Source organism: Acinonyx jubatus, chromosome D1 (assembly GCF_027475565.1).
Source record: "Acinonyx jubatus isolate Ajub_Pintada_27869175 chromosome D1, VMU_Ajub_asm_v1.0, whole genome shotgun sequence".
In the NCBI taxonomy this organism is placed as follows: domain Eukaryota; kingdom Metazoa; phylum Chordata; class Mammalia; order Carnivora; family Felidae; genus Acinonyx; species Acinonyx jubatus.
The window spans coordinates 1,794,868-2,347,073 of NC_069390.1; the positions used below are offsets into that span (position 1 = coordinate 1,794,868).

The window sequence follows — 552,206 nt, forward strand, 5'->3', positions numbered from 1 at the left end:
CTAAGAGCACTCCACAACCACCCCCTGACCATGGGACAAGGGCTTGGCTGCCTGGAATCGTGTTCCAAGGTCTTCAGGCCCCGCAGGCTGACTCTGTCACCCACCCAGGGTCCCGACCCTTGGAGCTCTTGGCATCGCCATCTCTGGTGCACCACTTCCTCCAGGGAGCCTCCGTGGATTGTCCAAAGCGCCTGAGGGAAGACAAAGCGGAGGAGGTTCTTCCCGGGACGCCGCTGGCCACAAACCCCGTCTTCCCGCGCGGCCCCTCCCGGGCTCAGGCTCGCGGGTTGGCTGCACGCGGGTCTGACCCCGCCCCCGCCGGCCGAGCGCTTGCTCCAGGGGGGAGGGGCTGCGCGCTCGGGCGGGGGGAGGCGGGGCCTTGTGGGCGGGGCCTTGTGGGCGGGGCCTGGGCGCCCTATAACAGGCGGCGCGGGGCGCGCGCCCGGCCAGAGAGCGAGCGCGCAGCGGCGGCGGTCACCCCAGTTGCCCCGGTCCGGCCTCCCGCTCCCCACGCCCCGCGTCTCCGCGCCCCACCCCCCCTCGCCGCGTCCCGCGCCCCGGCCCCGGGCCCCGGCCCCGCCGCCCGCTAGGCCCCGCGCCCCGCGCCCCGGACCGGCCCGCAGGCCGCCCGCCGCCCGCGCCGCCATGGGGGTGGAGGGCTGCACCAAGTGCATCAAGTACCTGCTCTTCGTCTTCAATTTCGTCTTCTGGGTAAGCCCCGACCGGGGGTGGGGCGGGAGGGCGACGGAGGCCCCCCGAGCCCCGGCAGGCCGCGCGCCGCGCTAGGCCCCGCACAGGGGGCGCAGCCAGGACGCCAAGTTGCGGGGCCACCTGTGGGCGCCGTTCGCGGGTGGGGGTCCTGGGCGGGCACGCGGGGAGGTGAGGGTCGTCCTGGCGATGGCGACGCTGGGGGCTGCGAGCCGGGTCTCGGGGCTTCTGCGCGGCCGGGCCCAGGGCCCCCGCGGTCGGGCCGGGGCTTTCGGGGGCTTCGGGTCTGTGCCCGCTGGGTGATGGCGGTCGGTGCGGTGGGTGCGGGCTCCGAGCCGCCGGCCGCGGAGTCAGGGACCACCCGGCTTCGCGGGGACCGAGGGGGCTCGGGGGCGGGGCTCCAGGCGCCCCGCCCCCATGAGCTCATCGGGGCCACCGCCCCTGAACGGGCGGGCGGGGGGGGGGGGGTGCGCACTCGGTCCGAGTGTCGGGAACCGTCCACTCCACTCCACTCCTGGCCCAGGCCGGCTCCCACCCCGGTCAGCTGCCGCCGCCCCGGGGACCGCCGTGAGGGGTCCGGGCCGCGGCGGAGCTCACACAGGAAGCACCTCAGCACAGTGTGGCCCGCGTGCTGGGCGCCCGCACCGCGGTGGCCACGCTTTGTGGGGCTGACCCCCCTGCACCCCTCACCCAGACCGAGACTGCAGCCCGGCCTCGCCCGGGAGGCTGTGGAAGCTCGGACGGGAGTGGGGCTGCGGCGGCCGTTCGGAGTTGGCACAGGACAGGCGGCCCTGAGGACCCGAGCCTCTCTGGGCACGCGGCCTGGGTCTGGGTGGATGCCCAGGTCTGGGCTGAGGTCTGGGTTTGGACATCCCCCTTGGAAAGAGGTGCTCCCAGGATGGTCATCTCTGGGTGCAGGAGGGTCTTGGGGGCTCCAGGCTGCTGACCTGCCAGTTGTGTTTTCCTGGCCTGGGTTAACCGCTGGTGTGTAACCGCTGGTGCTTTGGCACGGTCTTTGCTTCCTGTCTGTGTCGGGGTTGGGGAGGGGCCCGAATGGGTGCAGGAACACCTCTCAGGCCCTGCTCTGCCTCCCTGGGCAGTGACTGGGTACCCTCCTGGGCCCCTCCATCCTGCTGTGCCGCCACAGGCCACTCACCCTTTCTCAGGAGGGACCCTGACAACATCTGGTGGACAGTGTATTTCTCCAGTAGACACTGGGGGGTAAACTTTTAAAGTGGCCCCTGAGCAAGTGTGTGGGACCGGGGACATCTGTTTCGCATCTGGACAGCCGAGGATCCCAGAGTGAATCTCGGGGCAATGAGGTATTTGGGGTGGCGAGGACAGAGACTGGAGTGAGCTCTGGCTGGGGGTGGAGTGGGGGTGTCACATCCTACCTGGCTGGGGAGGCACAGGTGGGGGGGGGTTGCGGCCATTGGCCTCTGCCCGGGGAGTGGGGGGCAGTGGGGCTGTCAGGATGGGCCAGGCGTGGCCTGAGCAGCCACTGGGGCCTTCACTCAAGGGGTGTTGTCAGTGTCACGTTAGCGTTTGCCTGCTGTGGCCTGGGCATGTAGGGGGCCAGGGGCACATCCAGACGCCCCTCTGCTGGCCCTTAGGCCCATCCCCTGCGAGCAGAGCCTGGATGTGGGGTCAGGGCCTTGACCAGGAGGTAGAGGGTAGGCGGACGTAGACAATGTGGCTTGGAGTAGAGTCTTGTCCTCAAGCTGAGTGTCTTTGCTGGGTAAGTCCCTCCCCCCTGCCCAGCCTGGCAGGTCTCCAGGGCAGCCCCCACTCACCCCCCAGCTCTACTTGGGTGAGCCTGGTATTTCCCCAGGCAGCTGGAGTGGAGGCCTCACACGTCCCCAGGGGCTGCTCTATATTGAGGCTTGAAGAGATGTTTGAGGCCTCTCCCCTCAGCAGCCACCCCGCTGAGCACTGAGAACTATGTTCCACGGTCCCGGTCACCGTGGCCCCACCCACCCCTGCGGTGGGGGCATGCAGAGCTGAGCAAGGTGGGGCTGGGGGGGCACCGCTCTGGCAGAGCCCCTCTCAGGGCAGGCGTCCTGCCTCTCCTGGCTGAGAGCACGGAGCCGTGGGGGTGGGTCTGGATGCTGGAGCCCCTCCCCACTGTCCCGGTCCTGGGCCTTGGCTTCCTGCCCTCTAAGGTGGAGGTCCACATCCTATCTCCCGGGGTTGGCCGATTACTAACGCTCCAGTGTTCGGAACTCAGGAAATGGTTGTAGAGCGTGGATGGCCGGCAGGAAGACTGCTCTCTCCTGGCCCGTGTGGGCAGTGCCTTGGGGAAGGGGCTTGGGGGACCCCAGAGGATGTCGGGTGAGCCCAGCCTGACTCTCACTCACTGGGCAGCCTGGCCACGGTACAGGAGCGGGTGCAGACGGGGAGCTGGGAGGAGGCTTTGACAGTGGGTGTCTGGACCAGGTGCTTTTAAAAGTTCCGTTTCAGAGAGTGAGGAGGCTCCCATGACTGGGGGCGGGGGGGGGCTGGCTCCTCCGGGAAGGGGCGCCGTCACCTTGCACACTCACGAGGCATGTCTCCTCCTCGTGCTCAGACTTCGGGGCCCCGGGCAGTGTGCATTCCGTAGGCCTGCCCACCGCCCGCTGGGGGCTCCCTGGCCGGGTGGGCATCGGGCAGTGAGGCAGGGACGGAGTGGGGGCTGGGCCTGGGCCAAGCCTTCGAGACGGTGCCGGTGGTGCAGACACCCTGCCTGGCAGCGAGGAGATCCTCCCGGTGGGGCGGGACCCGGAGCTTCCCGGCAGAGGCGGCAGGTCCTTGGGACTCCTGCCGCTGGGGCATTTCAGGAAGGGCAGAGGCTCCCCTCCCCGGGACCCGGGGCAGGTGACTGGCACGTGTAAGGCCGCTCGCCTTCCTCGTCTGTGAAGTGGGTGCGATCGCAGCCCTCGCCTTAGAGGCTGGCCGGGGAGAGTGCCGCGTGCCCCGCCCGGGCCTGGCTGCTCCTCCGACCTAATGCCTTCCGTGGCCGCCTTCCAGAGGCAGAGCAGCCAGGCCCGGCTGGGAACAGGGCTGATTAGAAGCCTCGCTAACTGGCATTTCATTCTCGCTTCCAGACAGCACATGACTGTCTGTCACTTAGCGGTTCTGTCGCCTTCCTTCCGGGAGAGGGGATGTGACCCTGGCGGGCTCTGGGTGGGGGTGGGGATTTCCTGTGCCCCGTTTCGGGGGGTGGGCCAGTGGACGGAGTGAGTGGCACAGCTTTGGGGGAAACAGCCGTTGGGCTGAGACAAGAAAAGGAAGTCTGTGGTCTGTCCTTGGAACGAACTGCCCCCCGCCCCCCAAGGATGTCTAGGCGGCGAGAGGCCTGGGACCCTGGCTGGTTCTGCTCTGGGGCTGGTGCAGTGCCCTTCCTGCAGGGTTCCCACCCCACCCCCAGCTCAGGTCTGTCCCCAGGAGTTGAGTTCACCCCCAATCCCTAGCTCACTCTGCTTCGAAGTCCAGACAGGGAGACGGACCCCAGAAGCCCCCTCTCCCAAAGAATCTACCCCGTGCCTTCATATCAGCGCCTGAAACCCCGTGAGGGGACGAACCTGGGGCAGAAAATCAATAAGGCAGAGTCCAGGCACCCGTGGGAGGGGCAGATGGTCACCTTTGCACTGGCCCAACGTTTTGGGTTGGGGATGGAGAAGCACAGGGGCTCTTCCTCTGGCCCTGGCACCCCAGGACCCAGGCCAGGGCACACGGCAAGGGCCGGGTGGTTTTCAGCCCTGGGTCTGCCCTGTGGCCAGCATGTCTCGTCCTTGACCGAGAACCAGGCTCACCCGGAATTGGCCCTCAGGACCCTTTTCCTGGGCTGTTTTCCACCTGTCTGGCAGAATGTGGTTTGACCCAGCGTGCTTCCAGAAAGCACTGGACTTCTCAGTGCCCCCCTGCCCCCAAAGCACACATCATTTGTACTTTGGGGCCTGGCCTAAGCCCATCCTGATGGCAAAGCAGGTGCTAATTCACACAAGACCACTTGGGGGCTTTCCGGGTGGACCCCCAGAGGCTAGGGGAGTCCCCATGGGCCAGCCGAGCCATTTCCCTTCCTAAGCTAGCTGCCAGGGACGGGGTAGCCACCCCCCCCACCCCCCCCCCCCCCCCCCCCCCGTCCCCGACCATGAGGCCTGGCCAGAGTGAGGAGCTTGGGAGGCAGGTTGGGCTGGGGGTCAGGTTGGGCCTGTAAGTTCCTCCAGTCAGTGGCGAGGGTGCTCTGGGCAGCAGACCAGAGGCCAGCAGCTCAGCCAGGGCCTGGGGGTTCGTGCCTCTTTGTCCCCTTCTTCTGACTTCGGAGGGTTAATCTCCCTTGCCTGCCTCCGATGAGTGGGGAACACGGTCATTGTCAAGAAGGTAAAAGGCAGGAAGCCAGGGCCGTCTGCCCTGCAGAGTCGGTGAGTGGCTGACCCACCCTGGCGTCCGTGTCACACAGGAATCGTCTGTCCCAGCTGTCCCACACCCGGCTTGGCCTGGGTCATAGACGCCCTTGGGAGATGTCTAGCAACTCCCTGTCACCTGTCTTACCTGTGCCATCACAGGTGTATGTCGAGGCTGGTTTTGCACTGCCGCTGACAGCCAACTCCTGACCGAGGACGTGGACACTCAGGCTGAGACCCAGGGCCGAGAGGGACCCTGTTGCGGCTGGGGGAGCAGGAGTGGGGACTACCTGCCTCCCTGGGTCTCCATCCTGGGGGCCGGGAGGCCTGGCCCCCGGAGCTCAGGGCCCTTGGTCTTGGGTGGGGGCCTCCGAGAGGCAGTGGGTTTGGTAGTCACCGAGTGTGGTCCCACCCGGAGCTCACGGGGAGCTCACCCTCTCCCATGGCTGTGGCTCTGCTTGGCAGAAGGCCCACACTGCTCCCTCTGGATGGGCAGTCTTTCGCTGTGCCCCTGAGATGATAAGAGCTCCGGCCCATGTGAGGTGGCCCTCCCCTGGGCCAGCTGGGCACAGGGCTGGACGTCTCCTTTGCCTGCAGCCGGGGCCCAGCCGAGGAGGCCCTTGCCCCGCTGTGCCTCACAGCCTGGCGTGGCTCCAGGGCTGGGGCTCCCCTGGGGCGGGGACAAGGACATCCTGAACTACTCTCTGGTCCCCTGCCCAAGCCCGCCCACCTCCCATCTCCCTCCCCAGGAGGAAGGCCAGCCCACCTCTGCAGCCCGTCTTCTCTGGCAGGTCACCGGGACGTCTGTGCCCACATGCCCTCCCTGCAGCGGGCGGGTTTGGGGCAGGGGAGCAGCCCACTTCCTGGTTTCACTACGTGGGGATTGGGTGGTGGGGTCGGGGTCTGGCCCTGCAAGTGGCTCTCCAGTGTGGCCCTAGAGGTGGCAGGGTGGGCTGGGAAGTCCCAGCTGAATGGGCCCTTGAGGGCCTGTGTCATGACCCCCTTCTCACCTGCCTTTAGGCGCCAGGCCAGGCGGCTTCCTGAGGTTCAGGGGCCTCGAGAGACACTTCTGCCTCCTGGCCAAGGTGAGGGTCTCTGCTCCTGGTTCCACTTCCTTCCTGCCTTGAGCTGCTCTCAGAGGCCGGGGTGGGCCCCCCCCACCCCCGCCCCAGGAAGGCCTGAGGTGGGTCTAGGGAGGAGTCTGGACCTGTCCCCTCATGGTGGGTGGAGAGTGAGGGCCAGCTTGCAGGAACCCAGGACCTGCACCCAGCCTGAAAGCTGGCAACAGGACTTCCCCCTTCCCTACTCACCCTGTGGAGCCCATCCTAAAAGTGTCTTTTTTTTTTTTTTTTTTTTAAAGTCTGTTCATTTATTTTGAGGGCGGGGGAGGGACAGAGGGAAAGGTAGAGAGAAAATCTCAAGCAGGCTCCACATTCAGCACAGAGCCCCATGCGGGGCGTGGTCTTATGCACCTAGAGATCATGACCTGAGCCGAAATCAGGAGGCAGATGCCCAGCCCACTGAGCCACCAGATGCCCCTGAAGCGTCTTTGCTGCGCAGCATTTCCTCCGACTTAACCTGGTGGCCCTGACGGCGTTTATGGCCTGTGCTTCCCTCCTGGGGGGTCTCCAGCTCCCCGCCAGCCGCCAAGCCGAGTGGGTGCTTCCCCATGCCTTTTCCCGCGAGCATGTCCCCTGGAGGCGGCGGGTCGGGGAGCGGAGCTGGCGCGGAGCCCGGCACCCTCCCTCTCGGTGGACCTGCCCCCCTGCCTCTGACACCCAGGCCCCGGGCAAGACCAGCACCGCCTGGAGGGTGTCAGTGACGCACCGGTTTTCCTTGTTGCCCATGGAGCGCGTGGGTGGGACGGGGGTGACCGCTCAGCTGCGGGCCCGGGGTGCGGCTGCCCCAGGCCTGTCCGGGCAGCACCCGCTCCCTCTTGCTCCCTTTTAGCCGCTTCTTGGAAACGGCCGGCAGGCTGGGCAGGATCCCAGCGCACTTGGCTGTCCCCTCCTGTTTCAGCTGAGGCTGATATTTATTAATTCTCAGAAGGGAAGAAGAAAGAAACAGAAACAGAGCCTTTCATAGGGTCCTAAAGTGGCCGTGCTGTCTCCACTGTGGGACCCGCCCCTGTGACCAAACTGGCAGTCTCCTTCCTGAGTGCTGTGCCCTGGCCCGCCCTGTGGGAGCCTTTGGGGGGCAGAAGCCTGTTGGGGGGCAGGGGTGGGGTGCAGGAGGCTGTTGGGGGGCAGGAAGCTGTCGGGGGGCAGGGGTAGGGGGCAGGAGCCTCTTGGGGGGTAGGAGGCTGTCGGGGGACAGGGGTAGGGGGCAGGAACCTTTCGGGGGCAGGAGCCTGCCGGGGGGCAGGGGCAGAAGCCCTGTCGGGGGGGCAGGAGGCTGTCGGGGGGCACGGACTGGGGCCAGCGGTGCTTCCGGCAGGCGAGGGGGTCCGGTGACCATGTGTGCAGGGTCCTGTTGGGTGGGGATGATGAAGCGTGTCCGGCCCTACCGCTGATACACCTGCCGCGATGACCATGGCCGCCGGCGCGTGTCGTGAGCCAGTGTTATCCAGTGGCGGCATGGGAAGCACTCTGTGACATGAGCTAATGTACCTTTCTATCCTTGTCTTACGAGGGAGGGTGTGGAGGAGCAGAGTCACGGAGGTGAGCCTGAGGTGAGCGCAGGGCACCCCCGGCTGCCCGCTCTGGGCCCCACCCACTGCCGTCACTCCTGCGGTCCCTTAATGCTGGACGTCCGGGCTCCACAGTTCTGCGGTCCCTTCTTTGGCCCTAAGACCTTGGTTCTGTGGCAGGACTTCAGCACAACCTCTCCAGGTGCTTGCCACGGGCCACGGGCACCCTGGCGAGCCCAGAGTGTCGGCCTCCTCACCTTGAGGCCCGGTGGGACCCGGGAGAAACATTTACCCCCAAAGACCTTGCTTAGAAGTCCGTGGTCAGGGTTGACTGGGCAGCTGGGGGTTGAGCACAGCTGTGTCGGACGTGGAGCACCCGGCACGTGTGGGAAGCGCACACCTTGCTTGCTCAGTGCTGACCCAGGTGGACCCCTTGGGGCTTGTCACCGTGTCGTGTCGAGATAAGGGACGTGTCCACCAGCCCCAGCGGCGTCCCGGGGCCTTGGGGCCCCTCCCCCACCCCGGGGCGGCCAGGGGCCTGTTTTCTGTCGCTGCACGTGATTTGCATTGCGTATACTTTATTTAGAAGCTGCTCTCCATTTGGTCTGGCTTCTGTCGCTCAGCACAGTTCTCAAGCCTGCGGGCTGTCGCGCAAGGGACACACTTCCTACTGCCGGTGGCTTCGCCGTGTGGCTGGGCCACTTTGTTTTCGTTCAGACTGTGGGTTCTCCAGTTGAAGGAGAGGTCTGGGGCTGGGAACAGCGGGGCCCACGTCATGGTGGGGGCGCTCTCGTTCACGTCCCTGGGGGGACACCTGCGCCTCACCACATGGTGGGTGTGTGCTGGGCCGGGTGGAGGGCTGCCTTTTCTGCCAGCACATGGACTTCCCTTCCCTGCCGGGGGCGCTTTCCGATCCCACCCCCCCCCACCCCAGTACAGATGAGGTGACCTAAGGTGAGCATCTGCCCCCCCCCCCCCACCCCCCCGCTGCCTGGGCCTCGTCATCTGGGAGCTGGGAATGGTCCTCACCACTGCGTTCACCTGGCTCTGCCCGGTGCGTCTGTGCAGGGCCTGGAGTGATGGGGTCCTGGCAGGGAGGGGACACTTCAGCACCAGGCGGGACCAGCTTCCACGGGCCTGTGGTCCCGCCTGTAGTGTCTGGGGGGCGGGCTCAGCATTTCTGCTAGGACCATGCGCCCCAAGACTGGCTTGTCTCCTCCGTCCCTGGGGGGGCACTGTGCTCCACACCCCGCCCCCCTCCACTGATGGGGACAGGGAGGCCAAGCTGCAGCTTGTGGCCGGGCCTCTGTGACTACAGAGGGACTACAGAGGGAGGCCCAGGACAGGGGCTTCCCCTGCCCCTCCCCCTCCACCCTGGAACATCTCACAAAGCCGGCTCTGGACCACAGTTTCGAAACAGAACAAGTGACCGTTTCAAGCCAGAGTTGCCACGGCAACCCTCAGCCTCGACACCGCCTCCCTTGGAGCCGCAGATGGCCGCCACCTCGGGAGAAGCCGGGGACTCTGGGGCCCCTGCCCTGCCCACCCCGCCTCAGCCGTCCCCTGGGTCCTCTGGCCCTCTCGCGGCTACGACAGGTGCCACAGAGAGGCACAGGATGCTGGGAGCCCGCGGCCCTGTCCTTTGAGGGCTACGCGGTGCCTGGAGTGCCACGGGAGGGGACCTTGGCCAGCAGGTGCACTGTAGGCCCTCGGCGCTCCCACGCTTGCCGGAGGATGGGAAGGGCTTACGGTGCCTCCGTCTGCCCCTCCCCCACCAGACCTGGGACTCCGGGAGAAGTGAGCTGAGAAAGCGAAACCCAGGCTAGCGGGGCGGCAGACCGGGTGCTCTGAGGGACGTGCCAGTCAGCCTCGCCCACCGCTGATGTGCCAGCGGTCCCACCGGCCTTGCCGTTAGCTGAGCCGAGTGTAGAAGGGTCTGGGAGCTGCTGGGGCTTTCCACGGGGCACCGTGCAGTGCTGGGGCTCCCAGCCATACCCTCCGCCGTCTCGGGGGTCTGCTCCCCGGCCAGGGCCCCGGGGCAGGTGCTGGGCTGGCCAGGGGGTTTCCTTGGGGTCTGCTTTTCAGTTTCTCTTCCCCGTGGGACGTGTAGCTGTGGGTCTGTGTGTGAGGGTCAGCGTCTGGTGCTGCTGTGGCAAGACCCCGGCTGCCAGCACACGGATGGTGGGAAGAGGGAGAGCCGGAAGCTGGCGGCTGCATAGCCAGGCCTCCCGACTGGAGCCGAAGTTTGTAGCTCTGGGAGTACGTGCCACCTTGGTGGGGCACCCAGGGCTGGGACGGCCCGGGGAAGAGGCTGGGGCACTGAGGGCAGCCCGGCCACTGGCCCGGGGTTGGTCGGATGCTCGTGTGGAGGCTGGGCCGGCACAGTCCGGGCTCCTCTTCGGGGGGCCCGCCCCCACCCTCCACGGATGGCCCTGCGCCGGCAGGACAGTGAGTCTGGTGAGGGCCTCCCTGGGCCGGGAGCCCCTGTCCTCATGCCAGGCTCTGAGCAGAACCCCCGTCCTGCCCCAGCTGCTCAGGCAGCCCCTCCCCTGGCCTGAGAGCACAGTGGGCTTCCTTCCTCCTGCAGTAGCTTCCCTTCCCAGGGCCGGCAGCAGCAAGGATTTCTCCCACAAACAGCCCGGCCCCTCGGCCTTGCGGCTTCCTGGATGCCACCAGCCTCAGCTGCCTCTCTCCTCTGTCATTCCCTCCATGGGTCCCGCCAGGACCCCGGTGGCATCAGACCCACCGCTCTGTGTCTCTTGGCAACAAACACCTGGGGTCCTCTCCGTGGGGTTCCCAGATGAGCTGAGGGCTGCTGGAGCCACCCCCTCGGAGGAGGGCCCAGCGGTCCCTGGGGTGCTCCGGTCTGGTGTGGACTCTGGCCAGATTTAGCAAATAAAAATACAGGACATCCACTTAGGTTTGCGCTTCAGATAAAAAACGGATACTTTTTTGACATAAGCGTGCCCCATCCGATACTGGGGACCTGGTCTGCGGTATCCAGGCCTTCCTGGGGCCTCTCAGATCCCAGGTCAGCAAAGCAGACGCGTGGAGCCGGGAGGCTGCCCAGACCCCGGCAGTGTCTGTGAGGGCCACCTGGAGCGCGAGCCCTCGGACCGCTGACCCGGTGGCAGTGGGGGTCCAGCACCTGCCGCCCCCTGGATGTTCAGTGTGGTGCGGTTCACACTCACCCCTGCACCGCTCTGGGCGAGTAACCCTGTACCCGTTCTTTCTCCAGTTGGCCGGAGGCGTGATCCTGGGTGTGGCCCTGTGGCTCCGCCATGACCCACAGACCACCAACCTTCTCTACCTGGAGCTGGGAGACAGGCCTGCGCCCAACACCTTCTACGTAGGTGAGTGCACTCAGTCCGGGTCCAGGGCCTGGCTGGCTCTGGGCTGGGGGACCAGGAAGGACCCATCTAGGCCTCGGATCATGACTGCTGCAGACAGACGGTCAGGACGGGCTTCCAGGAGGAGGAGGAGGAGGAGGAGGAGGAGGAGGAGGAGGAGGAGGAGGCAAGGCCCGGGCCGACTTAGTGGGGCTTGCCCTGTGCTAGGCTGCTAGGCAGGTGGAGGCCAGCCAGGAAGGGCTTTTTGGGCAAGAGAGTGAGCTGGAGACAGAAAGTGGGTGGGGTCCCCTCAGCCTGGGGACCTTCGGGGCCTGGGGTCAGAGGTGGTCAATGCCTGGGTGCTTGGGACAGGAGCCAGGCTCCCGGACAAAGCTGGAACTTCAAGGGGTGGGTGGGTTGTTGGGACCCCACCAGATCACTGCCGGGGACCAAATCGGGTCAGGAGGCAGCTGGGTGGGGCCCGGGGAGCTGTGTCTCCTGGAGGGTATTTCGGGGGAGGCTCCCTGGGAAGGGGTGGGGCCGGATGCCTGGGCAGCGGGACTGGCAGCTGGAGCCCAGAGGAGGGGGCAGGGGGAGGAAGACTGGGGCCCCAGGGTGGGGCAGGGGCCAGTGTGACTCAGGCCGCCCCCCCTCCAGCCACACCTTGTTGCCTTATTAGGCTTCGGCACCAGCTGTGCCCCTTCGGGGTGTCTGTCCCTGAGGGATCGGGCCCCGCCCCCGCCCACCCTGTCCTGCAGAGTTGCACTCCTTAGGTTGGTCCCCAGCCAGTGGGAGGCAGGGCCTGGCCCTCGTGTTTGTGGAGATGTTTCTGTCCTTTAAAGGAACGGCCTGGCCTGGCCTGGCCTTGGCAGCTGGGCAGGAAGTGTGTGCGTGCCTTAGGGTTTGGGGCTCCATGTAGGGGTCAGCGGCCACCCCTCTGGCCTGGTGTCCTGTGTGCCGCCTGGAAAGGGTCTGGGCCCCTCCCACGCGCTTGGGATACATGCTTGGTTGCTGAAGCAGGGATGGCCCAGGGCACCCCGGGCCACAAAGAGGATCCTCTCTGAGCTGCAAGGTTGAGAGGTCGGGTCCAGGAGCACCAATAGGGTGGCCCCTTTTTGCTCCCTGGAGATGGGAGCTTGTGACTCTGGCAGTGGTTTCCTGGGGCTGGCTGTCCCTGGGGCATGGGGGAGGGATCCTCCATCTCCACATTCCCAGGTTCCCCCAGGGCTGTGCAGCCCCTCCCAGGTTTGAGTTTCCGGAGGACAGGGTGCCTCCACCTACCTGCTCCGAGGGTGCACACGAGGAGGACTGTGACCCAGGGTCTGCCACAGGTGGTCCAGGCGCCCTCAGAAACAAAGCTGTCGGCTTTGCCCATGAGTCCAAGGGCAAGGAAGTATCCTCCAGACCCACGAGAGCCTTTTCTCTCCTGCGTGGCTCCTCTCGGGCCTCTCCCTCCCCTCCCCCAGAGGTCCGGGCCAGCAACAGCTGGGCGTGGCCTGGGGTGGGGGGGGTGGGGGGATGGGGGGGGCTGGGTAGGTGGCTCCGGAAGGGATCCCCCTCCCGAAGGAAGCCTCAGGGCACTCCTGTTCTTGCAAAGCCTCCCCCTCACTCCAGGCCAGGGCTGGGCAGGGGAGGGTTCAGGAAGCAGGGGGGCAGGGAGGGGAGGGTCTGCTGCAGCTCCAGGCCTCCTGCTCTGCAGGGCTGTGCCCGGGCTCCGGTGGGGAAGTGGTCCCACGGAAGAAGCTCGTAGGGGGTCAAGTGGCCGTTTTCCCTCCAGCCTGCTCCTCATAGGGGCGCCACATCAGGCTGTCACCCGGGGCCTGACCCTGGCTTGCCGAGAGGCCTCCAGCTTGGTGCTCCTGGCTCTGGGGGTGCCTGTCCTCGGGGGTAGCTCCAGCCCAGGGACCTGGGCTCCTGTGGTGCCCCCCTTCTGCCCTCCCCCACTCCATGGGCTGCCAGTCCGTGCCCATCAAGGACCAGCCTTCTGGAGCCTCCCACTGGCCCTGGTGTGGGCTGGGCCTGCCAGGGAGGCGGGGAAGCAAGCAGATGTGTCCCTGACAAGGGCTCTTTGTCCGATGCCGGCAAAGGGGGAGGTCAGCTGGGTTCGCTCAGCACCCTGGGCAGAGCCGCAGGGCCCGGTGGGTCCCTGACCTCACCTGCCAGAACCCGGCCCACAGGCTCCAGAGGAGGTGGGGCCTGGATGGGGCCGGGGGTCAGGCGCCTGCTGCCGTTTGCCGCACCTCACACAGTGACCCGGGAATGGGAACTTGGGGGTCCCACGTGGCCTTGAGGATGGGGGTATCAGGGCCTGAGGGAAGGGAGACCCAGTTTGAGGGTGCTGCCCCCCTGAGCCGGGAGCCCCCTAGGGCGGCCGTAGCAGGAGGCTTCTCTTCAGCCAGGTCCACCGAGTGCTGCCCAGAGGCTTTGGCTTTTCTGAGCCCAGTGGTTGAACCCCAGCCTCCTTCTCCCCGCCGGCTGGCCAGACAGTGGAGCCCTGGGGGTCTTGGCTCTGCGAACCGGGGCCTGGGCTGCCCACAGTGTTGGCCGTGGTGGCCGGGGGACAGGCCCAGGCTTGCGAGGCGGCTATGGCTGGCACCCCCTGAGGGGCTCAGGGCCCTGTCTGGGTGAGTCACAGGAACCAAGAAGGGCAGCATGGCTAGGCCAGAGGCATTCCCAACTCTGTGGTGGCCCCTCCTGCCTCCCCAGGAGCATGTGCCCAGACCGGTGGGCACCCCGGGCAGAACTGTCCCTGCCACCACATGCCATCCTCAGTGGGGTGGGGCACCGCGGCCGCCAGGCCACCTTGTCCAGCAGGCTGAGAGGCTGAGCCGAGCCCACTCCTCGAGCCCAAGGAGCCACACAGAGCCACGGGATCTGACCTCTGCCCAGGAGCAGTGGGCATGCCCTGCTGCTGGCAGAAGGGCCCCTGCAGCTGCCTCCCTCTTCCCACCCCTCAGGGCCCTGTGCACCGAGAGGGGTGGTGCTCTGTGCCCCGCCTCCCCCACCCCGAGTCCCAGAATCTTAGGAGGAGCCAGAGTGGGTGCAGGTTGTACGAGGACCTCCCCTCCTGGGGCCCGTGGGTACGGATCTGATGGCGGAGCTCTCTGCGCACCGAGCACAGGCCAGGCAGTGCCGGCCTGGGCCTCACCGGCCTTGCTCCCAGGTCATGGACGAGGAGGCCCGTGCGGGAAAGGCGCCCTCGTGGCTGGCCGGGCTGCAGGGCCCTCTCTGCTCCTCCCTGGGGCATTGGGAGTCCTTTGTCTTCCGGCTGGGGGGCCCGAGTCCTGGGCAGGGGCCATGCGCACATGGCTGGGGAGATCCGGGGCGGCAGGCTCTCGGGAAGCGGTGACCTACGGGACGTGGCGCACTGAGGGTATCTGTTGCTCCCCCACAAAGGCATCTACATCCTCATTGCCGTGGGCGCCGTGATGATGTTCGTCGGGTTTCTGGGCTGCTACGGGGCCATCCAGGAGTCCCAGTGCCTACTGGGGACGGTAAGGTCCTGGGCGGGGCGAGGGGTGGGGCACGGCTCCGCTGGAGGCAGCACGCGTCACTCTGGCAGGACCCCCTTGCCCTCTTGGAGGTGGGCTCTCTCCATGGCCTGGGGACCTCTCCCTTTGGTTGCCTTGCTTGGTCCTGAAACCCCTCTGTGCTCGGTTGCCGTCCCGCCTGGTCCCTAACTCACGGTTCCACAGCTGCTTTTCTTGTTTTTAAAGAAAAGTCACAGAAACGACAGGGAGCGAGGCCCGGACCCACAGCCGGCCTTGGTGGGGAAGCTAAGGCCAGCCAATCCGGGAGGCACGGGTAGCGGGTGCTGTGTCATCACCCCCTTCCCGTGGGGAGAGGGAGCAGCGGGGTGCACAGGGGACACGGGGCCCACGGCTATGCCAGCCCCTCCAGCTGCCCCGCCACGCAGAGCCCACCCCGCGGGGATGGCGATAGGGTCGGCACACGCTTCTCGACTCCACGTGGCCGGGTGCCACCGAACACCCCACGCACACCTGTGTGTCACTCGGGTGCCTGTCGTCTGTGGACGGTGAGCCCCAAGCTGCCCCGTGCCTGCTCTAATCCCCCGTTTCTCTGCCCTCCTCTGGGTCCTGCACTGCGTCCTCAGTTCTTCACCTGCCTCGTCATCCTCTTTGCCTGTGAAGTAGCTGCTGGCATCTGGGGTTTTGTCAACAAAGACCAGGTGAGCCTAGGGCCGGGGGGGGGGTGGGGTGGGGGTGGGGGGGGGCCCGCGCAGCATGGACAGGAGGAGGGAGGAGGGCCCTGCCGCTCAGCCGATGGGCCTGACCTTGGATGGCAGGTGCTGTTGGGGTGCCCCCTGATGAAAGGCCACGGAGGGCTTTCTGGAGGAGGTGGCATGGGGGCCAAGTAGAAGCAGGTCCCCCTGTCTCCCAGCACCCAGGGCGGGGTGGGGGAGGCATCCAGATCTGTCCTGGAAGCAATGTCTTCCCAGAAGAGCCAGGTGAATGCTTGCTGCCCCGCACCACTGGGGGGGGTGGTCCCTGCCGTGGGTGTGACCTCACCCCTCCCCCACACCCCTCCCCCAGATCGCCAAGGATGTGAAGCAGTTCTACGACCAGGCTTTGCAGCAGGCCGTGGTAGACGACGACGCCAACAATGCCAAGGCCGTAGTGAAGACCTTCCATGAGACGGTGCAGGAGGGGGTGCCGGGGGACCGGGGAGGCTGGGGGTTCGGGGTGTTGGCCTCTTGGGTGTGGCCCCAGCACGTTCCTCAGGAACAGGAGGGGCGTGGGGGACCTGGCAGCCCTGCCCCTGGAGGGTCCGGGAGCCCCCCTGGAGGGGATTCTCTGGGACCTGTGCATCCCCAGTGTGAACCAGATGAGCCAGTCAGGCTGCGGTGCCGGGGTCTCTGAGCAGCGCAGCTGAGAGGGAGGAAGGGAAGGGGAGGGGCCCCTGGGCTCAGTGCTCCCCCTGGAGTGGACCATCCAAGCCCCCCACCCTGGGCCAGGCTGGGGCACCGGCTGGGGCTTCGGCAGCCTGTGGGGTCACCTGGGCCATCTCCCTGCGGATCCTCTCTCAACGAGGGCCCAGGGCTGAGCACGGGTGCCCTCGCTCTCTGCAGCTCAACTGCTGTGGCTCCAGCACGCTCTCCGCGCTGACCACCTCCATTCTCAAGAACAACCTGTGTCCTTCAGGCAGCACCGTCATCAGCAACTTCTTCAAGGTACGCGCTGGCGGGCCGGGCCGCCGGGCTTGCTCCCCGACTCGGCCGCCGCCACCCCTGGGCAGGGCTTGGGCGGGGGGGGGGGGGGGGCGCCTGGCTGCTCCGCTGGCACCAGCAGGGATGCGGCCAACAGCCAAGCTGGGTGGTGCTGTGGCCAGTGGGGGTGCTCTGCTGGGGGGCTGGGCTGAGGCCGAGGTTTTGCTGACAGCCCCCGGGGGAGGCGAGTCTCTGCCCCCGGAGAGTGGGTGTGGACGGCGCCCTGACCTCCCAGATCAGCACCCTCCTCGTGGCACCTAGCGACCTGAGTGGAAGACAGCACGCACAGCACGTTCCGTCTCCACGTCCATTTTAAAATGGGTGTGATAGGGGCGCCCGGGTGGCTCAGTCGGTTGACCGTCCGACTTCAGCTCAGGCCATGATGCCACAGTTCATGAGTTCGAGCCCCCCGTCTGGCTCTGTGCCGACAGCTCGGAGCCCGGAGCCCGCTTCGCATTCGGTGTCTCCCTCGCTCTCTGCCCCTCCCCTGCTCATGCTCTGTGTCTCTCTGTCTCTCAAAAAATAAACATTAAAAAATTTAAAAATAAATGAACAAAACGGACGCGAGATAACCCGGCAGAGACTGGGCCCCTGTCACACCTCTCCCGAGGGGTGGAACCCCTCCGTGCTCTTTCCGTAATGATCTCGTGCTGCCATACCGTGGGGGCCTGAGGACCTACGCCCCTGACTGGCTGCGGGCTGTCACCCCACAGGAGGACTGCCACCAGAAGATCGATGACCTCTTCTCGGGAAAGCTGTATCTCATTGGCATCGCGGCCATCGTGGTCGCTGTGATCATGGTGAGCGCACGGGCCGGGCATCTGACCGGGCTCCCCACTGGGTCTCCGGGCGCTGACTGTCCCACCCGCCTCTCCCCGCAGATCTTCGAGATGATCCTGAGCATGGTGCTGTGCTGTGGCATCCGGAACAGCTCCGTGTACTGAGCGGCTCCAGCCGCTCCTGCTGCGGGGGGGGGGGGGGGGGGGGGGGGGCGCTGGTGAGAACCCTGCGGTGGCCCCAGAGTGACCGGACATCCCTGAGGGCCCCCCTGGAGGGGCCGCCACCGCCTATGTATAGAACTTTTCCGGTAGTACTCTGCTACACTTATTAGCCTTTTTACTTCCGAGGTTTTGTTTTTGTCCTGAAGTTCCCCGTTCCCTTTTGGGGCTGAAGTCACCTATAGACGGCATGTGAGTTGGGCCTTGGGGACTGCAAGGCAAGGGCCCCTCTGCTTCTGCAGCTGCTTAGGGGCTCTGCCCGCTCAGCCAGGCTTCTCCTGGGGGCCCCGTGGGCTGCACGGCTCATGCCTTTTTTAACCCTCTTTCCCCTCCTGCCACTTGTCTAGAGCCGGGTCTACAAGCAGCCTTATGCCTTCAGTGCACCTCTCCTTTCTAACTTGTCACCTTCAACTGTAATTACATCTTGAAAGTCATTCAATAAAGAAGGAAAAACCGGGCATGCTAACAAACTGTCTGGCCCCTTCCTGTGCCTGCAGCATCCGAGACCCTGGGGGTGGCTGGAGGGGCAAAGGACCCTGGCGCTCGTGAGGCTCAGCTCTGCGGACCTTGCTGGGCCCAGGGTGTGCTGCCAACCTGCTGGTGGGCGGTGATGGGACCCCCGGAGAGCACTCCCCACAGCAGGTGCCCCCTTGGTGGGCGCTGTGCCACCTTCAACAGCTTCCCCCCAACGTCCCTCCCCCACCTACTCCTGGTCTACCACCACCCAGAGCAAGCAGCTGAACAGGGCAGCCAGATAGCAGAGTATAGGATGTGTTTGGGGTAGGGGGCTGCCACACTGCCCCTCCTCCTGGGAGATAGCTCTGTGGAGGACACGCGTCTAAGGGTCTGTTCCTGGCCTGCCTAGCTGCTCCCTCGTAAGCATTCCCTGGAGAGGCAGGGCAGCTCCGGGCCTAAGCTCCATCTTGCAGGGGCTAGAAGGGAAGATCTCAGACACTGAATGAGGGCACCCACCCGACCCAGCGAGGTGGACTGAGGCCCAGCTGCCTGTGGGGTCAGGCTGCTTCCCCCCACTCAACACCTCGCGTGCCGGGTGATGTCACCATGAGCTGAGCGCGGGCACCAGCCTGGTGTGTGCTAAACTGACCCCTTGGGGGCCACAAGGGTCTGGCTGGGATTCACGGTGAGGGCTCGGAGCTGCCTCCTTCGGGGGCCACCGGGTCTCAGTGGGTCTGGCCCCTCCTGTCACACCCCTCTGCCTTGTGTGCCAGGGAGGGTCGCTGGGAGAACAGGGTGGCCCAAGGAGCCCCCCTGCGCAGCACGGCCCCTGGAGCGTCCTGGCCCGGGCGCTGGTGCGGTGCGTGCCGGGGGCCAGGACCGCCGCTCCTGAGGGGCTGCGGAGGGCGGCCCTGGGGACAAGAGGTCCCTGGGCTTCCCGCGACCCCACGACTGCAGCCCCGGGAGGGGCGGGGCCCGCGGAGAGCTCGCAGGGTGGGCCGGGCGCATGCGGCCAGCCAGGCCATCGCGGTGGGCAGGCGAGGCCAGGCCGCCACTCCCCCGGCCGCCTGGAGCTTGAGACCAGCGCCGGCCCGGCCCCAGCACCGCTCCCGGGACCCACGAGGGGCGCGGCCGCGGGCTTCCGGCCGGACCGGAAGTGCCCGGTAACAGCGCCGTGCGCGATAACGTGATTCCGGCTTGGGGCGCCCTCTGTGCTCGCAGCTTCCGACAGGTGGCGCTGGGGCCCTGGGAACGCGCAGCTGGCCGTTAGCCCTCGAGCATTCTGGGAGTCACAATGCTGCCTCTCCCTCCTCCCTCGTTTCCTTAATCAATTCCGGCTCTGCGCGAAGGAGCGCCGCCGTTTCCGGGGAGGGGTGGCAAAGGAGAAAAGCGAGGGCGCATGCGTAGGGACTCCACGGCCCGACAGGCCTCTGGAGTAGCGGTCCAACAGGCCTCGCGAGTAGCGGCCCAGGGCCTTGTGGGGGATGTAGTTCCCTAGCTGCGGACGCCGCGGCGCTGGGCCAGCGGAAGACTCGGTTTCCCAGAGAGCCGAGCGCGGCGCCAAATGGAGGCCACCAGGTGGCGGTGAGCCGGTAGGTTTGAGGCGAGGGAGGGTGGCGCTGACGGTCGGGTCTCTGGGAGACCGTCGTCCACAGCCTACTGGCTCGACCCCGGAGACCCCAATGTGCTCCGTGTCTCCCGTGCCACACGGCCTGGGCCCTGGGACCCGAGCCACGTGAGGCCCGGACGCTGGCCCGCCCAGGCCCCCAACACGGAGGGCCTGCTGGGCCCATAGAGCGGAGAAAGCCAAGGGTTTGCTTCCAAGGGGGAGAGAGCGCGGCGAGGAAACCCTGGTCCCGCTCCCTGGGAGCTGGCCTGCCCAGACCCTGGCCCCTCGGAGGCCCCCGACCCCGCAGCCCCACGCCCCCCAGCCTGGACTCGGCCCTGCCTCCGCTGAGCTCACCAAGTCCACAGAGAACTCCCGGGTCTCTGTCCCCATCTCCCCCTGGAGTGCCCCGCCGGTCAGGCTACTTCTCTGGGTCGCGGTGGAGTCCCCGGCCGTGTGGACGACGGGAGAGCGAATTTGGGAAGCAGGAGTCTGGTGGGAACTCGAGCTTCCCCTGCAGCAGTGTGTGCAACTGGCAGGTGATCTCTCCCTGGCCGGCCCTGCCAGCTGTGAAACACGTCGGTGGCGTGTGTCCCGTGCTCCCTTTCTCTCCTGGAGTTGTTCTTTCACTGTGGGAGTCATGCCCCAGAGCGATGGAGATCTCGTCTGTGTCTGATCTGGCGTGGGGCACTCGCGGCCACTCCGGGTCCACCTACCTGCCTGGTCTCTCGTGGGTGCACGACAGCGGGTCACCCTGGGCTACGGAGGCTTGGTGGGGAGGAGTCGGTGGATGGGTGGGTGAGGCTGGGCTGTCCTCTGAGCCTGGCCGTGCAAGCTGCTAGGTGCCCTGCTTGGCCACGCTTGGCCGCTGAATGAGTGCCGAGTGTGGGCAGCACTGCTCTGCTGGGGAGGGGGAGGTGTGTGGGGGCGGTTACCGGGGAAACGGCGCTGGAGGTTGCTGCCGGGCTTGCCTCTGCCCAGCAAGGCTGCTCCTGGTGGTGATCCACACCCCAGCTCCCTGAGAGCTTGACCCTCAGGTGCCAAGGACCTGGCGCAGACCCCTGTGGAGCTCCCAGGGCATCTCCCAGCAGTCGGGAGCAGACCCCCTTGCCTTGGACCAGGCGGGTGGCCCAGTCTTTGAGGACTGTGCTCCGTGCTGTGCCCTGCGGTTAGTAAGTGAGCCTGCTTGGTGAGAGCGGTCTCGTGAAGCGGAGGCTGTGTTTCCCCAGGTTCAGGCCCGGCTCTGCCTACCCACCCCCCGTCCCCGGGCTTAGCTCCCAAGGACCTGCTCTCCGCCTGGCCTCTGTCAGGGCTTCGCAAACCTGGGACTGCCCCTTGGGGTTGTGGCACCACCTCTGCACCTTTGCTGTCTGATCTGATGGTTGGCCCTCCTCCCCCACAGCCCACTACAGTGGAGCAGCTGAAAGGAGCCGGACTGAGGCCACCACGCCTGTGCCAGCAAGGGGCCTGTGCCAGCACGCCGGTGTCTGCACAGCGACCCTCAGACAGGGGAGGTGAGAGGAGGGCTTTCAGGGGGCGGGGGTCCTCGGTCCCTTCCTCTGGACGACACCATTCTTAACGCTGATCCTGCCGCCTGCCTAGGGACACTGGGTCTACAGGGCGGACGTGTCCTAAACGCATGCGATCGTCGGAAACGAACTTGGGCTGTTTTGGTCTAGGTGTGGTGTGCCCTGGGACACATGGCTGAGGCAGGGGCAGGACAGCCCCTGGAGGCTGAGCAGGGGACAGAGTATGACACCCTGCCTTCTGACACCGTGTCCCTCAGCGACTCAGACTCTGACTTCAGCTTGCCTGGCAGTGCTGAGATGGCGGCTGTGTCCCCGGGGGTGCTGCCCTGGGAGGCCCAGGGGGACTCAGACCCCGATGAGCCCGCTTTGCCTCTCAGGGGCCGCTCCTCGGCCTCGGCCTCGGCGCAGCCGTTCCACCTGAGGGACACGAGCTCCACCTTCTCCCGGCGCAGCCACAACATATTCGACTGTCTGGAGGGGGCAGCCAGGCAGCTACTGCCCGGTGACAGTGGGGACTCCGCACGGCCACCGGCGCCCTCAAGCCAGCCTGCGGCGGAGGGCCCAGGCGGAGCCGGCCAGAGCCCTGCCCTCCCGAAGCGGCCCCCCGTCCCTGACTATGTGGCCCACCCCGAGCGCTGGACCAAGTACAGCCTGGAAAACGTGGCCGAGGCCAGCGAGCAGAGCAATCGGGCCGCCGCGCTGGCCTTCCTGGGCTCGAAGAGCCTGGCCGTCCCCGGTGACTACACGCCCTCTTTCAACCAGGACCCCTCCAGCTGCGGGGAGGGGAGAGTCGTCTTCACCAAACCGGCCCGGGCGGGCGAAGCCAGACCTGAGAGGAAGAGGGCCTTGAGGAAGGCAGGAGAGCCAGGCGGGGCTGCCCCTGGGAACCTGGGAGCGGCAGGGGGCGAGGGTCCAGTGGAGCTGGCCCACCTGGCGGGGCCTGGGAGCCCCGAGGCTGAGGAGCAGAGCGGCGCCCCCGGGGACCTTCAGGACGTGGGCTTGCTCCCGGGGGCTGCCCCCGCTGGGTCAGAAGCCGGGCCTCCAGTGGTGGAGACCGTTGGCTTCCATGGCAGCAGGAAGCGGAGCAGAGACCATTTCCGGAACAAGAACAGACCCGAGGCCCCGGGTGCTGAGGTCTGAGAGAAGAGCCTGTTCGGCTGATGTTCCCTGACCAGGCTGGCGGAGGGGGGCGGCTGGGGTCACTGCCCGCCTTCGGAAGGGAGCCTGCAGGCTGCTAGTAGGAGGGACCAGCGTCCTGGGGCGGGGGGCGGGGGGAGGCTCAGGGGAGTGGTCTCTGAAGCAGACAGCTTGCCTGCGGATGGCAAAAGCCCTGCCCACCTTGTGGGGCAACAGTAAAGGTCGCGGGTATTCCTCAGACTCTGTATCTCTGTATAGACCCTCACCTTAGGGTCTCCTCTGCCGTCCGCCATGTACAGGTTCCCTGCCCCCTCACGTGAGCCCCCCCAACTCGGTGTCAAGGGGACACAGGATTTATAGATTGACGCTCGGTTCCGCAGCAGCACATCTGCCCCCTGAAGGTGTCAGGGAAGGCAGACAGGAGCAAGCACGTACCCCCTGTGCCTGGTACGGGGCTTAGTGGAGATCGGCCAGCCTGCCAAGCCCCCAGAGGGGAAGGAAGGAAGCGGGGACCGACCTGAGCCGCTCACCGAAGCTGGGGGGGGGGGGGGGAGCACAGGAGCCTGGACCCCGACCCCACAGGACAGGACCCCCAGGTAAACCCGTGTCCACTGTCCCGCGGCCTTCACTGGCTTGGTGTGGCTGTGTTCTCTTAAGATGGAACAGCTTTGGGGGCAGTGTCCCGGGGCCGTCGCCCAGGCCAGACACAGTCCAGCGCTCACCATGCCACGTGAGCAGTTGGGGGCGTGCGGGGTGTGAGCCCACGAGCGTAGTAAACACTGGCCCCGGTCCTAAAGGGCAGAAGCAGCCACTAATGTTCTGGATAAATCCGTCTTTTGGCGGGTAACACAGGGTGGGTGGGAGACTTGCCCAACAGACGGGAGGTGCTTCAGGCACGGCACTCAGCAAGTGCTGTCAGCCCAGGCCGGGCGGTTCGGGATGGGGACCCACGGGGCTCTCCACCGGCCTGGGAGAGGGCCCGCCATGCTCCCAGGTGGAGGGAGGTCCTGGGAAGGTGCCAGGCAGGGCAAGGAGTGGTTCCTTTTGACAAGGCCACTCGAGCCACAGCCCACTGAGGGCTCCACCGGAGCGAGGGGCAGTTCAGTGTATCTTCAGGGGCCCAGGACGGCCAGCTAAGGGCCACATTCCCGCCTGCCCATCCTGGTCTGGGCCAGAGGGCCAGGCCGGGGCTCTGGGAGAGGTGGGCCCGGTGCGCCGACAGTCCAAATGCTCAGGTGTCTGAGAGCAGCCGGCCAGCCTCTGGGTGCCCCCCGCTGCCCACGCCCTCTCTGCGCCCGGCAGAGGCTTGCTGGTGTCCGTCTTCGGTGTTCTGAGAGTCTGGTGAGGAAGGAAGACCCCTCAGCTGCTGGGTGTCCGGTGGGGCGGGCCCGGGGAAGGGAGAGGTAGCTCATTACTGTGAACAGGGGACAGACCTGGTGGCTCTGGGTCGAGGGCTGGGGAAGCAGGGCGGGGGCGTGCGTGCTGCCAGGCAGGGCCTCCAGGAGTCGGCCTGGCCAAGCCCTCACGCCTGGCTGAGTCGATGGGCCTCGGCAGAGGGTACCTGCCCCACCCTAAGGACTGTGGCCAGCCGAGGGCCGTCGGAGACCTGGGCCAGTCCCCTCCCAGGACAGGGAGAAGCAGAGACCCAGAGAAGGCAGCGACGGGGCACAGCGACAGCCCTCCACCCATCTGCATATCAGCCTGTGCCCCTCCCCGCCCTGTGCCTTCCCCACACCCCACTTACTCCGGTAGGAGCCGCCCTGGGCCATGGAGGACAGGAGCGCTGTGCAGTAGTCGACCTGGAGGAGAGAGGCGTCCGGGGCAGCCCCAGGCCCTGCTGCCCTGTGACCCTCCCCTCTGCTGGCTGTGCCTGAGGGAAGGGGTGTGGGTGTGGAGTGTGGACAGTGAGGGGTCTTGAGTGCAGGACCCACTCCAGGGAGGGCATGTGTTTTCCAGAACCCTCTCCAGGGAGGGCACAGTGTCTCTGAAGTTGCTTGTGGGGACAGGGACCAGGTAGTGGACCTCCCCAGGGCCTCAGCCTGCCCTGGGCGCAGGGCTGCGGGTGAGGGCCCCCTCCCAGGAGAAGGGCACGAGGTCTCCCTGTCTACCTGTGACTCCAAGTGCTTGATGCGCTTTTCTTGCTCTCTCAGCCCCCCGAGGTACTTGGCCATGATGTCCACCCTGTGGCAGAAGCTGGTCGGTAGAGGGCGCTCCAAATTCCCAGATGCTCCCCATCCTCCCCTGAGGCCCTTTGGGTGGGTTTGGGGTCCCTGAACCCTCTCTGGGTGGGGTGCCCTTTTCTCTCACTCCCAGATCTGGGTACAGAGAGCCCTTCTGAGTCCTCCCTGGGAGCTCCATGGGGGCCGAGTTCCGCGGGGGCAAGACTTGGGGACAAAGGCAGGCAGGGGCCGCGGGCGCCTGGACAGCTGGGATGGACCATTTTGGGGGGAGACCCAGAGGATGGGGGGAGGAGTTCCACTCGGGAGACCCCAGAGCTGGGAGGACACCCCCTGTATTGGCCCCCCCCGTCCCCCAAAAGCAGGGCGGGCCAGGCTCCTGCCCCTGCCAGCCTCGGTCTGCCCAGCTCAGGCAGGTGCAGGGCTGCGGGTGAGGGCCCCCTACCCTCAAGTGATGGGCAGGAGAGGGCCCGACACCCCACGCCCCACTCGGGGTCCGGCCCTCCCTTGGGAGGTGCTGCAGGGGACACAGACGCTTGCCCCCGGGCCGGGGGTCCCGGGGCACCCGCGCACCTGTGGGCGGTTTTCCTCAGCACCTCCTCCTTGCTGTCCTTCCTCTGTCTCTCCAGCCTGCTCAGGTAGCTCTCCTTCTGAAGCGTCTCCCAGGTGACCACCTTCTGGTCCAGGGGCTCCGCCAAGTCTCTCTCTGGGAAGGTCGGGGCGGCACAGGCTTGGCCAGAGCCTGGTGGGCCTTGGGGCCAGGGGAGCCCAGGGCAAGGGCAGTGGGCCTCAGTCACCACGGCTAGCCCGGGCTGTGAGGTGGAGAGAGGGGGACGGCCCCCCTGCAGAGAACTCCAGGCTCAGCCCTGTGCCAGCGGCTCTGGGGGTTGGGGGGGGGTTAGGGAGGGGGCGCAGCCTCTCCTCACCTGCCCACTGGGCACATCGCCCATCCCCCCCGCCCTGCAGTCTGGGGTAGCCGGGCTGGGTCCGGCCCTGTGGCCTCACCCAGGCGTGCCTGCCTCTGCTCAGCCCCCTTCTGGAAGAGCCTCTTGAGTGCCAGGCTCAGGTGGCTGAGGAGGATGAAGGGCGGGGCCAGGGCAGGGCGCTCGTGGTACTCCGCGATGAGGTGGTAGCGCTGGAACTTCCAGAACATGTCCGCGTTGCCCTGCACCACCTGGAACGTGTAGCTGTGGGGCCGGCATGTGGGTGACGGGGACACACAGGCACCCCCTCTCCTCCCAAGCTGTTGCCAGAGCCGGGGGGCACCCTCTTCTGTGATCGTCTCAGATCACTGACTTCCCTCTGCGGGTGTGTCTGGAATGGAGTCCACTCAGGTCCCCTTCCGCTCTCCTGGACAAGCCCGGGCCTCTGGTTTCAGAGGGGACGACCCTCCCCCTGACCTTCCCTTCCTCGTGGCCCTGCCCTCCCTCTGCCTGCAGCCGGGGCCCGGTGGAAGGGGAGCCAGTGTTTGGGGTGACCCCTCACACTCAGGCCTTTCCCCACACAGGCCCCAGGCCCTCCCAGGGGCGGAGAGACCCCCGCGGCCCCCGGGCCGGAGGGATGAGCAGGTCTGGGCCGGGACAGCCGGGCATGGGGGCGCCCACGAGGGGAGAGTGGGGGAGGGGCACCTGAACATGGCGATGAGTAGGTTCATGAGCAGCACGTTGGTGACCAGCAGGAAGGTGACCAGCAGGAGGATGACCAGCCAGTTGGCATAGAGGTTAGGGCAGGAGGCTGAACCCTCTTGCAGCAGGGGGTGTAGGGAGCAGTTCACGCGGGCTTCTGAAACGGGAGTGGTGTGGTGGGGGCGGGGCGGCCACAGGGGCACCCTTGGATCTGGAGGGCCTCCCCCTAGGGCTAGGGCCCCCGGGGACGCAGCCCCTGGCCGGGTGACCAAGCTTTCCCGGTTGACGGGCGGACTGTCTGGTTTAGCACTGAAAGTTCCCGTCTCAGAACACCCCAGTCCTGTCAAACCGGATGGATGGTCAGTCTGGGGGCACTGGTCCACTCTCCACCTCCACCTGACTGGGGTCATGGCCAGGCCATACGTTCTGAGGGCAGAGCCATTTGGCAAGTGGGCACAGAGGACCCCAGTTTCTGCTGGTAGTTGTGTGGATTCCCCACCTCCCCACACCAAAGGCTGTGCTCAAAGCTGGTTTGGAGAAAGCTGCGCTAGACACGGATGACCGTGTCTCCCCCTGCAGGACTTCTCAGGGCCTTTATAACACTAAGGCCTGTCACATGGCACCCAGCCGGGGGGCGAGTCTGCATCACCTCCAAAGCTCATCTGGCCAGGCCGCCCTTGGCACTGATTGCTGCAGGCACCGTGGACACGGCATCTCTGGGCCGTGCCAGCTCAAAGAATGTTCTCCGGGCAGTGGGAGTGAATGCTGGGTCTGGGAGCAGGCTGAGCCTTGCGCCCTGGGCAGGCACGCCCTGGGGGGCCCGAGGATCACACCTCTGGCCCCTCACCAGCCAGTCCCCTCCTCACGCTCATGGGATGGGAGGCAAGGAAGGAAGGAGCAGATATCAGTGGGTGAGCACGCAGGCCGTGTATGTGCGCGTGCCCATGCGCGTGCCCGTGTGGACGCTGCACACGCCCGCACGTTCGGCTGTGTTTCTGTGGCTGCCCCTCCTGGTCTTTGCTCTGTGACCGAGTCCAGGTGACACTGGGGGTCTCTGTCCCTCTGTCTACACCTGTGTGCCCGTGTCCCCACTGTGCACATGTGTCGGGCCGGCAGGGGCTGTTTTCGTGTGTCTGTGGCTCCCTCTCTGGGGGGAGGCCCTCTCCTAATGTCCCCCGAGTCAGTCTGTGCCAAGAGCCCACGGTGAGCTGCGAGCGTGCAGAAGGGGGTGGGGAAGCAGCATCTTCCCAGACCCTGCCCTGCCCTGGCCTGTAGGTCTGCTCAGGGCCGATTCCGGACCCTCCTCTCTCCCCTGCGCCCAGGCTCGGGAGCAGTGAGACCCCTGTGACTCTCAGAGGCACCATGAGGCCAGGCTGGAAATTAAAGTGTCCATGGGCCTGGAGGCCAGACCAGGAGCTCCGCCCCAGGGCTCCCTCCTGGCACACGGGGACCGGACGGTGGGGGGGGGGGGGGGGGGGGGGGCGCTCTGGGCTCCAGGACCCCAGGGTGCACACGTTAGTGAACCACCACAGCCCTGCCCCGCGTGGTGGTGTGGCCCAGAGGCCTGAGCAGACAGGAAGCCCAGGCCCTGGGAGGGGAAGGGGCCTGCACAGTGGGCTGTGCCCCGACCTGGCCCCAGTCATGGACTTTGTGCCACAGCCTGCACTCAGACCTTCCCAAGGCAGCCCCCGGGGCTAGGACCGTCCACCCCTGGAAGTCTGCACAACCTCTGCCCTCCCCTGGTGGCCCCGGGAGTGACCCCACCCCTGCCCTCCTCCAGAGGGTCCCTGCAGTACAGGGCTGGGCAGGGCCTGGAGCACTCCGGATGAGCAAAGGAATCCCAGCTGGGCGGTGGAGGGGGGGGAGGGAGGAGGGAGGTGGTGCTAAGAAAATAGTCCAAGGAAAGGGGCTTTCAGAACACCCCAGTTAACTGGTTTCCACGGTGGCAACGCCCCTCCCCATCTTGGCGGCTCGGGTCCGCTCCCCTCACACTCTCACCCCACTGACAGACAGTGCGTGTGGCGGGCACCCGACCTCGTCTCACTGGCTCCGGCGGCTGGGGCCCGGCCTTAGACACCATGTGCCCGGGGGCGCCCTGGAGCCCCGGTGGCCCTGGTCCGGCACCAGCCTGAGTGAACGGCCCCTGGTGCTGGCTCACTGTCCTGGAGGGGCTGGTTCCCTCTCCTCCCCCTCCTCACCGAGTCCCAGCCGTGTCGGGGGCTTGCCCCCCAAGCCAGGGCTCCCCTACACCTACCAGCCCCCACGGCGGAGCGGCTCTGCCTCCCGCACCGTCCCCGCGGTCCTGGGACAGTCTCACAACCTATGCTGGCTGGCCCTCGGCCCCGCACAGAGGCCGCCTGCAGACGGACGGGAATGGCCTCGGCCCTGCCCCCGCGGCACCTGCCCTGGCACAAACCATCCCAAAGCAGGCCGGCCTCCGGGCCCCCCAGCAGAGGCTGCCTTGCAGCCTCCTGGTGCCTCAGTTTCCAGTCTGGGGCCCACAGGGAAAGGTCTCTGTGACCAACAAAAGTCCTCCCGGAGCCGCCCCTGGGCTGGGCCCGACCCTGTGCAGGTGTGTGGGGCCTGGGGACTGTCCTCAGGGGCCTCCCCATCTCAGCCGGCTCCTTTCAAGGGCCCCACGTCCAGGGTCTTCTGAAAGGAGGCTCCATAAACTGGACCCCATCTGACGGCACCGTAGGAAGCAGGGGATCTTGTGTCCAGCTGGCTCAGGGACACGCCCCCCCCCCAGGCAGGCTGCGTGCTGACCATCGATCTCGTCCAGCGGGATCTGCCCGAAGATCTGCAGGTAAGGCCGGTAGAGGACGCGGCGAAAAACCCACTCCAGGCGGCCGTCGTGGGGGTGCAGCAGGGCCTGTGTGGTCACGCCGTAGGCCACCAGCCACACACTCAGGAAGAAGAGGAAGAAAAAGACGTCCTTCATCTGGGGGAAGAACGGAGAGTGTTAGTGGCCGCCTGGCTCGGGGGGGGGGGGGGGGCGCTATTTCACCAGCTCCCCCACCCCGGCCCCCAGGCGGGACCCGGGGCTCACCATCCGCTCCACAATGATGATCTTGGGGCCCAGCTGCTTGTGGATGGCGAAGATGTGGATGAGTCGGAGCGTGAACACCATGAAGTCCACGGCGAGGACCGCACGACCCGCCTCAAACACTGAGGGCAGCATCCTGGGGTGGGGGCCGTATTGGGGGTGCCGCTAGTGCCCAGAGAGGGGAAGGAGCTTCCCCCAGGACACACAGCATGGGGGCCAAGGACAAGCCGGGCCTTCTGAGGCCTTCCGAGGCTTCGTCCTGAAGCTGGCCAGCCCAGCGGCCCACCCGAGGGGCCCGCATCCCAGGCCTCTGGGCCCCAGAGACCTGCAGGTGACGCCGACGACGAACAGGAAGATGGCCACCATGTCGCACTTGTTCCAGTGGTCTTCCACGTAGAGGGTGAGCTTCTTCACCAGACTCGTGTCCTCGTCCGTGAAGAATCCCTGGCAGAGGGCAGAGGGCAGAGGGGCGGGCGGTCCACTGACAGCTGGCTGGGGACGCCCCGCCCCGTCCAGGCCAGTGGGAGCCGGGGGGGGGGGGGGGGGTGGCAGGCGGGGGCGCAGGGCCCACCACTGACCTGCCGGATCTCTTCCAGCACCAGTGTGAAGACCCAGAAGTACAGGGTGACCTCGGGCCCAGACGGCCCCCGGGGAGGTGGCCTGAAGTCCACCAGCAGGACGTAGGTGAACAGGAACAGGAAGGCAAAGTACATGACCACGTTCCCCAGGAACACGGTCACGGGCGCCCCCCAGAACATCCGCCAGCGCGTCAGCAGGAAGGCAGCACGTGGACCTCGGTCACCCCGAGCCCTTGGTGCCCCGGTCAGCGCGTCCCGCCTGCGCCGCGAGGAGAGACCATGGACGGCAGTGAGGCCGGCGGCAGGGGCCCCGCGGGGTGAGTCCAGCCCCCTGGCCGGCCCGCCCCACGGCCCTCACCGGCTGCCCGGGCTGCACAGCAGGCTCCTCTCTGAGTCCAGGCCGTCCAGCTCCTGAAGGCCCTCGGGGACCGTCCTCAGCAGGGCCTCCTCGCTGTGAGCACGGGGCACCCTCAGGGCCCGCGGGAAGGGCACCAGAGCACCCAGCCAGCAAAGGAAGCGCAGGGGGCCCTGGGGAGGGATGTGGGCGGGGTCTTTGGCCGGTGGGGGGCCCCCCCACCGCCCCCGGCGGCTGCCCGCACCCAACAGACCTGAAGGTGATGAGGTTGGTGTAGATGAGGGCCGGGCAGAGGAAGGCCCCCAGCAGCCGCAGGATGGCCGTGCCCGAGGCCATGTTCCCCCACCAGATCTTGGTCAGGAAAGCCTGAAATAAAGGCACAACCTCCGGTCCCCACCCCCCCCCCACCCCCCCACACCTCTGCCCATGCTGGGCCGGGCACCGGGCGTGCCCGTCAAGGCTCAGCTGAAGCATCGCCGCCCCCCCCCCCCCCCCCGCCTGCCATCCGTCCTGGTGGGGACAACCTTCAACGGGGAGGCCGGGTTTTGGGGTCTGGAAGGGCTGACCTGAAGAGGTAGCACTTCTGCTGAGACCCCAAGTGGAGAAAGGGCTGGCGACAACAAGAAGGCAGCCAGGCAGGTGCCGTCCAGGAAGCGAGCAGCCCCTGCCGTGCACGGCCAGGACATGGAGAGCGCGGGGGGGGGGGGGGGGGGGCACGGACACGGAGAGTGGCGGAGGGGGGCTCCCGGGGCACCTCCCGTCTGCCGTCCGCTTTGCCCCTGAAGGCCTTCCCCGAAGCCAGACCCTCACCTGCACCCCGTCGTGGGCAAAGAAGGCCTTGGTGTCGGCCTCGGTGGCCAGGTGCAGACAGGTGGTCCTGCTCCAGCAGCGGTTCCGACGCACCAGCAGGGCGAAGGCGCGGTCCTCGCTGCTGCGGTAGCACTCAGAGAAGAGGCCTGCCCGAGGGCACCGGCCGCCCGCACTCGCCCATGCGCCCCCTCCCTCCTCTGCCCTGCGCCCGCTCCCCCCCCCCCCCCCCGGGGGCTGCCGAGGCCTGCCTGCCCGACCTGCCCAGGGCCCTTCCCTCCCCCGTCAGTCACCCCAAACGTCCCGAGGGGTAGCAGGACCCGGTGTGTGCCCAGGGCCCCGCCCAGAGCCCCGCTGCACCCCGCCGGGCCGGTGGCTCACCCAGGGCCAGCTGCTCGTACTTGGCCTCGCTCCCGCCGTGGCCCCCTTCGGCCCCCGCCTCCAGGTGGGACATCTCACGGAGGATCTTGCAGGCGGCCAGAGCGGCGGCCACCCCCTCCTGGCCCTGGGAGACGGGGTCTGAGGAGGCCGCCCACCACGCCACCCCTGCCCGGCTCCCCCCCCGCTCCCGTTCCCCCAGTCCGGGACCCACCCACCATGGCCCAGAAGTAGGCGGCCATCTCGTGGCGGTTCTGCAGCACGGCCCAGAGGAACAGGTCCCGCCACGGGTTCTCGCTCTTTCGGTTCAGGTCCAGCAGCCCCTTCCGGGCCTCGGGCCGCCCGGCCGGGCCCTGCTCCTGTGGGACCCGGCTGTCAGCGTCAGGGTGGCCCCGCCCCGCTCCGCCCCGCCCGGCCTGGGCCCGCTCACCGCCTGGTAGAGCCCGCGGCAGGCGTCGTGCAGGAAGTCCTTGAGCAGGCGGGACACCTCGTGCAGGGAGAAGGCGGGCGGGCCCTCGGGCGGCTCGCGGGCCTGCTGGGCACCCAGGCCGGCCAGCGTCAGCCGGCCCTCCTCGTGCTTGCGCCGCAGCAGGTCGAAGAGCAGGCTCTTGGGGGGCGCCGAGCGGTACAGCTGCTGCAGCCGCCCGAACGTCAGGAAGTCCGCCACGTCGGCGCCGTTGTCCACGAAGAGGCGCACGAACTCGGGCTTGTCGCTCACCAGCGCGTCCATCATCACCTCCTCCAGGTCGCGGGACTGGGGCCGCCACCCGACACGCCCGGGGCGGGGAGAGGGGCCGAGTGAGCAGGAGCCGTGGCCTCCCTGCGCCCCCCCCTCGGCCGCGTGGGGCAGAAGGGGCCCCCGCCGGCAGCCCTCGGGGCGCCGCCTGCCCCCGGGCCCTCAACTCGGCGCTCGCCCCTGTGTTGGCCAGAGGCGAGGCTCCGGAGGCGTCGGCCGGCGGGTGGGCGGGCGGGCACCTTCCACTCCACGTCCCCGTTGAAGATCTCGCTCTTGGCGATGTCCACGCGGTCCCAGGCCACGGCCAGCTTGAGCTCGTCCAGGTAGTCCTGCGCCTCCTGGCTGTGGCTCTTGCAGGCTGCGGGCAGAGCGGGCGGGAGGTGAGCGGCGAGCCCAGGGCCCCTCACGGTGGTCTTCTGGACACAGCCCTGGAGCCATGGCCTGCGTCACGCCCTCTGAGTGACGGCGAGAGGCCCACGGCGTCGCAAGGTTGTCGGCAGAAATGATGGCTCCCGGGACCCCGACGGGACGGGGTGAGTGGAGCCGGGGGGAGTGGATGGTCTGTCTGGAGGAGCTTCCGGCCCCCCTGCCCCTCCCGGCCTGGGTCTGTGTCTGGCTGCCCGAGGTCAGGCCCTCGGCACGGCGTGTCCCCACCATGCAAAGCCTTTTGAGGGGCAGCCAAACAGCAGGGACAGCACAGTGTCTGTCATAGAGGAACAGAGAGAGACAACACGGTCCCTCCGCTCCGTGGAGTGTCCCTCGGCCCTGGAAAGCAGGGAGGCACCAGCAGGCCACAGCGTGGATGCTCTTCAGAAACACGGGCTCAGAGGAGGGAGCCGAACACTGCCCACGGCGGGAGCCCATGGATGGGAAGGGCCCCAGAGGGGCAAATCTGTCCACACAGAAAGCGAGCCGGTGGCCACCGGGGGCCAGGGAAACGGGCAGTGACTGAACGGTGCCAGACTGCCTTTGGGGCAATGCAAACGTTCTGGAATTAGACAGTGGGGATGGTTGCACAACTCGCAAATGTACTAAAAGCCGCTGGATTGAACGCTTCAGTTTCTTCAATTACAGTAAGATAGGTCAAACTGAAACTTGTCGAGCACAGAACGCTGGACAAATTTGCGCAGAAGCCAGGGCCATCCCTGTGTCGTTCCAGTGTTGTTACATGTGCTGCTGGAAAACCGAGCACTGGGCCCCGCACACAGGCACAGGCACTCAGGCACACGCTCACTCACAGGCACATGCCCGCATGTGACGCACACAGGTGCATGCATGAGCACATGCACACACACACATGCACAGCAGAGGGGTGCCATCCCGGGAGTCCTGGCTGCTGATTGACGTGGTCCCTGGGCGGTGGCCCGGCCCCATGGACGTGTCAGGTCCTGGAGGGTGAGGCCCAGGACGGGGCGGGTGCGGGAAGCAGCCCCTGCACAGCTGGCGCCCCCGCTCACCCCTGCCCCTGCGCCCTCACCTTTTATCAGGGCCTTCAGGATGATGGTGTCCAGCTCCTCAGAGCCCTCCTGCTCGAAGTCGTGCACGGTGAGCAAGTGTGGGTGGGAGGTGATGTTCTGCAGCTGGGACACCGGGACAAAGGCCCTGAGTGGCCCTGGGGGCAGGGGGCAGGCCAGGGGCCTGAAGCCAGAGCGGGCTTGGAGGCTTTGTTGGGGAAGGGAGGAGGCTGGGCCCTTCCTCGTGGACAGGAGGCACGGAGACGCCCAGCAGGACTTTCCCCCGGGGGCGGCCCACCCGGGAGGGGGGCCTCGTCCTGCGGGGGGCCCCTACCAGCTGGGTCCAGTGCACGACGTCCTCCCAGCACAAACGTTCTCCGGGAAACTTCTCTTTGAACTGCTTCTCCACCGCCTGGGGCACCAGGAGGTGGGGCTGGTTCACGAAGGCAGCCAGCACGTCCGCGATGCCCCCTGAGCCCGCCAGGATCAGCCACGGGGCAGCGTGCTCCACGGCCCTGGAGATCCTCTGAGGCGGCGTGGCGGGGAGAGTGGACCCCGAGTCAGCTCAGGGGCCGCCCTGGGCCCATGTGCCAGAGGTAACCCGTCCCAGGCCAGGGAGGGCCCTGCAGGAAGCCGCAGCTGGCCAGGGGGCTCCCGCCAGGCCCCCACCTCCCTCCCCTGCCCTACCTCCAGGGTGCTGGGGTCGCCGTTGACCAACAGACAGAGGACGGGGATCTCGATGCTGCTGGTGCCTGCAGACAGAGCACCGGCCAAGTCCTCCCAGGTGTCCGAGCAAGTGGGGACCCTGGCACCCTCCCCGTGGGGTGGGCACCCAGGCCGCTGGCCATCACCCCCAACATTATCTAGGGAGACACCTGCCCGGAGGCTTTTTCTAGTGAAGTGTGGGCTCCAGGCTGCATATCACACACAGACACGAGCCCCTTCGCTTGGGGACAAGGACGTCAGCCCCGCACCCCACTGCCCAGTAGGCCGCTCACAGATATTTAGACACAGAGGAACGTAAGTGAAGTGAAACACTCAATCCCTGGCTGCACCAGCCACGTTTCAAGCGCCTCTATTCCCGTCATGGCAGAAAGCTCTGCCGATCGCCCTGCAGGCCCGCGGGAGCAAACCAAAGAGTAGGGGAGGGGCCTTGGTCAGCTTCGCCCCCAAACGTTAGCCGGAAACGAGAGTCCCGACGCGGGAGGACGCTGGGGAGGCAGGGAGCAGCGGGCCCCTGTGACTCCCAGAGCGGCCTCCTCGTTGAATCTAGAGGACAGACCGGTCGGTGTGTGCCGTCCAGGCTTCAGCGAGCCGGAGCCCCCCACCACCGACGTGGTCTAAACGTGGCCTCGACCATGTTTTTATTCTTAAAGAATACTCAGTTAGCAGGTATTTAGGCTGTTTATAAATATCGTAGGCAGTTATATATCGTGTGTATACATTTTACTTACGCACTGGTATTTCTTAATACTAGAAACCCAGCTTTCAAACCCACCTCTGGCCACAGTCACATCCGTTCCTTGGGCAACACTGCCCTCTGGTGGCAGCGTACCTCGTGGCTAGCTTGGCTGGTAGAGGAAACCAGGCCTTTCAAAGCTCGCAAATCCGTTTCCTTCCCAAGCCCCGAGCCCCCCCACCCCCGCCCCTGGGGAGCCCCGGGGCGGGCGAACAAACCAGCAACTCTGCCATCCGGCAGGAATGTCGCTGCCCGGCGGGGCCAAACTCCTAGCTGCGCCCCCACCAACGCACTGACCGCTTCCCATCCCAGACCCCCAGAGGCCAGGTCTCCACACTCAGGCACGCTCAGTGCCTTCAGCCCGGAATGCGCACACCCCGTGCCCCCATGACCACCCCCCTCCCACCCGCCCTGGGACAGGTCTCACCCCCATAGCCGGTTCTCTGCTCCGAGATGTGCTTTTCCAGCCTCAGCCGCAGCTCCGTCGGCCCGTCCCCCTTCCCGGGAGGCCCAGGCTCCACCAGGATGAAGTAGGCGTGGTTGTTGTCCAGGGAGCAGAGGGGGCCCCGGCTGCTGCCTTCGTCCACGGGGTAGTGGACAGGGCTGTCCTCCTGAACCCCCCCCCCCCCCACCGTGAGCCCTAAATGAGGGTTCTTCTGCCCAGGCCTGTCTCCACCCCCAGAGGGAGGGAGGGCCGGGCTGCCGGCGCCTGGGGCCCAGGGGCGTGGTGGGGGGGGGGGGCGCGGCCAGTGGGTCCTCTGGACAGAACCAGGGCCGTGGGGTTGCCAGGCCCTGCCTCGGACAGACTCTGGGCGGGGAGCAGAGGCCACTTGCCGGGGTCACCCAGGCTTGCGGGCCGGTGTCCGGATGGGGCCTGGGTCCATTGGGAACCAGTCCTGGGCAGGGCTCTGGAATCCAGGTCCCCATGTCTGGTCTGCGCTGGCTGGGAATCTGGCAGACCCCTCCCCACACTGCTCCCTGAGCAATGCTGCCACCTGCTGGCCGTGTGCTGGGCTCGCCCTCCTCCCCCTCTCCTCTTCCCCTCCTCCTTCCTCCCTTCACTCCTCCTCCCTTCCTCCTTCCCCTCCCTCCCCTCCTCCTTTTTCCATCTCCTTTTCTCCTCCCTCCCCTTCTCCTTCTTCCCTCCTCTCCCTTCCCTCCTTCCTCCTCTCCTTCCTCCTTTGCCTCTCCCTCCTCCTCCCCCTCCTCTTTCTCCTCCCTCCTCCTCCCCCTCCTCGCCCTCCTCCCTCCCCTCCTCCCTCCCCTCCTCCCTCCTAACCCCACCTCTTCCTCTTCCTTCCTCCTCCCACTCCTCCCCTTCCTCTCTTTCCCCTCCCTGTTCCTCTCCCTCCTAGTCCCTCTTCTTCCCCTCCCCCTCCTCCCTCCTCCCCCTCTCCTCTTCCCCTCCTCCTTCCTCCCTTCACTCCTCCTCCCTTCCTCCTTCCCCTCCACCCTCCTCCTCCCTCCCTTCCTCCCTCCCCTCCTCCTTTTTCCATCTCCTTTCCTCCTCCCTCCCCTTCTCCCTCTTCCCTCCTCTCCCTTCCCTCCTTCCTCCTCTCCTTCCTCCTTTGCGTCTCCCTCCTCCTCCTCCTCTTCTTTCTCCTCCCTCTTCCTCCCCCTCCTCCCTCCCCTCCTCTTCCCCCCTCCTCCCTCCCCCTCCCTCCTAGCCCCTTCTCTTCCTCTTCCTTCCTCCTCCCCCTCCTCCCTCCTCCCCTTCCTCTCTCCCCCCTCCCCGTTCCTCTCCCTCTTCCCTCCTAGTCCCTCTTCTTCCCCTCCCCCCTCCCTCCTCTTCCTCTCCTTCCTCCTCCTCCTCCTCCTTCTCCCTCCTCCCCTTCTTCCCTCCCCCGCTCCTCCCACAGCTTCACTTCAGTATCTCGGTCCTTCAGGGTGCCTGCCTCACTCCCTGAGCCTGTGAGCCCCCCGGTGAAGGAGCTACTCTTTCCATTGCAGGCCTGGCATGTGGAGGGTGTCTGGTTTGCCAAATAACCAGATGGTGGGGTGTGGTCGGCCTCGGAGAGAGCACCGGTGGCTTCCTCGGCGTACCTCCTACCCTGGGGTGGGTATATTTGGGGGCCACGAGCCCCTCCCCGCCTCCCAGGCCCAACTTGCCCGGCGGCTCGGCGCTCCCAGACAGACGTAAGCTTACCCGGGCGTCATCCAGAAGCTGGTGGTGCAGGACGCGGCCCAGCGAGGCGATGCCGATGGCCACCACGCGGGCCTTGGTGGACGTGCTGGCCAGCGAGTGGTCACGCACGGCCTGGCCCACATACCGGGCGAGGCCCACACGGAGCGCGCTGGTCAGGATCCAGGCTCCTAGGGCAGGGGGCTCAGTGTGCCCGGTGGGCTCGGGCCCCCAGGCCTGCCGGAGCCGAGGCCCCCCCCCCCCCCCACCACCTGCAGGTGTCGGCCCGACCCGAGCCTGGGAAGGTTGTTCTGAATCACGAGGCCCTGGCCTAGTCGGGTGTGCAGGCCTCTGCTGCACAGCGGTCACCTCGCGGTGAGGCGGTTCGGAAACCCCATATCCTTCTGCCGGCTTTTCTGCAGGCTCGGCGGGCCTGAACATAAATTAGCCCAGTACCTGGGTTTGGACCCCACGACCGTCCAGCAGGCGGCTCCCCTGAGGCAGGCGGAGGGTGTGATGGGGGCCCGCCCTCGGGCGCGGGTGCAGGGGGGGGCCGTCTTGCCGAGGCCCGCAGGGTGGGCTGCGCCTCCCGGGGGGGGACCCCGGCTCCTCCCCCCCCCCCCCCCCCCGCTGCATCCCCCAAGCTGCTCCCGCTGCAGGCTGCAGGGAGGGAGGCACCGGGCAGGGTCTGGGGGCTGTGTGGCCGGGGCACGGGCTCCGGACTGTGCGGGCCGTGGGGCCCTGGCGGGGCCTCACCTGTGCTCTGAGCCGCCTTCACCAGCCCCTTGCGCAGGACGTCCCGCAGCCAGGACCTCACGGCGAACGGCCGCTCCTCGCCCACCAGGGACACCACGAGGTTGGGCACTGGCAGCTGCCACTCGGCCAGAAGGAGGTCAAAGAGCACGGAGGGGGCCACGCCGCTCGGAACCTTCACGAACTGCAGGGCAGGGTGGCCTGCAGCCTCAGGGCGTGTGTGTGGGGGTGGGCATGGGGGTGCTGGGCATTGGGGCGCCAGGGGCACTGGGTATGGGGGCACAGGGTTTGGGGGCACCAGGGGCACTGGGTATGGGGTGCTGGGTATGGGGGCATCAGGGGCACTGGGTATGGGGTGCTGGGCATTGGGGCGCCAGGGGCACTGGGTATGGGGGCACAGGGTTTGGGGGCACCAGGGGCACTGGGTATGGGGTGCTGGGTATGGGGGCATCAGGGGCACTGGGTATGGGGTGCTGGGCATGGGGGCACCAGGGGCACTGGGCATGAGGGCACCAGGGGCACTGGGCATGGGGGCACCAGGGGCACTGGGTATGGGGTGCTGGGCATTGGGGCGCCAGGGGCACTGGGTATGGGGGCACAGGGTTTGGGTGCACCAGGGGCACTGGGTATGGGGTGCTGGGTATGGGGGCGTCAGGGGCACTGGGTATGGGGTGCTGGGCATGGGGGCACCAGGGGCACTGGGCATGAGGGCACCAGGGGCACTGGGCATGGGGGCACCAGGGGCACTGGGTATGGGGTGCTGGGTATGGGGGCATCAGGGGCACTGGGTATGGGGTGCTGGGCATGGGGGCACCAGGGGCACTGGGCATGAGGGCACCAGGGGCACTGGGCATGGGGGCACCAGGGGCACTGGGTATGGGGTACTGGGTATGGGGGCGTCAGGGGCACTGGGTATGGGGTGCTGGGCATGGGGGCACCAGGGGCACTGGGCATGAGGGCACCAGGGGCACTGGGCATGGGGGCACCAGGGGCACTGGGTATGGGGTGCTGGGCATGGGGGCACCAGGGGCACTGGGTATGGGGGCACCAGGGACACTGGGTATGGGGTGCTGGGTATGGGGGCACTGGGTTTGGGGGCACCAGGGGCACTGGGTACGGGGTGCTGGGCATGGGGGCACCAGGGGCACTGGGTATGGGGGCACCAGGGACACTGGGTATGGGGTGCTGGGTATGGGGGCACTGGGTATGGGGGCATAGGGGCACTGGGTATGGTGTGCTGGGCATGGGGGCACTGGGCACAGGGTTTGGGGGCACCAGGGGCACTGGGGATGGGGCACTGGGCATGGGGGCACTGGGTATGGAGGCACCAGGGGCACTGGGGATGGGGCATTGGGCATGGGGGCACCAGGGGCACTGGGCATGAGGGCACCAGGGGCACTGGGCATGGGGTGTTGGGTACAGGGGTACTGGGCATGGGGCACCAGGGGCACTGGGTATGGGGCGCTGGGTATGGGGGCACCAGGGGAACTGGGTATGGGCTGCTGGGCATGGGGGCACCAGAGAAACTGGGTATGGGGCTCTGGCATGGGGGTCACAAGGAGGTGGGGAGCAACCAGCATCAGGAGAGAGGCCGACCCCGTTTAGATGCAGGGTGGCAGCAGGAGGCCAGGGCGCAGGTGGGTCCGGCCTTCACCTGACTCCTGTCTAGGCCTCCCTTCCCTCTCCGTGGTGGGGCGGGGTGGGGCGGGGCGCGCAGAGGAGGGGCCCTGGACGTGCTGTGCATGGGGGTGGGAGGCGGGGGGCCAGAGGGCTGGAGTCGGGTCCTGGAGGCTCTGACATCGGCCAGGCTCTGGAGGCAGCAGGCGCCCAGCGCTCAGTGTTTGGGGAGAGACTGGGAGCTCAGCGTGGGGGGTGGGGGGCGAGCCTTAGCACGGCGGGGACGGGGGGGGGGGGAGCGGGGGGAGGCGGCCCCTTACCTTGCCTCGCTTCTTCCCAGACCCTCCGAATTCGATCTCGCCCCGGCACAGGTCCTGCGCCCACCCATGTCCGGCAGCCCTGGGGCTTCCCCGGCAGGGACCCCCGGCACCCCACATGAGGACCTCTCTGCAGGGACAGAGCCGACCTCCGAGGGCGTGAGAGGCAAACCCTGTCCCCCTCCCTGCAGGACGCCAGCGGCGGCCTCACTGGGGAGGCCACCCCCCCTCCGCCCCTGCCAGTGGCCGGGCCGCGCCACGATGTCCACAAGGCCCCCTCGCAACCCGGCTTCAGCTACTGGAGCCTCCCACGCGCCCCCTTCCCAGTGGGGTGGGGGGTGGGGATGCATCTTAGCCCCTCCACCCGGCTCCGGGCCCTACTACTCACCCCCCACCCCGGGGCGCCTCGGGCCGGCCTCTCCCGTCAGCACTTCTGCACAGGCTTTGGTGGGGGGTGTCCTAGAAACCCCAAAAGTCTCTTGGGCTTCTGGACAAGAAGCCTGTCCCCTGCGCCCCCGTTGGCCCCCGGATGTGCCTGGGCAGAGGGGGGATGCGGGTGAGAGGGTCAGGCTGGTGCACACGGCTCAGGTGCAGGGGCCCCGGGAGAGGGGGGCCGGGGGAAGATGGCGTGGGGGGAGTGACGGACCACCTCTCCTTGCCAGGAGGCCGGGCGGGGAAGGCCCTGCCCCAAGCTCCTCCCCGCACGTTCCTGGCCCGCCCCCAGGCCAGGCGCCCCTCGCTGCATCCGGACCATGTCCCTGCGGCCAGCAGCTCCACCCCACTCGGCAGGGACTGAAGGCTGGGGGCCCAGGACTGGCCCATGTGACCAGGAGCTGGGTCCCAATGGCCTGCCTGACTGCCGGCACCCCCAGTGTCTCCCCCACCCCCAGCCCACATCTCCCTGGTTTTCTCTGCCCCTGCCCAAGGGCCCTGGGTTCCAGGACAGGTGAGCCGCCCTGGCCAGTCTCCCCCACCCTCGGGTCCACGGCCACCTGTCCAAGTAGGGGCGTCGGCAGACCCCCTGCCGCTGAGTCAGTTCCCCAGCCTGTCCACGGTGGCCCCACCGGCCCTCTATCCCCGGGAGGCGTCCCTCGCTAAAAGGCAGCTCCCCGGCCAGGCCACCCTTTGTGTCTTGGAGAGGGGCCACCGGCATACAGAGGAAGGGGCAGCGGTGGCGGTCACGGCCCCGCAGGCTTGACAGGGACCTACAGCCTCACACCCTCCCCCACCCCCGCCGTGTGCCCCAGAAACCCAGGCCCAAGTCCTAACTCCCGGCCCCCATGAATGGGGCCCTCTGGGCAAATAAGGTCTTTGCAAACGTGGTCACGTTAAGAGAGGACATTAAGGTGGCCCCTGACCCGGTGACTGGTGTCCTCATAAGAGAAAGGGAGGAGCCCAGCGAACGCAGGCAGAGGCTGGAGCGATGAGGTCACAAGCCCAGGAATACCCGGAGCCCCAGACGCTGGAAGAAGCGAGGCAGGGCCCCCTCTCGACGCTTCAGAGGGCGTGCGGGCCCCTGACGCCCCGATTTGGGAGATGCACACCGTGAGCTCCTCTGTTCCAGCCGCCGTGGACACGGAGGCCCGCAGAGCCGGGCGAGCCTTGCTGGAGCCAGACCCCAGGCCGGGGCCGCCCTGTGTCTGGGCAGGGCCGGTGTCCTGGGGGCGGGTGGGATGCAAATCCTCCTGACTTCCACCCCCCAGAGCAGGAACCCGGGCTGGATTTGAATGTGGCCTTTCCAAGCTGGGGATTATGGACTTTTAATAGGAGGCTGGCGTCTGGGGACAAGGCCCGGCCGTGTGCGGGTATTACCGGGGCAGCCGTGACCAAGTCCAACAGACCTGGTGGCTTAGAGCTGCCCCTTAGATCTGCGTGCCCCCTGCTCAGGAGCCCGAGGGCCAAACTGAAGTGTGGCAGGGCTGCGCTCCCCCGAGGCTTTAGGGAGGGTCCCCCCCCCTCCCCTCCGGCTCCTGGGGGCTCCAGGTGTCCCTGGGCTGTGGCCACGTCCCTCCAGCCTCAGCCTCTGTCCTGTGTCTCTGCGTCCAAATGTCCCTCGTCTCGCAGGGACACCAGTCACTGGATAGGGGCCCACCTTACCCCCTGTGACCTCACCTTCACTAATTACACCTGCAAAGACATGATTCCCCGATGAGTCACATTCTGGGTTTCCGGGGGACGTTCCTCAACCCCCAAGTGCAGGTGTCGAGGTGCAGAGTGTGTGTGCCTCGCTGGGAGGGTGGGGGCAGGACAGGGACCTCGGGGCTGCCGTCTGGGCACAGACCTCCCTCCCACCAGGGGCCTGGGGTGCCGGCCGCCCGGTAGGGTCCCCTCTGGCCGCATCTGGGCGTGTGCCCTGTAAGCAGGACTCACACAGTCCAGGGTGTGTGAGCGTTTGGGGGCGTGGGGCCTGGACAACTTGGGTGTGCTCAAACCCCGTGAGCCTCAGGCTTGCAGTCCCCGGGAGGGGACCCGGTGGGGACGGCAGCAGGCAGCGTCTGGAGCTCCTCCTCCCTCCCTCCCTCCCCGGGCCCTCTGTCCTCCCAATGGGACAGGTGGTCCTGAGCAGGAGTGTGGGACGCCAGCCTTGCCTGGCTGTGACCACACCCACCGCCCCGCACCCCGCACCCCGCACCCCAGCCTGAGGGCCGTGCCGGGCTCCAGGCAAACGGGCCTCCAAGAGGGAAGGCTATGCAAAGAGGCCAGATTTGCATGAGCAGCTGTCCTTGTTTCCAGAGGGGTGTGGGGGTTTGGGGAAGCTGGAGGGGGTTCCTGTATGTACAACCCCTGGTCGGAATCTCACCCCACGCTTTGTTGGGGAAACGGAGGCAAAATCTCCAACCCTGGCAGCAAGGGACCTGGGGGCTCTCGCTTGGGGGGCAAAGGGCCACCCCTTCCCAGAGGCCATGAGGAAAACGGCCCCAGCGTGGACGCAGCCTGGTACCCAGGCCCCAGGGGTCCCAGCCCAGCCCCTCCCCCAGCTGCGTGACCGCGGGCAAGCCCCTCAGACTCTCTGGGCCCAACCCCTCCTCCACGAGTGGCAGGGAGAGACCAGCAAAGAGAAGGCGCCAGACAGACCCCCACCCAGCTCAGCAGGCCAGCGGTCAGTGCTGTGGCCCTTCTGTCCCCCGTGTGAGGCCAAGCGTGGAGGCGGTGGGTCGGGGGAGGGCAGCGTGGGTGAGCCTCCCCGCCCAGACAGGCGCCGCTGGGCGCCTCCTGGCGCCCTCCAGGAGGGCCTGCCTCCTCTCCCGACTGCTTGGGCAGAAGCTGCCCCAAACTCCAGGGCCCGGGGCCTCGGGGCCACCTGCCAGCCCGGACCCGCCCCAAGCACCGGCTTTCGGGCACCCCCTTCCCACCCCCCTGCCTCAGACAGAGAGGCTGTCCTCCACCACCCGGGAAGGCAGAATCCTCTCCAGGCTGCAGACCAGGGGACGGGGACCAGAGTGAGGGATGTGGCCGGGGCCCCCACCCCGTCCCACCTGGAGGCTAGCAGCCTGGGCACCCACCTGCCTGCCTTCTCCCCGGCGCCCTGGCATGCGGCTGCCGGCCAAGGTGCAGAGTGCAGGCCACCCATCGGGGCGCCCGCCCGCCAGCTCTCTGCTCCTCCTCTTCCGCCTGGCACCCGGGCAGCCAATGCCGTGCCCGGCACGGGCACCACCTGATCTCTGCACAGCGGACCCACACGCCTGCCGCGGCCAAAGGCCCACCCCCCGGCCCCGGCACTGAGGGCCAGCCTTTCCCGGCCTGACCTCGGGCACAGCTACAGGGGGCCCCACGTGGGGGTCGCTGCCAGGCCACCTTGCTTGCGGTCACGCCCCCCACGGGCTATGCCCCCGGGGCGGCCTGGGGCCTGGGGCAAGTCCCGTCTGTGTCACACCGGACGCACCTGGGTCTCTCTGTCCAACAAGGGGGGTGGCTGACCCCAGGGTGCGCAGCCCAGCCGTATCGTGGGGGACCAGCGGCCGGGGACTGCCCCTCCCCTCCTGGGCTCGCACCCTGCGTATCTGTCAGGCTCCCCATCCGCTCTGGGCCTCTGTTTCTCTGAAAAATGGGAACCTGAGAAGCCCGGCTTCTGAGAGTTTGTGGGTCACACCTGAGAACAGAGCCTGGACGACACTTCTGTAGGCCCCTTCCCCAAAGAGACCCCCAGGACCCCCCTCCCCAAACCGCCTCCCAGGGATGACTCATTCCCTGAGCTGGGGGACGGGTGGGGGACAGCATCCAGGCCCTGCCCTCCGCCCCCACCCCCCCTCCACCGAGGCCTCTCCAGTCTGACCCATCAGCCACCAGAGGGCGCCCCAGGACCGCGAGCAGAGTCGGGATGGCTGAGGAGGTCCGGGCAGTGGACGCCAGCTTTGCCCCCGGACACACAAGGGCTCAGATCACGGCCGGGGCCCATCCCCTAGCCTTGCTGGGGGCCTGCCCAGGGAGGATGGGGCTTTCTGAGGTCCCTCAGGAAATAAGGGGCCCCAGGTAAGTGGAACCCACAAGCCCTCCGGGCCTGAGACCCTGTGGGCCAGATTCTGAAGGGGAGCGGCCGCGTGCACCGGGTCAGACTACGGCCCCGGTAAGAAAGGGGGGGGGTCTGCTGGGCCACTCCCCAACTCCGAATGAGCAACCTGGGCTCACGCCCACCCTGCCAGCCTGGGGCCTGGGCCGGCTGGGGGTCCTGCCGGTGTCGGGGGGAATGGACAGTGAGGCAGTCTCCCCAGCCCCTCGAGCTCGTGGGGCACACGGTCTGCCCCTCACGTCCCCTGTCCCTGTCCTGCCCCTCTGTCTCTGCCTCCTGGGCACCCTGCCCCAGCCACCCCAGCCCCGTATCGGGCCAGGCTCCTTTCCTGCCTACAGCCTTCCATGGCTCCTATGGTTGAAGTAGAACCCTGACCGCCCGTGGCCCCTGCCCTGCCCCCGCCCATCCCCCCGCCTCCCTCGTCTCCGCCTCCCCACCCCTGCCCATCCCCCGCCTGCCTCTCTCCATCCGGACTCCGCTTTGCTCCCTGCCTCCCCCTCCCTTCTGCTGTCCCCTTACCTCTACCCGACCAGCACTGGGTCCTGCCCCGGGGTCTCTCTCCCCCACATTTCCCGGTGTTCTTCTCCGGGGAGCCTGGCCCTCTGAAGTGACCTGTCACGTACTTGTTTGCCTCGGGTCTGCTTCCTGGTCAGACCTGTCAGCCGCTGAGTCTGCCGCCGTCCCCACCCCGGGCTCAGAACCAAAGCCGTCGGGGAACAAAGGAATGAGTGGGGGGCTCAGCGAGCGTGCGGGGCTGTGTCTGGGCACGAGCCGCCGCGGGGCCAAGACAGGACAGCTGGCAGGTCTTAGTGCCTGGGACAGGCAGGGTGTGGCCAGGCTCAGCTCAGGCTGGGGCGCCTCTGGGCCCTGGGACCCACCAGCGCTGCGTCCCTCTGTGCGGGGAGGGCCACCCCAGGGCCCTGGGACCCGCCGGCCCTGGGACCCGTCCGAGTGGGCCTCCCTCACCCTCACCACAGTTGGCCCTGGACGGGATTGGGTTCACACGACGCCTGCTTTTGGGGGAGAGACCAGGTCAGGGAGGGGACCAGCCCTCCAGGCCTCAGACCCCGCCCCAGAGCAGGCCGACCCCAAGGACCCACGGAGGCACAGCCACGGCCCGGGAGGGACGCAGGGGTGGAGGGTGTGACCCTAGAGGGGCGGCCCTCCCCGGGGTGCTGGCTGCCACACCGGCTCTCGTCTGCGGGGAGACTCTCGGCCTCTGCACCACCTTTGCTCTGTGTCGTAGCACAAAAGCCATGACCCAGAGAGGGCCCCCCGGCCCTGGGTCTCCTCCTTCCCCAGGCCTCCCTTGGGTCTGCATGAGGCCCCGACTCAGGGACCCTCAGACAGGAAGGGTCACTGCCCTGGTGCTCATGAGGGATGCCCCCTCCGGCTGCTCCCAGCAGGAGAGGGCAGGGCAGGCTCTGGGGGCCAGGACCCCTGACCGCAGCCCCTGGGCTGACCCGGGTGCCCACAGTGGAGGCCAAACGCCCGGTTTAAGGGCCACCCGTGCGGCGCAGCCCAGACTCGCACCCTGCCGTGAAGCAGAACCGGGTCTCTTCCCCCGGCTTTCTGGAGCGGCATGAAGGGGACACACCCACCCGTCCCCTCCAAGGCGCTTGGCGGTCAAAGGCGGACCTGCAAATAAAGGAGTGCCTCCCGCAGCAGGCGGCCGTGCAGAGGTGTGGAGGGCTGGGCCCAGGGAAGGGGTGCTGTGTCCCACACGTGTGCACACACCCCCGTGAGGGGGCAGGGGCTGCCGGGTAACGCTCCCTAACAACTGGGTCCCCGTGCGAAACATGGACGTGACTCCACTGCCCGTGGGCTGTGGTGTGTGTGGGGGGGGGTGGGGGACAGTGTCCTGAGCAGAGCCCTGCGTCCTTGGAATCGCTGGAGCTCCCTCCCCCGCGCCCCGTGCCCGAGGGCCCCAGGGAGGTGAGCGTCCAGGGACCAGAGGGTGTGCTGTGCACCCGCCAGGTGTCTTCGGCCACACAGGTCTTGTCCTACAGGGGCAGCTGGAGCTGCGGAATGCGGCATCGGGCCCAAGGACCACAGCCCCGCCAGTCCTCAGCTGCCCCCATCCTTCCTCGTGGCCTCCAAGAAACCAGTCCCCCTCACCGGGCTTTGCGAGGGTTGTCACACACGGGCCTCTGTGGACTCCCCGCCTCTTGGCCCCATGGTGCTCCCACCCACACACCACCCCGCACCCCTTCTGTCACCAAACACGTCAGCACTGTGCCGGGTGTGAGGCGAGACACAGACAATGAACAATGAGACACGTCGGAACTAAAGAAAAGAGAGAGGGGCTCTTGGGTGTCCAGCTCTTGATTTCGGCTCAGGTCTCGATCCCAGGGTTCTGTTGAGCATGGAGTCTGCTTCGGACTCTGTCTCCCTCTGCCCCTCTCCCTGCTGGCTCACTCTGTCTCTCTCAAACATTAAAATAAGATAAGATAAAATAAGATAAAATAAAATAAGATAAAAGTAAAAGAAACACCGAAAATAGCTGTGGAAAAAGTGATTATAGGATTTATTTGAGCAGGTCTGTCTATGAAGGATGACCCATTGAGAAGGTAACATTTTGCAAACGACTGAAGGAAGGGTGGTCCATCTGCCTGTCATTCATTCGCTTACCCTCCCCCATCCATCCACCAGTCCATCTGTCCATCCATCTGTCCCACCACCCGTCTGTCTGTTCATGCATCCATCTAACTGATCCATCAACCCACCTGTCATGACTCATCCATCCATCCATCCATCCATCCATCCATCCATCCATCCATTTATCCTTCTACCTACTCATCCCTCTATCTGTCCATCCATCCATCCATCTGTCCATCCAACCATCCATCCACTCATTCATCTATCCATCCATTTCTCTGTCCATCCATCCACCCATCCATCCACCCGTCCATCTGTCCATCCATCCATCCATCCACCAGTCCATCTGTCCATCCATCTGTCCCACCACCCATCTATCTGTTTATCCATCCATCTAACTGATCCATCTACTCACCCGTCATGACTCATCCATCCATCCATCCACTCATTCATCTATCCGTCCATTTCTCTGTCCATCCATCCATCAATCCATCTATTTATCCCTCTACCTGCTCATCCCTCTATCTGTCCATCCATCCATCCATCCATCCATCCATCCATCCATCCATCCATTTATCCTTCTACCTACTCATCCCTCTATCTGTCCATTCATCCATCCATCTGTCCATCCAACCATCCACCCACTCATTCATCTATCCATCCATTTCTCTGTCCATCCATCCACCCATCCATCCACCCGTCCATCCGTCCATCCATCCATCCATCCATCCATCCACTAGTCCATGTGTCCATCCATCTGTCCCACCACCCATCTATCTGTTTATCCATCCATCTAACTGATCCATCTACTCACCCATCATGACTCATCCATCCATCCATCCGCTCATTCATCTATCCGTCCATTTCTCTGTCCATCCATCCATCAATCCATCTATTTATCCCTCTACCTGCTCATCCCTCTATCTGTCCATCCATCCATCCATCCATCATCCACTCATTCATCTATCCGTCCATTTCTCTGTCCATCCATCCATCCATGCATCCATCCATCCATCCACCTGCCCACTTTTCCACTAACCCTTCAGTCCATCTACCCTCCCATCACCATGCATCAGTCCATCCGTCTGTCCTTTCCTCAGTCCACCCACCCCCCTCTCCATGCACCCATTCGTCTCTCCGGCCACCCACTCAGCATTCACTGCCTTCTCTTGGACACCTGGACTCACAGGAATGAATGAGTCAGTCTCAGCCCTCAGGGTGCCCACATGGCTGGTGAAAATGGCTCTTTCACAGGCGCTGGGCAGCTGTGGGGGGAGCAGGGGAGGGGCCGGGCAAGGCACCGTGTATAGCGTGTCAGGTTCTCATGTGGTTTCTCCCTTGGTCTGTGTATCTCACAGACAAAATCACCATCCCCCCCCCCGGGGCAAGGCCTGGCCTTCCACTCATCTGGTCTCCCCCACACCGTAGCCAAGCAAGGCTGGGAACTCAGTAGGCGCCCAATAAATACTGGCTGGGCGACTGAGTCATCCCTGCTTCTCCCTCCTCCATTCATCCCGTTTTGCTGTTGGCTCTGCCACCTGGCCTCCCTGCTGGTCTGTGGCCCGAACCTGCTCACCTGCCCCGCTCCTGGCTGAGGCCCAGTCTGGTTCTGGCTCCAAGACCGGCCCCAGGGGCAGCTTCAGAGGGCCCGCCTGTTGGCTGGAGTGCCAAGCCAGCAGCACTAGCCAAGTGGACAAGGACCCTGGCCAGGAAACCGCCTGCCATGGCCTCAGAGGACTGGGGACAGACCACCTAGTCCGGGCTTCCTGCCCTCCATTCTCCAAATGGCCAGGGACACCCACCTGAGTCTCCAGCAAGGAGGGGCCTGATAGCTCACCAGATGCCCCAGGAGCAGGCCCTGCATGAACCTCGAGGGGACACAGCAGCCTGCTGACGGGGCAGGGTCAGCTGAGGCCGTGTGCAGTGGGCATGGGCGGGGGGGGGGGTGGGGGGTGCCCCCAGGGCCCGACCTGGCTCGGAGAGCCCCTGACTGTGCCCTGTCAGGTCACACCGGAAAGCAAAGGATGAGGGCGAGAGCCCGAGGAGCACGTTTTCGGGGTGATGTCACCAAAGGGCACCAGACCGCACATCCTTGCAACGGTTGGATGGATGGTTTAGCATAAAATCAAATCTCGATTTTGCAAGTAGTTGGTGCAAATTCCCAGCAAAGGTATTATTACACGGCCCTGCCAGCTGGACGCTGGCCCCAAACCCCAAAGCTGACTTTTCTGCCTAGGGCGAGTGCTGTCCGGGGCCCCTGCGAGGGAGACCACGCCAGGCTCCAGCCGCCTTGGACCCTCGTCACCGGGACTTTGGATTCTCGGGGCTGGTCCCGAGGACATCCTCTCCGAAGGGGAAGGAGGCTCGAAGGCTGGTGGGGGGGGGGGAGCCGGGGGGGGGCAGGGTTCTTGCGGTACAGTCACAACACGCTTCTGAAGCTGAACCCCCAGCACGAAGCCAGTGCCGGGGCCCCAAACTCATGCGAAACGTTTGCTCCATCAAGAGAACTGTGGCTGAGCCCCAGCGAGCAGGCAGAACGGCCGCCTGTGGCCGCCCTGGGCCCCGGCCCCAGAACGGGGAGCGGGAGAGGAGCTCCGGAAGGCGGTGATGCCTGATGACCTGACCTCGGACCACAGAAAACGCTCGGGGAGCTCCCCGCTCGCCCACGGGATGCCAGGCAGGACTCCGTGTCCCGGCTGGGAGGGGTGAGTGTGGGCGTCTGATTCTGCCGGCAGGGCTCAGCCGCAGGCAAGCGACCGTGTGGGCGGCCGGCTGGGGTCCGGGTATGGGCCTGCGGGGGGCTCCCTGCCCCCAGCTCTGACCGTGCCGGTCTCCCTTCTGAGCCCTTCTTTCCTCTGACCCCACCAGGTGTGGTTGTTGCTTCCAGGCTGCCCTTCCAGGAGGGCGGACGGGGTATCTCCGGTCCCTTCGTGGTCCAGCACAGCCCGGGCACACGTGTGTGCCAGACACGCACGCAGACAGGCAGAACACATAGGCGTGCCCACGCACCCCACAATGTGCTTGCACACTCGCGTGCACATACATGCACGTACACACGTGCATGCACACGGCTCCAGCCTCGCGCCTCGGAAGGGAGAGGGGCAGAGAGCACAGGCGGCAAGTGGAGAAGGGCGGGGGGCCGTCCGTCTCCTGCCTCCGCGGTGTCCGTGTGCTGACGGTGCGTCCGGCTCCGTCTGTCCGGCTCGGCTCTGGGACCCGCCAAGGCAAGGCCTCTCGCTCGCCAAGCCGGGCACACAGTGGGAACCGGTCACCTCTGTGGAGTGACGTTCACACGGCCCACGAGGGACACAGACGTGGGCAACTCAGGAAGGATTCCCCTCTGGCCTCTGTCCGAGTGCGGTGCCCAAAACTTGGGGGTCCTCAGTGTCCCCTGCCAGGGAGGGCGGGGAACCCACCGAAATGCCGATTCCTGGGCCCTCCCTAGACCCACTGCGTCTGCGTCTACACTGGGAGTCCCAGGCGACTCGGTGTCCAGCGGCCGGAGACCCCTGCCTCGGGGGTGCTGTGCCCACCGGCCCGCGCGGACGGGAGTCCGTGCAGGGCAAGCGTCTAGGGCTCAGGTGCGACCAGAGCCGCCAGTGGCCAGGATGGAGAAGAGCCTAAGTGTGCGGCGGGGCGGGGCAAAGCCACATTCCCCGGCACCGCTGCCACGCCCCCAGGGACACGCGCCAGCCAGCACAGGACCCTCTTTGGAGAGACTGGTTAGCTCGAGGAAGACAGAGCCGTGGCAGCGCCCCCCTGTCCCCCCCCCCCCACCCCGCATCTGTCCGCTCTGCACTAACTGCCCACTCTATGCAGATACCTCTCCAATCAGCTGAAGGGCCTGGAAAAGGTCTTTGTAAATGTGTCCCCCCTAGACCTTCTCTGGGGGTCCCCCTCAGCAACCCGCCCTCCCCCTCCCCGGCCGCTCTGTCTCCTGCGTCTGCACTACCCGCTCACGTCAGTCCCCGGGAGGGCAGAGCCTCCTGCACACAGCTCGTGGCCCCTGCGTGAACGCTGTGCCCCGTGCTCAGTGAGGCTGGAGTGAAAGTCAAGCTGAAGGCCACCAGCTGGGAAGCCTCTGGTGGTGCGTGCCCTAGGCCACAGACCCCGTGGCAGCCACGCACCCCACCCTTCACCAGCCTCAGTTTACCCAAGTGTCTTTGATGAGCCTAGGCTCCTCCCACGGCAGCTGGCCTGTGGCCCCCCAGAAGGAAGGTCCTCAGTTCTCAGTCCTGGGTCCTGGGTCTTTGGTCCTGGGTCCTAGGTCCTCGGTCCCGGGTTCTCCCCCAGGGTGGGGCTCGCAGGGAGCTCTCTGCAACCTCGTGACCAGCCTCCCGTGCCCCCCAGTGTCCCTGTGCCACCGCCCAGGACCCCCAGAGCAGGCTCCTGCACGGCTCAGGGCACGCCCACCAGCCCCTTGCCGTCCGGCCCGCAGCCCCAGGCCAGCACGTGGCCCTCCGGGAAGCCTCCCCGGGTGCCTGGGTGGCAACATGTTACAACTTAAAAAATATGGAAACGTACACAAAAAGTAAACTTGGTAGTGTCATGACCTTGCCCATCGGCCAGCCCGACAATGGCCAATTCAGAGGCGGTTTGGCCTAATCTGTACTCTGACCCCCACCCCTCCCTGCCGACTGCTTCAAAGTGACTCCCGACCCGGCACAATCGTTATCAGGAAGTAGAGCAGGGCACACCTCCAGCACCTGGGCCTCTCGCCCCTGAAGTCTGGTTCAGAAAAGGGCGGGCGGGATACACACGCCGCCGTCCCTTCTGTACTGGGTTCCAGAACAGCAGGCCCGCTACCAGCACAGGCTCAGCGAGGATTTTTTTTTTTTTTTTTTTTTTTTTTTTAGCCTCGCTCTGAATCAATGGTTTAAGCCATGAGGTCGTTTGCTCCACGAGTCTTTTTCATGCTCAAGTTGTCCTGCTGCCGACGGGCCCCTCCTGAACCTTTTCGGCGGGACGGGCTCGAAAGTAATTTTGTCTTCAGATAAACGGGCACAGCAGATGATGCCAGGATTCCCGATTCCGATCCAAAGATTGATCCGTATTTCCTCGATGGCTATGCTTCTATTTCTTAATACCCAGAGTCCCGGAATTTAACATCCTATACCTAATCCCAAAGTGACAATACTCCTATCAGGAACAACGTGGTCTCTGGGTGCCCTGGGCCTTCGCGTGCCGGTGAAAACACCGATCGTGGGCGACACTGTGGGGCGGTGCCATATCGCATTCGACTAACTGAGGGATGTTGTTTCCGGCGTTTGGCTGATACAACCAGCACACCGCTGCGTGGCCCGTGTGTGCACCATTTTCCATCCCCACCCCCGCCCCGGGTCTCTGGGTCAGTTCCCGATGTGCGGGAGCCCTGCCTCCTCGCCCGCGGCATGGGGGCCCCGTCAGACGTCTGGATTTTCGCCAATCAGATAGGTGAACGGGGCATCAGAATGTACTCTTTGCTTGTATTTTTCCTGCCACGAGTGACGTCGGTCATTTTCTCTAAGTGCAAAGACCACGAGCCCCTTTCCCTGTGTGTGAACCCTTCCCATCGTGGGTTCCCGTCTCCCGGAGGCCGTCTGTCATTCTCTGTCCCACATCAGATGTCCTCTACGAGTGGGTGCTGTATCAATCCTCCGCCTGCGATGGGAGTCGTAAATTCTCCTTCCAGCTGCTCGGTTGTCTTTTTGACCTTGCTAATTTCAGGCATCGTCTCGATTTTAAGCACTATTAGACCTGTTTTCCCTGCTTACAGGTGTTTGCGGAATGAGAGTTTCTACAGGATCCGCGTGACTTCACTTCAGCGTTTATATTTAAGCCTCCGACCCACTCAAACACTACTCCCGTCTGCTGTGTGTGAGACGGATCCGAACTCACTTTTTTCCTTCCTTCTCTACGGCCCTCCCTCCTCAGTTCTTCCACTATTAAAAGACCATCTTCCTCCTTCGGCTTGGGATGTGGATGTGCGGACGCAGCTCGCTCATTCACGCGTTCATTCAGGAAGGATTGACTGAGTGCCTGCTGTGTGCCCCGGCCTGTCCCCCCTGGGGCCCCGTGGTGGCTGTCTCTCCGCCTCCCTCTGGCTGTCTGCCGAAGCGTTGTACTTCCAGAGAGGCTCCCCAGTGCCAGCCTGGAGTCTCCGAAGTGCCCGGCACAGGCTGGGACCCACTTCATTCATTTTTCTGCAAATACAAACTGCTGGCTGTGTGCGGGCAGCACCCAGGGGTGGGGAGTCAGGGGCGAAGGGCCAGAACCGCACTGTATCTACCAACACAGGTGGCTTTCTGGTGGGGGCGGGGGGGGGGGGGTACATGAAATAAATCAGCCCGGGGTGCTCAGTGAAGACCTGGGAGGCGTCTTGTAAGTGACCTGTCCCTGACATGGCTAGCAGGCAGTTATCCATCTGCCCTGGGCAAGGTCCCAAGAGAGGCTATTTTTTTCTCTTCCTCCCCCAATGCTCCACTTCTGCACCCCAGGGTGCAGGGAACCGGACGCCAGGGGCAGTGCGGAGGACCTTGCAAACCTGACACCCACCTGCACCCAGGGAGATCCACAGGTCCAGCCGCAGCCTGGGGCAGAGGGCCAGAAGGACAAGACGCCCATCCTGCACGGCCCTTGAAAACACCTTGCCATGACCTGCCCAGCGGTCAACCCCACCGACGACCCCTGACAGACACTTCCGGCAGCCTCCACCGGGCTCCCGCTGGGCGGTCCTGACGGGCTTGCCTCCCGGGTCCGATGGCCCTGGTGGGCACGGAGCCCACCCATATTTCTCCACTCACAGAGCCAAAGGGGGGGGGGCAAAGGGGGGGGCGCGCAAAGTGTTGGAGGAAGAGCTAACAGGCCGCCCTCCGCGCACCGAGAGGGTCAGTCCGGGCGTGCCCTAGGGCGCCCCTCTTTACCTCCGTATCCCCACCCTCTGTCCGGTAACGCGGGTGCCCGAGCCCCACCCGACTGGCCTGCCCGGCCGCCCGGCTCGATCGAGGTCGCTGCACCTGCCGCCCAGCGCCTGCCTTCCCGAGGCTCAGCTGGGAGCGCCTTCCCCGCGGCAGGTGGGCGCGGGGGGCGGGGCGCGCGCGTGGGCGCGACGGGGGGCAGAGCAGAGGCGCGCGGGAGGGGGCGGGCGGAGCCGGTGAATGACACAGGGCGGGAGGAACAGGTGGGCGCGCGGCGCGGGAGGGACCGAGCGGGCGAGCGGTTGCAGGCGCGGGGCCGGGGCAACCCCGGAGCGCCGACGGTCCGGGCGGGGCGTCTGGCCGGGGGGGCGGGGCGCGCCTTCCCCCGGGGACCGGCCCTCGGCCGCCACCCCCTCCGGCCCCGCCCCCCGCGGCCGGGCGGGGCGGGCAGCGGTCCCCCGCGGCGGGGCTGGCGGCAGCGGCCGCCCGCACTGCGCCCAGGCGCCCGCCCTCGCTGCAGCTCCGGGTGCCGCCGCCCGCCCGGCCCCCCGCGGGCGCTGCCTGGCCATGGCCGCGGCCTCCTCCCCGCCCAGGCCCGACAAGAAGCGCTGGGGCTGCGGCCGCCTGCCGGGCTCCCGGCGGGGCAGCACGGGCCTGGCCAAGAAGTGTCCCTTCTCGTTAGAGCTGGCGGAGGGCGGCCCGGGGGGCGGCGCGCTCTACGCACCCATCGCGCCGCCGGGCGCCCCGGGGCCCGCGCCCCTCGCGTCCCCGGCCGCGCCCCCGACCGCCGCCGACCTTGCCCCGCGGCCGCCCGTGAGCCTCGACCCGCGCGTCTCCATCTACAGCGCGCGCCGCCCGCTCCTCGCGCGCACCCACATCCAGGGCCGCGTCTACAACTTCCTCGAGCGCCCCACCGGCTGGAAGTGCTTCGTGTACCACTTCGCAGTGTGAGTAGCGCCGCGGGCCTCGGCCGGCGGGCACCGGGGCTCCCCGCGGGTTGCGGAGGGGCGTGCGGGTCCCCCTGTCTCCTGCCACCTGCTGCCGCAGGGACGGTGCCAGCTGCGTGCGACCCAGAGCGGCCGGGAGGGCAGGGAGGGCTTCATGGGGAAAACAGCGACTCTGAGGAGCCCGTCCCTTGGACTTCAGGGACGTGTGGGTCTGACCCTGTGGGGTGGGAAGCTTCCTGCTGGCTCTGCCCAGGCGTGTGGGGGGAGGTGGCCCGAGCCCAGCAGTTGGCTCCGTGCCTCCCTGGAAGGACGGTCCAGGTGTTAATGCTTCTGGGAAAGACCGCGGGCCGGGGCGCTTGCCCTTGGGTGCAGAGGAGAGAATTCCTCCGGGTCGCTGGGACCCAAGATGCCGGAGCCCCCAGGAGGGGAGGGGCCCAACTCCTGCTGGTCCAGCAGCGTCTCAGACCCTCCCAGTTCAAGGCAGTCCACGTGTGGTGGTGGTGGTGGGGGGGGGGTCTCCCGGCCAGGGGTGCAGGGCTGCCTCCCAGGGTGACAGGCAGCGGGGTGTCCCTGAGGGGTCCCCCTGGCCGCGGGGAGGGCCCAAACCGCCTTCAGAGATGCGAGCTGGTGAAGCAGCCTGGAGGAGGAGGGGAGGGGAGGGGAGGGGCGGGGCGGGGCGGGGCGGGAATGTTCCCTGGGGTTCCAGCCCTCAATCAGAGGAGGCCGGGCACCAGGGAACGCAGGGCCCTACAGGCGGCACCTGGCCCTGCTGTGAGCCAGGTGCTTCTGATTCGCGCTGTGGCGTGCCTGTGTGGGGCAGGGCCCTCCTTTCTCGGGGGTGGGGGTACAAGGAAGTTCCCTCCTCGGGGCCACCCTCCTCGCGGCCTGCCTGGAGCCCTCCCCTGCTGTTGCCTGGTCCTACTTCCTGGCTGTTCAGCCGGCCAGCCTCAGGCCCGTGAGCCTTCACGGGGGTTGGGGGGGGCTCTGCGGGGGGGCACGTGGGTTAGCCTCCCTCTAGTGACAGGTGCTCGTCTCAGCAGCCTTGGCTGGCCTGTGGCTGGGAGAGACCCGGTTGTGGGGGGGGGGGGGGTGGGCATCGGGGCCCTTCATTCTCCCGCCGAGAGACCCTCGGGCCCCAGGGGTGCAGCGGGAACTGGGCTCCGGCTGGCTTGGAGCATCCTGTGGGGAAGGTGAGGCGGGGTGGGGGTGGGGCGGCCTCAGCTTCACACTCCGGCTCCTCTGTGAGTGCAGGTGGTACCTGGGCTGCTGCCGACCCCACCGAGGGTCTTGTCGGCTGACAAGTCTCCGGGACGGTGTCCCCAGAGGCATGGGAGCCTCTTCCCCACCCCGCCCCCACCTCCCAAAGAGTCAGAGGGTGCCCGAACCGTGTCGGTGGCCCGTCTGTGGGAGAGAGCGGGTGGCCCTGCCCGTGGTTGCAGCAGTGGCTTGTTTGGGGCTTAGGGAACGCTCGTGTGCCTCCGCCCCGAGGGACCCCACGAGTCAGACACCGGCTGTGGGTGCCACGGTTCCCACGGGCTGCCTGTCTCCTGGCCCTGACCTGAGGCGCCCAGGGGTGGGACGGACCCCACAGCCAGGCCCCGGAGAAAACCCTGCCCCGCAGCCTCTCCGTCCCGGAGCCCCACGTGCCAGCTCCCAGCAAAGGCGGGGAGGCACGCCCGGGGGTCTTCCCGGTGGCGTGGCAGTGGCTCCGTGCCCCTGGAGTGCTGCCAGGACTAGGGGCCTCCGGAAGACCCCCGATGCGCATCCTGGGGATGCAGGCCTGGGGGCGCGCGTCCCCCGGGCTCCCTGGCCGTGCCGTGTGGAGGAAGAGGGCTCGCCGCGCCCCAGAGGAAGTCTCTGCTTACACTTGTGTTTTTTTCCTGATTCTGATTGTTTAGCCCTCGGAAGTGTGCTCAGCACAGCGCCTTTGCCCGGCCTCTCCGGGAGCTGGCGGGCAGGGGTGGCTGCTGGGGACGGTGGCTGAGTGGCTTCCCCACGGGGCGGGCCAGGAAGGGATGCTCCTGGAGTGGCTGTGTGACCTTGGGTCAGTCATTTCCTGCTCTGGGCCCTGCCCTGGAGGAGGTATGCCGTGGCCCTCGGTGGGGGGGGGGCGGTGTGGACCCCCGCTGCGGCTCCCCACCCCTGCGTGGGCCAGGGCTGGAGGTGACCCTGGCCGGGCAGGGCGTGTGGCTTGTCTGGGGCCTGGGAAGCTTGCCTCCGTCACCCCCGTTGTCTCCAGGAGGTCAGCAGGCCCTGGTCACTCTCCGAATTGGCCAGTGACTTGAGGGGACCTGGCCTTCGAGCTGGGATTGCAGCAGGGGCCTGGGGCTGGGTGGCCTGAGCCCAGACAGAGCCCCGTGAGAGGGGGCCACGGCGTCCGCTCCGGCCCCGGTGCGGCTGGAAGGAGTGGCCGAGATGGCGGCAGAGAAAGCCCTGGCCTTGCTGGGCTAGCTCGTGCAGGGGCAGGACAACGCCACGGCGGCCGGGCTCGGTTTCCTGGCCTCGAAGGGCCAGGGCCCCGGGCGGGCAGGCGGCTGTGGGAGCCACTGTCCCAGCGGTTCCCGCGAGCCTGGGCACACTCTTCCGGGGGCAGCTGGGGAAATCAGCCAGGATATCCTGTCCCCCCGCCCCTCCCTTTTCGGGGAACCCCTGCTCCGGCCAGCCCCGAGGAGAGCGGCCTTTCCTGTGTGCCCCCGGCCTTCCCTGGCCGCTGGGGTCAGGGAGCAGGACTCTGTCCGCTTGGGCTTCCTGCCCTCTGGCCCCCCGGCCTTCCGAGGCCCTTTATACCCCCACCGCGTGGCGGCTCCCAGTCTGCCGACGGCGCGGGGGTCCCGGTCTGCCCGCTGATGGGCCACAGTGGAGCCGGCTGGGCAGGGGAGAGGTTCCCCTAGCCACCGTACCCTGGGTGCTGGGCCGGGCCCCCACCTCCCTCTGTGGACCCCCGGGGGTCCGTGTCCTTCCCCTGAGTGGTGAGCCTCGGGGAACCCTGCCTCCCCCTTCCCCCCTCTTCCCTCCTCCTTCGTCCTCACCCCTCTCCCCTCCAGCTCTCGGGGAGCTGCAGCCTGATGTGTGCTGACTCTTGTCCCTTCCCGCCTCCTACCCTCCCACCACGGTGGCTCCCCGGTGCCGGCCAGGTGCGCAGCGCCCCCCACAGGCAGCATCGACTCCGGCTGCCCTGACGTTGAGAGCAGGTGCGGCTGAGAGGTTTGAGGGAGGGCCTCAGGGCGCGTGGAGGGGGTCCTGGCTCTCAGACTCCGCGGGGCGCTCCTGTCGCCCTGCCTTTCCTGGGCTCCCAAGGAGGCTTTGGCAACACCTCACGGCGAGTGTGTGTCAATCATTGACGTGCTGGAAGTCAGCCCGGCGGTTTCTTGGGCTGCGTGGGGGGCGGGGTACCGAGGACAGCTGTCAGGCCTCTTCCCACCGCCCCTTTGAGCCTCCCCGACGCGTTCCTCTGCCCCAGTGCTTGGTGAAGCTGGGAATTCCTTTGAGTGCCGTTCCCCGTGTCTCCTTCTCTGGGGCCCGGTCCTCTGGTCGTGGCCCGGCTTAGTTGGGGATCCCAGGCCACAAGCCCGAGGTGGGGGGCAGGCGGGGAGGCCTTCCTCGAGGCCACGAGGAAGGTGGGAGGAGAAGAGGGACGGTCCAGGGCTGCATGAATTTGGAGCCCGGGCCAGAAGGGCCTCCGAGCACATGCCAAGGTCCGGGGGTCCGGAGGCCATGGGGCGCGGGATGCAGGGAGCGTGGCCAGGGGGCGGGGATGGGGCCTCACGTGTGAGCACGTCCGTGGCTGGGCAGCCTTGCCAGGTTCCTTCGCTCTCTGTGCGTCCCCTCCTCTGTGGCGGCCTCAATGGGCTGCTGGCACCACCCGGGAGCATTGCTCAGACGAGAGAGAATGTTCTCCTGGGCCTGGCCCCGAGTCGGTGGCTCCCTGTGGGCTCTGCCTGTCCCTCTGCGGGTGCCGGGGTGCTCTAGGAGGGACCCCTTTGCACTCGCTGCCCCCACACACTGGACCTTAACATGCAACAGGGTGTCACAGGGGCTGGGCGAGGGCTGGGGGGCTGTCCTGGGGGGGATGGACATGAGGCGTCTCGGGGCTGCTGGGTGCCCGTGGGATAACCTGCCTGTGACTGGGGCGGTGGGGTGGGGACACCGGGGTCCCGGGGCCTGGCTGTGTGTGACAGGAGTGCTGGCATGGCCACACGGGTGCCTCTTTGGGTTGAAAGGTTACATCACCACCCTGAACCCCGAGACCGGCAAATGTGGCTGTATTTAGAGAGAGGGCCTCTAAAGAGGTGGTTGAGGTGACACGGGGTCACCGGGGTGGGTCCTGATCCCGTGTGGCCGGGGTCCTTGTAAGAAGAGGGGATCGGGACCCAGACACGCACGGAGGGACCGCCCCGTGAGGACACAGGGAGAGGACGGCCGTTCGCACACAAGGAGAGAGGCCTCGGGGGCACCCGGCCCTGCCCAGGCCTGGACCTCGGGCTCGGGCCTCCAGGACCAGGGGACGGGACAGTGACTGTCTGTGGTTTAAGCTGCCCCGTCCGTGGTGCTCTGTCGCGGCCACCGCAGGAAACTCCCGTGCCTCCCTGCCCGGCAGGGCTGCGCTGCCCGTGGTCAGGGTGACTGGGGCCCAGGAGCCGGCAGGTCCCTGCTGTGTGCCGTCCAGGAAACGGGGAGCAGCTGCAGAGCAAGGAACCGGTCACGTGGAGCTAAGCAGCTGAGGGCCTGGAGGGTCGCGTCCGCCAGGGATCCGGGGTCCAGCCGGGCACCTGGTGTGCTGCTTCTCGGGGACTCGAGTGCCCAGAATCTCCCTCCTGCTGCAAGAGCCGGTTCCCAGGTTCACTGCGCTGGTGCTGGGCCTCTGCTGGCACGCACGGGGGGCGGCCAGGCCCTCGTGCCCCGGGGAAGCCGCCGAAGGCAGGTGTGGTCCGGCAGGCGTGGGGCCCGAGGGTCCTGGTTCACCAGCTCCCCGGTGACAGGCCGTGCTGCCCTGGGAGCACGTTCTGGATAGCGAGGCGCAGACGCACGGGTCCTGTGCCGGGGTGGCCGCTCGGGGAAGCCCCCTGGCCCTTCTCAGACCCACGTTCGGAACCAGCTTTTGGCTGGCGTGGCGTGGCGTGTGGCTCGAGAGCCTGCGCTCTGGCAGGGGTGACGTGGCCGGGACGAGCTCACGTCTCGCTGCTGGGAAGCGGGAGACGGTATCCGAGGACAGCTGTCTGCGAGGACCCGGGGGGGCATCGTGTGGGCCCTGAGGTGACACCACACAGAAGCTTCTGGAAACTCCTGTGCCCCCGGCTGCTGTGGCTGGAGGAGGAGTGAGAATTTCCGCACGCCTTGAGCTCAGACCCCCACGGATCTGGAGGGTCAGCCGGGTCTGGGCTCCCTCTCTGCGGGGAAACCGCTGAGTGTGGAGGAGGCCCCGGGTCCCCAGGGCACCTCGGGCGACCGTCCACACCTCCTCCACCAGCGAGGGCCACCACTTTCTGTCCCGAGGCCTCCCCAGGGGCTGGGAGCAAGCCCGGATGCCATGAGGGCAGGGTGGTCCTGGCTGGCAGCAGGTGTGGGGGCTCGGTGACCACCAGGGACACTACGTGACCCGAGCCCCAGGAGCCATCTTTACGCGAGACCTTCCAACCTGTGAGAGGACCCGCCCTCTGAGCTGGTTGTCCTTTGCTGTGGAGCCCGGGAGACGCGGGCCCTTTTCTGAGCCCGTGTAGGCACCCGCTGTGGTGACCGTGCTGGGGCACAGGGGCCTGGCTCCCCTCCCTGCCCCCTGCCCCCATAGGAGTGGAGGCGATGCGTGGTGCTGGGTACAAGCCCTGGGGCTCAGAGAGGGCAGGTGATGTGCCCAAGGCCACACAGCCAGGCGTGCCCAGGGCTGTTTGGCTGGAAAGCCTGCAGCGCCTCCTGCGATCTGGGCCGGAGCCCGGGCAGCCCTGCGGAGGCCCCGTGGGGCAGTGGGGAGTGTGGTGTTGACCCGTTCGTTCGTTCGTCAGGGACGGAGAGGGGCGGTGGCCCCGGGCAGGTGGGAGCCAGGCCCAGCCTGGAGGTGCCACTGGCCGGTGAGCTGACCGTCCGCGCGTCCTAGGTCTGCCCACCCTGGGTCGGGGGGTGGTGACCGGCCTTCAGAGGCCTCTGCCTTAGAGCTCTGCCTCCCAGAACCGCAGGCCGCTCCTCCCTGTGGAGCCGACTGCCTTTTTGCCACCTCTACCCCCGAGCTGGGACCCCGGTGGCTCAGCAGCTCTCGGGTGTTAGAAGATCTGAGTGGGTGATGCTGATGGGGGGCAGGGGGCTGCCCGGGTCCTCCCCCTCCTGGCACCCCGCAGGGCAGGCGCTCATGACAGGGTCACCTGGCATCCGGCCTCAGCAGCCGGGGCCCCGAGAGGCCTGGGCCGAGGCGCGAGGCCTGTTGCCCAGCAGCTCTGAGCCCACAGACAGGCCGGGCCTGATGATATCCGTCTGTGGGTATTTTTATCCAGCGGCATTCCTGAGCTTGGGAAAGCAGTGTGCCCGAGAGCCCTGCAGGCCCCGGGGTGTGTGGGAGGCCGTGGGGGGTGCTTTTCAGAGCACTTACCTCAGGGACTTCTCTGTGCCCGGCAGCCCTGGCTGGGGGTGGGCTCGGAGCGGCTGGGGGTGACGGCCCAGGGCCACGCAGCACCTGACGGCGGGTGAGGCCCCAGTGTCTGACCCCTCCCTGCCGCCACCCGCCCTGATCTGCGGAGCCGGCCCGGCCCGGGGCAGGACTCTCTGAACGGGCCCCCTGATCTGCGTGCCCGTCCAACCCCACTGGGTCGGAGCGCCTGCCCCTGCCCACCCGGGACTCTGGACCTGCCTTTACTGTTCAGCCACTTGCAGATGGGGAAACTGAGGACTGGCCCCTTGGCTCATGCAGCCCCTGGAAGCCTATTCCACGTCCGCCTGGAAGTGTGTGGCACGTGAACGTCCTCGATCAGGGCGAAGCCCCTTTCCCAGCATCGTGCCCGGTGCGCGCCCAGGGGCACCTGTACGCTCTCTGGCCCTCACCCCCAGGCTGTAGAGGCTCCCGCTCCACAAAACACCTGGTGGCCGCCTCTTAGATGCTCCCGACAGTGGCTCCTCTGCCTCTTCCCGCTGGATTTGCCACCAAGTGCCACACGGAGGTCTACGGGGAGACTGAACACAGCAACTACGGCCAGGCCGGCCGGACAGGAACCCTCCCTGCAGCCCCGGAGACGGCCGGCCACACCGGGACTCCCACCCCACCCAGTCCCGCGGGGGGCTGTGCCTTTACCGGCAGGATGGGAGGGTGAACAGGAGGAATCCCGACCCAGGGGGACAGGCCCCCGCCTCCCAGAAGTGTCCCCCATGGCAGGGGGTACAGCAGGGGGCCCCTGGGGGAGCCCAGGAGAGCTTCAGGGGGTGCCTGGGGAACCACGCGCTTTGAACGTGTGATGTGGATAGGTCTTGTGGTGACTTTCTGCTCCATGACGTCTCCAGTGGGTCCCTTGTAAAAGTCACATCTGCGTTCTTGGCTAGGACGGCTCAACAGATCATAAACCGTAAAGCTCGGGTAATTAGGACGGTGTGGTACCGGCACGTGGACAGGCGGATGGACAGTGGAGCAGAATGGAAAATCCGCGTGTGGACTCGACCGCGTGTGAACGCATGGCCGGAAATCTAGTCGGCGCGTCGGGCCAGTGGGGGAAGCACGCGGTGCGGGGGAGGGGAGGGCCCCGAGGAAGAGGGCCAGGCTGGACCGCGGGTCACGCTGCGGCAGGTGGATTCCGCGTGGGCCGAAGGCAGCCCGGGGGCTCCTGTGCGGCTCTAGCACGTTAAGACGAAGGGCGCATGTGTGAAAAAAAACCCTTCTGCGACACCAGCACCGTAAGAACAGGACAAAACCTGGAGAGAGGTTGCGTCTTATCACGGAGGCTCGATCTCTCTGGTAGGGAGGGAGGGAACTCCTGCAAAGAAGCAAAACCCCACTGACCCCGCGGAAGGTGAGCGAGAGGTGAGCACAGCTCAAGGGGTCCTACGAGAGAAGGTACGAGCCTACTGGGGGTCGGGGTGGCACGGACACCGCCAGGTCCCATCGGACAGGCAGGAACCCGCCAGCCTGTGTAGACAGCCTCGCTGGCGGCTGGTGAGGCAGACAGCACTCGTCTGGCAGGACAGCCTGCCGGATGGTAAGCTCTGTGGGGAGGGGGGTGTGCGTGCGTGTCCTCCCTGCCCCAGCAACCCCGCGTCCTGGAGTCTATCTCAAAAATGTTGGCCACAAAAACCCCCAACACGACCCAACCGGAAAATCTGCGCGCGCGAGGCTGTCTGTTGAAGAGCTCCTCAGCACAGCAAAAAGGGACGGAACTTCCGGCGGCCGTGGTGGGGACCGGCCGGGTCTGCCCTGTGCAGGGCCTCGTGCAGGTGTGGGAAAGGGACCTGTGATCCCCGCACACTCTCAGGGAGTGATTGCCAAGGGTAAAAGTCTAACAAGCCACTGGGCACCTAGTAGAGGGAGAGTCACAGGCGTCCGCGTGCTTGCTTTACGTGAGAAAAGCGAAGGCAGCGGGACAACCCAAAGCTTCCACAAAGGCACCTCCGGGGAGCAGGAGGGGCCCACGGAACCCGCGCAGCTCTGTGGGCACTTTGTTGTGCAGACCTGGCCTGGAGACCGCGTCGTCTCTGCGATTTTCAGTGTCCCGGCACACTTTGATGACCCTCACCTGATTAGGCCCAGGCCTTCGCACGGGGTCTGCGGGTGAAGCACATGAGTAATTATGTCGGCGTCCTCGAGAGCTGAGACGCCTGGCAGAAGGAAAAGCCCAACGTAAGCTGGTGAAGCGAAAACCCTCCCGCCCGCACCTGAAGCGTCAGGTGTTCATGATGGTTTTGTTGAAGAAAATGCTTTTCTGCTTGCTGGAAAGGGCCAGAAGGGAGGAGCGCCCCCTTAGCCGTGAGCACCCCCAGCCCGCAGAGCGTGGCCTCTCTGCGCCGTCTTCCCTGGACGATCCCAGCCATCTGGGCCTGGGGCAGGAGTGGTAGTGGTGGAGCCCACGCTGGAAGCAGGACGGCCATCAGAGGCCACCAGGGCCGCGTCACCAGGCCTCGGTGACAGCTTGAAGGTGTGCTCCCCGCTGGAGGCGTGGCAGGTGCGGGGGGACGCTGCGCGGACCGAGATGCACCAGGAGGACTTTGCACCCTGGAGCTCACCTGCCGGTCAGGGGCTAAGCCGGCAGGTCCCTGTGGAGACAGCTCGTCATCTTGTACCCTGACGAATGCGACTCGGGGAAACCCAAGAGCCGGTGAGGTCCTGCCTCTTCGGGGTCCTGCCTGCGGCCTGAGCAGGTGGCCCGGGGGCTCGAGGCCGTGGGTCTGGCACCGAGCGTCGCGGCAGATCCAGACGTGTGCCTGCCCGTGACGCTTTCTCGCCAGTGTAGACGGGTGAGAGAGTAGGACGAAGCCTCTAGGTCCACATGCGAGCCGAGTGGAGGCACCAGGGCCCCAAGAGCACAATAAATGACACACGGGCGCCCCTGCAAAATCCCAGCGGGGGGACCCTCTGCAGGCCAGACGCCCCATTCTGTCCACAAATAAGAGACCAAGAAATAAGAGGGAACGGGACCCTTCGGAGAGGATCGTGCAGGGACGGACCGCGGCACGTGACCTCACCCGGGCCCTGAGTAAACCCCGTCCCCTCCAGTGGGACGGGTGCCTGTTCCCGTGGACGCTCCCAGCCCCCTGCTGTCCTGGTGCGCCGGCCCCGTCGGGAAGGTGTGGGGCTATCGGGACCCTTCCGCGAGTGGCTCCCTCCCGTCCCTGGGCCAGGGGTCCCTGGGGTAGGAGGTCTGCGTCCACACACGGCTCCCAACTCCCTGTGGCCCCTCAGCTGTTTGCCGGGAGACCCAGGCTTCCTTGCTGTCCAGTGGCAGGGACTCGTGGCCTCTCATAGCTGCACCGTGGTGCCTGCTGCCGTGATGTCAGGGGCTCGCACGGCAGGCCTGGGGCTGGGGACGGAGACGCACGTGACAAGGAGTCAGAGCAGGCCTCCTGGAGATGTGCGCTGGGGAGAGGGTGGTGGGGGACCCGGCGTGCTGGGGTGGGTGGGCTCTGGGGTCTGGCAGGTGAGCTGGAGGCGTTGGTGGGGGCCGTGAACACAGGCGGAGTTGGCCGGGCTCACCTGAGGGCCACGGGAGGCCACGGCCACCTGTGTGTCTCTAAAAGGCCACCTGCCCTCGTGGCTGTCGAGCTGTCCAGCTTGGGCCTCGCCCCGGAACCCCAGACCCATGTCCTGCCTGGCTCACGTATCACAATGTTGACAGGTCCCAGATGGCACACGGCGCCCTCCCCCCGTCCCCCATGCTGTCCCTGCGACGCCCCGTCTGCCCCCTGGGTGTGCGGGTGCTGGACGGCAGACGTGTGTCCCCTCCGTACAGGCCGCAGCGTCTTTCTGCAGTGCTCGGGACTTTCTGTCTCAACAGGTTGCAGACTGTTTGGACGTGGAATTAGCCTGCGGTTCACGATCCCCGAGGCTCTCACGCCCTGCAGCGCCGGGCGCGGTGGTCTCCCAGGGCGCCTCCCGGAGGGCGTCTCTGCACCTGGGACCGCGGGGGTGGGTGGGTGGGTGGTCTGCGGTGTGAGGGGGCGCGCATCATACCGCTGTTCGCTGTTCGGAGCGCAGATGTTCACAGGCTGGGAAGCACGTGGGAGATTCGAGGCCGGTCGCAAACGAGCGGGGGAAATGCTCAGATGTCCGCACCAGGGCTGAGTCGCTGTCCTTTTGTCCACGGTGTCCCCCGTGCTTAGAACGCGGGGGGGGGGGGGCAGGAGAGAGGCACGCGGCTGGTGTGTGAGCACGTGACAGTCTGATGTGCCGTGCAGTGTCCCTCACGGCGGCAGGCCGGCCCCCTGTTGCTCCAACCCGCCGGCCCCTGTCTGAACTCTCAGCTCTGGGGCACAAGTGCTCACAACCCTCCTGATGTGAGGGCGCACCTGCCGTGGGGTAAGCCCGGGTGCGGGGCCCAGCAAGGAGCGGGGGCCGCTGAGGGATGGGAGGGTGAATCCAGGGACGGACAGACGGAGAGACGGTGGGCGGCTGGACAGATGGGCGGACGGGTGGGTGAATGGATGTCTGGGTAGACGGATGTACAAATGGACAGACAGGTGTGGGCGTCTGCTGTCCTGAGAGGGTCTGTAGGTGGATGTGGCCTTGGCCAGCCTTGTGCCCACTGTGGTTGGGGTAGATTGATGCCCCGTCGGCCGTCCTGGGCCACTTTAGCCACGGTCCGGGACGCGGAAGGTGGTAGAACGTCCTTGGTCCTGGGAGGACACGAGCTCCACGGCCCCTTCACGACCCCTGGGCCCGTGGCTGTTTTTGGGGACGTTGCTGTGGGAGCCACGGGAAGCCAGCTGGTGGCCCAGGTTCCAGATAAATGGGCGTGTGGGTGGGCAGCTGTCCCTGGGGCCACTGGCACCGTGCATGTGTGTGGGTGGTCGGTGGGGTCAGTGTTGGGCTGTGATCTCTGGTGCTGAGTCCTGACTTGCCTCCTCCTCCTGACTGGCCTCATCGTGAGCTGAGCACCTGCCATGGGGCTCCCTGCAAAGGCCTCAGTTTCTAGAACCTACTTCCTGCTTCCTCTTCCTCAGAGCAGAATCAGCTCTGATCGGGGAGGCCGCTGTCACAGCCCCATCAGGTCCCACGAAGGCCCCCTGTTACCAGCGGTGAGCCAGCGCTCACGCACGCGACCATCCGTGCCCTGGGTGTCGCGGGGCTTAGGACCCAGTGACCCCACCCGAGAACCACATGGCTCAGGATGGCCCGAGGGCAAGGGGGCGAGTAGGGCCGGTGGGAGGGTGGCCCCTGCTTGTGGAGCGGCGGCTGCAGTGGTCAGAGGCGCCCAGAGGTGGAGGGGACACCGAGGCCTGCCCAGGGGTCGTGTCTCTTCCCAGTGTGTCCAGCAGCCACGCAGCGTCTTTGCAGTGACGCTGGTCTGAGCCTCTCCAGCTGCTGAGGAGGGGGCGGGGGCAGGAGAGCAGAGGGCAGGGGGCCTTGGGGGCAGGGGCGGAGAGCAGAGGCAGGGGGCCTTGGGGGCAGGGGCGGGAGAGCAGAGGGCAGGGGGCCTTAGGAGATGTGGGGAGTGGGGCAGATTCCAGGAGGCCCCGGTTTGCATGTGACCCCAGTGGGGAGTCCTGACATTGTCTGCTCTTGGCTCATCCCTGACCGGCTGTGTGCCCTTGGGTGACCAGTTGACCTCCCTGTGTCCCTAGAGGGCCCATCATTCCTCACCGGGCAGGGGACGAAATGGGGGGCTCTGAAAAGCCCCTGCGGTCCCTGAAGGTGAGTCCCTGTGTTTCCCCCTGGATCGGGGCCCGCTCAAGGTCCTGGCGTGCAGCTCCCTAGAGACGCAGCACCTCCCGGGCAGCCCTGGAATGTTCTGGCTGCCCTTGGCATGAAGGGGGATGGGCAGGCTGGGGGCTCTGCAGGCTGGTTGGCCTTGTCCCCAGGGGTAGGCCCCGCCTCCCCGCTCTTATCAGGCCTCTGCCAGGAGCCCGGAGCATCCACAGGCCTTTCCAGCCTCTTCTGGGGCAGGGGTGGGGTGTGGGGTGGCAGTCTTTGTCCCCACTCCCCCACCCCATGCCCAGACAGCGCAGGCACTCGGAGCTCCGGGAGCGGCCAGCCGAGGTCTGAACCGGGTTTGAAAGACCCAAGGCTCAGAGTGGGGGCTCCCTGCTTCCTGAGACCCCAGGACGTTGCCTGGGAGGGGTCCATGGGTGCCTGGCTGCCACTCAGCGGCTGCAGGCGTCCTTCCCCACGGGCGGCCATGTGCCCAGGAATTGCTCGGCAAACCTGTCACAGGGAACACGGGAGCCGGCACCGAGGGGCCTTGTGTCCCGGGGCCTCCTTGCTGGGCACTAGAGTTGGTCTATTAAAAGCGGGCCTGGGACAACGGGCCCCGTCTCTGCAGCAGGATGGACCGAGTCTGGGTAGGGCAGGGGCAGGACACCTTGGGACAAGTAGAACGTGGCCTGGGCTTGACCCACGCGGGAAGGCGGTGCCCTCTTGACAGCAGATGGCGGGCACGGCTGCGTGGGTGGATCGTGAGGGGTTCCTCGTGGCCACGCTGGGCGTGGATCCTGGGTCCAGGTCTGCTTCGGCGAATTTTCTACTTTGAAAACATTGGTTGTTTAAAAAACCAAGTAGGTTGTTAGAATAGGCAGCGAGAAGGCCCCCGGAGTGTTTTCTGGCTCTCCCGGGTCAGGTTGAGCAAGATACAGGGCCAGGAGGGTGACCTGGGGCCGTGCACTGGTGGGCACGGAGCGTCGCCTGCCGATTGGGCCCCAGACAGGCCTGGGTCCTGCCTTTGGGGAGCCTGGGGGGTTGGCAGTTGGATGGGGCGGGCCGGGCTGCTGCAGAGGGGGCCCCAACCTCTCTCGTGGGGTCGGAAGCCCACGGCCCATGTTGGGGGCCCTGCTCAGCCCAGGTCTGGAGTGGGCTTCCTGCTGAGTGAAAGGACAGTCTGGCTGACCCCTCGCAGGTGGGCTCGACATGGAGGTTGGACACCCGTCTGGGCTGGGGGGGCGGGGGTTGTGCCCAGAGATGAAGGGAGCCGGCTCCATGGCGGGGGGGAGGGAAAGGGGGCCTGGATGGCAGGCTCATGGCCAGCGCTGTGGCCCTTCCCTATGGGACAGACCTGTGAGGCCCAGGGTTCGGGGTAGGACACCGTGATGGTTGGGGGGGGGGTGGTTGCCGTGTGTCCAGCCACAGGGCCCGAGACCGCCTGGCCAGTCGGGGGTGGGGGTGGGCGCCTGTCTCCTCTGCTGGCCATCAAAGAGGGTCACGGCCTGAGAGGGCACAGACACTACTCAGCGTCACACAGCTGGAGGATGGCAGGCTGGCATCAGACCCCATCACGTGACTCTGTCCGGCGTCCCCCTGACTTGTTCTGCACAGCGTCTTACCCCACGCCAGCCCCTCGCTCTGGTCCTGCTCACGGCACGGGCGCTGGACAAGCGGTCCCCGGGGGGCCGTGGGCTGGGGGCATGCTGGGTGTTGGGCCCCGACTGGAGTCCCTCCCCAGGCCGGGGGAGACCTCGCCCTCCCACCTGGATGTCCCCAGGGTAGCTCAGACTGAGCCAGGGACACTCTTGGCGGGTGCCCAGCCTCTTCTTGGGGAGACTGGCCCAGCCTGCCAGGGGGGCGGGGCAGGACGGTGGGGACAGAGATGCAGGACACCTGCCGGCTCAGCGATCTGCCTCCCAGTGCTGTGCTCCTCTGGGGAACTTCCCAGCCGGTGGCGTCTGAACTGGGGAGAGGCTTTGGGAGGGGGGTGGCTGTGGGGGCAGAGACCAACATGCACCCCTGATGCTTATCGCGTGGGTCGGGACAGCGTGCCATCGGGTCCGGAGCCTGGGTGGTCCCCGGAAGGACGGCACAGCCTGGCTCCTCACCAGCTGTGCCTCCCGGAAGCTGGGAAGGTCACTGTCGGCCTGGCATGCCATGGCAGGGGCTGAGCGCTGCCGAGCAGGTCTGGATCCGGATGGTTCCTGGTGGCACATGCCTGCCTTGTAACCTGACTCGTCCTTGGGGGAGCCGGTGACTGCCTCGGCTTGTCTCCCGGTGGGGAGGCGGGGAGGGCACCGACACCAGCCGTCTAAGGTGCCCCAGGCCATCAGGAATGCATTTGACTTTTCCAGAGGTGTCTGCTCAGGGCAAATCACCTGCAAGCCTGGACAGTGACTTTCCTTGTTAAGGAGATGGAGGACCGCTGTGGCCGTGCTGCCCCACACGGCGGCCTGGGGAACCCAGGCCAGGTTGGAGAAGGGGCCTCCTGCCGCCTGCTGGTGGGGAGCACCCTCCCTCCCGCCCCAGCGCCCCCTCCGTACCCCGTGGTTCCCTGGTGCCCTTCCCGCTTGCAGGAGGAGGGCTCACCAGGTGAGAGTCATGGAGGAGACGGAGGGCTGGGGTCTTCCTTCCCGGTCCTGGGGCTGTTGTCTGCGGAGGACTGAAGGTCTGGCCAGTGTTGCCCATGTGGTGGTTGGGGCCTCCCTGCTCGGCTCCGCTTGTCCTGGAGTGGAAGTGACGATGGCGTCACAGACGCCTGCCTGGCCTCGGGGGTGCTGGCCTTGCCCGGGGAGATGGGGTCCCCAGGAGCCAGAAAGTCCTTTGGGGACCTTACTGCTGTCAGATGTCCCCTGCGGCTGGGCCGCAGGAATGCCGGTCAGCGTTGCCCAGGGGCTCCTGCCAGGTGGGCGTGGGGAGAGAGGCTTCCTGCCCTCGGGGGTGGGGGGCCCGGGGGGGCCCTGCGCCCCAGCCCCGGCAGCCCTCTGGCCCGGGGCTTGCGTGACCTCGAGGCCTCAGCTGTCTTATCTGGAGACAGCGATTGCGATCGTTTTCGGTTTAGGGGGCAGGGCTCCCCCACCTCCTCACTGTTGACGTTGGCTCCGGACGGTCCTGGGGTTGGGGGGCTGCTGTGGGCTGTGGTGTCAGCCCCCCTGTGGCCTCGGTGCCCACCACACACCGTTAGTGTCTGCCTCCGAGTTGTGGCAATAGAACCTTCTCCAAACGTTGCCCAATGTCCCCGGGGGGGCAGAGCGTGGGGTTGAGAACCTGGGCTTGGGCAGTAAGTGGGGGGGGGGGGGGTGATGGTGGAAGAGGTGAGCACCCTCAGGCCGCGAGAGCACCTGGTGGGGAGAAGCCCCAGCCTGGCCCCGGCTGCCCCTGTGGGTGGCCCTGCTGGGCACAGCGGCTACCGTCAGGGGGAAGGCCGTGGTCAGCTGGGAGGACGGGCCCAGGGCAGTCAGCTGAGCCGGCGGCCTGTTCCCCTGGCTCTCCGAGGCTGGTGGGGCTACTGCCTTCTGTGGGTGCCGCCACCCCAGGAGAGGCCCCTGGTGCTCCCGGGAGAAGAGGGAAGGCGTGAGATGCGGCCGTTCAGGAGCTCTCGGCCCGTGGGGACCGCTGACCAAAGGCTGAGTGGCCCCTGCACCGTGCCTAGCTCAGGACCCAGCGACATCCAGGTCAGACCCCCCGGTCTTACAGGGTTGATGCCCCCGGTCGTTGGCCCATTCTGAAGCCTCCAGGGGGTCCCAGCCCTGGGGTGGGACTTGGATATGTGCCTGGAGCCAGCCCTGCCCGCCTGGGCCTTGGTCCTCCCAGCCCTGCCCCCCCGGGCCTTGGTCCTCCCAGCCCTGCCCCCCCGGGCCCCAGCCCCCTTCCTTGCTGATGTTCTGTGTCTATGGTTTCGTGCCACGTGGGGCCCAACTCATCTGTCCACGCTGGGGGACGGGCCTGTGTCCGGGAACGCCCAGCAGGCAGGGGGCCCCCGAGGACCCATGCCGATACCCCACGCATCCTGCCCCGGGCCCCACAGCCTGCCGACACCTTCTGCGCCCAGTCTGCCAGGCAGAGACCAGGGGGCCTGCTGAGATTAGGCTCCGTGGTCTGCAAGGCTCGGGGCCGAGGGGCCCCGCCCACGTGTTCTGGACAGGTCACGGGGGGTGGGATCACCCTGTTCCCGCACTGTTCACTGCCCGCCTTCCCGGGGACCTGCCCCGTCCCCAACCCCGGGGCCAGGGCCCGGTCGCAGGGCCCTGAGCAAGACCTAGTTGGGGCCCTGTGTGTATGCAGGGTGCTCAGGGGTACAGGAGCCCGAGGTGGGCTCTCACGGGAGGCCGGGCTTGAGTGGGATGCTTCAGATAGAGGCAGGAGGGGGGCCTCCTCAGGGGGCTGGCTGAGAGGCAGGCAGGGTCAGTCAGCGGGCCTGCAGAATGGGTATCCTGGGGGTGGGGAGGCCCCTGCAGGGCCGGTGGGTTCGTCCCCCCATGGCTCCCGGGGGTGGGGCTGAGCTGTGGGTACCCCCGTGGCGCCCCAGTGCCCGGCAGGAGGTGGGTACCCTGGAGAGGTCAGGGCTGGCCCCGTGTCTGCTCTGCCTGCTCCCACCCCTCGGCCTGGGTCAGCAGGGCCAGGGTGCTCTCGCAGAGGATGTGGTGTGGCCACGAGGATCAGCTGAGGAGCCACGGGAAGGCAGATATGGCCTCAGGAAGTGGCTCTTGGACACGGGGTCTGCGGAGCCATTGAGATGACATCGAGGTGTGGGGGTGCAGGGGAAGCCGGCCTCAGAACCGAGGGGGACAGAGTGATACGGGCAAATGGTCCCTTGCACTCGGCCTGGTAATAACCTTTCTTGTGCATGGACCCCTCCTTAGCAAGGCTTTCTTCAGAGCGGCTGGATGGGTGTGCGGGGGTGAGGCGTTGGGCCCATCTAACAGGTGTGGAGGGGTGAGGCGTCGTGGTCCTGGAGTTGGACCACCTGGCAGGCATGCAGGGGTGAAGTGTCGTCCTGGGGTTGGGCCCGTCTGGCAGGTGCGCAGGGGCTCCCTGCCGCGGTTGGGTTGGTGCGTCCCTGTGACTGACACGCTGAGCGTCTTTCCGGGTGTCGTTTGCCGTCCGCGTCTCTCCTTTCCTCTGTCGGGAGCACGTGGGTGGTCTGTCTCCCGATGGCGAGCTTGGGTTGTGTTCTGGACGCGAGTCCTCCGTCACCGCCGTGCCGGGCAAAGACTGCACTTGGTGGGCCCATCTCGTGCCCGGAGCCGTCTGGCGGGGCGACAAGATTGAACTCTGGGTGAAGTCTGAGAAACCCCCGAGCAGCCTGAGGCCCAGATCTGTGCTTTCTTCCAGACCTTGGCGGTTTCGGCTGCGGCTTTAGGCCGGGGCCCGTGTGGACTCCGTTTCCGTGTCAGGTGTGAGCTGTGGCCTGAGGCTTCTTGTGAACGTGAGTCCCCGAATGTCTGTCCGCCCCTGCCCTCAGGGGCACGGCCCTCACAGCGACCGCAGCACCGGGGACAGGGTCCTGGAGCCCCTGGTACGAACAAGCCTTGACTCCCTCCGCGCACCTGTGGGTCACTGGAGGGTCAGCAGACCCAGCAGAAGTCTCCGTGTCACTCTATACACCATGAGCCCCTGGGACTTGGAGGGCCCGGTGGCCCTGATGGTCCTGGCCCTGGGTTTTGACCATGGCAACACCGTGGCTGTGTGTGTGTGTGTGTGTGTGTGTGTGTGTGTGTGTGTCCCTTATCACACAGGGCAGCCTGTGCATCCCGGGGTTAGGCGCCTGCACGCAGAGAGGGAACATTGAGGGCTCTGGCCTGGGGCTCGGGGTGCTGGCCTCTGCCCCTGATGGAGGGGAGGCTGTCGTGCTGTGGGTTTTGGGTCCCTGTGATGTGAGTGTGTGGGTGGGGGTGGCCAGCTCAGGTTCCCGCCTGCCGCGTGTGCTTGGCCAGGTCGCTTGCCGGGCCTCTTCCCTGTCTGGGGTACCCAGGAGACCGGGCCTCTCCTGCCACGTCCCCCGCTTGTTCGAGGAGCGCATGTGATAGTGCTCTGTGTACCTTTTCCACACCGTCCTCAAGGGCATTGGGAGGACACCTGACATTCCCGGGGCCGCTGTGGGGCGACAGGACTCCCAGCTCTGGGCCAAGACTCGACCCTGGGCTCCTCTGACCCCATAGCCCTCCCCCCCCCAACACCCCAGGGTACCCAGATGGCCATGAAGAGAGGGCCTCTTGGTGAGGGGGTGGGTGTGGGCTGGGGCGGGGATGACTTTGGGGGAAGAGCTTCCTGCCCCTCCCCCCAGTCTTGGCCCCTGGTAGGGAGCACCTTCCAGGCAGAGTGGGCACAGAGTCCCAGGCGTCTCAAGCCCCCCGTTTGCCCCAGGGGAGGCTCCCACCTGTGGGTTTGACTCTGAAATGTTCCGTGTGTGGCCGAGGGAGTGGCTGGTGTGGGCCAAGGAGAGCAGGCAACATGTTGGGGGCAGGCCGGGGCAATTCTGTTATTTTTCTCCGGTATTTGTACAGTAACCAACAAACGGGGACGGAAGTTGGGAGCCCGTGGCATCCGGGACTCAGAGAGGGTTGGGGGCCTCATCAGGGAGGGAGCCTGGGTGCGGGTGGCGAGGTGTCCTGGCAAGGGCCCCGGGGACAGGGCTGGGGAGGGGTCTGTGCCGGGGGCCCCAAGAGGCAGGGCCGTTTCCCATTGGGTCTGGAATTGTGTCCCCAGTGGTGGCGAGGTGCCTGGCGTGGGACGGATGGTTGGTTGGGACGAGCCGGCGTGCGTGGCCTGGTGTCGCTCTGAACCCATCGAGAGCCTTCAGATTCCTGAGGCCCTGATGCCAGGGAGGGCCAGCTTGCCAAGATGCCCCTCGCCTGGCGGGCGTCACCCGAGAGCCCTCTGGCAGGGCAGGGTGACCTGCCCCCGGGAAGCCCGGGGAGAGCAGCACCTTCGTGTGTCCTGGACTGGACGTCCTCCTGCCCCAAACCTGCCAGGAGGCACAGGGGGTGGGGTGGGCGGCCAGGGTCACAGGGCAGTGGCTGAACCCCGTGCTCTTGGCTTGGGCGTGGTAGGCACCGGCACCCCCTGATCGGGAGCCCCCAGCACCTTGTCTGTGGGACGCGCCCCACCCTGCGGCTGAGCAAAGGAGGCTCCCGGGGCCAGGTCCCAGAGCACCGCCAGAGGTCGGGGCATCTGTTTGCCTGGTGGGGGTGCCCTCGGGGAGGCCGGGCTGCCAGGCTGAGGTCTCTGGACCTTCTGTGGTGCGACGGATGCTCCTGCTGGCGCCTCTGCCCCTGCCCTGACAAAAGGCCCCGGCCTCAGGTGTGAGGGGGGTGGGGCGGCCGGAGACATGCTCCTGGGACGGAGGGGCTCGTCCCAGCCCGTGCTGGCGGCTCCCTGCAGCTGCTGGGGCTCAGGTTCGCTATGAGGAAGGAGGTGCTGGCGGGAGGGCCATCATGGCCCCGGTGGATCGTTCTCCATCACGGCGGTGGTGGTCAGCCTGACCGCACGTGGACCCCAGATGAGTGCCGGGCACTTATGTGGGCTCCCCACCCGGAGCCTCCCCACGGCCCCACACGAGCCTTGTCACAGACGCGGAAAGCCAGGACAGGGCGCCCCGGCTGGCTGGCGAGGGGCAGAGCCAGATGGGAACCCGGGGTTGGACCTCAGAGGCGACCTCCACGTATGTGTGTGCTTCAGAGCGCGTTTATTGTGGTCACCCAAAATGGGCCATCCTGGCATACAGCTCAGTGTTCCGAATTCCCCAGCGTCTCCGTCGCCCGCACAGGAAACCCCTAACCCGGCAGCAGCGAGCCTTCTCCCCGGGGCCCCGGGCGGCCCCCGCGCGCTGTCTGTCCCTCTGGACTGGCCTGTTCCGGGCACTCGGCGTGAGTGGAACCGTGCAGGACGTGGCCCCGGCTGCCTCCACTTACCATCGTGTTTCCAGCTTCAGCCGGCCGTGACAGGTGTCTGCACGTCAGGGCTGTTCAAGCTGCGTGGTGTTCGTTGTGAGGACGGGAGATGTTTTGTGGATGTGTCCTTCCGTCCGCGGGCGCTGGGGCTGCCTTGAGTACAGCCTCGCTGAACGCCAGTGTTTCTCTTTCCTTGGCGTCTACACCCGGGGGGGGCGGGCTTGCCGGGTCACGTGGCTGCTGGGCCAAGCTGCCCGTCGGGCCCCGCCCACAGCAGGGCCCCGCCCACAGCTTCCACTTGCGGGAGCCGCCCCCAGCGGGTCTGGGTTTCGGGTGGCCTCGGCTCCCCCCAGCTCCCCGCTGCCTGCCCTCTGACTCCCACGCTCAGGCCCCGGCTGGAGTCCCTTCTGCCGTCCCCTCCTCGCCCACCTGGACCCCATCGTGCTGGGCGCCCAGGCTCTCCCCGGACCCGTCCCCACCCTGCCTGGAGAGCCTACGCTTCCATCCGTGAAACTGCTCGTGGGCCCCCCTGTTTGTGGTGCCCGTGGATGTCAGGCCCCCAGTGTCCACCTGCGATGAGGTGCAGCCCCCCGAAGGCCGAGTCCAGGAGAGAATGTCTTCCAGACCTAGACCTGGGGAGGAGCCAGACTCCTGGAAGACAGCAGGAGACCCCGCCCCCTCCGCCTCCCCTCCCCCAGTGGGGGAGAGCAGCACCCCCCTCGGGCCTCCCACAGCTGGGGGGCAGGGGCTCTGAACTTCAGAATCCCTCACCGGCAGCCCCACATCCTTCCTCCCCTCCCCTCCCCTCCCCTCCCAGCGGGGCTGGGTGCCCCTAGAGGTCCTCACAGGGCACAGGGTGCCCGTCCTTCCTGACTCAGCTCGCGCTCTCTGCTGGTTCTCCCGCAGCATCACCTCTGCCCCAGACAGAGCACAACTGAACCTGCACCCCCTTCCCCAGCTCTGCAGCCCCCACCCCTCACCCCCACCCCAGACTGGCTTTTCTCCCCTGCCCCAAAGGGCCAGACATCTCTGTGCATGTAAACCGTGCTGAGAGCCACTTCCTAAAGGCCTGCGTTTTAGAATGGATTGAAAACAAACTCACATATATGCTGCCTATAAAAGTATCACGGAGCCGGGGGTGGTGTCCTGGAAATAAAAGAGCGGCGGAAGGTTTTCAAGTAGCTGCACCAGGAGAGAACGGAGGCGCGGCCTGCATCTGGGACAGAGAGTGCGGCAAAGAGGGTCATTTCCGTTGCTGGTATATGGTTCAATCATTGGACGCACGGGTTGCGCCCTGTGAGCAAGAGAGCTGCCCTTTACAACGTTCCCGGGACAGCCACAAAAGCAGATTTTATGCCAAAGCCAAGATAGGTTCTGACTTGTAAACTTGCGTTCCAACGGATCGGAGAAACTTCGCGAGACGGTCGCTTATTTGGGAAAAGACATTAAGTCAGAGCCCAGCCAGTAGGAGGTGTCTCAGTAGACACGGAACAAGCCGGAAAGGCCACCGAGGGGCCCCGGGAGGTATGACGCGTGCAGGGTGAGGCGCGATCGGGACCCTCCACGAGGTGGCCCCGGTGAGTGCGAGGCCGGTCACGGCACAGCCTCCGTTGCTTGAACGTTGCCGCGTGCGGGGTGGGGAGCACGAGAGAGCAGGTGCTTCTCTCCTGGGGAGCCTGTGGCCGGGCGACCTACGCCTCCAGGTCCTTCCCCGTCCAGGACGACACCGTGGCCACCAAGCAGCCACCCACCCGCTTCCACTCGGAGCACAGTGCTGACCTCCGAGGTCCCCCAAAGAGGCGACTACAGACCGGCCCTGGGCGCAGGCGGAGGTGGAGAATTTGGCTTAAAACAACAGCACGCGAAACCCCGAAGTGTGGTAGGAGAGGCCATCACACAACGTGCGGGCGATGCGTGGAGCGCAGGGGAGAAGGCCGGGAAGGTTGGCTCCCTGTGGTCGGTCATCGGTGGGGACCCCACCCTGGTGGGCAAAGCCAGAGCAACGGGAGGGCTCGGTACCCGGCCTCAAAGCATCTCCCTCGGTGGTGACGAGCAGAAGATTCGTCCTTGCGGGATGAAATGTGCTGGTGCCACCGTGCCCGACTGATCAAAGTTAACATCCCCAGGAGGGGCCAGACCGACCACAGGAGCCCCCAAGTGGACGTCCTCAGCCAGCCGAGTTCTTGCCAAAGACCCAGAACCTGAACCCGATCGTGAGGACACATCAGGTGGACCGGGGTGAAGGGCGCTCTGCACAGTAGCTGGCCTGAACTCTTTGCAAATGTCAAGGTCAAGAAACCGTAGGGAGAAGCTACAGAAGCGTTCAGATTACAGGAGTGTGAGTTACGACAGGATGGGGCCCGGCCGCGGGGCGCTGGCCCACGGGGCTGAGCGGTGGCGTGTGTGTGGCCTGTTCCCCGATTCTCACGCCGGTCCTGTGGTTACCGACCGGAATGTCCTTGTTCCTGAGATACGGGCAAGGAAGTATTTGGCAGAAAGCAGACCTACCCCCAGATGCTTCCGGAAAACCTGACGGAGGGAAGGAGGAGGGGGGGGAGAGGGAGGGCGCAGGGCAGGAAGAGGGGCGTCGTGAGCACTGGGGAATCTGGGCCAAGGGTATTTGGGGGTTTCTCATGCCGTTCTACTCTGTAAGTTGGCGATTAAACCGTATAAGTAAAGAGTTACCAGAAATTGCCACGACCACCCTGGGTTTCTCTCCTGACCACGGGCGTGGGCGGCTTACTCTTCCGAAATGTGCTGATAGGACATGTTGAGTCACTGGCGCTCGTCGAAAGCACGTGATCATTTCAGTAGCTGCTGGAAAGCTTCTGGTTATCTCCTCAAAAACATAAGGACGCGTTTTTTTTAGAGGGTCACCTTTTCTGATCATAAAACTCAGACACGTTGAACGTAGACCATTCGGAAACTTGAACGAAGTAATTACAATTGCTTATTGAACCCTCACCCGGCGACGCCTGCTGTGGACTCCCTCCCAGTCCTTCCCCAGCTCGGTGGGTGTGCGTGCGGGTGTGTGTGTGCGCGCCCACGTGCGCTCCTGGGGTGCGCGAAAGAGCGCGTGCCCGTGGTGCGTCCGTGGTGAGCGGAAGGGCCCCGGCCAGCTCGCCCCCTGAGCTGTGTGGCCGTGGGCTGTTTGCTGTTTGTGCCTCAGTCTCTTCCTCCACGAAATGGGGACGCGGCAGGCCCTTGCCCTACGTGGCTGCTGGAGGCGAGGCAGCCTCTTTGGAACACGCTCCGATTCGCGGCAGCTCAGAGGAGGCCCTCGGCACCTGTCACCACGTGCATTTGCACGTGCGTATTTACGTAAATACCTGATAAAATGGGGACGATGCGAAACCACTCGTTGCTGATCTTGCATCACTTGACTCGGGGCAAGTGTTTCCCGCGTTCGTCTTTCACACGTGACGTTTCAAGGCTGCCTAGCGGTTCTGCTGGGGGACCCAACAGAACGGATCCTGCCTCCTGTCCCCCCCCCCCCCCTTGACAGCCGGCTGATTTCCCACTTTACTCTTCTAAGATTCTGATGCACATCCTTGTACGTTCGTTTTTGCCCGGAACCTGGATTATTTCCTCGCAGGAGATTCCCCGGCGGGATCAAAGGGTTCCCACGTTTTTATGGCTCTGACACCTTCCTGCAAACTGCCTTCCGGGAAGCTTTTCCTAATTTAGCCTCCCTCCCTGAGGCTGGACGGCCCTGGGGTTTTTTTCTACCCTCTCTAAAGCTGGGTATTATCGTAAAAGCACTTTGCCCTTTTGATGAGGCAAAAATAGCGTGTTGTTGTTTGTAGTGGGGGGAACGCCTTCATGTGGATCGTATGTTAGTGGTTGAGTCAGCCGCCCGCTGTACACCTGTGATGCGCGAGGCTGACTTCCCGGTTCCGGGAGGACTGAGTGAATGAGATGGGATCGCTGTCCTCCAGGACATGACACCCCAGAGAGTAGACAGGGGCTCGGGCAAACAACAAGGGCATGAGGTGGCAAGAGCTTGAGAAGGCGTGAAGCGGGGAACGGGGCAGAGAGCACGGTGGCTCTGGTGTCCTTCCCTGGGGGTGGTCCGGGGCAGCCCCTCAGACTGGGTGGTGGTTGAGCAGAGACCCGAGGAAGCGGGCCGTGCCCACTGGTGAAGGAGGAGGGTGCGGCCAGAGGAGACAGCGTGTGCGAAGGCCCTGTGGTACAGTGTGCTTGGCGCACGTGAGGAGCAGCAAGGCTTGGGGGCCGGAGGGGGGCTGGGTCACGAGGGTGGGCCCGGGCTGTGACTCTGGGAGCACTGGGGACACCACGGGGCCTGAGTGACGGGTGCTGAGATCTGTCCTCTCAACTTTTGTACTTTCTGGTTTCGGCCTTTTGTTTGGAGATAAGTGCAGATTTTTCAGAAAAGCTTCCCAGTGGTACAGAGCGCCCCGTAGGCTCCTGCCTCAGCCTCCCCTAGTGGGAACACCCTCCTGAGCCAGACACGTGGACGAAAAGCAGGCCACCGACGCTGCTGTGTTCCTACCAACAAGGCTACAGACCGTGTTCAAATCCCATGGGGTTTTCCCGCTAATGTCCCTTTTCTGCTCCGAGATCCCCACGCTGCATTCAGGGGTCTCCCGCGGCCCCTGGCGGCTCCCCTGACGTCCCCTGGTTTTGTGACCTGCGCGTTTTTGATAAGCACCAGTCAGCTGTTCTGGGGTCGGTCCCTCGATCTGGTTTGTCTGATGCGTGTGGTGATTGGATCGAGGTTGTGCCTTTTGGCGAGAGCAGCCGGGAACACCGTTGGGCCCTGAGCGGCGCCTCGTGCCAAGGGTATGTGACCCAGGTACATCTTATTCCTGGAGACTTTGACCTTGATCGCTGGGGTAGACGTGTGTCCTTCAGGCTTCTGTGCTGAAAACTCCTATTCTTCCCTTCTGTCGTTAACGAATATTTTGAGGAAGATGCTTGGAGACATGGCGGGTAGCTCTTTCCTCCCCAAACTCTGCCCTCCGAGTCCAGCGTCTGTCAGCAGCTCTGGTGAGCGTGGCTCCTTCCGTGGCATCTGTCTGACGGGGATTTCCTATCCCTGCTCTCCCCTCCCTGCTTAGTGACTGGAATTTGTCCCTAGGGCGAGTGTCTCTTCTCCTCCGCTCATTTGTTTGGAGGTTTGTTTATATCCGTGTGGCCTCGTGGACATTGATTTGATTTATGGGTGATCGTCCAATACGATCACTACTGACTTCGTGGCTCAACTCGTCCAGCGCTGGGCACCGGGAGCCCCTTCGGGTCAGCTTCTGAGCCTTCCGGCACGCCCCGTCTCGTGGAGCACTGGGTGTCCCTGTGCCCCCCTCCCGCCCCCGGGCACGCTCCAGGCTTCTCTTGCCTTGTCCCTTGTCTGGTCTATCCACGTTGTGGCAGGTGTCACGGTGTCCCTCCTTGTCAGGGCTGAGTGACAGTCCTGTGTGTGGACGGGCCACGTCCATCCATTTGTCTGTCGGTGGACGCAGGTGGCCTCCGTGTTTGACTGTTACGAATCCCGCTGCTGGGATCATGAGCGCACAATTACCTCTTCGAGACCCTACTTTCAATTCTTTTGGGGACGTACCCCGAAGTGGGGTGGCTGGGTCAATGGTGACTCCGTTTGTAATTTTTTTGAGGGATCGTCATACTACCGTCCGCAGCGGCCGCACCCCGTCCCCTTCCCACCATCAGAGCACGAGGGTTGGTTTCCCCGCCGTCTTATCGACACCTGGTCTCTCTCGTCTTCTGATGATGGCCCTTGTGACAGGCGAGAGGCGACGTCTCCTCGTGGTTCGGATGTGTATTTCCCGATGGTCAGTGATGTTGAGTGCCCCCTGTTGGCCGTCTGCTGTCTTCTTTGGAAAAATGTCTGTGTGGGTCCTTGGCTCATTTTGAAGTCAGGTTCTTGAGTTTTTTGCTGTTGAGTCGTGTGGGTTCCTTGTCTGGTTTAGGTGTTAACCCCTTATTGGATGTGTGGTTTGCAGATGTTTGCTCCCATTCCCAAGGTTGCCCGTTCATCTCATTGCTGGTTTCCTTGGCCACGCGGAAGCTTTTTAGTTTGATGCGGTCCTGTTCGTTTATTTTGGCTTTTATTGCCTTTGCCTTTGGTCTCAGATCCAAAAAAACATCTCCAAGACCGATGTCAAGGAGCTCACTCGCTGTGTTTTGTTCTAGGGGTTTTACGGCTTCACGTTGCACACTCACATCTTTAATCCATCCTGAGTTGATTTTTGTGTATGGTGTGAGATAGGGGTCCAGTGTCATTGTTCTGCACATGGCTGTCCTGTGTCCCCAGCACCGTCTGTTGAAGAGACGGTTCTTTCCCTCTTGTGTGTTCTTGACTCCTTTGTGACAAATTAATCAACCATAGGTGTGGATTGATTTCTGGGCTCTCTGTTCTGTCCACCTCTGTGTCTGTTTTTACAGCAGCACCAAACTGCTCTGCCGACCTGAAGTTTTGTCTCAGAGCCTGAAGTCAGGAAGCGTGATGTCTCCAGCTTTGGGGTCTGTGGTGGTTCCACGCACCGTTGAGGATCGTTTTTTCTGTTTCTGTGAAAAATGACATTGGGATTTTGGCAGGGATTCCGTTGACTCTGTAGATCGCTTTGGGGAGCATGGCCATTTTAACGATATCAATTCCTCCAACCCATGAGTGTGGGATGTCTTTCTAGTTATTTCTCTTTAATTTCTTTCACCAATGTCTTCTACTTCTCAGTGCACGGCTCTCTTACCTCCTTGCTTAAAAGTATTCCCAAGTATTTTATTCTTTTCTTTCTGATGTTTATTTTTGAGAGCGAGAGAGACAGACAGAGCATGAGTGGGGGGGAGGGAGACACAGAATCCGAAGCAGGCTCCAGGCTCTGAGCTGTCAGCACAGAGCGCGATGCGGGGCTCGAACCCATGAACTGTGAGATCATGACCTGAGCATAAGTCGGATGTTTAACTGACTGCGCCACCCAGGTGCCCCTCTATTCTTTTATTTTTAAAAAATATTTATTTATTTTGAGAAAGAGAGAGAGTATGAGCAAAGAAGGGGCAGAGAGAGAGGGAGAGGGAGAACCCCAAGCAGGCTCCACACTGTCAGCACAGAGCCCGACATGGGGTTCGAACTCACCAATCGTGAGGTCGTGACCTGAGCCGAAACCAAGAGTCAGATGCTTAAGAGACTAAGCCACCCGGGTGTCCTGGGATTATCTTCTTGATTTCTTGTTCTGGTACGTCATTATTCGTGTGTAGAGACATAGCTGGGTTTTGTATGTTAGTTTTATATCCTGCGACTTAACTGACTTTGTTTACTCTAACAGTTGTTTGGTGGGGTCTAGGGTTTTCTACCCCTCATATCATGTTGTTGCAAATGGAAACAGTTTTACTGCCTCTGGTTTGGATGCCTTTTATTTTTCTTGCCTAATTGCTCAGGCTGGGACTTCTAGTCCCATGTGGAATATGAGTGGTGTGGGTGGGCATCGTTGCCCTGCTCCTGATCTTAGAGGAACAGCATTTAGCTGTTCACCATTCAGGAGGATGTCAGCTCTGGGCTCGTCCTATGTGGCCTTTATGATGTTGGAGTACGTTCCCTCTATACCCGATTTGTTGAGAGTCTTTACCATGAAAGGATCTGTCCGTGAGTTTTGTCAGATGCTTTCTCTGCATCTGTAGAGCTGATTGTTAACTTTATCCTGCATTTTTTAAAAATTTTTTTAACGTTTATTTATTATTGAGAGACAGAGCATGAGCAGGGGAGGGGCAGAGAGAGAGGGAGACACAGAATCTGAAGCAGGTTCCAGGCTCTGAGCTGGCAGCACAGAGCCCCCGACACGGGGCTGGATCCCATGAACCGTGAGATCATGACCTGAGCCGAAGTCTGATGCTGAACTCACTGAGCCACCCAGGCACACGTTTTGTTAATGTGGTGCATCACGTGCACTGATTTAGGGATGTCGAGCCATCCTCGCAGCCCTGGAATAAACCCCACTTGCTCATGGCGTGCGACCGCTTTTGTGTATGGTTGAACTTCGTTTGCTGACGTTCTGTTGAAGGTTTTTGCATCTGCGTTCATCAGGGATGCTGGCCCGTGACTCTCCTCCTTCCTTGTAACGTCCTTGTCTGGTGTTGGTGTCAGAGTAATGCTGACCTCAGGGAACCAGGGTGCGAGTGTTCCCTCCTCTTCTGTTTTCCTGGAAGGGTTCAAGAAGGATTGGCGTTAGCTCTTGAAACGTTTGGTGAATTCACCAGGGAAGCCACCTGGCCCTGGGCTTTTCTTTGGGAAATTTTTGATTGCGGCTTCAATCTCCTTACTCGTAACTGGTCTGTCCAGATTTTGTTGCCTGACGATTCAGTCTTGGTGGATTGCGGTTCCCAGGAACTCATCCATTTCTTGTGACCCTTTGGACTTCCGTGTAATTAGTTATTATGTCTCCTCTTTATTTATGCTTTTATTTATTTGAGTGCTTTCTCCCTTTCTCTTGGTGAGTTTGGCAAAAGGTTTGTCTGTCTTGGATGTCTTCCCCCAGAGCCCAGGTCTGAGTTTTCTTCCTCTTTGTTTTATCATTTCAGACTGTGTTTCATTTCTCCCTGCTGCAATCTTGGTCACTTCCTTCCTTCTGTTCACACCAGGCATAATTCTTTTTTCAGTTCCTTGAGTGTAAAGTGGGTTCTTCTTAATGTCGATGTTTCTCAGGACAGACTTTTCCCTCTGCACTGATTTTGCTGCATCTTGTAAGGTGTGGTGTGTTGGGTATCCATTTTCTTTTTATTTTTTTTAACATTTATTTATTTTTGAGACAGAGACAGAGCATGAACGGGGGAGGGTCAGAGAGAGGGAGACACAGAATCTGAAACAGGCTCCAGGCTCTAAGCTGTCAGCACAGAGCCCGACGCAGGGCTCGAACTCATGGACCGCGAGATCATGACCTGAGCCGAAGTCGGACGCTCAACCAACTGAGCCACCCAGGTGCCCCGGGTCTCCATTTTCACCGGTCTCAAGGCCTTTTGTTTTAATTCCTGCCCTGATTGCTTCTTGGCCCACGGTTGTCCAAGAGCGTGTGGTTTAATCAACACGCACACGTGTGAATTTCCCAGTGTTCTTCCTGTAACGGATTTCTAATTTCGTACCACTGTGGTCAGAAAAGATGTGTGGTATGATTTCAGCCTTCTCGCGCTTAGGAAGACTTGTTTGGTGGCCCAGCATGCGACCCGTCCTGGAGCGTGTCCCCCGTGCGCTCGAGAAGAGTGCACACGTGTCCCGCTGCTGCTGGTGGGGACGTCGTGTGTGTGCCTGTAGGTCCGCCTGGGCTCCCGTGTGGTTTGCGTCCAGTGTTTCCTCACTGACTGTCTATCGGGACGATTTGCCCATTGTTACGAGCGGGGGATTGGGTTCTGGGCTGTGATTGCATAGCATACGCATCCGTCTCCTTTCAGATCTGTTTGCGTTTGCCTAATGTATCTAGGTGCTTCTGTGTGGGGTGCGAAAATATCTGCCAGAGTTACGTTCTCTTGTGAGTTGGCCCTTTGATGGCCTTCTTTATAGCTTAATGCAACCTTGGGCTTGAAGCCTATCCTGCCCGATGTGAGTCCGGCTGCCCCTGCCCTCTCGTGGCTTCCGTTTGCACGGGCTTTACCTCTCCATCCTGCACCTTCAGTCTACGTGTGTCCTCACGGCCGAAGTGCGTCTGTTGCGGGCAGCGCAGAGTTGGATCGTGGCAACTTTAAATTAGGTGGTGGCGGCGTTGACTTGAGGAGCTCTAGGATTTATTTACGTGTACCCTCTCCCGGTCTAGGCGGTGCCTTTCCACTTTACTGATGATGTCTTTGGCTGCACAGAAATTTTTCATTTTCACGCGGTCCTACGTACGGGCCTAAGTTCATCCTGAGTTGATTTTAGCGTCTGGTGCAAGGTTAGGGCCTAGCTTCATTCTTCTGTGTGTGAACGTCCAGTTTTCCCTGCACCCTTTGTTGGAAAGACCGTGGACACTCGTTTGTGACCGTGTATCCTGGAAATCACCCTGTCTCTGCCCATCCACGCCTTCCGCGTTGTCTGTCACGGCTGCCTGGGACCTCGCTGTGCGACGCGCCCGTGGCTCCTCTACGGGCGTTTAGGTCGTTTCCGATATTTGGCGACTGCGGACGCCGTTGCGGTGAATAACCTCGTAAGCTCGTATTTTTGCATTGTCGGAGGTGTGTTTTCGGGGAGATGCCTGGAAGCAGGGTGCTGGGGTGTGGAATAAGCAGGTCATGTTGTGAGGCACGACGACCAAGTGTCCCTGCAGAGAGCCTGGGCCCCGTGCACCCCCAGCCGCAGACGAGACGAGAGTGCCAGCTTACTCATGGGGTGTTTTCACGCTCTTGTTTCTGGCCAGCCTGATAGCTTTGTGGTTTTTTAACGATTCTTTTAATTTGTTATTTTTTTATTTTTTAGATAGAGAGAGCATGAGCAGGGTAGGGGCAGAGAGAGAGAGAGAGAGACCAACCAAAGCAAATTCCACATTTAGTGCAGAGCCCGACGCGGGGCTCAAATCCGTGAACCATGTGATCGTGACCTGAACCAAAGTCAAGAGTCAGATGTTCAACCGACTGAGCCACCCAGGTGCCTCTGATGGCTTTGTTTTCATCTGCGTTTCTACGATTATAATTATGCTTTGGACGTTTTTCATACGCCTGGAGGTCACGTGAGTGTGTATTTTTGGATTCGTGTCTTTTTCAAATTTTTTCTATTGAGTTTTTGGTCCTTGGTCTCTTAATTTTTTTTTAAGCTTATTTATTTATTTTGAGAGTGAGCGAGTGAGCATGAGTGAGAGAGGGGCAGAGAGAGCCTCCCAAGCAGGCTGTGAGCACTGTTGGCATAGAACCCGATGGGGCCTCGAACCCACGAACCGTGACCTGAGCTGAAACCAAAAGTCGGACGCTCAACTGGCTGAGCCTCCCAGGCGCCCCAGTCTCTTAATTTTTAAGTCCTTTATATTCGGGGAACATTAGTCCTTTGTGGCCCGTGTTGGGGATTTCTTCTCTCAGTTGGCCATTTGTCTTCTGCCTTTGTTTCTGGTGCTTTCGGTCAGGAAGAAAGCTTCAGGCCCGCCGGTCCTGCGTTCCGTTGCCGCTGGTTCGTGAGTCACGGTGGAGAGCCGTTTCCCCACGCCGCGTGCGAGAGTGGTTCACCGTGTGTTCTTCTAGAAGATGGGGGCTTCGTCCCCTGCATGCCACGCCGTGTCCATGTGGAGTTAGCGTGTGCGATCTAAGGTCACCTCTTTCCGGTGGCCGTCCAGGGCCCTTCCTTAGCCGTCCAGCCTGCTCACCGGCCCTCTGGCCTCTGGGAGCAGCAGGGGGCAGGGAGACCAGAAGGCTGACGCTGGGAAGGGCTGGGGGCCACTTGGCTCAGATTGGGATGAGAGCGAGAAGGGAAGGGTCTACCACTGAAGCTAGGAGTGTTTTCCGGGAGAGGGGGCAGAGGGGGCAGGACCCAAAGGTTTGCCTCAGCACCTGGGCACGTGGGGTCTGTTTCTGAGTCGGGGAAGGCGCTGGGGTCAGGCGGGGACGCGGAGCCCCGTGTGGGATGTGTCCTGTTGCAGGGCTTTGCCGGGCAGCCGGGTAGGAGGTCAGGGAGCTGGTGGGAGCTCAGAGGAGGGCCTGGCTGGGCTCCTGGGTCTGGATAGGTGACAGGGGAGCAGGGGCCAGATGGCACCTCAGGTGACGGTGAGGAAGGGGGAGCCCAGGAGGGCGGGTGTCCTGACAGCAAGGTGAGTGGGTGCAGAAAAACAGGGCAAAGCACCCGGGGGTCCTAAAGGGTCTCAGACCAGCCTTCGGGGGCCCCGGAGGCCTGGCTGCCCCTGGGAGCTGCCCTAACGCCACGTCCCCCCCGAAAGCTTGTGGATCCTGATTGAGCGTCCAGGGGGGCTGGCGGGGGTGGTGAGACCCAGGGATTGGGGTTCCCACCTGGCTCCAAGCTGGGACCCCGGGGACTGGCCTCACGGGGCCAGGGGGGCCCTTGGAGCAGAAGCTGTGGGGGACACAGCCCTTCTGAGTTCTGCCCCTGCCCCATCCCCCGCTGTCCCCCCAACCTGTGATGACCTCGGTGACCGCCCTGGCTTCTGTGACAGCAGCGCACTGGACAGGAGGGACAGGCAGGAGCTGTCAGATTAACGCTGCTTTTCTCCTGGCTCACCGGGCCTGAATGTTTAATTCATGCCGCCTCCGCACCAGTGTGCCCCAGGACGTGGGGACTGGGCCGGGCCCGCAGACCCTGTCCCTGCCCCCGTGGGCGCTGGGAGGGGAGCATCTCAGTCACAGGATCACACCAAGCAGAGAAACAACGCTGCAGCTGAGCAGGCAGGTGTGCATCACCGGGTACTTGCGTGTGGTTTGTGTGAGGCACTTGCCTGAACAGTCCAGGAAGGCTTCCCGGAGGAGGTGTTGCTCAGGGTGAAATCGAAGCTTCCAGATCACTGCAACACCCGCCCTGTCACGGGGGCCCCTGGGGAAAGAGCCGGTCTGCGTGATGAGGAAGGAGTGTGGCACACGGCACAGATTAGGGAACAGCAGACATCTAATGGTTTTTATCTGCTGATTCACGAGACAGAGAATTTCAGGCTTTGACGTCCTGCAACATGTCGTGAGAGGTGGCTGTGGGGCAGACGGGATGCCATACCCCATACCTGCCAAGCCCTGCCCCCCCCCCCCCCCCCCCGCATCCGAGGCCTGCAGGGGCTCTCTGCTCTGTTGTGACGGGTTTCTGGAAGGCTGGTCGGCGCAGCGTGGGGCGTGCTCAGTGTCCCGGGGAGAAGTCTGTCCACGGGCAGAGGTCGGGGGAGGCAGGGCAGCGGCGGGCTGAGGTCTGGGCCGGCGGCTCAGAGGATGTGCAGGCTATTCTGGGCGGCGGGCAGGAAGCGGCCGTGCTCCGGGCGGCTGCGGAGAGGTGGGAGCCAGCTGTGGGCATCTCCGGTGCCCACGTCGGTGCTCCGTCCCAGCTGGCTCTTCCCTTCCTCTGCTTTGCTCCCTCCTCGGCCACGGCCAGGAGACAGTCCCCGGATTGAGAGGGAAGAGGGGCTGTCGGGGGGCGGCCCCGTTTGGGGCATGCCCGCAGAGGTGAGCAACTCCCACCGCGTCTGTCTGAACGTGTCCCGGCCTGTTCCCTGGTGTTCAGGGGCTCCTGCGTTTTCCCCCTGCTTCCGGTTGCTGCACAAGAGAGAGAGCACGGCTGCCGCCACCCCACCCTCCCCCCCATCCTTCCAGTCAGGCTCTCTGGGGCCCCGGCCAGTTGCTCAGCTGGTAAATAGCTAATGCCCGCCCAGAGCCTGTGCCCACTGATCCTGGGAGGCCTGGCACAGCTCGGTGCCTCTTCCACTCCTGAGCCAGGCCTTCCCCTGAGCCCCTGTCACAGGTGGCCCTCCCGGGCCTTCCCTGACCCTCCTGTTCTGGCCTCAGGCCTTCCAAACTTTGCCTCAGGGCCTTTGCGTGACAGTCCTCTCCCAGGCCTAGCTGCATGTCCCCAGCTCCTAGAGCAGTGCCCCCCCCGCCCCCCAGCCCCGTCACTGTGACGGCCCCTTTCTGTCTCCTTGGGGTGGCTGTCACTGTTCCTTTTGATTTGTAGATGTGTTTTCTAGGTTATTGTCTCTTTTCCCAAGCCTGCCTCACTCCTGGAAGCTGGCCTGGTGCCAGGTGCGCAGACCGGGCTTTCCGTCGGGGCCAGGATCGGGGCGGGGAGGGCGGGAGGCCCCGCCGGGCCGTGCAGGCAGGACAAGGAGGGTGCGTTTGTGTTGAGCCCCTGGGGAACCACAGGAGGGCTTCCTGGGGGCGCCGGCTGGCACCAGCGGATTCCTGCCCCTGAAACTCCAGAGGGACCAGAGTGGCCTTGCGGGCCCGGGTGTCCTCCGTGGTCAGCCTCCACGTGGCAGGGACCTGGCTCAGCCAAGTCCCACTCACTCCTCGGCCTGGGGACTTGCCCTCCGTGGCCGGTGGCTGGGGAGGGCGACGGAGGAACGTGTCTCTTGTCCCCCAGCCTTGGCCAGCGGGCTCTTTCCGGGGGCCGGGGATGCTGACACAGAAATAAAGCTGCTGTTTGCATCCGGCGTTGAGTAACCCACGCCCGGCGGTGACAGAGGAATGCCAAGGCCCCCGACCCGCCCGCTGCACAGCTGGCTGTCTCCTCCCTCCCTGCTGGGAGCGGCTCCCACCTCGGCGAGGGCGGGACCCGGTGGACAGCGCCACGATGCCCGGCCCACGGGGCACGGGGGCACCTTGACCACGTGCGGGGCGCGGGTCCCCGTCCGCATGGGTCCCTTCTGACGCCCAGGAGCCCGGCGCCGTGCGCTCACTGGTGGGGTGGGGGCGGGGGCGGGAGGAAGTCTGAGGCCAGCTGGACAAAGAGGAAGCGGGCACTGCCCGGAGGGCACACCCCCCGCGAGGCCGGCTCCGGAGGGCGAGACCGCATCTCGTCCGGGGAGGCGGCGGGAGGCACCCTGCCGCGCGCCTCCCCCTTGCCCCTCACGGCTGGGCCCTGGGTGGTTGCCGGGTGACACGGGACTCATGTCCCCCTTGCTGAGCCCACGCGGGGCCCCTGCCCCCGGGACAGGAGCAGCTGAGGGGCCGGAGGTGCGGCCGGCCGTGCCGCCCCCCTGCCCCTGCCGTGCCCAGGGCCCCGGGCACGCGCTCACCCTCCAGGCCCGCCTGCTGCAGCGTCCCCTGGGGCCAGCCTGGAGGGCCGGGCTGGGCCCACGACAGGCGGGGGGTGGGCTCTGTGAACGGCGCGCCCCGGACCCTCGGATGCGGTGTGGACGCCATCCCCCGAGCGATGGGCTGGGGCCCTGTGCTGGGGAGGGCACGGGGTGGGCTCAGGACCGTGGCTGTCGGTCAGGGGGCCCGCGGTCCTCGGTGACCACCTGTTCCCACTGTGCCTTGGCCGGGGGTGCGGACGCCGGCCGGGCAGATGTGTCCGCAGCAGGGAGGTCCCCATGATGGGCAGTCAGGGAAACCCCGTCTGTCTCCCACCCCCAACCTCCCTGCCCCTGAATCCCTGCTTCCCCCCTACCACGCGTCCCTGCCTCGCGCCCCCCCCTCCCCCTGCATCCCTGCCTCCCCTCCACACACATCCCTGCCTCACCCCATCAACTTCCCGGTCTCCCCCCACCCCACCACCTTCCTGCTGAAATCACCCCACATCCTTGCCTCACCCCTCCATGCCTACCTCACCCCCTTCATCCCTGCCTCCCACAGGCTTCTGGGCGCTCTGTAGGAGAGCTCGCGTGCAGCCTTGCCCGACCGGTCTCTCTCCCGGGGCCTGGGGCTGGGCCATGCCCGGGTCCCCCGGGGTGCCCTCTGGGGTCCGGCCCGTTCCTCCCTGGCACCTCCCACACCACAGCGGCAGGCTGGCGAGGCGCTGTGCCCGGCTGAGAGCTTCATGTGGGGGCAGGACCGGCCCGGGGAGGCCCGGGTGAAGGGCCCCATTCAGGAGGCCCGCCCCGGGCTGTGTGGGCCGGGCTCCCGCTCCCCATGGGCAGTCCTGTCTTGTTTTGTCAGCAGAGGCTTTCCTGCTCTGCAGGTGCAGGGGACGGGCCCCCCTGGGGGCCTCTCGAGAAGGAGGAGGCTGTGGCCGGGCTCCAGGGCCCTCACCCTGCTCCCTCCCTGAAGTGGGGTCGCCCTGGCCCTGCCCACCCCCGGGCCTTCTGAGGAGTCAGCGTCCCATCCTGTCCGGGGAACCTGGGCCGCGGGCAGGTCCCACAGGACAGGAGGACTCCCGGGGACCCTGCTCACCGGGCCAGGGCCTCCCCAGTGCCAGCCGACTGGGATTAGGGGGACCCCAAAGGGGGTGCGGGTGGGGTGTGCGCTGAGGCCAGTGGGCGTGTGGGAATCCCGTGTCTGTGGGGTGGGGGGGGTGGGGGTCACGCAGCTGGCCGTCTCTGGCCTCGAGGGATCGGGTGGGCCAGCCCAGGGGTTGGGTGGGCCCCACCTTGGGTTACAGGCTGGCCACGAGGGCTTTCTGGCCTCTCGGAGGACCTCTGTCTCTAAGACACAGGGTCAGGGCTTTGGGGAGGGCGGGGAAGGAGGGGGGGGCTTGGCCCCGAGGACAGTATGGGTGACCCCTCAAGAGCTGCCCTTGGACTACTGGGGTCTGGGCTGGGAGGCCAGGGCTGGAGGGTGAAGCATGACGGGGTCGTTCCGGCCCCGTGGGCGGTGAGCTGGCCCATCCCCGGCACATGGTGCCCCTCTACGGAGAGGGGCCCCTGGGCCGTTCCCCATGAAGGGATTTCGCCGTGTGGTCTGGGCTGGCCTGACCTTGCTGGGCCTGATTTCTCCTCTAGAGAAGTAGGGCCCGCTGGGATTCTCTCCCAGACCCCATGTTCAGGCCTTTCACAGGACGGAGCCACGGCCCCAGAGGGAGCGCGGGGCTACCCCCTCCCCCACACTGCCTTTGCTCCTTTTGGGGGAACCCCAGGCTTCAGCATTTCTTTTTTTTTTTAGAGAGACAGAGCATGAACGGGGGAGGGGCAGAGAGAGAGGGAGACACAGAATCGGAAACAGGCTCCAGGCTCCGAGCCATCAGCCCAGAGCCTGACGCGGGGCTCGAACTCACGGACCGCGAGATCGTGACCCGGCTGAAGTCGGACGCTTAACCGACTGCGCCACCCAGGCGCCCCCAGGCTTCGGCATTTCTAAGCCTCTGTTTTCCTGCCTGAGAGATGGGCGTCCTAATACCTAACTCGCTGCCTCAGTCGGGGGTCCAGGAAACACTCTGGTGTTGTTGATGGAGCCGGGTCGGCCGCACAGGAACCCCCCGGCTCTTACCGCTGTCCTTCTCGTCAGTGACCGTAGGCTGCTGCCCCCTGCCGGGTCACCCTCTGGTGTCCACATGACCCATGAGGGCCTCGGCCTGGAGAGGTTCCTGGACTGCACGGGCCCAGGCGGGAAGGCAGGGCCCTTCTGAGGGGCGGGCAGTGGTGCCAGCTGCAGACAGGACCTGGCAGTGAGGGCATCCACCCGCCCTCTCCTCAAAGTGCTGGGCAGCTCCTCGGAGCCACAGAGCCCTGGTGGTCTGGGACCGCTCCCCAGGGCGTGGCCCAGGTGCCCCGGCCCGAGGCCCCCCTGTCGGGTTCAGGGGTCCGCAGGCATCTGTTTCGGAAGAGACAGCGAATTCTGGGGCCGCTTCCTGGATTCTTTGCTGTCTCCCTGGGGGTCGTGCTCTCCTCTGGCCTGGCACCTGCCGCTCCCTACCCCTGCCAGGACCAGGTCCCTGCCTCGGAGAAGCCCTCCCCGATCACCCCTTCCAAGGGGGATGAGAGAGGGAGGGGTTTCAGGGAGAAAGGGGTGCCCGGCTGGAAGGAAGCCCCACCTGCTCATGTCAAGTCCCGTGAGGTCCCTGCCCCCCGGGGGGTGTGTGCCCAGCCAGCTGATGCGAAAGGAGGGCAGTGCCCCGGCCCCTTGGTGACACCTGGGAAAGCCTCCTTCCCCTTCAGGGTCTGCTGGTGCTTCTTGACTCCCTGGTGAGGCCGGGCAGCACCCCCCTGCACCCCCGCGGTCCCGGCTCCTGGGGCTCAGGCCGACAGGGTACAGGTCAATCTGATGGCAGTCATGGCCCAGGAAACCCTTTACTGAGTATGTGCAGGGGGCATCCTTGATGCGTCCCTTCCCTACTTCCCAGTGGGGAAACTGAGGCTCAGGTCACACATGGCTGTTTCCATGGGCCCCTCGTGTCCCCTGGAGTGGGACCAAAGCCTCCACAGTGGGGTTGGAGGTTCCTTCATCTGGAAACTAAACTACAGCAAGAAAGACTTAGGCTGGACACAAGGAGGGACTTCCCCAGCAGGAAGGAGCCTGGGAATCCCATGCCCTCCTGGCAATGGTGGGGTCGTGTTGACCTGGCTGTCCGAAGCTCTAGGATCAACGTCCCTCCTTCTGCCCCACCTTTCTCTTTCTTGAACCTGGGCTGAGGCATCCTGGGAGTCCTGGGCACGGCCTCGACTGCTGGAAGGAGGGCAGGGCCCTTTACGTGCTTGCTCTGGGGTGCCATCGTCCACACGCTGCCCCAGGCCAGCGCCCCCCCATTGCCCTTCTCGCCCCAGATGGGAAGAGGGGAGGTCCCCCCTGCCCCGGAGGCCTGCAGGGGCTGGCCGTCCCCAGGCCGAGGACCTCCCGAGACAGGGGGTGGCTGGGGTGCAGGGTGGGCACAGGTGAGTCCAGGATGGGACCCCTCCCTGGGGAAGATGGTGAGTGAGCTCATGGGAGCACACGCAGCCGCTGGGGGTGAGCTCGGTTGGGTTACTCTCCCCACACCTTCTAAACAGGTGCTGAGAGGGGCTTCTTATCAGGGCACCTGGGGGGCTCAGTCGGTTAAGCGTCTGACTTCCGCTCGGGTCGTGATCTCGCGGTTTGTGGGTTCGAGCCCCGTGTGGGGCTCTGTGCTGACAGCTCGGAGCCTGGAGCCCGCTTTGGATTCTGTGTCTCCCTCACTCTCTGCCCCTCCCCCGCTCGTGCTCTGTCTCTCTGTTTCAAAAATGAATACACAGTTAAAAAAAAAAAAACAAGGTTTAAAGAGGGGTTTCCATCACAGGCCGGCCAGGCTCAGTGCCTGTGCCTCCCTGGGCCCCGGACGGCCCTCCCGCCCCACGGGTGGCTGCCTCAGGTGGGTGTCCAGGGCTGAGTGCCTCCCAGCTCCCCACCTTCCCCGTGCCGTGTGCCCGGTGTGGCTGCGGCGACGGCTGTGACTTACCATCCGGGGTCTGTCCTCCCTCTGCCCGGGCCACATGCAGCTCCCGGAAGGTGGACTGAGGAGGGCCTGGGGTTCCCACCGCTGGCTGACCCCTGAGGCTGGGTGGAAGGAGGCCTGTGCTGGAGCCCTGTTCTCGCTGGCTTTGATGCTGTGTGACTGTGGGCCATTTCTCGCCCTCTCTGAGCTTCCCTCCTCCTGTGATGAGAGATAGCCCTGCTTCTCAGGCTTCCCGTGAGGACTGGAGTAGACAGGAGGAAGCAGGCTTTATGCAGCTCATGGCTGCCTGCCCTCCGTGCTGGGGCCTCAGACCCACCGGGCACTTGGGGGGCTGCTGGGGGGGCCTGACAGGGGAGAGGATGTGGGTCTCAGCTCCGTGGGTGGGTGTCCCTGTTGTCTGATGGGCGCCGGCCCGGGGCCGGAGGCTCCCAGCTCAGTCACCCGCGGCCCGATGTTGGGACATGCCTGCCCTGTGCCCTGGTCGTGTACGTGCCTCCGAGTCACGCGTGCACACACGCACGCACACTGGGGAGACCCCTGAGCAGCCCCTCTAGGGCCCCCCGAAGGCTTTGGGATGACAGCTTGGGTGGCACGGTTAAGTTCACAGCCAGAGTCTCTGCCCCCAAGCCACCGCCAGTCGGCGTGGCCCTTCACGGGGTGACAGTGGGAGACCCCATGCCCCCCTCGCACACTCGAGGTCTCTGTGCTGCGGTGGGTGTGGGCAGCGAAGGGACATGAGCACAGCCGTCGGCTGGGGTCCTCACGGCCCCGCGGGGCCATCCAGACACACGGCCGGTGTGGGGGCAGCTGGGTCTCCCACCGTCACCACCTCCGGGGGTGCAGCGGCGTGTCTGGGGGTCGGCCAAGATAGGCCTGAAGTGCCTCCGGCCAGGAAGCCCCGTTTCTGTACCTGGTGGTCGGGGTTCTGAGCGGGGCCAGCGGGGTGAGTAGCCCCTCTCTGTCCCCCCATCTCAAGGGGGACAGATTCTCTGTCCTTGTGGCACGGAGCTGTCATGGGCCTTCCCAGAAGAGCGCAACCCCATCCCTGGGCTCCAGGTGTCCCCGTGTGCCTGTGACATCCCTGTTTCGGGGAGAGGCCGGGAGGAGAGGGTGCGGGCCGAACCCCAGCCTGCCACTGCCTGCGTGGTGGCTTTGCCGAGCCTCCGCGGGCACCAGGAATAGCGGGCACGGGGCAGTGCCTCGTCCGGCTCTGAGAAGGCCGGGAGGCTGGCAGCATGGGTGCTGGGCTGGCCTGGTGTCTCCTGTGGTCCCCGGGTGCGGCCCTCCCTGCCGCCTCGGGACCCTTGCCCCGCGCCTCCTGCCCACGTGTGCGCCCAGCAGCTGGGGCGGCCCTGCCTGCTCCGGGCTCATGCCAGAGCCACCCCCTGCCCACCCCAGGCCCCTCTGTGCCTGGCACCGTTGACATGCAGGCTGGGTGTGTGGAGAGCTGCCTCCGTGTGGCACCCTGGTCCACCGGGGGCCCTGTAGGGCCCTGCTGAGCCTGTGGGGGTGGGGCAAGGAGGGACGGAATGGAGCACGAGGATCTCACGTCTTGACACACCCTGGAGGCCTGCGTGGAGGAGGCGGCCCTGAGAATTCTGTTCACTGAGCCCCTGACCTGAACCTAAAGCTGCGTTCGGTCGGTTCAACAGACGTTTGTGTACCAGGCCTCGCGCTGGGCCTTCAGATGGGGCCCCACCTGAGGAGGCAGGGGGCGGTCATTGCTGTGATGGGGGTGCGGCAGGGGCCACGGGCCCGGTGGGGGTGTCTGGAGGCCTCCCTGCAGGGGAGCTCAGGCCTGTGGGGCAGGGGGTGACCCAGGAAGATGGGCCTGGAGTTCAGGCTTCATCTGGAGGGTCTTCAGTTGGGAGGGAGCTGGCAGGCTTGCATCTCCCCAGGGCCCCCGGCTCCCCAGTGGGGACTGAACCGCTGAGTTGGGGAGACCGGCGGGGGCTGGGCTGCGGGTTCTGGCCGCGGTGACCCCGGGGCCGGTGCCGTGTGCATAGGCGCCCTGTGAGGGCCCGGCTGGAACACGAGGCGGGAGGGTCCATGTGTCTGGGGTCCCCAGCGATGGGGACACAGGTTTTAATCTTCTGGTAAGCTTCTTGCCTGGCGGTCTGGAGTCTGTGCAGTGTGGCCTTTGGGGAGACGATGACCCAGGAGCCACACCTCCGCGGGCCCAGCCGCCTGTCGTGTGGTCCTTGGGGTTGTGGGTCGAGTCCCCGGGGCAAACCTTTTAAGGAGACGAGCCTCCGGACAGTCCCTGGTGGCAGGTCGGGGCCGTGTGGGGGTGCGGGGAGGCGTGGCTGCGTGCTGGTGCACGTTGGGGTGTGGCAGCCGGGGGGGGGGGGGACACAGGCGGGGCTGCCCAGGTGTCCCTGGGGGGCTGGGCAGGAGGGAGGGACTCGGTCTCCCCTGGGGGCTGTCCTCTGCCCCTCCTGCTCATTTGTCTCCCGGACCTGAGGGGGTCGTACGGTGCAGTGTGCCCGAGGGGGACCCCGAGGAGACGTGTCCACGTCCCGACCCGGGACCCGAGAACGTGACCTCACGTGGAGAGAGGGCCTTCGCGGGCGCAGTTCGGTAACAAAAAAGGAAAAGACGAAAAGGACGTATTTCGAATTATGTTTTAAAAACCGCCACCAACGTTTGTATCCAGTACTAATGCCAGTTTTTAGAAACTCACGGAGGTTTCCGTAGTTACTATCGTCACGAGTAACTTGTTGGCTTGGCAAACGGCCATTACGAGTGCAGGGGCCGAGCTGGGGGCCCCCACAGATGTCCGGTCCCTTGGAGCATAAGGATGAGACCTCACGCAGAAGCACCTTTGCAGGTGGGACGGAGCTCAGTGTCCTGAGAGGCCGTGGCCATCCCGCGTGCCTGGGCGGGCCCTGCACGCGGTGACGGGCGTCCCCATGCACGAGAAACTAACAGCAGGGGCCACGTGACCGCACAGCCACCAGCCCAGGGCGATGCCTGGGGCCCCAGAAGCCGGGAAAGGATACGGCCCCCCTCACCCCACCCCTCCCTGCTCAGGGTGAGCCCCCACCAGGGCTGAGCTGCGTCCACGCACAATGTGGCATTCCTGCCCCGGGGTCTGTGGCTGCCATATGCCCCAGTGGGGGGTTCAGTCTTGGCCTGAAGCCGGGGCTGGGGGGATCCTGGGGTCGGCCAGCTTGGGCTCATGGTCGCTGTGGCCTTTGACGTGCTCCTGCTGGCTTATAGCCTCGGGGGTCCCATCAGTGGCTGTGACTCCCCTCTGGGATATCCAGGGCGTCTGGGACGGAGGGCCAGCTCCACAGCCTGGAAGCCCTTGGAGGGCCCGTTGAACCGCGCCCCAAGGCCCCGCCTCCTCACGTGGGATGACGGTCACCTTCCGCGCGGGGTTTAGAGGGAACAGTGCCACGCAAGGGCTGGGCCCGCAAGGGGACCCGGGGCACAGCCATGCAGGACCGGAGGCCGCCGCCGTGGGAGTCCGATGTCGGGTGGGTGTCGTGGTCCGGGGCGCTGAGCTCATCGGCTCCACGGCAGGGCACCTGCCCTCGTGTGTTCCGGGGTCTTTGGAACCTTCCAGGGCGACTTTTATACAAACTGAAGCCTCTCTGGTACGATTTGGGGTTTAAAACGTCAGCACCTAATCTGTTGAATCACACGTTCAAAACCCTGTCTGGCCCCGGGCTTGAGGTCCCTTGACGAGCCCTTGGTTTATCTGCCTGGAAGGTGCTGTCCTAGCCCGGCCGGCGGGGGGGGGGGGGGGTCCGGACCCCTGTCATGCCTCACCACCAGCCTTTGTTAGGCTCCCTCCGTCAGCTGCTACCCACGAATGTCATTCCCTTTCCTTTTTGAAAATTGTAAAATACACACAAAATTTATCATCTTAACCGTGTCAGGTACACAGCTCAGGGACATGAAGCACATTCCGTCTCCAGAACTTTCTGTCTTCCCAAACAGAAACTCTGTCCCTGTGAAACATGGACCCCCATGCCCCCCCCCAGCCCCGGCGCCCGTGCTCGGCTCTCTGTGATCCACCGCTATGTTTCAGCCTCCCCGAATTCTAGCTTAGACCCCAGGGTAAGCCCGACGGCCACGCTCTTTGGTGTTGGGGCTCCGAGGGCTCCGGGAACAGCCCGTGCTTTCTGCACGAGTGTGGTCTGCGTGAATGATTCTGACCTTCACCGGAAGCATCCCAGGGTGGAAAGGTGCCTCGGGGTGGGCTGGAGAGACCTCGCCGGGGGTTCACAGCGCCTCCCGGGAGTCTGGGCACACCCCCGACTCAGCTCCCCGCCTGCGTCCTGCCCCCGCGCCCTGGAGTGCCCTCCCGCTGTCTTGGACGGCGGCCCTGGCAGGCCTCCCACATTCTTCCGTGTTCCCAGGGCACCTGGCCGCCGCAGGTACAGGGATGATGACCGATAAGATTCAGGACGTCCCTGGTGCTTGCGGTCCCGGCCCCTGGCCAGCGGCACAAGCAGGGCACTGTCCCTTGGGGCCGACGTGGCCTCGGGGGGCCGGCGCCTCTTCTGCACCCCGCCCTGCTCCTGCACCCTGACCCAGAAAACGGGTCAGATCCATCTCTTCCTGGTCCTCGTGTCCCAGCTCTCGGGATGCATAGGCGGCGGACTGGGCCGGAGCCGTGGTCTCAGCCCCGTGGAGGCAGGAGGTCCCGAGCCCCCCCGAGGGCAGGGACCCCACCTCAGCGTCTCTGGGGCCCGCAGGCCCACCCGGGACAGGACAGAGTAGACACGAAGCACACTGTGTGTGTCACGACACCTGACTGACCGTTTAGCCTTCAGGACGCAGCGGGGCTGGGGAAGCACGACACTTGGGGGGGCGTCCCCCGTCCCCCCGCCCTCGGTGGAGAACCCCCGGTGGCCATCCCAGGAGGAGCTCCTCAGGCGGGCTCCCACCCCCCGGGCCAGTCTCCACCGCAGCTCTGTCTGCACAGGGGCCTCCCCGTGACCTCTGCCCAGGAGCTCGGGGGTGAACCCCTCCTGACGTCCCCTCCTGGGGGCCGGCGGGGTCCGTGCACAGATGGGACTTGGCCCCAGTCGTCCTTCCGTGCCCGTGGGCCTCCCATGGTGGACGCTTCACATAAACGGAGTCACGCGACACGTGGTCTGTAAGCGTGGCTTCTCGACGCCCGTGTTTCGGGGTCTGTCCCGCTGTAGCGGGGGCCTGGGCCTCGTCCTTTACGGCTGGCTGACCGCGCCCCGCTCCGTGCGCCTGGTCCCCGGCCGGTGGGCCTCGGGCTGGGTGGCACTTGGAGTTCTGAGATGGGGGGAGGGAAGGGGCGTGGCCCCACTGGGCGGGGGGTGGTGGGCAGCCTCCATCCCCAGGCCTGGGCTTGTGTCTGGGGGGGAGGGAGCGGGCGGGCTGGCCGCGGAGCTGACCGCCGTGTCTTCCCGCCCTGCAGCTTCCTCATCGTCCTGGTCTGCCTCATCTTCAGCGTGCTGTCCACCATCGAGCAGTACGTCGCCCTGGCCACAGGGACCCTCTTCTGGATGGTACGTAGCCACGCGAGGGGCTGGACCGCTGCCCCAGCCGCCGGGGCTCTGTTCTGCCAGGCGAGCGGGCCATGGCATGGAGTGAGCTGCTCTGGGCCTCTCCCGCCCGCACGGTGACCCCGGACTGATGTCCCTCCCACCCTGCCGGCCAGCAGCCGGGGACCGGAGGCGTAGAGACCCCCACACTTGCCGGGAAGACCGCCGTCAGGCTGGGACTGGTGGTCTGGGAGGGCTTCCTGGAGGAGGGGGCTCCGAGCTGCACTGGAAAAGGAGGACAGGAGGACCTGTCCGCACGGCTCGCCAAGCCTGCCCGGTGGCCTGGGGGGGGGGGGGGTGACTCCTGACCTGGGTCGAGGCCGGTACGCCGACCCCGTGGGGGTCTCGCCCCACGCCGCGCCTCTGGCCGCCTGCTTGGCCCCGTCCACAGACCTGCATCTTCTCGCCCTGCCTCGAGGTGCCGTTTTCATGGTAAACCAGAGCCCGGGGGCGCGTAGACCCTCGTGGAGGCTCTGCTGCTCCGTCCCCCTGGTCCGACTTCTCCCCCAGGGCCGCGCAGCTTCCGTGACTGTGTGCCGAGGTCTGTCCTATCTCACGACGTAGCGTCCGCGCGGCAGACCGTCCTCGCTCGTGTGGTCTTCCCAGCGACCTCTGCCGCCCAGCTGCCTAGCATTCGGAGAAGTCTGGGGGCAGCTGGGGGACGAGCGTGGGGAGACTGCCCTCGGTCTGGTCTGGTGAGGTCTCCCGTCCACGACCGTCGCGCACCCGTCTGCCAGGCGCACAGGTTCGCGATGGGGGCTTCCGACCGCGGCGGTGACGGCTGTCCCTGGTGACGGCAACAGTGGTCATTGTCGGCTACTGTCACAGATGGGTGCTCGGACCGCGCAGGCCACAGCTGCCGCCTCCTCCGTGTTTTCTGGAGGTCGCGCTCGCTCGCGGCCCCCTTGTACGTATGAAAGCCGTTGGTGGCTCTGTCTGGACGTGGGGTCGCGGCCGGCAGAGGCGTGTGTGGCTCGCGGGGCCCAGCGGGGGTCGGCGTGGTGGCCGTCGCGGCTGCCGGGCCCCCGGCCTTGCGGGCTGGGCGCGCTCCCGGGGCTTCTCGTGAGGAAGGGTGCCGGCCTCGGGCTGGCGGGCAGTGGGTCTTCTCTTGACCGGCGGCATTCTCCGAGTCTGACGTGAGGGTGTTGACTGCGGGCAGCTCTCTCCCGCGTCCGTGGAGATGGTCGCACCGTGGAACCACTCGCTGGCCCAGCATATCGCTTTCATCGTCCTGATAGGCTACGCTTTCTCGTGTGAAAGCAGGGACGTGCTCACCGTCCAAAAGCAGGATGGTGACGCTGACAGCCTTTGGGTGACAGAACTCTCCCCCGGTCCTGGGCGCCCACGGGAGCAGCCGAAGGTGCCGGCCTGGCCCGTGCCGAGGCCCTGGGGGCTGCGGCCCGGAGAAGGTTCCTCCTGCACCCGGTCAGTGTGTCAGCCGCCACTGTCCTGGCAAGGAATGTCCCCGAAGCCCTGCGCCAGTGGCCCCGGTACGGGGAGGGGGTCCACCTCCTCTGCAGGTGAGACGTGGGTGATGCTTCTCACCTGCACCTGCTTCCCAGGGTGGGGACTGTCCTTCCCGCTGGGTGGCCTCAGGTCCCAGGGGCCAGCAGCTGGGGAAAAGCGGGGAGCGTGGGACATGTCTCTGTTTGAGGGTATCACATGATGAGTCCTGGGCCGCACGGAGCACGTCCGAGTGTCCTGGGGCGGCCGCAGCAAAGTCACCCAGACGTGTGGCTTAAACAGCATTTATCCCCCACGGCCCGGAGCCCGGAAGTCGGAGATCAGGGGCCGGGATGGTCCGTTCAGCGAGGACGCCCTTCCCCCTTGCAAGCGTGCCCTCTCTGTGTCCTCACACGGGGGGTGGGGGCTCTCTGGCGTCTCTTCTTACAAGGACACTGACCTTACAGGACCAGGGCCTCATCCCAGTTACCTCAGTTTACCCAATTGTCTCCTTAACGAGCCCATCTCCAAATGTAGTCACATTCCAAGGTGCTTGGGGGTTGGGGCTCCCACATGTGAACTTGGGGGGCAAACAGTTTGGCCCATGAAGCCCCCCGAGTGGCTTGGGGTGGTCACTCTGGTACCGAGAGCTTGGCTCTTGGGTTTTGAGAGGCCCCAATGACATCTGGAGTCTGGGTGGGCGGAAGGCATGCCGGGTGTCCCTGCACGCAGAGGGCTGTGTGAACTGGGGGCCCTGAGTTCAGGTGGTGACTTGCCCCGTCCTTGAGAGCTCAGGCAGGGCCTCCAGGTGCAGCTGGGGGGGGGGGGGGGCGGGGGGACAGGACGGAGGCTGCCGAAGCTGCCAGGCCCTGCCGACCGGGACCCTGGCAGTCATGGCCGGCACCCCGATGTGTCGCTGGGACCCCAGGCCCTGTGCTGTCCGTGGAAACCAGACCCACGGACGACGGCCCCAGGGTGGGGGCAGCCCCTGGCAGCCTCAGGCCCTGTGTGGTCTGGCCTCCACTCTCCTCTTGCCCAGGAACACCTCCCTGCCAGACAAGGCTTGTCCCGTTCAGAGCACATAGTTCATTCCATGGCACGGGGCTGCCTTCTCAGCAGCCCCTCCAGAATCCCACCTGTCCCCCCAGCAGCCCCTCCAGAATCCCACCTGCCCCCCCAGCATCCCGGCTGCCCCCCAGCATCCCAGCTGCCCCCCAGCATCCCGGCTGCCCCCCACCATCTCGGCTGCCCCCCAGCATCCCAACAGCCCCTCCAGAATCCCACCTGCCCCCCACCCCCGCATCCCGGCAGCCCCCCGCCCCCATCTCCATTTCTCCTGGGCATCTCCTCTGCCTGCCCGCCCTCAGTCACAGCATCTTTGAGGCCCGCGTGCCACCTGGTGGCCGTTGTGTGAACTGCATGCGCAATGCCCCGGCTGCGGACGGGGGCTCAGCAGGGGCTGGGAAGGGGGAGGCTTGTGGGTACTCCTTCCTGCGGGCCCCAGGTCGGGTGTGTCAGCGAGCAGCCGCCCTGCCCCCAAGCGGAGAGCCCACTCCCACTGCGTCCCGCCTTCCCTCCACCCGTTTGAAGGCAGAGACCCCTGCGGCCTCCCTTGTCCCCCACCCTCTCGTGTCCGCTGCCTCCTGCCACCCTCGTGTCCCAGCAGGGGCCCTCTCCGCACGCAGCCTTCTCTGGGGTGGGCAGTGCCTTCTAAAACAAGCCTCACCGTTCCCAAAGCTCCCTGTTGCATTCAGGAGAAACCTGGCCCCTCTGTCTGGGCCTCCAAAGTGCCACACATTCAGGCCCTCTCCCCCTCCCTCTACATCACTCTCTCCCTCTACCCCAGTGCGCTGTTTGCTGACCCTCGGACTCTCCCCACTGCTGCCTCGGGGCCTTTGCACACGCTCTGCTCTTGGCCTGCTATTTCTCTGCCATGCCACATGACCGGCTTCTTGTCCAGCTTTGGGCCTCAGGCTGGCTGTCACTCTTCCTGAACCTGCCACCTGGGGGTTCCCTGCTCCTCTCTCCTGGCGCACCTGCTTTTTCCCAGCAGTCTGAGCATGCCAGGGGATCTGCGGGTGGGTTTGCAGCTTTCCATCATTGTGTAGTGCCTGAGGGCAGGGGTCCAGTGTTGGTACTCTCCCACATGCCCAGCACGGTGCTCCCAGAATTTGGACATCCCTCCTTTGAGGCCCCCCCACAGGACACCCGCAAGTTGCTGTGTGGTCCTGGGCCTCAGCACCCCCTCCCCCGTCCCCCGCCCCCACTGGTGGAATAGAGGGGGTGGTCAGGGCAGCTTCAGACTTAGCCCGCTGGTGGCCTTGCTGGGTTTCCAAGGACGTCCCGGCTCTGTGGCCGAATGGAGCCGGATTGCTTCGGGCGGGGGGGGGGGGGGGTGGATTGAGCTGGCTGTGTCCGGCTGCCACTGGAGAGCCCTGACCACGGGGGGTGGCGGGCACCGGGGATATACCAGGGAACGAGGCAGCCCGGTCCCAGCCTCCAGGGACGGATAGGAGTTGTGTCCCTGGCGGGGCCGGGAAGGAGGGGCACGGTGAAGCGGGGCCGGGTGGGATGTGTCCGCACAGGTGCCGAGGGCTTCTCCAGGGAGGGGACCCCCTGAGAAGGGCAGGGGAGACCAATAGGTACTGGGGGCTGGGACAGGCAGGGACCCCCGCCCCGCAGCCTACAGCCGCCGGGCCCCTGCGGGCGGGAAGACGGGAGGGGGACTTCCTGGGGAGGCGGCAGTCGGCAGGGGTGAGGTCGGAGCTGACCCCGGGGCCCGGGCCGAGGAAGAGCCCCCTGACGGGCGGGGGGAGTGGGCCTGAGCGGTGGTGGCGGGCAGAGGGCGGGGCCGCGGGCCACCAGGTGGCGCTGTCGTCCGCGAAATGCGGGCACCGCTGGCCGGGGCCCAGAGTGCGAGCGGGAGCCAGACCGCAGGCGAGAGCGCAGGAGGGGCCGAGCGTGGGCTCCGTGCGAGGGGCCCGGCGACCCGCGCGCCGCGGACACGGTGGAAAAAAGCCCCCCGAAGCTGGGCTTTCCCAGGGAGCCCATTTGCCCCCGTCCCCTTTCACAAGCCTGGCGTTGGGAGGCCGAGCTGTTATCTCGGCGGAGCGAGGAAGCCCCAGGGCGGCCTCCCGGGGATTAAGCGTTCTGCTGAAGCAGGCATATTCGAGGGCCTGCAAAAGCCATTTGGGGAGGGATCTCGGCGCTGCGGGTCCGGCCCCGGGGCCGTGAGCGGGCACACGTGCGACCCGAGCCCCGCCGGCCGCTTCCCGGGGAGGGGCCCTTCCCGCCACGGCGCGGGCACGCGTGTGCGCGCGCCCTGCCCGTTGCACGCACGGAGCGTGCGGCGCCCCTGCGTGTCCGCCCGCGTGAGCGCGCGGGCGTGTCCGCGCCGCCTTAGGCGCGCTGTCCGCCCACGTCCCCGTGCGGCCGCACGGCCGTGAACGTGACCGTGAACGGGCCCCCGGTCTGTCGGTGGCCCTTTGTTTCTGCCTCTGCTGCGGGGACAGAGCCCCCCGCCCTGGGCAGTGAGAGTCTGGGCCCAGGTGAGGGGCCGGGTTTGAGTTTTGTGTCTTCTTCACTCGCACACAAAGAGAGGCCCTCAAAGGCCCGGCACAAACAGCGGGTTCCGTGCCTTCTGGCGCTGAGCATACCAGGGGATTGTCCCGCGATGCTGTGGTTAGAAACCCCGTGAGCCGCGGCCCGGAGGCCTGGGGGATGAGGTCATCGCTCGCGGCTTCCTCCCTTGCTGCCGGAGGCTCCCTCAGCCCCGCCGCCGCGGTGACCCAGCCCTCCTGCCAGCTGGCTGGCCCCCCTGGGGTTCCTGTTTCCCCGCGGCACAGCGCGACACCCTCCTGCTCTCCCGGCCTTGCGTTGCGAGCTGCAGCGCGAGGCCCCCCGGGACCGTGGGCGCCCTCGACGGCCGTCCGTGGGTCCCCGTTTCTCGGAACGAGGTCCGGGTTCTGTCCTCGGTCCCCCGGCCCCTACAGACCTGCGCGTTTCCAGCTTCCGCCCTCCACGCCCTTCAGATGCCAGGGAAGACGGCTGGGCTAACTTCTGGGCCGGCGGCTCCAGTGGTCGGGAGCCCGCTGTGCGAACGCTCTCTGCCGTGCCCTTTGCTCGCACGGAGGGGACGCAGCTCACGGAGCCTAAGTCGCTTGTGGCCAAGGTTTTCCACCAAGAAACCCCGAGGTCTCATTTGCTCCGGGGCAGCCTCCTCCTGGGGGGGCCCTTCCCGCTCAGGCCTCACCTCTCTGCTTGGTGAACTCCTACACATGCGACAAAGCCCCACTCCACAGTTGCCTCCGGGGCCCCTTTCTGCTAGCCCCGTGGCGTCACCTGCTTCGCCCACTGGAGCCCAGGGTGCCCTGGGCAGACCGCATCTCCCTGCTTCACAGCCTTGAGCTCACATGTCCCCCTTTCCCCAGCAGGGCTTGCAAGCAGATAGGTGTGGGCTCTCAGGGACAGGACACGGGCTTCACGTCTGCACCCTGTGGGCCCTGCCTGAGAGCGGTGGGTGCCCAAGTGCAGGGCAGGGGCGACCCCTCGATCCCCGATGAGAGTGTGTGCATGTCTGTAGTCCCCAAAGAGTGTGTGTGTGTGTGTGCGCGCGCGTGCGTGTGAGTGCGTGTGTGTCCGTGTCTGTGTGCACGTGTACCCTGATAGGTCACACTTGGGCTGTTGCTGGCACACATGTTCAGATTGTCCCTCTGCAGGGTGGGGGCTGTCCGCTGACCCTGGGTGGCCCGACTTCCACGGGCAAACCAGACCTTTGCTAGTTTCGAAAGAAGCACTGAGATAGATGTAAAGAGCCCTGAACGGCTGCGGACTGCATTCTGGATGTTTCTGTGCCTGTCGAAGAAGGGCAGGGGACCTCTTCTCCCGGGTCTGGCAGGCAGAGGTGTGAGTCGTGCTGTGTGAACACAGTCGGCCTGGGGTGCCCACTGCGCGGCCCGTGGTGTGGAGCGGCCCGTGGCCCTGCTCAGTGTCCTGCTCACGTGCCCTAAACCCAGGTGCCGACCCAGGGTGACAGCGTGGAGGGACGCCGGGACAATGGCGGGCGGGGCGGGGGCCCAGGGCCCGTGAGCAGGGGCCTGATGGGCACGGTGCTCGTCTGGTGGGGGCAGGCTGCTGGGGGGCCATCTCTCCTGTGCCGGGTGGGGCAGGGAAGCCCTGGCAGGCCTCCCCAGATGCCCCTCAGTCCAGGTCAGCCCCTGATGCCCCCGTACATGTCCGCAGAATTGGAAACCAGTACCCTCCAGGGGACTTGGCCGGTTCGCCAGGGCCCCATGCTGGCGGTCAGGGACCCCTGAGAATGATACCCCACCCCCTCGGTAGCCTGAGCCACCTCTAAGACCCTGGTGCTTTGACACCTGCTTGCTGGGCTTCAGCCCCGGCTCTGCCTGACCATGCCCCACACTCGGGGCTCTATGCCTCGTCCCAGATTTTGTCGAACGAGTGGGGTTGTCACGGGTCGTGACCCCCGTGACTGGGCGCGGTGGCCATTCGTTCGTGGTCTTCCTCCTCCTGAGTTTCGAGGGGCCGGTGCCTACTTCAGAAAGGGGACAGTGCCCCGGCCCCCGAGGACATCTGAGCAGGAGGAAGCAGAGGGCTCGAGGCTTGAGGGGCCCAGGGCAGCAGCTAGGCTGTCCCGCCACTGGGGACATAGTTTCCGCCCCACCCAGGACCCCGCTCCTGGTGAGGGTTACAGGGTTTGGGCCGGCTGCGTTCCTGTCCCTGAGGGGACATTCCCTCTTGAGGGGTCTGCACTCAGCCCAGGCGTGTGAAAGCAGGAGTCCTCAGCTGTTACCGGAACCTTCCGGCGGTACACCGGGGCCCTGTGTTGGAGGGTCAGTGGCTCGCTTTCTGTGACAAAGACACCGTCCGTGAGGCCCACCGCCGGGCCCCGTTATCTGTCGCCGGAACTGTCCTATCGATCGAGTCTGTTCACAGCGAGGTGGGGGGCCTGGGCGGGAGGTGGCCGAAACTGCCACAAGCATCCGAAACTTTCCTGAAGAACGCCGCGCCCCGTCCTGCGGGAGGGTCTGAGCTGGGCCCACGCTCCTGGCCCCGGCCGGCCGGGCCGGCCCGGTCCTTCGGGGCTGCTCAGCCCGCGGTTCTCTCTGCCTGGGTGGGGACAGGGGCGCCCCCTGCTGCCCCCGGGCCACCCGCGAAGCGGGGCACCTGTTCCCTCTGGCCCCTGCACCCCGAGTCCCCCCCAGATGCCGCCCCGATCTTGGTTCCAACTGGACTCCTAAAGGAAAAGGGAGGTGGCCCTCGGCTTCTGCCGAGTGCCGGATCCCCGAGGTCCTGGGGCGACTCTGTGATGGCCAAGTGGAGGCCCCGGGGCCCCAAGACCAGCCGGGCCCGGCCGGTGCCGGCCTCCCCTGCTCTACAAACCGCCGGGGCCTGGGCCTGGCTGTGTGTCTCCATAGCATTTCCTGTTTTCAGGCTGTTAAACTCTGTGATGCGAGGCATGTGCTGGCATCTGTGCTGGGGGCCCTGGTGCGAGCCCCGGCCGGCACCCCGGCCGCCCTGGGCTGTGCGGGCCTCCTTGACCCTCCTCCCTGGGAGGCTGTCGGCCCCGTGAACGGACCCCCCCCCCCCCAGCCCCAGTCACCCCTGGGGCGGACATGACGGCCGCCTGTCGGGAGCAGGGGCACCGGGGCGGGAAGAGCCAGGTAGGGGGACGGCCCGGCTGGTTGCCCAGCAGGCCGAGCGGCCTCCCCGGGCACCTGGGGTGCACGCGTGTGCATGGTTTCCAGGCTTCTCCCCCCGTAGTGGCCAGGCGTCTGGGTGGTCTCAGGTTCCCCACCGTACCCCGCTGTCTTTTCTTGCCTGCTTTCAGAAATCGTGCTGATTCAGCTCCGGGTTGGTAACCGGAGACGGAGCGGCCCCGGGTTGGGGCGCAGGCAGGGGTGGCGGGGACGAGCAGGGCGCTCTGGGCGGGTGGGGGGGGCTCAGCTCAGCCTCTGGTGTCGGGGCGGACGCAGGAGTCCCTCCTGCCTGCCTGGAAGGCGACGGCCGTCGGCGGGGCATGTTTGCGTGCCCCCGGGTCTCCCATCGGCTGCCCCCGCCCCGGGAGGAGGGTCCCCACATGGCACTTTGGGTCGGCCCGAAAGGCGCCAGCCACGACGGAGGCCTGGGCTGCCCGGGGCTCCCAGGCCGGCTCCCGTGTTTTCTCTCCTGCCTGGCCCGCTGAAACTCGTTGCGAGCGTCTCCCTGAGGCCCAGGACAAAAGTCAGACACTGGGGTGGGGGCCCCTCGCCGCGGGCCCGCAGGCTCCCCCATTCGGGATTTAGCGGGATTAGAGTGTGCCGTCCGCGGGACAGGTGTTTCCTTTATGCTGTGCCCAAGGGCTGGAGAGACGCTCGTCATTAAGTGCCACATTCAGTGGGGGTCCCCGGCTCGGGGTAGCTGGAGGGCCTTGTTTTCACATCTGACCCCGGCCAGCTGGAGAGCCTTGTTTTAAGCACAGGGCAACAGCTGACATAACATAACGGGGACCGGGCTGAACAGGCAGCGTGTCGCCGGGCGCAGGCGGGCCTGGCACTGGCACTCGGCGGGGGGCTCCCGGGGGGCTGCCCCGGGGAGGTCGTCCGGGGTAATGGGATGAGCCCGGAGGGGCCTCGTGGCCGTGGGGTGCGGTGCTGCCGGCCGTGTTTGCCAGCTGTCGCCGCCCGGGTGAGCGGGCTGCCCGAGTGGCTGGTCGCCGGGCGGGGGCCACGGGCCTGTGCAGGTGTCGGAGTGATCGCCCCAGGGTACTGCATTCAGACGGGTTATAATCATGTTCTCTGCCTCCCCAGGTCACACAGAATGAAAACCAGAGCCCCGGCTGTGCAGCCATTGAAGTGTGTGATTGTGGGTCTTTGCAGGCAGGAAGAAGGGGGCTCAGGGCCGCTCGGTGGGGTCGGGAGCCGCCGCCCGCTCACCCCGCCCCCGCCCCCGGCCCCCTGCCTCCCCCGACCTCGGAGTTGGGGTGTAGCAGCTCCTCTAGTGTGTGCTTTGTTTTCCGGCTGTAAAGTCATGTGATGGGCACGTTGGGTGGGGCAAGTGGAGAGGGGGGGGCCGTGGGTGACCCCCAGGGCCGGTGGCTTCTGACAGCCCTTTTTAAGAACGGGGTGGGAAAGGCCCTTGGCCAGGAGCCGGTCCGGTGTGCCCCGAGCACCACCTGTCAGCTCTCTCCGAGCTCTCGGACGGCCCCCGCTGGGCCAGGAGGGCCCAATGACACCCGTAGGTTCTGAGGAGCTTCTTCAGGCTCATGGGAGCTGGGGGTGATGCTCTGCACCCCAGGCCGTGGCTGCTGGCCACCTGGGAAGGGAAGGTCCAGGCCTCCCCTTGGGTGGCGGCTGCGGGGCACAGACCCCCAGCCCGAGCCCAGGGCGAGGGAGGCCACGCCGGACCCACCGCCGCTGCACCGAGAAAAGTTCCTTGTGCCGAAAGCCAGGCTGGGGCGGCCATGGCCAATGGTACCGTTTTCCCAGCTTGGTTGGGGTCGAGGGCAGTCGAGGGAGCCGGTCGAGAAGGACGGGCCTGGTCTGGCCCTGGTGCCTGATGGAGAGGCAGGCGTGCCGAGGCCTCCCCCCCCCACACGTGCACACGGGGACAGCACACACAACTACACACACGTGTGCACAAGCAGGCTCAGTCCTGGAGCTTCGGGCCGGCAGGGAGTGAGACCCCTCGGGGCCGCGTTCCATTTGCACATTTAATCCAGAAACTGTCAGCGCGGAAGCCTGGGGGAGAACAGAATGTCAAGTGTGTGCTGAGAGGCACAGCCTGCCCCCTTTCCTGGCGGGCGATGATCTGGTCAGTTTCCGAGCACGATGAGCTGAGAATAATTTGTGCATTCAGAGCAGGGCTCGCGGGGAGACCTGGGGGAAGGGCAGGACTCTTTCTTTTACTTCTAGTTTCTCGGGCTGCCCTGAGTCTCTTCTCCCGGCCCCCTCCCTGCACCCACCGAGGAGGGTCGGGGCCGAGCCCTGCTGTCCTCAGCGGTGGAGGCCGGGCCGGGGTCCGCACGTGACTCACTTCTCGGTGTTGCCTACCCTGTGAGGTCCCTGGGCCCGGCAGTTGCTAGGGAAGCCGGTGGCCCCGCAGTCTCCGGGGAGCCGGGCTTGGTCCCACCATTGGGATCCCTGAACTTGCGCCGAGACACCCCTCATCTGCTCGTGGTCTCCGTCTCGGTGTCAGGTTCAAGGTGATTTTCTCGGAAACGAAGACATCCGTGAGACCATTTGGTGGCTCTGGGACATCGGGAAACACCTCTCCTCCTAGGGGTCCGGGAGCACTAGCTCCCAGTGCTAAGACCCCCGTCCTAAGGGCCGTCGCCGGCCCCTGTGTACACAGACGGCGAGGGGCAGCGGGAGGGGGCTGTGGGACAGCTGGTCTGGGAAAGACTGGCTATTGGGCGTGGCCCTCCGAGGTGCCCAGATCCTGGGCCTCGGCAGGGAGCCTGCAGGAGGTGGTCAGGGTCGAGACCCCCCCGAGACCTGACCCTGCTGGGCCTTGGTTTTCTCACATGTATACGTCGAGTGACGTTGGCAGCTCTGACCCCAAGGGCCGTTGGGGTTGGGCACGTGTGGCGTGAAGGTTCTCGGTCCCGAGGGCCAAAGGGACGTGGTGGATGAGGTGCACAGTGGCCTCCCCATGTGGGCAGGTGTGGGGTGGCAGGGTGGGCGTGCCGGGGAAGGGGCAGGAAGGCCGTCTGTGCCGCCAAAGGTGCCCTGGTCGCGAGCCGGTGACCTCGCTGTGCGGTGGCAGTGCGGGCACAGGTCTATACGAGGCAGCACGCCACTGCTTTGTATCCTCTGCCTCTGACGGAAGCCAGCCGTGTCGGGCTCTGCCTGATGTGTGGTAGGTGCCGCGTCTCAAGCGCGCAGCTGGGTTTGACACGTGTAGACACGGGGAGACAGTCCCCACCATCAGGACAGCAGACACGATCCTCCCAAGTGTCCTTGTGCCCTTGAGGCCCCTTGTCCCCCCCCCCCCCGCCCACTCGGGAGGCACCCACGGCCGGTTTCCATCCGTGCCGACCCGTTTGCATTTTCTAGAGCTTTCTTCAAATGGGCGCCTACGCCCGCGCCCTCCTGCCTGGCTCCTTTTACTTGGCACCGTTGTCCTGAGGCTCGTCCAGGTGGCCGCGTGTGTCGCGAGCCCTTTCTTCTTGATGCCGCGTCGCGTTCCGCCACGTGGGTGTCCCGCCGTCTGTTGATCGATCGCACGTTAATGAGCATCTAGGTGGCTTCCGGTCACGAGCTGTGGTGGGGACGCGTGTCCAGGTTGTGGCGCGGACCTGTATTTCCTGTCTTCTTGGGTAAACACCTAGGGACTGAGCGGCCGCATCGTACGGTAGGTGTTCATTCGAGTGCCAAAGACACTGGCAAGCGGGTTTCTGCTCGTGGCCCCATGGCCACGTGGGGACATTTGGCTGTGCCACGGACCCGCCGCCACCTGGTGTGGTCTGTCTTTTCCTTCACCCAGCACGCGTGGGCGGTGGTAGCTCAGGTTTTAATCTTTATTCCCCGGTGACTAGGGATGCCGACCTCATCTCCGTTCCCGTTCGTATGACCTTTTCGGTGAAGTATCTTTTCAGATCTTCCGTTTTAAGATTCGGGGGTTTGTCTCGTTGCTCCGTTGTAAAAGCTCTTTGTATATCGTGGACACGAGGCTCTGTGCTCACAAGCATTTCTCCCCCGTCTACGGCCGCCCTTCTCATTTACGGAACAGTGTCTCTTAAAGACTAAAAGTTCTCAATTTTAATGAAGTCAGGTTTATTGCTTCTTCCTTTTTTACGCTTTCTGTATTTAAGGACTCTTACTCTGCCCCAAACACACGATTACTAAGATTTTCTTCTCTACTTTCTTCTGGTAGTTTCAGTGCTCGTCTTTAGGTCCGCGAGTTAATTTTCACGTGCCATGTAAATCATGGGTTGAGATTCACAATCTGTTATGTGCGTGCCTAGTTGCTACAGTGCTGATTGTTGAAAAGGTTGTCCTCGACCCATCGAACCCCACTGACACCTTTTGAAAAGTCAACTTAGGAGAACGTGGGCTTACTTTTGGACTGTTTATCCCAATGCATCGGTCAGCAAATCTGTGTCTGTGCCTTGATTACTGTAGCTTTACAAGAAGGCTTGAAATAAATTAAGACAACCACCCAACCTTGTTCCTCTCTTGCAAGTTTCTCTGATTTCCCCAGGTCCTTTGCGTTTCTTTTTTTAAAATTTTTTTTAATGTCTATTTATTTTTGACAGAGAGAGAGAGAGAGAGAGAGACAGAGCATGAGTGGGGGAGGGGCAGAAAGAGGGAGACACAGAATTGGAAGCAGGCTCCAGGCTCCGAGCTGTCAGCACAGAGCCCGACACGGGGCTTGAACTCACAGACCGCGAGATCATGGCCTGAGCCGAAGTTGGACGCTCGACTGACTGAGCCACCCATGCGCCCCACGGTCCTTTGCATTTCTACATAAATTTTAGAAGCTTTTCCAAGGCAGCCTGGTGGGATTTTGTTTGGGATGGTACTGAACCCAGAGATCAGCAGGGGGAAGCTGGGTCTACGGAGATCAATTCTTCTGGCCCTTGGACGTTGTACATCCCCCATTTATTTAGATTTTTAATGTCTGCTGGGCTGTGTTGTAGTTTCCAGAGTAAAGGTGCTACGCATCTTTTGTCAGACACCTAAGTATTTCCTATTTTTTATGCTGTCGCCTATGGTATTTCTTTGTTACGTTTGGTTTCTGATTATTCGCTGCTGGTATTCCAAACTGTAATTTTGGTATCTCATGTCTTGAATCTTTCCTAATTCGATTCTTTCTTCTAGTGGCTTTTTTAGTGGGTTCTGTGGATTTCTTACACTGATAATCATGCCTTCAAGTAAAGGCTGTCTTAGCTCTTGCTTTGCAGTCTGGATGCCCGCCTGTCTTTCTTGCCCAACTGCACGCCGCCTCACAGAGGCGGGCAGAGCAGGCGCCCTCACCTTCCCACTCGTGGTAGGAGAAGCACCCTGAGCCCCTCGCCGCCGAGTGTGATGTCTACGGCAGGTGTCTGTGGACCTCCTTTGCCAGATCAAAGAATAGCCCTCCTAATACAGATGCTTGAGAGGTTTGTTAACACAGGTGGATGTTGAATTTTGCCGAATGTTTTTTCTACATCTCTTGAGGTACTCACGGCGAATCGCGTTGATTGATTTTCGAATGTTAAACTAAGCCTGCGTTCCTGGATAAACCCTACTGTTTGTGTTGTATTTATTACCCTTTATATATACTTTTGGACTTCATTTGCTCTAATCCTGCTAGGAACTTTTTTGCAGCTTAGTTCATGAGGAATATTTTCTAGTTTTCTTATAACATTTCGGATTTGGTACCAGAGTGATGCTGTCGTGGTTGAGTGAGCTGGGCTGTGTTCTCTTCATACGGGAGAAGAACTTTGTGCAGAATTGGTTTTATTTCTTCCCTACGCACGTGGTGGAACTCATTGGTCAAGCTGTCTGGGCCTGGACTTCTCTTTCTAGGAAGGTTGTTAGCTAGATTCTGAACATACTTAATCAAATATCCAGGCGACTTATTCCTTCTCGAGTAAGCTTTGGTATTCTGTGTGTTTGAAGGAAGTTGTACGTTTCACCCAAGGTGTTAAGCTTAGTGGCACAAAGTTGTTCATGATGTTACATTTTCCTTTTAACAGCCGTGGGACATGTAGTGATGTCTCTTCTCTTGCTCTTGATGTTGGTAATCTGTCTTTTTTGTGTGCGATGGGTCTGGCTAGAGTTTCCTTGATTTTATTGATCTCAAAGAACCCACTTTTGATTTGGGGTTTCAGTGTTTCTGTTTTGTGATTTCATTAGTTTCTTCACTGATTTTTATTCTTAAAAGCGCTTACTTGGTGTCACTTGGCTGTCCTTTTTCTAAGTTTTCAGAAAAAAATGTAACGTTTGTTTATTTTTGAGAGAGAGAGAGAGAGCACAAAGCAGGGGAGGGTCAGAGAGAGAGGGAGACACAGAATCCGAAGCAGGCTCCGGGCTCAGAGCTGTCAGCACAGAGCCCGACGCAGGACTCAAACTCAAGAAACATGAGATCATGACCTGAGCCGAAGTCGGACGCTCGACCGACTGAGCCACCCAGGCGTCCCTTCTAGTTTGTTAAGGTAGAAGCTGAAGGCGTCGTTAGAGTCCCTCTGATACAGAGTTGGGTGGTATGTATTCCCCCTGATGACTTCACTTGCATCCCACAGATCCTGACGCATTATGTTATTTTCCTTGCATTCAAAATATTTTCTAATTTCCTTTTTGTTTTCTTCTTTGATGCCTGGATTATTTAGGAGCATAGGACTTACTGCCCAAACATGTGAGGATTTTCGAGATACCTTTCTGATATTGATTTCTACTGTAATTCATTTGTGGTCAGAGAAAATACTTAATATGATTGGATTCTTTTTAAATGTATTAAGACTTGTTTTATGGCCCCAGCATACAGTTTGTGTTGGTAAATATTGCACCGGATGTGGGAAAACGGTATGTGTCCTGCTGCCGGGAGGACCGTCCCGTGGACGTCGACCAGGTGGCTGCGGCCGGTGGCGGGGTCTGCTGTCGAGGTGATTGCCGGGCACTGAGACCTCCAGCTCTAAGGAAGGGGCTGTGGGCTGGTTCTTCCAGAGCTGGTCACTCTCAGAGTGTGTTGTGAGGCTTTGTTACTGGTGTGTCAGTATTTGGGGCCGTGTGTCCTCTGATGAATGGGCCCCCTTATCACCACGAAGCTCCCTTCTTTATCCCCAGTCACGTGCTTTGCTCTGAATTCTACCTTGTCCGCTACTAACTCCGGCTTTCTTTTCCTCCGTGTGCCCATAGTGTATGTTTTCCACGTCTCTGGCTTTTAACCTACGTGCGTCTTTATACTTAAAGTGGGCTTCTCGTGTGAAGTTCATGCTGAGTCTTACCTGAATCAAAATGTTTTCCTCTTAATGCATCGCTTAAACTCGTGTGCACTTATTAGCGTGACTGAGATGCCCGGTGTCAGCTGTCACAGTGTTTCCATAATCATGTGTATTTTGTCGTAGCCGCCGTGGCGGTGCTGTCTGCAGGATGCGTGTTCTCTGTTCCGTAGAAACACTGTGATGTTCTGGAAGGTTCCCTTCTGTCTCGACAGCTGCCTGTGCACTCACGCTGTGACGTCTCCCCAGTCCTTATGAAGACCGTCACCGTCCCGTCACCACTTGGCACGCTGACACTCGTCCACACCCCCTCACGCCCACCCGCCGCCCTCACGCACCACACGTGACCCTCTGGCCTCCTGGGTTTCAGGCTCCGGAACCCGGTGGACAGCCGGGTGCCCAAGGGAGAGACAGTGACACATGTGGTTGTGGTTCTCAGTCGAGGGGTCCCCAGTGGCCTCGCTGGGCAGTGTGGCTGTGCGAGCAGGGGAAGGACAGAGTCGCACAAATATTTTGGTCACGAGTGCTCCCAGCAGAGGGGACGGCATGTGGTCCTGTCCCCTGCCCTGCGCCAGCCCCGGCCTGGCTGGCCCTTCTGTGCTGGAGCTGGATGGGGCCTCGGCCACCTGCCTGTGACCCCCCCCTTCCCCCACTGCGGGAGCCTCTGTCTCTGGCTGTGGGGTGTCAGGGACCCCAGGGCTCATGGGTCGGATGCAGGGGGCTCGCTGGCCTCAGGACAGGAAGGCGGTTAGGCCTGGGGAAGGACGGAGCAAACCAGCAGCACGAAGGTGCCAGCATTTCCCGTGGCGGGGCAGGGGGCACACACAGCCCCCCAGGGACAGCGCGAGGGGCCGGACAGCGTGGGCGCACACAGGTGGGGTGCGTACCAAAAACACTTCTTTAAGATTTATTTTACAAAACGGACAGACTATTTTTCACAGCATTTTTAAGCTTACGAGAAATTGCACAGAAAGTGCAGAAAGTCCCTGCGTGCCCCCCTGCCAGCACCCTGACCGTGCCCTTCTCTCCTCAGCGCGGGCCATTCGTCACAATCGATGGGCTGATGCGGATCTGTTACCGTTCGCCCGAGTCCACCCTTTCCATGGGGGGTCACCCTTGGTGTCTTTTCTGTGGGTGTCGACCGATGTGTGAGGGCGTCCTGTGTCGTGCAGAGGAGCGTCCCCGCCCAACGGTCCTCTGTGCCACCTGTGTGCATCCTCCCTCCCCTGCTCCCCTGCAGCCGCCGGTCTTCCGCTGTGTGGAACTGTGCTGACTCCTCGGCGAGCGTGTCCCAAAATGGGGTCCTGGCCCCGTGTCGGCCTCGGAGGCCGGGTGAGCCCTGACCACTGTGGCCTACAGCTAGCGCCTCTCTTGCTCGTTTTCTCTTCTGTAAGCGTCCACGCTCCTTGGCTCCAAACTGGGCCGTGCTCTGAGCATCCACAGGGTGAGGGCGTCCCCGTGCCCTCGGGGGCAGGTCTGGGCTTGGCCGTGTTGAGGTCGTGCTCTGATCCGGGGCCACAGGGCTCAGACGTGGTCCCAGGCAGCTGTGTGTCTGGGAGGCCCCCGGCCCACGTGTACCCTGTCCCACCTGGGCACAGGCCTCCCTTCGCCCCAGCCCGAAATCTGCTGTCCCTTGTCCGGAGTGTGCTGGCCGCCCGCCCGGCTCCCTCCCTCGGCCAGGCCTCACCGGCACCCACAACATGGCGGTCAGGACAGACCTCCTCACAAAGGGAATCAGATCTAGTCACTGCCTTGTTTAGAACTCTCCGGAAGCTTCCCACGGCTGTGAAGGGACAGCCACGCCCCTCCCTGTGACCCACAAAGCCCCTCGGGGCCCCGCCTCCTGGACTCGACCTCCCCAACGTCTGACCTTCGCCACGCGTGACCCTCCAGTCCTGCAGGCTGTGGCTGGGTGGTCACTCCCCGGGGAGGCCTGCCTTCCCCCGTCCCCGTCCCTCTGCCCTCGCTCCTCACCCGCAGTTGGGTCCCCCTGAGAATGAGCCTTTTCGGTCACGGTGCCGGGGGTCTCTGCAGGGGAGGAGCCCCGTGACCGGCGGTTGGCTTTCTTCCGTGTGGGGTACCCTCACTGTCACCCCACCGCCCCCGCATCAGGTCGCTCTGGGGATGCGGTGCAATGGTGTGGGCGGCAGGCGGAAGAAGCCAACATACTTCGAAGGTCACAGAAAGCTCAGAACTCTGCACATTCCCTACTGAGCAGCTCCGAGTGCACGCGGGGGGCGGGGCGGGGGGCCGGAAAGCCACCTGAAGTGAGCTGGGTGCCTGTGCGCGAGGGGCCGGGGACACACCTCCTAAGGCCGGAGTGCGAGGGTGGGGCGCCAAGTTAGCGCCTGAGCCCAGGTCCCCCGAAGGCAGATGGGACGTGGGCAGTGAGTCTGGGGCTGGTGGACGTGGCTTTCTGGGTGGGGGACGGCTCAGGGGCTTCTGGGAGGAGCCTGGATGACCCCGGTGGCCGCAGGGTGCGCTTCGGGTCCCCTGGACTCAACCCGGGACCCGACTGCGGATAGGGTTGGGGTCCCAGGTGTGAGGTGTGGACACAGGCTGGTGCTGGGGCATCTCGGCACCTGTTTCCTGGGCATTTCTTGTACCCTCTGCCCCGCACGAGGACGTGAGCCAGAGGGGGTGTGAGGCACCCTCGGGAGCTCTTGACGGAGAGGGAGACTGGCGGCCCCAGGCGGTCACCAAGACGCGAGGTGATGGCTTGCTGTGCTAGGTGCTCAGGGGAGTCACCGAGGAGGACAGGGGTTGGGGGGAGACCTCCTGGGGGGCGATCGGGGACCGCAGCCCAACTCCCCGGTGACAGGAGCTCGGTGGGCCTGGTGAGGGCCAGTCGTCCACTCTGGGCACGCACGAGGGGGGCGATTTCTGACTCAGGGTGTTTTTGTGTTTGTTTTTTTTAATCTCCAAAAACCAGGTCTTTGATTCGGCGCATCTCTGTTTTTACTGAATTAACTTGTTTCTTGCAGAAGGGTCCGTTTACTCGTACATCTCTCAGGCTGGTTGCATTATTCGTCTGATTTCGTCTTCCTCTTTTCTCCTTAGGCCCATGGGGCTCTCACTCCCCAGCAGCGAAACCACGCCTTGTAGGTGCGCGGGCCAGCGAGTCCTGGCAAATGTCTGCCGTCGTGAAATCACGATCTGGAACATTCCCATCACCCCCAAAAGTCCCTGGTGCCCCTTGGCAGCTCACCCCGCCCCCGCGCCCCCGCACCCCCAGCACCTGGTAATCACGGATGTTTCCTGTCCCCGCGGTCGTGCCTTTTCCAGAACGTCATATGAACGGCATCCTGCACCACGGAGCCATGGCGTCTGGCTTCTTTCACGGACCAGAATACACGTGAGCTTCATCCCCGTTGCGGCGTTCACGACTTTGTTTCCTCTTAATTGGAAAGGATAAAATGTACCACAGTTTGTTTATCCGTTCACAGGCTGATGGACACTTGAGCCGTTTCCAGTTTTCTGCTGTTATGATTAAAGCCGCCCTGATTATTGCATACAGGTTTCGAGTAGGCCCCGTGTCCTCATTCCTCCTGGGGAAAGCCCTCGGAGTGGACGGCCGGGCCAGCACGCTGGCCTTGCTGAGAGACCCCACGCCGGTTCCCACATTTGCCCCGCGTGCACGTTCTTTCCGTCGTCCACGCACGGCTGCTCTGGGTCCCCGTCTGTGCGGCCACCGCTCACGGTTCTAACTGCGTCTCCCCGGTGACCCGTGGCCCTGCGCATCTCTCCCGGGGCCCGCTCCCCGTGCTGTACCTTCTCTGACAGAGGGCTCCGTTCTCTGCCTACCTTCGCGATCGGGGCCTCTGTCCTGCCGGTGGGACAACCAGTGGGTTGTAACAGCTGGTACATTCTAGATCCAAGTCGAGACATTACATTGGGACGATCAAGTGTGTGTTTGGCCAGCATTCCCCACCCCCGCCACCGTCCCCCGATCTGTGGTTTCTCTTTCCTCTTAACACCGTCTTATGGGAGAGCACAAGTTTTTAATTTTGACAAAGTCCAATTTTTCAGGTTGTTTTTTTCTTTAAAGGCTCATGTTTTTTGTGTCCTGTCTAAGAAATATTTGCCTAATCCAGGGTTACGGAGACTTCTCTCCTCTATTTCTGTAGAAATTTTATAGTTTTACATTCCGTGTTTATATCTGCGATCCGTTTCAAGTTTAATTTTATGTGCAGTGACAGGTATTAAATCTTTCTTGCATGTGGCTATCCAGCGCCGTTTTTGCATCGAATTAGTTTGACACCTTTGATGAAAATCAGTTGACCATATGCGTGGCTCTGCTTCTGGACTTTCTAATCTGTTTTGCCATTACCACACTGTCTTGATTAATGTGACTTTTGTAGTAAGCCTTGAAATCAGGCTGTGTTAATCCCTCAATTTTGTTCATTTTCAAAAGTATGTTGGCGATTCTAGTCTTTGCATTTCCATGTAAATCTTAGGATCACTTTGTTAATTTCTACCAAAAAAAAAAAAAAAAACCGTCAAAGTGTTGATTTGCACCGTGGTGAGCCGGTGGTGGGTCAGTGAATCTGAGTGTCCCCGCGGATCTCAGTTAACATTGTGTTTTCTGCTTCACGGCCGTGCTGTGTCTCTATGCTTTCTTAGATATTTTTCCGTATCGCTCATCCGCGTTTTCTGGTTTTGAGTGCACAGATCTCCTACGTGATTTGTGCGATTTGCTGTGTCGTGTTTCTGACATCACCCAAACGGTGTACTTTTCTTAATTGCACTTTTGGATGGCTTCTTCCTAGCATGTTGACCTGGTGTCCTGTGGCTTTGCTAACCTTATTAGTTCTGGAAGCTTCTTTTTTTTTTTTTTTTTTGGTAGATTTTTTTAGGATTTTCTATGGAGATGATAGTGTTGTCCCAAACAGAGTCAGTTTTATTTATTTATTTTTTTTCCATTTCAATCTCTGTTGCTTTTTGTCCCTTGTTCTTGCCTGATCGCTGGCTGGGCCTCCACAGTGACGTTCGGTAAATGGTGAGGAGAGACCAGACCCCCCGCTTCTGCTTCCTGATCCCGGGGGGACGCTTGGTCTCTCGCCGTGAAGCACAATGCTAGCTGTGGCTTCTGGACATGCCCCTTAGCAGCTGGGAAGCCCCCCTCTTTCCACTGTTCTGGGAAGAATGGCTATGGAGCGTGGCTGCTGGATTTCGTCAGACGCTTTTCCTGTATCTATTGATTATATACGTGTGTTTTTCTCCCTACTTTATTAATACGGTGAACTACACCGAGTGATTTTCAAATCGTGAACCGACCCTGAATTCTTAGTATAAAGCCTACTTGGCCATGGTGCATTTTTTAAAAAATACATTGTTGGCTTTCATTTGGCCAACGTAACAGAGAGTTTTCACATCTGTGCTCACGAGGGATCGCGTCCGAGGTTTCTTTGCTCTCAGCGTCTTCGCTTTTGGCATTAGGTAATCAGTTGGGAACCGTTCCTGCTTTTTGGTTCCGGAAGATTTAGGGCAGAAATGCTGTTTTCTTCAGCGTTTGATAGGACATGCAAAGCCATCGGGCCTGGGGTTTTCTTCGTGGGAAGGTTTTTGGTTAGAAATTCAATTCTTTTCACAGGCTTAGGGCCGTTCACTTTATCGATTCCTTGCCGAGTAACTTTTGGTAGTTGGTATCTTTGACGTTTGTCCCCAAGGAGCCAGCCCCCCTCCCCATCCTAGGACCAGGGTCAGTCCCCTCTGTGGGAACAGGGGGACCCGGGGCTGTCCAGACATGGAGGACCCTTCTCGGTGCCCTGGTGGGGGGGCGCGGGCTGGAGGCTTGTATCTCAGAGCCGCTCCAGGCCCCCGCCCAAGCTGGCCACCCGGCCGGGCGCCCCCCACTCTGGTGACGGTGGTGGGGGTTGAGCGGGGACTGAAGGTCAGACCTTCTCTGTTGCCTCCCAGCCCCGCTCCCTGGAAGGCCATCCCTTCTCGGAGGAATGAAACTCAAGCAGACGGCCCTCGGAGACCACGGCAAGTCTGCTTTTCTCTTACACTTTTACTCTGTAAACTCCAGCCCTAAAACAACACACATCCTTCTGAAGCTGTTCACATATTAGCTCTTAAAACAGCAAAATCCGTGCACAATTTCCTCTCAATCCCTTAAAACATTCCTGAAAGAAGAAGAAGAAAAAAAAACTGTTGAAATTCACTGCCTGTCATGCAAACCTCTGGATGTGCTGAGCCGGGCGAGGCACCCAGCCGTCAGGACACCAAGGAGCGGGGCCTCTGCACACGCGCGCCCCGCGGGGACCCGAAGCCCACGCGGGCCCGTCCTCCCCCGGCCGGCAGCCCCCCGCCGCCTCCGCTAAAGCAAACACCATTCAAACCAAGGCAGAGCCTTTCAACGCCTCAACCAGATAATTAGAAAGGGTTTCGTCCCCAAGTCGCTCTCGGTTTGGTCAACTTCTCTTTCTGGGTGAATTCTTAAATGAGACGTTTTTAGCAGCTCGGGCCCTCGGCAAATAAAGACTCGGCCGCCGCCCTCTCTCCCCCAGCCCTGCCGGCTAAGGTGGCCGTCGCAGGGGTGGAACTTCTTTCGGGTTAACGGCCCTCAGCAGCGAGGTTCCGGGGCTGAAAATAAACCCCATTTAGCCGGCCTGGAGACGGAAATAGCCATGCCTGGGGAAGACGAGGGATTTGCTTTAAATATGTGTAAAGCTGGCTGCCGGGGCGCCTGATGGTGTCTACAGCTGGGCACGGGCGGTCCCGGGGCCTCCCGCGCCCCCACCGCAAATTACAGGGCGGCCCGCCCGGCTACTCCCGTGTGCGCGAGGCCCCGAGCGTGATTCACGGGGCTCTTGGCCCCCAGGCCACGAGGTGGAAAGCACCCCCCGCCCCCCGCCGCCTCTCTGACTGTTTAGTGTCCTGGAACACGGCACCCCCCACCCTGACACACACACACCCAACCTTTCCTGCCCCTGGGCCTTTGTTTCTGCTGGCCTTAAGCCTGGGATAACTCTTCCAGCCTTTCGGGGTCTGTCTCCAGAGCCCAGATTTTCCCGTGGAGCAGGGAAGGCACACAGGCCAGCGTTTGCCCACGCACAGAATGGCGCTGTCTCACCAAGGCCTACAGGACAGGACTCCTTCCCAGGAGGAGAAAGCTTTGGGGCCTGTGACCTGGACGTCCACAGGGACCTCCGTCCAGCTCTTGGTCTGACCTGGACGACGACCCCGAGCCCCCGGATGTGACTGCTGTTCCCTTCGGGCCAGAAGCCCGTGATCAAGGGGTTGCCATGTGGATTTCCTCTGAGGCTGGGAGGGGAGGGGCGATCTGTCCCAGCGTCCGGTGGTTCCGTGGGTCGTAGATGTGTCCCCCCCACCTCTGCTCTCTCTGCACACGGCATTCTCCCTGCTCGTGTCCGTATCTCCCCCTTTTGTCAGGACACCAGTCATATGGGATCAGGGCCCAGCCTAGTGACCTGGCTTAACTAATTACACCTGCAAAGACGCTGTTTCCAAACAAGGTCCCGTTCACCGTCCGTAGGTCAGGACTTTAGCATACGAGGTTTGGGGGGAGACCCTTCAACCCCAAACGGTGCCTGGGTGAGGGGTGAGGAGTGGGTCTGTGGAGCAGGAGACACTCGGGATCACTCAGGACCTGTCCTGCTCTGGTGTGGGAGGCAGGTGGCCTTGGGGACTATTGCCACCCGGCCAGCACCCTGGGGGTGGCATTGTGCTCGGAGCCAGGGACTTGGTCAGAGGGAGACGGGAGAGGCCCCTGTGCTCAGGAATTCTTGAAAGAGATGCGGGGTGTCATTGAGTCCACTGAAGTGATGTTGGAAACTGCTTTGTCCACTCACAGTGCCATCGACGGGGGAGAAGGGACAGGGGGAGATGAAGTCACCGGGGAGGCAGCCACTGGGGGGGGGGGGCTACAGTATAAGCTCTTCCGACGGGAGCAGGGGCTGTTCCAAGCTTCAGGGGTGAGGGCGCAGCGATGGAAGAGGATAGTCCAGTGAGACTTCCCCGCTCAGGAATGAGAAGGGAAGGGATACTATGCTGATCATCTCTCCCACTCGAAGGAAAATGAAGGAGACAACATCACACAGCAAACAGTAAGTAAATCGAATCGGATGTATCCAGTTTTACACTAAATGTGAATGGCCTGAGAACCTCTGTTAAAAAGCAGGGACTCGGGGCGCCTGGGTGGCGCAGTCGGTTAAGCGGCCGACTTCAGCCAGGTCACGATCTCGCGGTCCGTGAGTTCGAGCCCCGCGTCGGGCTCTGGGCTGATGGCTGAGAGCCAGGAGCCTGTTTCCGATTCTGTGTCTCCCTCTCTCTCTGCCCCTCCCCCGTTCATGCTCTGTCTCTCTCTGTCCCAAAAATAAATAAATGTTGAAAAAAAATTAATAAAAAAAAAAAAAAAGCAGGGACTCTCAGAAAGGTTTTTATTTTATTTTTTTATTATTTTTTTTTTTATTTTTGGGACAGAGAGAGACAGAGCATGAATGGGGGAGGGGCAGAGAGAGAGGGAGACACAGAATTGGAAACAGGCTCCTGGCTCTGAGCCATCAGCCCAGAGCCCGACGCGGGGCTCGAACTCACGGACCGCGAGATCGTGACCTGGCTGAAGTCGGCCGCTTAACCGACTGCGCCACCCAGGCGCCCCTCAGAAAGGTTTTTAATTTCATTTTTAACAAATATGTCGTTCAGAGGAATTCAGTAAAGCAAACTAATAACGGACGGTGGAAAACGAAGGAACGGCTGAGCCATGCTGAGCGCGTACACACAGACGCGGGGTGAATGGTGTCCGCGTCGGCACTCGACAGGCCCAGGCGAGGCACCACTTCTGGAGGAGACGGGGTTGTAAACTCTGACGTGTCAAACAGCGTAAGAGCTCCGTAAAGCAAAAGCTATTGGAAATGCGGGGCAAAGCGGGTTAGATGTGATCACTGCAGGAGGCTTAATTGTACCTCTCAGAATAGGACGATTCTGGCAGATGCAGAATACGTGAGGGTGTGGACGGCTTATGTTGCAATGGATTCTAATGGTAACCTGTGGTCCCTGCTGCTTACAGCTGTGTAACAAGCGTCCCCCAACCCACGATCCAGCACTGTAACTATGGGTCTTCCTGACCGGGACCTAGTTCCTTACGCCCACGAACATTTGTAAAACCAGTCATTTCACTCAGCTGTGGGGGGGGGGGGGTGGGAACCCAACACACTTTGAAAAATTGGGATGAAGTTGGCTGTGATCAAAACCCAATGCAATTAGAAATAAAGGATGACAAGGTTACCAAAAAGGCTCAGCTATTTGGGAATTAAGCAGCAAATGCTCTCGTGAATAACCCCCAGGACGAAGAGGTGAATGTCGGGCACGCCTGCCAGGTGGGATCACGGAAAGGCTCCCTCTGCGCCGTGGGAGGCACCTTCCGGGACTGCACCCCGACGCCGACCACGGACACATAATTTTCATCCCATCATCCACAGTTGGTTGGTAGTGGCTTCCTTGTGTTGTAAGTGTCGCCTCCCCATGTGCGTTGAAATTCACTCATTGAAAGCAACTAATGAGTAAAACACACACATTAGATGGTCGCACGTACCGCGTGTCTACCGAGCGCCCTTCGCCGGGTGCTCCGGGGGGCGGCCATGGGCTGTATAGCCACTTCACCAGAATCTGGGAAAAGACAGCTGCCCGGGGCCCACTTCCTGGCTGTGTCTGCCTCTCCCCCCCCCGCCCCCAGTCAGGTGTCTGTAGCGGTGGGGCCCTGGCCCACCTCCCGACCTCGGGAGCACCCGGGTGGGGAGGAGGGGGGCCGCGCTGACGCGCCCTGCGGTGCGGGCACGCTGTCTGGTGCAGAAAGCTGGGTCCTGGCACTGGTAACACGTGCAAAGTGACTGTGGCAGAGAGAGTCACTCTTCCCCTCCGGCGAGGGGGGGGGGGTTCTCTCAAGGCTGAGCTAGGAGGCCTGGGATCCGAGGATTACGGGCCTGAGGAGGCACCACGGCCATGGGTGTGGTCGAGTTTCTGGTCTTGCTTTTACGCTCTGCGCCCCCTGGATACACACACAGCCATGGGGCCCGGGCCCTGGAGTGTGCAGGTGCTACAGAGGAGGGGGCCGGGCTGGACGCCTGACTGGAGCCACCGAGGCTCCTCTGGGTGGGCAGTGAGCTGTTGGCCTCAGGGACGATTGCTCAAAAGCTGTCCTCTGCTTTCCTTGCTCCCTAAAAGCCTGTCTGGCCCTGCAGAGGGGTTTCCCGGGAAGCCCACGCGTGGAGAGTCGGGACATCTGTGCCTCGCCCCATTGGCCACTGAGCCTGCACAGCTGTACTGGCAGGTCTGATCTCGGCTCCCGTGAGGCTGGGGTGGGGGTTGGGGGGTGGCACAAGGTGAGCCCCGGGGACTGACCCCAGCCAGGGCGTCAGGAGTGGGGGGGAGCCCTGGAGCCTCACCGCACCCCCAGGCGCCTGCTGGGGTGTGGAACAGGGGTGAGGGAGGCAGCCAGCCCCCCAGCAGCCTGGACGGTGGGCCTACCTCGAGCGGCCTGCTCGGGCAGCGTCCGCGGCCCCTCACCAGGCCAGGGGACCGGACGGCTGCTGTTGCCCACTTGCAGGGCCCGGCTGCTGGGTAGGTGGGAATATCCGTCCCCATGGTGATGGATCAAGGCTATGGCCTGGCCTGCTTGGCCTGCAGAATGGCCACCCCAGACAGCTGGCAGATAGGGCTGCTTCTCAGGAGAACGTGGACTGCTGCCTCCTGAGTCGCCCCAAACTGGTGACTGTGTTTAAGGGGTGGGGCAGCACCCAAGGCCCGTCCAGGCCGTCGGCCTCCAGGCGGGGGGCTCCTGTCTCCTTGCTGTCTGATGGCTCGCAGGGCCCTCCTGGGAATTCAGGGTGGCTAGCCTATTGGGGAGAGGCTATGGGGCCCCAAACCACCGGTGACTTCAGGCAGGTGGGTCCCAGACCCGTGTTGGGGGGGAGGTTGGGGTCCATGTCCCAACAGCAGGGAAGTATTGTCTGGCCTGGGGACACTGGGTCTTCCTGGGTCCCCCAGCCCCCCCGGAAGGCAGCACCCACCCCGGGTGAGGGGGCGCGGGGGAAGAAGCAGGCATGTCCCCCACCTAGAGTTTCCCGTGTGGCCCTTAGAGCACCAGGTGGGCGCCCTGCTGGGGCTCGGTGTGGACCGTGCTTCCAATGTGAAGACAGACCCCCAGCTCGGGAGACAGCTGAGGAGGTGGAGAGGGGTCCCCTGGGCTGGGATGAGTCCCACTGCCTCAGCAGGAGGGAGGTTGGGCCAGGGAGACACAGGTGAGGTCCAGGTGGAGGCGTCAAAGGCTTGGGGTGCATCACACAGGGTCAGGGGTCAGATCAGGAGGGGCCCTCTGTGCTGCGGGCAGAGTGGGGGTTCCAACACGGATCCGGGGTGGACTCGGGCCTCTGGGGGCGGCGTGCGAGCCCCAGACCGGGTCAGGGTTCTGCACGCCTCTGTGCCGAGCCCCCCCTCCCACCTGCTTGCCTGCCCCTGGGAGGTCACTTCTGTCTTGAGGCCCTGTCAGAGTGCCACCCTGTCTTCTGGGTCTTTCCATGGCATCTCCACAGGCCCAAGCGGCCTGTCTAACGTCAGCCCTCCCCACAGCCCTGGGAAGTAGGCACCCCAGGACCCCCACTTTACAGACCAGGACCCCCACTCTACAGACGAGGACACTCAGACATTGGCACGGTTGTGGGGCCCACCGGGGTCACCGCCTGCGTGTTGGGGATGCCGTATCCTGCCGTCCTGTGGGGGAGAGGGGCCCTCAGTGGCCTCTGTCCCGGCGCAGGGCTCTCCTCGGGCAGCAGGGCCCCTTCTGTGTACCCCCAGTGGCTGACCCGGGGCCTGGCCCACAGGCTGTGTGGACCAGGGAGCAAAGGGGTCCAGGCACACGGGCCCCCGCCCCAGCACGGGCCGAGGTGGGGCAGCGCTGGCGGGCGCGGGTGGGGCTGGTGGGCGCAAGTGTGGGCCGAGGGCCCCAGCTGTGCCCAGCACATGTCACAGGGAGGCCCCAGAGCCCTCACCGCGGGCGCGCGGCTGGGAGCAGCTGGCCACGGGCAGCTCCTGAACAAAGGGTGCTTTGAGCGGCCTGCACGCCTGCTCTGTACTCTCCAGCCAGCTGACTGTCCCGGGAATGCGCAGGCCAGCTCGCCCTGCGGCTCATGGGGTCCCGCTTGGAGTCAGAACAGCTGGGCTGGCCCCTGTGCTGTAGGGACCACAGCCCCCCCCCCCCCCCCCCCGTGGGGACGCCTCCCGGCTCGTGGGAGGAGAGGAAGACCTCACGCTGGTTGCCCATGGCCCCGCCCTGATGGGTGGCCTGGTCGGGTCCCCGTGTCCCCCCCGCCCTGTTCCAGGTCTCCGGGACCGCTTCTCCGCTGGCGAAATCCCGTTGACCCCGGGAAGTACGGGCATCCTGCCCCCTGTGGCGGTCGGTCCTCAGTGCGGCGCGGGGGTGGGGGGCAGGAGCTCCTGCAGAGCGGCCCCCACCCCCACCCCGGGGCTGCACCCCTAGTGGGCCACATCCAGCGCCCACGGGGCCACCGGGGAGGCAGCTGTGCTATTCGTCCTTGACCCTCATTCCTGCTCTTTGTCATTTCTCACCTGACAACCCGCGGGCCCCTGCACCCCACAGTCCCCGGCGCTTAATCCTTTGTGGTTCAGTCTCTATCTCTCTCCGAAATTTTTCATCATCGAGATAATAGAACAGTCACATCAGAGACCGCAGGGATCACAAGGATAAGGATCTGGGAGGCTGCCTTTCTGTTTAGCAAAAGAAGAAATATTTTCCGTCCCAAGAGTCGGGATGTGAGGTCGGCTAATCTAAGCGGGTTTAACCTTCAGGCCGTCTTGCTCTCTGTCACATGTGAGTGGTTCGTGGCGGGGACGTTCCCGGTGCTCCTAAGTCATGCGATGCCAGCAGCACTGAGCCTGAAAACACGCGGGGCCTTAGACATCTTCCCGCTGATGAGGATGCAGAGTAGCTGATAAGGAACAACAGATAAGCCCAGCAGCGACCTTCATCCTTCTCGTCATTCTACACGGTTACGAAACGCTTGAGTAATCGCCAACCTTTTCCCCGTGTGCGCTCGCAGCGGGAGAAACCAGATGAGCCCCTGCTTTTCTGAACCTTTATCTGCACTCGGGATTTGCAGAACTGCTGTCACAACAGTTCCCCCAAAACAGCGAGGGCAGGGGAGGGCCGGGGTGTCTGTCAGCAAAATGATAGGACTCCAGGCGAGGACCCCACGGCCAAGTCCCGGGGGCAGTGAGCCCGTGCCGTGGGGCGTCCGAGGCAGGGCCCAGAGCCTCCCGGGGAGGGACCCCGAGCTTGTGCAGGGCCCCACGTGCCCTGTCAACACCGCGATGAAACGGGGCGAGGGAGCGTTCAGAGACTCTGTGCTCACTGCCAGCCCCCTCCCCAGGTGGACCCTTTGCACGCTGCCTCCTCTGCTGTCCCCGCAGAAGGGGACCCGGCGGGGTGCCTGGCATCGTTCCGTGAGCTCCCCTGACACTGGGCTAGCAGCGGGTCCGTGAAGACGGGACCGTGAAGACGGGACCTTGTGCCCCAGGCCGACCACGCAGTGACTCTCCCAGCCCCAAGCGGGGTGACGTTTGGGGCCCATCTTTCCACCCCGTGGGGCCGCCCCAAAGGTCAGCTGCGGGGCCCGCGGTGTGTCTGTTGTGGTCAAGCACACAGAGCACCATGTTCTCCATTTCCAAGGGCGCAGTCAGTGGCATTCAGTGCATTCACGGAGTTGTGCAACCACCACGCCCGTGTCGTTCCAGAACTCTCCCGTCCCCCCCGGAGGAAAGCCCCTAACCGGGGGCAGCCGCTCCCCACTCCTCCCTCCTCCAGCCCCTGGCATCCACTAATCTTTCTTTTCATAAAATCATGGTGAAATACGCATGCTATGCACTTTATCATATCTGTGTCGAGGTGCATGCAGAGCTCTGGGCGCTGAGCACGTTCATGCTGTTATGCAGCCGTCCCCACCCTCCGTCTCCAGTCTCCAGAACTTTCTGTCTTCCCAAATAGAAACTCCGTCCCCATGAAGCACAGACCCCCAGCCCCGGCGCCCCCCGTGCCACTTTCTTTTTTAAGCAAAAACCCGGGGGCGCCCGGGTGGCTCCATCGGTTGAGCGTCCGACTTCGGCTCAGGTCACGATCTCCCAGTTCCTGAGTTCCAGCCCTGCGTCGGGCCCTGTGCCGACAGCTGGGAGCCCGGAGCCTGCTTCAGATTCTGTGTCTCCCTCTTCCTCTCTGTCCCTCCCCTGCTCGCGTGCTGTCTCTCTCTCTCTCTCTCCCTCAAAAACAAATAGACATTAAAAGAAATTTGTTTTATTTCAATTTATTTGAAAAAGCAAAGCAGTTCACTCATTTCTCACTGCGCCCCCCCCCCCCCCCAGCAACCATCAGTCTGTTCTCCGAACCCACAAGCTTGGTTTCGCGTGTATGTGCGGTTTCCACACGAGTGAAATCTGGGGCATTTGCCATTTGCCGTGGTGCCCTCGAGGTCCAGCTGTCGTTGCGGACGGCAGGGTTTCCTTCTCCTTCCGTGGGCAGCCTCCGGCCGCCGCCCTGCCTTGGCTGTCGTCAGTAACGCTGCAGTGAACGTGGGGGTGCAGGTATCTTTTTGAATCAGCGTCTTCATTTTCCCTGGATAAATCCCCAGGACTGGAGTTCCTGGGTCTTACAGGAACTGTCGCTTTCCGAGGCACCTCCACCTGGGCTCCATCCGTGGTGGCCACACCAGGTTGCGTTCCCTCCAGCGGCGCGCGAGGGCTCCCTTTCTCCACGTCCTCGCCGACACTTGTGGTTTCTTATCTTTTCTTGCTCGAGCCTTCGTGACAGGCGCGCGGCGCTATCTCACCGCGGTTCTGATCCGCGTCGCCCTGATGGCGAGCACCCTTCTGGGTGTCTGTGGGCCGTCACGTCTTCTCTAGAGAAATGTTTGCTCAAATTCCTCACCTATTTTCCAATTGGGTTCTTTGTTAGAACTTGTTTGTAGGATGATGCCGGATCACACCAGTAACACCGCTGAGAGCCACCCCTAACACCCAGCACCGGGGAGACCCACAGGAAGGGCCCAAGTCCGGCCCGAAACTCGCGGAATGACGCGGGTCAGGGTGGGGGGCTAGTTGGACGCTTGGACCCGTGAGGTCCGTGTCTCAGCTTTGGCAGGTGGCAAATGCTTGGGTCTGTCCTCTGGTCTCAGCACCTGCCCTGGCCCACCGGCCCCTTGGCCATGAAGCTGACACCGGCCGGGGTGGGAGGGGTTCCCCCGTCCCTCTGGCTTGACTGTGGTCTCCGAGAGCTCCTCTCGGAGGACAGCCTCTGTCCTTGTATCTATCTGCAGGGCAGAGCTCAGGGCCGCACTCCCTCAGCGTCCCGGCCTCCCGGCCTGCATCCTTGACCTGCTGCACACCTGGGGTCACACAGGCACCACGTGGAGCTGGCCGAGAGGGCCCCTGGGCTGGCTGTGCTATCGGCGGGGGAGCCACGTGGCTTCCACAGGGGTGGTGGGTGCGGCTCCCAGGGGGTGGGGGGTATTGAGCTGGACCGAGGAAGGGTAAGGACCCAGAGTGGGGAGCCGGGGGGAGGGGAGCACCTGGGGTGTGGGCCTGCCACGGGCCAATGGGAGGCTCTCAGGATAGGGTAGGGGGGTGGGGCCCTGGGAAGGGGGCCACAGACCCCGACCCTCTGGTGTGGAAAGTGGGGAGCGACAGCAGAGGCTTGAGCAGTGAGCCTGGGGGGGAGGTGACAGCTGTTGGCAGGCTCTGGGCGCCCTTTAGTTCACCTTTGGGGCTTGCTTAGGGCCTGGAAAACAAAGACAGAAGAGTCTGGGGCCTGTTCCTGCCAGGGTGGAGAAAACTCAGGGCACAGAGGGTGGCCAGGGTGGGGGGTCACCCTTCCCGGGTCTGGGCCACTGGGGCTGGAAGCTGGCCTCCCTTAGCCCGGAACTAATGAGCTTGCTGTGGTCTGGGGGGACGTCATACCTGAATCAGGGGTGACACCACGGGATGACAGAGGTCAGTCCTCATGCAGGCTCCCCGCCACCGGTCTCTGCAAGTGGACGGTCAAGGCCAGTCACAGCCCCGCAGCAGCCTCCAGCCCTCCTGTGAAAACATTCCAAGGCCCCTGCTGGGCCACAGCCCCCGCCGGAGCCCAGGCCAGTGGACAGGTGGCTTCAAGAGAGAGCAGTGGGCCGGGCTGGCCAGCAAGCCTGCCCGTGGGGTGCTTGAGCCACAGCGAGCCCCCCGCAGCCCCAGCACGCAGCACCCAGCTCTGAGGGCCTGGCTGTGGCCTTGACCCTGAGTGCCACCCCACCCAGCACTCCAGGCAAACATCCGTCCCACCGCCTCATGCCCCGTCCCCATCCCCTCCCAGCGTGCGGGCAGCATGGCACCTCGAGCTCAGCCCCGCCCGGGGCCTGGGCCTCGCTTACACACGGTGAGCGCCCCATGCGGCCCGCCGGGCCTCGCGCTGCATTCCAAACTCAAACAGGATTTGAGGATTAGCATTGCTTTAAATTATTCCTACACCTCACCCCTCCAGGGGGGAGTCCGTGTTCTCAGGCAGCCAGCCCTGGGAGAGCGGGGGTAGCTCTGGACCAGGTTCTCCCCACGAGTGAGACGAAGATGATTCGGGTCTGAGCAATCAGCAATCCCTGATAGTTCGTTATCTTGAGGTCTTTCAGAAGACGTTTCTTGTGCTTTGAGTCTACGCGGGGCACAGCTGAGGAAGGGATTTAAATGGTAAGAATTGCATGAAAACAAGAACGAAAACTATGGAATGACTGATAAGCCGGATGGTGTGTGCATGTGCAGGCAGAGCGGGGAGGGAGGCCCCGAGGACGGCTCTTCTGGGGACCCCCTAGTGGCCAGGTGACCCCTTCTCCACAAAGATGCCGGTGCCCGTGTCTCCACTTGGGGAACGCGGAGGTGACGGCCAAACCCTGGAGGCCCGTGGTGCATTCAGACCTCGCCCATCACGGGCTCCTCCCGCCTGCCGGGACCCGGCAGGGCTGGGTTCTTGGGGGACACGTGAACAGGACGGAGCCTTGCGAGCGGGGGGCCGTTGGCCCCGCTCTCTCGTTCGCCCGGTGGACCCACACTGAGCGCCAACCGGGGCAGGCCCTGGGTTGTGGGGCTGTGGAGCGGGGGATGGGCGGTGCACGTGGCCACTGCCCCCGTGAGGTCACACGCCCCGTGCCCCCTCCAGGGCACGCACGACCCCCCCCCCCCCGAAGGATTCAGTGTTATGAACACAACTTTTTTGCAACAGGAAAGAGGTAAACTCTCCTAGGCTTCCCCCCGTATCTACTGAGCTTGCCCCCAACACTGGGGGCAGTGTCCCGCCACCCCCTCATGGCGGGGAGGGCAGGGATGCGCTATGGACCAGGGCCTGCCCTGTCACCCCGTGAGGCCCCCTGCCAGGGCCGGACTCCAGGGGCAGGAGGATCAGCATTGCCGTCTTGGTCCGGCTCCTTCTCCTGAGCCGGCGGTCTGGCCACTGACCCGTCACGCCTTCCCCCCAGACCCCATCGTGGTCCTGGCCTCCACGGTCGTCCTCCGTGTGGGCTCCAAGGGGCAGGTTTTTGGGTCACCCCAGGGCCCATCCCTGCTGGGGCAGGTGTCAGAACCTCCTTCCTTTATAAGGCTGAGTGATATTCCCTCGTACAGATGGCCCCCATCAGGGTTTGGGGGGACAGCGCTGAATCTCTACGTCACTCTGGTGCCGGCAGCTTCTCTGCGGTCCAGGACGGGGGCTGTGCCTCCCTCCTTTCATTTCTTGGCATGATATCTTCAGGTTTCACCGCACCCGGCTTTTGCCTCCTTTGTTAACTCACAACTCCCGGATTCCTTCTGATGCGCCTGTAAACGGAATTGTCTCAGTCGTTTCTTTCGAAGATCGTTCGCGGTTGGTGGAAACGTTACAAGCGACACAGAAATGCAGTTGCTTCGTGCTTCTTGACTCGCACCCGCCTTGCTGAATTCTGCAGCCATCTACCCGGCGTGTTGTGTGTGCCCGTGTGATCTTTGTGGTTTTCTACACGTAAGTTCACATCCCCTGCGAGCAGAGATGGTTTTGCTTGTCCTTTCCGATTGCGATGGCTTTTATCTCTCTTCCGCGCCCAGCCGCTCTGGCTGCGTTGTTTAGCACAGCGTCGAGTGCGATGAAGGAAAAGCTCCCGTCGATGTAGCATGTGCTGTGGGGTTTGCAGGTGTGGCTTTTATTATATGCAGGCACTATCCCTGCGTTCCTGATTTCACTGGTTTTAGCAGGAAAAGGTGGGCAATTCTGTCACGTGCTTTTTTCGCAGCGACTCAGGTCGTGCGTTTTTACCCCGTTCTGTTGACGTGACGGGTTGTAGCTGACCGGTCTCCCTACGCCGGGCCCCCCTTCCGACGTCAGTTCCACTCGGTCACAGTGTGTGATCTTTCCGACAGGCTACTGAGCTGGCTGCTAGTATTTTCTCGGGCGTTTCTGCACCGGTGCTCACAACGGAGGCCGATCTGGGCTCCTTTCCTTACGTGTAGCGTCCTTGTCTGGCTTCATTCTGGCCTCGCAGGACAAGGCAGGAAGTGTTCCCCTCTTCAGTGTTTTGGAGAAACTTGGGAGCGATCGGGGTTACTTCTTCTCCAGATGTTTGGTAGGTTTCACCAGCGGAGCCGTCGGGTCCACGGCTTGTCTTTGTTGGGAGAGTTGTGCTCACCGGTGCAGTCTCCTCGCTAGTTCTGGATCCGTCAGGATTTCCCGCCCCTCCTCATCCATCTGTCCATTTCACTACATTGTCGTTTGTTTCCCTTTGAACGTGGTTTTCATACTGTCTCTCTTCACTTGTCCGCCTCGCCACCCGTCCTCGGTAGCCTGGGTGTTAGCCCTCGGGGTCCCGGCGTCCCCTCCTCGAGGTGCGCTGACTGCAGACTGAGCCCTGGCCGTGGCGCGGCTCCGCCAGAGGTGTCCTCGAGGCCTCTGCCCTCCTCCTCCTCCTCCTGCCACCCACCTCCCTCCCCTGCCCTGGGGCGCTCCGGCCCCCGGGTCCCGGCAGAGCTGACAAGTGTCCCCGGATGCTGTGTCCTTGGTGGCGTGGTGGCTGTGAGGTGAACGAGGGACCATCTCACGAGGATGGATGCTCTCTGACACGCAACTCAGGATGCACGGCCTGAGCTCTGGGGGCTCGGTGGCTTAAACGAGTGCGGCTGGAGGACACGAGCCCAGGTCGTCACGTGCCTCGGGGCCAGGCGAGGACGCGAGACCTGAGCCGCTGCTGAGCCCGGGTGTGGATGTGGCCCTGCTGGGCCCCGGTCTGAAGAGCAGCAGGTGTCTGCTGGGGGGGGGGGGGGTGGGTCCGGCCTTGGGCCACTGGCCCGTCCCGGTGGGCTTCCTGCTTCCCCCCCACCCAGACCCAGGCCAGGACCCAGGCCGGCCGCTCTTGGGGGTCTCTGGGTGGAGGCCCCGGCTCACGCCCCTCTGCCCCGCAGGAGATTGTGCTGGTGGTGTTCTTTGGGACGGAGTACGTGGTCCGCCTCTGGTCGGCAGGCTGCCGCAGCAAGTACGTGGGCATCTGGGGGCGGCTGCGCTTTGCCCGGAAGCCCATCTCCATCATCGGTGAGTTGTGCCTGCACCCAGGGGAGCTTCGCGCGAGGTTTCGGGGCGCGGGCTGGCACCCTCCCCAGAAAGGGGGACCCGGCAGCCTGGGAGCGGGGCTGGGAGGTGGGCCGGGTGGGCCCGTGTGCCTGAGACGGAGGGCCGCTCTCCCGTCCGAGTGGCCCTGTCCTCCTGACCGCCAGGCCCCTTCCCCCGAGCCAGCGGCCTGGCTGTTGACACGCCGCCCTCCCCGCCCCCCAGACCTCATCGTGGTCCTGGCCTCCATGGTTGTCCTCTGCGTGGGCTCCAAAGGGCAGGTGTTCGCCACCTCGGCCATCAGGTACACCTGGGCCACAAGCTCTCCCGGCTGGGGGTGCGAGGGCCGCGGGGCAGCGTGCTGGGTGGGGGCACGCGCTCAGGCGCCACAGCGAGGTCGGCCGCCCGGGTTAGAGACCCAGCGAGAGCACCTCTGGGCCTGGGGCTGTGACCTCCCCCATCTGGGGGCCTCAGTTTGCCCATCTGTAAACCGGGGTGATCCCAGGGCTGTGCCCAGAAGGTGCTCTGGGGACCAAAGGGATTTGGAGGTGGACAGGTCCAGCTGCGGCCTGGCGTGTCCCCCCTACCCAGCCCTGACCCTGTGCTTGGGGGGGGGGGGCGGGGAGGTTGGCACGGTGGTGGGTGGGCAGACCCAGAGCCAGGCTTTGAGGGGCCGAGCGGGGGCCCGGGGCTGTTGCGAGGTGTCTGGGCCGGTGAGTCGGGGGCAGGGGCACAGAGGCGTCTCCCCCGCAGGGGCATCCGCTTCCTCCAGATCCTGAGGATGCTGCACGTTGACCGCCAGGGAGGCACCTGGAGGCTGCTGGGTTCTGTGGTGTTCATCCATCGCCAGGTGGGTGGTCTGGCTGGGGCGCGGGGGTCCCGGCTGTGGTGCGTGCATCCTGGCCGGCCGGGCGGACGATGTGCCCGCGTTCCTTCCAGCTGGGGACAAGAGGCTGGGGGCAGAGCTAGGGGCAGACGTGCAGGGTGGAGAGAGAATCTGAAAGAGGCAGGCGGGAACAGTCCCCCGACTGAAGACGGGCGCGTCACCACGGGTCTCGGGGCAGAGCCGGGCGGCCGGCGAGCCTGTGTAAGCCGGCCCGTCTGTCCAGGTGGCGGCCGGGGCCCGACCCTGGCCAGTGGGGAGACGGGTGGAGACGGGCCCCGCGTGGGCATGTGGACCACGTGGGATCCACGTAGAACCGTCTGGGACAGGCCGAGCTCGCACCGGGCAGGCCCCCGGCCTGTGCCGCCTGCCGGGAAGGTCACAGAGGCCTGGGCGGCCGTGAGTGCTCCGCTGACCCGCACCCCTGTGCCCGCACTGCCCCCAGGAGCTCATCACCACCTTGTACATCGGCTTCCTGGGTCTCATCTTCTCCTCGTACTTCGTGTACCTGGCCGAGAAGGACGCCGTGAACGAGTCAGGTCAAGTGGAGTTTGGCAGCTACGCGGATGCCCTGTGGTGGGGGGTGGTAAGTAGAGACAGGCGTCCCGGGCAGCGGAGGGGAGGGAAGCCACCACGGGGGCCGAGGGCACTGCGGGCTCGGGCCACGGGCTCCTCACGCGAACGTGGGGAAGGGGGCCCGCGGGAAGGTTTGCGCCGGGAGCCGGCAGCGCGGGGGCCCTCGCTCCGAGGGGGGGGACCCACAGTCGACCCTTCGTCTCCGGGCACGTGCCGGGGCCGGGCCCTCTGCTGCCCTTCACCCTGGTGGGGGGGGGAAGCATGTGCCCTGCCGTCTGGGAGGGTTTGCGCTGGCCCCAGGACTATCCCTGCACCAAGGAGCCCCACGTTAAACGGCAAACAAGCACCGTGACATGAGGGCGGGGGGGCCTCCCGAGAAAGAAGTTCTCCCCTGTTCTGGCCGGGCACCAGGCCTGCCTGCGGGTGCCGTAGCTGGGCCCAGCCCGGAGAGGTGCCGGTTCCCCCCAACAGGGCCCCCAGGCTCTCCTGGCTGTGGAGATGGGCTCCTTGGGTGCACTGAGGGCAGGGCCCGGCGCCCCAGTTCCACCTGTAAGTGGCCCTGCTGGGCTGGGCAGCTCTCGGCTCCCTGGGCTGCGAGGCTGCAGGAGAGGCGGTCACAAGGGAGAGGGCCCCACGGGGCGGGGGGGCGGGCAGGGGTCCTGGTGGGTCAGCCTTGCAGGGGGCCAAAGGGACATTCTGCTGAGGACCAGTCATTGCTGTGGACAGCCAGGTGAGGCCTCAGCCAGCCACGTGCGCCCTGAGTCCTGGCCGCGTCCTCGCCGTGTGGGCCGTGGAGAGACTGTTCAGGGCATGAAAGGCGCCCCTGACCACACCCTCCACCCACAGCCTGGCTTCGAGGGGAGGGGGGTTCCAGGCACTTGACTGCAGGTGGACCCGGGCCCGGGATCAGCACACACAAGGCCCCGAGGCGGCCCGGGGCGGACGCGTGCTGTGGGGAGAGACAGGGGTGTGGGCCACGGGCCGGGCCCCCACACTCCCCAGCTTTCCGTGGGGTACGGTGCTCCCTCCTTCAAAGTGCTCTGGGGTGTGAGCAGCCAGTGCCCGGGAGGGCCTCCCACGGGGCCAGGAGCAGGGGTCAGGGAGACAGCAGTGGACACCGACCCCTGCTTCAGGCTGAGTGCGGCTGCGTGGGGAGGGGAGCCCCTTGGAGCTGGGGGTGCGGCGGCCGATGTCTGGGCTGATTGGGGAGGGGCCGAGGAGAGGGTCCTGGCCTTCACGGGGTGTGGTGACGCCTCGGGGCCAGCGCCGTCCCCGGCCCTGGCCGTGTCTGTCCCCAGCCTCTTCCTTCCGGAAAAAGCGGGCCTTGCTCTCCCCTGGGGCTCCCTGCCCTCCTCCAGAAAGGAGGCCCTTCCCAGTCCGTCCAGGTGTGGCAGGAAGCCACCCGGCGGCCCCCCCGGGCGGACACATGCCCCTGCCGTGTCCGTGTTCCACGCCCGTGAGGCCGAGCACACAGAGGGGGCTCCCGACGTGGGCGAGTCTGTGTGTTTTCTGGAAGCTTCCAGCGTGCCAGGCCGCTGGAGGGACCCGACTCGGGGCTGAGGAAAGCCCGGGTTCCGGCCTCCGTCTGCCCGTGCGCCCGTGCCCCCGTAGGCCCAGGCGAGGCGGGCCCCGGCAGGTCTGGGGGCAGGGAGGGGCGGGGAGGGGCGGGTCCCGGTGCCGGGCCCGTGCGGGCACAGGCTGTCCGGAGCCAGGAGGAGGTGTGTGGGTGAGCGCCCGGGGCCCGGCTGATAAGCGGTGCCCAGCCTTGGCACCGGCCTCCCCGCCTTCCCGGGGCCGCCGAGGCTGCTCCCCTGCCCCCCGCCCTCGGCGGAGCAGCGCCCCCACTCCCACACCTGTGCAAACATCCGCCCGCCGGCCGGGAAAACGGCCCCTTTGTGCCCAGCTTGGCACCGGTGCCCCAGCCCTCGCCGTCAGCTGCAGCCCCAGCCTCGGCCACCGCGGGCCCTGGCCCGGCCATTGTTCCCGCCGGGCCCTGCGCCTCTGGGCCGCCCCGGGCCCCCCGCCCCCCGGGGCTCCGGGGCAAACGGCTCCCATTCATCGCCGCGGCTGCCCCTGCAGCTGTCCGGGCGGGAGCGGCCCCCGAGCCTTGAGTTATGGGCTGTGTTCCTGGCGCGTCGCGGACAAACAGAGCTCAAGGAAAGCGAGACGGGGCCGGCCCCGACTGGGGCTTTGAAGCCAGTGTGGCGGCCTGTGACTGCGCCCGGCAGTCGCTCCCGACCCGCTCCCGAGGCCCGGCCCCGCTCGCCTCTCCGGGGAGGGGGGGGGCGCCGGCCCGGGCCCCGAGGCGCCCCGTCCGGGACGGGCAGAGGAGGGGGTGCCGCCAGGGGCCACCCCGGGGGGGGGCGGAGGGGGGAGGGCGAAGGCTGCTGGCCGTGCTGGGGCAGGGGAGGGTTCCGGTCCCCACACCGGGTCCGCCTCACTCCCCACGGCCGGGCCGGGGGCTGGCCAGAAGCCAGACCCGCTTCTCAGCGTGTCGCGGGCCAGAGCCCGCGAGGGGGCGTCTGGGCCGCGGGAGTCCAGCGGGTGGGTGGGAGAAGGGCTGTGGGTGCCAGGGGGGCGGCCCCGGGTGTCCTCAGCATGGAGGTCCAGCGGTGTCCGTGGTACGAACGAAGCGCGGACGGGCCCGTGGAGCGGTTCCGTCCGTGGCCCCGAGGACAGTGGCTGTGCCAGGCTCCCGGGGCGGCTGTAACCAAGTCCCGCAGACCGAGGCGCTCGAAGCGTGAGAAACGTGTCCTCCCCCAGTCTGGAGACCAGAAGTCCGAGATCAAAGCCTGGGCAGGGCTGCGCCCGCCGCGGAGGCTCTCGGGGAGGGTCCTTCCTGCCCATGCTAGTTTCCGGGGGGTTCGGGCGTCCCTGCGCCGGTGGCCGCATCTTCTGCCTCTTGTAAGGACACTTGTCGTTGGCTTGGGACCTGCCTGGATGAATGAAGCAGGACGATCTCAGCTCGGGATCTTAACGTGACCACCTCGACAGAGGCCCTGTTTCCCAAGGCACTCCCGTTCCGAGGGTCTCGCGGACACGAATGTTGGGGGGACGCTATTCCGCAGCCCGGGACCGCCATGTGCCGGCCAGACTTCACGAGAAGTCCCCTCGCCTCCCCCAGCCCCAGTCCCTAGGTTGTCCAGCGAGGGTGACAGCTCAAAGGCTGCGCGTCTCCCCCCCGCCCCCCCGTGCCCCCACGTCACGTAGGGACGCCCGGCTCTGGTGTGCAAGCCCCCTGTTCCCCCAGGTGTGGCGCCCCGTGCCTGGCTGCTGAGGTGTTTGGGGAGGATTTAAGACCTTTTTCTGTGCCCTTGGAACAAAATGCGTTTGTTTGTGTTAAAGTTTGAGTGGAGGGAAAAGCCGTTTTTGCAAACACGGGCTCCTCTGTTTAGCGCCCGGGGGTCTCTAAAATCGGGAGGCTGCTGGGCTCTGTTTACCCCCCGCGTCTAAATTTAGAATTTAGCGCAAAAACGCTGGAAGCCCGTCCCTGCGTTTCAGCCCGACCCTTGCCAGTCTCGGCAGCTGGCGGCTCCAGAGGGGTCCGGGCTCCGGGGCTCCTACATCCTGGTAGTGTGAGGTCACAGGGGTCTGGGGGCTGAGGAAGGGCCTGCGTGAGGACAGGACCCCCCCAGACGTCCACGTGCACCTCATCTGAAGCTGGAAAAACCGAGGCCCTGGGCCCCCAGCCCAGCGCTCAGACCCCACCCGTTCCAGGCCTTGTTCTCTGCTGGAGCTCTCTGCAAAGCCTGAGAGTGCTGTGCAGCTGGGAAGCGAGGTCCGCAGGACCCCAGGCACAGTCTTGTGCCCGTTAGACATCAGGTAGGGGTGAGAGTGGTGGGCTCTGGGAGCCTTCCCCAGAGAAGGACCCGGACAGTGGGTTTTGCAGGATGCGTAGGAGTGCGCAGGGTGAGCACATCTTCTTGTACTCGCTGTGCACTGGCTGATCCCTGGGGAGGAGTTCTCACGTGACCTGGTGGGCCCAGTGAGGGTGGTACACGGGATTGATTTCTTCTTGGGGCGGGGGGGTTCAGCTCATGTCACTGAGGGTAGGAGCTTTCCAGCTTCGGCCCCAGGGAGAGACACGTGGTCAGCCTCGGGAGACAGGAAGATAGGAAGCTGTGGTCAGCAGCGGGGGGCAGAGCCACCCGTGGAACTGAATCTCAGCTGCACCGCTGACCGCGTGTGCATCCTGGTACAGGTTGCCCAACCTCCGTGAGCCCATCTGCAAACTGGGTACAAAATGCGGGCCTCTGCCCACAAACTGTGGGAGAAGTCAAATCAGCGAGGACACGGGAGGTCTGGGGCCCCAGGCGCCCGGCAAGGAGGCAGCGGAGGCGGGCTGCACATTGTGGGGGCCTGTCGCCAGCCCGTGTTCTCTAGGCTTTCCCCAAAGCCAGACGCTTGCGACAGACCCTTAGCAAGCTAACTCACGCTACGGTGTTCATGGCTGCCATCATGCCCCAGTCACACCCCTTAGCCCTTCTGCCTTTGAGGGTCCTGCTCCGCCCCTGACCGGCTCCCCACCTCCAGCACCTTCCTCACAGGATGGCCCCTTTCCGTGCATGTGTTTTGGCCTCCCGGAACCCCAAGGACCCCCACGCTTCTGATCCCCATCCCAGGCCCTGGGCCAGGCCCACCGCAGGGAAGGGGCTCGGGAATGAATGACACCCTTCATCAGGCCTGGTGGTGGAGACAGGGAGGGCGGGCCACGGAGTCCGCAGATGCCTCCTCGGCTGCACCGATGAACTGGGTCGGGGGCCAGCGAGCACGTGACTGGTCCGGTCCTCAGTTTCCCCGTCCGTAAGATGGAGGGGCAGCAGAGTGGCTCCGAGGACTGACGTGGGGCTCTCCGCGGGGGCTGCAAGCCCAGGAGGGCAGCAGATGTGTCTGTGGCCCGGAGCACCAGGGTTTCCGTGAATGGGAAGCTACGCTCACTGAGCGTAGCTCTGATCTGCGTGGGTCTCGGTTTGTTTATTGAGTCCTTCCCACGGAAAGGAAGCCTGGCCGGGTGGTTCCCTGGCCCCCGCGTGCGTCTGTCCCCTCCACGACCACTTCCCGCCAGCCAGGCTGGGGCCCCACGGGGGCTGGTGCCGGGCGCACCCTCAGGACAAGCGCCCAAGAAGCCTGCTGCCCGAGGTGTCCCGCCATCCACCCGGCCCCCAGCTCGGTCTGTGACTCTCCCGTCCCCGGCCGTGTCCTTGCAGCCTCCTCGGGGCAGGCTAGTGGCACAGTGTCCGGCCCGGGGTTTGCTCTGCAGCCTTCCCGGGGTCGTGGGAACGCGCCCGCTCAGTCACTTACCGGCGGTGAGGCCTCGTGCACCGTGACTGCCCTCTCAGCCTCAGTCTCCCCCTCGGTGGGATGGTCCCTACCTCACGACACTGTCACAGTCGGCCTGCGGTGCGAGCCCCTGAGTGTACCCGCCAGCGTGGTCCTCACGCCTGCTCGCGGACGGACAGCCATGACGTCTCTGGCGGGCAAGGCCCGTGGGGTGGCCGCGGGCCACCCGCCTCCCCGGCAGGTCAGGGTTTCTGGGCTGGCCCTCCCATCTCGCTGGGGGCCCACAGGGCCTCCCGCGCCAGGGTGGACTGTGTGTGAGGGGAAGCTTCCAGGTGCCTCCTCGTGTGAGCGGGGACACAGAGGCCAGCACGCGCCCCCGCGGCGGCTTCCAGAGGCCGGGGACAGCTCGGTCCCCTGCCCCCACGGGCCTGTCCCTGGGGCCACACGGCCCTGTCCCCGGCGGTCATGCTGGGTCCCCCCACGTTTGCGGGCCCGGACGTGCACGGCTGCCCCTGGCGCGCCCCGGTCAGGGGTGCGTGGCAAGCGCTGGGCAGTTAGCACCCTCCCGCAGCTGCCCATGTCTCTGAATTCGGGAAAAACAAACAGCTCTGCGGGGATGGGCCGTTTCCTCCAAGAGCCGAAGGACGTCGTTAACTTGACAAAGCAAGTCTGTGATGGGGTCTGAGAGGCGTGTGCCCTCCCCGGGGTGGGGGGATGCCTGGTCGGGCACTCCTGATCTCCGCCGGCCGGCCGGTCCCCAGGAGCCCCAGCACCCCAGACGGCGCAGGGCCAGGGAATGGCACGAGGGGGCCGCCCTGCGGGGCACGGGTCTGTCTGCTGGGGGAGAGGGTCTCCGGGGACCCTGCCCCACTAGCCCCCAGGGCCGTCCAGGCCGCCCCTGCCCTGCCCCCCTCCCCCCCCCCCCCCCCCCCGTTCGCTTCCCTGTCAGGGCACATTTTGTTTGTATTTTTATAACCTTCGTATCGATGGTCTTGATGCCTGAGTTTTCCCGTGCCCCCTTGCCCCTGAGTGGGGGGTGCCTTGCTGGCGGCCCCTGCCTCCCCCTGCCTCTCCCCACCCCTCCCTGCCCTGCAGCCATTCCCAAGTTTGTTGGTCTCGGGACTACCTTACGCTCTCGACAATCGCTGCAGAGCCGGGTTATACGACACTCAGCACGCAGGCAAACGCGACGGGATTTTAAAAACGTGTCCATATTAATCCATCACAATGTAAAGCCCATCCCGTGTTTTTATAAATAAAATAATTTTGTGAAAACTGTATTTTCTGAGAGAGGGCTGGCGCGGCGTCTCAGATGCCCTCACCCCGTCCGCAGCCCCAGCTCTGCCTTTGCTCCGAGCACCCGGGCCCTCGGAGCAGGCAGCTGTGGGCCAGGCCTCACACATGGGGTGCAGGCCTTCCGGGGAGGACAGCCCGCAGCCGAGGGGCGGCCCCCGTACCTGCCAGCTGACTGTCAGGCTTGCCCCTGGCTCCTCCCCGCTGGTACCCACGCCGAGGCCCAGGCGTGCGCGGCCCGCGTGCAAGTCCCGGAGCGTGGAGGGCTCGGTGTGGGCACTGGCCCCTCCTTACTTGCCCTCGCTCGTTCCGAGCGTGCGTGAGATGCTCGCACGCGTGTGTGCTGTGCCGCCTGTGTGGGGGGCACGTTTGTGGGCACGCACCCACCTCCACGGGCTCGGCTGGTCCCTTCAAGGGGCCGGGCAGTAGGCAGCTCAGTGCGCTTGGCGCTCGCGGCGAGATGTGTGGTTTTGAGGGACAGTGATGTCGCGGGAGGCCCAGGACCACGGCAGGCGCCCCGGGCCAGGCTCCACAGCGGCCGGCCCCCTCGTGGACGCCCAGCGCTTGTCTGGACCCGCTGCGTGCTGATGCGCTCGCTGGTGCCACCTGGCCTCCTGCGCCGTGGCCCCTCTTGCTGCGAGCGGACACGTGTGTCCCTGCCTGTGGCCCCTGGGTTCCTCCCTCCGTGCCCCGTGGCTGGTGGAAGGCGCCCACCGGGGTCCCGGGACGGACGGCGATGAGGCGGACCTCGCCACTTCCCGCCTGGGCCTTGCTCTCAGTCGGAGTCTGTTAAACGGGCCTCTGGGGCCCCGGCCCTGTGTCCTTCCTTCCTCTGGGACTCCTCCGGGCAGGATGTCAAGTGAAGCCTCCATGCAGACCTTCCTGGTCCTGCCCTGGGCCTGGACTGGAGGCTCCAGAGGGGAGAGGCCGGGCTTCCCAGAACGGACTGGCTGTGACCACAGGGCTGGCACAGGAGGACCTCAAAGGCAGAAGGCCACGTGGCCACTCTGGGCCACCAAGCCTGCTGCCGTGCCGTGCCGTGCGGGTGTGAGGCCCCAGGTCCCCGGGCCAGGCTCCTGCAAAGCCCACGGGCGGCCCCAGGCCCCAGACGCCAGGCAGGCAGGGGCCGGGCATGTCGGGGCTGAGTGGTGCAGCCAGGGCATGTGCTCACGTCCTGCAGGATGTCTATTCAGGCTCACGCCGGAGGCCCCGGGGGACAAACCTCAGAGGCAAGCAGGACGCAAGCCTGGGGGGCGGGGGCGGGGGCGGCCCTGGGCCCGTGGGCCCACCGCAGGCTCTGCCGGTCGGCTCCCCCACCGAGAAGAAGGCTCGAGCTGCGTCTGGTCCTCTCGGAAGAAGGGCGACTGGAACATCTGGCGCCCGGGGCGGCGTCAGGAAGCGAAGCATCATCCCCGTCCGGGCTCCTGGTGCAGGACCAGCCTCAGTGCGCACTTCCGGCCTCCCGGGGGCTGCGGCACGGCGACGTCGGTGGCCCGGGGGGCGGGCCCCCTGGCCGCGTGTCTGGTGGCAGGCCCCCTGTGCACGCCCGAGGACCCGCTTCCCGTGAGGCACCGGGTCTGGGGGGCCCCGGCCGTCTGCAGGGCTCGCGCCGGCAGGGGCTGAGCCTCGGCCGTCCCGGTGGTGGCGGCTGGAGCTCCGCGTCTGTGTCGGCAGAGTGGCGGGTTCGGGCCCGACGGTCACCCGTCCCGGGGCTCTGGGCCTGACCGCCGCCCCCCTGCGCCTCCCGCAGGTCACGGTCACTACCATCGGCTACGGGGACAAGGTGCCCCAGACGTGGGTCGGGAAGACCATTGCCTCCTGCTTCTCTGTGTTCGCCATATCCTTCTTCGCGCTCCCGGCGGTAGGTGCTCCCGCCTCCTCCTGGCTCCCGGGCAGGCAGGGTCCCCCCCGGGAGCAAGGCCACTCACAGAGGCCCCTGGGAGTCCCCTGCCCCTGCTGCTCCAGGAGGGTGCTTTGTAGCAGGTGTGGGTGGAGGCCGGTGGGGTGCGGCCGGCACATTCGGCCCAAGGGGTCTCGGGGAGACACCGACAGCAGCCGCCAGGCGAGGGCAGAGGCGGAGTCTGTCCGCCTGGTGGGGGCGCTGGTTCCCTTGTGCGGTGGCCTGGGCCCCGCTTTGACCCATGTCCTTCTGAGAAATCACAGATCCCGAGGGCCACACCTTCTAGCTCCCCGAGCGCGTGGAGGTGTACGCGTCACGTGTTTGGTGCACCTGCTGTGTGTGGTGAGCGTGCATGGGTTGCGTGTGTGCTCTGTGGTCACCTGTGTGTGTCACACGGAGCACGTGTGCATCTATGTGTGTGCGTGATTGATCTCCTCTGTGGACGGGGAGCTCCCTCCCTGACGAGCCGGCCCCATCCATCCCGTTGGCGATCCTGGGGAGGCGGCCGCGGTCCCCCTCGGACAGGGCCGCCTCCTGCCCGAGCCAGCGCCCCGGTGCCGCCCCGTGTCCCCAGCACCTGTGCCCCACAGGCCGGGCCGGGCGGTGGCTGCCTGCGTGGACGCGAGCCCCCGTCTCTGCTCCTTCCCAGGGGATTCTCGGCTCCGGCTTCGCCCTGAAGGTCCAGCAGAAGCAGAGGCAGAAACACTTCAACAGGCAGATCCCGGCCGCAGCCTCCCTCATTCAGGTGACGCGCCTGCCATCCTTGACGTCCGGCCTGGCACCGGCAGGTTAAGTGCCGGCTGGTGTCCCTTCTGGGAACCAGGAACTACCCTCGGCCACAAAGCTCACGAGACCTTCTTGCTACGGGTCCCTCTGGAACACAGATGAGCCCGTGCTACCACACAGACGTGCTCGGGCCTTCTGGGGAGCGTGGGCGATGCCGACGGGGTGGGCACGGGAACGCGGGGTGCCCACCTCCCTCCCTAGAGGTCCTGTTGGAAGAGTGGGTCCTGGGGGGGCGGGCCAGGGGACAGGGACGTGCCCTGGCCTGTCCCGGGTTGGGGTGAACTTTCTGTGGGCCCCTCACCTTCCAGCCACAGTGGCCTCCTTTCGTGGTCACCCCCCTGCTCGGCACAGGGCGAGTCTAGGAGGGAAACCCCAAGGGTCCAGGGCCCTGCTTGTGCAGCACGGGTACCTCCAGGGTGTTCCCCACATTCCATGGGGCTAGGGACTCCCAGGTGACAGCAGGTGAGGCCTGGCGAGCCGACAGCTCAGCCACGCTCTGGGTTCACAGGCCCCTCAGTACCCAACGGGGCCCCCGAGGCCTCTGTGACAAGGCCTGGGTGCTGGAGGAGACAGAGGCTGAGAGCGGCAGGGTAAAGAGGGTGGCCTGGAGCCCCTGGATGCTCAGTTCTGTGACCCCAGCCTCCAGATACACCAGAGAATGGCTGACTCTTAATTTAGCGCAACAAAGACTTAGGCCGAAAACCGGGTCCCAGACGGTTACCAGCCCCCGCCCGGGGGCAGAGCAGGGATGAGCGGGCCCAGGTCTCGCCCGGGGAGCAGCTGGGCGGGGGTCCTGGGGCACAGGCCCTGTGGGTGTCCAGCCGTAGATGTGGGGCCCTCTGCCCAGCGGGACAGCCACACCCAGTGCCGAATGCCCCTCAGGGACGGTCCTGGAGTCACCCCCGGGGCCCTGGTCTCCTTCGCCATCCGCCCCGGGCAGGGCCCCCTTCACAGGCAGCAGCCACCAGGTTTCGCTCAGCCAGGGGCGCCCCCTCATTCCTCTGAAGCCCTTCCGGACCCTTCCGGAACCCACCGTCTGGGGCCTGGACGGTGGACCTGGACGGGAAGGAAGTAGCAGCCGCAGCCATAAAGCCGAGGGGCCGGGCCCCCTCAGGCCTGGTTTTACGGCCCACAGCTTCTCCTTTCGGGGAGACCATAAATCAGGCCCGTAAAACCAGCCCAGGCCGCCGTGGGCAGGCTGCCGGCGGGAGGGGAGCACGGCGGGGTCCTGGCGGAGCCGGTGCTTGGGGGTGAGCACCCCTGCGAAGCCCGGGCTCGGGTGCTGAGCCCGAGGGGTGCGGACACGTCCGCCACGGCAGGACTGGGGCCCGGAGAAGGGAACACGGACCAGACCCGGGTGGGAAGCGGGCGGCGGCCTTACGTTTGTGGGGATGGTGGGACACGGAGGTGGCACGTGGCCGTGGAGGGGCCAGGCCTGTGGCCGTCCCCTGAGCGTCCCGGGCAGGGAGGGCTGCTGTGTCTGTCCGGGTCCCCATCCTGGGTGGTGTCACGGCCTCCCATGAACCCTGCCAGCCCCCCTGTCTGCTCCCTGCTGTCCGTCCCCTGCTGCCTACCCGGACACGGCGTGTCCTCCACTCGGATCCCATGCAGTGGTGTCCCCTCCTCTGGGTCGTTCCTGTGTGGCAGTCGCCACGGGCATCTCTCTAGGATGTAGGTCCAGAGCTCCCCACGGCAGCAGGCCGTGCCCGGGCTCCGGGACCCAATATGTGGGCCTCTGGGAGGGGCCCGCCCCCCCATGTCCCCCACGCTCCCTGCCCCCCTGCCCGGTGTCCCACAGGCCCCAGGTGTCCTCGGTGTCTGTGTCCGTCCCTGCACCCGCCGTGCGTGCCCCGGGGAGAGGCAGCCGAAGGGTGTCTGCGTCTGCGGGTGGGGCCTCCGTGGCGCCCGAGCCATGGGTACCGGCCCGTGGGTTAGGCCGTGAGCCGCCTAGCGCGGGAGCAGCCCCGGGAGGTGGGGGGGCTGGCACGCAGGCCAGGGTGCGGGCGGGCCCGGCGGCTGACCGTGTCTCCCCTGTGCTTGTTCAGACGGCGTGGAGGTGCTATGCGGCCGAGAACCCCGAGTCCTCCACCTGGAACATCTATGTCCGGAAACCCACCCGGAGCCACACCCTGCTGTCTCCCAGCCCCAAGCCCAAGAAGTCCGTCATGGTAACAGCCCCCACCTGCCTCCTGCAGGGATCCCTCGTGAGCGGGGGTGGGGTGGGGTGGGGTGCGGTGGGGGGGTGGGGAGGCCCTGGGGGCCACGGCTGCTGGCCGGGGTTCGGCCCTGGCATTTCAGCAGCGCCACATCAGGGCACTGGTGCCACTCACTCTGGGCCCTGGGGGTGGGCACCTGTGCTGGGTCCTGCCACCTGGGGGTCCCCCTGGCTCGGGGCCACGTAGGGCTGGTGCTCCCAGGCCCGGACTATGGGAGGCCCACAGGGGGCGCCCCCGGGAACAGGCCGGACTGGGTTCTGGCCAGAGGTTGGGAACAAGGCTCTTGAGAGGGCCCTGATGTCAGGCTTTCTGTGCCAGGGACAGCGGGTGCCGGTCAGGACGGAGGTCTCTCCCCAGCTCGGGGAGGTCGGTCTTCGGGTCGTGGTGCAGGGGGCTCGGGTAGGCTCTGAGCAAGAGTGTCACGATGGGGCCGGTGTGGGGACTGAGGGGGGCACCCAGGCCTCCCGTTGCCAGCTGCCCCTGACGCCTCTGCACTCGCTGTTTCCTTGCCAAACGCCCTCACCAGCTCCCACAGCTCCTCCTCCACGTCACCTTTGCCGGCCCCAGGCTGTCCCCCCGATGGCCCCCACCGCGTGCCGGAACTCCCGGTGGCCACAGCCCTAGTCCCCACGTGCCCGCTTGTATGTTTACCTGCCTGGTTTCCTGTCTGCCGGCCCCTTCAGCCCGAGCCCCCAGGCAGCGCCTGTGCCAAGCCCCCCCCCCACAGCACCCCTGTCTGCTGGCCCTGAGGCCTGGCTCCCTGGCTGGTGCCCTTGGGGGCTGCTAAGGGGTTCTGGGGCTGGGGACCCCCGGGAAGCACCAGCTTAGTGCTCGTGGTCTTAGGTAAAGAAGAAGAAGTTCAAACTGGACAAGGACAACGGGGTGAGTCCTGGAGAGAAGACGCTCACAGTCCCCCACATCACATGCGAGCCCGTGTCGGAAAAGCGGAGGCCAGACCACCTCTCCGTGGACACCTGCGACAGCTCTGGTGAGGAGCCTTCGCCCAGGGTGGCGGTGTGGGGATGGGGACGGGCGCTCAGCTCCCACTGACCTGGCGTCTGCCCGCCAAGGCCCTGCCCTCCCCCCACAGACCCCACCCCGGAGGGACCCTTCCTCCAGCTCTGTTGCGGACTCTGGGCTGCGGGTGCCAGGCCCCGCCTCGGTACCGCTGTGCGGCCGGCGCCCCGTGCCGGGCAGAAGGGAGGTGGCCCATGTGTGCGGACCCCCCGTTCTTGGTGGGCGGGGGGGGGGGTGGCCGGGCGTCCCGAGCCAGCGCTGCGTGCCCGCGTCTGTCCTCAACGCCGCGTGCCTCTGCTCGTGCGTCACCGCCCTGTGGGTCTCTCCCTCCTTGGACCTCTTCCCGGCACCCACCAGAACGTGCTGGCACATTGGCAGTCGGGAGGGCAGTGTCACTGTCTTAGACGTGGCAGAAGGGGGACAAGCGTATATTGTTCCTGACCCTTTGTGCTTACGGGCGCCTGGCCCGCCAAGTGCTTGGTTCTCGGGCGGCTGACCCCCGGTGTTTCCTCCCGCATTTGGTCACAGTCCCCTGGAAGAAGGGCAGAAAGTGTTCCGGAAAAGGGCTGCGGCTGCTGCCTGCTCCTTGGGGCTGTCGGTGGACCGGGCGGGGGCGCCCACCCCGCCGGGCACCGGGCCACCGTGGCCCTGTCGCAGGTGGTTGGGATTCCGCTCTGGCCTGAATTGGGCCACATCGCTGGTGAGCCCCCGGGACGCGCTCCCCACCGCCCCCCGGCGTGGGCACAAGGAACAATTGTGCCAACGAGTGCCCGGCGGCCCCCCCCAACTCCAGATTCAGGGGCAGGACCGTTGTCGCGATGCAAATGGGGGCTCTCTGCAAATGCTAATGGGCAGGTCGGGGTGGGTAGAAGCCTCTCGTGCTGTTTGCTGCGTGTGGAACTGTCCATTCAGCCTTCTTGCTGTTATTAAGTGCCCAGTGCCGCCTGCAGAATGTTAATGAGGCACGAGTGCGGGGACAGTCAGGCACCCTTTGTGGGGTGCTTTCGCAGGGAGTTTTCCTTCCCACCAGCACGAGTCAGCCCAGCCCAGAGCCACTGTGTTTCTGGGGCCTCCGCCGGGGGCCCCGAGTGGCCTCCAGCCTCCGGGCGGTACCCGGGGCCCTCGAGAGCCCTGGTCGGGGGAGAGGGGGCCTCATCCCGGCCAGGGCCCGCAGCCCCAGCCCCCACATGGCAGGGCGCAAGCAGCCACGCTGAGAGTACCGCCCCCCCACCGGCCGCACCGAGGCCTGGCGCCCAAGCCTCGTGCCGCACCCCTGCACACCCCGCCCTCCAGGCTCCCGTCCGCATTTCTCATGCAGGTTCCAGCCCCCGGCTGCTCACGCTGTCCTGGTCGTCAGGACCCTGCTCCGTGCGCGTGAGGGTGAGGCCCCGGGGCGAGGCGGGCCTCGGCATCAGGGAGGAAGACGCGCGGGCGTCTGGGGCACGAGCACCCGGCTCGGCCTGGTTGGGCCCGCAGGCTTCCTGGAGGAGGTGGTGTTAATGCTGAGTACAGCTGGCCGGGGAGGGGAAGGAAGGATCAGCGGCTGTGATGGAGTTGCCGTGGGGGGGGAACAGTCGTGCTTCCGGGCGGGATCACGTCGTCACCCCCCACCCCCGCCCCGGGCCCACCACCTGCACACCTCAGGTGTGATGGGTGTGGGGCCTCCCTCCTGTGGAGAGGCCCACGTGGGCTCCTGCCGTGCTGACCCTCCTTCCTAAGACGGGAGTGGTGGCCAGGAGCCTGCGGGTGTCGGACGGGCGCTGGGAGTCCACGGGGCAGGCGTGGCTGCGGGCAGCCCTGTGCCCTCTGAGGCTCGCCCAGGAATGGCACGGATGGGGACAGGGCAGGACAAGCCTCGGGCCAGGCCAGCGCCTGGAGTGACATGGTGGCTGTGGGGCTGGGGGTCAGAGGAGTCAAGGCCAGCGGGAGGAGCTCCCGTAGACCCGGGCAGCCTGGGGACGACCCCTGAGGGCAGGCGGGCCGTGAGGCGCTGGGGGCACCCTCACTTCCGTCTCAAGGTGGTCAGAGCCGACCGAGTCCTCAGCCTGCGTGGGGCCTGCCGCTCACGAGCCCGATTCGGGGGACGCAGCCTGCGGCCCCACCTGCCAGGCCTGGCCTGTCGCCCTCCCCTCGGGTGGCGGCCCTCACAGGACTATGTGCCCCGGATCCCACCCCACCCCCCTCACACGCCGCCCCTGCCCCGTGTCTTGCCCTTGTGAATCCCCTGAATCTGTGGCTCGTTGGGTTCGTGGACACTTGCCGATATTTACCAGCAGATCCGCTGGATTCCGTCTCGGGGGGGTTTAACATCCTTCTTCCTGAAGGCCCTTCGGCGGTTCCTTCAGTGACGGTCTGTTGGGGGTCAACCCGGTCTTTGCCCCGAGCCTCCGTGTTCCGACTTTGCTGTCGGATGGGGGTCTAGCTGGGGGAAGGTTCCGGGTTGAGATACGTATTCTCTGTGAACGCTCGGCAGGCGCGTTGTCCAGCTGTGCGGCCATCCTCGGGAGTGGCCCAGCCCCCTCTGGAGACTTCGAGGGCCTTCCCTTGGACGTCGGTGCTGGGTAGTTCCAGGACGGTGACCCAGGGCGGTGCATTATCTCTGTTCGTCCCGCTGTGGTTTGCTGCTGTGACAAACCTGCGGGTTTGTGTCTTTCATCCGGTGTGGAAAGTTAGCACGGTTCCATCACAGGTTACTGCCTCCCCTAAATGCTCTGACCTGCCCCCAAAACGCCTGCCTGACCCCCGCGTCCTGGCCTCCCGGGCCATCTCTGACGTTTTCCTGCTCAGTCTCCCTGCACTGCATTCTAGCAGCTTCCTTCCAGTTTGCTAACTGTGCCGCTGTGTCTAACCCACGGGTTAATCCACCCGCCGAGATGTTAGTTTCCGTTACTTCTGCGCCTCCACGGGTGAGGGCGTCATCTGCTTGGCCTGTGTCTTCCTCATGACTTACACCTTGGAATTTCCGAGTCATTTGAACACACTCATTCCGTCACCAGGGTGACGTCACGTCACCATCCGCGGTTCTCGGAGAATCTAACTCTGCTCCCTGTGGCTCCCCCAACTTTTTCTCACGACGGCTTGTTTCCCTGTGGGTCTGTAAGCGTGGGCTCCTTCTCGTGGGCCCCCCCCCCGTGCACCCTGTTGAGGGGACGCCTCTCTGGAGAAGCTGTCCCTTGCGCAGGGTGACCCCGTGAACCTGTGCAGAACGTTTGTGGTGCGGGTTTATAGGCACGGGGTTTTCTAGACGACCGTGAGGGGTCAATGCAAACCCAGCCTCTTGTCAGAACGAGCCTGTCCCCATGTATCAGGGGGAGGCTTTTTACTTTTATTCCGAGAAAACAGGCCAACACCAACAAATTTTGTTTTTTCTCTGCATTTGCCAGTGCACGGGCTGGTTCGCTGGCTTCTGTCTCGCTTTGGGCGTGTGATTTGAGTGCACCCTCCCGCCGTCCCTCATCCAGTCCACACCGTGGCTCCTGGCGTGAGCGGAAGCCGTGCTGCCTGCACACGGCCGCCGTTCCAGAGGCGGCTTCACTCCTGGCCCTTGGGGACGCCCCCCGTGGAGCCCATAGGAGACGTTTGCTCGTTCCAGCGAGCTCTTTTGGGAGTTCGTAGAGAGAGGCCTTTGACGAAACCAGGTCTACTCGTTGCCGAAATCCAGGTCCTCGTCCTGGCGACAGAGTGTCCCCAGCAAGGGAAGCCCTGAGCTCCTCAACGGCAGAGGGCTGGACAGTGATGCTCTGGGTTGGAACTTCCCTGGGGGGTCCCTCGAATCACGAGGAGAGTTTTAACACAGACCCAGGCTGCCCCCACTGAGATTTCAGGTCCCAGGGTGTGCGGGGAGGCCCAGGGGGCGTGTCCGTAACGAGTCCCCAGGTTACTCTGGGCGCTGTCCCTGTGACCCTGAGGATGAGGCCGGGCACCGGGCTTCTGTGGCTTCCGGGGCGGCCTCACCTGGGTTGGAGGAGAAGGTCCTCGTTTGGGGCCCCCACCTGGCCCCCACACCGGGGTTCGGGTTGGCCGTTCATTATAATGGCTCTCTGTCGATAGAAGAGAGGGAGGGTCTCGGTAAAGACCACCCCGAGTCAGCTGCAGCTGACACACGTAGCGAGGAAAGACGGGCTGCTGTCCCCTGCAGTCGGGATCTTGGCGAGGATGCCTGCTCTTATCAGTTCTGCTCCGCCTCAGCCTGGAGGTTCTAGCCTGCAGGACGGTCCAGAAGCAGAAATCCCGGGCGGACGGTCCAGAGGCGGAAACCCTGGGCGCCCAGGCTGGGAAGGAGCACGTGAGTGGAGCCGGGTCAACACTCAAACGTCACGTCTACATCTGTGTTCCGGCAGCCCGTAATCTGAGGTCGACAGCATTTACGGTAACCGAAATCATGGCATCCTGGGGCGCCTGGGTGGCTCAGTCGGTGGAGCGTCCGACTTCGGCTCAGGTCACAATCTCGCGGTTGACGAGTTCGAGCCCCGCGTCGGGCCCTGTGCTGACGGCCCGGAGCCTGGAGCCCGCTTCGGATTCTGTGTCTCCCTCTCTGTCTGCCCCTCCCCCACTCACGCTCTGTCTCTCAAAATAAATAAATAAACATCTAAAAAAATTTCAAGATTTATATGAAAAGCAGGCCGGGTTTGAAGCACCCAAGAAGATGTACAGGTAAGCACGTGAGGCTATATTCAGCACCATCAGTTATTAGGGAAGCGCAAACTAAAACCACAATGAGATGTTACTACGCAATTATATTGGCTACAATTAAGAACGTTTTACCGCGTGTCGTGGTTTCACGAGGGAAGCTTCCATCACTCCCACGAGTGCTGCCCAGGACGCGGGCACCGAGCCCTTCACGCGCTCCCGCTGGACACTCGGACGGCACAGCTGCTCTAGAGAACAGGCTGCGAGTTTCTGAGAACATTATGTGTGCACCTGCCGTATTATCCAGCCATTCCGTTCCTGAATGAGCATCCAGGAGGAAAAAGAACAGAGAGCAGACGTGTATACGGATGCTTGGACGTGGAATATCACCGTCGTCGTGTTTTCTGAAAACTGGAAACAGTGCAGATACCCCTCGTGGTTTAGCCCACACAGTGAAGTAGTCCTCAGAAATCAGAAAGAACGAGCCATGAGCATACACACCGGCCTGGATAAATGCCAGAATAATGATGGTGAGTGAAAGAAGCCAGACAGGAAGGAAGGAAGGAAGGAAGGAAGGAAGGAAGGAAGGAAGGAAGGAAGGAAGGAAGGAAGGGGAAGGAAGGAAGGACGGAAGGAAGAGGAAGGAAGGAAGAGGAAGGAAGGAAGGAAGAGGAAGGAAGGAAGGATGGAAGGAAGGAAGGAAGGAAGAAAAGGAAGGAAGGAAGGAAGAAAAGGAAGGAAGGAAGGAAGAGGAAGGAAGGAAGAAAAGGAAGGAAGGAAGAGGAAGGAAGGATGGAAGGAAGGAAGGAAGAGGAAGGAAGGATGGAAGGAAGGAAGGAAGAGCAAGGGGAAGGGGGGCAGGGAGAGAGAAAGAGAGAGAGAGAAAGAGAGGAAGGAAGAAAAGGAAAGAGTACATGTTGCTTATTCTGTCTGTGTGAAGGCCCGGGAAGGGCAGACTGGTCTGGGACCACGAGGCCAGCAGGTGTGCATGGGCACGATTGGGTTGGGAGGAGGAGAAGGGCACAGGGAGGCCTGGGGCCAATGGGTGTGTTCACGATCTCGATTGTGATGACGTTGTCGCGTGTCAAAACTCACCGAGCGGCACGCTCTAAACACAGCCACTTTGTTGTGTGTCCGGCACGCTTCAGTGAAAACGTAAAATAAAAATGTGGTGCAGAGCAAAAACAAACTCCAAAACCATTTCTTCAATGATGATCTGGAGAAAATAGTTGCGGCTCATATTGTACACGTGGGGCTAATTTCACCCAGATACCAGGAGGCTCTGTGGGTCATGAAGACGAAAGGATAAAAGCTATAAAAACAGGTCTGGAGAAAAGGGATCCCGAGATTCTCACCAATGAACAGATGCCAGTAACCTCAGTGGCGATCACAGAAATGTAAATTGACGCGACGGGAGCTGTATTCATCTATCGAGCCTTTGAAGAGTGAGGAGCCTCGTGGGCCAGGCACGTGCGAACCCTCAAGCTGAGTCACCACGTTGGGCGGATAAACAGATAGAGGCTCTACGGAGACAAAAACGGCCACTGCCGTGAAAATTCGAGACGTGTATGCCCTTGAACCCTTCCAGAAATGTATTCCGCACTTGCGTTGCACGTCTGCAAGACGACCCGTTGTCAGGATGCTCCTTTCTGCGGTCGCTAACCGGCAAAAGGTAGCCAGCTGTCTACACCCGCGGGTGGACACCCGCTTACGGGAAGCACGGTGTGCGCGTCGAACCCGTGAGACGTGTCCGCGGCGTGCCCCCCTCCCCCGACGGCTGATCGCGGAGGCGACTGTACCTCAGGCTCAGAAGGGGAGGCCGTCTGCCACCACGTCTACGCGGACGCAGTGTCTGCACCGGGGAGACCCGCCCACCTTGTCGTGCGTCCCACACCCGTCGGAAAACAGCGCCGGAGTCCCCTTCTCCAGGGGCTCAGCAGCGCAGCGAAGTTGTAAAACCATCTGGGCTGGTACGTGTGCTCAAGGAGATCTTTAATTTCTTTTTAAAAGTCTGCTTTATGGTAATTTGTTCTAAATAAATGTGCTGCCTCTTTGGAGGTAATTTATTCATTGCTCTTTAATCCTCAAGGGTTTCAATTATGTTGCCTCTTGGTGGCGAGTTACTTCTAGTGAGTTGAGTTCTTCTGTCTCTATCAGCTCTTTGTTTCTTGCCTGAGCTTTGAGTTTTGCCTTTTTTCCCTCTAAGCTCATGAGACATTTATCTGCTTTATGTATATATATATAATATATATATAACATATAATATATATTATATTATATTATGTATATAATATTTAATGATATATTTAATATATTTGTCATACATTATGTATATTATACATATTTATATATAATAGCATGTATCATACATAATATATTTATAACATGTATTATTTATATTCTATTATATTATTAATCTTTATAATAATAATATAATATTTAATATATATAGTATATTTACTTTCTTAGCCGAAAACTACCATTTCACTGTTTTTGTTTTCTATTTCCCCAACTTGGGCTTCTATATCTATGTATCCCCTCTTCCTGATTACTCACTTTTTTAAAAACTTGAGTGAGACTCGCACCTAGTGTATCTAAAGTCTTTCTTCTCTGAGGCGTTTTAGAAGTTACATATATTTTGCTCTGATGGCAACGTTAGCTGTGACGTAGATCTTACTGTGAAATGCGTTCCTTTTCATCGCGTTCTTGGCCGCCTTTACGTTTTGACTTTCTCTTTGGTCTAAAGAAATGTTTTCCTGCTTTTGAAGCAGAACACGTTTTATCTCTGTTATTTCTAACTTAACAGCCTTACAGTGAGAGGACGTGGGCTGCAAAGTATTTGCTTTTACTAAGTGAAGATTCTCTTTGTGTCCGAGGGCAAACATAAAAGCATTGCTTTTGTAAATGTTCCTTGGACTTGTTAAGGTTATATGCTCTGTCTGTAAAACAGAGTTTTATTTGTGTGCTCAGACAGATAACACGTACGTTGCGATGGATCGCGCACACACGCGTGGATGTGTCCATAGCATCGTTCGGATCTGCCCCACCTTTCCTTATTATCACTACTATTTTTTTAAGTTTATTTATTTTGAAAGCGATAGCATGAGCAGGGGAGGGGCAGAGAGAGAGAGGATCCCAAGCCGGCTCCGCTCCATCAGCACAGGGCCCCGTGTGGGGCTCAGACTCACAAACCGTGAGGTCATGACCTGAGCTGAAGTCAAGAGTCGGATGCTTAACCCACTGAGCCGCCCGGGTGCCCCTAGCATTATTATTTTTAAATCCAGTGCCAAATTCCGCGGCAGGAATATTAATCCTTCCTTTACAGTTTTGTCCTTAAAAGCCGAGTGGCAGATTCGGGGAGTGGCTCTGAGTGCAACCTGACGGCCGGCCTTCCTGGGGCCGAAGGAAGTTCTGCCATTTTGTCTTGGGTGACCCTGGGCAGGCCACTGCCTTCTCCCAGCCTCGGTTTCTGAATCCGCGAAATGGGGACCCTTGCGGGGTTGTTGTGTTGACCAAGCGAGTTAGGACACGCGAGTGCCCCACCCCGCCACCTGCCCCGGGCCTGTGTGTGGCCAGCTTCCTGGTGCCTCTGGCCTCCCACCCGGAACCCCTCTCCCGGGCGCCCACTCACTCTCCACCCAGCTTCTCACCCCACAGATCCTGGGGCTGGTTTTTCTTTTAAGGTTGTATTGCCCTCCCAGGGCTCGTGCTGTAAACGGGCTCGTCACGGATTTCCGAACTCACGGGATCACGTCCCACATGCTGTCTCGCCTTTCTCGCTCAGCTGCACACGGTGCACCTCCTTGCTGGAGCATTCAGCCTGCAGCCTGAAGTCTCTCCTTCGTTCCGGGATGTATTAGTTTGCTAGAAACTTCCATAACAAAAGACTGCAGACTGGGTGGCTTGGGCAACAGAAATGCATCTCGCCCATCCTGCAGGCGGAAAGGTTTCGGGTCACGCTGTCGTCTTTCCTGGGCTTGCCGACGGCCACCTTCTCGCCACGTCCTCCCCCTGTCCTTCCTCTGCGTCCCCGTTTGTCCAAATTTCCTGTATAGGGACACCCGCCATAGTGCAGTGGGATCCACGCCAGCAGCCTTGTCGGAACTGACCTCTTTAAGGCCCTTCTCGAAACGTCTGAGGTGCTGGGGTCGACAGTGCTAGTGTGTGAGTTGCAGGGACTCAGTTCAGCCCCTGACTCAGGATCAGGTGCATTATTAACATCGTGGGTGTTGCCGGGTCACTTTCGAGGGCTCCCTTCCTGGCACCCCTGCGGGCTATCACCGGCCACCCGGGCAGGGCTCTGTCTTGTCAGCCGAGCGAAGCGGGTTTTCTCCCCTGCGGCACCAGTGACATCGGGGGCCAGACCGTGCTTTGTCGAGGGCTCAGCTTCCCTGGCCTCTTCTGGGGCCAGCGTGGTGACCAGAGAAAGGTCTCCCCTGGGCAAAATCGCTTCCAGTTGAAGACCACTAGGCCAAGGGGATACCTCAGGGTTCATTTTGCCGCATTCGTTTTACCGTTCGTACCCCTTTCTGTAGGGATCTTGATGTACCTGGTTCTCTGAGTCCTTTGACAGTAAGCTGACCACTCTGGAGACCGTGGCCCCGAAATGTGTGCCATGTTTTTCCTAAAAACAAAAGTCCCCCTTTTACAGCGCCCTGCACATGAAACGTGGGTCCAGCCCTCTCTCCAAACCCACCTGTGCCAGTGGACGTGACCCTGCCCTTCATAGCTGTTCGCGGTGAATGTTGCCATCAGCTGTCCTGTCCCCGGAGCCTTCTTGAACCTGGAACATTTCCAGTTTCCGCCTTTTATGGCGTTCGCGTTTTCTGCGGGCCACAGTTCTGCCACTTCTTAGGGATTTGCAGGATGTTTCCCTTGTAGTTAGATTCAGGTTGTGCCTTCCAGCTGGAACATTCCATCAGCGACATGGTATCCTTCTTGGGGTGACCCACCCCAGGACATTTGATTCTCTCTGCCCCGAAATGGGGTGTGACTTTAATCACCCGCCGAAGACTTGTCCTACTTTGCTTTGTAACCGATAAGCGACAGGGAAATTGTGCAAGGCTATGAGCACATCTGGTCCCTTATTTTAAGGTTTTTTTTAAATGTTTATTTTATTTTTGAGACAGACAGTGCAAGCAGGGAAGGGGCAGAAAGGGTGACACAGAATCCGAAGCAGGCTCCAGGCTCTGAGCTGTCAGCACAGAGCCCAACATGGGGCTCAAACCCACGGACCGTGAGATCATGACCTGAGCTGAAGCCGGTCGCTTAACCGACTGAGCCACCCAGGCGCCCTTCCTGTTCCCTGTTTTAAAACATCTCTCAGATGCAGATTTTCTGGAACCGTCTTGATTATGGTGGCTGATGCCCTCTCAGCTCTAGCACACCTCCCACAGAAGTACTAGGAGCTGCCTTCCAGCCGGAATGGTATTTATTCCAAGAGAAGACATCTCCGGGTCGTTGTGTGGGAAAACCTCCCTTCTCCCCCATCTGTCTGTTTCTGGGACTTATTGTCTGTATGCATGGGCTCATGGATTTTTTTTATTATAATTCTTTAGTGTCCTTAATTATTTTGATATTCAAATTGTCCCAGATTTGGCCAACAGAAGCCTTTTCAAGCTGGCTTCTGTGTCCTTGGGACATGCTCACATTTTTTTTTTTAGCATTTTTTATGTTTATTTTTAGAGACAAAGAAAGAGCGTGAGCGGGGGAGGGGCAGAGAGAGAGGGGGAGGCACAGACTCTGAAGCAGACTCCAGGCTCCGAGCTGTCGGCACAGAGCCCATTGCGGGGCTCGAACGCACGAACAGTGAGATCATGACCTGAGCTGAAGTTAGACACTCAACCAACTGAGCCACCCAGGTGCCCCAATAGTTCAACTTTTTATTTTTATTTTCATTTTATTTTATTTTATTTTATTTTATTTTATTTTATTTTATTTTATTTTTTAAATGTTTATTTATTTTTGAGAGAGACAGAGAGAGAGAGAGTGAGCTGGGGAGGGGCAGAGAGAGAGAGGGAGACACAGAATGTGAAGAAGCTCCAGGCTCCGAGCCATCCGCACGGAGCTCGACGCGGGGCTAGAACCCACAAACCACGAGATCCTGACCTGAGCTGAAATGGGACACTTAAATGAGCCACCCAGGTGCCCCCCTCTTTTTTTTTTAGCATTTATGTTCTGGTATAAGAAGAGTCAAGCTAATTTCATACACCCTCTGCTCCAGCCCCAGAATCGGCCAATTTTCCAAGGAGCCCCTTTTCCCCAGGGGAGGAAATGACTGGAAACCAAACTCTGGGCCCTGCACAGCCTGCAGAGAAGCCGGGATGTTCTGGTTGCCTCGTCCTTGGGCTGTCACATCAAACCTGCTGAGGAGGGTGAGGGTTTGCCTGTCATTCCCCGCCTCCTCCCACTCAAGATCACGGGCGTTTGATCAAATACTGTCGTCTCCACGCGCTTGGATTAGTGATGTTCTCCTCTCTCCTTTCGATGTGGTTTTTTTTCGCTCATTTGAAAATGAGTTCGGCACATTTCTTTTTTCTAACTTGCTTTTTAAAACGCCACTCTATCGAAGTACAATTTACGTACCTAAAATTCACCCATTTGTGATGTAATTTCAGTAAACTTACTGACTGACGCAATCATCACCACCATTTAGGTTTAGAATATCCGCCACCCACTCAGTTGGTTGAGCATCTGACTTCGGCTCAGGTCGTGATCTCACAGTCCGTGAGTTCAAGCCCCGCGTCGGGCTCCGTGCTGACGGCTTGGAGCCTGGAGCCTGCTTTGGATTCTCTGTCTCCCTCTCTCTGCCCCTCCCCTGCTCATGCTCTCTGTCTCAAGAATGAAAAAACATTAAAAAAATTTTTAGAATATCCACCACCCACTGTAAGACCCACTGTGCCCACTTAGAGTTAATCCCTGTTCCCACGTCCGGCCCCCAGCACCCCCTCATCTACTTCCTGGTGGTGGCCATGGATTTACCTCCTCTGGAGAATTTAAGTGGAATCGTATAAAGGGCGCCTGGGGGCTCAGTTGGTTAAGCGTCTGACCCTTGATTTCAGCCCAACTCATGATCTCACGGTTCATGAGTTGGAGCCCCAGTGTCAGCACAGAGCCTGCTTGGGACTCTCTTTCTCTCCCTCTCTCTGTGCCCCTCCTGCTCACTCATGCATTCTCTCTCTCTCAAAAGAAAAAATAAATAAATAAAAATAGACATTAAAAAAATAAATGGAATTGTATAAAATGTAATCTTCGTTCACCCAAATTATAGCACATAAAAGTATTCCATTTTATTGTCTTTTTAAAATTTTTTTAGTGGGGGAGAACACAAGCAGGGGAGAGGCAGAGAGAGGGGGACAGAGGATCTGAAGTGGGTTCCGAGCTGACAGGCTGACGGCAGCGAGCCCGACGCGGGGCTCAAACTCACGGACTGCAAGATCATGACCTGAGTCAAAGTCGGACGCTCAACCGACTGGGCCACCGAGGTGCCCCTGTTCCATTTTGTTGTTAAAAAGTAAAAAGTATTCATTATGTGGATAAAACACATTTTGTTCATCTGTGCAAATGATGAACATTTTGGCGATTATACGTAACGTGGTTATGAATTGTGTGTTCACAGGCTCACACGTCTCCTGGAGGGACACCTAGCAGTGGAATTGCTCAGGTGGTAACTTCCTTTTTATATTTATTTTTGAGAGAGAGAAAGAGAGAGCGAGAGAGAGAGCACGAGCAGGGCAGGGGCAGAAAGAGAGGGAGACACAGAACTTGAAGCAGGCTCCTGGCTCTGAGCTGTCAGCACAGAGCCTGACTTGGGGCTCAGTCCCACGAGCTGTGAGATCATGACCTGAGCCGAAGTCGGACGCTCAACCGACGGAGCCCCCCAGACGCCCCTCAAGTGGTAACCTCATGTTTAAGTTTTTGAGGGATTGCCGGACTGTTTTCCAAAACGGATGTGCCATTTTATATTCCCACCCACAACCCGTGAGGATTTCTGTTTGTCCATACCCTTCTTAGTATTTCTTATCGTAGCCATTCGGGTAAGGGTGAAGGAGCATCTCGTTGAGGCTTTGATTTGCATCTCCCTGATGGCTCATGATGTTGAGCATCTTTTCTTGTGCCCGTTGATCGTTTGTGTATCTTTTTTTGAAGAAACGTCTGTTCAGCTCCTCCATCCTTTTCTACAAGTGAGAATATTTGTCCCTTTATTTTTGAGTTGTAGGAGTTCTTCGTAGATTCTAGCCACAATCCCTTATCGGATACGTGATTTGCAAATATTTTCTCCCATCTGTGGGTTTCTTGTTGCTTTCTTTAGAATGTCCTTTAAAGCACAAAGCTTTGATTTCGATAATGTCCAGTGTATCTTTTCTCGTTGCCCACTCCTTTGGTGTTAGGTCTTAAAAAACACGGCCAAATCTGTTCGTGAAGATCTATCCCAATGTTTCCTTCTAAGAGCTTTGTTACATCTTGGTCTTTGATCCAGTTTGAGTTAATTTTTGTACCCGGTATAAGGGAGTGGTCCAACTTAATTCTTTTCATATTGTTCCAGCACACCATTTGTCCCCGAGGTGATTCTTTCCCCCATGAATACTTTCAGCACCCAAGACAAAAATCACTTGATGATGGATATAAGGCTTTGTTTTTTAGACTCTCATCCTATCCTATTGGTCTAAATGTCTTACCTTAAGCCAGTACCACACTGTTTTGAATGCTATTACTCTGTAGCAAGTTTTTAAATTGAGAAGTCTAACCCCCCCCCTCCAACTTTCTTCTTTCTCAAGATGACTTCGACTATTCTAGGTCATTGGAACTTCCATATGAATTTTAGAATCAGCTTGTCAATTTGTACAAAGAATTCAGCTGGGCTTCTGGTGAGTATTGTGCTCAGTCCGTAGGTCAGGTTGGGGGAGTCCTGACAACACGGCAACATTATCTTCCAATCCATGAACATGGGATGTCTTTGACTTATTTAGATCTTTTATTTCAGTAATATTTTGTGGTTTTCAGAGTACAAGTTTTGCATTTCTTCTGCTCAGTTTATTTCTGAGTATTTTTTCTTTCTTTATTGTGGCAAAGTAGATCTAAAATAACATTTACCATTTTAGCCATTTTTAAGTGTCTAAGTCTGTGGCAGGAAGCACGTTTACATTGTTGTGCTTTATTCTTTTTTGATACTTTTGTACATGAAACTTCTTTCTTGATTTCATTTTCTGATTGTTTATTGAAAGTATGTAGACCTACAATTGATTTTTGTGTACTAACATATCTTGCCATCTTGCTGAACTTGCTCCTTATTCATAATAAGTTTTGGTGGATTTCTTGGGATTTTCTATATATAGAATCATGTTATCTGTGAATAGAAATACTTTCACTTCTTTCTTTCCAAACCGGATGCATTTATTTTTCTTGCCTAATTGTCCTGTATCGAACCTCCAACATAGTGAATAGACGTGGTGGGAACAGACATCTTTGTCTTGTTACAGATCTTAAGAGGAAAGCACTTAGTCTCTCACCACTAAGTACCATGTTAGTTCTGGTTTTTTACTATATGCCTTTTTATCAGACTGAGGAAGTTCCTTTCTGTTCCTGGTATACTAAAGCCCTGTTTTATCATCCCGGAAGAGTATTGAATTTTACCAAATGCTTTTTCTGTGTCTTTTCTTCGACCGATAATCATGTAGTTTTTGCCCTTTATTTTACTGATACGGTGCATTAGATTCATTGATGTTGAGATGTTAATCCAACCTTGCATTCCTGGAACAAATCCCACTTGGTCATAGTGTATAATCCTTTCTTTCTAGTGCTGGATTGTATTTGCTGGTATTTTGTTGAGCATTTTGCATCTATTTTGATAGGAGTTGCTGTTCGCCAGTTCTCTGTTCTTGCCACATTTTTTCCTGGTTTGGTAGCAGGGCAATGTCACCCTTGCAGAGTGTGTTGGGGGCGTTTCCTCCTCCCGTTCTACTCTCCTTTTTGGAAGAGTTTATAAAGAATTTTTATTCTTTAAGTTCTTGGTAGAATTTATCAGTGAAACCATCTGGGCCTTGTGGGCTTTTGTTTGTGGGTAGTGTCTTGATTACTAATTCAATCTCTTTATTTGTTATAGATACATTCAGATTTTCTACTTATTTCTGATCGGTTGTAGTAGTTTTTTTTTTTCTTTTTACTTTCTAGGAATTTGTCCATTTTATCAAAGTTGTATAATTTATTGTTATGAAATTGTGTGTAGCATTCATTTAAATCTTTTTTATTTCTGCAAAGCCATTTCTAATTGTAGCAATCTGAGTTTTCTCTCCCTCATTAGCGTAGCCAGTGGTTTCCCAATTTTGTTGATCTTTCAAATAATGAATGTTTGGTTTCATTGACTCTATTATTTTTCCGTCCCCTATTTCATTAATTCCCACTATAATCTTTATTATTTAATTTCTTATTCTCGCTTTAGGGTTAGGTTTTTTTTCTTTTTTTTCTTCTAGTTTCCTCCAGTGGAGAGTTAGGTGAATGATGCGAGTTCTCTTTTCTTTTTTAATGTGGGCCTCTACAGCCATAAATTTCCCTTTTAGCACTGTTGTAACTGTATCCCAGAAGTTCTGGTATTTTGTGGTTTCATTTTCATTCATCTCAAGATATTTTCTAATTTTTCTTATGAATTCTTCTTTGATATATTGGTCAGTTAAGAGTATGTTGTTTAGGGGTGCTGGGTGGCTCAGTCGGTTGAGCGTCTGACTTCAGCTCAGGTCATGATCTCACGGCTTGTGGGTTCGAGCCCCACGTCGGGCTCTGGACTGACACCTCAGAGCCTGGAGCCTGCTTCAGAATCTGTGTCTCTGTCTTTCTCTGCCCCTCCCCTGCTCACGCGCTGTCTCTCTCCCTTGAAAATAAATTTAAAAAAAATTTTTTTAAAGAGTACATTGTTTAAATGCCACATATTTCTACTTTTATTCCATGGTGTTAGAAAACACAGTATTATAATCCTTTAGAATGTATTGAAGTTTGTCTTCTGGGACAGCAATATGTTCCCTCTTGGAGAATGCTCCATGGGCACTTGAAAAGACCAAATATTCTTTGGTTGTTGTTCGTGTTCTGCAGTCATCCATTGGGTATAGCGGATTTATTGTTCATATCTTCTCTTTCCTTGTTGATATTCCCCTTTTTTGTTCTATGCATCATTGCAAGTGGCATACTGAAGTCTCAAACAGTTGTCACACGGGCTGTTTCTGTGGCCACTGTGATTTCAGCGTAACACCCCCGTATGTGTGGTTGCTGTTCACATGATCTGTCTTTTTCCATCCCTTTGCTTTCAATCTGTTTGTGTACTTGAACCTCAAGTATGCCTGCTATAGACAGTGTCTCACTGGACTTCATTTTTTAATCCAGTCTGATTAGCTCTGCCTTTTGATGGTTTGATCCACCCATGTTCAATGTTACTGATACAGTTGGATTGATGTCTGCCCCTTACTTTTTGTTTTCTATCTGCTGTATTTTTTTTTCTTCCTCTCTTTCTCCTTTACTGCTTTCTTATGCATTTAGTGAATATTTTCTAATATAGTTTTTAAGATTTTTCTAAATAGTTCTTCACTATTTCCTTAGTGGTTGTTCTTATATTCATCATCTACATCTTAACTTCAGATTTACACTCACCTAAGCCTGGTTAGATACAGAAGTTGCCCCGATATTCCTTTATTCCGTTTTACCCATTTCTGTGATATTATCGTTAAATATATTTATGTATATTTTTGTTACAAGCCCAAAGGTGTATACAGTGTTTGTCCTATTAACCTTCTTTTTTTTTTAATTTTTTTTTTTCAACGTTTATTTATTTTTGGGACAGAGAGAGACAGAGCATGAACGGGGGAGGGGCAGAGAGAGAGGGAGACACAGAATCGGAAACAGGCTCCAGGCTCCGAGCCATCAGCCCAGAGCCTGACGCGGGGCTCAAACTCACAGACCGCGAGATCGTGACCTGGCTGAAGTCAGACGCTCAACCGACTGCGCCACCCAGGCGCCCCTGTGCTATTAACCTTCTTAATGAACATTTTTGATCCTTTTCATTTCTTCCCGTGGATTCGAATTACCCATGGGTGGCCTTTCCTTAGCTCAATACAGCTTTGCAACAACCAACCTGCTTTGAGTTGGCATTGACAAATATATTACATTCTCTATGGTACAAGCCAACAATACAACTAAATACACGTTTTATACATTTGCTCTCTAAATTAGTTCTGAGAAATGGGAAGAAACACGCATTTATATTTTCCCATGTTATTACATAATTACCTTTATGGATACTTTTCATTTTCTATCTGCGAATTCGATTTCCTATGCGGAGTCACTCCCTGCCTGAAAAATGTCCTTCCACAGTTCTTGTAAACTGGATGACTAACAAGGAATTCTCTGTTTTTATCTATCTGGGAATGTCTGTATTCTGTTTTCCTTGTAAAAGATAATCTTTCTGGATGCAAGATTCTTTTAATTTTTTTTTTCCTCTAGATACGTTACCTCACTGCTTTCTGGGCACCATTGTTTCTGATGAAAAGTCACCCATTAATTTTTGTTGCAGCGCTCCCTTTGTCCTATTCCCGCTTTCGTGATTTTTCTCCTTGTCTTTGGGTTTCGGCGCTTTGACTACGATGTCATCTTCAAATAGCGACAGTTTCCTTTGTTCTTTTTTTTTAAATTGTATTTCTTTTGGGGGGGGGTTGCTTCCCTAACACTGTTGTACATAACGCTGCTACAGCCACGATGATACAAGTCCCTGCTTTCAATTCCTTTGAGATTATACCCAGACGTGGAATTGCTGGATCATATGGTAATTCTAATTTTAATGTTTTGAGGAACCACTGTAGCATTTTCCGTAGAGGCTGCACCATTTCACATCCCTCCCAGCAGCACATAACAACTTCCCCACTTCCTCACGAACACTTGTCTTTCTCTGTTCATTAAAAAAAATATATTATTCTTATAATAGCACCCCCCCCGTGGGTGTGAAGTGGTATCTTGTTGCGGTTTTGATTAGCATTTGCTTGATGACTCGTGATTTGACCATTTTCTCAAGTGCTTACTGACCATCTGTTTATTCTGCTGGGACAAATGTCTATTCAAGTCCTCTGCCCAGTTTTGAGTTTTTGTTTTGTTTTGGTTGTTGTTGAGTTGTAGGAGACCTTTATATATTCTGGATATTACACAGTTTTCTTTTTTTCCCGATATGTATGTCTTTTATTGGCTTTTCTTGTGTTATTGCAGTGGCTATAACTTCCAGTACTCTGTTGAATAAGAATGATGCGTGAACATCTTTGCCTTGTTCTTGATCTTAAGAGGAAGTCAGTCTTTCACTGTTAAGTATAATGTTAGGTACAAGTTTTTTTGTTTTGTTTTGTTTTTCGGTAGACAGCGTTTATCAAATTGAAGATGTTCCCTTTTCTATTTTTTTCTGAGTGTTTTTGTCATGAAAAGGTGTTGGATTTTTGTCAAATGCTCTTTATGCATCAGCTGATATGACCATGTGATTTTTATTATTTACCTATTGATATCGTACATTACATTGCACAATTTTGAATACTGAAACAACTTTGCATTCCTAGAACAGATCCCACTGGTCATGGCGGATATTGCTTTTCATATATTGCTGAATTCTGTTTGCTAACGTTTTAAAGGGACTTTTCCATCTATATTCATGAGGGATATTTGTACTTTCCTGCTTTGGTACTATCTTTGGTTTTGTTATCAGGGAAATTCTATATAAAATGAATTGAAAAGTAGTCCCTCCTAGTCTGTTTTTTGGAAGAAATTGTGTGGCATTATAATTAATTCTTTCTTAAAAATTTGGGTGAAATCTCCAGTGAAGCCATCCGTACCTGGGAATCCCTTCTTCTGAATTTTTAAATTAAAATTTTAATCTCCTGAAAAAAATTTAATCTCCTGAAGTTATAGGGCTATAAAAATGACCTATTTCCTATTGGGTAAGTTGTAATGGGTGCTTTTGCGGAATTGATCCATTTCATCTAAGTGGTCGTGTATATGTGTGTGGAGTTGTTCTGAAATATTCTCTTGATATCCTTTTGATGTCTTCAGTGTTTCTGAGGGAGTAGTTTTGTAGAGTTCTCTTAGAGTCGCCCTAGGTATTACAATATAAATATGTCATTTATCATATTCTGGTATCAGTGCTTTGCCTCTTTAAGTGAAGAGTTGAAACCTTACTTCCCGTTAGTTCCTGTTACCTTTTTGAAAATTTATTGAACAAATTGTATGTGCAGTATTGTGGAAGTGTAAGGTGTACAGCATTCCTATGATATACTTATATGCTGTAATATGGTTGCTGATGTATCTATCTCCGTGTGTAACTATAATATGACATTATGCTCATTATACTGTGCCTTAAATCTCTACAGCTTATTTACTATTCATTATAATTTTGTCCCTTAAACCGTCACTCTTATCCCTCCCTGAGCCCCCACCCCATTCCCTGGTAATCACCATGTTCCTGTCTTTTACAGATTTGGGTTTTTTTTTTTTTTTTTGATTCCACACGTAAGTGATATCATACAGTACTTGTCTTTGACTTATCTCAATTAGCATAATGTGCCCAAGGTCCATCCATGTCATTGCAAAATGGCAGGATATCTTTCCTTCCTCGTGGCTGAATAATATTCCACTCTGTATATGTATCTTTTTAATCCACTCATCCATTGATGGGCATTTGGGTTGTTTCCATATTTCGGCTACTGTGAATAATGCTGTGATACACATAGAAGTGTATATATCTCCTTGAAATCAAACTATTTTCATCTCCTTTGGATATATACTTAGGAGTGGAATTCTTGGATTGTATTATCTACTTTTAAATTTTTGAGGAACCCTCATACTGCTTTCCATGGTGGCTGGACCAATTTAGATCAGCACCAACAATGTATAAGGCTTCCTTTTTCATCACGTCCTTGTAAGTACCTGTTGTCTCTTCTTGATGATAGCCATTCGAACAGGTGTGAGGTGATGGCTCATCTTGGTTTTGATTTTGCATTTCCCTGATGATTAGCAATGTTGAGCATCTTTTCATGTGTCTGCTCGTCAGTTTTCTTAAAAGTAGGCTCCACACCCAGCGTGGAGCCCACCACGGGGCTTGGACTCACAACCCTGAGATCAAGATCTGAGCTGAGATCAAGAGTCAGATGCTTAACTGACTGGGCCGCCCAGGTGCCCCTGCTGGTCATTTTTATGTCCTCTTCAAAGAAATGTCTAATTTAGTTCAGTCTGTTTTTTAGTCAAATTGCTTGGGGTTTTATTTTATTGAGTTCACTGGGTTCTTTGTATATTTTGGCATCATGTCTCCCAAATTATTGCCACAACCAATATGGGTGATCTTCTTCCCTATGTTTTCTCCTTGGAGCTTTTTGTTATCAGGTCTACTGTTTAAGTCTTGGATCCATTTCAAGTTAATTTGTGTGAGTGGCGTGAGATAGGGATCTAGTTTCATTGTTCTACACGTGTTTCTCCAGTTTTCCCAACACCATTTGCTAAAGAGATTGCCCTTTACCCATTGAGTACTCTTGGCTCCCTTGTTCAATATTAGTTGACCATATATGCTGGCATTCAATTCTGGGCTCTCTGTTCTGTTCCATTGGTCGATGCGTCTATTTTTGTGCCAGTACCATACAGCTTTTACTACTATGGCTTTGAACTAGTTCAAACTAGTTATAGTTTTAATCACACATACACACACACACGGTGATGTTATAAACTAGTTTATAGTGATACCTCCAGCTTTGTTCTTTTTTCTCAGGATCGCTTTGGCTACTGGGGGTCTTTGTGATTCCACACCAATTTTAGGAGTGTTTCTTCTATTTTTGTGAATAATGTCTTTGGTATTTTGATGGGGATTGTGCTTAATATGTGGATGGCTTGGAGTAGGATGGCCATTTTAACAGTATTAAGTCTTCTGATCCTGAACATAGGATGTCTTCCCATTTGTTTGTGTGTTCTTTTTTTTTTTTTTTCTTCAGCAAAGGTATGTAGGTTTCTTTGTATAGACCTTTTACTTCTTTGGTTAAATTTATTCCTATTTTCATTTTTTACACAATTTGGAACGGGACAGTTTTATTTCTCAGATGCTTCCTCATTAGTGTAAAGGAATGCGATTGATTTTTGTATGTTGATTTTTGTCTCCTGCCACGTTGATGAAATCACTGATCAATTGCACTTTTTTTTGACTAATTCTTTGGGATTTCCTATATACCGCAATAATGACAATTTTACGTCTTCCTTTCCAATTCGGATTCCTTTTATTTCTTTGTCTTGCCTGATTGCTCTAGTTGGGACTTCTAGTACTTTACTGGATAGGAGTCGTGAGAGTGGGCATCCTTGCTTTGTTCCTGGCCTCAAGGGATACGCTTTCAATTTCTCTCCATTGAGTATAATGTTAGCTGTGGGTTTGTCATGTGTGGCCTGTATTGTATTGTATTGTATTGTATTGTATTGTATTGTATTGTATTGTATTGTATTGTATGTTCCTTCTAAACCCAGTCTGTTAAGGGTGTTTATCATGAAAGGATGTTGCACCTTGTCAAATGCACCTATGGAGATGGTCGTGCGACTTTTATCTTCCATTATTGCTGGGTGACATAGATGTTTATTGATTTGTGTACATTGAACCATGCTTGCATCCCAAGGGGTAAAATCTCACTTGGTCACAGTGTTTAATGTTTTTAACGTGTTCTTGAATTCGATTTGTTAATAGTTTGTTGAGAACTTTTGCATCTATATTCATCAGAGATATTAGTCTATAGTTTTCTTTGGATGTGATGTCTTTATCTGGTTTTGGTCCCAAGGTAACACTGGCCGTGTAGAATGAGTTTGCAAATGTACCCTCCTCCACATTCACTCCCTCTTGTCCCCATGGTTTTGGATGACAAATGCACCGCCATTCAAATCAGTGTTTCTCTGGAATTAGTGTGCCAGTTTTCTCCTCCCGTAAGATTTTGTCTTTAGTTTTCAGCAGCTTATAATGTGTCTTGGCATACGTTTGTTTGGATTTATGCTCTGTATTCACTTGGCTTCTTGAATGTGGAGGACTGTATCTTTCACCAAATTTAGGGAGTTTTCAACCGTTATTTCTTCGAGAATAATTTTTGTCTCACTTTCTCCTCCCCTTTGGGACTCCAAGGACAGAAATGGTAGCTCTTTTGTTATTGTCAAACAGGTCCCTGAGATTTTGCTTTTTATTCTCAGTCGATTTTCTGTTATTCAGATTAAGTCAATTCTATTGATCTAGCCCTAGCCCCAAGTTCACTGATTGTATCCTCTGTCATCCCTACTCCACACTGGAGTCCCCTCAGTGAGGTTGATTTTGTTATTGTATTTTTCAATATTTACATTTTAATAGCTTCTGTTTCTTTGCTGTGATCTTCGGGGTTGTTTTTTGTTTTTTTTTTTTTTTTTCGTTTGTGTCAACAAAATTTGTAATTGCTTCTTAAAGCACTTTTATAATGATGTCTTTAAACCTTCTCCAGTAATTCTGACACTTGTTTTGGTGACAGCATTTCTTGACTATCTCTTTTCCTTCATGTTGTGACTATCTTGATTCTTGGCATGGCAAGTGATTTTTGTTTGTACCCTGAAAATTTTAGAGATTATATTACGAGACTCTGGATCATACATACATATGTGCCTGTGTATAAAAACATAGCTATTTTTTGCAGACCGTTCCCCTGTTGAGGTGTAGCAAGAGGGCCAGGTAGACACGAATGTTGAGCCTCCCCCCAGGACCTCCCACCCAATCCCACTGCAGAAAACGTAGGGCACTGCCTTTCGCTACTTCATTATAAGGGGGTGAGTAAAAGTTCGGTTCCCTTTTGCCTGCAAACACCTTCTCGCCAGCTCACACTGTCACATTGCCTGGGTGACACATAAGATGGGCTCCCTAATGGATCCCCTGACACCAGAACAGGGCGAGGCATTAAGCAGACTGCCACACAGCTTCGTCATGTGGGCACGTGACTTCACTCGGCAGTAACAGTTCAACATTCCACTCTTCACAATTGACAAAACGAGGCAGAGAATCAACAGGGACACAGCAGACACGAATACCGTTATTTTACTCTTGAATTGTCTGTCATTGCCGAATTGCCTAGTCCATTCTGTCAGCTCTTGCTTAATGGATTTTAGGACTCCGTTAGCTGCATATATGATTTTTATTTCTTTATAACTTTCACGGTACGTGACTTTTATTTCTTGCCGATGAAGTGACCCTTTTATCATTATAAATGTCCCTTGTTGGCTCCAGCAAGAGTTTGTTTTTAAAAAGTCAGTTTTGCCTGGGGCGCCTGGGTGGCTCAGTTGATTAAGCGCCTGACTTTGGCTCAGGTCACGATCTCCCAGTTCATGGGTTCTAGCCCCACGTCGGGCTCTGACAGCTCAGAGCCTAGAGCCTGCTTCAGATTCTGTGTCTCCTTCTCTCTCAGTTCCTCCCCAGCTCACGCTCTGTCTCTCTCTCTCTCTCAAAAATAAATAAAGATTAAAAAAAAATTTTAAGTCAGTTTTGCCTGACATTTAGTAGCAACCCCGGCTTTCTCGTGTTTAATGGTTGCATGTCATTTTTCTCCATCCATTTACTTTGAACCTATTTGTGTCTTTGAACATATAATGTATCTATTGTAGGCAGTATATACTTGGTTCCTGTTCCAGGCAGTCTGGCCATCTCTGCTTCTTTATTGAGAGTTTAATCCACTTATAGTTAATATAATTACCGATATAGTAGGACTTACATCTGCCATTTGCTACTTGTCTTCTGTATGTGTCCTGTCTCCTTTATTCCACTCTTCCTCCCTTACTGCCTCCTGTTGTATTGAACAGATATGTTTTAGGGAGCCAGTCTAAGTCCTTTGCTAGGATCTTTGTCCTGTTTTCAAGTTGTTTTCTTAGCAGTACAGCCTGGGGATTATAGTAAGCATCTCAACTGGAAACCACCTACTTCAGGTCAATACTGAATATGTCTTCAAATGTCTTTGTCTGGCCCTCCCTCCTCTCCCATTCGGGACTCGAATTGTACAGATGTTGCTACTCCTAATGCGTCAAACAGGCTTCAGGCTGCGTTTGGTTTTTCTTTTATGTTCTTCGGGACGAGCCATCTTTCCCAATCTATCTTCAGGTTTATTGATCCTTTCATTCTCCTACCAGCACACCTCTGCTGTGCAGCCCCTCTGGGTTTTCATCTAAGTTACTGTATCCCACAGCCCCACAACTTCCATTTGGTTTGTTTCATAAACCGTTATCTATTCATTGATAGCCTCCATCTGATGAGTCCCTGCCATCACCCTTCCCTCGGATTCTTCACATGTGGTTTCTTTTCATCTTTTGACCGTGTTTATGATGGCTGCTTTGAAGTGTTGGCCTGTGAAGGCCAACATGTTAGTGCCCCACCCCCGAGATCACTTCTGTTGACTGCTCTTTATTCCTGCTTAAGGGTTACACTCCTGGTTTCTTTGTATGTCTTACAATTTTTCGTTAAAATTTTTTTTCATTTTTCCATGATTATAGGAACTCCAGATTCTGCTTCTCTCCCCCGCCCCCCTAATCCGGGGTGATTATGCTGCTGGGTCTCCTGTAGGCTTGTTTACTCCCAGCCTTCAGAAATTCTGCAGCTCGTGACCTCCTGCAACACATAGTCACTGGTATCTCTGCTTGGGGCTTTTTTTCTTTCTTTCTTTCCTTAATGTGCTTTTTTTAAGCCTGGCTTTCTTCATGTCACCCCTGGATCAGCATAGCCCAGCGGTCAGGCCGCGATTGGTCAGAAGCGTTGTTCGAGCCACCGGAGCCAATGAGGCGCCCCTCCGTTCGCTGAGGTGATCTGCGTGTGAGTTGAGACATTCAAAGTTCAGGCAGTTTACAAGTCTTTCATGGTGGCTCCTCTGCACCCACATGGAGCCCCACGGTCAGCCGGGGATAAGCAGATAACAGTTGTCCTCGCTCGTCTCTCTTGAGGGTGCGTGCCATCTGCCAGATCTCAGGAATCCCTTGAAAAATTCTTGCGGGGCCGTAGCTTGTCCCAACCAGTACTGCAGCCTCTGGTAGCTGTGGAATCAGCATTCCCCAGTTATCTACCAATTTGCCCCTGGGATCACTGTGGTTGGACGTGGTCCGTGGGGTCTCCCACGAGGCTCCCAGTCCGGCTGGCCCTCTCTGTTGGCACAAAGACCGAAGATCCTCGAGGCCACTGAGCCACCGAGCTCAGGGCCGGAGGTGGGGGCGGGGGGGGGGGGCTTGGGAGCAGCCCAGAGTGAAATTGCCACAGGCCGTGCTGTTCTTACTGAGGTTCAAGAGCTCTTTCTTGAATAAGCACTCTTCAACCTGACGTGTGCCTTCGGTTCATTTCTGGAGTCCTTACGTGGTTGTTTCTGACAATTTTGTCCAGTTCTACCGTTGCCTTTTAGGGACAAATTTTGTCCAAGTCCCCATTGCACGTTTCCAGAGGTGTGCTACATGTCACCAATTTAATGTAGTTTAACTTTTTTTTGTTAAACTCAGAGGTTTTTTTGTTAAGCTTCAGAGGTTTCTGAAGCTGGGAGACGTGGGTAGTTTCTGGAAGGTGGCCTTGCTCACCATCCTGCGGCCAGCATCTTGGTCGTTTCTAGCATTCTGTAATTGCAGGTAATGGCGCCCTTTGCACGTCGTTGGAGGTGTATCCTTAAGGTAAATTCCGAGAAGTGGGATCACTAGGTTGGAATACAAATGTGCGTTCAGATTGGTTAGATGTTGCTGAACCCCCCAGCACAGGGATCGTGCCATTTTGCACTCCCAGCAGCAGTGGGAGGCTGTTCCCATGTGGCTTCACCAAAGGAGTAGGGCATCGATACTGAATTTGTATCCCTCCGATAGGTAACGCATGGTATCTTGAGTCAGCTGTAGCTTGCGTCCTTCGCGTTACCGGTGAAACCGCAATCTTTTCCTAAGCGTAAGGGCCATTTTCACCTATTTCCCGAACTGTTCATATATTTTGTCTATTTTTCTACGACCACGTTGGCTCTTTACTCCTCCCAGTTCTAGGTTTGGTGTGGATCACTGCCATCAGCCTTCTGTCGGTGACACATGTTGCAATGATTTCCTCCCATTTTGTCATCTTTTAATTTGGCTTCAGGTATTTTTTTTTTTCCTATGCAAACGTTTGTCTCAATGTACTTGTAATCAAATGTAGATTTTTAGAGGCAGGAAGCTCTTCTACCGGGTTTGGTTTATAGAGGGATTCATGGTGTCATTCTAGTTTTTGGGCAGTTTGATCAAGGAGGCGTCCATCCGTTTGTATCTTCGCGAGTTTTTAACAGGAAGGATAGGTTGATAAATTCTTACGCATCATCACGTTTCGTCTTAAACCTATTCGTATGGGGAAATACGTGAAGTTTTTGTACCAGCCCTCACAAATAATGTTGGCCTTTTATTTCCATGTTCCACTTTTATCAGGTTTATATTTCAGTGTTACACTTGCTTATAAAAAGTATTCGGAAGCTTTCCTTCATTTTCTGTGCTCTGAAACAATATATGTAGTACTAAGGCTCCAGTCTCTAAAAGGTTTTGGGAGAATTCCCCTGTGAAACTTTCTTTCACAAGGGAAAGATGTGGCACTTTCTTTCAAGGCAGTTCCTTGGTATTTTTTTTTCTTTTCTCTTTCTTTTTTGAAAATCAGTGTGCGTAAGCTTTCTATTTCTGCTGAGATCAATTTTAGATAAACTGTATTTTGCAAGGAAGTTATCCATTTCATCTGAGTTTTGCAAATTCTTTGCATAGAAGTGTACCAAGAAGTCTATCATTTGAAAAATGTCCTTCACAGCACTTTCTCTGGTTTGTTTTGTATGTTCTGCTCTCTTTTATCCCTAATTCAATAGTAGTTGGCCTATTTTTTCTCATGGAACCAGGATCTTTATTATATTAATTTGCTCTATTATTTTAGTGTTTTCTGCCTCATTAATTCCTTTTATCTTTGTTACTTCCTTCCTTGCACTTCCTGTTGACTTACGGTCCTTTTTTTCCCTGGCTTTTTCGGTGGTCGTGTGTATATTTTTATTTTTACTGATCTTTGTATTTACGCCAATAAGTGTGTGCTCAAAAAAGGACATTCGCTATGGTCATGGTGTCGTGTTATTTATATATGCATATATGTATATAATATATATGTTCACGAAAAACGTAACTTATGAATTACCTTCTTCAGATTTTTTATATCTTTCCTTGTTGTTCATTTAATTTGTCATATGAACGTGGAATGTTAGCCTCTCCCACATCTAATGTGTTTGTATTTCCCCCGGCATATCGGGTAGCTTCTATTTTATATACATGGTTGTTGGGTGGTTTACTAGAGAGTTGCACATAATTGTTATAACTTCATCAAGACATACAGCTTTTAGTATTAAAAGTATCCTTACTGGTCTTGTTTAATGATTTTTTTTTTAGCATTAATGATGCTTTCGTCGATATCGGAGTCACGTCCCCTGCCCTGTTGGTGTTTACGTTTACCTGATAAATCTTGACCCATTCCTGTATTTTTTCAGCCATTTCAGTCACCGAATTTTAGATGTCTTTTTTTTTTTAACTGCATAGAGTGGGGTTTTGATTTCTGAGCCGATCTAAATAGATTTTTCTTTTGAGAGGCATGTTTTTTACTGTCACTTATTAGTAGAACTGATGCATTTGTATTATCTCCTATTGAAATTATCTCCTGTGTTCTGTCATACTGATGTCGTTGCTCTGTTCTGCGTGTGTGCTCTGCTTTTTCATTAATCACTTGGGGGTTTAAGAACGTTTACATATGCTTTTCCCTAGCGGTTTCCTTTGCATTACTGGTTTCCTTCTGGCTTAATACCCCTTTTTCTCACTCGGCCCTATATTGTTTGATGTGCCGTTTTAACTGTATCTCTGGATTCCTATCTGTGATGTTTCCAAGTCCTACTATCTGTACCCTACATCGGGTACATACTGTCTACTCTCTCCTTGTCCTCTCAGACTGGTATTCTTCCTCTTGTGTCAGAACATAGGACGTTCACATTATCTTCCAGCCAAGACTCTATCTGGGTCCCCATCCAAAGTGAAATGCACAAAGCGTTCACCGTCCCTTCTCTTGCCACAGCCTGTCCATTCTCCCAGTGGTTGCACGTCGCTCCCCCTCTGGTGTGAGTCCCTGAGCCAGGACGCCGTGTGCAACATCCATACACACGTACGACAGGTTCTCCGTCACCTTGATATAGGAAGGTCAGCCTGGCTGAATGTAGGATCCTTGGCTTGCACTGGCTTAAGGGTTCTGAAACTGCCGTCCCACCATTGGTGGGAAGTCTCTCGCCAGCATGCTTCTCTTGCCTTTGTAAATTACTTCATCTTTCTGCTCGGAGGCCATCTCCTTTATTTGCAAAGTCTTACAGTTTTACTAGAAAATGTCTCAGGATCGATTATTCTAGATAAACTCCCTGCTACCCACGTGGCACCAGAAATGCAAGAGTTAGATTTTACTATTTACAGGAATTTTCTTAGGTAAGGGCTTAAGTACATTTTCTGCTGTATTATTTTCATTTTCTTCCTCAGAGACGTCCAGTGATCTGCATTTGGGGCCGCCCTTAACCATACTCACCGTTGTTTTTGTTACTTTCTTTACGTCTCTGCTTCGTTGAAGTCTTCTGCACCCCCTTATGTTTTTTAATGCGGTAATAGTCACATAATGTAAATTAATTACTTTCAAGTCCAACAATTCAGTGGCATTTAGCAGATTCACAATGTTGTCTTTGTCACTTATGGCGTATCTAGCAATTGATTGCCAGATCCAAGGTCATGTGACTTACCGCTGTGTCTTCTAAGACATTTATGGTTTTTAGTTCTTATACCTGCATATTTAGCTCTCGTATATGGTGTGAGGAAGGGGTCCAACTTCATTCTTGTGCCTGGGCTGTCCAGTTGTCCCAGCACCATTTGTTGAGGAGACTACTCTTTCCCATTGAATAGTCTTGACACCCTGCTGGAAATCAGTTGAACATATATGTGAAGGTTTATTGCTATGTTCTGTCTTATTCCGTTGGTTTCTATGTCTGTCCTTACGGCAGCACCACTTTCTTTTGAGCACTGTAGCTCTGTGTAGGTTTTGAAATTGGGAAGTGTGAGTCTTCCAACTTTCTTTTTCAACACCAGTTTAGTAAGTCAGGGCTCCCTGCAATTCCATAAACATTACGGGAACACTTTCTCCATCTCTGCTTAAAAAAATAGGGGGGCCATTAAACTTTGATAGGGAATACACTGAATCTATAGATCATGGAGTAATACTGTTATCTTAACAGTACTGTCTTCCAATCCATGAACATGGATGCTATTATAAATGAAACTTCAAGTTTTCCTCCTCGGGTTGTTCACTGCCTGTATAGAAACAAATGATTCATTGTGGGTTGACTATGTGCCCTGCAACTTTGCTGAACATATTTAGTAGCTCTAGTAGATGTTTTTCTTTTCTTTTTTCTTCTTTTGAGGATTTTTTGGCATTTTCTAGATGTAGGATTATGTCATCTATGAATAAAAGTAATTTTACTTCTTCCTTTCCAACATGGGTGTCATTTACTACTACTACTATTATTATTATTATTATTATTATTATTATTATTATTATTATTATATTATTTTGCCTAACTGCTATGGCTGAAACTTCCAGCCCATTAGAGAAAAGCAGTGGTAAAAACAGACATTCTTGTCCAATTCTTGATTTGAGGGGGAAAGTTTTAAGTCTTTTCACCAGTGAGTATGATGTTAGCTGTGGGTTTTCCATAAATGTTCTTTATCGTATTCAGGAAGTTATCTTCTATTCCTATTTCCCTAAGAATTTTTATTCTGAAAGATCATTGGACACTGACTTCTGCCATTGAGGTGCTCATGTGGGTTTTTTTCCTCTTCCTAATAACGTGATGTATGACATTGATTTTTCTTATGTTGAACCACCCTTCCATTCCTGAGTTAAGTCCCACTTGGTCATGGTATATAATCTTTTTAATATGCTGCTGGATTTGGCTTACTAGTATTTTGTTGAGGGGTTTTGCATCTATAAAGATATCAGTATCTAGCTTTCTTGTGTTGTATTTGTTTGGCTTTGACATCAGGGTAATACTAACTTTACAGGATGTATAGCCAAGTGTCCTCCCCCCCCCCCCCCCCACCGTGACCTCCTCTTTTTTGTTAGAGTTTGATTGGTTTTAATTCCTCCTTAAATGTTTGGTGTCATCATTCACCAGTGAACTCATCAGTTCCTAGAGGTTCTTCCTTAGGAGTTTGTTGACAACTGATTCAAGCATTTTCCCTGATACCGATCTGATCAGAATTTGTTTCTTCTTGAGTCAGTTTTTGTAGTTTGTGTGTTTCTAAGAATTTGTCCATTTCGTCCAAGTTATATAATTTGTTGAAGTATGACTGTGCATGGTGTTGTCTTCTAATCCTTTTTATTTCTGTAAGGCTATGTGTAACATCCCACTTTCATTTACTATTTTATTTATGTTCACGGTCTCGAATTCTTTCTTAGTCATTCTAGAATGCTAAAAGTCTGTCAGTTTGGTTGATCCTTTCAAACTCAGCCAACTTTTTATTCTGTTGATTCTGCTGTTTTTCTATCTTCTTGCACCTCTCACCAGTGTCATGTTTATTATTTGCTTCCTTCCTTCTAACTTTGGGTTTACTTTACTTTTTCTAGTTCTTTAAGCTATAAAGTTAGGTTGGTGAAGATCTTTTTTCTATCTTAAATTGGAAATTTGCAGGTATAATTTTCTCTGAGCACTGCTTTCATCGCACCCATGTTTGGGTATGTTATATTTTCATTTTCATTCATCTCAAAGTATTTTCTAATCTCCCTGATGACATCTCCTTTGACCCGTTAATTTAAAGAGTGTCTGTTTAATTTCTACCCATTTGTTAATTTTCAAGTTTTCCTTCTATTATTGATTTCTAGCCTCCTCCCATGTTGGTTAGAGAAGATACTCTGTATGACTTCAGCTGCTAAAATGTACTGAGACTGCTTTGTGGCCTCGCATGCAATCTATCTTGGAGACTCTCCCATGTGAACATGAGAATGTGAGAAGAACATATATTCTGCTGTTGTTGGGTCAAGTGTCCTCTAGATGTTTGTTAAGTCCCATGGGTTTGTAGTGTTGTTCGTATCTTTCCTTGTTGATCTTCTGTCTGCCTGTTCTATGCATTATGGAGTGTGAGGTATTGAAGTCCCCAACAATAATTATAGAACTGTCAGTGTCTTCCCCAAATTCTGTCAATGCTTGCTTCATATGTATTGGGGCTCTGTTCTTCGAAGTACATATATTCGTAATTGCTATGTCTTCTTGACCAATTGACTCCTTCCTCAATATGTAATGTCCTCCTTTGTCTCCGTTAACAATTTTTAACTTAAAGTCTATTTTCCTTGGCATTAGGATACCCACTCCACGTCTCTGTTGGATACTGTTTGCATAGAATATAATTTCCCATTCTTTCACTTCCAATCTGTTGGTCTCTTTAGGTCTAAAACGAATGTCTTGTAGACAGTGTAAGCATGTAGAATTTCTTTTTATCCATTCTGCCAGTCTCTGTCTTTTGATTGAAGAATGTAATCCATTTACACGTAATGTAACTCCTGATCAGGAAGGACTGCCAGTTTGCTGGGTTTTTTTGTATGCCTTATACCTTTTTTGTTTCTCATTCCTCTTTTACTGCCTTTTGTGTTTAACTGATTTGGGGTAGTTTACAATTATTCTCTTCTCAATCCTGTCATGTATATTTAGATGCTTTCTCAGTAGATACCATGAGGATTACACTGAACATCCTAAATTCATAAAGCTCTAGTTTGAACTGATACCAACTTGGCTTCAATAGCATATAACACACAGCTTCCGTACAGCTTCATCGCCCTCTTGTGATTGTCACAAATTATATTGTTATACGTTATGTTCCCAATAACATAGACGTGTAGTGCCTGTGTTATGTATTTGTTTTGTAAGTCACATAGGAAAAAAAGAATTACAAACTAAAAGTATGATGACATTGGCTGTTATGTTCACCCATGCAGTTCCCTCTTCCGGAATTCTTTTGTTGTACAGCTTTGAGTTACCGTCTAGTGTCCTCTCACTTCAGCCTGAAGAACTTTCTTTAGCATTTTCTGTAGGGCAGGTCTACTAGCGCTGACCTCCCTCAGCCTTAGTTTCTCTGGGAATATCTTAATTTTCCCTTGTTTATTTCTATTTATTTATTTTTTAGACAGCATGTGGGAGCAAGGGGGAGGGGCAGAGAGAGAATCCCAAGCAGGCTCCACATTCAGCACAGAGCCCAATGCGGGGCTGAGTCCCAAGAACTATGAGATCATGACCTGAGCCGAAATCAAGAGTCAGACACTCAATCAACTGAGACACCCAGGTGCTCCCCCCTTCATGGTTTTATTTTACTTTATTTTACTTTATATTTTAATTTTAATTTTATTATAATTCCAGTACAGTTAACATAACAGCGTTCAAGTGTACAAGACAGTGTCCCTCATTGTTGAAAGGTAATTTTACCAGATATAGAATCCTCGACTCCTTTTTCTCTCACCACTTGGAAAGTGTCATCCCACTCCCTTCTGGCCTCCATGCTTCCTGAGGAGACATCTGACATTGACCTTATTGTGTGTTTCCATACACGATACATCATCTCTCACTCTTTTCGTGGTTCTTTGTCTTTTAGCAGTTTGGTTATGACGTGCTCACTTTCACCTCTCCTTCCAGGAGTCTCATGATGGAAAATTTGGTATGCTTGATGGTGTCTCACAGGTCCTTAGGGTCCGTTCCTTATTCCTTCACATTTTTTCCTTCTGTTCCTTAGACTGGATAATTTCAACTGACCTATCTTTGTCTTCGCTGACTCTTCCGTCTGTTCAAACAGGCTAGTGAAACCCTCTACTGCGTTTTTCATTTTTGCTATTATGCTTTGCAGTTCCAGAATTTGTTTCATTTCTTTTTATACTTTATCTTCATTTACATTAGGTATTTGTTCATGTGTTGTTCTCCTGGTTCCCTTGACTTCTGTCTATGATTTCTTTTAGTTCTTTGAGCCTTTCTAAGAAAGTGGATTAAAAGCCTGTCTAGTATGTTTGATGTCTGTGCTTCCTCAGGAACACTAGCTGCTTGTCTTTTCTGTAAATGGGCCATACTCTGTTTCTTTACATGTTTCGTAACTTTTTGTTGAAAATTGGGTATTCTAAATATTATATGCAGCAATGCTAGATAGCAGATTCTTTCCCTTAAGACTTTTTTTTTTTTTTTTTTTTGCCGTGGGCTGTAGCTGCTTAGTGACTTCTAACGCATTTTTGTGAGATCTGTAAACTCTGTTGTGTTTGGTCTCTGAAGTTCCTTTAGTTCGTGCCCAGTTTGTATTTTCACAAAGCTTTTCCTTGGTTTCCAGGGGTCAGAAAAACAGAGGGAGAACTGGGGACAGGGAGAAATAAAAGACTCTTCCCATCTTTGCAGGTTTGCTTTGTGCGGGGGTACTTCTGCGTCCAAATGTCCAGGCTCTTCAACTCTGCCTTAGCCTTCACCTCTTGTTTGGGGCGAGCGCAGAGCTCAGCCGGTGGTGAAAGCTTGGCATGTTCTCGGGACTCTCCAAAGCATGCGTCCTGCCCTGGGCGTGAGCTTGGATTTTCTCAATCTCTCAGTAGCCACGGTGCTTTCTGAGTGGCCTGATTTCCAAAAGACACTGTTTTGTCCAGCTTTGCCCCCAGGCTTTTGATGCTCTGTTGTGTCCCTCAACTGTAACCTGTCCCGGTGGCTGAAAGTTGCTGGACTCCCTCCGCCCACTTTCACTACTCTGCTCCTTCCAGAACCGAGGATCAGGGCCCCCGACCCTGGGAATGTGAACTTGCCCTCAAGATGCCACCGAGCCGGGGGAGGGGTGGGGGGAGGTTGGCAAGGGCAGGTGGAAACGCCACGGTTCATCCCGCCCACTTCCAAGTCACCGCCTTCTGTGACTCTGCCACGTTGATTCTGGAAGGTGTTGCTTGACTTTCCAAGGCCTCCGAAGGGAAGGGTCCTTGAAGGTACACGCTCCTCTATCCTTGCCGAGGCCTCTCAACGTTCCCGTTCTTGACTGAGCGCCTTAGCCTTCACCTCCCGCGTCTGCGTCCACAGGCTCGCGACAGTGGGAGCACCACTCGAGGCGGGCTCATCTGTCCACCCGCAGGAGACCCGAGGCCCTCGGGCGCGGACTCCTAGCGCGGCTGGAGGCACACTCGGGTCTGCTCTCATCGGCACGTCTTGGTCCCGTGCCCCGGCGGAGGGTCGGTTCAGAGGCCTGAAGGGAGCAGGGAGCCTCTGCTCCGCAGACCTGGCCGGAGGTCGTCCGGACCTGTGCCTCCTTCTTAGGGCGTCTGTCCGACCCATCACCACGTCTTGTCGACTCCCTGGGCCGTGCCCACCCCGTGCCTCGTCTCCTCTCTGGCCACCCTCCTGGTCCAGGCTGCTGCCCTGCCCTCTTCGCCGGTCACTCCGTCTCCGGCCCTGCCTCCCACCCGCCCGCCCCCCATCCTTCACACAGCGACCTGAGGGAATTCCTTAAATACGAAGTGGACCTTGCCGCTGTCCTGCTTAAAATGCTCCAGTGGCTTCCTGTCACAGTGTCTTGGGTCAGTTCCACCCGATACAGAGCCCAATTCAGGAACCCTCGCTCAGGACGCTTATTGAGGAGAGCTCCATGGTGGGCGGCCGGGGAGCTGCACAGAGCACCCAGAGCTGCCCCCACCAGCGGCTAAGGCGGCCGGGGTGTCTGTCTGCCTGCCGGGGGCTGCCCCTCGCCGCCTCTGGCCCAGCCCGTGTGCGGCCGAGCGGGCCCCAGGGTCAGAGACGGTGCTCGCAAAAGCATGTGGCAGGTTTGGCGGGTCTGGAACGGGTGTGCTGAGGGCGCACTGGTGGGGCCCGGCGCTGCCCAAGCGTCCCGGGGAGCAGGGGCCGTGTGGCATCTGCCGCCGTGTCCCCTCTGGGAGGCTTGGTTGGGCCGCCCGACCCACACGGGGCTGAGTCGCTCCCGCAGCCAGATGAGGCCAGCCACGTGCCCCTCGCCATCTGGAACCGACTGGTCCTCAAGGAAGCGTCCTCCTCGCTTCTCCACGTTTCTCCAATGACTGGAAATTCCTCACGCTTGACCACTTTGACTCCTGGGCCCGCCAAGAGGCCGGCAGCGTCGCAAGGGGGCCCGTGTGGCCATGCCGGCCCGACGCCCCCGTGCCTTTCCGTGCCCCGAGGTGGGGTGCGTGGCTGCGCTCCCCTCGGGGCCCCCTTGCCCTCTCCCAGTCCCCCCAGCCCTCCTGCAGCCAGCGGGGTCGGGGTGGGGGACCCGGGCGGAGTTGATGATTTCTGACATGGGTTGTTAACATGATTTTGACGTGGAGCCTCCCCCCCACCCCCACGCCCCCCACCCCCGGCTCTGGGGTGGCTCTGACTGTCCAGGCTCCGGCCTGGGGAGCCGTGGGGAGCCTCTCGGCCCCGGCTCTGGCCTGGCTGGGAGGCGGCCTGGGAAGGGACCTGTGTTTCTCAAGCCCGCGCCCTCGGGGCCTGGGGGTGGGGCCCGAGCAGATGTCTGGACTTGGTAGCCAGGGCCTGGAGCCGGATGCTGAGAACGAGGCCTGCAACTCATTTCCCCATTAAACATTCTGAGAACATCTGCACCGGCTTCCAAGGCTTCTCCCTCACTAATTGCCGTGATTATTGTGTGAAGTGAGGAGCTGGCATGTTTCCGTGCTGTGGTGAGGAAGGTGAAAACATCGCTCTTAATTAGATTAAAAACATTTTTTTCTCCCTCTGTAATTTTGCCTTGAAAATCAAGGCCACTTTTTTGTTTTCTTCATCCAAAGACCTCCAGAAACTTTCCTCCCCACCTCTCCAGAGGTTTCTTGGGAATGTCCTGTGAGCTCAACTCTTGGAGAAGACAGTGCTCAGCCCAGATTCCATTGTATATTAACGTTTCCCGGGGCCGCTCTCACTGCCGGGAACTGTCCCCCTGAAACCGTGTCTGGGGAGGCTCGGACAGTGACTTCCCGGAGCACGGAGACCCCAGAGGGTCGCAGGGTTGTGTGGGTGGCGGTGCTGCTCCCTTTCTGCTGACCCTGGCCTGGCCTCCCCGGCGCCCCCGCTCCGCAGACCCCACCCTTGGGCGCACAGACGTCTCTGGTCCCTGTCGGAGCTGAGTGTGCTGGGGCCTGCAGGCTCTGCGGGGAGGGGGGCCGCTGGGGAGGGTCCTCGGCGCCCTCCACGCCGGGCCTGTGGGAAGCCCGGGGTCCCCGGGGCTGGCCAGGGCTGCCAAGGCCGCCCCCGTCTCCCACGCCGCTGCTGTGACACGTCCACGCACGTGTCCTCGACTGGACAGGAAACCTGGCCCGTTCCACCGTCAGGGACACCCGTCCTCTCCCACCGAAGGGGTGGAGAGACGGGGCTCACACCCCAGCGGGAGAAAGCCAGCCACCAGCTTGCGGGAGCCCCTTCCCAAGGGGTCCCCAGGCCCGCCTTCGTCCCCTCTGCCCAGGGCCTCCCAAGTTCTCCTGTGATCTGGACTCCCCAGATCCATCCCTTGGGGCCCACGCCTCACCCCTGTCGGTCACACACATTCCTGAGGACTCTCTCGGTAACAAACGATGGAACCCCAAACTCAACCGAGCTGAAGCACAAAAGGGACATTTTTTGGCTCGTACATCTGGACCCAGCTGTTTCAGACACAGCTGGACCCCGGGGCTGGGATGATCGGCCTTGCTCGTTCCCACTCTCCCCCACCCGCCCTGCTCCCTCTGTGCTCTGGCCCCTGGGACGGGTTGGCCTCAGGCAGCCGCTTCCCAGGGGGACAAGATGGCCGCCAGCTCAGCAAACCCAGCAGACAGAGGCCGTCTCTTTCCCCGTGCTTCCTGCCAGAGTCTGGGCCCAACGAGAGCCAGGGTACAGGCCATCCTCAGGCCTGCCTCTGAAGGCCAAGACCTGGGCCACAGGCCCCCTCTGGGGACAGCCAGTGGGCACCTGGGAGCGGGGAAGGGGCCGCTCCCTAAGGGAAGATTCGAGAAGCTGTTCCCAAAGCCGGGCCTGGCTGCCGGGCCGGCGAAAACAACAGGTGTCCACTCAAGCAAGGTATTTTCCTAGCGGGACCGGGTGCCAGCTGTGAATATACATTTTCGCTCCGCTCCTCGCCCGTTCCTGGCAGCTGTTGTGGGAACGGCTTTTACACTTTCTGCCCATGTCCCTTACTTCTCGCCTCTGAGTGGAGACACAGGTGGCGGCACGGCCGTGCTGGCTCGGGGTCTGTGAGCCGGGCACAGGCAGCTGGCACAGGCCCGGGGCCGCGGCTCAGCGATGTCACGCAGGGCCTGGCTGCAGCTGTCCGGATGCCCTGGGGAGGGGGTGTGCGTTCACGGTGTAGATCTACAGGGCTTTGGCAAATCCGCCGGGGGGTGGGGGGGGTGGATTTCGGGGGAGGGGGGTAGGGAGGGGGCTTGGACTGGGGAAGGACAGGGGCAGCTTGTGTCTACCCCTGTGGGACAAGCCGCCCCGGGAACGCGCCTGTGCCTGGGGCCTGGAGGGAAGACGGGAGGTGACAGGCGAGGTCCTGGCCCAGACCTGAGGGCCCGTGCAGGGGCGGGGGCGGGAGAGCTTTGGGGACCGAGGACTTGGGTTACACCTGGGAGATTATGCAGGATTTTAATCAGTCACGAGGCAGGGCGGGTGACTTTACCAGGCAGATTCTCCCCGGGGTGGAGGGCAGAGGGCGGGCGGGGGTGGAGTGCTGGGGGAAGGGGAGGGGCTGGAGTCCGACTTGGTGCTGCAGGCCCGGCCTGGTCTGCGTGACCTGAGGCACAATTTGTAGCCTCTCAGAACCTTCCTGCTCATCTAGATACAGAGATGGGAGCTGTGATCCCGTGGGGCCGCTGGGGCAGTAGAACGAGGTCATACCCGAGCATCAGATGGGGAGATGGGAGCCCCCTCCCGCATCTCGGGGGAGCCAGGCGTGCCCCCGAGTCGGGGTTCAGCCGGCCTGGCCGTGTGGGTGAGGGGGCTGCGTGGGGTCAAAGGACGCAAGACCTGGTGTGCGGTGGGGACCGAAGGCCTCGGGCACGCGTGTGGCCGGTTGGGGCTCCGGGTGGAGGATGGGGAGTGCGGGGCCGGGGGAGGGAGGGCAGGGCACGCACGCAGGGACACCCGCAAATTGCCGCCTCCCGCCGTGGGGAACGTGCCGCACGCCCAGAGTAAGACACACGGACACAAGAAGTTAGGAGACGAAAATCGCCCACCCGTCCCTTCACCCAAACACGGACACAGCTAGCATTTTGGTGTATTTCCTTCCAGTCTTTTTTCTGTGCCCGTACTTTTTTTAAAAGGAACTTTAAATCGCCCTCCTGAGCAGGGCTGCTGGCCGGGAAGGGAGCTGCACTGCTGGGTTCCGTCCTCTGGGGGGAGGGTGAGCCTTGGCAGCCCGCATGGCCAGCTGTGCTGGTCGCCAAGCCAGAGGCTCTGCTCGCCATCCCAGACCTCCCATTTTCCTAGAAAACACAATTGTTCTGCCCTGAAAACTGAGGCCCAGATTCTGGCCTAGACCAGGCAAAGGCGGCCAAGGAATTAAAGCATCGGAGAACTGGGACGGTCTTAATGGAAGTATGACTTCACTGTCGCCGGGAGCAGGGCGCAGCCCTCTCCTCCCCAGGGTCCAGCCCTCCCGGGAGCCCGGGGTCCGGATGAGCTGCCCTGTGGGCTCTGCCCCGGGCCCGGCCCGGCCAGGCCTGGCCGTCCCTTGCCTGCCCTCATCTCTGGCCCCTCGGAGGTAGGGGTTGCGAGCCTCTCGGGACCGGCACTTGCCCTCCCAGGGGCCCTCGCCTGAAGGGGGCAGTGTGTCGCTGTACCTGCGGAGGAACCGCTTCCCCTCCCCCCAGCCGCTGCAGCTGGGGACCAGGGAGGTGGTCTAGGGCCCTGGCCCCTGCCTGCCCGTGGTGGGGGAGGCAGAGCCCGCGGTCTGTGACACAGAAACGGGGAGAGCAGCGCCCTCCCTTTCGGTTTGGAAAAACACACCTGTGGAACCCCTCGCTGCCCCTCGCTGCGGGGCCCCTGTGCTGTTCCCAGGATTAAACCAAACAGTGCACATTCTTCTCTGGCAGGCGCAGGCCCCACCCGCCCTGGACAGCCAACCGACGTGCACATTTCAATTTCCTACAACACCAGGGCCGGGTGCTTCTCAGGGGTCAGGTGGCTCACCCTTGGCCCGCGGGGCTTTGGGGATGGCACTTGTCACCTCGGGTGCTCAGAAAGCAGCCCCGCTTTCCAGCCACCGTTCCGCCGCTCTCGCCTTCTGTATACAAGTGATGCAGACATGAAAATATGTATTTGTGTTCTTTTTCCTTTCCTTTTTTTTTTTTTTTTGAAAGAACATTTGAATCCTGGACGAAGCTTCAGCCCTGTCACTTGACAACTGTATAATATAACCCAGGGCACTTGAATCTCAGCCCCGAGCCTCTGAGATGGGGCAGCCAGTGCTCTCGCCAGGTCCCAGGCCTGTGAGCCTCTGAATGTAGACACATTCTTCGAGGCTTACCGGTCACTTTCCTGTGCTCTCTGGGAATGTCACGGGCAGAGATCCCTTCACTCAGCCCTTCTCCCGGGTGTGACTAAGTCATGTCTGTGCGGTTTCCTGCTGGAAGTCTGCCCCTCACCCCCACGGGCCGTGAGCTCCGAGTTTATTTACAGCTCTCTGAGTGCTAGTCAAGGCACAGCACCTTTGCACGTGCTCTCAGGACATTCTGATCCCTCCTTGGTGACGTGCCTGTTGCCCATTTTTCCTTAGATTGTTTGTCTTTTTCTTACAGATCTGCATGAGTTCTTTGTATTTCAAGGGCACCATTCCTCTGTAGCCGTCTTTTCACCCTGGAAGGTGGTGCTTGATGACCAGGTCTCAGTTTTAGTGTCGTGGAACCCACCGGTCTTTCCCCGCGTGGATACTGGAACTTTCAGGAAACCCTTCCAAAGCCTGAGGTCATGACTCTATTCTAGATTCGGTTCCACAGGCTTCAGAGCTTTGCTTGTCTTCGTTAGGTCTTCAGTCGCCCGGAATGCTAAGAATGAAGTTTTGGTGTGAGGCATGAGGGTCCGATAGGACGTTTCTCCCACGTGGACGGCCAACTGTCCCCACACATCCTCTGCCTGCCGCGTGAGGCCGCCTGGGGTACACAGCTAAGCGTCCCTGTGCAGGTGGGCTATTTCCGGACACTCGGCCCCGTCCTGCTGGCCCGACTGCCACGCTCCGTATCCACAACACGCCGTCTCGATGACCACGGCTTTTCGAGAAACGCCGGTGCCTGGTGGAGCGAGTGCTCCTACCCCGCTGCTCTTCAAGAACGTGGTCGATTTAGCTTTTTGCTTTTCCAGACCAATTGTAGAATCGGGTGCCAGGGGTGTGAAGGTCTGAGGAGACTCTTCGCTACGGAGCCTTCTCGGCAACGGAGCAAAAGCGTATTTCCGAATTCAGTTCTATCTTCCTGAATGCCTCTCACTAAGGTTTGGTAATTTCCCCCTTAGAGTGCTTGTACATCCTTCATTAATACCGAAGAATTTTCCCTACTATTGTATAGAGGATTTGCTTATCTTTTGACTTCAGGGTTTTTTAGTTTTTTGCTTCAGCTTTTAGAATGCTTTTTTTTATTTACATGAAAGGCAAAACTAGCAGTCCCCACCCCCACTTTTACCGGCCTCCCCTAATGCCCCCGCCTTCTGTAATCATTGCACCGTTATTAAAACTAAGAAGTTGCAACACTGTTATGAGGCACAGTCCAGCTCACTCGTGCGGATTTTCCCAGTTCAACTACTAATGTCCTTTTTCCGTCCCAAGACCCACCGAGTACGGTTACCGAGTGCGCTCCTATCCAGCAGGTCTCTTCCGATCTGCAAAAACGCCTCCTCGGTCCTCCCTTGCTTTTCGTCGACCTTGACGCTTGAGGAATACGTCCGGGTTTGTCTGGCATCTCGGGAGCCTGGGGGTACACGTTTGGGGGGAGAATGCCACGGAAGTCAGCTTTGCCCACCGCGTCGTATCAGGGTCCACGACATCAGCATGGTCTGTCACTGGTGTTGCTAACCATGACCCGTGCGGTTGAGATGGTGTCAGACAGGTCCCTCCGCTCCCCGGGCACCGGTTTCCCGTTTCCATAGCCTGGTGGTTGGAGCGAGTCCTGAGTCGGCTGTACTCTGGGGGAGGGGGCTCGTGCCACCACAGCTGTCACAGCCACCACAGCGGCAAGGAAATATCTGAGGCAAGGCACTCTGAAGTTTCTCCTTGAAGCCTCACCTGCCAATTTGACCGTCCATCCGTGGAGGAAGATTTGTCCCTCTCTCGCGGTCGTTTGTTTGTTGATTTGTATCCGTACGGACTCAGGCCTACCTCTTTTTTGGGCCGGAATTCAATACTATTATTTATTTGTGTCACTCAAAACGTTCTAGCTTTGGCCATTGGATTGACAGTCCTTTTGGGTTAGCTCCTGCGTCCGTCTGACATGTCTCCCGTCCCTTCCATTTGTGTTTTGCGTGTCCCCTTCCTTTCTGGCGCTGAACAGCGCTTGAGGCTCGTCGTGTATGTGCCTTGCCCCAGAATCCTCATTTGGCCAGAGAGCCCTGGTTCCTTTTACCGGGAAGCGAGTGACTTTCAGGCACCAGGTCTGGTACAGGGTGTGACCGCTGCTCCTGGGCCGTCACTGCTTCTGGACTTCCCAGTGGGCAGGGCCAGGGGGTGTGTGCACGCAGCCCGAGTACACACGTGTGGTATATTTAGCGAAGTAGGAGTTCATACCAACATTTCTGGCCACAGGACTCCTTCCTGCCCCGCCCACCCACTCCACACACACACTCCGTGTGTTACTTTCTTTACTTATTTGTTTAACCCGTGTATGTGCGGTCCCCCCTCTCCCCCCCCAGAAGCGTAGTACCGGCCGGAGCGCTAACAGTTATGGCAGTCAAGAGACTGTTTCCCAAGGCTTCGTAGGCCGCCTCCTCCTTCCCTTCCTCTCCGTGCCGTGTGGTAGGTACTGTCATACGTTCCTAACACGGGACTCACTTTTTTCACGGTCTGCTTTCATTCCTAGGACCCTCCAACAGGCTGGCTGGGGCTTTTTTTTTTTTTTCTTTGTATACAGTAAAATTCATTCCTGGAGATCTGCAGCCCTGTGGGTTTTGACAGATGCCTGGATTCGTGTGTCCCCCACCATAGCACCCTACGAAGGAGTTCGACAGCTCTAGGAGTTTCCTTGAGCGTGCCTTTGGAAGTCAGATACTCCCCCCTCCCAAACACTAGCAACCATTGATCTGGTTTATGTCCTTGCAGTTTTGCCTTTTCCAGAATGTCATATAAATGGAATCATATAATGTGCGGCCTTTTACATCTGGCTTCTCTCACTGCTGAGCAAAATGCATCCGAGCGTCCCCCACGTTGCCGCAGGACCTCTTAGTTCATTTCCTTCGGGTCCTGGGTGCTGTTGCGCTGTACGGACGTGGCGGTATGTCCCTTCACCGACTGAAGGACATCTCGGCTGTTTCCGGGTTTTGGCGACTGTGAGCGAAATTGCTGCGCACGCTTACGTACAGGTGTTTGTGAACGTGGATTTCCAACTCGCTTGGGTAAATCCCTGGGAGAAGGACTCCTGGATCACATGGCAAGTGCACGGTCAACTCTGTAAGAGACCGCCCAAGTCTTTTCCAAGGTGGCTGCATCGTTCTGCACTTCCGCCAGCGGCTGGAGAGTTCCAGGTGCTCCGTGTCCTCCTGCTTGCGTGGCAACGTCAGGCTTCGGTTTCTGTTTTTTGATTTCAGCCATTCTGGTGAGGGTGCCGAGGCATCTCGCTGTGGTTTTAACTTGCATTTCCCTAACAGCTGCCAGTGTCGACTGAGCTGGGCATCTTTTTAGGTACTTGCTTGTAACTCACTTCATAAATCGGGTCGGGGGCTTTCCTGCTATCTGCTTGCACGAGTTCTTCGTATATTCTAGATACAAGCCCTTGCCCAAACAGCTGACGTGGAAACGCTTTCTTCAAGTCCATGGCTTATCTCTGCGTCCCTTAGTGGCGTCTTTTGCACAGCAAATGCCTGGGATTTTGATCAAGTCCAACATTTCCATTTCTGCCCCTCACAGATTGAGCCTGTAGTCTTGTGCTTCAAAACTCAGTGCCACACCCGAGGCCCGGAGATTTTCTTTTGTGATTTTTCTCAAGAAATTTTAGTTTATGCTTTAGTCTCTTAGGAGTGTATCCAATACCTTTACATTTTCAGATTGTTGACGATCACCCGTAACGTTAGGCAGAAATGCCAAATGTGTTAAAACTTACACACACACAACATTCATGCGTTTATATTACAAATAATTTAGGAGGCAGCCGTATTACTCTGAAGTGGGAAGATCTTCCTTTTTCACAAAACAAAAGATAGCTCTTATCACCTTAAACACATAAAACACTCTCTATGATAAAAACAACCATCCTAAGGGCTGAAAGACCAAAGATTGACGGGGGGAGATATCCATGCCTGATGTAACAAAAAGTTAACATCTTTAATATATAAACACTTCCTACAGATTAACAAGAAAAAATGGGCAAAAGATATGAACAGGCAATTCTGCAAAAGGAAATGCAAATGGCCTCCAAGCCACAAAAGGCATTCAGCACAAAAGGAAAACCAGATCCGGTCTTCATCCACGCGTGGCACGCCCCGGGGAAGGGTGCCAAGGGCTGGTTCGCGCCTGGATGTGGGGGAGCTGTCATATTCACACACCGCTTGCTGGTGGAGTCTGAATTGCTAGTTTCTTGGGAAAGCAATCCAGCAACATCTATTAAAATTACCTAGGGAACACCCTCTCACCCAACCCCGGTGTCAGGTTTTCATACAAACGGGTGGCTCAGCATCGACTCAAAGTAATGGCTTAAAGCTAAGAGAGCCTAAGGAGCTATCAAACACCGAATGGTTGAGTTAACCGTGGCAGGCGTGAACCACAGACTATTATCCAACTACCAAAATGCAGCCCCACATCTGTATACCTGCAGAAAAATGAGATGAGCGTGTCTCAGAGTGACAGGGACAGCACTGTCCCATGTGGGTTAAAAAAAAAAAAAAGAGGTCTTACCTGGTGTCAGCGGCCGCTGAGCAGAGAGAGATGAGCTAGGAATCCCGTCGGTGGTTGATCTTGAAGGAGAGCCTTCGTGGACCTTTGAACTGTGTCACTTTCTACAATGAGTACTTAATTTCTTTTACAATAAAAACGTCAACTGAAGGGAAAAAAAATCAATCCACACTGAGAATCAGGGGACGGATAACGTATTCTCAGCAGCGCTGAGCACCAGCACCAGAATGTAGGGGGTGGGCCCGGGAGCCTGAACGTTACGCTGACCCTTCGTGGCGGGTATGGGTCGCAGATGTGACGCTGTGAACCGAGCGAGGGGCCGGGAGCTCACCGGCTGCCCCTCTGTCCCAGGCTTGCCACTCCTTGCGGGCAGGAGCGCGACTGCCCTGGGTCTCCGCTGACGTGAGGCCCTCCGTCTGCGTGACGGGGATGGCATGGTGGCGGGGGTCCGGGTCCCTCACCGGACCTGTGCCTGTCGGCCATGTTTTATCGTTGTGCCTGAACGTTCAGGGTGAACCCGGAGACAGACCTAGACGCCCGGGCTGAGCCCTCGCCCTGCCCGTGTGTCGGGGGCCCTCCACTGGTCCCCACTCAGGCACGGGGGGGGAGGGGCCGCCTCAACCCCCACACCGGATCCCCGTGCGGAGGCCCCGTGTACCGTCCCCATCCCTCGCGCATCCCTGCAGGCGCGTGTCCTGTCAGTCTGTGGGAGGGCTCGGGGCGTGCAAGTCTACCCCGCGGCGGGGTGGGGGGCGGGGGGCGGACACGCGAGCCCGGCTCTGGCCAGCCCCGGGCCCTTCCCCGGCGAGCCTTGCGTGGAGGCCTAACGTGCTGCCCCACACCTTTGCCCACAGTGAAGAGCCCCATGCTGCTGGAAGTGAGCACGACCCACTTTTTGAGAACCAACAGCGTGGCCGAGGACCTGGATCTGGAGGGGGAGACGCCGCTGGTCCCCATCACGCACGTGTCACAGTGAGTGGCCGCTCGCCCGCGGAGAACGGGCTGGAGGGGCGCAGGGCTCAAGAGGGCCACCTCGGTGCCGCTCCGGGGCCCAGGCCTGCTCTCCCGGGGCCCGCCGCTTGCCGCCCGCCCTCGGCAACCTGGGGGCCACCGGCGGCCAGGGGCCGGCTCCAGCGCCCAGGCACCGAGCGGGGAGGAGAGCGGGGGCGCCTCCCGCCAAGTCTGGGAACACAATCCTCTTGTTTGGACTTATGGAAAACCAAACTGATCATTTTCCACTCGTTTTTGTGCTCTGAGCGTCTGAGAAGATTGTTTTTCTCTCCCCTCACCCCCTCCCCCGCCCCCCAAAAGAGAGACGACTTTGTTTTTCAGCAGCGTTTCCCCGTAGAACCCTGGCCAGAGCCAAGGGGCAGATGCCGCGGCTGTCCTCAGGGGCTCCTTCAGGTGGAGGAAATGGCTGATTTTCCACGCCTTCCACTTGGCCTTCCCCCGAGGCACAGCTGGCCTGGGACGCACGCCCGTCCTCCCCCGCCATCCAGGCATGGCCAGGCCAATCCCCAGGGCCCGGCCATGGTGTGATTCCCTTGCGATGTACGACTCAGTGCTCCCGGCAGGGGCACCCAGTGGTGATAGCACGTGGTGGGGTCAGTGGGGCACTCGGGCGCCATCTGGCCGCCGCCCCGTCGGGGACTCCCCGGAGGAGTCCTTCTGTGTTGGGACGCGCGCGCTCCCCTCAGCCCTTCCCAGAGTCACTTGCTGACACGGTTTCCTCTCCACGGACGTTTCTCTGGAGGGTGTGTCCGTTCTCCCAGGGTCTCAGGGTTGTCGTGAGCCATGTGCGCCTCTGTCAGAGCGAGGCCCTAGGCCTGCCGCCTCTGCCCGGCAGGTGACTGGGGACTGAGACAGCCGGGACCCAAATGGCAGGGCCTCCTGGACGCCCACGCGGGACTGGCGGAGTCGGGTGGCCAGCGAAAGAGGAAGGCAGGACTGTGTCACGACGGTACCGTGATCAGGCAGGACAGGACCTGCCCGCCGTCTTTCCCTGCGCAGCACCCCCTCCCCCCAGGCTCACGGGGGGTCAGGCCTCACCCGGTGGTGGTGGGGGAGGGCAGTGTGCGCAGGACCTGTTTACCGGACTCGCGTGAGCCCGCTGGGGCCCTGGGAAGCAGGGGCGACTTGTCCTCATGGACCCGGCAGCGGAGGGGGCTTCTGGGCCCCCATCCACCCCGGAGATGACCGGACAGGCTTGCTGGGCGAACGCGCCAGGCAGAGGTGTGAACAGCCAGGGAAGCCAGGCCGTGCGGGTCCAGGCCGGGGCCCGAAGGCGGAATGCGGACTTAGGCACTTGGGCCGAGGCGTTTTCAGAGTCCAGGGCACAAGAGAGACCGCAGGGTGCTAAAAGCCGGCGTTCCGTGGCTGGTGGTGTGTGCGACTCCGGCGGCAGTGGCTACTCGGGGCAGGGACAGCCACGAGCCTCAGGCAGGTGGATTCCACGCGGGCGTCACGGTTCCCGCTGCCCCTTCTCGCCGCTCTCTCCCGTCAGCCTGTTCATTCTCCCAGCTGTGGCCCAGCCCCTCGACACACACGAGGAGTCCCGCCCTGGAAGGACAGGGCTGCCTCACCAGCTCCCTGGCCCTGCGAGATCCCCACAGGGAGGCCCAGGGTGAGGGTGATAAAGGACTGGGGATCCAGGGGGCCCACAGCCAAGCCCGCAACAGTCACCCCTTCGGGGTGAGGGCCGTCAGCACGCACCAAGCTTCCCGGGGCCACGGCCTGCCCACCTGCCCAGGGAGCCCCGGGAGGCGATCCAAGCCAGCAGAGGCAGTGTCATCGGGGCACTGGGCCACTTCTCTTCTAAAACTGCGGCCGTCAGACCGGAGCGGCCCGGATGCTTGCTGCGGATTGGGTGCTTCGCCGTCCCAAATGCCCGCCGTGGGCCTTCTCGGGCCAGCACTCCCAGTGTGGCAGGTTGGCTGGGGGGTGGGGTGGGGGGGGGGTCTCCTGTCACCCCCGGTGCTGTCCGGGCCTACACCCCAGTCCTTGCCCAGCCGGCTCCCCATGCTAGAACCTACAAGGGCTTCTCCCAGCAGATCTGGTCAGTGGTGGGTGCTGGGAGCAGGGAGCCGAGGTGTCAGTAGAGGGGCCACCTCAAGGCATCGCTGTCCCCTCAGGTCAGGGTCAAGGTGGAGACCGCAGGGCATCTGCGTGAACGTGTCCTTAGTACAGGGTGCTGTGCCCTGGGGAGCCCTGGTGAAGGGCGTGTGATGCGGGCCCGGGGAGAGGTGGGGGGGCCTCAGAACCTAGACGCCCCCGAGGCTGCAGGCTGGGCAGAGGCCCCCCCCCCCCACGGCTGGCAGAGGTGGCTCTGGGGGCTCCACGACTGCCCTCCGTGCCTTCACCTCCTGCCCAGCACTCCTCCTGACGGATGCCCCCAACTGAACAGCTCCGGCTGCTTGGGGACACGTCAAGGCTGCTGCAGGCAGCCCGGCCCCGCGGGCACCTGCCTTGGTGTGTGTGAGAGGGGCAGGGGTGTGCACGGGGGTCTCGCAGGGGGCAGAGAGGGTGGGAAGCAGTTGCTGACAAACAGATTCGTCCTTCTCCAGAGTTTTACTGATGTTCAATGTATTACCACGTTGGGTCGGATCCAGGATTCAAATTAAAAGCATAAATAAAGACACATTTTGTTTCCATCTCAAGCTCTCCCCACCCGTTGGGCCCCAGGGAGGTGAGGTCACTGCAGCCTTGATTACGGGAAGGTCCCTGGGGCTGGGCGAAGCTCCTCTTTCCGGGGCCTCTGGCCGGGATGAGGGGCGGGGAGCCGGGGGCCCTGAGCAGCCCTGGTGCGATCTAGGGAGTCGCCGGGGCGTACCGTGTTAGGGAGACAGAGTGCTCTCGGCCACCCCAGCCCCCCACGCGAGCCCCGGAGACCCCATGCAGCCCTGCCCCGCCCCCAGCTCTAGGGAGCCGGGCCACAGCCTGATGCACCCCTTCCAGGCCGACCGCCTTCCAGGGCCAGCGGAAGGGAGCCCCGTGCGCACCTGCGTCCCCCACCCAGAGCCTTGCCACAGGGTTTCCGAGGGGCCGGCGTAAGGTGGAGATGGGGCATCTAGGACAATGGGGGGGGGCGGGAAAGCCCCCTCCCCAACTCTGAGAGAGGAGAGGAGCCCTGCCCCCAACAGAAGCCGGGAGGAGTTCCTGGGCTCCTGCCCCATCTACTGCCTTGTGGCCACTGACGGCCACTGACAGGACAGTGGCGGGGGGGGGGGGGGGGGAGGGCACCTCTGTGTGCATCCTTGTGCCTCCCCATCTGCAGCCATCAGATTCCCACCCGTCTTCCCAACATCTGCTCGGCCAACCTCACCCCGGGGAGGCCCAGGCAGCCAAGCCCTCTGGCTGTCGAGGCCTCCACGCCAGCTCCCTTAGCCCCGACCACGGGGCCTGGGACCCTTCCGGGGCTCTGTCTCCTCTCAGGCTCTCTCTCCCTGGGAGTCCTGAAGCCCCAGGCTGGGAGGGGCTCCAAGACGTGGCTCCCACCCCCCGGCAGGCAGGACCCGCACCGGGGCCAGGCCGGCCTCACCTGAGATGAGATGGTGAGGGGTGTGGGTGCCTCGGCATGCCTGTTGGCACACCTGGAAGTGGGCAGCTAGGCCCGAACTGGCCACAGCATGAGGCCCCGACTGGGACCGCGTACGGGTGTGGCCTGGGTGCCCCTCGCCCAGGGGCCTTGGGACACGGCAGCCATTTCCACGAAGCCCCCTCCACCCCTGCGGCCAAGCCAGCCAAGCATGGCCAGGAGTCCACGTCTGTCCCACTGGCTGCACGCGGACACCCAAGGCAGGCTGTGTGAGAGGCCCCCCCCACCCCCGACGGGTTCCTCTGGAAGTGGTGACCCCCGGCCCCCTCCATGTCTTCTGTCACAGCATCCTGGACAGGCGAGGCTCAGCTCCTGTCTACCAGTCGCCCCCAGCCCATCCTGCTCCGCCGGGGACAGTATAGCGGGACACCCTGGGCACAGATGGGCACGGGGAGGGCCTTCCAGGGAAGGCAGAGCTGAGGCTGGGGCACTGTGGGGCCCCTACCAGGTGGCCACGAGCAACTGTGTGCTTGTGGGCCGTCCTGTGACAAGACAGCCTGTAGGTCCTTGAGCAAAACCAGCCCCGTGTGCCTCCATTAGAATTTCCGTGTCTCCGGCTTTCTCCTGGGCCCTGCGGTCTCATGCCGAGACGCTCGATCTCTCTTTTCCAGCAAGGCCCCCGCGGCCCAGCCTTCACCCACGTCACTACTAAGGTCACCTGAGTTCTGCGTTTGCCAGGGAGGCCAGGGCCAGCCCCACGCCTTCTGGAAGCGGGGCAAGTGTCACAAGGCCCGGCCCTGTACTCAGCTCCAGGGACGGCGGGGCTAGCTCTCTGGATGGGACCAGGGTTGCCAGGGGCATTTCAGGGACCCCAGGGCCAGCTGCGGCTCGCTCCCGCGGACCCTGGTGGAGGCCCAGGCACTGTGTGAGTGGCCACCTCCTTGTTCTGCAAACCTTGGTGGGGAAGGACGACGAGGCTGCTTCGGGGCCAGAGAACAGGGGGAAGAGGGAGGGGGCCTTCCAGGCACATCAGAGACCGGTCTCTTTCCGGACCGGTGTCCTGTCTTCTCGGAGCTCCAGACCACCTCCGTCCGCGCGAGGTGCCAAGGAAACCCCGTGGGAGCCCGCCCGGGAGTGCCGTGTGGAGCTGCCTGAGTCAGAGCCTCCCAGCCCCGGCCAGCTCAGACCCGTCTCTGAAATGCACGGGGGGATTAAATGTTCTCCTAATTAAATTAAAAGCGAGGCAGAGTGGCTCAGTGGGAAAGGGACGGGACTAGGAATCAGATGCCCTCGATCTGGCTCCCAGCCTGCACCGGCCCAGCTGCAGGCCGGCCCCTGAGGCCCCTGAGGCCCCTGCTCCGGGGAGTGGGCCCTCTTCTAGGTGGAAGGCCCAGAGGAAAGCGGAAGGCTTCTTACGTCCTTTGGGGACCGTGACAGTGAACTCCTGGCCCCGGGCCACTCCCATGGCGGGGCTCTGCGCTCTCCAAGGGCAGGGCTTTGGCGAGGCCGGCCCCGGCCAGGCAGGCAGTGCTGGAGGAGGTCAGGGACAGGAGGGCATCCACTTGCTAGAGGCGGCTGGAGGACCGCAGTGACTCCAGAGGTCACGCCGGTGTTGCTATGGAGACATCTGCGGTGGCCGCGGGACCCCACGGCTCCTCTACGTGCTCTGCCTAAACCTGCGAGGGGAGACTGAGCCCTAAGGCAGCCCGGTCGGGAGGCCTGCGTGGGGGGCGGAAGGGGTCGGGGGCCCGGCCGGCTCAGAAAGGACAGTCCTTGCATAGAGAGTGTTTTCCACTTTGTAGCGAAAGGAGACGAGCACGCAGGTCTCCACGGGACTCGGCTCCGTTCACCCCGGGCCCCGTGTGACTAGCAGGCAGGTTCCCAGGAAGCCCCCGTGTCCCCAGTCCCCACCGTGCCTTCGGAGGGTAACCACCGTCCCGGCTGCCAGCGGCACCGCTCAGCCGCGCCCGTTCCCGAACCTTCCGCAGACAGACTCGCACAGTGCGCACACCCACCGGCACGTCTGCCTTCCCGGAGCCGGGCCGCGCGGCCGCAGAGAGCGGCGCCTGCCGGCCGGCCCTCCGCGGGGTTCATCCATCCCGTTGCCGGCGGCCACGTGGACGCTTTCCAGCGCCGGGCTGTTACCGTCGGTGCTAAGAGCGTCCCGCACAGGCTTCCTGGGGCGAGAGCAGGCTGCACGTCTGGTGAGAATACGCCCAGGCGTGGGGCTGCTAGGCTCGGGTTCAACAACACCGCCTAGCTGCTGCCCCCCACCGCGGCGGCGGGGCGGCGGGCCCGTTCCGCAGCGTCACCAGCCCCGGGCCTTTCTCACGGCCGCTTTCCGCCACGCTGGGGAAGCGGGGGCAGGGGGCACGGCTCGCAGCAGCGCTCTGGGATCTGGGGGCTGGTGCAGGCGAGCCTGTTCTGTCGTCTTTTATTCCGCGCGTACTGTCCTCCAGGAACGTGCTCGTGTCTCCGGCCCGCTTCCTTTCGGGTGGCCTTTTCTCATCCATTTACAGCACTTCGTTCTTTCTGCCTTCACCGTCACCTGGCTAGGACGGGCGTCAGAAACGCGCGTGCCCACGCCCGCGCACATCCACGGCACGTAAGGGCCGCCTCCCCCTCTTCCGTCGTCTTCCCTTCTCCTGAGGGTGTCTTTTGACGAACAGAACTTTAAGTGAACTCCTAATGTGATTCAGTTAATCAAACATTTCCTCTCCGGATAGTGCCGTTTGTGTCCTATTGGAGACACGTTGACTGCTCCAAGGTCATAAAGATACTCTGGATTTTTCTGAAGCTTTATTAGCTCACCTTCCCCGGGTCGATCTGCAGGGCATCTGGAATCCATTTCTGCGTCCACTGTGAGGCCGAGGTCAAGGTGCATTCTCCCCCACCGGGCTGCGCAGGTGGGCTCAGCACCCTTCACCGGAAAGCCCATCCTTCCACTGCCCCGCCAGGCCCACCCCGTCACCCTCCGGCTCGCTGTCTGCGTGGACCTCGGCTTCGGAACCCCATCTGGTCCCTCTGGTCGGACTGTATGTAGTTCGCCAGGGCCATGCCTCACGGTCCCCGTGCTCCGATCCCGGGTCTTGACAGCCGGTGGGGAAGGCTCCGGCCAGGTCCCCTGCTTCGCCGCTGGCCTACGTCCGTTTGGTCCACCCCTCCACCCACAGCCGGTCGCCCCAGAAAACCTCCTGTAGGGGGGGGGGGGCTTTCTAGACAACTGTGGGGAGGGCGACCATCTTTGCAGGATCGAGTCTTTGCGACTGTGGCCCCGATGCGTCCCGCGTTTACTTAGGACTTGACTTCTCTTTTCATGGCCTGTAGTTTTCCGTGCAGCGATGGTGAGCGGTGTGTCTGAGATTTATTCCTCGTCAGCTGTTTGTATGTCCACCAAGCCCAGAGACGCTGCATTCGCGGGAGCCCTGGCCAGCATGGATCATGTCCTGCCTGCAGGACACCGGGGCAGTCTGCTGGCCTCCCTGGGCCCTGGTGCCCTCTTGTAGACACCGGAGGTGGGTTCTCACGGTGCTGGCATGAGCCCTTGAGGACACGTGGTCGGGAGTCTGGCCTTGCACCTAATTCAGGAACATGCCTGATAAATGTCAGCCAGTGTAAAACGTCCCCCTGGGACGGAAGAGCCCATGGGGACATCCCTTCCTTCACCCAAGGGCTTCTGAAACCGCCACATATCCATGGGGATATCAGGGACTGTCCTTAACAAGATGTACACGGAGGCCATTGAGCCCCGGGCCTCGAGATGGGCTGGAGGCAAGTTCACAACCTCTAGTAGCCTCTAGTAGCTGGGAAAGGGGGTCCGGGACCGTCGGGGCCCCTGGCTCCCGTGGAGGTGCAGGGAGAGGCCTGGGCCCGCCGTCCTGCTGCTCAGGGGTGGGGCGAGGGGGGCCGGAGGACCGTGCCCCGGAGCGGCCACACGTGCCCCAACATGCTTGGGCCGTTCACGCCCCTCACGGCCGGGCCCACCCGCCGAGGACAGCACAGGCTTGCGGCAGAGCGAGGGGCGGCGTGGGCCATGTGTCCCGCCCTCCCTGGGCCCTGTGCAAGGCGGGGATGGCGGTCTAGCCCTCATTCTCTGGGCGGCTCACTGGTGCCCAGGGGTGCCCAGCAGGGCGATGGCCGGAACGTAGCGGCCGTGCTCCCGGGCTTGCTCGTGTCCAGGTGCTTAGAGCCCACACCGACGGAGCCCTGCTCTGTGTCCAGCTCTTGTGTCAGGGTCGGGAGGGGAGGCTGCCCTTAGCCGAGACGCACGGCTTGTGTCCTTGTGGGTCGGTGCGCCCGTTCACAGCGCCCGGCCCTGCCAGCCGTGAGGCAGGGGCAGAGCCGGGGCTCATGCAGACACGCCGTCTCTATGGGAGCCCAGGTCTGTGAGGTGGAACCCGGGCCGGTAGCCTGAGGGCCGGCAGGGGGAGAGAGGCGACAGGGGGCGTGGCGTCGGCCCGTGCCCCTCTCTTCGCCGGCGGGAGGGAACGGCGCGCGGAGGCCTGTCTGCGTGCCGGCTGGCAGTCTCCGCGGCCGCCTCCTCCAGGGAGAATCCTGCACGGTCAGCGTCTCCACACGCCACGGCCCCGGGGCGCCACCAGGCAAGGAGGGCAAAAGGCCTCGCAGACCTACAGGCTACCCGGGGGGCTCCCGGATGCCTTGGGCAAGGCCGAGCTGCCTTCCCGGGACACGGAGTGACAGGCCCAGGGTCACGGCTCCTGCTGCGGGCCCAGAGCCCCCCCAGAGGCATCCGTTCTCGAGACGTGCCGGCCCTTTTGGGACAAGGCAGGCATCCTGGGCAGGGGCGGGCCACAGGGCGGAGGTCTGGCTGTAAATCTGTGAGGTCTACATGGCCCACGGGAGGCCTGGGGCACCAGCTGGGAAGGAAGTCCTCACGGAGGAAAGGGGAAAGACAAGTGGTGGCAGAAGGAGACAGGAGTCCGGATCCAGCCTCGGAGTCTGGTGTCCACGTCATCCCCACACCCTTAGCCCTGACCCCGCTTTTGCTTTGATCTCGATAAGTAATCTCTTCACATGGGCCGCAGCTCTGGAGGCTCCCTTTAAAGACAGCACTGGGAGGGTCCTGGATGTCTGCACTCAGGGCCTCCCGCCTCCGTGGGCACGAGGGCGGCGGAGTGGGGGTGTGCACAGAGCCCCGAGCGCTGGGCTTTTTTCTTTTTGGGGGCAATTCAAGGGATTTTCAAAGGCAACTTTGATTCTACTGGGTTTGCCTTCCAAGACTTGGGAACTGAATCGTGGGCGAGATATCAGACTGGCCGGCAGCCGAAGCAGGATAGCTGCCTCAACAGTGCCCTGCTGGGGAAACTGAGGCAGGGAGTGGGGTGACTTCCCGGTGGGGCGGGGGGAGGCTGCTGGAAGATGGGTGGGAGGTAAGGCCTTGCAGAGAGCGCACAGCTATGCACACACATACACACACACACACACACACACGCTCAGGGGCGGTCCTTCCCCACGGTTACCTGGCCTGCTGTCCCCCCGAGAGCCAGGCCCGCCCGAGAGGAGGTGGGCAGCTCCCCGCAGAGTGGCCCCCTCTTGATTCGTCAGTCAGCCAGGCTCTGTACCTCTGGCTTCAAGCCTTTGAACGTGCCCTAGGCTTGTCTCCCGGCCCAGCCCCGGGCGGCTCTGGGGCCCAGTGCCTGCCACCCGGTGGCCCAAGGGCGCCTTTCTTCCCCTGCCCGTCCTTGCTCTCGGGCCTTCTTGGGGTAGGCTTCTGTTTCAGAGCTTCAGGATTTGTCACATCGAACAGAATCTTTTCCACTTTGAAACACTTGAATGCTTTTTTTCTTCTTTCTGCTGTTCTTTTTGAACTGCCCTGCAACCCCCCCCCCCCGCCCCCGGCCAAGCGTGCGGGCTCCCCTCCGGAGGGTCCGCAGCAGGAGCAGGGGGCAGGCTCGTGAGATGGGATGGCGTCGGGATCAGGAAAACGGGCTCCCAGTAGGATGGAGTGCCGGCTGTGTGTGTAGGGGCCGGGGGCAAACCGCCCCGGGGGGACTCAGAAGGACTTCCCTGGAGACGTCCTCCCCGGTGACTCCACGGTCCACGGCAGCTCCGTGCTTATGGGCCTCGCCATCACCCAGCCGTCTCCTGCCCTGGGGAGTGGACTTCTCCGGACCATGTGGCGGGGACTCGGGGGTGGGAAAATATCTCTGTAGGTGTCAGGAAATGGACAAACTGGGAAATGGGAGTCCCAGGGACCAGTCCCTGAGGGGCCCCTGCCCAGAGAATATGCCAGCTGTCGACAGAGCCGGGGCCGGGCCCTGGGCTCCAGCCTCTGGATACCGTGCCCCTCCGTGCCCCGCGCCTGCTCCTTACCCTGCTGATTCTCCCACCCGCAGGCCCTCCCCCAAGGGATGGGGAACAGTGTCCCCCAGGCGGGTCCACCGCAGGCCAGGCTGGGGAGCAGAGGCCGGTGCTAACCCGTGAGGTCTGAGCTGGCCAGAAGGAACAGTGAAGGTAGCCTCGCGGGCCACGGCGGGACCTCACGGTGCCCAGCCAGAGGCCCCAGTGGCAAGACCGGGGCAGAGGTGCCCCCACTCCCGTCTCAGGAGCACCAGCGAAGCCCTGAGCGGGGCCAGAAGCCCGGGCTGCAAAGCTGCAGCCCCTCCCCAGGCAGAAATGCGAGCCCCCGGGAGTCTGCCGCTTTTGGAAACGGTCTCCGGAGCAAACAAAGGGCCTGTCCGAGCGGAGCGAGGCTTGGCCTGGACTCAGAGCCGTCACTGCCTGGGCGCCAGGCCTCCCTGGACGCCGCGCACCCGGAACACTGCAGAGGCTCCTTCCCGCTGCTCACAGCCCTCGTCGGCTCCCGTGACCTACAGAAGGACCGCACCGTCCACCTGTCGCTACCTGGCCGCACAGGTGGCAAGGTCCCCGTGACTTGGGTCAGAGAGAAGCGAAGCGTGACCAGCCTGTCCACCGTGTGTGGCTGATCATGGGCTTGTCTCATTGACTGGGCTGGTGTGGGTCTCCGTCTGTAAATGTTTAACTCCCAAGGATGCCAGATCCCAGGGCCTGAAGGCCCAGCCTGGGTGGGGGGAGGGGGCAGTGCTTCTCACTGGTATGTGGGTGTGTGTGTGGGGGGGGGGGGGCAGGGGAGATCATCTGCAGCCGGCACCCCAGTGCTGCAGCAGGGGGGGCACAGGTGGGATAAGAGGAGGGACTTCCCGCGGGGAGCTCAGCCCCAGGGTGTGCCGGTCAGGGAAGGAAGCCCCATCTTCTCCCCCCACAGCCGAGAGGCGGCCACGGGTGGGATGCCCAGCCCCGAGGGCCCCTCCGTGGTTTCCGGCTGCTTCGGGGCTTGGGGTGCGGCCCCCTCGCCCGTACTTGCTGGCTGCCCCGTGAGGGACTGGCCTAGGTCTCCCCGCTGGTGGGGAGGGAGGTGTACAAGTTGGGTTGTGGGGCCACCCAGTGTGGGCTCAGGAAGGGAAGGAATGTGACCGAGGCCGGGTGTGGCTGAGGAGAGCACAGCCAGTTGTGGGTTTTTCTTGGGGCCCAGATAGACGTGAGCAAAGATGGAGGGGCCCTCTCTCGCAGCCCCCGCCACACACACTAGGACCTTTCTTCGGCGTGTGGCTACGGAGCTGGAGGCCAAGGACACCCTCTGGAAATCTGAATTCCATTCGCTCTTGGCAAAGAGCGGCTTCCTGCCGGGGGAAGGTGTGTGCGTGTGCGTGCGTGTGCACACACGGCCACGGGCGCTGGCAGGGGCGAGGCGCGTGGGTGGAGGGGTGTTTGATGAGACGGGGGAGGCGACCCCCGTGTGCTTCCCGGCACCAGATGGCACTCGCAAAGCCTGTCCCGAGGACTTAAGACAAACCCTGGAGGAATGAATCAGAAACGTGCGGCCGCGTTGCCTTTGGAATAATCTCAGGCTTAAAACAGTCCCGGCTAAACAGCCTTTGAATTTGAAAGCCAGGACTTTTTGCAAAATAATTCAAAAAGTTTGTTGAACCTTAACCCTTCCCTGATGAGTCCTTCCTTCTGAAGTTAACTCGTTAAAGCTTGTCCAATCCCAGGCTGGTGCCAGACCAGCTTCCTGGAAACCCTCGCCAACTGCTGGCCTTTGGAAAGGCTTGTCACCCTAATAGCTGTTAAAAAAAAAACGCTCGCTGGGCACCTTGGCTGCAGGGTCTGAGAGTCCTTTGTGTTTCCTCCAGAGCAGTTTTCCAGGCCTCGCTTCTGGGGCTGACAGGCTGCTGCTGTCCGCGGCCTTACACTGCTGGGTGCCCGGCTGCCCTCTTCCCGCCCAGCTTCGCCAGCGCTGTGTCCCAGCCTCCCCACGCCTGGGCAGAGCCCCCCCCAACAGGCTAAGTGTGGATACGTCCCGAGGGGCTCGTCAGCCTCTGTGTCCCCTCCGTTCCCTTCCCCTGGTGGTTGGGGCGGGGGGCAGTGCCCCAGTGGGGACAGACCGGGGGCCCCCTGCTGGGCCAACACCGTGCGCCACCCCCCCCCCCCCCCGGATGCCCAGCGTCCAGGCGGTGCTGTGTCACAAGTGCAGATAACTTGCTCCTCCCCAGCCCCGAGTTTTTGGCCACACACACAACGCCCGGTCGTGAAACAGGGTCCGGGTTCTAGTACTTTTTCAAGCTTAGACCGTGAGCACGCGTTAGCCGATATTTCAGTGGACACAGACAGGAGGCAGATGCATTGAAAAATACATCGTCTTGTTAATCAGAATCAAGGATTACCTGAAAATGGGAGGGGAGGGAGTTACGCAACTAAAATATTTAATGAGACACGGCGGTCAGAACAGACCACGGGCGTGCACGGTCCTCCCTTTACAGAATCACGGGCCTCCAGGTTCCGTGACGACCGGACAGACGTGATGTTTCGTTTCCGAGGAGAGCTTGCGGCTCGGCAGATGGGTGGAGGGCACCCTTCCCACCGGGGCGGGGGGTGGGGGGGCGTGGGCTCGCTTGGAGCCTGCCCGGGGTCTGCTCTCACTCCGCTTCTGCCTTGCGCTGTCAAAACCCCCTTTGTGCCGGAGTAGGCCCTGCCCCTCCGGGTGACACGAACCAGAGCCCGTGGCACCGTGTGGCCGAGCTCCCCCCCCCCCGCCCCCCACCCAGGGCTGCCCCCACACCAGCCGCCAGCACCCCCCCCAGGGCTGCCCCCGGAACAGCCTGGAAGGACACTTGACCCACTGCAGCGCTACAAAATAATAACAAGGATAAAGCAGGCCTTACACGCACACGGCAGAACAAATTCAGAGCGCCACAGGGAACACGGGGGGAAACTCAGGCTGTCCCCACCCCAACCCCCACCCCCACCCCCGAAGTCTCCTTCCCTGAAGGTGAGCACCGTGACCGGTTTCCGATCCTATTTTCCTGAGCGTTTCATATGAGCAGATACGTCCGTGCGTGCATTCTCCCAACGTATACCGCCTTTCTCCGTAAGCAGTCACGTGTTACACGTATTGCCTGCGGTTTTTTGTGGGACTGAATGTGTAGGCGTGCCACACCTCTGAGCCACCCGGGGGACACCGATTGTAATTATAGGGGGCACTGCCTCGGAGAAGCACTGTTGCCGAGGACCCGTGTGCACGGGGACGCGCCCACGCACGAACTGGGGACCGCTCCGCGCAACAGGGTTCAAGTGCTGCTTCTGCGATGCTTGCGGGCTCCTGGCCCATGTCCCGGCAGTCCCCAGATGGGACCGTGCTTGGGGTAGCTCTGGGCTTGATGGCACTGCTTCCATAAACACGGGGACCCAGACGTGGCGGGCTGGGAGGGCCCTGCTCGGGGCGAGTCGGCGAGCTTTCCGTCAGTGGACACAGGGACCAAGGGCCATAGGACTTAAGTGCAGGTGGCGGGACGGGGCCGGCGGTGGCCCACGCAGTGACCCGCAGGCAGGACGGTCTCGGCAGGAAGCAAGCGCGGGGCATCTGAAGAGAACAGCAGGCGTCCTGCTGTACGGGCACCTCCCAGCTGTCACCGAGGGAGCCCACGCATTTCTCGGTGAGCGCGCGGCGTGGCCCTGGTGCGCGGTGTTCCAGGGAAGATGCCTGGGCGTTCTGGAGAAGGATCTAGATCAGGACATCTAGCGCATCTCCTTTCTATTAACATTTGCAGAGCATTGTACACAACACGTCCTCCTTGGATGGATGCACGGGGCAGCCAAAGGCAGCCATCAGCCACTCGCACAAACTAAGGAGCTGCCGTGGCGAAATCAGTCCATCCCTCCCCACTGAACACTACCGTGGGTCCCCACCGCGCTCACCCCTGCTCGCGCTCTCTCTCTGCTGACGGAGGCTCTTTCTAGGCTGTCCCTCATCAAAGGGGGACAATACAAAGTAAATCAGTTACGGAGGAGAACTATAAATCTTGCCAAGATAGGAGATGTCGCGACGTTAAGGGAAGTGAAATTGAAGACTCTCTCTCACAGATTAAGCAGAGTTAGACACAGTCAGCACGGAGGAGAAAATCAAGGCTGATGCCTAGGTAAGCATTTCAAAGGAGAGCAAATGAAACGATACGAGATTGAGCGTGGCCCCCAGGCAAAGTGATGGAGCCCTACTTCCCACTGTTTCCATAGCTACTGTTGCTATCTCTCAAGGTAAAGTCACATCCAGTCACACCCCTTTTTCATGTAATGTCTCCCTCTTAAGCGGATTCCTTTCAAAAGGTCCATTTCCTCCCATCTACACGTTTTGACCCACGCTGCCACATGAGGGCCGCACCTGCCCACGCAGTGAACATGGCCGAGTGCGCCCATCTGCCCGCGCCCTCCCCAGCAAGTGAGTGGTCCCCGATTTTCTCTTCATTCAGCTGATGGGTGAGCGCAGGTGTCCTGGCATCTGTTCCTTTTATTATAAGTGAGGACTTTAGCTCTTCAAGTATCTAAGAGCATTTCCTTTTCTCTTCGTATGCTGTCTCCCCAAATTCTCATTTTTTTTTTGATTTTTTTTTTTTTAACATTTATTTATTTTTGAGGCAGAGACAGAGCATGAACGGGAGTGGGTCAGAGAGAGGGAGACACAGAATCTGAAACAGGCTCCAGGCTCTGAGCTGTCAGCACAGAGCCCGACGCGGGGCTCGAACTCACGGACCGTGAGATCATGACCCGAGCCGAAGTCGGACGCTTAATGGACTGAGCCACCCAGGCGCCCCTCTCATTGTTCTTTAACACCTCTCCTTACTGACTTACAGGAAGTCATGTGCGTTGAAAATGTCTCATCCCAGTTCTTCCTCGGTCTTCTAACTTCTACTTTTAAATTCTGACGTCGACTTTGGCGGTCTTTTGTGACTTGGGGTCCTCGCTGTGAATTCTGAAGACTTCTTCATTCTGAGATCGCTGTCACGATTCTTCCATCTTTATTCCATCTTTTCACATTTAATGGTGCTTCATCTGGATGTTGGGGTAAGAAATCATCGCATCCGATGTGTCCCCCGCACGTCTAAGTAGCTGTCCCGACACGATCGGTTGGAGGGCGCCCGTCTTCTCTCCGCTGACGTCAGCTGTCGCCTTTGTTGTGCCTCAGGCTCTTCCCGTAATCCGTGTCCGCTGCTAGACCGGCTTCTGGGCGGCCGATGGGCCTGGTGATAGGCCGGACGCAACGGTCTCACTCGGGAGCTTTACGACGTCCTCAGAGGCGTGGCGGGGCCCCCTCATCTCCGTTACTTCAGGGCCAGCGCGAGGAAGCCGCGTTTCACACGGTGCGGTCAACCAGGGAGTCCATGGCACGGCCGCAGATCCAAACGCCCTTCAGAGGCAGACACGGGATTAGTGGAACGGGACATGCCGGAGGGTTGGGGACCGAGCCCTCACCTCGGCAGCGGGGCATGTCAGGGACCGGGAGCGCTCGCACAGGGGACCCAGCCGCTCGCGGGGTGTGGCGCTGACCCACGGCCTGTTTCCCGTGCACGCTAAAGGGCAGGTTTTGGAGCCCATGGCCCAAGTTCCAACCCTGACCGCACCACCCGCTACTGGGTGGACCTCGAGGGAGGAGTGGAGCCGGGGTCTCGGTCTCCCCATCTGTAAAATGGGGATAACAGGAAGGCGTGCCTTCCAGAGGGCCGCCGGGAGGGTTGAACGGACTCCTGCGTGAAGCCTCGACACCGTCACTGACACGCGGGAGGGCGACGGTGCGGGCCAGGCCGTGCGCGCCTTCGCCGCAGTGGGTGCCTGGCCAGGCCACGGGGAGGGGGGTTTGCATGAGTCAAATCGGCCTCAGGAAAAAAGGCAGTGCACACTCACGAGCCTGTTTACGACCACAGGCACTCCAAAATCCGCTGCCTTCTAGATCACAGGGCCGGCTGCCGCCAGAGAGCTCCAGACGACGCTTTCTCAGAAGTTTTCAAGACACACAGACGTGTGCCCTGTGTTCGCAGACACTTCGGGACCAGCCTGTGTGATCAGGAAAGGAGCGTGTGTGTGTTTCGTGACCCTCTGTAGTCCGCTGGCGTTTTCTGCTGAAGCTGGGATCTATTTAGATTAACTGAGCATTCTCTTCACAGAAACAGCCTTTCTAGCCACAGATAGAAGAGGTTTATCTGTGTGTTCAAAGGAGCCGTAACGTCCCTCAGCATTTCTTGGCGCTTTGGGCAGGGTTTGTGCATTTAAAAATTCATCAGGGGGTACTTTTAGGCCCGTTGATTTTTTTTTAGTACGGGCATCATGATTTTTTTAAATAACCTTCATTCTGAGAGAATCGCGGATTCACATGCAGTTGTAGGAAATAATCGCTTGCGTGTGTCCTTCGCCCGGTTTCCCCCTCAGTGACATCTTGAAAACTGTAGGGTAAGATCGCTGGCAGGACGCAGACACTGATCCGGAGGAGCTCCTGTCCCCCACAGGGGCCCTTCTGTCACTCCTCAGGGCCATACGCACTCCCTTGACCCCACCATGTCCTCAGCCGCCGGCAACCGCCCCTCCATTCTGTCCTTCGAGTCTGTCCTTATGAGAATGCTCTGTGAGTGGGACGGACGACATGGGACCTTGTGAAATCAACACCACTCCCTGGAGACCCACCGGGGCTGCCCCGTCTCCGTGCATCCTTGGCCTGGCCCCACCCAGGCTTGGACTTTTAGAGCCGGTGGACCCCCCCCCCCCCCAGTCACTAGTATTTTCTTTAGGCTGGTTTGCATCACCATGGATGAAACAGGGGCGCGTTCCCGTGTAATGCCAGCCTCGCCAGATGCCGACACCGGTGGAGTCCGGGCTCCGTTAGCGAGGCTCCGGATGATTTCGTCAAGAATGTGATTATTTTAAATAGATGCTCAAAAAAAAGATCCAGTGAAAAGTGTTGTCGTTTTGCTTTTAATCTCCTTATTTTTAGCCCCTTGGTTGAGGTATGGCTGGCATACCAAATCTGTACGTGACGAACAGTGCGGCACGAGGGGTCTGGAGGTAGGTACACGCCCGAGACCATCGCCGAGACCTAAACGCTCCATCAGCTCTCGCCCGCTTTATCGTCTGCATTATTGTTATTTCAGAAGGGTGCTCCACACAAAACCCGCCCTCCTAGCAGGCTGTGAAGGCAGCGGGGCTGACTGCGAGGGCCCTGCGCCCTGGGGCTGGTTGCAGCCCCGCCCGCCACGGCCACCGGCCCTCCACTCCCCAGGGTCTGGCCGACCTGCATCACCAAGCATGTGTCCTTCTGCACCTGGCTTACTTCCGTGTCCTCCACGTTTGCCCCTGTCGTCACAAATGGTAGGATTTCCTTCTGGTGAAAAAATTCTTGGACCGCGGCTCCATTTCTGAACGTCAGCAGGACACAGAGAGTCCTTCCGCGTCGCTGGTGCTGGGTGAAGGGGTGGGCTAGAAGGAAGCAAGCCAGCTCCCTGTGGGAAGACGGGGGGGCCGGGGAGCCCTGGGGCCGTCCTGTGGGGGCGGGGAGGGGGGCATTCCTGCCTTGAGTGCTCCCCCCAGAGAGGGCCTCACTCTCTCCTGGTACCTCCTGTCTCCCCACCAGCCCGCTCAGCAACGTCTGCCCCTGTCCCCCCTGCTATGGGACCCCTAGTCGTCGTCTTGAAGCTCCCTGCTCACCCGCATGGAAAGGATGGCTCTTGGAGCCGGGGTGACTGCACCGGTCCCCACGAGAGTTCTGGTGGAGGGGTGCAGTCAACTGACCTTCATGGGGTCAGGCTCCCTTGATAGGAAACGGGGCTTCCCAAAGGCCCCTACCTGGTCCAGCCTGGGCCAGCCCGTGAAGCCTGGAAGGGACTTGCCTTCCGCTTCTCTGGAGGTTTCTAACTGTACCCCTGCCCCCCAACACACACCCTGAGCTAAGACGGGAAAGGGGCAGCTCGGGTCTGGAACTCCCATGGGCTCCCCCAGGGTGGATATGTGCAGGGTCCGGGCTCTCACAGCTGCAGACATCTAGAAGATTCTGCAGTACCCTGAAGGCAGATGGAGGAGAGGGTGCTGCCTCTCCCCATGTGTGCGTTCTCCCACGAGGGAGATGCGAGCGCGCCAGGCCCTGTGCGGGCCCCAGGGGGCCAGCCGGGGGCAGCCCTGTCCTCTCAGAGGCCCGCCAGTGCCGTTTAGGTGAAGAGAAAAGTCCCCAGCCCTGCACACACTCTGGGCTCAAGAATAATCTTCAAAGAGTCAGAGGACTCGTACTTCCCCTTAGCCAGGCACTGCGCTAAGCGCTTTATAAACATGATTTCACTAATCTGCCACATCAGAGCAGCTCTTGACGTAAGAACATTATCACCCTTGCTTTATACATAATCAACCTGAGGCTTGAAAGGTTAAGTCTAGGGCCCAGGGTCACAACGCTCGTAGTGACCCTGGAGTGGTAGGTCTAATGAAGCCACCGTGCCTCCTCGGACATTCCCTTGGTAGCCTTTTAAGCATGCCGAACCCCCCCCCGCCCCCGCCGCCGCCGCTCCCCTTCCCCAGGCTGGGAAAGACTCACCCTATGGGTCCGAGCTCAGCTGTCCCCACCTCAGACCGGGCCTCTGAGAACCCCGCACCCTGCCCCCCATTCTTAATGTGTAACCGCATGTGTATTTGCGCTCACGGCTTTCCTGGCTGTCTCCTGCAACTGCGAGAGGCCGGTGGAGGCAGAAACCAGCCTTTCTGTTCAGCGTCGTTATCTTTAGTGCTTAATCCGCGTGGAGCCCATCACGGCCCCTCTGTGAATGTTTGATGAATAAATCGGTAAACGAATAAGCGAGGGGGATTCGTGCCCAGGCCGTCAGGTACGGGACCCCGGCTGTGGTCCGTCCATCATCCCGGGGGGGAGGGGGGCCTGCTGGAGCCCACGTCGCCTGCGGCGGGTCTCAGGGCAGCCATGAGGCCTCAGAACTCTTTTTCGGAGCCCCCCTCAGCCCCCCTTTTCCTCCAGGGCTCATGGCTCATCCTACAAGGCCATGGCAGCTGGGAGCCCAGGGTCTGCCCAAGGTCCCTAATCACAAAGGATCTCTTCCCCGAGGCCCACTCCCCTCTGTCGCCATTCTACACGTGGGGAGAAATCAAATGCACGAAGTGCGGTGACCCTCCAGGGGCCTCGTACGGAGAGGCTACTTGGGTTTTTATAGATCAAGAGACAGAGGCTCGGGGAAGGCAGGTGCTCCCAGACAGCAGGCGGGGGTGCCCGGGGAGGTGCTCAGAGAGCTGCCTGTGCTGAGGCCAGGACTCTCCCTGCCACGGGCTGCGCTCCGACGCCGGCCGTGCCTGGTGGCCCGAGTCCTGTCCTCCCCAGGCAGGAAGTCTGCCCCCACCTCTTAATGGAGTCCCCTCCTGGGAACCAGGAGCCATTACATCTTCCTGTTCCCAGGCTAACGCTCACCAGCCAGGGAGGTGTGGGGACGGCCGGTGTCAGGAATGAGGCCAACACCTGCCTGAAGGCTCCCACCGAGGCTGAGAGAGCGGAGGAGGGACAGGGACGGAGGGACAGGGTGGGGGGTCCCGGTGCTCCCCTGCAGGCCTGGGGACGGGCAGTGGCGTTTACTTTGCAAGATAAGCCACGTGGAGGCCGGGTTTCCCGTTAGGCCGCTGTGCCTGTCACCGCCACCTACAAAGCCTGGTCCTGGGGGCTCTGGGTGGCCGAGAAAAAGGAGGGAATCGCGTTACGGTTCCATCAAGGATGGTTTTCCTATGAAAACAGGACTCGTTAAAACACAGGGCTTAGTTCTGAGTAAACATTTCTTTTTTTTCTTTTAATACTTATTTCTGAGACAGAGAGAGACAGAGCATGAGTGGGGGAGGGGCAGAGAGAGAGGGAGACACAGAATCCGAGGCAGGCTCCAGGCTGTCCACACAGAGCCCGACGCGGGGCTCGAACCCACGCACTGTGAGATGGTGACCTGAGCCGAAGTCGGTTGCTCAACCGACTGAGCCACCCAGGCGCCCCTCTGAGTAAACATTTCTAACTGCTGAGGAGAAGCAGAGATTTATAACGCAGAGCAAGAATTAACGAAACAAAAGCCCCCTATATATACCCTGACGGAATCCGTGAATCCTGCCCTGAAACACCGCTCCGTCCGATCTGCTCCTCGTCTCTGCTCCCGGGAGCCTGTGTCACGTTCCCATCTGGGTACTGGCGGCTTGGAAGGGCCCGGAGCCTGGCCGGGGCCTCGGGGCCTCCGCGCCCGCTCCCAGGTTGAGCGCCAGGTCGGCCCAGACGGCCTGGGCTCCGGGACACAGCCCGGACCTCAGCCTCCGCCTCACACACCAGCTTTGTTAGCGTCCTCTCCCTGGCCCCACGCTCACGGCTGCCTCTCTCTTCTGAACCATAAGCACAAAAGATGGCCAGAGGTACACTCTCCACGGCATTTTTCCGAGACAGACAAAACCCGACGAGAGCCTTTTGATTCCTTCCACTTAGAAGCATTTCCCTGGCAACCCTGTCTCTCCTTAGTCAACACCAGCTAACTTCATCCGTCCCCTTTATCAAGACATTGTTTAGAGCAAATAACTCATTCATTAACTGGTCCCGCAACTTGGGAACCCTTTCACACCGGCTCTCAAGAGGCCTTTCCCCTGAGAACAGGCACGCCGGGCCGGTGGAGAGCGGTGCCGTGGGGGCTGTCTGGTCTTGGCCGGGAGACAGGCAGCTGTCCATTTATCCACCATGCCCACTACCCTCCGACTGGATTAAGGAACCTAACAAAAGGGGAGCTGATGTGGCTGGAGTGACCTACCCTGTGTCTATCCGTGTGTCCGCTCCCGGGGGGCCCCGGGGGCTCGGTCCTCACAGACTCCCACAGCATCCTCTCTCACTGGGAAACATGCTCCTCTGGCAAAGAGACTACGGTTCCAGAACTTTCTAGCTGACCTCTCCTCTCTTCCTCCGTTTCCACTGTTAGGTGTCAGAGAAAGCCCCAGATTTGCTTTCTTGGTGTCCCTGAAGGACTCTCTGGCAGAGGAGAAAGTTTTTCCCTTGTCTGTGGCGCCGAGGTTGAGGCTCCCCTTTTCTGGGGGGGGGGGGGGGGGCGGGGGAGGAGGAGAGGCTCGCTGGCCTGGCTGGGAGCTGGCAACTGAGACCGAGGACTTGCTTCAGCTGAGGGACCCAGGAGGAGCCCCGCGGCTGCCGTGCCCGTCCGGGGGTGGGGGGCAGGCTCTGCCTCAGTCTCTCCCTTGCAGTGGGGGCTGCCTCCCCGTGTGCCCTTGCTGCCTCCTCCAGAGAGTTCCCAAGACGTAGATCAGGGCTTTGCACAGACTCTTCTCTCTATGGAAGGGTAGATTTGTGTTCCTGATCTACCCAGGACATTGTGGCTGCTCCAGGGGACGGAGGAAGAGGTGAAATGCCTTTGGCTTTTAAAGTCCTGCCCTATTCATCCCCGATCTCCTCCTGCCCTGCCTCAGGTACTCCTGCTTCGTGGCTTTAAAATGTGTGCCTCTTGGACAACCCGTGGGCGTGACAGACTGGGGAACCGTGCTCCCCACTGGTGCAGGTGGTCTGATGGTCAGACAGGGAGGGGCTGCCCGCCCAGCCCTCCCCCCCAACTAGGCAGAACGGCCCCTGCGTGGGGCTGGCGAGTTCGGCCCATGGGAACATGGCTTCCGTCTCCTTCTCGATGGTTCTCAAACCCCCACGGCATACACACCATGACCTGTGACACGCATAACCATGGGTTTCCCACTTCGGGGCCCCAGCCACATCACATGGGGCCCCACTGCGTCACTGAGGCTGGACAGGGGTCATTGGACCTCTGTTCACCCAGACCTGCACCCTGAAGGGGAAGCCCTCAGGGTCGCCAGAAGCCCAGTGTGCCTCCCACCAGGCAGGCCACACCTAAGCGTGGGACCCTGGCCCCACTGCGCAGTGGGACTACCCACAGGAGTAACAGCTTGTCGCTGCAAGGTGGGGCAGTCACCCCAGGCGGGGTAGAGACACAGGCCCACACAGACGCTTGAGGCCCCAAGTGGGTCTGGGGTCTAGGGCTTGTGCAGGCAGACCCCGCCCCCGGGGCCCTGACTCGATTCTGCCCAAAGGGCCCACACAGTGGGCGCCTCCTGGGAGCAGGCAGCCTCCTGGCTCACCAGGGGCTCAGCCATCACCTGGGCTCGGGGAGGACGAGCCTGGGGAAGTCCCGAGCACCACCGGTGAGGCCTGCACGCTCTGGGAGAGTCGGGGTGGGGTTTGCCGTAGCCCCCTCTGGCCCCCGTGGGGGATGGCGGGGCAGAGGAGGGTGCCAGGCCGGCCCCCCGGCAGGTCTGAGTCGATGGCCAAGTGCGGGCCCTCGCTGTCTCTCGACTCCTCACTTCTGGGTTTTCCATGCCTTCCTGAGAACACAGCTGTGCCCGCCCATCCGGTGTCCCTCCAACCCCCACAGGCCCCGTGACACACAGAGCAACATCCCCGTCCCAGTAAACGCCGCTGGCCTGGGAGGCCGGACCCCAGACCCCAGTGCTCCGTGCCTGGCCAGGGGAGGAACATGCTCGGCTGGGCTTCGCAGGGCGTCACCCCCCCCCCCCCCAATCAGGAGACCCAGATCCCTGCGCCCAAAGCCCCTGCCTGCCAAGTCTCTGTGATTGTTCTGAAACGTTTCCCACCAGCAGACACCCCCGCCCGCCCCCCGGGCCAGTCGCCTGCACAGCCGGAACGAGAGCCCCGGCGAAGGCACAGCTGCTGTGAGCAGATCTCAGAGCCTGGCTGCCAGCACTTTCCACATGAGCGAGTCTGCTCTCAGGCTGAGCCCCGGACTGTGCCGAGCACGGCCGCTGGACCAAACACGGGTCCCCGCCTGGGCGGCAAACCTGTGTCTGAGGTGGGGACGAGCACCCCATTGTCAGCCACGGCCCAGTGGCCTGCAGCTGTAAAACCACACACCCTCGGCAGGAAGTAGCCCTCTGCCCACCCCCACAGAGCAGTCTCAGCCCTGGCGGAGAGGGGCCCCAGGGAGGGGTACAGCGGGCCTGGACGGGGCGTATCAAATGGACAGCAGTCCACGAACCCCTCCACAGAGATCTGACACTGGCCTCGCCCACCGCCTGCAGGGTCTGTGACAGCGTTGGGCTCCCAGACCTGATGGCCTCAGGACGAAGGCCGGGACGGGCTGGCCTCCGTGGAAGCCTCCGGTCCACGGATGCCACCCCTGCACCCAGCTGTCCAGGCGGCGTCCCCGCCTGCACAGGAGCCATTCTGGGAACCTGGGACTTGGGACTGTTCCCTGTGCGGTCCCCTCACCCCTGGGAGGCGCTGTGGCTGCTGGGGGAGGGGCCCTCTGCCGAATTGGTGGCCATTCCTCCCCAGCCACAGGTCCCAGAGCCCGGGCGCTGAGGTGCCTGGGCCGGTAGCCAGCAAGGCTTGGGGACACAGAGGACAGGGGTCTTCCGGCATCCCGGCCATGCTCCCCAGCCACCCAGCCCGGCCCCTGCCCAAACCCTGGTTCCTGAGGAGACTCAAAGGCCAGAGTCGGGGTGTCCTGCGGACATCCTGACGGGATGGAAAATCCCCAGCAGTTGGGCCCCGGGCTGAGCCGTGACACTGACTTCTCCCGCCTGCTGGGGTCAGCCGGGCCCACTGCTTCCTGCTTCCCTTTGATGTCTGCGTGTGAGGGAGGGGTCGGCACCCCCCTGGGCGCGGGCACACTTGCTCACTCGCTCGCTCGACTGCAACGGGGAGTCTGTGCTCGTGGGGCCTGGGTGTGCTGGGGTCAGGCAGGGGGCCCGGGGGGGTTGAGAGGGAGGCCGGGCGGAAAAACCCCAGCCTTCGCAGAGCCCTCCCGAGGGCGAGGGAGGGTCTGCCCCGAGCCCCCCAGAGGGCACGTCGGCTTGCTCGGGGGCCCTCCCACCTACGCGGTCTGATCTGGGAGGGAGGCACCGTAAGGAGCCTCTGTCTAGATGAGGAAACTGAGGCCTCTGGACGGTCCCAGCAGGTCACTCGCATGGACTCCTGGGGGCCTTGCTCTTGTGCATGGGAAACTTCCCAAGATGCTTCGGTGGCCGCTGCCGTTTTACCGGCCCTCGGTGCGGGCGCTGGGTCCCAGGCTCCACGTGTGCCCTCCTAAGTCGTAGGAGCCGGGCAGACAGGCCTGGTGGCCCTGGTGCCGGCCTTCTGCACGCTCCCTGCCTCTGAGCCAGGCGCTCTCCTGGACGCTGGGCCCAAGTCGGCCCCTTAAAACCGGTCCAGTAATCCCAAGAGGTACCTGCTGGTTTTAATCAGTGTGCAGAAGAGGAAAGTGAGGCAGAAAGAGGAGGTGACCCGCCCCGCCCCACTGACACCCCCACCCGTCTGCACTAGAGCCGGGTTCCAAACTGGGTGGCCTGGAGCTGCTGTTTCGTGGCACCGTGGGCTCCCACCGCCCCACACCTGCAGACTCAGCCGCCACCCCCCCACCCCCCCGCCAGGCTTGGCCCTCCTGCAGAGGCGCCCGAGGGTGACAGGGCAGGCTGAGGGTCATGCAGCAAGGCTGAAGCTGACCTGGGGGAAGGGGCCGTGTTCTCTGCTCCCGCCTCCAACTAACGTGGGGCGGGGGGGCTGGAGAGCAGGCTGGCTCTGCCCGGACAAGCCCCCGAAAACGGCAAAGGATGACCAGGGCAGTGGGGGCCGCAGGGCCCAGGACAGGATCCCTGGAGGCCTGGGAGGCGGGTGTACCTTCTGCAGCATTTTGAGGAGCAGTTATCACCCCCTCCCGTTGTGCCGGATGGCGTGGGAGCTGAGCAGTCCGGCCCCCACCTGCCTGCACAGGTGGGCCTTTGAGACCCGAGGAGAAGAGCCATGAGGCACGGGTGACCGGGGAGGGCCAGGGCCCTCCCCTTTTAATGACTCTGGTGCGGGGGGTCAGGGGCAGCAGCTTTGAAGCCAGCCCTGCGGGATGTTCCAATCAGCCCCCGCACAGATAATCTCCCACCCGACCCTGGAACTCAATGCCAGTCTTGGGGTGCCCCCCCACCTTCAAGCCTGAGGCCTTTTTGGTGGCCTTGGGAAGAGCCCCACCTTGGGAAGTGGGAGAGTGGAGGAGGGGGCGGCCCTGCCCGCCAGGATGCATGCCCCCAGAGACCCCTGCCCGTACTCTGCCTCCCTCCAGGCACCAGCTTCCTCAGCCGAGCCCTAGATGGGGGGGGGGGGGGGGGGTGTGTCCGGAGAACCACCCAGTCTCCTTAGCCCTGGCGCCTGGCCCCGGCAGGCTGGCGTGACCCCCACCATGTCCCGCCGCAGTCCCAGATTTCCTCCCTTGCCTCGTCTGCCGGCCTAGGAGCTCACAGAGGGCCCCGTCCGACGGTCCCGGTTTCCCACCACTGGGCCTGCGCAGGAGGGACAGCACGATCGATGAATCCATGAAGTAGCAATCTGCTAGCGGGCTATCTTCTGGATTCTCAAACATCCAAACATTTCAGGACCAAAACAGAAGCCGACCAGTGGCCCGTGGCCCCGGCGGTGGGAGGGGGAGGGGCAGCAGGCAAACAGCGGTTGGGGAGGGCAGCGCCGACAAGTGGCCTCCGGGGACTGCCACCCTCCGTGGCTTTACGCGAAGCTGGGGGGGGGGGCATCTGCGCCCTAGCAGCCCGTGCAGGGGGAAGGCTGCCTCCTCGGGGTGGCGGCTGGCCCTCCCGGGTGTGCAGCCGTGGCCTCAGGCGTCCCTCTTGGGCTTCCGGGCCGCCTTCTCCGACGACGGGGACGGTGGCAGGCCACGTGGCCCATGGGGACAGGCTACTTGGGCAGCCATGGCCCCCGCAAGGGCCGCGAAGGGCCGGGTGAGCCCCGTGTCTCCTCCCTCTCCTGGTTCTGCACCGGTGACTTTCTGTCTCTTCCAAGGTTGGGATAGGGGGCCCTGTGGCCCACCCCAGGCACGAGAGGACTCGGCGGGCCGGTCTCCCCAGAGACTGGGCTAAATCCTGCACCGTCGCCGCCCAGCGGTCTCAGGTGAGACACTCCGTTCCGTGGGGCCGGGCTGTTCTTTGCTGCGCCCACCCGTGCAGACAGTGCTCCCTGCCTGTAGGGCTGTTCGGAGGATAAGCAGCGAACTCGAGGAAGTTGAGGCACTGGGTGGTCCGGGAGCGCCGTTGCCGCTGGGCTGACTGTTCTGGCGGGTGACAGTCTCCCTCTCTCGAGGACGTCCCGCGGCCAAGAGTGGGACCAGTGTGAGAGCAGAGGCCAGGGCGGGGGCCTCGGGAGCGGCCCCGGGGCCCGGCAACGTCTCCACCTCCATCGTGAAGGTGCTGAAGGGGCTGGGGTTTGAGCAGGAAGTGACTCGAGGGGAGAGAACCGTGGGCGCTGGGGGGGTTCGGGTGGGGGGGCCGCGCGTGTTATTTTAGCGCACAAGTTACGGGCGTGTGTCAGGAGCGTGGGTGCAAGGGGGCCGTCTGTTAGGCTTCTGAGGGGGTTCCATCCCATCCCGGGGGCTGAGGCTGGAGAGGGTGCCCCGGAGCCCTCACCCCCCTGGGAGCCGGTTGCAGGGGCGCAGGAGTCTGAGCCGCTCCTCCCTCCGGGGTTCACTGGCGAGTCAGGGCCGCGCGTTAAAGCCCACCAGGTGTGGGTGGAAGGCAGAAGCTTCGGGAGAGAAGTCCTGTCTCAGGAGGCAGACTGAGCTGGCCGGCAGAGGGAACGGGGAGCCTTTGTTCTGGATGCTTGAGGACTCCTGGCGATGCGGGGGTGGGGGCTGTGCAGAGTCCCTCTCAGGGCCTTCTGGGAGGGGCGCTCCCAGCTCAGCTGTGTTTAAAAATTAGCGAGCAGAGGAGTCTGAGGTCCTGCAGTTAACCCCTTTAGAGCCTCGGAGGCCCGTCTGAACTGCTAATCGGGAAGGCTGAGCCGGGCATCCGAGCCCAAGAAACTGGGGGGGGGGACTGCTGTCTGCGTGGGGTCCCCCGGGCGCCCTTCCCCCTCCCCAACTCCCATGTTGACAGCCTCTTTGTTTTCTCCTCTCAGCCTATTCAAGGCCGTTTTTCAGCTTGCTGGCTTTCCGTTAAGATTGGGGGGATTTTCCACCCTCGTGAGGTTATGAAACAGCAAGGACGAGGCCTCCCCGCGGGAGTCGACCCGGCCTCCTGCTGCACGTGCGGCAGGGAGCGCCTCTTTGCTGCCCCAATTCCAAGGGCAAAGTGGGAGCGGAGGGAGGGCAGTGTGGGGAAGGGGCCTCTCCCTGGCGGCCCCGGGGAGAGGTGGCCGGTAGGGAGCCGTGGGGCAGGCGCGTCCCAGGGGGCCACCGTTAAGCCACTGGCCACCCGCTGCCCAGAGTCCAAGGACCGGGGTGTTGGTTCCAGAGACTGTGACCAGGGGGCAGGTGACTGGATACTGGGAGGTCCATTCCGAAGGCGGGGCTGACAGAGATCCAAGGGGGTCCCTCCCTGAGTGGGACCTTTCAGCGGCTGCGGGTGCCCTCAGTGGGGTCAGACTCAGCAGCACGGCTCTCCGGTCTGGCCTCCGCCTGCAGCTTCTCCCCGGCCTATCCTGCAGCCTCCTTCTAACCCTTGGGCTCGTGGGCTGCCTCCACCAGAGGGCCCCTTGCCTACAGCCCTTGTCCTGTGCCCCCCTCCCCACCTTCCCCATGGGAGCGTCTAGGACCCTAGGCTGATTCCGAGTGTAGGCCCTGTTCCGGGTGGTTCCTGCGCGGGCCGGCCTGCGGATCGCTCCCCCGGGAAGTGCAGTAAGACCCACGCCCTCACACCGGGGTGGGGGGCTGGGGGGCCCTCCCCTCCGGACCACCAGCCCCAGGAGGGCCTGGTGAGGTTGCCACAAAGATTTGTTCAAGGACCAACTCTGTAAAAGGGGGCGCTGACCGCCGCCCTGCCTCTCAGACATAGTTCACCGCCTGGGAAAGCTCGAAGTCGGCTACGCCGCGGCCTGTGTCGCCAGCAGGTGCGCGCGGCGAGGGTCCACGGCAACCCCCCAGGTGGGTTCCGGCATACGGGGGCTCTGGACGCGCGCAGAATGAAGGGGCAGAGGAAGGGTTCCACTTGACTACACTGGGAAATGGCTCCCTCCTGTCTGGAGTTAATTGGCTCCTAGACGACTTCCTGTCACACCGTTGGATGCTCCGTGCCTCTGCCCTCCCGAACACACACTCAGGCAGAAACGTGGCCTGGCCCTGGCTCCAGTCAGGCCCCCTCCGGGAGGGCCACACGTCAGGGCCCAGGGTCACCTGGGTGGCCTCTGGCCCCCACTGCTGTAGCACCCACCTGCCCACCCCCCCCCCCAGCCCTGAGCGGCGGCAGCCCTGCTGCTCTCCCACCCCACCCCCACCTTGAAGCTTGGCCAGGACAGCGGCGGTGGGGGCCCCTCTGCAGCCCGAGGAGCTGGGGACAGCCCTGTGTGCCGGGCACTGGCCCCCCAGGGAGTCCCCATTCTGTGACACTAATTGCTACAATTAGCAGGAGAAAGGCCTATTAGATCAGTTTCTTCTCCTGGCTGAGGCCTGGCTGCTGGGGAGGGCCAGCCCAAGCCCAAGGCTTTTCGGGGGAGCAAGGACCCTTCCACAAATGAGGCCACATTTAAATTGCAAACAAGGGCCTCGCCCAGCCCAAGGAAAGGCTCCCAGAGAAAGGCTTCAGTTTGGCGGACGAAATGGCTGGGGAGTGGGTGCCTGCACGGCTCCGTGAGCTCTCCTGGCTGATCCGATGGGAACGGGGGTCCTCCAGGAGTGGCCCGGTCCTGCCGGGGCCTGGCCAAAGGGTGGGGGGGGGGGGGAAGGGGGCACGAGGGAAGGAAGGACAGTGGTAGAGGCTCCCCCTGCCCTGCCCCGGGCCTGCTTGCGGGCGGCGGACCTTCCGGATCTGCTGTCCACTGAGAGCCACTCTCTCACCAGTCTGCGAACCTGCAGGAGGGGAGAGGGCCCTCCCAGCCTCCATCCGGGCCACAGATGCCCGTGCCCCAAATGGCTTAGAGCCTGCAGCCGAGACAGTTCCGGGTGGCAGCCCAAGGGCCATAGGACTCGAGGCACCCGCCAAACTTGAGTCACACCCCTGGCCAGGGAAGGGGGTGCCTGCGTTGGGGTGTCTCTCTCTCTCTCTCTCTCTCTCTCTCTCTCTCTCTCTCTCTTTCTCTGCGAGGGTGAGGTGGGGCAGTGTGTGCAGAGGCCAGGGCTCGTTTCACTTAAAGAAGCAGAGACCATCCCGGTCCCCAGAGTGGCCCTCACAGTTTTGGGTTTTTTAGGTTTATTTATTTCTGAGACAGAGAGAGAAAGAGACGGAGTGGGGGAGGGGCAGAGAGGGAGACCCAGAATCCAAAGCAGGCGCCAGGCTCCGCGCCGTCAGCACAGAGCCCGACGCGGGGCTCGAACCCACAGACGGCGAGATCATGACCTGAGCTGAAGTCGGTCGCTCAACGGACTGAGCCCCCCAGGCGCCCTGTGCACAGTTTGATGATCACAACTGAGGGGCTGGGCAGAGGCCGGGCGAGCCGCTAACCACCCTATGACACGAAAGACAGCCCCCGGTGATACAGAATGCGCGGGCCTCAAATGTCCCCAGCACAGTGGCCGGGAAGTCCTGGTCCGAGCAGCCAGGACCCCCGTGCGCTGCTCTGAAAATGGACTCACGCTTGCCCGGCCCAGCCCCTTCCTTCCTTCAGGAGCCATGCCCGACGCACCCAGCGGGCCGAGCCTGTGGAGGGGACGACCGTGCTCTCGTGAGGCCTCCCTCTGGGTGGAGGACACGGGCGGGCACAGAGCGCGAAGGTGACTAAGGAGCTAGAAAATGTGCGGCCTGTGCTTGCAGAGGCGTGAAACGGAGGGCTGACCCCGCGGGCGGCTCAAGGGGCCGACCGTGGTGGCTGCTGGGGGAACGGCTCCCTGACAAGCAGCACTTCAGGTGGGACCTGAAAGGGGAGGAGGAATCCTCACAGGAAGTCCAGGGGGACGGGGACGGGCCAGGCAGGCAGGCAGGCAGGCGGAGGGGGCTGGCGCACAGGCCCCTGAGGCGCTTGGCTGGCTTGAGACAGAGGCAGGCGTGCCGGGAACTCAGGACAAGGACAGACAGCGGGCAGGGCAGATCTTGTAAAACCTGATGGAATTTGGATATTGTTTCCTAGAAATAGAAACCACTAGAGGGTACCTGGCAGGAGGGTGACGGGACCCGCACGCACCCGTTCACTCCTTCTTGGCTGTGGGGTGACTCACAGCCCGAAGCCCACGGAACACTGTCACCGGGCGAGGGCCTGGGGGAGGCAGCGCCCTGGTCCTTTCTCCACCACCCCCCCCCCCCCCCCCCAGAGACGGTGGCTCCCGCGTCGTTTATTTCTGTCGTGCGCCCGGGCCCCGCTGATGCTCGGAGCATCTTTCAGCAGGTCTCTGCACGGTGCGTGGTTTTAATTGCAATACAGCGTCGCGGGCCGAGGCCCCCCGCTCCGTTTGGCATCGGCGTCACCCGGTGCCCTGTCTGCGCACGCCTCCGGTCTGCGAAGCGTACGTCTAGTCCTCAGTCCTCACCGCAGCGCCGGGCTCCAGCCCCCCCCGCCCCCACAGGCAGGGCCCCGACGAGCTTGCGCGCACACAGCCCCTCGTTGTTCTGCCGAGCGCTGCCCTGGCCGCCTCCCCAGGAGGGGAACCACTGGGCTGCAGGTGTGAAATGTTTTATTTGAGGAAGAAGGGCTGGAAGGCTCTCCAGAAGGTCTGTGCCTGCCCGACACTCCCACCTGCAACACGCAGGGGAGGCTCGTGTCCCGCGTTTCTGCCAACACTTGGCATTACCCTACTTTCTAATCCTTCCCCGATGAAGGCGGCCTCTCGCGCTCATCCGCGTTTTCGACGGGACGGCTGATGAACTTCAGGCTCTTTCCAGAAGTTTGTGAGCCCCCGCCCCCTGCGAACTGCCAGTCCCCCCTGTCCCTCGTCCGCCCGCCGGCCTCACCGGCTTCCTCCGTTTTTCTCGTTGGCTCGCCGGACTTTGCGGGCTGTCTTGGTGATTGTCCCCTTAGCGGTTTTGCGTCAAATATCTTGTCATTCGTCATCTGTAACCTGGGCAAAGTCACACAAGCAAGAGTGAAAATGGCAAGTCCCGTCTCACGGGTGTTGACGAAAACAGTTTTGACCTTTGCCACGACGGATTTATCGAACAGAAATGCTTTATTTGCCCGCATTCGAGTTCATAAATTTCAGTGTCGAAGTTTGTGCTTTTCCAGGTCTCCGTGTACGACCCCCAGGCTACCTGGGCCATGAAATTACTCTTCACGGCCTTCTCCTCCTAAACAAACATCGAGGACCTTTCCTTTTAACTCTTTCATCCATTTGGAGCCTGCTTCTTCCAGGTTGGGCAGGAATGCACATTCAGACCGCGCCACTCGGGGCTGCTTTCCCCCAGATCATCCGTTTCACGGCCCCCCACCAACAGGCCGTGCCCCCTCCATGTCCCGCCACCTTCCTCTAGAAGCAAGCCAGTGTCCCCCACCGTTCCTGAGGCTTGGAGCGTGCCCCGGGATCTGCTGGTACAAGGCCTTCTCTGTTCTCCTTTCTCAACGTGCACTTGGCGTTTGTAGATCTTTTTCTTGTGCGTTTTAGAAAATGTGTGTCAAGTTCCTCAAAAACTCCAGCTAGAAGTTGGAGCAGAGGTGTAGTCAACGCACAGGTTCGGGAGAACGTGACCCCTCTCCTAAGGGGAAGCTGCCCCATCCAGGAGAACGGAATGTGTCTCCCTATCAAACCATCTTCACTAGCAGTTTCAAATTTGCTCCACAAAAGTCTTCTTTGTTGATTCGCAGACCTGATATAAACGTTGCTGCTATTGCAATTGTTGCTCTAACTTCCATTCTGCTTTTCGGTGCCTCACTACCGGCCTAGGTGCTTCGGGGAGTAGGGCCCGGGGCGGGGCGGGGGGGGGAGAAGGGGCACATCGACCTCCTATCCAAAACCTTTGCTGAAGTGTCTTCCTGATTCTAAAAGCTGGCTGTTTTTCGTGCAGCTCAGCAGATTTCCGAGTATGGTCTGAGGACCCCAGAGAGCCCCTGAGGCCCTCTCACACAAGGTCAAAACCATTTTCATCATACTAACTACTCAGACATTCCTGCCTTTTCTGCTCTCGCTCTCACAGAGTTAAGGAGTTTCCCAAAGGCAGCATGACCCTGCTGGAACATGTGCTTGGGTTTTCCCGTGTTCCTCAGTTTGAACTTCCAGGAAGGTAACTCTCAACAGATACAGCCCCTATTAACACGAGTTCTTTGGGGGCCTCCCTACTTTTTCAGAGGACAAAGGTCCTGAGGCCGCACTGCTTGAGAACCCCCTTATGGGCGACACACCTCCAGACGGGCTGCTCCCCCTCTCTCGGGCCTCTCCTCCACCTCCGTCCCCTTTCCTTGTACCACGGCCCCCTACGCCTACGCCTCGCCTTAAAGGGACGGATATACTTTGGGATTCTCTAGCAGGCTCGCTGCAAGGTCAAGTGTTGCTACAGAAGCTGCGTCAAGTCAGGGCAGTTCCCTTCTGGTCCTGGCCGGCTCTGTGGTATCCACCCCCCTCCCTAAAATCATGCGTAGGCATTAAACTATATCGTGTAATTTTTCTGCCTCTATGGAGAGAACCATATGGTTTTTCTCCTCTAGTCCCTCAATGTGGTAAATTACACGGATAGAGTTTCTCATACTGGATCATCTTTGCAGTCCTAGGAGAAATCCCACTCGTTTAGGGGTCGTTGCGTATACTTTTGGATTCGGTTAGCTAATGCAGTCCGTGGGACTTCTCCAGCTATGGGACTTCAGCATGCGTCAGGGAACGAGTTCATAATTTTCTTGTGCTCTCCTTATTTGAATTTGGACATGCTCTGACTCCCGATTTAAAAAGATCCCTCTTAGCTGGAGCGTGAATCCCGAAACAGGCCCACTTTTCTCTTCAGCATGTTTGGAAACACATTAAAATAGAACCGTGATCAAGCAACCCAACCCTTCAGTTTTTGTCCCAGCGAGTATCTGGAAAACAGGTGCAGAGATGGAGCATTTGAGACACCATAGAAATCTGGTTAATCCTGCCTGCCGGCTCTCCTTCGGCGAGTATCGCCCGGGCAAGGCTGCGTATCAGGCTCTGGGCTGGGGGTGGGGCAGGCAGCAGAGAACACAACAGCCCCTCCTGGGAGCTCTCCGCCCAGCGCAGGCGCAGCAGGAAGCAAAGGGACTCGTAAATGCACCTAACACGCAGATATTCTTGTTCTAGCAATGTCTTTGTGCCTGGTGACCCTCCATCTAGGACAGAGCTATTGTGTGGAGATGAATTCATCCCTTTCATAACCACCACAGTCCTGTGGGAAGGCACTCATCCCCATTTTACAGAAAAGGCAATTTGACCTGCTCTGGGAGCACTAGGCGGTGGGGGGAGGGGAACTGAACTCCCAGGCTGTCTATCCCCTGCTACTGTCCAGACCGTGACCTCAGTCACCAACTCCAGTACCGGACACGACCAAGAGTCCCAGGCCCTACTCCCATCCCCCACCTGGCCCCAGGATTCCAAGCCCCAACCCCAAGTGGACCTTGCGCTCAGAATCCCCACCCTGACTCAAGCCTCGACTTCACTTTCTGTGATCCCCAACTCAGGACCCCTAACCCCAACTTGCCCCCCCGCCCCGCAGCTGACCCACAACCGGACAGCTTCCACACACAGTCTCTGGACCCTGACTCAGAAGCACCACCCTGGCTCCAGTCCGCACTTGGACCCCAACCCCGACGGATCCCCTGCTCAGAACTCTGACTCTAACTTGCACTCTAGACACCCCACTAGCACTCCCGACCCTTGACACAGAGCCCCAACACAGACCCCGGACCGAGACTCTGGTCCTCCACCGGGACCAACGCCGACAGGCCAGAACCCCTGGCCCTTGGTCCCGCGTGTAGGCCAGGGGGCGGATTTCAGACACAGTCTGGGACCCTGGACTCAGAACCACGACGTGAACTCTGATCTCCGACACAGAATTCTCATCTTAACTCCAACAGACTCTGCCCTGACCCCCAACTTGGAACCCTGAGCGCCTACCGGAACCGGGAACCTGGACTTGGATCCCCCACACGGGACCGCCACACGGACTCCAAACCCGGCTCCGATCCCCGGACTCGGACCCTCCGCGCAGGACGCGACGCGGACTCCAAACCCGGCTCCGATCCCCGGACTCGGATCCCCGGACTCGGACCCCCCACGCAGGACCGCGACGCGGACTCCAAACCCGGCTCCGATCCCCGGACTCAGATCCCCCACGCAGAACTGCAACGCGGACTCCAAACCCGGCTCCAATCCCCAGACTCAGAACCCCGATGCAGGACCGCAACGCGGACTCCAAACCTGACTCTGATCCCCGGACTCGGATCCCCAACGCAGGATAGCAAGGCGGATTCCAGACCCCGGCTCCGTTCCCCGGACTTGAAACCCCCGCACTAGACCACAAGGCGGACTCCAGACGCTCTGACCCAGACTGGGATCCCGGATGCAGGACCGCGAGGGGGACTCGAAACCCCGGCTCCAACGCGGATTAGAACCCCCAACGCAGGACCTTGAGGCGGACTCCAGGCGCAGAATCCAGACCAGACTCAGAACCACGACACTGGACCACGTGGTGGACTCGAAGCATGGAATCCCACTCGAACTCGGAACCATGACGCAGGAATGCGCGGCGGACTCCAGACCCCGGCTCTGACCCCCGGGCTCGGAACCAAGAGGCTGGATCACGTGGTGGACTCCAAACGCGGAATCCAACCCGGACTCGGAACCACGGCACTGAACCACCAGCCAGACTCCAGGCGCGGAATCTGACCCAGACTCAGATCCCCGACACAGGATCGCGAAGCGGACTCCAGACCCCGGCTCCGATCCCCGGACTCAGATCCCCGATGCAGGACCCCGAAGCAGACTCCAGGAGCGAAATCCAACCCAGACCTGGAACCATGACACTGGGCCGCGTGGCATACTCAAACCCCAGCTCTAACCCGGACTCAGGTTCCCGACGCAGGACCGCGGATCCCGGCTCTGATCCCTGTACTTGGAACCATGATGCAGGACCGCATGGCGGACTCCAGACCCCGGCTCTGACCCGGACGCGGAACCGTGACGCAGGACCGCGTGGCGGACTCCAGACCCCGGCTCCAACCCCGACTCGGAACCGCGACGCAGGACCGCGCGGCGGACTCCAGACCACGGCTCTGATCCCCAACTCGGAATCACGAGGCTGGACCGCATGGCAGACTCCAAGCGCGGAACCCGACCCGGACAGATCAACGCAAGATCGCATGGTGGACTCCAGACCCTGGCTCCGATCTCCAGACTCGGATCCCCGACGCGGACTCTGCAACCGAGCCAGGACCCCCGACCCGGGCCAGCGCTCCTGGAGGCGCAGAGCAGAGCGCCGACCTCTGCTCGCAGGACATAGAGCTCACCTCGGTGCGCCGGCGATCTCCCGTCCTGTGCCGCCAGGTCAGACCGCGCCCGCAGCGCTCGGGGGCCGGAGGAGTGCAAGCTGCGGAACTGGCGCGGCCGAGAGCAGGGCGCGGCCAAGAGGGGGGCCCTGCTGCGAGCCGAGCCCCGCAGCCGAGAGCAGGGCGCGGCCAAGAGGGGAGCCCCACTGTGAGGAGAGCCCCACCAACAGGACGGCCCCGCCGAGAGCAGCGCGCAGACTGAGCAGCCGGACGGCAGTCTGCTCAGAGAGGCTGCTGCGGCACCCGGACCCCCGCTGACGTGGCAGCCTCCCGGCCGTTGATTGGACGAGCCCGAGGGGTGGGTTGCCGCGCGCTGCCGCGCAGATTGGCTGGGTGCGGAAAGCAGTGTGCCGCGCTCTGCCATTGGCTGAGACGGACCAGTGCCGATGCCATCTGGGCTTGGATTGGTGGGACGACTACAGTGCCACGTGCCGTGCGCCGCCCCCGCCTGGGGTCTGAATGTCCACCCCAGGTCCCGGTCACCTCTGCGCGTTCACACCCTTCTTGGCACCCCATGGGACGCTTGTGGCACTCGGCACACAAACTCACTGCTGTAGACCCTTGCCCCATGGGTCCACAAAGGCAGGCAGACGGCCTCCCACCTCCCTCTGGGGATCTTGTAGGGTATATTCGTGCTGTCAGGGGCTCTGCTAAGGGGTGTCCTGGTGTTCACTCATCAGGAGACCTCGTGGTGGGGATACCCAGACTCTGTCAGGTGGGCTCCTGAAGGAGGCTCCAAAACCTAACCAGGTCACTCCAAGGGAAGTAACCCAGGTGCTCAGCTTCCTGCCTGAATCACTACAACTCTGGGTGCAACCTTCTCCTTATCAACCTGTGCCTAAACGCTGGGTCCTGTCACGTGGCTACTATCCAACCACCCACCCACCCATCCATCCAACCATCTGCCCATCCAACCATATACCCACCCATCTGCCCCTCCATCCATCCATCATCCACCCACCCACCTACCTATCCATCCATCCATCCATCCATCCATCCATCCATCCACCCACCCACCCACTCACCCATCCATCCAACCAACCATCCACCCACCCGGCTATCTGTCCATCTACCCACCTACCCATCCAAGTATCCATCCATCCAACCAACCATCCATCCACTCACGCAACCAGCTATCCATCCGTCTACCCACCCACCCACCCAACCATCCCTACACCCATCATCCGTCTGCCCACCTGTCCATCCAAGTGTCCAGCCAGCCAGCCAACCATCCACCCATCCACCCAGCTATCCATCGTCTACCCACCCACCCAACCAAACATCCATCCATCCAACCACCCATCCATCCAACCACCCATCCTACCTTCTCTACATCCATCATCCATCCACGCATCTGCCCATCCAAACATCCATCCATCCAACCATCCAACCATCCATCCACTGACCCACTCACCCATCCAACCAACCAACCATCCATCCACCCTCCCAGCTGTCCATCCATTTACCCACCCATCCCTATATCCATCATCTGTCCACCCACCATCCAGCCATCCATCCAGCCAGCCAGCCAGCCATCCATCCATCCTCCCATCCTCCCTACACATCTGCAGAGCTCCTCCTGGGTACTGGGCGCTGCAGTAAACACTGGCAATTGGTGGCAAACAGCAGTCAGGAATCTGTCCTCGCAGGGCTCTCGCTCCATGCAGGTCTTAGCAGCAAATCTGGGGCAGTTTAGACCTTATGTGAACCCTCAGTCTGTTCTCAGAAGTTGGTAGCCCCACTCCACCCCAACCAGGATTGACTTTAAGGGAGTGAGGGGGAGGCTGGAACCAGCCGAGCAAGCAGCCATCCCTTACTGAAAACAAGCAATGAGCCCATTCATCTCAACTGCTTTTGCCTGAAATATGTGTCTACAGAAAGAGCCAGGAATCTCCCCAAGGGTGAGAGTCACTTTCTTCTTTGTGGTGCAGCCTGGAGGACAAAGGGAAAATGGTGTCATCTTTTTACACGTCAACAGCTTGTCCTCTGACTTTCAGGAGCAGTGCCATGCCCAGTTTGGTCATCTCTGTGTCTCCCGACCAGTCCACAGGAAGGCTGTACAGCAAGCCTAGCCTGGGGCGTCTGAGTCAGAGGGTCAGCCAGCCCTCACCACATGGGCAGGTGTTTTGGGGGCATCTACCAATTCCAGTGGCAGGTCGTAACCAATACCATCGCATGGGGCCCTGCACTCAGAAGGGCCCCCCACACGTAGGGCTTTAATGCTCTGGAGCCACCACCTTGAAATTCTCAATGATTTTATCTTTGAACTTGTGTTTTGTAAGTGAAGTCCGGTGGGGCCATGGAGTATGCTCCAGGGGCTGGGAGCCTAGGTTCCCATGTCCTGCCACCTTCCTGCCACCTTTGCCTGCCCAGCCTCCCTCTCCCTGCTCCCACCAAGTGGCCACTGTCCCCCCCTGCCCTGGCCGAGAATGGCAGGGAGGGACTGGGGTCACGGCCACACCGTGCAACACTGGGATTCCTACCCGGCAGGTAGAGGTGACCTTGCCGGCCTTGTGGAGCTGTTGACACGAGAGCAAGAGAGCGACACAGGGGGCACTGCCTGCCTCTTACTGCCCGGAGCGGGTGGGACAAGCCTCCCTCCTCTGCCTCTCCTGGCCTCCCGCACCCTCCCGTGGGAGGCAAAGACCCTCCCCGGACACCCTCCTGCCACGTCCACTTCCACCTCCCTAGGGTCCTCAGGGGGATGTCACAGACCTCCTGCCTGGGTGGGGTTTCCAGTCCAGCAGGAAAGACGGACAAGAAATTCTCAAGGTGCTCTGGACGTTCTTTGTCAGCGCCTACAGCCCCCTCTGTTGTTTTGTTAGCTGGGTCTTGGCCCCAGTACCTGATGCCTCTAGTCTTTGCTCGGGAACGCGAGCTTTTCCCCAACGTCTTGGTTTCGCTTTTGTCTGTCATCCACAGATCTTGATCGCCGGATGAAAAGCCACCTCGGGCAAGTCCGCTTAAAATGGTGACCCCCCTTTCATAAGAGTGACAGGGTGTTGACTGGGATTTCGTCTTGAAACCTGGTGTTTAAGATCGTGAACACCGAGTTGACTTGATGTTAACCAAAGTTGGGTTCTGATGACATGACTGGATGGGGGCACACCTCTCGCGCGGCCCGTTTCACTTGTGTATGTTTCCTCGTGGCGGTGCCGGCCCCATCGAACCCTCCAACCTCAGACGCTGAGACCCCGAACGCTTGGATTTCCTCCCAACAGACTCCCTCGTGCAGAAAGTCGTGGGCACCGCGCCCTTTGGTGCTCGAGTGACCGTCTTCTTGGGACTGTGCTTCGAGCCAGGCCGAGGAGGCTGCTGCCGTTGGCTGTGACACAGTGGTCAGGGAGGATGGTTCCGGGTCACGTGCAGGCCCGTCCTCAGCCCTCAGCCCCTGGCTGTGCGTGGGGGTGTCGCTGCCTGCCGGCCCCGGTGCACCTGTTCTGTGCCCACGCCACCCCCCCTCCTCTTCGCTAGTCCTTTGGGGGAGACAGAGAGGAAAACATTCCAAGACTGAGAGGGGTTTGTTGTCTCGTCGGAGACAAGAGACACGTGGGAATTGGCTGCAGAGGCATGTAGGGCTGGGCGGACCCCGGGCCGGGAGTGCTGGGAAGGGGGCCTAGAGCCGGCTTGGGCACATCAGAATGTGGGGAGGGCTGGCAGGCATGGCCAGCCTGGGGGCTCTGTGACCCCGGGAGCCCTGGGCTGTGATGCCTGCTCCTCGTCACCTTCTTAAGCAGGGCGGGTGCAGGGCAGAGCGCCCGGGGAACCTGGTGGCCTCAACGCCCGCTTCCCATGTGACAGAGGGTATCCGCTGTGTCTCATCTGTGCGTGGGGGGGGGGGGGGGGGCGCTGACCGAACGTCCCTTGCGCTCCCTCCAGCGCTGATGTTTGGGGTTCAGAAGGTTTCCTCGCAGCCCCTGCACCCGAGCACACGCACGCATACACGCACACACAGCTGAAGAGAATTAGGCTCAAAACGTCCACTCGGCTTTTCTCTTGATTCCGAGGTATTTAGAATGGGGGTGGGGGATTAGGAGAGGAAGTTGCTAAGCTAATTCCCCCGCGTTTGCCAGCACAGAAGTGTAGATGGGGCCCAGAGCCCCGGGCGTCCCCGGGGGGTGGGGGTGGGGGGATACCAGCTCTCCTCCCACGGGGCAGGGCAGGAGGGAAGGGCTGGTGGGAGCCCCGCACCCCAGAGCCGGGACAACGGCAGGCCCTGGCCCGGGGCATCTCGGGTTCGCGACTCAGCCCCCCGCCACCACCGTCCCACCCCCAGAGGCTAAAGGTGGGACGGGCCTCAGGCGCAGGCAGGTTCCCAGAGAGCTGCTTCCCCCTGAAGCAGAGAGGCCCAGGGCCACGTGGCCGCCTCTGCAGCATCTTCCAGGGAAGGCCCTGCCCCAGCTGCTCTGAAAGTGGAGGGGAACTCGGCGGGGGGGGGGGGGGGGAGGGGGGCGTGAGGAGCCCAGGGTACCCCCAGGGGCCGATGCAGACGCCAAGAAGCCTGCTTTTCAGGTCGGCCAGTGCACCGGGTGCCCACCATCGGCTCCCATGTCCCCCGAAGCGGCGGCCACCGCTCAGTCCCCCTCGGTGAGATGGGCACTCGCACACGCACCCCTGCGGCTATCCCGGGGGGGTCCCTGTGACCCCCCATCAGGTGGCTCTTCACTGATCCAAGGTCTCTCTGACCCTGCTTCCCACATGCTCCTTCCAGAGCCTTCCTTCTCCTGTGGCCTCTGTGCGCCTCGCGTGCCCAGATTCCACCTGGGCCTCCCCTCCGCCCCGAGACCTTGGGGTGTGTTGATCTGCAGCTGACTCCCCACTCCCGCTCTGCCCTGGCACTCATGTCTCACCGTCCTCGCCCCCGAGCTGCCCCGTGCCCAGAGGTGGCATGGCCTCCCATCTCCGGGCAGAGCCCTCATCTGCCAAGCCTCCCTGCCTCGTGCTGTCCGCTTTGGACCTTCACACCCCCAGTGAGGATGAGTAGACTCCAGACCATCCTGGGCTTTGCAGGCCACAGGAGGGATGAAGCACGGGGGGACGTCTCTGGGCGGTTTGGGGAGAGTGGCAGTGAGGATCAGGCCCCCCTTCTAGAAAGACCACTGTGGCCGCTGAATGGAGAGAGAATTGGGGAATGGGGGTGGGAGGGGAGATGGAGGGGGGTCTTGCCTTGTGGGGAGACTTGCCATCACCCCGTGGTGGAGGCAGGAGGCCTGGGGGAAGGTGGCACCTGTTGGGGGGGTGGTGAGAGCAGCCAGGCGGGGCTCTCACAGGGGGTGGCTTTGGTGGGACCCTGTGGCCCAGGGCAAGGAGGGCTGCAGGTGGCCCCGTTCCAGGATAACCTTGGGCCCCCACGGTACCCCTTCTCCAAGAGCAACATGGGAAGGGGATCATGGGGGAATGCCATTAGACGGTTCTGCGTGGGGGTCGGCGCTGGCCTCATGAGCAGATTTGCTGTCCTGCCCTGGGATGGGGAGGGGGGGGGGTCTCGAGTCCAGGCGGTCTGATGAGCGGCAGTGTGGGGTGTGGGTCACTTCCTTCCCATCAAGAGGGCAGCTGTGCTGTGTGCATGTACGTTCAGGCATTGCACAGCCAAGCCTTGATTAGCCGACCCCGATCCTCCCAGAGCCCCCGCTTCGACGCGGGTTAACTCAGCAGCTGTCTTGTGAGCACCTGCTTGGGTCCTGGTTGGATGCCAGGCGTGGGGGGTGGGAAAGCAAAGCGAGCTGGGCCCTGCCAGACCCGCCGCCTAAAGAGCCTTTTGCACCATCACCTTCCAGAGGCCAGTTCTTCCCACAGCGCGTCCCCCCAGGGCATGTCTGCCCCCCGCTTCCTGCCTAGGCCGGCCGTTGGCACAGCCACGACCCAGCTACGATCCCCCCACCCCGGCCCTCGGGACTGGATGGGCCCAGGCGTTTGAGGACATTGGCATTGCCAGGATCAACCCAGAAAGGACTTTCGATGATCTCTGCCGTCCTGGGAGAAAGTGCTGATAGGAAGCCCCGTCCCCGTTGCCCTGGTGGTTGTAGATTGTTTTTAAATGTTGAAGGGCCCTCGGTCTACATGTGTGGTGAAAACAAACACTTGTAGAGAACCCACTACGTCCTGGGCTCTGTGCCCGTAGAGGGCAAGCCCAGTGCCGTGAAACCCACCAGGCCTCTGGTGAGCAGTGGGCACCAGATGATTGGCTATGGGGGGCTTTGGGGAACCGACTGAGAATGTTCTGATCAAGCCAGACAGGCTCAGAGGATGGGTGGAATTTGGACAAAAAAGACAAGAATGTGGAGAAAAGGGTGATCCGTCTGGGACACCACGTGGCATGTGGTTTTCAGATCTGTCCGTGAGGTCTCTGAGACTCCTTCCTTCAAAAGGTAGAGCTGAATCCCCCCCACCCCCCGCCAATGCCTTGATGTTGGTGTGGACTCAGTGATTTGCCTCTGATAAATAGAATATGATGGCGGTGTCTGAGCGCACCTTCCAAAACCGGTCACGAAAGGCACTGCTGCTTCCTTCTTGCTCTCCCACTGGGATCCCTGGCTCTGGAAGAAGCTGGCCGCCATGTTGTGAGGGCACCCAAGCAGTCCTGTGGAGAGGTCTGTGTGGTGAGAAACTGAGGCCTCCCACCTATGGCCTCCTGAGCACATCATCATGGTGGGGGATTCTCCAGTCCCAAGTCTAGACATCAGAAGGCCACAGCCCCAGCCCACATCCCAGCTGCAGCCCCCCAAGAGACCCGGGGCCAGAACCACCCAGCCACTCCTGGATTCTGACCCACAGAAGCCATGTGATATAACAAACATTCGTTGCCTTAAGCTGTGAAGTTGTAGGCTAATTTGTTACTCGGCAATAGCCGGCTGATATATGCCAGGTTCAGTCTGACCCTTGACAGGGGCAGCAAAGGGGGCTTGGCCTGCCCGTCAGCTTTTGCCGGTGGTTGGTGGCACCTGGGCACGGGAGAGAGAGTGCAATGGCCAAACGGCAGTGTCTGCCCCAGACGTACACGCCGTGCCTCTGCTCTTCCGGGATTTGAATTCCGTCTTCCAGGCCAGGGGCCGTCCACCTGAGGTGCCCGTGAGAATCCCAGCCCCGCGTGGGCCCCACTCAGAGATGAGTGCTTTGGACTCAGCGGGTGGTCCCTGGGGGGTTTGAGCAGAGGGGCGACTCTGTGGCGACGTGCTTCTGGTTGGGAGAAGCTACCGGCTGGCATGCAGCCCGGCAGCCGGAACAGGTGATTGCTTTCTCCCCGAGAACATCCAACTCCAGCTCTTAAACACGCGGGTAGGACGACAGGCAATGCCGCTCCTGGGACTGGTGACCAGGGACCCCGCACCGCCAGGTAGTCTCCTCGGGTGTGGCCTGAGGGTCCAAGGGCTGACCTTGAGCTCCCACGTGGATGGTTCTTCTGTGACCGGGGGCCTCCTCAGCCAGCTCTGGCCCGGTTCGCCTTCTGTGCGCTGGGAACACTGACGGGCCCTCTCCTGGGTTAGCCACAGGGAACGGGGAGCAGGCCCATGGGGGTGACGGCCTGTCCTGTGTGGGCAGACGGTGGCACCGGGGACCCCAAGTGGGGAGGCACGGCCTGTTTTACGTAACCAATGGAGCGTAGTGGCCCCTGTATGCCGCCCGGTCCCAAGGGCTTTGTGTGACAGTAATTCCTTTCCTCCCATCGCAACCTGCCGTGGCGATGGGGAGACTGAGGCCAGTAACGCCAGGCATCACACGACCAGCAGGTACTAAAGCCGGGCTTTGCTCATGGGCGTCCCAGGACCAGGCTCCGTCTGTCCGTCCTTCCCTCTGCCACGCGGCCTTGGTGTGAGGGACACGGGCTCTGCTCACACAGCAGCCCTTCCACTTGCCTGGGAGGTGCCGGTGTGGACACAGGGTTCACTGGTGACTCTTGCCCACATTTGCCGGGGAGGGTGGAGACCCCCCGAGCACCAGCCCGCCTTCCCTAGAGTTTGTGTGCCCAGCGGGGGAGGACGTGCGGGCAGCCGCACCCCCAGACGTACCAGGCCCCTCGGGGTGTGCCCTGCTCCTCAGGTCGCCTCCAGCAGACAAACAGGCGGGGACCCCTGCTCCCGAATCGTTCCACGTGAACGTGACGTTCTTCTCTAACGTGGCCAGGGACGCCTCGGAGGGTCCCCTCAGCAGGGAGAGCACGACTCCCCCCGGCCCAAACCCGCTCTGCGGCAGCCGCATGGTGGACTTAAACACCTTCTCGGCAGAGTCCCCTCCTTTCTGGGGTCTGCAGCCCGACCCCCGACCCCCAGCACGGCCAGGCAGAACTGGGCAAGGCGGTGAACCAGGGTTTCGTTTGTGCCGTGGGCCCTTGCCATTGTCTCTAATTTGCCCGCGTTCCTCCTCTTTCTTTGTAGCTTCCCTTTGGTGCACCCCAAATCTCTGAGGAGCGTGGGGAGGTGGGGCAGGGAGTCAGCATAGGCGAGGCCTCTGGGGGTGCGCAGTGGCCCCAAACCTCAGCGCTCGACCCGCTTCTACATGCGGGAGGCGAGGGCTTTACAAAGCCTCGGCTCGAGGGAGGCAGGGATTTGGTGTCCGATGGGGGGGGGGGGGGGCGGGTCAGCCTCCTTCACCCCGTTCCCTCCCCAGGCCCACGGGGCTGGGGCCAGAGTCCTCCTCGGGACATGTCGATGGCAGCAAACATTTTACAGATGTGACATGCTCCGAGCCTGGCAACAGGGGCGGCTCCAGCTGCTGGAGAACGTGGTTGGATTTACGTCCACAGCAAAGCACCCCGTCACCTTTCTCTGCTTGGAGTGTAATCTTTTTTTGGAAGCCTTGCTGGAAAATCTGAATCTTGTGAGCCATCAGCTGTTTATAATCAGAGAAGCATATGTTTAAAAGAGCTGAGGGGCCTTATAAACTCCGTGTGCAAATTACCTTTGGGGCTGCCTGCCCCGCTGCCCCTCCCCACGGCTGCCATCCCTGGCGAGGGGCTCAGCGCGCTGCCCAGAATTAGCTGTCACCCCGTTGTGGCATGGGGTCTGTTTAGCGTTAGCCACGTCAGCTTGGCCCCGGAGCGTGGGAGCTTCCATGTCTGCTGCACGGCTCCCAGGCACCCCCCCCAGGCCCCCCCCCCCACCCCAGCTGCAGAGGACTTCTGGTCTCCCTGTTGCTGGGCGAGAAACGTCCAGCCTGGGGGCCGCGTAGCAAGACGTGGGTAGGAGCTCGGCCCTCCGGGCCCCCACGCTCAGCAGGGGCAGCCCAGAGTCGGGGGCTGCCCTCGGGGCCGGCCGGGGCGCCCTGGTCCCGCAGGTCTGTTTGTTCTGTGCTTTTCAGTTCTTGTTTTTGTTTTCGCAATAGCTTTATTCAGATATCCCTCGCATACCGTACAATTCACCCATTGAAAGTGTGCGAGCCGATGGCTTTTAGTGTTTCGGCGTTGTGCAACCGCCACCGCTGTCTGGTTCCAGAACGTTTTCAGCACCCCTAAAAGAAACCCTGTGCCCGGGTGCAGTCGCTTCTCACTCCCCCTCCCACCTCCCAATCCCGGGAAGCCACAAATCTGCTCTCTGTCTGGATGGATTTGCCTGCTGTGGACATCTCGTAGACGGAGAATCACACAGCACGTGGCCTCTTGTGGCTGCCTCCTCGCTTGCCACGGTTGTCCTCAAGGTCCCCCCATCCCTTGCGGGGGCTTCACTGCCAAGCGGTACCCCGCCGTGTGGCCACACCCCGTTTGGTTTGTCCTTTCGTCCGTGGATGCATATCTGGGGCCATTTCCCCTTTTCAGCGGTTATGAAGCATGTTGCCGTGAACATTACCGTGCGAGCTTTTTGTGAACACGTATTTTCATTCGTCTGGGGTCTGCCCCAAGTTGCAGAATCGGCGGGTCACGGGGGAGCTTGACGTCTAACCTCGTAAGGGACCAACCCCCCGACGGGTTTCCCGAGGTGGCTGCAGCTCCTTGCCTTCCTCCCGGCTTCATGTGACGCCTCCGACGCCGCCACGTCCTCGCCCACACCTGCTGCCCTGGGTCGTTTTCACGTCAGGGATCCTGGTGGGGGCGAAGAAATATCTCGTTGTGGTTTTGAATTGCATCTCCCTGATGGCTGACGAGGTCGAGCGTCTTTTTCGTGTGTTTATTGGCTATTTGTTCTTCATCTTTATGGAATGTCTAGTTAGCCCCTCCGCCCAGTGTCTATTACGAATCATTTTATTATTGAGCGGTTTGAGTTCTTTATATATTCTGGATGCCAGTCCTCTATCAGACGTGTCCCCCTCCGTTTTGTGGGTTGTCTTTTCACTTTCTTGCTGGTTTCCTCTGGCTCACGATAATTCTTAATTTTGATGAAGCCCAAGCAAACTACTGTGTTCTCTTGATGGTTGTGCGTTTAGTGTTCTAAACTAAGAAGCATCGTGCAAATCCGAGGCCACAAAGATGTATTCCTGTTTTCTTCGAAGTGTTTCTTCTAAGTTAGCCTCAGCTCTTACATCTCGATTTTTGATCCATTCGAGTTAACTTCTGTGGACGGAGTGAGGCAGGAGCCTGGCTTCGTTCTCTGGATACAAAGATCCAGTTACCCTCGCACCACTTACTGAAGAGACCGTCTTTTCCCTGCTGAACGCTCTCGGCACCCATGTCAAAAACCGACTGACGGTAAACGTGAGGGCTTATTTCTGGGTTTTCCATTCTATTCCATTGATCTGTACGTCTGTCCTTATGCCAGCACCCCACCGTCTTGGTCACGGTAGCTTTGCAGCAACTTTTGAAATTAGGAAGTGTGAGTCCTGCAGCCTTGACAGGTGAGCTGCTCACCTGTGTCTGCCCCCGCAGCCGGGCTGGGCCAAACCACGTGAACCAGATTGGGTCTTCCAGCTTTGTTCTTTTTTCAAGATTGTTTCGCTGTCCCGGGTCCCTCGAGCATCCATACAAATTTTGGATCTGCTTGTCCATTTCTGCAAAGAAGCCAGGTGGAATTCTAAGAGGGATTGCCATCAACCTGTAGGTCATTTTGGGGAGTATCGGCATCTCAACAATGTGAAGTCTTCCGTCCGTGGACATGGGATGTCTTTCCGTTTGGTTTAGATCGTCTTAGGTCCTGGGGAGGGGCTACTGTGCGTTTATGGACCTGATGCTGCGGGGTTTGGGGCAGCAGGGACCAGCAGCTGTCCTTCCTTCCCACCCACTGGTCCTGCCCAGCCTCCAGACCCATAACTCCCCAGGGTCTCCACGCTCCTCCCAGCCCTGAGCCCCTTCCTCCGGGCTCTGGCAATGCTTCGTGCGCCCAGCTTAGTGCAGAGCACAAAGCGTTGCTCTGACCCAAATCTTTTCACACCCCTGCCTGGGGCACATACCCTCCCCTCCCCTCTCTGGGAGTATCCTCATGTCCCAGTGGGCTCACAAGTTGCCCCTCATACCCAGGGCCTCTCATGCCTCTACTCATGGCTTGGTGTGGCCACCACCCCCAGACTCTGGCTTCTGGAAGCTAGGATGGCTCTACCGTCTCACCTACTCTGCACCCCAAGACTATGTACAAGGCGTGGAAACCCCAGGAAGGTCTATAGGAATAACTAAACTGTTTCCCGGACGAGTAGCTTTATGGCAGTGCCTGCCCCCATCGAGAGAGAGTCCTTAATACCAAGCGAGGCATCTTAGGGCCTCACTGCCAGGGAAAGAGGACTTTGACAGCTTGCAAAAGGAATTTGATTTTTTGATTTCCTTTCAACTCCAGGGTCCCAGATCTGGTGTGTAGTCCTTGAGGGAAGGGTCCTGGCACTGCTTCTGGGGAGGGTGCCTTTGAGGGGAGGCAGATTCGGCTCGTGATGAGCTCACCTGGAGCCAGTGACAGGTGGCTGGGGCTGTTCCACTGCTCACCTGTGTGTGGCCTTTGGTCAGGGCTGGGTCAGACCGTCTGGAGCAGGTTGGATCACTGACAGCTGGTACGCCCCAGCCTCACTGGGTCTCCCTCCCCGTTGGGGAAAGAGGGAAATGCTCCCTGTATTCCCTGCCCCCTCCCAGAAAGCCAGAGAGGGGACCGGGTCCAAGGAGGTGGTGGCTTATGTCCTTTGGGGTCCTGGGGAGGGGCTTTGTGCAGGCATCATCTCATTCAAACTCCGAGTATGGCTCCTTCCCACTCACCCATGGACTGTGCGTTTATGGAGCACCTCTGTGCACCAGCCCTCGGCTAGGTGTGACGGCTGCAGTGTGGTATGGTTGTACGTTCGCTGATCCCAGAGAGGTCCGGGCTGCCTGGCCTCAGGGATATCATTACAGGCTCACCAGGGCCCAGGCCGGAAGGGGGATGGCAGCACCCCAGAGCCGTAAATAGGCTCAAAGCGGGGCCCCCGGAGTCACAGCGAGGTGTTGTGGGGCAGAGAAAAGGGCTCCCTTCCCACCGGCCTCCCCCAGGGTGCTAGGCCGGATTACGGGCCAGCCAAAAGCACATTGCACCGGAGCCCGGAGGCCTGGCTGCCAGACTCTCGGAGGCTCGCCCCCACCTCATAAGATGGCGGTAGGTCAAGGAGCTCTGAGGGCTTCTGTCCCTCTTGGAATGTGCAAATGGGTTACACAGAGGCCTTTAGCGGGAGCCCCCCCGCCCCATGGCCAGCACAGCCTGAGGCCTTCTGTGCCCTCAGCAGCCGTACCCTGTGGCCAGGAAGCCGGAGGGGCTGAGCTCCCGTGCCTTCTATGCACATGACTCCCTTGCAGCCTCCTGGCGTGGGGTGCACACGTTGTCCCCTGGACAGGCTTCGGCTGGCCATGGGGAGGAGGCTGTGGGCGACATGGAAGGATGCCCGCCCCTGCACCCCTGCGAGCCTGTTATCAGAGTGAGGCCAGCCCCCTGGTTGTAAATGGGGGTGGGCTGGGGGATCCTGGTAGGGATGAGGAACCGGAGGCCCCACCTGCGCGGTCCCCCCACCGACACAAGAGCACCCGGGGTGCAGCCAGCTGAAGCCCCCTGTGATATTAACCACGTCACGAAGCATTTGGCATTTGGGGATTTTACGTTAGGGAGGGATTAATGAGCCTCCGAAATGAGATCCCAGAGCAGCCAGGACCCTGCCTGAGACGCAGCTTCCGTGGATTGAGCGTGGGGAGCCCCCACTCCTCCCGGTGCCCCAGGCCAGCCGGACCTGCATTCCACTCCTCCTCCCGCCTTCTGGAAGCGTTCCCTGAATCACATTGTTCGCTGCGCTCGGTCGGGCCTTCTGGGCTCTTCCTCTGCTGTTTGCCATAAAAACGCTCCGGTCATCTTTTCCGCTGTGGTTTTTATTGTTTTATTTTATTATTCCAGCTATATTAAGTCGGCAAGAGCTACAGAAATGGTTTTTTCTCCCCCAGATTCCAGAACAAGTCGTAGCCATGGTAGATTTTAATTCATCACCCTCCCTGCCTTCCTCCCCGCCCCCCCCACCACACACACACATACACACTTGCATTTTCTCCAGCGTTGTCCTTCTCACTGTAAATGGGCGTCTCAAGGACGGGAGCTGGAACAGGTCTCTGCTTCCCCCCCAACCCCCACTCCCATCCAGGGCGAGAAAAAAGTGAGCTCAGATCCCGGGTCAGCCCTGTTTCTGGAGGCCACGGCCACAGGCGCTGCTGGCCCCTGGCCGGGCTGGGCTGCGGTGGGAGCCAAGTGCAGGGTGAAGGCCTGGGGAGGAATCTGGGTTCTTTTGGCTGCTGGTAAGATTACCCATTAAATCCATATTCCTCACTGAGTTCACGTATTCAGAGAATATCCCGTACTCTGGCCGTCTTACATTACTGCAATATTGCTTCCAGATGGGCAAACACCCACTCAGATCCCGGCCCTCGCCAAAGCTACGGCCCAGCGTGCTGCCCGCCACCGTGCCTTTGTTCTGTCCCCGATCACTCGGGGGGGTGGGGGGGGTGTGCCAGGCCTGTGGTCCCCAGCCCCACAAGAGTCTCTGGAGAGAGAGAAGAGCGCGGGAAACTGAGCGTCTCCAGGCCCGAGCCGTGGGCCGCCAAGGCCTCTTCCCGGGGCCTGTTGCCGCCGTGGCAAGGTCCCGGCCCCACCGGTGCCTGGGCTGGCAGAGTCCCGCTTGTCTGCCCTCACGTCGGGGCTGGCTCAGACAGGAGCCTTCCAGCATTCTACACCTCACTGGCGTGGGTCAGATCCCCTCGCCCTCTCGGCCCACTCCCCTTGCACAGCCCACCCCGCCCCCCAAGGCCCCGCCTGGCCCCAGTGAGGCAGTGCGTGAGCTCTGACTGTGCCGTCTGCTGGGCCGTGGACTCTAGGCCTCCTCCTTTCGCTCCTCTGGTCGGCCTGAGCGCGCTCTGGGTGGGGCAGTCATCAGAGACCTGGTCTGTGCCTCTCCCGGGCTGGGCACGGGGCCCCGACCCCACGTGGGGTGGTGTTTGGCAGAAAGGTGGGGGGCGGAGGGTCGGCCGAGGCTTCGTAAAGTCCGATCCCTCGAGGAGGAGACGACACGCCGGGCGGATCCCGCACAGGCAGAGGCGTGGCGGGCGAAAGATGGCACAGGGATCAAGGCCAGGGCACTGTCAGGTGGGAGGAGGCCTCAGAGGCCAGCTATGGAGCCCCACCGCCATCGCTCAAACGGAAGCATTCCCTTCTTGAGCAAGGAGGCGATGCGGACAGATGGGCTCTCGTTCCCCAAAGTCCAGGTCCTGGGACCTGAGTCCTGGCCCCTCACACGCGTGTCTCCAGCTTGTCAGTGCCTGGCCCGGATGCTGCAGCGGGGACCCCGGGGCGGTGCTGCACGTCCGGCCGCGAGGCGTAGCAGACCGTGGCCGCGCCCATCATTGCCGCAGGGGAGAGGTCGTGGGGTGGCTGGGCCAGCCCGGCGCTCAGGGCTATCCTGGGGAGCTGTCGGCAAGGGCACTCCAGGGCACCAGCCCCGACTTACAGAGACATTCACCGTCCCCCCCCCCCCCCCCCACACACACCTGTATCCCCAGCCCGGAAAGCAGCCAGCAGCTTGGACCTGTGCCTCTCTTGGGTCTGAGCTTTCAGGGGAGCCCATGTCTTAAAGGCCGTATCCCAGAGGAGCCAGGGAGGTGGGGCGGGGCGGCCTGTGCCTGTCGCCCAGGTCCCCTTGGTGGCCAGCAGGGGAGGGAGGGGGTCCAGGGAGCACCCTCCTGCAGCCGCCCAGGCAGAAGGTGCCGTGACCAGGCCGAGGCAGGGCTCATGTGACGGAGAGGAGGAGACCAGAGCTCTGGGGACTGTGACGGCTCAGGGAAGGGGGGATGGCCAGGGGCCTTGGTTTCCAGCTGTAGGAGTGGATGGGGGTGGATGGGGACCACCGCACCTGAGAAAGCCCAGGTCTCCTCCCTCCCACCGTCCCAGGCTCTCTCGGAGGAGACTCCCGTCTGTCCCTGGCCGTGCCTGTGAGGGTGGACTGGCCAGCATGGCCTCCTGCTCCCGGGAGCCCCGTGTCGACCTACGTGCCACCTGGCCTTCTGGGGCGGGGGAACGGCCATGTGAGCCTGAGCTCTGGTGACTGAGCGGGCAGGGGGCAGCCAGGTCGGAAACCATGCTGACGCAAGCCATAAAACCATCCCCCGGGGTCTCCGTCAACCCCCCGCCCCCGGTTGGCCCGCTGTGACGGATGGCAGGGAGAGGCCGCCCTCCGCCCAGGGGACAAATTTTGGACCTGACTACCTGAGATAAAACAGGGATTTCCTGACAACCTCAGACCTGCAGCTTTCGGATGAATTCCCTCCCGTAAAAGCCCGTTCCAGAGGGCGTGAGCCACCCAGGGGCTGTGCCCTGCCTTTGACCTCGGCTGCTCTGAGAGTGGCAAGACAGGCTCCGACAGGGAGGCCAGACCCCCTGTCTCTCATCCACCTCGTTCACCTTGGTTGCTGGGCCCACGTTAATTGCTATTTGTATCACTTACAGTTTTTCACATTTTCCACATTTGTGGTCATAAGTAGCCTCACGGCAGTGCGTACCCACTCGGGGCCACGGAAAGAAGCCAGGGGCCCCTCAGCATCCTCAGACAGGCCAGGGCTCCTCTGGGTCCCCCGGAGGGACGGTCTCAGGGGCCGGAGCTACCGGCTAGTGGGCGCAGCCACCGTGGAAGGAGGCGGCCCCGTGGCCAGACACGTGCCCACGTGGCAGCCGCCTAGGAACACTGCCGTGTCTCCTCCTCCGACAGCCTTGTCCCCGGCCTCCAGCGTGGACCTCGGGCTTCCTGGGCACGTGCCTGCCCGCCCGGCTTCCAGGGCTTGGCCTGCCTCGTGGCGTCCACACACACACAGTCTCAGTTCTGCGAGGCCTGCCGGATTTCCACTCCCCACCTGCCAGCCACGGCCGGGCCACAGCTGGCCCGAGACGCAAGAGTCCCGCCGAGAAAGGGAGCTGAGAAGGCGTGGGCGGTGTGGTGCTTCTCCTGGGGGGCGGGGGGGGGTGGCGGGGATCAGGCGGCCGACATCAAACGGGGCAGCGCACGGGTGTATTGGCTCCACAGCGTTATTTCTGTTTCTGCTTCTGGGGGGAGCTGTGGGCAGCCAGGAGCCCGTGGGAACGGGGTCCTGGATAGGAACTTACCGGGATCACTCCCGGCCTCAGGCCGGGAGCTCAGGAGGAGATCAACAGACAGCTGCCGGAGGGGCCCCGGTCTGATGTCAGGTGCACGGTAGTCCGTGAGCCCTGGACCAGTCAGGATGACCAAGGACCTGCTGAGTAACAGACAGCCCCGCGGCTTTCCTTCCCTCTCGAGCTGCTGTCCCACTCGGGCCGGCCAGGGGGTCTGCACAGGAGCCCTGCTTACGGCACCAGCAGGAAAAGGAGGGCTGAGGGGAGGAGTGTTTGGGGGGAGGGGGTCTCTTCTCTCATCAGAGTTTGGGGATCAGGGAGCAGTCCTGATCAGGACTGAGGCTGGCTTTCTAGAAGCGCACTAGCCCTGACCATCGGGGCCCCCGCACGACACGGAGCCGGCCTCCAGCCCGGACCCCTTTTACACGCCGCTCACTGTGGAGAGCCCTGGGTTCTCCTCCTGCCCCCCGACCCACAGGCCGGACGCTTCATCTCGCTGAGGGTCAGCTTAGGGGGCACGAGATCCTCCTTGCGGGGCTGCGTGTGAACTTCACTGAGACTCACGCCCGTCAGGTGCTACCGCTGTTCCCAGCAAGTGAGAAATACGCACCGTGGGGGTTGTGTTATCATCCAGGTGCCAAGTGCACTCGGCCACCAGGTGCGCATACTCCAGCACCTGGGCCTGGAAAATTAACGGTCAGCCGGGTCCCCCCCACCCCGCACAGGCGGTCCTGCTGGCTGGTGCCACGGCCCCTCTGGCAGCCGAGCCGCCCTGCAGGGGCGGGGAGGAGGGGTCCTGAGCAGCGTGCCCTCCCTTCCCTCTCACCCCCAACAAGGCGAACACGCAGGGGTGAGGTGGTGGGGTTGCTCCCCTGCGGCACCCCACCCCCCCCTTGGCAATATTCAAGGCCGTCTCAGGGGAGGGGGTTGGAAATCAGCTTGTGGATCGCCCAGAGCAGGAGGGTCAGCAGCTGGCCCTGAACGCCACTCACAGTTTCTCCAAAACACTCAGTATTCAAAAGCCAACAGAAAGGAGACTTTGAGGTGGCCACGGTAGAGTTCTCCCTCCCTCCAGGCTTTCCGGCCTTTTCCTTGTCCCTCTCGAGAGCCATTACCTATGCCGGCCCCCTCTGGGCCCCACCAGCCCCCTCTGGGCCCCACAGCCCCACCGGGCCCCACCGCCTGGGCTAGGAGGAGACTGGTGCTGGGGGAGGGGAGCTCCAGGAAGTCACGGCCCTCCCCCCACCCTGTATTCAGGAAAGTTCCGCAGGGCCCGCTCGCTGGCTTCTTATTTTGTTCTAACCGCAAGCTCCCAGGAGAGCAGAAGCAAAGGTCCCTGGGGACAGCACTGGGGGGGAGGGGGTGCGGGAGGAGGCGGGGAGCAGGAAAACTGCCCTTGAGAGCCAGGGAGAGGGAAGGAGAGCCTGTCTGCAGCCTTGGGGCCAGAGGACCCCACCCCAGGACCTCAGGGCCTGAGTACCCCAGAGTAGTAACTCCCCATCAGGGTACTTCTAGGGTCACAGGGAAAGAACTAAACTCTGCCCCCCTGGGGCCGGGAAGGCTGCTCTTCAAGCATTTCGTGCTGTGTTGTGTTGTGTTGTGTTGTGTTGTGTTGTGTTGTGTTGGAAGGGCGTAGTCTGGTGCCCTGGCAGCTCCTGGCTTCAGGCTGATCCCTTCCTCCGGGCTCTGGGTCGACAGGCTGACACGCCTGGCCTGGATAAACCCCTTGAGGACCGCCCCAGCCTACAAGGTCGAGGTTCAGGACAGGGGTCCAGCCCCCAGCCCCTTCTGACCGCCGCCCCCCTCTCACATGCCCCCAGCCTCACGGGTGCACCCTGGAGCCGGGCACCAGCTGCCCGAGCCCCTGGCCGGCCCCATGCTTAGCCTCCCTGCCTCCGGGAGGGGCCCCCTCCCCGTCTCTGAGGTTCCACGCACGGACATACCGCCACCACAAGCTCTCTGGGGTGCAGCTCCCGCGGTGTGGATGCAAAGGAAGCAGGGGGGGTAGGTGCTGGCTCCAGGAGCTGGCCTCCAGCGACCGCGAGGCCGACAATTAGGAGCCGTCAAGGAGAGCTAGGACTCCTTGCAGCACGAGCACAGCGGGGGCCCCGTTCGGGGACACTGGAATTTGTCACGGGAAGGACAGCTGCAGCTCAGAGCACGCTAAGGTGTTGACACCCACCCGGTAGGGTCGTCTGTAGGTGCTGTCTGCCTTGTCACCGCTCCCTGGGTACATGCCGGGGGCGGGAGGCCCCGTGGCTGCGGACTTCGTCACGGCCCCTCCAGCTGAGGGCTCTCAGGCACGCAGAGGGTCGCCAGGTCCGTGCCTCCCGGGGTGGACGTGCATCCCTGGCCTTCGTGATCCCAGGAACACACAGATTTACCTTCCCGAGAGGCGACATGCCCGGCACACGGGTCCCCAGTGCTTAGAGAACACAGGCCGGAGTGAGGGGTGAGTCTGGAGGATTGTCACAGCTTCGCCGGCCTTCAGCCCAGACGTGGCCTGCAGCGTGGCAAGCCGTGTCTGGTGACCTCAGTGCCCGGGGCCCACTGGTAACCAGGGCGGCCAGGGACAGCACCTCAGGCCGTATGTCGTGTGGTCTCAGAGAAACGGCCCCGCCTCGGCCGTGACCTCCAGAGGCACATCCTAATTTTCTCTAACCTTCACTTCCGGAAAGACAGAGAGAAGCCCAGATCAAACCCTCCTATTGTAAATGTGTGACCAGGTCGCACATGTGTGCCACATACACGTGCCTGACCCCTCTTGCGCCCCTCGGAGCGGGGGTGGGGGGCACTCCGTCACGGGGACCAACACGCGGACCCTCACGGTCTTCCAGGACCGGCTCCGGAAACTACCTGTGTCCCTCCACCGTGGCGTGGCTCCCGCCGAGAGCCGTGGGGCTGGCGGAGGCTGGTGAGGAGACACTCCTAGGACCTTAGATGGCACAGGGTGCTTCCAAATTGATCACATGTGTGAGGTTTAGAGGCTCAAGACAGAGCCGCCGTCCCCGCCATTTATTATCCTGCAAAGTATCGACGATATCCCGAAAGGCTCGCTTGCGTCGGCGGCCGGCCGTGGCCGGTGATGTGCACACGCAGGCACGCGCTCCCTGGCTCGGTTGCCTTCCGGGGCCAGGCTGAAGTCAGGCCTCGTTCAGGCCAAGCCCACGCTGGCCTTGTGCGGGGACAGCTGAAGGCCAGGAGGAGGCCACTGGCCTTGGGAGAGGCTCCCAGAGCAGAGGCAGCCCCCTCGAAGGTCACCGGGCCGTTCCCTGCAAGGGGAGTGGGACCCAGGGCTGGCCAGCACCGGCAGTGTCTGGTTAACCCCTGCCTGCCGGAGCTCCAAGCGCCTGCGGGGGCCTTCTCGGAGCGCCCTACGTTGGGGACCTCGCCCTGGGTGCCGGGGGCCCAAGAGTGACTTCTCCTTGGCCGCGGAAGACGGGAGCTGAAGCTGAAGCAGGGCCATAGCCGCCCCATTTTGGCAGGCTGGGCTTCCAGAAGCTGGCGGCCCCGTGCCTCCTGGGGAGTTCTCGCTGTGTCTCCTGCAGCCCACGGGAAGTCAGGCCCTCGGAGCACCGGCGGGATTGTCCCTCATTTGCCCCGTTAAGCAGGGTCCGGCAGGGGAGTCGGAGGCCTTGCTGGGAGTCGGAGGCCAGCACAGACCCCAAGGCCACCGGGGCTCGGTCCCGAGGGAGAAGGAAGAGGTTCTCCCGGGTTTCCGCATCCCAGGGGCCACGCCGGGCACTGCCATCCTGTCCTCCCCAGCTTTCCAGGGACGAGGGCCCCTGGCACTCGCGGAGGCCCGGCCCGGATGCAAGAAAGGGGTTTTGTCTGTGGACGCTTGTGAAGAGTTAAAAGGCAGGGAGGGGGCCGGCAGGGGCTGCTTCAGGTTACCCTTTCTGAATGTCAAGAGACGAGCTGCCTGGGCCAGACCAACTCCAGGGAGACAAGTTACAAAACATCCAGCAGCATCCACGACTAATTTCTTCCCCTGTTTGTCCTGCAGAGGAGGCTGAGTTAAAAGGCAGTGCTTTGGGGGTTGAAAGGCTCCCTGCAGGGGTCTGCGTGCAAGGGGACCCCAAGCCTCCACAGCTTTTGTTCGAGGCCGCTAATAAGCTGACTCCTGCTGGGCGCTTTGAGGGCCTGAGGCCTCCAGTCCCAGCCCAGCGGCTGCCCCTTTTCCAGAGCTCCAGCCCCAGCAGCCGGGGGTGTGCCCAGCATTTCCCCCGTCCATGGTGTGAGTGGAATTAGCAGACTATCAAGAAATATTTCTAGGGATTTACATTCCGGTGGTCAAGAGCCTTCTCGTGGCTTTTCTCCTGCGTGCAGGGGTGGGAGGCGCCCCGCAGAGCTGGCCAGGGGGAGGCGGGGGCGGGCCTTGGGGGCTCACCCTCCTCCATCCCACGGAGCCTTTAGGAGGACCACTCCACTCGGCAGGTCGGGATGCAGCGAACGGCGTGAGGCGGCCACTGTGTGGCTGTTTGCCACCCCCTCCCCCAAAGTGGCCGGGTGGCCGCCCCCGGCCCGGCCGGCAGCACCACTCACCCGGAGTCGTTCCTCTGTCCGCCCCTCGGGACACCGTCACTCTAAGCCCATAAGGTCCTGCTGTGTCCTTGTCACCACCCGCCCCCCCGGGACACGTGCACCAAGCTTCCCGTCACTTCCAGCTTCCACGGGCCCCCACGGGGCCAGCGTCTTGCGTGGACCGCCTTGCCGCGTGCAGGGAGCACACAGACGGCCTGCCGGGGTCCCGCCTGGCACAGGTCGCAAGGAAGCCCCACACCCCCTCGTAACAGGGCTGATTCCCGAGATCCCCTTGTGGGCCGGCCAGGGCGAGTCAGGGCGTGGGGGGGAGGGGTGGTGGGGAGCCACAGAGCCAGCACACCCTGTCCCTGGAGCTCACAGGTGACGTGACATCACATCAGGCTGACAGGTGAAGAAACACAGGCTGGGTGAGGGCGGGAACGGGTGCGGGCGGCTGGGGTGGGGCTGGGTGTGATTCTTCGGCCCGGGGTGATGGCTTCCCCAAGGGGGTGACAGTCGGGTGGGACTGAGGGCGGCCGGCCGTGCGGGGATGCGAGTGCAGTCTGGGGGGGTCCTGGGGCCAGGGTCTGAGGGCCACGGTGCCCTCGGAGGCCGTGAGAGAGGGGGTGACGGTAGGCAGAGCGGGGCTCCGGGTGCACCCCCGTCCCATCCTGCCAGGAGCAGATGCGGCCTCCGGCCGAGCTTGGAGCCCCATGTGCCTGTGACACAGGACGTCCCCGCCCCAGGGTTGTGGAGCTAGCAGTACTGTCCCCATTTACCATGGGACAAACGGGGGGGGTCACAGACTCTGTAGGGTAACCTCTCTGGGTAGCCTCCCTAGGGACACCGGGCATGTGGGCCTCATGGTGCACTAGAAGTTACGCGAACCCATGCAGACCAGGATCCTGGCTGGGGCCCTTGAGACCCCCAGCAGGCCCCTCTCCCTCTCTGTGTCTCGGTGTCCTCGTCTGTCAGGGGGAATATGGTACCCTCCTCGATGGATTCGGGGCGAGGCGGGGAGAGGCACGTAGGTGAGGCTGTGTGGTACTTTCTACGTTCCCGGCATGTCGAGGCCCCGTGAAGACAGTCCCAGGCCAGGTCCAGTCCGTGGACGTGTCCCTGCTGTGACAGCGGTGCCTGGAAGCAGGGACAGCTAGTCAAGGACGATGCTGAGGCTCGAAACGGCAACGTGTCTGTTAGCTTTGCTCTGAAACAAACCGTCCCCAAACCTAGCAGCTCAAAGCAGCAAACCTTCCCCGAACCGAGCGGCTCACACTTCCATGGGTCTGTCGAGCGGGCGGACTGGTACGAGCGGGGGCTGGGTGGTCTCGGATGGCCTCACTCGCAGGTCAGGCCCTCGGCCGGTGCCTGGGACCTCTCCAGCCAGCTCGCTGGGGTGATTCACACGGTGGTGGCCCCAGGGTTCCCGGCGGTAAGAGAGGACGGCCCAATGCACAAGTTCAGCCGTGCTCCTGACTCGGTGGCCAGGGCACGTCACGGGCAGGGGGTGGGGGAGGGGAGAGGGTGGTGGCCCTCGGGAGCAGCTGCAGGTGTGAAGGAGTTTGCTCTCTTCACCAGGCAGAGTAGAAACGCAAGGCTGGCTCCCCGCTCCTGACCCGGAGCCCGCCCTCCATCTACCTGCCCCCTCCACCACCACCTCTGCACCCTGACCCCTGGGGCCCGGCCAAGGGGCCCCATCCTCCCGACAGAAAACCACATCTGGACCTGGGCCCTCCAGTAGAGTCACAAGGGAGCCCCCGAGAAGGAGCCCAGGAAGGAAAGACAGGCTCAGGTAATCCACAGTCTCCCGCCGGCTCAGGATCGCTTCGTGGGGTCACCTTTCTGCGTGGAGCCACTCACTCTGTCAGGGCAGACAGTCCTCGCTCTGCCAGGTGACGGCCCTACATCCTCGGGAGCAGCAGCCGTTGCCCCGCCCGGACTGCGTCGTGCGGGATGGACCAACACTGACCGCCAGGGGCCCCGGCCGGTGCCCGTCGGGGACTGGGGACCGGGGCTACGGTCGCCCTCAGAGCAGGGAAGGTGGGGAGTGAGCAGAAGGGTCAGGATGCCCTGCGGGGCTGGAGCCTCGTCACCCGCGGGTGGAGTGCACATTGGTGGCCCCCCTGCACCTGCACACGGCACCCTTTGCAGGCCCTGGAGGAGGAGGGCAGAGGAGCCGGGGTGGGGGGGTGAGTGCCAGCCTCGTGCTCTGCCCTCCCCCCTCACACCCCCAGGAGGCAATGCCATGACTATCCCGGGCTCCTAGACGAGGACGTGGGGACTTGCCTAGGGAGACAGAGGGGCCAGTAGAGCCAGGAGTCAGGATAGGGCTTCGGATCACCTGCCCCACCCGGAGGGGGGGCCTCTAGGATCAAGCTTTTGGCCTCAGCACAGAGCCGGCTTTATGTTGCCCTGCTGCTCTCCAGCTGTGTGGTCTTGAACAAGACCCTTACGGGCCTGGGCCTCAGTGTCCTTAGCTGTCAAGTGGGGGCACAGTGGTTTCTGTCACACCTGACCCAGTAACCCTAACCAGATACCAAGGGCAGCACCAGGGCTCAGGGGCCGTCCATCGGGAACCAGCACACTGAGCCCAACGTCACCAGGCGCCCGGTCTGCTCGCGCACAGCCCGAGCCCAGCGGTCAAGTGTGCAATTTGCCCGAGACCGACCGACGTGGCTCTGAATACACGCCTTGAACCCGGGCTAGACCCGTCCGCTGCCCTCATTTCAGCTCTGGGGAGCCCCCCAGGCAGGGCAGTTGGAGGTTGTGAACCGGAGACAGGAGCGAAGTGCCCTGGGGCGAAGGCCGCCCCCGGGGGCCACAGGGGTCTCCCCTTCCTGGCGCGATGGCGGAGGCAGTCCTTGGCGCTCGGGGCTCTGGGCACCCCCAGCCCTGCGCCGCGGGCAGGAGAGGCTGCTCAACCCACCTTTGTGTCCACAGAATGGCTTTCACGGCTGAGACGCCCTGCCGTTCGTCTGCGGGGGGTCCCTGACCTCCCTGGGTCAAAGTTGAGGCCTCGCGTTTACCTGTGGTTGAGCAAGCAGCTTCACCAGAGGCTCCCCGCGAACACGGGCTGGCACCCCAGAACCCCAGTCCGGCCGGCCTGGACAAGCCCATCACACAGGCCGAGTGCCCCTGTCCCTGCAGCGCCCGGAGCCCCTGGCTCAGGACCGGCTCCGCGGCCAAGGCTCCCTTCCAGCTGTCGGGGACCTAAGGAAGGCAGGGGTGCTGGGCTTTCTGAAACCTGCCAGCTTGTGCAAACGCTGTCTCCCCCCTGCCCAGAGCGTGGGTCACCTGCCTGCTTAGTCATCCCGGGGCCCTGCAGGTCAAGGAGAGGCAAGAGGCCAACTCCCTGCTTCTCAGATTCTGCTGAACTAACCGAAACCCTAACCTTCAGGCTTCCCCACTAACTTGTGATAAGGTCTCGCCAAGAAAAACAGCAGGCCGAAGACCCCTGATTTCTTCACGAATTCCAGAGCGCTTGGTTCATTCCGGCAGAGAAGGGGCCCGAGGCAGCCGTGGGTGCGGGGCCGGGGACAGCCTCGCAGAGGCCGCTCTGGACGACCACCTGCCCGCTCCTCAGAGATTGCTTCCAGCTGGCCTGGGCAGCAAAGGCCGAGGGCGGGCCCCGGGCGGCGGCTCAGACCAGGCTGTGCCTGCTCATGTGACGTGTATGCAGACGTGGCCAGCTTGGGTGGGGTTCGTGCGGAGGCTCAGGGGCCCAGGCTCCTGGCCTGGCGGCCCTGGGGTCCCCGGATGGAGTTGCAGGGATCTGCCAGTGCCCTCGGGCCAGGGACAGCAGTGCCTCTGAGCGAGAGACAGGGCCTTCCTGGAGGCAAGCCTCAGGGTTTCAGAGGGCCAAGGGCCCAGACGTAACGCAGGGGCAATTGCTGCGCTCCAAGAGCTGGGGAAACTGAGGCCCAGGGTGGAGAAGTGATCCCCTCGAGGTCCTGGATCTCCGCACCCTTGCCCACCGTGGTGTATGTGACGGGGCAGCGGCCAGGAGCCCAGAGGGTGCGGGACTGCGGTGACAAGCCAGGACACTGAGGCCACAGAGATGGGCAAGGCCCATTCCCGACAGGGAGGGGACGTGCCCTTCCAGAGGCTCGGGAAACACACGCAGGCCCTTGCCCAGCAGCTTCCAGCAGACAGCCATCTCCTTAAAGAGAGACGGAACCTGTTCCGTTCGCCCCTGTGCAGGGGCCCCTCTCGCTCTGCCCCCTCAGCTTGAGGCCCTGGGCGAGGAGGTCAGCAGGGCTCAGAGGACTTTTGAGCCCCATTCCTAGCTCCCCACCCCCAAAAGGGTCTTGGGGACCCGGAATTGCCCCTGATGTATCACGGCAGGAAAGTCTATGCCTGCTTTCGGCATCAGTGTCCTTCAGCTCCTGAGCTCCAGTCCCACAACCCCACAGTTGGAGCGAGATGCACCCTGCAGTCCGGGAAGCACAGCCCCAGATTGGGGTGGGAGCGGGGGGGGGGGGTTCTGGGGGAGCAGCAGCACTTTCCAGGGACAAGCATGCAGCTTAGTGGGCGTTCTGGGGCAGACACACGGGGACCCAAATCCTGGCCTGCCGAGATCGGGGACGGCTCACAGCCTCTCCAAGGTCCCGTCTCCGTGTCTGTAAAACAGATGATAAAGGAAAGCTCAGTGCGTGGGGCAGGACCCTACAGACAGCAGGTAGCTCCTGGGGACCATCTGCGTGTGGGTGAGGTACTGGGAGCAGCCAGGCTCCCCTCGGGAACCTGCGGCCACTGTCCTGTCAGATCCAGCCTGGACCCGGAGGACGGGGGTGCGCGGTGGCCCCGGGGCCCTGGAGAGGGAAGGCTGCAGCTGGCCTTGAACAGAGGAGCACAGACCCGAAGTGGGAGCCGGTGGGGGAGGGCTGCGTGGTCTGGAGGGTGAACGGACAGCACCAGCGGGAAGCATGCACTCGTGCGCCCACGCCGTGAAGGGGCAGGGACATGGGCATGTCTGACATGGGTCCTGCCCCACCCTCTCATGACTCTCGCACAGCCGACGTGATATGGCCAGTTCCCGTTCCCCACAGCCCCTCATTGCACCCAGGCGCTCTGGCTTCTCCCTGTTCCTCAGCCCCTTCCAGCACGTGCCTGCCCCAGGACCTTTGCACAGGTTCCCCTCCAGGTCTCACGATGGCACTGCCCTTCTCCCAGCCTCTCCTGTCCCCTCATCCTCCTCTTTTCTGCTTTGACTCTGACCGTGGCTCCTCACAGCCCCTCCCCCCAGGGCATGGTGCCTCCTCCCACCTCTGAGGCTGGGGCAGGACTCTTGCTCCCAGAGATTCTAAAACCACCCTGAGGCCGCCCATCTGCAGAGCCGGGCCTTGGAAAGGACGAGAGCAGGACACGCAGCATCGTCCCAGAGCCCGGCCCGGGGCAGACGGATGGCCAGTAAGATGGCCAGTCCGGTCCCCGAGGGCTCAGGCTGGCGGGGGGCATCCAGAAGGGCCCTGCAAAGCAGTGTCTGTCTGCCCTTGGCAGACCCCTCGCCACCCCAGAGGGCTGGCCTCCGTGGATGCTGTTGAACCGCCAGAAACTTAATCTATTATTACACAGAAACTTCTGTGAAGTCAGGGGTTTGAACTCCCCAGAAGTGTTTGCCTGATTCGGGGCCGATAGCGGGGTGATTAATGCTGGCGATAAGGTGTTGATTGGTTCTGGGAGCCGCTGCAGACACAGGGGCTGCTGTGCAGCCGGGCTGGCAATGTGCTCGCCCAACAATAGCCCGTTTATCCAGCGCCCCGCCCGCCCCCCGCCCGCCGTGGACGGGCGGAGAGGGCGCGCGGGCCGGAACCCGGGAGCCCATTCTCTGCGGGGAGGCCGCCCAGGGCCCCCTGTGCTCCTCCTCCCTCGGGCTCCCCCCGGGGGGGGGTGGGGGCACACTGCGGGTGACACCCCCCCCCCCGGCCTCAGTAGCTGTACCTGCAAAATGGGATACTGAAGCGTCCACCCCAGGGGGCCGCCGGCCCGTGAAGTTAGCCCAAGTAGCAAAGCCCTCAAGGAGAGACAGGTGTGCATTTATTCCACAGAACACCTGCTCCAGGTGTGGGGCGGCCACGACCACGTGGGGTTGCAGAATTGACACAACCTGACTCAAAGCCAGTGCAGAGCGGAGGGGCCGACGTTCCAAAGTGGGGGGCGGGGTGGGGGGGGGGGACGGACAGTCACAAGACCCGTAAGCAAACGCATTGAGAAGGCAGACGAGGCTGGTGCACAGCAGGGGCCCGTCCTAGGTCGGGTCAGGGGGCGGACGTCTCACAGGGAGGGTGCTAGGTCAAAGCCTGGGGATGGTGAGCTTCTGGTCATCAGGGCAAACAAGGCTGCGGACGAGGGCCCGCCAGAGGAGGTGATGTAGCCGGACTCCAGGAGTCTCACGGGGACACTGGCTTTCACTCTGAGCAGGCTGCAGAGCCGAGGACAGACCACTGAGGGGCCGGGGCGGGCCTGGGAGACCCGGGTGTGCAGGTGAGAGGGGGCGGTGGCTGCGCCGGGCCCGGGGCAGGGAGGTGGCCGTGTCCTGCGGCTGCCATAACAAATGACCACAGACTTAGTGGCTTTAAACAGCACGGATTTATTGCCTACTGGTTCTGCAGGTCCTAAGTCCACAATGGGTCTCACAGGGCTAAGGTCAAGGTGCCAGCAGGCTGCGTTCCTTTCCGGAGGCTCTAGGGGGATCTGTTCCTTTCCTTGCCCTTCCCAGCTGCTGGAGGTGCCCGCGTTCCCTGGCTCGTGGCCCCTTCCTCACGGTGCTCAGACCTCGCCTCCTTCACCTCTTCTTCCCTCCTCCTGTCTCCCTCTTTCCCCATGAGGATGTGTTGGAAAAGCCGGAAGGGAGGCAGCGAGGCGGGGCAGGGTCTGGAAGGCCCCGGGAGAGAGGCCTTTGTCCCCGGGCAGTGCGTGCAGGGATGCGTCTTGCTATGGCCACAGCCTCCCTGCCCCTGCCCTTGTCTGCGGTGGAGGCGGATCAGGGCCCCGGCTGCAGGCGTGCGGCCATGGTGGCTCGAACGGGCAGAGGAGAGGGAGAGGGGGCCGGGGCCAGGCCTAGGAGGCCGTGGACAGGAGCTGGGCTGGGCTCTCGGCCGGATGGACCAGCGCTTGCCCCGGTGGGACCTGGGCCAGGTCCCTCGTGGCTCCGGAAGGTCAGTCTCGCTCACGGAAAAGGGAAGAGGCGTTGGTACCTCGTGTTGTGAGCGAACGCCTACCACTGGCCTCTCAGCCATATATAGAGCCAGACGGAGGTCCTGGGGCCTGGTGGAGCCGCCCCCCCACTGCCTGGACTCCCCCTGCCAGCACCTCAGCCCCGTACGAGGCCCAGCCCGGCATAGGGCGGGGGCCTCCCCGAGGGGAAGCCCACGGCTCCCCAGCTTGAAGGTGGCCGAGCTCCCCGAGGCCGGGGTCGGTTCTGTGGGATGTCATCACCCGTGGTCCCCAGGGTCGCGTGGAGAGGACAATAACCAGATGCCCTCGTCCTCCAGTCGGAATGCCCGGCCCCTCGGGAATCAGGCCCGGGTGAGTCCAGCACATTCCAGCTGTGTGTCAGCGGGAGAGTCCCTGGAAAGGCCTCCCACCACACCCACCTCGGGGCTGGGCACGAGGACCCAGGACGTCCAGCGAGGCCACGTCCCCCGGCGGGATGTGCAGCATTAAATGCTTGTCCTCCCCTGTCCTGGTCCTGTCCTCAGCTCTAGGCAAACCCCTCAACAACCCAAACAGGGCCTTGTCACGGCCCAGGCAGCCCAGCTGCCCGGGGATGAGCAGTCCTGGTTGTCAGGGTCCTCGGCTGGCCCTGGGCAGTGCACAGAGGGCGGGCCACAGGAGTGTCTCTGCAACAAGCTGGGGCAGAGGGCTGGCTTGCGAGCCCGGGTGCCCTACAGAGGCGCCATCTCTTTGGAACCTTCTAGAAGCTCTTCCCATGGGCCTCTCTTGGCCACCTCTCAGTCCCGGGTCCTCTGATGGAAATGCGGTTTTGGGGGGACTCACTCGGCAAAAGTAGGTTCCTGGGCCACTGTGACAACCTGTCACGGATGGTGAGTCACCTCTTTTGCCTAGCTCCTACCCCCAGGTCGGCAGTTTGCCTCGACCCCTCAGCGCCAGAGCTGGGAGGTCAGCCTGCAGCACCTTCCCTCGAATGTCCCTTCCTCAGCCGTCTGGCCCTCGGGAGTGTGTGCGTGGGGCGGGGGGGGGGGGGAAGCGGGCCCCTCTCCCTGCGTCTGGCTCGTGGCCGAGGCCCCACCCCCCCGCACAGCACTGTCTCTGGGGGCCTTCCCCCCCGGGAGAGAATTGGAAGCATCCAGAGGGCCACCGTGGGGAGGTGACTCAGGGTTCAGCCCCTGAAGCTGGCACGTTGTGGGCTCTGTATTCCTCCTCCCCCATCGCGGGATTGGAGACCAGGCTTGGCTTCGGGATGGTTTCCCTTTAGGGTTTCGAGATCAGGGCAAGCCAAGAGTCTGGGGTGTGCTCACCCCAAAGATGTCTGGCCACAGCTGTGTGTCCCGGCACCTTTCTAGAAGCCTCCGGCAGGGATTCTGCTGGGGAGGGGGGGCCACGGCTGCCATCCGCCGGCTTCCGGGTCTCTCCATAGCCTCGCCCTGGTGCTCCCTGACATCAGACTTGGGCCGGCACTGCCCCCACAGTGGAGCCCCTCGTGCCCAGAGTGCCTCCCGGGCTCTGTGCCTGGCTCAGGACGCCTGCCCCGGCCGGCCAGGCGGACTCCTAGCTCCTCTTCCCTCTGCCTCCGCGGGGGCCGCCTTGCAGACCTGGTCTGGCACCTTCACTCCCGTGCCAGGGCCCAGAGGTGATGTGGATGGACGGCTGTTACAGCTGAGAGCGAGCAGAGGGGCCTGAGGCCCCCGTTGCTTCCGACGGGGCCCGAGGGGCGTCTGACCTTTCCGGCCACGGGGCAGCAGTTGCGTGAGCGTGAACAATCGCCCCAGTGTGCAAGGCACAAGCGGCCTTTTCTTCCTCACCAGGCCAGCGCACACAGCTCCCAGCCTGGCTTCCCTTGAACAAACATATTTATTGTGGCCGCCACGGAGGGCCTCGCCTCACAGCCGGAGCCCGGGGGCCTCTGTCCCACCCACCGGGGCCCGGGGAGGGGACCCCTGCCCCGGCGGTCTCCCCCACCGGGTCTCCTGCCCTGCAGGCCCCAGCCCCGTCATGCCCCAGGCGGGGTGGCTCCAGTCTCCACCCCCACCCCCACCCCCACCCCCACCAGCCCCCAGTGGCTGCTGGCAATCCCTCCGGGAGCCTGTGACCACCCACAGGCAGCAAGCCAGCTGCTGAGCCACAGGCACGTGGGAGGAGGGGCCTCAGGGACAGCCACACCTGAGCCAGCCCTCACCTCCCTGGGCTCAGGTCCCTCCTCGGGGAGATGGGGAGTGTCACCAGCATGGCTCCGGCCGGCCTGGGGAGCACCCTCCTGCCCGCCCTGGTCTCTGCTCCCGGTGCTGCTCTGGGCTGCTTGTCCCCCAGTCCTGCAATAGGTACCAGGAGGGAAGGGATGGCCTGGGCGCCTGGGGCTTCCCGGCCCCTCCCTGGGGACGCCCCGAGTGGTGGGCACTCCCAGCCGTGCTCAGCACAGGGGCCTCTCTGGTGCGCCCCGCCCCCCCCACCGCCACTCTGTGGCCCCCTGACCCTTGCTCTCCCTCAGCCCCCATCAATTCGCTTGCCTCCTTCCTCCACCTAGCAGGCAGATCCAGGCTCCTTCCCACGTGCCCGGAGAGTGTGGCTGACCCCCAGGTCAGCGGATCCGTACTGGTTCAAGGGCGTGGGCCGGCCGTCAGGCCCGCACAGGGCAGGGCAGTACCCCAGCTTCCAGGCAGCACCCCTGGGAAGGAGAGCCCGGAGACCTTGGCGGGGGAGGGGGGCGCGGCAGGGAAGGGACACGGGGCACGGGAGCCCCGTGGGGAGGGGCAGGGATGGGTGCTGCTGTCTCTCCCCTGACCGGTGGCAGCTCGGTTAGCCCCACCCACAAACCTGCCGGAGGCAGAGTACGGAGGCAGGGGGCCTGCCTGTCTCTCCCTGAAGGTTGGGAGCTCGGGTGCCTGGCAAGGGACGTCACGGCTCTGGTCCTGGTGGCCCCGGATGTGTGTGCGAAAGGTGCTTAAAACACGTGTGGAGCAAATGAATGAAAACTCACACAGGCCTGAGCAAGAGACGGCTGGTGAGTTTCAGAACCTGCAAGTGACTCAGTCAGGCCTGAGCCCCGGTGCGGGACGTGCTGGGCAGGGGTGGCCGAGGAGGGCCTGGTGATCCCACCTGCGTTCCAAGGGCTGGCCTGTCCTGCCCTCCCTCCTCGTGAGTTTCCTCTCAGCGCTTCTGGGAGCTTGATGGCTGTGCCCACCAGGGAGGGCTTTTGTAACAAACACCATAGGCGGTCACCGTCTCCTGGTCCCTGAGGTCCAGGCGTGGGCGGGGCCGGGGCTCCCGAGGCCCCTCTCCTTGTGTGGGGCTGGCCGTCCTCCCCCTGTGTCCTCATGGGGTCGTCCCTCCGTGCGTGTCTGTGTCCCGATCCCCTCTTCTTACAAGGACCCCGGTCACACGGGATCAAGGCCCACCCCGGTGACCCCGTGCTACCTTAATTTTCTCTCTAAAAGCCCGTTGCCAGATACAGTCACCTTCTGAGGCAGGATGGCATGAATGGGGCGAGGCCTCCCCAATTTCTTCAGCGTCTAAAGGACAACCAGAGGCAAGGAGGTGACCTCCGCCTCGGGGAGGCAGATGACTTCTGGGATGTGGGTGCAGGAAGCTCTGTCAGCTGCCGGGAGCTGGTGCAGGGAAGGGGGGCTGCCTGAGATGCCGGAGGGCTGCTCACTGGCCGGCCCGGCCCTCCCGCCTGCCCTCGGGGCTTCTCCAGTGCCCCGACCACTGTCCTAGGGCTGCTGGGATTGGGACAGGTCTACACTCCATTCTAGTCTTGAGAAGACATGGGATTGAGGAGCACTGAGTTTGGAGGGTACTGGGTACTTGTGAGTATTGGGAACCTGGATAGTATCTGGGCCCTGAGTCGCAAGATCCCTGAGCATCCAGGACTGGACAGCCCAGATCCGGGGCCTGTGAGTATCGGAGCCTGAGAGGCCTCGGGGATCCATGGAGTCACTGGGGCCTGTGAGAATGATGGGCTTGGGGAGCCTCGGGGGTCAGAGGCCGCCTGCTGTACTGGGGGTGCAGGGGCAGCGTGGGTTCCGGGGTGGGGACAGTGGGAGCCAGTTCCCTGGAGAGGAAGCCCCTGGCTTGGCCCCAGGAGGGAGGGGTCATCGTAAAGTCCCAGCCACGGGGGGTGGGCTCAGGCTGTCTCCTGGCCCCCACCCCAGCCCCTTCCAGGTGTCCCTTTGTGACCTCCTCCAGGGCAAATCCAGTGCGGCAAGGGCTGCTGCCTGACGCGGGCATGGCAGGGAGCAAAGAGCGGGAGGCTGCCTTGGTGGGCTCGTGAGCCTGGCCCTCTGGGCTGTGTGCAGGCACCGGGTGGGGTGGGGCCATAGGATGGGAACTGGGTTGACACGAGATGCTGGAGGCAGGTCCCCAGGCAGGGTCTCTGGTCCCCCAGGCGGGGCGCAGGGGGTGAGTCCAGGTGAGGCGTGAAGGGGAGCAGTTGGTCCCCGAGCCGGCCACCACGTGGGTGGAGGTGGGAAAGGGAAGAAGAGGTCACCGCTTCCCCGCCTGGTCACCACTCGCCCAGCATCTCCACCGCTCGGCCTCCCGGGGGGCTGCTGGGCACCTGAGAACCAGGAGCTGACTCCCAGCCGTGTGGCCTGGCAAACCGACTCACAGAGCCATAAAGTTCTGGTTTTAAAAATCAGTATATTAGCTTAACTTTATAGATTTCAGAAGTGCTACTTGAAAATAAAAATATCCCAATTATGTTTATGATCCCAACGTGAATCCATTCGGCTCGGCTCTGGTGAAAAACCTTTGTGTAAGAGGCCGGAAGCCCTCGTCCTGACTCAGCCCTTACAGACCGTGCAACGCAGCCAGAGGGTCAGAGCTGGAGGGCTCCAGTCACCGGGAAGCCTCTCCTGCTCTGAGTCCCCCTCACCCCCCGGGGGCAGAGGCCGGGCCTCGAGGGGAGTCGGTGGGTGTCAGATATGAGGACCGGCTGGGCCGACATAGGTATGCACAAGTGGGGCCACGTGGGAGCTGCCTGGGGGCGGGGTCAGCACTCACAGCATCCAGCGGAAGGACGTTCTGGACCCTTCTTGGGGTTTGGGGAGAACGGATGACAGGGGAGAGCATCCTAGCCTGGCCATGACCAATGGCCTGTGGTCATCAGGGGAAACGCAATTTGAAGAAGGTGCACAAGGAAACCTGCAGACAGCGGGAAGGAGTGAGCCCCCCCATGCAGGGTGGGTCACGATAGGCTCCTAGGCCAAGGGGCGGGCAGCAGCACGGTCATGAGGCCAGGGTGATCAGGGAGGACTCCCTGAGGAGGTGACATTTGATTGAGTGTGACAAGAGGGGCAGAGAGTCCCCGCTTCCAGCCTGAAGAGCAGAGTGAAATGTGGTAGGAGGCGGGGCCCCCGACGCCCAGCCTATCTGCTCTGGGTGTTCCCCGGGCCTCTGCTCACCCTCCTGGGGGCAGAGACCCAGTCAGAGCTGCGGGGTGGGCCTGGAGCCTGGTACCTTTGGGGGCCAGAGGAGGCCAGCCTACGCTCACCCCAGCCCAGCAGGGTCCCCAGGTCGCTCGGGAGGCTGCGGGGCTTGGCCTGGAAGGGGCCTCTGTGGCCTCCAGGTGTGCGTGTGGGTGTCTGACTTTCCCGGGGGGGGGGCCCCGGCTGGGCCAGGGTCCTCTCGGCAGACCGCACGCTGGGCACCAGGCACACACATCGGACGGGACCGCCTTCCCCCCCGGCCTGGCTTCTGCACTCGGATCTGCCACAGGAATTCGGAGCAGCCCGCTCAGTGGGCTGTAATCGGACGCCAGGCCACCTCTGTTGTTGCAGGTGCAGTGTGGGCGCCCACGGCCAGGTGGGCGGGCACAGCACCGCCTGTCACTCACCAGCCGGCCCGGCACGCAACCTTCAGCAAGGGCTTCCCCGCAGTCTCTATTTCCCTGCGAAGCAGGGAGGACGCTGGCCTGACCCCCGGGTGGGGGTGGGGGGGGGGGACCGTGAGGATGTCAGGCTGGCACCTCGTGCACGCCCAGGGTGGAGGGACAGGCCACGGCCACAGCAGGGCGCCTCCCCAGGCTGGACAGGCTGCCCCAGCCTCCGTGGTGCGACATGCTGGGCGCCCATCCTGCACACGCCTTCCTGCTGAGGCCCTGGGAGGTGGGTGGCAGGCCCAAGGTCACCCAAGGTTACGCGGGATTAAACCCAGCGGTTCTGGCTCCCGACACAGGCTATTTCCACCCTGTTGTCCTGTTGGAGGCCCGGGCCGGTCCCCAGTGGCTGCCGTGACACATGACCCGACTTCGGTGGCTGGAAACAATACAGATTTTTCATCGTACAGTCCTGGAGGTTGGAACAGTCTCCCTGGACTAAAATCAAGGTGTGGCCAGGCGGGGTTCCTTTCTGCCAGCTCTGGGGGCTTCCGGAAGGAAGCCACCCACGTTCGCTGGCTGCACAGGCAGCCACGGCCGGCGGACCCTCCTCACCTAGCACCCATCTGACCTTCTGCAGAGCCACCTCTGCCCCTCCTGCCTCTTGCCCTGCGAGGATCCTCGTGACACAGATAATCCAGGGCAATCTCCCACGGCGAGGTCACCTGCTTACTTCATTCCATCCACAGCCTTTCCCCCTTTGCTGCAGAGTGGAATTTGTCCCTGGGCTCCAGGGGACAGGACGTGGGTGTCTTTGGGGGCCATTGTTCTGCTCACCACGGTGCCCTGGGTCCCACTGCAGCCCCCATGGGACGCCTTGGGCTATCCTGCCTCAAATGGGAACCGAAGGGTGTCTTGGGAGGCTGGGGACCAGGGCATGTGAGGGCAGGACTCAGACATCGGCCAGGTCCCCTGGGAGCTAAGGGGGACGGGGCTGCTCCCTGCCATGTCCTAGCCCTCCCAGCATGCCTTCCTTTATGCTGGTCCCTGACCTCCTCCCTTTAGCTTCATCTGTTAGCCATGCAACGTTCTAGAACATTCTGCTGCACTCTGCCGGCAGTCGTCACCCCGTCACTGTGAGTGGAGGTCCTGGGCCGTAGAACACTCCAGGCTCCTCGAAGGGGCAGCTAGCTTTGGGCACACCAGCAGCTGGGGCCAGGTCCTCTTCCAGTGACCCACCCCGCCTGCCTGCCGAGCCCCTCTCGCCGGCTCCCCAGGCAGGTCCAGGCTGGGTGAACGCCTGCAGGAGCCCCCAGAGGCCCTCACCCCCCGCACTCTCGGTTCTCTGGTTTGTTCAGTGGTATTGGCTGTTGTAGGTCACTCTGCCGGGCATGTGCCGTCATAAGATCTTTTTACATTAAAAGGTGAAAGGAAGAAAATTTAGTTGTAGAAACACGCCAGGCTCTCCTGCCCTGGCCTGCAGAGGCTTTGCGCAGAGGGGCTGTCCTCTCTGGCCGCCCCCCTCCCCCAGGAGGTGGCTTGGACCCCAGACAGGACTCACACTGGCTGGAAGCAGCCGTACGAGATGGGCGGAAGGGTCCGGATCCAGGGGCTGCCTGGTGCCTGGAGTGTAGACGCCGCGGGAGGTGGCTGCCACGGGAGGTGGCCAGTGGCCTTGGGGCCCGACGGTTCCCGCCGAGGGGCTGGGCCTGGTGGCGCCCGTTTGCCGCCTGTCTCGGAGCCCAGGGCCATCTGGCCACTGAACTCGGGTGCTGCAGTGGGGGCCCTCTGTCCAGTAGGGCGTCTGCCTGCCCAGCTGTACTGCCTCACAGGAAGGATTCGCTTGAATGCGGGTCCAGGGGGCTCAGGCCCCCACCCCGCCCTTTCTAGGGGGCAGTTTGCACTTTGCAGCTGAATCAATCAGAGGCAGAAACGCCATGGCGGGGGGGTGTTTACTGATTTGGCTTTTCTGTGGCCAACGATGCTCTGTGTTTGTCCAGGCTCTGTCCTGCCGGGTCCTCTGGGAGCTTTGCAAACAAGAGCCCCGGGAGGGAAGGAGGCCTCCCCTCCAGGGGGCCCTCGGGGCCTCCCGTCTGAGTCAATGCAAGCAAAAAGCCTAGGGGCCCCGAGGGGGTGGGTGCAGGAAGCCCAGAGGTCCGAGACCTCTGGGTTTGGGTGTGGAAGCCACCCAGCAAGGCCAGACAGAAGACACCTGACGGGCCACCATGACAGGCCGGCCCTCAGGCGCCCAGGGGTGGGTGTTCCTTCCTCCTCTCCCAGACCTGCAGGCGGGGTTCTTGAATCCTCAGCGGGGCCACACAGCCCTCTGTAGCACGGAAACAGATTCTCTGTGAATCGAACCTGAACCAGGAGACCCCGGCTATGAGGTTTGGGAGGGAGGCAGACGTTTTTAACAGTGACTCGGGGGCTGCTGGTGTGGCCCAGACGCCCCAGCGAACTGGGACTCACAGGTACCCTAACGACCCCCTGTGCTTCCCCAGGGCCATGCTCGCCGCGTGGGGACCGATCTTTGTCGCCAAGGGTCTCCCCGCCCCAGGACTCTGTGCTCCTCAAGTGGGGGAGGTCTGGGGCCACGGGTCACCTTTCCTCCCTCCTTTTGAAGTGTTATTCCAGCCCCTTCCCTCCGGGACCTGCCCTCTCTCATCCTCTGTCAGGGGTGGACTTTGGGGCTGGAAATAACCTGGCTCAGGCCTGAGATGTCAGGGCCCTTGCTGTCATTCTGTCACAGCCGCCCCCCGACTCCCCTCTCTTGGCTCCCAGAGAAGGTGTGTCCGCAGGGAGGGGAGGGATAGACCCAGAGGAGAACAGCCTTACCTGGCCCTCTTTTGCCACCTGCGTGGCTGGGCCACAGGGCTCTGCGTGTGCCCGTAGTGCCGGAGGGGGACAGACCTGGAGTACTCCTACCCGACATCCCCCTGCCCACATGTTCACCCAGAGGCCCTCTCCCTGATGCCCTGGGGAGTGTGCCCAGCACACTAGGCCACAGCCCAGACATGCTTCTTCCTGGTGGACCAGACACATACAAGTATACACATACGTGGGCCGCCCCCCCCCACGGCATTGTAATACATCCCATTCTAGTTGATTCTATTCTGTTTTAAACAATTTCATTTTATCGATAATACTAAACAGTGTTTGTAATAACCCATTGTAAGTTCATAGAAAATACATCGTAAGTAAAATGTGTAATACAATAATGTTATTAGTTTAACCACATTAGAAAACTATCACGACCTGTGGCCTGGATGCCCTGTTGGAGCCCACCCGTGCCCCCATCGGGGCACCTGCTGACTCAGCCCGGTGGGTTGTGTGGTCGTGAATGGTTAAAGTTCATGTGCCCCAGTGCGTGTGCACAGACACGGATTTCAGATTTCTGTGAAAACATAACTGGAAAGTTCAGGAAGATTCTGTTGAGGTGTGTCGGGTCAAACAGCTAAAAGAAAACAAAACAGAACAGAAAAGTGTCGTAGGGGATTCCGCGAGAGTTTCGTGCTCAGCTTGCCCCGTAAGTGCCTTTATGTTCTCTTTCCACTGGAAAGAAAAAGCCTAGAAAATCTGGATACTCTCGGGGTGTGGTGGTGCAGACAGGACTTTGGTCTGCTTTGCAGGGTTAGGGAGTCTGGGGTGAGGACAACATGTCGGAGGTGGCCGTGTATCAAACTCACCACTTCGGGTTTTGCAACTGGCCTTTTCGACCATCTGCCACCAACTGCCCAAGTGCACGGCTTTACAGGCCCGTGGCCCCCAGCAATGGCACGGGACACCAGTGCAGGCTACGAACCGCCTCGGGGAAGGAATGTTACCCCTGGCCGGTCCTCCCAGCAGGGCAGGATGTTTTAGGGGGAAATCATGCAGGTGTCCTCACAAGACATCAGGTAGGCCAGGGGGCAGGGGTGCCGGCCTGCGGGCCTACTTGTGTGTGTTCTCACCCGATCCAGGCTCCCCTGAGCCCAAGCCTGGGCTCCGGGCCCCGGTGACCACCCTCCTCCATGTGGCTGGGGACGTCAGCCACCCTGTTGCCGGTGCCTGAAGCACCTTTGTTGATCCCCTCCTGGGACACACTACCGCTCCCCCAAGCCTTGAGCCCGGTATGTGGGGGGCACTTCTGGGGCCCCTTAGGGTCACACCTTCCCCAGCTGCCCCGCCCTCACCTGCAGGGGAGCCTAAGGCTGTTGAGTGCATCCCCCACCCTGCTCACTGCTCACGGAAGGCTTCTCTTTGGAGCCCTGGGGTCAGGGAGGGGGGACAAGGAATGGGAAACTGAGGGATTAAGATCCAAGCTCTTTGCTCAAGGGTGTGTGGGGGACGGGTCTGTCACCATGCATTTTCACGGCACCTGGTGCAGCCAGCAAGGAGGGTCTCTAGGCCGCCACCGCCTGCTTGGGACGCCGTGGGTCCACATGCGTGTTTCCTCCAGACGTGTGAACATAGGACTCGAGAGAGGTTTCTGGGCCAGGCGGACACCAAGCCGGACCATCAGCTGGGGAGCTGCTCACGCCTCTGGGCCCTAGGAGCCGAGGATGCGTCTCTTGCCCACTCCAGTCCCAAAGAGCATCTGACACCTGCAGGGAACGCGGTGCACCTGTTCGGGGCCCTCCAGAGGGGGCCCAGGCCGGGCAGAGTGGAGACTCTGCGGGAGCCGCTCCTGGGTACAGAGCTGGGCGGTGTGGAGCCCGTGTGCCTGCAGTCGTCCCTCTGCCACTGTGCCATCCTATCACCGCTGTTCCCTGAACCCCTGTGTGCCAGACATGGTCCTAGACCCCGGAGATATGAAAGTCAACAAGAGAGACAAAGTCCCGCCCACAGAGCGTAGGATTTTTCCGGGAAGGCGGCAGGGAAGAAGGAATGTCCGTAAAGAGAAGTGGGGTTTTGGCGAGGCAGCGGATGAGGGCAAGAACAGGGCCCCGGAGAGGAGCTGAACAGCCCCGCCAGCCCAGTGTCCCTCCGTGAGCGGGAGTTCTAAGCTCTGACCCACCAAATGCGTGCTCCTGTGGCCTCGTCACGCGTGGCTCCGGGAGATACCACCCTGCATTTCCTTCCATCAGTTACAGTTTGCCCCTCACATAGGCCTTTATCGCTTCCAGGGGACAGCCCGGGGCCCGGCCTCGTTTTCCTCCGCGCAGGAGGGGGGCCTTGCCTCCCGCCTCCCCAGCCCGCCCCTGCCAGGCGCCAGTGTCAGCCTTTGTGGTCAGCCCTGTCCCCAAGTGCACAAGGCGTGTGGCCTGGGTCCCTCCTCCTCACCGGGGATCTGCTCTCAGGAGGATCCACCAGCAGACCCGCTTTGCAAATAGGTGCTAACGCGGGCACACGCTCACCCCCTCTCTGCCCCGCAGGTGATCTCTGTTAAAGTTTGACTGACCTCTTTCGGGACATTTGTTTTTCCGCGTCAACCTTATTAAGTTTCTTAATTGTAATGGGAAGCTTGCTTGGGGGTGCACTGGATTTGCCGGCTGGCTTTGGGGGAAATGGAAATTCTGACTTAGGCCGTCTCGTCCAAGAGTGAGGGGTCTCTCTGAGCGCCTCGGGCCGTCTTCGGAGTCCCCCCCTGGGGTCTGGGAGCATTCTCAGGGGACTCCTCTCATGGGGGGAGGGGTGGCTTTCTTACCCCCGACAAGGCACCCTCCCTAGAGCTGGGGGCCTCTTGCTGGGGTAGAAAGCACCATGGACCTACACGCGTCGGTCCTCTGTCTGGCGTCCCTGGTGGCCTCTCGTCGCTTGTCATTAGCCTTGATAATTTCTTAAGTAGATGATCTTATCAGCTGCAAATAACGACCCTTTCCTCTCTCCCGACCTTCGCGCCTAGTTCTCTCTTCCCTTTTGCATTACGCGGGATCTGCGTGACTATGAGCGCGTGGGGCCCCGGCCGTCCTTGTCTTGTGTCAGCACTTCATAGAAATGCGTTCTCCATCAATTAACAGATTAATGGCACCGAGAAAAATGTTTCCTGCGCTCCTGGGACTGTTGGCTCTCGCTCTTGGCTAAACTTACCAAGTGAGGGAAGCTCCTTTCCAGTCCCATTTAACAGAAATTTTAATGTAACTTTTTGCTCTAAGAACGTTTGAACTTGGCCAAATGCTTTGTGTACCAACAGGGGTTGTAAACCATGGCCTGCCTCCTATTTTCGTACGGCCCCTTGAGCTCGGGATGGTCTTTAAATTTTTAAAAATGTTGGGGGGAAAGAAAGCAAAAGATGAATAGTCTTGCTGAGGCACTGAAAAGCCGTCCGAGGTCCGAGTTGTAATGTTCCAAGAGCCGGTCGCCGGCCCCCAGCCCCCATCCTCACCCCTTCCGACCCCAGCCGCAGGGTGCGGGGCGTGCACGCTCTCGTCCCGAGGCCCCGTCCCGGCTCTCAGGGCCCATCTATCGGCCATTTCCACCTCCCCCAACACCCCCCTCCCCGGCACCTCGCCATCCTCCCCACTTTGGGCCGTAACCTGCTTGGAGGCCTGGCATCTATACAGCGCCCAGACAGATCCCAGCTGACGCGGTCAGGACGCCACTTGGCCCTTGGTGGCTCGCACCGTCTCCCCCGCACGTCTCCCCCGGCCCGGCCTGGTCGTGGTGCCCCCTGAGCTCATGGCGGTCCTGCGGTAGCCTCCAGACCAGGTGACAGTGCCCCCACGCAGAGGGGGAGGGGGAGGCAGAGGTGGGGGGAGATTTAGAACGGTTTGGGAATCACAGAATTGTCAGGAACGTGTGCAGAGAGCTCCCATGTGCCCCCGCCCCTCACCCACAGCTCCCCGCCGTTAACATCTCACGTGAGGACCGTGCGTTTGTCACGGCGAACAAACCGGCCGTCGTTAACCAAAGTCCATACTTCATTCAGAGCTTCTGTCCCCCTGCCTTCCTGTCCCGGGACCCCGTCCAGGACTCCACCTGACGTCTCGTTGTCTCGTCTTCTTGGGCTCCTGTGGGCCCTGCCACTTTCAGACTCTCCTGATGCTTGATGACCTCAACGGTTTTGAGGACATGTTGGGTGTTTTGCGGGACGTCCCTCGACAGGCTGGTCTGCGGCTTTTCTCACGGTTAAACTGGGGTTTGGGAGGGGGACCCAGGGGAACTGCCCTCCTCGTCCCTCATGACAAGGGCACGTGCTATCGACATGAAATGTGAACAACGTGTCATGACATGTCCCGTCCCTGTGACGCTGAGCTTGACCGCCTGGCCGGGGCGGCGCCCCTCGGGTGTCTCCATTACCCGCTCGAGCTCTTCCCTCTCTCCTGTTGCCCGTTCGGACCCACCGGGGTTTGGCCGTGGGGTCCTGGGTCGTCCGGTTGGCCCCTGTGAGCCCCGGGGTGGGCAGACTCAGGAAGGGACCCTCTGGAGAAGGAGGCCTGGCCTTGGCTTGGATCAGAGCCGTGCCCTGGTGTGCGGGGGCGGGGAGGCTGGCCGGGCAGACGGAGTGTCAGGCCAGACGTGGGAATCCACACATGGCCCCTTCTCAAAGGCGGGTGCTGTCCCTGGGGCCCCTGCGGGGTCCTCGGGCCTCTTTCATTGGGCACATCCGAGCCTAGCCTGGCCCATGGTGGAAATGCAAATCTAATTAGTCTGGCATCGAGCCCGTCTTAAAAGTATTAACAGAGCCTTAAACTGTGCTGTTGGATGGGGATGAAGAAACGCCCTAGCAAGAAATTACCGGATGGTGACAAAGCCCCAATTTATTAGTCTTCTCCAATGGGGGCTGTGCAAAGGACGTTAATTACTTTAATGGGACTTATTTTGCTTCGTTGCCCAAAGTAATTGGTTTATTAACCTCTCCTTTCCTTTGGGGGGAGGGAAAGGCGGAGGGCCGAGTGGTGGCCCCGGGAGAGACCGGCCCAGCACGCCTGACCGGCGGCAGCCCGGCCCCCCTCCCGGGCGGTGGCACCCTGTCCCTGCCGGCCTAGGCTGGAGCGGCCCGGCACCCGTGGCCTCGTTCTCGTGGGCCGGGCACTGGCCATGTGTCAGACGCCGGGAATGTAGCCATGAGAAAAACAGGGCCCCACGGGGGTGCCCCAGCAGAAAGGGGCAGAGCTCCGGGGAGGTGAGGGCAAGAACCTAAGGCTGGAGAGGGCAGGACCAGCAGAAGGACACGGGGACCTGGGGGGGGGGGGGGGGGGGGAAGAGTGTCCAGGCCGGTGGGCTTGGTGGAGGCCCCGGGACCAGAGAGCGCAGGCCGGGGCCGGGGCCGCAGGCAGGTGGGGCTCCCCACCCGGGGAGGCGGCCACCCCAGGCTTCAGCAGATAACAGTGATAACAGTTCACATTCCAAAACAGTCCCTCAGCTCCCAGCCAGCCCTCTCAGAACCGGACCGGCTGCTTCCCCGCCCAGACAGGAGGGCTCTCCAGGAAGGCCACTCCGGCCTGGGGCACTGAACACAGTATCTGATCTGCAGAAATCTGCACCCCACCCCACCCCCACCCCCGCCCCACACTCGGCCCCCAGGGTCGGGGGCCGGTGGTTGCGGAACTAGACAGGGAAGGCCCTGGCCCCGACCCCCAGCCCCCCGAGAAAAGCAGGATGGGGGGCGGCCTCCTCGTGTCCCTAGACCAGCAGGGAGGGGAGAAGAAAGTGCCCCTTGGGATGCAGGCTGAGCCAGCGCCGGCCCCCACGACCGGCCCCACGAAGCCTGCTTCTGGGTGCGGATCCCGGGGATTTCCCTGCCCTGTTCGTCCAGGGAGAGGGTTTGTGTGTGTGTGGAGGGGGTGTGGTGGGCAGGGCTGGGCGCCCCCCGCCCCAGGGGCTTTCCCCAAGTGGGCCCTGCGGCATCCTGGAGGGAATGAGCCCAGGTGAGTCGGGGGCTGGACTGGAGGCCTCATGGGTCTGGGGGCCACTGTCTGTCCCTGCATCACCCGAAGCCCCGGCCGGTATGTTGCTGTCTGGGCCTACAGGTCACCTGCCACGTGAGAAGGACACACTAGGCCTTCCTCGCCTTGGCTGTGAGCTTCAGGGGGCCGAGCTCTGGCCAGAGTCCGTGCCTCTTGTCTGGGGGCTGCGTACACATCGCGCCCCCCGGCCCCCGGAGCACCCACCACCTCTCTTTACAGCTGTCGCTCTGTCCCCGAGGTCAGCTGTGGACTGAAGGGCCGGCCCTCGGCCCTCTGTGCTGCCTCAGGCCCCGCTCTTTGGCCAGGCGGTGGGGGGAGGCCTCCAGGGCAGGGAGAGGGGCGTGGGCCGTGCCAAGCAGGTCCCCGCTGCCCCTCCCGGGATCCAGAGCAACCCCATGGCTGCCCAGTTGGCATGAAGGGGGCTCTGGGAGGAAGGAGGCTCAGGGCCCAGCCCGGCAGTGCGGAGACCCCCAGCCTACCTGCTTCACCCCTGAGGTGGGGTCCCAAATGCTGAGCGCCCTGGCAGGAAGGGTTGATGGATGCCGTGAGGGGTGTTTGAGAGGTGCCAGGCGAGGACGCGGGCAGTGGGCGCCCGGAGACCACATGAGCCCCGCGTCTCTGAGTCCAGGCGGGAACGGGTGGGAACGGATGCTCCGGCAGCCGGTGGCTCCGCCTCACGGGGCTGCGGCTTCCTCCGGTTCAGCGGGGGTAACGGAGTAGCTATGACGTGCTTTCCGAAGCACGGGGCCCGGCTCACAGGCGGCCCGTGGGGTGCGTGCTGGGGAGGAGGAGGAAAGCGGAAGAATGGAGGAGGGAAGGACGGGGGCCTGGTGTCGGGCATCTCGCTGGGATGCTGGGGGCCCTCCCCAAGGTTTGGTGGGTCCAGGCTCTGGGTCTCTGGGGAAGGGTGGGGCCCTCGGCCCTGGGCCGTGGTCATGGGAGGTCGGGGTGCGGTGTGGGGCTTGCGGGTGGCCTGGCACGTCGGGGAATCTCAGGGTGGAGGAGAGCGGTGGAGGGACACTTAACAGGGCCTTCCGGAAAAAGCTCTGCCTCCAGACACAGGACTGCCATCGCCAGAGCCCCACGGCAGAACCCCCGAACCCGCTGTCACGGCGCTGACGGGCTGGGAAGGGCATCCGCGGGCCCTGCGAGGACCACACGCCCTCGGGGGTGACTCTGCTTGCTTTCTGCTCCTGAGAGCAAAGGGCGGGGGCCTGCCCTGCCCCTCCTGACGTGCCCCAGGGGGACTGGCTTCTGACCCCCGGGGCTCACCTAGCCCGCCATCCATCCCTCGCTTTACTTTTGCGCCTTTCTGTCCTGCCGGGAACCCAGGTGGCCGTAGAGGCGCTGGCCGGGGACAAGGCTTTTCGAAGGAAGTGCGCACGAGTTGCTTTTCTAGAAGAAAATCAGTGAGAAGCCCGTGTAATTCTTCTTAGACATCAGGGGTTTCCTCCCCTTGTTGTAATCAACGAGTCCCCGGTAAGTCATTCCAGCGAGGCCATTACCGACGGCCCATAATCTCCCGGGGCTGCGGGCAAAACGGGACCCCTGGCTCTTTCGCTGAAAACACTTTTCTTGTTTTCTTTCTCCAGTGCGCTGGAAGCATGCCAACTCGCCCGTTCCATTAACTTAATGAGGGCTGACAGGCTGCCACTACTGTCCTCATAATCTCCCCGGGATTTAAATGGGGTCCTCCCGGCCGCCTGCTCACACCCGACCTCCCCTCTGTCTGCACGCCCAGCCCCTCCCGGGGACAGAGGCGGCACAGACATGCGTTTCTTGCCTCAGGCTTTCAGGCCGTCGTCCCGTTCGGGGCACAAGGACGCCTCTTCCCCCCCCCCCCCCCCCCCAGAGAGGCCAGAGCCTGGCCACGCCGCCTTCTTGAGGCTCCGAGCCACCAAAGCCTCGAGCCGTGTGGCTGTGCTGGCCCCGGGGCCCCGCGTGCCTCCGAGGCCACGTCCTTGTTGTGACGGGACCTGGTCCACTCTGTCTTTGCAGGGTCTCCAGCTCCTGAGGCCTCCAAAGCTCTGGGGGGTTTTCTGGAACCACCTGAGGCCCCAGCACGGGAATCCACCTGGGGTTCTCTCAAGCCCTTGCCCAAGCTCGCATCTCCTGTCTGCTGCTTCCAAGGGGAGCCCCAGGCGCTCGGGAGGAAGTGGACCCCAACTTTCGGGAGAGGACCGGGTCCCGGAGCAGGGGTCTCCGTGGGCAGAGGAGAAGGGAGCATTGAGCCAGATGGCCAACGTGGGCAGCAGTCGAGGGTCTCACCGCCAGGAAGCCCTTCCCCATGAAGGGACTGGAGTCTCGCCCGTTGTCTTGGGGGGCAGTGGGGGAGGGGCAGCACACACACTGCCAGGGCCGCTCGTCCAGGGTCACGGTCAGCGCGGCCCCTCTCACAGCTCACGGGCCCTTGCACGGGGGACATGGCGCCTGGCCGCCCCCAGCCGGAGTCACCCGCAGCGTCTGAGTAGAAGCCGCCTCTGTGTGCTGCTCCCCCGTGGAGCCGGCCGGGCAGAGGGAGAGCAGGAGCGGGGAGCTGGGGGAGGCAGGGGTGACTGCGGGTGAGGACGAAGGTCACCACGGCAAAGCACTCACTAAGCCCCGCGGAGCTTAGTTCCTCCCCCACGAACAACACCGGTCACAACGCCGGCGTGAGGCTGGTTCGCGGAAACTTAGGCTCAGTTCCTGGCTCCGCCGGTGGCCGCCAGCCGCAGTCACGGTCATCACTGAGGTCTGATGGTGCCCCTTTTTGGAGGGACCACGGACAGCACTGTCCGCGTCCTCAGCCACCCCCGTGCGTCCTTTGCTGCCCTTACTCGGGCCACCAGCCACACCAAGCTGTCTGTTACTGCCTCCCCTGCCCAGGCCTTGTGCGTGTGGGCCTCCTTGCTGGCCACCACCCTCCTCCTCTCCTCAACCCTGCGTGATGCCACTTCCCAGGAGGCCTTCCCCGGCTGTCTCTCCTCACTGTCTCGGGGATCGCCACACTGGACTCTCCATCCCCGTGGCTTGTCTGGCAAAGGTGGCTTGGGCCAGGGGCCCCGTCCCCAGCAACGGTCACTCCCCTGCCCAGCTGGTTTCAGCTCCCCAGAAAGCCCTCCGGTGCCAGCTTCTGCCCACGACCGCCACCCCCACTCGCCTCCCTTCTTAGCACCCCCGGGGACGAGGTGGGCGGCCCAGGACGGCGCTCACATGGGGGTTTCGTGCTGCTCTGGGACTACTCTGTTCCTCGGACACGACTGCCACCACGGCACCTCCCTGGGGCATCGTATACTGCACCGCCCTTCCCACGAGCTGAGAGGCCATGCAAGGAGGGCCTGGTCTTCCTTACTCACCCCTGCTTCTACCGCAAGGCCGTGCTCTTAGCAGGAGTGTGGGCACCCGAGCGGAGGTGCGTTGAGTTGCCTTGGTTGCCTGAACAGAACCGGAGGGAACCGAGTTTCCCATCTGGCTCAACTGGGGTCGTGTGAAGCAAGCTGTGTGAGTGGAGTGGACGTGATGTAAGTGACGTTGAGCCAGGTCAACTTGAACTTGGGGGTTTGCAGTGAGTAGCTTGTTGGTCTGACCTGTGTCTGGGGGCTCCCTACGGGGACCCCCCGTCTTGGGAAAACAGAATTAGTTCCTTTCCCTTGGTTCTGGGATATGCTGAAACGAGTTCCTATCTGTTTCGGTCACCTGTCCCGAGGTCCTCAAAGAATTTCGCTGCCAACCAGGGAGGTCTGCTCCGGCTGGCCCAGGCTCGGGGGCCAGCACGGGATGGCTCTGATTTATGGATCGTTGGTATGAAAAAAATCTTACAAAGACCTCAGAGCCATACGCATTTAATGTGACATGTGACACGACAGTTTGAGGGGAAGGGAAAGTGTGTCACGTCAGGCCCCGCCCCGAGCACCTGCCGCTCATGTTTTATTTGTTCGGGCACGTTGTGAAGGGCCGAGCGGGCCACCCTCAGAGTCTGGATGTCACTGGGCAGGCAATAGGGAGCCATGGAGGGATTTGTGGGTGGGGGGAGGGAGGGTCGTGGATCCACGGTTTGTCTCTTGGCCCAGAAAGCCCCCTCCGGCAGCCATGCAGTGGTGGGTGTGTTGGAAGGGGGAGGCTGGGCCACACCGGGGAGTGGGGAGTCCCCTCTACCTGCCCGGGTCCCTGAGTGCCCTCCCCCGCCCAAGGAAAGGGTTCTTCCCCCAAGATGCCTGTGCCCTGGGCAGAGCTGGGAGGGCCCGGGTGTCCCCCTCCTTCCCTGTCCTCCAAAGCCTGCCCTGTGTCCCAAAGCACCACCCAACACCTCGCGTGCCTCTCTCCCAGCTCCCGCTCTCAGGAGCCACCTGAGCGCCCACCAACACTACCTGGTTTTAGAACATTCCCGGCACCCCCGGACACAGCCCTGCATCCCTGAGCAGTCACCGCCCCCTCCCTGCTCCCCCAGCCCCTGGGGAGAAAACATTAATCTGCTTCCTGTCTCCATGGTTTCGCATATTCTGAATGGAATCACGCAATATGTGTCTTTTCTGGCTCCTTTCACTTAGTGAGATGGTTCTGAGGCCACCTGTGTGGTGGCATGAACCGGGCCGTGGTGGGGGACTGACTGTGCCTCCCACCAAAGGAATAGGGCCGTGGGCAGGTGAGGAGGTGACATGAAACCAACCGCAGTCCCAAAGCCAGCACGGCCGGCAACGGCGAGCCACCCCTGCTCGGAGAGATGCGGCTCTGTCCCAAGGCTGTGGGCCGAGCCTGCGTCCCAGCTTGACGACCCCATCCCCGCGGTCGTTCGGGGACCGTGACAGGGAGGGTCCTAATCCCTGCGGGTCCCCGCTCCCGATCTGGACCCGAGTTTCTGGGCCAGAGCTCTACGCCAGGCTTCCTCGGCCTGTGGGGAGGTGAGACACGTCTTTAGGTTTTTCCACCCCGGCCGCGGGGGCCGCGGGGGCTCCGAGGACTCTCAGGCCGGGGGCTCGTCACCTGCTTCCGCCCCCAGGCTCTGCCTCTGGGCCCGCGCCCAGCCGGACGTGGGGAAGAGTATGGGCCACACAGCCTCGGCCCCAGCACCGGAGGCGAATCACACGCGGTGACATTTGCAGTCGGCGCCCGGTGCTGCGGGCTGTGCTGTGACGTGAACACGCGGTGGGCTCGGGCCAGGAGGAGGGTGAGGGGCACCCACACGGCCCCTGGCCCAGCAGGGGTCTGTGGGAAGGGGTCTGCAGAGAGAGAGAGCTCAACGGCCAGCCTCCACCTGGCGGGGCCTCTCCTCCGGCCGCTCTGGCCCGCAGCCACCACGGGTCAGCTCAGGGGCAGCAGAAGACAGGTGCAGGGTCACCATTGCCCCCTGTTTCACCTGACCTCAGAGCACAGTGGCTTCTCTGACCTAGGCAGGGCCGTGCGGGGGAGGGTGCTGGTTCCAATTACTGGGATTTCACAACGTGGGCCCGCGGGGCACCATTTGCGAAGTCGCCTGACTCGGCTGTGGACTTTCCCGAATGTACCTGGAGCTGCAGGCCGGAGCTGGAGCGGCCCCGGGAGGCAACTCGAGGCTGGGGTGGGGTGGGGGGGGGGGACTGTGGGGCCCACTGGGCAGGATGTAGACGTGGAGCCCAGCACGGGCCGGGGGAGGCCTGGAGACCGCCCCCGCCCCTGCGCGCGCGCGCGCGCACACGCACACACACACACACACACACACACACACAGATGGGAACCTGAGCCCAGGCTGGAGGGTGACCTCTCATGGGGACAGGTTCCCCCAGCAGCCTGAGCTGTGATGGGGGCTCCCCTGGGAGTCCCAGATGGTGGGAGGCCTTCTGGCCTGGGAACGAGAGGCAGGCCGTGGAGGGCGGGGGACTGAGGGGGACAGGTGAAGCCGGGTGCCCAGGCGTTATTTCCTGAAGAAGGAAACTCCTTTGGGCCGACCGGAACGTGTTGGAAATGGGAATAATGGGACGTAGAGAGAATAGAGAGAACTGTCCCTCCGAGTCCCGTCCCCAGGCTTGTGTGGGACGTTTCCGTCCGTGATCTGGCACCACCAGCCTCCGGGTGGTTCCAGGGACGTGCCCCCGGGACCCACAGGCCCTGCCTTCAGTCCCGCAGGGAGGCTGGGACACGAGGCTCCGCCCACCTCCCCGGGCCAGGCGGGGACACCCTGCCTTCCCATCAGAGCTGGCACCCGGGAGCAAACACGGTGCCAGACGTTACTGACCAGCGAGGCAGGTGGTTTTAGAGCTTGAACTGAGGGGCCCTCCTCCCACACCCCTCAGGCCTCTGGAGGGGAGGTGACAGCAGCCTGGGTCTCCCCACACCATTCCCAAACCGCTTCCTTTGGACAGACCTAAAAGAGGGAGTCCCTGGAGTCAGCCACTTTTTGGGAGTGGGAGAGCAAGGATCCTGGGAGACGCTCCCACGGCCTCAGGGAGGGGTCCTGGGTGCAGACTTCGGGGACAGGTGTCATGGGGCTGGGTCTTAGGGCACGGACCTTCGGGGACGGGTGTCACGGGGCTGGGTTTCAGGGAGCGGACCTTTGGGGATGGGTATCACAGGGCTGGGTCTCAGGGCGCAGACCTTCAGGGACGGGTGTCATGGGGCTGGGTCTCAGGGCACAGACCTGCGGGGACGGGTGTCATGGGGCTGGGTCTCAGGGTGCGGACCTTCAGGGACAGGTGTCACGGGGCTGGGTCTCAGGGTGTGGACCCTCAGGGACAGGTGTCACGGGGCTGGGTCTGAGGCCACACTAAGAACAGCAGCCCCGTCTCAAGATTAGGGTGGTCCTCTGCCCTCTGTTCCAATCATTTCTGCTTATGGTGCTGTTCCCCCCGCACACCCACTTACTTTGGGTTTAATTTGGTCTTCTTTTTCTAGTTTCTTGGGGTCGAAACTGAGACCATTGGTTTGAGGCCTTCCCTTTCTGTTAGTGTAATCATGGAATGCTATAAATTTCCCCCTGAGAACCGCTTTAGCTGCATCCCTTAACTTTGGCTGTACTGTGTTTTCATTTTTTGTTGTTTCAGATGTCTGCGTACAGCAGGGATTAACTGCCCCACCAAAGTGTGGTAGAATTTGGGGTAAGGCCACCTGGGCCTGGTGTGTTCTTGTGGGAAGATCTTTAACACCCCTTTGATACCTTTAGGAGGTGCAAGCTTATTCAGACAGTTTATCCACTCCTCAGTCAGTTGCAGGGAGTTAGCATTTTTTCTAAGAATGTGCCCAATTCTGTCTAGGTTTTCCAAAGTTGTTGGCATATAGTTGTTGAGAATGTTCTTCTATTGTCTGTTTTATCCCGATTTGTAGTATTTGCTAATTTTCTTTTGTAATATTTTTATTCGCATCTTGTCTCAGTCTTGCCAGAGCCTTGTCTGTTTTGTTGGCTTTTTTAAAGAACCAAGTTTTACTTTATTTAGAGATTTTCAAGTAAGACTTTCGTGAAGGGCAAAGAGATACTGTACTCTAGATAAGACATTCCACATTCTAAAGATGTCAATTCATTTCTTCCTGGTTGAGAAATAGATTTACTGTAATTCCAGAGAAAAAACCCAACAGGTTTTTTTCATAAGACCTACTGTCCTGAGTCTAAAATGTCTGTGGCAAGAACAGAGTTGAGACTAGCAAAGACCTCTAGAACACAGATGTCAGTGGGGGGGCGGGGGGGAGGAGGTGCCTGGGTGGCTCAGTCACTTAAGAGTCTGACTTCGGCTCAGGTCATGAACTCCCAGTTTGTGGGTTTAAGCCCCATGTCAGGCTCTGTGCTGACAGCTCAGACCCTGGAGCCTGCTTCCGATTCTGTGTCTCCCTCACTGTCTATCCCTCCCCCACTCACACTCTGTCTCTCTCTCTCTCTCTCTCTCTCTCTCTCTCTCTCTCAAAAATAAAAATAAACATTAAATTTTTTTTTTTAAAGAAGGCAGGTATCAGGGCTTGGTGTGAGGCTGATTTGGGGGTATGAGGTCAACACTCAGCCAGGGCGTAGAGCGGGGAGCCCAAGTGGGAGGCTCTGGGGTGTGCTGACAGCACTGGGACGAGGAATTAAATGTCAGATACGATCCTTACAACTCTTTGAACACACGGGTTAGGGGGGTTAGGGGCACCTGGGTGGCTCAATCGTTGAAACATCTGACTCTTGATTTCAGCTCAGGTCATGATCTCAGGGTTTATGAGTTCGAGTCCCACATTAGGCTCTGTGCTGGGATTCTCTCTCTCTCCCTGTCTGTCTGCACTCCTGCTCGAGTTCTCTCTCTTTCTCTCCCTCTCTTTCTCTCTCAAATAAAAAAGTTTAAAATTAAACTTAATTAAAATTAAAATTAAAATTAAAAAAAAAAAGAACCACGTGGGTTAGTTAGTATCTTTTGAACCTTAGCATCTGGAACTATTTCTTATACAAGACCCAAAAGCATCGACTGTGACGGAGAAACACTGATAAGAGTTGTTTCTATAAAATTAGAGTTCCTGTTCCCCAAAAGGCACCTGAAGGAAAGGGAGGTGATTTGCACGCTGGGATCTTCATTCATTTTCTGGTGTTTGCTGCAACAAATTACCTCAAACCGAGTGGCTTAGAACAACACACACTGATTATCTCTGGGTCCCACAGATTAAATGTGACGCGGTCTGACGGGTCTGCAAGGGGGCACGGGGCTGCTTCCCCCCGCAGGCTCGAGCAAGGAAACCATTCGCTGCCTGGCCTCTTCTGGCTTTGGGGGCACCATCGGCTCGCCGCCCTGCCCTCAGGGACACTGTCGGGAGGGGACACTCACAGCCGGGACGCTGTCACTCTCCGGCCTTTCCCCCACAGTCACAGCTCCCTCTGACCACAGCTGGGGAGGCTTCTTCGCCTTTAAGGACTCCGGTGTCTACTCGGGCCTGCCCAGAGAATCCAGGGAAATCACCCCATCTCAGGGTGCATGATCTTAATCACATGTGTAAAGTCCCCTTTGCCTTCTAAGGTGACATATTCACGGGTTCTGGGATTAGGGCATCTTCCGGGGAGCCCAACACAAACCGACCAAGAACGGGGAGCCAGGTAGGTTAGGTAGATGTTAGAGAGACAGCAAGTGCCCAAGTAGCCAAATGGAACAACGGTCCAGAGACTCGCTCAGCCTCCCCAGCGGAGGAAGCATCTGGGGCCACTTGGAGTATGAAGGCACAGTTCACACTCACTTTGTGGGCGTGCAGGCGGGGCTGTGGGGCCCGGGGTCTCCCACACTGCTGGGGGGCGGGCACGGCCAGACCACCGCTCTGGAGGGCAGCGCAGCATCTTGGTCAAGGTTCGAACTCACACACCCAGTGACGCAGCCGTCGGGGGCCCGGGGGGTGGGGGGGACGCCCGAGCAGGCAGCAGAACGCCGTGGCGTCCTCTGGCTGTCGGCCACACGCGCGTCGCAGGAAGAGAGGGAGGGACTGGGAGTATCTACACAAAGGAGTATTTTCCACCCGTCAAAACAAATGAACCAGAGCGGCACATGACCGTCTGGGTAGGTCTGGGCAATGAAACACCCAGGAAAACCATTACACGCTTTTGTAAAGTCTAAATCACTAAAATAAAAAAAAAACTATGCGCCTTGGGCGGGGGGCTACATATAGATGGGATAAGATGACGTCAACAGGAAAGCAAGGATGTGAGCAACACGGGTTTGGGGTGGTGGTCACCCAGGGTGGGGAGGCTGGAGGACGGTAGGGGTGAGGGCTGTCGGGGCCAAGCTTTTCTTTGGCGTGGTGGGTTTCCTAGGTCTTTTCAATATTACTAACAAACCCCAACTAAGTATGCAACAGTGTGTGAAAAATGAAACTCCACAGCCAAAAGAGGTTTATTCTGGAGAAGTCAAGCCCATTCAACATTCAAAGGTCAATTAATGGGGGCGCCTGGGGGGGCTCAGTCACTTGAACATCTGCTTGATTTCGGCTCAGGTCATTCATGATCCCAGGGTCGTGGGATCCAGACCCACGTCAGGCTCTGTGCTGAGGGTGGGGCCTGCTTGAGATTCGTTCTCTCTCCCTCTGACCCTCTCCCCTGCTCATGCTGTCTCTCTCTCTCAAAAGAAATTAACATAAGCCGTCACATCGGTGGGGGAAAGAAGAAACATCATACCCTGTCAGGTACTGCAAAATTTGACAAAATCCAGCACCCACCCAACCCTTGTCTCACGGGGGCGGGGGGTCCCCTTTCTCTGGGCAGCGAGGAGCAGATGTGTGGCATCACCAGCCCTGCAAGGCCCTGGCCTTCTTGCCTTCCCCAAGCCGGGGGGGGAGGGTGGCCAGGGGGGGGTGTCCAGGTGGGTCCACCCTCCCCGTCAGCAGATGGGGAAGACCCGGAGGGTGGCCTTGCCCAGGCAGGGTGGCCACCCACCCTGCAGCCTCAGCACCTCAAGGTGATCAGGCTCCAGGGGTCTCCTGCAGGGGTCAGCGTGCCCCAGGCCTCCATCCTGTCACCCGTCCCACCTGCCTGTTCCTGTGTCAGAGCCACCAGAAAAGGGCACTGGGCCACCACCTTCCCAGGCCAAACCCAGCCCAGAGAGAAGAGAAACCCCACCTGGAACGGAGCCAGACGGGCCCTTTCCTTGCAGACCGCGGAGTCCTTTGCCCGCAGCAGAGGGGGGCCGGCAGGCAGGGCTGTCTCCACGGTAGGCCCGAGCAGAGCTGGGCCAGGTCCTGACGTCCCAGCCCCGGCTTTCTGTCAGTCTGGCCGGTGCTGCCTGTTGGCAAAGGCCAAGGCTTTGTTCTACAGAGCTAGTGAGGGCGTCAGGCGGCAGCTTCGAGAAGCCACTGATGTGGTCGCCGGCCGTGGTCCTTTGTTTGGGCAAGGCAGGATCTCAGAAGCTCTGAGCATTCTTCTCCCCGGACCTCAGGCCGTGTCCAGGCTGGGCCATCACGGCCGGAGGGGGGCCCTTCACACCGAGGTGTCCAGAAAGCCCCAGCCTTCCGCCTGCTCCCACGTCATTGGAGGTGATTAGAAAGAGTGGGGGACGGGAGGCCGGGGTGGTGTCCCCTCCCGTGTCTCTGGCCTGGCTGAGGGGCTGAGATCCCACCCTAGAAGAGCGATCTCTGCGTCTTGGGGCCTCCCTGGTCTGCTCCCAGCTCTGCCTCCGCTCCCCCGATGGGGAATGTGTGCGCGTGTCAGTGCGCATTGAGTTCGTGTGCGGCGTCCCCCGCCTGCGCGGGGTGTGCTCTGGACCCCGGCCCCTGCGTCCGCCCCTCCCTGTCCCGCTGCCTCCGGGTTCTCCCGCGCTGTCACGGAGAGCTCCCTCGGTGGCTTGGGCCGGAAGCCGGGGAGGCCGGGGCGTCCGTGTCTGGGCTCAGCCCCGGCTGGCCCTGCACCCAGGCCTATGCCACCCCAGTGTCCTATTGCAGCCCCGTCAGGGCAGCTGTCTTGCCCTGGGGGGGGGGGGGGGGCGGGGGGCGGGGTGGGGAGCTGGCGGCTGGGAGTACCTCGCTCACGCTCCACCTGTCTGCCCACATGCCCAGGTGAGGCTGGGGTCCCCTCGGATCCCGAAGGTCCCCCGGAGCGGCCCCACGCCTGTCCTCTCCCTACTGTCTCATCAGCACCACGGAGGAGGAGACATCGCCCGCTGGCCTGGTCCGCTGGTCCCTCCACCTGCTGGCTGGGCAGCTCGGCTCCCTGAGGCCTTCCAGCCTGGCCATTCATTCGGTTCCGGGCTGAGCATGGGCCCTGCACCCTGTAGGGGCTGGAAGACGCTCCAGGAGGAGAGAGGGAGGGACAGAGTCCCCGCGTGCATCTGAGCCGCCCTCAGTCTCCACAGGGCCCGCACCTGAACTGCCCTAGGAAATGGCCAGCCTTCTCCCGTGCCTCCAGGGAGATTCCTCACCCTCATCCCTGCATCGCCCCAGCCTCCCTGGAGCAGTGAGGCCTTCTGTTGCCCTGAGGTCCCCCATTTTGGAACCGGAGCCACCTGCGGGCCTGGCTGGGGGCTGGCCAGCCTGACAGCCAGGGTGGAGCGGAGAGCCTGGGCCGAGCCCTCAGCTGGGCGTCCTCTCCTGCCCGTGCGGTGACGCCTTCTCTCTGCCGAGGGCACACGACTGCAGGGCTCCTTTCCCAGCTGGCGCCCGTGGCGGGTCCTTCCCCGGCCACATGTGCCCTTGGCCGTCACGAGGCGTGCACCCCCCCAGGTGCTTACAGGCTAGCCCAGGTGGCCAGGGCGGGGTTCTGTGTGTCTGACGGGGGGCCAGGAACGGACAAGCGTCGGGCAGAGAATGGCCATGGCTGTCACGCACAGGCGTGAGCACGGCGCGCACGGGTGAGCAGGTGGGCTCAGGTCTGCGAGCTGCATGCAGGGGCCGCAGGTGCTCACACGAGAGGACGTGCTCAGGGAGGCTCAGGTGTGGGGGAGCTGACCTGACTGCCCTCTTCCGGCAGCGACCCTGAGCCAAGCAGAATCTGCTTCTCCCCGAGAACTTTATTTTTGTTTTGTAATATTTTTTCTGGGTTTACTCATTTATTTTGAGAGAGAGTGAGCATGAGCAGGGAATGGAGAGAGAGAATCAGAAGCAGTCTCTGTGCACTGTCAGCGCAGAGCCCGGCACGGGGCTCGATCCCACGAACCGCAAGACCATGACCCGGGCTGAAATCAAGAGTCTGCCGGGTAACCGACCGAGCCACTCAGGCTCCCCGAAAGCTGCCCCTCTTGAAAGCCTTTAAAAAAAAACGTGGTGTGATGTATTTATTATAAAGCTTAATATAATATATGATATATACGCTTTGTAATAAATAAAGCACGCAGATCTGAAATGAACAGATCAGCTTAGTTTTACAAACGTAGACACTACCCGGAAACAGCCGGATCAAGACGTGGGACGCTTCTGTCACACCGGGAGCCCCCTCCCTCCCCGTCCCGGGGAGCCCCGCCCCCTCCCAGAGCTCACAGGTGCTCCGAAGTCCCTCGCGGCGGCCAGCCTTGCCTGTCCCCGAGCCTGCATGGACACACACACACACACACACACACACACACACACACACTGTGTGGCCGGCTCCCTTCTGGGAACACCACGTTTCCGAGATTTGTCCCGCGGCCGCGTGCGCCGCTGGCCTCTTCCGCGCGTGGCCGTCTCGCACCGCGCCCCGAGCTGTCAGCAGTGCGTTCTTTGGTGTCCCTGGAGGCGCACGACACCCTCTGGCTACCTGTGCTGCTGCAGGTCGACGTTTGTCACTCGGAGCTTCACGGACGCGGAGTGAAGCCGCCTTCGGTTCCGATGGTGCCTTTCGGGGGACGTGTGCACAACTGTCCCCGGGTGGCAGCACCCGCGGGCCTGTCGCGCCACGTCGTCGCTGACAGCCTGACGTCGTCCGTCTTCCTCCTTCCGGCCATTTTAGCGAGTGCACGAGACACCTCATTGGGGCGTCGATCAGTGTTCCCCCGACCAGTCGTGGCGTCCAGCGCTGGTTCGTGGGCGCGTTGGCAGGTGGACGCCCGCGTCGGGGAAGCGCCCGTTCCAACCTTTGGTCTGTTTTTTTTTTTAAATCATGCGGTCTTTTCCTCACCGACCTGTAGGCATTCTTGATACTTTCTGGATACAAGTCCTCCACCAGCCTTAGACGGTCTGTTCATTCTCTCGATGATGTCTTTCCGTATAGAGAAGCTCTTGACTTTAAGGAAGCCCGAGTGGTCAAATATTTGCCTTTTACTGTCGGTGCTTTTGTGTTGGGTTAGATCTCGGCCGTTCCCGAGGTCCCACAGTCACATCCTGCTGTCGTGTTCTCCGGGATGGTCTTCGCCGTCCTGGTCAGGTGTCCAGCCTCGCCAGAATTACTTTTATAACTGTGTAGCAGGAAGCACGACTCGCGCTTTTCCATATGGATACCCGCTCTGTCCCGGGACCGTTTACCGAAAAGAACATTCTTTCCCCGCTGGACTGAAACCGTGCCTTGGTTCCAAGCCAAGTCATCGCATGGATGTGTTTGCACCTCTGTATGCTCCGGGCTGTTCCGCTGAGATTAGTCGTCTATCGAATCTAATGCCACCTGACTAACAGTGCGACCTAAGACTGCCTCCACCGATACCCTCCGTTCCTCCCTGACGCTTGGCGGTGAGGCTTGAGCTCCGTCGTGTGAATCTGCCGAGCCCGTTGTTCTTCAAAACTGTTTTGCCTGCTTGGGGCTCCTTGCGTCTCTGTAAATATTTTAGAATCTGCTTGAAATTTCCCCCCCAAAATATTAACAAATAAAAGCATTCAGAGACTGACTGGAGTCACATCGAATCCGTACCTCAAAATAAGCACCGTACAGATACGGTATCTTCCAGCTCGTAAACCTTGTATCCTGAATTAATTCATGGCTTCTTTCCTGTTTTTCACTAGCGTTTCTGTGTAGAGACCTCGCTCGTCTCCGATAGATTTATTCTGAGGCATTTTATGGTTTAGATGCCGCTGTAATTGGAACCTCTTTATTTTTTTTTTCTGATTGCCACTAGCATATAGAAATGCCCTTGGTTTTTGCATGTTGTCTTTAAAACCAGTGCTCTTGCTAAATTCATTGGGCAATAGAATGGTTTGTCTGAAGATTCTGGAGATTTTTTTTTTTAAACATCTATGATTACATCATTTGCAAGTAATGATGGTTTTACTTTTTTTCCCATCTTGTTCTGTTTTTTGTTTCCTTTTTCTTCCCTTGACGCGCTGGCCGAGGCTTTCAGGATGATGTCGAGTAGAAATGGTGAGAGCGGACGACCCTGCCTGGCTCGCTGTCTCAGAAGGAAGGTGTCTAATGTCTCACCGTGGAGTATGATGTTCACTCTACCGGGTTTTGTCTGGTTTCCCGCATGGATTTGCTTTCTGCATAACACAACTTCCCTCTGTTCCTGGTTGCTTCTCAGTCGCGTTTCTGACTGTGAGTGGGTCTTGAGTTTCATCAAATGTTTCTCTGATCTTTTGAATTGATCACATGTCTTTTCTTACGCTTATTCTGTTGATTGTTGATTTTATTCTGTGATTATAAAATAAATATAATTTATTCTTACTCATTCTGTGGCTTATTCTGTGGGTTGGTTTTTGGATGCTAATGCAACCTTGGATAAGTGGATCAGACCTCATCTAGCATATGTCTTTATAGACAGCGTTGGGTTCAGATTCTTGCTATTATGGGCAGGACATTTGCACCTACAGTTAGGAAAGATTGGCCTGTGATCTGCCTTCTGCTTCATAAAAATCCTCCAAAAGATTTGTATAAAACTGGTGTTATTTCTTCCTTAAATGTTTAGAAGAATCTACTAATAAAATCACCTAGATTTAAAGTTTTGTTTATTTTTTTAAATTTTTAATGTTTATTTTTGAGAGAGAGAGACAGACAGACAGACAGAGTGCAAGCAGGGGAGGGACAGAGAGAGGGAGACACAGAATCTGAAGCAGACTCCAGGCTCCGAGCTGTCAGCACAGAGCCTGACGCGGGGCCCAAACTCACGAACCGCGAGATCATGACCTGAGCCCAAGTCGGATGGTTCACTGACTGAGCCACCCAGGTGTCCCTTGTTTGTTTATTTTGTGCAAAGATGATTAAAATTCCAAATGTAACTTATGTAATTCATACTGGGAATTTTGAAGTTTTTATGTCTTGTGTCTGTTTTTATATATTATATTTAAGGAATTGATATATTTTAACTAAGCTATCAAAATTATGTTTGTACATAATATCCTCTGAGTAGAGTTTTTGATCCTCGAGGTCTATAAAGATGTTCAATTTTTGATCCGTTGGTGATTTGCAGCCCCAGGTTCCCCGGTCACTCTTGCCAAAAGTTTGTCAATGTCATTAGTTTCTTCAGGGAATCAAAATTTGGCTTTGCTGATGTCTTTAACGTAAGGTTCATTTTTTATTTCATCGAGTTATACTCTGTATTCTCTCTTTCTATCAACTTTCTTTGGGTTTAATTTTTTTTTAAACTTCTTAAAACAGAGGTCAGCCTCCCTCTTCTCTAATATATACATTAAAGGTCATCAGTTTTTCTCTAAGGACTTATTCATGGTACCTCAGCCATTCATTTAGCTGTGATATGTGGCATTTTTATCATTATTCAGTTCAAAATACTTTCTGATTCTTAGTAGATTTTTTTATTTGACCTTGTATCATTTAATTTCTAAGACACTTCAGAATTTCTGGTTATCTTTTCCTTATTGATTTTAACTTGATTTCACTGTGGTCAGAGAACCCACCTGTGTGATTGAATTTTTTTTTTGAAATTTGTTAGAACATGCTTTTAGAGCCGTGTATATAGTCTGTTTGGGTAAGTGTTCCGTGTGCAGTTGGAAAGCTTATGTGCTGTTCAGCCATTGAGAGCAGCGCTCTGTAAATATTGACTAGGTCAGGTTGCCACTCATGTTGTCTAAATTCATCTCTCTGTCTATGGTTTGACTGCTTTTTATCAGTTGCCGACAGAGGTGTATTCAAATCTCCCCCCATGATGGTGCATGTTCTCTTTTGCCTTTTAGTTCTGCCAGCTTTGCTTTGTGTATTTTAAGATTATGTTTTTAGGTGCATACAGATTTAGAATTGATATCTTCTTACCAGAGTGATGACTTTTTAAATTATGAAATATCCGTCTTTATCTCTGGTTGTATTTAAAGTTTACTTTGTGTGATAGAGCTTACCTATACCAGCTCCCTTTTGGCTACACCACGACATCTCTTTTTCTGTCCTTTTGCTGTCACGCTTTCTACATCTTTATATTTTTAGCCCCGTCTGCCAGTGTTGGTCCTTTAATTGGAATGCTTTGTCCTGTTGCAGTGCACGCACTCTGCTGCCTTCCACTCATCCCCCCTTTGTCCCCTCACTTCTTTCTTATCTCCTTTCCTGCTTCTGGGTTAATCAAATATTGATACTATTTAATTTGTATTCTCTGTTAGCTTGTTGCATTTACACATTTGTATTATTCCATCAGTGGTCGACATCTTGACTCATCAGGGTTGACCTCAAATTAGCACTTTTGCCACTTCCCTGACAGCACAAGGTGCTCACAGCTGTGTGACTCCATCAACACCCTCTGCCTTTTATGCTATTTTTATCACGCATTTCAGCTATGCTATACAGATACATGTGTGTATCCCATTTTTAACTGCATGCAGATTTAGGATTGATATCTTTCTACCAAACTGACCTTTTTTTTTTCTTTCAATTATAAAATATCCCTCTTGGTCTCTAGTGATGTTTAAACCTCATGAAACCTCACTATTTAAGTCAATACAGATTTAAACTTTCTCATAAATCTGCCTTTTTATGTGTCCTTGATTCCTTCCTGTATTCCCATGCTTCCTTCTGGGATCATTTTGCTCTGCCCGGGGAGTCCCCTGAGCCATTCTTCCAATGCGGGCCTCCTAGCAGTGAATTCTCTTGGTTTTGGTTTTGGTTTTGTTTCCTTCCTTCCTTCCTTCCTTCCTTCCTTCCTTCCTTCCTTCCTTCTTTCTTCTTCCTTCCTTCCTTCCTTTCTCCTTCCTTCTTCTTCCTTCCCTCCTCCTTCCTTCCTTCCTTCCTTCCTTCCTTTCTCCTTCCTTCCTTCCTTCTTTCTTCTTCCTTCCTTCCTCCTTCCTTCCTTCCTTCCTTCCTTCCTTCCTTCCTTCCTTCCTTCTTCTTCTTTCTTCTTCCTTCCTTCCTCCTTCCTTCCTTCCTTCCTCCTTCCTTCCTTTCTTCCTTCCTTTCTCTATCCTTCCTTCCTTCCTTCCTCCTTCCTTCCTTCCTTCCTTCCTTCTTTCTTCTTCCTTCCTTCCTCCTTCCTTCCTTCCTTCCCTCCTTCCTTCCTTCCTTCTTCTTCCTTCCTTCCTCCTTCCTTCCTTCCTTCCTTTCTCCTTCCTTCCTTCCTTCTTCTTCCTTCCTTCCTCCTTCCTTCCTTCCTTCTTCTTCTTCTTCTTCTTCTTCTTCTTCTTCTTCCTTCCTTCCTTCCTTCCTTCCTTCTTCTTCCTTCCTTCCTCCTTCCTTCCTTTCTCCTTCCTTCCTTCCTTCCTTCCTTCTTCTTCCTTCCTTCATCCTTCCTTCCTTCCTTCCTTCCTCCTTCCTTCCTTCCTTCCTTCTTTCTTCTTCCTTCCTTCCTCCTTCCTTCCTTCCTTCCTTCCTTCCTTCTTCTTCTTCCTTCCTTCCTCCTTCCTCCTTCCTTCCTTCCTTCCTTCCTTCCTTCCTTCCTTCTTCTTCCTTCCTTCCTCCTTCCTTCCTTCCTTCCTTTCTCCTTCCTTCTTCTTCCTTCCTTCCTCCTTCCTTCCTTCCTTCCTTCCTTCCTTCCTTTCTCCTTCCTTCCTTCCTTCCTTCCTTTCTCCTTCCTTCCTTCCTTCCTTCCTTCCTTCCTTCCTTCCTTCCTTCCTTCCTTCCTTCCTTCCTCCTTCCTTCCTTCCTTCCTTCCTTCCTTCCTTCCTTCTTCTTCTTCCTTCCTTCCTTCCTTCTTCCTTCCTTCCTTCCTTCTTCCTTCCTTCCTTCCTTCCTTCCTTCCTTCCTTCCTTCCTTCCTTCCTTCCTTCCTTCCTTCCTTCCTTCCTTCCTTCCTTCCTTCCTCCTTCCTTCCTTCTCTTCCTTCCTTTCCTCTTCCTTCCTTCTTCCTTCCTTTCTCTATCCTTCCTTCCTTCCTTCCTCCTTCCTTCCTTCCTTCCTCCTTCCTTCCTTTCTTCCTTCCTTTCTCCTTCCTTCCTTCTTCTTCTTCTTCTTCTTCTTCTTCTTCTTCTTCCTTCCTTCCTTCCTTCCTTCCTTCCTTCCTTCTTTCTTCTTCCTTCCTTCCTCCTTCCTTCCTTCCTTCCTCCTTCCTTCCTTTCTTCCTTCCTTCCTTCCTTCCTTCCTTCCTTCTTTCTTCTTCCTTCCTCCTTCCTTCCTTCCTTCCTTCCTTCCTTCCTTCCTTCTTCTTCTTCCTTCCTTCCTCCTTCCTTCCTTCCTTCCTTCCTTCCTCCTTTCCTCCCTTTCTTCTTTCTTTCTTCCTTTCTTTCTTTTTTTCTTTTTGGGAGTAAAATATACATAACATAAAATGTAGCATCTTAACCATTTTTGTGTACAGCTCAGGGGCATTGAGCACATTCACGTGTCATGCAGTTGTCCTCACCATCCATCTCCAGGACTTTTTCATGTTGTGAAACGGAAACTCTGTCCCCATTAAACACCAACTGTCATCCGTCTCCCCCAGCCCCTGGATCCCACCGTCCTGCTCTGTCTCTATGAATCTGACTCCTCTAGGGACCTCATCTGAGTAGAATCCTATAGGATTTGCTTACTTTACTTTTGTCGTCATATTTTTTTAATTTTTTAAAATGTTTATTTACTTATGAGAGAGAGAGAGAGACAGAGAGACAGAGCGTGAGCGGGGGAGGGGCAGAGAGAGAGGGAGACACAGGATCCAAAGCAGGCTCCAGGCTCCGAGCTGTCAGCCCAGAGCCCGACGCGGGGCTCCAACTCACGAGCTGCGAGATCATGACCTGAGCTGAAATTGGACGCTTAACACTCAGGCGCCCCAACTTTCATCTTCATATTTCAGGGTATATTTGATGGGTCTCGAATGCTTCCCTGTGCACTTTAAAGATGTCACCTGACTTTCATCCAGTCATCGGGATAATGTGCCATCCCCTCCTCCACTGCTGCTGTGACCTTCCCTGTTGCTCAGCGGCATTACTGTCATAAGCCCAAGGATCTAAAGAGCTGTTTGAATCTGCGGCCTGATGTATTCCATCACTTCTGGAAAATTCTCAGCCACCGAGTCTCCGCTCGTCCCCTCTCCTTCTGGGATTCCACACGTACACGAACTTTTAACCAGATGTCCCTCATCTTACCTTTTTGTGTGTGTTTAATTCTGCTGTGTCTCCGTGCTCCCACCTGCCCATGCCCTTCCAGTTCTCGCGTGCCCACTCTGCCATCAAATTCATCTGCCTTCTTACCTTCCATCCTTGTCTTTTCTGCTCTAGAATTTCCATTTTCTTATTTTCACCGCAGATTTCATTTATCTGGTGAAATTCTCCTTCTATCTTCTTGAACCCATGATCTCTATTTTTTTTAATCTTCTTTATTTATTTTGAGAGAGAGGCAGAGTGTGTGCATGTGTGGACAAGCAGCGGAGGGGCAGAGAGAGAGAGAATCCCACACAGGCTCCTTCCTGTCAGCGCAGAGCCTGACTCGGGGTTCGATCCCACCAATGGTGAGATCAAGCGTCCGACATCTAACCAACTGAGCCACCCAGGTGCCCCTGCCATGGTTAAAGTCCTCATCTAAAAGCTCTGAAGCAAACCACAGCTGTCTGCTCATGCGTCCGTGGGTCAGCATTTGGGCTGCTCGTCCGGTGGTCTTCCTTAGGCTCGGCTGGGCAGGACTGGGTGGACTCCTCCAGCCACACGTGTCTGGAGCTGCCTGGCTGGCAGCCTGGCAGCAGCCTCGCTCAGACACATCCGTGGGGCAGCAGCGTTCCAACGGGATGACGGTGGGAGCTGCGAGGTCTCGAGATCACGGCTCAGGCTCACGGCCCTCTCCCACCACGGGGGACCTCACCTCTTGCTTGGGAGAACTACAGATCTCGACCCATCTTCAGTCCGCAACAGGCCATAAGTCCCGGCACAAGGTTCACTCACCCCTACAGGACACGTCAGAGTCTCATGTGATGAGTGACGGCATCCGCCCTTGTTTCCTGCCTTTGTCCAATGCCCGGTCCCCAAACCAGCACCGTGTGTTTGAGGGTCTCGGGGCACCTGCGTGGCTCACTCGGTAGAGCGTCTGACTCTTGATTTCGGCTCGGGTCATGATCCCAGGGTCGTGGGGTCCAGCCCCGCGTGGGGCTCCGCACTGCGTGTGGAGCCTGCTTGGGGTTCTCTCTCTCCCTCTCCCTCCACCCCCCGACCCCGCTTGTGCGTGCACATGCTTGCTCACTCTCTCTCTCTCTCTCTCAAAATAGAAAATAAAATAAGTAAAAATAAAAAATTTAAAAAGACCACAACCCGTTTTCTTGCTCACGATTCTGTGGCTCAGCAACTTGGGGTCAGCTCGGCTGGGCGGTCGTTCTGCTGGCTTCGTGTGCGTGTTCGTGCGGGTGCGGCCATCTGGCGGCTTAACCGCGGCTGGATGGTCAGGGGCGGCCTCGCTCGTGTGTGTGTGTCGCTTGATGCTGGCTCTTGACTGGGGGTCCCCGCTCTCCTCCGTGTGGCTGCCCCGGCCAGCCGGCTCAGACGGGTTCACGCGGCCGCGTTCCAGGAATGCTGGCTTCCCAACATTCTTTTTGTCGGGACAGGCGTCAGGTTCCCCCAAACTCGCAGAGTGGGAAGAGCAGAGCCGTCTCTTGATGGAGCAGCTACGAGCACACAGCACATCGCCTGTGTCACATCCTTAGATCTGTTTCTGTGGTCTGTTTTCTCCCTTGGTTGTTGGTCTTTTGAGCATAAAAAACCATGTACAGGCTCCCTGCTATCTCCCCGCAGATGATCTGGTCTTCCTCCAGTGTGGAAAGGGCACAGGGCAGGGCGCTTTGCTCCGGGTGGAGACTGAAACGATTTGAGGCCATAGGGGTCTCGACTGAAAGCTTGGGGAGTCCCAGGGTCCCATCTCCTGGGTAGACCCTGAACCCCAGTGCTCCTTTCCGCAGTGACATAAGCCTGCAAGTTGTCTGCTTAGCTTTTTACCCTCCTAGAATCTTACCCCACACCTGTGCAGCTTAATCCACAAATGCTTCAAGGGGACATTCTGTGAAAGGGGGCTCACGGCTCAGGAGCTCCCATCCCCCCAAGTCCTGGATGTCTTTGTGGCCCTGGACTCCCCTGTCTGTCTCCCCAGCCCGACGAGCCTGACTCTGTGTGCTACACGATAAATGCATCAGTGCTCAAAGGAGGAGACGTGCGGCCACACACACGGCCCGCGTGGTCGGTCTCTTTTCCGGGATCTCAACCCTTCACATCGCTGTGTCACCCCACAGCCATCACACCACTGTGCTGGTTTGTTCCTTCATCTCGTGGGGGTTCTTGACAGAGGTCGGGTCACACGCGGGCTGCGTGGCCGAAGCCGCACGGCTTCCGTGCAGGTGTATTTCCTTCTAGACATCTTTCTATGCACACCATCAGCCGTGTTTCTGGAAGGATCTTTGTTTCTAGAAGGGACTTGACGGGGGAGACAATACAATCTCCTGACACAGTGGCTCAGGCAGTGACTGCCTCTGGCTTGTTCCTCCTGTAGCCCTTACATTTTCCGAGCACATGCGCATGTGTGGCAACAGGGAACGTTCCAGCGGAGAGGGGCTTCAGGCACCCGCTGTACTCCTTCCCCATTATACTGGTGAGGAGCCTGAAGGCCCAAGGGTGGAAAGAAGCTTCTGTGGTTCTGCTGAGTTAGGGGCACAGCCCGTATGAATCCAGGACTCTGACTCCCGCACCATTTCCAAGCAACAGACGAGGCAAGGGTCCCTCTGGGCTCATCCTGCTGGCTAAAAGCTTCTTGCCTCTGGCCTGCCCCCTTCCCCTGCCAGGATGGAGTCTCGAAGACCTCCATCCTGTGGGGTGAACATCCTCCGCGTTTCTGGAAGGGCCCAGCCTGCACGCAGGAGGCACTTGGGAAGACGCCGAGACGCTGAGAGTGCCGGGCGCAGGATGACCGTCCCAGGGGGGCTGCTCATGCCTCTTCTCCGTTTTCTGCCACAGGCTGCGGGAGCACCATCGGGCCACCATCAAGGTCATCCGGCGTATGCAGTATTTTGTGGCCAAGAAGAAATTCCAGGTGAGTCCTACGCTCAGCCCTCCTGCCCTTGGCCAGCCCCGGCAGCCGCTCGTCCACCCTCGGCCAAGACTACGAGGCCTCCATACCCTACCGCAGCCTAGACCTCACCCTTCACCCATCAGATACCCTGAAACAATGTCATTCTCCACCCCTAAGACAGCGGGCCCCTGGGAGGACACTGCCCTAGGGTCCAGCCTGGAGCCGGATGCACACAGAGCCTCAGGGGCTCACGCAGCCCTCCCCTAGGTGACTGACTGATGATGGCAATGACATACAGTGTGCCAAGCCCACCCCACGTCACCTGGGCAGGAAGTGGGGTCCCCTAGACCCTGGAGCCCCGTCCCATGCAGTCAGTGCTCCTGGCCCTGTTCTCCACCACCCCCCACGTGAGTCAGGAGAACGGAAGGGAAGCCCGGCCCTGCCTGCCCCAGGGGGGTGGCCCACCTTTACAGGGAGAGGTGGGGGGCTCCTCGGCCGGTGGGGCTGGAGCCTGAGGGCTCCCGTCCCCCATCAGCTGTCCGTCCAGGGCTGGGTCTTCTGGGGCCCCCAGAAGAAAGCCAGCTGGTAGCAGGCCCAGCTCCTTCCTCCTGCTGTGGGGACAGTCCTTGGTCTGAGGAGGTCCCGGGCTCAGCCCTCACTCTGAGAGCATGTAGACTTCAGAAACGGGGACCCGCGGGGCTGCTCATTCTCTTCCCAGAAGGCTTGGCCACCGGCGCCTTTAAAAAGTGAGTGCCCGCTGGAATGGGGGTTGGGGGCTGCCCAGAGCAGTGGCAGTGTCCAGAGCCCCAAGCAGGGAAGGGCGGGGGCTGAGCTGCTCACTTCCCCCAGCGCGGACCCCGCAGGGCTGGGGCGAGAACCCGTGCCCCCGTGTCCTGCTCCCGGCTGCGGATTCCACGCGGCCCCTTCGGCAGAGCCCACACCCACTTGGGCCACGAGCCCGACTCGGTGGCGGGTTCTGGAGGCAGGTCCACGGTGGTTCTTCCCCATCCGTAACAGGAACCAAGAGCCCAAGAGATTGGCGTGAGACGGCGTCCTCACGTCCCGCACACGGCCATCACACGCGGCCGGCTTTTGGGGAGCATCTTCCCCAGAGACGACCACCACTGATCCGAGCCCCAGGAGCGCCCCTCGGCGAGCCTCCCGCCCCCCAATAACGAGTGGCGTGCAGCTGTGGGAACCCCCTCCAGGGGTCTGGTCTGGGCAGGACCAAGGGGACCCCAGGAACACCAGACATCAGCCTGGTGGAGCAGAGGGCTCCGTGGGGCATCTTCCAGGATGGGGATGGCCCCCAGCCCGAGAAGCCAGGCCCCTGAGGCTCCAGGGCCGGGCCTACCGCCTGAGCACAGCAGGAACAGTGGTGGGGGTCGGCTGTGCCAGGGTGGACAGCGGGCTTCCGGGGGGGGGCTGCTGTTGCCAGGATTTAAGCACACCCAGCACGGCAGGCAGAAACTCGGGGTTTCTGGCAGGCCCCGGTCGGGGGTAACGCGGGCAGCTTCCCACTCAGGACAAAGTTTGTCCCTGACAGACGGGGTTCAGGGGCTGGAGCTGACTCGGGGAGCACCCTGTCCCTGAAATGCAGGTGAGAAAACTACCTGCTCGCATCAGTAAGGGCAGTAGGGGCCCTGTACTTCCTTCCAGGCTGGGGTTCCCCTTGCCTGCCGCACAACACGGGCCAGGGCCCTGCAAGTGGCCTGGGAGGCCCCCAGAAGCAGGCCGGGCAGCCCCACCTTCCCTGCTCTCTGACGCACCCCTGTGCACAGGACCCTTGGGGGCCTCGAGTAAAGCAGGTGGGGCCCTTTGAATGGAGAGGCTCTGAGAGCCTCGCGATTTGTTCTTGCGGGGTACACGGGCTCTCAGGCAAGGCGGGGACAGGGGCGGCCTCAGCCTCACCAGCTGGCCCTTGTTGCCAGGGAGGGACAGGGATGGGGGGGGGGACCCACAAGGTAGCGGTGGGGGGCAGGGGGGAGCCCCTGGCAGGGAGGAGCTCTGCAGGGCTCCGGCCCAGGCCCAGCTGTCAGGGATGCCTTCCCTTCCCCCCACAACAGCCTGTCTGTCTGTCTGCCTGCGCCCGCACCCCGCCCCGCCCCCAGCCTCAGGGGCCGCAGACGTGGCGGGTAGCCCCCCGCCTGCCTCGCTGGCTGGCCGATGAGTGCCCGACGGGCCGCCCCTGTGTCTGGCCAGAGGAGCCAGAGCCTCGTAGGCCTCCGAGTTTGCCTTGAACTCCCGTGTCCACCGTCGGTCAGTCTGGTCGGCCCTGCATTATCTCAGCTCATCTCAGGCTCCGGCTGCTGCGGCCGGAGGAAACTAGCTCTGGAGAGAAAGCTGAGATGGTTTCTGCAGCTGGGCCCCAGGCAGCCCCTTTGACAGAGGCCTCCAGGAGTGGGGACCAGACCCTGGGGGACTCATCCGTACTAAGAGAAGTCTCAGAGGGCCTGGGGCCCCACTGGGCCACGGGCCCTGGGTCTCACCCGGCGTCACTGACCCTTCTGTGGTCTACGTTCTGACCAAGGTGAGGTGGGCGGGGCCGTGCCCAGCAGCCTTACCCCGAGCCACGCCCAGAGAGCCGCCCCCTCCTCTGCGGGCGGACACGCTCCCGCACTCCCGTGCCTGCCCAAAGGCACATTTGTGCCCACCAAAGTCCCAACACGCTCAGGTGCCCAGGTCTCCCTACACGCCACCCTCCACGACCTCCAGCCTGTCTGGGAGCCCGGCACAGGGATGTGCCCCACCCCAGGCCAGGCCTGCACCGCCTTGAACTCTGAAGCCAGCCGGTGCCCCAGCCTGCCCCAGACCTCACCACATGCCTGTAGGTGCCACATGCCTCACAAAGCGTTTTGGCCCACAGCAGGCTGTCATGACTCAGGGCCGCCTTCAGCGTGCACCAAGGAAGAGCTCAGACTCTTACAGAAGGGACGAGCAGACATTCCCATTCCCATCTTGCAGAAGGGACGGTCAGGGATCGGCATCCCCCATCGCACAGAAGGAAAAACCAAGATCTGGGGACATTAGCACTAGCCCGTACCCAAGTGTTGTTTTGATGACCGTCACTCAGCTCAGTGTGGACGGCCTGGAGTCCCAGCCTGTGCCCGACCCTGTGATGTCGGGACAGGCCTGGCATGCGGCCCACAAGGTGACACAGGTGGTTCTGGGGCCCCGCACGGTTGCAGGTCCTTCTGTTGGGGGCACAGCTATGGTTTGGGAAAGATCAGGGCAATCCCAGCCCCGCCAATCTCAGGGTCCTGACTCGGGGCCCGGAGAAGGACTGTATGTTGCCTGTGAGGGCCCCCCCGGTAGATCGTGTGGGGCGCAGGAACCCCCTGGGCCCCTGGGAGGGGGAGGCCTCTGCCTTGGACCTCCTCCAAGGTCCTGCCTTGGACCTCTCCTTGGACCTCCTTGGACCTGGCAAGCATAATGCCAGGGTGCCCGTGTTGAGTGCAGGACCCCTGGGCATGTCAGAAGGGTACCCAGGGATCTGAAGGAGGTGCCCTCAGGGGGGCCCGTCTTTCTGGGGAAGCAGGGGTGGCCACGCCCTCAGACTAGGGTAGCCCCAGTCTCGGGGGGAGAGGGCACCCCAAGGAGGGGAGGCCTCAGGTGGGCAGGGGGACATGTCCCCAGGGGCCCCCAGGCTCGAGAGCAGCCCTGACATCGGGTGGGGTATCTGCACCTCATTCCTTCTTGGCCTCTGACCCAGCCGGCCTGCTGCACCAAGATGTCCGGGCCTTTGCCCTCCTCAGCAAGAGGCAGCACCCCCAAACTCATTGCTAACGAGGACCCTGGGCCCTTGGGTAGGCGGGTTCTACGTCCCCACGCGGCTCTGGCTGGCTTGTGTGGGTGAAGGGCCTCCTGGGCCATCGAACCCCCATCCAGCCGGCCTGCTGCTATCCTGGGGGAGACCCTCAGCCCACGGGCTCCTGGGAACGGGGCCATAAATGCGGCTTGAGGTTTCACTGGCATCATAAGAAGCCTCATTCTCTCTGTTGTGGTTTCTGGTGATTTCACCTGAGCCCCACGTGCATTTACGGGCTCAGAGCTGGCACCAAGCCCAGGTGCCTTGGGGTCAGCTGCCCTGCCCTGCGCGGCCCCAGGCTTGCTGTGCAAACAGCCCCTCTGCCCTGGCGGCCTCAGAAGCCCGGCAGGCGGCCTGTGCCAGAGAGCAGGCACGGCTGGCTGAGGCTGTCACCTGAGGCCACCTCCACCTGCAGCGGAGACTATCTGGGAAGAGCGCAGAGCAGCCCCCCCCCCCCCCCGCCTCCCTGAGAACAGTGGGCACACCTGTCCGCGAGTGTGTCCAGGCTCAGCTTGGGGCCAGGGGGACAGTGGCTGCACAGAGCTGTGTGTGCCCATCAGCAGGACCAGCTCTTCCCAAGAACGGAGGCTGGTAACCAGGAAAGGGAAAGCAGGCAGGCCCCTGCGGTGAGTGAGCCGGAAGCTAAGGCCCAGAGAGGCCAAGCGCCGGCCCAGGATCACCCAGCCCCAGTGACCAAGACTGGAGCAGCCGAGCCACTGGAGAGGGCGTGCTGGGCCAGCACTGCCCTGTTGGGCCCCAGGGGTAACCTCCTTAAACCCACAAGGGGCCCCTGGAGGCGGGCGGCTTCCCTGCGAGTTGAGTTGCCCGCGGGGCCCGGGGTGACGCATCTTTCCGCCCTGCAGCAAGCGCGGAAGCCCTACGACGTGCGGGACGTCATCGAGCAGTACTCCCAGGGCCACCTCAACCTCATGGTGCGCATCAAAGAGCTGCAGAGAAGGTGGGCGCTGCTGCCGGGATCGCAGGACAGGGAGGTCGGCGGGGTGGGGGGGGGCCCTGCTCCACACACCCCCCCACCCCTCCCCCGCGCGACCCTGGGCAGCCCTTCCCACCGCCGGACCCACAGCTGGGGCCTCCTACCCCCCACTTCCAGGCAAGGGCCAGGCCCCGCCCCAGGACACGCCCACCGCCTGGGAGACTGCCAGGGGCAAAGCCCCGCCCCCGGGTCTGCACCTGGGCTGTCCCAGTCCTAGAGCTGGAGCCGCGAACCCTAAGTACCGGGAGCCACCGTGTTCCAGGCTCTGGCTTCGAGCCCGGAGCCCTCGTTCCCATGGAGGCAGCATGGTCCTTGGGCCCTGCGCAGGCTCAGGCCAGCTGTGCCTCTACCGCGGGCTAGCCTGGGAACCCAACGGCCTGTGTCACAGGGTATGGCTGGGACATCGTGCCTGTCCTCGGGCTGCTCCCCACCCCGCCCAGCCCCATGGCTAACCCGCTCTAGGGATATGAAGCCCACCCATCTCGGCAACCTGGCCTCGCTCTGGAAGGGCTCACTCGCGGGACGTTCTCTCTGAGTGTGGCTGAGGCACCTGGCCTGGGCCGCTTACAAGACAATGACAGGACACTGGGCAGTCCTGAGGCCCTGCGCTGCCCAGGGGGCACGTCTAAGGGGCTTTCCAGCCACGGCTCCCCACCTCTGAGCCCCCTGCCCATAGTAGTACAGCCTCTGGGGCCTGGAAAGCCCCCGGCAGCTTTGTGGGTGCCCCCGAAAGGGGTGGGTGGCTTGTCACACTGCTGGGCACCTTGCCTGTCCACCCACCAGTGCCCAGGCCCAGCATGAGCTCGTCCCTGTCTGTCTCCCTCCCAGGCTGGACCAGTCCATCGGGAAGCCGTCCCTTTTCATCTCTGTCTCAGGTGGGTTCCCACGTCAACATAGGGTGGCCAGGACCTTCACCTGCCTCTCCCCACCAGAATAGGCCACCAGGGCCTCAGAGGTACAGGACACTCAACACGCCAGAGGGGACCAGGTGGACCCAACCCTGAGCCAAGTGCCCTGGAATTACACGCCCTACAAAGAAAGTTTCAGTTAGTGCAAGGAACCACGTGGGTCCCTTTAAACAGCAGGCCTTCTGGGCCATCAAAGATCTAGAGGTAGAAACGTGACCCGTATCCTATGAAGGAGGAGACCTGAGGAAGGGGGCTCGGGGGGTGAGTAGCCAGCCCAGAGCCCGAGGGACCATCAGCAGCAGTGAGGGGGATGCCATTCTCCAGCTCTGACTCCTTGTGTCCTCTGGAGCGGGGCTACGGTCACACTAGGAAGTTCCTTGGGATCGGCCTAGCGGGAGCCGTGGCTCACACAGGGGCCAGAAGGCAGGGCAGCTCGGCCTGGGCAGGGCTAGTGCAGCCTGGGGCGGGGGACAGGGGGCACAGAAGGTCCACGCTCGTTCCCAGACCACCGCGATAAAGCAAATATCGCAATAAAGTGAGCCAAAGGATTTTAGGGTTTCGCAGTGCACGTAAAAGTTACGTTTACACCGTATTGTAGTCTACTGTGTGCGACGGCATATGTCTGCAAAACCAACGTGCATGCCTTAATTAAAAAGCACTTTGTTGCTCAGAAGTGCAAACCGTCATCTGGGCTCTCAGCGAGTCCCGTCACTGATGACAGATCACCAAAACCAAAACAAATGTAAGAATAATAAAAAAAACGTTTGAAATAGTGCAAGAATGACTGAGTTGTGGGGGTGCCTGGGTGGTCACAGACCAAGAGGCAGTGGGCCATGGGGCTCCCTGCCCAGCCCACGTCTGGAGCTCCCACCAGGGAAGAGCTTGCAGAGATGTCCTCCCAGGTGAGCCCCCCACCCCCGTCACCCTGCTCTCTGAGGCCCTGCCCCGGTGCCAACACGCGTCCCTGATTCTGGTGCTCTACCCCACAGAAAAGAGCAAGGACCGGGGCAGCAACACCATTGGGGCCCGCCTCAACCGGGTAGAAGACAAGGTAGGCGCGGGGGGCCCGGCCCCCCACTGGCTCTGCCGGTCACCGTCCCGGGGGCTGGCACCCGCGGTGGCCATTCGCTCTCCCACATCCGTCCTGAGCTGCCGTGCGGGATTCCGGGGGTGCTAGGGGGCTGCGCGCCTCCCTGCCCCCTCCTCCTGTGCTCAGTGCGGTTCGCACGGCCCCGGGAGCTCCCTGAGATCCGGCTCACATCCACCCCCCTGGATGAAGCTGGGCGTCGGTCCCTGGCGCCTGGTTTGTAGACCTCTGGCAAGGGGCTTCTTTACTGACCAGCGGCAGCCGGTGCCCACGGGCCCCTCCCGGTGCGCGCGTGGGGCGGGCAGTGCCGTCTGGGGGAACATGAGGTGCTGACCGTGGCTCGCAGGTGCATCATCGTGCGTGGGCAGGGAGGAAGGGTCGCGTGCTCGAGGACCCGCAGCTGTAGGGTTCTGACGGAGACGGTGGCCGGGCCGGCCAAGGCCCTGCTGGGTGGCCAGGTGGGACCCCGGGCCCGGGATTCCAATTCTGTGCCGCAAAACCCGTGCTCCCTCTGCCCCAGGCACAAGGTGCTCGGCCCCCCAGGATGCCCCCACTCCCCCAGCAGCCTTGCGGGCCTCTCAGCCCGGGGGGCCTCTTCCCGGGGTGCCCTGGGGGCCGAGGGAGGCTCTGGGGAGGGGGAGGGCCTTTCTCAGGCTCAGGCCCACCCTGTGAAATCTCTGTGGTCTGGAGCGGGCTGTTATCTTGCCCGACAGCTCGTCCGTCTACACGGGCTTTATCTGAAAGTAGCTAGGAGGCTAAAAATAGAGGAATTTCTGCTGGGCAGGGCCTGTGTCTGCCGCTCGGTTTCCCCGGCAACGCCGGGCTCTGGCCCGCTTTCAGCCCGCCGCAGCTGAGTGGGCGGGCAGGGGTGCAACTCTGTGTTCCCACCCAGGCGCCGGCCTGCAGCGTCACCACCTCCCCACCTGCTCCATCTGCCCCCGGTCCGGGCTGGCAGCTGGGCCGTGACACAGTGTGGGACCAGGCCGGGGGGGGGGGGGGGGGCACTGTCCAGGTGCCACAGGGACCCTCACTCCGGGCCTGGCCAGCTGACACATTTGACCCTGCCGCGGGGCCTGGCCCTCTGGCCAGTGCAGACCCGAGGCGGGCGGGTACCTGGCCTGCTCTCACTGGGCAGACAGCCCTGCCTGGCAGGACGGGACCAGTCGGGAGGTACCAGAGGCCCAGGGACCCTGGGCTTCGCCGCTGCAGTGAACAAGGTGTATCCTTGGCACTCTCTCTTTGTGCGTGGGGCCAGGGGCTCAGGGCTGCCATACCCTTCTAGAAGCAGCTGGTGGCCACACTCAGTGCAGCAGGCCAGGCATCTGTGTGGGGGCTTCTAGACGCCCAAGGAAGCAGAGCTCGAGCAAGGAATAGACCCAGGCCCCTCTCCCCGACCTCCACACCCAGCCCTGGAACCCCGGCCCCCACAGCCGACAGGAATTATGGCGGCCCGTGGGTGCATGAGCCTTCCTGCCCCCGACGGCCCCGGGAGTGGCCCCTGTTCCGCCAGCTTCCAGATGTGCTCGCCTCTCCTTGACCCTCTGCCCTGCTGTTCTCGGCCTTTCTCACAGCTCTGCCCGCCAGGTCTCAGGACAGGCCACCCCTTTAAACTCAGACTGAGCCTGGTGTCCTCTGGGGGCGACAGTGGGTAGGAGACAGGGTCTCGGGGAGCAGCACCCCCTCCCCAGGTTGGAGCAACGGCATCCAGCAGCCTGTGGGGCCTGAGGACCAGGATGCAGAACCTTGGTTGGCCGAGGTGGGGCCAGCGCTGGTCTTGGGGAAACAGAGCTACGTGCCCGCGTTTCTTCAGATCTGAACAACAAAGAAGTGTTTTCCGGAGTCCCTGATCCCTGGTGACAAGGTTTGGGAACAACGCCCCCAGCGGCCTCGGCACCCGGGAGAGGGGCCGTGGCTGGGCGGTAAGACTCGGACGTCCACACGGGCGGCGATTCGGGAGGCCGGTTCTGGGCGGTCTCCACCCCCTCCTGCTGTGGGGACCTGCTCGGGCTGAGAGGTGGCCTCATCTGCTCAGGGTCGCCACGGTCCCGGGCAGGCCATGCTCCCCGCCCAGCCTCAGCCCCACTGTCATCCCTCAAGGCGCTGCTGGAGATGGGCTGCCCTGGGCAGAGGCCACCCCTCGGCCTGCCCCGGCCCTCCCCCACCACCGGCCCATGCCCCCTCGGGGGACAGGCCCTGGGAAAGGGCCTCGCCAGGTCCAGAGGGCAGAGTGGCATGTCCCGGGCTCCACATTATCACAGTTATCACTGGGCCCATCGGGACTATAAACAACCCCCCCGAGCAATCCTGCTGACTGCAGGAAGCCGGGGGCAGGAAATCCCTAACCCCACCGCCACCGGGCCGGCCCTCGGGCCTCAGCGGTCCGGGTGCCCTATCCCGGGCGGGCTCTCGGAGCTGCAGGCCAGAGGCTGGAGGAGGAGGGGGAGAGGGGCGTCTGGGCTGCACGGCTGCTGGCCCCCATTCTCGGGAACGGATCAGTTCCAAAGACCAGGGGTGTCTGGGGTGTCCACTTGCAGGGAAAGCTAGCTCAGCTTGTCCGGGGGCGGGGGGGGCTCAATTTCCCTGCAAAGAGCCCCCTTTCCTTATGTCCAGGCCAGGGGGCCACATGGGACAGAAGGGCCCATGTACTCACTGCCCGAGCCCTCGTCACGGCTCGTGCGTGGCAGTGGAGGCTTCCCCCAGCTCAGAGCCCCCCACCCGTCTGTTCCCGCCCCTGGCTGCCGAGCATTCCCACCCCACGGCCTGTGCCCCCATGGGCCTCCCCCTCCAGACGGCCGGGAACCTGCCCCCCACCCCGGCCTCCCTTCAGTAGTGAAAGCAAACGGTGTGAACCGCTCTTTGCACGCTTCTGTTTAAAAAGCCACCCCGTGCTCCTCCGTGCTGCCTGTATTCCGGAAAGGACTTGTATGTGGCCAAGCCAATCCTTTCTTACAGGTGGGGAAACTGAGGCCCGGAGAGGTGGAGCGCTTGCCCAGGGTCACACAGCTGGCTAGGTGAAGAACCGGTCCCAGCGGAGGCCACAGAGGGGTCGGGGAGCTGAGGTGCAGAGACAGAGGGAGCCAGAAAGTGCTTCAGAAACACAGAAATATGAGGGGCCTGTTGGAGGAGAGGCCGGGTATAAGCGTGGAGGGCCAAGCAGGGGGCAGGCTGGGGCTGGGGAGTGGGGGGCAAGCAGTAAGGTCCGGAGGCCGAGCCGCCCAGGGGAGTGGCACAGATTCAGACAGGCCCCGGAACAGGAGTCCTGAGAACATGGCCCCCTGCCCGGCCCCCGGCTCCCGGCTCTTCCAGGGCTGCTCAGAGGACAGGCGTGCCCTTGGCTCCCTGGGGACTCCCTGGGGAAGACTGCTCCAACCTTCCTCCCCGTGTGTGTTCTTAGCTCGGTCCTCAGGACCCGCTGCACCGTTTATGTTGAGCCCTGTTTATTTTGCAAGTTCAGTTCGTGCTGCTTTTGCTGATACGAGGAACACGGTGGGCTGGGGCCGGGAGCATTTCTTTCTTCTCTGTTTCTGCCGGAAACGTCCACGGCTTAAAGCCTGGAAGGCCTGGGTTTGCAGGCCCCGGTTCAGAGGGTGTGGGTGGGAAGGGGCCCCCCAACACCTGACCCTCCTTCCGCAGGCTCCCGTCCCAGGCCCTGGCCAGGCATACCTTTCTCCTGGACACGAAAGCCCCCCGCCACAGCTGCCCTGGCCCCCTCCCCTCGGATCAGATAAGCCCGGCTACCCAGGCCTTGAAGTCTGCACCAGACTCGGCTCCCTTGCTCTGGCCTAATCCCCCCAGCCGCCAGCTGGCCTGAGGCCCCGTCCTCTCAGCAACTCCCTCCCCGCTCACCCCAAGGAGCCGCCTTGATGCCCTGCCCTGCTGCTCACCACGGCCTCCCCGCAGCCTCTAGGTGTTTGTCCTCTCCCACTAGGTGATCGTCCGGCCGTCCCTTTGGTCTCCGGCCTCACCCACCCCCACCTCACATTGTGCATCATTTCCCAGGCGCTGCTGAAACCCGCTGGCTAGTATTTGCTTCAGGAGTTGTGCGTTGGCATTTATGTGTGAGATACACACACAACCTAACTGTCCTTTTTCTGTGCTGCCTTCGGCAGGTTCTGGTATGAAATTTATGTGAGCCTCGCTGAGTGGGCCGAGAGGTGTTCCCTCTTTTCCTGTATTCTAGAATATTTTACTGAGAATTGGGATTTTTTTTTTTTCTCCCTTGAATGTTTAGTGACGTTTAAAGGTAAAGCCAGCTAGGCCTGGTGCTTTCTTTGCGGGAAGACTTCACGTTCTAAGTCAGTGGCCTCAACGGTTGTAGGACACAGGTTTTCCATCTCTTCTTGTGTCAGTTTTGTTGAGTTGTACGTTCTAGAAATGTGTACATTTCTTCTCAGTTTTCCAACTTACTGGCATTATCGTTTTATTTTTTTACTTTTTACTTAATTACTTTGAGAGAGAGAGTGTGTGAGTGGGGGAGGAGCAAAGAGAGGGAGAGAGAGAATCCCAAGGAGGCTCTGCTCTGTCAGCGCAGAGCCCGACACGGGGCTCAGACTCACGAACCATGAGATCATGACCTGAGCTGAAATCAAGAGTCGGAAGCTTGACCGACTGAGCCCCCCAGGTGCCCCCTGGCATTATCATTCTAATGCCTGTATCCTCAGGAACTAGGAACCTTTCTTAATTGCCAATATTGTTTATTTTGCCTTCACGTTTTTTCCCATTGGTTGAGCTTGCCAACTATTTGTCGATAATAAATTCATTAATATCAGTGAAAAAAATAAAAAACTTTTGACCTTGTTGATCCTTACTATTGTAGGTTTCCATTTCGTTTCATTTGCTTCCTCCTATTTACATGGCCTTAACATGGCTCATTCTCTTCTTAGGTGGATAGTTCCTAATTTTCAGGCTTTCTAGATTTCTAAGATGTGAATTTAAGGTTATACATTTTCCTCTGAATACCACTTAAAGTGCATCAACCAATTTTGATATATAGCATTTAAATTTAATGTTCATTCCCTTATGTTTTTCTGATCTCCATCATGACCCCTTGTCTGCCCCAGCAGCTATTTACAGCCTGACCTTTGTCATTGGTAGAATTGTGGGAGCTTTCTAATCTCACTTGTCAGAGAAAGTGATTGGGTGACATCAGTCCTTTGAAATACTGTGACACGTGTTTTGTGGTACAATAAGTCGCCCATTCTTCTAACTGGACCTTCTGTACTTGAATGCCATGTGTCTCCTGACGTTGTCGGGTGCAGGGTTATATTTATGTCCATTAGGACAAGCCGGCTAATCGTTTTCTTGAAATCTATATTCTCACTGGAATATTGTTATCTACCCAATCCATCACTCCTGAGAAATACAACAAAATTCCGACTGTTGTGGAGAATTTAGTGTTCCTTACATTTCTGTCAGCTTTTGCTTTATATGTTTTTAGATCTTATGATTAGATGCATATATCCAACTTTTTATACAGTCACTGTTGGATTCAGTGTTTTATACTCACATAGCATCCTCTTTATATCAAGTAGTGTTTTGCTTTCCCCTGAAGTATATTATCATTGCTATACAAACTTACTTTTGTTTGCACATCTTTTTTTTTTTGGAGCTTTAATTGAGGTGTAATTTGCATGCCATAAAATTGATGCAGTGTAAATGCACAACAAATTTTAGTAAACTTCTTGTTCGATGTGCAGCCATTGTCAAAACTAAGCTTGATGAACGCGTGCGTGGCTCAGTCGGTTAAGCATCCAACTTGGTCTCAGGCCATGATCTCATGGTTCATGGGTTCAAGCCCCACATCTGGCTCTCTGCTCTCAGTGTGAAGCCTGCTTTGATCCTCTGTCTCCTCTCTCTCTGCCCTTCCCCCCTTCTCTCTCTCTTTCTCAAAAATAATAACAAAATTTTTTTAAAAAAAGATTTCCTCCACATCCTCACCAGCATCTAGAGTCTCCTGATTTGTTCATTTTAGCCACTCTGACCGGCATGAGGTGATATCTGAGTGTGGTTTTGATTTGTATTTCCCTGATGAGGAGCGACGTTGAGCATCTTCTCGTGTGCCTGTTGGCCATCCGGATGTCTTCTTTAGAGAAATGTCTATTCATGTTTTCTGCCCATTTCTTCACCGGATTATTTGTTTTTCAGGTGTGGAGTTTGGCGAGTTCTTTATAGATTTTGGATTCTAGCCCTTTGTCTGATATGTCATTTGCAAATACCTTTTCCCATTCCTAAAATTTGCCTTTTAGTTGTGTTGATTGTCTCCTTTGCAGTGCAGAAGCTTTTTATTTCATGAGGTCCCAATAGTTCATTTTTGCTTTTAATTCCCTTGCCTTTGGAGAGGTGTCGAGTAAGAAATTGCTGCGGCTGAGGTCAGAGAGGTTTTTTCCTGCTTTCTCCTCTAGGGTTCTGATGGTTTCCTGTCTCACATTCAGGTCCTTTATCCCTTTTGAGTTTATTTTTGTGAACGGTGTGAGAAAGTGGTCTAGTTTCATCCTTCTGCATGTTGCTGTCCACTTCTCCCAGCACCATTTGTTAAAGAGACTGTCTTTTTTCCATTGGATGTTCTTTCCTGCTTTGTCAGAGATTAGCTGGCCATATTGCACTGTTGGTGGGAACGCAAACTGGTGCAGCCGCCCTGGAAAGCGGTGTGGAGGTTCCTCAAAAAATTAAAAATAGATCCACCCTATGACCCGGCAATAGCACTGCTAGGAATTTACCCATGGGATACAGGAGTACTGATGCACAGGGGCACTTGTACCCCAATGTTTATAGTGGCACTTTCAACAATAGCCAAATTATGGAAAGAGCCTAAATGTCCACGAACTGATGAATGAATAAAGAAATTGTGGTTTATATACACAATGGAATACTACGTGGCAACGAGAAAGAATGAAATCTGGCCATTTGCAGCAACATGGATGGCACTGGAGGGTATTATGCTAAGTGGAATAAGTCAGGCAGAGAAAGACAGATACCATATGTTTTCACTCTTATGTGGATCCTGGGAAACTAACAGAAGACCATGGGGGAGGGGAAAAAAAGTTAGGGAGGGAGGGAGGCAAACCATAAGAGACTCTTAAAAACTGAGAATAAACTGAGGGTTGATGGGGGTGGGGGGGTGGGTGGGTGATGGGCATTGAGGAGGGCATCTGTTGGGATGAGTACTGGGTATTGTATGGAAACCAATTTGACAATAAATTTCATATTAAAACAAAAAAGATTTCCTCTAAAGAACAAAAAATTAAGCTTGAGAACATTTTCAACATCTCCCCAATTCTCCCAATTCCATTTGCAATCATTGCCATTTCCCACCCCAACCACAGTCAAAAACTGACCTGCTTTCGGTCTTCGTATCCTTAAGTTTCTATATGGCTAGAAATGTGCCTTTTGTAAGTGTCTCATGCAAACGGAGCCATCCAACTTGTGGTGTTCTGAGTGTGGCTTTTTTTACATAACGTAACGTTCCTGAGATTCCTCTGTGTCGTGCCGTCTATTTCTTTCCTTGTTAACGCTCACTAGTATTCCGTTGTGTGGCTAGACCGCATTTTGTTTATCCTTTTGCCAGTTGATGGACATGTGAATAGTTTCCAGTTTGGGGGTATTATAGGTAATGCTGCCGTGAACCGTTATCTGTAAGTCTTTGTATGGACACATGTTGTCCTTTCTCTTAGTTAGGTTCGTAAGAGCGGAACTGATGGCTTTTATGGTAAGTCTCTTTTCACCTTTCTAACAAACTTCTAACCTGTTTCCCAAAGGGGTCTGGACCATTTTGATTTCCCACGAGTAATGTCCAGAGGTTGCCCTTTCCCTGTATCCTTGCAAATACACCGTAGGGTTGGTCTTTTTTATTTTAGCCAACCTGGTGAGTATGTAATTGTACCCCATTGCGGGTTTGATTTGCATTTCCCTAATCGCTAATGACGTCGAGCAACCTTTCATGGGCCTGTTGGACATTCATAGTCGTGTTTGGTGAAATGTTTATTCAACTCTCCTGCCTGTTTTCTAACTAAGCAGTTTATTCTGTTGTTGTAAGAGTGGTTTATATGTTCCAGATACAAGTACTCTATGAGATATATGACTTACAAATATTTTCTCCCCTCTGCGGCTTTTCTAATCATTTCTTTTCAAAACAAAAGTTGTAAATTTTAATGAAGTCCAATGTATGTTTCTTGCAGAGCTCATGATTTTGGTGGTGTACCCAAGGCCATGAACATTTTCTTCTGTTTTCTTCTCGAAGTTGTATGGGTTTAACTGTTACATTCAGGTCTATAATTTATTTTCAGTTAATTTTGGGGTGTGGTGTGAGGTCAAGTCTAAGTTAAGTTCCTTTTTTTATTTCTTTTTTTTTCCTTATAGAAATCCAATTACCTCAGCCTCTTTTATTGGAAAGACTATTTTTCCTACCGTGTTGTCAGACAGAAATTATATTGTCAGAAATCAATTGAGCATAAACATGTGGGCTTATTTCTGGATTCTCAATTCTGTTCTCTTGATCCATATGCCTGTCCTTAAATCCACACCCCACTGTCTTGGTTATTGTAGCTTTGCAGTATGTTTTGAACCCAGATAGCGTAATTCCTCCAAGTTTTTTCTTCTCCCTCAAATTGTTTTGCCCATTCTAAGCTCTATGAATTTTTCTACAAATTTTAGAATCAGCTTGTCAGTTTCTACCACATTAATGAAAGAAAGAAAGAAAGAAAGAAAGAAAGAAAGAAAGAAAAAGAGAGGCAAAGGAAGAAAGAAAGAAAGAGAGAGAGAAAGAAAGAGAGAAAGGAGAGAAAGAAAGAGAAATAGAGAAAGAGAAAGAAAGAAAGAAAGAAAGAGAGAGAGAGAGAAAGAGAGGGAGAAAGAATGAGAGAAAGAGAAAGAAGAAAGAAAGAAAGAAAGAAAGAAAGAAAGAAAGAGAAAGAGAAAGAAAGAAAGAGAGAGAGAGAGAGAAAGAGAGAAAGAAGGAGAGAAAGAGAGAGAGAAAGAAAGAGAAAGAAAGAAAGAAAGAAAGAAGGAAAGAAAGAGAGAGAAAGAGAAAGAAAGAAAGAGAGAGAGAGAAAGAGAGAAAGAAGGAGAGAAAGAGAGAAAGAGAGAGAGAGAGAGAAAGAAAGAAAGAAAGAAAGAGAGGGAGAAAGAAAGAGAGAACGAGAAAGAGAGAGAGAGAGAAAGAAAGAGAAAAAGAGAGAGAGAAAGAGAGGGAGAAAGAAAGAGAGAAAGAGAGAACGAGAAAGAGAGAGAGAGAAAGCAAGCAAGCAAGCCCACTGGCGTTTTGATAGGGATTGTCGAATCTTTTGTTAAACTTACCTCTGAATATTTTATTATTTTTGGTGCTATTGTCAATGGAATTGCTTCCTTCATTTCATTTTTGAACCGTGTATTACTAGTATATAAAAATACCATTAACTTTTTATATCAAACTTATAAACTGTGACTTTGTTATTAACTTTAGTAAAGGTTATTGTCATTGTTGTTGGTTCCTTGGGATTTCCTACATATAGGATCATGCCATGTGAATAAAGACAGTTTTGCTTCCTTCCAATCTGTATGCCTTTAATTTCTCTTTTTGCCTCTTTACACTGATTTGAACTTCCAGTAAAATGTTGACTAGAAGTAGCCTGATAAAATCAATCAAGTACAGCGTTCAGCTGTTCACTATGAAGTGTGGGGTTAGCTGGAGGTTTTCCATAGATGCTCTTTACCATCTTGAGGGTTTTTCCTTCTATTCCTAGCACGTTCAGAGCTCTTATCATGAATGGGTGTTGGATTTTCTCAAACGTCCATTCCGCACCTTTTGAGACGGTCACATGGTTTTTTATCCCTCACGCTATTAATACGGTGGGATATATTAATCACTTTTGGCGTGTTGAACCAACCTTGCATTTCCCACTTGGTCATGGTTCATAATCTCTTTTGTATGTTGCCATATTTAGTGGGTTAAATTTTGTTAAGAATGTATCTGTATTCATAAAGGATATTGATCTGCAGTTTTCTTGTGATTTTTTTTCTAATTTTGGTGTCAGGTGTTTAAATTCTTTTCTTTATAATCCTACATACACATTTTGGATGCCTTTGGTAAACTTAATAGCTGAGGGGTTTTTGTTTTATTTATTTATTTTGAGAAGGAGAGAGAGCACAAGTGGGGGGGAGAGAATCCCAAGCAGGCTCCACACTGTCGGTGCAGGGCCCTATGTGGGGCTCAAACTCATGAACCGTGTGATGATGACCCCAGCCGAAGTCAGAAGTTGGACGCTCAACAGACTGAGCTACCCAGGCACCCCTTTGGCTGAGAGTTCATGGTTTTTTTTTTTTAAATCATTTAGCACATTTATACTTAATGTAATTTCTAATAGATTTGGGTTGAGTTCTAATAGATTGGGTTGAGCAATGTATTTTGTGCTTTCCATTTGTACTAAGTTTTTAATGTTCCCTTTACTACACTTTTCATGCTTATTTTGCTCCTTTGGTCGGATTGATGGCCGTTTCTCGTTCTGCTTTTCCTTCTATTGGCTTTGAAGTTATATATTCTATTGTCATGCTTGTAGATGTTAACCTAGAATATTTTAAATGGATCTATAGCGGGGCTAATTGCTACTTTTACCCACATCTGCAAAATAGAAGGACATTAGAACACTTTTGATTCAGTCATCCTCCTGCTGATTCATATTCTTTGTTGTCGTGTATTTTAGCCACGTTCAGCCGTGTTTATTTTTTAACCCAATGGTTCACAAATAACAGTGTTTTCCAATATCGATATGTATTTACATTTACCCACCTATCTGGCTCTTCTGTCATTCCTCATTTATTTTTCATCTCAGATCGTACATCTGGGATCACTTTTTACCACGTGAAGTATTTATGAGGATTTCCTTCAGTGAAAATCAGAACCTGCCAGATTTTATTTTATTTTTTAACGACTTCTTTTACTGTTCTTCTTAAAAAAAAAAAAATATTTCCACTGGGAAGAAAATTGTAGGCCCCCCGTTGCCAAAATGGTTTTGTCTCGGCACCTTGAAAATATCATCCAACTATTCTCTGGCTTCCGTGGTCAGTCTTGAGGACAAAGGTGAGGACGAGATCTTGCTCCTTGGAAGACAGAGCATCTCTTCTCTGTGGCGTCCTCAGAGGTCGCTGCTGTGGTTCTAGTGTTCTGCATTTTCACTGCAGTATCTTCATGGAGTCTCTTCTGTTTGTCCATCTTGGAATTCGGTGAGTTTCCTCAATGGTGTCAGGCATCCTTTCTGGATTGCTCTCAGTCATTACCTCTTCAGATTTCATTAGACGTGCGCAGACCACCTCACTCCCCACCAGGCTTCTTACTCTCCCTTGTTCTAAAATCAGATTGTTTGCCTATATTGTATTCTGGATAACGTCTTCTGATTCACCAACTGTTTCTTCAACTGCGTCTAATCTGCTGTTAAACCCGTCCGATGAATCTTTCCAGTAATTTCCCGATTCTTTTTCTATTTATGAGAAAACTCTACGTGGCTCTTATGCATGCTTCATAGATCATGTTTAGAGTCTCTTTTTCTTCACTTGAACTTTCAAACTTTAAAAAATCTTGGAGTGTATCGAATGTGGCCGTGTCATATTTAGTTTCTCTTAATTCTGGTATCTCAAATCTTTGTGAGTCTGCTTCTCCAGTCTTTTTCATTTTTTGATTTTTTATTTTTTCCTTGCTGGTTCTCATTCATGGCGTTTCAGTCCCTTTGAGGGTTTTCTTCTTTTTAAGTCTTCGCTTCCTACATCTTAAAGTTTATCTGTGGGAATTTTTGAGGCCTAGGGGAGTTGAGGGTCTCGGGGAGGTTCCACCGTTACCTCTTCCTCTGCTATACAGGTGGGAGTGCCACCATGCTGGACTTTGAATTCTAGGCTCAAGTTCTCCAGCCCACCCAGGTCGTGTGCATTTGGGCCTCCGAGCCGAGTGTGGATGTGATGTCTCAGAGCAAATGCTATTCCACTCCTGTTAGCAGCAAGGCAACCTTCTTTACAGTCTTTCTGGGAAGTGGGTTATTTCTCATTGACCCTCACACTGAGCGTAGAATCCTTTGAAAGTCGACGTGTAGGGCCGTGCTGCGAGACTCCCCACCTGGGGCAGGCCTGGGCTTGGATGCCATCCGTCACCGCTGGAGCTCATGTTTGCTTGGCTCATCAGGTGCCTTCAGGGCAACTCTCGCCTCTGTGGGTTCTACTGTCTGCACTTTCAGACTCTGACCTCCCTTGCTTCCCAGCGAGCTCATCAAGGCCAGTGAGTCTCGCTCCGACACGTGATCAGACAAGCTCTTGTCCTCGTACAGGGGACAGAATCGGGATTTTGAAGATGGGATTTTTCTGGGAAGCCTGGGCCTCACGCCTGCTGTGTCCCAGGTCCCTGTACCGCTTCCTGACTCTGCTGATTTCTGTTCCCCCACGATCCTGGGAGCTGCTGGGCAGTGGTGATAAGTGCGGTTCGTGCCAGCCCCTGGGGTCTTAGTCATAAGTGGGTCTCATGCTGGAACCCCAGGGGGTCTGGGTTGGGCCACCAGCCTTCAGCAGGCTGGACAGAGAGGGACACACTCCTGCAGTCTCTCTTCCCCTCAGAGAGGAAGGAATCTCCACTGACTTGTACAGAGACCTCCTGGCCTAATTCAGCCTCCAAATCTCAGTCCTGTCCTATTTTCACATTTAAAACAATAATAATAACAAGTAATAACGAATGTTGCACGTTTAAAACAGAAGACAGAGACAGAATGTGATCCACAACACTTAGGACATTTACTGTCTGGCCTCTTTCAAGAACTTGGCTGACCCCAAGCCGAGGCCAGTGTTGTCCAATAGAAATCGAATCAGGAGCCACAGATATAACTTAAATTTTTCCAATAGCCATATTTTAAAGGTTTTTTTTTTTTTTAACGTTTATTCATTTTTGAGAAGCAGAGCACGAGCAGGGAAGGGGCAGAGAGAGAGAGAGGGAGATGCAGAATCCGAAGCAGGCTCCTGGCTCTGAGCTGTCAGCACACAGCCCAACGCGGGGCTCGAACCCACAAACTGTGAGATCATGACCTGAGCCGAGGTCGGATGCTTAACGGACTGAGCCACCTGGGCGTCCCTCTAATAGCCATGTTTTAAGAGACAAAAAGAAACAGATTAAATTCATTGTAATAATTTTTTTTATTTAACCCAATAGATTGAGAATATTATCACTTCAGTAGACAATAAATGCAAAAACTTACTGGGACGATCAACACTCTTCAAAAGCTGACGTACGTTTGACATTTACAATACCAACGGGGAAAGGGAAGAGGGTATGTTTTCGTAAGAACTACGTGGTCTGCACTTAGACATAAAATGTACAGTTAAAAAGGAGATTGATTCTCCCACCTAAGTCATTCTAAGCGTAAAGTTTTCCAGTAGCTGAATCGGGGACCTGTGTTTAAACTTAAAGGTGAATGTGCTCAATTTAAATCCAAGTCAAATTCACTTCCCCCGTTTCGCGAGCCACATTCAAGCACCGCCAAGTGGGGCTGAGGTGATTGGGCAAGGCCGCTCTGGTGCCTTCCCCCGGCATCCAACCCAGGCTGGACCCAGGGAGGGGCCCGGTGGACAGCGACGTGCGGAGAGGGTGCCTGACGCGGGGCAGACGCAGGGCAGCGGGCAGGAGAGCGGCTTCTTAGAAGCTCTGATGCCCCCACAGGGGGCTTGTCTCTGCAGACCCCTCCTCGGCCCCCGTCGCACAGAATCTTCCCCGGATTCCCTCCCTCGAGCCCCCAGAGCCCACGACCCACGCCTCTCTGCCCACCGTCTGCCTGGGATCCTGGTTCTTCCGCCTCCTCTGTCTCCCACCGGCCAGGCTTCCCCCCACTTCTGCTCTCAGGAGTCGGTCAGGAGCAGCACTCACTGCGCGAGGCTGCGTTTCCAGGGTCCACGCTACCTTGGTTCCGTCCTGTCCCTCGCCAGCGGCTCAGGCTGGTCCCATCAGGAAGTCGGGCAGGGGTGGGGGGCTCCAAGGACAGCCCTGCCACCCCCCCCCCCCCTGCCTCTGGCCTTCCCCCGACACCGCTCTCTGTGCTGGTGAGCTGTTCTTGAGTGACGTGGCCATAAATAGGCGAAGGCGTGGGCTCTGGCTGATCAAAGGGCCCCCTTCAGAAGCCTTCATTAGCTGCTATTCTGGGAACTGGTTATTTTAAGGTTAGTGTATTTTTTCTTTCCTGAGGAGCCGTCTTAGTGGATGGCGAGGTCCTGAGGTCTTGGCTCTTCAGTCAAACCACACAAGCCCTGTTTTGTCTGGGGTCTCAAAGATAAACCTGTAATGAAAGCATCAGTTGACGCTGAGTGCCACCGCCCCCATTCCTGGGCAGAGGTGGGCGGGCCTGCCGGGGAGTCCCCGGGCCCCACGAGCCCAGGAGAATGGGCACTCCGAGCCAGGGCCGCGTGGGGCCCCCGGGGAAGCCGGGCCCAGCATCCTTGTGGCCGGGGCAGCCCCCGCAGGCTGTGCCCAGAACCAGTCTCGGGAGGCTTCCTTCAGTAGAACACCAGCTCCGCCAACGGTCTCCCGTGGCAAGATGCCCACCCCCAGCGGTGGCCGGGGGGGCGGGGGGCACACACGGACGTCAGAATGTAAGAAGACACAATACCCGGGGCTGGCACGCACACGGGGAGACGGACGTGCTCGTGCCTCGCTGGTGGGACGAGCTCCGGGACGGGGTCTAGCAGCGTGTGTGGATGTCGAAAAACACGTGCCCTCGGCTCTAATGTCTCCACTCCCACGACAGCAAAGCATGGGGGTGGGGCATGCACGGGGGGGGGGGGGGGGGGGCCGCTGGCCACACCCCGTCTGTAGGAGCAAGAAAGCAGAGCCGCCCGCTTGGGGTTAGGGAGGAGCCCGCGGCTGCAGGAGGGCAGCTTCCTGGGGAGTAGGGACCCCAAACTGTCCAGAAGCGGGTAAGGAAAGCATGCGGCCCAGGGTGGGCACGGGGAGGGCCGTGACGCGGGGACCGCACGCCTTGGAGACACCTGGTTCTTGTTGGTCTCGGGTCGAGACGCCCCTCACAGTCCGTGCGCGCGTTCCCAGGTGTGACAGGTGCCTCAGAGGCCAGGCAGCCGCCCTTCCCCACCAGCCTCCTGCTCTGGCGCGTGGCCCTCGGTCAGCTGGGGCTGCTCTCCCACCAGGACCGCTCCCACCGGGACTGGCCCCCGCCCTGCGGTCACTCCCCCGGGGGCCCCTCTGCAGGGTTCTCAGCTCACCCAGCACCCTGTCTAGGGCTCGGGAAGGTCTGAGCCTCCTTCCCCTGTCCGTGCAAAGACGGGGGGTGCTGTCTGTGGGGGCCAGGCCCCTTCCCAGAAGTGACACACGCATCATTCCCCATTGGCGCCCGAGGGGCCTCCGTGCCGGGCTTGGTTCTATGGGTCGGGTCCCCCCGGGGGAGAGGCCTGGGAGGAGCACCCGTGTCTGGCCATCCGTCCATCCAGCACAGGCCGGCACCCAGCAGTCGTGCACGCTTGCGTGGAAAGGACAAGAGAGGGCAATGGGAGGGGCTGTGGCCCAATCACCTCTGTGGGTCTGAGTTCCTGCGGGAGGTGATACAGTCCCTCCCAGTCCAGAGCGTTTGTGCCCCTCATTGACATGAGAGCGTTGGTCAGGGGGCCTTTGAGGGACCTGTAGGTGTTCCAGACCTTTCCGTCCCATCAAAGGTGAGACCCTTAGGTCCCTGTGGCATCTAGAGGGGTTGGCCACCAAGAGGCCACGGTTGTGGGATGGAAGTCAGAGCCACGGCTGGCCCGGAGCTGAGAGCTGGAGCCTCTAGCCGGGCTGACGCCCGGGGGCAGCCTGCTGGCCGGAGCGCAGTACCGGGCCTCTCCACGTGCGAGGGCAGAGGCTGACCTCGTGGCTTGCCCTTTACCGCTGCCCAGCCCACTCCCTCCTGGCCAGACGCAACAGGTGCCCCATGGTGACGGCCTCACCGCTTAGTGGCACCACCCACTCGCCTTCCCAGGAGGGAGTGTGAGTGCCAGTTTTTGCAGCCTGTTTCTGGCCTGAAGGGCCCCACGGGGGCCTGAGAGGCTCTCCCTTAATGGGGTGGAAAGGCCTAGAAGGTCTGCAGGTCCCTCCGAGCCACCTTCTGGCCCGGGGCCCGGGGCTGGGGCTGTTTGGTGAATGGCAGTGATCCTGAGGATAGCACCCCACCCGGCAGTGGGCCCCCACCTCTGGGACCTTGAGCCACTGTGGCTGAGCGGGGCCTGGGGGAGCCCGTGGGGAGACAGCCAGTGCTTCCCGCTCTCTGAGCCTCAGTGTCCCCTGTAACCCAGGCAGGGAGGTGGGAAGGAGAGAGGTGTGCGTGTGCGTTCGGGGCCACTCAAGCTAGCCCGGTATCCCGTGGCCCCCGATGCCCAGCAGGACCAGAGCCTGCCCAGAGGGTTGCCAACAGCTGGGCCCACAGGTGCCTCCAGGGCCAACCCTTTTCACCCAACTTATGGGCCCGGAGCCTCGTCCCTTCCTGAGGTCGTGCCTCAGTGGAGGCAGGGCCAGGATCTAGGCCCTGGGCATCGTGGCTCCCGTGCCCGTGTGTTCTCAGATTGCACACGTGTGGCTTCTAGGCCTCCCGCTCATACATGGCTCCCAAGGGGCCTTCCTGTCACCCCTTCCCATTTTACAGAAGACAAAACCCAGCCTTCCCTTTGCCTTTGTGCAGCCAACAGCTGGGTTCAAGCCCTGCCCCCTTGGCTCACTAGCCATGAGAACCCATGAGTCACATCGGGGCCTCAGTGACCCCGTGAGTCACTGAGGGTGATGGTAGTGCTACTGGGCCAAATGCTGTGGAGAATTCCTGAGCTGATCCACATCCAGGCCCGAGGGACCTCATATGCAAAGGCCCTGTGGCATGGGGAGATACAGCAAGCTCCAGAACCAAGAGACCTACCTGGGTTTCTGATTGCAGAGCTCAGAAGGAGTCGCGAGGGTGGGCTGGCCACTGGGCCGGGGGTGGGGTTCAGGGACTAGTCCGGAAGTTCAAGCGCTGCCCTGACCCCACTCGCTGCGTGGCCACGGACAGGCCTTCCAAGCCTGAGCCTCAGTTTCTCCGGCCGCACCATGGCCTCCCGCTTCTCGTGCCTTCGACAGTCCCAGAGAATTGTTCTTCCCGCCCCATCCCTGCACACCCCCCCCCCCCCCCCCCCCGCGCTTCCCTTCCCCTTTCCTGGGCGTTTCCCTTTCGGTCTGCCCAGAGACGATACCCACCCCCCCCACCCCCGCCCAGCTAGGCCTCCCTGAATGACTCTATTTATAGGCTGCAAATACTGGCCAGAAAGGAAATTTACATTTTTTGAAAAATGTAGCTCAAGTCCCTGTGAACTTCTGTGGGTCGACCGAGAGACGCAGGAGCGGAGAATGGCGGCAGGCGAGGGCGCGCGCCCGGCGGGCGTGCAGAGCACCGTGGCCGTGGGTCCTCCGCGGTGCGCCAAGGCCGGTGCGCGATCGGCGGCCTGGACCGGGAGAGCCGAAGCGCGCAGGCCGGCTGCGGGGGCCCAGGCATGAGGGCGGCCCGGAGCCTCCTCTTTGAGGCGAACCCTGCCCAGCCGCCTTGGCCGACCTCAGGAAAACATGTATTTTGATCAAAATGGGCCCTTTTTTAAACTTGTCACCCTGCGGGTCAGGGCACAGCCCGCCCCCGGCCAGTCCTGCATATTAAGCAGTGGCTTGGTCACCTCCAAAAATAGACGTCCCGGCCCCGAGGCCGGGCCGTCCCACCCCGGGGAGGGGGCCGCCGGCCCCGGCAGAGCGGCCCCCGAAGGTGGGCAGCGGGGAGCCCGTGGCCCGGCCACGCGGGGGGCCGCCTCCCCCGGGGTCCCCAGAGCAAGGCCAGGGACAGGATCCGAACGTCCGGGAGCCTCTGGGGCTGGGAACGGGGTGGCGGCCTTGGCGGCCCAGGCCCGACTGGCGGGGGAGGGGCCCGAGCGCGGCCCCGGCCTGTCCGTGGCGCGTGGCAGGTGGATGCCGGCAGGTCCCCGCCCGCAAAGCCGCGGGCGGCCCCCACCCTGCCCGGGGCCTCCAGACCCGCAGGCCGGGGACCGTCCTCCTCCTGGGCCGCCCGCGTCCACAAAATGGCTGACGCCGTCGTCCGGGCTGGGGCGGCGCACGCAGGGGAGTCGCCGTGCGGACCTGCTGTTTATTTTGCCGAGCGCACGGCCTTTTCGTTGCCCGGGTTCCGAGCGCTCCAGAGGCAGATGGAAATTTTTGTGGATTGAACACGGAGCTGAGGCGCGCTGGGCTGTTTGGGTTGGCAGCGGGCTCCCTCCCCACCCCGTCCCTCATCCGCTGCCCCCGCCCTCGTCACCGGAGCATCCATTCATGCCTCCGCTCGGGGTGCCCTCCCCCTTCCCCCCCCCCCCCCACCCCAGCCCTCCGTGCCCTCCCTCGCTTCCCCGGGCCGGGCGGGGCTGGCCCTGCTGGCCCAGAGGAGGTAGCCTCGGACCCCTCCCCAAGTTTGGGAGAGGCCGCAGGACGAAGGGAGACCGAGTGGGACGGCCTGCTCCTTGGGGCCCTTTGCAGGCCGGGGCCCCCTCTGACCTCCGGATCCTCGTCTGTGAAACGGGAGCCATTGTACAGACAAGGCAAGCAGTGTGTGGGGCGTGCCTGTGGGTGCAGCTCCAGGAAAACGCTCGGGACACGAGGCCCGTCACAGGTCCTGCTCGCAGGCAGGCCCACAGGCACCGGGGGAGCGTGAGGGGTGCGCCCTCCCACTCAGAAGAAGCCCTCTGTGTCTCGGCAGGACTGGAGGGTTCGCTGGTCTGCAGGAGACGTCTCTAGGGGCAGGGGAGCAAGGCCTGTGGATATCTGCGGGGATAATGTCCCGGGCAGAGGGCACAGCCTGTGCAAAGGCCCTGAGGCGGGGCCGGGCCGGGCTCACGTGAGCGGCGGGCAGGCAGCAGCGTGGCGGGAGCCACGGGCTGAGGAGGAGCCTGCAGGTCAGGGGCAGACAGGTAAAGGGCCGGGCAGAGCATCAGGCCTTGTGAGCCACCGGAAGCTGGAGGCTTCGCTGGACAGAGGTGGGGGTCTTCAGGGCCGAGGAGGGCAGAGATCTGACCGCGCTACTCTGGCAGGTTGAGAACAGACGGAATGCAGGGAGGTACGGCCGCAGGGGGGACCTCGCGGGGCCAGCGTGTACCCCTCCTGCCCGTCCCCCACGCCCACTGCCCCCGCCCCCACCCCGCGACGCAGGCTGGTCAGCGTGCACAGCCCCACTCTGTTCCCAGCCGGCCAGGAGCCACAGGTCAGGCCTCTCACATAAAGAGCCATCTGTGTGGGCAGTGAGGTGGCCGGCCAGCCTGCCGCCCGCACAGGGACACTATCCAGCGGGGCCTCCCCGGAGGGGCCTGTGGACACCCTGTTGGACCACCGGCACCCACCCCCCTGGCAGAAGATCCTCAGGGTGCCGTGAGGCCCTGGCCTGAGGTACTGACATCCGGGCGACCCCTGTCACCTGGCCACTATGGGCCCCAAGATCCAGAGCCATGGGGCCCGGCAGGGTGTCTGTGGTCCCGTCTTGGGTGGGGTCTCGGCTTTGCGGCTTCATGACACCACCTTTTTATAAGAGGGGTCGTGTCCCACATACCCATAGGGTGGAAACTGCGTTGGCAGGGACCTGAGAATCTCGTCTCAACCCCATACTTCTCCAGAACCCACGGGTGTCCTAGAAATTGAGGCCCCTCTGGTCTCGGCAGAGGGACCACAAGTCACGGGAGCGGAAAGTAAAGCGACCAGGAAAGCGTTCCCCTAAAGTACTGCCCGCGTGCGCACAAGCATTCAGTCATCTTATGTCCATTGAGTACCAACCACATGCGGGGGTCACCCCAGGAATGGGACGGGCTGGTCTCTCTCCCTCAGAACACACGGTCCGAGAGGCAGGAGAGGGGATACACCCAGTGACCCGTAACTCCCTATTTCCCAGTATGGAAAAGAGGGTGCACGGGGCGGGCGGGGGCCTGGGGCCAGCCGGGAAGGAATGAGGCGGAGGCTGTCGTGGGGTGGAGGAGTATCCGGGTCAGCAGCCTGTGCAAAGGCCCCGGGGCACAGGCGGAAGGGGGGCAAAGCCATCTGAGGCTGAGAGCAAGCAAGTGAGACGGTTCTGCGGCCACCACCCCCTGTCCCGTGCCTGTCCCTTCCAGGCTCCTCTCTCCTGGTAGGTGGAAATGGGGAAGCCCACGGATCGCTGTCCTTTGAGGACAAAAAGATGCCCAGGGGTGGGCAGAAGGCCATGGGAGGATGTGGCTCATCACACCCTGCAAAGTCGCAGAGGGCAGGAGGGCAGGGCCAGGCAGGTCCCAGGCAGGTCCCAGGACGCGAGTTTGCGGTCACTCCCCGTTCCCAAGTCCGCTCAGCTCACCGGCACGCAAGTCAGCTTACCGTTCTCTGCCTCGGTCTCCCTGCCCTGTGGGTGCTGCGTGGGTGGGGCGGAAGCACCCAGAACAGCTGGGGAGGCTCCGTGTCCTTCCCAGCAGGGAGGTCCTGCCATTCCTGGGCCAGCAGCTGTCGGGGGGCACCCCTGTCTGGGGACCCCACCCGCAAGGCCACAGGGGAGCAGGTGACCTGGCTTCTCTGTCCCACCCCATCCCCCTCCGTTCCTAAGACCGGAGCGATGCCCCCAAACGGCCTGCCCGCGCCCCCCACCCAGGGCCGGCCGGAGCTAACGGAACGGTGACCTGTGGGCACGGGTGGGCACCACTGAACCACTTTCTGCACCAGGCCGGCTCCCTCCCTGCCTCAGGCAGACCCTTGGTCGCCACCCCTGCGCTCACCTGCGGTTCGGCCATCCGGAGTCCGTCTGGTCCCCTCCCTGCTCCTGCTGGCTCCAGGCTTTCCGTTACCTCAGCACAGCAACGCCCAGCAACCCCCCACCCGCCAGCCCCAGAGCCCCTTTGCGAGGAAAACCAGCTTGTTTTTCAGCCCCGTAAACCGGGCGGGAGCCGCACGGCCCCCTGCCTCAGTGCTGGGACCCCCGTCATGGGCACACGGAGGCCCAGGGCAGCAGGGAGGCCCCTCGGGTTCCCCCACAGAGCCAGACGCTGTGGGCTGTTCTCCTGTTGAGGGCCTGTCCTTGTCCCCACGCAAGCCCGTTGCTACACCGTCCCTGCCCACAGCACCCGACAGGTGTGATGGTAGCGGGACGTCGGGCAGGTGCTGACACAGCTGACTTTCATCCGGTCACGGCTGGTTTCTGTGCAGAGGGAGCCTGTGCCTGCCCCGGACCTCGCCCTAAAGGGCCGTTGAGGTCAAGCCGGACCCACAGGAGAGAGTGCCACCCGTGGCTGGGGGCACAGCATCCTGGGACTTATGAGGACTGTGCCCACAGCCCCGAGACAGGCGGTGCCAGGCAGGAGGCCCTGCGAGGAAGAGGACGGAGCCGGAAGCCGGGTACCTCCCTAGTGACGTCCCCCTTCACCTGTGTCCCCGTCCCCCACTGGCAGGCAGGGGGCAGAGCACGCTCCGCTCCGGGGACCATCTTCCCTGGGCTTCCCCGACATCCGACGCCAGCTCCTGCCTTCTGTGTCCCCCAAAACCCCCCAGAGCACCCAGGGCCCTGCAGACTCCTCCCCGCCCGCCCCCCTCAGCCCTCACTCCGGGTCCCCGGCATCCTCCCCTGCGCACATCTGACCGCCCTTGGCCGTGTCTCGAAGGCTCTCCTCTCCTTCTCTGTGTGGCTCAGCTCCATATCCTCCTCGGCACCCCTCCATGCTTCCCCTGCTCCAGCCCCGTTCCTGGGCCGTGGGACCCTTTCACACCCAGCCTCTGCCTGTGCTGTGCCCCATCCCAGACCGCCTCTGTGGGCACGCACGGTGCGAATGACAGGGGGCGGGGGGAGGGGGACACAGACACCCAAGGGGGCTGGGGCATGTGCCCTGCCCACCCTCCATCTTTCCTACTTCCGTCAGAAAGGGGCCTGGAGAAGGCTCCTCAGTCCCACCTGCAGGCCAGACAACCTGGGGACGGGCCAGTCCCCAGCGCCCACCCGGCCCCGATGCCAGCCAGGGTCACCTTAAAAACAGCCGTGGGGGGGGGGGGTCTGCGGTGGCAGGGGACCCTTTCAGACTAATTTATTGGTAACAGCAAAATGACGCCGAGTTCCGAAAGAAAGAAAGAAAGAAAGAAAGAAAGAAAGAAAGAAAGAAAGAAAGGGAAAGACCCGCTCTATTTCCTCATTAACATAATTGCAAACAGAACGAATCTTTCTTGATTTCATGTAAACAACAGCTTGAAATAGTTTATAATCCTTGCAGGTATCATATTAAGTTCTTACTTATGGTCTGGAAATTAATTAGCCTTGCAGCAAGACAAATGTGAGAACTGTGCATTTTTGACAAGAAAATTAAGCAGCTATTGGGGAAAATGTAACTTAATCGTCACAGAGAAAATTGTTTGTAAATTGGTCGCGTTATCTGAACTCTCGCCTCTGTGGCCGCCGGGGGCTGGGTGAGCGTGCGAGCTTGCGTTTGCCTAATCTGGGGCCGGTTTGGGCGATTATTGGGGTGGCGGTAGGGGAGGGATCAGAGGGACCGAGAGCGGGGCAGGGACGAGGAGAGGAGGGAGGGAGGAGGAGACCCATATGAAGGAGCCGATGGCGGAGGAGGGCCAGGAGACGGGACGCAGCGATCGGGGGACCACCCTTCCCTGACCTCACAGCCTATACTGGGACCTAAGGGAAGGAGGAAGCAGAGCCCTCAGGTAACCGGGAGGAGGGCTCCACGCAGAGGGCAGTATGACCAAAGGTCCTGGGGCAGGGCTGAGTCTGGGACAGACAGGAGGCCGAGGGGGCTGCAGCAAAGCGAGAGAGGGGCCGTGCAGGAGAGAAGCCCTCAGACAAGGGATGGATGCCGGGAGCCTTGTCTGCGAAGGTGTGCAGGTGCCCTGCCCAAGGCGGCTGGAGGGCAAGTTAGGAGGAGTGCGACCAGTGCTCAGCGGCCATCTTTGGCCCAGCAAGGTGGCGAGGAGGGGCCGTGGTGGACGTGCCCACTGCCCCCCCCCCCCCCGCCTATGGTGGAGGCTGGTGGGGCAGGCAAGTACAGGGCGAGGGCTGCTGGAACCAACACCCTGCTTAGCATTCGTGCAACTAGGCATGTTGCACGGCTTCTGTGTGCCTCAGTTTCCTGAGCCCTGACGTGGGGGACGGACGGGAACAGCCACCAGGCTGTTTGGGGATTGGGGATGTGCCGTGTCGCACACCCAGAGCTGGCACGTAGAGCTCCCCAGGGAGGATGGGCGAGCACGGTTTTCCAGGTTACGGAGTCATTCGGCTGTGGTGGGCAGCAGAGAATGGGCGGAGGCAGAACAGGAGGAGAGGGTGGCTCGGCCGGTGCTCACGAGACTCTGACCGTGGGACCAGACCCAAGGGGTAGAGGACAGAATCGGGTGTCCATAACACCCGTCCGCCGCCAGAGGGCCCGAGGGGGAGCCCAGGGTCACCCCAGGCTCCTCCCCTCCCCCTCCCACAAGCGAAGTGTAGGGGCACCAAGCGGGAAGCTAGAGAGGGAGAGAGCCCTTGCCTCTTAGGGCCACACCCATTGGCCAGGTCAGGGCAGCACAGCGCAGCCCCTCTGCACCGTGAGGGGACCCGGGTCCGTGGGGCTCCTCGTGACCGCCACCTCCCCCAGCAGCACGGGCCCCGGGCCCCACGCGGGTAACAGAGGAGCCCGCGGCAGAGTGCAGGCCCTGGTTCTGCCTCGGTGGTCAGGAAGCAGGCGGCTTCGGGGTCGGGCGTCGGACCCCGACCGACTGCGTACGAGCTGCGGGGCCTCGGGCCCGGCTGGCCTCCCTGAGCCCGCTCGTCCTCGCTGGAGATCCAGGATGGCCCCGCTCCACCCCGCTGCCCTGAGGTCTGTGCGCTGACCGTGCGGGGACCGTGAGAGCCGCTGGGGATGTGCTGGGCACACAAAGCCTGTCGCGTAGCCTGGACAGGGCACCCCAGTGCCAGGTAAACTCTGAAGCGAAGGTGTGCCTGGCACTGCCCCGCTCCAGACCCTGGAACGCCAGAGCCGCCCAGCTGCCCACGCCCTGCCGTGTCAAAGCCTACAGGCCACTCTGCCGAGCCACTGAGGGTCCCCTGCTGCCCACGCAGCCCACACATCCTTCCTGTTGGGGAGGAAGCTCAGGCTTTGCAAGGAAGGAATGCCACACGAGGCCACCCCAAACAGCACAGACGTCCCGTGCCCTACCTAGTTTCACACCAGCACGGGCCTGACCTCCGCCCCTCTCGGGGAGGGGTGGGGCAGAGCCCCCAGAGCCCTGTTCAGCACTGGGGCCTGGGCGGGGGGGGGGGGGTCTTAGCTCTCAGCTCCTCCTTCCTGCCATCTCCAGACCCCCAGACAGGCCCAGGGGTAGCCTGGTGACATGGACAGTTCACGCCTCTGCTCTGAGCCTCCATTTTCCCACCTGTACAATGGGGATGGCGAGAGGCCCCAACTCAGAAGAAGCAGGAGATTGAGGAGGAATTCCGCTGTAGGGCGGGCTCCCTCGGGGAGGGTTTTTGCCATTACTGCCACAAGGGAGGAGTTCAGCTGGGACTGGGGGGTGGCCCTGTGACCAGGGACCCAAGAGGTCAGCTAAACCACTCCCTGGCCATGGAGAAGGCTGTGTGGAACCTTCTAGACTGCCTAGTCTGCTGAGGGGGAGGACAGCAAGACAGTGGACTCAGATCCTGGCCCTTTCCCTGTCGCTGGCCAGTGGGTCTAGGGACACAGCGCAGCCTCCCAGACCACGTCAATACCGACCATCATCTCGAGGGGCCAGCCCTGGAATGTGCTCCCCCTTGGACGCTGGTGGCCTCTTGATGGACCCCCTAAGACCCGTTCGTTAATCCCGCCAGAGACCCCGGCCACGGCAGAGCAGGGTCACAGTTTACCCCGGCCTCACAACCCCTTCAGGGCTCGCGGCTCAGCTCAGTGCTCTCTCTTTCAGGCCTCGATGGTGGCTCTGGTGGCCACTCCCGTAGGGCAGCCCTATGCCCCCAGAGTCCCCAGGAAGTGAGGACAGGCCTGGCAGAAGCTGCTTCACCCGGCCAGCCCCCTGCCTGGCACTTTGCAGAGGACAGAGGGGCACCGGGCACCTCCTGTATGGCCACGTTGGAGGCTCCGGGTCCAGGGAGTCGGGGATCACAGAGGGAGGGGGCCAGGGAGGGGGTCGTCCACTCGACACACGGGCTGGAAACAGCAAAGCCGCTGCCAGTCCCCCAGCGCTTCACGCCCTAGGCCAGGGAGCCACTGTCACCCAAGCCCACGCCCTTGGGCCCGGGGTCCCCAGCCATCCCACCAGCCCCTCAGCATTGCCTGTGTCTGCCAGGCTGCCCGTGGATGCAACCGGCGGGTGGGTTAGGCCACGCTCTGGGCTCGTCTGCTCCATGAAACGACCCCTGGGCCCCCCCCACCCCGCCATGAGACCCCCGGGACAAGGCCTGCCCCGGCCACTCCCCACGAGCAGAAGACAGGCAGGCAGCGCAAATCCCAGCGTCAGCCAGGCGCTGGGACACCTGCTGGTGTGGCACCCGTAAACCTGGAGGGTAAGAAGGCCGGGGGGCCCGGCAGCTCAGGACCCCAGCCAGGGCCCCGCACTGGACACACCCAGGGACCAGCGTGGCCTTGCAGGAGGATTCTGGGCTTGTCTGAGCGGATCGCAGAGAAATGAATGGTGTCCGCGAGTCCAACAGGGCCTCCGAGGGGCCGCGTTCGCCTGCACGGAGCTAGGGCTTGGCGAGGGAAAAATGCTCCCGGCCAAGGGTCAGCCCCAGCCAAGGCAGGGATGGGCCGGGGTGGGAGCCTGGCCTGAAAGCCCTGAAGGCAGGGCGGGGAGAGGGGAGCCCAACTGTGTGCTTGGGGGGTTGTCTGCGGAGGTCTTGGGGCGCAGATAAAAATATTGTCCCCGAGCCAGAGTGGGGGGGACGCTGTCCCCCCTACCCTGGAGGATGCATCTACGTCCCCGGGAACTCTTGAGGTGTCCCGTGCTGTGGTTGGGAGCCAGAGCTGGTGCGCCACCTGACCTCACCCCTGCAGGCGTGCTGATCCCGGGCAGGGCTGCGGAGGGGGTGGGCATGCTGGGGGAGGGTCCGCGCGCCGGGTTCGGGGAGGGGTTTCAGAGCAGCCTGCCTGGGCCTGTGCCCTCGGGAACTCTGCTGCCGGCCCCTTCCTCCCTGCCTGCTCCAGCCTGCCCAGAACGCAGCTCGGGGGCCGGTGCCTGCCCGCAGCCTGCCCCCCAAATGCCCGGGGCTGCCACCTGCCCAGGCCTGCCCGGGGAACTCCCAGGGCCCTTCTTTCTCCTGTCCTCTAGGCCGTGGTCCCTGCTCCTCTCCTGGCCTCTCTCATGCCCTCTGGCCCTCAGCCCAGCCCCACCAGCTGCCACCCTGCTGGCTGCCTTGCCGTGCGCACGCTGGCCGCTCTGTGCCCCACGCTGGCTGCCAATCCCACAGCCCCGACGTCAGTGGCGTTCAGCCCAGCCCAGGAGGTGGAGCCACCTCGGGTCACCTCTGCAGCCACCCGGCGGGTCCCGTTCATGCCAAGCCCGAAGAAGTGCATGGCGGTAGCTCGTGGAGCTGGGCAGGGCCACAGGGCTGTGCAGAGGGGGCCGGCGTCGTGCCCTCCGTGGGAGTGCGTGTGCTCTCGAGTGTGAAAAGAACCAGGAGCTGTTTCCGCATCTTAAATTCGAGGTGTGTCAGGGGATCACACAGTCCTCCAGGAAAGCCAGTGGCCAGTTAGAGGGTAACGGGGGGTGGGGAGTGCCCTGTTCCCAGCACGCCTAGCGCCGGCTCGCCACCCAGATGCGCCTCCTCTCAGGCGCAGGCCCCCATGATGTCACTTTGCAAGAGGGAAACGGAGGCTCAGAGCACTCAGGCACCACTGGTCACCCAGCTCGTTAGCGGCCCGTGGGCTGACCAGCGCACCGCTGCCCGGAGCAGAAGCAGAACGTGCTGGCAGGCACAGCAGGGTGGGCGTGCCCCCGGCAGAAGGTCGGGGCGCAGGCTTCGGGCCACCCCGAACCAAAGCACGGGGGGCATTTGTGACCTGACGAAATGGTGCCGAGCGCTCGCTTAAGAGTAGGACGGAAAGCGTGTTTCGGGGGGGAAACAACCAGTGCTTGGGGTTTGTCTTCCCAGTGCCGAGGGACAGGCCACCGTCTGACATTTGCACGGCTCGTAGGCGTGAAAGACCAGCCCCGTGGTCCACGCCCCAGCGCGTGCTGCCTCCCGTGCGGCGGGCGCTGCTGGCCCTACGCGTGTTTGAGGAGGCGGAGGCCTGGGCGCACAGCCTCGAGGCTCGGGAGGGACTCGTCTCCAACCCACTGCCCATCCCCCGGGACCCAGGATAACGTTTCTGGTAGGGGAGAGGCAGGAGCATCACAAACCAGACAGTACGTCGAGAGCACCAGCTGTGTAGGGGGCAAGTTAGGCTAGAGTGTCCCTGCCGGCTTACAGACACTGTAGGTGTAGGGCCATGGATGTCACGTTGAAGCCATTTAAAAGGCACAACCAGGAAGGGTGGGTGAGTAGCCAGCCCGCAGGCAGCAGACAGAGGTGACCTCCACCTCGGTGGCTCGGGCTGAGCCAGCCTCTGCAGCAGGGCTGAGAGCTGGAAACGGGGAGCGGGGCTGCAGTCTCACGAGGCCCCCTCCCCGCTGGGCGGCGGGCCGGGGACAAAACCGCAGGTGACAATGGAGAGAGACACTCCTTAGTAGAAAGGCACTAAGGGTGGGCAAGGAACTGGAAAGACAGTTCACAAAAGAAGGCTCACGGAGACTGAGAAGATGCCTCACCCCTTCTGTCCTCAGAGATAGGGCTGGTCAGCCACGGCCCAGGGGTCTGATCCGGCCCTCAGCCTGTTCCTGTAAATTAAGTTTTATTGGAACACAGCCATGCCCACTCGTGTAGGATGGATGTCTGACCGCCCTCGCATTGCAGTGGCAGAGTTGAGGGGTTGTAACAGAGACCACCCGGACCTCGACGCCTAAAATATCTACCCCCTGACCCTTTACAGAGAAATTTGCAAACCCTTGTCCTAAGAGCTTAGATGGAGAGATACAAGACTGGATGTAAATTCTGCGCTGGCCACGCAGGGACGAAATGGGCCTGGAAACTGGTCTCCCCTTCCAGAAAGTGCCTCGAGGAAATGTGTCAAGACCATGAAAACCTGCTCCTCTCCCTGTGGCCCTTTCGTCCCCCTTCCAGCAATCTACCCTGAAGAACGAATCAGGGGTGCCCCAAAGAGTAACGTGCAAAGCAGCTAATAGCAGTCTTAGTTTTAACAGTGAGAAATTAGACACAGCACGGCCAACATTTGAGCACCGGGGATCGTTATGTAGCTTCTAGCGACCTGGGAAAATGCCTAGTGTACGAGGTGACTCGGAGACGGACGGGGAGCAGTGTGATCCGAGCTGGCGAGGGCGTGTGTGTGTGTGTGTGTGTGTGTGTGTGTGTGTGTGTGTGTAGAAAACAGCGCCTTACGGGAAAGCGGGCTGTTCCCGCTGTCTGTCTCTGGAGGGTGGGCTCCCAGATGCACGCATGAAGAGCTTTTCCTGTACTTTCCAAAATTTTGTCCTGAGCCGTTTTGGTTTCAACGAGTGGGAAACAGTGAGCAATGAATGTGGAGGGGAGGAGGCTTTGAGGGGCTCCCCTGCAGAAGCGCCTGGTCTGGGAGCGGCGAGGGGGACCACAAGCTGGGCTGTGGGACCGGGCACCCACTCGGGCCATGCCCAGGTTGGGCCAACGGGCCAGGCCCGGGGACCTCTCTGCTCTGCTCACTGAGAGCCATTGGGGTCACCTGGGGCCTTGTGTAGGGTGGGGCGGGCACCTTCCAGGGCTCACCTGCCCGACCTGCTCCCCACCTGCCAGCCGCGTGCCCCAGCCCACTGCCTCCATGGGGCGGCCATCATCAGGTGGCTGCCATGAGGACATCGAGACTCAGGTCCCCTTTTGAGGTGACTCCCCCGACTGGAGGGTCTGTGTAGTGGGTGGGACCCACCCTGTGGCCCCAGAGACTGACACCCTCCCCTGAAGTAGGGCCGGGCCCCTGCCCCAAACCCCCCCTAGGCCTCAGGTGCCTCCAGCCTCCGTACTGGTCCCCCGTTTCGATGGGGCAAGGGGCCCAGGGCCAGAGGGACAGAGCCGAGTGGCCGCTCGGGGCAGGCGCGGGAGAGTCTCGGCTCTTTCCAAAGGTGCCAACATTTCCTTGTCACAAAATGAAGTCAATGGGACAGTTAAGGGCGGGGGGGGGGGTGTGCAGATTTTAAATTGCCGCTTTAAGCCATTTGGAAGTCTGCTAATTATTCTCTTGGGGAAAGAAACGCAGGTTCATTATTATAATGAGCTTTGGGCAAAATATTTCATCAAATGCGACACTGCGGTGGCTCCTGAAGACAGTGGCCTCCCTCTGAAAGGCCTCCTGCCCGCCTCGCAGCTAATTGGCCCGGGGTCTGCCTGGCCCTGTGCTGTTTGTGTGCTGTTTTAATTCGCTTATGAAAAGCTCCCGCTTTGATGTCCGGGACCAGATAAGGACGTCGGCGGGGACCGGCGCGGGGAGTGGGTCTGCCCGCGAGGCCTCCCCGCCGCCCGCTCTGGGCCCCAGGCCAAGGCGATGTCATGAGGTAGCTGCACAAACAGTCCTGCCTGAAAAAATATGCTTTTGTTTCACTAATAAATCTCTCCTTGGAACACTCCCCGCGGGCCCGCGGCTCTCCTTGGGCCGGCCACTGCCTGGCGGGGCCTCCCTGCTCGGCACCGGGCACGGGGTCCTGTGCCTCGAGGTAGGCACCACGCGGTCCAGCGCGGCCCAGACCCGCCTCTGTGCCGGCCGCCCCACCCCTCCCTCCCCTGCCCTCTTCCCCGACCTCCCCACATGCTGGCCTCAGTGACCTCTCTCCGCCCCCTTTCCCTGCCTCCGAGCTTGGTCCTCAGGGGGCGCCCAGCTAGGGTGGGGGCAGACCAGGGTTGGGGGTAACCAGTCTGCAGCTCACATCTCGGGCCGCGGGCGGACAGACCACCCCCACCGTCCCGCCCGGCTCTGTCTCTGTGCGACCGCCTGCCTTCCGTAGGCCTGGGGGACGGTGGCCCTGCTGTCGGGAGCCCAGAAGGCAGCTCAGCCTGGCCTGCCCAGGGCCGGTCCGGGGTCACAGCATCCTGTGCGGGAGGCGCCAGCTCCGCTCCAGAGCTATCTTGGCCAGGACGGGGGACTGAGGCCGGCACCCTGCCCATCCCAGGCAGACCCCGGGAGCCAGCAGCCGAGGGATATATGGGGTGGTCCGGCCCACGCGGAGTGACAGGCAGAGGGCGTGGCACCCCTGGGCCCGGCTCTGTCCCCCTGCCGTCACCCCCTCCTTGCTCCTCTGCCCCCTCTCAGGAGCCTGCCTTAACCCTCTCTGCCCGGCCGCCACCCACTTCTCTCCTTCCCCGCCTCGCCTCTGCCCCAGCCCAGCACCTCCCCTGTTGCCCTCCAGAAGCCCCCCTTCCCTTGCCTCACCAGCTCCCCACAGCCCCTGTGGTCTCTCCTGTCAGTGACAGGAGTAGCATTGACAGCAGGGAAAGCTGAGCTCGGACCCGTGCCTTCCCACTTCCTGGCGCTGCCACCCCAGGCACCCCTCCCAGCCCCTGGGAAGCTCGGTTTCTGCGTCCGTAAGGAGGAGTCAGGGACACTAACTCTGGGCCCCCGGCCAGGATTACCTGCAGCCCTGTCTGTTGAGCACCTGGCCTGGCGCCCGGCGCGTGGCAAGGTGGAAGTTCTCGGTTCCCACCCCCTCTTGTGGGCACCACTGTGGGCACTGCTGTGGGCTTGTCTTCCCCGCCCACTGCCAAGCACCAGACGGGGATTTGACACCATCTGCCCGGGGCACCGAGAGCCCGGTGGGCTGCGGCTCGAAGTAAATGCCACCGGGCTGACCCCGCGTCCACTCCCCACAGCACCCGCCCGAGCTCCTACCATGTCCCAGACAGCGGGCGTGTACTGGGGGTGCCGCAGGGACAAGATAGCGCTGCTGGCATTACGGAGCTGGCCCCGATCAAAAGTACACCGTGTAATCGCAGACCTGGACGGTGGCTGTGCAGGAGCAAAGCAGCGCACTGTGACAGAGGGGACCCGAGGGCGAGGGAAGACCTCCGAAGGAGGGGTATCTGAAAATAGCCCTCGGGGTGCTATTAATAGGCTTTGGTGCAGAGCTGTCCAGAAGAGGAAACAAACAGAGGACTCTAATTTCTCCATAGATGGCTGTCATTAATGCTTTTCAGTGGAAGTGTTTAGATGTTTTCGTTCTGCTTGAACTTCTAGAAAACTCAAGCAGTACAGAAAGGTTGGAAAACAAAAGTAAAAGCCTCCAGGGCCTCCCTTCTCTCCCTAGGGATCTCCCTTATTATCCCAGAAATACCCATCTTTAATGTGAGAACATTCTGGACATTGCACTGCTTCTTGCACGGAAAAAAGGACAAGTGGATAGACAGGCGGATAAGTGAAGAGATAAATGGGGTTGTGGGATGGGTGGACGGATAGATGACTGAGTGGGTGGGTGGGTGGGTGGATGGATGGATGGATGGATGGATGGATGGGTGGATGGATGGATGGACGGACAGATGGGTGAGTGGATGGATGGGTGGATGGATGGATAGATAGATGGATGGGTGGAAGGATGGATGGATGGATGACTGAGTGGATGGATGGGTGGATGAGTGGGTGGGTGGGTGGATGGATGGATGGATGGGTGGGTGGCTGGGTGGGTGGATGGATGAATGAGTGGATGGATGGATGGATGGATGGATGGATGGATGGACGGACAGATGGGTGAGTGGATGGATGGGTGGATGGATGGATAGATAGATGGATGGGTGGAAGGATGGATGGATGGATGACTGAGTGGATGGATGGGTGGATGAGTGGGTGGGTGGGTGGGTGCATGGATGGATGGATGGATGGATGGATGAGTGGATGGATGAGTGGGTGGGTGGGTGGATGGATGAATGGGTGGATGGATGGATGAATGGATGGATGGATAGATGGATGGATGGATGGACAGATGGGTGAGTGGATGGATGGGTGGATGGATGAATAGATAGATGGATGGGTGGAAGGATGGATGGATGGATGACTGAGTGGATGGATGGGTGGATGAGTGGCTAGCAGATGAATGGATGGATGGATGGATGGATGGATGGATGGACGGACAGACAGACAGATGGACAAATAAACAGACATACCACCAGAAATTATTATTAATATGATAAGGCTACTTTAGACTTATTAATTTTTCTTAACAAAAAAAAGTGAAACAAAAAATGTTGAATTTAGATAACATTTCTTCACCAAAGGAGAAGTTCATTTCTAAATGTCACTTTCAGGTTCAGGGAGAGAAAATATTCTGAAATTGGGAAGTTGGGGTCATTGTGGGTTTTTGCGGTCTTCTTTCAACTTCATGTGGCTCTGAATGGTGCTGCAATCCTGCCCACCCTCCTTTCTGCCTCCCAGTAAGAGTTAGTCCTGTTGGTGTTGTTGTTCTGATGTTGGTCAGGCCTCTAGCATGTGCATGCAGATCGGAGGCCCTATTTCCCATTGTCTGTTTACCTTGGTTCTGCATTAAGGTAGAGTTAGGGCTCACCTTGCTTCCCACTTCTCACTTCTTCAGTTCTATTTGGATTACTTATCTGCTGATTAGATGAACTTCTTCCTCAAGCGACTGCTTCTGGAAGGTCCTGTAGTCCTTGCCCCTTCATGCTGTCCTTCCTCCCATGTGCTGTCTTCCATCATTAACCCCTCCACCTGCCCAGATCCAGGCTGGTGCCTTGTCTCTCAAACCCCTGTGTCCTGCCCACAGTCCCTCTGGAACCCTCCTTCTTCCTGCTCCAATCTGGATTTTTTTTCCCTTGAGGCCCCCAGCCTAGCATCATTCTAGAACTTGCTGTTATGATTATCTAGGTTGGACTTACTGTCCTTGTCTTTACTTTTTGTTTCCTCTGTTTTCTGGAAAAACCTCCAGTGCCTTTCTAGGAAGAGGTACGTGGAAGGTAAGCATTCTGAGCCCTCAGAACATCTTAAAATGTCTTCATTCAACCGTCATGCCCTGGTGATAGTTTAACTGGGTATAGAATTTCAGGTTTTCCTTCAGAATCGTGCAGGCCTGTCCCAAGGTCTTCTGGCCTCCTGACTTGCTGAGGGGAAATCTCATGCTTGCCTTAGCCTCAAGCCTTCCTTAGCGCTCTTCCCTTTTTTTGTTTCCTGGAATTTTTTGGTATCTACATTCTAGCCTTGGAGGGGGTTCCTGGTCAGGTTCCTTTGTGGCTGACTTCATTCGTTGATAGTGCTGAATATCTGGTAGGGAGACTTGGAGATTTGGAGACTTGAGTCCTTGAGCTCTGGAAAGTTATCTTTATTATTTCTGACCATTCCTTTCATGACATCATCTCTGTTGCCTCTCTCTAGAACTCCTTTTAATCAGATTCAAGACATTTTAAATGAAACTTCGATGTCTCTTTTCTCTCTATTCGATTTGTAGGATTATGTCATCGACTTTATCCCCTTCCATGAAATTCTATTAGCAACCCTGCCTTCAACTTCCTGTCTCCTTGTTTTCTAGCATCTGTGGCGATGTCCTGCCCTTCCCTGATGGGTGTAACAGCCCCTGGAATCTTTCTGGGAACGCCAGATACATTTTCATATCTGGAGATTACCTCGCTTCCTGATCTTCTGTTTCTGTTTGGTCAGCCTGGCCTCTCTTTCAGGTTCCAAACATTTTTAGATATTTGCTTGGGATCTAAGTATGGATGGGCTTGCTGGCATTTAGGTTGCTGTTGGCCGGGATTGGGGGGGGGGGGGGTGCCAGTCACAGCACGGAGGGTCCCCACATGTCAGAGTGCTTAGGGCATTGCTTCCAAGTGTTGCCTGGAGGCACAGGGCTGGTGGGTGGGAGCCCACCAGGAGGAAACCCCGGTGTGGCAGAGGGACAGGATGAGATCCTCATGCCCAGCCCTCCATCCACTCTACCCTCTTGGTGCTGTGGGCAACTTCCTGGCATGGCATTCAGTCGGGCTGGCCTCAGTACTGTCACAGCTCCAGGTCACCAGGACGGGCACGGTCCCCGGCACATCTCCACTCCCATACTGCACGTTTTGGTTGTGCCCCATCCTGGGCAGGGGAGCCCCTTGCTGTCACGCCCGGCCACCCTCCCGCACAGCCTGCCACGGAGTCCTCCCTCATGAAGCCCCTGCACTCTTCCTGGCGCCCTGGCTCACTGTCTGCACCAGAGCCCAAACTCCCCGCATTCCATCTGGTTGGAGCCCCCAAGCCTGAGACCCTCTCGAGGTTGGGAGGCATCTGGGTCCCTCTCTGTGTCCCTAAGCGCAGCTCCTTGGTACTGTTGCTGCTCCGTGCGTGTTTCCAGAATGTCCTCCTGAACCTGTATGCAAGTCAGTTAAGCAATGGCTGAGCTTTCCGTAAGGCCTAGAAGGGCGGGCGTGAGGTTGTGCCTACGGCCCCCAGGGCCACTCTGAGGCGCATGGCTTCTAGTGCCACCAGGTAGGGAACAGGGACACGGAGGGTCAGAGCTGCCCAGGTGGACCCACCGGCCGAGCAGAGGGGCGGGGGTCATGGTGTGGGGGTGTCCTGGGCAAGCGCAGTGCCAGGGGGTTGACGGACCGCCGTCCAGAGGACAGCAGGTGGTGTGGGCAGGACGGACATCACGAGGGATAGCATGGTGGTGGGAGGCTTGGCCGCTGAGCAAGCCCAGGTGGGAAGGGCAGAGGCCAGCAAGGAAGGGGCCCAGGGACAGCCCATTGCAGGCCAGCGCTGGCCCCGGAAATGGACACCACCAAGCAGCACTCCCCCACTGGTCTCTCGAGGTGGGGCGGGCTCTCCGTCCAGCAGCCATGAGAGCATGAATTCGCCAGGGGAGGGAGAGGGGAGGGGGCCTCCGTCTCTGGCCTGAGCTTGATGGCCCTCCCTTCCCCAGGGTGCAGATCCCTCCCTGCAGGGGGGCAGCTGCCTGAGCCCCCCTCCCCAGGGCCAGAAGAGCCGCTGGGGAGGGGTGGCAGGCAAGATCCTGGCCGCTCCTCCCTCCAGGGGAGTCAGCCCGAGGCACTCACCCCACCGTCCCAAGGATCCCCATCGAAGTGGCCTCCGGCCGCCCCGGGCTCAGTCGTCTGGACAGCTGGCAGGATCTGGTCCCGGAGACACCTGCCCAGACGCCAGTGGGGCAGCGAGGAGTAAGTAGACTCCTTGGCAAAGCCCTTCCAACAGAGTCTGAGCTCAGGCGGCCACCTCCAGTATTGTCGTCGTCCGCGGGGCCACACAGGCGTTACACCTCCCTGAGTACCAGTCTCCCCTTCTGCTAACTGGACCGGCAGGTCTCCTTGGAGGACCAGGAGGGGCAACCTGTGTCCCCTCCCCCGGCCCCGGGCCTCACTGAGCCTGACTGCCAGCTTCCTGCCTCACGGTGGGCGAGCGGGACCCGCACGGGACCTCCTGCCGCGGGGCTGACAGCCGTCCCTGGGCCGCCGCCTCCCTCCAGCCCCGGCAGGTGGAGCAGGGTGACGGGTGCAGGGGTGCCCTGCCCAGCGAGATGGGCAGCAGGCCGTCGGAGCACCGGCACCCCACGGCCTGCAGTGTGGGGAAGTCGCGTCACTGGGAGCGTAATTCCGCGTTTAAGGTAGCTGGGGGAAGAGAGGGCACGGCTGTTCGGGGCCCGCGCCCGGGCGGAAGCCAGCCGGGCCGGGCAACCATCCCGTCTCGACACCTTACGCCGTGGTTCACTCGGACGCCCATGGCATACCGGGGGTCGGCCAGGCAGTGTGGACGTCCAGCGGGTCAGCGCCTCGTCCCTGTGGGCCAGAGGGCGGGCCCGGCACATTCTCAGAACGGTGGCCGAGGCGTCCACTCCGTCCCCCAGGGGCTCAGAGTCATTCCTCCATCTCGCTGCCCCTCCCACCTCTCAGACCCCAGCCCCGCCGCGAAGCTCCCAGGCCCGACTCCGGAGGGCCGTCAGCCAGCGACACGCGTGGGTTCAGGCCCCAGCCCTGCCCCTGACCTGCAGTGTGACCCCAGGCGGGTGGGGGTTTCTGAACCTCGACTTCCTTAGCAGAGTGGGGACGAGCGGTTCCAAGTCTCTGCCCCGCGGTTGTGGCGGGGGGGGGGGGGTGGTGTGAGAGGGGCCTGTGAGCACCGTCCCACAGGCCACGGCGGGTGTGGATGGCCCCTCGGAGCCCTCGCTGCTCAATGCCCGGCAGCCGCACAGGCCCTGCCCCGGGCAGACCCCCCCACCCCACCGGCACCATGAACCCACCGAGCTCCTTCCCCGGCTCTGCCCTCCCTGCTGCCCCTCAGCCTGCCCCTCGTGGCCCCTTCTCTGGGAAGCCACACCCCTGCACTGAGCCCTCAGCCCCAGCTTTATCCAGCAGGCCCCCAGAAATCAGGTCTTGAAATCCCACTTTCCATTTCAAGAAAGAGAAACTCCCCCAGAACCGCCTGCACAAAGAAGGAAACGTGTTGACTCCCATAAAGTCCAAGAGGAGGCAGTTTCAGGAACGCCTGGATCCAGGGCCCAGAGGGCAGGAGCAGCGTCCCCCTGCTCCGGGTTGGGTGCCCTCCGTCCGGGAGGGGGCAAATGGCTCTCAACGGCCCAGACGTACCCCCTCCCACGGGTCACATTGGGTGGCAGGCCCGATCCGCTGGGCCGCTTCCTGAGCGGGGCTGTGCATGACTTCCAGGGTCACAGGCAGGAGGGGTGCAGTGAGACTTCCTCCCTGGGGCGTGCCTGCCCAAGAAGGGACAGAAGGCCCACCAGTGGGGGCCGAGGGGCCGCAACTTTCTGACCCAGTGGGCTCTGTGGGACCTGAGAATGGCAGAGGGCAGCGAGGAGCCTCAGCTCACCTCTGCCGGGCCGGCTTCCCCGGGACGGCCGTGGAGCCCCCGTCCCGGGGCAGCTCTGGAAGGGGGCCCAAAGGCCAGGCGATTCCCACCAGCAGGGAGGCGGGGCCGTACCCCAGAAGCAGGCCTCATAGCCCAGGGCGAGCTGGGGACTCCTACATCTGGAAGCCGCTCCCAAGCTGCAAGGCTTCCAGAAGGTCGCCAGTTTTAGCAAAAAAAGAAAAAACAGCACAGGATGCCTAAAATGAAGACGTTTTGGGTGTCAGCCTGTCCCAAATATTCCATATGACATTTTATGCTAAAAAAAAAAAGCCTGTTTATCTAAAATTGTGATTTTTCGCTGGGCATCCTGCAGTTTTCCATCACCCCTATTCGAGAGGGTCTCCAAACCCCTCTGAGCCTTGTCCCTGCCTCTGGTGTCCCCACCTCCCAGGACTAGAGCAGAGAGGACCATACCATACATCATACGCTGGGGTGCTGGAGGGTGGGCCGTCTGCCGACGTCTGAATGCGCGTGAACCGACTTCCTTCCCCCTCCCTCCCTCCCTCCCTCCTTCTCTTTTTCCCTCCTGGTGATCTGGAACAGGGAGGAGGATTCTGTTCCCAGCCCCACCCTGCCAGCAGGACCAGGCCCCAGCTCCTTGCTGCCTGCCTGGCTGGATGGCACAGTGGGACATATGCCACTGTCCCATCAGCAGACACGGGCCCCGCTGGCTCACGGGGCTCGGACTGTCAGACCGAAGACCCCACACACACCCAGAGGGGTCCGGAGTCCCTGACTGGCGAGGCCGGGGCACTGGGGGCTCTGTCCCGGGCCACCACTGTCAGTGTCCTGTGGAGTGGCCCGCAGGCATCCGGCCTTCTGCTCAGCTGGGGGACCCGGCAGGAGCCGAGGCCTAGTGCCCCCACACAGGGATCTCCTCGTGTCTTGGGCTAGCCGTCCGCACAGGTGAGGGGCTACAGCGTGCCCGGTGCTCCCGAGACTTCCAGGAGGAGGAAACCACCTGAGCCGTGGGCACTCAGGGAGGGCTGCCCAGAAGGGGTGGGCCCCGAGGCCAATCGGCCCCACGGGTATGTTTACTAAGGCCGTTTGTAGCTGAGAAAACCGAGGTGTGGAGAGAGGGGAACAGTGCGCCCAGGGCACAGGGCGTGAGTAATGGGGAGACGGATTAGAAACACAGCCTCTCTCCTCCGCAGCTTCTGCCAGGGGCGGAAGGGCATTTCCGCAGACGGGAACAGCATGTAAGCACGCAGCGTTCCTTCCTAAAGATGAAGGCCAGCCCGTCCCAAGGGGCGCCCGGCTTTCCCTCTCCCCACTACATTCCTGTCTCCACACAGTGGCCAGAGGGACGTTTCAAACATAAACCAGACCACGAGCTCCCTGCCTAAAGCCCCTTTCCCTGGAATGCAGTCCAGGCGCCCTTCATCGGCCCGTGGGCCCTGCAGCCCCACGCCTCCCTCCTAGCCTTACCTGCCTGAAGCTTCTGTTTGGCCCGCCAGCCTTCCTGGGGTCCCTTGTCAGAGCCTCTGGGGCTGTGTGAAGGGTGGCCTGGAGCCGGGGGCCAGCCGCACAGCCACCCCCGGGGCCGCTCCTGCTCCTCCCCCACCTGACAGGCCTTCGGGTCTCTGCCCCCAGAGCCCTAGCTGGGAAGCCTCCAGCGCCCCCAGTCCCTCATCACCATCCGACTGTAAAGCTGGCTGGGGTGTCTGGCTCCCCCACAGGAATGGCTGGTCAGGAGCTGTCCCCACCAAAGCCCTGTGCCTGGAACACAGCCTGGCATGGAGTAAGTGCCCGACAAGCCCTGCGGTGGCCGTGCTGCCCAAACAAATTAACCGTGAACAAAGCCAAGCTGAGCCTTCACCTCCCTCTTGGCGCATGTCAAAGGGACAGGCAGGAGTCGGAGGGCGTCTGTCCCAGCTCCCGAGTGCCAGGGCAGTTCGATGGGTGCTCTGATGGCCCCGTAAGTGCCCAGGGTCCATTTCAAGGCCACATGGTCCCAGGACCCCAACGCTGGCCCAGCCCACACCCGTGTGTCCCTGTGTGGCACACTCAGCTGGGACCTCCTCTTGCTCCCCCAAGCCTGACTTCCATGGGTGCTTGCTGTCTCAGCAAACGGCTCCCATCCACAACATCAGCCAAAACCCTGACAGCCACCCCCTTCATCAAGCCCACACCAGGTAACCAAGCCCTGACAGCGCCCCAGTGCCTGTCCCCATGATCCCCTTTGATCTGGGACCATTCGGCTACATGGATCATGTCCCCTGTTGAGAGGGGCAGGGACTCAAGAGACAGAGAAGGAATAGAGAGAAGGCCAGCATCTTGATCCTGGTCTATTTTTAGTTGGTGGCAGGCTGTCACTCCAGAGGCCAGTGACTGCATCATCAATGCCTTTTGATCCTCTTGTCATTGCTGCAAGATACACAGGAGGCAGCTGCTAACGCTTGTGGAGAGAATGAAAGCAGGCACACAGGCCTGGGGTGGGGGCGGAGGCGGGGCAGTGTGAGTAAATGTGGGTGGGCAGTGGGTGGGTGGAGAGATGGAGAGAGGGCTGGATGGAGGGGTGAAAGGAAAAGGAAGGCAATGAAGAAAGGGGAGGGAGAGATGGATGGTGGATATATACGGAATGGAATGGCGGATGGATGGAGGATGGGTGGATGGGTGGATGGGGAGATGGATGGTGGAAGGATGGAGGGATGGGTGGATGGATGGATGGACAGGTGGGTAGCTGGATAGATGGATGATGGATAGTGGGTGGAAGGATGAATGAGTGGTTGGGTGGGTAGGTGAATGGATGGATGAATTAAAGAATGGTGGATGGATAGGTGGGTGGATGGATGGATGGATGATGAATGAATGGTGGATAGATAGGTGGATAGGTAGATGGATGGATGGGTGATGGGTGGTGGGTGGATGGATGGATGAGTGAATGGTGGATGGATAGATGGGTGAATGGGCAGATGGATGGATGGTGAATGGATGGATAAATGATGGGTGATGGATGGATGGATGGTGAGTGAATGAATGAATGAATGAATGAATGAATGAATTGTGGATGGATAGATGGGTGGATGGGTAGATGGATGGATGGGTGGGTGGATGAATGAATGAATGAATGAATGAATAGTGGATGGATGGATGATGGGTATAGTTGGGTGGGTGGGTAGATGGACGAGTGGATAGATGGATGGATGGGTAGATGATGGGTGATGGATGGATGGGTGGATGGATGGGTGGATGAATGAATGAATGAATGAATGGTGGATGGATGAATGATGGGTGTAGTTGGGTGGGTGGGTGGGTGGATGGATGGGTGAATGAATGAATGAATGGTGGATGGATGGGTGGATGGGTTGATGGATGGGTAGATGGATGGATAGATGGATGGATGAATGAATGAATGAATGGTGGATGGATGGATGATGGGTGTAGTTGGGTGGGTGGGTGGGTGGATGGATGGGTGAATGAATGAATGAATGGTGGATGGATGGGTGGATGGGTTGATGGATGGGTAGATGGATGGATAGATGGGTGGATGAATGAATGAATGAATGAATGGTGGATGGATGGATGATGGGTGTAGTTGGGTGGGTGGATGGATGGATGGATGGGTGAATGAATGAATGGTGGATGGATGGATGGATGGATGGATGGATGGATAGGTGGATGAATGAGTGAATAAGTGAATGGTGGATGGATGGATGATGGGTGTAGTTGGGTGGGTGGATGGATGGATGGATGGATAGATGGTGGGTGATGGGTGGATGAAAGAATGGTGGATGGACAGAGTGGCCGATGGACAGGTGGAAAGGAGGTAGAGAGTGAGCTCACAAGCGAAGGTGGAGTAGAGGAAGGACCTCAGCAAGGACTCCTCAGAGAAGGAACGCGTGGGCCCCAAGCTCTCAGGGCTGGCGTCCCTTCCTGTTCCATTTGCCTCTGAGCAAACAACTCTGTCACACTGCCAAGCCCTGAGTATGGAGGCATTTCCCTTTGGGACTCTTCCCTGCTTATGAGGAGTGCTCCCCATCTGCTTCCTGGCCTGCCTGGCCCCCTGCCTCCGGGGCTGGCCGGGGGGCTTGTGAGAAAGTGTGTGTCTAGTCTGCAGCTACATCCACTCTCTTCCCTAGAGGCCCACGCAGGCCTCGCACACACCCACGTAGGGGCGCCCGGGGCCCTGGGCTCAGGGAGGGGGCTCTGTGGGCATCTCTAGGCTCTGGAGGGACATGCTGGGGCCCCTGTCCTGCCCCATGGAGTCAAAGGAGGTCCTAGAGCCCCTACTTCTCTGGGCGTCCAGACAGCTGATGCCGACTCTGGTCCCCACCCCTTCCAGAGCCTTTGGGAGCGGGGACAGAGAATCCCGTTACCGTTGCCAAGCCCAAGAGAGACAGGGCGCCCAGGATACCTGGCCTGACGGTAGAGCCACATGGCACTGGCACCGTCACCACCCTCAGCCCCAGGCTGGCACAAACCAAAGGGAGGCCCGAGACCCCCCTGGAGAGCCCCCCTACCCCTGTGCAAGCGAAGATGAGTGGGAGGTGCTGGGGGACGAGCACAGGGACGAGAAGGGGCACCAGAGGCGCTGAGCTGAGCCACCCCCACCCCTTCCTGCCAGAGCCCCCCGGAACTCGGGGGCCCCACCCTCAGCCCGGGCAGGCGCTCAGGGGTCTCCAGACTGCACCCAACAGCTGCCTGTGCCGAGAAATTGGGCACTGCTGAGTCACCCCGCACCTGTTGGGGGCGGGGGGTGGTGGGACCGGGGGGCCGGACCAGCTGGATGCATTCCCTGGCAGGCGGCCCCTGGCACCGGGGGCCCCGGGTGTGCACACAGCCCTGGGTGAGGGTCGCCTACGCGAGATGAATACGGACAGCTGGCCGCCCGGCCCCGAGATAGCGAGAAGCCCCTGAGGAAAGGACAGAAACTGGAGGCCCAAAGGCCTTCGTGTCCTGTTTCTGTGGATGGGACGAAGTCTCCCTGGGCGGGGGAGGCTCTCCGTCCCGTGCGTGGCGGGAAAGGGTTACCAGACGCAGCACGGGCATACGCTGACCTCGCCGCGGCCCGAGAAGGTCCCACTGCGACCGAGCCAGACAGCAGGCTTCAAGCCTGGGGATCCGGGGTCTGGGACGGTGGGCTGTAAGAGGCAGAGTGGAGAAAATTGACGAGGAGAATGGTGCTCAGTGCTGGTGACGATGAGGGGACACGGGGCTGTCCTACCTGCCCGGGGACAGTGTCTCCGGCCGTTGGCAAAGGGCCGGCCAGCAGCACGGACGTGGTGCTCCTTGGCCCTGTGATCACCCCTCAGGGAATCCATCCCAGAGTGCGAGACCCGGGTGACCGGCGGGCCCCGGGGCCGTGCGACCACTGTGGGGCGCTGGCCGGCGTGTTGGTGGCGGGGGAGAGGCATTGCCGGGGGGGGGGGGGGGGGGGCACTTCACGCAGGGGAGAGCTCTGTGGCTCGGGGCACATGCTGCCCTCGGCCACGGAAGGGCCTTGGCCCGGAGCGCACCTCCCTCCAGCGTGCCCAGCTCACAGAGGCCTCCAGGGACCCCCACCTGCCACCTGCCATTCTGGGTGCCTGCTCGTCACGTCTCTGCCCCCGACCACAAGCCGGCTGCTGGGTGCCACGTGGTTTTCCCTGCCGGCCTGGCACCCGCGTGCAGACCCCCACACACTGGTGCCCCCTCAGGGTCCCCGCGTGTCCGGGAGCCACAGCCTGACCCCCGGGAGGTGGCCCCCAAGACCTAGGTGCCCCCAGCCCGGGAGGACGCAGACGCACCCTCGGACAGTGGAGGCCAGCAGCGTCCCGCGCGTCCTGAGCCTGCGCCCGGAGGTCCCTCCGGGGAGGACCCAGGCCGCGGCCCCGGCCGAGCGCGTTCCCTTCCAAGGGTTAACGCGGGGGCTCCTCAGGCACCGGCCCGTTTGCATTTCACATGAAAATGTTTTTGCAGCAGGCCCGGATGCCAGCATTTTTGTGGTCACAGTCAGATGTTTTTAACTACATTGGACAGAACCCACGACGCCTCTTTCCGTGGCTTCGGCCAGTTTCTGAGCGCTACCTTGAACCCCCGTCATACCCCAGGACCAGGGCCGTGTCGGCGCCCCCAGCTCTGCACAGACTTCGGTGGCCCCGGAGTGAAGCTGGCCCGGCCGGCAGGGCCCTTGAGGGGCCTGAGCTGGGCCCACCAGCCCTCCCTGAGCTCCCTCCGCCCCCCAGGGAAGAACACGCTCCCCAGTTTGACTTCCCGGTGCCTTCAGAAGGCTCAGCCAGGGGTGGGTGGGCGCGGGGCAGAGCCCAGGGCATCAACTCGGGGCTGTCCCAGCTCCACAAAGCCCATGGGAGCCACCGCTGGCGGGGACACGGTGGCACAGCCAGGCTCAGGGCCGGCCCTTCCCACACAGGGTCTGGGGCTGGACTGAAGGAGACTCGAGTCCTCAGGATGCACTGCTCAGAGTTCTGACCATGGGTCCTGGGTTCGCGGTCGGAAGAGTTTCGGGAACCTTCCAGAGACACCTTCCCTTCCACTCCACTCCCTCGGCTTTGTGCAGAAGAGGCTTATCTGCATATTAAAGGCCCTGAGAAGGCCTGCTGGTAAAGAAGCTAATTTTGTGTAACCCGGCTGTTCCCCAACTATATTACCTACAAAACCTGTGGGTTTTTTCTGGCGCATACACATTAACAACTAAGCGATTATCTTGTCAGGGAAGTTGCAGGACTGTCCACAAAAACACGCGGTCACCCGTCTCCATCGCCTCCCCACGTGTCCCACGCGGAAGGAACCCAGCCTCTCGGGGCCCCCAGACTTGCTTTTGCCTGACTCGCTCACACATCCCTCAGCGCACCTCCCAGGGCCGCTAAGAAGTGCTCAGAAAGGTGAACGGAGGCCTTTCTCCGATGGAAACACCTGAGGCACGTCTGAGCCCAAGGCTGGGGGCCGTCACAGGACGTCGCCACTGTGGTGAGGGGCCCAGACGGACCCCCACCGTCTGTGCTCCTGCACTGGGTGCCCCCCCCCCACCATGCACACATAGCTCAGGCACCGTGACGCGGCCGCGGGGGGGGCCCACCCTGGCTCCAGCTGTCGCCAGCCCAGCTGCCTGGCCCCCCCCCCCGGCTCACCTGTCAGGCCACTGGTCCTCCGCGCCAGCTGCCCACGGTCCCCCTCCCCGGGCCTCCCCCCCAGCCCGCCAGGCCCTGCTCTCAGCTGCCAGCACGGCCCCCGCCACACCCTCCCCGACAGACATCTCCCCCCACGGCCGCCAGGCCAGCACGATCATGGGGGTGGGGGTGGGGGCAGGCCACTTGGCACTTCAGGGGGCAGGAGGGGCCCAGCCTTCGGCAGAGCCCGTAGCCCCTGCCCCAGCCCCGCGGGACCCCCACCTTGTGAGGCTCCCCATTCCGGCCTGGACTGGGTCGGGCCTCTCCCGCCCATTCGAGAAGACCAGCCGGGGAGTTTCTGCCCAGCGGGTCCAGGAGGGTCACCCGTTCACGTACTCGTTCATTCGATGAGCGTGTACCACATGCTCCTGTGCTCCAGGCCTCAGTGGTGGGCGCCATCCTGGCCCCCCAGGGGCCGTGACCCGTCGGGGAGACATGCAGGAATCAGGGAAACAAAAGTGAGCAGGACAGCCTTGTGACAACAGGAAGAATGTGGGGGCTGTGACAGAGGGGCCTGCGGGGGCCAGAGGGGGTCTCTCAGGGGCTGAGACCCAGATGGCAAGAGGCAGACGGCCTGGCGGAGGGCAGACAGAGGAAAGAGCCAGTTCAAAAGCCCTGGGTAGGAACGCGGGGCCCAGGGCCTTTCCCCAGAGAAGCCCCCGGCTCCTTGTAGAACATGCTTCTTTCTGGCCTCGCTCCAAGCATCTTCCCTGAGGGCCGGCCGGGTGCCCGCACAGGACTGCTGCTGCAGGGGGCACGGCCCAGGGGTGCTTGGGGCTGTGGGTCCCGCTGGGCCAGCAGATGCTTGGGTACGTGGGGAAGGCATTTGGCGGGGGCTCCCAGTCAAGCGGCTCCGGCCTTCTTTTGCCAGAGGCCTGGGTTCTCTGTGCCCTGAGAGGCCCAAGAACCCACCTGAACACAAACCTGTGTCTGGCTGGTTCAACTCGGGAACACCCAGACCCCTGGGCCTCCAGATCCTGGGGACCCCCAGCTCCCATCAACAAGAGCTGACTGGAGCGGGGAGACCGGGGCGTCAGACGTCCCCACTGGCTGCTCCCGTCCCGTCTGCCACATTCCGTGCACCCGTCCGTCTGTCCCTTGCATCCCGGGGTCACGCCGTGTTTGCGCAGGAACCGCGGTTGGTGGGGAAGGACGCACGTGGCTGTGTGGAATCACGGTAACAGCTCAGTCCCGCGGTCGTCCCTGTGCCTGCTGCGCGTCCGGCCCCGTGTGGCTGGAGACGAACCACAGAGTACAAGCGAGGGCAGGCAGGGCAGGCTGGGAGCCCGCGGGTGGCAGACGCACCCCAGATCCCATCGGCCCCCAAACGGGAGTGGAAGTCAGGTTGAAAACACACCCGAGCCGGGGGCCAGATCGACCGTGTGCGCTGGCCCAGACCCTAGAAATGCCTGGGTGCTGCCGGATCCCGTCCCCTGCTGTGCGGGGCAGGGTGGGGTTCTATGTGGGCAGCTGGCTTTGCCTGGGTTTGGTGCCTGGTTTTGCCTCGTACATTAGGCGGCGCCCCCATCTTTCCTGGGCACCGGGACGCTTTGTGTGGGATCGTGGCTTCCCGCTTCTCGGAAATATTGTAGAAATCACCCCCAAAACACCGGGCGTAAAACTGGCCGGAGGAGTGCACGTGACTGTCATTTCAACTCTTCCAACGGGCTTTTGTGTAATGAGATTTTCTCCCTCATGAGCCACTTTGGGTCATTCTTCCCTTAAGAGGTTATCACCGCATCAAGTTTTTCGTTTTGTGGGACGCAACATCCTCAGTTCGGTCTGCACCTGTAACCGTTCCTCCCCTCCCGTTCCCCATTCTTCCTCTGCTCCTTGCTTAAAGCTTACGTGTGTCACCGACCCTTCACAAACAGCCAGCATTCGGTTTTTCGGTCAACTCTGCTTTCGTAAAAATGTTTCTGTTCTGCTAATAACTTCCTTTATCCTTTCGTGCTCATCCTTTGCCTTTGTTTTCATGTGCTTCCTCTGGCTTCTTGAGTTGAACGCTTGGCACGTTTATCCTTAACCTTTCTGATTTTCCAAAGCTGCTATCACTGTTCCTCTGAATACACCTTTGGAAGCATCCCCCGGAGTTTCTATATGTTATAACTCCCATCGCAGATCTTTCTAGTTGAATCGAATTGCTTTTTTGTTTCCTCTTTAACCAAAACGTCGTTTAGAGCTGTATTTTGTAAGCCTCCCTGTGTATCAGTTTTGTCTCTCCCTTTTTGTTATTGATTTCCCATTTTACTTCAGGGCACGGCCTTTTGAGAATGCGTGGCCTTTTCCTTTGGGGTCTGAGGAGGTTGCCTCTGTGACCTTTCTGTGCACGTGTGGAGGCAGCCAAGGCTGTTCTGCCGATCGACTTGAACTTGTTAGCGGAGCTGTTTGGTTCCTCTACACCCTTATTCTGTTGGTTGGTTTTTCCCACTGTGATACGTCAGCCTCTGACGACGTGCTGAAGTCGCCAACGGTGTCGCGGGTTCCTGGACGTGTTGGTTCTGTTTGGTCTTTCCTGCTCCGCACTCTGGGCACACGTGTGCCCTCCCGCAGATCTGTACAACGCGCCCTGCTCCCCACCAGCTCTGCCCCTCACCCTGTCTCCCTCTGGAACCTCAGCCTTGGGGTCCTCCCCCTGCTCCGCGGCCACCTCCACTGCCGGGGCTTTGATTCTGTTCCGGCCACAGATGCCCAGTCTCTCAGCCTCCCCGAGGACATCAGCTCTAATCTGAAGCCTGATTCGGCTTGCCCTCCTCGGGTGTGAGCTCACCCCTGTGGGGCTGGCCAGGCTGGCTCAGAGGGGATGGGAGGTCATCAGAGCCGGGCCAGAGGAAAGGACAGGTGGAGAACCTCAGGACACCCAGGAGGAGTGGCCAGCAGAAGAGCCCTGTGAGGGCAGGATCATGCTGAGCCCCATGGCCACCAACCGTGTCCACTGCCCTTCCTGTTAGTTCTAGCCTCTTCACAGGGCTTCTGGGGCTTTGAGGTGGGCCCTGACCCCCTCCTCTCAATGTCCCCCTGGTGCCGCCTTCTTGTTTACCTTAATCTCTCCCCCCACTTACCTGGCTGGTCCTGGAGGTGTCCCCTCCAGGAGATCTGTTACCTTACACTGGCACCGTGTCCTTTCTCTGTGAGTGCATATGACCACTGTGGTCACATGACGGCCCCCAGGATGTCCCTGTCCTCCCTGGCACCTCGAATGGCAAAGAGACTTTGCAGATGCAACCGAGGAAGGGATCTCGAGCTGGGAATTACCTGGGCTTATCCAGGTGGGCCCAGAGGCATCACAGGGGTCCTTACGAGAGGGACACAGGTCAGAGTCAGGTCACAGGAGGGGGTGTGATGACGGAGGCAAAGGTCCGAGAGGAAATAAGATGACAGGCTGCTGGCTGTGAAGGCAGAGGACGGGGCTGGGAGCCAAGGAAGCGGCACCTCTAGAAACTGGAAAAGACAGGAAACAGGTTTGCCCCTGGACAGCTCCGGTGACCCCTTGGCTTTGGCCCCGTGAGCTCCTGGCCTCCAGAGCTGCAAGATAGCCAGTGTGTGCCCCCGAAGCGTGTGGTGACTCATCACAGCAGCAATAGGACGCTGACATGAGCAGTAGACAAGGTGGAACAGACCCTGCCTCCGTGAGCATTGTCCTCCAGGAGGTGGGGGAGGGTGGGGACGGCCATGTCTTTAGAACCACGCTGAGTTCTGTAAAGAGGGCTGGGGGTGGGGCACATAACCTGTCTCAGAAGCACCCTGTGATCTAAACACAAAGCATGTGCAGAAATGAGACTACACAGGGGGATGCAGACAGGGGTGGCATGTGCAAAGGCCCCGAGGCAGAGGCAACAAGCCTGACTTGTGGATCTGAGTGGAAGCAGAGGGCTGAGCACAGGCCAAAGGAGAGAGTGGGGTGAGGGAGATGAGGCGCCAGATGGGGCTACACCCTGGGGGGGCCACTCAGAGTGAGGACGGCAGGGCACCCCAAAGGACGTAAGGCAGTGAAGCTATATGAAACACATCTGCATTTATGAGATCTCTCTGAAATACCCGAAGATAATGTAATCATGAATCCAGAACAGGATGCTATGAAAGAGAAACAGATAGAAACCAGAAAGAGCTCTTGGAAATGTAAAAGATGCTGTTGGACTTTTTAAAAACCTGGCAAATGAGGGCACCGGAGTAGCTCAGTCCATTAAGCATCTGACTCTTGGCTTTAGCTCAGGTCACGATCTCACGGTTCGTGTGGCTGAGCCCTATGTTGGGCTCTGCGCTGACTTGTGGAGCCTGCTTGGGATTCCCTCTCTCTCCCTCTCTCTCTGCCCCTCCCCTGCTTGCTCTCTTGCTCTCCCTCCCTCAAGTAAATAAACTTTAAAAAAATTAATGAAAATATTTAAAAGCTTGGTAAATGGTTGAATTAAATGTCCCAGAAAGTGAAATAAAGACAGAGATGTGGGAATAGCCAGGAAGCACGGCAACTCAATCCAAGGCTGCCTACCACCCAACCCCCAGACCTTCCAGGAAGGGGTGGGAGACGGCCGAGGGGGGAAATGTGAATGGGAGGAGGAACACACCTAGAACCTGGGGGGAGCTGTGGTGTGCTCACCCCCTTCCACCCTGGAACTCCCGGAAATCCTCTTAAAGAACCAGCGGGTGGGCGGCCTACCAAACTGCAGGCTGGTCTTCAGCAGAGACTTACAGAAACGCTTTCAAACTTGTGAAGGAAAATCCCATTCTATACCCAGCCAAAGTATCCATTAAGGGCGAGCATCCCATGAAGGCGTTTTCAGACCCCGAGAGTTCATAAAATTTACTTCCTGCACCTTGTTTCAGAAAGTGACGGAGAATGGAGGCACTTAGGTGTCTCAGTCGGTTAAGCGGCCGACTTCGGCTCAGGTCATGATCTCGTGGTTCACGGGTTCAGGCCCCGCGTCGGGCTCTGTGCTGACAGCTCAGAGCCTGGAGCCTGCTTCCGATTCTGTGTCTCCCTCGCTCTCTGCCCCTCCTCTGCTCATGCTCTGTCTCTCTCTGTCTCAAGAATAAATACACATTTTTTAAAAATAATGAATTTATGGAGAGTGTGCCCCAGAAAAATGTGGGAGAAACCAGGACAGAGGAGGCCCCAGAGGTGGGCAGGGAGAAGGTGGGGTGGCCCCAGCCTGGGTGCGAACAGGGGACAGCGGCAGCTGGGGAGGCCTCCCAGGAGAATGAGTGGGGTGGGCTCAGAAGGTGACCTGGGGCCTCGGGGCATCTGACAGCTGAGGGTCACGCTGATAAAGGTTTTACCAGAACACAGGGTGGGGAACCACGGACCTTTTGGCTCTAAGGGGACTAAGCCTTGGGCACAGACCGCTGTGGACTGAATCAAAATAATGGTGAAGCTGTACCGGAAAATCAGAGGCTCGAGAATCATAAATGGTGTGAGAGCTCAGTCCTCACTCCCCGACAAGGAAACGTGTCTAAAGTCAATTAAATGAAGAAACCTCATGGCAAACACATTCCTGGGGAGGGGTTGGGTCCGGGGGTGGGGCAGGGCCGTCAGCAGGAAAGGCACCCCCCGCCCCCCACCAGGCTCCGGTTGGCCACACAGCCCGAGAGAGGAGGAGGCTGTGATTCCCAGGCAGGGCCACGGCCTGAGAGAGGAGGACGTGACGTCCCTCAGCTGCTGCCTGGGGGCACCTGCCTGCGGCAGTCAGCGTGTGAGGCCCAGAGAGGTCCAAGCTGAAAGCAGATGCTGGAGAGGGGCGAGCGTAGGGCTGGTACCTGAAGAAGGCTGTCACCCTTCTGGACGAGGTCACCAGCCAGGGGATTGCAAGGGGACTGCAGGGGAGGAGAGCAAGCCGGGCCCCGGCCACACAGAGCCGCGGGATCCGCATTTGGTCTGACTCCACTCTGACCTCGCTGGACACTGCGCTGGTCGGGGACGTAAATCACATCACCGGGGTGACCAGGCCCCCCCACTGCTGCTGCATCGTAGGCGCCCCCTAAATTCTTGGGGCCTGAGTGTCGGAGCGAGGTGGCAGGCGCTCGGGGCGGGGACAGCCGGAGTCCACAGAGGCCGGCTCTGCCCGGCAGAGGGGCCCGGCGAGGGGAGCCGTGGGCCCGTGCCGCGTCCACACGTTGGCTTCCGCACGGGGACAGTGCAGGAGGGGTGGCGGGCCGGACCCCAGCCTGGGCCCGAGCGGAGGTCAGAGGGACCTGGGGAGGGGTGTCCTAGGGCCCAGAGCCGGTCGCAGGGGAACACGGGTCCGGAGAGGGCGGGAGGCACTGCTCCCCCAAGCCGCGTCCGAGGCCAGGCCCGCGCAGGAGCCTCCCTCCGCCCGCAGCCCCGGACATGGGTCCCCAGGCGTGGGCCTGAGCCCGGGCTGCTGGGCAGACCTGGACGGCGGGGAGGGGAGGCCGAGGCAGGGCCTTCCCAGCCCACACGTTCTGAGTCCTCCGCCCGCCGCGGCCCAGCATCCTTCCAGGGAAACGGGCATTTCCTGCGGGAGCACTCCGGAGGCCCAGGTGTCCGAAAGAGGCACTGAGGGCAGCAGGAGCGTCCACGGGCATCCGCTTGCCAGAGTCCCTTTGGCACTTGCTGCCAGGAGGCCCCTCCCCATGTGCCTGAAGTTATGCCATTGGCCCTTCCTTCTTCGGGTTAGATGTCGTCTTCGACAAATATTTTCTGAATGTCTGCTATGTACTAGGCGCTGGGAACCCGGGGGAAAGTATGTGGACCTGCCCTTGAGGGAGTAATGTGCATGGGGGCCGCGGACAGTAGACGGACCATTAACGATCTTCTGCAGAGAAGGAGGGAATTCTCCCAACACAGTTGGACCTTCACACTTCAGCATGAATGAGCGTCCCCCGCGCTTTGCTCGGTAGAGGACCGGACCGGGGTGGCCTCACGCCTCAGGGACTGGGGTGCGGGCGGGGGGTCAGAGCGGCGAGGGTCAGGGCGGTGCCTTCCCCACAGAAGCTTCCCCAGCTCCCAAGTTCCCAGGCTGCATCCCTGGGGCCTCCTGGAGGCCCTCCCTCGGGCCCACCCCCACCGGGCCCGGTCTGGGCTCCTCCTGCCCCCATACCCTCTCCCTGAGGCCTCGCCCTCCCCGCCATCCTGGAAACGATTTTGTTGTCTGCGGAGATCATGTGTACTGTCTGTGAGTTATAAGTCTCCAGAGCAAGCAGCCTGTTACCTAACCAGGCCTGGCTCATGCCAATGTCTTGAGTAATTATTGGGGGGCGGGGGGCCATCCAGCCCACAGCAGAACCTCTCCGAGGGAGCGCTATTGTTTTCCGTGTCAGCTGCATTTTAAGGCTCCATTTCACGTCAGCTGTGACTTGGAAGGAAAGAGGGCCCGGCCTTCGAGACCGGGGTGGTGGAGGGCGGCTTAACCCTTCGGGCCCCCGGTGCTCCCCAGCTTCCCAGGGCCGCCTGACGGAGAGCAGGCTTGCTGGGGATCAGAACCCGTGGCCAGGCCCGGCGGCTGCCACTTGGCAACGTGGATGGAAACCACCGTGCGGTTACGCACAGACAGTCACGGAAACTCCGGAGGACGGCCGTGTTGGAGGCTGAGCCAGGCCTGGCCTCTGAGCCCTTCCTGCCTCTGCTCCCACGATCTGCGGCCAGGTGCCCACAGGGTGCAGATGGCGGGGGGGGGGGGGTGGGGGGGCCGCCCGGCCCGCCCGGCCCGCCACCAGCGGGTCCCCGGGAGAACGGAGAGGGGTGCAGGGCAACTGTATCCACCCCGGGTCCACCGACCCATGAGTCGGGCACCTCCCGCGTGCCAGGCACGGTGCCAGGTGCTGGGGGTGCTGCACAAAACCGCGTCTCGGGAAGCTCGGTCCAGGGAGAAACGGGCAAGGAGCCCGCAGGCGCCCCGGTAGGCGCAAGGTTGCGGAGCAGCGAGGACCGGGGGAGGAAGAGGGGCGCACAGCGAGTGAGCAGTGGGGTGCTTGTGGCAGACACGAGATGAGGGACCCGTGAGCCGCACAGGCATCCAGGAGCGAGGCAGGGCTGCCACAGCCACCCTTGGCCCCGACGGCACCTCGTGGTGCTGACGGCCAGGCTCTGACCCCATCCAGAGCCCTGGAAGCTTCCTGCGCTTTCTGAGAGCAGAGGCTGCACTATGTCACTTGCTCAACTGTTCCCTACGTCATTCAACCAACCTTTACTCGGGGGCCAGGGACATCAGTCCTGAGGTCCTGGGGTGAGAGCCTGGCTCGCTCGGGGGACGGTGGCACCCAGGCCAGTGGACGGGGGAGGGCGGCGCGCTGGCAGCACGGATCGGGGTCCGGCAGCGCCCCCGTAAGGAGTTCGGACTTTGATGGGAAGTCGCAGGACGGTTCGAAGCTGTAAGACTGGAGGGGACCTGCGCTGGCTTACATGCTGCTGAGCTCTGTGCTGAATGGGGCGGGGACACCAGAGGGGACCGACCGGGTTCAGGGCAGGGGACTGATCCCGGCTGTCGCTAAGACAACACCAGTGGTAACCTAATCCAGAGAGTATGCTGCCACCCCCGGGGTCGCACCACAGGAAGCCCCAGGACTCTGCTCTCTGCCTGCTTCCTGGTCCAGAACACACATCTTCCGCCTCATGGCCCCCAGTGGCTGCTCCCACAGTCGCCATCACATCTGCATTCCAGCAGCAGGAAGGAGGGACAAGACCCTGCACAGAGGCCACCTGTATGAGCTTCTCTTACGTCCACTGACCAGAATGTAACATACGCCCCAAGTCGCTACAAGGGCCCCTGAGAAACCAAACCTCTACTCCAGGCGGGCACACAACCCCTTTAATTCCTGGTTCTGTTAGTAAAGAGAGAAAGAGCGAGAAAGTGAGAGAGGGAGAGAGAGAGGGAGAGAGAGAGAACGGCCGTGGGGACCGCTTGACATCTCTGTCCAGGACAAATCCTACATGTGTCTGGAGCCCAGATGGAACTCAGGTGGGAACCGGACGTTGCCAGTGAGGAAAGGGGAGGGGACACGGCAGCGGAGCAGACGGCTGTGTGGCACCGCCACCTCCTAGGATGAAGAGAACAAGGAGGACAGGACGTATCGATTCGGGATGCCCCCGAGACACCAAAGTGGCGAGGCCAGGGCTGGGGCTCCACGGCGTGGTTGGCCCTGAGGAACCAGGAACCACCAGCGTGTGGACGCGGGGAGGCCGGAGACAGGGGCAAAGTGAGGCAGCCACCAGGCGATGGCCAGCAGAGAAAGGGGGTCCCGGGGGGGGGGCGCTTGGAAGAGAGAACCCAGGGGAGTGGGGTCCCGGGAGCTGGAGGGCTTCAGTGGGGGGACCCGCCCTCCCCCAGAGGAAAACTCTGAGAAGTCAGGGCAGAAGACAGGGTGAGTTGGCCACTGGGAGGCCACTGGTAACCAGAGCAGTGGGTGCCAGGGACCACAAGCCAGATGAAGACGGCTGAGAAGTCACTATACACCCTCTGGTTAAATGCAGCAAATTAACACGTGTGTTTATTTCTACTCCCTCCAAACCCCATTAAAACGACAGTAAAGACATTTAAGTGTTCTAAAATATAAATCAACAGGGCTTACGTGATCAGAAGGGAAGAAAAGAGAGACAAAAGTGTAGAGATGGGGAGGCAGAAGGACCTCTGGAGACCCGGAGTGTTGGCACTATGCCCTGCAGGAGTAAGAGCCACCGAGAGTGGACAGGCTCCCAGCCCAGAACCCAGGGCCGGCTCGTGGTCAGGTGCCCCAGGGAGCCTCCAAACTGCCGGAGGGGACTGAAGACAGGATGTTTACTGGAGATGGTCCGAGCAGCAGACACTTCCCCGGCCATACATGCTCCCAGCCCGTGAAGCCGGGTACTGCCTGTCCCCCAGTCCAGCCAGAGACAGGAGGCTTAGCCCCTGGAGAAGCTGGCTCTGAGAGGTTCTGAATATGGGGACACCAGGAGCAGCTGGGGTGGAGAGTGAGCCATCGCGATAAAGACAAGCGGGACTCAGTGAACACTTCTATGCTAAGAAGTAAGACTTCTACTCTTTCCTCCTTAATTCCCCAAGTGTCCTCATCAGGGCCCCAGGTTGTGATTTCATTGACACCGGCAATAAAGTGGACGTCCTAGGTTTCCAGAGAGAAGACGTGGGTCACATACACAGTGTAGTGAATCACAGTGTCATCAGACTTTTCAACAGCAATGCGGAAAACTAGCACATAATGCAGAAATGCCTTTAAACTTCTGAGGGCAAAAATATTTCCAATCTAGAATTCTACACTCAAAGTCTCAGGTATGAAAGTAGATTAAAGACATTTTCAGACACTCACAGTCAAAAGTTTTACCTACCACGTGCCTTTTCTCAGAAAGTCACTTGAGGATATGCTCCAGCAAAATGAAGAGAAAACCAAAAAAGAAAGGCATAGGCTCCAAGAACCAGGAGAATCCAACACCAAAAAATAGATGATAGATAGATAGATAGATAGATAGATAGATAGATAGATAGATAATTAAAGATAGACCAACTGGCTAAGGAAATTCCCAACATGAGAGGGAAAGAAGTTCTAGATATTACAGTTGTTCAGCAGGCCTGGAGAACAACCAGTCTTTCAAGGACTCCAGGAAGAAACTTCCAGGAAAAAAACATTATGAAGCTGATAGATTGCTAGTGTTCTCAGCTGAATGAATAGAAGCTTTACAATTCTGGCAGAAAGTTTCAGAATGAATTAGTGACAGATGCATTAAAAATTCAACAAAACAGGGGCACCTGTGTGGCTCAGTCAGTAGAGCACGCAACTTTGATCTTGGGGTTGTAGGTCTGAATCTCACGTTGGATGTAGAGATTACTTAAAATCTTTTTTAAAATGTTAAACAAAACATGAAGGCAACTCTTAACCCCAGGCAAAACAAAAAGTCGTAATCATAGAAGACCGCATGACGCAAGTAAAAACCTCATTTATGTAGGCATATAAAGTTGCGTAATTTTTACATAAAACACGAACAGTAAATACTTACTTAGCCTGGAATTGCAATATAACTCTACTGAGAGGTGGGGGAGTGGTAGGAGCAGGGGTTGTGAAAATGAAATCGTGATCTCTCGTCTTCCATGTTAGGCAGTTGCTAGATAACATCTAAAACTGCAAAAGCAAGGAATCGTAATATAAGCATTGATTTAGAAATACCAAGGTCAAGTGACGAGACAGCGGAGAAGGCTGAAGGGCTGCGTCTGGGGCCGAATTAGGGATGGGGGATATAGCACCCTCGGGAGCTCTTCAAGTGGCCTCGCTTGCTGACGGTGAGAAAACTCCCTAACGGAGGCAGGGAGCGATGGTGGGGGAGACTGGAAGATCTGACGATCTCCTCCTGGGGAGGAGGGGAAGGAGGAGGAAGAGGGCTTGGTCAGCAGAGGGCAGGGGCTCAGAGGGGGAAGGGGAGGGTGTGTTGCCAGGTCTGAGAAGAGCAGGAGAGCAGGTAAAGAGGCAGGCACTTCAAGCTACATGTGCAGACTTGGAGCTGACAGGTCCCTGGACGGGAGCCGGGGGCTGGGGCTCGGTGGGAGGGGACAGCAATGAGAGAGAAGGGCTCACTAGTGGGGACGCCCTCCCCGCCTTTAACTCAGGCTGACAGAGGCACGGGGGCTTCTGCTGAGATGTGACCCAAGTGGTACCAAAGGATGGTCTCCAAGGCCCCTGGATCTGGGCACGAATGGGGAACCTGCAGGCTGTGACAGTGGGCCACCCACGTCCTCCCAGAGGCCTGCAGACCATACCCGGTCTGGCCAGTGTGGGTCCCCCCCACCCAGCCCCAGTGTCCCCAAGAGCTCTTCCTTCCGGCCTCAGGAGCAGGAAGGGCGGGCTGGGAGCCGCAGGCTGGGGCCTGAATTTCTCATCAGCTCCCAGGTCAGCCTAGGCCAGACGGGCCCCCAGCCAGCCCCCCACCCCCCTCCTGGGTGGACGCCTCCCCCACCCTTCCACTCACCTTCCGAGCATTGTGGGCTTTCCTGGGAACCCCCGCCACTCCGCTCCGGCCTCCCGAGGACACCCCGAATCTCTCCCCACCAGTGCCCCGGCCCTGTGGCCACACACTTCGGGGTCAGAGCCGGGCTTCCTGAGGTCACAGCTTTGGTGTGGAGACTGGACTGAGGTGGGGACAAGAGTGCAGGGGGACAAAAGTGGCTCTGTCACTTTCACAGGGGCCATGGGTGGCCCGGCCAGGGGGCCGTGAGGATGCGGAAAAGTCCCTTTCTTTTCCGTTTTGACCAGGCCCCCATGCAGACTCCTCTGCCCAGGGTGGGTGGACGCCCTGGGGTAGCACAGGCCTCCCTTCCCCGCCGCGGGCAGGTGGCATGTGGAGGGCCTGCCACCGGCCCCGGCCCCTCCTCCCTTCCCCAAATGGCGGGCGGCCCGTGGGCTTCCGGAGAAGCCAGTGGATCGAGGCCCAAGAGTGACGGAACCGGGGCCAGTGCCTTGCAGTGCCCGCCCCGGGTAGGGTGGGACCCCGGAACCCCGGGGAACTCGACTAGGGGAGGCCCCTGTGTCCAGAGATGGTCTCTCTTGGCCTGGGGGGCCCCACCTTCGCCGCAGCCCTCCCGGTGTCCGTCCAGGCTGGGGGAGGAGGGGGGAGGCAGAGCCTGAGAGCCAGGCCCCCCACCTGCCCCCCGGGCTCCCCTCCCAGGACACCGCCCCAAACAGGAGCCTGGAACTCTGGGGATTTGTGCCCTCTCCCGGCACCTGTGTAAAGACCACCTTGATCCGTGGGTCACCCGTGCCACAGGATGGGCCCCCGGGCACGGCCAGGACATTCTGGGTCTGCCCTGGGCCCCTGCCCTCCGTCAGTGACTGTAAATGACTTGACCACCACGTGCCCCCGTGACCGGGACGAGACTGCAGGGCAGGGGGTCGAGAGACTGGCCCAGGCCCCGGACGGGCAGACCCACCCCTCCACCGCCTCTCAGAGCGCCCCTCCCACGCGTGGCTAACAGAGGCCACGACAAAAGCCAGGAGAGGTGACCGAAGGCCAGGTGGGGTCGGGCTGTTGACCAGGCGGTCAGCCACACCCAGCCAGCAGAACGGGGGAGCCAGCGAGAACCCCAAGGGCAGGGGCCCCAGGGAGGGACCTCAGGCAACAGTAGGGAAGGTGGGCCAGGGAACGGGGACGGAGGGGAGGGCCGGGAACGTCCGCCTGCCTGGGAAGGAGGGGTGCTGGGAGCAGAGAGGGCGCGGGACCGGCCAATTCTGTCCAGATGGGGCTGGAGCACTCGGGGCCTGGCCTGGAGCCCCGGCAACTTCCTGCCCGCCCACCCTGCTCCCCCACCTCCTCACCCGCTTCCCAGAGAGTCGGTCTCGGTGGGGGGTGGGGGGGGGGTGGGGGGAGGGGTCGCAGCAACACCCTGTTTAGCCACGGGGAGCGTGGCCAGGGCCTGGGCACCCGGGCCGGGGCGGCGGGGGGACAGAGGCTCGGGTCCGCCCCCACACATGACACCGAGCACCTGCTGTGCCTGGCTGTGGCCAGGTGAGAGCACAGGCCTCCCCGGGGCCACACGTCCCCGGGAGGTGGGTCCCGGGGAGGCGCCCAGACCCGGCGAGGTGGGAACCACCCCAAGCTGAGCCGTGAAGGGTGAGGGACTTGGAGGGGGGCAGTGGGCAGAGCGCGGGCAAGGCACGGGGCAGGGTGCCGGGTGCAGCACCGAGGTGCCAGGGAGGGGGCGGTTAGGGGGGCGGAGAGGACAGGCGAGTCTGGAGGGCCCCTCGCTGTTCTGATGGCCGGAGGACCAGAAGTCGCTGTGGGAGGCCTCGGCGAACTGCCTGTGTGCTCCCGCCCCAGCCCCAGCCTCCCGGAGGCCCCTCTGCCCGTTCTGCCGGGGCTTGGGTTCGTGCTTCGTGGAGGGATCTGCCCCAACACCCAGACAGAGCGAGCATGCCGGGCTTACCCATGAGATACTGAGCTCCCCATCCCGAGGGCTGTGTAAGAGGCAGACAGTGTCGGGCAGAGGAAGGACAGGCTGAGGGGGCTTCTGGCTCAGGGCCCTGGGCCTCACGAGCCAGGAGGGAGCAGCCTTGGGAGGGCGTTGTCACTTCCACGACGTGGGGAAGGCACACCCCAAGCTCCCAGCAAGGCCTCACATTCCAGGCAGGACACTGGGCTTGAGCCCACAGGGGAGGAAACCCCTGCGACTTCCCTAGGAAGGCAGGTTCCGGAAGGGGGCTCCGGCCCTGCCGTGGGGCACGTCCCACACCTCCCTCCCCACAGGCTCTTGCAGGTGCCAGGAAAGGGGCGGGATGCCAGATTCCAGGCCCGGCCACCCCGGCCCCCATCTGGGACCCCAGCCCAGAGCGCTCGGGCCCAGCCTGCAACCTGGTTCCAGCCTCAGGGGGCGGCGAATTCAGGGAATCCTGTCCTAGGAGCTTGAGCAGGAAGTGGGGGTGGGGGAGCAGCCGCGGGCTGGGTCCCAGCCCGGGGGCCGGGGGGCCCGGGGGCCCGGGGGCCGGGGGGCCGGGGGGCCGGGGGCTGCCTGCCCGTCTCGTTCAGCCACAGCTGCAGCCTGCGCCGGGCTGCTGAGTCATGGGGCTGCTGTCTCCGGGCCAGGACCAAGGCGGGAGAGGCAGTGAGACCCGACACCCCGGCACCTCGAGAGCAGGCAGGGCCCCCGGGGACCGCGGGGGGCCGGTCTGTACCTTAGCCCTCCCGCACCCCCGTCCCGGCCGCCACCCCTGAGTCCTGCAGGTGCCAGCTCCCAGCTTTCACCCGCAGCCGGTGCGGCCCTCGGCACGGCTCTGGCGGAAGCTCGTGTGTGTGCACCCATGCAGGCACGCGTGCGTGAGCACACACGCGGGCCGAGCCCCTCAGCCCCTCTGCTGGTCGCCCTCCCTGGAGCCGACCTGAACAGTTCCGGCCTCTGGTGGCCCCCTTCTGCACGAGTCTTCACGAAGCGCCTACTATGCGCCCGGCCCTGGCCTAGCAGCTGCGACGAGCCCCGCCCTCAAGGAGCTGACCATCTGCAGTGGACAGAGACACAAAAGGAGACAGGGCGGCAAAACGGTGATAGGGGCCGAGGACAGGGCAGCGGATAGGTCACAGGCATGCCGGGATGGGGTGGTACCTGAGAGGGGCACTTGTGTAAATGCTTCAAGGACGGCAGAGGCAGCCTGAAGCTCACAGAGCGGAGAGCCTGCCTCACAGGCAGCAGGTGCAAAGGCCCCGTGGCAGGACTGAGCCTGCACAGAAGGCCCATAAGACAGAGCCGATCAAGCAGGGGCAGCAAGGAAGACGTGACCGGATTGTGATGGGCATCAGGGCCACGACGGTGACCCTGGCCTTGGTGCTGAGGGCGCGGGGAGCCCTCATATTAAGCCCTTCTCCTGAGGTCTAAGAGTGGCTATGGGGCCACAGGTGAGAGGCGGCCGTGGCATGCGGTGGGTTGCTGGTGGCTCAGCCCAGGGCAACGGCTATGGCGGGCAGGAGGGAGGCTCAGATTCGAGATCGATTTGCTGGGCCCCGAATGTGTCCAGCCTTGACCATGCTGGTGCCTCTGGGGTTGGTTCACATGAGAGATCCGAGAGCAAGGAGCCGGGAGGCCCCGGGATTTCTGACCTGACCCCTTACCTAAGCAGGGATCTCGGACAGGAGCGGCCTGGGAGAGACGTCGGGCCCAGAGAGGACTCACTGAGTCCCGGACGCCTTGACGTCTTGCAGAGGCGGCCCAGCAGGCAGGAGGCCCGTGCGTGGTGCTGGATGCAGGTGCTGCCCGGCCTGGGCCCAGAGGACAGGGGACAGCACCTCCCAGGAGAGACGGGGGGGGGGGGGGGGGGGCTGTGGCCACGGGGCAAAGTCAAGGGAGGGCTTCGTTCGTTTTGCTTGTTCGTGATGGGGAGTCTGCTGGTGGAGGGAGGGGCATGCCGGTGACCTGGGGAGAGGGGAGAGAGCTAAGCTGGCTGGTGTTCTCTGTGGGGCGGCCTCGGACAGCGGCTGGACAGCCCGAGGACAGGCCAGGGCAGAGGACCCCTCTCCCCCGGGTCCTCGAGGTGCAGACGGAGAAGGGCACGCAGAGCTCTGGGGGAGGCGGCAGACCGTGGGAGGTGAGTGGGCCAGCAGGGTGCAAGCCGGCAGCGTTCTGGGGGACCCCCGGGCCGGATGCGGGCGGACTGTCCCGGGTCTGCAGCGGCCGGGGAGCGGGGGACACAGCGTGTGGCTTAGCCAAGCGGCCAGGGGGACAGGTGTCGGGCAGAAGCGATCCTTCCTGGTGGCAAGGGGGTGGGGAAGGTGAGAGACGGCCGAAGGACACAAAGTGCACTGTCGGGGGCCAGTGGTCTCTGGGGTCGAGGGCATGTCGGAGGCGGGGTCACAGGAGGCCCACCCCACCTGCGGGGCAGCCCAGTCCCCAGAATAAAGGAGGAAGAACCCTTTAGCAAGAGGGGAGGGTCGTCCTCAAGGCTTGACTGTGAGCCCCGGGCCAAGGAGGGGCCAGTGGGAGCAGAAAGGCAGGTGCAGGGGCCACGTGGAAGGGCCACTGCAGAGCACAGCCTTGGCCCCGGCCCCCAGAAGGCCACTTCCCGGAGCAGAGCCCCCTCCCCTGAGTCCCTCGGAGCCTGCACAGCTGGGGGATGGAGGCGGGGGGTGGGGGTCGTCCTCTGAGCCCTCAGCCTCCCCGCCACCAGCCACGTGACTCTCCCAGAGCCCCACGAACGGGCTCCCTGCGCGGCCGCCCCCAGGAGCAGGCTCCGTGGACATGTTTCCACAAGACAACCCCCAGACCCGTGTGGAATAAAAACAAGCCAGTGGAGAGCTGTAGCGTCTCCCGTTACCATTTATGCTAAGAGCTGCCGCGGAGAGAGTCTGTCCACGTGCAGACGTCGGTGCCTTCGAGTACAGCCGCAGGGGGAAAAGCCAGGTGACCTGGGAGGGGACAGGAGCCGGGTGAGGCGGCCGGTCCAAGGGGACATCTCTCTAAAACGTCTTGGCGTTTGGGGGCAGCACTTGGACCACGCGCACCTTGCGAGCGGGCCGGCTGGAAGACGAGACCACGAGAACCCCTGGCCGGGCCGGGCCGGGCCGGGCCGTGCACTGGGGAGGGGGCTCGGCCGGCAGGGCCGGGCAGGTGGGGTTGGGTGCACGGGCCCCAGCCTGTGGGCCCAGGCTGAGCGGGGCCAGGGAGCGCGGCCTGAGAGAGGGGTGCAGAGAAAACGCTCCGGGCCGTGGGTGTGGCCGGAGCTGGGGGACAGGGAACTGGTCAGAGGCAGCTGTGAGGTGCTGGGAACCTGGGGGACACGCCGGGGCCTTCTCCTTCTTTCATGGGCCTGAGGGACTGTCCAGGGGAGCCAGACCCTGCCCCCCAGGAGACCCAACCACATACCCGGGGACCTCCATTCTCAGACGGGCCCCTTCAGCTGCCCCACGCAGCTGTCCCCTCCCCGTTGGGCCCAGAGTCAGCCGGCCGGTGAGGGGTCACGGATGGCCTGTCCCTGCTTTCAGGGAGGCAGATGTTGAGGAAGCAAACAATGCCAGCGGTGCCCGGGGCAGAAGAAGGAGAAGGATCCGTGGGCTCTGCGGAGGGGTGGACTATTCCAGGAAGTGGGACCGGCTGGTGCAAAGATCCTGAGGCAGGGAGGGTTGTGGCACATCCAAGGAACCGGAGGAGGCCAGCCTGGGGCGTGAAGGGGCAGGGACTGAGGTGGGACACAGGGCCCAGACCGTGAGGGGCCCTGTGGCCAAGGCGGGGCCGTGTCTCCATTCCGAGGGCAGTAGGGAGACCTCCGTGGGCTGCGCTTAGGGCCAAGACGGGCTGTGAGGGCAGAGGCAAGGTCTGTTGGCCATGGAGAGCTGCAGGGAGGGTGAGCCGAGCCTGGAGGGGGCACCGCTAGGTGGCCCGGAGGCTGCTGGGCTTAGGGGTCCCGTACGCCAGGCCCCGGCCGAGGGCCCCCCCGGGTGGGGCCGTGGGGGTGGCCAGGCCTGACCGGAAGCAGCCGGTGGCAGAAAGCACACAGCCAGCAGAGCCACCGGCAGCCCCTGCCCACCTGCCAGCCGTCGCCGGGCGGGGTATCACCCTCCCGCTGGCCTGGGGTTCGGCCGAGGCACCCCCCCGCCGCCCCGCCGCTGGCTCCAGGTACAAAGTGTCCTGCCCGGCGTCCCCCTGGCTTCCTGGACTCTGAGGCTCGTCAGAGGGGCAGCGCAGGGGGGAGGCGGGGGAGAATCAAACGCAGGTGGGGCGTTTGCACCGCCAACATAAACACGGCCTCTCGCTTCCAGCCCCCGTTTCCAGCCTGCCCTACATTCCCGCTTGCCCGGCCCCCGAGCAGGGCGGCTCCGTCGGCCCGGCCCAGGGCTGCCGGACGTGGGCAGGGCGGGCGGCGGCCCCTGCTTGGCCTCCGCTGCCGGGACCCCCCGGAGGCCCCGCTGGGGGCTGGCCGGCCCGGCAGGGAGGCCCGAGCCCCGCCCGGGGTCTCCCCCAGCCCACCGCCCGGACCCCCCTTCCGGGTCCCCCTGACTCTGCCCCGACCCCCTCTGCGCCGGGAGCCTTCTCCTCCCTGAAGCGTTGCTGTAAGCCGGTCGCGGAGGCCTCAGTGGGGCTTGCTGGGGCCGTGGATGTGTCGTCCCCAACGAAGGCGCGGGGGAGGGCAGGGGACTGCGTGTCCGGGAGGACGGACTGTGTCCGCGAACAGCACAGCGCCCGCAGATTCTGCAGGGCTTTTCATCCGCGGGGGGTTTTACAGGAAGTAAAACCCATGAGAAACAGGCCGGTGGTGTGGGCATGAGTTTTGGAGGAAAGGAAAGGTAGACGGGGGCCGGGGCCTGGGGGGGCAGTTCTCTGCATGCAGGACAGAACCCAGGGAGGCTTCGTGGAGGAGATGGCAGAACGTGGACGAGCTGAGGGCACGAGCCACGTGGGGTCCCAGGAGGATGTTCCTCACGGCCAGGAGGGAGGGGGCGGGAGCGGGGCCAGACAGGGGGCTCCGAGGCCGGGGCCGGCAGGGCGGGCGATGGGCTCGGACCACACAGTGGGACAGAGGACAGGCTTCCCCCGGGTGGGAGCAGAAGAACGCATCCCTCGGGCCGCGGGGGCCAAGGGCAGAGCGCACTGGCCTTGTCCCGGTGAGCTGGTCCCCGCTCCCCTCGAGGCCTCTTCTGCTGGGCCCGGGGACGGAGCTACCAAGGTTCTCCACCTCCAGAAAGAACAGCCCTGCCGTGTAGGAATGACCCAGAGCAAAGCGCGTTGTTAGGCCGCCATCATTAGGGTCTTCGCACAGATGGCAAGGTAGGTTGGGGCGTAACGAACATCGTATATAAAAAGGTCTTCGCGTGCAGAGGGGAAAAGGAAGGCCACTCAGTAAAGCTCGGTGCATCGATAGGATCAGCACTGAAACCTTAGTTCAAACTAAGTCCCATGCAAATCAAAGATTTGCGGGTAAAGTACACATCCAAAAAAGCACCAGGAAGAAAGGGCCACCCAGGTGTGCACAGAAATCTAGAAGCCAGAAAGGGGAAGAGGGATAACGCCCACTGCGTGAAAAAGCAAACAGATAAATAAGACTTTTGTACGGCAGGACGAAACGTAATATTCACGATTGCCACAAACTGATTCACGACGCAAATAGCACACTAGGGAAAACCGGTCGGGATGCACGTGTCGAAGGACAGGCTTCCTTAATATACAAAGAGCCCTTGTAAATCAATGACGATGACAAGGCCTGAGAGCAGTGACGGCAGTGCTCCTGGCCCCTGCTCCAGAGACAGAGCAAGCCCTGGGTTTGGGGGACCTCTGTCCCTCCTGCCTGGCACCGGGGCCCCCGGAGAATGTCAGGGGGCCTCGTTTGCTCAGCCAGCAGTATTTGCGAGGCACCAACTTTATGCCACGTGTATCTACCTGGCACCTACTACATGCCAGGCTCTGGGAGACCCTCTGGGGATACAACAGTGACAGCGTGGTCGAAGGCCTGGCCTCAGGAGGCTTCGGTTGGCGGAAGGGGCCACGAGCACGTAAACCAACACACTAGGACACTTTGCGGGGCGGGGAGGGGTGCAAATGGAACTGTGAGCAGTGAGATCAGGAGGCTCCTGGCTGGAAAGGTCGGGAAGTCTGCTCTCGACATGGAGCTGAGGTTATACGACGTGGTGGCAGAGCGAATAGCACGTTCAAAGGCCCTGGGGCAGGACCAACAGGGGCGTATGTGCTCAGGGTCTGAGAGAAGAGGCTCGGGGAGGACTGGGTGAGGGGGCTGCAGAAGATTCGCTCTCGCTCCGGGAATTCCACGGGGGGCGGTAGCGCAGGTCCGCGGGGGGAAGCTCGGCCTGGCAGCTGTCTAGGGCGAAAGGGAGACGGCCCAGCCCATGGGTGACAAATGGCTATGACAGTCCCATCCAGCGACGCGGCCGGCCAGGCTGGGGTGTCGGAGAAGGGGAGGCCAGGGGTTGGATTCAGGGCCCCAGCGGGTGAGAGGTGCTGAGTGCTGTACTGTGTGAATGTCGGAGCTGGGAGGACAGGGCTGGGGGCAGGCTGGAGCCCGAGTGCCCTCTGGGACCTGCTGGGCCGAGGCCCCGTGAGACCCGTGTGCCGGCGGAGGCGAGGTCCTGGAGTCCCTGCGGGGAGCACGGAGCTGGGGCCTGGAGTTGGGGGTGTCTGTGCAGAGGGATGCCCTGGGGCTGGGCGTGCAGGGGTGCGCCATGATCCTGAGGCCCCCGTCGGCGGACGGCCCGGAGCCCGGCGGTTCTGGGGGTCCCCCCTTCTCCCGCCCCCAGGCAAGCACGTGTCTGTGGGCGGGGAGGACTTTCTCAGAGGCAGGCGACCCGTGCTCCTGCGGCGTGCTCAGCGAGGGCCAGCCAGGCCCAGGCAGGCCTCCCGAAGGGGCCTGGGGAGTGGCACTGACCAGGCCCTCACCGTCCGGTCACAGTACGCCAAGGACCCGGCCGAGACCCGGCTCAGGCCACCTGCCTCCTCCATGTGCGCGGCCTCCTCCATCCGCCCTGCAGCGCGAATGGCACAGCAGGCGACGCAAGGGACAGGGGCTGGGACAGGGGCCCTGGTCTGCAGACTCCAAAACACTCACCTTAGCAAAGTGCCCACCCATCGAGCCCCCCGTGACACCGGTGCTGGGGCCGAGACGCAGTGGCTGCCGTGTCTCCTGCCTCTCTGGGCCGGTGTTCACCCAAGCAGAAGGCCCAGGAGACGGCGGAAGGACACGACGTGTGTTGGTGGCCACGAGTCCCTGTTGGAAGACACCTGGCACCTCGCAGAGCCCCCCGCCGAGTGGGGCCCCTGCTGCTCACCCCCTGTGTCGCGCTGTCCCAGCAGCACCGCCGGCTGTGGACCGGCACTCACCTCCTTGGCACGTGCAAAGGCCCAGGGGCCTCAAGGTCCCGCTAGACACACTCACACCCTCGGCAGCTCAGGGGACGATTTGGTGGGCGGCGAACTGTGTAAAATCACACCCGAGCGGCCCACGCATCCCCCGACACAGTCTCCCATGCTCTGTAAAGCCCGGTGTGGGTGTGTGTGCACACGCGTGTGCACACACACGCGCCGACCGGCCTGCGCCGGAATCCTGGCTCAGCCTCAGTCCGCACAGCACACGTGCACGCCTGAACATGCGCTCTCAGGAATCACTGGTCTCGAGGCAGCGGGACCCTTCGTCGGAGTTCAGCGGGTGCCGGGCCCTGGTTCCGGGGTCCCGAGCGTGAACCCTTTCAATCCCTGCAGCTTCCCGCCGAGGGGGCTTGTGCCATCGCCCGGAGAAGCGGGCTCAGGCAGCGACCCACCCCAGCCCACCCCGCTGGGACCCGAACCCAGGCGGCCTGTCCGGTGCCCGGCCCTCCCCTTGCACCCGGACCCCGCGCTTATGCGGCACACCTGTATGCACACAGCCACCCCCCCCCCTCCCAGCCTCCCGCGGCTACCCTGCACGCCCCCCGGGGCGGCTGGGTGCACGCCCGCTGGCCGCAGGGCGGAAAGGCCCAGCCGAGCGGCTGCCCCGGGGACTGGCAGTAAACCCCAGCAGCTAGAAACACGGTCGGTCTTCCTCCAAGAGCGAAAGCACTAAAACAAAGCCATAAACGCAATTACACCGTCTCCTGCCATAAATTAGGACGTTACGAAGTGCTGTGATCTATTCCCACTCATACCCGGCTCTGTAAGACGGCCCGGCCCCACGGGCCCTCCCGAGAGGGTGATTTACGGGTGCTGTTGTCAACGGCTTGCCGTGGGGGAGGGGGCTCCCGAGCCCCGAGGAGTCGGGGGCCCAGCGCAGGCCACATGTGCGCTCGGGGCCGGCCGGGCCGCCCGCCGGGCAGGGACACCTCGCGCCTCCCCCCTTCCCCTTGGCCCGAGGGTCCCCGGGGGGCTGGGCCCCGTAGCACCCGCTACGTTGATTCTGCCAGCGTTCACCGGAGCCCCCCAGCGCTGGCGAGGAAGGGCGGGGGTCCCGGGCGCGTGGAGCCTAATTCTGATGAGTGACACAAACCCACACTGGGCGTCTCGGGGGAAAGAGGTTAGGCGCTGCTCAGGGGGATCGGGAGGGCGGCGAGCTCGGTCGGTGATGTTGGTAAGACCTAAGGGTGGGAGTGGCTGGTGCCGACAGCAGGAGCGTCCCCGACACAGGCCACCATGTTTACGGACCGGTCCAGAGGTCTGGAGTGGAGTGAATAAAGAGGGAAGAAGGAGGGGAGGCCAGAAAGCCAAGGGGGACGTGCCAGGGGACCACAGCAGGGACGCGGCTTCTGGGACTGAGGTGGAGCTCGTTGCAGGGGAAAGCTGGCTGACAGGCTACTGCAAGCGTCCCAGCCAGGGAGCATGGCGGCCTAGCCTGGGCTGGGCCGTGGCAGGGGAGGGGAGGGGGCAGGGCTCTCCCCGGCTCCACCGACAGACACGATGCTGAGCCTGACGCCGAGATTTGCAACCTTCTCCTGAGGCGAGGAAACCGCGGAAGGGACGGGCCGGGCCCAGAGAGGTGGAAAGGCCTAGATGGGAGTGCAGGACGCCGTGTGCTCGCAGTGTGCACGTGCCGGTGTGTGTCCCCCGCCCGAGCCTGGCGCGCTCCAGATCCAGAGGACAGCGGACCACGGCTGTCGCATCAGGGGGCCCTCCTGCTGGCACAGTCAGTGGGGAGAGCTCTGGGCAGGCAGACCCCAGATGGAGCCAACACCTCCGCGTGGACACGGGTGCCCGGCATGTGCGGGAGGGCACAGGGGGCAAAAGTCATAGGTCCCCGTGACCCCCGCCGCCCTCCCTGACCAGGCAGCGGCTTTCTGAGCGAGGACCAGGGGCCACGCCCACAGGAGCAGGGCACAGGCATGGCAGTCTACGGGGATAGAGGCCCCAAAAGTCCCGGAGTGGGGACGGGACCACCTGCTCGGTGGCCCCACGGCCCCAGGTGGGGTGTCACCCCCTCGGTCCTTCCTGCGTCCAGCAGGGCCCGTGGTCCCGCTCGGCGTGGCCAGGCTGTGTCATAGGGCGGGCCGGTCAGCATTCACTCCTCAGACCCCGTGTCCCACCCTGTGTTGGTGGCTTCGCATGATCTCTGTGTGTTTGGAAGGGGTGGCGGGAGACTTTGGGGTGAGACTTTGGGGTGCTGCTGGGGCCCTGGGGCCCTGGACAGGCAAGGCGGGCTTCTGCCCTGAGCTTTCGAGCACGGGGCTCCCTCCTAGCTGGGGGAAGCTACCCCTACCCCGAGTCCCTCCTAGCCCTGCCCCCAGCTGTGGGCCAGCCACACCCCTTCCTCCAGGAAGCCTCCAGGGACTCGAGGTGCACCTGCACCGCAGCCGCTTCGCCGTCTAATGGGCTCGGCAGTGGTGGGGCCGGGAGAACGGGGACCGTGCAGGTGTCTCAGGTCTGCAGCCGGGGGGGGGGGTGGGGGGGTGGGGGAGAAGACGGCCGGCGGCAGCCCCAGGGCCCCCACCTTCCTTGGGCCTTCACTCCCGCACCTCCCTGGTATCTGTGACATGGGAGGGGGAGAGCTGGGGGCCTGCAGGACGGATGGAGGGCAGGTGAAAGGTGAGGTTATGCAGACAGGCTGAGTCATGGCAGCCATGTCCCCGTGCGTGTCCCTGGCGTGCGAGCCAGCGTGGAGCCAGCTGGGGCCCCAGACTCCTGCGTGCCTTGAGCCTCGGACCCCCAACTCCCTGCAGCCCACACGGGTCCTGGACAGTCTGCAAACAGGAGGGCCCAAGTGACCTTCATCCCGGGACCCTACAGACGGCTCTCAGATGTCCCGAGAGCAGGTCCTGCCCCACCTTGAGACCCTGACCGCCCGTGGCCCCAGGGCACCGCGAACTGCCTCCCAGAGCAGGGGGCTCTCTCCCTTGAGCCCCAGGCCTTGGTGTCCGCCCCCCCCCCCCCACCACCCCTTGGCTGTCTCCCACCAGTGCGGCCAGGGCCATCAGCAGATCTGGGGCTGGGATCAAGGCCAGGCAGGTTCTGCAAAAATTTCCCTTGAAAGACTCTTTTTCAAGATTTTCTTTTGAAAACAAATTCATAACCACATCACACAGGAACCCTGTCGCCTCGGGTTTGATCACCAGCCGCCCGGGGCCCTCTCGCTGGCTGTTACTCTAACTGCTTTTTTCTCCTGCGAGGGCCGCGTGCATCGTCTGCTGAGTTGAGACCAGGAACAAGGGCGCTTTTGTCGGCCTTAGTCTTTCAGTCCCTATCAGATTGCAAGGAAGGATGAGGTCCCAGATCCCCAAAACCCATCTGCCCCAGCGGCTCCGGGGCCCGAGCGCGGCGGCCTTCCCCTGGGCACCCGCCAGGTGGACGCACCTCTGTGGCCCATGGCAGCTACCCCGGCCCTCTGAGTGCTCATCGCGTCACCTTCCACCGTGTAAGCGGGACAAGGTCACCTGTGCCCAAGTGGAGAAGACAGAGCGCAGGACAAGGCCACCTCAGGGACCATCTCTCTGGGAAGTGACAGAGTCAGGCCCAGGGCCAGACAGGAGCTACCCGCCCGTCACCCCAGCTCGGGTTCTCCGGAGCCCACCGGCCCAGGCGAGTAAGGCCCCTGCCAAGGGGCTGCTGCATGAGTCCCGGGACCACCCTGATGCCCTGCCCCCAAGCACAAGAGTGTCGGACTCCATCAGCCTTGAGGGGCAGGGCCTAGGGGCTGGGGAGTACAGGGCAGACTTGGGGTGCTCAGAGCCGGCAGCTGAGCGCAAGGTAGCCCTGGGGGCAGGGAGTGGCACCAAGGCCAGCCACTGAGCTCCAGGAGGGGCACGGCTCCGGGGGAAGGGGCCGGGACGGCTCTGGAAGGCTTGGCCCACCCACCACCCCCCCACCGTTCACCGCACCCCTGCCGGCCCCAGCACGGACCGCAGGACGGTGCCCAGGCGGCCAGGAGAGGCCCGGCCTCCCCCGCCCCTCCCGCGTCCCTGCCACACCTCTGTTTCCTCTTTGCCCCAGAACACCCTGTAAAGGCTTCCATACCCACACGCACACCTGGGGGCTTCGACAGATGTGCACGTGCCGCAGGGTGAAAGCTTATGAAACCACAGATCGTCTTCTGTAATGTACTTGGTGCTTTAATTAATGCCAAACCGATCGAGACCCGAGCTGGGGCCAGTTAAGTGCCACTGGGCCACGCCCGGATGTGCCTTGTTCAAAGCCACTGGTGTGCAGGCCTCGGGGAGCCCAGGTGACTTCCGCTGGGCCTCCCAGGGCGCCCGCAGGTAGTGGAACTGAGGGGCCCCGGGAGTCTCGGGCCAGGGAGGGAGGTGGGGTTTGGCTGTGACGGCGGGCAAGCCCCCCCGCCGCGTCGCCTCCTGTCCCGGTCACTGTGAGTGTCCCCTCAGCCTTCTGAGCTCAGCCCAGACCCCTGCTCTCACCCCTTCCCAGGACCGGCTGCTTCTGCCCTGACCCCTCCCTGCCTGACAGGCGTGTCTTCCCAGCACAGAAGCCCAGGGGTGGGGGCCGCAGGGGTGAAATGGGAGAGGCGGGGGTCCCGGCCGGTGGCCGTGAGCAAGTCCTCTTCTTGGGGCCTCGGTCAGTGGCCTCCAAATGGCTCTACAGAGAACGAGGGTGTTGAACGGTCATCTGGGGGGTGCTCAGGGGGTGGCTGAGCGGAGCGGCCCCAGGCCCCACCCCAGCTGAGCCAGAGAAGCCCACTCCCCTTCCCCTTCCCTCTACAGCCGGGGCTGCTGCACCAGATTTATCCGGGAGAAGAGAGGATCAGGCCCCTGTCCGGGGACCTTACACAGGTTACGTCTCAGACCCAGCTCCATCTGAGGGAGGCACCGGCCTCAGCCCCACAGAGCTGGGAGACGGGTCACCTGGGTTTTGCCTCTGGGGAAGGGGCAGGGCCCCTCCCACAGCCCTTCTGATGGAGGGGGGCTGCTGCTGGGACGGGGGTTCCTCCTTCTGGCCCCCATCTGGGCCTACCTGGTACAGGGTCTCAGGTGAAGGGACTCCTTCAGCCCCTCCGGAGGGACCCCGTCTGCATCTTGTTTCGACCGTCCCCTCCCTCCCCTCCCCTCCCCCCCAGCTCCGGGTCTGGGGTGGGCAGGAGGGGGGCCGGCGGCCACACCACCTCGGAAGCCGGCCGCCCTGGGGACCAGCTCCTGGGTCTCCAGCCCCCGGGGGTTTAAGGCCACTTCGCCCCGCAGCCATCTTCCCCGGGGCCGGCCAGCCAGCGCCCGGCTCTGCCTGGTCCCGGGGAAGTGGGCCCCGGGGCGGCCCAGGACGGAGCCCTCAGGTAGAACTGCGCTCCTCCTCTCCCGTCCCCACTGCTCCCAGTCCTTCCGGTGCTCCCGGTACCCCAGGCGGCGGAAGGAAGGCCTGATTTCCTCTCTGATGGAGCACCGGGAAGGAATCACCCTCAAGGGCACCGCGGCCCCAGACCCTGGCCCACACCCGGACCCCACGGGCCCACGGCTCACCGGCTCGGCACGCCGCCTGGCCTACTCCCTGCGGGCAGGACCCAACCCAGGGCCCACCGGGACTCCCTGCGCCGCCCCAGGCTGGCCCCCGAGCCTGCACTCCTGGCTGGCTACCCAGCAGCCCCTGGCGGGGAAGCGCTCGCTGGCCCCGGGCCGTGCCGCGCCCGCATTTGCTTCCCGTTTCACCGGGTGGCCCTGTCTTGTCCACCAGGGGCAGCCCCAGTGCCCAGAGCAGGACAGACTATTGAAACAGAGTGTCGGGCCACGTGGCCAGAGAGAGCGCCGGGGACCCTGGCCTGACCCCTGGGGGGGGTCGGTGCACACGGGGTCCTGATTTTCTGGCTCAGCGGGAAGACGGTGGTGCCGTTGGTAGGGGGGCAGAGGGGTCAGGCAGAGGGCAGACCCCACCCCGTGACCCTCGAGCCCTTCCCAGGGCTCCACTTTCGGGAGAAGGGGCGGGAGGGGCCTCTCGCACAAGTGCAGACACACGGGGGACGGAGGGGGGGCCCGGACACACGTGTGCTCGTTCCGCGCGCACACAGGCACGACCGGGGCCCGGGCGCAGCTCGCATTTGCACGAAGGCACCTCCCGCGCCCGGGCTTCTCGGAGCCCCGGGGGCCCCCGAGGCCACGTGCACACCTGGGCTGCCCCCGCCGGCCTCACCTCTGCTCCCGTCTCCACAGGTGGCGCAGCTGGACCAGAGGCTGGTGCTCATCACCGACATGCTTCAGCAGCTGCTGTCCCTGCACCACGGCGGCCCCCCGGGGAGCCGCCCCCCCAGCGGGAGCGGGGCTCAGGTGCAGCCCTGCGGCCCCACCAACCCTGAGCTCTTCCTGCCGGGCAACGCCCTGCCCACCTACGAGCAGCTGACTGTGCCCCGCAGGGGCCCCGAGGAGGGCTCCTGATGGGGGCTCGGGGCCCCAGGCCCTCGAGGGAAGGCCCGGAGGAGCCCCGGGCGGCCGGGCCCACCTCGCACCCAGCAGGGGCCCCCTGGGTCACTGGCCCCTCCCTCGCAGGCCCCAGACCCCCCCCCCCCCCCCCCCCCCCCCCCCGTGAGCCACGCTGCCCTGAGAGCCTGCTCTTAAAGGGTCCCTGAGGCCACCTCTCCCCAGCCGGCGGGTACTAGAACTCGGCTGGGTTCGGGGGCCCCTCTCGGCTCTGAGACCACACCGTGGACCCCACATCACTCGTGTGGCAGTTGGGACACGGTGGCAGGGCGCAGGCTGGACACCCGAGGCACTTGGTCCGTCCCACGTACGGCCAAGAGACAGCACAGGGAGTGCAGGCCCGCCCTGGTAGGCCCTAGGGGGCTTCCTGAGAGGAGACAGAGGGGCAGCCTGGACAGGGTCTGGGGGTACCACACCCTCAAACTCGAACCCAGGACCGCTGGAGAAGGCAGGCAGGGCAGGGCAGGCCCGGCCCGTGCCAACTCAAGGATGCCCATGACGGAGGCCCCGGAGCCCCGCTCAGCAGGCCCCAGGCCTGGGCCACGGCTTCCGGCAGGAGGGACCAGCCCACCGCGGTCCCCAGAGTGCTCCCCTGGGGGTGGAATGTCCCCCACTTTGGACTGGCAGCTTCTCCCGCTCACTCCCCGCCCCGCGTGCGTGCGGCCCCCGCCTCAGCTCCCCGCCAGGTCCGATCAGCTGGAAAGAGGCACAGAACCGTCGTGTCCCCTGGCCGGCTGCTGGGCGAGGAGTTGCGTGAGGCTGTCACGGTCCCTGCATGGGACAGGGGCTCCTCCCGGGCGTCACGTCTCACAGAAATCAGAATAATTTAAGGTGATTTGGAATCTGTGTTTTAATGAGTTTCACAGTATGATTTTGACTCTTAATTGTGACGCTTTTCCTAATAAATGTGGACTCACGAAATCTGTCTGGGCCCTGCGCTCGCCTGGGTTCCTGAGGGAGCGACCCATCCTTGGAACACGCCTGTCCTCCTGGGGAGCACCCTGGGCCCGTCTGCCCTGCCCCAGGGAAGGAGAAGAGGCCCGGAGCCAGCCCGCTGGCAGGAGGGTCCCTCCCAGTGACCCACAGGCACCGTGAGGCCAGGCCATTACTGCCCCGTCCCCATAGCCAGCACCGAGGTCAGCTTTGTCCACACGAGCCGAGCAGAGGGAAGGAAACATGGCCTGCCATCCAGGCCTTGCCCCTGTTGGCACCTCTGCTGGAATGTTCTTCCCACCCTCACCTCCTTGTATTAAAATCGCTTCTTCAGTCCGGGGCCCAGCTCAAAGCCCCCTCCTGCTCTCTCTGGAAGCCCCTCATGGGAAGCAGCCCCTCCAGGCCTTGTGACTCCTCCAAGGGACAGGGGCGATGGGTGAGGTCATTGTCCTCAGACACGCACAGGGTTGGAGCTCAGGGACCGTGTCCTCCAGGCCCACGGCCCACACACCAGCCGCACTGTCACTTCCCGGGCCACAAGGCTTGGTGTGGACAGGACAGCGCCCAGCCCTCCCCTGCGCGCCTACCTGGGCCACCCCACCTCCCGGCCCAGCCGTCTTCGCCTCCTGCCCGGTGGACAGGATCCCCCCAGTCCCCTCACAGGTAGGTGCCCAGGTGGCTGCTACATAGGAACGCACGGTCCGTGTCACAGAGGAGGGGGCCGGTGTTGAGAGAGCTCGCAGAGGCTGCGGATCCCGTCAAAGGCTGCAGCCTTGGTTGGCATGGCTCCTGACTGGGGCTGTTGTGGGCGCCTGGCGTGGCCAAGATGTGGTCACGGCCTGTCGCCCAGCAGCCCCTGAGCCCCTGGGGAAGGCAGGCACCTTGGTAGGACCCAACACTCAATCCAGGCCTGGTCGGAGCTGTGGATGCGGGGTGAGGGGGGCAGAGCCACCCAGGGGAACACTCGTCTGTCCCCCCCCAGGCAGACCGGCCCTGGGCCGAGCTCCACCACAGCAGTGGGCACGTCCGGGCCCACCCTCCCTTTAAGGAGGTCAAGGAGCAGAGACCAGATCCCCACGGCAGGGGGCGGGGTGCAGGGCCCCTGCACAGACATACCTACCCCCCTCTAGGCCTTGACTTCCCCATCAGTAACAAGGGGCTCCCTCGGGCCTGTCCAGAGTCAAGCAGGCTGGGGGCACGTGCCAGGGGAGCCCCAGCCCACCCTCGCCCCACCCCAGGGGCGCCCACGGCACTCTGCGTGGCCCCCCAAGCGGTCACCCTCAGCCGGGGTGGGGGGTGAGTCCGCTCCACACACCTGTTCCTCCATCGTTTGGGACGGCTGTGCCCTTCTGTTCTCCTGCCAGAGCCCACCCACGTTCCCAGGCCAGCGGGCTGGGGGCGGCTGAGTCGGGTCTCTGGAAGCCGCTGGAGGCCAGTGTCGGGACAGGCGGCCCAGGTTTCCGATGGAGGGGAAGCTCGGGCCCTTGTGGGAAGGGAGGGCCCCGGGTCCCCGCCTTGTTGCACCCCAATGGGCCGGTGCCCCCTGGGGGGCTCCCACCGTGGGGACTCGGCATCTGGCCTGACCAGCGTGGGCCAGGGCAGGGGAGGACAGGAGGGGCGGCGCAGGGCCCGTGGCCTCCCCCCCCCCCCCCCCCGCCCACCCTGCACCCACCGGGGGAGGGGCGGGAACAACAATTACTGGAAAGGCAAAAGCTGTTGTTTCCTTGTTGGGTAAACATTTGTGGAAACCCCAGGAAGCGGCCGGCTGGAGAGCAGGGCCCTCCGCGGCGCCCCAGGCCCCCCAGCACCCCGGCCCCCCGGCCCCCCGGCCCTGGGTGTGCTGTGGCGGGGCCGCCCATCTGGGCAGGGCACGGCCCCTGCACCCAGCCCGGCTTTGTTTTCCGTATTATCGACTGAACACAAAGTGCCTGAGTGCTTCACTCCTGGACGGGCCATTGCGGCCCTCTCGGGTGTGAAATGCAATTTACCTGAAATAAAGCCCAATTATGGAATTAGCTAATTAAAGCCCGCGGTGGAGGCTGGGCCCGGCCGGCCGGGCGCTCAATGCCCGCCCGGTGCCCGCGGTCTGGGGGAACAGATGGCGCCCCGGCCCGCCGCGCCGGCCGCATTCCTTCACTCTGTCCCCCGATAACTGACTTAGACAGCACACGGCCATCTGGTGTGTGACACATCCTGTGTGCCCCGGACAATGGCCCAGCAGACCTCTCCGGGAGAGGGCCGTCGCCCGGGCAACGGTGGCATGTGCAGCCCAGGCCCACCGGCGGCCCCTCCCCCACCCCTTTGTGGACCTCGAGCACGCGGCTGCCTGGCTCTCGCCGCCGACAATGCCCACGGATATTCGTCCGCAGCCCCCGGCCTTTGTCTCCAAATTGGGCTCCCTTCTCGAGCCCCTCAGCGTCCGATGGGTGCTGGGAGCATCTGCTGGGGTGGCAAGGTGGGGGCGGCCGCTCCCCGGGGCCCCCCGTCCCCGGGCTGGGTCCCCCTCCCCCACGGGCATGCCCTCTGGAGCCGGGCGGGTGGCACCTCGCAGACGCTGGGCTCGGCCACGGGGGCCGGGCTCCGAGGCCCGTGCGGGCCCCACCCGAGGGTCGCCCAGTCTGGGGATGGGGGGGGGGGTTGGCCCGCCACCGAGTGTCTGTGAAATGGGAACTGTGAAGGTGCCCCTCAAAAGGGTGGGGGGGAGGGGCTGATGGAGCAAAGACATGTAGGCACTGGGCCCACATCTGGCACACAGTCGGTGCTTAATAAAGGCAGCCAGACAGACCGCCCGGGAGATTCCTGGGTGCTGGGCTCGACCTCCTGGATGCACCCCTCCTGCCAGGCCCGCGTGACCCCTCGGAGCAATGTCTCGGCCCCTCCCGCATCCAGCCTCACCCCCCAGGCCGCTGGCGGAAGCCAGAGAGAGCCGTCCTATGCCCCAGGCTGCTCCCGTCCTGCCCAAGCCAGCCCCAGAGGCCCTGTGAGCCACATGACACTTCCCCCCCGCCCCCGCCCCGCCCCGGAGCCCCCGAGTCTCCGGCCAGGCCGGCCCCCACTTATCCCTGTACTGGGCCCCGAGCCGCCAGCGGGCACAGCACCCCCGCCGGGCTGGGGTCAGGAGCCGTGCCCACGACGTGCCACTGGAGAAGAGGCTTTCCTGGGACTTTGAGACCACAAGGATGGCCGGGCGCTGGGTACTCAGGAAGTGCCAGTTAAATTAAGGGATACAATGAGGGTTTGGAAAGAGGCTGGTGGCACCAGGGGGCTGCAGACATGCCCGGACGTGGGCACGGCTCCACCGGGCCGTGCCATCTGGGGAGTCCGCCGCCCTGTGCCCTGAAGGAGGGGATCAGGCAGGTGTTTTGACTGACGTGGCCGGACAGCTGGGGCGGGGGTGGGGTGGGGGCCAGAGACAGCGGCCTGAAAAAGGATCTCCTCTAGCACCAGAGCAGGGGCCACCGTCCTGCCCCATCCCAAGGTCCCTGCGGCCAGGGCACCACCCTTCCCTGCCCGTTCCTCAGGTGCCAGCTGTGTGGCAAGGGGGAGGGGTCCACTCTGAACCCAGGATCCTGCTCTCTCAGCGGGTCCTTCCACGACCTCCTGGGCTTGATTCTGTCGTATGGCCCTCTCGGCAGCACCCCTGTGAGGCACCAGGGGTGCTGTGGGGGTGCTTGAGGTCTCCCCACATCCTTACCCCCTCCAGCAGTCCCCAGCACCCCAGGCACCTTAGTGAGGCAGAAGGTGACGGACACCAGAGAATGCTCAGACCCTCCCTTCCTCTCACTCGGAGCTCTGTCCCCGAGCCCTCCCTGCAGGCACAGCTACACCCACCCCCCCCCCTCACCTGTCCCCAGGCCCAGGTTCACACGTGTCTGGGCAGTGGCCCCTCACCCTGAGGAGGGCCCATCCCGGTGTCTGTCGGGAGCCTGGCCTCCTCCTGCTTCCTGCGTGGGGACCCAGGTTGCAGGAGCAGGGGTGTGGAGACTGAGCTGAGAGCCTGTTGCTTGGACAGCACCGTGTCCAGGACCCCCACCTGCCCACGACTCTGAAACCCCCGCCCCCACCTCCTCTCCCGCCCCCGCACCCTCCCTACCCTGCTCCGCGAAACTTCCCCCTGGTCTCTAGCCTCTAGGAAGCGTGTGATCTTTGTGAGTAACATCAAAGCAGGAGACGAGAGCCGCTTGGATCAATCACGCCCGCGGCCCCATCTTCCTGCCGGGCCCGCTGCCCCAGGAAGTGGGTAGGAAACGATAAAATACACCGCGAGGGAACACCACACCCGGGGTGCTCGGGGGGAGCACGGACCGTGCTGGGGGAGGGAGACGCTTGGAACAGAGAAGCCTCCGGGCACACGGGCCCACCCCACCTGGGGCAGCTGGGGAAACCGAGGCCCAGGGCACAGCCGGCCCCACGTGGCACTTGTCTGCGTGAATCTGCGCCGGAAAAGCCTCAGAGAAGAGACAGGACTTCAGTGGCACAGAAGTCTGTGGCCAGGCTAGGAAGCTGGAGGGCAGCTAAAGCAGGAGCTGACCTTCTCAGATGAGATTGAAAGACCAGAGAGACCAGATCCGAGGACAACATGTAGAAAATTCCTAGTTTGTGCGTGGGTTGAACACGGCTCCTCTGCTGGTCCGCGTCGGCCAAGAAGCCAGGAAGCACTACCACCCGCCCAACGGCCAAGTGCCGGTGGTCCATCGAGGCGTGCTCGCTGGTTCCAACAAGGCTGCCATTGCTCCTGCCACGCAAGAACATCCCAAGCTCCCCCACAGAGCCTCAAGACACTGGTGCAGGCCTAACTGCTGATTCAGTCGACCAACCCCCACTGCGTTCATTTTGGCTATTCCTTACTTTTATTCCTCCGCCACCACCCCCTAAACACAGGCACGCGGCGCAAGAATGGCCTCCCCCGGGACTGTGAGGGAAGGCAGTGGGGATGCGGGAGAAACTAGGGGTAGAAGCCAGGGATCGTCCTGTGCCCATCCTAGGTCCGCACTCTCTCGCCACGCGTCCTTGGGCAGGGCACCCAGCGTCCGTGGACTTCAGCTGGCCGCGGTGGCCCCAGCCCCACAGAGCGGCCAGCAGGATGCCAAGCAGAAAAGGCAGCACAAAAGCCACGGCGGCCTCACGACCAGGCGCCGGCGACAGAGCCCGCGGAGCTCAGGGAGGCGCGTGTCCCCGAACACGGGAACGCGCCCTCAGACACCGCAGTGACACGGAACCGTCGCTGGACGGAAGCGTCCGCAGCACACTTTCGTTGAGCAGGAGAGTTGCGGGGCGGCACCGGGCCTAATGACTAGGCAAGGGCCTCATTACTCTCCATCGGGTTCTTCTGGAACGGCCGCAGGAAGCCAGCAGGGGCCCAGGGAGGAGCAGCCCCTCGCGGCAAGGCCAGCACTGGCCTCAAAAGCCTCAGGTGACTGCTCACGGGACACCCCCTGAGGCCAGAGGACCGGCCCCAGGGGCCTGGGGCAGGCGCACAGGGAGCCCGCAGCCCACTCCCGAGAAGGCGGGGCCACGGCCCCTCTGCCAAGGACAATGGGGGTGACAGGTCGGAGATAGATCGCGGGCTCAGGGAGAGGAGGCTCGTGCTGGGAGAGGCCGGCCGGGGTAGGGCTGCCCCAGGCACTTGAGGGGGAGGTGATGCGGAGGCCCTGGCCGATGATGGGCTGGGGCCTGGGCGGGCCGCGGGGACCACAGCATTGCCAGGGAGAAGGGCCCGTCCTGGAAGGGGGGGGCGGGCGGGAGGCCGTTCGAGAAAGGCTTTCTGAAGGGAGTTGTTGGGACGGTGGGTAATGTCATTAAGTAATTTCAAAGGGTCTTAATCAAATCCCCTCTCCCGTCCACAGGACTGCGTCAAAAGGCCTTTGGAAAGGAAAAGGAGGCCACAACAATCAACTTGGGCCTTCCACTTGACTGGCGGGCCCTGCGCGCGGGGCCTGTGGGCTCCTGCCCCACCTACGCCTCGGCGCCTGACCCGAGGCTGGGCTCCCTGGGCCTCGGGGCGACTCCAAGCAGCCCCGTTCAGGGACAGGTCCGTGGGGGCACGGCTCCCTCCCCACCACCCCCGGGAGAGACCTCCGAGACACCACAGCCACCGAGAACCACCACTTACAAAAAGGGAAACCGAGGCTCAGGTCGCTGTCCAGTGTTGGGGGAACGGTTTCAGAGCTTCTGAAGCCTGTGAACGCGGGCCAGGAGCACAAGGCCTCCGTACGTCAGTTTCCCCATCGGTCACATGTGCGTGAGACCACGTCCCATCCCACGGAGTTGCATCGGCTGTGAGCGAGGCCACAGGGTAGGTGCTTCCTGAATGTTCTGTGGTGGCTTCTCAGGCCCACAGCGCCCTGAGGTCCCGTCAGCGTCTTTCAGAACCCACCGTTTTCCCTTTGACCCTCTGCTCAAGGTAAAGACACACACACATTGTCACTGCGTGTCTCCAAACACCCCGAGTCCACAGTCTGGAAAGGAACAGGCCCCTCAGCCACCACCCCACCTCCCTCTTCCCGCCAGGAGGCCACGGGGCGGCCCCTCCAGGCAGGTGTGCAGCAGGTGCAGCCCCCGTGTCCAAGCTCACGTGTACCTGGGGCCCCGGGTCACCACCCCTCGGCCGTGGGGCCACCAGGGAGCCTCCATGGTGCACCTGCCCGAACCCAGTCCGCACCCCCCACTAAAGGGCACGACTGGGGGCGCCCGGACCCACCCGGCCCGCGGGAGCCGGACTCGCTCTCCCGAGCGCCACCCGGCAGCCCTGGCTCAGCTCCTGGTCGGCCCGCGGGGCGGGGCAGCCCTGGTGCCCCCAAAAGACGCTGCAGGCTCACAGGAAGCAGCTGCAACGCACAGGGCACCTCCTGTCGGGGTCGGGCCCAGCTGGCTGGGCCAGCAGGCGGCCAGGTGGGCACGCGCAGTGGGTGGCTGTGGGACGGCCGAATGAGCAAATGAATGCGAGAGTCGGCTGGAGACACTTCTGAACGCGGGCCCCCTGTTGGGGGAAGCAGGCACCCCCGTGCTGACTCATTACCGCCAGGCAGCCCTGAACCTCCTCGCCACCCTGCCTCCCACGAAGCGAGCAAGAAAGAGCCAGCCCTGCCCTCACCTCCTGCAGAACTCCAGCTGCCAGGGGAGGCCAGAGGCCAGCAGGTGGCCGGTCACAGCCCCCCCCCCCGCCCCCCCCCCCGGCACGCGCCAGCAGAGTCCTCTCCTCCAGCCCCCCCCCCAACCCCCGCCTGGCTCCGAGACCGCCCGCGCTCCGGGCTCCGAGGTCACCCGGCCCCACAGCATCTACCTGAAGCAGCACTAGCTCCAGGAAAGCGAATGCCCGCAGCAGACGACAGGCGCGGGCGGCAGGACAGAGCACCGTTCAGCCCGCGCCGAGCCCCGCCTGGCCCGACCTGGTGGCCGCCACCCCCGCCTGGGCCCGCCCACGCCCAGGCCCCGGCCTCCAGGAGCCAGTGCTGCTCAGACTGCCTGCTCAGGGGACCACGCCTGGGGACACAGGGACCCGGGGTAGGTGTGAGGGCGGGTGGCCGAGCAGGCAAGACCCTGCCCACCTCTGGGGCCTCACACAGAGCGGGCAGCCCAGAGCGACCCCGGGGACCCTCCACGCTGACCGTTAAAAGACACGGGCCTCCTGCCCGGGCCCAACACAGCAGGCAAGTCTTCCTGCCCCCATTTTATAGACGAGGAGCCTGAGGCCAGGACACGTGACCTGCCTGCCCAGGTTTCTGCCCAGGTGAGGAGAGGACTGGGTGGCACGGGGTGTGTCTGACTCCCCAGACCCGCCCCCCGCCCTCACCCTGCCTTGGGGTCCCCCGTGGACGAGCGGCAGGAGGCGGCGGCCTGAAGGGGACCAGCCCAGCCCGAGCAGCCACTACGGGAGGGTGAGACGCTGGAGGGACCGGTGTGGGCGGGTGGGCGGGAGACGGCCAAGGGCTGTGGGACCCGGCCTGCCGCCCTGGACACAGACTCCCGTGCCCGCGTCACACGTGGGCCAGCGGCGGGGGGACGGGCAGTCCGGGCAGAAGGTCAACACACAAGCTGCGTCAAGGAGAGAAGGCGCTCACCCCTGCCCTCCCTCTGCTGCGGGACAGGCCCAGCGTGACTTGGCGTCTGTCTCTTATCGCCTTCTCCCCACCCTCAGCCCTGGCCCCTGCGTTTGGGTGCGGCCTGCGACCTCGCAGGCGCCGGCCCCAGGCCCGGCTGACCCCCAAGCAGAAGGAGGTCGTCTCTCTTCCAGTAAGGGTCTCCGGCAGCTCTGTCTTCTGTCCCGTCGGCCGCGTGTGGGCCAGGAAGGAAGCGAGGGACCGAGCGAGCAGGGAAACGGAGCTGTACCCGTGCGTCCTGCCCTCCCGGGCGGCCGGGCCGCACAGCCGCTGGGGGCACTCAGGTTCCATGGCGAGGACCCGGGTTCCAGCACGCCCTCCAGGCCGCCCGGGTTCCCGCTCCGGCATCCAGTCCCGGCCAGGGCTCGGCCCAAAGACATTCCCGCTCTCTGGTCGCAGGGCCACGAGTTGCCTCTCAGCTCTTCCGCCCGGCTGGTCACGCTGAAAAGAGCGTCCTGTAGCTAGAGGCATGAATATTGGCTCAACCCACTGCAGGAAGCAGAGACTGGAAACCCAGGGCAGGAGGAGCCCCATTCTCCCCCCCCCCCCATTTATGCACCGCTGTCCCAGCTGCTCCCACGTGCCCCCGGTGTGGCCACCACCACCTCCACTACCCTCCGGATCGGCCCCTCCTCCCCTTCTCCATTTACCAAACTCCTACTCACTCGACACAGCCCAGGGTCTGGGGCCCCTCCTCCATGAAGCCTTTCTGAAGGGCCAACCAAACGTGGCCCGGGCTCCCCCTCATAGCTCTCGGTGAGCACTGCTTCTGTGTCCCCTATAGACAGCAGCGCCCCCTCAGTGAGTTCTGGGGGGTGGGGGTGGGGGGGTTGCATGACATAACCGAGAGGGTCCTCGGGCATTTGTCTAGAAACTTCCAATTCGCAGGAGGCCAGCTCAGCTGGGCCCGGGAGCTCCTGAGGACAAGAGCAGGGAACGTGGCCATTCACAACGTTGGGCGCCAGGCTCCAGTGTTTGCTGGTGGCTCGGACCTGACCTTGGAGAATGGAAGACGCCCATTAGGAACCATACCCGGAGCCCCTAGGGTTCCACCCCACGTGCCTCCCCAGCCGCCAAACCCCCCCCTACCCACCTCCCACATCCGGAGAATTTTGAAGGCAGCATCGGGAGAGCGGGTTTCTTAAATTCTCTGTACCCCATCCTCCATGGACACGCCCCCAGAGATTTGGGGGAACAAGGCACTGCGCACCAGGCCCCAGGCACAGACCCAGCACAGACGGGGCTCCGTCCTCACCATCATCATGACTGACTTGACTGCCTTGTGGGGCACCTCGCACCTTGTCCGATGAGCCTTGTTCCAGCTTCCGAAGAAGATCTGAATGCCGGGTGCTACCACGTCCCAGGCATCGTACCTCCCGGCACCCTCGTGATGAGGGCAGGAAGGGGTTACCCTAGCCCATTTACACGGCAAAAATGCCAGACCCGGGTGTAGAAATGCCCCACCCAGTCTCACACGCCCACCCTCCCAGGGACCCGTGCCCCCCCCCCACCTGTGTGGCCCACAGACCAGGACGAGGGTCACTCAGTCACATCGCCGATGGGAGAACCCCTGGTCCTCGGGGCGGATGTCAGCCAGAGCCCCCACTCCTGCCGCCTGGCAGCGGGATGTACGACGCGGGATGCCCCTGCACACCCACACCCTCCCAGTCTGCCTGCCCCCGTCTAAGAGACTCAGTGTTCCAACACTGGTCCCTGGACCCCAGTTTCCAAGAAAAGGTGTCGGCAGACTAATTTCCTCTGGAGTGTCGCTGGCCGCTCGACTTAAAGCTTGCTCTTTTAAGCTGGCGCTAGCGCCCCAGCAGGAAGGTCTGGAGGAGACCGGATCTGACCCTGGGGTTAAGGACATTCTGGCCACTGCTAAAGGCAGATACGTGAGGGTCCCCCAAAATCATGATGCCGTCTAGTACTCACAGCGTTAGGACCCAGCCCTTCCCAGCGTCTTCCTCATACACCCCCACCAGGATCCTAGGCCCGAGCCCCGCCCAGCTGACCCCAGGATGGACAAGCGCCCCTCTCCCCCCTCCCTCGGCCCCAGACCTGCCTCCTTCAGGATGCCTCCCCACTACCCTCAGGCTGGGCCAGGGGCCCCCTCCACACGCTGGGAGCAGGTGCCGATGGGGAAGAAGGACAGTAGTCCCAGATGGACAACACCCTGAACAGGATCACCAGGAATTCTGTTGGTGCGCCTGGGGAAACCGAGGCCCAGAGACAGCCACACAGTGTCCTCTGTGCCTCATCCCATCCCTAGGCCTCTGGGCAATGCTGTCAAAGCACAAGAGACCTTGAGGGGCACCAGGTGACCCGGGCCTCTCTGCAGGCTCCCTCGGGCCACGGGGCGCCCACCTCGTCTCTCTGCCCATGGCCCTCAGGCACCCTCTCACACATTTCTGAGTTCCTGAGGGTTTGGTCGGGGCAAGGAAAGAAAGATTATGAGCAGTGGCTGGCCTCCGGACCCCAGATCCCCAATTTCGAAAGCAACGAGTCATTGCCGAAGGTGGCCCCTGACTTTTAAGGCCTGTAAAGCATCTGTAAGTCACGGTTATCAGAGATTCGGGGCATTGGGGCTCCTGGGGGGCTCGGTCCCTTAAGCATCCAACTCTTGGCACTAACTTAGATCATGACCTTGCTGTGGAGGGATCGAGACCCGCGTCAGTCTCCATGCCGCACATGGAGCCTGCTTGGGATTCTCTCTCCCTCTCTCTCTCTCTCTCTCTCCCCCCCCCTGCCCCTCCCCCCTCAAATAAACATTAAAAAAAAATATTCCAGACAGTAAATACCATGGGGAAAAGTCCAAAAACTTGTCCAGGTGGCCACTAGGCCAGCTTTTAGTAGCTCTGCAGTGTAGAACTTCCCACACCTGGCCCCCACCATCCACGCCCACCCAGCCCACCGGCCGAGATTCTAGAAAGGATCTAGCAGAATTCCCAGAAAACCCTGCCCGGGCGGTAGGCACGGCAATAAAAGGCCCAGAGGGGCAATTATGGGGGCAAGCGCGGGGTCTCCGGGGCTCGTGGCGGTAGGGCCCGGCCCGGACAGGGGGGCTCCGGGGCGCCCAGCCTGCCTCCCGCGCAGACCCAGAGCGGCCCAGGCCGCCCCAAGCCTCCCGGTGCCAGGCCGAGGCCTGGGCCGCGAGGGGCCGCGCGGGCCGGGCGGCGGGGGCGGGAGCGGGGTCGGGGGGTCCGGCCAGCTTTAATGCGTTGACAAAGCCTCATTTGCAGGTCAATGCCGCGGCACACTCGCCTCTCCCCTCGCCCGGCGCCCTTTGTCCGGCCGCGCCCGCTCCTCGCGCCAGATGGCCGCGGAAATGCTAATTTCGGGCGCCCCCCGCCCCCCGCGTTTAATTGCGCCTTTGCAGATGGGCCGCGAGTGTGCGCTCCATGCAGATGAGCGCGGCCTGGCCGCCGGGGGCCTGCAGGCCGGCTGCCCTGGGGCCGGGAGCCGCGGCCCGGGTGCGGGGGAGGGGGGGAGGCAGGAGGGGGAGGGGGCCCGAGGAAGAGGGGGAGGGGCGCCCCTCCCCCCCCCCCCCCCCAGCGCGCAGCCGGGCACGAGCGGGCACCCAGCGGGCCGGGCGCGGGGAGCGCGCTTTTCCCTTTTCATTTCTCCAAAATGGGATCTTAAGTGATTCTGAATGAAAACAAATTGGTCCGCTTTCTTCTCCAAACAGACGCGCGGGGGCGGTGGGGGCTGTGGGCGCGGGGGAGGGGCCGGCGGGGTGGCAGCGGGACCCCTGCCCGCGGGAGGGCCGTCCCTCCCCAGGGCCCTAGCCCCCAGGGGCACTTGGGGGCGGCCTGGGAAGTCCGGGCAGACACGGGGACTCTTCGCTGCAGCCACGGCTCCCAGGCCCTCTTCGAGCAACCGGAAAGCCACGGACGCCCCTCCCTGGGTTTCAAGCCAGAAAAGGGCCCGCAGGACCCAAGATCCGGGCAGGCCATGGCCCCACACACCCGCTGGGGGTCAGCCTGGCCTCCTGCACTGTCTCCACCCCCATGTGCAGGCCGGAGACCCCTTGGATGCCCAGCTCCCCACACCGGGCACCTCTGTGCCCAGAGCCAGCTCTGGCCTGACTACACAGAGCCCAGAGGGACTCTGGGGCTTGGGAGAGTGGACAGAATGAACCAGCGAGTGAGAGAATGAATGAATGACAGAATGATGGGGCAGGTCCCTTTGTGACCTTCTAGTATTTTAACCACAACCAGAAAAAGCTTGTGCTTCGGCGGGTGATGGGTTTGCCCCACCGGCAGCCATGAAACAAAGTGGACTGGTTTCTGGACCAGCAAGTGCTCCCGACCCATCACTGAGGCCAGAGCCACCATCAGAGAGAAACGAGTCCCGTTTGTTCCTCAGCTTTGCTGTTGGGTTTTTGTAACCTGTTCAGGCAAAGGGACGCTCTGTCGGCCGGGTCCGCAGCCGGCCAGCACGGTGACCTGGTCCAGCTGCCACCAGCCCATTCCTAGCGCTCCCCCCCACCCCCTGCTGAGGCCCGTGCCTGGAGTCCCTTCCCCCCCAGCCCTCCTCCACCTGCACTCCCTCCTAGATGCCTCGGGCTCCTCAGGGGCTTCTCTTCCCAAACAGTCCCCAGGCATCTTCCTCACCTGGCTCCTCAGGGGAGGTCCGCCCCCCCCCTTCACCTGCACAGGGTCTGGCCCTCTGGGGGACGTTACAAGGTCTCCTGCTGACAGGCTGGGGCCAGTTGGCTCGCCCCCTGCCCCTTGATATCTGTCCCGACAGCCAAGGATCTGTGCCAACACAATGATGAGCCGTGGGCAGGGGGCGGGCCGTGGGAAACGCACAGCCAGGATGCACTGTGGAAGTTTCCATGGTCATGAGATGGAAACCGTTTCCTATCAGTGTGGAAATAACAGCTGCCCTCCTCAGACTTCCCCTCTATTTTCTTTCCAGGAAACAGTTCAAACAGGATTTTAATAACCCTTCCAGACAAACATGGTTTGGTCCTAACCCCCTGTAGTCCCGTCATTAACCAGAGACTTCCATCTTGCTCCTGGGATCCAGCAAGAGCCTGGCCGGCTGAGCCCCCCACCCTGGGATCCAGCAAGAGCCTGGCCGGCTGAGCCCCCCACCCCGGCAGTGTCCTGGGACCTGCAGCCTGCCCGGCTCACCAGCCACTGGGACCCACGGCCTTTGCTCGCTCAGTCTGCGCTCTGGGTCCTCCTGTTCCCAGTTCCTGCTGCCAGTGTGCAACAGCAGCATCCCCCCAAACCCGGAACCTGGACGCATGCAGCCCTCTCCTCACTTGCTGAGACGTAAGCCAGTCTTGTACAGTCACCAGCCGCAAGGAAGCCCTTCTCTGGAAAGTTAATCTGCCCCTGCGCTCCCCCCAGTCATATTATGGGTCTCTGTAACCTCTCATCGTGGTTCATATTTTGAAATTAAAATAAAATACGGGTGCCCACCTATATTCACTCTAAAGCTTTAAAATATGTGCTAAAATACATACGTGGGACCTAAAGAGTGAATGGGGGTCCCAAACTTGGGTCAAGCCCCAAACTGTCTCCTCCATGGTTCTCTTCAGGTGGGAGAATCTGTCTGAAGGAAACTTTACTTTTTTATATACGTCTGTATTGTTTCCATATTGGGGTTTTTGTTGTTGTTTTTTTTTTTTTTTTTTTTTTTTTTTACAATGAACGTGTATTTCTACAATCAGGGAAAACACAAAGCTATTTTCATTTTGGAAGTTGAAAAAGTAAAAAGCACCAGGCTGCGGGCTGGCCCCACCAGTGGGGGAGCCCCAGCCCTGCACGGGGGTCCGGCGGCAGGACCACCTGAGTCCTGGGGGCGCCTCAGTAACTAAAGCCCCTTGGACAGACGCCAGGGCAGGCCCACTATGTGCCACATCCCACTCGGGCCTGCCCTCGGTTCCAGCAAAATTCCAAAGTATATTGTTGTTGTCAGGGACTATTTTGCAATTACGTGACATTTTTTAAATGCCTGGAGTGTTTTTTCAGCCATTTTCATTAGCTCCCTGCCCCTCGGCCTGTGAGACAGGCTGGCATTTTGCTTGCCATGAAGCAGACTGGCCAAGGCTCAGAGAGGTCCAAAAAACCCGCCGGGTCACACAGCAACACAGAACCACAAAGCGGCGGGGGCAGGGAGGGAAGGGAGGCTGACCGGGGCCACAGGACCAGGTCATCTTGCAGAGCTGTGAGCTCTGGCCCCACTGGGCTTTTATTTGGATTTAGGGATGGCAGAGGTGGAGTGGGGAAAGAGAAGAAAAAGCAGGATTGTGGTAACGGAAAAAGGAGAGGAGAAGCAGAGCCATGCACAAGAGCTAGAAGCAAGGAGGGCCGACTCCCCGGGTACGGGCCTGGCAGGGTGGCCACGCAGGGGGCCAGGCCTGGGTTCCAAAGGAGCCCTGGGCCCCAATTCTCAGTGTGCGTGGGGCCATGGGGGCATGGGGGGTGGTGAGATGGCACCTGAAGGAGAATATCCGGTCCAGGGCAGGGGGGGAGGGACCTGAGAGGAGGGGCGGCCCCCAGATGCCACTCAAGGCCTCTCTGAAATGCAGGAATACTTGGAGCCCGCATTAGTCCTGAACCCCAATCACCAGGCCAACCCCCGCCCCGGCTCTCGGACGGAAGCAGGCCGCCGGACAGAGCAGCTCACCACTGGGCGCCCCGGGTCTCGGGGCAGGAGGCCCAACATGGAGGCCCAGTGTTGCACACGGGAGGTGTCCCCCCAGGGTTCTGTGTTGGGGTCCTACCAGCCATGTCTCAGGATGTGACCTTATTTAGAGAGAGGGCCTTTAAAGAGCAAATTAGGTTAAAATGTGGTCACTGGGGTGGGCCCTCATCCCGTGTGACCGGGGTCCTTGTAAGAAGCGGGGATCAGGACACAGACACACACAGAGGGGCGACCGGTGAGGACATAGAGGGAGGACGGCCGTCCGCACGCAGGCGAGAGGTCTCGGGAGGCCCCGGCCCTGCCCACGCCTGGACCTCGGGCTCCAGCCTCCGGTCTGCTCTGGAAGCCACCTGGTGTGCGGGACTTCGTCACAGCAGCGACACGAATCGATCCAGGGTTCCACAGAACCCCAGCCGGGCAGAGGGGACGACACCAGTCCAACCCATGCGGCCAGAGCGGGGGGGGGACAAAGAGACCACACCCCGGGCCTCCCGCAGAAACCCCCACCCCCACCCCGCTTCCGCACCTTTCTTGACTCAGGGCCTTACGCCGCGTCTCGGGCTGCTTTACTTCAAGAAGCACCGTCTCAACACCCAGGGACGCATCAGGAAACGGGGGAGTCCCCCCAAAATGCCATCTTCCAAGGCCAAGACAAAAAAAAAAAAAAAAAAGCCACGTGCAGAGCCGACGGCCGTGTGCCCCTACCGCTAACTGGGGACAGTGGGAACTGGGCTCTGGCCGGCCGGCTGGGAGGTTTGGCGCCCCAGAGAATCAGGGCCCGGCTGGAGGACGCAGGACGGCGCCCTCCCTCCAGCTCGCCGGGGGCTCATTAACCGCAGCGTCCAGTCCAGCTGGAGTCAGCTGATTAGCGCATCGGAGCGGTCCTGGGACCCCCCCATATCTCTCTTTCCACCCGCACATGTTCAATTAAATTTCGCTTTTGTGCCAGCGAGCCCTCTGATGTGCACGTTTCTTGGGAGTTTTCCATGCTTCTTTATGTCCTCGAAACCAAAGTCAGCCACCAAGTTTCAGAAAACAGCCCCCTGGACTGGAGTGGGTAAGAGGAAAGAAAAACACAACACAAAACAAAAGCAGAAGAAACAAAGGGAAAAGCACTAGCTGCCTGTATCCAGAATCCTCCTGCGAGGAGACAATTCATTCCGATTGAAACGTTTCCATTGTCTGGGGTTCGCAGAACGGGCTTGTCGCATTGGGTAGAAATGCAAATCCCCCTTTTTCCTTTGATTCAAATATTTAAATTTTCAAATATATATGCTGCAACATTGAATGGCAGCTGACCTCACTTACTTTCATAGAAGAAATGCGGAAGCCATGGGGGCGGTTAATCTAGCCAGCAGTGGCCCCCACGGCCCTGGGGGGGCGGGGGAATAATCCTTTCATTCAGACATTGGGCTTAAAAGAATAACAAGGAGGAAAAGCTGGAACATAATTGCATTGCATGGAAAACAGAGAAAGATTTCTCCCTCTCTCTCCCTCTCTCTCTCAAATGCCCTCTCTCTTTTCCTTCCTCAAAGGACAAGGCTCATGACCACAGGCTATTTTCTTGGTGAAGAAATCAGGAGGTTTTTCCTCCGGGATTGTCCCCACGCCCACCCCTCCCCAAGGGATTTTCATGGCTGTCTTGGCTGCCACGGGCTCATTGATTCATTCATTCACTTGCTCAGTAATCTCCGGGGGAAGACCTACCGTGTCCTCCAGGCTCCGGCTGGGCTGGGGTGACCAGACGCCCCAAGCACAGCTTCCTTCTAGCTCCCTGGGGCGGGGGGGAGCCCGCGTCCCCACAGAGCCAGCCCTTGGCCCTTGGAGGTACCATCCAAAAAGGATGGGCCGTCACGGCAAGTTCAGTCCCTTTGCACTCCCCTGCCCCCCCCCCCAGCACCTGAGACCAGGCCTCAGACACGCAGCAGAGGGGGCAGAGGAGGACAGACCCCTCCCCGGGCGGGCAGGGCCAGCGTCTGCCACAGTAGCTGCTGCTAAGTCCCGTTCCCGGGCCCAGGGCTCCCAGAGGACCCCGGCCCAGCCCATCAGCAAGGCTGGGTCTTTAATATTTAAAGAGCTCTCCCGGACATTTCAAGAACTCCCTGACACGATTTTCTGTGATGCGTGTGCTGTCCGGACATCTGTCTTCTGTACCTAATAAAGTCGCCCCGATTCAGAATGAACTCCTCGGCATCGCTTTGAATCCGGGCTCACATATGGTTGGTAATTAGCTGGCTATCTCTTGGAGTTAAATGATTTTTTTTTTCTCGCCCGTTCGCATCCATAATAGACGCGAACAGAGTTGTGATTGTTCCCTGTTGCGGGACATTCTGCGCCTGAATGAGCGGGTGCTGCTGTGTCGACGCGGATTTGCCATATGGTTGCGCGGAGCCGGGAAGAATGGGCCCCTGTGTGTGCGCCCGGGACGCGGCGGCGCGGGCCGTGCCAGCCAGGCGAGCCGGGTGCCGGACGGCGCAGGAGGAGCGGGCGCCACGGCCAAGGGCGCACCGTCGGCGCGCAGGGTCCCGGCGGGCCTGGCAGGCGGGTCGTGCGCCCGCACAGACGCCGCCGCCGGGGCGCACGGGCCGGGCTCCCAACGCCAGGCGCGCGGCGGACGCGCGGACGGACGCACCGACGGCGCACGGACCGCCGGCCCGCGGCGCCGGGTACCATCGCGCCCGTGCAGGGCTCGGGCCGCGGCGGGGGCCGGCTCTGCGGCTGCGGCGGCCCCATTGTGAGGCCGGCGAGACAATGGGCGGCCTGAGGAGGCACCTGCTCGCCTGAAAGGCCCATAAATCGTCGCCGCGTCCAGCTGCCTTCCCGCCCCTCCCCGCGGACCCCGCGAGCCGAGCGGCCGCGGCCGGAGGGGGAGGCTCCGCCTGCCGCTCCGCGTCCGCAGTCAGCCCGGCCCCGCTGCGCTCCCTCCGGCCCCTCCGTAGAGACCTGCGTCCCAGGGCCGCCGGCCCCTCAGGTGGCCAGCACCCTCCCGCCCGGTACCCTCCTGCAGGGCTCCCAGGCATCCGCGCACCCGCCAGACGGCTGCTGGCCCGCCCCGGCTCAGGGTGCTGCTCTGGCTAACTTGGAACCAAATCCTTGACCTTTTGAACCCCCGCAGTCTGTTCGTAGCCTCGGCGCCCCGGAAAGCACCTTCTGGGGAGCGCCGGGCTCCTCGCTGCGCCCCCCACTCCTGCTGGGCTGCCGTTCTCAGCCCCACTTCGCCAAATGAGGCCCAGCCGGGTCGGGGACCTACCAACCCTTAAACGCAGGGACTGACACTCTCCCAGGGCCTGCTGCACCCAGCAGCCACGTCCTGGGGGCCAGGCCCCCGCCCCCTGCGCCTCCTGGCCACCTCCGCTCTCAGAGATGGGGCTGAGGGCTCCACGCTGGGGAACCTGACTTCACAGCTCCTGCCTCCCGCCGCTTGTGTGCGCCTGCCATCAACTCCCCCGGACAAGGAAGACGATCGGCTTGTAGCCCCCGGTCACCTGCGTGGAACCCCGAGCAAAGGGGAGGTGGGGCAAGCTTTTTCCAAAACACACACTCGTCGGAGCCCAGGCCTCGGGGGTGGGGGCTTTGAGCATTGATTCCTCCCCTTAACCTGAGGCAGCCTCGTATCTCCCCCGATGATCCATTAAATATCCGTGGCGGCTGCAAATCTCTTCCCTTGGAAGGCGGAAGCCACGGCCAGGGTAGGCAGAAAGGGGCCAAGGGTTACTACAGGGGCCCTGTTCCCACCTGGAGTGCACCCAGACGGGGCAGCAGCGCAGGCTCACCTGGGTCACAGTCCACAGGGCCCGGGAGCCGGGCCCTGCTCCAGACGGCCAGCCTCAGGCGGTCACGGAGATGGGCCGCCACCGGCATGTCGGGAGGGGTGGGGGAGAGGCAGGGGTACCTCCTGGCTGTGGACTCCCTCTGTGGCGGCTCTGCCCCCCCCCCCCCCGCCTCCCCCGGGGCTGGACGGGCGCTGCCCCTCTCTCTCCACGGAGGGGGCTGGGCGAGGGCTCCCGGACGCGTCTGGGCACCACAGTGCTCTTGGCGCACAAGACCAGCCGGTGCTTCCTTCCAGGAAGGGGCGTGCGTTCAGCTACCGGGTCTGTGGCAGCGCCAGCCCCGCGCTGCGGGTGGCCGGCAAGTGCGCGCCCCCGCCCTGGAGTCGCGGGCGGAGGTGGCTCGGGCAGCCGGGCGGCCCGCGCGTCGCGAGGGCTCCTGGCTGCGGCGAGGCGCTCGCTGCCGCCGCGCAGGTCGGGTGCCCGGCTCGGCGCCTTTTCATCCTGTGAGGCCATCCCCTCCCCAGTGAAGGGCCACGTCCTCCCCATCCCTCCCTTCTCCAGGACGCGTCAGGAGAACGTTTCTCCATTTCCTTTGATGTCTCTTACAAGTTGCATCTCATTTCCTGCTTGGGCATTTCTGACCTCGAGTGACTTCAACCGGCCCGGCTGCTGCTTGGCCGCCGCGCGCGCCCCGCCCCCGACGCCGGCTCTCCTTCCTCCCGTGCGCCGTGAGGCTGAGGCTGGGGCGTCCCCCCACCTTCCCCACCTTCTCCCAGGGCCTCCAGGCCCCAGCCCCGGGGGGTCCCCGGGACGTCTGTCTGCCTCCGGAGTCTCCCACAGATTCGCTTCCCCAAGACCCACGTGCCTCGTCTGGGCGACCTTCTTCCCCTTTGGGCCACCTGCTCCCGCTCACGTCTCGCCTCCCTCGCAGGGCGGGCTGCTGGACACCAGAGGGGAGCCCGGGGAGCCGGCGCCTGCGGGAGGTGCAAGAGCCGGCGGGTGGGGGGCCGGAGGGGTTCCCTAAGGGGCTCCGTGAGCCCCCAGAGCGGCAGGTGACAACTGACAACGAATATCCCCGAAAGGAGCCACCAAGAGCAAAACAAACACGAAAAAAACAAACAACTGAAGCGTGCCTTTCTCCTTCCCTCCCTCCTCCCTCCTCCTCCCTCCCCTCCCTCTCCCTCCTCCTCCCTCCCGTCCCTCTCCCTCCTCCTCCCTCCTTCCTTCCCTCCTCCCTCCCACCTCCCTCCCTCCTCCCACCCTCCTCCCTCCCACCTCCCTCCCTCCTCTCTCCCACCTCCCTCCCTCCTCTCTCCCACCTCCCTCCTCCCACCCTCCTCCCTCCCTCCTCTCTCCCACCTCCCTCCTCTCTCCCACCTCCCTCCTCCCACCCTCCTCCCTCCCTCCTCTCTCCCACCTCCCTCCTCCCTCCCACCTCCCTCCCTCCTCCTTCCCTCTTCCCTCCCTCCTCCTACCTCCCCTCCCTCTCCCTCCTCCTCCCTCTCCCTCCTCCTCCCTCCCTCCCTCCTCCCTCCTCCCTCCTCCTTCCTCCCCTCCCTCTCCCTCCTCCTCCCTCCTTCCTTCCCTCCTCCCTCTCTCCTCCCTCCCTCCTCCCTCCCTCCTCCCTGCTACCTCCCTCCCTCCTCCTTCCCTCTTCCCTCCCTCTTCCCTCCCTCTTCCCTCCCTCTTCCCTCCCTCTTCCCTCCTCCTTCCCTCCCTCCTCCTTCCTCCCCTCCCTCCTCCCCTCCCTCTCCCTCCTCCTCCCTCCCTCCTTCCCTCCCTGCTCTCCTACCTCCCCTCCTCCTCCTTCTTACCTCCCTCCCTCCTCTTTCCCTCCTCCCTCCCTCCTCCCTCCTCCTCTCCTTCCCTTCTGCCTCCCCCCTCCCATTCTTCCTCATCCCTCCTCCCCTCCATCCCCCTCCCCCTCCCTCCTTCCTTCCCTCCTCCCTCCATCCTCCCTCCATCCCTCCATCCTCCCTCCTTCTTTCCTTCCTCCTCCCTCCCTCCCTTCCCTCCTTCCTTCCTTCATTCCTTCTTCCTCCTCCCTCCCTTCCTTATTTCCTTCCTCCTCCCTCTTTCCCCCTTCCCCGCCTTCCCTCCTTCCTTTCTCCCTCCCCACCTCTCTCCCTTTCTCCCCCCTTCCTTCCCTCCTCCCTCCCCCCTTCCTTCCCTCCTTCCTACCTCCCTCTCCCCCTTCCTTCCCTCCCTCCTTGCTCAGGCACATGGCTCTGGACCCAAAGCATCATCAGAACAAATGACAATATTTTTCAGGTCAGGCCGGGAACCAGGTGCTGTCACACAGCTCGCTGCCCCTGCTCCTTCGGGGTGTGAGAGACCAAAAAGGGATCTCTTGGCTCAGGAGGGCAATGACTGAGGGAGGGTTGCACAGGAAGACAGAGGACACAGACACTTGCCTCTGTCTCAGCCCATGGCTAGACTCCCACAGGGACTGGAGCCAGGCAACCTGTGGGTCGGCCTGTCAGGGTCCCTGCCTGTGGGGAGTGCTTCCCGGGAGAAGGACCCCCCGACCCACCTGGCTCAGTCCCTGGCCGGCAGCTGACAGGTGGACTCCCTCTGGCCCCTGGAGTCCTGGCTCTGACACCACCACCAGTTTTCAGGACCAGAGTGAAGGGCCGGGTCGGGTAATAAAACCCACGTGACCATCAAAGCAGAAACCCCCAAGCTGTGAGCTGGAGGTGGGGGGGAGGCTCCCTCCCACCAGAGGGGCCGGTGAGGTCTCCCGAGCCTGGGTCCGGGAGGGCCACCGGGTGGGGTCAGCACCAGCAGCCAAGGGAGGGAGATTCCAAACCACCCTGGGCTCCACAGACCCAAGGAACGTCGAGCCAGACAGGCCCTCAGGAGCCTCACTCTTCTTTCCTAGAGGGGAGACCGAGGCTCAGAACGGGGAGGGGGCTCGTGTCTTGCTTCCCTCACCATGGAGGGGCCCCACCCCAGGGAAAGACCAGCAAAGAGGGGGAAGCCCGGCATGGAAAATAGTCAGGAAGACGGCCCAGTGCTGGGCACGACCCCACCCCACCGCTGCTGCTTCCCTGCCCCCACTCCCCACCCCCAGTGAGTCGGGCTGGGCCCCTGGGGTCCCTGAGGTGGGGTTAGAAAACTCGGGGCCTGTTCTCTACATCAGCCAGGAGCCAGCCGCCGTGACCCCAGCCCCGTCCACGGGTCCTCAAGACCACCTGACGATGCCTCGTGCCCCCAAGAGCTCCTGTGGGAAGTGGGCACAGGGATGATCTGTGTCCACACATGGACCACTAACATGACCCCACTATGCTCCTGAGGGCCCACTGGCGTGGCTGAGCAGTCGGCCAGGTGTCCGTGGACGTGCCTCCCGCCGTCTGCGTGTGACGGCCTGTGTGGCCGTTCCATTGTTTACTACGAGTGCGGTCACCAAAAATGGACCAATGGCTCAAAAGAGGTTCAGAAAAGCAGCAACGTGGTGCCATGCCGAGAGCCCAGGGCAGCCGCGGGATGACCTCTAGCATGGACTGTCCGCCATGTGCCGCAGAAGCAGCCAGAGAGGCGTGAGGCCCTCCGGGTGGTGGTGACGTCACTGGACGGGTCCCCTGCGCAGGGAGGGTCTCGGGACACCCGGCATGCGTGAGGTCAGCAGTAGATTTGGGTCTTTTTCAAACAAAGCGCAGGGACTTCCTCGGAAGCCAACAGTGTTCTTCTGGAATGAGGGGAAAGGCACGCGTCTGGGATGAAGCTGGCAGGGAAGGGGCCGCCTCCGCCTTGGCACCGTGGGTCCCCGCCGTACCTGCAGGAACGACGCTGCTCCCATTGCAAGGAGCGGTTTGCCCGTGGGGGGACACGGGCTCCGGGACCCCGTGTAAACAAAAAAGATTCAGGGGCACCTGGCTGATTCAGTCGCAAGAGCACGCAACTCTTTTTTTTTTTTATGTTTATTCATTTTTGAAAGACAGAGAGAGAGCATGAGCGGGGGAGGGGCAGAGAGAGAGGGAGACGCAGAATCCAAAGCGGGCTCCGGGCTCCGAGGTGTCCGCACAGAGCCCGACGTGGGGATCGAACTCACAAGCTGTGAGATCACGACCTGAGCCGAAGTCGGACGCTTAGCCAACTGAGCCACCGAGGCGCCCCAATAAATAACTTCTTAAAAACATTTTCAACCGGCTACACAGTTCACGAAAAAGAGAAATTATGTAAATGTACGTGTGTGTTCTGTGCGCCATATAAACACGCTACCTCTATGTATGCGTTCATCATGAATACTACCTACGTGTATTTATATATATACGCACACTTGCGTAAACGTGCGCACGTCCAATAGAGGAAGGCGGCAAGGACTTCTCAGATGTTGTCGTGGGACCATCTCAGGGGTCTTGGAGAGGAGGGGTCCACGCTGTCCCGTGCAAGCGCTCCCAGCTCTGCCTCGGGACTAGCCCCAGCTCTGGGGTCCGAGCAAAACCCCACTGCTGGTGTGCTGTGTGTTCAAAGCCAGGCGTACCCAACGACCCGTTTTTCTGAGTGTTACTGGAAACCCATGCCGAAGGAAGACGGCGTTGCTTTCAAGTTAAGCAGTCCTTGTGTCCTGAGTCCTGGAGTAAAGCCCCCAGCACGTGCTGGGTACGGACCGAGCACCAATGGCTCTAGGAAGGGTGCTGCGGCCAAGGCGGCCACAGCTCTCTGGAGAAGCAGGGCTGGGGCACCTCGCATCCCGGGCCGACTCAGCTGGATGAGGCAGAAGCGAAAGCAGGCTGGGCTGGTGCAGGCCACGCTCCCGCCCGGCGGTGGCAGAATCCGGCGGCCACACCGTGGGGAAGCCCGAGGAGGAGGCACAGAGGCCCCCAGCCGACGGCCGGCGGTCCGCGAGGCCGGGCACGGGAGCCACCGGCTTGGAAGCCGACCCCCCAACCCCCATCCCGCCACCCCCGCTGACACCCCATAAAACGCAGCCAAACTACCCGCCAGCACTTCCCAAATTCCTGACTCATAACATCACAGGGATAAACAAAACCGTTGTTTCGAACCACAAAGCGCCGGGATAGGTTTTACTTGGCAGGAGGTCGTTGGAACAGGTGTTCTCGGCGCTCACCTGACTTCACGCCCCTGGCACCGCACGGCGCGCTCGCGGTCACGCTCCGGGGCTGGGAGGTAAACACGCTGAAGCCGCCGGCCCCCAGGAGGAGCCCGCCGCGAGGGCCTGCGGACAGCTGAGGTCACAGCAGACGCCACTCGGGCCACCGGGGGCCTTTCTATCCCGTATCTCAGAGAGCGCATCTCAGCGATAAAATCTGGTCTCGACTTTCCCCCGGACCACTCACTTCAAGGCCTAAATAATGCCGTCTTTCATTTTCGGAATAAGCGGCCGGGCCTCCGTAGGTGTGCGGGCACACGGCTCAGCCCTGGAGTCTGAGACGGGTCCCCAAGTCTTGACGTGTGTCCTCCATCATCAAGGACAAAATTAAGAATTGCCAGACACGTGGGTCTGTCTATATATGTGTCCCTCTGCGTGTCTGTGTGCGTCTCTGTCCGCGTGCGCGTCCCTGTGTGCGTGCGCAGGCGTCTCTGTCCGCGTCCCTGCGTGTCCCTGCGTGCGTGCGTGGGCGTCTCTGTCCGCGTGCGCGTCCCGGCGTGTCCCTGCGTGCGTGGGCGTCTCTGTCCGCGTGCGCGTCCCTGCGTGTCCCTGCGTGCGTGCGTGCGGGGGCGTCTCTGTCCGCGTGCGCGTCCCTGTGTGTCCCTGTGTGTGTCGGCGTGTGCAATGCCTCATCAAGGAAGCTCCTGGACACACCCTTCTGGAGGGAAGGGGCAGGTTGGGAGGATGGGAAGGGGAGCTAAGGGGCAACTCAGACACACCTCTCAGCCGATCGCCCCAGAAGCCCTGGAGCTGGGACGGCCCCTCAGAGCGCTCTGTTCAAGGCAAGAGGCCGGGCTTTGTCCCCCAAGCCCACCGGTCACCGGAGGGGGGCCACCTGTGGGAAGGGATCGTGACTCTGGCCGCTGAGAGCGAGCCCCGGAGACACGCCCATCTGAGCCATCAGCCGCCAAGCCTCCTACAGAGGTCAGTCGATGCCTTCGTCCCACCACGTGCGCGTGCGGTCCACGCTGTGGCTCGTGGACGTGAGCCTTGCTTCCAGAGCCTGGGCCCCAGGCAGTGGGGGGGGGGGGAGGGGCCGAGGAAGCTGCACGGGGCTCGTTCTTGAGAAGCTCGGTATTGGTTCTCCTGCCTCAAGAAAGCTCCGGGTGACCAATCCCCACGGTGGGGATGAACACATGGCCGTCACGTGCAATGATGCGGTCAGCAGCTGGGTCGCTGTCACGCTAGCCACGCGGAAGGGCTCCGTCTGGCCCCGGGGTCTTCCACTGTTCTGTGCCGCTTGCCCACCTGCCCGGATGCTCCCTGCCTCACCAACGGATGCCTTTCAAAGCACACAGGCCACCGAACAGGAGACGACCAGAGAGGACGGAGACCCTGCCTTGCTGAAAGACCCAGACTCCCAGCCCTTAAATGAGACAGTACTGGGCCAGCCCCCCGGGGACACTGAATGCGGTGCCCGGAGAGGAGTCTGCAGAACCACCGGACAACCTGACACGGTGCCACCAGGCCCTCGTGTCCTTCCCGGAGTCCTAGAACAGGGCATTGGGGTCTTCAAAAGAACTGTCTCTGTCAGCGTGGGGCACTTCACGCTGCGTAACGAACGTCTCGGCTTTCACCGCCTGCAGAGAGAATTTCTCTCTCGCCGTGACAGTCCCACCCTGGTGGCTGTGGCTGGGCCGCACGTCCTCTGTCGGGGCCCTGCAGGTCTCCTGGTGGAGAGAGAAAACGGTGGCGCCGCAAGGCAGGTCCTAGCCGCGGCATGTGCCACGCCAACCGTCGCATTGGCTACGGCAAGTCACACGGCCACGCCTGGTCTCAACCTGCGGGAAAAGTCAAATCCCCCCGCGAGGCAGGGCAGCAAATATTTGGACAAGAACGTAATCCACCAGAGCCGACCGGAGAAGGAACTGACCGAGCTCAGGCTCCCCAACCCAGCCAGGTCAAGCCAGCGAGGGGCCCGCTTCCAGCCACGGCTGTCCGTGTTCATTTTTCACTATGCTTCGTCCTCGCTGCATCTAAATTGTAGCAAAGTTTTACGTTTGTTTGTTTTTTTTAATTCACCTAAAAACTGTGGTCCACACGGGGAAGAAGGTTTTAAAATGGGGTCCGGGACAGAGACTCTTCGCTGCTGGTGGGAATGCAAGACGGTGCAGCCACTCTGGAAGACAGTTCGTCCGTTTCGTGCAAAACTCAACACACTCTCACCGCACGATCCAGGAGCCACACTCCTTGGTATGTCCCCGGTGGAGCTAAGAATTTAGGTCCACACCAAAAACCTGCACAGCGTCACGCGTAACTGTCCAAAGTCGGAAGCAACCAAGAAGTCCTTCAGGAGGCGTGTGGACCAATGGAGTGTGGTCCATCCGGACAGCGGAATGTTATTCAGCGCTGAAAAGAAGTGGGCTCCCAAGACACGAGAAGACCCGGAGGAAATGCAAACGCGTGTTACTAAGTGAAAGAAACTGGTCTGAAAAGGCTACACAACAACATAGGATTCCGACTCTGTGACGTTCCGGAAAAGGCAGAGCTGGGGAGGCAGTACAGGGATCGGTGGTCGTCGGGGTTTGGACGGAAGTGAGGCATGAGCAGGCTGAGCCCAGAGGATTTGGGGGCAGGGGAACGACTCCTCGTGACACCGTAGTGGTGGGTACGCGTCGTCACGCATTTGTCCGAACCCACAGAACGCGCACCCCCGAGAGTGAAGTCATATAAAAACATAGACTTTAGTTAACAATGACATATACATTATTTTTTTTTAAGAAACAGTGCTCTCAAGCATGGGGGCGAGCGGCCAGGGCTGTGGGGTCGCCAGTGCTGAGCCGCATCCTGGCTGGTGACCCCAGGCCCTTTGCTTCGCTTCTCTGAACCTGCCGTCTTCACCTGTCACGTGAGTGCTAACACCCCCTTGGCAGGGCTGTTGAGAAAACCAAACCCGTGTCCGCGGGGCCTGGCTGAGACAGGGAATCAGGACAGGGAATGACAAGACTCTGCTCCCCCTTCTCTGAAGAGGCTTCCTCAGCTCTGAGAATGACCCACGTGTGCACTTACAGGAACCGGAAACCACAGACGCCTCCCCCACCTGTGTCCCCCTTGCCCACCCGCAGTCCCTCCCTGCCAGTCCAGCTCCGCTCTCTCGACCCCACCCTCCCACCCCAGCCCCTGAGGCCCATTATTCCATCACCACTCCAGGCCTCTGGGCCTTTGCCCTGGCTGTTCCCTCTGCCTGGAACTCCTCTCCCAGTTAATCCTCACGACTGGTGCCCCTCACCTCTGTCAAGATTAGACATCACCTGCTGGGGGGCCGCAGGGGGGCTTCCTGGCACGGCCTGCTTTAAACGGTAAGTGATGAATCACAGAATTCTCCTCCTGAAACCCTAACGCTCTGTGCGTTAACTAACATTGAAATTTTAAAAAGGAAGGAAAAGTGAAGATTCCATTTTACATTGCATAAAAAATAAAATGCTCCGTTAAAACAAACAACCGAACGGTAGCCCCTTGCCCTCTGCCCTGGCACACGGGCCCAGCCTCACCTGCTGGTGGCCCTAACCGCCTCCACTGTGGCTCACCTACCGCGTCTGAGCACATGGCCTCCCCCTGCAGAGGCAGCTCCCGCCAGCAGGGCCTCTGTCCCTCCCAGTCACTGCTGTGGGGCTGGGGCCCCGAGCGGTGTGTAGCAGGCTGGGGGGACTTGGGGCGCCTGTCCACCCAGTACCTCTGCCTGGATGGCCGCGGTAGCCCCTCCCCCACCCCCGCTTCCCTCTCCCCCCAGCGGCCTCCGCAGGCCTCACAAAACTGCCCCCAGGGGTGGCACAGCTGAGGTTGAGTCACCGACTCTGGATTTCGGCTCAGGTCAGAGTCCGTGTCTGGCTCGCACTGGGCATGACACCTGCTTGAGATTCTCTCTTTGTCCCCTCTGCCCCCCTCCCTCTCTCTCTCTCTCATTTATTTATTTAATAAAATAATAAAATAAAATTAAAATAAAATAAAATTAAAATAAAATAAAATAAAATAAAATAAAATAAAATAAAATAATAAAATTGCCTTGGGGGTGTCTGGGTGGTTCAGTCAGATGAGCGACTGACTGTTGATTTCAGCTCAGGTCAGGATCCCAGGGTCGTGAGATAGAGCCTGAGTCAAGGCATGGAGGCTGCTTAAGATTCTCTCTCTCTCTCTCTCTCTCTCTCTCTCTCTCTGTCTCTCTATCTCTCTCTCCCTCCCTCCCTCCCTCCCTCCCCCTCTGCCCCTCTCCCTGCCTGCCCCATACATATGAAATAAAATGAAATAAAATAATTAGTATAATATATTGCCTCAGCTGTTGTCAGCCCAGGGCCCTCCACTGCCCACAGACAAACCTAACCTTTGACCCTAGCCCAGCAGACCCAGGAAGGCCCAGAAGACCAGAGGAAAAGGACAGGGAGTGGGGAGGCCCGGCAGGCACGCCCCAGAAGGCACTCTTACGCGGAATAACGTCTGACCCATGTGTGGGCCCAACACCCAGCAGCAGGCCAGGCCGGCCCAGGCCCGAGACCCCCACACAGCCTCCAGGCCCCGCTCTCCCGCCTCATCCGGACCCTCCGGCTCAGACACGCTCACCGGGCCTTCTTCACGACCTCTGTCCTCCCCTGGCCTCCAGACCCCGTCCCAGCTGAGCACACGGCGCCCCCCTCCTTCAGCTTCCCTGAGTGTGCGGCTGATGCTCCCTGCCCGCCACTGCCCGGGCCAGTCCCTTCTCAGCCTCTGCCCGGTGGGCCTCCAGCTTAAAGCTCCACAGCCTGTCTTCCCGGCCTGGTCTGTAGGAAGCTACCGTGTGGCTAGAGTCAGGCGGGACCAGTGGGAGCCTGCAGGAGACGCATGGTCCAAGCCCCTACACGCACTGCACACCGACTGCGTGTGCCGGGCACGGCGCACGGCACGGCACGGCACGCTTTGTGTGTGTGAGCTCGAACTCCTCTCTTGCGGTCCTGGGGCCCGGCTCCCCTCCCGCCGCGCGCCTGCCTTCCAAGGCACAGGACAGTACAACGGAGCAGTCCCAAGTCCCTCAGCCCCGCCGAGGTCAGTGATCCGTCCACCCGCATTGCCCTGTGCCTCGGTTTCCTCCTTAGACAGTGGGATGGGGCCACATTGGGAGGGTGTCGCTGAGGAAGAACCGTGCTCAGCCCCTGCCATTAGGGCCCCGAGACCGGACGTCATGAGTGTGGCTGTTAGGATTATTATTGTTATTATTATTATTATTATTATCATGGATCCCCAGGGGAACTGGGATCAGGCCCTGACTGAGGACAGACCCATCCCACATGTGTGCTGACCCGCTCCCCGGGTGCTCTGGGCTTGGGCAGGGCCTGGGGGTCCGGAGAGGAAAGGGCCCATCCTGACAGTAGGGTACATACTCATGCTCCCCATCAGGAGCACAGATGAGAAAAGAGATCTGGGGCCAACCATCCAATGCTATTGTTTCCCTAAGATCCTCACATGAGGGTCACAGGGCGCCAAAGGCAGGAAACTGAGGCCCACCGAGGGATGGAAGGGCTTGCCTCCGGCCACGTGTGCCCAGGGTCACGCGTGTGGCTCAAAATCCCATGCTTGCTCCCCATGGAGGACAACCTCCAGGTATCCGTTACCATCTCCCCCGGAGGTGGTGGGGGACCGTCCCCAGAAACAGTATTATTGTTGGTCCTCCCAGCACCGTGCGTTTGAGAAAGCCAGGGAGCGGGAGCGGGGGTCAGGTGGGTCACACGGGTGGGTGTGGGGAAGGCCCCCTCAAGCCAGGCCCCCGCAGGCCTGATTCCCAGGTTGCGATCGGGCCCATGACGCCATCAGCTGAACGTCGCGGGGGGGCCCCCCCTGCTTTCACTGCCCGCGCATCTCGGAGTGATCCGTCCGGCCCCATCTCCCTCCTCCAGGCCCGTTTAGGCACTTGGGGGCAGGTTAATTATGAGTCTGGATGCATCTTCCAAATGGAAGGTTGGGCCCAGCCTTTGTCCCTGACCCGTGGGGGACGTCAGTGCCGCACCCGGCCCCAAAACGGTTAACTTAAATACACCGCCGGTTCCGCTTTTCCGGGTCCAGGGCACCAGCACAAATCCTGCTAGCCGTCGGTTTGTGCCGCTTTACGTCACCCTTTCCATTGTAAGCCATAATTTTCAGAGGTTTATAGGTCAGCTATAAAAAAAGAAAATAAAATAAACCTCCTCTTTTCGACTAAAAGAGAGTACTTGGAAACCAGAAGACTGGTGGGTGCACGCGGGTGTATCCGACTTCGAGTTCCTCGACTCCGAGTTGCTCCACGGCGGCAGCCCACCCCTCCCCACCCCCACCTGGCCCCAGGCGCCTCCCCTTCCCCGGTCCCCCCCCAGCCCCCCGCAGGCCTTCAGGCCGCCCCTCCCCCACTGCTGGCGCGTACCGGCCAGCAACATGTCAGGGCTCCCCTGGCCCCACCAAGCTGGGGACCCGGGAGCCGTCGGGGCTCCACCCCGAGTGCCGGCGCCGCAGTAGTCAGGAGGGGGGACGGGCCACGGCCCAGCCCCTGCGAGTGCCCACCTGAGCCCCATGGGGGCTGAGCCCAGCGCGGCTGGGGTGTGGGTGGTTTCCTTGGAGCAAGGGACGCACGGAGCCCGAGAGAGTCTCGGCGCACAGCCCCGCGCGCCTCGAGGGGCGGCGGGGGGCGGTGGGGGGGGTGTGTAGCAGAGCGAGGGCGGGGCCGCTCATCCCTAAGTTAGGGGCCTAGAGCAGGTGGTCTTTAGCCAGTCCTTCCAGGAGAAAGTCCCTCTCCCTTTGGAGTGGATGGCCTACAGCGTAGCCTGGCCGCCCCCTCTGTCCAGTGTCCTATCTCCCTAACTGGTGGGGGCGCCAGAGAAGAGAGCTGGGAGGCAGGGTACAAGGACACACGGAGCTGACCTGCGGCGTTTTTCGGCCTCTTTATTTGGAACCCGGCGGACGAGGGGCCGGGGCAGTGCTGCAGACGGCTCAGGAACCATGTTAACAGATTTGTCTTCCAGTTTAAAATAGCCATAATAATAAAAGAGACAGAGAAAGCGCGAAAGAACTACTAACTAGCTGGGCTTGTTCGGCAGCTACAGCTTGTGAGCGACCCCTCCCCCCCCAGAGTCCGCTATAAAAATAAAGTTACATTTGTCGATAACCAGATGCGGGTGACGTGCCTTTGGCGGAACCAGTAACCGAGCTATCGCGCGGCAAAGCGGCCCGCGCCTCGGCATAAATAGAAAATATAAGTTAGTATAACTTTAAAAACTTTTTGTACAAATATACATGTTTTTTCTTTTTTCCTTTTTTTTTTCTTTTTTCATTTTTTTTTTTTTTTGCACTGAGTTTCAGCAGAGATTAAACACTTTATATAAATGACTCTTAAAGCTTTACACCTTGGGACCAGTGTACTCCTCGTGCAGAATACATTTAGATATAAAAGACGTTATTAATACATTGCACAGTTGTTTTTTTTTTTTTAAATTTTAAACATAAAACCGAACGCTGCTCGGGGGCAGCTGCCGGCCGGTTGCTGCTACATGGACGGTCCCAGCCGAGGCCCAGCGCTCCTGTCCTGTCCGCTGCCCAGCGGGCTCCCTCGGGGCTCTTTGGGCGCGAGGCTGCGGGGGAGAGAGGCTCGGTGAGCGACAGCACACAGGGCGACCGCCACGACCCCGCGGGGCCAGCCCTCCCCGCCCCGCGCGCCCCTGCCGCGCCCACCTCATCGCAGCCGCTTGCGCGGGGTCTGCTCCGCCGAGCCCACGGCCGGAGCGGCGCCAGGGGCGGCGCATCCCGCGGGGACCTCGTTCGACGCCTTGGCCTCGGGCGCGGGTCTCTTGCGCTTGGCGAAGAAATCTGCGGGCGGCAGGCGCGCGCGCAGCCGGTCAGGGCGGGGTCGGCCGGGGAACCCGAGCGGGGGCCGGGACGGGGGAGCGGGCGGGCGGCCGGCCGGCCAGGGTGGGGGCGCCGTCCCCGCCCGCGCCGAGGTCCGCGGCGGGTCAGCTTTGTTTACGTCGCCGCGCAATGTGCTGTGTAAGCATTTCTCCATGTCCCGCGGCCAAGCCCCCCGGGGCCGCCGCCGCGCTTAACCCCCTCCGCGCCGCGATCGCCGCGCCCGCCGCGCCCGGGGAGGGGCTCCGGCGGCCGGAGCGGGGGGACGGCGCGCCCGGGGGCGGGGGGCGGGGGGAGGCCAGGCGCGCGCTCTCCCATCCCTCCCGCGCCCCGCCGCTCGCGAGCACAACAGCGGGGCGGGCCGGGTTGCGGGCGCAGCCGCGCCCTGCGCGCCGCTGGCCCTTTAATGCCACGGGAGGAGGCGGGGACCGAGTGAGGCCCCCGAGGCCGGGGGAGCCCGGCCGGCCGGACAAAGCAGGGCCGGGCCGGGCCGGGGCGGGGCCGCGCGGGACTCACCGGAGATGAGAGGCCCCGGCAGCTTCTTGATCGCGGCGCCTCCCGCGGCAGCGGTGGTGGCAACAGCCGCGGCGGCGGCGGCGGCGGCGGCGGCATTGGTGGCGGCGGCGGCGGCGGCGCCAGCGGCAGCGGCAGTGCCCGGCGCGGGGCGCCCCGAAATCCCTGAGTGCAGCGGCTCGGCTAGGGGCTCCTGGCTGCGCGGCGGCGGGACCGCCTCCTGCTCATCGCTCTCCTGCGGCGCCGCGGCTGGGGCCGGGGCGGGAGCCACCGCCGGGCCGCCGGACGGCGGCGCCGGCGCCTCCCCGAGGCCGTCGAGGGGCTCATCGGCCGGCGGCGCGGGGGGCGGGCTATCGCCTGCGCCCTCCGGGCGGGGCCGGGGCGCCAGGAGCAGGCGGCAGCGCCCCACCTGCACCGTCTCGCGGTAGAAGGCGGGCACGGAGTCGCTGTCCACCTCGGTCCACTGCAGGCGCCCGGGGCCCCGCAGCGGCACGTCCTGCTGGAAGTTGTAGTCCCAGCGGCGCTGGTCCTCGGCGCTCAGCTCGGCCAGGCGGATCTGCAGCTCGCGGCTCAGCTCCTCGTGGTCCACCGGCCCGAAGAGGCTGCGGCAGGCGCTAGTGCGCGCGAACAGGGGGAAGGTGCGGCGGGCGACCAGGCGCTCCATTGCCAATGTGCTGCAGAGACACACGTCGAGCCTGGCCCGGGGCTGCGCGGGCCGGGGCCGCGGGAGAGGAGAGGAGAGGAAGAGGAGGAGGAGGAGGAGGAGGAGGAGGAGGAGGAGGAGGAGGAGGAGAGGAGAGGAGGGCGGAGGCCGGGCGCAAGTGAGACCCCGCGCAGTCGGAGTCTGCATTTGCAAAGGGACGCGGCGGGAGGGCGGGCGCGGCGGCTACCTGGCGGTCGGGCCTCGGGCTGCTCCTGCGTGTCGCTTGCGGTGTCGTCCGGCCGGCGGCCGCGCCCCCTCGGTGCCTGTCCTCGCCCGCTCGGCTCGCTCGGGCCTGGCTGGCACCCACCGAGCGCAGAGCACTTGGCCTGTGGAACGCCCAGCCCTCGCGCGCCCCTTTATACGCGAGGGTCCCAACCCCCCCCGCGCGGGGGCCCCGCCGCGATTAGCATAATGTAGTATTTTCAGTTTCAACAACACGGCGGCGATTGGCCCGCGCCGCTCTGCCCCCGCCCCGCTGGCGGGCCCGGCCCCCGCGTGCCGCCCATTGGCCGCGTGCACACACCCACCCGAGGGCGGGGCGGGGCGCGCGGGCCGATTGGCGGGGCGCGGGCCGCGCGCGGCGGCGGGCGGGGGGCGGTGAGAGGGGCGGGGCCCGAGTTAAAGGGCGCTGCGGGCGGTAACGTGACACCGCGGCGCTCCGCCCCCTCGCCCCATCCCCCCCCCCCACCAGCACCACCGCCACCCCCACTCCCGCCCCCCTCCGGCTCCTTTGTCTGCCGGCGGGGGCTGCGAGGCGGCGGCGGCGGCGGCGGCGGCGGCGGCGGCGCGGGCGCCCCCTCGGCCGGCGCGCCCTCCTCGGCGCGGCGGGGCCCGGCGTCCGGCCAGTTCCGACTCGCCCCCCGGGGGCGCCGGCCCAGCCGCCCGCGCTCACCATTGGGCCTCCAGCGCCGGCTGACGGGGCTTGAACCCGCCGAGAGCGTCTCGTCCCTAGCGAGGCGGGGTCTTCGGCTGCCCCCGCGCGGCCTGCTGTGCCCGGGGCTGCGTCCCTGGCAGGGTTCCGCGCACCTGGCGCCCTAACACACCTGCTGGCCCTGGGGCCCTCGGAGCGAGAGGGCAGGCAGCTCCACTCTTTCCCCCGAAGGGGCACCTTCAGAGCCGGCCCTCTAGCCCCTGCCCAGCCCTGCTCAGCGGGTGGGAGACCGGAGCCCCTCCGAGGCTATGCCCACCATGTCATGGACCAGGTGCCCAGCACCTCTCAGGCTTTGGCCAGGCCACTCTGGGCTTGGGCCACACAAGGTCCCGCTGTCCAGACCGGCTGGGGGCCGTTGCTCTGGCTGGGGTCCTGGACGGGGCGCGGGAGCCTCCTCCACTGGGGTGGGCCTGGCCCTACCTCGCCGGGGCCCTTGACTGTGTACATTGGTTCTCTGAACCAGCTTTATCCCCCGCTATCACACAGGGAACCCCCAGCTTGGAGGTGGGAGGTGGGGCCACTGGTGGGCAGCAGGTGCCCAGGCAGCCCTGCTCTAGCTGGAGTACCTGTCCCACTGTCCCGGAAGGCTAGCACTCCTCACTGTGCCCAGTAAATATTGTTGGCTGCGGAGAAACGACAGCCCTAAGAGTGCCTGGGCAGGCGAGCCAGAGGGCCCCTCCTAGAGGCGTTGGGGAAGAGGCCTGCCAGGGCCCAAACCCCTTCTCCCCGACCCGCCGTGCCTTGATACAGCCCCAGGTTCTCCCAGGTGGCTCTCGTCCCAGCTGGGCCAGGCCATGGGAGACCATTACTTTCTGCTGCCTTCCCTTTGGTGCAGCCTGTCTGGGGGCTGGGAGCCCAGGAAATGCCTCCAGACCAGTCCACAAGATAAGAGCAGCCCTGGGCTGGGGGTGGGGAGGGTCAGGCACCTGCAGGAGGATCCGGCAGAGGCCTGAGCTGTCAGCCCCTGTCCCCGGTGAGCCCGGAAGCCCAGCGAGAGAATTAAGGCTGACCCAACCACAACCAGACTCCCCCCCCCCCCCCGCCCCTCCGCCACAGGGTCAGGTGGGCTCCAGGACACCCCAGGGATGGGATGCTGTGATAACGTGCCGATGTGTCCCGGAGGAGGTATCCTGGGCCCCGGGTCACAGGGAGGCCAAGTTTGAAGTGAGGGCATGAGACGAACAGGAGAGGGCATCGGCGCGGGGTGAGGGACAGGGCGAGGTGCTGGGCTCTTGAAAGACGGACCAAAGGCAGTGACTCACGGTTAGTTTTTATTCTGTTCTGTATACTGTATCCCAACATTCCCACAGGCGCAGATGCTACAATTTTTTACCTTCAGGAAAATTTAAAAAAGCTGCTGAAGTTTTCTGAAGCTCTGTGGACCGCTTATAAGGGGTCATCACCTGGCCTGGGGCTAAAAGGAGGCAGGGCCTTGCCCAGCCCTGGTGCCCTGGTCACACTGGCTTCCCCAGTGCCACAGCGGGTAGTGAGCACAAAATGTGGAACCAGGTGGATTCCTCTTGGATTTCCCAAGAGGTCCAGATGCCCTGGCTCCAGCTGTCCTGGAGGGCAGGCTGGGAAGTAGCCCACCCAACCCCCGGATTCAGCCTCCAGGTGGTCTCCCTTCCTCCAGGAAGGAAGGCATCCCGCGCCCAGCCCCGCTCTGGACACTCAGGGGGCCTGAGCTCTCCTCCCCAGCGGGAACTGCCGGGTGCTATGAATAGCTGTCTGCCCTCGGCCCCCTAAGGGCAGGGGACCTAGTAGGTGCTTAGTAAATGAGCAGGAGTAAATGACCCAGTCCTCCCCACGCACTGTCCTGGGCTGGGGTGGGCTTAGAGGGCCATTCCCACTGCCTTCGGTGCCAGCTGAGTTCAGACAGTTGGGTCCCAGCACCCCACCCCCCTGTCTCCGTGACAAGACTGACAGCATGTGACATCGAGTCCTGCCTCCGAGCACTGGGAGTGGCAGTCCCACACAACTCACATCGCGCGGTGCGGCAACAGTGGCCACCCTTCGCTCGCGCCAAGGGCCGTCCTGATGGCTTTACGCATCCCCTTGGTGGGGCCTCACCTGTTGTGGGAATGGAACTCTAGCGGGAGCACCATGGGGCAGGAGCGGAGTCGGGCTGCCCCTCCTCCAGCTGCCGGCCTTTCTCTTTGCTTTCCCTCTGGGCTTCCCGTCCTTCCTTGTATTCTCCAAAGGCCATGGGGACATCTCCCCTCTTGGCTTTGTTAGGGCAGGGAGGTGACCTCCTCTGAGTATGTGACTCTGAATTTGGTCAAGGAGGGTACCCATTGGCTCACTGACCTGCCAGTCCCAAGAGCGGGGCTGGGGCCCTTCCCCCGAGCCAGGGACAGACCTGGGGGAGGACAGCTGGGGGCCTGGAAGTCTGAGAGAAGGCCCAGTCCTCCACCCCGAGGGGCCCCCAAGCTTGCAAACATCTGCCTGAGTACAATAACCAAGCTCCACTTTTGTAATTAAAAGTGTATCCGAAGGAGAAAAGAAAACAAAAGGAACAACGTTTGTACTCTGGGTGGCTGCAGATAACAGAACCAGACGGGGGAGGGGGGGTGCTGGCCCCTGGGGAACAGCAAGGACAGGCTCCCGGGACGCTCCAGCACCCCTAAATCCTGCACGCGTGCCAGTGGGGGAGCCCGTGTGCAGGGTGAGGGGGTCGTAAGCACCGGGCCCCCCGCTGGCATCTCCAGTGCGCATCTCTGTCCTTCTTACCCGGCCCAGCCCTGTTAGCTTCTTCCTCCTCCAAACGAACAGAGCAAGGACCACGTCCCCAGCCCCTCTGCAGCTGGGGGGGGGGGGGGGGGCACGCCACCAGTTTGGGCCACAGACAGGAGCAGAAATGGCCTACGCTGCCTCCAGGCCGAGGCCCGTCCAGACCAACCTAGCTCTTCTGCCCTCTGCCACCCCCCCTGCCACCGCTCTGCCAGCCAGATTGGGGGGCGGGGGGGGGGGCCTGCAGCCCTGAATGACCCAGGGAGCAGAGCCACCACCCCCACAGCACCCTCTGCACACCGACCTGACCGAGATAGGAGTGAAAAATAAAGGTTTATCGTGTTTTAAGCCGGTAAGAGCTGGCGGGGAGGGGAGGGGGGGTGTCTGTTAGAGCAGCCAGCCCTCCCCAGCTGGAGTCACCTGTGTGGCACCGGCCTGTTTGAGGTGTCATTTTTCTGGAAGAGGAGACAGGCCCGGGCAGATTGAAGGACTTACTTGGTCCCGCTCCAGTGGTTATGGCAGCTAACCCACTAACCCAAGACCTCATGGGGCTATTTCTCCCCACGGCGCCCGCCGTGGTCGGCCCAGGGAGTGGGCCCCTTTTGCAGCTGAGGAAACTGAGGCTCGGAGGGAGCCACTCCTGCACGCGCGCGAGTGGCAGAGCTGGGCGGGCCGGGGAGCGCCGTCTTTGGCCACATGCTGCCGCCTGCTGGCTGACTCCCCGCCCGCGTCCCCGAGCTCCCTCCTCCTGGGGAGCCACACGGACCTGTTTCTGGAAGCCCAGGAGGGCCCGCCCCCAGTGTGCTCCCCAGGCCCCTGCGAGGGGTGTGTGTGTGAGAAGAAAACTTCTCCCGGACAGACGGCGGCGTGAGGGGCGCGGAGGGATGTTACAAATGATGACAGCACCAGATTCCAGGAGCCTGCCCTGCACCCAGGCTCGGCCCCTGGCCTCCTTTAATCCTTCCAAGAACCTGGACAGGGAGGCATTTTGATGCCTGTTTTTGCAAGGGAGGAACCAGACGCCCAGAGAGGTTAAGCAACCTACTCAGAGCTCTGTGGCCACAGATGCGTGCCTTTCTCCAGCCCGGAGCCCCTCCCGGGACTTCTATGAGGGGCTGGCGAGCACGAAAGCAGGAGAGGAAAGAAAGCAAGAACCCCCTGACTGCCCCCCCCCGCCCCCCCGCCCAAGCCTAGAGCCGGAGCTGGGCATCTGGGCTGGGGGAGGCGGGCTGTGGCCCTGTCCTGGGGCCACTGAGCCTCCCCCGTGTGCCTCCCACCAGGGAGGTGAGCCAGCTCTTGCCTGGCTCAGACGGGGCCCACCGGGGCAAAGCCCCACGGCCCCGTCCGGCCCCGCCCCCCTGCCCACAGCCCCGGGAAGGGCCAGACCTTTGGCCCCAAGCCACTTCACCCAGCAGTGGCCCTGAACCGGCCTGGCCAGACCCCTCGGGGAGGACGCTGCCCCTCGCAGCCTCACCTTCTCCTCCACAAAATGAGGCCTGGAGGCCCCGAGGAGTATGGAGAGTTACAGATTAACTAGCCAGCCTCCAGCGACAGGCAGCCAGCCCAGCTCCGAGCTGGGGCTGGCGGGGAGGGGGGTTTCCTAGCACACTTGGCCCGGGGCCCAGCGCCGGCACAGCCAGAACCTTCCTCCCCGCACCGACTTCCCGCGCTCTGCCGGCCCCGCCCCCAGCCCCCCCAGGACGGGCTGTTCTCGGGGCGGCTGCCAGGCACGTCCTCCACAGGTGCCGGCCTCCCTCCGGTGACGCGTCCACATGCCGCACAACGCGAATCCAAAGCTCGGATTACAGGGGCTGCCTTGTGCTCCGGCCCCGGCTGGGCCGGGGGTCCTCGCTCCCCGGGAATTAGCAGGAGGGGCTGGGCGGGCCGTGGGGGGAGGTGTGGAGGAAGCCGGGAGCAGCCCTGGACGTGAGGGCTCCCTTGCCCCATCCGCACGGCCGGCCAGGCGGGCCAGGCACTGCTTCCTCTCCGAGTGCCGAGCAGAAGGCCAACCCAGCCCAGCTGGCCCACTACTGCTCCGGGCTCCGCACTGGCCATCCCGGGAGGCCCTGGAACACTGCTTATCCTAGCCCCCCCACAGACCTCTGCGGGGCTGGGGAGGGCTCCCAGGGTCGGGGGCAGGCAAGGAGGAGAGTCTGCGGCTGGCCCTGAGCCCCACCAGGCCTCCCGCCTGGAAAGAGCAGGAAAAACGAATCTGGGTGAGCAGATGCCCCGTCCTGGGTCTCGTTCCGCCGAGCCCCCGGCTTCCTGTCCGGTCTTCTTGAGCTAGAGGAGACCCATAGGAGTCAGAATCTTCTGTCCAGAGGGTACACTAGGGCCGCCAGCTCCCACCCTGCTTCCAGCACACCCACGCGACGCTCAGAGAAGCCTGAAAGCCGCAGAGGAGACGTGAGGGCCCCAGCCCTGCCCCCGGCCCCACAGAGGAGCGAGCCCACCCGGGCCCCGGGGCCATGGAGCACGTCCTGGGCCGGGCAGCGTGTAAGCTCCCTGCTCCCGTGACACCCTGAGCAGGCTCCCAGAGCAAGTCGGGCCCCCCAAGGCCAGGGGAGGGGGAGGCCCTCAGCATCTCTTCTGTGCAGTCTTTTACTACATTTCCTAACCCCCGGCACCCAGCTGGGTCTCAAAGGTGAGCGGTGGGAGGTCAGGACAGAGGCCGGGAGCCCCGCAGGCCTCACGGAGTAGGGGCTCAGCAGAATGGGTGCCCGTCCCCTCCCTCCCTCGAGGGCCCGGACACAGTTTGGAAAGCTGCTGAGGTGCCAGAGGTGACAGCTCCCGAGACCCGGGGCTGCGGGCCGCCCGCCCTGAGGCCCAAAGCTGGGCGTTTGCTGCCCCCTGGTGTCCGCAGATGGCACTGCAGGCAGGAGCCCGCCCCCCGGGCCCGCCCACCTGCCCGCGCACTGGCGACTGGGAAGGAGAGCCCAGGTGGACCCCAGCGCAGCCCTGGGGGGGGGGGGGGGGCCGTATTCATCCCTCACCTGGTGGGGAATCTGGGCAAGGGCCTGGCTCCCTGGGCCCACAAGTCTCCTCGAGTCTAAATGGGGGGGGTCGGCCTAACGTGGCCCGCCAGGGCCGTTCAGGGGGGAAGCCTCGTTTTCAAAAAGTACCCCATCACCCCTAGATGTTTGGGCGGGATGGGGGGGGCTGTCACTCACACATCACTGGGAAATAACACATGGCCTTCTCCTTTCTCCCTACACATGGGTAGGGGGGCAGGGAGCCAGGGGGCCAAGGAGCAGGGAGAGGAAGGGGAGGGTCAGCCAGGCTAAAGACGCAACGTTGAGAGCTGGCCATTCCCTCTGGTGCCCCTCAGCCCCCTCTCCGTGCCCCCCACCCTCAGCTCCTCCTCTTCCTGCCCCCCCATCTCCTCCGCCCCCATCACCCCTTCACCCTCTGCCTCCTCTCCCTCCACTAGTGCTGATCGAAGCCCCAGGCAGTGCAGGGCTCTGTGGCCGGCCCGGGCCCCCACCGGTTAGGCCTGTCCCTGCCTCGGGGCCTGCCGGCTGCCTGTGGACGCTGTCACGAGTCCATCCACCTCTCACAACACCCACCAAACCAGTAACCCTAAGTGCACCTCTACGCTGGGAGCTGGGGCCCTGCCAGGGGAGCGGCATCCAAGAAAGCAGGCCTGCAGAGCAAGCGCCCCACAACGTCTGCTGGCCCCCCAGAGATGAGCCTGCGACTAAAGGGGACCCTGGGGGCTGCCAGGGAAGGCCTGGGCCTACCTCCAAGCTGCCCCCGCCAAGCCCTGAGCGTCCTCCACTACAGGGGCGGTCCGTGCCAGGATGGTGGGACGTGGGGTACAGCGGGAACCCCCAGCAGAGCCCCCCCCCAGGTTTGGAATGAGGAGGGGGATCCCGGCAAGGGTGGGGGTCCCAGGCGGGGACGGGGCCAATCCCAGGCCCTCGCCCATCACGGCTGGTACCGAGAGTGAGCCCAGAACGAACCAGATTTCTGGAGAGGGCTTCAGGGGCCGGGTGTGCAGGGCCTGGAGTCCAGCCCAGGAGCCGGCCACCTTGAGAAGGCACCGAGGAGCCTTGGAGGCTTCCAGCTTAGGGTCCAGGGTCCTGAGGTTTAATGGAGGATGCAGGTGCCTCGAGCAGAGAGGATGGGAGGGGGGCTGAGGAATGGCTGAAGTCAGGCGGCTGGGAAACGATGGTGTCCCAGGCCAGGGCAGGGGCTGGGGACCCCGGAGGGATGAGGCCAGAGGGCGCTGGGACCGTGGGATGTGGGGGGCGTGATGAAGGGGGTAGCAGGCCTTTGCTAGGCAGATGGGGGGCGTGGCCACAGTCCACGGCAACGCCCCCCCTCTGGTTCCTGCTGGTGGCCACTTGGTGGCTCTTCCCTGTCTGGCCACTCTAATGCTGGCAGCATGCATGTGGCACAGGGGTTGGGGCAGGGGACAAGGTAGGGGGCACTGCCTGGCTAAGCCACAAAGCTTTGGGCTTTGGAGTCAGGCACGGCAACTGCCTCTTACTGGAGCTGTGTGACCACGGACAAGTCGCTTAACCTCTCCGTGCCTCTGCTTTCTCCCCTGCAAGGCTCCTGAAGAGTCTCGGGGGCCGTGTCCACACGTGCCTGGCGCGGTGGCCAGCACCCTCCCCGTGGCCACTGTCTCCACACGCCTAGAGGGGTGGCCGAGCACAGCGCAACACCAGCGGCCCCCTCCAGCTGCCACTGTCACGTAAGCTGGACATTTGCTCTGAGTGCAGGGCCGTGGGCTGGTGGGGAGACTCAGACCCCGACACCTCCATCATGTGCCGTTCCCTAATAACCCGTAGGGCACGGTGGAATAGTGTTCACACGCTGGGCAGCATGGACAGTGCCACCAAGCCCTCCAGAGCCCTGGGGGTCCGTGGGGCACAGGTCCCCGTGACTCTGCCCGGCGCTCAGCAATGTCCTCGGCCAGCCCCGGCTGGACGCTGGTCGGTACGCAGCTGCCGTCGGCACACCCTCTCTGTGCCAAGCAGCCCCGTGCGTTATCTCACTGAATCCGCCCAGACCATTTCACAGATGGGGAAACTCTGTCAAGAGGACGAGCCCCTTGTCAAGAGCTGGTAAGTCCCGGAGATGCCAGCCTGCTGGGGCTGACTGCAGGCCCCCCCCCCCCCCCCCCCCGCCGGGCTCCATCCATCCTGAGCTCACTGGCTGCTGGGTCCTACAGATAGGGCCTCCCTGCTGAGCCCCTCCCCCAGATGCTCTGGATTCTGACTTGGGGCAAACAGTAGAGCGAGTGGCCGCCTTGGGTTGGACATCAGCCACGGTAGCCTGGAAGCCCACTGTTGGCCGTGGGTCCTTGAACAGGCCCTCCTCCCCGAACGTCCAGTCGGGATCCAGACCGGGAGTGTTTCCCTGGGGCCTGGGGGGGGGGGGGGGGCGGGGGGCCTCCCCTCCAGGGGCTTCCAGGCTGGTGGGTGGAGTCAGAAATAGGTGAATAAACCAGGGCGGGGTCCATGGCCTGATGAAACCGGCTCCAGGGAGGATTCTCAGGGTGAGTCCCGTGGGGGGAAGGGGCTGAGATGCTGGGGTCTCGCTCATCTGCAGTTTATCAAATGTGTGCAATACCCAGCTGTCACTGGAGCTGAGCAGGGGACCAGGGGCCCGGGGGCAGGAGGCGCCAGGGCCCCTAGAGTCCGGCCCAGCCAGGTTCCAGGGCTCCCAGAGCACGGAAGACAGGCTACTGTGTGTGGCCGTCCCCAGCACAGACAAAATAACCAGGCTCCCTAAGTGCCATCCAGGCAGGCGGAAGTGACCGCAGGACAGCCGGGGGGCTCTCTAGGGTAGGAGGCTGTGTGGGTTTGTGACTTCTCTTCTGGCTCCCTGGAGGTCCTTCCTGCTTCCTCCTGGATGGCTTCTCCATGAAGTTCCCAGCGGGCAGAGGTTCTGGAAGACACTGGATGGTCAGAACATGGCATCGTTCCCTCCAGCCGGGGGACGAGGCAGCAGGACAGCGGAGGCCGTGCCGGGGGGACCTAAGAGGCGGGCGCACTCCAGGCCCCTCGGGCATGTGCCTGTGGGGGGTGGGGGGGCGGCAAAGCACCGGGAGCACACGAACAGGAGCGTGTTCCTGCCACTTATTCTGCCTCAGTTTCCCCACCGCAGCCTGGTGAGCAGGTGTGGGGCCCCAGCCCCAGCTGCTCTGAGTCCTGCTCTCCTGGACGGTTCAGAGGCCTGCCTCTCCCTGATTCCAGGCTGCCCTTCTGCCCTCTCACACCCCCTCGGAGGCCCTTGCCAGGCCAGACCACAGCTCCTGGCCACTTCCGCTCCGGCCTCCCCTGGTTGGACACCCCTCCTTCGAAGCTGTTTTTCCCCTGAGCACGGAGGTCAGGGCAAGGCGTCCCTCTGGGGGGCTGGAGGTAGGGTGCCCATGACCCTGTGTTCCCATCTCCATGCTGCTACCCCTACCCCAGCGCCTTCCCTCCTCCCTCTGGGCCAACTTCCAGCATGAGTCTGTCTGGCCTGCAGGGACCCATAAAGGGAGAGTGGCCAGCCATCCTGGTTTGTCTAGAACTCTCCGGGTTTTTCCCTGGAAAGCCCCATGACCCAGAAGCGCCTCAGTCCCGGGCAAGCTGGGGCAGCGGGTGCCTCACGCCAAGCCTGAGTTTCCCCAGACAGGGTCCCCTGTTCCTCCTCTGCTCTGGCGGGAGGAAGGAGACATAACCTTCCCAGACTGTATCCCACCCGTCACGGGGGGACCCCAGGTCTCCAGTCTGCGAGCCTCCTGCCATGGGCACCTCCAGCATCCTCCACTGGCTGTCATGAGGGACCCCCGCCGCAGCATGAGGGACCCTGCGTCCCAGCACACAGCCAGGGGCAGAGCAGGGCTCAGTGCATGCAAGGTGTGAGCTCGTCCATCCCAGGCCTCTGCCCCCGAGCAAGCTACTCCCTCCTTCCCCCTGACTCTGCGGTCCCTGCATCACTAGAGGCCCGTGGAGAAGCCCCCGGTAGCTGGCAGAACCTCCCCTCTAACCCAAGGCTCAGTCCCCTGAACCCACCCGCAGGGTGAGTCAAAACTGACCTGGCATTCAGCTCAAGAGACCCCGCTTTGGACATGGGCCAGCCCCTCCCAGACCCCAACCCCAGGAGCCTACTCACAGACTCCAGCTCTAGAACATTCCTTGGCACCTGCCAGCCCAGCCCCTCCTATGGCACCTGCAGAGGGACTTGGCCCTCTGAGACCCTTAACCAGGTGGCCTCTGGGACGGAGCTGACAAGCCGCGGCCAGGCCCCCGATGCCCACAGCCGGCCGGGGTGCCCCTTGTAAGGCTATGACTCCAAGAACAAGTCACCAAGTGGGAGTCGGCATCCGACACCCTCTCCCAGCTGGGAGGGGCCCCCTGAGCCCCCAGCACGGACACTGCTGTGGGGGTCTGGGCGCCCTGCTGGTCGAGGCCCAAAGCTGCGCCTCGGTGGAGACCCCCCCACCCTGCCCCCTGGTCTTGGTCCTAAACTGGCCAAAACCCTGTGGGCATCCCCAAAGAGGTAATGTTTGAGGTGGGCCCTCGGGAAATAGAGTAAGAAACACTCAACCCACGAAGGGGCTCATCTGCCCAGGATGAAGCCCCCATCAAAGCCCCGGCTCGGGCCACAGCCCCAGACCACACTCTCCTGCAGCGGCACACTGACCCATGTCTCCGCCCACCTGAGCGCAGAGTTCCAGCACGTTCTCCCTTGAGAAACCCTCTCGGCTCCTGGGGCTCTCACTGCGGGGTCTCCCCCGGCCACGCCCAGTCCATCAGGACCGCCCCCCGGGGGTGAGCAGCTCCCCACCCCCCACCCCAAGTCCGCGGCCCCCTCACCATGTGCCTCCCCTGCTCAGCCCTCTGGAGCTCCCCAGGGCCCCCCCCCCTACCGAGAGCTGGCCTCACCCCTGCTCTCCAGAATCTACTCTGGCCCCACACACGCTGACTCGGGCTCTCAGTATACACCCCAAGCCTGGCTCACCCCTCTGCCTCTGTTCAGCCTGGCTGGCCCTGCCCGCCCCTGGCCCATCTTCGCTCACCCTTAAGACTCCTTGGAGGCATCACCTCCTCCGAGAAGCCCTCCTCCCTAACCCCAGCCCTGATTCCTCCAGTGGGCCTGGATCAGCCTCACCCTGCAGCCTGTTTCTGGGAGAGGCAGGTGGGTGGCTGGGTTGGCCCCGGGGCCGGAGTGTGTCCCCGGGGGGGGGGGGGGGGGGGGGAAGTGCAGAGCGTTTGTTGAGTGGCTAAGTGAGGGGGGTTGGCTGCTCTGGAGAAGGACGACTGGGCCGGGGATTCCAGGGTTACGGGTGCTCCTCTCTCCTCGCCCAGCCCAGGGGGCAGTTTTCCTGCACTCTGGGACCGGGACCAGGAAGCGCCCCGCCCACACTGAGCCAGCTCACGACAGATCCTCCGGCAGCCCCGATCCCTTCGGCCCCGACCAGTTCCCAGCCTCCAAACGTCCTGCTAGAAGCAGGAGGAAGGCAGGGGTGAGTAACCAGCCCCTTCCTGCCCACCCCGCATGCTGCTCGGTCCCCTCAGCCTCCCCGACCTGCCCTGGGGCAGAGTGGGGACTCCCACCCCACCCTCTCCTGCCTCTTTACCCACAATTCCTGCCTAGAGAATCCAGAAGGAGCCAGATGATGTCCCAAGCTCCTGGCCAGGTCTCTGGGGAGCAGCCACAGGCCCTGGGGTTTGGAGGGGGAGGTGAACCTCCTGGGGACAGTCCCATCCCCCACCCCCACCCCCACCGAGCACAAAACCGCCTGAACTCCAATCCTCCTCCCAGGGCTGTTGAGTCTAAGACACTGTGTCCCCCTACTTCCCAGGCCAGCCTTTCTTAAGGAAAAGCCCTGCTGGTGCACCTGCCCCAGCTCGGGGCTCTCAGCACAACTCCTGAGCCTGACAGAGAACAGGGGACACTGTCCTCAGATACAAACACGCCCCCCCCCCCCCCTGTTTGCACTGTCTGGACTGAGCTCTTCCTCAAACCCAGGCCCACAGTGTGTGTGTGTCGGGGGGGGGGGGGATGGTGAGCCGCTCCCCTCGCTGCCCCGGGGCCCACTAGCCTCTGCCCTGAAAGGCCCCGACTGCAGGCCGCGGGCTCCCAGGCTCTGCCCCGAACAGCCGGACTTTGGTCCCTGCCTCCCAGCCCTCGCCGGGCACCGCGGGAGGACCTGGCCCAGGAGCCTGGTGCCCGGCGGCTTCCCGCTCTGCTCAGCTACAGTTAACACAGGCAGAGGGGACTTCACATCTGGGCCTATGGTCTGGCTCTGGGGGACAAGCAGCAGAGTCCTGGCCCGGTACCTTACCTGGGGTACTGTGTCTGACCCCGAGGCCGAGTGTGTGTGCTCCTGTGGATTCCAGCAGGGAATCCTAGGGACCGTAAGCCCCCCTGCAAGCCCCACAGACAGACGGCTTGGAGCCAGGCGTACCTGCATCCGGGGCTCTGGCGGCCCGGCCAAGGGGGTACAGTTGCTGCAGGTGCGAAACGAGGACCAGCGTCCCCTGATCTGCAGGGGAGGTGGGGAGAGGGCCCAGGAGCCATTTCCAGAAATGTTCCTGTCCCCCCCCCCCCCCCGCCCCCGGCCCTCCTCTGGGTCTCTGTGCAGACCCCAGGGAGGGGGCAGGCCAGACACTGAGCCCTGCGTTCCTTTCCCTCTCTCCACCCCTCTCCCCTCCTCTCCTTTCCAGCCCCTGGCTCCTGTCCCTCTGCCCACCCCATGCCCCGACTGCTCTAAAAGTCAGAGTTCCTGCCGCCCCACCCGAGTGAGAGCAGGGGCTGTGTGGGAAGTGGCGGGGTGGGGGGCAGGCTGCTACGCCCCTGGGCCTGTAAGTGGAGGTGAGGCTGGGGCTCCCCAGGGAGGGTGGGTGCCCCAGGTCACCCCAGGAAGGCCAGAGTCCCAGGTTACCCCAAGAAAGCTGGTGCCGGGTCACCCCAGGAAGGCCAGGGCCTCAGGTCACCGGGAGACCTCAGGTGCCCGAGCCCAGCACTGGAAGGGCCAGGCCGGAGCTTCCCCGGGAGGGCTCACCCCGCTGGAGCGGTGCCCTAGGGCCGGGCAGGCACCAGAGCTCACTGTGGAGAGGACGCCCCTGACCAGGACCCCTTGCGGTGTGGAGCCTGTGAGCGGCCGGCTGACGGCCCCTGACCCGCGGCTCTCAGCCTCTAGCCTCTACCCCCCAGCCTCCCCGAAGCGGGAGGGGGAGGATGCCAGGAGGGCCAGGCCCGGGTTTCCTCCTGCTGTTACCCAGCCCACTCCCACCCCTGGACCCCAGGCTCTGAAGGCCACCCTCGGGGCTCAGCTGACAGTCGGGTGTTAATTTGGTGACACTCTGTAGAGGCCTCCCTGGCCCTACAAAGTCTAGTTTCTGCCAGTGAAGGGCTAGAGGGCACACAAGGCCTTGCTCTGTGCCCCGCCCCACCCTCCGGCCACCCCAGAAGCCCCCTTGGGCTGGGCAAAGGGTGTCAAGCCTGCCTCTGGAAGCCACCCCTAGTGGTGAGGGGTCCACCGTGGGCCTGAGGCGCCCCTCGCCCGACAACAGGGACCCAAAACCATCAGCCCCATACATGCAGGGGGCACCTACCTGAACGGCAGTCAGCACCCATCCGGGCCTCTAAAATGGGGCCTCCCTCTTAGAATGGGGTGCTGGTGCCTTCCTGCATGGGGCACGTGGGTCCCCCAGCTTGATTCAGGCTAGGTTCCGGGGAGCTGTGTGCCCAGAGCCCCAGAGCTGGCTGGGGAGGCGCCTAAGGTCACACAGCAAGCGGCCGGAAGCCCTCCCCGGGGGTCCTGCAGCACTGGCCTCTCCCACAGGCCCTGTCCCAGAGGTGAGCACCGCCCGCCTCCCGCCCCGTGACTCAGCACCCTCGCCGGGCACCACAGGACTTTTGCCCCCTGCGCACCGTGCCGGCCTCCTGCCCCGATCCGTCCAGGCTCTCCCGCCGCACCTGCCCAGGATGCAGGGAGCCGGAGCCCCCAGGCGCCGGGGCCCCTACTCCAGGGAGACAGGCGCTCTGGGCCGTCCCGGGGTCATACTACTCACCTATGCGCTGGTGACCCTGGGGCTCACCTGCCTCTTCATGCGGTTTGCCATCATGCCGGTGAGTGCCCGCCCTCAGCAGCCTGGCCGCCAGCACGGCCGCACTGTCCCCCTCGGCTTCCATCTGTGCAACAGCGGAGCCCCGGGGGTGGGGCCGGTGCTGCCCGAGCCACCCACCACACGGAGCTGAACAGGTTGAGGGACCCGGGGACCGTGCTTCCCGGTCCGCCCGTGGGCACTTCCTGTGCCCTGGTGCACAGCCAGCCCTGCCCCGTGGCAGTGCCCCTCCCCCCGGCCGGCCTGGCTCCGGCCCCATTGCCCTATGGATCCACCCGCCGGGACACCTGCTCGGCTCCCGTCCTTCCTGTGCTCGGGCCTCCGCTCAGGCCTTCTCCGCAGCGAGCCTCCCCTCCCAACCCCTGCCCGGACCCTCTGTCCAGGTCCTGCTTGGCCAGCCTTCCTGCCCGATGTCCGCACCCCACAACCTGCCACATGTCTCCCCGACCGGGACCGAGAGGGAGGGCGGGGCTTGACGCATCACCTCCTCTCCTGCCCCCCCCCCCGCCCCCCCCCCGCCCCGGCCTGGAGCGCTGCCTGGAGCGGTTGGTTAAGCACTCAGGGCCCGCCCGCCCACTTTTCATTGATCCCACCTTTGCACCCTTGCTTATTCATTCAACAGACCCGTGTGGGGCTGGCCGGGCTCCCACCCTCTCAGGGCAGCAGCACCCGGGGCGGGGGGGGGGGGGGGGGGGGCTTGAAACGTCCCAGCGCCCCTTCTCTGTCTGGTCTGGGTGGGGCCATGGCACAGCCACTAAAGCCCCCCAGGGGATTCCCGTGAGCGGACTTGTGCCTGGGGATCTGGCTGGGAGGGGGCCGCTGTGGGCATGGCAGGAGCCCCCAGCCAGGTGGCGAACCCTAACCCCTGCCCCAAAGCCCATTTCACTTCTACCAGACAGCCCGGTCCAAGCCCTGACTCCCTTCCTTAGCGGCCAGGTGGCCGGGGCGGACGCCTTGAGGTCCCATCATGAAACGGGTCACGATGTCCCTCCCTGGAAGGGTTGGTGCAGGGAGCAACGAGAGAACAGTTAAAGGCACAGAGCAAGGGCGGCTCTCCCGTGGATGTTGTATGTATCGTTCAACAAATGCCCATCGAGCACCTACTGTGTGCACCCTGTTCTCAGAACTTCAAATAGAGCAGGCAGGGACTAAACCATCCTTAGGCTGTGCTGTGCGTAAGATCATGAGGCGTGCGGGGGGTGCTGGGGCTGCCCACAGACGTGTGGTGGCTTTGGGATCAGGAAAGCCTTCCTGAGAAGGCGGGCTTAAAGGAAACAAAGAGCAAGCCTGGCTAGTTAGTGCCAAGGCCCTGGGGCAGTAGTGAGAACAGTGCAGCTAGAGAAGAGTGAGTGGAGGATGCCGGCCGCGGGGAAGGCCCCGCTGCCCTCAAGGTCTGTGAAGGGTGAGCCCAGGAGCCGCCGATGTATTGAATGTGGCTGTGCAACGGTTCATGATTTCGAGCCCCGCATCAGGCTCTGTGCTGACAGCGTGGAGCCTGCTGGGGATTCTCCGTCTCCCTCGCTCTCTGCCCCTCCCCCACTTTCTCTCTCTCAAAAATAAACATTAAAAAAAAAAAAAAAGAATGTGGCTGTGCAAGAAAAGAGGGGTTCAGGGAAGACACCAGGGTTTGGACCTGAACCCTTGCCGGGGTGGGGGGGGGGTGTCAGCAAGGGAGCAGAGGGGCCGGTCCTGGGGGGAGGCCATGGGGAGTCCGTTCTGGATGTGCTGCATTCCAGATGCTTCTGGACATCGAGTGGAGAGCCGGGGGCAGTTCAGGAGAGAGGTCCCAGGACAGCAGCTGTCCTGGGGACCAAGCGGGGCTCCCTGGGGTGACAGGCGCAGAGCAGCAGGAAGGCTCAGGCAGGAGGGCGAGCGCCTCCAGGGCTCTGGAGAGACACTGGTCGCTGCCTTTACCTCCCCAGGTGGGCATGGCTCCAGAGGGGCCAGGAGAGGCTGGAACCCACAAAGAGGAGGCCTGTGTCGTTCAGGGAAGATACTGCAGTCCACGGGGCAGCTTTGAGCGAACGAGGCTAAACCGGTGGGGGCTGGGGGCCCCCCCACCTGTCTGAGGTGCGCCCCGCAGAGAGGAAGGAGGGCCAGCCGCTGCCTGTTAGAGCCTGGCCCCAGAGCCCCGTGGTCTCCTCGCTGTGGGAGACGCAGCTGAGTCCCAGGCCCCAGGCCCCTCCCAGACCCACCGCAGTCTGGTCAGAGCAGCTCCCTCCCGCCCAGCCCGGGGCCACCTCTCCCCCTCCTCACCCTCCGGGGACCCTGGATCCAGACCCTGACCCTTCCCATGGGCCCCCCTGTGTCTGCAGTACCTGACCCGGAGGCTGGGCCTGGACTCCGTCGCCTTCGGCCACCTGCAGACCACCTTTGGCGCGCTTCAGCTGCTGGGCGGGCCCGTGTTGGGCAGGTACCGTGGGGCAGGGAGTCTGGGGGCCCTCCCCCCAACGATGACCCGGGCCTGCCCCTCGGAGGTCAGGGGCTGGGTCGTGCCAGCCTCTCAGACCGACACTGGGCACAATAGACCCTTTCATGCCGGGGACCCCTGCTCCCCGGGTCCCTGCCCGCCTCTTCCACGAATTCTGGTTTGTGGCCAAAGAGGGGATTGTCCTGGCAAGGCTGTCGTGGCTGGAAACGTCCAGCATTGCCGAGCTGGGGGTCCCACCAGCGACGCCCCTGGACCCCCACTCCTCCACCGGCCTCAGCGCTGCTGGGGCGTTGGGCTGAGGGACATGAGGGCAGACATCATCCTCCCGCAAACCCTGGGGTGGAGATCCACGTGGCAGGCGTCAGATCTTCGGGGGAACTGTCCAGAAAAGGGACTCCAGAGGCGGTCAAGTCGGACCGAGCAGGGCTCCCCAGGGTTTCGCGGCCCTGCTCGGAGGCCGGGTGGAGACAGGGCAGGAGCCTGGAGACGCTTTCTGCACAACACACACACAGCTTGCTCCCTTTGGAGCCCGCAAGGTGTTCTCAGAGGGAGCAGGAGGGCCCTGCTGGGCCAGACACCCCCAGGTCGCCGGAAGCTGACCCACTGGAAGGACGGCGACACTGAGGCTCCGAGACGAGACCCCTGCGGCCTAGCTCCTCGGCAGCCCCGGGGGGCGGGCGTCAGGGGCAGAGCTGGCAGGGCCTGCTTGGTATCTGTGAGGATCACAGGTTCGGTTCCCCCAGGTTCGCCGACCGGCGCGGGGCCCGCGCCGCGTTCACGCTCACCTTCCTGGCGTCCTCTGCCTTCTATCTGCTCCTGGCGGCCGCCTGCAGCCCGGCCCTGCCCGGCGTGGCCTTGCTCTACGCCACGCCCTTGCCTGTCGCGTTCATGCAGGGGATGCCAGGTAGGGCCAGGCGGGGCCCGCTGGGGCTGCGGGGGGGCTGCGGATGGGGGTGGGGCTGAGGTCACGACCTGAGGGAGATGCGGGGCGAGGGTCTCCTCTGGGTACCAGTCTAGGCCAGGGAGCAGGACCGAGGTGGGGGGGGGGGTGACATGGGGACGTGGCCTGGGGGGCAGGTGGCTGAGGGTGGGGGGCGTGGCCTGTGCAGGTGCGGAGTAGGTCCTGGGGGGTGTGGACGAGGCGGCCTTGCGCGGGACACCCTCAGGGTGCGGGGTGGGGCGCGGTCCGGGCCTAGGCCGCTCGGGGCTCCGCGAGGGGGCCTCACGGGCTCAGTCCCCGCCCCGCACTCAGTCGCGCAGATGACCATCGCGGACCTGTCTGAGCCCCAGGAGCTGCCCGCGGCCCTGGGCCGCCTCGGCCTGTGTTTCGGGGTCGGCATGATCTTTGGCTCACTGCTCGGCGGGACCCTGAGCGCCATGTGCGGGTGAGTGGCCGAGGCTGGAACCAGGCCGGGAGGTGGGGGGGCGGGCCAGGAAGCGGGGTGCGGGTGCTGGTCGGGATGGCCGAGACTGGGTGGGCCCAGGCCGACCACCTCGCCGGGCCTCGGTTTCTCCGTCTGCACGTTGAACGTCTTGGGTCCGGTGTGGGACGGTCAGCAGGGACCCACGCGGTGGGCGGGGCTGGAGGGGGCGTGGCTAGTGAGCGGGCGGGGCCGGAGGGGGCGCGGCGAGCGGGTGGGCGGGGCTGGCAGGATGGACAGGGCAGGGACGGGAGCCGACCCAAGCAGGTGGCGCGGCCCGTGCAGTCCCGCAGGGTGCGCGCCAGGGCGGCACGGAGGGCACCAGGAGGTCCCAGGCTAGGGGGACGCACGCGGCTGGCCCCGGTCACATGAAAACCAGGCCGGACCTGAAGAAATTGGACGGCAGGCCCTGGAGGCGGGGTCCCCGGACGACCAGCGGGCATCCTGCGATGGGGGTGCTGCGGGCAGGAGGACTCGAGGGCAGCCTGTGGGCGGTTCCGTAACTGCACAGAGCCGTCTGCACCAGCAGCCCTTGGAGTGCCCCCTGGGAGAAGAGAGGAACCTTGAACCCGGGACACCGAGCCCTGGACAGGCCCTGCCGGGCGTGGGCGGGGAATCTCACTTCCGCTGCCCCACCCCCATTCCTCCTCCCTCTCCCCAGCAGCCCCAACACCCACTCAAAATCGGCTTCTTTCATAGGAGTGGACCTTGCTCCTTGCCTTCCTTCGACTCAAGTCTTTGCTTTTGGTCTGGAATGTGGGTGCCCAGCTGTGGATGGGAGGCCCTGTGCCAGCTGGGGACCCACCCGTGCCGGCCTTAGGGAGTTGCCCTGGGGCCCTATTCAGGACAGGAACCTTGCTGGTCTCTGAAGTCACACACACACACAGAGGAACACACACAGGCACCTCTGTTGACAGCCCTCCTTCTGATCTCGGATGAGCCTGTGCTGGCCCCTGGGCCTCTGGGGGCATCGGTCTCCCCAGGCTCCCCCAGTGCCCCCAGACAGCCCCCAACAGTGGTAGATGCAGCGGGTGATGGCTGATCCGCAGGGACGGGGAAGGGGAGGGTCCCGTGACCGGCTCCACCAGCTCCCCACCCCAGGATTTTCATCAGAGTCTGGGGTGCAGATGTCTGTCTCCACAGAGCACCTCAGCCAGGAGGCTGCGGGGGGGGGGGGGGGGGAAGCAGAATTCCTTTCATCTGCTTCCTCACCAGGATTTATGGAGCCGCCCCTAGGTGCCCTGAGATTCCAGGTTCTGGGATACCGTGGTGGCTAGGACAGGCCGGGTCCTCGGATGAAATGAAAATGATATGTATTTCTAAAGTGTCGGGGTGAACTGCCTGGTGTGAGAAGTAATACAGCGCGATCGGGGGCCAGACAGACGGGTGGTCACCAGGGTGTCACCTGCAGGAGGTGAGGGGGGCGGCAGGACGACCGGGGAGGCCGGTGTGGATGGAGTGGGGAGCAGGGAGGGCCGGGAGCCGAGGTGGGCAGGAGGCGGGGTCTGCCTCGGATTTGCTGAAGGCTGGGATGTAGGTGTGAACCCAAGGCCACGCCTGGACGCTGGGGCCGGCCTTGGGGGGAGCCGTGAACCTTGCTGAGGTCTGAGCCATCCGCCATGCCCATGGCGGCTGGGTCTCCGTTGGGCTGAGTCTGGTGCCCATTAGGCCCTCCAGGCAGCTATGGATCGGGCAGCTGAGTGAGGGGACCTATAGTGAGCAGAGCAGGGCTGTGTCCTCAGGCGGGTGGTTTTTAAGCCCCAGGAACGGGTTCAGGTTGAGCGCCAAGCCCCGAGCCCCAACCTGGCACTTCACGTTAGAAGCGGGGGTCGAGGAGGAGGTACAGTGAGGGCAAGAAGGGAAGGAGATCCAAGAGAACATCCGGAAGCCGAGAGGTGTGCAGGTCAAGGAGGGGAGGACCCTCGGCGCTCCGAGGGGCGGCAGTGACCATGGGTTCTGCCTGCACATGAGCCGCTGGGGGTGATGGGAGCCTCAGTCGCTAGACCAGGAGCGAGAGGAGGGAGGAGAGCTTCTGCGCTCCTGGGGAGAAAAGGAAGAGGGTCGGGAGGGTGTACCGGGCGGGGGGGGGACGTCAGGGCGTGAAGAGTGTGCGGGAGAGGGCGAGGCAGGCCGGGAGGAGCCTCCCCGCCCCCACGCTGTCCCACCTACCTGGACTCACAGCCAGGAGCCTGTTACCGTGGTCACCTTGACAGGTGCTCTCACCCATGAAATGGGCCTGCGACTGTGCCCGTGCCTAGGACCACCCCCCCAGCCCTCCCCCCACGCCCCCTCTTGTCCCCCCCAACCCCCCCCCACGTCCCCTCTCGTCGTCACCTTCCTTTTTTCCGTCCCAGCTGCTGACCCAGGAGACACCACTCACTGTCCTCCCCCCTGGGCCTCCCCCAAGATTGCCTGCGCCCCTGCCCTCGTGTTCCGGAAATATCCATTCAATTCTGTGCCTTCTTTCATCCCGAGATCGAAGGTGCTTTATAACCCTATGCATCCTTTGATGGGAAAACGGAGGCCCCGGAGAGCGCGAGCCTCCCCATCCAAGGCTCGGGGGAGGCGGGCTCCCGGACCCCGAAGCCCCGTGGCGAGGGCCACATCCCGCCTTCCTTGTGAGGGCTCCCTGGCTGCCATCTTCCTGTCTCCCGTGCCCCGGTGACCCCTCCCCCAAAAGGCATCAGCCGTGTCCCCCACCTCCGGGAGCAGGTGAGGGGAGAGGAAGTGCCCTTGGCAGCCTGCGGGTGTGGGGCGGGCACCAGTAGAACTGGTTTCAGCTCAGCCCGGAGCTCTCCTACCCAGGGCCCAGGCCCTGAGTCACTTAGCAGGTGGGGGCCGCTCGGTGACTCATGGCCCTGAGCCCAGCGCCTCACAGCCTGGGGAGGCCTCTATCACGCCCTTCCCACAAGTGCGCCCTGGGCCTCGGCGGTAGGCAGCACCAGCCTTCGGAGCCCAGCTGAGTCAGGTCCCGGGGGGGTGGGGTCTGGGGGTCCCCGTCGAACGTCGAGCCAGCCCCCAGGCCTGATGGCTGGAGTCAGCGTGGACAGGCTTCCCCCGCCGAGTGCGAGGCTTGGGCTCCGTCCCCCGGAAGGGGTCGGGATTTGGACAGATGCCCCCGAGGGTAGCAATTCCTTTCGTCTCGGGGGGGATTTGGGCCCGGCTGGGGGCTGGGTCAGGCAAACCGACATGGTGCCAATGGTGTCACCGTCACTGGCGGCCCTCCTGGGCGCTGCTAACGCGGGAGAGGGGCCCCGCTCTGGCCCCAGGGCGAGCTTTGCCCGGGGGCGCTCGGCGACTCCGAGGGGATTTATTATACTCCTTATCTGCAGCTCTGAAGACTGGGGACTCCGTCTCAGCCTTTGTTCTGGCCGGGGAATAGGAAGCTCTCATCCTGCTGACAGAGGGTTTCTGCCCGGGTGACACGGCCGCTTCCCCTGGAAGTTAATGAGTAAACACACTGGGACAGGAGTGACTCATGGGTCAGCCAGGCGGCCTGCCCCACTCGGTGCTCACGATGGCTCATTGAGGCCGTGCGGGGCCGGCCCGGTGTGCGGCCTCCCCACCGCACGGGTACACAGAGACCTGACCCAGAGACCCTGGGTTTTCCGGGCAGCGGGAAGTACACACAGCACAGGGCCCACCTGGCCAAGAGCGAGCTCAGCTTAGACCCGAGAAGTGAGAGAGAAGGCAGCTACTGAAGGTGGGGCTGGCACAGACAGTGTTCCAGGCAGAGGGGGAGCCTGTGCAAAGGCCCTGGGGCAGGAAAAGGCCTGGGGCTTGTTCGGAGGCCTGTGTGGGTGGGACTGGAGGGATCAGGTGCTCTGGGAACACAGAGGGCTGCAAAGTGTTAGGCCAGACAAGGCTTTTAGGCCTTTTTTCTGGGACCCAGAAGCCAGAGGGAGGCTGAATCAGGAGTGGCCCCACAAAGACTCCCATTTTCAGACATTGTTCTTGCCACAACATCATGGGATGTGGATGGGGCACGGCAGGGGGACTTCACCCCAAGCCCCAGGCTGGACGTCCAGTGACTCTCTGGAGACCCTCACAGCCAAGTGTCACATGAGGCTGGGCCCCAGCTGACCCCAGCCTGCCGTCCGGGTTGGATAGGAGAGGGCGGTGCCACCCGGGAGGCCCTGCGTCCCCTGGGCCAGGGGAGCCACAGAGCAGGAGGGAGGGTGGCCCAGGCTTCCCGAGTACCGTCACCCTGTGGCCAGTCCACATAGGGTGGGCCAATGGCCCAGCCCACCGCCCTCCTGATTCTGTCGGCTTGGCAAACTCCAGGCCCTCGAGATAGAGGTGAGAGGTGGCGTTTACAGCCTGCACCGTTTGACCAGCGTGGGCAACCAGCCGTGACGAACGGAGGCCGGTGGGCTGGGCTCCAGGACAGCCAGGCGGCCCCCGGGGACCTGTGCCGCCCGTGGGGGATGGGGACAGGGTGTCCCCGGCGAGGGTGGCCCTCATTTGCATCTGAGGAAAGGAAGTCACCCAGCAAGGTCGCCACCGGGAAGGGCAAAGGGACAAAAGACTGGTGCCCAGAGTCCTGCCCGGAGTCCTTTCCCAGCCTTCATCCCTCCAGCCTCCCGTCCGTCCAATGAGCCAACAACCACGGCTCGCAGACACCCCTCGTGATCCTGCACAAAGGAAGCAGGAGGCCCCCAGCAAGGGAGCTGATTCTGCCTCGTGCTCAGGGGCGCACTGACCCAAAGGTCCCTGGGGAGGGGCGTCGAGTCTCGTCCGGGAGGGCAGAGCAGTGCCCGCCTGCCTACCCGGTGGGGGCACAAGGCCAGAAAGGGCTGAGAAGTCCCTCCACGCAGAGGCATGAGGTCTTTCCGGCATTTTGTCCTGGGGGAGCCGGAAGGGGGCCTGTGGCGGGGGTGGGTGGAGGAAGGACACTCCCTCCCTCCGACGTCCCCTGGGAAGCTGTGGCCCCTCGACTCCCTCCGGGGCCCCCAGAGTCCTTGTGTTTCCTTCGGTTTACCAGCTAGCACGCCGGGGTGGGGGGGGGGGGGTGACAGCCCACAAGAAGGGGCCTGGCTCCTTGCCACCCAGCCCACACTTGTCACCAGCCTCCCAGAATAGCCACCTAGGTGGCCGCCTCTGCTCCCACGAATTTCCGGGGCATCTGGCAAAGAAAGCAGGCTCTGTCCCTGCCCCCGAGGCCCCGCGCAGTGACATGCGGGTCCTGAAGAAAGGGCCCTTCTCTCTGGGGACAGCCACCGGGCCCGGGGTGTCCCTGCCCACGTCACAGATCAGTTCCTGCCAGCGGAGGAGGGGGCTTTGGTCCGTGCTGGCCTCGTCCCTCCCCGGGGTGTCAGTCCGTGGGAATTCCTGTTCATTTGGAAGCCTGGTGCCCAGAAAGCCCGAGCGCCCACCATCCCCGGCAGTGGGAGTCGGCCGGGGGCCCTGACATGGGCCAGTGCGGGGGGAGGGGGGGGGTCCGCAGCACGCGCAGGCTGGACCAACTGTGTGCGCCTGGGCAGGTCCCGGCCCCGCCCCCACGCCTCGCTGACCCCACGGGGAACAGGGCCTCTCCTGGCTGTGGTTGCCCACAGGAGCCCTGTGTGTGTGCACCCCTGGGTGCGTGCGTGTGTGTGTGTGTGACTTGCTCGTCTGCGTGTGCACACGTGCAGCCGTGGGGGGCGGGGCGGGGGCACTCAGCTTGTGGCTGGCCTCGCTCGGAGATGCAGGGGACACCCACCCCCCTCTCGTCCCATGCTGTGCGGCCCTGAGCGGGAGCTCCGCTCGGGTAGGCGTCAGGGCTGCGTGAGGGTGAACGGCTCTCACCTGTTCCGCGGTCTTGGCTCGGGGTCCCGCCCAGGCCCAGGCGTCCTCAGGGCCAGGCACCGTGTGTCTGAAGGAGCGAGCCCCTCTCAGAGGACAGAGTGCCCCCTGGGGAAGACTGCCGGGGCGCACGGAGAAGGGCTCCCGCAGGTGCATGGGAGCTCCCGCAGGTGCATGGGAGCTCCCGCAGGTGCATGGGAGCTCCCGCAGGTGCATGGGAGCTCCCGCAGGTGCATGCGAGCTCCCGCAGGTGCATGGGAGCTCCCGCTGCCGCCGAGGGGAAGGGCTCTCTGGCCAGGCACCAGCCTGGAAGGGCCGAGCAGCCTGGCTCAGTAAGAGGCTCCCACGTGTTCCTCCCTCCGTCCCCCACCCCAGGAGGGGGCGGTTGGCCCGCAGGAGGAAACGGGGACGGTCACGAGGGCTGGCCCCGGGGCCAGCGTTGTCAGGTGACGTGGGGTCACTGGAGGGGTCAGGGCCCGAGTTTCTTCCACCTGATGACCCACAGCCCGGAAGGGTTTTCTCGGAAGCTGAGGGGCCCTCCCAGGTCCCGGTCTTCGGTGCGGGCGGGCAGGAGGGAGGGCATCCTGAGGGTGGTGCCCAAAGCCCCTCCCCCAGCCCGGAATGTCCCGCGCCCCAGGTCGAGGGGGAACAGGAGTGCTCCCCAGGAGGGAAGGGAAGGAGGCGTGCCGGTCTCCACGACACAGAGGAGGCTGCGCAGGGTCCCATGGTCTTCGTGCAGGTGGAGCCGAGATGCAGACCCGAGCCCCGGCCCGCCCCTGCACCTCGGGGTCGCCGGCACCCCCTCCTGGCGCCCCGGCCCCAGTGCCGCCTGGCGTGTGTCTCCCCATCAGCCCCCAGGGACAGAGAAGCGGCACCTACAGGGACAGTCGAGCCGTCCCCCACCCCGGGAGGCCCGTCCAGTCCCCGCAGAGGGAGGCAGGGCCCTTCCTCTGGGAACCCGTTTGCTCCTCCGTCCAGGGCTGTGCAGGGAGATCCCCGTCCAGACACCGCCTGGGGCTGAGGCGCGGGCCCCCAGGTGTCCAACGCCCTTGCCCCGGCTGGGCACAGCAGGTGCACCGGGTCGGTCCCTGGGGGTCTTCCCACCCCTCGACACCTCCTGGGAGAACCCCCACCCAGCCCGCCGGGGCTCACCTCCCGGGCTCGCGCTCGGGGACCCGGGCCCACGTGCTGTGGCTGCCGAAAGCTGCCGCTGCAGTGTGACCGTCGGACACGGTGACGGCTTCGTCGGCCCCTTCATTCTGTCACCTAATGAATGCGCCCTGAGGGTCCCGTCCCCTCCCTCCAGGTCACAGGCCGTGGGGACATGGCTGGGGGGGTTTGAGCGGTTCTCAGCTGCTGAGACCTCATTGTGGCTGAAGGGGCCGGTAGGGGCCGCGTGTGGTGCCCACAGCCTGGGACCCGCGTCCTGTGTCACCACTACTGTCGCCCCCAGGATGCAGTGCCCCGCGACTGTGGCTCTGGTGGCCAACCTCGTGGGAGCCGTCCTCAGCTTCACCTTTATCCCCGTTAACACGAAAGGGGCCAGTGCCCACGACCGGGCGGTCCCCGCAGGTAAGCCCCGCCTGGGACGCCCCGCCAGGCTGGCCCCCTCAGGGACGCGGTACCTGGACGCCGGGCGGGTATGAGGACTGAGCCCTCCGCCTCCCCAGCCAGCACCCCGGGCCTCCCTGCGGGGAGAGTCGGCCAAGGCCAAGATGCGCGACAGCGGCTTCCTGTCTGCTGGCGGGGGGGGGGGGGGGGGGGGGCGGGGGGGGGAGCATCAGAGAGGCTGAGGCTGGAGGCAGGAGAGATGTAGGGGAGGCCCGGGGAGGACGGGAAGGACCACGGGGCAGGGTCAGGGTTAGCCAGGATCCTGAGTCCCAAATCGCCAGGTGCCATGGTGCCCACGAGCCACTGCCTGGGTCACATGGGCTGGGGGAGCCAGGGCCAGGCCAGGTCGCCTGACAGCAGAGGCACTGTGTTTCCGGAGCGCCTCCCAGAATTCGGGGGCTCCAGGGTCAGTGGGGGCAGAGGGCTCAGCCCTAGGAGCGTGATGAGCTGCCCGGTGCCCCCAAAGGGGCCAGCGAAGGGGGGTGCCGGGACCTGTGGGCTCCCGAGCCCACGAGCAGGTGCCACGGCCAGAGGGAGGAGTATCTGCTGAGAGCAGGTGCCGGCATGGGGGCGGGGTGCTTTCCCGGACCCTGCAGCCCGGCCGAGACCAGGTCAGGGAGCCGGAAATGGGCTGAGGCCTGCCCAGCCTCTCCGGGTCCCCCCAGGCGGACCCCAGGCCAACGTGTTTGACCTGAAGGCCATCACCCGCCTGTTGCTGCAATCGGGGGTCCTGCCCGTGTTCCTCATCAAGGTGGCGTCCAGCCTCCCCTTCGGTGAGTCCCAGACCTGGTGCAGCTGAGAGCTCGGGGCCGTGGGGAGGGGGCCTGCGGTCAGGGCGTCCCCCTTCTCCGCCCTGTATCCCGGGCCGCACGCTTTCCCCTTGCCATCACACGCGTCCTGGAGAAGGGGCGGCCCCCTGGGCCCCCTGGTTCCTGCCGAGTGGAGGAGGGAGGGAGGGAGGGAGGGAAGGAGGAGGGGAAAGCGGTGCCCCATTCCCTGCAGCCCCATAGGGCCCCCCTCACGCACAGTCCGAAGTGCCCTGTGCTTGGCAAGCCCCCCAGGGTCCGTCCGAGAGCAGGGGAGGCAGTACGTCTGAGATGAACCCTCAGGGGTGCCCAGCACCCACCTCCAGCCCCCGTCCGGGGTCCTCTCCTTGGGGGCAGCGCAGAGAACAAACTAGCGAGGCTTCGTGCTGGTGCTCCAGGGCTAATCCCTCACCTGCAGGGGCTTCTTGCAAAACTGTGCTGCAAATCTCGGGGTCGGGGTCAGCGGGGTTGAAGGCTGAGTCAGGGGACCGCCTGGCTGGGCCGGCGCCTGGAGACTCCGGTCCGACTTCAGTCGAAGGGGCCTTCAGGGGCCACCAGTGGGTCCGGGGCCAAATCCTCTCACACGGTCAGCCCCGGGCCCCCCACCTCCCGACCGCCTTCCCTCCTCCCCCCACCTACCCCACCTACCCTCCCGCCCAGCCACGGGGTAGCTTCCGGCACCTTCCTGTGCACGGGCTACATCGGTCCCTGGGGCCCCGCTCCCTGTGACAGAGAACCACCAAATCTCAGGGAAGGCCGCCAGGGCCCCACAGTCACCCGCCCTCCCTGAACTCCCCTCCTAGGGCTCTTCATGGTCATGTTCCCCATCGTCTCCATGGACTTCTTCCAGCTGGATGCTGCCCAGGCCGGCTACCTCATGTCCTTCTTCGGGCTTCTCCAAATGGTGAGTGGGTGCTGGGCACGCGGGGCGCATCTCAGACGCAACGGGCCTTGCAGGGCGCTGCCCTGAGCGCCTGCCATCGCTGTTCTGTACCGTTACCTTCCGGCTGCCCTCCTGTCCCCGGGGGAGTGTGCCCTCCCCTCCCTGCCCAAGGCAGCCACCAACGGGCCTGCGCCCGGTTTGCACACTCGTCTGCCCCGGAGAGGGGAGGGAGGGGGCTGGTACCCAGAGGAGGCCAGCGAGCCCCTGGCCTCCTGTCTGGAAGCACGCGAGGGTGCACGGTCCTCCGAGTGTGCAGCCGGGAGCCCCCCAGCAGAAGGACAGGGCGGGAGAGAGCCGGTGGTAGGGCACGTGACAAGATGCGGGCAAGTTCCTCGGGCCCTTGGAGCCCCGGTCTCCTTGCCCATCAAGCGAGTGACCCTTGTGGGGTGGCTGGGCAGATGAGGTGAGCTAACCCGGCAAAGCTCTTAGAAGAGGAGGAAGCCCCACCCAAGTGACGGTCACTCGGTCCTTGCGAGGCGCCCTGAGACGGGCAGCCGCCTTCCTGTGGTACGGGGTGGCCCGTCTCCCAGGCCCCAGCTCCTCCGGGGCATCTGCACCAGGGCCCGGGGCGCAGGGACAGGTGGCGACAGCCGGAGAGCGGGAGGGGCTATTCTGGGACCGTCTGAAGGGGAGGGAAGCGTGTGACATTCCCAGCTCCTCCTGGGCATCTGCTCCCCACGCCTCTGGGCCCAGGACGGGTCTCACCCCTGGTGCGAGAATAGCAGCCACAAGGGCAGGAAGGCCTCAGGGCTGCTGCCGCCCGGCTGGCGGGCCACAGACTGGAAACAATGATAATTCTCCAGAGCTGGGGGCCGCGGGTTCTAAATGGCCGCTCCAGCCCGCCTGGGCCCTGCCCTGAGACCCCCAGACCCAGGAGACCAGGCCTGTACCTCTGCGAAAGCCAAGAGACCCCCCCAAGACCCTCAGGGACAGACGCGGGTAGTTCCGGCCTGGCCCGGGGCAAGGTGCCCGATGGCGATCCCGCCCGAGACGGGCCTGGGGCTCCAGCACCCCTAAGGATGGCGGGCGACCCCCGGGGGCAGCTGAGGCCCCAGCTGCGTCTGGAACCTCTGCGGGCAGAGGGTGGGGTTTTGTGTCTACAGGGAGAGGCCTGAGGCCCCCTCTGCCAGTCACCTCCCAGCCCCCAGCCCCGCGGGGTGGGGCTGGTCACCGAGGGTCTCAAGAGGCAGCCTGGGCGCCCCCACAGCTGGGCTCCCACCTGCTGCCTCCCTCCGCAAACCATTTCCTGCCCCACCCCGAAGCGTGTGGGCTGCAGCCTGACCCCAAGGGGACCACGGCATCCCCCTCCCCGTGGGGGGCGTCGGGGTTGGGGGCGGGGGGGGGAGGGAGTGGCAGCCCAGACGGTCCTGAGGGATGGCGTCACCACCCCAGCGGACTTGCAGACCCCTGTCTGTCGCAGGCCGTCCTGCGAGAGCCCCCACGTGGCCCTCACGTCCACCCCAGGCACGGTGCCACCACAGTGCTGGGAAGCGTCCATCGTACAGGGCTGGGGGGAGACAGAGATAAGCCCCCGACCACCCTCATCTCACGTGGCAGGGGTGATGAGCTGTCAGAGGAGAATAAGGGTCCTCAGGAGGGCAGAGGTGCAATTTTAGATGGGACAGTCGGTTGGGGGGGTGGGGGTCGGGAGGGGCTGCAAGTGCAAAGGCCCTGGGGTGGGGAGCACACCAGCTGCTGAGCTGGCTGAGGCAGCGGACTGGGCTCGGAGGACATGTCGGGGGGGGGGGGGGGTCCGCAGGGCCAGGAAGGACCTGGATTTACTCAGACTGGGGTGGGGGCTGTGGAGAGGGTCCACGCAGAGGAAGCCGTTGCCCTCCCCCGAAGCCGCCTGTGAACAGTTAGTCGGCCTTCGCTTGATGAAAATGTGTTCATCACACTGGAAATAAAGGACACGGGATTCGTTTTGGAGATGACTGTCCGGGTGTATGGGTGCCGACGTGCGGTGCCCAGGCCACCCCGCCTCCCGAGGACCTGGCCGCTTCGGGACCCGCCCTTCTCCTCCGGCCGGGTGGCTGCTAGGGCTGGGAGGGGGTCCCCAGCTGTGGGGGGGCCGCCCCGGCCAGACCCCTCCCAGCCGGCCTCTCGCTCTGTCTCCCCAGGTCATTCAGGGCCTGGTCATCGGGCGGCTCAGCCGTAGCTTCTCGGAGAGGGTGCTGCTCCAGGCCAGCGTGCTGGGCTTCGTCCTGGTGGGACTGGCCATGGTGAGCACTTTCCTCGGGGCCGCACCCCACTGACAGTGGGGTCCCGGACCCATCACCCCAGCCGTCTGCACATCCCAGGCTGCATGTGAGCCCCAGGGCCCCCTCCCCCCGGGGCCGGCTCTATGGGGCTCCGGGGATGGGCCCTTCCACCCCGGTCCTGTGTGGCCCCCCCAATCCCGTGGCCTCCCTGTCCCATGCCAGGCACTGATGTCCGACGTCCTCCACTTCTGCCTCCTGATGCCTGGCCTGGTCTTCAGCCTGTGTGCCCTCAACGTGGTCACCGACAGCATGCTGACCAAGGCCGTGTCAGCCGCAGACACGGGTGAGCCAGTGAGGGGCAGGGGACCCCCGGGGCCTCCTCTCTGGGAAGCTCTCTGGGCAGTTTCGGATGGAGCAGCTCCCCCGCCTCCCCAATTTCAGGCTGGGTCTGCCCAGACCCAATGAGTACTGAGTGGGGTGGGTGGCCCGGGGTCCAAGTGGCGGTGGGGGGGGGGGGGGGGCGGGGGCTGCAAGATGGCTCAGGTGAGAATTCTGGCCGCCACCAGGCTGGGCTGGGCCTGGGGGGTGGAAAGGGGGCTTCTCGGAGCTGCTGTCTGGCTGGGCTCTGAAGCAGGGACAGGATTTCCTTATAAAAGAGGAAGGGGAAGATTGGAACATTCCAGGCCAGGACCCGGCTCGGCGAGGTGTGGAGGGGGTTGGAACTGAAAGGCTCCTGAAGAGGCCAGTTAGGAAGACAGCCCAGTGGGGCCAAGCGTGGTCAGCACAGGGGGCTGCCAGGCCGGGAGGCGGGGTCCCCCCTCCAGCACGGGGTGGGTCGGGGGTGCCCGTGCTCCCTGAGTGAGTGGGGGAAGGCACGCAGCCGGTTAAACCCAGAAAGCCCCCAGCGCCCCCCCTCCCGTAGGACACGGGTGTCCCCAGACAGGGGATCCCCCAGCCCTCACTCTGTGCCCAGCGTTCTTTCCAGAGGCCTACAAGCCTCTTGTCCAGACTCAGCTCCCTGCCCCTGCCCTGCCCCCGGGCTCCTGTGGCTGGTTGGGGTTGAAGAACATCCCAGCAGGCTAGAGAGCCCACCCGACCAGCCACCCCTCCACCCCTCGCTCCAGCTCTAGCCGCCTATCTGCCAAGGGGGGAGGGGCAGGCTGAGCTCTAGAGGCCGAGATGGGAACCCGATGGCCAATGGTTGCAAGGTCGCATCTCAGGGCTGCTTCTGGTCCGGGGAGGCCAGGCAGGGCCCGGAGGGCTTCCTGGAGCGCTGGACCGGCCCCCAGGAGAGGCCAGGAGGACGCCGGGGAACGAAGCGTGGAGAGATGGGGGCAGGGCCCGGCAGGGAGGGGGGCGGGGCCGCACCTGAGGCCCCGCCCCTAGGCTCAGAGGGACGGGGAGCTGGTTCCCAGAGCCAGCCTGGGAACCCGAGACCACAGAGGGGGCGGTAATTGCTCCCGGTGTCTGCAGGGCGTGTGGGCGGGCGATGGGAGAAGCCGCTCTTAAATTTCCCCCACGCCGGGCCCTGGGCCCAGGCGGGGCCGGACCAGGCCGCTCCCAGCTCACCCGGCGGGCTCTCCAGCAACCCGAGCGAGCGAGCGGAGCGGAGCGGAGCGGGGCCCTGAGCCCCTGGAGCTGGGGACCCTCTGGGCACGTCTTGACAATACACGCACGCACACACAGGACACAGCTGCCCGGAGGGGCGTAGTGACAGGGGAGTCAGGTAGCTGGGGGCAGAGGCGGCCAGGTGAGCCCGGGGAGGACGTGGGTGCAGAGAGGCGGGCGGGCCGCCCCGCGAGGGCCCCCAGGACCCCGCTCCTGTCCTGCGGAGGGCATCCTCCAGTCGGTACGAGGGTGGTGGAGGCTGTGGGGAGCCTGCCTTGCACCCCAGCCCCAGCCCTCACTCTGTGGCTCAGGAGGATCTCCCCCCAAGCCCGCCGTCCCCACGTCAGGGAGGCTCTCTCCAGGCTCAACCGGCCTGAGAGGGCGGGGCCTGGCCCGTGACCTGTGGCTCCACTCCGGGGCTCCTCTGGGCTTGGGAACTTTCTGGGGCAGGACGCAGGCACCCGTGTGGCCCCTGAGTGGCTGGGTGGTCCGAAAAGCACAGTCTGGGTGGAGGGAGCTGGGGGAGCAGAGAGCGGACAGGGTTGGGGGCGGTGAACACGGGAGACCTGGGCTGCGTCTGGGAAGCGGGTGGCCAGGGCAGCCTGACTTGCCGCCCACCCCCACCCCTCAGGGACCATGCTGGGCCTCTGTGCCACCGTGCAGCCATTGACTCAGACCCTGGGGCCCACCCTGGGCGGCCTCCTGTACCGCAGCTTTGGGGTCCCCGTCTTCGGCCACGTGCAGTTTGCCATCAACCTCCTTGTCCTCCTCGTGCTCTGGAGACAGCCTGTGCCCCGGAAGAAGGACTGAGTCCGGTGACCAGTGGCCCCAGGGCACAGACTGGCAATAAACTCTTCCAGCCTGAGTCCTGCAAATTCCCATGGGTTAAACAGGGGACCTGGGGGTGAGCCATGGAGGGACGGAGGGTCAGATGCTGGAGAGCTTCCTGGAAGAGGGGGCGTGCAGCAGGGCCCCAGGGCTCTGGAGAGAGCCTGATCACCCAAGTTGTCCTTGTGCAGCAGGCCCTCCCCCACCTGGAGCCCGTCCCACGAGGAGTCCGTCCCCAGCTAGGAGGCCCCCCTGTTGCCGCCCAGACAGCTCTGCTCAAACCCCCCGAGACCGGAGCTGTCCACCCGCCCCCAGTCCTCCACCGGCTTGGCCTCGGGGCCGAGCGCGCTGCCTGCTTGTTTGCCCTTGTCAGTCACCTCACGTGAATGGAAACAGGTTGTTTTCAAAGATGAGGAGTTTGAGGCTTGCAGAGAGGCCCAGGGAAATGGCCCGCCAGCGGACCCAGGCCCGGAGAGCCCCACCCCCTCCCCACCCCTCAACCCAGCTGTAGGGAGAAAGGCACCGGGGCACAGAGGGGCCAGCGTGACCAGTGTGGACACAACAATGCCAGTGGGGTTGGCAGGTGACCCTGAGACCATGAAGGCCACTCCCCACGTCTCCACGGGCTGCCTGTAAAAGAAGCTAGTTCACAACTCAGGACCCCCAACCCCAGAATTCCATGGTCCAACCAGCAGGGCCTCAGAGAGCAGAGGTCCGTCCACCCTCCGGCCCGAGAGCTCAGACCAGACCAGCTTGCTTGTGAACCTCACTGGGGATGGGGGGGGCGGGGAGGGGTCTCACCTTGACTTTCACCCTTTGTCCCAATGAGGGTCTGGGCAGGTCTCCAGGGAGGGGCAGGACAGGGGTCCGTCGGGGACCAGTGCAGTCCCCCACTGGCTCAGGGACTTCGTAAGGAGTGCTGTTCCCTTCGGGAGAAAATTCCTTGCAGGAAATGGTTTTCTTGGGCTTCGCAGCAAAGGGACAGCCCCTCCCCAGTCTGAGCCCTGGGACCCGGCGCGGAGGCTCCCCCGGTCCCGTGTGAGGGTGTGAGGGACAGACATCAGGGCCCGATGTTTGGTCGTTCGCTCCCGACGCCGCTGCCTCCCCCACGTGGCATCGCCCTTCCAGCCAGAAGGGTCCCCGAAATGCAGGCCCCCTCAGCGGCCAGAGATCAGGGTCCCCCTCCGCGCTCCGGCTTGGTCACTGCCAGTGCACCTTTCCTCACGGGAACGCGCCTCCGGTGTCCTCCCATCGGGCGGTGCTGGACTGACGGTGGCGGCCGGCCTGACTTCCGGAGGACGGGGACCCGGCCGGACAGGGAGGGCTCGCCAGCTGCCAACCATCAGGAGTACGAGGCCCCGGCCTCCCCCCAATTGCCCGGAGGCCCCGCCGCCTCCCCGCTCCAGCACTGTGGGTATGGGCCAGCGGGGCCTGGTGGGGGCTGCAGGGAGCTGCCCGGGCCCCAGCAGGGCTGGGGTCAAGGGGAGCACAGGGGCTGCGCGGCCGGAGGGCTGAGGGCTCCCTAACGGGGGGCTGGGGGCACAGGTGGCATGTGGGCGGTGGGGGGCAGGTGGGGCCGGCACCTGCTGTGAGCAGGGGCAGCTCAGGTGCAGGGGGTGCCCTGAACTCAGCGGGGCAGTTTGGGAGTGACCTCCCTGAGCGAAACCAGGCCCCGTCCTTCCAGACACACGCCCAGGAGCAGAAGTCAGCCAGGGCCAAACCTCAGGGCACTTCCCAGCCTCTGGAGAGGCTGCTTGGCAAGGAGGGTGTGGACCCGGCCCAGCGGATGACACTGCGTTCATTCAAAGTGCCCTGGCTTCCCGGCCCTTCCGACGCCAGGGTGGCAGCTCCCCCCACCCCCACCCCCACCCCCACCGAAAGGGCCGCCAACCCTCCCGCAGTAAGGTCACACGGCACCACAGCGGCTGGTAGAAAAGGGAACAGGTCAGGTGGTTTATTTGGAATGAACATACTGATGCAAACACTACATATGAACACAGACGGTTCCACGACGAATAACCATCAAAATAAATACATAGATAGTCTGATAATTTAACGCGCCCGCTCAGCGGGCCGAGGCTCGGCGGCTCCGCACGGGAAGGTCCTTCTCTGTGGGACAGGGACATGGCTCTCGGCCTCTGTCCTCACTGTGGGCGGCGGGAGGGCGGCCCCCGACTCGTCGTCGAGTGAGTGGCTCCTGTAGGGGGTAAGGAGGAGGGTTAGGGAGCTGGCGGCTCGGCGTCCGGCCTGTGGGTCCCCCTTCTCCCCCCCCCTCCCCCCAGGCCCCAGACGCGGGAGGAGCGAGCGACAGCCCCGGCCCGCGCGCCCCTGGGACCCCTCGACGGCGCGGCGCCCCCCCGGACGGCGTCCCCGCACTCACCGCGGCGGCGGCGGCGCTCAGGGCGCGCGGGCCGGCCGGGACTCGGGGGGCGCGGCGGGCGCGGCGCGCTCCTGGCGGCTGCGGAAGTCCTGCAGGGCGCGGCGGTTCTGGAAGTCGATGAGCGCCAGCGTGATGGCCGCGTTCCAGCAGCTCTCGCCCGCGCAGCGGAAGTCGATCTCCTTGCGGTCGGTGGTGACGATGGTGAAGTAGACGTACTTGCCGGTGCGCTCCACGCAGTCCACCTTGAGGATGGAGTGGAAGCGCAGCTCCTTGGCGCGCGCGCCCGGCCCGGCGGGGAACAGGCGCAGGCGGTCGGGGGTGAGCACGCCGCGCTTCTTCTTCCACAGCTGGAACAGGCTGTCGCTGCGCTTCTCCAGCTCGCCCTCGCGCAGCACCTCGCCGGGCGTCCTCATGGCGGCGGCGGCGGCGCTGGCGATGCGCCCCGGCCGGCCGGCGACGCTTTAAGGCGGCCCCGCCTGCGCCCGGCCCCGCCCCCTCGGGCCCCGGCCCCGCCCCCGCCGGGGCCCCGCCCCACCAGAGGCCACGCCCCCGCCGTCCAGGACCGCCGGGGGCTGTCAGCTCGCCGGTGCCGACCGCCCGCGCCCCTCCCGCTCCCCCGCCGCCCCGGCCCCCCGGCCCCGTGGGGTGACTTGCGGTCTCGCCCCCCGCCCCGCCAACCCCGCCCCGGACGCCGGCCCCGCGGAGGAATGCGCTGCGGCCGGCCCTGCCCGCGGTGACTCACGGCCCGGAGCCCTGGGAAGCACCCGGGGACGGAGCCGGCCCAGGACGCCCACCCTCCCGGCGCTCCGGCGGCTAGTCCCGCCGCTCGAGGGCTCGCGGCGGACGCCCCCCGCGCCTTGGGGACCCTTCCTGGGGACACCGTCCGATGGCCCTGCCCGGCCGGCCTTGTCTCCCACCTGCCCCTCAGCCCCCACCCTCCTGCGGGCCGCGCCTGGCGGGAACCTTCGCTCGCCCACCTGGGCCGGGCCTACCCGGAGAGCAGGTGCTCCGGGCCGGCTTTCTCTTCTGTGACATGGGGACAATCACACTTTCGTTAGATTGGGGAACACGTGGCAAGTGCTGGAACAGCACCCCGAGGGGGCCTGTCCTCCTCCCTGGGTCCTCCTGGCGTCTGGGCAGAGGACTCCCATCGCCTGCACAGCCCCATGGGGCTCGGCCCTAGGCGCTGTGGGTGCTGGAGGGTCGGCCTGGAGAGGGGCGGCGGGGCGGCTGAGTCATGGGTATTTCCTCCCTTCCTCTAAAGGGTTTACGGGAGCAGGAGTGACGGCTGCCCGCTCCAGGCTCCTCAGAAGGGGTCTCTGGGGGCGGGGACCGCTCCAGAGCACCCACCTTCCAGCGCCCCCCAGCCCCCCAACCCAGCTGTGGGGGCGGGGCGGGAGGGGCGGAGACTGCGCACAGAACAGGGAAGGACAGAGCCCCCTGGGGGCGGTGACCAGCACTCCAGGCGGCACACCTGTGGGGCGGTACAAATGAAAACCAGGTTCCCAGGTTTCAAGCCAATGACAGTGGAGCATAGAACCGAATGCAGGACCTTCTAGGTGCAGGTCTGTGAAGCTGCCCCCACCCCCCACCCCCCGCTCTGTGGCCTTGGCAAGTCCCCTAAGCTCTCAGAGGGCGGCCCTTCAGGCTCACGGGGAGGAAGGAGGACACCGCCAGCTCACACGAGGGCTTGGGCCAGGCCTGTGCAAATGGCGTCAGGTGTCAGCTGCCCAGCGGTCCCCACCGGTGTGGCCGGGGGTGCGGAAGGGCAGGGCGAGTGAGAGGGAGTAGGTGAGGCCGGGTAAGGCCGCCTCCCGCCGGTCCAGCGCTCCTCTCTTTGGCCGCCACTGGCGGGGCCTCTCTGGGGAGCGTTGACGGGTCAGGGACCCCGGGGTGGGGGGGGGGTGCTCTGACAGGTGTGCGTCAGGCAGAGCTGGGAGGGCAGGTGGAGAGGCCTGGCTCCGACCTTGGCAGGGAGACCTGGGGCGGGACAGCCTGGGTGGGTGGGAATCAGGCTGGGGATTCCGGAGGGTTGGGGGTCGGGGGCCCGGCCCACCCGGGCATCTCCACCGCCAACAGCCCCTGGCCTGGGGCCTGAGACCCGCATCCCCCAGACGCCCCGTGGGGAGCCTGCCGGCCTCTGCTACCCTCCCCGCAGCTTAAGCCTGGAGCCAGGAGGGGGCCCTGTGCCCCCCCCCACCCCCAACAGGCCCATCTGGGGGAGCTGCTGGGGAAGGGGGCTGGGAGGGATGACGAGGGAGCAAAACACTGAGCCAACACCCCCAAGGGAAGACCTTTCAGGGGGAGCCCGCTTTGGGCCATCGGACAGCCACCAGGACGGCTTCCCGCCGGGCACTGGGGACCCCGGTGTGGATTTGGGCTGCACCTCAGGGGCACTGGGGCCTCCCCAGGCTTCTAGGCCGGACGGGTGCCGGACTGCCGCAGGCTGGAGAGACGGGGCCCCAGCGCCCTCTATGTCCCTGATGGTCCCTCGACGAGGTGGGGGCTGTTGGGGTTGCTCTCTTGGATCCGCGGGGAACGGAGTGGGGGTCTCAGAGAAGTTAGGGACTCGGCTGAGGTCACACTGCCAGCCGGAGGGGTTCAAACCCAATCCCTCCTCCTGCGCCCCAAGGCCTGGGGGCAGGAAGCGGCCCCGCCCAAGTGAAGGGGGTGGGGCCGTGCTGGGCCTCGCCTCTGTCTGTGGCGTCAGACTGTGGGTCAGAGCCAAGTTTACTAATGTTTATCCAAGGGTCGCATCTGGGATTCACACAGGGCCTGCCCCGGGGGGACACCCCCTTCTTCCCCCGGGGGCAGACAGACTGGTCTCCAAACTTCCGGCCAAGGCCACTCGCTGTCCTGTCCAGCTGGGCCCAGACGGAATGAGGGCACCTCTCTGAAAGGCCCCTCGTGAGGTCATGCCCACAGCGGTGAGAGGCTGGGCCCGGACGCTCTTGCCCAACCAGCCCTGGGAACAGCAGCCTGTGAGGAAGCCGTGCGTCACAGCTGGCCCATGTGCCTGGGGCTCGATACTACCCTCTTCCTGTGGGAGGCCGTGCTCAGGGACAGCCGGACATGGGGTTCCCTGCTTCCCCTGCCCGGGAGACCCTCTCCTCCGCTCCTCTGGCCTCCTCCAGGAAGCCCCCCGGGTTGCCGGGAGGGGCATGCCCTCAGGACTGCTCCCACCAGCTTTGTGACTGCTGGGCCTTGGGGGTCCCGCAGATGCTCCAAGCGCGAACCTCAGGAGGGCAGGGAGGCCCACGCTGCCTGGAGTCACAGCACCAGAGGTCGCGGCCTGTGACTGACTCAGGCCTGCCCTGCATCCCTCTCCTTACTGCTCCAGCCTGGGAAAAGCAAGAGGCCCCAGGGCAGGAGGCTGGTTTCAGGCTTGCATCGCCAGCCTGGCTTCGGCCCCTGGGACCTGTGTCTCTCGTCCCCCCGTCTGGTCCTCTGAGCCCCTTGGCTGGAGTCTCACAGGTGGGGGGCCTGCCTCCTAAGGCACTAAGGATCCAAAGAGAAAGGGCCCAGAACGCCTTTCTCCCCTTGGCCCCTGGCGAGCTCCCTATCCAGCCCGCACTACCTTGTTCAGAGGTCACTATCAGCTCCTGGAATGCAGGGACAGTGTCTCAGCGTCGGGGCCGCCAGGGCCCAGCCCAGGCCCTTGGGGAATGTTTTTGGAAACCAGTGGCCCGAAAAGGCACCTGCCTCGCTGACCAAGAGATGCGATTAGAGCATCTGCCTGTGTGGAGGCCGCAGAACCAGAAGGGCAGGCACGGGGTCTGGGGTGGGAGCGGGGAGGGGGAGCCAGTGGGCATTCCCGTCATGCCACTGGCCGAAGATGGCCCAGGGCTCAGCCCCCGGGACATGGGACCTCTCCGGAGGCCTGAATGAAAGCATGAATATGGATGAAGGAAACGGAGGGAGACGAGGTGGGCGAGGCTTGGCTGCCACCCTGTGGACAGCGGTCAGTCCTCGCAGCCCCCGGGCGGTGTCCGCACGGGGACACACGGGGGGCCGGGCTGCTCTCACGCAGCGGGTGCGGGGCAGGGCCCCGTCGTGCACATTTTGATCAAGCCCCTTCCTACTTTAAAAATTTTCCAAAATTAGGGCGCCTGGGTGGTTCAGTCAGCTACACGTCCCACTCTGGATTTCGGCTCCCGTCGTGATCTCACGGTTCGTGGGTTCGAGCCCGCGTCGGGCTCCGCACTGACGGCGTGGAGCCTGCTTGGGACTCTCTCTCTCCCCCTCTTTCTGCCCCTCCCCTGCTCACTCTCTATCTTACTCTCTCAAAGTAAAAAATACGTAAACTTTAAAAAAGAAAAAATTGCCAACATAGTAACCAGTTGTTGGCATAAAAAATAAAAAAGGCTGAAACGATTCCAAAGTGTCCTCATGTTGCCACCCTGGGCCACTCTTGCTGTCTTGAGTGAACTTTCATCCTTGTTAAGAGGCATTTCCCGGGGCGCCTGGGTGGCTCAGTCGGTTAAGCGTCCGACTTCAGCTCAGGTCACGATCTCACAGTCCGTGAGTTCGAGCCCCGCGTCGGGCTCTGGGCTGATGGCTCAGAGCCCGGAGTCTGTGTCAGATCCTGTGTCTCCCTCTCTCTGACCCTCCCCCGTTCATGCTCTGTCTCTCTCTGTCTCAAAAAATAAACGTTAAAAAAAAAATTAAAAAAAAGAGGCATTTCCCCCCAAAATTAAAAATCGAATTACCATGTGACCCAGGAGTCCCCCGTCTGGGTCCATCCCCAAACGTGAAAGCCGCCCAGAGGTGGACTGATGCTGACCCGAGGGTTGCATCCAGGATTCACGCGGAGCCTGCCTGGGGGTCGCCCCCACCTGCCCCCAGACAGAAGGACTGGTCCCGCGATCGGGAAGCGACCCCGTGTCCACCGACGGACGGATGGATGGATGTGGTCCGTCCGCTCCCTGGACGGTCACTCAGCCTGACGAGGAGGGACGTTCTGACATCTGCCACCACGTGGATGGACCCGGGGACCGTGATGCTCACGTGTGATCCCCTCACACGAGGCCCCTGGAGTCTCCAGATTCCCGGAGACGGAGAGCGGACGGTGGGCGCCCGGGCTGGGGGTCAGTGTTTCACAGGGACGGTTTCCATTTGGGAAGATGGAAAGTTCTGGAGACGGAGGGTGGGGATGGGCGCACAACGGTGTGAACTGTGAATGTGTTCCACGCCACCGAGCTGTGCACCTGAAAATGGTTGATGGTAACGTAATGTCACATGCACTTTGCCACAATGTAAGAACTGTATCCACGCGCGCACACACACGCACACACACGCAGGTCCAGATAGGAGCTTCCAGGTTTCGCAGAAGGGAAACACAACGTGTGCATTGTTCCGTGTGTCCTGGGTGTTCCCCACGCATCTGCCTCCCTTCCCGGGAAGGACTCCGGGATTTCATCACCTCCCATAACACTCAGGCTGCTGCGCCCAGGCTTCTGCGATTGTCGCGATGTCGTGTGAACGTCCCTGAACTTCACTGGGACTCACGGCTGGATGTGGAACTGGCGTGTTAAGGGCGTGAGAGCTCTGGCAAGACCGTCTGCCGGCCGGTTTGCAGAACCACCTGCGCGTGCCGGGCGCCCGTGCCCCCTACAGCTGGCCCTCCAACGGGCAGTCTGCATTCGTGCCCCTTTTCCCCAGTCCGGGGACCAAAACCCGGGGTGTCGTCTCCATGGAGTCAGCGAACGTGACTTTATGTGGTGAGAGTGTCACCTGACACGACAAAAGATGCGATTCAGGACCTGGAGCTCGTGGCATCCTGGGTCACCCGGGTGGGCCTGAATGCCATCACGGTGTCCTTCCCAGACACACGGGGAGGGGTGGGGGCACATGACCACGGAGGCAGAGGCTGAGGGGATGCTGGGGGCCCCAGAACTGGAGGCAGGAGGGACCCTCCCACTGAGCCCGGCCCCGCCCACACCTGGCCTCCGGAACCCAAATAGGCACAGACTTCCGTGCGAAGCCTCCCAGTCGGTGATCATTTGTCACAACCACCCTGGATCGGAATGCAGCCCCCAGGTGGTCTGGTGTCCGCCCTTCCTTGGCCTGCCACACAGTCCGGTGGCAGATGAGGACCAGAGTGATGGCATTAGCTGGTGACTTCTGAGCTGGGGTTTCGAGGATGAGTGGTTCTCCACATCACAAGGCCGTCCCAAGGCAAGGGCATGGGAGAGGGACATTCGGTGTTCTGTGCTCCCCTGGCCTGGGACGCCTCTCACGGCCCCCCTCCCCCACCCCCACCCCCACCCCCATCGCAGAGCTGGTGCAACCCCTCAGGGAGGGCAGCCCTACTGGTACCTTCCAGTCCCCCCCCCCTCCCCCCAGAAATGGGGGCGGGCTGAGACCCAAGGAGGTTCAGAGACCTGATGGACATTCCCGCCAAGCCAGCCTTCCGGAAGCCCCCAGCCCGGCCCGGCGGGGGAGGAAGCAGCCGGTGCAGGATGTGTGTGTGGGGTCTGCCGCAGAAGGTCCCGGGTCGCAGACCCCAAGAGGCCCGGAGCCCCGGCTGGGCCAGGCACGCCTGTCTGGTCGTCAGAGAAAGTAACATCCGGCCGCCGCCCTCCCTGCGCTGAGTCAGCCTGGCATCTTGGGGGCGGGCAGGGGCCCCGCCCAGGTGCCCCGAGAGTACTTGGCCTCAGGGTGTGCCCGGGCCTCACCCTCCCGGTGGCCGGGGTCAGTATTTGGTGGGAATGCAAGCTTCTGCCGGCCACCGTGCCCTCGGGGGTGCCGGCTCCTGCCCTCCGAGCCTCAGGGGCTCCCAGGAGGGTCCCAGGCAGACGAGGTGCCTGCAAATTCTGAAGAACGGAGGGTTCGGCCGGGGCCAGCAGAGGACGGTCCTGGGGCCCCTGCTGTCGGGGGGTTCTACCTGCCACTACCTCCCGGCGGACGGGAGACCGAACGGCTGGTCGGCCCCTGTGTCCAGGTGGCCAGGCGCTGAGGCCGGAGCGGGAAGGATGTGTCCAGGGGCCAAAGTCCAGGGGTGCCTGAAGGCTGGGCCGGGGCCAAGGAGCCCTCCGGGAGCGGGAGCCATCCGGCCGACTCGGCCCGGCTCCGGAGGGGGTGCGTCAGGCCTCTGCTCGGCCCCCGGCCCCACGGGACAGGGCCAGGAGCCCATCCGGCAGACTGGCCGCCACAGGGCTGCGGGCGCTGCGGGCACGCTGTGGAGCCCTCACCCGTAGGCGTGGACGGGGGCGTGGGTGACCCGCCCCCGCCCCGGGTGGCCACAATTCCCAACCCATCATGGGGGAGAACCAGGATTTCAGGTGGACGGACCCCGACTTGGGAGCACTTCTGACAACGCGGGTTCCCCGAGGTACGGTTTGCACACACAGCCGAGCGCATTCACTGAGGGGTTTCCGCGAGTTTCCACCGCCCGGAGGTACCCTGGCCGCCCCCGCGCCCACTCCCCAGTGACCACAGTCCACGCACAGCCTCCAGAGGCCACCGCGTCACCTGCACGCCCTCCCTTGTGTCTGGCTGGCTTCGCTCAGTCCCTGCTTCCAAGGTGCCCCCCGCTGGGACCCCACCTTGAACTCCAGGCATCTGTGGAAACCCTGGAAGGGCCCAGGGCAGAGCCGAGCCGCCCAGGGGCCGGGACGCAGAGGCCGGGGCAGGACGGAGCTCGGAGACGGCAGCCACTCGATTCTGAGCACGTCTGAGGGGGCACGGTCTCGTGTGACGTGCGAGACTCTGGCCCCGTGGCCTCAAAGGGAACAGTCTAGGGAGGGAGGGAGGGCATAGGCAGCAGAGGCCGTGAGGACGGGAGGTGGGCCCGGATGCTCACCTGACCCTCTCAAAGAAGCATCTTGACGGCCCCGCCCACGAGGGTCCCAAAGAGGGGCCGGGTGGGCCCGGCTCCAAGTGGTTCAGGGGGTCAGTGGAGACAGAGGTCAAAGAGCAGCCAGGCGGGCAGCCCTGGGGCCCCGAGGCGGCGGCAGCCCAGCCCCTGCAGAGCCGGCCAGCCCCCAGAGCTGCTGTCTCCTGGCTGCTCTGGAACTTTCGGGAGCAAGCGGCAAGGGAGCGTCTGCAGGTTCCCTGAGGTGCTGAGGGCCGGCCGGCAGAGGCCCCGCCTTCCCCTTCCTGTGACTGCGCAGGGGTGAGGTCAGGGAGCAGCTGCGCCGACAGGCCAGGAGGCAGGGCTGCCGTGGACGGTTGGGGAAGGCACGGCTTCTCAGGGCTTCGAGCTGCATCTTGCCGTCCGAATATGTTTGGAACAACCAGCGCCAGCCTGAGGCCGCGGGGACCCAGCTCCGTGGAGCTCGCGCACTCTTCTTCCCGCAGGGAAATGAAACCCAGCGTCTCCGGGGACGGCCGGCATCCAAACGTCCCTCCCGCTGCCCGTCCGTGCACCGGGCACAAACTCTGACACCCACGCCCACTACGGCCTGCAGCGCGACTCACCACGGCCAGCCAGCAGGCCCGGAGTCCCGTCCCACCGCCCCCGGGGCCCAGCCGCCCTCTCCAGCTCCTCGTTCAGCTCAGACCCCGAAGGTAACCCCTGTGAACACACACGCACAGGCGTGCACCCACAAGGACGCCCGTTCTTGGTGGCCACGCATGGACTCGGCCGGTCTCCGAAGGGACAGAGCTCTGCACACACGCTGGGTGCCGACTCCCGCCCGTGATACACACCTACTTTTTTGAAGGCCTCGGAACTGCCGGGCAGGGGGGCCCTCAGACGGGGCCGCCCCCCGCCCGCGGAGCTGTGTGCCCTTCGAAACTCTTCCCACGTGACCTGCGTTTCTTCAGTGAGGCCCGGCAGCCGCCAGGCTGGGCGGTGCTGCGGCTCCTAGTGGGCGTGGGTCCGCCAGGGGCCGGCAGGAGGGAGGCTTCCCCTGAAAGGTCACACTCGCAGTGAGCCCTGGGCCAGTGGGACCAATGCTCACAGAGCCGTGTCCGTCCCTGTGAACCTCCTGCACATCACCCAGGCACACGGTGGTTCTCTATCCTGCGGTTACTCAAAGCCACAGGTTTGTCAACAGGTTCATTCTGGATGCTCCAGGGGAATGTGCCAGTCGGGAGTCCTTGGGGAGCCTGGATCAGTCAGGATCTGCGGGGACAGCAGCTGCCGCAGAGGTCCGGGGCCCCATCCTCCAGGGGCGCTCCCAGCCGGGGCCCGTCCTCGAGGGGTTCTCCCAGCCGGGGGCCCGTCCCCCAGGGGCGCTCCCAGGCGGGTGCCCGTCTTCCAGGGGCGCTCCCAGCCGGGGGCCCGTCCCACAGGGGTGCTCTCAGCCGGGGGCCCGACCTCCAGGGGTGGCCTGTCCCCCAGGGGCTCTCCCAGCCGGGGCCCGTCCTCGAGGGGTTCTCCCAGCCGGGGGCCCGTCCCCCAGGGGCGCTCCCAGCCGGGGGCCCGTCCCACAGGGGTGCTCTCAGCCGGGGGCCCGACCTCCAGGGGTGGCCTGTCCCCCAGGGGCTCTCCCAGCCGGGGCCCGTCCTCCAGGGGCTCTCCCAGCCGGGACCCGTCCTCCAAGGGCTCTCCCAGCCGGGTGCCCATCTTCCAGGGGTTCTTCCAGCCGGGGGCCCATCCCCCAGGGGCGCTCCCAGCCGGGACCCGTCCTCCAGGGGCTCTCCCAGCCGGGTGCCCGTCCCCCAGGGGTGCTCCCAGCCGGGCCCCGACCTCCAGGGGCCCTCCCAGTCGGGTGCCCGTCCCCCAGGGGCTCTCCCAGCCGGGTGCCCCTCTTCCAGGGACGCTCCCAGCCGGGACCCATCCTTCAGGGGCTCTCCCAGCCGGGGCCCGTCCTCCAGGGGCTCTCCCAGCCGGGGCCCGTCCTCCAGGGGCTCTCCCAGCCGGGTGCCCCTCTTCCAGGGGCGCTCCCAGCCGGGAGCCCGTCCCCCAGAGGCGCTCCCAGCCGGGTGCCCGTCCCCCAGGGGCTCTCCCAGCCGGGGCCCATCCTCCAGGGGTGCTCCCAGCCAGGGGGCTGTCCCCCAGGGGTTCTCCCAGCCAGGAGACAGGAAGCTGCATGCAGGCGTCTTCTCTGCAGACTGTCCTCCGGGATGGGGTGTTTAACTGTGTGTCAGCGGGAAGAAGGCAGGCTTGGTGACCCAGATGGGGCGCACCCGTGGGCTACTCTGGCCGGGGAGTCTGAGCCCCAGCTCGCCTGGTTACTTCAAGAACCAAGAACATTCTGGTTCCACTTGTCTGGGGCACGCTGGAAACACGGCTCTTCCAGCTACTCCCAGTTGTGGCCGCTTTCCCCCTTCCAGCTACTCCCAGGGAGAGGCTGGTCCCCGGGCAGACAACGGGTGGACCGGATGCCGGCTCCTGGGCTGCAGGGAGGAGCAGGCTGGTGCGCTTGCCCTCTCCCGGCCCCGGCTCCGGCTCCTGCTCAAAGAGCAGACAGACACCCCCAGGTCAGGTCCCGAGCAAGAGCCCGTGCAGCAGGTGTCCTGGGAGGGAGCGCTCCCTCTCATGAAGGGACAGGGACCCCAGCAGAAAAGCCCCAGTGAGAAGACACAGCAAAGGTGGCCTTCGTGCGGGACCTCTCCCTCCTGGGAACCTCTGCGTCTGGAAGGCACAGCCCCACAAACTCTGGGAACGGCTTTCGCCTCGGGGAGGGCAGACCCTCTCCCGTGGCAGCAGAGGGCCCACCCGGGGACCCCGAGACCCCGCTGGCGGTGAAGCGGGTCCGGAGGTCTAATGGGCCAGGTAAACGCAGCCTCCTCTCGAGAACCGGCTGCAAGAGCCCCAAAGACAACACGGGAAAGGCCTGAAGTCCTGGGTCTGCTCACTCCCCACGGCTCTACAGACACAGTCTGTGCGGGTGCGCGGCCACGGCCCAGACCTGCCGGGTGGGAGCAGGTGCCAGGACCCCCGCCCGCTGCTCCCACCAGGTTCTCCCCCAGAGACACGCTGCACAGCACTGGATTCGTGTTTCACAACTTTAATAGAATATTCTAACTATTCTGTACAAATTGAAAACACCGTATTCAGTTACAAATGTATTGTAAGTAAGGCTGAGCACTCTACAGGCCTGGTCACAGTGTGGACACGGCATCCCCGGCTGCCAGAGACCGCGGTCACACACTCGGAAACCTCACACGCCAGCCAAGAACGGGTCACTCCGAACCCAGGGCTTTGAAGACAAGATGAGCACAGGGCCGAGAAACAGGGGCTACTGAGGAAGCAAGACCCGACATGCACACACTAGGAGAAGCGGCCCCCCGCCACGGGCGCCCCCCGCGCCCCTGCCAGAGCCGGAGGTCCGTCCGGCAGGAAAACGAGCCCGGCCTCGGCCGCTGGCGGGACAGAGCGAGGGTCCCTCTACGCAGGCCTGGCTCGCGTGGGAGCCGCCAGCACACCCACCTGGGGAGTCACCGGGTCACCAGGCACACACACGGGTTCAGAGACTGTAAGGACGAGCGACGGCAGGCGCCCCGAGCCCTCACGAGCAGGAGAGAATAAATAAATACGAGGATGGACCACAAGCACTGGCGCCTCGGGGCTGGGGTGCGCGCACCCCCTACGCCACCCCGAGGGAGACAAAACTGGAGAGGGAACGCTCTAAGAACGGGACTCGACTCTACCAGCCCTTGGGGCACGACGAGAGCACAGGAGACCAAGTGGCGGAAACACAAAGCGTGTGAGTTTCTCCAAGTGAAGGAAGAATCCGGTCCGACTGCGGAGTGGAGGTACTGGCTCTAGATGCCCTGGAACCATGTCCCCAGACGCCTGCCCTTGGCGTCGACCGACCTTCCACCGCCCCCTCCTCCCAAAGGCAGGGCCTGGCAAAGTCCACCGCGCTGCACCCAAGGCCGTAGAGGGTGCTGGAAGCAAACCTCCTATCTCTGAAATGCATTTAAGTCGCCACTGTACAGGTTAAGCCAAATAATAAGGATAAAGGAAAAGTTAACGTCAAAATCATGCACTTGAAAACGAGTTAGAGGCGAGGGCTGCCGGTGCAGTCGCGCTGCGGCCGCGACGGGTCCTCGGTGCCGTCGTCTTACTGCTGTTTGCACTCGGAGGGCTGGCTGGGCTCCTTCTGCAACGAGAGAACAACACTTGTAGGGAACCGATCTCATCAACCAGCCGTCTCCAACCAACGACGCAAGGAAGACTCAACGAGTGTGCTCATTCTTACTGAAAAAATGGTCCCTGCAAACACACTTTTAAAAGAGTAGTGACAAAGGGGCGCCTGGGGGGCTCAGTCGGTTAAGTAAGCGTCTGACTCTTGATTCAGGCTGAGGTCATGATCCCAGGGTCGTGGGATCGCGGCCTGTGTAGGGCTCTGTGCCTACTTGGGATCCTCTCTCCGCCCTCCCCTGCTTGCTTGCTTGCTGACTCTCAAAATAAAGAAACTTAAAAAATAATTTGAAATAGTGGAGCGCCTGAATGGGGCTCAGTCGGCTCAAGTCACCATCTCACGGCTCGTGGGTTCAAGCCCCGCGTCGGGCTCTGCGCTGACGGCTCGGAGCCTGGAGCCGGCTTCCGATTCTGTGTGTCCCCCTCTCTCTGCCCCTTCCCCATTTGCACTGTCTCTCTCAAACAGACACTAAGAAAAACTTTAAAATTTTTCAACGGTAACAAAAAATAAGTCAGCTTCCCAGAAACAATCTCAGTAGGGCAGCCTTTCTGTTTCAAGCCGTGCCCTGAGTCTAATCAGAGGGCTTGCGTTCAGAAGGAGGGCCCGTCAGGGCCGCAGAGACTGAGCACGCGTGCAGGAGGGCCCGTGTTCCAGAGCTGCAAGGCGGCCTCGAAGCTTCGTGGCGGCCCCTAAACGCCGCCTGCGTGAAACAGCAGCAGACTCCCCCTTTCTGCCCCCGCCGCCCCTGAGACAGGCTCAACACCGGAGACGAACAGGGGCCACCCCACCCAGTGTGGGCCAGAGGCAGCCGAGCAGCCACACCTGACGCCGGGAGGCCCCTGCGACGGCTGCACGCACCACCCCCCGCCCCCATGTCCCTCCCCAGGCGGGAACCCTACCCTTCCAGAAAAGGTGTCAGGGAGAGAGGGGGTCTCCTCAGCACAGAAGAGCACGTTCACCTCGATACAACCTGTCTCCCACCTTTACGAGCACATTTAGCAAATCCATGCGTGAAGGCCTTTTGTGTGAAGGCCACCAACAGCCCGACTCACACGACGAGGTCACCGGCCATCCTCAGCATATAAACGCACCAGTCAGTCGCCTAGAATTCTTGGCTGCCAAGGCTACACATCACTCAGAACACGATCTGGCAAGCCCAGGGAGGCTAAAACCCCCGCACTACGTGGTCCAGAAGAAACTTCTGGGAAAACAGAACTGGCAGCTGCTACGGTGGAAGCTCCAGCTCATTCTCCAGAAAATCACACTGAAGACAGGGAAAAAAATCACACGCAGAGTCCGCAGAAACATGAAACAACATCTGGGACCCTGAGAGGGCACAGGGACGAGGCCGGGCCCCAGCTCTCTGTCCGGCACCCCCAGCAGCGGGGCCGCTCTGGGAGGGGGTCCTGGCCCTGGCACCCGCCCGGCACCCGCTCATCTAAAATACCGCTGAAAAGGCCGAGCGCCAAAACAAAACACACGTGACCAGAAATCCAGGGTAGAAGAGAGCAAAGTCCCACCCACACACCTGGGGGTGACCCACCCAGGCAGCCGAAGAGGCCCCGGGCCGCTGGTTCTCCGTCGGTGCGGCGATGGCAGGAGGGGGGGAGCCGCAGGCAGCTGTCCGTGCGCGAGGGGAGGGCGTGTGTTTCCACAATCGTATTTGCGACAAGGAAGTGGGTCAGAGGAGATGGGGCAAAGGAGGTGGTGGAGAAGGGGGAGAAGGCGGGAACAGGGGAGGGCGGCACAGGACAGGAGGGACTTCTCTACCTTTCCGCACACGAAGGGTTCCACATATACAGTGTTTTGCAACACTGGGTGGGAAACAATTTACGATGTGAACTCTGGATGATTTCACACGTATATGTATAGGTTTTTAAGCCTGAGAATGTATCACCTACTCACTCAAAACACATTCAGTAGCTTAGGTGATAAAGGCTACTGGAGGCAAGCAGGGCCTCACGACAACCAAGACCAGGAGAGAAGCTGGCGGCCCCACCTGCGGGAGCAGCATCCACAGGGACACAACTGCTAGCTGGTAAAGGTGACCCAGAATCCCAAAGCTTCTGATGTGAGTCTCATCAACGAGACACCAATGGTTTTCAACCTGTGACACAGGCCAAAACAAAACTGCACTGAGCCCCAGCACCCTCTGTTTCACATCACAGAGTCTGATGACGGCTCAGTCACTCAACGCCACTGATTATCAAAGGAACGGAGGCAGGGGTTTCAAAGGCACACTCTAATAGCCCAAACCCTGCCTGTCTGGGAACCATTTAAAAGACAAGTTTTCCCAGACGACACGTGCCAGGGAAGGAGTGGAAAAGGGCCACCAAGCACACAGCCGGCCGGCACTGCGTCACGGGGGCCCACGAGCTGCCCAACTATGGGGGGTACGGCCGCCTCCCCCCACCCCCCCGGAGAAGCTGGGACCCCGGCAAGAACCTGACGACATCGCCACAGGACTGCCCAAACTGCCGAGACACGCCGGTGTTACTCGGGGTGGCCACACGCCAGGAGGGTCCCTCTGTCCTAGAGACATGGGCTGCTGGGCTGCGGACGCTCCCAAGCGACTGGCGGGGTGGGAGGAGCGGGGCTTGGGTGGAGCAAGCCTGGCTGCTGGTCCTTCAGACGGGTGGGGCGGCGGGAACCAAGCAATCGCGCTGTCATCCGTGCACGTCAATCATCAGATCGACCCTTCAAACACGCGGGTCCGAGGCCGCGCGTCTCCCCTAGCTAAAACGTTTCTTTGGCCTCGTCTATGAGAACGAGCCCACGCGAGGGAGACAGGAAGGCAATGCAGACAGACGCTCAAAGGTGTTTGGTCTAAATGATGGTCAGGATCAGCTGGTCACCTGCGGCGGGAAGTTCAAGTTCCTGCTCACAGGCTCCGCTGTGTAAGCGGCCGCTGCTGCTCAGCCTTCCCCTCCTGGGTATGAGCATCGCCTCCCATGGCACCTGCCGACCACCACCCCGGACCACCTCCCTCCCCAACCCCGCCAAGTGAGGACGGTGTCCCCGGGGGGAGGGAGCTGCTGACTGGAACAGAGCTGCGATGTCGAGGATGGCCCTCACCGTGGGGGATGGGAGTGGGGGGTGGGCGGCCCCCAGGAGACTGCTGCTAGCTCTTACCCGCTCAGAACTCCCCAGCAGCCAGCCACACCAGCACCTGCTACTAACGCGACACTGGACCACAGCTTTGGGCACAAAAATTCTGGCACGAAGTTTAGTTAGCCCTTTATGACCTACCGGTCTGCACCACACCTGATTAAAAAGTATAAACAATCACTAGAAACACATCAAGAAAAAGCAATGGGCTCATTCCTACCGCAAGGGGTGTGGCTGGTCCTAGCACAGCCCAGGCAACACGGTCTCCACCTCCCAGGGCCCTCACTCACTGTCCTCTTCCTGGAGGGCCGTTCTGTCAAAATGCCACACCAGTCATGCCTTTGCTACTCGGTCAGAAATGAACACTGGGCTTGCAAAGCGGGAGCCAAATGCAGTTTCTGACAGTCAGTTCTAGAGGTACACAAAACAGGGGCACCTGGGTGGCTCGGCCGGTTAAGTGTCTGACTCTTGACCTCAGGCTTGTGAGTTCAAGCCCCACGCTGGGCTCCATACTGGATGTGGAGGCTACTTAAAAAAAAAAAACAAAAACAAGGCGACAACAGATGCTGGCAAGGATGCAGAGAAAGGGGGAACCCTCTTGCACTGCTGGTGGGAATGCAAACTGGTGCAGCCACTCTGGAAAACAGGATGGAGGTTCCTCAAAAAATTAAAAATAGAACTCGCCTCTGACCCGGCAATTGCATTACTAGGTACTTATCCAAGGGATACAGGTGTGCTGTTTCGAAGGGACATGTGTACCCCAATGTTTTATAGCAGCACTATCAACAATAGCCTAAGTATGGAGAGAGCCCAAACGTCCATCGACGGATGAATGAATAAAGAAGATGTGGGATGTATACGTATATATGTAATGGAGTGTTACTCGGCAATCAAAAAGAATGAAATCTTGCCATTGGCAACTACGTGGATGGAAGCAGAGAGTATTACGCTAAGCGAAATTAGGGAAAGACAAACATCATATGACTTCACTCACATGAGGACTTTAAGAGACAAAACAGATGTACATAGGGGAAGGAAAGCAAAAACAAGATAAAATCAGGGAGGGGGACAGAACATAAGAGACTCTAAAACATGGAGAACAAACAGAGGGTTACTGGAGGGGGTGTGGGAGGGGGGATGGGCTAAATGGGGGAGGGGCGCCAAGGAATCTACTCCGGAAATCATTGTTGCACCAGACGCTAACTAGGGTGTAAACTTAAAAGAGAAATTGAATTAAAAACAACTTAAAAACAAAAGCCAAAAGGCCGCATACACAACAGGCCCCTGCGCAAAAATACTGTTCCTCAGGAAGCCACACGCTCAGCCTGGTGCACACTGGATGTGCCTGGCCGGCAGCTTCCTCTCTGTCCGCAGAGCGACAGTGAGGCACGGCCGTAAGGCACAGGCCAGGAGACTGGGTTAGAAACGAATACAGCTCCACCTTACCTAGAAATGTATGAATGATTAGCAGACAAAAATTACACCTACGTGGGGAAAAAACTGAAAGGAACTGTCAGCATAAAGGAAAATAAACTGCACAAAATTATACCGACAGAAACAGCGACTCTCTCATGACACAAACGGCTGCAAAATCTCGAGCTTGAGACGAACCCCCCACCCATCACACCTGTCCCTTTAGTACCCAAACAGCCCCTGTCCCTGTCTGCCTCCACTTGTGCAGACCCTGACGGGACAAATCCCTCCGCAGGACCAGACTCGGGCCCTTCTGGCTGCCCAGACCCGGCGGTCCTGGGGCCTCACGCTGGCGAGGCTACTCGTTCAGTCACCGCTCTCCTTCCCCTGACCGACACCACAGATGGAGACCCATGGAGCGCTAGTCCTGACCGCCCTCCCCCGTGTCACGTTACTGCTGAGAGGACGCTCTTCCAGCAAAACAGACGTGGCAGGAGACAGAAGGCTCGGCGAGGAGAGAGGAGAGGACAGACAACAGAAGGAAGCGACGTGACAACGGAGCCCTCGCTGCCGGCAACAGGGGAGACCGGAGGCAGCCGGGCACCGAGTCTGGAAGCGGTCTCGGCTCTAGAATCCAAACTGTGGGCGTGTGCACCAGCGGGAGAGCAGGAAGGAGCAGGCGGCCGGTGGAGGCCACCCGAGGCGGGGCCCCGGTGTCGCGGAGGCGAGCTCGGGCGCATCTGCGTGGCAGTCCTGCCGTGGTGCGTGGGCCGGCTTTGCAAAGATGCCCCTCTCCGTGAGCTTACGCCCAGAGGAGAATTCACGTGGTACGTTTCTGAAAGTCTGACGCCTCCCTCCCATCCTTCCCTAGAAGGAGCTAGCACGGTAAGCGTGCATTTCCGGAAAGACTTGGTGTTAAAAAACAAAACCAAACCAAACCACTTACAGAGCTAGGTTATTACGCCGACAGTTTACGTACGTCCCACTCTGGGCAAAAACGGGGGACGGGCGGACAAACAGTGTCTAGTTACGCCGAGACCCAGTCAGCGCACGCAGGGGACGCCAGGGCTCTGCTGGCCCACCACGGATTCAACTCTAAGCTGCACGCGCGTTACCAATCTCACACTCGCAGCACGACGTGCAGCTTCAGGACTGCGTTAAAGCGGTTCTGGATTCAGAGGCTGTGGCAAGCGGCAAGGTGCCTTCATTTAAGCTGACCTGAGACCAGAAGTCAAAACTCACCTCTACAGGTACAGTTAATGGAGTTGCCCGTTCTCCTCAGCTGGTTTTTTTGTTGGTTTAACTAAAGCTTCCTAGTTTATCTGCAATCGTTGGAGATATTTACACGCAGCTTCCGAGTAATCTCAGCCCAAATACAGTCACAAGATTATGTCTACAACTTCACTACTCTATTCATTAAAAGAAATAATAACAACCCCACAAAGTCCCTCCTTTCAAAGTCCCTCTTTTCCAAAAATAAACACACAGAAGTTTACCGCATCGCCATTTAGTCATTACCTTCGAAGAATTAAAGATCTGGAAAATAAGGCTGCCCTCCTGACTGGTTTAAGAAAACAAAGGACAGCTCAGGAAGGAGCTGGAAAAGCACTGACTGGATATCTACACCTCACACTAAATGACACCTGAGGTGTCTGAATAGCCCCTGTTCGAGAACTTTCTGCTCTGCTCTCAGGACTGACGGGAGGACACACGGGCCCCGCACCCACACCGCCTCCTTGTGGGGGGCCGTCTGAGCACACGGCACGGGGCTCGCAGGTGTGCGCAGCCCCGACAACTGACCTTGGGGTTAATTTCGGCATCGTCCTCATCCTCTCCCTCCTCGTCACCTTCCAATTCCTGCACAAGAGAGTGAGAAGGAGCTGAACGGACGGGATTTAAACTCTCGGGGCTTCACTTGCCCCAAACCAACTAAACAACCCCTAGATTTAGAGGGAATCGACGATCACTGTCTGGGACTGATTATGTCACATCCTCTGGACACAATGGCTTCTGGGTACTTCATCCCCTCACAGATAATGGGCATCAACACACTGCTGAAAACGCAGGGTCAGCCACCGGACCCTGGGGCGGCGCTGGCCACCCCCCTGGTTTTAACAGGGTGCAGCCCTCGGAGGCAGCTCCGCACAAGTTGGGTGTAACTGGTCTTGTGCTTCCGCGACCTTGCGCACTCGAGCACTCGAGCAGGGGCAGCCCGGCGCGGCCGCAGGGAAGGGACGCTCCACGCAGGCCAAGTCTTACCTCCTCTTCTCCTTCCTCACCCTCTTCAAACTGAAAAAAGAAAACAGAGACAAGTTTTTAAGTCTCTGGAGCGCAAGGGCGCCCCGACCCAGACACAGTCCCCCCGTCACGTGTCCCTACTGGTCAGGCCCGAGGAAAGAGGTCGGTCGGCAGCACCCGTTCCAGGCCCAGGTCTCAAGGGGAGGGTCTGCTGCTGGGCATCTCGGCCTTGGAACGGGGACTAGGCTGCGGCCAGCGCTGCGGGGCCTCGTGTTCACAAGCCCCACTGCGGTCACAGGACTCCGGGTGGCTGAAAACCACTGAAAACAAGGCCTAAGGATGGGCGGGGGGGGGGGGGGGGTGGGGGGGGGTGGAGGGGGTGGGTGGAGGCTGGTCAGTATGAGAACATACTGGGTTCACCTGGGAAACTGGCTGACCTAAGCAAGCCGGCAGAGGGCGTTTACTACAAAGACGCATGAACTTCCACGGCATTTTATGTCTCATACAAGGGTACACGTTTCTGTGTTAGAAGTACGATAAAACCTTGGTGCTAACCTATAAAAGAACTCAGAACTAAGGCGTGCAGAAGAGACCCCCAACACTGTAGCTGGCTGGTCTTGAATGAATTTCTCCCAGGTCCAAAGACGTCACGGGTCAGGCTCTCATTCAAGCTCCAAACATCAGACTCTAATCACAACCAAACCCACAACAAACCTTATCGCTACTGCCTGCACGGCACAAGGGACCCGTTAAGCAGGCTTTTTCTTCGTTGGAGTCCACACACGTCCCCTCAGTGACAGCTCACACAGAACTCCGGAGAGCGGGGGCCGGGGGGCCCAGGGCGCGTGCCCTGCCGCGCCAGCAGGTGTCTGAACACACCCCAGGGCCCTTTCCCCCTTGTGCCCCGACCAGCCTGTGGCAGAGGAAGACCCTGGCTTGCTATCTGGCAGCTAATTGCGTTTCAGCGCAGCCTCCGACTGGAACTGGCCTCCGACAGGCCCAAGCGCGGCTTTCCTGAGGTTCTCAGCAGATCGCCTCACTCTGGACCCGGAGGGGCCTGGGGGTCCTGCCGCAAGCACACCTGACACTCCCGCAGAGCGGCGGCCCCCGGGTGGGGGTGGGGGTGTGGAGCCCGCGGGGCAAGCGAGCCGGGCCGGGAGAGCATGGGAACCGAGCCGGTCCCCCGGCACCACGCGCGGGGCTTGGGCAAGGCTGCCAACGCCACAGAGGCCTGCAAGTTAACCTCTACCCAACAGGAGCTACTCTCAGCCTGACGCGTCACCAGACTCCCCACCACTGACCGCACTGTCCCGGGCGGACTCCGCAGCAGAGGCTGGCACGTGGCTGCTGAGGGGTCAGGACCCCGGTCTAAGCAGTCAGCGTGCGGCTCCCCTCCGCAGCTCTGCGCCACGCCTGCATGCGGGGTGTCGTGCGCAAGCGCGTCCGCGCGGAAGGCAAGCCGTGCCGGCCGCGGTGCCTGCCCCTTAAATAAACACGTGCGGGCGCTGCCCCCTCAAGTTTTAAAACTCGTGGGTGTGTGATCAACGAAGTCTGGGCACCCCTGGTCTGGAGACGAGCTTTCCGGGGCGCGTAGTCACAAGAGTCTTGGGCCACACTAAGTAAAGCCGAACATCCGGTTCCTCGGTTGCCAACAATCTCAGTCACGATCTTTACGCATCCCATCAGGTGGTCCTGCTGCATCGGACAGTGTGGGCAGGGGAGCACAGAAAGTTCTGCCGGTCGGGCCGGTCTACCGCCGGTGACGTCAATTTCAGCCGTGCTGCTTACACACCTGACAGGACGCGACCCCGCCCCACAGCCGCCTCCTGCCCCAGCCCGGGACGGAAGTTAGCTCATCTCAGATGGTCTCCGGCTCCACAGCGGACCCCCCCACAACGACCGTGAGCACAGAAGAGAACTGTGGGAAGCGGGCCTGCACTGCCCCTGGGCGCCAAGCACCCGGAAGCTGCCTCGCTCCCGCTGCCCCGTCTAAGGCCTCGGCAGACCCCTCAGAAAAGAAACCTAGAACCGTCTGGAACACCCAAGAGCTCTAAAAGCAAGAGAGTAAATACCACCTAAAACACTTGCAGCAGAGGCTCCAAAACTGCACTGCCATAAATCGAGCAGACCCAGTGACCCGGGCCTCGGTTGTGATGGAGAACTCTCCCCGGCGACCACAGGACAGCTCGCCAGACTGTGCGCTCAAGCAGAGAGAGCAGCCTGGCCACCCGTCCATGCAGCACGGGCCTCGAGTCTTTGGGGCTGGTACGCCACAGGCTAGCAGGGGTCAGCTCGCTGGATGACCGTCTGCTGTGCCACACCTCCCCGAGTGGCATTTTCCACCTGTTTCAAAGTCACCCAAAGCTTAAAGGCAGTAAGCAGGACACGGCAAGCACCCGGGGCCCTCCGAGGACAGGCTGGCACTCCGCTCCGAGGCCCCCCAGAGTCCCGCTCCACCCCTGCCCTGTGCCCCGCCACCGGGGGACCCCCAGCTGCCGCTCAGGGCACCCCTGCCCACGTACGTTGTCGTCATCCTCTATGGCCTCGCCCGTGAAGTAGAGCACGGCCCGCGGGACTATCCGCTCACGAAAGAAATGTCCGATTTCAAAGTCGGAGGCTAACGTGAATTCCGAGTCTTCATCCTGAGAGGGGAAAACGTCAACACGACTCGTTTCCATGAGACGAGCACCACGCCCTCCCACCCGCACTGTGCCCGCGCTCCGGGCGGCCTGGCAGGCGGGGGCACGGGGACACGTGCTCCAGACCTGCCCCATGGTGCAGTGGACAGAAATGACAGAAACGCCCCCCGGGTCTAAGGGAGGAGGAAGCAGGACTAAAGGGAAGGCAGAATGACTCTGGACACAAAGGAGACTCTGAGGACGACACAAATCTTACCAGTGATTCTCCATCCCCAGATGCTAGAAAACAAAGACAAAACACATCAGCGTTACAGGGACAGCCAGGACCTGGGTACAGCCCCCTCGGGCGGCCCAGTGGACAGGTCGAGTGCCTCGGCGCACAGCCCGGCCCTGCGCCTCTCTGCCCGCCGCCCGCACCGCCCGCAGACCTGTGCAGAGGGCCAAGGGGGAAGGCATGCCCAGCAGGTTAGGGTTGCCAGGTGGAAAGGCCCATCGAGTGGCGGCACACTGGCCGTTCTGCGCCTTCATGCCATAAGCGGAGCTCACACCCGTGCCCCGCGCAGGACCCCACCGAGAAGGGGGACGGCAGAGCCGCGTTAGCAAAGCAGCGCCCCTCGGCTGGGTCCGCGGGACGTCCTTCCTGCCAAACGAACAGATTCCCTGCGGGCAGCAGGAAGCACCGCACGCCTCGCCGGCATGCCGCTCGGCACACACACAGCCGCCCAGATCGTGGTGCCGAACCAGAGCCCGGCCCAGGACTGAGTGTGACAGGAAAGACAGGGACCGAAAAGTGAACAAAGCCCAGTGACGTTCAGACCCCCGACTTCACAAGTGCGCGTTCCAGGCCGGGTCTCAGGAGGCGAAGGCTTACCGCGGGGTGGGGGCTGGGGCCCGGCGGGCAAAACCCAGCCCTGCGGCCCGCGTCCCCAAGCCTCGGCATGTAAGCCCCCCACCGTGCCCCCCACGGGCTGAGCTTCGGGTTTGGGGACTCTGGCCTGGGGGCCGGGGCTTTGCTCCCTTGACTTTGGGACCTGTTTCTTAGATTTAAGAACAAAAAGGCCATCTTAGATTTCCATCATTTCAAAAAGCATTTTATCGACTTTGGTACTTTTTCTTGAGTATCTGTCACCAACCCACTGTCACCTCATACTCGTTTTCACAGAGCTCATCACCCGATAAGCTTATCACATTCACCACACGACAAACTTACCCTGTTTCTGTGACTACCTTAACAACAGCTGTACACGGGGTGCCTGGGGGGCTCAGCTGTCCGACTGCAGCTCAGGGCATGATCTCATGGTCCGTGAGTTCGAGCCCCACACTGGGCTCTGTGCTGACAGCACGGAGCCTGCCTGAGATCCTCTGTACCCCCCGCCAACCCTTCCCCGGCTCACGCTCTGTCTCAAAAATAAACAAACATTTAACAAATAAATAAATAATACTCATCGGAGGAGTCATTCATCTACCACAAAATTTCGGTGCACGGTTCAGGGACCCCTGGCCTGTCTGTAGAGTGACACGACCAGGACAGTACAGTTTTGGGGTCCCAGAAGTCACCTGCCCAAATGGAGTCCACTTAATCTGACTTCAACTTTGTTCAATTACTTAAAACCCAGTTTGGAGGCTTCCAGCAAACGCACCACCTTTCAGGGCGAAGCCGCGTCTACTTCACGGGGAGCGCGTGCAGGTGGCGGCCACCGTGCACGCGAGGCTGCAAAGGGCTTCTTCTCAAACAAGGAAGCCGAAGCACTGAACTGACAGCTGCGTTTACCCCCAAAGCAGCAGGCACTGGCACCCCGGAGGCTCCAAGACAGACCCAGGAAGAGAGGGGCCGAGCGGTGAAGGCAGCGAGCCCAGAGCGCGACGGCCCGCGGCCGAGGGCGAGCAGCCCACGTGCCACCGCGCACCTGCACTTCCCAGTGCGTGTGCGTGCGCACACTCATGAGAAATGGTCTTGCGTGTGTCGTTTTCAGGGGGCCGCCGGACAGGACCCTGAGGGTAAGTGACTCTAGGTCGTACGTGACACTCCCAGCGCCACCACTCACCTTTCAGCGGGCTGAAGAAGTTGAAGAACGAGTCGTTGGGAACTTGTTTGGTAATCGTTCTCACCGTGCCTCGGCCCTTATGCTTCTGCTTCTTCTTGATCGTTTTGACGGTGACGTTTTTTCCTTTCTTCCAGTCAATGACACACCTGCAGAGACAGACGCCCATCACGCACACGTACGCCCGCCACGGGAGAGCCCAGCAAAGCAGAGCCACGCGCCTAACCCGGACAACCCTGTCAAAGGAACCCACCCATGGGTCCCCGCACGCCCAGACGCATCCGAAGGTCAGCGACAGGAGAATGGCCAGAGGGGCGGTCTGCCACCATCCGGGTTGGGAGCATTGCCTTAAGCGTGACGCATTTCTCCTGAGACCTTCTGTACTTCTTCTGTGGCCGAGCCCGGTCAGCGCGGGGCTAGGGTGCCCAAACGATGCTCACAGGTTGTCACCTGCTGTCTCTTGGCCCCAGAGCACAGCTGGACTAACTCATGCACCCAAATTCTCAAGGCAGCTAAGCAAGCAGAACAAGCTGCCGGAAGGCGGCAGGCGACCCCTGGCCGTATTCGCGACCGGGGCACAGCACGCCGGCTGCCATGGGGGCCCTGCCGGGGGGTGAGCCCGGCCGGCTTTCTAATCTTCCCATCACTGGGGCTCAACAGGCAGCCCCTGGCAGCACGTGACTAGTGTCTGCTCAGGACGCTGTTTCCACGACGACAGCCTGGGCCTGGGAAATGATCTGACAGAGTCACCATTGCCATTGGAGCCCGACAGGGTCTTGACGAGGTGCAGAACTGTCACTTGGGGAGATTGCAGCACCTGGCTCCAGTGAGTAAGGCTCATGGTTTCGGCTCAAAGATAGAACAGACCACGAGGAATGAACTCCAACCCACACTGTCTCCCTGGTGATCTTGCCTGAAATCACCGAGGTGCTGGGTCACGAGTCAAACGACAGTTAAACTGCCCCATCACTTTTCGAGGAAGCAACGGACCAATGCTGCCCTGCACAGACTCGTCCATTCGCTCAACAAATATTGGCCGAGGGTGACTTATCAGTGCAGCGAGGACAGCTTCGTGTCAGGGGACTACAGCAGCCAATGCCTCCTCCAATGAGGAAACCCGGCCATTTACCCTACACGTAGCTGGCGTGTGTGACCTCGTGAATGACACATTTCCCAGCACAGGCCATCACAGCCCCAAACAAAAAGACTATTTAACTTAAATCTCTCTGTCTACTGGGCTTTTAAGGAGATTACAGACTTTCTCCTTTATTCCTAATTTCTCTTCCGCGTGGAGCTCTGCAGTCACCTGCTTCTGTCTCACAAAACGAAGCTGGAGCGGCGTCTCCTTACCCGTCACAGTCGACTATTTCAGGGCCTTCAAAGGAGAAAGGATCGGCCTTGTCTGGCTCTGACTTCATCTTATATGTTTTTGTCAGGACTGAGTTGGTAAAGTAGTCGTTGGGTTCAAAGTGGAACTCTAAGACAAAAGACTGAAGACAGAAACTCCGGGTGAGCACGGCTGAAAACACAAGTAACCAGTGACAGATCTCGTGAGCCCCACGGCGCGTCCTGGAAACCAGCTCCCCCGAGCGCGCCGCCACAGACGGAAGCCACCAATGAACAGCTCAACAGCGACGGCCACGTGACAAGAAAAACTTCTGTTCCAAAAAACACCGGTACAGAGTCAAGACACAAACGACAGGTCGGGGGCCACCTGCCGCACTCCAGCCCCAGGAGGGCGCACGTGGCCCCCGAGGCCCCCTCCCTGGCGGGGTCCACACTCTCCTGAGGGATCCCAGCTTCTGTCTGCTGCCCCTGGCCCACCCTGCCAAGGTGGGGGTGTAGATGGGGAAAGCAGACGGCCGCGGCCCAGCCCCCCTCTCCCTGCCATGCCAAGGGGCCAGGCCCTGTGGGGTGCGGGAGCACTGACGGGGCCTCCTCAAGCCACACAAAGGACAACTGCATCCTCTGTTCACAAAGCCCTCTAGAACCGGAGAGGAAAAATGGACACAAGGTGTGTACAAAGGAGCAGTCAGGTCACAAATAAAGTCAAGCGGCCAGGAAGAAAGATTCTAGTTTTCCAGTCCGTACGAATAACATCATACTGGCAAAGCGTGTTGGGAAAGCAGGTGCCCTCCATACTGTGAACAGTTTTACAAAGGCACACCTGGCACAATCCAAAGATTAGTGAAAGTAAAATCAATCTAAGGAATTTATATTCCATGTAAAAAAGACACCCGGATGGATGTGTCACTATGTGCAAAGACACTCACCTCAGCCCCATCTTCAGGAAAAAAAGATGGTCTTGGTTAAGTAAGTTACAGACACAATTTACAAGACTGACTCTGAGTTCAGACAGCCCGGGTTCCCAACACTCTGCCTCTAAGTGCGGTGCGACTTTGGGAAGTTACTCAGTGTCTCTGTGCTTTTGTTTCCTCATCTACCTATAAAATGGAAGTAACAATCCTCTCTCTCTCCCCGAGTTGACTAGAATAGAGTTCATAGAAGTTCATAGGCAACGCCTGCTAAATGTTACCTATTTCAATCTTCTTAATAATGGCATAATTACCAACTGGGAAAAAAACAGATTAAAAAGACTAAGACTGAGAGCTCCTGGCTGGTGGAGCATGAGACTCTTAATCTCGGGGCTGAGTCTGAGGCCCATGATGGGTATGGAGATTTAAAAAAAAAGTAAAATCCAGGGACGCGTAGGCGGCTCAGTTGGTTGAGCGTCTGACTTCTGCTCAGGTCATGATCTCATGGTTCGTGAGTTCGAGCCCCACGTCGGGGTCTGTGCTGACAGCTCAGAGCCTGGAGCCTGTTCGGATTCTGTGTCTCCCTCTCTCTCTGCCCCTCCCCCGCTCACGCCCTGTCCGTCTCTCAATACTGACTAAAAGTTAAAAAAAAAAAAAAAAAGTTAAAAGAAAAAAAAGTAAAATCTTAAAAACAAACAAAAAAGACTAGGACCAAACCATATCCACTAAGGTAGAAGTGAAAGCCTGACCATCCAGAGCACAAGTCACTGGTCTGGCGGAGTAAAGCGTCAGATGGAGTCCCCCCTTCTCCATCTGGCCCGACCCCCAGGGCTAAAAACACCACCCATCCTGGAAAAAGAGCACCCAGTTCGGAGGCTGCGATCGATCACCCCCAGTGTGTTGGGGGCGGGGGGCGGCGGCCACAAGCAGGCACAGGTGGCCGGGGACAGGGAGGGCTGGCGAGCGGCACACCGTCACTCCCACTTTTGCACCGACCACAGTAACCCCTCCGTCCTCTGCCATTTCCTTCCCTACCAGCTCTCCAAACCAAGCGTACGATTCCCCGTCCTCAGGTTTTCCTCCCTGTAGGCCGCCGTTCAAGCCCAAAATAACTAACCCACGATGGGGAGGATTCGGAAAGGGTTCAACGGGAGAAAAGGGCCCAAAGACGAGGCCACGTCCGTCACACACACACCCCCACAGCCGCGTCAGCCGTAAACACGCAGCACATGCCTCGTCACACTCACACCCACGTGTAAGACCGGAGCTCGCGCTCGCCCAGAGAGGGTGCCAGCGCTCCCGCGGGGACGCCCAGGAGCAGCCCGCACCCGGCACGGCCCACGGCAGGGGCTCGGGTCTGCGGAGCCGGCGTGGGGAGCTCCGATCCGCCGCTGCTCGCAGTTACATCAAAACAGAGACACGAGAGCACGGGGACCGCAAAAAAGGACATGGACCAAGATACCGCCAGCAGAAACGCCAAGTGGGCCTCTGAGCCTTGCAAACGTTCCTCTCCTTTGCCCCGGCAAAACTGCGCCGAGACGCATCCGAACTGAGGAAACCCCCAGGAATGTGAACGAGACCCGGGGCCCCGTACGCTGACCCGAGCGCAGCCCTTCGGACGGGGCGGCGGCTGCACGCGCCTGGGCACCGCCCGATCACCCAGCGCCCCAGGGGCAGTCGTGACCGGGTCCCACCGCTGCGGCGGCGCCCACGCCACACCGTCCACACACGCGGTCCCTGTCTGCTGCAGCGTAAGCGTGGGGACCCCGGGGGGGGGGGGGGGAGGGCGGTCACGAGGAGAAGCAAACACACTGGCTGCGCTTCATCCTGAGGCTGGACGGTTCCCGTGCCTCTGACTTTAGCGTCTAAAACAGCTCATAACCACCTTCAAAAGACGACCGCGGAAACTGGGTCCGCAGCTGAGCTACTTCTGCAAGACGGAGATCTCTGCGCTTCCCCGTATTTCCTAAGTTTTCCACCGATGGAGGGAGCCACGAGGGAAAAAAGACGGGCTCGCGGTCGACCAAGACCAGGGCTCCTGTCTGCCTAGAAACCTCTGCAAGAGACGGAGACAGGCCGAGAAAGAACACGGACCCGGGAAATCACCAAACGGGTGTCTAGTAACAACAAAGAAAAGAAGGAAAAGGAACCGATCCAGAAGAGAAAACTTGATAAATGGAGTCTAGGTGCCCCGGTGAGTCAGTCGGTTAAGCGTCTGACTCTTGATTTCAGCTCAGACCATGATCTAACGGCTCATGAGTTCAAGCCTCACATCGGGCTCAGCACTGACTGCAGAGCCTGCTTGGGATTCTCTCTCTCTGCCCCTCCCATCCTCTCTCTCCAAATAAACAAACATTAAAAAATAAACGGAGTCCAGATGACTCAGAGGTGAGGAAGAAGTGTTAGAAAAAACTGACACAGGACCTTAAAACGGCACGCACGCAGCCCCTTGGGGATCACAGGAGTCCAAGCACCGGCCCGTGACCGCCCCACACGGCCCCTAGGGGGCGCTGTGGCCAAGCGCCCCCACAGGCCAAAGAAAAAGCCCCAGGAACCAGGCTGACCCGGTGCGGCAGGAAAGGGGTGCCCCACAGCCTGGGAGCAGGCTTCACCAAGGTCCGCACCCTCGACCTGCAGGCGGGAGAGCCAAATGTCACTTCCCAGAGTGAGAAGGGCAGGAAAAGTGGAAGGGACAGACGCAGTATGGCCCCGGCCCCTCGCCTCCGACAAGGCACCCGCAGGACCAGGGAGAGAAACCCACTTGGCGACACTGGCCCTCGTCCATGGCGTGGGGCCAGCGTTCTGTGACCGGGAGGGAGAACGGCCAGGCCCCAGGTCTCAGGCCCCTCCGCACCTTCCCCCAGACCCACGGCCCCGGGCCGCGTCCCGAGACCCGAAACGGAGAGCCACGAGTCCGTCAGCCGTGTGGCGCTGGAGCGGCTCCGGCACCGGGATGGAGCCCCTCGGCCAGAGCCAGGCTCACAGGCCCGAACCTGCCCGTGCCAGGCCCCCCCTCACGCAGGGTGGCGGGCGGGCGGGCCTCACACTCCTCCGACACCGCAGCAGGAGTGCTGGAAACAGGTGCCTCGTGGCAGTCAGGGCGGGGGGGGGGGGGGCATTCTTCAGTGTGGTCCCCCCGCAGTGTCTTGCAGGCATTAGCATCTGGGGTTCCTAGGACAGTGCTGCCCGAATCTGAGGACACACCTACCATTCTTTCCACACACATCCGAGCCTCACAACCCCGGGAGACGCTTAGGAGAAAGACGCCATCACGCCCTCTGGCAGGGGAGGCAGGGGACAAGCCAGCTCAGAAAGCAGCACACGGCACGGCGGACACCACGGCCAGCGAGTCCAGTCCTGCGTTGGACTCTGGCCACCTGCCACGGGCAGCTGGCAGCCTGAGCGGCCTGTCAGGCTGTGCAGCACTGCTTGGCGAGGCCCAGGGAGGCCACAGGAGAACATCCTAGCTCTTGGCGATCGTCTGGCTCGGGACCACCCCACAAGTGGGGGCCAGGTCTGGATCCCCTGCCCCGGCTCCGAGCCCCTCACCCTCAGCCGCCTGACCCTTTCTGACGCCAAGTAGGAGCTCGGCCAGTACTCACCATAGGCTGCCCGGGGTCTGAAAACTTCACTTTAATATCCTGCAGGTGCTTCAAGATCGGCTCGTCGTACTCCTGATCATAAACAGAGCAGAAAGAACTTTCTAGCAGGCCTTTTCAAAGCAGCAACACGCGTGGTCTTTGAGCCACTGCTGCTCACAGCCCCAGGCGCTGGACCCACAGCCCTGCCGGGCTCTGTGCTCGTCAAGCAGGAACTCCCAGGAAGCCACCCAATCTGTTCACCGACCATGGGTCTCGGTGACAGCAATGAGGGGCAGCCTCTCTCTGGCACGGAGTGCTGGGAACCATCGACGCCAGGGAGGAAGGACAAGGGCCCAACTGCTTTCACACTCCGCCAGCTGCCGCCACGTACGGGTGTCGACCAAGACTGCTGGTCTGCACGTCTCCGAAGAGAGAACCAGAAGAAGCCCCTGGGTCAGCCCACTGACTTTGCTGGCCAACTTCCTGGCCTCCTGGCCTCACAGCTCCCCACTCGTTCACTCACAGTAAGACGGGGAAGGGGCTGGAGTCTGGGAACGGCACTCTGGGCTGAGGCGGCAGGCCATCGCAGAGGGGAGAAGGCTACTCCAGGTCTCGGCTCAGCCCCAGAGCCGTAGGCCTTCCCGGCAGCACCGCAGTGGAGGCGGGGGTGGGGGGGTGGGGGGCGTTGCAGCAGTGACACCCTCCGCCCCCCTCCGCTGGTCACAGAAAGGGCCTTTCCGCCCACCACGACCAACCACTAAACGCTCAGATGGTTCACAAGTGAGCAGCTTTTAGACGAAGAGCTCTCTGCGACGTGGACATCTGCTCACCTGGACTAATTCACTCAGCATATCTACGTTTCTAAAGATGGTGAACCAGAACTCTGGGATTCCTTTGGGGTTTGGCTCCTCTGCTGTCGCGACTTCCTTTTCCGCGATGACTACTTTACTTTTCACGTCTCCCTAAAAAAGCAAAGATGCGACAGAGAGCACTTACCGCCAAGCAACAAAGTTACAAAGAATTCAACGGCTTAGTGCACAACGGAAGTTTCAGAACCCTGCACAAACTTCTCTCAGAAGCTGTTCTTGGAACCCGCGTCCCCAAGACCACTGAGCAGGTCACACTTTTAAACGTTTCTAAGGAACAAAACATTCAAGGCATTCCATCGGATGGATTTCCATGATACAATTTTACAGCATGGCACAGCACCAGCAAATTCAGGGAAGGCTGTCCAGCACCAGCTCTAGGAGACGTCCGTCTTGGGACAACCACCCACCATCGGAGAGAGACCCCGTCCCCTCGGCAACAAGAAATAGCCAAGCAGTGTCTACCCCAAACGATAAGGAGGTGACTATTAACATCGGGACAGAAACTCCACGCAAACATCAGGGAGGTGACCGGACAGGCTACGTGCAACCCGGGGGGGTGGCGGGGGTGGGGGTGGGGGGAGGCTTTTCTAACATCAAAGCCCAGGAGAGGGCGGGCCCAGGGAGGTCAAGGACAACACCAAACGGAGCCACTGGAAAGTGTAAACGTCTCCTCACACGGGATTCTCGCGTGAAACGCTCGCGAGGGGCTTTTTAAATTTACAGAAGATTTTCCTTGAGCAATAAGGAAGCGATTCACAACTATACTCGTCTGTAGCCATTGCTTCAGCCAGGCCGGGTTCTAAGGCTATTGAGACTATCACACGCTTCAAAACAATTTCCTGAGAACTAATACTGGAGGATAGAAGACACTGGTCTCCCAAACAAAATCAGGCGGAACTTCCGGTCGCACTGGAATGGGACCAATCCTGGAAGGCTGTCCGCCGCTCTAAAGCTCCCGGGCACACTGCGACTGCTCCGGGGTCGCTGCTGGGCCCCGAGCAGGGCGGCACAGACATCCACCACACCCTCCTCACAACCCTGACCTCGTAGTGACCGCTGACGCGGGTGTCCCCTCCTCTCATGGGACTGTGCCTTTCTCTTGACCGAGACTTTGCTGATGTTTTGAGTCCTGTCCATCCGACCCCACGGCTCAGTGCACTGCTGTACCGAGTGGCTTCCACGACCAGACGGAGAAGGGAGACGTGTCTGGTTCGCAGTTTTAACTGCTGCCAGCCCTGCTGGCCGCCCGGTGCTCCCCGCCACAGAGACATCCAAACAGCCAACCTAAGAGTGAATTCGCACCTACTGGGAGGAGCTCCTTCCTTGGTGATGTTACACCGAGGACTGAAACCTGTTCCAAGAGGTTGCTTATTTCTAACTGCACTGAAACAACAGAACACAAGTTGCAGTCGTTAAAAAAATACTCACGGCCAGCTTATCCTCCTCTTCGTTCTCACTGTGCCACTCTGATTCCGCGTCTGTCGGTTCAACATCACCAGTGATGAACTCCCTTCTCTTTAAGTAAAAGTGAGACCTTCTTAGAGCTATAGTAAGTTATCCAGGAACTCAAGAGTTAAGTTTGCAAATAACATCTGTGAAAAACCGAATGCTTTTATAACTTAAGATTCTAGGGGAGCCTAGGCGGGGGGTGGGGAGGGGGGGTGGCTCAGTTGGTTGAGTGGAGTCCGGCTCTTGGTTTGGGCTCAGGTCACGATCTCATGGTTTGTGGGTTCGAGCCCCACATTAGGCTCTGTGTTGTCAGCGAGGAAGCCTGCTTGGGATTCTCTCTCTTCCTCCTCTGCCTCTCTGCCCCTTTCTTGCTGTCTCTGTCTCTCTCTCTCTCAAAATAAATAAACATTAAAAAAAGAACAAAACAAGATTCTGAGGTTTAGGGCTTAAAGAGGAACATTCAAGGATTCATCACTAGGTACACGTGGATGTTTTTACTTCAACTTAGATTTGAAATCCGTGAGTGAAATGTCCGCGCAAGCCGCCCACCTTGTCAAAGAGAGGCTGGTACAGTGCGGCATACTTCCTCTCCAGGTCATGCACCTCCTCGTAGAACTTGGCCTCTATGTGAGCACACTTCACCTGCAGCTGTTTCAACGCATTGATTCTTCTCTTCACCGCTTTGGGTAAACTGACACGAGATAAAAAGTAAAACATCCTTATGGCTGCAAAAGAAGGCAGAATGCTTTTCAATTTTCTTAAGATAAACGTAGCTTACCACAGAATTAACATCCTTACTACAGAAAAGGGCTCCTAAACACCGTTAAAAGGACAAACATCCCCACGGAAAAGAAAGGTGGGGGGGTGGGCAGAAGCGGACAACTAATCAACAAAGAAAAAATACAAACAATCAAACGTGGAAGAAAGGTCCAATCCCACGAAATATCTGGAAGAACGTTGATTTACAAGAACCGCTGCCTTTTCCTTACCTAATCAGCCATCAAAAACAAAAAACAAAAACAAAAACAAAAACAAAAACAAAAACAAACGACTCCTGGGTTTGAGAAGCCTGAAAGGCAAACCAGAACCTGAATGTTACGGAATGTTCCTTGGATCCAGTAACTCTATTTGCAAAAATTTACCCTAAGGAAATAACCAAATATTTATGTGCTGATAGGTCCACTGAGACATTATTTGTCAAAGTTACAAATAATGAAAATAAGGACAAGCTGAGCAGGGCTAAAACACAGCGTGTCCACAATCACATTTTCACACAATATTCAGCACCAAGAGAAGCGTTCACACTCACACACCGAGGGAGATACCAGACATGACACGGACAAATGGGGCCTGTTCCCTTCCAGAGTCAGGTAACTTTGAGCTTCTTTGCCTCCTGACACTTGTCTATACTCTAAAAATACTTGTTTGTATGCATTACTTTTATAAACAGATTAAAACAAAAACCAACAAAACCCTTTCAACCCATCAGAACGAAGTTTAACCTGAAGCTCTCGGTCCCCATCTGGAACAAAGAGCAGGTCTCTGGGCCTCATCCCAGACCCACACGGCCCCCTGGACAGCGTCCACCTGGGCTGGGCCCTCAAGGCGGGGCTGGCACTAGCCTGGACACCACAGCCTTCCTCCAGAAAGGCACAGGAGGAACTAACCTTCCTTCAACAACAGTCCCAGCTGCTCCTATGCACAGCACTGTTTAGAAAGTACCGGAACAGCCTTAAATCACAAGGGACCCCGGCCACCTCAAGGTAAAGGTCCTTTAGCAAGCCTCATAAATCCAGTCCCCCTTCTAGGACCTTCTGCTGGCAGGACAGCAAAGAGGAGGCACAGTGAGGACGTAATGAAACAGCACATACATAAACACCTGTATTTCTTTTGTGCATTTTAAAAAATGCACAATGTTTTTATATAAAAACATCTTTAAAATTTTGTTTTTAATTTTGTATTTGAGAGAGAGACCGAGAACGAGCAGGGGAGGGGCAGAGAGACAGAGACGGAAGCGGAAGAAGGCTCCAGGCTCCGAGCTGTCAGCACAGAGCCAGATGTGGGGCTCAAACTCACAAACCACGAGATCGTGACCTGAGCCAAAGTCAGACGCTCAACCGACTGAGCCACCCAGGCGCCCCTCTTTTCTGCATTAATCACACAATTACAATTATTTTTAGCTTTCCAAATCCTCCTAATGGAGTAAAAATAACAAAAGATTCTAAGCAAACTGGACCCTGACAGCCTACATCCACTTGTCCTCCAACCGGTTACATTAACTCCAGAGTCTCCCCCGCAGGCACTGTCCGTGCAGTGCGGCCAACGTGGAAATAACTGCATTCCACGGAACCCTGTTCCTCCCCCGGCATTTCCTCCCCATGAGCGCCAGCCCACTCGCCCGGAGTCTAGCCAGAAAGCTAGAGACCGTCAGCGCCCTCAAGTCTCCTTCTCCCAGGCGGTGTCACTACGTCCATCTGCGGGCAGCGGGGAGAGACCGCGCCCCGCCCTGAGCCTGGCCTGTGGGCCCAGGTGGCCCCCCTGCCCCCGAGCCGCACCACCCCCTACAGGCCTGCGTTTCTAGCACACGCTGAGCCCAGGTGCTCCTCTCTGGAAGCCGGAGCCCCGCTCCCAGCCCCCAAGGTCTGCTCGATGGGAAAGACATTTACTCCCAGTGTAAGGAACCAGGAAATCGGTCTTTTTCCCTTTCTTGAAGTTGCACCAGGGGCCCACGCACAGCATACTCACGTCTCAATGTAACTGGAAGGAGTGTGGGAGACATTGTCAAGCCGTTCCTGTAGAGCTGCCAAAACTTGAGGGTTCTGCATCACCTGGTCGGTGAGCTCTTCTAGTAAGAGGTAAAAACAAGGCCAAAAAATTGAGAATATGCCCACCACAGAAGAGCCAAGAGTTAAAACTCATCAGCACACACCTACTTAGCTTTGTTTATTTAATTTCTAATTTTTTTTTAAATAGATTTTTACTTATTGAGAGACAGGGAGACACAGGGCATGAGCGGGGGAGGGGCAGAGACAGGGGGAGACACAGAATCCGAAGCAGCTCCAGGCTCCGAGCTGTCAGCACAGAGCCCGACGCAGGGCTCGAACCCACGGACCACGAGATCACGACCCGAGCCGAAGTCGGACACCCAACCGACTGAGCCACCCAGGCGCCCCCACATTTATTTAATTTCTAAATGTAGCAAGTAGCTGAAGTACATGTTTTGAAAATACTTACTATGTATTTTAAAGGCGTTGGATCGCCTCTGTTAACTACCTGAGTGGTTAGAAATCCACTGAAAGGTACCTGGAGGTTTCTGGTACTCACTTTAGCTGTCTAAGCCCCAGATCTCCCAAAAGACGACAGAGTCATTTCCCAACGGAGGGACCTATCTCCTGCCGCCCCGCCATCCTGAGGGGACCCAGAGGCCAAGGACAAGGATGAGGCAACTGTCCCGCAGAGAAAACCAGCGTGCACCTGCAGTCTGGCTCACAGCCCCGGCCGGCTCCTGGAGCGTCCAGACGTCCAAGCGTTGCGGGTCCCCACCTTCACCTACGCTGCCCTGCCCAGACCCACCCCCAGCACATAGCAATCCCTGCCCGTCCTCCTAAAACTCACCGGCCTCGTCCACCACACTGCCCTTTCGGCTCACACAACATTTGTACTATTTCCCAACAAAGAAGCAAGACACTGAGGAGGAAGGAAGTGTCTCTGGCTCAACTGTAACCACAGAGTGGGCACATCATCTGGCCCCCGGTGCAGACTCTCAGCATCTGCGAGCCAATGCCCTCTTACTGACACTCTACAGGAACCTACGTAGCACACTCACCTGACTCCAAAGGTAGTCCATACCTGGGAGCTCTCTCTGCTCCCTCACTCTTTTTTTTTTAAGATTTTCAAGTGACCTCTACACCTAACACGGGGCTCGATCTCACAACCCCGAGGTCAAGCGTCGCAAGCTCCACCCACTGAGCCAGCCAAGTGCCCCTCTTTTTGTAAGCAAGTGATGTGGGCAAGCAAAGGACACTAAGTAGGCAACTGGATTTCAACATTTTAATTACAAAGAACTGCCACCATAAAACAGTGTGTATGTGTATTTAATCTATGTAACTGTGTAATGTAACACTGTATACGTGTACAATGCATAAATGCTACGTGCATATACACAAACACACGTGTCCTCTAGCTCTGGCCACTGAAAGGCCTGGAAACAATGACAGTTAGCATCTATGTTCTGGTTTTTTTTTTTTTATGTTCATATTTATTTATTTTTGAGAGAAAAAGCACAAGCAAGGGAGGGGCAGAGAGAGAGAGACAGAGAGACAGAGAGAGAGAATCCGAAGCAGGCTCCTGGCTCCAAGCTGTCAGCACAGAGCCCGATGCGGGGCCCAAACGCACGAACCGTGAGATCATGACCCGAGCCAAAGTCAGGTGATTAACTGACCAGGCCTCTCTGGTGCCCGTGTTCTGGTTTTAAAATGTATCTCCCTACTAAAACAGGGCCCCTGGGACAAATGGTAGATTCCAGGTCTGGAGCAAGGGAAGTACAAGGAAACACGGAACATCACCTAGCACACAAACTGATGGGGACATAACAGAAGGCCACAGAAGCCAGCTTGAAAGGAACTCCACTGGCAATGTGGGACAACGTACATACCAGAAAGAATGATGGCAACTGATAAAACACTGGAACAGAAATCGAGGAGCCTACAGTAACACTAAAATGGGGGTTGGGAGAGGAGGGAAGGAAAGCCGGTCTTTTTTCTTCCTAATGTTTATTTCCAAAGAGAGAGAGCGAACGAGCCAGGGAGGAGCAGAGAAAGAGGGAGAGAGAGAATCCCAAGCAGGCTCCTGCTATCAGTGCAGAGCCCGGTGTGGGGCTTGATCTCACAAACTGCGAGATCACGACCTGAGCTGAGATCAAGGCAGTCATTTAACCGCCTGAGCCACCAGGCGCCCCGACTGTCTTTGACAGATGTAATACACAGCAGGACCGTCTTAGAGAAACGCCTTGCTGCAACCACCAATGTCAATCCTGATTAAAGGATCACGACCACAACTCATGGAAAACAGGGTGCCTGCAGGATAAGCGACAGGTCACTCACTGACCGGACCCTCCCAACGGGGAAAGCTGCCAGGCACTGACGTAACCAAGTCCTCAATCTCAGCACTGACCCCGGGGCGCAGCCCCAGTGCCCCTCCCACACCATGTCCCTGGTGTGGCAGTCTGAGTGTGACAGGGAGGAAACCGCCTGACCCACCCAGAGTGTGGACGTTCTACACGACAGCCGGGGCACGCAGCCCACTGATGTGTCATCACGTGGAGGGCGGTTCTAGAACGAAGGAGACGGAACTGAATTGGAGACGTGACCCCTGGCCAGTCTCGGACTTGGGTGCGGGCGCCAGCTGGAACAGAGCTGCTGAGAAGCCCAGGGAAACAGGAACGCGACTGTGCTATCGGCTGGTGGTGCCCCGTCAACCCCGCATTTCTCCACTGTGGCAATGGCACCGTGGTGATGATTGTGCATCCTGCTTTGCAGGAAATTTACGTGGAACTGGTTTTGGAGACAAGAGTCAGGTGGTCCACAACTTGCTTTCAAACAGTTCAAGGGGAAAAAGTACAGATACAGAAATTTTAAAATGGAGGAGAAATCCCATCTGTGAATTTACAGACCGAATGACATGATGGAGTCTGGGGTTTGCTCCAGAATAACCAGGGAAAAGAAGAGAGGACACAGATGGGAAGACCAGTCCCCGGCTGAGGCACAGAGATGCACTGTGCAGGTCACCGCACTTCTGCAAAGCCTGAAGTTCTGACCGTAAGTTTGAAATGAAGTCCCGATTTTCAGGGCGCCTGCTGGCTCAGTCAGTTAAGCATCCGACTCCCGATTTCTGCTCCGGTCATGATCTCACAGTCTGTGAGTTCCAGCCCCACATCGGACTCTGCACTGACAGCTCAGAGCCTGCTTAAGCTTCTGTCTCCCTCTCTCTCTGCCCCTCCCCTGCTCACTCTCTTTCTCTCTCTCAGAATAAACTTAAAAAAAAATAATAAAATAAAAAACAAAACAAAACAAAACAAAACAAAATAGGGGCACCTGGGTGGCTCAATCAGTTAACATCCACCTTTGGCTCAGGTCATGATCTCACAGCTTGTGAGTTGGAGCCCCGCATCAGGCTCTGTGCTGACAGCCCGGAGCCTGGAGCCTGCTTCGGATTCTGTGTCTCCCTCTCTCTCTGCCCCTCCCCTGCTCACTCTCTTTCTCTCTCTCAGAATAAATAAACTTAAAAAAAATAATAATAAAATAAAATAAAATAAATAAAATAAAATAAACAGTAAATAAAATAAAATAAAATAAAATAGGGGCGCCTGGGTGGCTCAGTCAGTTAAGCGTCCGACTTCGGCTCAGGTCATGATCTCAGTCCGTGAGTTCGAACCCCGCGTCGGGCTCTGTGCTGACAGCTCAGAGCCTGGAGCCTGCTTCCGATTCTGTGTCTCCCTCTCCCTCTGCCCCTCCCTGCTCATGCTGTCTCTCTTGCTCTTAAAAATAAATAAATATTATAAAAAATAACAAAGCAAATAAAATAAAATAAACGAAGTACCGATTTCCACTTCAATTACTCTAACTCCTCCACGTCTTTGAAGCACAGTAACCCTGGACTTGTATTGCTTGTTATCGCAGTAAATGGGTCGAGGGTGCAGGACGCCCTGCTGTGCACACAAACTCTCCAACTGTCATCACCTTTTCCGCGGGTGGCGCACTGACCTGTATTACTTGCATTTTTAGCAGCCTCCAAGGCGTCTGAGGGAACACCATCTGAAAAACTAAGACAGCGTGTGCAGTAAGTATCGCTAGCAAGGAACTTCCGGAGACAGACAGCACAGGGCACTTTCTTACTTAACGCAGGGAGAGGGATCTCTGCAAGGACAGAGCACAGCTACGGACGCACAGGTGTTATCCACGAGGTGCTTTCCTGTTCTCAAAAAAAAAATTCTACCATCTAACCCCCCCCCCCCCCCCCCAACCTCCACGCCACACCCTGCGGCTCTGATTTCCAGCCCCGGCCGAAGCGTCTTAGCTTACTCTTCTCCAGTTCCTTTCCCCCAAACTCTGCGGCCCACCCTCAAACCAACCCCGCGAGCCAACCAGCATCCCGCTACAGCTTGGTCGGCCGCTAAGGGGGTCAGAGGAGAGCTGCCTTACAGGGTTTCTGGGACACGGTGCCCTCAGTGGCTCTGTAAGCCGGCCACAGAACATCTCCACAAACAATGGAACTTCCCCAAAATGGGTGCGACAGGTGTCAGAGACGTCTGGACACAGCTCCCTTACCAAAATCAAACCACATCAAACACCACACCAGACCTTCAGAACAAGCCACGTAACAAAACTCTTCACTTGAACACCAGGGGGCGTGCGACGTGAGGAAGGCGGCCAGGACTTCACCTGGGACGCACAAAGGCCTAGAGAGCAAAACGACCACTTCCCATAAAAGGTGTCCCAGGATCAGTATTTGAGACACTTCCCACGCGTGAAGCAAGTTTTCATCGGCTCAAATACAGGGGGGAAAAGGAGCCATCAGCCAGAGCTGCCGCTGGTGCTCACGGACGGGCAGCCTGGCTCGTGTTCATCAACCAAAACAGAAATCCCAACAAAGTCCGTCTTGGCTTACCTGTTATCTGCCATCTGAAGGCTCTGACCTCCTACAAATTGAAAAAGAGTTGTAACAATTAACGTCAAATATTCACAGAGAACTTTCCACCAGTGTGCCCATCGGAGCGGCCGTCTGTGGGGGCGAGGGTCTACCAGGAGGGAACTTTCTGGGCCGATGGAAATGTTGTAGATCGTGAATGGGATGTTGGTTTCTTAGGTTTCTTAGACACATACACTTGTCAAACTCATCAAATCATACAGTAAGGACCTGTCAATTTCAGCGTATGCACATTTTACTCACAAAAAAATGTCTTTTCGGTGCTACAATGACCAGACTTCAGGGTAAGAGCAATCAATCCTCATTTGCCTTTTCTCTATAAGAAGCTTTAACAACAAGGACGTGTGTTGATGCTAAGCCAATTATTCTGGAACCAGCCAAAGCATTTACTGGTGTTTACACTGTCTCGCACGCTCCGAATCACAGGATGATTTTTAAACTTTGTTCTGTATGTTCCCTTACTCCCACGCTAAAGATGTGGCACTGTCTGTGTAAAAGCACGATACAATATTCTCAGTCCAATCCCACTCTCAGAAGACACACACGAAAAGGGTTATCTTCAAATCAGGTGAATTTCTACCTCTAAATATTAAAGTTAGGTTCCAGGACGTTTATGCCTCGAAAAGAACTCAATAAAACTTCAAAACGCTATCTAAATGCACAGCTAAACAGAGGTGGTGACGTTCCTTAATCTCAGACACGGTAAACACACTTCGGAGCCTCTCCCTCTTCCTCCTCCCCCTCCCTCCGAACCAGGGCAGCAACCTGTCAACGGCCCGGGCCCCGTCGACGTCTTATTCTCAGGCACTAGAGCAAAGCCCGAGCCCCTCAGTCACAATGCTTCAAACAAAACAGCAACCGAACACTTTGTACTGAAGAGAAATAGCCGGAATTTATGATCTGCAAGCGTTTTGTATTGAACTCAACTGCGTTTTCTTAGGTGATTTTGCTTTTGCAGATGCAAAGCAGAAGGAAGAGAATTCAACAGGTGCGGCGGGGGCTGGCCACAACGGCCCTCCGCCTCACAGCCCCCACGTCAGTGACTTTTAAAGACCTTTCCTGGTCCCCACCACCTTCTGTGGAGTCCAGTCACCCCACACAAATGTGAATCCCTGCCCTTCCTAGCCACCCACTGCGACCCTGCTTCCCAGCCCCGCCCCCCTGCAGCTCGCTACGTGCGCACCGCGGCCTGCGCACCGCAGCCGGCGCGGGGCCCCGAGCTTCCGTTCCGCGAGCGCAGACCTCGGGACAGGGGAGTCTGCAACGTGACAGCTGATGCCAGACCCTAAGAGCTGAGGCGCCCGCCTAGCAGGTGCCAGCCGTGGAGTGCTGACGGCTCTCCCTACAACACGCCTTCGCTAACGTCTGTCCGAACACGGTCGTCTGTGTGGCTGCCGGGGGCCCCCGTTGTTTATTTCCACGCCAACAGCAGGATTTCTGGGTTGAACAGTACGAACGGACGCCCGCACCTCCTGCCAACCTCGCTCCCCGCGGGCACCCACTGCAGCGTGGCTCCACCGTGTGGCGGTGTCTCCGCTAGCACCCCAGAGGCCACACGCGTGCTGAGTGCCAGGAGGGGCCTGCTCTCCAGAAGCAGCGGCACCCACCGCCAGCCCAGCGGACGGGCTCCAGCCCTGACCCCGAGTCGGTAGCTGCCCATCAAACCACACACCTGGTGCCAACACCTCGTGTAGTGGCGAGGGCCCCACGGCGACAGGCACTTCCCTACAGTTTACGCCCGACACCAATTCTGCCAGGGAGCGAACACCCCCGGCGGGTAGGGGACGACACTGAGGCTGGGAAGGTAAACCGCCTGACCGAGGTCCCCCGGCTGGGACGATGCGGACTCGGGTCTGTCAACCTAAAAGAAAGGAGACAAGCCGAGGCAAGTTCCAAAACCAGAAAGAGAGCCTCCTGGGGAAAAGCAGAGGAACTGTAATTCGAGAGCTAGGGGTGAGTCCACCGGAGGTCTAGGGCGCCCGCTTTTACGGGCAGAGGACGAAGAGGAAAAGCGAGTCGGGAGCCATGCAGCAAGCTGGACGGCTCAAAGACGGGGAGAGATTCCTGGTGGACACTCACTGGGGGGAGACCACTTCCACGTTCTGGAAATCAAGCGTTTATAGGAAGTCAGCCTGACGGTCCTCGGGTCCGCTTTCCTGAGGGCACACATGTGAGACTCCCCACCTGACACCTTCGCTCCCATCGAAGGACACAATCCTGCCGGGCGTCCCCGTGATCGGCCTCTGCCACAGAGGGCAGCGCCGGTCAACTGGTCTGTACGGGGTCTTGTTCAGAGCTGTCCTTAGCTGTGAGCGGACGGAGCCCGTCAGAACCCAGGAAGACCGTCCCCAGATGTTTGTCCTCACGGGAGGGACGCGGCCAGAGGGCGTCAGGCCACATGTGAACAAAAAAGTCACGAAATGGGGGATCTCGGCCATGTTCCTCCCAGTGGAGCTTCAGGCTAGGTCTTGGGAAGGAAGAGAACTCTAGTTTGTACACACGTCTAGGAGGAAGGCCCCTGCCTGATACGAGGCAGCACAAACTTCAGCGAGAGGGTTAAACCCAGGGCCCAAAGTCCAATTATGGCTACTGGCTGGAAAAACTCCTCAGCCGGTTTCCCTCGCTGCTCGTGATTTAGGAAGCTGAAAACGTCCTAGGTCTCTAGGGCCTGGCTTATTCCAGTTCACAGTTTGGTATTACATTTCATTATTATTTTTTTTTATTTAAAAAAAAAAAATTTTTTTTAATGTTTATTTTTGAGACAGAGAGAGACAGAGCATGAACGGGGGAGGGCCAGAGAGAGAAAGGGAGACACAGAATCTGAAATAGGCTCCAGGCTCTAAGCTGTCAGCATAGAGCCCGACGCGGGGTTCGAACTCACGGACCATGAGATCATGACCTGAGCCGAGGTCGGACGCTTAACTGACTGAGCCACCCAGGCGCCCCCCATAAAAACTTTTTAATGTTTATTTATTTTTGAGAGAGGGAGAGACCGAGCATGAATGGGGGAAGGTCAGAGAGAGAGGGAGACACAGACCCGAAGCAGGCTCCAGGCTCCGAGCTGTCAGCACAGAGCCCAACGCGGGGCTCGAACTCACGGACCGCGAGATCGTGACCTGAGCCGAAGGCGGACACTTAACCAACTGAGCCACCCAGGCGCCCCTACATTTCATTATTTTTAGTTCTTCAGTTATTCCCCCCATTTGTTTACATACAAACAGCATTCTTCCCCAGACAGGGCACCGGTTCCTCCCTGCTACTACGGGAGACGGCTCAGGACTACCTTCTGCGACTGTCTGTCTGGGTCCGTTGATGTTCAGAAGCACTCAAAGGAGCAGTAAAGGTAGAACCACAGATTCGGAGTTGCCTTTGTAAGCTCTGCTACTCCCACCCGAGGGAAAGGCTCAGGCAAAGGCATATCCAAATCCCTCTCTATCCACTGTTGGGCTATTCGTGGGCAACCACCCGAAACTGTATCCGTCCCTGTTATCATGTGCTCTTTCAAGACAGTAGGGGAGAGAGAGAGAGAGAGAGAGAGAGAGAGAGAGAGAGAAGACAGGAGAAAGAACCCAGACTGGATATGGGAGTGGCGGGCGGGCGGGTGTTCCCGCCTTCGGCATCAGGAACGGGGGCAATAACACCACAGCATCCTTTCCAGGAGGAGTGTGGAATATATGTTTCTGCCACATAGAAAAACATAACTAGTGTTTTCTCAAGACAGGGCCTCAGGTGGACCCTTTTGCTAGATTAGTTTTTTTCCCCAGAATGAGAGAGACCTCGTGATTAAAAACATACTCACTCACACTAACAGGTGACAACTGGTTAGCACCGCGGAGACGGTTATAGGAATGTGTTAAGCTTCAATATACGTGGGTTACCAGGTGAGTATGACGGCTGCAGGGGAGGTTGTGACGGAGGTCTGGGGATCTCCCAGGGAGAAGGCATGCTGAATGAAGTTCCCACCAAAAGGAGACCAGTCAGCTTCCCATTCCCAGTGCCCTTATCATTTTCGACACCCCACCAGACACACTGATAGAGAAGACCTTGGAGTCTTCTAGATTCCAGTGGGGAATGTACTCCCAGTCTTCTGGGTCACGCACCACTGTATAGTTACAAGTCTACTGGGAGGCGGCCTCAAGTTTTGCCAGTCCCATTACTGTTTGTGAAACAGAGAAAAGACCTTGGGTAAATGCACGGACTTGAGTGAAGGGTATCCCTTTATGGGTGAGGAGCACCGAACGGAATGCTTAACGGCTGGTGCCAATTTGCCAGAAGGGAGAATACGTACAGCCCCGAAAGTACCAGAAGAAAACCCCGTATCTCTGCTAGAAAGCTCTTGCCATCCTGCTAAGGAAAATGGCCAGACCACCCATTCAGGTTTATCACCAGTGTTAACTCCGGTGCAAATCCAACCATCAGAGGGTTGGTGGGATCAAAGAGTTTTTGTAAGGTGAGAAATATTATGGCGGCCAACAGATTTTGGACATAAGAGCCAAAGAGGCAAAGGAGGGGGCGGCGAGTAGGCCAGCGAAAGGACAACTACAACTTGAAGCAGGATTCGGTTGCTCAATGACACCGAATACCGTCAAAGGGGAGGCTCCACAGGCCGGGCCCGAGCGTCTGGGGTAGGTGGTCTTCTTCCAGTGTCATGTGCTTCAGTCCTCGAAAATGTTTAGCTTTAAGTCACCAGATGGGGTGCAGGTCCACTCACGCTCTTTTAGACGGCACGTGTGACCCCAGGAGTCTGTCTCCTGGAACCTGGTGGCACAGGGGTTCGTCAGTACCCCCTGGTAGGCGCCCTTCCAATGAGGCTGGAGTGAATCTTTACGGAGACGCTGTTTCTAGCAGATGGACTCGCCTGGCTGTACAGTGTGACGTCTTTTGTCTCTAGGGAGCTTGCTGTGGAAAGATCGTCCACACCACAAACACGACGGTTCTCGGTGGATTTAATTAGACCCTTACAAAACTAACATATGTGCCCTTTCTTTAGCTGTGGGTCAAAGGAAGCAGCAGCTAAATACATGGTCTGTCTTGTGATTATTTCAAAAGGTGAGAGTTTATGAATACTGGACGGAGCAGATCTGAGATTCAGAAGACCCGGGAGCAGTACTTTGGGCCAAGGTATTTGGAGGCTTCAACTAAGTTAGCAACCTGGATCGTTATTCTTCCATACGTTGGACCAGTCCCGAAGTCTGAGGATAAACACAGCGAAAATGTTGTAGAATTGGCCAGATGGCACAGACTTGTCCAAGTACTTGCCAAGCGAAGTGGGTCCCCTGGCCACCACGGTGCTCCCCAAGCGGGAATAATGTTTGGCAGAAGGACTTAACCACAGAAGAGGCAGTCGTTTTTCCACGTGGAAATGCTTCAATCCAACGTGAAAAGACGGGAACTATCGTCAGAAAATGTCTGTGTCTGGGGGTGGGGCAAACGTGTGAAATTCACCTCCCAGGGCTCCAATGGTCCAGCGGGAAAACTACAACTTCCCGGGGCGGTGCAAACAGGCTTCCTGGGCTATACTCAGGGTCAGGTGGAAGCAAGACAGCACTTTTTATGGCCCTGCTGCTGCTTCCTACCAATACTGATCCACAGAAGTTACCATTTCTCAGGGAACCAATGGCTTAACTCAGGCACAGGGGGCAAAAAGGAACACTTCAGACTTTCTAGCAGGATCAGCTTATTAACGGGTCCAGACCAGAGTCCCTTTTCTTTGTGGTGCCAGCAGCCTTTAGATTTCCAACCCTGCTTTTCCCTTTCGGAGGCCGGCTGTCGTACTTCCTGCCTCACACCTGAGGTCCCCGCTGGGGGGTGGTCTTCTGTGCCACGACAGAGGTTTGGTCAGCGGAGCTCATGAGGGTGGCATTTCTCACAGGGGTATCGGTGAGGCAGATTCCTTTGGCTTCCAGGGGATCAGACCTGCGACACGTAGCAACAGCCAGAGCCGCTGGTGGCATTACGGCGGCCAACAGATTTTGGACAGAAGAGCCATTCTTGTTTTTAATTTTACATCCCAGTTAGTTAGCATCTAGTGCAATAATGATTTCAGGAGTAGAATCCAGCGATTCATCCCCTACGTATAACACTCAGTGCTCATCCCAGCAAGTATCGTCCTTAATGCCCCTTGCCCATTTGGCCCATCCCCCCAACCACAACCCCTCCAGCAACCCTCAGTTTGTTCTCTATACTAAGAGTCTCTTTTGTTTTGTCCCTTTTTATTTTTTTTAATCTTTTTTTTTTTTAATTCCTGGGAAGCTTTGAGGGGGTGGGAGAAGTAGGGGCAAAGGTGGGGATAGTTGGGGACAGGAGCAGCCACTGTGGCTCTCTTGCTTTCTCCATGTGCTCAGTGTCCCCAGACAATATCCCACTGGGCACTGGGGCCTTCCTTCTCCTCCCTGAAGCCCTCTCCAACTCCTGAAAGGGCCAGGAAAACAGTGGCTGGGACAGTAGCTCTTTTAAGCAAGACTGAGATTATTAGCAGACTCCCCTGCTATCTCCTACGATATGCAAGGTGGGCATACTGAGTGGTGGTTAAGAACTGCTATACTTTAAGACTGGGCCTGTTTTGTCCCCTTTTAACGTTATTTTTGTTTCCCTTCCCCTATGGTCATCTGTTTTGTACCTTAAATTCCACATATGAGTGAAGTCACAGGACACCTGTCATTCTCTAATTTCACTTACCATAACACCCTTTAGTTCCATCCACATTGTTGCACATGGCAGGATTTCATTCTTTCTGATTGCCGAGTAATAATACTCCATTGTATATATATGTATACACCACATCTTCTTTATCCATTCATCCGTCGATGGACATTTGGGCTCTTTCCATCCTTTGGCTATTGTCGGTAGCGTGGCTATAAACACCGGGGTGCATGTGCCCCTTAGAAAGAGCACACCTGTATCCCGTGGATAAATGCCTAGTAGTGCAATTGCTGGGTCGTAGGGTAGTTCTATTTCTAGTTTTTTGAGGAATCTCCACACTGTTTTCCAGAGTGGCTGCACCAGTTTGCATTCCCACCAACAATGCAAACGAGATCCTCTTTCTCCGCATCCTCGCCAACATCTGTTGTTGCCTGAGTAGTTAGTGTTAGCCATTCTGACAGGTGTGAGGTGGTATCCTGTCATGGTTTTGATTTGTGTTTCCCTGATGATGAGTGATGTGGAGCATTGTTTCACGTATCGGTTGGCCATCTGGAGGTCTTCTTTGGAGAAGTGTCTGTTCATGTCTTTTGCCCATTTCTTTACCGGAATAAGAGCCATTCTTTACCTCCACTGGAAGTGAGGAAGCCCTGTTGTTTCCCTACCATTCCAAGGTCATGGGCCACCCCAAAGGCATGTTGGATGTCAGTATCCATGTTTGCTGCCTTGCTTTCGGCTATAATGCATGCTCCAGTGAAGGCATGTGATTCAGCTTGTTTAGCTCCAGAAGCCAAAGGCAGAGGTGCAGACTTACCAACCTCAAAATTGTTATCACGTGCCCCACACAGAAGTGTCATCACACACCCAGCACAGGATACAGCATGTTCACAGCTTAGGTAAGAGCCATCAGTTAGCCGGGAAAGATCAATGTTTGTCAAAGGGGCTTCCTGGAACACCTCACAAGGGGTCACCAGCTGATCCGTCCAAATCAGAGAGTCATGGGGAATTTCATCAGGGGAGGAGGGAGAAGGGAAAGCAGGGTTGAGATGGTTCCAGTTAGCAAGAGTGACATGGGGGGCGGTTAGTAAGAGGGTCTCACAGGAGGGAAGAGCTCGCTGCAAGGCACTGAGCGTGGTATGAACCCAAGGGAGCCTCAATAGCCCTGAAGCATAAAGAGTGGAGGAAGACGCCGACTCCTTCTGCAGTAGCCCTTAGTATGGATGGTGGCAGCAGAGCTCTGAGGCCGTGGGGACGTCCTCAGGCAGTGGATCGAACTGCTGGCTACAGGAGCCTAGGAGTCTGGGACAACTCCGCATTTTTGGTAAGTAGTCTAAGGGTATCCCCTTCCTTCTCATATACAAAAAGGAAAAAGGGCAGCTGGTAATTTGGGTGTCCAAGTGTAGGTGGACTTACCAGCTTCCTTCAAAATCCTAAAGAAGTCACTTTGGTCATCCCAAACAATGGGATCAGGTTTGGTGTTCTCGAGTGTGGCATAAAGGGGCTATTAAGAAGTCTGGAATCCAGGCGCACCTGGGTGGCTCAGTTGGTTAAGTGTGTGACTTCAGCTCAGGTCACGACCTCAGGGTTCATGAGTTTGAGCCCCACATTGGGCTCTCTACCGTCAGCTTCAAATCCTTTGTCTCTCCCTCTGTCTCCACCCCACCCCCACTCTCTCTTTCTCAAAAATAATAAACCTTAAACAAGAAAAAAGAAGTCTGGAATCCAATGGCAACCAACAGTGTACGGACCAGAGACAACAGGGTGAAGGGATTAGTGTTTACTGCCTTAACATGCCGGGCCAATCTCCATCCTTGGCCAGAGGGGTTTTTTTATGGGTAAAATAAGGATATTACAAGCACTAGTACAAAGGATAACGAATTCTTATAATCTATGATAAACCTTATACCCTGATAAGGCCTCTTATTTTTTTTAATGTTTATTTTTGAGAGAGAGAATGCACGAGCAGGGGAGGGACAGAGAGAGAGGGAAATACAGAATTCGAAGTAGGATCCAGGCTCTGAACTGTCAGCACAGAGCCCGACGCAGGCCTCAAACCCACGAACTGCAAGATCATGACCTGAGCCGAAGTCAGATGCTTAACCAACTGAGCTACCCCAGGTGCTCCAGGCCTCTTATTATTTATAGGATGTTGATTTATTCTTGGAAGAAGTTTTGAGAGGTCAATCTGGATTATTAAAGGGAGGAGCATTATGAATTCTGCCTCTGTCTGTTGAGGGCTTTGCCCAAAGAGTGGGGGTACCAGGGGATGTAGACCAAAGTTTGGTCGTCTTTGGTTTGTAGACTGCAATAAAGAGCCCTGAAATTTTCCTGAGTACTGGATTTGACCTCAAGGAATATTTCCGCTTTGGGAAAGGAACAAAAAAGGCAATGTGTATCTCTGGGAAAGCTCATCCTAGATCAATGTACGGGAGCTAAATCACTGAGAAGAAATGGTTGGTTGTCTTGCAAAGGTCCCACAGACGAAAGGATATGGGCTAAGAAACAGGAACGTATGGTACTTCATCTGAGAGCCCCGCTGTCGGAACATATGTATTATCTAAAGAAGGGACACTTGAATTTGGGGTTGAGCACTGACAGGGTGGTTCCTGTGTTAACTGATACAGTGAGAAAATTGGTCCCCAATCTGGAAAGCAGTCTTCCCATCCTATTTAGTCTCCCTCCCACAAGGCTGGGGAATAATCCCCATGTGTCCTCAGAGTCCCATCACTGGGGTGGCTTTGGCCATTGCTCCTCGGGGGGCTGCAACTGTTTGGATTTCAATTTAGAGCAACCCTTTCTCCAGTGGGCAGACCGTCTGCAATGCTAACGTGACCCTGCAGGTCACACCCGCTGTGGAGCCTCCATGCCTGTCCCATACCGGCTGTTTTGATCAACAGTGTTAAGTCCTTCCTTAGTCCCATTTTACAAACATGGAGTCAGAGCTCATCTGGGTGGACTCAACATCTATGGGAAGCTTGGAATTTCCTTGACAACAACTTGGAGTCACGGACAGTCACGTAACAGTCATGGACGGATTCAGCTGGCTTCTGGGTGCACGCCTGAATCTGAGTCTAGTCCACGGGCTAGCCCCACAGATGACTTCGTGTAGCCTCGTGGTTATACACTACAAGCTTGGTCATGTGAAAGGGCTGGCGGCTGGTCTAGTTTAAACCCTAGAGACTGTTCAGGGGGTTTCCAACTAGCAGCATTCATCCAGCGCTGGGCTTGACCTTCTCCAAGAGGCATGTCAACTAACGGACAGAGACCACAGCCCAGATTGGTGAATTCCACAAATCTACAAAGATCCTCAGTTACCTTGGGAAAGACCTTAATTATAGCCCTAAGCTCAGCTTTTTATCCATGGGGTACAGGAAATTTGGGGTGGTTTAACAGCATCCTCACAAAGTCAGTTTTGAAAGGAAAGGTTTTAATGGGTTAGGATGGTGAGGTTTCAGTGACAGGAAAGAAAGTTCAGATAGAGGGGAAGGGTGATGAGGCAAAGAGGGATGTGTAAGGAGGTGGGGCAGTGGGGGGGGGGGTAGGAGGGAACCTTGGCCAGCACCAAGAAAGAAGCCTCTAACACTTTATTTTTATCCACCTTTAGTTGTTTATTTGCTTCAGTCACTTTGGAAACAATATTTTGTAAAGGTGCAATTTTAGAATTCTGAACACGTTTAGAAACCTTCAGATACCAACGAAAATAACTATCCCACTTGAACTGTTTTAATTTTCTAACTCGGTTGGGAGAAAAACAAGTCTGAAGAGATGAAAGGTTTCCCAGAATGGCCGTCAGGGCTCCAAGTTACCTTTTCTAGCAAGACTGGTCCATATTGTCAATACCGGGTATGAGGAAGGACCATCATCTTTTAAAGAAAAACTGGCCAGGGTTCCTGAAAGGGGGCCACTCTTAGACCATTTAGATGACTGGGATCCCATGATCAGATTAAGAACAAGAGTACGACAAATCCTGAACAAAGTCTGAGAGTTCTACCAAAACAAGGGAGCCTGATATTGGGGAAGACTCACCAAACGGAAAGTTATGGTGACTCCGTAGAAGCAAAGAGCACAAAAGGCTCAAATGTGAGTACCTCGCTCGATCCCAGGAGTCACAGTGCCCCCGCAGCCGGCACCTTCAGATCCCACTTCTGACACCATGCAAGGTGAACCTAAAAGAGAGGAGGACAAGCTCAAGACACCAGACACTGAGTGTATTCGGGAATAGCAAAGGAGCTGCAATTTGGGACACGCAGACCGCAGCGAGCTACAGAGGGGTCCACTAAAGGTTTAGGGCAGGCTGTTTTCGTGGGCAAGTACAAAAGGGGACATTTGAGAGATTCTTGGCAGACACTCATTAGTTATTGAATGAGTTTTGATCTTCTGTAAATCAAGTGTTTGTGGGAAATCAGTCTGTCTTTAAGTCTGATTTTTCTGAGACCGTGTATGTGAGATTCTCCATTTCATTTCCTTTGGTTCTGTCTTAGATTAAAATCTTTGCACGTTTGAAACTGAGACCCTGGTGAACTTTCCCTACCACCACTGACCACTTCACTTCCTGCTGCCATTTCCACCTGCGCAGCTCAAGATCACTGTTGCTGCTGCTGGAAGAGTGGCCAATCAACAGCTAGCTCAGAGTCAGTCAGAATCGGCGGTGCAGCAGCATTCCCGAGAAACATGCAGTCCAGAAATGGGAAAATAAAAACACTCCTCGATGATGCTCACTATGTGGCCCCAGGGCCCTAAACAGCGTCCAGCACGAGACCTAACTGTGGAGTGATTATATGCCTTCTTGAGAACACAGGCCAAAGAGCTTCATACGCCACTCCAAATTAACGGATTCCTGGGATACAATGATCCACTGTATTTTCAATTATGTGAGGCCATGTGCTATTTAATACTATTTTTGGTGACACGATGACAAAGCAGTTATGTTAAATCCGACACAACACTTGTGCATGCACGCACGCGCGCGCGCGCGCACACACACACACACACACACAGCTAAATCAAAGACAGAATAACAAAAAGATGAGTTTAAACAATGGGAAAGAAACTATTTTGAGAACTAAACAACAATAAAGCCAGAACTCAACATCTAGAACAAAGACACACAATAACCTGGTTCTGAACCCTAATCTCTACTGTCTCCTAGCTGTGTAAGCTCGGTTTCGACACCCACAGCCTAGACAGTGCTGACTGAGAGGCTGTCGAGAGGACAAAATTATGTGCATGTGCAACACCCAGTGTGTGACCCATTAAGGTCTCCCTCGGCATTTACAACTGCAACGTGCTTACAGATCACTCTATTGCTTGATTGGAGACCAACAAATCAAGTTATTCTCAACATTTTCCCCTTCACATAAGGAAAAATAATCTAGAGTTGGTGACATAAACAAACTAGAGTTCCACTTGTCAGTCTTCATTGCCATAAATGATTTACTTTTGTTTAGCAATCCCAACTAGTTAAAATACAAAGTCATGGGATGCCTGCGTGGCTCAGTCGGTTAAGTGTCCGACTTCGGATCAGGTCATGATCTCACAGTTCGTGGGTTCAAGCTCCACATTGGGTTCTATACTGACAGCCTGGAGCCTGCTTCGGATTCCGTGTATCCCACTCTCTGTCCCTTCCCCTGCATGTGCTCTGTCTCTCTCCCTCAAAAATAAATAAACTTAAAACAAAAATGCTTATTTAAAAAAAAAAAAAATACAAAGTCACAAGGACTACCAAATTTGCAGGTTTGAAAAATATTCATTTGTTTTAAATGTTGGTACACTTAGCTTAACATCAAAATCACGGTCTCAAGCCTCATTTGGAGAACCTTCAACCTCATTTGAAGGTTCTGCTAAGTCTATAAGGCAATCATATTAAAATACAAATGGGTCTCCAGGCAAAAGAATATTCTAAAATTTCAAAAGAATACAGCAGTTCAGATCTAGGGCTAAAAACTTTAACTGAGTCGAAGATTCTAAATTTGGATGGGAATGCAAATTTCTATGACTATACAAATAATGGTTTGCTTTTATTTATGTGAGATACCTCACAACCCTATTAATGGATTTTTACCCCAAACAAAAAAATTGTTTTCACGGGGAAAAAATTCTTAGTTTTTGCAGCAAATTATCCACTATAACTAAATTCCTATTTTTTTTTTTTTTAAATTTTTAACAGGGATGTATTGTTCGGCCCCCTCTCAATTATTCTTTATTTCTCATCAGAATGAGAACTCATAGTATGAAGGAAAGTGGGCTTTTTTTTTTTTTTTAATGTTTATTTTTAATCACCTATTTTGAGAGAGAGGGTGGAGCAGAGAGACAGGGAGAGAGAGAATTCCAATCAGGCTCCGCGGTGTTGGTGCAGAGACCAACACGAGGCTCAGTCCCAAGAACTGAGACATCATCACTTGGGCTGATATCAAGAGTTGGACACTTAACTGGCTGAGCCACCCAGGCGCCCCAAATTCCTAATTTTAAAACAGTCTATAGCTAGAGTAATCATATAACTTCAAAGTGGGTCACTTTTGAGAGACAAAGGAGTAAACTGGGGAATACGGTCACCCTTCACATAACCAAAATTTCTATACGTAATCGATCTTAAACCAAGTCAAAGATCCTCAGTGTCTTCCCATGAAATAACTGAATGACGAAAATTAAGGCAAATGTGACCAAATGCTTCTGTCAGACTTCAGAATTTCATTCTAGCCTATAATTCTTATTAATCTCACAGTTCACATAAGCGTGAAGGACGGTGATCCTACCCTGTCAACGTAAGATGGAGTCCAATCAGCCCCAAGGTCCAAGTGCAGGTCCTCCAGAGTACCAGATCATGTTCTGGCTTGAGACTCCATCAGAAAGGACAAAGGAACCATCTAAGAAGGAGTCAGGATACCCCCGCAAGAAATCCCTAGGTCTCCACCCCCTAAGCCCTGTCATAGTCCGGACCTCATTTATGTTGCCCTGATTTTTTTAATCCAGTCTGTCATTACATTCCTCACCATCAGAAGGTAACGGTGTTGGATTCAATATGCAAGCAGGTAAACTGAAAACATGCCTGAAGTACACAACCAAATTAACTTCTGTAAGGTTCCCAACTAATAGAAAACATCCTTGTTAACTTAACATACCCTGCACATACGCTTGTAGTCTTAGCCAAAGAGAAAGAAAGGGGGGGGAGGGGGGGGGAGAGAGAGAGAGAGAGAGAGAGAGAGAGAGAGAGAGAGAGAAAGGTGTGCCCAGGTCCTAAACTCATAAAGGTAGTCTTGAAATTGGGTTCAAACTGATTTCAATCATACATAATGATTGATAATCTAATATATATGTTCTTCCTTTCCCTTTGGGCATTTATAAAAACTTTTATTTTTATTTATTTTTTTAAATTTATTTTTGCCAGAGAAAGAGACAAAGTGTGAGCAGGGAAGGGGCAGAGAGAGACAGAAACACAGAATCTGAAGCAGGCTCCAAGCTGTCAGCATGGAGCCCAACGCCGGGCTCGAACGCGTGAACCACAAGATCATGTCCTGAGCCGAAGTTGGACGCTTAACCGACTGAGCCACCCGGGCATCCCTATAAAACCTTTTAATTACAAAATCATCTGTATAGGCTTACAGATGAACTAAGATTGGCAAACAGTTAATTACTGCAGCTGTGGGTTAGATATGGGGGTCATTATGTTTGCAGGTGTTTGAGACTTTTTCTTTTCTTTTCTTTTTTTAAGAATGGAGAAACCATGCATGTTTGTCTTTCCACTGAACAAGTTCCAGGAGGGCAGGGACCCGTCTACTTGCTCGATGTGGCAGTCCCCGGAGCCAGCGGCCAAGCAGTCTCCGCTTCACTCACTCACCGCCGTGCCACCTGCGCACGCAGCACGGCATCCGGGACTCGGAGGAGAGTCTGAAGACACAGGAAGTGATGTCTGCTGATGAGATCTAACTGCCACCAGACAACAGTGGACCATCTCTTCAAAAACTTGCTAGAAAACAAGCCCTCAGTTTTCCAGAAAAGAGTAAAAAACTTACTTCCTTTCCTTGACCAAACACTCTATTTTTACTCAGGGCAAAGTGGTTCTTTGTTACCACAGCTCCACTTTCCTCTTCTGCTCTCTCTTCTCTGTAACTCATTGGCATAGGATTAAATGAGGCAAACGTTTCAAAGTTTTCCTTAATCCAGTATTTAGAAGTCTCGTCACTTCGTAAGGTCTTCCCTCTTCACCCTACTTAAAAATCACAAACACCCAAGTCCCTACTCCTTTTCTACTTTTCCTCTCAAAAGCACCTACCACCGCCTAAGTTGTTTATCTGTCTCCCACTACAGAAATACATGAAGGCAAGGCCCCTCTGTTTTGGTCAGTGTGATACCCCAGTACCTAGGACTGTGTTTAGCACCTAGAAGAGGCTCACGAATGAATGGATGGATACAAAGCACCGAAAGCTATTTTCCTACACACACAATGTTTCATTTTATTTTTTAATGTTTATTTATTTTTGAGAGAGAGCAGGGGAGGGGCAGAGAGAGGGGGACAGAGGATCTGTGCTGACAGCAGAGAGCCTGGTGCGGGGCTTGAACCCACCAACTGTGTGATCACAACCCGAGCCGAGATCGGACGCTTAGCTGACTGAGCCACCTGGGCGCCCCAATGCACGCAAATGTTTTAATGTTTACGGCGGCATTCTTATAACCTTGGTACGTAAATGTTTGAGGGGTACAGCCGATCTCTTTACCGCATGGCTCATTAAAATCGCCTCATCATGTCTGAAACAGGCTTTCTGGATAATATGAAAACGCACAGCACATTAAAAAAAAGTCACAAAGCCAGAACAGAGGCACATTTAGTTGCAACAGCTGACAGGATATACTGGTAAGCGGAGATTTAAGGCTCCACAGTGAGTGGTCAAGATCAAAAGGTATAGGTCACAACTGATTTCTTGTACAAGTTTTCTTACTAAAGAACACCCCTCCTGTTACTAACCACTCATGAAATTTAAAATCCAACGGCAAAGCAAAGCAGCCCCACCTTCTCTGAAGAGGGCGAGGGAGAAACCCAGTGGCTGTCAAATGAAAACAAACCTATGTCATCACCATCTACTTAAAAGTCTCCCAGCAGCTGAACTCGACGTTCTTCACTACCCACTGATCAGGGTCTCGCAAGGGAGGTCAACCCCACCCCCACCCCCCAATTCCAGTCTGTGGGAGGCAAGAACCGTCAAACCAGGAGACGTGGCCCAAAGTGAGCGAAGGCCGGATGCCGACGACCTGCCGCGGGGATTCTGCACCGACCGCCTCTCTACCACCTCCCTCCCGGTGGCGGAACAGCCAAGCGAGGTAAGCGCCCGCCTGTGGCTCCTCTCCCACCTAAAGTAAGCAATTCCAGACCAAACTCCCCACAAGCTCCTCACTGCCGCCCCCGGACTCAGATCTGGGCCACGGCTAGTGTCGGTTCTGAGCAGTACGGTTTCACACGGCTGACAGCTCCTAGGCCTTTGGGAATTTAAATCACCCTCCTGCCCACAGACACGCCACTATTGTTCCAAAACACAGCGAAAACATTTAGGTTCTCTGACGAAAGTTTTGGCAGTTCAACATAAGCTTATTAAAGTTCTGGGGTTTTTGTTGTGTGTTTTTATTTTTGAGAAAGAGAGAGAGAGAGAGAGAGGGAGAGAGGGAGGGAGAGACGGAGAGAGAGAGAGAGAGAGAGAGAGAGAGAGGGAGAGAGAGGGAGAGAGGAAGGGAGAGAGAGGAAGAGAGGAAGAGAGAGAGAGAGGGAGGGAGGGAGAGAGAGAGAGGGAGAGGGAGAGAAAGAGAAAGGGGGAGAGAGAGGCGGGGGGGGGAGAGGGAGAGGGAGAGAGAGAGGGGGAGAGAAGTGGGGGGGGAGAGGGAGAGGGAGGGAGGGAGGGAGAGAGAGGGAGAGGGGGAGAGGGAGAGAGAGGGAGGGAGGGAGGGAGGGAGGCGGGGGGGGAGGGAGAGGGGGGAGAGGAAGAGGGAGGGAGGGAGGGAGGGAGGGAGGGAGAGAGAGAGGGGGAGAGGGGAAGAGGGGGAGAGGGGGAGAGGGGGAGAGGGGGAGAGGGGGAGAGAGAGACACTTAAGCAGGCTCCATGCCCAGCAAGGAGCCTGGAAAAAACCTGGGGTTCGATCTCACAAATCGTGAGATCATGATCTGAGCCGAAATCAGGAGTCGAATACTTAACCAACTGGGCCACCCAGGCGCCCCAGAAAACAGTTTTAAAACATTTAAGAACTGTGGACAATGAACAGAAAGAAAAAAAAAAAAATTGAAAGTAAGTAATTCTGAACTCTATTAAGCCACTTACACACTTACATTTGAGGTCACCTCTTCCTGATACTAGAAGACTGTCCACCACTCAAAATTAGAAAAATATTGACGATCTCGATCCCTCCACTGGCTCGTCAGAGCTGCACACGGGAAACTGATCTGCTCTCAGCATCAAGAGGCTGTTAAAACCCTGACACACTAACTGAAATACTGTAATTAAAGACTCAAGCACAAGTTCACAGGCTGTAATGTGTTGATGAACACACCCCAACTCTAGCCCTTCATCTCTATAAAACTATGAGCTACCTCCTATAGATAAAAACCTCCAAACTCAAAATACCAGAGTCTGGTAATCTAAACGGCCAGCTCACAAAAATAAGAAACGCCCTTACGTACTTAGAAGACAATAACCCTAAAGCATAAGTAATCTCTCCACAATTCAGTCTGCTGACATCATCCAAACAAAAATGATTAAAGTAGCTATTCCAAAGAATCGGATCTCTCCAACCAGCATCCGATATTCCTTTTGAAAAACAATGCAACCTTCGCAAACGTGTTTAGATGTTACTTTATGATACAGAGACACAGATAACCACACACACATCCTGAATCAGTATCGCTGGTAAACCAGGGGAAAAAAGGTGCAAATGATACAGGTCATAACAGGTATTTAAGACAGCACCACGCTGCTGAAGTAACCCGTTTTAGATAAAGATGCCTTCAGAACGATTATTTTCATCATACCAGCAAAAGAGGACTTAAAACCCTAAATCCTAGGCCTGAATGTCCCTAAGTAAATCTGGGAAGGTTACAATCCCCATACCTACATTTATCCATGAAACGAGATCCTTTCCTCGCCACAATCTTGCAACAAAGTAACTTTTGCAACAGTATCTCTACCCACCAGAAAGGTCTTACTTACCTTCCATGGTCCTTTGAATGGAAGAAACAGGATAATTAACCTCACAAGAGGAAAGAAAAAAAAAAAAATTCCTTATCCCCAAACAAGTAAAAAAGCAACTAGCAAATTGAGAAAATTCACGTTCTGAGGTTTCTCCCCCACCCCACCCCCCACCCCCGCGGCAACGCCACCTTTGCAAGTGAAGCCGCCAGACAACGTCCCACTGCACCCCCGGAACAGACGCCCCTGGAGCGGCCCCCTGGGCTCCGTCCGCTTCACTCGGCACCTGCAGAGTATTTACTGCGCCGGCCATCACTAACGGCAGCCTGAAACACCGCGCAGACCCTAGCCGGGGAAGCACTGGGCAATCGTCAGGACCCCAGAATTCTCGCTGGAAACCGTCAAGCAGCTCAACCCTCGGCAACGAGACTGCAGCTGGGCGCACGCGATCACCAACACCCAAGGCCTCCTTACAACTTCTCCAACCGCCGCCAGGAGCGGGAACGGCGCGTCGCGTCAAGCTGTCACCTCGCACGGGCCGCTGGATCCGACCTCCTAGGGCCTGGAGTTCCCCCAGCAGCTCCCCGGGAGCACCGCAGCACCCACCTCCCGACCTAGCGGATTATTAGGCGATGAGTCAACACGTGCAACGAGGTCAGATGCGTCCCCGCTGTGTAGCAACAGCCATCGCTAGTCACCTAGAGGCAGCGGCACCACTGCGGGAAGCCGGCGACTCAAAGACGACTTTCTAACTTTCACGTGCGACCGCCTGCACGTTCTGCGCCGCGCACACCCGCAGCGAGGCTAAGCAGGGGCTGCCGGGGCCAGTGGAGCGGGCCGGCGAGGACCCCCGCCCCGCAGATGGCCCGCGACCTCGCGCTGCCCTCTGGCGCGGACGGCGGACCTGCGGACCGGGGGGACCTGCGGGCGCCGGCGTCTTGTCGCCGCCACCCGGCCCTCCGCCGGCACGCACACAGCGCGTTCCGAAAGGGAGCCCCGCGCAGTCGGGTAAAGACGCACAGACGCAGGAAGAGAGGCTCGGAACTTTGCCGTCCGCGGGGGACGTGTCCCGTCCCCGTCCCCGTCCCGAAGGGCGACTTCCCGCAGCCGCAGGCACTCCCGGCCCCGCCGCAGACACCACCCCGCCGGGCGGCCCGCGCCCCGAAAACAAAGGGGCCCCGCGGAAGCGCTCCCGCCGCTCCCCTCGGGGTCACCGCACGGGCCGCGCGGGAACAAAGCGCCTCCTGACCTTCAGGGCCGCGCCGGGGCGGGTCACCCGCGTCCGCCCGCTCCCCGCCGCCGCCGCCCGGCCTCCCCGCCCTCCCCGCCGCCGCCGCCGCCGCCCGCCCCGGCCTTCCCGCCGCCCCGCCCCTGCCGCCGCCGCCGCCGTCGCCAGTCCACACGGCGGCCCCGGACCTCGCCCTGCCGTCCCGGCCCCCAGCGGTCCTGGCCCCGGCCACCCTCCGGCCGCCCCGGCGCGCCGTTACCCGGCCGAGCGCCTCGCGTCTGCTTCTCACGCCTCCTGCGGCTGCGGCAGTGGCGGCGGCGGTGGCCTCGCTCGCTCCCGGGGCTGCGCCGCCGTGGCCGCCAACAACACCGCCTCCCATTGGCCGAGGCTTCTGGCCACGCCCCCTCGAGCAAAGCGGGCTGTGGTTGGGCGGCCTCGGCGCAAGTCAACGACGCTTCGGCGCCGCCGGCGACGGCCAATCAGAGGGCGTGGGGCGGGGTTCGCCGCGCTGCGTCGCTCTCAGACCCGCCGGCCTTACGCAAATGAGGGCGTGTGACGTCTGCGGCGGCGCGCGTCCGCATTCCTTCCGCCTCTTTAAGGGGCGGGGGGCGCGCGAAGGACGCATGGAGGGCACCTGCTGCGGCCGGTTGCCCGCCGCCGGTCCCCGGCCAGCCCCTTCCCGAGCCCGCCACCAGTTCGGCGGCCACTCCCCGCCAGTTCGGTGCCACTTCCAGCAACGCGCGCGCGGTCCCCGCAGACCCCCGGCGTCCATGCCTGTCCCCTCCTCAAATCCCAGGGCTCACCCTTGCCTCGGGGATTGGCACTTGGGGTTCCCTGTTTCTCACGCCTCCGCGTCCGCGCGCAAGGTGGCTGTCTGCCGGGCACTGGCCGAGGCAGAGCCCACCAGCGGGAGAGGGAGCGATGCGCGCTGCCCCCGACCCCCGTCCCAGGAAGGCCCAGGGGAGCCGGCCCTGCCGCCTGGCTGGGTCCCCACCACGGGCTCCTCACATGGCAATTTGTAGAACAGCATTGACCTAACAAGGAATAAGAGGACAGTGCGCCTGGATAGCCATATGCCCAGGTCCGGGGTTCCAGAGGCTCTTCGTTAAGGGGCTACACCTGCAGTTGGGGGTCGCGTTATTTTGTCCGTTTTTTTCAGAAATGGTTGTTGGGTAAGCAGGGCCTGGTCCTCGGGGGTCTGATGGAGGTGGGGCAGGTAGTGGTGCACTCTTTTCCTGGGGTCACTGAGCGGGTGGGAAGGAGGGCCAGGGGTGTCGGAAGGCTTTCTGTCTGTATCATGTTGAGAATGCTGTTTTGATTTCCTGTGGCAGCAAAGTATACGAATTGAGGTGCTCAGAAAACACAACAGGAATTATTCTCTTGTGGCTAGAAGGCAGAAATCGAGGTGTCATGGGGCTGGGCTCCCTCCGAAGGCTCCAAAGGAGGGTCCTTCTTGCCTCTTCCAGCTCTTGGGGCTGCAGCCATGTCCCGCACCGCCCCCCCCAGCCCCACCCCGCCCAGTCTTTGCACCTTCACATGGCCTTTCCTGTGTCCCTCTGTGTTCTCTGCAGTGACTACATCAGGGCCTCATTTTAACATCTACAGAGACCCTATTTCCAAATGTCAAGTGCACAGGTACAGGGGTTAGGGGCTGAATCTCTTGGGGGCCACCATTCAGCCAGCAGCACACTCAAAGGTGCGTCCTGTCAGTCATACTGGCCAGAGGGCTGTGCATGGACAGAGCAAGAGTAAAAGGGTGGGTGGGCGTTCCTGGGTGAGACCCCTGGGGCCAGATCCGTGACCTTCCCAATTCTAGCTGGATGGTCCTGACAGAGAGCCTGAGCCTCAGTTTCCCCATCTGTCAATCACGGGCACTTGTAGTACCCGCTTCATAGAGCTAGCAGAGGGTTGGGACGACGCAGGCAAATGGCTCAAGGCGGGTGTCCACTGTTCTGATGACGCCACTCACCCTGGCCAGGGGAGGGGACTAAGTGCCTGAGGACAAGGGTGGGGGTCTTAGAGTTGGTCCCTGGGCCTGTCACCTGGGGCTCTCCTAAGGAGTCTGTCCTCCGATCGACTTAGCCTGTACCGGGCTCCAGGTGACCTCTGGTCCCGCACAGGCCCTGGTGCTCAGACTGACCGGGAGCGGCCACCGTGGAGCCTGCATACTGAGCCACCCTTCGAGGGGCCAGAAGAGCTAGCTCCTGGGTCCACTGGTGGCCCAGACACTGCCTGGAGGAAGCAGCCCAGGTGAGGGACGGTAGAGTCCACCTGTCCACACCTGCAGTTTTGCACACCCACTGGCCCACCCCTCGGGCCACTTTTGGGGGGTTGTGCATGATCTCAAAGTCCTCTCCTTCCACATTTTCCTTGTCGGCTCCTGCCTGTCCATTAACTCCAGCCGGGTGGTCTCCTCTCCTGAGAGGCTGGCCTTGAACACCCTCCCGGCTGCTGCCACCTCTCCCTGCTTTATGTCCACCAAGTTCCCCATTTCCAGCGTCCCTGATGCATGTGCACCCGATTACACGCATGCCTCCTCCCCCCTGGTCCCTCCATTAGGAGGAAGTGTCAAACAGGCTTCCAGAAGGAAGCAGTGCCCCAGCCCATACCTGAGAGCCAGTAAGAGTGGGCCAGCGGGGAAGGCCCTGTCGGCACAGTGCATTCCAGGGCCTACGCAGAGCTCAGGGTGGTTCCTGTCCCTAAAGATGGCATGTGAGATCCCCACGGGAGGTGAGCCCTGGGCAGGTGCACACATTTGCGTGGCAGAGATGTGGAGGCGGGGGGTAATGCGTGGGGCAGGATGTACTCAGTGTTGTCACCTGCTAGGGAGAGTGACAGGCAGGGCTCCAGGCTCAGAGTGACACCAAACAACCCTGCCATCCCGAGCACTCTGCCTGGCTCTGACCTGTTCTCAGATCTCAGGCACTGGGTCTCCGGTTCCCCAGCAGAAATGGGAGTAAGAGTCCCATACGCTTGACCTCGTGGGGAGTGGCTCTTTGGAACATGCAAAACAAAACGTCCTGTGTGTCTATTGTGAAATTACGCAACATTCTTCACCTGCCTGCCCTGTGGCTATCTTTTGTCCCCCATTATACCCATGAATGGATTTACTTAGATGAGACATTGTCATAGTAAACGTGTTTCTCTGTCACAGAGAACAAAGGTACAAGAATCGATGCGTCTGGGGGTTTCCTGGGGCCTGCCACCACAAAGTGCCCTGAACTGCGTGGCTTAAACACAGACGTGTTTTCTCTCCCGGTTCTGGACAGAAGTCTGAAGTCCAGGTGTGGGCAGGGCCGTGCTCCCTCCAGAGGCTCCAGGGGAGGACCCTCCCTGCCACTTCCAGCTGCTGGGGGCTCCGGGTGGCCCTGGACTCGTGGCCGGGTCACTCCTGTCGTCACGTGGCCTTCTCTCTGTGTCTGGGCCTCTCCTCTTGTAAAGACACCATCCATGTTACGCTCAGGGCCCACCCGACTCCGGCGTCACCTCATCTTAATCTAACTCATTACACCTGCAAAATCTGATTTTTCCAAATAAGTTCCGTTTCGGAGTTCCGGGTGGACGTGAATTCGGAAGCGGGGGTCGGGGGGATACTACTCAACCCGGTACGTCTCTCCTGGAAAACCCGCCCTTCCCGGGCCAGCTGGCCATCTATCAGGAGCGGCCCCTGCAGGGCGGTCTCCCTCTGCTTCCCAGCGGGGCAACTGCTCCTGGCCGTTGAGTTTCTGGAGCCTCCAGTCCGTGTCAGGGCTGAGGGGCTGAGGCCCGGCCCGGTGCTGGAGGGCCTGGGAGGCGGCCTGCGACTGCCCGCCTCCCGTCAGGGATCTGCCTTCACCCTTCCAGTCCCTGGGCCAAGACACCCAGTCCCACCGGCCACCCAGGGACAGTGAACGCCCTGTCTCAGCACTTCAGCTTGAAAGGGCTCCCAGCATGTGGGGGCTTGTGCCTGAAGGCACCACCCCACCCTGGACCACAGGCTTTGGGGATCCAAGAGGCTTCCCAAGAGCCCCGAAGGAACGTGGGTTCCATTTCACACCCGTTTCCGGAAGGCCCCGTCTCTGCCCCTGTGACGTTTTCATCGTGAGCGGCCCCCCTGCCTCCATCCCAGGCCCTCGGGCTGTTCGCCTCCGGGAAGAGGGTTGGCTTGGCAGTTCCTGCTCTTGCCGTGGGCCGGCCAACCCAGAAGCACCAGAGATGGTGACGAGGTGACTGCTGTTTTCAGCCACCAAGCTCTGGGGCAGTTTGGTGGCGGGAGACAACGGGAACGAGTTTGTTTCACTTTGTCTTGGGGCCTTTTCTTTTTCTGGCTCAATTTTGGTCGCATGTAAGATGTGTACAAGGTGGGAGGGCCCGGTGCCTCCATATCAGGGCGGCTCTCATACTCACAGAGGCACCGTGCTCCCCGTGGCTGCGGTGCCCCCGAGGAGCACCGGGTGCCCGGGGGACGGTCAGCCCCCGGAAGGACGCTGCGGCGAGGGGCACACACACATCGGCACACACATCGGCACGCACGCGGGCATCTCTCCGGGTTTCCCACAGCGGGGCCCCAGGCGCAAGGGCTGAGGGGGCCTACACACGGACGTCCCCGAACTCCCCCACGGGGGCCACGGTGCCTGGTGCTGCCGTCAGTGCTGCGTGAGACGGCGTCTCCCGACCTGACCACCCGGCACCGACCACCCTCGGGTCCGAGCAGGTGCCCAGCCTTGGCAGGTGTGCAGCCGCGCTGAGCCGGCTCCACCCGCACCGTCCTCGACAGGGTTCTGCCGGGGATGCTCTGCCCCACTCCCCCCCGGCTGGGACCTGGCGACAAACGGCTGCCCTCCCCACCCCACCCCCTTATCTCCGCGGCCAGCTTCGGGATCCGGGCAGCGGCCGGGGCCCGCCCTGCTGAGCCAGCCCTTCTCTGCCCCCGGAGCGCGGGACAGCGGTCGGAGCCGTGGCGGTGTGTTTGCTCAGCAGAACGAGAGGGGCCGACCGAGCGGCCTTTGTGTGGGTGTCAGCGGCCTCGCCAGTCTGAGCCTGCCTTTCTCCCGCTTAAATACCTCCAAAAGCACCGGCGCGCAGAGGTCAGCCGATAGCGATCTGCAGGGGGAGAGATTTCCCGGCTGAGCGGCGCGGCCAAGTCGTGCCCTGCTGAGCAAGCGCCCCGGAGCCGCTTCCGCACCAGGGCCGGGCCTGCGGGCGACAGGCCGCGGCACAGAGGACGCGCAGCCCTGCTGCCTGGAAAAGTTTATTACGGAGTCTCAGAGCCGACGACGGCAGGTGAACACAATTCTCAATTTGGGACCCGAGGGCCACTGTAAACGTCATCGAGCGTGGGGCAGTGTCACTAAGGACGCAGAGAGAAAGCCGTCAGGCCACCGACGGCTTGGTGTGAAAACCGAGTCCCCTGCTGTTTCATTTGAAGCTTCCGTTTTGAACCATTTGCAGGTACTCCTTGTGGAGCCTCTCCTGAGCTTCCAAAAGCTTCTTCAGCTTCTTGGCTTGCCCTTTGCTCAGCTCTTTGCCCTCGCTGTCATGTGTGGGCAGACCCTGGGGACGGAGGGCACGGGGGGTCACCTGCACGCACCTGGCTCCCGCTCCCGGGCTCACAGACTCGCGCTAGGACGCGCCTGGACGGGTACCCGCCACGGCGCGCCAACCCCAGTCACCGAGAGGCCGGTCTGGGGACGCCCTCCTCCCGCCCGGGGGCGAGGGCCACTGTTCCCTCTGGAGGCATCGTGGCTCAGTCCTGATGGGACCGGCCCAAGCGTAAGAACCAGTAAGGAAGACCCAAGGGTCTAGCGGCAAAGCGGCCGAGCCCCGCCGGAAGGAGGAGCCCTGGGGACAGCGCCCTCGCCTCCTGAGTCGCGTTCCCGGCCAGCTCAGGAGCGACACCTTGTCTGGGTTTAGCCAGGCCACGACTCAGTGCGGCCGCCGCCACGGGGGGGAGACTCGAGGGGCCACAGGCCCTGACCCCGGATAGCGCCTCCCCGGGACTGAGCCCCAGACAGAAGAGCCGCTCGCCCGAGGCTGGAGATCCCCACCATTTAGGAGCCCAACGAGGTTCTGAAAAGACAAAAAAGGGCTTCTTACGTTTTCATCAAACTTGGAGTATTTGTCAGTCTCTGACAAGAACATCTCACTGGGTGAGATCTTCATCTTGGCCAGTTTCGCCGCCTGCAACACAGACCCTCCGTCACCGCAGGCGAGCCCACGAGGGGAAAGGCGTGACCTCGCATCACTCCCGCCCAGCCCCAGGTTCAGAGAGCGACAGAAGGCGGGGCGGAGCGAGTCAAAGGAGGGACAACCCAACACCGAGCTTCATGGTTTTTCTACGGAACGTCGAGAAGCTCGTTCCGAACGATCACAGCAGTGGGAACCCGGGAGAGTGCCGCTGGTGGGCGCGGGCGCAGGCCAGGGTGGGCCCGGCTGGGCCCAGGGAGGCACAGAGAGCAGGGCTCGGGGTCAAAGTGTGCACTTCCTCCCAGGAGAGCCCGGGCCCCACACAGACGGCACGTGGTACCTCTTGTTCCTGTTTTTTCCTGGCGGCCCCCTCTTTCTTCTTCCTCTTCTCTTCTTCAACCTAGGGGGGAGCAGGGGCCCCATGAGCCAAGTCTGCCCCAGGGCCTCTGGGGGTGGGAGGCGGAATAAAGCAAGTGCCCACCACCCCCCACTGCCTGGACTGTGACCCGGCCCAACCCACGGAGGGAGCGGGGAGCCCTCGTTCATTCCCCGCGGGGATGATGCCCAGGGGCCGCGAACCAGCACACGTGACAAGGTCCGGGGTGCGGCTGGCACGAAGGCAGGAGCAGAGCAGCGAGCCCGGCTGGGGGGGGCTCTGTCGCATGGGTGAGCGGGGACAGCATCGCGAGGGCCCAGAGAGGGTGGGGGCGGGGAGTTACAGGACAGCAGGTGCCAGGACACAGGGCCTGGGCCAGGGAAGGGGCCTGCAGGAGACAGGTGGAGGCCGGAAGCCCACCCCCACCCGTAGCCTACGTCAGCGCAGGGCCGAGGGGGGCGGCCTGGGAGCAGGGGCGGGGAGGGGGTCCCCGGGCCCGGGTGTCGGGTGGTGCCCGCGAGGACAGGCGCAGGGCCCCAGCTGTGCCACCACCAATAGGAGGGAAGGGCAGGTTTGGGGAGTTGAGTCATGATACCGTCTTGGAATCTGGGGTTCTCAGGCGGGCGGCCGGGTAAAGGCAAGCGTGGGGCCAGAGAGAAGCAGGGGGGGTCGCGGGCAGACAACCGTGGGACGGGGCGAGGTCAGGGGAGGGCCGGCGCAGCGGGCGGTGGCGCTGCGGGAAGCTGCACCTGGGGCCGCGGCGAGCGCGAGCAGCAGCAGGCAGGGCCGCCCCCCTGCCGCCCTCAGCAGAGCCGCCGTCTGCCTCTGTGCCCCACGAGCACCTGCACGGGCAGAGCGCCGGCGCAGCAGAGCGGTAGGCTCACGCGTCTGCTTCCCGGCCCAGCCCGCAGGGATGGGACACAAGGCTGGGCCACGGGACGGGGCGGACACGGCAGGATCGGGGAGGCCAGCTATCGAGAACCTGCCCTGGCTCCTCGCCCCCTCGCCCCGTGAACCGCGCGCCCGGCCCCCCCCCCCCCCCCCCCGCTTCCTGGGCAGATGGAGGGGTGACTGACTGGCGGGTCCCACCTCAGGGACAAAGGGGAGAGCACTTCCGTGGGGGCAGGTACAGCCCAACACGTCAGCTGCGCTTTACTGAAAGGGACCTATTGTCCCTCAGACCCCAGGAGGAGCTTTTTAACAAGAGGGTCCTTCCTTAGAAGGCAGACCTTCCCGTGACTGGATCGCCCGGCGGTCACGCGCAATTAGGCCTCCCCGACACTCGCAGCCACGGGGCCTTAGCACAGGGGCTGGCGCAGCAGGGCACACGAACGCCGCTGGCCTCGTGCCCCCGGAAGTCCGCAGTGGCTGCAGCACCACTCACCCGTCTCTTCTCCTGTCCCTCCTTCAGCCAGGTCTCTCTGTCCCCCAGCTTGACCACGGTCGGCAGCCCTGAAAAGCCAAGTCTGTGGGACGGGCCCGGCCTCCACGCCGCCCCCTCGCCGCTCGCTTCAACGGCCTCAACGCTAACCGTGGCGCGGGAAGGCCTTGCCGCTCGCCATGGGCAGCCCGGAGGTCATGAGATAGGACAGGTCCCCTCCGTGTTTAAAATCTAACAATCCGCCAACAGTCAAGCCCAAACCCCCACTAAGTCGGAAGACACACAGTGAAACCGGAGGACAGCCCCACAGGCTGTCTCCCGAGTGACAGACAACAAGCAGGCGTGGCCGGTGGCCTAGCCGCTGAAACGCCGGTCAAACGCAGGAGGTGTCCTCGACGGCCACAACCACAAATCTACAAGGCCGGCCCCCAGGGGCCACGGGGGCACCACTCCGGGACCCCTGCTCACGCAAAACCCCAGCGTCCTCTGACCCTGTCCCAGAACTTTTTAAAAAACAGCCCCCCACCCAGCCTCCTTCCCTCCTGCCCACCCACCACCCCAGAAGCTCCTTACGACGGGTCCCCAGAAGCAGCCAGGGGGACCCACCTTCGTGATCTTCGAGCCGCACCCCAAGCTCGGGCAGGATGTCGTCCCGCAGGGCGTCGCTGAGCTGCAGGACCTCAGGGACTATGGACAAAGACAGCAGCTCAGTCAGACCAGACACGAGGCGCGCCCAGGACGCGGCGGACGGGCGCCTTCCTGAGTGCCGCACAGGGAGCCCAGGCCTGGCACGAACGGGGCCGCTGCCAAGAGTGGCCACGGTCTGCGCCCTGCCCTAGGACGCCGATCAGAGGCAGGTGCTGTCTGAAGACACACAGGGGCTGGTCCCAGGGACTCTGAGCAGGGCAAGGTCAGGGCCGCCCCAAGCCAGGTGGGCAGCTGGCCCAGGGAAACTAGGTTTCCCTGAACAGAAAAGAGGCCCGGAGGGGCACCCGGTGGGGGGGGGTGGGGGGGGGGCTCAGTCAGTTAAGCGTCCGACTTCGGCCCACGTCAGGATCTCACGGTTCGTGGGTTCGAGCCCCGTGTCAGGATCTGTGCTGACAGATCGGACCCCAGGGCCTGCTTCCGATTCTGTGTCTCCCTCTCTCTCTGCCCCTCCCCTGCTCGTTCGTTCTCTCACTCTCTCTCTCTTAAATATTAAAACAAAACAAAACAAAACACAAGAAAAATAATAAACCACCCCAAACACCTGGCCAACTGGGAAGGCATCCGGGAGTGCTGAGCCCCTGCAGCCCGGCACCATATTCCACACTCCAGGACCCAGGAACCCAAGGCCACCCGCACGTCCTGCAAAGGCTCCTTGCACTCTTCACATCGCAGTCAGGCCCGGGGCAGGCCCAGCGGTGACGAGTCTAGGCTCCCCCAGCTCCCCCATTTCCCCCTTGTTCTCGTGGTGAAACGTGCTCCCGTCCACACGCTCCCCCGCCCTCCACACGTCCTCGGGACTCCACAAGATTCCAAGCCCCCACCAGCAAGAGCCGGAAACGGGCCTGGAGGTTGGGGGTTGGGGCGGACCCCAGAGCTGCCGGCATTCTCGGAGACGCGGGAGGCCCAGCCGAGGGGTGCGGGAGGGCCGGAGGCCTGGGGGACAGGCACAGGTGCGGGTGACCCTGCCTCGAGCACCAGCTCCATCCACTGCGGGCACGCCGCTCCTGGCCAGGCCTCAGCCCACCCCCAGGCGTGGGCCAGAGTGAGCAGAGGGCCCGGGAAGTCCAGGAGGAGGTACAGAGCCCGCCGTCCCACTGGCTTTGAAGTGACGCCCCGAAGAAAGAGCACACACGCCCCGACCCAGCAGACGGAGTGGGCAGGGGTGAGGTGGCCACCGACGTGGCCTTCAGACCTCAGTGGACGGTCCCTGCGGGTTCAGACGTTCTCAAACCTCCGTGTCAGTCTCTGTGAGCCCCAGAGGCAGAGCCAATGACCACAGGCTCGCTCCCTCCAGGCCGGGGACGGCGGCCTTTACGGTTCTGCGGCAGTGGTCGCAGGGCGAGCCCGGCGGCCAGAGAGGCCCTGTTCCCAGGAGGCTCAGTGCCGGGGATGAGGCGGCAGGGAGAAGCAGTCCGTCTGCCTTGGGGGAGAAGAGCGCCTCGCTCAGGAGCTCCACCGTGAGGACCTGACCTCCGTGAAGGACATTCAGCCGCAGTGACAGCCCCGCGGGTCGGCCGGGACCTGGGACCAGCCGCCCGCCAGGCGGGGCCAACATTCACGTCTGTGAAGCGGGCACGTGCTGCCATCCCTGAGAGCTCACAGGGTCTGGTGGCGCCGGGACACTCTGTCGTTCACAGCCAGGTCCCAGACCGGATCGGCTCACGCTCCCAGAAGGCCGCCTGGCCCAGCCGCCACGCCCACCAAGTCCCGGGCTGGCCCAGCCCGCACCTGCGGAAATCAGCGCGGGAGCTGGGCTGTTACGGGCACGTCTGTCTCGGAAAAGGTCTAACGGTCACAGACCACAGAGCGAGGGTCTTCCGATGTCGGGACAGGCGTGCCGGGGCCCGGCCTCATCTCGCGGATGCACCACGGCCGGCGTCTGCCGAGTCCGCCGCCCTCCCCCGGCACCCGCCGGCACCCCGAGGCCCAAGTGGTTCTGCGTGCCCTGGCCGCGCCCCCGTGAGAGCACCTGTACGGGAAACCGCGCGCCGCCCCCCCCCCCCCCCGCCCCTGCCCCCGTGCCGGCCCGGCGTGCCCACAGCCTGCACTCGCACTCCGCCTCGTCCCTCTCTGCCGCCCTGACCCTGGCCCACGGGCTCGCGCACTGCAGAAAGGACAGGTGACCACGGGCGGCGGTTCTGTGATCTCAGAGGACTTCCGAGGCCCCTGACCACGAGCACGGCCACCCCCGGGGCAGATTCCCTCTTCCGGATGCCAGTCTGGAGAAAAGCCCTTTCAGCCTCCCCGGCACGGCTGATGGACCGACACCCTTCATGCTTGCTCCCTGCCCTTGCCCTTGCCCTGCCCTGGCACCGTGAGGACGGCGGACCCCGGGCCGGGCGCTGAGCCAAGCTGACCGGACCTGGAAGGAGAGCGAGCCAGGGCCCGCGCTCACCGCCACCAGCCGCCTGGCGGTGGGGGGGGGGGGGGGGGGGGGGGGTGGCTCTGCCTTGCTGAGGACAGCAGCCATCACCCCCACGCGAGACCTGCCCTGTGCACACAGCTCGGACCCCCCCTGGCTGGCTTTCTCCTCCGCCCTCTTCTGAGTCACGTGCTGACCAGGGCCCGGGGTCCCACAAGTCGCCAAGGGAAGACGAACGGCCCAATGAGAGGCATGGGGGCGCAGGGCCAGAAGGGACCCCTCCCCACCCCACCCCCCCCCCCCCAGAGAAGATGCACAGGTGGCCGAGAAGCCCGGGGAAAGGTGGTCGACATCAAGTGCCGTCGGGGAACCGTGCCCGTGAGAGGGTCCCTCCCCTGCTAGGAGGGCTGGAGGGTGGCCATCGCCTTCGTACAGCCAGGGGCAACGAGTGGCCACGATGAGACATCGGAACTCCCCCCCCCCCCCGCCCCCCCCGCAGCTGGCAGGAACAGGAAACCGCGCAGCCACTGCGGGACAGCTTGGTGGTTCTTACAAAGTCACACGTGCAGCAGCCACGGGACCCCCACGACTCCACTCCTAGGTCCGTCCCCAACCCAGACGCTTGTACCCACGTGTCGCAAGCAGCCACGAGGTGGGAACAGCCCGGAAGTCCGCCAGCAGCGGAACAGACACGGCGTGGCACGTGCACTCGGGGGCGTTCCGTCCCGCCCGCACGAGGAACGCAGCCCCACACACCCTGCAACGTGGGGGACCCTCCGTGAGGCAAAAGAAGCCTCCGTGGCCGACGGGCGTGCGGGGCCAGGCCACCCCAGGCCATGGGGACAGAAGGCAGGCTGGTGGGGCCGGGGGCTCACGGGTCACGGCTGCTCCTGTGGCCGGTGGGAACGTGTGGGAACCAGAAGGAGGCCGAGCACGGTTGCACGACACGGGAAGCACGAAAGGCCAGCGGACTCGTTCACTTTAACGGCAGCTGGGTTTACTCGTGTGAATTTTGCCTAAGTTTTTTTTATTCTTAAAAAACAGGAAAAGTCTGGTTGGATACTTTTGAGGAATTCGATAAAGCATTCTTTAAAGAAAAAAATGGGTTTTTTTTGTAATTTTAGAGACAGTGTGCAAGTTGAGGAGAGGGGCACAGACAGAGACAGTGACAGAGGATCCCAAGCAGGCTCCGCACTCAGCACAGGGCCCAACAGGGCCTCGATCCCACGACCCTAAGGTCACGGCCTGAGCCAAAATCAAGAGTCGGACGCCCAACCGACTGGGTCACCCAGGCGCCCCTCGATAAACCATTCTTAAACTAAACGTCTGGAAGCACCAGGTCTCCACAGCTAACGTGACCTCATAAGAGAAGCAGAAAGGGGCCTTGCCTCCGGGGTGGCTGGGGACAGGCGGGAGGACGGGGCGCAGACAGCACGACGGCCGGGACTCGGGGAGAGGCCCCGCCGCACTGCCTGCAACGTCCCAGAGCGGAGCTGGGGCTCCGGGGCAGGGTGAGCTGCAGCCTGGCTGCCGAGCCTGGGGCTGGGGCGGCACCCGGACTGGGCAGGGCTGTCATGTGGAGAAGAAGGGGTGCAGGGAGGGCGGGGCCGTGACTTGGGACAGCAGAGGCCGCCCTGAGCCCTGAGCAGCAGGGCAGCCGCAGGAGAGCCACTCCCAAGGGTGCGACCACACAGGCTCGGCCCCCTGGCACCACTCTTCCAGGGGGGAGACGGCCCCACAGCCACTCGAGGGCCCAGAAAAGGCGGAGCTCCCTGGGTACAGCCCGGGGCACCCCGGCCAAGTGTGCCAGCCACAAGGACCTCGCAGCCCTGTCCACTCTAAGGGGCTCCGACAGCAGCAGATTCTAGAAAAAGAGGGTTTCTGTTGCGGTCTTCCGTGAATGAGCAACGGCTCAGAAGCGTTTTGTACGAACCCAGAGCGAGACGCCCCCCCCCCCCCCCCCCCCCCCGCCCCGGTGCGAACCCAGGGCCAAGACCCCTACCAGCACCTCCCTCGCGGGCCCCTCCTGGCATGGGGCTCAGAGTCCACGGAGCCCGGGCCCACAGGAAGGGGGCGTCCGTCGGGGCTGACGGCAGGAGGAAAACAGTGGGCACGGGACAGGGAGGGCTCGGGAGGGGACACAAAAGGCCGTGGAATCCCCCGAAGGACGAGCGAATGAACACGATGTGACAAGCGTCAACACAGGGGGTATTACCCAGCCTCAAAAAGGAGGCAGACTGACGCCGTGGCATCTGTTGGGACACAGATGGACCTGGAAGACGTCAGTGACACCGAGTGACAGGTGCCGTCACCGAGGCACAAGGGCTGAGGATTCCACGTGTATGAGGTCCTCAGAGGGACCAAGTTCATAGAGAGCGAAGGTGCAACGGTGGGCACCACGGCCGGCACAGAGGACGGAGGTTAGAGTTGAATGGGACAGAGGGTCAGTTTGGGAGCATGGAAGGTTCTGGAGAGGATGGTGGGGACGGGTGCTTAACAGCGGGAATGTGCCTAATGCCCCTGAGCAGCACACCTGCACGTGGTTAAGACAATAAATTTTACGTTACGCACCTTTTACCAAAAATGAAAACACAAGGGGGAAACGGCTCTTGTCCCCCCCCCACCCCCACCCCGGGCCCCCCGCCGAGCTCTGACCACAGGCCCATCCCTGCTCTTCTGACTTCCCAATTTCCCAAGCCTCTCCTGGTCAGACACCCCCACACCCCATCCCTCCTGGCCAGGGCTGAGCTCTGGCCCTTTACTGGGGAAACTGTCTCCTACTCCTGTGTCAGGCGAGCGCCTGGACCTGGGAGACTTGGCCGAGTGAATGAACCAGGACCTACCCTGAGCCTCTCACTCTGTCTCCACGGCCAGCCCAAGGTGCTTGACAAACAAAAACTCAGCACTTGCTGCTGCTGTCAGGTCGGGAGGGAGATGGGGTAGGGACAAGGGTGATGCCGCCTTCGGCCCGGAAGGCTTTCCCCATCTGTGGACCGAGGTCCACAGGCCCCGGGTCTCTGGCTCATGGAAGGTTCCCTATCCGCAGGGCCCCAGGTCTGTGCATCCCAGGTCATCACCTCGGGTAGGATGACCTCTCTAGCCTCCTGAGCCTTAGGGTCGCACAGCGCAGCAGGTGGGGAAAGCAATATAGCATACACACAACGACCCCCATCCTGACTGGCCACTTGGCCTTGTCCATCTACCAGAGCAACAAACGTAACAAGCAGGAAGAAGCGGCCGAGGAAAAGCAACACCCAACCGTCCCCCAAGCCGATCGACGGGCACCGCTCTCAGGGCCTCAGCAGGGACCTGGCTGGTCAGGGCTGCCGTGCTCAGCCTCCCACGGCCCTGGTTCCCCAGCACCTGCCAGGAAGGATGCCGTACAGCCGGGGGGGGGGGGGGGGGCAGTCGGGCAGAAATGCCCAGGCTGCGCGGCCCCCCAACAAGAACAGTCACCCCCAAACCCGAGACACCAGCACTGTCAATGCTGTCGGACAAGTCAGCACAGGACCTGAACGTCCCCCCGTTTTTCAGCTGCTTTAAAACGGCGTGAGGGCCAGGTGTTAGAGACAGAGGACCCTGCTTATTCAACTGGTCCAAACGCCACGGCCCCGGCCTAAAGCCCTCTGCTCCCCACAAAAGCACCGTCAGATCCTGGCTCCTCCCCGAGGGGCCCGTGGCCTCGGCGGGGGGGGCCCTCCCCTCCTCTTGCTCTGCCCTCCCCGGCACAGGCCCAGGCCTGCTCATTCCTCTTCACGGTGCTGCTTCCTCCAGAGGCTCCCTGGCCAGGCCACGCCGCTGGGCCCTCTGCCCGCTCCACCCCGCAGGACACCCTGCCAGGACCCGCTCTGCGGGGGTGGCGGCCAGATGAGCTCCAGGTGGGACTTCCCAGCACAGAAAGGCCTGGGGAGGCAGCACAGCACAAGAGGTGACAGGTGGCATCTCCGGTGAGCGAGTCCAGCATGACCCCGGCAAGGCTCAAACCTTCCCGCTTTCCTTTCCACTCCGTGAAATGCCGAGCCTTGAGCCAGGCAGGTGAGTGTGAGCTCAGCCTGGCAGCCCCGGGCCCCCGCTCACCATGCCAGCCCCTGGCCGTCGATTCGGCAAGGGCGGAGAGGCGACCCGGCCTGGCAGCTCCCGGGAGGCTCCGCCCTCACCCGGCTGTCCTGCCCCGCGGGGACACTTGGGAGCTAGAGACGACGTGGCTGTCACGACTGGGGGCGCCGTGCTAACCCCCGAGCTCGCCCCCGCCGGGCCAGGAGGAACCTCACCTTTCTGCTCTCGGGCGATCTTCCGCACGCCTTCTCGGAACTCCGACAACACCTGCAGGTAGGGCATGACCGTGGACTCGAGCTGCGGAGAGAACGATTTCGCTCAGAGACCAGCTCGGCCCGTACTTGAGGACGGGCTTCAGCGCGCGCTGCACGCTGCCCGTGGCTCCGCTACCACGACCGGGGCCCCACGACCGGGGGCCCGGCAGAGAGCCTCCCCTCCAGTCCGGCCGGACGGGCTCCACAAGCCGCACCGCTCCGCTCAACCACTCGAGGGAGCAGCTCCGTCCCAGGCCAGACACACGCTTGTCAAGAAACACCCGTGTTCACAGCGAAACGGTTCGACCCAGGTGAGTCTGGAAGATGGGCTGCCTTCGGAGAGGCCGCCGCCGTCCCCCTGGGCTGGGACCTGCGGCCACACGCGCTCCTGTGCGAGGCCAGCCAGCGCCTCTGAGAACCGTCCACCATCCACACGCGCTCGCACCCGCTCCACGGCGCACCCCCCGCAGCACCACGGAGGCGGCCACGGAACGCAAAGCCCGCCAAGGAAGGGAAGCCGACGACGGCAGAACCCGAACCAAAGAAACAGTGACTTTATCAAAACCGCTTCTGTTACAGCTTTCCTATTTTTCTAGCAGGCTTTTGAGCAACGTCTCTCCCTGCCTCCTCATTAAGTCATTCGGCGGCTCGGTAACCCAAGCAATGACCAGTAAACGCAGAAGCTGGCTAGGCCTCTCCAGGCCCGTTCCCGCACCCGGGCTGGGGCGTGGCCGTCCTGCAGCGGAGGGGCCGGGCTTCTGGGGTTTAGGTCTTTATCTCCACCAGGCTGAGGCGGCTGTGGTGAGCCTCGGGGCACAGGGGCAGGGGCCTCAGCCAGCACGCCTGGGGGTGCGTCTGGAGGAGGCGGGCCCCAGCGGTCCTCCCTGCTCCCACAACAACTCAGGTCTGGAGCAGGTGCACACCCTTCAAGTGCCGTAAAGTGCAGGCCCCGCCCTGTGACCTGGCAGCTCACCTGGCTCGTTCCCTGGGGCTGCTTATCCCAAAGGGCCCGCTGAGGTCACTTGGAAAGGCTCCCACACCACCACCGCATTTAGAAGTATCTTTAAGGGGCGCCTGGGTGGCTCAGTCGGTTAGGTGTCCGACTTCCGCTCAGGTCACGATCTCGCGGCTTGTGGGTTCAAGCCCCGCGTCGGGCTCTGGGCTGACAGCTCAGAACCTGGAGCCTGCTTCGGATTCTGTGTCTCCCTCTCCCCCTGCCCTCCCCTGCTCGTGCGCTCCCTCTCTCTCCCTCAAAAAAAAAATAAACACTAAAAACTTTAAAAAAAGAAGTATTTTTAAGTTCGAAAGCGGATGGTCTCTAATGTAGGAAGTTTTTTTTTTTTCCCCTGGGAAATAAAAAAAAAAAATCTGGTATCACTGACACAAGAGAACGAAGCAGCTTGTAGGTTTCCTTTTCTGAAAAACGCCAAAAAAGATGGAGGCCCGGGGCTCAGGCAGGCCTTCTGAAGTCAATTCTCGGGGAAACACCTCCAAGCTCCCCCTGAAGGACAGAGTTTTCACACCAGCCGCTACCACGAAGCAATCTTAAAGAGGTTTTGCCCTTCCGCCCTGTACTTGGTTCCTGGTTTCATTTAAGTTATATTTAAATGTCTACACACGCGTTCCAATCAAACCACAGGGATCATTCCGGAGCAGGGGTGGGGCGCGGAAGCAGTTCTGACATGAGCCTGAAGGCACACACTCCAGGAGAGTCAGTCACCACGCAGCGGCTCTGGGCCACGAGGGTAACACCAGCTGCTTCTGCTGAACCTTCTCCCCATCAGACGCGCGGACCAGCGTGGGACCTGATCCACACGAGCAAGGACGTGAGCGCCTGTGAACCCGGGCCGTGTGGCTGCGGCTTCTTCAGAGACTGTCCCAGCTAGCCTGCTCTCCCGGGACCACCTGACACAGCACGGCAGCGCGGTTCCCTGACACACGGCCGGGAGCAAGGCCCTGGCTGCCCCTGCACACGCACTGGGGTAGCTGACTGCTCAATTCTCCCAGCCAGGCCCAGGCGTGAGCCGGGGCTCAGTCCGGAAGGTCCAGCGCAGGTGGGACCTAACGTGGGTCTCCAAATGTCCACAGGCTCGGCCAAGGAGGGGGAACAAGGAAGGCACGGAGCAGGTGTGGAGGGTGAGAGTGTGCTCCTCTGGATGGGCACGCTTCCCGGGGGTGGGGCGACCCAAGGGAGGGGGCTTCTCTGTGCCAGGTGCACTTATACTCACATTTAGGCTGCTCCCAGGTCCTCTGACCGGGAATCCCAGGGAGCTTTCCTCTTCTATGGCCCCAAAGACCTGGAAGAGAAACAGACGTGCGGGAGCGTGTAAAGAGGTCCCGAGAGGCGGCCCACAGAGATCGGGTCCAGGAAACACGCTGCTGCAGCTGAGTAGGGGAGGCGGTGCAGACGGCCTCACTGGGTGGAGGGAGATGCCAGGCCCGAGGGTGCCCCCCTCCCCTGCTGCCCTCTCCGGCCCGCTCTCGGTGAGGCCACTGGGCAAGAGGGGGCCGGGAGGGCAAGGAGGCCGACCCCAGAACGTGTGAGCACGGAGGGCAGCTGCACGCAAGTGCTTTCTGAGGCGCAGGAGCGCAGCGGGAGCGAAGGACGGGACAGGTCTCAGCTTCCGAACCCCACAATTCTCTGTGCCGCCCGGGGCCTGACCGCCTGCGTGCACACAGCCCGGCGAGCACACGGCGGCCTGCGCCTCCAGGGAGCCGCCTACCTTGAGCATGTGGGTGAGGTACCGAGCGATGCTTTCCAGCAGAGCCCGGTTGGGCCTCCTCCTCGCGGCCTTCCGGGCCGCCATGTAGAGGTTGCACTGGCCGACCAGAGCCCGCATCTCTTCCAGGACCGTGCGCGTGTCGACGTTATCACAGAGGGCCTTGTGCACCGCCGTCTTCTTGTCGTAAAAGCTGAGTTAAGAGGAGGCAGGAACGTCAGCCGATGGACACACTGCCAAGAACCCCCGCGGGGGCAGCGCGCCCCGGGCGCGGTTTGGCGCACACGGGAGCGACGGCTGCCCGGCCCCAGAGGCACGTCTCCCTCCTACCTCTTGTTCAGCTCCGACTCTTCGTCTTCCCACTTTTCAAACCGACCGGTTATGTCAACAGGAGCTCGGAGGATGTCTTTCACATTTAAGAAAAACTCCTAAAGTCAGAAAGTTCCGTTTAATGGCATTTAGAAACCTCTGCCCTCCGGGAAAGCGCCGAGGAGAGGCTGTTGGAGGGAAGCACATCTCCTTCAGGTATGATCTGGGGAGCCACGGCACGCCGGCACCACCCCAGGGCCGGCCGAGACGGGGAAAGGTTTTCCTTGGAGATGGAAGCGCGTCCCGGTGTTAGCCTGAGACGCTGGTGCGGCCGACGCCACGGGTCCGAGCGAAACGTGCCGCACGGAGACGAGACGCACGAGCGCTCCTGACGCCAGCGGGCGCCAGGGCTCTCGGGAAGGGGGCACGGGGCTGGGCGGCCCCGGGCAAGGCTGCTCTCGCCAGTCTCCGGTCCTCCACCGGGGGCGAGGGGGGGCGGTCGCGGTCCCGCCACGGCTGAGCCGAGGCGTCCCCGCCCCGGGGGAGGTGGGCACTCACGTTCATGAACTTCTCGTACTGAAGCGCGGACTCCATGGTGTTGCTCGAGTAGTCCAGCGTGTCCTTCCACGAGTGCATGAGGAAGGCCAGCCGCAGCTGCCGCGCTGGGGGAGGAGACGGCACAGCGGTCCCCCCACCCTCCCGAGCAGCCACCGCCGTCGCGCAGCCAACAAGAGGGGCGCTCGGGTCTCTGGGAGAGGCCAAGCTCTTACCTGAGTGCTTCTGCAAGGCGTCTTTGATGGTGATGAAGTTCTTGAGCGATTTGGACATCTTGCAGCCCGCGATGGTCAGGTGGCCCGTGTGGAGGAAATAGCGGACCCAGCAGTCGTTGTCGAAGTAGGCCTGCTCGGGGGGGGGGGGGGGGTGGGGGCGGAGGGGGCAAGGTCGGGCACACGAGGCAGCTGCTGGCAGGGGCAGGGGCACGCTCCGTGAGCACTCTGTGCCCCCCGCGATGCAGAACACGGGGGGCTGCCTTTTCCAGCTGGGGAACGGGGGCCCAAGGGACGGCCCTGGACCAACGATGCAAGAGGTAACCACCGCGACCACCCCAGGCCTGTCTGTTGTCCAAGGTCAGGCTGTTCAGGTGGGAAATCGGACCCGACAACTAGGGTTCAAATTCCACCGGCAAGACCCTGATGTGGAAATCAGGCTCCACGCAGCACCCCGCTGGCCGTGCCCTCGGCTCCTTCCTCCCCCGCAGGGAGAACTCGAGGCCCCCCAGCCGGAACAGCAACCCCGGCCTCTGCCCACCTCTGACTGGGCCAGCTCGTTGTCGTGGTGGGGGAACCGGAGGTCGAAGCCCCCTCCGTGAATGTCCATCGAGGCTCCCAGGAGAGCGCTTGCCATGGCCGAGCACTCGATGTGCCATCCCGGACGCCCCTAGGGACCGAGATGACCCGGTGACCGATGGCCAACCCTCTGCGTCCGGGCCTTCAGTTACCCCAGCGTTCATGAGCCTCCAAATCTCTGGGCCTTACTAGAACAGGGGTTATGTTCCACACGTGAAAAACTCGGGGGAGCCCACGGCAGGCCATGGAGGCCAAGTAAGGCTCATGTAACCCCCAGAGCCGCCCAGCACTCGACCAGAAGCAGATGTCTACACCCCTCCCGCAGCCTTGGGCCAGGGGCACTGTTGTCACAGAGGACATCAGACAGTGGACTCATCTCCAGGAGCGGGTAACACTCAGAATCAAAGGCCCCCAGGACACAGGGGCCACGGAGGTCGTCCAATCCTCCGGGAAGGAGTCCCAAAAGGGACGTCTCGTGCCCCAAGGCCCACGAGGCTCTGTGGCATCTGGGTCCCCGCCAGCAACCAGGTCCCACCGTCACCGCAGCCCCACCCCTTCCCAGGGGCCCACCTTTCCCCACGGGCACGGCCAGGATGGCTCGCCGGGCTTGGAGGCTTTCCACAGAGCAAAGTCATTGGGGGACCGCTTCTCACTCAGGCGGTCTGCCGAGACGCTCAGGTCACCTGCGGATACGAGGGAAGCAGCTCACCCGGTGCTGCCCAGCGGGCGGACCAGTGTCGCCGCGGGGCCCCCGCTGGGAGTGGCTGGCCGACGCTTCTGGTTTGCGCGGCTTTCCCCGGCCGGCGCTGCGGCTTCACGGCAAGACTTCAGTGCTGCCCCGCGGTTTGAGGGCGACCACCCGGGACCGGACCACGCCTGCCACTTCCTCAGACCCTCCTCCCCGCCTTCCCCTCACGGCCGTGGCCCGGAGCCAGGGTGAGCCACGGGGCTCCAGACTGAGGGGTGAGGCCGTGGCGTGGTGGCAGCCCTCGGTGGGGCGGGCTCGTCTCGGCGGCCCGCCCGGCTCCCGGTTCTGGGAGGTCTGAGAACCAGCCAACCCGCTCTGTGCGGCTCCTTGGCCCTCCAGCTCGGCCCCATAGATGGCGAAGCGGGACGTCACCGCTCCTCCTGGCCGAGCTGGGCTCCCAGACGCGGCCCCCCAGGAGAAAGCCGCGGCCAGTCACGGCCGGGCCCCCAGGGGCAGGCCAGCCTGCGGTGGGAGCAACGGGAAAGGACAACGCCATCACCCCGGGACACTTCCCTGGGCCACACGCAGGAGCCGTGGCGCCCATGGACCCACCGGCTGCCGAGAGAACGAACGAACGCCTGCGGTCAGTCCCCCTCACAGGGGGGCCAGGTGAGCGGGGCCAGCGCGGGGCATGGTCCCCGGGCCCCGTGCGTGGTCTCCACGCCGCCTAGTCCTGGGTGCTGTCGCCCCCCCATGGACAACAGTGGAACAGGAACGACAGACTCCTCCTGGGGCCCACTGTTGCAGACACGGCCGACCTCAAAGACCGCCACCGTTCAAGCAACAGGGCAGGTGACCCGAGAACAGCCGAGGGAGAGCGCGCGCTGGGTATTTTTACGACAGAGCTGACGCCTATGACACGGGCACTATAAGTAGAATACTTGGAAACTACGAGAAAACCTGGAAAACAACGCCATGGTCGCAGGCGAAGGCTGACAGGTACTGTCAGTTTCCAGGTGCCCCCGTGTGCAGGTTTCTCGGTTGTTCTAGTCTCTGCAAACAAAACACACATCCACAGACAGCAGGACAGACTCCACCCCGGTCTCATGTCTCTTTCTCACTGAGCCAGTCACCACATCACACCAGCCGCTCAAAGACGATGTGACGAGCTGTCATGACACCCTTCTGGCCAGCCTGTATTTAGCCGACAGCGTGCATCCAGGCTTTTAATTCTCACGATAACGAACACACTTACTATGAACGTACCTGACTTTTCAGAAAATTTTTTGGAAAGTTCTGGAACAGAGGACCCCCTTTCGCACACACCCCTCCCCACACCCTTCGCCAAGTGCCACTTTGGGGGACACCTGATAGTTGCTCTAGACTCTTCAAGAGGAGTAAGTCACACGACCCCTGCTACTCTCCTGGTGTCCTTTCTCGTCTCCCTCCTGAGGCACCCAAAGTGACGCCAGGCACAGCGGGCTCGTGCCTTCGGCCTCCCCGATGCCCCGCACCCCGAGATGGCTCCAGGCCCCTTCTCCCCCGGAGCCCCGCATCCCAGCGTCCATGCAGTGAGGAGCCTCGTGCCGTCAGCACAGCCAGGGAAGCGGAACTGTCCCCGAAGGAGGGCGTGACCCCCCTCGTCCCTTTATATTCGCTGTCGGATCGACTACTTTGGTCCCCGGAACACAGAGATTCTGACGTCAGTCCGGGAAAAAAGACCCAAGAACAAGTGACATTTAAGACCCCAGGGCGCCTGGCTCAGTCGGATGAGCACGAGACTCTTGATCTCGGGGTCGTGAGTTCAAGCCTCGTGTTGGACATAGAGGTTACTGGAAAGGACAAGAGAGAAAAGAGGAGAAGAGAAAGCAGAAAGAAAAAGAACGCAGCTGGGGCACATGGTGCGGGGTCCCGAGCGTGGCGGGCCCCTCCCGTCTCCGGGGCTCTCCCTGCCCCGACTGGAGGCCGCCCCTGGCCGCGCTGGGCCGAGCGGCGCGGTCCCGGGCTCTCGCAGACGCCACCGTCTCTGGTCCCGTGCAGCCCTGTCTGGACGTATTTTCGAATCTTCTGTGTTTATTCATCGGTCCCGCTAGCGGGTTTTCTGTATCGCGAATCCTTGCGAAGAACCCACCGTTGCAGGCACCTCTCCTTTGGTGCTTTGCTGCTCCTTCGGGGGCTTTTCTGGCAGCTGGCCCCACTCATTGCCGTCTGCGTTTTTTCACAACTACACATAACACGTCGGGCGGCCCGGAACTGGCGCGTGAGCTCCCCCAGACCGGGGGGGACCGTGCGGCCCTCCCGTGGCCGTTCAGTTCCAAACCCGGAGTGACCTCCGCTGCGGCTCTGGTGCGACTTCAAACAGGTCCGGACGTCCCCTCGGGGCGGGTGTCCAGCTCAGCGCACCATGGGCAGAAGCTGTGGTCCTCGTGAGGAGCAACTCCTTCTGCGGCCGGGCGTGGGTCCCACGCGGGCTTACGGGAGGGCCCTGCCCTCATTCACGTGTGCGAAGGCCCGTCTGCTAGACGAAGCCCCGCTGCCCGCGTACCCCGACCCCTCTGCGTCTTGGGGGCCTCGGCCCGTCTGAGCGACCCGTGCGTGGGGCGTGCCCGGCACCTCCCGTGCACCCCAGGTTGCGTCCCTGATGCCTCAGGGATGCGGGGGCCCCGCTGCCGGTCCACCCAAGTCTGTGACCATCCTCTGAGGACACGGGTGCCTCAGCATCATGACGGGACCTCCTTTACTCTGCAGGATGTCTTCAGCGATCCTCGGGGTGGCCGGGCAGCTCAGGGGGCTGAGCGTCTGACTCCTGGATTTGGTTCGGGTCCCGATCTCATGGTTCATGAGTTCCAGCCCCAAGTCAGGCTCTTCTCCCTCTGCCCCCTCGCCCCCGCTCGCGTGTGTGCACAGAGGCCTTCTGTCTCTCTCTCTTTCCCTCTCAAATAAAAAACTTAAAAAAGAGAAAAAAAAGAGAGAGGAACCAGGCATTCTGAGGTGCCGCCCAGAATCGGAACATGCCCACAAAGACCTGACCTGGCAATTCTTGCCCTGCGTTCCTGCCTTGCTCGTCCCGGGGCACCTTTAAGACAGCTGCGCAGAGCTGAGCCCACAGAAAGCGGTGACCGCCACCCCAACCGCCTGACGAGGACCAGGGTCCTGCTTCGCCACTGTCTCCTGTTCCCCCGGCTCACTGTGTGCGACCAGAACCCGTAAGGGCCAGCTCTCAGGACCGTACTTCCTCTGGCAGGGGTGTGCTGAAACCGTAGCCTCAATCCAAACAGCCCCGGGGGTTCCACTTTCCCAAAGGCAGGAGCTCAGATGCCAAGGGGGCCACCTGCTGACCCTGGTTTGGGGGGGGGGGGGGAGTGGCTTCTGCCCCCTCATTCACCAGGTCGCAACCCGCATATTCGTGACACATCGGCACTGGGCGTCCCACACTGGCACGCAGGGTGTCCCACAAGCCGCCCTGACCCTCCAGATCCAGGCCTGGGGTCCGCTATGCTTTTTGAGATGGTGTTGGATACGCTCGCTTTTTTGTTTCTTGCGGACAACCCCCCAAACTCCTTGGGCAACAAGGCACAGCCCCCAGGCGCCCGGGTGAGGCAGGCTGGGGGCGGGGGCGAGGCCTGGGCTTGAACCCCCTCACCCGGCCCCGTTTACCTTCCCCTTCCTGCAGGGCTTTCTGGTCCCCAACGGCCTCGGGCACCAGCTTCCCGTAGGAGTGTCTCTCGCTGGAAGCAAACTTCACGGTGTCAAAGTAGACGGACCCATTGGAAACGTAGCTGGAAAGTAAGAACCAGGCTGTGGGAAAGTGGACAGACCCGCGGACAGCCCGGGCGCCTCGCAGGAGCACAACCTGCAAAGCCAAAGGGCTGCACGGGCCGCGGGCCTCTTAAAACTCTGCTCTACCCACTGCGTCCAGCGTGGCCTCGGCCGTCCTGCGGCCCCGTGACGTAGCTACTCGCAACCACGGCCGCCGTGCAGGCCGAGCGGGCCCGACACGCACGCCTCGTCACGGAGGCCAACTCCTCACTCTCGGGACGGCGTGTCCCTGTGCAGTCCCTCCGCCTCGCAGCCCGGGACCACACAGCTCCCGCCCTGCCCCTCGCCTCGGTGACGGCGCGGTCCCGGGTGCCCTGCCCTCGCTCGGTCCGCCTTCCACCCGCCTGCACGGCCCCGCCAAGCTCTCTGCCTCTCAGCAGCCCTCCACGTTATTCCAGCCCGGAATGATCTGTCTTCTCTCACCTTGGCCTCGCCCACGGCACTCAGTCTGGCACACGACCCCCTGTCGCCCTGCAGGGACCGTGCCAGGTAGGGGACAGGGGAGGCGTCACCACCTCCAGAGAGCCTGTGCTACTCCGGGCCCCACACCAGGTCTTGTGCTCTCCTCGTTCCGCTCGGTGGCGCCTCATCTCGCCCGAGAGGCGGGGACGGAACCTCCCAGAGCAGGGGCGCAGGGGAGGGCGCCCCCCTCCCCCCGCGCGGCAGACCCCACGGCCCCAGTTACGCTTCTGGGCGTCGGTGATTCCCGACAGCGCTAACTTCAGAGACGCGGACAGTGTTTCGCAGGTCAGGTGGTGCCGAGAGGGCAGACCAGGGTCACCACCGAGGCCGAGGGCCTCGAGGAAACACGCGTCCCTGGGAGGTGACTCGTGGACAAGGGGTCTCACGCTGTGCGGCGGAAACCGCGCCTCCACGTTCACCAGCGAGGCCCCGTGCTCGCGGACTTAGCCGTGGGCTCGCCGGCAGCCCTCAGGCGGGCGCTCTCTACAGCACGCGCATCCTTGCCGCGGCCCCGACGCTGAGGGCTCAGCGGCACCGAGGAGCGAGGCTGCCGGGAGGGTCGGCGTGACACAGGGGCGGTTGCTCCCGCGGTGAGGACATGGGCTCGGCCGCGTCCCCCCCCAATTCCTGTGTGTCAGTGCTAGCCCGTAGCCCCCCAGAACGGGACAGTGTTTGGAGACGGGGTCTTTGCAGGGGCGAAGCGAGGTCACCAGGGGGAGCCCCAACCCCGCATGACTCCTACGCAGCGTCTGCGTCAGAGGAGGTGACGAGGACACAAAAGGAGCCCCAGCAGCCCGTGTGCAGAGTGACAAGTATGTGCCAAGGCAGCGAGAGGGCCGCCGTCTGCCAGCTGAGGCCAGGGGCCGGGACAGAGCCTGCCCTCGCGGCCCGCGGAGGAACGACCCCGCCCTGTGCCGTCCGGAGCCAGGGGCTTGGTGGCCGCGGCCCCACAGCACCACGAGCTCCCCTCCCTGCCGCCTTCCCTGCACAACCTTCCCGGAATGCCGTGCTCCCACGGGGAGGGCCCCGAGCTTACCCGTAGCCGTTGTCCACGATCTTCTGGACAAAGTTCACAATCTCCGGCACATATTCACTCACCCGGGTCAGGACGTCCGGAGGGAGAACCTGGGGGTGAGAAGAACAAGTGACCCTCTTCCTTCTGGAACAGCAGCCTCGGACGGCACGCTCCAGGAAGCACCGGCACCAAATGCAGGCCAAGAAGGCCCGCAGGCCCCTGGCCCGCACTTTAGACCTGACTGAGGACGGTCGGGATCGCGATCATCGGGCCCCGATGAGAGAGCAAGGGCAGGACACCTGGGGACACTTACGTTCAGGGTTTCCATGTCTCTGTGGAATTCTTCTTCCCAGAACTTGGGCAGTTTGGAGAAAATAGAATTGTCCGTAACTTCGCTGCCCAGTGTGGAGTCCAGCCAGTCAGAGAGCAAATCTTTTGCTTCTTCCAACAACACCTGTGGACAAAGAACAGCATCCACACACGTGTACGAGCTTTACGGGACCGCATCTCGCGCAGTTGGTCCGCACCGAGACCTCGAATTCAAGGATGTGCCACGCAAAGCCACGTCCACGACGAGCCGCCATCTCCGTGAGGCCGCGGTGCTCGTGTAAACGGCTCAGCACGGGGACAGACACCAGGCTGCCTAAGTGGGAGGTTCCAAGAAGCAGCACATTCAGGAGGTCCGACTACTGTGGTCACAGGGTTGGGGTGGCCGTGGGGACAAGCGGGGCCGCCGCTGCCACAGGGCGGGGCGGGGCAGGAGCGGGCACGGTGCGGTCGTCCACAGCCAGGGCACGGAGATGGCACAGCCCCGTCCCGGAGGGAGGCCTCTCAGCCAGGGCGCCCTGACCGCCAGATGCCATCAACTGAAGACAGCAGGCCCACGTCACGGGCAACAGCGCAGTGCCGGTACGAGACGTGTCCTGTCACCGCAGCACTCCCGTCAGACAGGAGGAATGTCCATCTGTGATGGGAGGTGAGTGTCGTGGCCATGGCCTGAGCCGTGCAGGCCGGGGGGACCCTGAGGTCCTGCTCTGGAGGAACCCAGCGCCTTCGGCATCTTAACTGGAGCAGTGACAGGGATGTGGGGACAGGCAGGCGGTCTGCAGTCCGCCAGTGGGGGCAACGGGGCCAAGAACAAAGGGTGTGGAGAGAAAGTTCAGGAAAAGAGGACACGGAAGACACAGTGAGGACACGCAGGGAGGCACGTTTGTACCACGATGTGGACAGGAAAGGCGCAGCTAGGGGCTCCCGCCAGGCTCCCACCTGGAACACACCTGCTACCTGCTGCCGGGCTGGCGGGCGGTGACAGGGCCCCACCAGGACGCTCGGCCCCACGGCCACCACGCCGGGCGCCAGGGAGGCACAGTCCAGAGGCGTGGGCTCACTTGAGACTGAACCCCGCTCACGGCACCTGGCACGGGGCCCGGCCCCCAGCCTGGTCACCTCCCCGCCCGTCCCCTCACAGCCGGGAACCTCACGGCTGGCTATCGAGGAAACACGACCGGGCACGCCAAGAGGCAGAGAACGACGTGAAGACACAGGGCAGCTGGCAGACCCGGGGGTCAAACTACTGGGATGAATACGCTCAGGGCTCCGATGGATGCGGCCGACCACGCGCAGGAACAGAGGGCCAAGGTGAGCAGAGAGAAGGAAGTCCTGAGAGAACGGGCAGGAGACGTCAGGGACCCACCACAGCGTGATAGAAACAAAGACAGTCCTGTGGGGTCATCGGGAGACTGGACGCGGCCGGCGGAAGAATCTCGGGGCTTGAGGACAACAGAAGAGAAACCCCCAAAACTGAACATGAGAAAGGCTTCATTCTCACAGAGTGAACAAAACCGAACAGGGTAGCCGAGGCCCCGGGCCCACCACAGACGTGCCACACGTGCGTCACGAGGACAGCAGAGGGAAAGGGAGGGAGAAACGTCGGACTCCCGAGTGAGTGAGAGCGCCCCACTCGTGTCGGACCCTAACCGCAGGCGCACGGAGCCCCCGGGACGTCGGGCAGGAGAAACACCGGAACGCCACACCCAGGCACGCCGAGCTCGGGCTGCACCCCATCAAAGCTGACGCAATCCTGAAAGAAGCCGGAGGAAAACACCTCATCGGTAGACGAGCAGAGGCGAGCACTGCGCCCGACTTGTCCTCACACTCCGTGCAAGCAAAGAAGGACGGGGATATTTAAGTGCTGAGACAAAACGCTTGCCACCCGGGAATTCTGTGCCCTGTGACGTCAGCCTGCAAAAGCAAAGGGAAACCAAACTCTCAGGGAAACAAAAACCAAGGGAACGTGTTGCCGGCAGACCTGCTTTGCAAGAAATGTCCAAAGAAGCTCTTTAGAGAGGACAAAAGTAACAGAGGTTGGAAGCTTGGGTCTACATAAAGTAAGAAAGAACATCGCGGAAAGAATCAAGTGCACGTAAAATAAAAACAATTTATGATTATTTATTTTCTAGAGAGAGGAGAGAAAGAGCATGCACGTGAACAGGGGAGGGGCAGAGAAAGGGACAGAGAGAATCCCAAGCAGGCTCCAAGCTGTCAGCGCAGAGCCAGACGTGGGGCTCGATCCCACGACCCTGGGATCACGATCCGAGCCAAAATCACGAGTCGGACTGCTCAACCGACGGAGTCGCCCAGGTGCCCCAGAACTTCTATTTCTCTTAACTGATCCAACAGAGAACAGCTTGTTCAAAATGATGGCAGTGGGAATGCATCGACCTGCACACTTACGTACCCGTTTAAGTAGACACAACGCCCTCTGTGTTTCCAGACAGCTAAGACAAGTGACGGCCACGACACAAGGGCGGGAAGCAGGAACTAGGGTCATCTCGTTATTGTAGGGCACTCCTACGACCACGAAGGGCACGGTGTTTTTGAAAGTGGGATTAGTCACAAGCGTATATTGCAAACTCTAGGGCAACCACTGAAAATCAAGTGTTAGATATGCGGTAAAAGGAGAGAAAGCAGAATCATGTGAAATGCTCACTTAAAACCACAAAAGACAGACAAGGAGTGGAAGACAAAACAGGAACAAAGAACGAGGGCAACAAGAGAAAACAACAGCGTGGATAAGAACCCAACCACATCAACATCACTTTGAATGTCAATGGTCTAAAGGCACCAATTAAAAGAGATCATCAGAGTGGATCAAAATCCAAGACCCAACTCTCAGTTGTCCACAAGGAATCCACTTTAAGTACAAAGACACGTACAAATCAAAAGTAAACGGATGGTGGAAATGCACTGCGCGACCACGGTGCAAATCAGCGAAATAAAGCAGGAGTAGCTCCCTTCAGACAAAGCAGACTTCGAAGCCAGGAGAGTCGTCAGGTATAGAGAAGGATGTGGCAGGACGAACGGGTCAGTTCTACAGGACAACCGTGCTTACGTGTGCAGGCCCGGGGCAGGGCATCAGACCACACGAGGCAGAAGCAAGCAGAAGTGCGAGGAGAAACAGATGAACTCACAGAGGTGGTTGGGGACTTCAACACGCCTCCCTCCGAAAGGGACGGACCCAGCAGTAGGAGATGGGTAAGGAGGCGGATGAACTCAACATGACCATCAGTCGGCTGGACCCAATGCATGTCCACAGACCACTTCGTCCGACAGCAGGCAGAACACGCAGCGTTCACCAACACAGACCACAGGCTGGGCTATAAAACACGCCCGAACAAATTCAAAAGAACGGAAGTCATACACCGTGTCTGCTCTCGGACCGCTGTGCAACTGAACTAGAAACCAGTAAGAGAAAGAGAGCTGGAAAACCCCACAATACATGGGGATCAAAGGATGCATCTCTAAAGAACACACGGGCCAAAGAAGGTTATCCCAAGAAAACATTAAAAGTCTTGAACTAGGGGCACCTGGGGGGCTCAGTCGGTTGAGCGTCCGACTTCAGCTCAGGTTACGATCTCACGGTTTGTGGGCTGGAGCCCTGCTTCGGGCTCTGTGCTGACAGCGCGGATCCTGGAGCCTGCTTCGGATTCCGTGTCTCCCTCTCTCTGTCCCTCCCCCACTCATGCTTTGTCTCACACTGTTTCTCAAAAATAAATAAATGTAAAAAAAATTTTTTTTAAATAAATAAAAAGTTTTTGAGCTAAATGAAAACGAAAACACAGTGTACCAAAATTTGTGAAATACGGCAAAAGCAGTGCTTAGAGGACATTTGTAACACTAGGCGCATAGATCAGAGAAGAAAAAGAGGTCTAAAATTAATCATCTACACTTCCACCTAACAAACTAGAAAAAGAAGAACAAATTAAGTCCAAAGTGGAAAAAAGAAATAATAAAAATTAAAGCAGAACACGGGAACCCCATACAGAAAACACCCACGAAACCAAAAACTAGTTCTTTGGGGAAATGAATAAAACTGATATGCCTCTAGCCAAGCTGCTTAAGAAAAAAGAGAGAAGACAATACTAGTACTCAAAGTGAAAGAGGGACATTACTACAGACCCCATGAAAACTAAAAGCATCAGAAAGTAACACTGTATACAACCCTGTGCCCCCAAACTTGAAACCTGGACTAATGGACCGATTCTTTGAAAGACAGAAGTTGCCAAAACTCACCCAAGATGATCCACACAATCCGAAAAAAGCCTGTATCCTATGTCTATTAGAGATTTAATCAATAATTTTTGTAACTTCCCAAAACAGACATCACCCAGGCCAGGTGGGCTCACTGGTGAATTTCATCAAACATCGAAGGAACAAGTTATACCAATTTTCTACAGGTTTTCAGACGAAAGCAGCAGACAGACTGCTTCCTAACTCATTCCACGAGGACAGCATTACCCTAACGCCAAACACAGACAAAGACATTGCAAGAAAACTGCAGACCAGTATCTCTCATGGACACAGATGCAAAAATCCTTAATAAATAAAATATTAGTGGGGCGCCTGGGTGGCTCAGTCGGTTAAGCATCTGACTTCGGCTCGGGTCACAATCTCACGGTTCTTGGGTTCGAGCCCCGAGTCGGGCTCTGGGCTGACGGCTCAGAGCCTGGAGCCCGCTTTGAGTTCTGTGTCTCCCTCTCTCTCTGCCCCTCCCCCACCGGTTCTCTTCCCCTCTCTCTAAAGAGCATTTAAAAAAAAAAAAAAAAAAACAAAGAAAAAGGAAAGGAAGTGGTGTGCCGACGGCTGAACTTTAAGATCACAAAGTTCTGCTCTAGGAAAACCAGTCAAGAACACGAAAAGACGAGCCTCAGACTAGGAGAAACTACTTGCCAAAGACACAACTGATAAAGGGCTCTTATCCGAAATGTGCACACTCAACAGTAAGAAAACAAACACCTCGATGAAGACTGAGTCAAAGACCTCGACAGGCCCCTCGCCAAAGAGACTCAGATGGCAAACAGGGAAGGACGTGGAAAGGTGCTCCCCACCGATGCCGTCGGGGGAACGCAAACCCCAACAGTGAGATACCATCACACGCCTGTCAGAAGGGCCAAAATACACACACACACTCCATGCTGGGGAGTCAGAACAGCAAGGACTCCCTCTTGCCAGGGTCGGGGGCGGAGCAGCCACTCTGGAGGACGGTGTGCTGGTTTCTTGCAAAACGGAGCATGCTCCTAGGATCCAGCAGCCACACTCCTGGTATTTGCCCAAAGGAGCCGGAAACTCAGGTCCACACGAAACCCTGCAGGTGGACGTTTCTATCAGCTTCTTCACAACTGCCTAACCTCAGAAGCCACAGAGGTGCACTCGGCAGGTGGGCGGATAAACCAGCTGTGGGGCGTCCAGCGCACGGAGTCTTACCCCGCGCTCAAGAGACGCGAGCTCTCAGAACAGGGGAAGCGTGGATGACCCTGACGTGTAGAGTTAGTGACAAAAGCCAATCTGAGAAGGCCACATGGGGTGCGATGCCAACTCTGTGAAGTTCTGGAAAGGGAAACGCACGGAGGCCGCAGACAGACGAGCGGTTTCCAGGGGCTGGGGACAGGGAGGGACGTGCAGGCGGGGCGCACGGCATGCCCAGGGCAGGGAAACCACTCTGCCTGACGTTGGAGTAGATGTGTGCACCACTGCACATCCATCCACACCCACGGAACAGGCACTCCCCCAGGACAGAACCCATGTCTGCTGTGGGTTCTCGGTGACGACGACGCGTCTGCGGGTGATGTGCTGACAGTGGAGGAGGCGGGGCTGGAGGGCAAGGCCCCATGGGAAATCTCCGTGCCTCCTCTCAGACTTGCCGGGAACCTGAAACTGCTCTGAACACCAGGTCTTTAAAGAAACAGACGAAACAGGAAGACAGAATGGAGGGGACCGATCCGTCCGAAACGACGCCTCCGTATGAAGGTTAAGATCCCACCCGGGCCCCCCATGGGCCCGGACAAGAGAAAACGCACGGGAAGAAAGAGACAGCACAAACGAGCCTAGACCTCCTCCCTCCCTGACGCCAGGGACAGCTGGCGAGATGCTCACACGGGGTGGGTGGCGTGGCCAACAGAGAACCTGGGCAACCACACGCTCAGACCTGACACAGAACACAAAGGAGCATTTAAAAAGCTGATACGTTTGACTGCGTCAGAATGCAGACCCTCTGTTACTGAAAGAAAGTGAAAAGAAATGCCAGAGATTGTGAGAAGGCGTTTGCAACGTATTTAGATGACAAGGGGTTAGTGTCCAGGAGTAAGGACGCTTTTAAACCCGTAAGAAGACAGAAATCCAGGTGGACAGTGGGGCAGAAGACCTGTGCCCAGAATCACGGCCGTCAAGAGAGCACACGGAAAGGCCATCTCGCAAGAGGTCAGACACATGCGGATCCAAACTACAGTATCGAGCCCGTCACGTGCCGGCTCCTATCCCACCCATGAAAGGAACCCGGCAACCCCAAGTGCCGGTGAACAATAGCTGACACGTGTCACAGACACGGGAGGACACAGACACTTAGGGAAGCGTTACTGCACGGCAGGCCCCAGCTGCCAGCCCCCCTGGAGAGGCCCGCGGGCAGGGCAGCCCCGGCTGAGTCTGCAGGAAAACGTCCCTGCACGGAGAGGCGGGGACACCGGGACCACTCTGTGTCATCGAGCGAACAGTGTGGCAGACGCAAAACATAAACCTGCTCGTTTCTGGAGTCGGAGACTTGGTGGGTGGGAGCCGTGGTCGGGGGAAGCCGTGCTGGGTGCTGGGTGGATGGGACAGCACCCGTGAAGCCTCGGGCATGGAGGGTCCGATGGGCTCTCTGCACACGAACATCTCCCGCGGGCGGCCACGCGTTTTCTGTTGCGGGAGGGCGAGCCGCGCGCCTGCAGGAACCGGGGAGGCCCGTGCGTGGATTCCTCCAGACTCGGCCCGAGCCTCGCCTCCAGCCACAACCCCGTGAGACCCGTGAGACCCCTTCGATGTGAGGACAAGTCTACGCCGAGTCCCGCGCGTCCTTCCGGAGAATCACCGGACGCGTGGCCGGTGTTGGGGACCCGACGGTTAGGCAGACACACGGCCGACAGCCCGGCACCTCCACCCCAGACGTACAGCCTAAAGAAACTCTTGCAAATGTGCGTCCACAGACAGAAAAGGACTCCCAGCTCATGGTCAGCTGGTCAGCCTCACCGGTGCTCAGAGAAGTACAGACCCAGTGCCCCGCGGGCCACGGCCCCCACTCATCAGGAAGGCTACCGTCAGAAGGACGGAAATCACAAGTGGTGTTGGGAACGGTCAGAAACCGCGGTCTGGATGCTGCTGTGGAAACCGGTGTGGCGGATTCTTGGAATCCTGAAATCTAGCTGCCAAACAGTCCAGACTTCCGCTCCGGAAGTGTCCACACGAAGGAACTAGGCGGGATATCTGCACAGCGCTCTTCACAGCTGCGTTACTCATCACGGACAAAAGGGGGCCCGTGTTTCACAGGGACAGGGTTTCTGTTTGGGAAGACGGAAAGTTCTGGACGCAGAGGGTGGGGACAGCTGCACAACAGCGTGAACGTGCTTAGCGCCCCTGAGCTGAGCACCTGTAACTGGTTAAGGTGGTACATCTTACGTCACGTCTGTGTCATCATACTCTTCAAAGGAAAGGGTATCGGTGGAATAATCAAGAAAAAAATTCCCAGTCATACTGCCATAACCAGGAAACGTGACTGGCATCCCAGGAGAGGGAGAAACAGCGGACGCAGGAGGCCCACCGAAGGAAGGCCAGCTACGACGCGGGGCCCAGGCGGAAGGACGCCCGGCAAAAACGCTGGTCCGCGGGTCTGTGTACATCAGGCTCTGTCTCATTAAGCTCGGCAGGAGGCCACGCCGGCCATCTGAACCATGGGAGAACGTGAAAGTTAAAGTAAAGCCTGAGCTGGGCCCTCCCCCCCCACTCCAGGGAGGGATGGCCTTGTCAGTCGTCCCACTGAGCACTGGAGAGGGCAGCCAGCAGGGGGCGCCAGCGTGCAGGTGAAGGGCCAGGCTGGAGGCGCCGGCAGTGACAGCCTCCCCGGCCCCAGTGCAGTGCCCTCACCCCTTCCAGGGGGCGGAGGAGCCTGTCCGGGAGGCCCCGGGGCCGGCGGGGAACCCACACAGGGCCCCACGGCCCAGTTCAACTCCAGCCTCACTCTGCTCTCTGCAGGTGCCGCCGAGAAACACGGGGGAGGCCACCAGAAAGAACGATCTCCGCACATGCTCCGATGCGCCGCCCCCGCCCCCCCCCCTCACTGTGAGGACGCTGGCGTGCGGCAAGGGGAGGCCTGCTCGGCTCCAGGGTGGCCGGGCCCAGGTGCCGCGCGCAGAGGCACAGGCTGGAACCCGGGAGCAGCAAGCCACCTCGGGGCAGGGTGTGCGGGTCGCGCTGGAGACCTCACCTCTGCGCAGCGGGCGGCCTCCTCTGCCGGGAGGCCGCCCCGCACGGCTTTCTCCAGGGGCTCTGCGGCCAGCTCCACCGCGCGCTGAGTGCGCTCCAGCATTTGCTTTCTGTCCGGGTCCGTGGTCTCATTTAACTTGACTGAAAACGGCTGCAAGCACAGGAGAGGGCAGGGCCGTCAGAGGCTGCCTCACCGGAGAGGATGGTCCCTGCCCCTGCCCTGCAAGTGTCCCCAGGGCGTGGTCCTAGCTTCCCCGAAGGAGGCGCAAGTCCGGCAGTGGACAGGCCCGGCCCGACACCCTGCTCCTCGCGCCCCCCGGGGCCTGTTTCTCCGATGTTAAAACGCCTGTGCTCGGGGTCACTCAGGTGTCACCTGGGGACTACTGAGCCTCGCAAAGGCGTGAGGTCCTGGCGGGCCCGCCCCGTGTCAGCCTAAGACCGCTAAGCTCTGATTTCATTCCCACTTTCTCTTCTAGAGATGATGCACGTAAGTGCTGATCACTGCTGCGGTCACTAAAATACTAACCACTCTTAAAGAGAATAAAATGACTTATTCTAGCCTTACCCTGTTAGCACCATACTTTGTGATACTGTTACTCAAAATATTAAATTGGAAAGAATTTCTGCCAATAATTCTGAAAATTTCTAGTGCCCCCAACGTAAGGGGCTGGGACGGCTTCCGCGTCGCACACTCAGAATCATCAGATGCGGCTGTGATCTCAGCACAGAAGACACAGGAGTGTTAGGGACATTGTACGGGCAAGCGTACTTTACTGCCACCGTGACAAACTCTGACATTCTCCCGTGAGCGGCAGGCACAGCCCCCTACTCCACGCCCCGTCCAAGCGTGTCTTTCCTGGCGACTTTTCCCACAGGCCAGGGGACCACGTGACCCAGAGCTCCGGTGCCCGGATGGCGCTAGCTTTAATTGTGGACAACTAAGGCCCCACGCACGCCAGGGACGGTCAGGAGTCAAGGAACAGACAGACGGGGGCCCACCTTCAGGGCGGCATGAACATCCTCCAGGAGCTGGGCCGCCTGCGGCTGCTTCCCCCGGTACTGCTCAAACAAGTAGTTCTGCCGGGCCCTCTTGATGATCTGGAGAGATGAAAGGGAAGCCGGGGTCACGTCCAAAGCGCGCCCTTGTCCCTGCAGGCCGGCAGACTCTGAGCCCCGCCAGGCGGCCGGGGAACACCGCCCTCCTCCCGTGACCTTTGTGATCTTCAGGAAATTGGCTGCCCTCCCACCGCCGCCCCATCGCTGCACGCAAAATCGCGTGCCACCCGAAGTCTCGTTGCCACGAAGTACCTCGGGCTGACATCTTATCAGCCGGGTCCCCGGTCGTTCAGGTTCTCGCAGCACCTTCACATCTGAAGACGGACGTCATTTGTACAAACTGGATGTGTACGGGGCCGAGGCCCACCGTGTTCTACTCACCGACGTCACTTCCTCCTTCCCACCCCCGCCGTTCCGAAAACGGCCTGGTGAGAGCCCCACCTTGTCATCGATGTCCGTGATGTTCATGCAGTAGAACACGTCGAACCCGAAGTAGTCCCGCAGCACTCTCCTCAGGATGTCGAAGGAAATGTAGGACCTAGAGCACGCGGACAGACCTTTCCCGTGGCCCGCCACGCATCGCCCCCCCCCCCCCCGCCCAGGGCCACGGCCACGAGAGCAGCCACGGGGGAAGGCTCCCATGGCACCACCACCCTTCTCAGGGCCCGTGACCACCGTGGGGGCCCCAGCCTGCCGCCAGAGCCGCGGAACCAGATGTCTACACGCAGCCAGGACGCCCGCCACACGGCTGCCGGGCAGGATTCCTGTCACCTGTCCGCATCCCCCAACTTTCCTATCACAGATGTGGGTTACTTACAGAATGAAAATTTTATCTTAGAAATAAGAAAGGCTCGGGGTTGATTTTCCTCTCGAATCTCGGGTCCCTGTAGCAGAGCAGAGATCTCTGAAGGGCAGAGATGCTCCCGCAGGGCCCACACCTCCAGACGCCCGCAGCGGGTCCCGCCCGGCCGCCCCCCTGCCCGTGCCGGACGCCCGCAGCGGGTCCCACCTGGCGTGCCCCATGTGAGATGCATCGTAGACAGTAGGCCCGCAGCAGTACCACGTCACCTTCTTCCCGTTTTGAGGTATAAACACGTCCTTTGGTAAAACACGAAGGGACGACCGTCATCGATCTGTAAGAGGCACCGCGCAGGCTCACCCCAGCCAGCGTCAGAGAGGACGCTGGGGTTTGTTTACGCCAACTTCAGCAAGACAAGCCTGTCTTACTGACAAAGGCCATAGACGTCAGGGACGGGAGAGCTCCGTTACTCCGGCTGGAAGCCCTGAGACCCTGTGTCCCCGCGTGCCAGCGCGCTCACGGACAACATTCTAACCCGCCATGGCCGCAACCAAGCAAACCCCACTTGACTGGGATCCGATCCCGCCTTCTCGAAACCCGGTCGGCGCCCGGCAACGCCCACCGGGCCCCCCGCTCTGCCCGTCGGCTTGGCTGGCGCTGGGGCGCCTGCCGCCGCCACGTGTCCCCTCTGAAGGCAGGCCGGCACTCGGCATGGCTCCGAGTGACCGCGGGCGTCTACGCCCCTGGGCGGCGGGGGGAGTGGTCAGGGCGCTGCAGGGCCAGCAGGCGGCCCTCCCCTCGAGGACAGCTGTCCTCGGGCCGCACAGAGAACGCGGGGCGAGGAGTTGCCCGGTGTCAGAGCCCGTATGCGCTGACTGCAGAGCCCGACGCAGCAGCACCGGTCGTGGGCTCCACGAGGGCACGTGGGCTCCCGGGGCCGGCCCTCCCCGCATCCCTCCCGCGGGGCCCCTCCTGACCTTGTTCCGGGTGAGGCTGTTGTAAAGGCGGAGCTTGCACGGCGGAGACCCGGCTGGAGGAGACCACTGAGGCTGCCCCCGCCGACCTTTACCTGCGAAGGCAGAAAGCGTGCAGAGTCACGGAAGCGCACGTCACACCGCAGCCACCACCTGGCTGTTCCAACACAAACACCATGTTGCTCTCGATGAACCGCCAGAGGGGCCGAACGAGCGGATCTGCCGGCATCACCCGAGTCCAACGTGGCCCCTTCTCCACGTGGCTCACATTCTGCGCTACGAGCGGAAACACGGCCTGGGGAGGCCCCCGAGGCGTGCTCACACCCGCCAGCGCCCGCCGGGCCTCACACCCGTGCCCCCCCCGTTCACAAACGTGCACGGCAGCGGTGGCCACCGCTCGCGGGTCAGGAGGGGGCTCGGGCCCCGCGCTGCTGGGCTCTAATGCAGCATGTAACTGGGGGTACCCTGCCCTCCCCCCGGGTTTGAGGGACACGGGCCACGTCCTGGGGCAGCACAGGACCGGCCGGGGCAGAAACTCAGAGAGGACGGCCTCCAGCCCCAGCCCCGTCTCTGTCAGACGGGGGCAAACGAGTGGCCGGCTCCCCCTCAATTCTGGGGCCCACTCCCCACCACAGGCAAGGTGTCTCCTGACTCGACCCTGAAGCAAACTCGTGCGGCTGGGAGCTCCTCACTGGTGCCTGACCGGCTCTGGAAGCAGCGCGGGGCGGCTCTGTCCCCTCGCTGCCCTCCACGACCCGTCCCCTCCTCAGCACGGTCTCGGGGGCTGCCCCCACTGCTCCACGTGTCCCAGGCCCGGGCTTCCGGCCGGACAAGAGGCAGCACTTACGCAGCCTGCGCCCTGAGAGCCCGAAGGGGTGCGGCCCTGTCGCGGGCACCTGGCACCCTGCACTACGAGCCAGCTGTGCGCCCCGGCCCTCGCCCACAGGGCCAGCCTGGTGCCTCGCCCACGGTGCACAGGATGGGCCCCATGGAGAAGTCAGTCCTGGGCACGGCCATTTGCCCAACGTGTCGCATCGGCTACACGGAGGCTGACTTAACCGACGGGCAGAGGAGAGAGGAGGAAGAAGGCGGCTGCCTGTGTGAGTGCACGCGTGCGGGGGGGGGGGGGGGGGGAGGGAAGCAGGCAGCCGGGAGGAAGGAGACATGGCCCCACGGGAGTTCCTTGTTCTGGGTAACTGCCAGCAAACTGAGGTGGCCACGCATTCTCGTGCGTGGGGAGGCCCACACCCTTAATGAAACAGCGAGGCTTATGTTAAGGTCAGGTACGTGTCTCACAGGTTCATTTTAAATGCAGCAAACACCCTTGAAGGAAACTCTCAGTCCGTGACTCAAGGACACTCAGCCTGCTGCGTATGATGCCATTAATCTCCCCCCTCACTCGGACCCCCTAGCTCCTGAAACAGAGTCAACACTGCCATCCGGGGTAACTGGGGACACCGGCCAGAGCTGTCACACACACCGATGTGACCCAGGGACCCAGCAGTGCTCACACTGCTAAGCAGGAGGCCTCGGGGTTCGCAGCACCGGAGGCACTTCCGAGACCACGAACCATCTGAGGACACAGCCGAAGGTGGAGTCCACGGAGACTGGCCACGACCTGAAGGGCCACTTCTGTCACACGGGGTGGCGGGGTCAAGGAAATCCGGCATTTTACAAATGGGAACTTGCATAAGGGGAAAATTGGAAGACGTCACACAAGGGCCCTTGATTTAATATGGAGAATTCTCCACCAGCATTCCCCCTGCATCAACCCGGCCCGCTTAGCACCAGTGGCCCACCTCCACGGCGCTCCACAACCTGACCACGCCAAGCCGTGTCTCCCTGTGCTTCACACAGCTCTCGGCCACAGCAGGGGCCTCCCTGGGCATTAACTTCTCATTTGGCTTCCGTCCGAACGAACACGCACTCGTCCATCCAACACACACCCGGTCCCCTCCAGGCCCCGTCCTGGGCGCGGGGCTGCTGTGCGGACAAACTCGGACCCGACAGAACCACACTCCGCTACGAGACGCACTGAAGAAGGCTCAAGGGAGGTCTCCAGAGCACCCCAGCAGGGCCGGCCAGGCCCCCCGCACTGTGCTCATTCCCCTTCCCCGGGGCACAGGGGCGGGCGGATGGGTGCCGAGCTGCACTGTGATGCCCCCAAAGCCATGGGGCCTTCCTCAGCGCCCAGCCCACCCTGAGGGTCCTGCCCGGGGGACCTGGGAGGAGGGGCAAGGTCCCACGCTGGGTGCGGAGCCCTCCAGACTCGGGGACACAGCAGGTGAGGCCCCGAGTGGAGCGGTCCCCCTGTGCCGGAGCCCAGGAGAGGAGGCTGACGGGGCCAGGAGGAGGTAGAAGGAACAGAGGTCAGGCCGCCCGTGCCCAGCCTCCGTGCCTGCGAGGGTACTCGGGGTGTTGAGGCCCACAGCCCCGGGGAGGGACACGGACGGCCCGTGAGAGTCCCTGGGACAGAATGGGGCTAGTGGCAGGAGGAGTGACAAGCCAGGTCACGGTCGCTGGCAGAACGGACTTGGAGGGAATGTGGACGGGGGCCGGGGATCGAGGACTGGAGAGGAACCACACGCCCAGGACAGGGCTCCAGAGCCCTCAGGGATGGAGCAGTGCTCAATTCTGGTGGCAACAAGGGGGGCCGCAGTGCTCAGCTACATTCCCCCCCCCCCCCCCAAGGGACGTGGGAGAGGACGCGGCCTCCAAGGGTTCTGGGACCAGCCGTGCTCACACGACGGAACTCGGAAGGGGCAGAGGCAGGAAATTCTATGGGTGCCATCCAGGGTGCCTGTCCCCACCACCCCTGAGCCGGCCTAGAGCAGCCTCGTCAATGCTCAGGGTGACACTCTGTCTCGAGCCGCCTTCCTCTGTGCGGATTGAAAGCTGTTTGCAGGGGCAGGCGCCCATCTTTACGTCACGATGTCCGTGGTGACACGCGTCCGCACCTTTCTTTCAACAAGGTCCTCGATGGAGCGCGAGCCAGGCCACTGCCAAGGCTGGGGGCCCCGGACCCTGCCTGACCGCCACTCTGGCACGCTGTGTCTTGGGAGCTGGGACCCAGGGGACAACCCGACACCTGAGAATCGGAGGGGACACAGCGGACGCCACTGACCTCACCCGGGGCACCGTGCCAGACGCACAGGGAGGAGACGAGGTACACGCGAAGCACCCACCCTGTGCTGGGGACGGGGCGTTTGCTGCAGGGTTGTCGAGGACCCCACATCACCCCTAGAGAATGACCCCATTCTCTAGGACGGACGACGCCCCCACCGCCGCCCCCTGCCGCAGGGGACCCAGCGCAGACCAGGACAGGGCGACGCTCCAAATGCTTCACCTGAAGACCTGGAAAAGCCCCCGGGAGGCTGCCCGGCCTAGCAGGGCCACCAGGGACAGCATGCGGCCCATCCCTCCCACAAAGCAGCAGGAGTGCCTCAAGCCACGGGGGTGGTGGCCAAGCGGCTCGAGGGCATCGGGTGATTATTGGGGCAGAGCACCCTGGGGTTCATCGCAGAAGAGAAACCACGCAGGGCCCGAGCCCCTAAGACTTTCCAGAAGTATCCCTAAACAACCAGCATCACACGGTCACAGATGCACCGGCGCTCATAGGCTGGAGCCAAAGCCAGGTGGCGGACTTTAGCTCAAGGCTGAGATACGACTTTTTTCTGCTCTTCAAATGGCCCCATGCCAACTGGTGTCGTTTCAGGATTCGGCCGTTCCGAATCCGCTGGACACACACAGCCCGCAAGGCACGCAAAGAATAAAGCAGCAGCAGCACGTCAAACGTGAGCCGAGCAAGGAGCTGGCTTTAGAGGCCAGGCTGCAGCCTGAGCCCCCCCACCGCCCCACCTCCGGTCCAGGGAGCTCGCTCTCGTGGCGGCTCCGCGCCGTGACCACGGGCCGCCACGGCGACCGCGGGGGTCCCGGTTGGCCAGGGCCGCCTCCTCAGCGCAGCGCGTCCTAACCCCCACTCGGGGCGCCGGGGCGCCCGCCAGGCCGCGGGCTTGCGTGAGGTGCCGGGAGCCAGCCCTGCGGCCAACCTGCGCCACACATCTCTGGGGCCCCCGACCTCGCGGGCGGCCCCCGACGGAAGGCGTTCTCACGGCTGGGGACTCTGCTACTCACTTGCTTGGCGCCCACAGGGCTCGCCTCTGCCGCAGGCGCCACCCAGGATCGCTTCCATGTGCCTGAACCACCGAGCCACGTGGAAGAGGCGCGTGTCGGCGGGAGGGGCCGAGAGCTGCCTGAACACGTCCACGTCTGCCTGGGACAGTGAGTACCCCTGGACATAGCTACGCGTGCTGAGGTGCTCGTTCAGGGCCTGCACCCTGGCTGCCTCGTCACTAATGCTCAGGATGGACCTGTAGGCGGGAGCTGCAAAGACAGAGGCACAGGGAATCAGTCAGGGGGACGGGGGCCTCGGGCGCGAGTCCAGAAAGACACGAGGCTCCTGCCCATCAACCCTTTCCCGGCCATGGAACGGCAGCAGCAGACAGCGGTTTCCCGGGGCTGGCGAGGGGCACTTGGGGGTGACTGGTGGGGTTCCCACTTGCAGGGATGGGAATGTTCCGGAAATGGATAAGGGTGCTGCTTGCATGGCACTGTAAATGCACTAAATTTAGGCCACGGAATTGTGCTCTTTCGATACGATTTCAATGGTGAATTTTACCTCAACTAAAGAAAAAACGACTGAACACACACACACAGCCCCTTCTCTGCAGCGCACCTGCTATCCGGGCGCGGCGGGGGGCTGAGCACACCCGGTCTCGGTGGGCACCGAGCGGGCCAGGACGCAGAAAGCCTGGGCTGCGCCCCTGCACCGGCATGGTCTCCGGCAGCTGGAGGCCTCGTTTCTGGGAGGACCACAGCCCCCCAAAATGCCAAACCTGACGGCAGGCTCCATCTGCCCTCCCTTAGAGCGATTCCTGAAAGGAGCAGCATTCGGGTGTTTATCTCCTACAACCCAGAAGTGACTCGCAACCACCTGAAGGCCACTCCTCTCAAACGGCATCGTCAGGAAGGACGGGCCCCACCTCCAGTCTCTGTGGGAGGACAGATCCCGGACTTCAGTCACCACCAGCCAGCAGACGCAGCTCGCCATAGCGGCCTGTGACACTCACGACCCTTGGGGATTCTTCGCCTCCTCCACAATACTGAGTTCTGCTCACCCTCCCGCCCCCTTCTTCGTCCCCAGGGCTCTGTCACCTGCCACTTCTCCCGGTATCAGTCACGGGGCAAAACCTGTCCTTACCACCCTAACTAACGTCCAGCTGTGTCTATCCCTGGCGTGGGGGGCTCAGGGTCAGGAGCGGCCCCAAGCCTGAGCAGGAGGGGCACAGACCCAGCCCCGCCCCAAAACAGGGAGGCAGGGGCAGGCTGGTGGCACTAAGCTACAGGCCTTCTGGCCACAGGAAGGAGCCTGGTACCCCCGCCCATAGGTCTGAGCTGCGTCTAAGCCCTGATCACCCCAGATGTTTTACCTTAATTTTCTGAGGGAACCGTGGAAAAAGGACCAGGGCTCATTTGCTTCTACAGACACCCTCTCGGCCTGGGACCCACTCAGAGCGGGAAAGTATGAGCCCACCCCTCTTCCTCTTGGCATGGCTGTCGTTCCGGGCCAGCTGCCCGACACTACAAGGTCACTGGGTCACTGTACGGGACCCACAGCAAGGACAGCTGCAGGCAGGGAGGTGACGCTCCCCTACACGGCCACGCTCCCACCTCTCTGACCCTCGTCTCTCCCATCCCTGCTTACCCGCCTGGCCCAATGCCTGGCCCCACTTGCTTCCACCACGGGAGGACCGTCGTGTAGGTCCAGCCATCAGCAGGCAGCGAGGAGGGGGTGGGATGGACCCACAGAAGGAGGGAGGCCCGCACCGCTTCCCAGGTGCTGGAGCACCTAACAAGGCCCACTTCTCACGGATGTCCTGAACCCCGAGTTCTCCACCCGCAGGAAAGGGGAGGACCACGATGCGAGAAGTCCTCCTCGAGCTCTCAAACGAACGCTGTGCTTAAAACGCAGGCTTTCCCGAAAGCCCACCTGCTTCCTTCCCCAGCGCACCCCCAGGAGGGCTCAGCTCTGACGACCCGACGGAATGGCCACCCACTCCACGCGGCCACAAGGGGCCACCCTTCCCTCTCAACTGGAGTCCTGCCCCCTTACCGGTCACACTCAGGAACGCCCACAGCCAAGCCACTGGGCAGTCTGGGACTCTGCCTGCAAATGTACCTGAAATGCAGTCCTTCCCCCCGTGGCTCCCACGTGGGGGCCCAGCCCACCCCGTACCCGAATCTCCATGCCGCAGGCTCCCCCACGGGCGGCCTGGCGTCGCCTAACACGGTGGCCAGCGTGGCCTGCTGAGAGGTGCAAGATCACATCACACCCCCCACCCCCCTCCTCCCAACCACCCCCACCTCGCACAGGTCCCTCGGGCCTCTGACTTCAGCTCCTGCCCCCACCCGGCACACCCTGTCCAGCCCCATGAGGCCCTGCTCACTCCACAAGAGCCTGGAATGCTCCCCCAGACGTGGCCGGGCTCCGCCGTTCCTCGGGGCCCTGCTGGCTGGCTGTCATCTTTCCGTCGGCTCTCCCTGGATGTCGCTCCAAATGACTGCCGCCGACCGGAGCCCCGACCTCGTTTCTGCTCTCTCTCCTTACGCTTACTTGTAACCCGCCACTCCTTTCTTTCCGTCTGCCCCACACCCCCCTTTAATCCCTCCGCACATACCCTCAGCATCTAGAACGGAGCCTGGAACATTCTAGATACTCAACACAGGTGCTGAGCGAATGGGGAGCCAGCGGCGGGACACGCGCTCACACTGCAGCGCTCCCTGCAACGTGCCGGGAGTGGGGGGGGGGGGGGGTCGCCACTGTTTCAGGGCGTGGCAGGCCTCTCCCGGGACGCAGCACCCCCCCCCCAGCACATTCCCATGGGCAGAGCCTAAGGCTGCTTTTAACCCCGAAGGGCTCGCTCCCAGAGGTGCACACCTACAGGGGGCGCGGCTTCCGCTCACTCCGGACCCACAAGGAGCACGAGCACTTCCGCGTCAGCTCCCGGAGTTGCCAAAGCAAAGAGACACAGAGGGTGCCCCCCGCCATTGAGGACGCCCCTGCTCTCCCTCCTCCACCTGGGCAGCTAGCTCTGAGGACCCGGCCCGTGGGCTCTCGGGGAGCGGCCCCACTGCCACAGCCACCCTCCCCCCAAAGATCACCCAGGTTCCCGCCAAACACCGAGGCAGGGAACCCTGATCAGCGGGTTTCTCCACGTTTCCTCCAATAAGCACATACTGTTCTTAACATGAGAAAAACGGGTCAAGTGTCCTATCTGCTGGGCTGGCCGTAAAGCGCCCGGGCCAGGGAGTCCGGGAACTCTCCAACTCGTGCGGCAGGGCGGGGGCCGGGCCAGGCTCGACAGGCGCGGAACGGCACCCGCCTCGTAAAGCTGCTGAGTGTTAGTGAAATCACGCTTGTAAATGTTCGAAACGCAGCCTGGCACGGCACACAGCCAGCCCCCAGTCGGTCTGCGGCCACTGCCGTCACCATCGCCCCTGAGTGGCTATTACGATGGCTCCCGAAGGAGCTTCCCCAGACGCTACACGCACGCTTCAAGTCTACCCTCCGGAGCGGCGTGGCCGTCACGGGGCAAGGACCTTGGGGGACCGGGGCAGCACAGTGGGATGCGGGGCTTCCGGGCCGCAGGGGCGCACAGGCACCGCGGTAACTGTGGCGGCTGCATCCGAGTTTGTCTTGAGGAAACAAGCAAAACACAGGTCAGCTTTGAAGCGGCCACGGACGAGGGCCAGAGCGGCTATCAGTCTGGCGGTCTGGCTATCGGCCTCGATGCTGAGATCAGACGAGAAGGCTCCCGGGCTGGAGGCGCACCTGCGGTGACGGACCTCACGGCGGTGACCGTGTGGAGGGGACGTCCGCCACCAGGTCAGGTTGTGGTTCCGCCCAGAAACACGCCGCGGGAGGGACCCCTACTGTTCGTGACAACGTCACTATGTGGCCACGCGGTTTAGACTGATCTCTCATCCGCCTTTTCCAATTTAGAAGGCCGAAGTCTTCCTAAGACATTTCCCGAGACCACACAAACAAGAAAACCAGGTAATCCCTCGGCACAGGTAGTAAAGCAAACACCACAGGGAATGAGCTGCACTCCCGACACGGCCTCGCCCCTTCTCCGCCTCTCCCCAGCTCCTGCTATGGGATTTAAACCTGCCTCACCTTCCTCCTCCTCCGCTCAGATGTGGCCCAGCTCCTCCCCATGAGCTGTGGGAAGGGTACCTGCCCGCAGAATCAGAACCTGGGGGGTGGGCTGGGCTGGCAGCCCACTGCCCCAGGGCCTGCAGACCTCAGTGTGCATAGAAGACCCCCCCGCCCCCCCCACCCCCCACAGCTGCGGAAGTGCGGACCCCTCTGCCTTCCTCATAAGCTCCCAGACCAGGTCTGTTTCCGTTTCCAAGATGAGCCTGGGCTCAGGCGTCAGCACCCCTCCTCCACACCCCCCCCCCCAAACTGCCCTACAAATCATGCCCTCTCTGCAAACCTCTGCTGGCTCCCGGGTTGCCTGCCTGCAGCGCCCTTCCTCCTGGGTCCCCTCCACTCCGTCTCCCCCCGGGATGCTCAGCTGCCCAAGCAGCCCTCAGAAAGGGGCCTGGACAAGGCTTCCCAAACACATCCCTTCTCCACGTGATTCCAATGTCGGGGAGCAGAGAGGCGTGTGCACCGTGCTCCCCACCACCCAGTCCCAGAGCCCAGGGCCCGGCCACCATCCCCTACCGGGCTAAAGCCTGGGTGCTCTGCTCTCAGCCCCACACCACCCACACCCAGCGCCAGCCCTGTCCCCCAGCCCTGCCTACCTCTCAGGCCAGTACGGCCACGGCCCCCACTGTCCTCCTGCCCCACCTTCACGTGGGGGAGGGGCAGATGATCTTTCCCAAACCTCAAGGTAAGACCTGAATTCCAAAGGCATGCCCAAGGCCCTGCGGCCTATCTCCCGGCCCTCCTCCGCCCACTGGCCTCAGGAACTTTCGGGAAAGCTGTGCCCTCTGCCAGGACACTCACTCCTCGTTCTTCCTCTGGGCTCAGCCTCCATCGTCCTCAGGACCAGAGTGTCAGGGGCTCACCGGCCTCCCGTCCTCCACCTCCAGGCTCTCCTGGCCTACCAGCCCACAGCCTGCTGCCACTGCTTCCGTGTGGAGCCGCCCCTGGGGTCCCCACATGCCGTCTCGCCCGGCGGATGGCTGGCAGAGAAGGGTGCGCCGAGGTCTGCAGCCTGGAGAGTCACGGAGCCCGTGCTCTGAACAACCTGGCAGTGCTTGGGCCACCAGGCAGCACACGCTCTGGGAAGCGACCCGGGGGGGGGGAGGGGGGAGGGGGGGTTCCACGTCCCGCAGAGGCTGTGACGTCCTTGGTTCCAGCCCACCCTGGCGCTGACCCGCCTCGGCAGAAGGGGCTCGCCCTTCACTGCTGTCACCCAGCCCTCTGCCAGATGGCTCGCCCTTGCTCGCGTTCAGGGCTCCGGGGCCCCGCGGTGCCGAGCAAGGCAGGCGCTCCACGTGCGTTCGCGGGGTAAATGGCAGGTGACAGATCCATTTAAGCAAACCTTTTTCAACCTCTCAGTGACGCTTTTCCACCGAAACAGAAATTATAACGCTCTCACGTGGCATTGCACAGACCTTCTGGTGATTACAAGCACAGTCTGCTGCCCAGGTAAGCGGGTGCCGGGACACCGGAGATGGCTTAGTTTCTGCCCCAAGGGCACCTCTCTTACAACTTTAAAAAAGTAAATACAGGGAAATGTGAGTTCACAACTGAGCTAATACTTGCAATCTATGAATACACACGTTCCGTTCTTCTTTGGGAAACCCAGCAGCACGTTGCCTTGATCTTATCTGTCCCGACACGCTCTGGAATTAGGACCCTCGCTGTTATTCTGAGTGGAATCGGACAGATTATCATCAAAGGCAGCACGGGATCGTGGTTAAGATCCCCACTGTGGTCTGAGGTAGACCACAGAAGCCTGGCCCTGCCTCTGGCTGTATGACCCCGGACAAATCACTTCACTCCTCGGAGCTTCAGGACGCTCGTCGGTCCAGGAAGAAATGCAGCATCTACCCCAGAGTCGCTCTGAGGACCAAAGGCCGGGACGGGCGCATGCAGACCAGGGCCCGGAAGACGCGCAGGCCGAGAACAACGCCACCTACGTGATTATCGCGAGGACCCTTTGCACTGCACTGCATAAAAAACGGAACAGCAAGTTGGACCTCACGCAGAGCCACCAGAGGCCGCGAGTCTGCAGGGCGAGGCCTCTGAGAGGAGCCGAGTGCCCCCAGGGGTCCTCAGAAGAGTCACCGGAACCTGGGAGGGGCGGGCGCCTTCAAAACACAAGGGAGAGGCCGCAAACCCAATGTCATCATAGGGGACCAAACAGATGTTCTGAACCACCTTAGGGAAGACCATCTGAAATGGGAAGAATATTCTAAATGAGGGTCTCTTTCAAGTCTGGGAAGATGGTCACTTTTGATGACTCTAACTTTCAGAACAAAAACCTTTCGGGAACTGGAAACCAAGCACATCCACAACCCTGGCACCTAATATAAAGCCCTTTCCAGTTTCATTTTACTTCCAGTCTCCTCAGAGGGGGGTCTTAGGGTGTTGTCTTTGAGGGAAGCCTGGGGAACAGGTGGGGGGGGGGGGGCGGCAGTAAAGGAAGTACAGGTGGGCTGTGCCCTGGGGCCAACCCCTGGCTGGGACATGTGGTCCCAAGGCACAAAACTACAAAAATCTATCAGCGGTCCAGACATCCTACCAAGGCCAACTCCTATCAAGGCTCCAAAAACCTCAAATTCTAAAGCAATTAAAGGAAAAAACCAATATGTCATCTATGTTCACAAATGAACCAAAACCACACTTTCATTAAAAAAAAAAAAAAAAAAAGAAGGGCGCCTGGGTGGCGCAGTCGGTTAAGCGTCCGACTTCAGCTCAGGTCGCGATCTCATGGTCTGTCAGTTCGAGGCCCACGTCGGGCTCTGGGCTGATGGCTCGGAGCCTGGAGCCTGCTTCTGATTCTGTGTCTCCCTCTCTCTCTGCCCCTCCCCCGTTCATGCTCTGTCTCTCTCTGTCCCCAAAAAAATAAATAAACATTGAAAAAAAAAAAAAAGAGTAAAGGGGGCGCCTGAGGGGCTCAGTTGGTTAAGCACCTGACTCTTGATTTCAGCTCAGGTCATGATCCCCATGGCTTGTAAGATGGAGTCCTGCGTGGTTTATGAGATCCAGCCCCGTGTGCTTGGGGACTCTCTCTCCCTCTCTCTGCCCCTCCCCCACCTCTCAAAAATAAGCTTAAAAAAAAGAAAAAAGACAAAACGACAGAAGGCAAGACAGCAGCTCTAGTCTCAACCCAGACACACAGCACCTATCCCGTGCCAGGCGCTGTTCTAAATCTGTCCCTAGTAATGACTCCTTTAAGGGTCCGCATCCTCTGAGGCCGTACGCGTCACCCCTCTGTGCTGCGAGAAAGGGGCACAGCTGGGACCCCAGCCCAGCCGGACCGGCTCTGCGGTCAGGGCTGGGAAGCACGATGCTGTTTTACGGGAGTCTGGGTGGACACCTGTCCGAGGGCTGTCTGGCGGCAAGGCAGGTGGGGGCAGTGCTGGAATCCAGGCACACCTGTTGGGTGACATCCAGCGGGCCTGGTATGTGGGCACTGGTGTGGGACAGCAGCCCCGGCACATGGGTGCCTCTCACATCGCTGGGTTTCCCCACTTAGAGCCCCAGAGGCCTCAGGAGCAAAGAGGAGGACAGGGGGCCAGGAAAGCCTTGACCAGCCTACACTGGGGGCAGGCCGGCAGACTGGCATGTAATCGTCACCAGCCAAGAGCATAAGAACTCTACGCTCAGAGTGCTTCCCGAGGGAAGTCTGCTCCAGACTTAGGAATCCTGGTGACAGTCTCTGGTCTTGCCAGCGGCTACAGCCTTGCGAGCCGGACGGTGGGAGAAGATCCAGTGCTCTGCGGAGGTCTGCCTGTGGACTCACTTGTCCACCCGCTGGTGGCATCGGTGACCCGGATGGGCAGAGCCAAGGCTGCTCCCTGAACCTCCGCGGCGGCAATAAAGTGCGGCAATAACGCTCCGACCACGCAGATCCCAATGACCACTGTTTGCGGAGCCGCAGATGAAAGGCTTCGTGAAACCCCAAGCCTTTCATGTGTGCGGCCGCGTACCCCCGGCGTCTTCCGCCCACCCCCGGGTTGCTGGCCGGCTGGGCGCAAATCGCAACAACCCTCGGGCTCTGCCTGTCCCCGGAGCACAGCTGGGGCAGGAGGGGGCGAGGTCGTCCCGGGCACAACCCGAGGAGACTGAGGCTGAGGAGGGGGTGGCCGCGGCGCCGTCAGGAGCCAAGTCGGGTCCCAGCGAAGTGCGGACAGCGCAGGCCCAGGCCGGGGGTCGTCCCGCCTGCCCTCCCCGGGGACCAGCCTCCCTCGGGCCCGCGGTCGCCCCCAGCCTGCCCACCCCGGAAACCCGCCGCCCTCAGGCCCGGGATCGCCCCCCGCACGCCCCGGACACCCGCCGCCCCCTCAGGCCCGGGGTCGCCCCGCTTGCCTCCCCGCGCGCACTCACCCTGCTCCCCAGAGGAACCTGACATCGTAGGAATTACAAACCAGCAGCCGCGGCGCCGGCTTCCCAGAATCTGATGCAACCACCGCCCCGGAAGTCCCGCCCAGCTTCCGCCCAGCCTTCCGGGACACGCCCGGTCGCTAGGCAACCGCCGCGGACCCGGGACGCCGTCGGCTCAGGGCATGCTGGGAGTTGTAGTTGTTACAGCGCCGCGGACGTCATCCTTGGGCATCCCCGGAGCTACCCGTTCCGTGTCCGGGCCCATGACGAGGCCCGGGGCCAGCCTGGGCGCGGGGCTTGGTGGAGGTGTGTGTGGGGTTGGGGTTGGGGTGTCAGGGAGGAATGTTGCAGTCCCGCCTCGGGAGACAGGCATCAAAGACAGATCTCACGCATGCCTGTTTAAGTTGGCATTGTACCAGCGGTGTGGGGACAGGCCCTTGCCCACCCCCCCACCCCTATCCCGCCTCCCCGAGACAGGAATGTGCTGGCCTGGATGGAGGACTAGTTCGAAGGAAGCTTAGAAGACGGGATTCCGGATGGGTGGGAAGTGCCTTCCAGGTAGAGGGTACTGTCCTGCAAAAGAACCCAGCAGAAAGCACAGCCCCTGATAACTTGAGCCTTAGCACAGGTGCTGGAGCAGCCCTGGCAAGAGGCGGGGCTCCAGGCACAGGCCATAGCTTGGACCTTTTTGAAGCATCTTGTAAGCAAGGTCAAGAAGGGCACTGACCCCTGAAGGGTTTAGACAGGACAAGGCATGACTGTATTTGTGCTTGAGGACTGTCCTTCAATTGCCAGGTGCTAGAGGAATGAACCCCGGAGAGCCAGAGGAAAGCAACACCCGAGGCCTTTCAATAGTCTGTAGGAGAGTGAATGGTGGCCTGGATTGGTAGGGTGAGTAGACAAGCCTGGGAGAACCACAGGAAGCAGCAGACACTGGGGTGTGGCAGGGAGGGTCAACGAGAGAGTTGGTGGCATCCCACCTCTGAGAGGACACCTCAGCTCCTGAACTGGGTGGCCGTAGCAGCATTTAATGAGGAACTGGAAGTCGAAGGGCTTGGTGCTGGAAGTGTGTAGGCTAATCTGGCGAGGCTTGGGGCGAGTGAGGAGGGCAGGGTGGAGATCCCATTCTGAGGGCACTGACATTCCCAGAGCCCCTCCCTCTGGCAAATCACGTCCTTGGGGTCCGTTCCTTCCCCTGTGCATGCCTTCCCCTGCTAAAGATATCACACCCAAGATTGTGTACCCACCAGAAATAAAAGGAAATACTACTTAAGACAGAAATTTTATTAGGTAAAAATAAAGAACAAAATCTTGATATCAGTACCTTCACAAAAATTTTTTTTCAGGTTTATTTTTGAGAGAGAGAGAGAGCATGAATGGGTGAGGGGCAGAGAAAGAGGGAGACAGAATCTGAAGCAGAATTCAGGCTCTGAGTCGTCTTTTTTTTTTTTTTTACGAAATAGAGTTTTTTATGAACTAGAATTAAAAAGTTTTTTACGAAATAGAGTTAAAAAAAAATATGTAACCTCCTTTCAACCTGCCCAATCTAAGCACGGATTAGCTTAGAAACATGGAGTCATTCGCTCTCTCTGAAAATAAACAAACGTTAAAAAAAAAAAATTCTTTAACATTTATATTTGAGAGACACAGCGTGAGCAGGGGAGGGGCAGAGAGAGGGGGAGTGACAGAAATCAAAAGCGGGCTCCAGGCTCCGAGCTGTCAGCACAGAGCCCGACGTGGGGCTTGAACCCACGAACCGCGAGATTGTGACCTGGGCCGGCCGAAGTTGGATGCTCAACTGACTGAGCCGCCCAGGCACCCCTTAAAAATTTTTTTAAAAAGCAGGCCGGGGTCTAGGCCTCCAGCTGAAGCCCTAAGATGGTCTCATGCAGCTGCCGGGTACAGGTTCCTGGTCACTGAGCTATTCACACTCACAGAGCACTCAGTCACAATGGCACCCCGTTCGAGGTCCTGGGGACATCGCAGTGACTTGGACCCGGTGCAGGCCATGGCAGAAAAAGTCAAACCCTCCTGGCTTCAGCACCCAGAAGAGGGCTGAGGAATGTGAATCAACCCGACACAGTAAGTGGATCGTTCTGCCAAGAGTCCACAACTTGCTGGAATCCCCAGTCCCCGCAGGACGTCCCCACCGGCAGTCTCTGAAGCTCCCGGTCCCTTGCAGGGAAACACTCTCCACTGGCACGTAAAACTGACCTCCCTGATGGAAATGTTCTGTAGAAATCAATTCAGAGAACGCACACAACTTCACCTGGGACTCAAACAATTCCTAATAGGATAGACCTGGGCAAGAAGATCACATCCAGTCCATTTGAAGTCCTGCTTGAAGGCATAATCCAATGCCAAAACTTCACTTTAGTCGGAGATCCCTACATGCCTGCCTAAAATACCTTCGGCAACTAAGTTGTTTATAATGTTTTGCAAATACATTTGAAGCCCCAGTTTATGGAGGGCAGCCAGGAGTTTAAAAACAGAAGCGTCCTTTCCCAGCTTCTTTCTCCACGTAAAGAGCATCTTATGACGCTGTTCCATCAAATTGCCTGGATTCTCGCATTCGCAAGAGTCAATGTCCGTCTCATCCAGACCAATTAACCTCATGAACATCTTCCAGTCGTTTCCTGTACTGCTCTTCACAAACTCATAATAGATGCTAGTGGTAGCTGCAAGAAACAAAACCAAAAAGGAAGACGGTTACATTTCTGGGATGACCACATGGCACCTGCTGTCGCTGGGCCCCCGGAGTAAGGTCACGGGTGGCCCCACCGTCCCATTGCCCCAGGGCCGGGCCCCCTGGCCAGCACACCACACCTAGGACATGGGAGGTCTTGTATGACCTCAGGGGTCTCCCGGAAGTGATCAGGCCCAGGGGCTGGGAGACGGAGGCTGGGCCACCTCTGCCACAGCTCTTGCCCCGCAGGCGCCCTGCCTGCAGCTTGTTCCTCGAGCCCTCGAGCCCTCGAGCCCTCAAGCCCGAGCCCGGGAGGAGCCGAGGGTGGGGGCAAGCAGGAAGCTGTCGGAGGACGCAGTCTGCTGTAGTTCACCTGCCTTCTCTCCCTTGACCCCCAGAGAAAGGCTAGAAGACGGTCGGGACAGGAAGGCCTTCTGGTGTCAGCTGGGGACCATGGTTAGGATCTGAGGCCTGGGGCGACTTTTGTAGCCCGAGTTTCAGACTGTCATGTTTTTAAACCCGTGTGATGGGGCGATCTTGCAGAACTGTTAGCGGAGGGGATACAGAAGCACCCGACGGGCAGCATGTCTCCCAGCCGGGGCGGGGGGGCTACCCACCTAGGAGCGTAGAAAGCATTCCTGCTGCCCGTTCGTGTTTCTTAAACACACGAATGGGTCATAAAATCAAAGCATGATGAACCTCGCAAAACTCATGTTTGGCAAATGCTGTTTCCCCTAATGCCATCAGTGGCTGTAAAAAAGCACGGGTCGAGCTGACAGAAGGTCCCACAGCTTCATGCAGGCAGAGGTTCCCGGAAACAAGGCGAAGCCCGGTCACTCACCGTAAGTGAGGAATTCAGATTACGTACCTTCTTTGGAGTTATCCTTGACAAAATATTCCTTTTTGTATCGCTGCGAAGAAAAAGAAATAAAATTGACCCAGGGCAAGAAACCCATGTCTGAAACGGAAGCACGACGTGGTGGGAGGGAGCAGCAGGGTGGGGACAGGTGTGGCTCTGCGAACGTGAGGTGGCCTTGAGGGAGCTCCCGACGGGGGCAGAGAGCTCACAGCCCACTCGTGTCTCCCGGCCCGTGGTCCCGGGACACGCCATGCCCCGGGCCGAGGGACAGCACAGTGTTGCCGCTATGGCACGGAGACCCCTGCTCAGGCGGGCAGGTGACAGCTGAACTATGTCACCGGGGGGGGGGGGGGGGGGGGGAACCT

At 61.1% G+C, this 552,206-nt stretch overlaps 11 protein-coding genes and 4 long non-coding RNA genes across 28 annotated transcripts in view; 5 read left to right on the forward strand and 10 right to left on the reverse strand.

The window, feature by feature from the left end:
* Positions 1-545: 545 nt before the first annotated feature.
* Positions 546-17,743, forward strand: CD81 (CD81 molecule). Its single transcript, XM_027045182.2, has 8 exons — positions 546-711; positions 10,958-11,072; positions 14,445-14,542; positions 15,163-15,237; positions 15,602-15,706; positions 16,138-16,239; positions 16,989-17,075; positions 17,157-17,743. Exons 1-8 carry the CDS (start codon positions 646-648, stop codon positions 17,217-17,219), a joined length of 711 nt encoding a protein of 236 aa, XP_026900983.1. The 5' UTR covers positions 546-645; the 3' UTR covers positions 17,220-17,743.
* A 1,213-nt stretch (positions 17,744-18,956) lies between these two features.
* On the forward strand, positions 18,957-22,133 carry TSSC4 (tumor suppressing subtransferable candidate 4). Of its 2 annotated transcripts, XM_027045100.2 has the most exons (3): positions 18,957-19,321; positions 20,738-20,849; positions 21,015-22,133. In XM_027045100.2, exon 3 carries the CDS (start codon positions 21,036-21,038, stop codon positions 22,002-22,004), a length of 969 nt encoding a protein of 322 aa, XP_026900901.1. In that variant the 5' UTR covers positions 18,957-19,321; positions 20,738-20,849; positions 21,015-21,035; the 3' UTR covers positions 22,005-22,133. The 2 variants fall into 2 exon arrangements, with proteins under 2 accessions (XP_026900901.1, XP_026900900.1); XM_027045099.2 differs by having other exon boundaries at positions 18,962-19,321; positions 20,738-22,133.
* Positions 22,134-22,803: 670 nt separating this feature from the next.
* On the reverse strand, positions 22,804-42,980 carry TRPM5 (transient receptor potential cation channel subfamily M member 5). 4 transcript variants are annotated; one of them, XM_053202758.1, is made up of 26 exons: positions 42,929-42,978; positions 39,814-39,884; positions 39,429-39,555; positions 37,495-37,675; positions 36,751-36,929; positions 35,044-35,221; positions 33,845-33,909; positions 33,492-33,683; positions 33,181-33,283; positions 31,943-32,061; positions 31,398-31,721; positions 31,186-31,326; positions 30,971-31,094; positions 30,593-30,738; positions 30,036-30,148; positions 29,786-29,878; positions 29,428-29,686; positions 29,175-29,293; positions 28,853-28,985; positions 28,570-28,744; positions 25,807-25,960; positions 25,184-25,365; positions 24,752-24,884; positions 24,110-24,182; positions 23,746-23,800; positions 22,804-23,339 (listed from the first exon to the last, which is right to left on the reverse strand). In XM_053202758.1, exons 1-26 carry the CDS (start codon positions 42,956-42,958, stop codon positions 23,233-23,235), a joined length of 3,576 nt encoding a protein of 1,191 aa, XP_053058733.1. In that variant the 5' UTR covers positions 42,959-42,978; the 3' UTR covers positions 22,804-23,232. The 4 variants fall into 4 exon arrangements, with proteins under 4 accessions (XP_053058733.1, XP_053058734.1, XP_053058735.1 ...); XM_053202759.1 differs by lacking the exon at positions 29,786-29,878 and having other exon boundaries at positions 42,929-42,979; XM_053202760.1 differs by lacking the exon at positions 39,814-39,884 and having other exon boundaries at positions 42,929-42,960.
* A 10,887-nt stretch (positions 42,981-53,867) lies between these two features.
* Positions 53,868-372,571, forward strand: KCNQ1 (potassium voltage-gated channel subfamily Q member 1). 4 transcript variants are annotated; one of them, XM_053202762.1, is made up of 17 exons: positions 53,870-54,373; positions 98,668-98,758; positions 133,635-133,761; positions 134,002-134,080; positions 134,530-134,626; positions 135,105-135,245; positions 143,559-143,669; positions 144,358-144,453; positions 146,540-146,662; positions 147,554-147,698; positions 192,328-192,445; positions 293,102-293,177; positions 297,828-297,922; positions 298,787-298,833; positions 299,856-299,917; positions 369,956-370,024; positions 371,387-372,571. In XM_053202762.1, the coding sequence occupies exons 1-17, from the start codon at positions 53,994-53,996 to the stop codon at positions 371,606-371,608; spliced, it is 2,079 nt and encodes a 692-aa protein (XP_053058737.1). In that variant the 5' UTR covers positions 53,870-53,993; the 3' UTR covers positions 371,609-372,571. The 4 variants fall into 4 exon arrangements, 3 of the variants coding, with proteins under 3 accessions (XP_053058739.1, XP_053058737.1, XP_053058738.1); XR_008290216.1 differs by lacking the exon at positions 192,328-192,445 and having other exon boundaries at positions 53,868-54,373; positions 371,387-371,453; XM_053202763.1 differs by lacking the exon at positions 369,956-370,024 and having other exon boundaries at positions 53,871-54,373.
* LOC113595482 (uncharacterized) lies at positions 128,526-131,324 on the reverse strand. Its single transcript, XR_003416001.2, has 3 exons — positions 130,146-131,324; positions 129,575-129,966; positions 128,526-129,117 (listed from the first exon to the last, which is right to left on the reverse strand). It is a non-coding gene; the product is annotated as an uncharacterized LOC113595482 (long non-coding RNA).
* LOC113595481 (uncharacterized) lies at positions 161,728-168,797 on the reverse strand. The gene is made up of 2 exons (XR_003416000.2): positions 164,371-168,797; positions 161,728-164,128 (listed from the first exon to the last, which is right to left on the reverse strand). It is a non-coding gene; the product is annotated as an uncharacterized LOC113595481 (long non-coding RNA).
* On the reverse strand, positions 226,887-228,112 carry LOC128311723 (uncharacterized). The gene is made up of 3 exons (XM_053202771.1): positions 227,567-228,112; positions 227,352-227,399; positions 226,887-227,294 (listed from the first exon to the last, which is right to left on the reverse strand). The coding sequence occupies exons 1-3, from the start codon at positions 228,095-228,097 to the stop codon at positions 227,082-227,084; spliced, it is 792 nt and encodes a 263-aa protein (XP_053058746.1). The 5' UTR covers positions 228,098-228,112; the 3' UTR covers positions 226,887-227,081.
* Positions 372,572-403,081: 30,510 nt separating the features above from the next.
* Positions 403,082-405,595, reverse strand: CDKN1C (cyclin dependent kinase inhibitor 1C). Its single transcript, XM_027045430.2, is given in 5 exon segments — positions 403,082-403,690; positions 403,692-403,787; positions 403,888-404,022; positions 404,981-405,245; positions 405,462-405,595. Coding segments are annotated over 4 exon segments (531 nt in total). The 5' UTR covers positions 405,236-405,245; positions 405,462-405,595; the 3' UTR covers positions 403,082-403,645.
* Positions 405,596-413,469: 7,874 nt separating this feature from the next.
* On the reverse strand, positions 413,470-420,491 carry LOC113595455 (uncharacterized). Its single transcript, XR_003415952.2, has 2 exons — positions 419,495-420,491; positions 413,470-414,833 (listed from the first exon to the last, which is right to left on the reverse strand). It is a non-coding gene; the product is annotated as an uncharacterized LOC113595455 (long non-coding RNA).
* On the forward strand, positions 417,281-437,677 carry SLC22A18 (solute carrier family 22 member 18). 2 transcript variants are annotated; one of them, XM_053202768.1, is made up of 11 exons: positions 417,282-417,399; positions 419,725-420,011; positions 422,323-422,420; positions 423,182-423,342; positions 423,691-423,823; positions 431,097-431,215; positions 431,920-432,027; positions 432,864-432,964; positions 435,124-435,225; positions 435,427-435,547; positions 437,444-437,677. In XM_053202768.1, exons 2-11 carry the CDS (start codon positions 419,868-419,870, stop codon positions 437,620-437,622), a joined length of 1,266 nt encoding a protein of 421 aa, XP_053058743.1. In that variant the 5' UTR covers positions 417,282-417,399; positions 419,725-419,867; the 3' UTR covers positions 437,623-437,677. The 2 variants fall into 2 exon arrangements, with proteins under 2 accessions (XP_053058744.1, XP_053058743.1); XM_053202769.1 differs by lacking the exon at positions 431,920-432,027 and having other exon boundaries at positions 417,281-417,399.
* Positions 437,678-439,566: 1,889 nt separating this feature from the next.
* Positions 439,567-440,482, reverse strand: PHLDA2 (pleckstrin homology like domain family A member 2). The gene is made up of 2 exons (XM_027045104.2): positions 440,021-440,482; positions 439,567-439,837 (listed from the first exon to the last, which is right to left on the reverse strand). The coding sequence occupies exon 1, from the start codon at positions 440,431-440,433 to the stop codon at positions 440,038-440,040; it is 396 nt and encodes a 131-aa protein (XP_026900905.1). The 5' UTR covers positions 440,434-440,482; the 3' UTR covers positions 439,567-439,837; positions 440,021-440,037.
* Positions 440,483-450,905: 10,423 nt separating this feature from the next.
* Positions 450,906-498,794, reverse strand: NAP1L4 (nucleosome assembly protein 1 like 4). Of its 3 annotated transcripts, XM_027045668.2 has the most exons (16): positions 498,648-498,794; positions 490,025-490,164; positions 479,321-479,351; positions 478,417-478,475; positions 474,401-474,500; positions 472,205-472,346; positions 471,635-471,721; positions 470,168-470,299; positions 469,359-469,430; positions 464,852-464,991; positions 463,505-463,650; positions 461,716-461,738; positions 461,343-461,462; positions 458,842-458,871; positions 458,383-458,439; positions 450,906-452,019 (listed from the first exon to the last, which is right to left on the reverse strand). In XM_027045668.2, the coding sequence occupies exons 3-16, from the start codon at positions 479,332-479,334 to the stop codon at positions 451,981-451,983; spliced, it is 1,161 nt and encodes a 386-aa protein (XP_026901469.1). In that variant the 5' UTR covers positions 479,335-479,351; positions 490,025-490,164; positions 498,648-498,794; the 3' UTR covers positions 450,906-451,980. The 3 variants fall into 3 exon arrangements, 2 of the variants coding, with proteins under 2 accessions (XP_026901469.1, XP_053058745.1); XR_008290217.1 differs by lacking the exon at positions 490,025-490,164 and having other exon boundaries at positions 461,343-461,738; positions 498,648-498,673; XM_053202770.1 differs by lacking the exons at positions 450,906-452,019; positions 458,383-458,439; positions 458,842-458,871; positions 461,343-461,462; positions 461,716-461,738 and adding an exon at positions 462,849-463,170.
* Positions 498,795-503,600: 4,806 nt separating this feature from the next.
* CARS1 (cysteinyl-tRNA synthetase 1) lies at positions 503,601-548,448 on the reverse strand. 2 transcript variants are annotated; one of them, XM_027045884.2, is made up of 23 exons: positions 548,300-548,448; positions 539,803-540,051; positions 535,672-535,763; positions 534,905-534,993; positions 534,337-534,433; positions 533,839-533,937; positions 532,841-532,990; positions 524,363-524,503; positions 524,071-524,159; positions 522,411-522,532; positions 518,636-518,748; positions 518,028-518,156; positions 517,490-517,619; positions 517,278-517,381; positions 516,741-516,838; positions 516,414-516,603; positions 515,919-515,987; positions 513,652-513,733; positions 506,917-506,997; positions 506,314-506,381; positions 504,894-504,953; positions 504,464-504,547; positions 503,601-503,920 (listed from the first exon to the last, which is right to left on the reverse strand). In XM_027045884.2, the coding sequence occupies exons 1-23, from the start codon at positions 548,322-548,324 to the stop codon at positions 503,786-503,788; spliced, it is 2,496 nt and encodes an 831-aa protein (XP_026901685.1). In that variant the 5' UTR covers positions 548,325-548,448; the 3' UTR covers positions 503,601-503,785. The 2 variants fall into 2 exon arrangements, with proteins under 2 accessions (XP_026901685.1, XP_026901686.1); XM_027045885.2 differs by lacking the exon at positions 539,803-540,051 and having other exon boundaries at positions 548,300-548,438.
* LOC128311724 (uncharacterized) lies at positions 548,436-550,316 on the forward strand. Its single transcript, XR_008290219.1, has 2 exons — positions 548,436-548,602; positions 549,092-550,316. It is a non-coding gene; the product is annotated as an uncharacterized LOC128311724 (long non-coding RNA).
* Positions 549,563-552,206, reverse strand: part of LOC106982854 (tumor necrosis factor receptor superfamily member 10B-like) — a 19,017-nt gene continuing 16,373 nt past the window's right edge. For all 3 annotated transcript variants that reach the window (XM_053202765.1, XM_053202766.1, XM_053202767.1), the window contains 2 exons: positions 551,851-551,893; positions 549,563-550,974 (listed from right to left, as the gene is read on the reverse strand). In XM_053202765.1, the coding sequence (XP_053058740.1) occupies positions 550,670-550,974; positions 551,851-551,893 (348 nt within the window). In that variant the 3' untranslated portion in view covers positions 549,563-550,669. The remainder of the gene's footprint in view (positions 550,975-551,850; positions 551,894-552,206) is intronic.

What these genes read in the sequence shown, in the direction of transcription:
- CD81 (XM_027045182.2), top strand. Translation starts at nt 646, where the DNA reads ATGGGGGTGGAGGGCTGCACCAAGTGCATCAAGTACCTGCTCTTCGTC. An exon ending in GCCCAACACCTTCTACGTAG is followed by an intron (nt 11,073 to 14,444) that starts GTGAGTGCACTC and finishes TCCCCCACAAAG; the next exon opens with GCATCTACATCCTCATTGCC. An exon ending in TCGTGGTCGCTGTGATCATG is followed by an intron (nt 17,076 to 17,156) that starts GTGAGCGCACGG and finishes CTCTCCCCGCAG; the next exon opens with ATCTTCGAGATGATCCTGAG.
- TSSC4 (XM_027045100.2), top strand. Translation starts at nt 21,036, where the DNA reads ATGGCTGAGGCAGGGGCAGGACAGCCCCTGGAGGCTGAGCAGGGGACA.
- TRPM5 (XM_053202758.1), bottom strand. Translation starts at nt 42,958, where the DNA reads ATGCCAGGGCGCCGGGGAGAAGGCAGGCAG. An exon ending in TCGTGCACTGGACCCAGCTG is followed by an intron (nt 33,284 to 33,491) that starts GTAGGGGCCCCC and finishes CCGGTGTCCCAG; the next exon opens with CTGCAGAACATCACCTCCCA. An exon ending in GCAGAGGCAGGCACGCCTGG is followed by an intron (nt 24,885 to 25,183) that starts GTGAGGCCACAG and finishes CGACCTTCCCAG; the next exon opens with AGAGAGACTTGGCGGAGCCC.
- KCNQ1 (XM_053202762.1), top strand. Translation starts at nt 53,994, where the DNA reads ATGGCCGCGGCCTCCTCCCCGCCCAGGCCCGACAAGAAGCGCTGGGGC. An exon ending in GAAGCCCATCTCCATCATCG is followed by an intron (nt 133,762 to 134,001) that starts GTGAGTTGTGCC and finishes CCCGCCCCCCAG; the next exon opens with ACCTCATCGTGGTCCTGGCC. An exon ending in TCAACCGGGTAGAAGACAAG is followed by an intron (nt 299,918 to 369,955) that starts GTAGGCGCGGGG and finishes TTCCCTCTACAG; the next exon opens with CCGGGGCTGCTGCACCAGAT.
- LOC128311723 (XM_053202771.1), bottom strand. Translation starts at nt 228,097, where the DNA reads ATGGCAGAGCGCGGCACACTGCTTTCCGCACCCAGCCAATCTGCGCGG. An exon ending in CGAGTCTGGAGATCGGAGCC is followed by an intron (nt 227,400 to 227,566) that starts AGGGTCTGGAGT and finishes GGGGTTGGAGCC; the next exon opens with GGGGTCTGGAGTCCGCCACG. An exon ending in CGTCACGGTTCCGCGTCCGG is followed by an intron (nt 227,295 to 227,351) that starts GTCAGAGCCGGG and finishes TTCCAAGTACAG; the next exon opens with GGATCAGAGCCGGGATCCGC.
- SLC22A18 (XM_053202768.1), top strand. Translation starts at nt 419,868, where the DNA reads ATGCAGGGAGCCGGAGCCCCCAGGCGCCGGGGCCCCTACTCCAGGGAG. An exon ending in GGCGTCCAGCCTCCCCTTCG is followed by an intron (nt 432,028 to 432,863) that starts GTGAGTCCCAGA and finishes CTCCCCTCCTAG; the next exon opens with GGCTCTTCATGGTCATGTTC. An exon ending in TCCTGGTGGGACTGGCCATG is followed by an intron (nt 435,226 to 435,426) that starts GTGAGCACTTTC and finishes GTCCCATGCCAG; the next exon opens with GCACTGATGTCCGACGTCCT.
- PHLDA2 (XM_027045104.2), bottom strand. Translation starts at nt 440,433, where the DNA reads ATGAGGACGCCCGGCGAGGTGCTGCGCGAGGGCGAGCTGGAGAAGCGC.
- NAP1L4 (XM_027045668.2), bottom strand. An exon ending in AAGAGGAGGATAAGCTGGCC is followed by an intron (nt 470,300 to 471,634) that starts GTGAGTATTTTT and finishes TTGCTTTTTTAG; the next exon opens with GGAGACGTGAAAAGTAAAGT. An exon ending in CAGACCCCGGGCAGCCTATG is followed by an intron (nt 464,992 to 469,358) that starts GTGAGTACTGGC and finishes TTCTGTCTTCAG; the next exon opens with TCTTTTGTCTTAGAGTTCCA.
- CARS1 (XM_027045884.2), bottom strand. Translation starts at nt 548,324, where the DNA reads ATGTCAGGTTCCTCTGGGGAGCAGG. An exon ending in GCCCTGTGGGCGCCAAGCAA is followed by an intron (nt 535,764 to 539,802) that starts GTGAGTAGCAGA and finishes CTGCCTTCGCAG; the next exon opens with GTAAAGGTCGGCGGGGGCAG. An exon ending in GAGTCGGAGCTGAACAAGAG is followed by an intron (nt 516,604 to 516,740) that starts GTAGGAGGGAGA and finishes CTCTTAACTCAG; the next exon opens with CTTTTACGACAAGAAGACGG.